We start from the raw sequence: 441,817 nt of genomic DNA, 5'->3' as shown, positions 1-441,817 counted from the left end.
GTTGGGCCATTCCTTTATTCAGGGAACAGGTTGAAAAAAAGCCGGCCAAGTGCGAGTTGGACTCGCGCATGGAGGGTTCCGTACCATTATCCAAAAAACGCCAAAAAAATCACGTTTGTTGTATGGGAACCCCATTTAAATATTAATTAATATATTCTGTTTTTAGTATTTGTTGTTATAGCGGCAACAGAAATAGGTACATCATCTGTGAAAATTTCAACCGTCTAGCTATGTAGCCATCATGGTTTATGAGATACAGCCTGGTGTCAGACAGACGGACAGGGGAGTCTTAGTAATAGAGTCCCGTTTTTACTAGAGATGCAACGGATAGTTGTTTGGCCGGATACCGGATATTCGGCCTGACCATCAGCCGAATATCCGGTATCCGGCCGCCGGATATTCGGCCTGCAGGACTATACCTACATTTCGGTTTTTCAGGTGCGCATTCTACAGGTTTGACCTGTTTCCTAGTGAACGTTCGCGCGGACTCATCTCTAGGTTCGAAAAGAGTGCGCGTGCAACTCAATTGAATTATTAAATTATTTTAAAATAATAAACAAGTACGATTATTACCGTGTCTGTTTCTTAAATCCAATTAGTTTACTCCGAAATCAAGCAATATTACTATCCGGTATCCGGCCGGATAGTAGGCCACTATCCGGTATCCGGCCGGATAGTAAAATACGGGCCGGTTAGGCCGGATACCGGATAGTAACCGGATATCCGGTGCATCTCTGGTTTTTACTATTTGAAAAAAAATAAAACGGCACCTGTAACATTTCAAAGAATCTATACTATACCGTAATTTTCAATCTGTACCATTAATATACATTGTGAAGCAGATCTTGTCAGTAGAAAAAGGCGGCTGAAAAATGTTAGCGCGACGGGATATCGTCCCATAGAAAATTTGAATTTTACGCCTTTTTCTACTGACAAGATTTGCTTGACCATCTATATTTATTTATTTTACTTAAAAAGCACTGGTCTATTCTGTTTATAGGCTTTTTTTTTTGAAACTTGAACAAAATGAGGTTTTATAACAGGCACGCGTAAAGCTATAGGTCAATGACCCAGCTTTAACGTCCCATAGACAATACGCTTGTAGACACGCAAAAAATGGCTATTTATCTTCAATACCGAAAGATTTGGTTTAGTTTTAAAACCGTTTGTAAGCTAGGCTATGTCTTTTTTTACCCATCACGGAACAATCAAATGGTGTTTGGGAGATTTGGGAGGCGTGCCGTGCGCGGAGCCGAAGCGAACACGTAGAAGCCCTTTTGACAATTAATGATGCTCGGTGTGACTCCCCCCAGTTTTCACATAATATTTTTTTTCTAACAGAAAGATTTAAAAAAATGCGTTACATTTACCACCTGTCAGCTTAAAAAACCAAACAAGTGCGAGTCGGACTCGCCCACCGAGGGTTCCGTACATTTTTAGTATTTGTTGTTATAGTGGCATCAGAAATACATCATCTGTGAAAATTTCAACTGTCTAGCTTGATAACTAGATCCACAGGCTAGGTCATATATCTGATAGATAGATAGATAGGCTGTATCCCATGAACAGTGATCGGTTCATTAGATACAGCCTGATGGTGACAGACGACGGACAGACACGGACAGACAGCGGAGTTTTAGTAATAGGGTCCCGTTTTTACCCTTTGCCCTTACGCACTTGCGGTTAACCGCGGGGGCGGCTAGCCGCGCGGCCAGCCGCTTTTGCAATTTAATACGTAACCGCTTGTGATCGTACGCACTTAACCGCCACAAAATTTCAACCGCGGCGGTTGAATGAAGAGCTGCGGCCCGCTTCGCGGCTGGCCGCCAACTTGTCTATACGCACTGGCGGTTCAGGGTGCGGCGAGCCGCCGATGAGTTTGTAGCCGACGTATCCGTCCACTACAATATTATTTAGCATGTAGATATATAATAATTTATTAGTCATTAAAATAAAATACGTAGATTATTTTTTATAGTAAATAAAGCAAGAAAAAATAACAGTTCGGGTTGGATACAATAACGAAATTTAATATCTTGTCCTTTGACGGTGTCATATAAAACTGAGTAATTCTTCAAACGACGAGACACTCATTCTAACATAGTGGAAAAATTTATCTTCGTGCTTCTTCAATTCTTGAAAACAGCTTGCGCACTGGCCAAATTCGTTGCGTGTTTCTAGTAAAAGATGAATCCAGTATCTTTTTTTATTTTTCTTTTGTTGTTTTAGGCAGTACAAATATATAACACAAGCTACCTCAACAGTGTCCATTTTATTAATGGACCAAAGACGTCGAGCGGTCCAGCCGCTTAACGCGGTTGCATCGCGGTTTCATCGCGGCTGGCCTCCATGGCGGCCAGCCGCTAAATCAACCGCGTCAGGCGGCTGGCCGCTCAATCGAACCGCCTAAGCGGCCAGCCGCAAGTGCGTAAGGGCCCTTTGGGTACGGAACCCTAAAAAGCGCTAAACGCTGCGTGCCATATTTGAAACTTTGAATAAATATGTTATGTAGCTCGAAAAAGCGTGAGATTCCGTATAGGATATTAACTAGCAATGTACAAGTTGCAGAACAATCTCAAAAATTCAGTAACATTCTCGGGAATTTCCGGAAACTTACACGAGAATTTAAATTAAATTTCCAATGAGAACATTCTCTATGAGAATTATCAAAAAATGTACTATTAGTATTATTTTAATAAACTCGTAAATAAGACAGTCAGTAAAATAATTGATAACAGCGGTGTCCAGCGACTTCCTGAATAATTTTTATGGTTCGTAAAATTTAAGTTCTGAGAACATTCCGTATGGAAAATTTCGCAACTTTGGAAACTTCTCCTTGGTGCATTGCTAATATTAACTACGTGATTTTGTTATTATGTTAAACTCTAGTAGGTACGTTTAAACTGAACTCAATTAGATAAATATGACAATGACCCACCACTACATAACACTGATTCCTTTTGTTATTGTTCGACGCCCGTTGTTATGCCGAAAGGATGACTAAAACTGACTCACCTGGAATTCGATATACCTAACCTAAGTCAAATACCTTGTACTTTCCTTATATTCTTAGTTAAACACATACCTACCTATTTAAGTAACTACCTAAAGTTTTTTGTATGTTTTTAGGGTTCCGTACCTCAAAATGAAAAAATGGAACCCTTATAGGATCACTCGTGTGTCTGTCCGTCTGTCACAGCCTATTTTCTCGGAAACTACTGGAGCGATTAAGTTGAAATTTGGTACACATAATGTAAATTAGTGACCCAAAGGTGGACATGTAATGTAACGTAAACAAATAATTTTTAAACATGGCGGGCACTTTTGGGGGGTAAATGAGAAAGTTAAAAAATAAAGTTTTTCAAACCATATCGTGTTATAGGTACATATCAAATGAAAGAGCTCATCTTGAGAATTTAAAGTATTTTTTTTATACTATGTATGTATTTCATACCTGGACAAAAGAACATGTATTTAATACGTCTACAGATACATTTTATTACCACCAATAGCAACGCACCCATGTTTTCATAGTTTCATAAACCGGCATTATGTGCGTCCCGCTTTTTATTAATCTGTTGTTTTTCCGCACCATGGCAAGGTGTCAAATCGGCGTACTATTTATAAACGACACTAAACTAGGCAAATGTGAACACTATTGCAAGGGAATAGGGTCTGTCGATGGTCAGTTGTTTACACGATGGTTGCTAAATCTCGTTTCCATGATTTATATGGAACGGAGTTGTTTTAGGATTCATGGCAGGTTAGACAGCGCACTTTTCTTTTTTTCTGCTCCAGCACTTGTTGACAACTAATTAAATGACTGCTAGTGCCAGTGATATCTAAATAAATCAACTTCATTAGAAAAAAAATGCACTTTTCCGCTGATGGTATTTACTTCGACTTGATTCCATACAGCATGCAGCAATAATAAACGAATTTACAGAATATTCCTTATTTCTCAAAATAAACTAATTACAAAAATTTAGGCTCTGGTCTATAGGTCATTAATTGTAACTACTTAGGCCCACGTGCACCATTTTACTAAACCGAGGTTAACCGGTTAAACTTGGAGATATACCATGGTTACCAGTACAATTTGACACTAGATTAACGGTTTAACCGCTTAACCCCGGGTTATTGGGATGCATGTGGGCCTTAATCTAATAAGAAATGATAACGTTTAAGATTTTCTTCCATAATCCATAAGCATTTCTTTGACACAAAATGTGTCACGGGGTAAATCCCGATAGCGACAGCAGGTAGAGAATTCTATTTGGATTGGATTATATTTGGGTGGTTTGTGTAAAAACGTGGCCATTGACAAACCCGAGATAAAAAACGAGGACATTTTGTGAGTTTGTCGAACGAGAGATGACGTCATTGGGAAAGCATTTAGTGCATCACAAGAACTAAGCAATGTGTTACGTACACATTGCTTAGTTAATAAAAGCTTGTTAAAACAAGGTTTAGGAGAAATACGGGGACACCTGGACGTATTGTAACCCTTAGCGCCACTTGCACCATTCCACTAACCTGGGGTTAAGCGGTTAAACCGTTTACCCAGTCTTAAATTGTACTGGTAATTATGGTAACTCCAGGTTTAACCGGTTAACTCCGGGTTAGTGAATGGTGCAAGTGGCCCTTAGAACCTATAGTTACCTACATAAAATTTCCCCTTGGAACTTTTAGTTACACAATAAATGTTCAAAATAGACTGGAATATGTAAAAAATTATTACAATTAGCGCACTTGACATTTATTAATAACCTTTCCTTACTTTAACTTTCCATAAGACCATCGTACAATAAAACCCTTACGTCATGCATTGACGGCTCCGATAGGGCCGTGATGTCCTCAAGCCAACACCCATCTGCACCGAAAATGAACTTTATTCCTTAGACGGTAAGGTTGTAAGTCGTGAAGTGCCGTTGAAAGCTCGACATGGGGAGTATTACTAATTGCGCTGGCGCATGGGAGTCGGGACCTCGAGCTAACCACTGTCACGAGATCTCGAGATCTGCCTACAGTGCAGGTTACGTTTCTAAACCTCTATTCTAAAACTCACCATCGTTGTTTCTAAAGGCTTGTTTACACTTTGCAAAGTAGCAAGTGCAAGTGTGAACTTGCACTTCTCACCTGCACTTGCTACTTCGCAGTGATTAGTAAAATCAATGAGTAAACACTAAACAGTAACGGTGTTAAGTGTGAGTGTAAGTAAGGTGATTAGACGCTTCGTCTATTTTTGTCTGTTAAATAGTTGTCCCCGTACACCAGCCTCACTGCCCTCACTCGCGTATTTGTCCTACTAAATAAACACTGCTTGTTAAGTGCGCAAAAAATTAAAAATTAGGTGTATGATGGATTCAATAATTCTAATCGTTTTTCGCCCTTTGTTTTGTTCCTCACATTGCACCTGCATGCAACTATTTGTATTTATTGTATACATGTACAGTGCATGGATGCATAGTGTTCCATCAATACATGGTGTTAAATGTAATTTCTAAGTAATAGTACATGGTACCCTGTAAGGGCATTATAATGACTTATTTTCTATACTTATGTTATATTTTGAATATCTAATCTTACTAAATCTAATACTTAATAATCTTACTAAACTAACCAACGTGTAAACGATTTCTTAACACTTGTCATCGAAAACACATGTTAACTAATCACTTCTCACCTGCACTTGTCACTTCGCAAAGTGTAAGTTTAACAACTATATCTGACTCTGGTTCGCTTGACCCTTCGCCTCGCCCGTGCGATCGTAACGCCACTGCCATGCACCCGTGTATGCAATAAAAAGGAAAGTGACTTCATCCTTAAAGTGCACATTCCGGTTATATAACGTCAGCGTGTAATTGCTCTGTGTCGCCGGCATGGACGAAAAAGTGTCACGTTGTGGACAGATCTCCATGGTAATGTTACGTAATGTAATGGTAATGTTTTCTTATGACGTTGTCACGCAAAATTATCGTCCGTAACCCGACTTTACAATCATTTTTTTAAAGAGCTCAAATAGAGGCGATTCTCAATTCGACGAGGTTTTTTTTTTTAAATGATTGACGTATTTCCCGATTTCCCAAAGATGCATAGGCTTCCCTTTTTCATAGTTCGTCCAATTACTATCGGATCTTACGATGGGCTCCTAATGAAAATGAGGAAAATACTCAAATATTAAAAGTAACCCTACTAAAAAACTAAAATCATTCATTGTTTGGCACCAAAGGCCCATAGATATTTTTAATTTCGGCTACACAACAGTTTTGTGCTGCGTCACCTGACGTGCTAGCATGAATTGCGAGCGCGACTCCATACATCTAATGCGCCTTCGTATAGACTCACTCGTGAGAACGCAACTTATGCTAGACCCCCTATTCTGGTGTATGATGTACCTACTACCTACAGTAATTTGATGAAGTGAAACTTCTGACGTACATAAAAAGTTGGCATAAGGGACTGTCAGGAGTTTTATTTTGGTAAATATTATTTAGTGGTAAAAAACCGGGCAAGTGCGAGTCGGACTCGCGCACGAAGGGTTCCGTACCATAATGCAAAAAAAAAACAAAAAAAAGCAAAAAAAAAACGGTCACCCATCCAAGTACTGACCACTCCCGACGTTGCTTAACTTTGGTCAAAAATCACGTTGTATGGGAGCCCCATTTAAAACTTTATTTTATTCTGTTTTTAGTATTTGTTGTTATAGCGGCAACAGAAATACATCATCTGTGAAAATTTCAACTGTCTAGCTATCACGGTTCGTGAGATACAGCCTGGTGACAGACGGACGGACGGACAGCGAAGTCTTAGTAATAGGGTCCCGTTTTACCCTTTGGGTCCGGAACCCTAAAAATGGTTGGCCAAACCATAACAGTAAAAGTGAGATGATTCACGTACATCCTTTGTTTTCGCGATGGCCTTAAATGTATCTTCCTTATGTCTGGCAAATAACTCCATGTTCCTTGAAACTGGTTTCCTGTCCGCATTTAAGTGTTCAAAAGTACATGGAGATATTTCAACCGTAATATTAAGGCATTACGGTCGACACCTATCCATGCACTTTTGAACGCCACTGACATACTGAATATAGAACTGGGATAGCTAGTTTACCTCTGTGTTCAGACAAATATTACGAAAACACAATAATAAACATTCACAAAGACGGGACTTAATCGCGTAAAATTTAGTTTTAAATTTACCTCCGACGTTTCGAGGACGGCGTTGTCCCCGTGGTCTCGGAGAAGACTGGCTAAAGTTGACATCAACATCGAGGGATTCTTGCGCAAATTATACTTTCAGAAACGAAAGAGCTCAGAAAAATACGTTTTGACAGAAATTTCGAACTCATACATGCGATATAGAAAATGCAGAGCGAGGCTACATCTCTACGCAATGCCAAAGACCAGGGCTATAACCGCGAAAATCGAAGTTCGCAAATTGCGGGGATTTTTCTCTGTCACTCTAATTACGCCTTCGTTGGAGTAAAAGAGAAAGATCCCCGCAATTCGCGAATTTCGGTTTTCGCGGTAGCCGCTCAGGACAAGGAAGTTATGGACTAGTTAAGGACCGTCTAATCGTCTTTCTCGTCATATGGAATCCTAAAGAGCTCCATCTACAACTAGCTTTCACCGGCCTTTCACACATTATAATATTTTTCAAACTCGAAGGGTAGGATTAGGATGACACCCAGTGGCGGAGCGTCCATAGAACTCGATTCCCACCGGCTTGCCCATTTAAAGACCTCTCAGAACATTATTCTCTGATGATCAGAAATTCCAAGGAAATAATAGCAAGCCAAATAAAGACCGGCTTACCTAGTGAACATTTTTGACACGCCGCTACTGATGACACCTGTCATCTCCGTATAATTTATAACCTAAAAACGCTAAATCTCGCACAATGGGGTTGGCAACTGTCAAAGGTTTGCATCGATGGCGCCATCATAGCTTGCCCCTTTTTCTATGAAATTTGGCTTAAAGGGCTGGCATCCAGGGTATTAAAAGAACATAAATTTGACACAATTCTAGGGACTGACAGGGCAAGCTATGATGGCGCCATCTGCTAAAAACTTCCACCGGCCAATCCCATTGTATTGTTGTTGAAATTACAGGTTTGAGTTTGAAAAACATTATAACCCATCGGGGTTCGCGAACTCTTTGATAAACCACTTCACTCACATAAAAAAAGTCTGCGCGTCCGTCTGTTCTATAAAAAACGTAAACAACCGCAGCTATGCCACGCATTCCTGTTGCGAAATTTCTATTAACACTCCGACCCAGTTTTCGAAAGTGTCAGCTTTTTACGCAAGGTCGTGTCACGAAGACAAGTACTGGGGTAATGAGCGGGAAATTCTAGTTTTTCGCAATGACATTCATCTTTCTGAAGATTAACAAGGTTTGTTATTTTGGGTTCGTCTTGCGCTGTTTGACTGGGTGATGGATGGTTGAAGGATTTTTGACTATTAGGTACCTACTCGAGTCATGATATGTGGCTACTTTGTTACAAGCTTTTATTTAGTTTCACCTGACCGTTGTCTGTCTGTCTGTCTGTGTGTAATCAAATCTTGCAAGTCAAATTTTATCCACTTTCCGGCTTCCGATTGAGCTGAAATTTTGCATGCATGTATAAATCGGATGACAATGCTATATTATGGTACCATTGAGCTGATCTGATGATGGAGACAGGAGGTGGCCATAGGAATTCTGTGATATAACAACGCAACCTAATTGTGTTAGGGGTTTTTAGAATTGTCTCGATGAGTATTAGTTGTCTGTCGTGAGAAAAGTACAGTCAGCGATAAAAGCTCGTACCAAAAATGAAATTTTTGCCAATAACTTATTTTTGTGTTGCACTGAGGTTGCAAACAGGATACTGTTCCTAAGCCTTCGCAGTCGGTTTGTCTGTCTGCCCTTTTTTATGTTTTTCACAGAAAATATCTATGATAATAATCTAAATGTTTATACTAGAGATGCCCCGAATAGTGAATTTGGTCGAATACCGAATATTCGGCCCTTCTCTCGGCCGAATACCGAATATTCGGCATGACATGCGAACATTTTGAGTCACAATTATTATGAAAACTATTCGCCAACAAAGCACAACGTTTGTTAAGATATATTTTTATGTTGAACAGAATGAATGAATGTAGTTAAAGTCAATCAAATCAGACCCATGATAAAAATAAAATATTTTGTAATCAACAAATGCTTAAAAACGTGCCTTCGTATTTAACTATTTTCCAAGAATACATTTATTAAATATTAAATATGCCTAATTTTTGGTTATTTTTTTGTGTAATGTTTCTTTTTAAGTAGGTGCATCAGATATTTGGTATTCGGCCGAATAGTAGGCAACATTCGGCCGAATACCGAATATTCCGCAAAGTGGCCGAATAGGCCGAATACCGAATAGTTGCCGAATATTCGTGGCATCTCTAGTCTATACTAGATAAATTGCCTCTAGAAATATATGTAAATTTACGCAGTATGTTAGAGGTGCACGATTCCTCAAACATAAACTTAAAAGTATATTAATGTTAAGGGTACTCGTATGTTAGCATACCTAATACAGTGGAACCTGGATAATTGCAATCTCAAGGGACCGGCCAGTTTTTGTCAATTAACCAGGTTTTTCATTTAAGCAGGTCGTGTCAATTAACGAGGTTCAAAAAATCGTTGTGTCAATTATAGAGGTTTTCATTAATAGAGGTTGCGTTCTGACAAATTTCTTTTATGGAGGTGCAAATAACCATTTAAAGTCGATTTACACGCTTACGTTCTGGGTTTCTGGTCTATATATTGCTTCTGTCTATACTTGCACTTTTACACTACATTAATTACCACTTTATTTTCTTATCATTTCGGTTTATAAATTCCCTTGAATTGTAGAAGAAAGTTTTATCAAAATGTAAAAAGCATACTTTGTTTTTTATTGATCAAAACTATTTCACCTACTACAGGCTGTGATAGATACCCAATAATTAAATTGAATTCTGGATGGAGATATAAATAAAATGATCATTGCTATTAAAATATTGTTTCTGCTGTCTACAACTACATTATTTCAATTACAGAGGTAATAAGTAAGACTCGTTTCAATAATAGAGGTAAAAACAAGAGCAAAAATAACGGATTTTTTTAGAACAGTGTCAATTATAGAGGTCTTAAGTTGTGATGTGGTCAATTACAGAGGCAAAATTACGAAAAGCACTAAAATCTAGATTGCAATTATAGAGGCTCCAGAATTTCAATTATAGAGGCCTTTTGGTCTCAAGGGACCGGGACCGGACTTTTGGTTGCAATTATTGAGGTTTTCCATTTATCCAGGTGCCAATTAACCTGGTTTCACTGTACCTTAAAATCCCGGAAAACTCTAGAAGTGATTTTATTTTTTAACAAGCAGAAACGTCTGCGAAAGATGCTATTAAACTTAGAATAAATTTAAAAGTGGAAAAATTACTGTCTTGGGTGAGAGTTGAACTCCAGAGGCCGTGATTTCAAGTCTCACCCAAGACAGTATTTTTTCCACTTTTAAATTTATTCTAAACTCTGGAAGTAATTAATGCAACTGCACTGAGCATTATACGACTTTGCGGAAACAATCCCTGACATAATCGTGGGTGGGCATGACTCGCGTATGGTATCAGATTGCGGATTATGTTGTACCATAGTTCACACTGTTAACTGACAAATTGTAATTCTTATTCCAAAGACATAAGGTCCAGCAATGATCACCTTGATCAACTAAGTGTATTGGTGTTAGTACGGTTTCGTGGACAAAGTTGACTGAGCAATAATAGTCTTTATTACAAAGGGTGAAGGTCTAGCGATGGTCAAGTGCTGCTGGTTGTACATACTTGGCTACCTCATCAATGAATAATACACAGGTGTCAAACGCGTAACCTTTCGACATTTTGATTTGTTTGAATTTCTTCGCAGATGTACGAAACTTTTCTCAAATTATTTTCCTTCACAGATAAGTAATCAATCGGTAAATTGGACATACACTTTTTAAAACCAAAATTATCTCTCATGTGGACAAAAGGTATTTAATATAAAACTATAAGTAGGTAATATGTATAAAATAATGAGTAATGTCATATTACTAATATGTATAAAACAATAAGTAATATAAGATTATATCACATATATCAAAAGTTGGGGATCGAATCAGTAGGACAACAATAGTAATCTACTTTGTACAGAAATTATTTGGTTTATTAGAAAACACAATTCCCCCAATGAGGGCGCCACTGGACAGACGATGCCGTCATAACAAAATGAGATCTCTATATCTAGAACAATTAAAAGACTGTAGATACTTTTGAACGCGAATGGTACAGATTTATCTCTATTTGGAAATCTAGGGTGGCAGATATATTTGCCGCGTCGTTCCATCCGCTACTATTGATGCTAACTACCCAACAGTGACGTTTAGTTAGGTGAAGCCCTTATTAACCAGGAAACGGCAAACACACGTATTCGAGTATAGCATTGTGTATGACATAACCGGAGCTAAAATTAGCCAATCAGGGCGCCGGCGCATCGGTGCACGGTTACCGTGCGTAAGCGCAGGCGACTCTAAAGAACCGGTACCATGATGATGCTAAGAGTGGACAGATGTCTGACAGAGTGGGATAAAAAAACCGGGCAAGTGCGAGTCGGACTCGCGCACGAAGGGTTCCGTACCATAATGCAAAAAAAAACGGAAAAAAATGCAAAAAAAAACGGTCACCCATCCAAGTACTGACCACGCCCGACGTTGCTTAACTTTGGTCAAAAATCACGTTTGTTGTATGGGAGCCCCACTTAAATCTTTATTTTATTCTGTTTTTAGTATTTGTTGTTATAGCGGCAACAGAAATACATCATCTGTGAAATTTTCAACTGTCTAGCTATCACGGTTCGTGAGATACAGCCTGGTAACAGACAGACGGACGGACAGCGAAGTCTTAGTAATAGGGCGAGACCCTACCCGTACCCTTTGGGTACGGAACCCTAAAAATCGGCGCAGCGGTAACATCTTACTTTTTAACCGCTCAGAAGGGCTAAGATGGCCGGCTCTTTATCATTTGTCACCATGCCTGTCACGTTCTAACAAGTATGTAAGTGCGAAAGTGACGCATGGCATGACAGGTGATAAAAACGCGACTATGACACCGCTGCAGGTTCGCCATTGTTGTTCCACTAGGTTACTTACGATTAACGGTTACAAAAACAAATTCTGAGCGTAAATACTGAACCCACTTCCTTAGATATATTATTAACTAAATGCCTCTAGAGCATAGACCTAGTATTACATAGATGAGCTATACGCGTGCCTCCGTGAGGGACAAAACATACGCAAAGCGACAATATTAAAAACACGTTTTAACATTCCTGACAACATACCAAAAACAATCTACGTAATTCGGTCGGGTTATTTGTTGCCCACCATAAACCAGAGTACATTTTTGGTGGGGAACAAACAAAAAGTGAGACTGTGACAAGGACAAGCAATAATACCGCTTTCTCTTCTACTCCTACTGAAATTTCCATAAGTGCATCTCATTCGGTCGTTTGGCCCCTCCCCCGTGTCATCTCTATATTATTGTACCTCTATGCTCTAGAGTTGTGCCGTTCTCGAAAATGTTCTCCGTTTACTAATGGGAAATATTCTCCAGCGTGAACCTTCCCCATACAAACTCTCTAATTACCTCTAATATCAAGAGTGCAGAACTGCAAGTAGGACCATGGCCTTACTGCATATCTCAGAGTTCTCACCTAGGGCAAAGGTTATCTAGAAGAGATCGCTCTTTAGCGATAAGACCGCCTGTTCTCTGTCTCTATCTTTAAACAAATGTTTTTCTTTAAGCTGTATCTTTTACTGAGGTGTGCCAATAAATGTTGTGTCTATCTAGGGTAAAAAAACGCAAAATCGAGGACCAAGGTATACGAAATCCAGTTGCGAAAAATTCACACACTAAATGAGAAGGGGCCTTTACTCTTCTTCGTGGTCGTGACCTCATGTCTGAGGGACGTGACTCCTATGGGTTATTCTTCCTACCACTGCTCTCCAGGCCTCTCGATCTTCGGCCATCTACATTGTTGCCTGGAGCGAAGTCTGGGTAATATTTTGTACCACATCTGACCATGTACTGGGTGCACGCCCTCTACTCCTTCGTCCGTCGACACTCCCGGTAATAATGCACCTTTCTAGCGTGTCCGTGCCGTGTCTGACTGTGTGGCCTGTGGGGCCTTTACGCGTCTCTGCATTTGTTAGTCTATGATCCAGGTGTTGCCACTGCAAAATGCACTCCAATATTCGGGTATTGAACCGTTGAATTATGACATGCACTGGTATGCAGCATGTATTTCTGGCCGGGCCTAGTGCCAGCACACTCAGGTGCGAAGTGGACGTCAATTACTGGCTTTCCGGCAGTGTTTTGACTAAATTACTTGGCTGGAATTCTTTGATGTTAAAGTGTTTGCAATAGAATGGGAAGATCGCTTGGATGTCGGTTAGGTAGTACAGTAAAATTAAGAATGGATAGGTCTAGTCTACACATTGTATTGTAAGCAAATTCCATTCAAAAATTTCTCTTACCTATAGCTATACATTATTGACGAAAGTTATTAATAATAAAAGAGGTTTACAGTCTCAGACACAAGGCCTGTTCACTTCCTAAGAAAGTTATGTCCCCAAACAATTGCGCATGTGTGCGCCTGAAGCTTCTATGTGTGCGTTGGCCTCCGAGAAAAAGTTGCGAGTAATAAAAATAAAAACATTTTTCTACAGCAACATTGCTCCCAACTCTGATTTAAATTATCACGAATTTTATACATTATTAATCATAAAACGGGACTTAAAACGCTTAAAACTTAATTATACGCGATTCAGTTTTAAAATTGAATATTTGCTTCCAACTGTCTTTATCAATGTCCATAAAATATATGGAGGGTAGGTACGTCTACCCACCATAATAAAAAAATATATGTGACTCTGTCCAACTGCTGTGGTTAAAGTTCATAACGAAAATTTTATTTATTAAATCTTTAAATAATAAATACAACGTAGCGGTACTACCACTTAAGACTGTAAGTCTGTACCTACATGGATTACAGCAATGCACATAGAAAATGTGCTTAATGCGGAGCAACGGCTGTTGAAGCAGCCAGAGTGAAATTCACAGTTTTAGTGGGTTCAGAAGGAACCAAGTCATAATGCATCTGGAAAGCGTATTAATTAACCGTGAAGAAATGTATGAATACAAGTTGGAAATCTGTGTAAAATGCCGTGTGTAAAGTGTAGTGTATCTGTGTGTAAAGTGTAATAGGTAGGCATCCCTAATGTTATTTGTATTACACTGGAAACTTTGTGAATGCGCTTTATTAATGTCGATTTTTTTATTAAGTTGTCAGTGTTTAATTTTCAGTGTATATTTCTATATGTAAAACATATTTTTAATAAATAAAATTATACAATGTTATAAACATAATTATGCCTTTTATTTAAATCAATTGATAATACCAAAAACAAGGGGTAATATTTGCATTTTTCATATATTTCGTGATATGAAGACAACAAATATGTTTATCAACAGAATTACTACCTACCAATACCCGCCAGGCTAAACCGGTTGTCAACTTTAGTTCTTGGTACACAACGCGGCGCTACTAGTATAAACGTATAAACGTTTGGGGACATTTTTTTGTATGGAGTTATCGTTCTTCTCCTAGTGAGTATTATATTCTTTGCTCAGACACAAGTTGTGTCCCGAATTTGACAGCGAATTAGATGTTCTGGTTCTGTATCTCTGGTCGATAAATGTTTTGACAAGTCATTTACCACAAAAAACTTATCGGGCACATTTTTTTCTTAGAGTTTACACCAATCCCACAATTTTATAACCTCGTTTTAACTGCTTGCTTCAAGAGTAGACCTGATAGATCATCTTTGAATCAATTTGACATAAATCATTTAATTATTTAGTTATCAGCCTTGCTAATCTAGGTTTCAATAAACGCACGTCCCTGGCCTTCTTACTTTAAAAGCTTTATCACCGCTGTACCTGTATAATTGCTACTGCGGACTGACCCGCTGGGAACATACCATGCCACGTATTAAATATATTCCCATTGGTGACATCAGCGCATAGTGTCAACCAGCTTTGAACAACCAGGATAACATGACCTTGGGATCCGAAATAATGCATTATCATATCAGCCGAAAGAAGGCCAACGGACATGGCCTATGCATCAAGTATCTCCACAACGATCGGTCAAGCGCTGTCCCTATCCACCATTTCTCTGCGATCTTGACTCCATCCATAAGACCGTATGTACATCAACCAATACCTCGTGTTCTCTAAGCGTTTGGAATGAATACTTGTGCGATAAAATAATTAAGAGTTGACATAGCGGATTTAGTAATTAAGCTCTAATTGGACCTAGATCCGCCGCTAACCGTCAGAATAATTGGATTCAAAGAAAAATGGCCCCATTCCAGAATGATTTTACTTGAGGCTTCTGCCAAGATCAGATAATTTTTATCGTGGTGGCCGAGCGGTTCAAGTAGGTATATGACACTTTCATATCGAAGGAAGGGGCTTTGAATTTAGAGGGCCTATCGCGGAAAACGAAAAACTAAATTTTATTGTCTGCCTCTCTATCACTGAAAGAGGAAAAGGCAGATAAAGAAATTTCAATTTTCGTTTTTGCCGTCAGGGCTTCTGGGTCGTACCAATAGTTTTCAAAAGATATGTGCCTGGAATATCACCTAGCAGTTTTTGCGTAAAATCTAGTTTCTGCCCGAATTTCTGGAGTTAAGCTCAGCACAGGCTTCATGCTGCTGGAAAAAGAGCACCTCTTTTTGCTTTGCCACTTTAAATGCTGCGGACGCCTAGCCCCGGTCCCGGACTGTTCTAGCGTAAGGTATCCTTAATTCTAATCTAATCTCCATAATTAGGTATTAGTGCGATTTGGAATAAAACGCTAAAAGGTGTATGACTTATTTTGTCACTTGATACTTAAACAAGAAAAAGCTCCAAATAATCCGCCTGTAGCTATCATGTCAGAAAAGAGACATAAGCTTGTCTTCTATATCACTTTAATCACTTATCACCCGATAAAAATGGCTATCCCCTTTTAGAAGCCGAAGTCGTAAATCTATTAATTTACACAGTCCTAATTTGTCTTCATATGCGGGAAGCCTTATATTTAAAGTGTGTTTCAAAATATACTTTTTATTACGAGTAAAGATACAATAAAGAACTCACTATATCTTTGTCAAGATTGTACAATTTAAGTCGTTCTAAAAGCAAAAGCAAGAAAGAAATGTCTGTTGTAAAAATAAAAGTGATAGAAGTATTTAAAAAACACCAATGACGTGTTTTGCGATGAAACATCTATTCTTAATTAGATTATAACATGATATTTACACAAACCAACTTGCTGACATGAGTTGTGTTGGCTGAAATAGGGTCCGTTATAATTTCTATAAATATCCGTAATTTACTTTCTTAAAGTGAAATTAAAATTAAGCCACAAGTACTTCAGAGCTCGATCTACATTGGATTCAACATTGTTGTGATGGGGTACCGTTTTTCTGAGGGCATCCAGATCCATGTTTTAAGGATACAGTGTGACCTGGTGTTGAATAGAAAATTTCATGAGAAAACGATGACAGTCCATTTAAGATAAATAACTTTTTGCCTTAAAGTGCCATATTTACCTATACAAAGTACCACTCTTTTCAAAATTGACGAGTTCTTCTTCTACCTAGCGTTATCCTGACCTTTGCCAGGGTCCGCTTTCCTACTTTCTCTTCTCCGCCTTGCGCGATCCTGGACGTCCGTTCATGTGAACCCGTTTATGCTCGTATCTGCTTTCACGACATTGAGTCATCGCTGTTTTGGTCTGCCCTGGATCTGTAAAATTTTAAGAGCTAAAGAAGAAAAAGCACTTTACGAAAACTAGAAATGAACTATAATTTTTCCTGGACTCTTTAAGTGTAAAAGAAATTCCAGTAACCTTGAGAACACCTCTAATTTTCCAATCGTTCCCGAATTGCGTGGCGAAAACAAGACGACGCGAGTAGGTACGAATCCAGCGTGGATTCTTGGCACGAGACATCGCATCACAAACCTATATTCTCTCCAAAACAATAAGAACTCCTAGACTGATTTGCGTAATGCACTAAAGAGAAAATCTTTTATACAAATAAGTGCATGGATGGTAGGGTGGTTCACGTTTGTATGGGAAAAATTCAAACTCTAGCTGGAAGAAGCGGCACACTTTCATTTTGTCACACTTGTTCTGTTGACTAAATATGCCAAGTTTTATAATCTTATCTCAACTACAAGGGGGTGCTCAAACACTTTGAAATTTTTCAAAGTTGTATGAAATCCAATAAAATCAAGTTATTATTTTTTGAGTTTTATGTAAGTAGTAGTTTTCACATTATTTGAAAGTGTGATTTAAAAGTTATTTGGTGAAAAACCATTTTTATTTCTATTTTTTATGATTTTTTAGGTGAAATTCTAAAAATCTTACAGTTGAAAAATTATAAAAAATAGAAATAAAAATGTTTTTCTACTGAAAAACTTATAAAAAACATGTGTAAATAATGTGAAAACAGATACTTAAATTTTCTGAATAATAAATACTTGTTTTTTTTTGGTTTTCATACAACATACATAATTTTCAAAGTGGTTGAGCACCCCCCTGTAGTTGAGATAAAATTACAAAACTTGGTGTATTTTATCAGCATAATAAGTGTAACAAAATAAGGGGGTGTCCCGTCGGAAAATAAAAATAAAATGTTTTTTGAACCACCCTAATGACTGGTAACCATCAAAGAATTAGACCCTATTTTTTATCAAGCAGATACGTCTGCGAAAGATACCTACATTTTTTTTTACATTAACTCATAAAAGGAGATTTATACCGTTTCGGGCAAGACTCGAACTTACTATTACAACACCGGTCCGATCGCCCTTAACTAAGCTACCGAAGCTTACCAGAAGCGTGCGAATTACCATTCCTTCGACGGCAAATAAGACTTTATGTAATTTAAAATAGCGCTGGTTATCCTTTAGGATCTTTTCCTAATACCAAAAAGAATAGATAGTATAGAGGGGTCCTGTCATAGAAAATGTTGTAGTCACTGTAAATTTACTGCCATCTATCGACACAAGACTATAAACTCAAAATAAACACGTATAAAATTATCAAAAAAATTAATATATATGGATAAATAATTTTATTATTTTTATATCATTTTGACCCATGTTCATTCACTGATATCTATCTGTTAAAATTGTTAAATATGAAACGGTATCGTCATGCCATCTAGCCGAGCATAGACCAAAGTTGTGTGCGCCATCTATCCGAGAATGACTTTTTCTTGGTTTCCGAGGCACGATTTTTTCTTAGACTTTATTCATCTTATACGAAGTAACATATGTCTTTGCTAATACATAATTACATACTATGTCGATCCAACGTATAAATTTGGTATTCTGTGCACCGCAGCGAGTAAACATTGCAAATGTATTTCGAAATGTACACGGACTGCGAATGCGCTAATGTAAATACTTCCCATGTACGGGTTCGGACTGATAAACAACTTCGCAAGTTCTCATAATAATGAAGAACGGCTTTTGTTCAAAGATTCAGTCGAAGTGTTCAAATGTGTAATTTTATATACCACTTGTAGCAAACAGGCATACAGCTTGCCTGGTAATTAACAGTTAATTTAGCCTATGGACGCTTCCAAATCCTGGGCTAACACATGTGCGTTGCCAAGAGTCGGAAAAACGTGCTTATTTGAAAAAGTTCATTCAAACTGATTCACATCTTGAGAAAACCTGAATAGGAAATTCGTTATGGCTTCTCTACACGATGGGCCAGCGCCGGCCAGTCCAAGGGACGCAGCCATGCGATAGAATGAGATAGCAATATCACTTGCTCCCTCTAATTCATAAATGCGTCCCTTGGAGGGGCCGGAGCTGGCCCATCGTGTAGAGGAGCCATTACATAGCCGCGGTGCGAACGTGTGTCGTGGGTACTAAAGTTGTTTTCGGCCTGAAAGCAACGTATTTATAAATATTTTATGTGCATTCATTCGAGAAACGAGGATGAAATTGTCTTATTTTTGGAAAAACGCGGAACAATTGGCAAATGCACGAAGTACAGAAATACGTTGCAAATAATGTACTTCACATAAAAATATATGGTTTTTAACATAAATAACACAATTTTATGAGTTCGGGCGACTCACTTCTACTGTCCATAATAGTAATGCATGATTGCTTCTCCGTACAAATCCCGTTCCCGTACAAATGTCCAAATCTCCGTACAAATGTAGTTCCAATTTTCCTCCTTAAAATTACGTCTCTACCACCAGAGTAATATTTTTTTGTCAATCCTGGTTTGTATTTAAAATAATACTACATTTGATGACAATTACACATATAATCACTTTCTATAATGAGTCTTAGCGTATCGTAGAGAGTACAATAGTATAAGTAGTATAACATAAATCACGCTACAAATGTCGCCTGGCTGACGGGACAATATAACAACAGGAAAAAGTTGATTCCACATAATAAACTGGATATAATTAATGTGTATAAATGTTAAATCAGGGCAGTCTGCGTTCCGCAAAAACAAAGCCATGATCTTTGAATGTAGGTCGTTGACTGCCTCGTGTCCAACCGATCGAGTGACTCATCAAAATAACAATTATTGCGAGTCCACGTTTCTAATAGTACCTATTTGTGCCGTTTCCATCCAAAAGGGTACAGCATTAGAAAGAACTTCGCAGAAGTAAGCTTGTGGTCCCAAATGCGGCACTTTTAGCGGTAATAATTTGAAGTAAATTATATGTATTGACCATGCTACATTAGATAATTCAATAATTATTAACAATTAAACAGCCTGATAAAAACTGTACGCTTGCTTCTGTGGAGTTCTTTCTAATGCTAAAAATAACGAACTATAGTACCTATTGTCGTTTGTCAATAAGATGCTAGTTCCATAATGTTTCATATCATGAAGCGCTTCTCAAGGGTTGGCAACGCTTATGTGGCTCCTGTGATGTTGTTTAGTCCATGGGCGACGATGACCGCTTCCCATCAGGCGGCTCGTCTGCTCGTTTGCAGCCTAACACAAAAAAGTTGAAATGTAACGGTACATTTTATTTCTTGTTCTGTCTTAGCTGACTGTTGAAAGGAGGGTTATGTTTTTTGACATTCGATATCTAAATCATTGGCACTGTATGCCGAAATATGTAGTTACAGTGTTTGATGAGTGTCATTAGATTCATTTCAAGTAAATTTGAATTTTTTAAAATTTCCTTAATTGGACCCGTTGTTCCTTCATTCCAGCATTCACTCTCCTTTCAATGTCTGTATCATGCTTCCCTAATAGTGAACAAGGTTCCCAGATACACAAGACTCTTTCACTTGTTCCAGTCTTTCTTGACCAATCGAAACTTCACAGTTTGTCATATTTCCTTCCTTTTCAAATACCATTACATTCGTATTGCTTACATTTATCAAAGACATATGTACGAGGGACGTCTGAAAACTTATAAGCCTAAGGTATTTCGAGGTTGTATATGTGTTTATGATACTGGCCGCTAGAAAGGCCATTTAAAAATAAATTATTAAGAAAACAATATGTCAGATTTTTATTATTCTGTTTCGAGATATTCAACTAGAATAGAAACTACATAATGTGTGAATTACCAGCGAATATTACGAAAATTGAGCATCGTGCTGTAATTAAGTTCCTTACAAAAAGTGAAAAATCACCGCAGTGTATTTTTGAGGAAATGGCTATTATTTACGGTGCTTCTGGGCCTTCTTATGCCACAGTCAAAAAGTGGAGTCGCTTATTTAAACTCGGGCGGGAATCCATCGAAGACGACCCCCGCTCAGGGCGGCCAATATCGGTAGTGACCGAAGAAAACGTAGCCAAAGTCAAAAAGTTGGTATTGGAAGATAGAAGAATTAAGGTTTGGCAAATAGCTGAGGTCCTAGGTATAAGTAAAGAACGAGTCGGAGAAATTTTACACGAACATTTGCACATGAGTAAAGTTAGTGCTCGTTGGGTGCCGAAAATGCTTACTGCCTTCGATAAAGAACGTCGTGTTGAAACTTCCCAGGCGTTTTTAGACTTGTGCGAAGATAATATAGACGAAGTTTGTTCCCGAATAGTAACTGTCGATGAAACATGGATCAGACAGTATGACCCGGAGTGTAAGTCCGAATCAATGCAGTGGATTGAGAAGGGGGAACGGCCGCCGAAGAAATTTAAAGTGCAAAAGTCGGCCTCTAAGTTAATGGCTACGGTGTTTTGGGACTGTGATGGTATTCTTTTAATCGATTATTTAGAAAAGGGTTCCACAATAAATGCACTTTATTATGCAGATCTTGTAAGACAGGTACGACAAGCAATAGTTGAAAAAAGGAGAGGTAAACTAAGGAAAGGAATTTTGTTTTTGCAAGACAACGCACCCGTCCACACCGCTCATGTTGCGAGGCGTGCTTTGAAGGAAGTTGGCTTTGACGAAATCGACCACCCACCGTACAGCCCCGACCTAGCCCCTAGCGACTATTTTCTATTCAATAATTTGAAGAAAGAGTTGAGGGGAAAGCGATTTACTAGTGACGAAGAGATGAAGGCGGCCGTAGAGGAGCATTTTGAAGGGCAAAATAAAGAATATTTTTTTAATGGGCTAAAAGCACTATATAAAAAATGTAAAAAGTGCATTGATTTGGGAGGAGATTATATCGAAAAATAAACAGTGATTTACCTTTGAAAATTGTGTTTTTGTATCTTAGGCTTAGAAGTTTTCAGACGTCCCTCGTAACTTCGTATAAGATGAATAAAGTCTAAGAAAAAAAAGTGCCTCGGAAATCAAGATAAAGTCATACTCGGATAGATGGCGCACACACCTTTAGCCTATTCTCGGCTAGTTGGCGTGACGACACCGTTTCATATTTAACAATTTTAACACCTACTCGTAGATATCAGTGAAATAACATGGGTCAAATTGATATAAAAATAATAAAATATCATCAAATAATTTTATACGTATTTATTTTGAGTTATAGTCGTGTGTCGATAGATGGCAGTAAATTTACAGTGACTACAATATTTACTATGACAGGACCCCTCTATACTATCTATTATTTTTGCATTTATTTCCATTCCTTTCCTTTAAAAAGACCCATGCATTCCAGTAACCATCTCCTGCAATTCCAATACGCCTTTATTTAATTTCTCTTTGCCCGGAACCTGGACCGATGTAACGAAAGTTGGCCACCGGTTTAATGGAAGGAAAACATAGTGTCGTATTACTGCTTTAATCGGGACGAGTATATATAGAAATACTTTTTCGGTTTGCTCTTAATTGTTACGTCGAAAACAACAAGACGATGTAGGTAAAAAGTAACAAGTATTTTTTTGTAAAGTATAGGATAATGATAAGTCTTTTATTTAGATCTGTGGCGGGTACGGTTGCGCGCGCACTCGCGCATGCCTGTACCTCGCTCTATGACATCGTCTCGGCACGTCAATAAGAAATGTCGATCTATTTTGCTTAGCCGTTGAATTTAATATTGTAAATACTGTTGTGCATCATTTGAACGTATGAGTGCTGTGCTCTGAAATATAACATTTGGTGTTTACATCAAAGACTTTCATTTCGTCTGTTACGAAGATCATAACCGGGCACTGCATCTCCTACAGATCAGGGATTCTAGCTAGACGCCGACGCCGTTTAGCTAAACATGACAATCGTACATCAACAAACGCCCAATGAAAAAAAAAGTATTGGGATGACAGATAATATGCTTCGAAAAGGCATATGACTATTTCCATACGGTCAAAGAATTTAGTACTTTAATCCAGTTTGACACAATGTCACTTAAGTATATAGAGAAACATTTTATGCAGTGATAAATGATAATTGTCAGAACACTAATTAAAGATAGGTATTGCAGCTAATTTTAATTGGAGATCAGTATTTCCTTCGCATCTAAAGCAATTACTATCTTGTTTTATGAGTTCCTTTTTACTTTTAAATGGAGGATTTCGATAGCATTTAGACTTTTACGATCTGAGTTTAAATTTACTTACTATAAAAATCCGGATCGAAGGACCATTTTTACTTTAAAACTAAGATTTGATCTATTTAAAAAAAGTTTTAAGGCAAGGCCTTTAATTATTGTCTCCGCTAGTAGAAAAATGAATACTTATATTCCGAGTTTGATTCCGAGCTTAGGTTAGATAGAAGAATCCGTGAGACGGACGGACACTCCGAGACCACAGGGACAATACCGTCCTCGAACCGTCGGAGGTAATTTTAAAACTTAATCATACGCGGTTAAGTCTTATTTTCATAAATAATGTGTGAAAAATCGTGAAAGTTTGAATCACTCTTGTAGTGTTGTTCTAGGGAGGTCAAACAAGTTGTTTGTTTCAAAAAGTGAACATCGCCGTAAAAACCGAGTGTAAAACCTTAAGAAAATGATAAATCTCGACACAAATGGGAAAGCACCGAGGTATATTCGCGTAGGTGTAACTATATGTGAGTTATATATAACTTTACGAGCTATAACGCTAGGGCAGGCTATGTGGCACGCGTTAAACAAGACTGACTCAATCGCGGGAGATAGCTCAATTATCACAGTTTAATTAATTTGTGGCTCTGTGAGGAAATAGACATTTTCTATTGTTATATATCGGGAATATATTCTATATTTATATATTAGGGAAGGTAGGATATTGGAGGCAACGGCAGGCGTGGCCCACTCCGCGATTTCGTCGCTTTGCTGCAGGTAGCTAAAAGTCCATCCGTTCGACCCCAATTTTGGGGTTTGCCATAAGCCGCGCGTGGCGCTGTCGCCACCTAGCGGCTATATCTGTGCTGATCGTGACAGACGCGTTTTGTTAGAGAGTGAGTCTTCTGTGCTTAGTACTGTTATTTATTCTGTGGCAACGGGCAGACGAATTATTTGATGGTAAGTGACTACTGTTACCTATGGGCATCCGTAAACCAGAGGGGTTCAGTGCGTTACCGGCCTGGATGGGAGTACTTAAACCTAGTCACTCCTAACTAAACTAAACTAAAAGTAACCTAATATTTTAAGAACAAATTAAATTACTTTCCAAAACATAAATATAAAATGACCAAAGCCTCCAGTGTCCATACTGAAGGCTTTGGTCATTTTTCCCTTTGTACAGTCAGCAGCAGAAGTTGGTAAGCGGCCGAGGTGTTCAAAATTACCTTGACACTTTATTCTCTTAACAATAAAGTCGCGTCAAGATCATTTTTAACACCTCGTCAGTTTAGCAACTTCTGCTGCTGAGTGTATATGACGTTTATTTCAGTTTATAACCTTATATGGGGCGTTATCTATGAAAAGGGACCTTATTGTCGATGGCGCTTACGCCGCACAGCGTCGCGCGGCATTGTATATATATCGGAGCATCGTTAATAATGGCGTAAGCGTCATCGGCAATAAGGTCCCTTTTCGTAGATAACGTCACATATTATCACATAATTCTCTACTCTTTTCTATTATGTTGATGTAAAACTCAAAATCACCTTCTGACACACCTCATACCCACGTCAACGGCACACTCACTTCGCAAACCGAAATGAATCAATGTAAATAAATAACGTTTACTCATTTTTGTGTATAAAAGACGGTTCGTCTGTCTCTCCTAAACATTTTAGTTTTGACTCTGAGAGAGCATAGTTTGAGGAAGTGTAGTGTTAAAGATTTACAATGTTGTTGGTGTCACCGATTGCGTACGGTACTTATTGTGAACTTATTTATTTATTGGTATTAAATTTGTTAGTTCTTTTATTTAATAGCGTTGTCGCGATTTACATCAAAAATACATTAATATATTAAAAAATAAATACAAAATTAATACCTTGAAACCTTATGGGACTAAAACTAAAATACTATTAAATATAAAATACCTCCCCCAAATTGCTTCTGGCATAGACCAAAGAATGCTGGCGGCGTTACCTCTCTGCACCGCCAGGCTCAACCTCTGCGCAAAGAAGGAGCCCGCTCTGTGGTCCCCCGAGACACCTATCAGACGTTCGGACACCTTTTTAATAATTTTTTTGATGTCAGACGACCAAGGACCCATATTGTTAGTTAATAAAATCAGGTGTTTGCTGTCTGTGTTGCAGTTGCCATATTTTAATATAAGGAATGCATATGTTATTTTGGTCGAAACTACCTCTAGTCCGTCATCTATCAGAAACCCTAGTGTAAATTTAATTCGATAGCGTGATGAGCGTTCGCGTTTGCGTTGTCTATTTTTCTGTGGGATTCTGACCAGCGCTCCAACCGGGACGATTTGGAAACTCAAAATCCCATACAAAATGACACCTAACGCAAACCCGTACGTCTCGTCACGCAGAATGAAATTTACACTAGGGGTACTGACTCAATATCTGACTAAATCTAGATAATAGAAACTCAATATCTGACAGTTTGAAGCTAAACATAGCTTCAAACTGTCAGATTTTAAATAATATTTGTATCGTCGTCCAACTATAAAAAGGCAACAAAGGCGTATTCAAGTCTTGCTATTTAGTTAAACTTCCATTTGTATTTGGCCTTCGTATCAAAATTTATAGAACAGGAAGAATAACAGTATATTTTTTTATACAACTTTACAAGTTGCTTATGAAGTGTAATTAATTTCCAGAGCACAAGATGGCAATGGCTACAGCAACGCACAACTCCGTCGCTTCGACGATGGAGGCCTCTCAGTCCCTCATCCAGACGGAGTCGAGGGTCCAGAGGAACTACCAGGAGGTCCAGGTGTCGGAACAGCGGCAGGTCAAGAAGAAGAAGTCCATGAGGAGGCATAAGGATGAAGGGACCATTTCTGTGGTGAGTACCTCTTGTCTGTTGACTTGTAAGCCTTCCATACACGGTAGAGTCCTCTCATTCAGACGAAATCTAGGGTCCAAGGCAGCTATAAAGGAGTCTTGGACCTTCATCCAGGAGCTCAGGGTCCAAGCAGCTATAAAGGAGTCCAGGTGTTGGAACAGCGGCAGTTCAAGAAGAAGAAGTCCATGAGGAGGATCCCATGGAGGTCCATCCTTATGGATGAGGGGAATATTTCTGTGGTGAGGTGCTTTGATTTATGACCTGTAGGAGTCCAGTCCAGGAGTTACTAGGAATAGGAGCAGCGACAGGTCATCAACTCATCAGTATAAAGTACATATAAGTACGAGTAAATATTGTAAATTGTATGCTGTTTTCTTTGGTTGACTGGTACTTATTTAAAAAAATGGTATCTTAAGTTAAGATTAAGCCCGATATTTCTACATTTATGAGACAATGACATCTGTCAGCGCACCCATCGAGTTTGAAAAAATACTATAATACGGTGAGCGTTCATTTTGAGTGATGGCACACTCCGCCGCCTTATCTCCATATCAGCAATTTCACATGTCCAATTACAGAGTGAGGAGGTAACGCAGCAGACCGTAGCATTCCTCTCGCGCACGCGAGTATCAACAACACTAATTAGTCGATTGTGACGATTTGATTCATATTTATGGTGTACGGAATACCATCCCAACTTCTACCAGACAACGGCATATTTGACAAGTTTTAATAATGGTATCAGTAGATCAGGTTTGTTTTTAGGTGGATTTTGTGGACAACGTTTTTGAAAAGTAAATTATTTCAGAATAAGAGTCTCATGCAATTTTATTAAATACTATCCCACCAAAAACATAAATGTAAAAAAGGAGAGCCAAGTTCAATACAAAAATTATGCTTGGCTGTGGGGCTCGCCGCAAAAAGAATGGAGATCTAAATGACTGCCACTGCCAAGTTCTATGCAAAATCCAAATATGTATTTATAGGAACAAAATAACATTATAAACAAGTATTAAACTCTATTTCTTTGCTTTATTGGATACCTATAACAATTGCTGTTATTTAAAAAAATGTGAGATCTTAAAGTAGGTTAGATTTGACTTGGCCAGTTTTCATTATATCAATCATTTTATATATATTGTAATTCTGATAAAACCTGGCCAAGCCAAATCTAACCTACTCTAAGATCTCACATTTTTTTAAATAACAGCAATTGTTATAGGTATCCAATAAAGCAAAGAAATAGAGTTTAATACTTGTTTATAATGTTATTTTGTTCCTATAAATACATATTTGGATTTTGCATAGAACTTGGCAGTGGCAGTCATTTAGATCTCCATTCTTTTTGCGGCGAGCCCCACAGCCAAGCATAATTTTTGTATTGAACTTGGCTCTCCTTTTTTACATTTATGTTTTTGGTGGGATATCAATACTTTTTGTAAAGAAAACTAGGCAGGTATTGAGATTTAATGTTTTTTCTTGTGTTTCCGCTGTATGGTTTTTACTTCTGTTCTTTGTATAATTATGTGGTACCGCGCGCCGCCGACGACACACCGTTGGCCGGTTGTTTAGAGCGTATTAAAAGTTTTTTGTATGGGGCACCACTTATTTTTTGACTAAACTTTATTTTAATATAGCAAATATAATAATACATATATTGGGGTAGTTTCAAATATCTGCTTGTAACGGTTCCAACGCTACAATAAAAAAATATTTTTTTGTATGGGGACCCCCCCTATTTTTTAACTTTTTTTTGATTTTTAGGTTTTTTCCTACGCTTACACACAATAACCGAGCTGGATTCCAAATTTCATCCTTCTAGGTCATCTGGAAGTAGGTTAGGTTTAGGTACTTATATCAGTCCCAATAAAAAATGGATTTTTGTATGGGGACCCCCCCTATTTTTAAACTTTATTTTATTTTTAGATTTTTTCCTACGGTTACACACAATAACCGAGCTGGATTCCAAATTTCATCCTTCTAGGTCATCTGGAAGTAGGTTAGGTTTAGGTACTTATATGTCAGTCCCAATAAAAAGTGGTTTTTTTGTATGGGGACCCCCCCTAATTTTTAACTTCATTTTATTTTTAGATTTTTTCCTACGGTTACACACAATAACCAAGCTGGATTCCAAATTTCATCCTTCTAGGTCATCTGGAAGTAGGTTAGGTTTAGGTACTTATATCAGTCCCAATAAAAAATGGATTTTTGTATGGGGACCCCCCCTATTTTTAAACTTTATTTTATTTTTAGATTTTTTCCTACGGTTACACACAATAACCGAGCTGGATTCCAAATTTCATCCTTCTAGGTCATCTGGAAGTAGGTTAGGTTTAGGTACTTATATGTCAGTCCCAATAAAAAGTGGATTTTTTGTATGGGGACCCCCCCTAATTTTTAACTTTATTTTATTTTTAGATTTTTTCCTACGGTTACACACAATAACCAAGCTGGATTCCAAATTTCATCCTTCTAGGTCATCTGGAAGTAGGTTAGGTTTAGGTACTATAAGTCATAAGTCAGTCTTAAAATTTACGACTTTTTGACCTTCATACCTTTATAACCGTTTGAGCTAGCTTCATGAAATTTGGGCTTCTAGATATCCTTATGGATATAATTAAACACACGTAGTTTTATGTGTATACGTCAAAGATGTTTTGAGTTATAGAAGGGTCAAAAGTGGCACCAAGTGGTTCGTGTAATATTACACTCGGCGCTGGCTAGCCAGTTCCTTTGCTTGAACTTGGCTTGACACGCTGCCGCGTGTCTAGATACGATCAGAATAAACTAGATTAAACATTACTATTATGGTTCCCATTACTGGGTCATTTTATCTTCATGTATGTGTAAATTTTATTGCAATAAACAAAATTGTTGTGTGGAACTAGATGAACTAATTTTCATCGTGGCTAGTACTTTTTTCTACACGATTTTATTTTACCTACTTACTCCGTTGGCTCAGCGACCCAAATTGAGACTTGGCCTCCGACACAAGACAGCGCCACTTTTCTCTGTCCTGTGCGACCTCTCGCCAATTGTTAACTCGAAGTTCGCGCAGATCCGCCTCCACATTGTCGCACCAGCGATATCTGGGGCGTCCGGTAGGACGTCTTCCTGCTGGACGGCCCAGGTATACTCTTTTCACGTTCCGATCTTCATCCATTCTCTCAATCGATTCTTTTCTTAATCGATTTTATCTGCGAAATCTAGATCCGAGATGTCATAATAACTGTCATATCTCTTTCCAGTCAAGGAGCTCATCGAAGCTCCACAAGAAGATGCAGGCCGCCGACGAGAACCCCCAATGCGCTGCCTGCTCGCGCCCCGTCTACGCCATGGAACGCATCAAAGCGGAAAAACGTGCGTGGCATAAGGAGTGCTTCCGCTGTACGCAGTGCAACAAGCAGCTCACGTAAGTATTTTACTGTTCCTTTAAGAAATACAAAACCGATAGTCGGCCGTTACCCAACAGTCGGCCACTTTAATTGGCAAGAAATATACTATTTTTATACCCCTAAGGGCCATTCCACTAACCTTGCACCATTCCACTAACCCGGGGTTAACCGGTAAAACCTGGAGTGGTATGGAACCATGGTATGGTTCCCAGTACAATTTGACACGGTTTAACCGCTTAACCCTGGGTAGTGGAATGGTGAGTGGGCCTTATTAGATTAGTCACTACTTTATGATGGCTTATCTTGACTAGAAGAACTGCTTGTTACTGCCAACGAGCAAATAAAAAACATCTTCTCTCAGCTTAGGGGAAATGATTTGATACTGAGGTGAATTGATATAATTATTGTCTCATCTTAGGGGAAATGATTTGATACTGAGGTGAATTGATATAATTATTGTCTCATCTTAGGGGAAATGATTTGATACTGAGGTGAATTGATATAATTATCGTCTCATCTTAGGGGAAATGATTTGATACTGAGGTGAATTGATATAACTATTGTCTCATCTTAGGGGAAATGATTTGATACTGAGGTGAATTGATACAATTATTGTTAACAGTGTGGAGACATACCAGAGCGACCACACTACTCTCTACTGCAAGCCACACTTCAAACAGCTGTTCGAACCCAAACCCGTCGACGGAGACGACCAAACAGACGGTAAGATCATTCATTGTATGTATATGGTTCGAAAATACTATAGGGAGCGCGCATGAACAGACCGACAGCCAAGGAAAATAGATAGTATAGAGGGGTCCTGTCATAGTAAATTTTGTGGTCACTGTAAATTTACTGCCATCTATGTATAAAATTATCAAAAAATTTATATATATGGATAAATGATTTAGTTATTTTTATATTGTTTTGACCCATGCTCATTCACTGATATCTATGTGTTAAAATTGTGAAATATGAAACGGTGTCGTCACACCATCTAGCCGAGAATAGGCCAAAGGTGTGTGCGCCATCTATGCGAGAATGACTATTTCTTGATTTCCGAGGCACGTTTTTTCCTTAGACTTTATTTATCTTATACGAAGTTACGTATGTCTTTGCCGACAGCAAAGAAACCCCCTATTCATTGGCGCGAAGCATTATGTCAAGTTTCCATTTCTAGTAGATTTAAGCCACTAGATGGCAGGCCCTACTATGTGAAATAGAGCTAGCGTGAAGTGTAGAGGGCAGCACCTGCTTAGAGGCGTGAATTGTTTTCGCTTTCCATTCTGGTCACGAGATGGCAGACCCTGGTCTCTATCGTACCTTGAAAACAGGCGCCATAGAGACACAAAAATTGAGTGGTCGACTAATCTGTTTCTGTCACAGAATTCGCCGATGAGACTTTTTGGGTTGCTTTGATTAATATAAAAAATATCCAAAATTTTGTAATTTGTATGGAACTTTTTCTATAATATAAAAAAAACATAAGAAAAAAAATCCATCCTGTATGTATAATTTAGCGAACGCTTTAACGGTGACAGACGGTTTGGTGCAACCAGCCCTTCGTCCATTTACTTACGGCCACTTGCACTACCCACTAACCCGGGGTTAAGCGGTTAAACCGTTAACCCAGTGTCAAATTGTACAGGAAACCATGGTAACCACAGGTTTAGTGGAATGGTGCAAGTGTCGCTGAGGCATGTTAAAATAATACTTATACCTATATATATTATCTCTTTCAATTTCAAACTTCCTCATAATTATTTGTTATTTTTATTTGTTCGATTTTTGCTGTTGGTATACAAACGCATGATAAAAATAATGAATTCCTCAAAGACGATTATTGCAAATGAGTCGTTTGGTTTAATAATAATTTGTAATGATATTTGTTAGTCATTACTGGGACATTTCAGTTTATCCTGTATGTTTCGCTTGAGTGGACGTCATTTTAATTGTTTAGTCCTTTATACTGTATTCGTCATGAATTATGATTGTAAGTGTTGTTATAATATCTAAAGTTCGTTTTTTTTAGCATTAGAAATAAGGTAAACAATCTTGACGTGTGTTAAGGATTGTAGTCTTAAAATAATTTCGCCTGGCAACATTATCGTTCAAACTTTAAAAAAAAATATATTCCCTCCCCTTCTCGTATCGCAAATGTAACATGTCGGGCGCATCTCGCTGCGCTAGTTATTATTTTCGAATATTATCGTCTCGGTTCATCTAAAAGATTCAATTTCGTCTGTAAACTGTGTGTACTCATTGTGGAAGGCTAATCAGTTGAAGAAGCACTGCTCCTGCTCCGTTTCGGTGTCCACGCTGGTCCAGGTAACTCGGATTCGAGGTAAGTCTAGACGAGCCGAAGGTCTGAGAAGCCTGCGCCAGCCTCCACCGAGAGCTGCACCGTCATCTACAGCTCGGCAAGGTAAGTGCTTTTACCAATTGACCTAGCCTGTCCTAAGTTCCACGGTATATCGTTTCGTATCTCGTCTCGTAATTCGCTTGAATACAGTCCACATAATTTTTAAATATCGAAGTAAAATAATCCCATTAACATTTTTTGGTCCCACGATCCGGATAACTTGTAAGGTGACCGTGGTTATTTTCGCTTTAAATATCAATTATTGTCAATAAATTGTTCATTGTAAAATCATAAAAACATTGGAGGGTAAGATTGAAACACTTGGCTTGGGCGTTTTTCCGTTAGTTAAACTATCGAGCGTTTAGTTCATAGACTAAAATTGTGTGTCGAATTTATTACGTTTCTGAACGCAACTTTTAGCTGTCATTTTTGACAAGTGTCAATTGAAAATCATAACATAACCTATCATATGACTTTTTTGACAGAAGCGCCGTGTGAGTCTGTTCATTTTTAGGTTATTTTCCTTTATAAATAACATCCTTTGTAAATTTCATCCTTATTTATAAACTTGGTTGAGGTTTATTTACATAAATTAGGTTATTAATACATTTGTTCTGATATAAAACTAGGGTAAGGCCTTTTTGGCCTTAGGGCCAATGGAGGGGAATGAGAAGGAAAAGCCCCCTGACGAGACCGATGGTAACTCTAATGTTATGGTAGGTATGGACATTGAAAATAATTCTAGAAAAAGAAACTTGCAAACATTAGACTTATCACCGGTCAGTAGTCCACAAGAACCGGCTCTTAAAAAAATTACAACAGACGTCCACAAAGAGGTCTCGGAACAGGTAACAATAGTAAATGAGGATGCCACCAACCCCCATGTAGATAAACAACGCGATGAGAATGCTAACCCACTTTTGTACAAACACCCTGATCTTGACACAGAAGGCCGAGGATACAATGCAGACGACGATGGCCCATTTGTGGTACACATCTCAAAGGAATCTTCTACTGACTCCAGGTCAACATTGAAAGCCATCTACGTAGGTATGCTCTTAACACAGGCAAATGTCACAAATATTAAGAAGGACGGGATAAAATCTGTAGGTCGCAATAGAGTTTCAGTTACATTCAATAAAGCCGTTGATGCTAACTCTATCTTAAAAAACCCTATGCTAGATAAATATAAACTATCAGCAAACATACCAACATACAACATATCTCGTATGGGTCTAGTTCGAGGAGTTCCAACAGATTGGTCCATGACTGATTTTGTTAAGGGTACAAATTTAATAGAAGGTAAAGGTAGGATTTTGAAAGCGCGTCGACTACAAAGGAAAGTGACCAAGGAGGATGGCTCTCCATCCTGGGTTCCAACCCAGACTGTAGTAGTTACCTTTGAAGGTCAAACTCTGCCATCTAGAATATTTGCTTATTATACTTCTCTAGTTGTGGAGGTATACCTACTGCCAACAATTCAATGCCGAAAATGCCTTAGATTTGGACACATCCAGACTCAATGTCGCTCAGATGCCCGCTGCTACAAATGTGCCCAGAAACACCCGGGTGATGGGTGTAATGTAGCTCCCGAACACATATCCTGTATTTTTTGCACTGCCCGACACTATGCCACTGACAGAAACTGCCCAGAACATCACCGACAAAAGACCATCAAACTGATAATGTCTGAAAGAAATATTTCATATGCTGAAGCATCCACACAAGTCCCAGTTGTAACTCGTAGACCCTATGCGGACGTTGCAAATATAATGTTTGGCCCCACAAGAGAATTTTCCCCCCCATCACAATCTCCCGTTGACTTAACAGACTTACCTTCTACCAGTTCTACCCCTCCCAGAACCTCTCACCGCAAGACAGTATTTTTGTCACCTCGGTCAAGACCTTCCTTATCCCCAGGTTATGACCAACAAGCCCATAACAATATAGTCCGACCCCCTCCATCCCAAACCCCTAATGGACAAGCCCTCAATAACTCATACACCAGAGAAACTCCTAATGAGGACCTCATGGAGCTCCTCCTTAAACTGTTAACGAATATCATCGCAAAATGGAGTGATATACTACCGAACGACGTTGCACCTTTAATGTTGACCCTAGTAGAAAAACTCTCCTTCCCTCACCACCATGGACCGCCAGGCCACATTTCTTCAATGGAATAGCCGGAGTATTATTCCTAAAAAACCAGACCTCATCCAGCTGATCAACAACCATTCTGTGTCTGTCGCGGCCATCTCGGAGACGTGGCTTAGACCCGGGTCTCGGTTTAGACTCCCGGGCTTCTCATGCCTCCGGGATGACCGCGTCGATGGACGTGCAGGATGCGCTTTGTTGATCAAGCAATCCTACCCCTTCTCTCAAATTCCCCTACCTCCTCATGGAAATGAAATTAATGCCGTAGCTGCTAAAGTTATGGGCATTAATTTCATTTCAATATATATTCCTCACCCAGAACTTGACCTTATTCCTGAATTATCTTCGATCCTAACCTCTGTCCCTCCTCCTCATATAGTTTTAGGCGATTTTAATTCACACAACATTTCGTGGGGATCATACCATTCGGATGGGTTTTCGTCACTCTTGTTAGAAATCTTCGATGAAATCAACGTTTGCATTATAAACGACGGTTCGCCCACACATCGAGTCTATCCAGGCCAGAACCCACAATCCGTTCCCGACTTGTCAGCTTGCTCCCCTAATTTGGCCTCATTGTTATCTTGGACTGTGCTTCGTCAGTCCTATGGCAGCGATCACTTTCCCATTGTTATTTCCAAGCCCTCATCTGTTCTTCCATCCCCGTCTCCTGAACCGCTTCTAAAATACAGATTACAATCAGCTGACTGGTCGAAATTTTCACTTTATGTCGAAACAAAAATTAAAGAATGGGACTCTAACTTAAATGACAATACGGAAAATTACTCAAAATTCAAAAATTTACTTTTAGAAGCAGCTGATAAGTTTATCCCCCAGAAAAAAAACAAAAAGGATAAAATTCTTTCACCTCCATGGTGGAATGCTGACTGCACAGCTGCCGTGAAAGAGAGAGATGAAGCTGAACAAAGATTTAATGAATCAGGTGACATAGAGGACTTCATCAATTTCAGGAAAACCTCGGCCCGCACTAAACGCTTATTGTCCAAAACAAAGAAGAAGAGTTGGAAAGGGTTCTGTGAGAGCTTGTCCCCTAGAACTCCCCCATCAGTCGTATGGAAAAATATAAGGCGGTTCAGAGGGTCTTTTAAACCGGATGTCATATGTTCTTCTGACAGGTCATCTTGGCTTTTGGACTTTGCTGACAAACTGGCACCCCCAACTGCCCCAGAATTATCCTGCGTAGAGTCACCACCACTCCCTCCTACGTCGACCTCCTTTGACGAACCGTTTTCGGTTGCGGAGCTCAAAATAGCTTTGGATGGACTACGCAACACTTCACCAGGAGAAGATGGTATTCCTTACTGTTTCATAACAGAACTGAGCTCATTCTCACAGGAATACTTCCTTGGCATTCTGAATCACGTGTTTGACTCAGGAGAGATCCCAGAAGATTGGAAAACTCAAATTATCATCCCAATACTGAAACCGACTAAAAATCCACAAGAGGCCAGCTCGTACCGACCGATTGCGCTCTCCACTACGATGGGCAAGATACTTGAGCATCTAGTAAAGAATAGGCTAGAGTGGTACGTCGAGAGCAGGGGTCTGTTAGCAAACACCCAATTCGGGTTTCGAAAAGGTAGGAGCACAATGGACAGCTTAAACATACTAACCACGGATATCAGACTTTCGCTTTCTAACAATGAGGACCTTCTAGGATGTTTTCTTGATATTTCAGCAGCTTATGACAATGTCCTTCTTCCGGTGCTCAGAGCAAAAATGCTACATCTGAGCATTGCCGTGAAGATTGTACAAATTGTCTCCAATCTATTCATAGGAAGAACCATCAAAATCCGTGATGGCAGCTCTTATCTTTCTCCTCGTACACTGTGGCAGGGCCTTCCTCAAGGATCCGTTCTTAGTCCAATACTTTACAGCATATATACATATGATTTGGAACAATCTGTGTTGCCCTTCTGTAACATTCTACAGTATGCAGATGATCTAATCCTCTACACTTCTGCAAAATCTGTTGATACGGCGTCTGCAAGGTTGAACATGGGCCTGAGTTACCTGAAGGATTGGCTTGAAGAGCATGGTCTGTCTTTGTCACCTTCCAAGAGCTGTGCTGTGACCTTCAGTCGCAAAAGGAACATGCCAACTGCAGATGTTCATTATGGTGAAGAAAGCATTCCCAATAAAGAATCAACCAAATTCCTGGGTATCATCTTGGATCGAAAAATGAGTGGAAAACCTCATCTGAAATATATACAGGACAAGTGTGAAAAAGGAATCAATATTTTGCGAGCTCTATCAGGAGTTTGGTGGGGTTCTCATCCATATTGTCAAAAGCTACTTTATAATGCTATTATTCGCAGCCACATGGACTATGGATCCTTTATATTAGAACCATGTAATAAGGAATCCTTACAAAAGTTAGATTTAATACAGGCTAAATGCTTAAGAATCATACTTGGTGCCATGAGATCTTCCCCAAAAAATGCCATGCAAGTAGAATGTGTGGAGCCTCCTCTGGTGCTGCGTAGACAATATCTTGCTGACAGGTTCCTCATAAGAGCTATCTCCAACTCCAATCACTTGCTGATTACACGCTTGCGGGCTCTTGCTTCATTGGTCACTGAAAACCCATATTGGATGCATAAGGAGTTTCCAAAAATTATTATTTCTTATTCTAAATTAAACCGTATAAACCCCATATTATATAAATCAGGAACAAACCCCTTATTTGAAACAAAATTTGAAACTTTAATTTACACCCCTAGTGTTATTTTAGACCTTGGTATATTTAAAAATGACCCGGGAGCTAACAACAAATTTAAAAATCTTTTAGAAAAGTGGGAAGGCTACTTACCAGTGTTTACTGACGCATCCAAAAATGATCCCGCAAATTGTGTTGGAGCAGCAGTGGTGATTCCAAAATATAACATTGTCTTGATGTTCAAGTGCCCTCCTCAATCATCCATTTTTACCGGCGAGGCAGTTGCCATCTTGGAAGCTATTGCATATGCTGACTCTCACAATATAGCAAAAATGATGATTTTTACAGATAGCAGGAGTTGCCTGCAGGCTATTATGGGCAATCAGTTTAAAATGAAGGCAAAATTCCCCTTAATACTTCAGATCAAAACATTATTAAGAAAATGTGACTCAAAGGGGTTAAAAATAGTGCTCGGGTGGATCCCAGGTCATTGTGGCATTCCTGGAAACGAGTCTGCAGATTTGTGGGCAAAGAGAGCTATTGAGATGGGATCACCAGGTCACTACAGGATATACAGCTCTGACCTTCTAAGCCATGCACAGACTGATATGTTTAACACGTGGCAAAATCTCTGGAATTCTTCCAGATTGGAGGTAGGAAAACATTATGGCCACATTCAACCCAATATTCCACGTAAACCATGGTTTTTCAGATTCCGAGTCTATCCTAAATGGGTCACGTCTACAATTTGTCGATTACGCTTGGGGCCAGTTTGTACCCCTGTATTTCTTGCCAAGATACGGGTCCGGGATACGTCACTGTGCGAATGTGGGTTAGACGAAGGCACCGTAGATCACATTTTCTTCTCCTGTCCGAGATTCAGTTACTCTTTGTATGATGTGTTACCTTCAAATATTCCGCGACCCATTAACTTTTACTCACTTCTCACTCTAATGGACCCTCCCCTAACTTCTGTCATTATTAAGTATGTACAAGAACATAATATAAAACTTTAATTATTACAGCTCTTCTATCTATCTATATTTAATTTTTACGTTTTTTTCCTCCATTTCATCCGCTATGTTGCTTGCCTTAACAATCTGTCATCCGCTTTCCGCTCTTTCTCACTAATGTTGCTACTGTGTTAATTGTTTCATGTAATGTATTTGTCTGTGATGTCCACAATAATTTGTTTGTTTTAGGTTCCCGTCTATCCTTCCACAAAAATCAAAATTTTACCGAACATTCTCGTCTCACAAGTCAAAAGTCTATACCTCGACATTGGCAGAATCCACCTTGCTAAATTTAGCAAGGAGTAAAAGCCATTAAAAAAAAAAAAAAAAAACCTATCATATCAGTGTTATCGAATCAAATAGTTTTGTTGTTGTTTTAGTGATTCAATATACATATTTTTACAAAATAAACATGACACTTGGTGGGGATTCGTCCGAAAGTTTCGACAAGAGCCGTGTAGGTCGGGATTATGCGTTCGTGCGGATGGAGTATATAAAGAGTTCCGATCTGCAAGGTTATTGTTCACAAGATGTAATTAAACTTGAAAGTGAATTTCATGCCTTTCAAATTGAATTGCTTTCGGCGATTCCAGCTGGTGATAGGTCAAGTGAATTAGAAATATCATCACAGTTCGAACAAATGGTAAAATCCATAAAAATACGTTTAGCAGAAATAAAACCTGAAGTGTTAAATAAAAGTGACAGTTGCGGTTCAAGTTCGAGTGTTAAATTACCTAAAATTAATATAGTTCCTTTCGATTCGAAAATTGAGAATTGGGTGTCGTTCATCCAGATCTTTGACTCGCTGATTCACAGTAAAAATATCCCGGCAGTAGAAAAACTGCACTATTTGTTGTCGAGTGTTACCGGCCATGCTTTCGACTTAATTAAAAATTACCCATTATGTGATGAAAATTATTTAATGGCCTATAACACACTAAAATTACATTTTGAGAAAAAAAGGGTGATTGCCAGTATATTTTATGAAAAAATATTAAATTGTGAGGCGGCGAAGTCCAAGACTGCATCGGAATTAGTTAGAGTTTGTCGAACCTTTAAGGAAAACTTAGAAATTTTATCAAAGTATCAATTGCCTGACAGGAACTTTATGTTATTCCATGCACTTTGGTCAAAATTAGATGTTAGTAGTAAGGAAGCTTTTGAGTTGCAACTTGAATCAAACACAGAAATCCCCAGTTATGAGGAATTAATTTCGTTTATTGAAAAGCGGAGCCAGGCATTAGAGAACAGCGTTGGTAAGTCGTTAACATTATCTAGTAAACCAGTGTATAGTAAGCCAGTGTCGAATAAGGCTAAGCCTGCTCTCCTTGTGCCGCCAGTGAGCAACTGTGCTATGTGTTCCGCACCGGGACACAAATTGGATAACTGTACTAAATTTTTGGAACTGCAGCCATTGGAAAGGTTTGCTCAGGTTAAGGAGAGGAGACTTTGCATACTTTGTTGTAGGCCATCACACTCGGTTAAAAATTGTAAATCATCGGTGACTTGTGGCATCTGCAAGCGCAGACACCACACATTATTGCATTTCGAAAAAGATAAGGAGTTGGAACCAACAGCTCCGCCGACCCAAGTGGCATTGGCTGTGCATAATGCAAATGCACCAAGTTTATTCTCGACAGCTATCGTGATGATAAAAAATAAATTGAATAATTTTGTACCAATTCGAATGCTGATGGACAATGCCTCGGCTTGTAACTTTGTAACATTGAAGTGCGCTCAAAAACTTGGAATACCAATTAGAAATAATTCACCAACGGTGAACGGTGTTGGTCTGTCATCGACTGACACTTTTGGAATTGTCGATTGTGAGATAGTTCCTTCGAATGGGGACTCCTCATGCAAATTTTCGTTTGAAGCGTTCGTGCTTCCCAAGATCTGCCATGATATGCCACCAGAACCACTGAATGTGTCTTCTTGGAGGCATCTGAAGGATTTAGATCTTGCTGATCCGTCTTTCCACAAATCTGGACCAATAGACATGCTGGTTAACGTCAACCTTTTCGCTGCTGCACTACAATCTGGCGTTGTCAAGGGCAACGCAGATGAGCCCATAGCTGTCCGCACTGTTTTCGGCTGGTTGGTAATGGGTGAGTGCCCTATAAACGTTAACACTTCTCGTTCTCGTTGTCATAAAGGTTCAGAAGGTGATACTCAGAGGTGCTATCTCGTGTCGAGTCTATCATTAGACAATAATATCAAGCGCTTCTGGGAACTGGAAAGTGTAGATCCTCCCAAAAATATCGTTTTGTCGAAATTAGAAATGTCGTGTGAAAACCAAATGGAAACTTCATATTGTCGCACTCCCGAGGGTAGGATGGTAGTACCATTAACTTATGTCGACCCTCAGGATAAACCCAGGTTTTCAAATTCTCGTGAGATAGCTCTCAAGCGTCTCTTAAATTTAGAGAGGAAATTCAAATTGAATCCTCAGTTTCGGACAGCTTATGTCAATTTCATGGACGACTACCTTCGTTGTGGTCACATGGTGGAAGTTGATCCTCCCTTGTCGTTTAAAGGTCAACTTCACAATGTCGAAAACGTCCATGATTTATCGTTATCGTTAAAAATTCTCGGTTTGTCGTGGCTTCCCAAGGAAGATACTTTCACATTCAAGACCTCCTTGAATGATTGTCGTTGTACGAAGCGATCGATCCTCTCGGACATCGCTCGTATTTTTGATCCTCTGGGTCTATTGTCGCCTGTCGTATTTTTCGCAAAATATTTAATACAACTTCTATGGGTTTCTGGTGTCGATTGGGACAGCGAGGTTCCTATCGCTATCGCTCAAGAATGGCGTAAATTCAAATCGCAATTGGCAGAAAAGAGCTCGTTGTCCATTCCCCGTAGAATGGTTGTATCTTTCGTATCGTTACAGCTTCACGGGTACTGTGACGCCTCGGAGAAGGGTTACTGTGCTGTCATTTATTGTCGTGTCGTTCAAAATGACGGATCCGTTGTCGTGCGTCTTTGTTGCGCTAAAACGAAGGTGGCCCCACTTCGTAAATGTTCTATCCCGAGATGTGAGCTGTTAGCTGCTGTCTTGTTGTCGGATTTGATTGTCTCGTTTACAGAAGCTCTAAAAGATTTTCACACTTTTGATGATATCCACGCTTGGTCAGATTCTACTGTCGCGCTGACTTGGATTCGTTCGTGTCCATCAAAGTGGAAAACTTTTGTGGCTAATAGGGTTGCACACATACAAGAAAACGTCCCCCCTGAAAATTGGCACCACGTTTCTGGTTCGGATAATCCAGCGGATTGCGGCTCCCGCGGTTTGTTACCTGCTGATTTAATCCAGAATACGCTATGGTGGGCGGGGCCTACTTGGCTGTCTAATCCTCAAGAATCTTGGCCACAATCTGAGATCCTTTCAGATCAAGCTGCTTCGAACGAGCAAAAAATCTATAGTTTGTTCACAGACTCTAATATATCGTTGACTGACAACATCTTGAGCAGATTCTCGTCTTTACAACGCATATTGCGTATATTCGCTTATTGTTTTCGGTTCATGCATAACTTGCAAAAATCATCGTCGAAAATCACAGATCCAAACCTGTCGTCTGAAGAAATTATGAAAGTTCTTCATTTTCTCGTGAAACATGTCCAGGAGCGAGTTTTCGCTTCAGAATTGCGGTGCTTGTTGACAGATAAGTCACCCCACTCTCTATCGAAGCCCATGCGGAAATTGGCGCCGTTTGTGGATGAGCGTGGAATGCTAAGGGTGGGCGGTCGCCTGTCTAAAGGAGACCTGTCGTTCGATGTGAAACATCCACTATTATTGCCTCGTGATCATAGGTTGACTACGCTGATCATTGAGGATTACCATCACCGGTTTATGCACCCTGGATTGCAAACATTGCAAAATTTATTAGCCCAAGAATTCTGGGTTCTATCGGCAAGAAGGGCTATAAATTCAGTTATTTCATCTTGTATGAAGTGCTTTCGCGCTCGGCCTAAAATGGCATCTCCTCCAATAATGGGCAACTTACCATCGTTTCGAATTAATCAAATTAAACCATTTTCGTCAGCGGCAGTAGATTACGCTGGTCCCTTTGATACTTGTTTGGCCCGGGGCCGTGGTCTACGCACATTTAAATCGTATATTTGCGTTTTCGTATGTACTGCCACCATAGCAGTACATCTTGAGCTGGCCTCAGAGCTCACCACAGAGGCATATCTCGCAGCTCTGCGCCGTTTCATTTCGCGCCGCGGCCGGTGCTCCAGGCTGATCTCGGATCAGGGTAGAAACTTTATTGGCGCATCCAATATGCTCCAAGAATTCATGGCCAAGGCTTCACGTGCAGAACAAATAAATTTCGTTTTTAACCCGCCCGGCAGCCCACATTTCTCGGGGTTAGCCGAGGCTGGTGTAAAGTCAGTAAAGTCACATCTCGCTCGCGTCGTGGGCTCTCAGCGCCTTACATTTGAGGAATTCTATACCATTTTGACCCAAATTGAGGCGATGCTGAACTCACGGCCTTTGTCCCCTGTCAGCTCGGACCCAAACGACCTGTCAGTTTTGACCCCCGGACATTTCCTTACTTTGGAGCCGCTCACCATATTGCCTGAAAGCAACATGGTAGATGCGAAATTAGGTCCACTTCAGAGATGGAAATTATTACAAAAGATCCATCAAGATTTCTGGCGCAAGTGGCACCTCGAATATCTGCACACATTGCAGCAGCGCCATAAATGGTTCGATGGTCAGAAAAACATTGTCGTCGGGACGCTCGTGCTCATTGTCAATGAGCAATGTAGCCCCATGAAGTGGAAAATTGGCCGGGTGGTACAACTCCATCCAGGAAGTGACGGGATTTGTCGTGTTGTCACAGTTCGCACAGAATCGGGCGAACTTAAACGTCCGATAGTTAAACTGTGTCCCTTACCTTTGCAAAACTAGTGTTAATTCACTATCATATAGTCATAAGTATTAATTTTATCGTAGATTTAGATTAAAGTAAAAAATATATAGTAATAGGAAAATAAACCCTGAGCCATATCGATTCTATTTTATCCTCAGTTGACAATAACAGTACAAACTTGTGGAAAATACGTTGTATTTTGGTGGGCGGAAAATGTTAAGGATTGTAGTCTTAAAATAATTTCGCCTGGCAACATTATCGTTCAAACTTTAAAAAAAAATATATTCCCTCCCCTTCTCGTATCGCAAATGTAACATGTCGGGCGCATCTCGCTGCGCTAGTTATTATTTTCGAATATTATCGTCTCGGTTCATCTAAAAGATTCAATTTCGTCTGTAAACTGTGTGTACTCATTGTGGAAGGCTAATCAGTTGAAGAAGCACTGCTCCTGCTCCGTTTCGGTGTCCACGCTGGTCCAGGTAACTCGGATTCGAGGTAAGTCTAGACGAGCCGAAGGTCTGAGAAGCCTGCGCCAGCCTCCACCGAGAGCTGCACCGTCATCTACAGCTCGGCAAGGTAAGTGCTTTTACCAATTGACCTAGCCTGTCCTAAGTTCCACGGTATATCGTTTCGTATCTCGTCTCGTAATTCGCTTGAATACAGTCCACATAATTTTTAAATATCGAAGTAAAATAATCCCATTAACAACGTGTCTTTTAATTGAAAAACACATTTTAAAAATAAGTTACGGCAAATATGTAACAATTATGAATCTAATACGATCATTGCAGAGCGTTTTTCAACTAAAAGACATTTTAAGATCGCTTACAAGGGGCTATCCATTAATTACGTCATCGATTTTTGACGATTTTTGACCCCCCCCCCCCCATAATCATCCAAAAATCATGCTTCTAATGACCCCATTTCCTCCTACTTCATGCTACCGTCATCCGATGCCCAGACCCCCCCCCCCTAATTTGAAATGACGTAATTTATTAATAGCCCCCTTCAAGTTCTTTCTAATGCTAAAAAAACGAACTATAATACCTTTATACGAGCAATTCTAGTATTTTCTTTTTTTTATTGGTACATATTTTATTGTTTATATCGGGGATCTCGGAAACAGCTCTAACGATATCGATAAAATTTGCTACATGGGAGGTTTCGGGGGCAATAAATCGATCTAGCTAGGTCTTCTCTGGGAAAAGGCGCATTTTTGAGTTTTTCTATGTTTTCTGTCTCCCAGTTATTTTAAAAATAATTCGTGAACGTGAAAAAAAGATCATTAAATTGTAAAAAGGGAAAAGTTCTTACTTAAGTTCTATTTTATTTGTGTGTACATTAAATTTCATTATAAATTAAATTAAATTAAAACTAAACTGAATAATGCCACCACTTAGTCAAACAACTCGTCTCGCGCCCTTCCAGACGCAAGGATGCCCATCACGCTCGCCGCATAGCCACGCTGAATCGCGATAGACAGCCTCTGCATCAGGAATGACCCGGAACGAGGGTCATGACCTCTCTCCCTTAAATGCTGCCACAATTCGCGCAAGAAAATTTTTTGCATTTTGTGTGTGTATTTTAAATGTGTGTTGTTGGTTAAATTTTTACCGAAACTGTTGTGAAGGGGTAGTTTTATCCATAAAAAAACTCATTGGTACGACCCGGGGCTTGAACCCGCGACCTCCGGATTGTAAGTCGCACGCTCTTACCGCTAGGCCACCAGCCCTTGTTATATTTTAATACATGATCGTCATAAACTTAGAATAATGTTTTTTTTTCTTTGCAGCGGCGCCTCCTAAGAAACACCAAATGATTATTTGCGAAAGCAACCCTATCGAGCTACCCCCCGATGTTGCCAGAGGTAATGTCATATTGTATATTGCGATCATAAATTAAATGACGTTATTTCGTACATAACTTCCGAAAAACTCATTGGGACGAACCGGGGTTTGAACCCGCGACCTCCAGATTGAAAGTCGCCCGCTCTTTCAGCGCATCTAACGTTCGCATAGTAATTGATAGCATTAAGTACTCTACATACTGTTTTTTTAGGGTTCCGTACCCAAAGGGTAAAACGGGACCCTATTACTAAACTTCGCTGTCCGTCCGTCCGTCTGTCCGTCTGTCTGTCACCAGGCTGTATCTCACGAACCGTGATAGCTAGACAGTTAAAATTTTCACTGATGATGTATTTCTGTTGCCGCTATAACAACAAATACTTAAAACAATAAAATAAAGATTTAAGTGGGGCTCCCATACAGCAAACGTGATTTTTGACCAAAGTTAAGCAACGTCGGGCGTGGTCAGTACTTGGATGGGTGACCGTTTTCTTTTTGCATTTTTTCTGTTTTTTTTTTTGCTTTATGGTACGGAACCCTTCGTGCGCGAGTCCGACTCGCACTTGCCCGGTTTTTTATTAATAGCCTCACATATTTTAATTGCTATCCCCAGCATCAGACAAGCCAGACCTGGGTCTCGAGGAGCTCTCGCAACTCGACGTGAAGTCCCGCTTCGAGGTGTTCGAGAAAAAGAACGTAGCGGAGGAGCCCGCGCCCAGAGAACCGAGGGCTCCGAGGGAGAAGAGCACCGCACTGCTGTCCAAGCTTGCCAAGTGAGTAGACCGGAGTAGACCGTAGTAGACCACAGTAGATCGCGCTCAGAGACCCGAGGGCTTCGAGGGAGAAGAGCACCGTACTGCTGTCCAAGCTTGCCAAGTGAGTAGACCGTAGTAGACCACAGTAGACCGCGCCCAGAGAACCGAGGGCTCCGAGGGAGAAGAGCACCGCACTGCTCTCCAAGCTGGCCAAGTGAGTAGACCGGAGTAGACCGTAGTAGATCTTAATGCTGCTACTCTTCAGTAGCAAGCAAGGTGAATTGTGGTAAATTTTTGATCGTAATTTTTTTAAATCAATATATAATGGCTTTATCCGATTAATTTAATAAAAACAATCGTCTGTCAAATCTAATAAGCAGTTGATAATCGTTTGTCCCTTTCCGTCATTGTTACCTTTGTGTTTGTTAGAAAGAGAACTTTACACCTACATTAACAAGTAAAGTTGTAGGTTATGCAGATGACAGTACGGTTGTTGAGAGATATTTGGCTAGTGCAGGGGACAGCAGGGAGGATATACGTTCACAGAGAGAGGCCATGGTTGAGCGAATGAACTTGACCCTTAGTCTCGTTTCCCAGTGGGGTGATGACAATCTGGTCACGTTCAATGCCTCCAAAACGCAGACGTGTCTATTTTCCGCAAAACGGAGTCCATTCGACCTGACTCCTTCTTTCCGGGGTGCATCTGTACCTATTGCCGACAGCCTGGAACTCCTCGGCATGGAGCTGAGTTCAGTCCTCAGCTTCGGCAGCTTCATTGAGTCTAAAGCACAAACTGCGGCCAGAAAGCTGGGCGTCCTAAATAAGGTGAAGCGATACTTCACACCTGGACAGCTTCTAACACTTTACAAAGCTCAAGTCCGGTCGTGTATGGAGTATTGCAGCCACCTGTGGGATGGCTCAGCTAAATACCTACTCGCCGCTTTAGACTCAGTGGAGCGCAGAGCCAGGAGGATGATTGGTGACAAGAAGCTAACGGCTAAGCTTCAGTCTTTGGCCCATCGGCGGAAAGTCGCCAGCCTGTCGGTATTCTTCAGGCTGCACTTCGGGGAGTGTGCCCAAGAGCTACACGAGCTTATTCCACCGTCCCCATTCTACCATCGGACTTTTAGACGCACGGCCGGTTTCCATCCTTACATGGTAGATATTCCACCAATTCGCACGAAGCGCTTTGCTTCTACTTTCCTTATGCGCACTGCCAAGTAATGGAATTCCTTACCGGCGTCTATATTTCCGTGTTCTTATAACCCGGCAACCTTCAAATCAAGAGTGAACAGGCACCTTCTGGGCGAGCTCGCTCCATCGTAGGCCACGTCTACGCCTCGGCTAGTCTGTGGCCATGAGTAAGCCCATTCATAATAAAAAAAAAAAAGTCATACGTCATATAGCCATAACCGTGCCTTGCCGTAATCGGGTATAAATACTAGCGACGCCCCAGGATCACCCGACCGCGAAACAATAATATTCTTGTCAATAATCTTCAAAGAAAACACCCACAACTTTCATCGGTCTCCTATTACTACATCGCTTAAGTACCCTTTTTTTATACACCTTCACGAGATTCACATATTCGACTTTATTTTTAGATGGGTAAAGTTGAAATTCGATTGTGGGTAGTGAGCATTGGGGCTTACACGTGTGCGTAGTTCGCTCGAATGATCTTGACAGTGAAATTGTGATTAGTTGGATTATGGTAATGGTAAATGGTTCTGTCATTTTTATTATTGATTTAGTACTGATTGATTTCGACATTTTTGCATTTTATGTACTTCCTTAAAAGCAAAATTGCTTCCTGAAAAGTAAGTGGGATATATGTAACCAATATTTGTGGAAAAGAGTACAATGTACATAACGCGAATCTTCTCTCTCAAAATTACAAAAACAAAGTATAATCTGATTTTGAATTTCATCAACCATTTTACTTAATTAATAAATAAAAACTTTAATATTTAACAATGTTTCTATGTTAATGCAAATTATTTGTTTTAGAGATTTTTATTTTCGTCATGGTCATAGAATTTAATAGTTAATAATTTTTGGCTCTTTTATATTGTATTACAATCAACCAACCCTAAAACCAAGTATCAAATCCGTTCGCACCTTACACCCCGCACTTGCGTCAGCGCGTACATTTCGAACGTTCTATTTTTGAACGTGGATCGCTGCGCTAACGCACAACAACCGTTGTGCGGTGTACGCCGTACATTGCGCGCTGACCTTGAGGTAGAGAGGGATGCGGGTATATGCTATTTCTTTTTTTCATAAAAAGTAAATGGCTTCTTGTAGTAAAAATTCGTTTTGTTTCTTTTTAGTGCAAACAAACTGAAATGATGAACGTTTATGGAAAATGACGTATGTCTGTATATAAGATGATATAAGGGTAACAATAGGATCATGAGCCTAGTGAGGGATTCAGACTGTGTGTAACAATTAGGTTGTTTATCATATTTAATATTAAAATTTTCTATTCAGTTGGTACAAAAAATATAAGTTCATGGAAGACCCCTTTATAAAATAACTCAATAGAAAAATTATCTCGTGGTACAGGAAACTTTTTTCAGAAGCTTCACCACAATATTACAGTTGCGGTGTTTAAAAATAAATTACTCAATTTTTAACCTTATTACCTAGCATTAAATTATAATTTTTATTTTATCGACGCTATTTTTTATTTTGTTCAGGATAATAGTCAGATCTCTTGTCATATATCGTTTAGCGTTACGCCGGTCGGACGTTTCGATACGTTTTTTTTAAATATGGTGTTAGACGTGTTGGAAAAAAGGTATTTTAGTTTTTTTTTAACTTTATTTTAAGTGAATTGTGATATATTTTAAAGGCGTCAGTTTGTTTTGAATACTTACAATTTTTGTGTAATTCTTCTATTTTCTGCTATCATAAATATTGTGTGTTCTAAATATCGGAGTCAGGAGTATTATAAGAATTTTCTTGCAATAGTATTTTGTGCCACAGGTACATAATAAGTTATGATTCTATAGTCTATATGTCGGCGGCCGATCGTAAGATCAGGCAGATCGTAATGATCCTGTGTAATGTTTTGACGATAGGCACATTAAACCAATATATAGGTAGGATAGGTTCGCTAGGTTGCTTCAGGTGCCCGAAGGGCAAACTACCCAGAAATAGGAGCCCCGCCTAGCGGATAACAAATTGTTATTTAAGACTACGCTCATGCAATACGTACTTGTACATATGTACAAGTTGTACGTACTCACGTACATATACCGGGTGTGGCCTGTAACACCAGCAAATAATTAAAATATAGATTGTACTCCTCAAACGGTGACACATTTCTTCAACAACTTTTAGAAATTATGAAGTATTTTGACTGCCTATTTTTCATGCAAAATAAGTATTATCTTCAATGGACGCCATCGCCACGCTATATCATTGTGATTGACGTTGCTTGCCACGCCTTAAACATAACAAATTTCGCAATACATTGCGTCTTAGAATAAACTTTAAAGTGTATTAAAAATAAAACCACAAGTTATTTTTAAAAGTCGCTGAACAGATGTTGGCCAGTATGAGGAGTACAGTCTACAGTTATAATTTTTTGCGCATATTACAGGCCACACCCGGTATACGTACCCGTGTGCGTTTTCTCTAAATTTCTACAGATTACTTTTTAGGGTTCCGTACCCAAAAGGTAAAACGGGACCCTATTACTAAGACTTCGCTGTCCGTCCGTCCGTCCGTCCGTCTGTCTGTCACCAGGCTGTATCTCACGAACCGTGATAGCTAGACAGTTGAAATTTTCACAGATGATGTAGTTCTGTTGCCGCTATAACAACAAATACTAAAAACAGAATAAAATAAAGATTTAAATGGGGCTCCCATAAAACAAACGTGATTTTGACCAAAGTTAAGCAACGTCGGGCGTGGTCAGTACTTGGATGGGTGACCGTTTTTTTTCGCATTTTTTTTTTGTTTTTTTTTTTTGCATTATGGTACGGAACCCTTTGTGCGCGAGTCCGACTCGCACTTGCCCGGTTTTTATGCTCTTTAACCCTTTCAAGGTCCAAATAAAATATAAACTGCACGATTCAAGGCTCATCGCCTCAAAAGTCCTAAATATTCTGCATGAGGAAAAAATACAAAAAAATGATGTAATTTTTGCTTTGTACATTTTAATTGTGCGCATTAAGGTTTAAAATGTATGTGTTACATAGTTTGTGATTGACAGATGACTTTATACATACGATTTTACCTTATCTTAATAATCATAAAGTTTATAACCAGAGCTCGGCGGGGGTGAGCTGTTTTCAGAGTTTGCACAACATGGACATGCCTTGTCATTCAATGGTCTATGTGGTGTACATTAATAACTAAAGAAATTATTTTATTTAGGCTGCCTTTCCGCTACGATCTTTACGTCGCCATTAAAACAAATGAATTTTATAGCAAGCTTTTTAGTAAACCTCTTCAAATAATATGTATATCCATCCAGATGCTACTATTAAAGTTTATTTGTACATAAGGCATTGTCATTTTAGTTTAATTATAATTAATAAAGTTTTATTTTAATATTTCTTTCTAAGGTGTATCTATATTAATATCTACACTTGACATAAGTGACGTCAAAATGGCTCACCCCTGCCGAGCTCTGTTTATAACACATCAAATTTCTATTATCGTTAGGAAATCAAATGACTTCAAATCCTCTACCTATCACAAACTAGAAGTAATGTTTCTATTAGGAATTGGTAATAATCATTTTTCTTTCTTTCTTTAGGTTCAAAGCCAAGGGCATGGACGTGGGAGTGTCCGACGAGTACCTGAACGGTATTCCAGTGGAGGCCAGCTCCAGCGAGCCTGAGGATGAGGATGGTAGGTGTAGACCTGTTTAACGCCCTCTCACGCCTCGGCCATCAAATGATGAGGATGGTAGGTGTAGACCTGTTTAACGGCCTCTCACGCCTCTGCCACTAAACGATGAGGATGGTAGGTGTAGACCTGTGTAACGGTCTCTCACGCCTCGGCCACCAAACGATGAGGATGGTAGGTGTAGACCTGTTAACGGCCTCTCACGCCTCGGCCACCAAACGATGAGGATGGTAGGTGTAGAACTGTGTAACGGCCTCTCACGCCTCGGCAACCAAACGATGAGGATGGTAAGTGTAGACCTGATTAACGGCCTCTCACGCCTCGGCCACCAAACGATGAGGATGGTAGGTGTAGACCTGTTTAACGGCCTCTCACGCCTCGGCAACCAAACGATGAGGATGGTAAGTGTAGACCTGATTAACGGCCTCTCACGCCTGGGCCGCGAAACGATGAGGATGGTAGGTGTCGACCTGTTTAACGGCCTCTCACGCCTCGGCCGCGAATCGCACGCTCCATTCTCCTAACCTACTTGGTAGTGGCTGCCTGCGAAGCTGGAAGTTCTGGGTTCGAATCTCGGCAAGCGTATTAATTAGTATGTTTATCAAAAATATTTGTTCCCAAGTTTTCTATGTATTTAAGTAAACATTTGTATAAGTTGGCGTAGTCCCTACCGTAGAGTACAAGTGTCGCTTTGTCTGGGGCTTAAACAGTTCAACCTGTCTTTGTAAGATTGTCCACAAACATTTTCACCACACTAGCTCGGAAAGAATTACTTTGCACTTCAATAACGAATAGCAAAGTTGCATTTTATCCACATGTGAGGCAAAGTAAACAAATGCAAATTTTGAGTTGTTTTCTTATGTTTGCTGGTAGAATTGACTTTTAAATGATGATTTTGGATGATAAATATTTAATAACATTCATTTGGATTTGATTTTGTTTGATATTTTACATTTAATATTGCTTCGGGTTGGTGTGGTGAAAAATTTTGTGTTTCACTCGGGGGCAAATTTAGTTTAACCCTCGTGCTTTGAAACCCTCGCAACGCTCAAGATTCCATTTTACGAACCACTCGCTACGCTCGTGGTTCAATTTTGGAATCTTTCGCTTGCTCGGGTATCAATATTAGCACAAGCGGTTATACAACAACTTTGCCCCCTTGTAAAACAAATAACTATTGTCTTATTTATTAAAACGCCTAACCGTCTTATTAAGTTCGCCTTTTGTACATTAAGTTATTCTTTTGTGCAGTAAAGTTTTAAATAAATAAATTATTTTTCATTTTCTTACAGACGAAGACTCAATCCTCAAGAAGTCCTACAAGGCCGCTAACGGCCGCGAGCAGCCCGTCTCCTTCTGCAACATGAGCGAGATAGTCGGCAAGTTTGAAACGGGACAGCACAACAGCTCAGAGCGCACGCGCGAGAGGAAACAGGAGATACAGAATATTCGCAGCAGGCTTTTTATGGTGAGAAAAGAATAACACTACTTTGACATCTTTCTAAAACAACACTTTGAAATCTCGCGTTTTGTACACATTTAATTACACAAACGGGTCTACCGCGATATAATTTCATTGTTTTTACCTTAAATTCCCACGTTTCAGCTGAGTTGCACCAGCTGTGGTCACGGAAGACGGTGTTGTTTCTAAAACATATTTTTTAACTTATTTCTTGTGACTTAAATTGAATTTAATTGAATTTAAACTGTTGTGATACATACTAACATTGAATAATTTTACGGTTTAGACTCACTTGTTTTTAGTCACTCGCGCGACATGTTTCGGAGAGCCTAGAGAGTCAATTCTTGTGACTTATCTAAAGCTTTTGACTGTGTTTGTCGAAGAACGCTGTGTAGAAATATCAACATTACGGTGTACCTATGCAAATACCTAGTACTGTGTTGGAAATAAAGCAATAAGTCTTATAATTTTTATCTCAGCGATAGATAAATTATTATTGTTGGTATAAATTACATCTAGGAGCTGTAGTTAAAGGTGTGCCTCAGGGCTGTAACATAGGCCCTTTTCTTTTCTTGTGGTTTATGTTACCTATTCATAGTATATTATATACTCACATAAATCCAACTAAATAGAAAGGTTTATTTATGTGTATTTATGAAGATTTCTCTATTCCAGGGCAAGCAGGCTAAAATCAAAGAGATGTACGAACAATCCGTTATGCAGAGCGAACAAGGTAAGTTTCTTTATTGTATATTTTTATGAAATTATTTATTTTAGGCTTTTTTATAAAGCTCTATCATATCTATCTATGCCTATAGGGTCCCTTTGTTTCCCATGAAGTTTTAAGTCATAATGTATTGTTTGCCATATTATAACTAACGTCATAAAACTGGAACCGTTAACTTTTCAGGATTTTCGTAAGGTTAATCTATAGATAGGTTAGGTTAAGTTAGGTTTGTTTTATGGAAATCCTGAAAAGTTACGCGTTTCTGAGAAAAACCAATTATGACTAACGAAAATTCGGGCAAACAATATATTATGACATAAAACTATTTGCGAAACAATAGAGACCCATGCCTCTATTATAGTTTTCCCTTTCTAAGCAACATAAGTCATGGATTAGGGCAGCCATTCTCCAAGAATGCTCCGCGGAGCCCTAGGGCTCCGCAAAGCCTCTGTAGGGGCTCCACGAGAAAAAAATTAAAAACCAGCTCTTCTACGTCTGGTCCACAGTTCAATGGCGACGAACGAACTTTTTAATTTGGGGGCGCCGTTAAATATTTGGCTTTCCAAAAGGGGTCACCAAAAAGTTTGAGAACCGCTGGGTTAGAGCATACGAATTTTACGGTATTTTACATTTGATAAACATTTCAAGTTTATTTATTTCAAGTAAGCATTTTGATTTTTTTAAGGAAAGCACACCCAGATATACATAATACCATAGACTAGGAATTCTCTAGACCTAGCTTAGAGCAATTATTTCATGCAACCGATGATGCCAAAAATGCGGGGGTGCGCGGGACGAGGTGAGCGAAGTCCCGTGCCGTGATTGGTCCGTTCAAAGACACGGACGTCACACAAAGACACTTTTGACTCGAACATGGAGTAAAATTACCGTATGCGTGGCAGAGGGGGTAGCGCGACTATGCTCAGTCTGGAGGATGTTTTGTTTGTGCATAATACAAATTATTGATAGATTGATGTTATTGGTAAGACGTGTCTCAATATCGTTATTACTATTCCCAGCTGTAACGTCGGCGGACAAGATCGCTCGCGAGCTTGAATTGGACGCGGAGAAGTCGCGAGCCATCAAACAGCGCTTCGAGAACGGCGAGGTTTTCAATGACGAGAACCAGCCGCCGAGGAACAAGGACATTGACGACCAGGCGCTCTTTAACGAAGGTAATTTTTAGGGCTCCGTACCCAAAGGGTTGCACATTGCACGCAGAGAATATGGCCGACGGGGTCGAAAAGTGCTCGAGTGGAGACCACGGACTAGCAAGCGCAGCGTAGGACGTCCACCCACAAGATGGACAGACGACCTTGTTAAGGCCGCCGGAAGACGCTGGATGCGGGTCGCTTCCAACCGGTACGTGTGGAGGTCCATGGGGGAGGCCTATGTTCAGCAGTGGACGTCTTATGGCTGAGATGATGATGATGACCCAAAGGGTGAACACGGGACCCTAAGACTCCACTGTCCGTCTCTCTGAGTTGAAATTTTCACAGATGATGTATTACAGTTGGCGCTATAATAATATAAATAAATATTTAAATGGGGCTCCCTTACAACAACCGTGATTTTTTTTGCCGTTTTTTGCGTAATGGTTAATGGTACAGAACCCTTCGTGCGCGAGTGGACTTGCACTAAACTTGGCCGGTTTTTTTTAAGCAGGAAACACCTAGAATGATAAATAAAATCAAAGTAAATATGTTGCTTTGTAGATCTTTTCCTAGAAGTCAGCATTAAAAAAATAGAATAGTTACCTACATAATACTGCTTGAAGCACTGGTGGCTTAGCGGTGAAAGCGTGCGACTTGCAATCCGGAGGTCGCGGGTTCAAAACCCGGCCCAATGAGTTTTTCGGAACTTATGTACGAAATATCACTTGATACCCTTGACTTGATGACCAGTCGCTCTTCGGTGAAGGAAAACATCGTGAGGAAACCGGACTAATCCCAATACGGTCTAGTTTACCCTCTGATGGCAGTCGCTTTCGTAAAAAACTAGTGTCTACGCCAATTCCTGTGATTAGTTGCCAAGCGGACCTCAGGCTCTCATGAGCTGTGGCAAAAATAACGCGAGGAAGATATATAACACTGCTGTTATGATACTTATGATCTTATATCCTCGCCAGTGCCGCGCGCTCTCTCTCTACTTAATGCGCTCTTGACGTCAGCACCGGAATGCGATCTGATTGCATGGCGATGGGCGGCTGTGAGAAACGAATGCTTGAGGTTCTGTGAGGTGATGGATGCTAGGCCTTCGAGTGCGTAACGTTTGTTATCCGAGTGTGACATGTAATGTAAATTGTATCAATTGTTATGTGTAGTATTAGTTTCACGACGTATTGGTTTACTGTAATGTCGTGTAAACGTATTTATAAATAAAATAAAAATATGTCGGACCGTTGCTTATACAATGTATGTTTGTGAACAGGTATCGGCAAGAAGTCCCGTTCCATCTTCTTGGAGCTAGACGCCAACGCCAAGAACATGACTCCCACCTCGCCGCCGCCGCAGGAAGTGCCCAGGAGGAAGGAAATTGTAAGTTTCTCTATTAATTTCAACCAAAATATCCGTACACGGCGAGAAGAAGTTGATAACTCGCGGGAAAAAATAGAAGAAATTTGAACCTTAATAAAATAAAATAAAAAAGGCTTTATTGCCATGTAACTACATAGTCAAAACATATTAAATAAATACAATTAAACAGTTATATAACAATTAAATAATTATAGTTTTTATGCGTGAGTGTCACATGGCCCCAGTTAGGGTAAAGGCCTCCTCCATCAGTTTCCATTGTTTCCTGTCTTGCGCTTTCAAGATCCAGTCTCTACCAGCTTTCTTTTGAATTTCGTCTATCCAGCGTTCTTGTACTGTGCCAGTGGGGCCCATCCACTCGGTTACCCGTTTTGTCCATCTTTGGTCTGTGATTCGCGCTACGTGTAATTTGAACCTTATATAGTTTTATTTTAAGTTCAAATTTCTTCAACAAAATATCTCGAGTTATCAACTTCTTCCCGCCGTATATGGATATTACTTTGCTAAGTAACGCCTGAATCTATTCGCTAAGTTTCTCTATTTCTTTCCTAGTTGTTTACAGTACAAATTAAATTGAATATTCGCAGTATTGTGATTTTTTTTATATTTTTTTGTCAACTTTAAAAAAAGACAAAAGTTGTGTCATGAAAATCAATATGCGACTTTACCGCCGTATCGCCGAAATATTTTTTTAGCTTTTAAGATTTTACTATTGTATGTATGTTAGTTTGTAAGGTATGTATCTATGGGCCTTAGATGCCTGATAATAAATGATATTTGATTTCCAATTTTAAATCATATTAGCGACCAGCCCTGGCTTCGCAGGGATTAACAAAATTTTACACCTAAAACTTGCTCTAGAATCACTCTATTTATAGGTGAAAACCGCATGTAAATCCGTTCAGTAGTTTTTGAGTTTATCGTGAACATACGAGTACAAACACACAAACGGACAGACGCGGCGGGGGACTTTGTTTTATAAGGTGTAGTCATGTAGTGATATGGTGTAAGATTAATGCAATAACGTGATAATCTCTTGAAATACGCGTTCGCTTTAGATATTTATCGAATTTTTGTTGTTAAATAAAAACATGAAGTTTAATAAATAGATTTTAAGCACATTTATTGATTTATGTTAGTATTTATATAGGTATTTAGGTTAATTATGGTATTCATCTGTGAAATAATAATTTGGTTTAATACACATTTGAATGAACAAAGTTTTGTACGGTGCTCTAAAAATATTATTTTAACTGAAATATATTCTCCCCAGCCGTTCATACCCAAGGACGTGGTCCGCGCTGCAGACAAAGTAGAAGAGGTCCACATCCAGACGGCGGACATCACGGACCGCTTCAAGTTCTTCGAGACCTACAAGCCGGAGCAGACCCGCAAGGAGTTCCGCATGACGCCACCCAGGCAGACGCAGGTACACATTACATAGTCTAGGACGTGGTCCGCGCAGCAGACACAGTGGAAGAGGTCCACATCCAGACCGCGGACATCACGGACCGCTTCAAGTTCTTCGAGACCTACAAGCCAGAGCAGACCCGCAAGGAGTTCCGCATGACGCCACCCAGGCAGACGCAGGTATACATTACATAGTCAAGGACGTGGTCCGCGCAGCAGACACAGTGGAAGAGGTCCACATCCAGACCGCGGACATCACGGACCGCTTCAAGTTCTTCGAGACCTACAAGCCGGAGCAGACCCGCAAGGAGTTCCGCATGACGCCACCCAGGCAGACGCAGGTACACATTATATAGTCAAGGACGTGGTCCGCGCTGCAGACAAAGTGGAAGAGGTCCACATCCAGACCGCGGACATCACGGACCGCTTCAAGTTCTTCGAGACCTACAAGCCGGAGCAGACCCGCAAGGAGTTCCGCATGACGCCACCCAGGCAGACGCAGGTACACATTACATAGTCAAGGACGTGGTCCGCGCAGCAGACACAGTGGAAGAGGTCCACATCCAGACCGCGGACATCACGGACCGCTTCAAGTTCTTCGAGACCTACAAGCCGGAGCAGACCCGCAAGGAGTTCCGCTTGACACCACCCAGGCAGACGCAGGTACACATTATATAGTCAAGGACGTGGTCCGCGCAGCAGACACAGTGGAAGAGGTCCACATCCAGACCGCGGACATCACGGACCGCTTCAAGTTCTTCGAGACCTACAAGCCGGAGCAGACCCGCAAGGAGTTCCGCATGACGCCACCCAGGCAGACGCAGGTACACATTATATAGTCAAGGACGTGGTCCGCGCTGCAGACACAGTGGAAGAGGTCCACATCCAGACCGCGGACATCACGGACCGCTTCAAGTTCTTCGAGACCTACAAGCCGGAGCAGACCCGCAAGGAGTTCCGCTTGACACCACCCAGGCAGACGCAGGTACACATTATATAGTCAAGGACGTGGTCCGCGCAGCAGACACAGTGGAAGAGGTCCACATCCAGACCGCGGACATCACGGACCGCTTCAAGTTCTTCGAGACCTACAAGCCGGAGCAGACCCGCAAGGAGTTCCGCATGACGCCACCCAGGCAGACGCAGGTACACATTATATAGTCAAGGACGTGGTCCGCGCTGCAGACACAGTGGAAGAGGTCCACATCCAGACCGCGGACATCACGGACCGCTTCAAGTTCTTCGAGACCTACAAGCCGGAGCAGACCCGCAAGGAGTTCCGCATGACGCCACCCAGGCAGACGCAGGTACATATTATATAGTCAAGGATTTATTTAACCCGGGGTTAACCTGGAGTTACCATGGTTACCAGTAAAATTTGACACTAGGTTAACGGTTTTGATTTTGTTTGATATTTTAAAGAACAGTTAGTATTTTCCTTGTGTTGGTACTGTTGGTGTGGTGAAAAATTTTGTGTTTTACTCGGTGTCAAAATTTGTTTAGCCCTCGTGTCCTGTATTCCTCTCAACGATTCCATTTTTCGAATCTTTTCAATTGAATTTTGGAATCTTTCGCTTGCTTGGGTCATCAATATTAGAACGAGAGGTTAAACAACAACTTTGTCCCCTTGTAAAAAAAACTATAAATGTTTTGTTTTGTATGACTGGGTGGTCTAAATGGCGTTGATCGCAGCCTGAAGACGCTGGTGCGTGTCTAACCGCGGCCACTGGGCTGTGTCACGTTTTTTTCTATTTCAGTTCATAAATTGTTCCCATTTGTCCCCAGCGAGCCAAGTCGCCGTCCCCCGAGGTATACCACGAGCCCAGTGTGGTGCGCAGCGAGGACGCGGCGCCCGACACGGGGCTGGCCGCCACGCGCCACACCGCCTCGCGCATGATCAACGTGTTCCGGCAGCTGGAGGAGCAGCGCCAGCAAGAGCCGCAGGGTATGTCTCTCTAGTGCTTGTTTGCCAACATAGTAAAACAGCCCTGGAGTCGCTGGTGTCCATTGGTTACGGCACAGTATAATAAAGAGTACTAACGTACAGTATGGACACTCCCTGCCTCCCGTTGAAAGTGCCGCCCACCCGCTCTCGGTTACCTCACAGTTACCGGCTGGCAAGGACGCGATGACGCGATGCGCAGAGGAGGCCACGTAAAATATTCAACTATTAAACAAATATTTACAAAACCTATCAGATCACACTGAAAACAAACAATATCCATATGAACAAAAAATCATGTTTTCAACATACATAATATTTTGGTGGCCTGAATTTCCTTACAAAAATTTTGTTACTTCGTTTATACTGATTCAAAATAGGAAACTATTGTATAAATCGAGCTTAGATACCCACCTTACAGCATAATACGATTCTTATTTATTCCTAATTCGCGCAATGAGTTTTGAGTCATTGAGGTCATCGAATTTGACAACAAAATGGCGAGATCCCTAGCACGTCTTATCTCACTCACACAAGCATGGTACGCGTTCACCTACACGAGCTTATACTGTGTGCGTAGGAAAGCGTTTGTTTCATACATTTGATCGCCAGTGTCCGAGGTGTGGTTACGGTGACTATTTACCATCAGGCGTGGTATTAAAATCACTGTTCCCCGAAATATACATGGAGCCCTCCGTCCAGTCTGAGCCACAGGGTATGTCTTCTTTCTAGTGCTTGTTTGCCACTAAACGCGCAGGCAACAGCTCTGGAGTTGCAGACGTCGATAGGCTTACCATCAGGCGGGCCGTATGCTTGTTTGTCACCAAAGTGATATTAAATTATCCCCCGAAATATACCTTGGCTATTTTGACCTTGGCCGCTTACCATGGTTATGTTAGCTCTCGACTATGATACGGACTAATTCTGTGGGGTAACTGTGCAAACTTTGAAAGGGCGTTCATAGCCCAAAAGAAATGTATGAGGGCAATATGTGGGTGTAAATTATTAATTAATTAATTATGTTGTTGATTTAGCTATAATTTGTAAATAACATTGTTATTTAATAAAATTATTTAAAGGACCCCGCAGCAAACATAGGGAAAAAGTGGTTTCAGTTAAATCCCACGAAATTTTAGTATGATGTTAATTTGGCCCTCCTGATTAATTTTTTGTATGGGCACAACTCCCTCAGAAGTATACTTTCAGAAATAATCAATGTAATTGTTTTATATAAAACATGTGTTTGTTAACCATTTTTACGTAATTCCTCCTCCTGACAGTTGTTGGCTGCACCTTATAACGTCAATAACTATCAGTGCGTGTCATAACAATATATCGATTTTAGAAAACATGTTGTGTAAATAGAAAATTATATTCTTGATTATTTCTGAAAGTATACTTCTGAGAGAGTTGTGCCCATACAAAAAAATAATTAGGAGAGCCAAATTAAAATCATACTAAAATTTCGTGAGATTTAACTGAAACCACTTTTTCCCTATGTTTGCTGCGGGGTCCTTTAGGCTAGTTTGTAAGATTTGCATGCTGCGCAAGGACGGCTAAGAGGATGGACTTTATTACATGTATAATGTACCAAATTTTGCAAGTAACTCCTTGTTTTGCAAAAAAATATTGCATTGTTTTCATATTCTTTAATTGATTTTAGTAAATTTTCGAAATGACCACCAACACATACATAAACGAATGAATGAATATTGTATTGATATAAATGGTGGTCATCTCCGATTATATAATTACCCCCTTATTCAGAAACGTTTACTAAAGTTGAGAAGCCGATAATAATCGTTTGTCCCTTTTCTACGTATTGGTATGATGGAAAGGGACAAACGATTATTATCGGCTTGTCAACTTTAGTAGACGTTAATGAATAAGGGGGTAACTCATTATTTCCCTCAGGCCCCAAGCCCCTCAAGCGCTTCACCCCCCCTCCGCCCGGCGAGGAGACCCACCAGGGCCACAGCTCCGAGGAGGAGTACACGGATGAGTATTCCGACGAGGAGGACAGCGAGGACGAGCGCCAGAGGTTCTACAACGAGGCCCGCGAGAGAGACGAGGCTCTCAAACAGGTATATCTGCTTACTATTATAACGAACTAAACTGCAAAACGTAATTTAAGACCAAAAAAACAAGAAATGTTGCCACTTGTTTTACTAGCGCGTCTTGTATTTATGTAAAAATAAGTAACTAAAAGTACTTTTTTTAAATTGCAGGAGTAAAATAACTAATAAAGTGCGTCAAGCAAATCTTGTCAGTAGCAATGTAAAGCAAACTAAAGTAGGGCAACACTCAAAGAGTAGTATTGCGCTAAGAAAAGCAGCAATGTACAATGTACATCGAACCAAAACTTTTTTCCGCTAAGCGCGCCTTGTCACGTACGTCAATGTCGTCAATTCAAATTGTCACTCGCGGATTCTCTATTGAAAATGTTTGAAATTGTTATTAATACGTATGGACGGACAATTTAAAAGCGGTGTGTGATGTTGATAAAAATGATTAACTAATTTGAAGATCTCAAAATAAAATTGTAAGTGGACTATGCCGTTAAACAAGAATGTATGAATAAAATCATTGCTTCAGCAGGTAGATGTCATACTGGATTTTCATATTTTATTAGATTTCTCAGTTGGCACTGTAGGCATTGTAGGCACCTTAGCTTTAATTAAGCACAGTCTTGTTTAATATATTGGTATTTAATGGTGACACAGCAGAAATATCTCTTGAAATAGAATCGATTCAGAATGTAAACATTGTAAACCATTTGTAAACAAACAAGATGATGGCTGTCATTCACGATCCACATTCCACAGATAAAGCACAGATGACACGCGATTTTCGAATTATTCGAACACAGTGTTGCTAACCCGCGATTTTTCAAATTTGCCGCCGTTTGCTACTGACAAGATTTGCTTGACCCAGTATAAATAAATTATCTTAGCGTGATTATTTATCAAAATGAATTTACTATTTTACAAACAAATTATTGCAGTGGCAACATTGTCTTACTTTTTTTGGTCTCGAATTACGTTTTGCAGTATAGAGTGTATTCATACTTACTTAGTCCTATCATGTAAACAAACGCTTCTAGAAATCTAGAATTACACTTTTCTCTGGAATTACACAATAATCATCACCCAAATAGCAACTCGGACAACCCGGGACCCGGGTATGTCCTTAAACTACGTCCAGGACCCGGGTATGTGCTTAAACCACGTCCAAGACCACCGGTGGACGGGCAGCAGCGTCCCTCAAATTCGGTGTACTCGACTGCGATCGCCAACCCGCCTGCCAAGCGTGGCGATTATGGCATTCACCCCCCTTAAGGGGGAGGCCTATGTTCAGCAGTGGACGTCTTATGGCTGAGATGATGATGATGAAATAGCAACTGAAAAATATCATTTCTAATAAGAATTTCATCAATAATCACATTAACGAACGGATCATTTAAAAACATCTGACATTACGACTATTAAAAACATCTGACATTACGACATTACTAGATTGTCAATGAATCGTAGTGTTGGAATGACACGTTGACATCACGTTTGTTGGAGACACGTAAGTAAGGTGGCCATTGACGAGCCTTCCAACAGTCCAAATAGCGTGGCTGCAATCCAAAATCGGTCCGTGAATGTCAAAAACGTACAATGTTTAATATTTGGATGCCGTCCATTTGGATGAATCCATTGTAACGGCATCCATTTGGCAGGCTCGTCAGTGGCCTGCTTTACACGTAAGGAAGAATACACTTTATAATACAGGGTGAAATTTTAATCACTGGCCATACTCTGCGTAGTGACTTTATAGGTCATACCATAGTCTAATAAAACATGGTCTTCTCTTCCCAGAGTGACACAAGCCTACGTCACAATAACATGGCCGCTATATATAGCGCTATCGCATATTATCATATAAGCGCTGTCGCATGATGACGTATAGTTCGTTTTTTTAGCATTACAAAGAACTTGCAAGAAGGTAAGCGATCTTGACATGTCTTTTAATTGAAAAACGCTTTTTAAAAATCAAAAACTATTACTTATGAAAGCAGAAGAATATAAATGATCGTATTAGATTCATAATTGTTACATATTTGCCGTGACTTATTTAAAAAAAATGTTTTTCAATTAAAAGACACATCAAGATTGTTTACCTAATTTCTAATGCTAAAAAAAACGAAGTATAGGCTTGTGTCAGTCACGTGACCACGAAAAGACGGGAAGAGAGTACCAGGCGGAGTATATTATTGTACCATGGGTCATACTGAACAACTTTTATTATGGGGCCAATGCAACAACGCAAAAAAAATTGGCAATGCCGTTAAAGACAATGATATTGATGACAATAACATTGATGTTTGTAACGTCGTTTTAGTTGAGTTGTTATGGTTTGGACCGAAGTTAAGTAAGTTATTTTCCCCAGGCCCAGCAACTAGCTCGCACCAAGAGCTTCCGCGGCCGCTTCGAGAACTGGTCCGAGTCCGAACCCGAGAGACAAGTCGGCCATGTCGTCATAGAGCGCGACGACGACGGCGAGTCGCAGCTCGAGACCGCCAAGAGGTAAGCACGCCCGAGTGAACCCGAGAGACAAGTCGGCCATGTCGTCATAGAGCGCGACGACGACGGCGAGTCGCAGCTCGAGACCGCCAAGAGGTAAGCACGCCCGAGTGAACCCGAGAGACAAGTCGGCCATGTCGTCATAGAGCGCGACGACGACGGCGAGTCGCAGCTCGAGACCGCCAAAAGGTAAGCACGCCCGAGTGAACCCGAGAGACAAGTCGGCCATGTCGTAATAGAGCGCGATGACGACGGCGAGTCGCAGCTCGAGACCGCCAAGAGGTAAGCACGCCCGAGTGAACCCGAGAGACAAGTCGGCCATGTCGTAATAGAGCGCGATGACGACGGCGAGTCGCAGCTCGAGACCGCCAAGAGGTAAGCACGCCCGAGTGAACCCGAGAGACAAGTCGGCCATGTCGTAATAGAGCGCGATGACGACGGCGAGTCGCAGCTCGAGACCGCCAAGAGGTAAGCACGCCCGAGTGAACCCGAGAGACAAGTCGGCCATGTCGTAATAGAGCGCGATGACGACGGCGAGTCGCAGCTCGAGACCGCCAAGAGGTAAGCACGCCCGAGTGAACCCGAGAGACAAGTCGGCCATGTCGTAATAGAGCGCGATGACGACGGCGAGTCGCAGCTCGAGACCGCCAAGAGGTAAGCACGCCCGAGTGAACCCGAGAGACAAGTCGGCCATGTCGTAATAGAGCGCGATGACGACGGCGAGTCGCAGCTCGAGACCGCCAAGAGGTAAGCACGCCCGAGTGAACCCGAGAGACAAGTCGGCCATGTCGTAATAGAGCGCGATGACGACGGCGAGTCGCAGCTCGAGACCGCCAAGAGGTAAGCACGCCCGAGTGAACCCGAGAGACAAGTCGGCCATGTCGTCATAGAGCGCGACGACGACGGCGAGTCGCAGCTCGAGACCGCCAAAGGTAAGCACGCCCGAGTAAGGACGGAGTATGAACCCGAGAGGCAAGTTGTCATAGTTGTCATAGCGCGGTGGCGTCGACTGTTAATATTCGCAAAGAAATGAAAGCCCCATAGGCTATTATCCGTCAAACAAAAATTAAAGGTCTAACATTCTTCAATGATACTGTTAGTGCTTGAAAATTGAGACCTTGGGCCCATTTCTCGAACGGTATTAAACTAATATTATTAGTCCACGAACTGTCAATAAGTTACCATGGCAACACACTAATAATATTAGACTAATACCGTTGGAGAAATGGGCCCCTGGCACTCCGAAACATGTCGCGCGAGTGATAAAAAAATACATGAGTATTACTAGCTTATTAGAACGAATTTAGTTTGTTTTAAAAACCGGGCAAGTACGAGTCGGTTTCGCGCACGAAGGGTTCCGTACCATAAAGCAAAAAATAAAAAAAGGAAAAAAATGCAAAAAGAAAACGGTCACCCATCCAAGTACTGACCACGCCCGACGTTGCTTAACTTTGGTCAAAAATCACGTTTGCTGTATGGGAGCCCCACTTAAATCTTTATTTTATTCTGTTTTTAGTATTTGTTGTATAGCGGCAACAGAAATACATCATCTGTGAAAATTTCAATTGTCTAGCTATCACGGTTCGTGAGATACAGCCTGGTGACAGACGGACAGCGAAGTCTTAGTAATAGGGTCCCGTTTTACCCTTTGGGTACGGAACCCTAAAAGCAATAAAATAAAAGAAATGCTACTTTATTTGGTTCATGGAAGGTTCAAATTAGATTACACGAATATGTACATTGTAATGTACATTTAGCATGTCTGTATATAAACATTTTATTGCACATAACACAGGTTAAATTACAATGAAACAAAATATATATAATGTACAAAGGCGAACTTATCCCTATAAGGGATCTATTCCAGTCAACTTTTGAGCAATTGAGAGTAAATTAAAACAAATAAGATAGACAAACGTACACTATGTAAGTCTATGTACAAAAAAGTAAACGATGGTTCAATTATTACGCAAGTAAATAATTAAAACCTATGGCCTATAATATAATAATACATATTATATGTATAAAGCGGGCCACAGACCATCAGTTTTAACTGCACAGTTTTAACTGTTCAGTCAAACTGTTCAGTTTAAACGTACGTGTGTAGGCAAATTTTTCAACTGCACAGTTCAAAGATTTGCCTACACACGTAAGTTTTAACTGAACAGTTTGACTGAACAGTTAAAACTGTGCAGTTAAAACTGTGCAGTTAAAACTGTGCAGTTAAAACTGATGGTCTGTGGCCCGCTTAATACATATTAATAAAGATCCATACATAGTTAAATCAGGACACATACATAATTTAATAACAGGAGGTTAAAATGAATCCGTTTGATTTGTTGCAGCTTGCGCGAAAAGTTCGAAGCTCTGAAGGAGCAACAGTCGTCGAGCGTGACGAAGACGTTCGCGACTAAAGTCAATAGATTTGTGGTGAGTACTGACATGTCAAAGCAGTAGTGAGTAATAATAGTTATTTTGTACAACAAGAGATCAAAGTTTGATATTTCTTCGAGTGCTTATTTTGAGTCCCGTGCAAGCGAAAGATTCTATAATAGATTCACGTCGCTACGCTCGTGAATCTAATTTAGAATCTTGAGCGTGGTAAGGGATTCAAAAGTGCACGAGATGTAAATAACTTTGATCTCGTGTAGTACACAAAAATTTTCACCCTAAGCAGTGAGAACATACCTAGAGGGACAGAGATAATAGAACCCAAGTATATCGAACTTGTATTAGACCCCGCATGTTGAAATGACATTTGACTATAAAGGTCACTTGAATGTCATTTTTTTTGTGAAAATGCGATTTTGCTCACTGAGTGAGACAAAATGACTCAGTGAGCAAAATCGCATTTTGCTCACTGCTTTTAAGAAGCAAAGTACCCTTGTTCGAGCTGCTCAGGTGAAAATATAATTATCATATTCCTCGTTTAAAGTACCTAGGTAGGCAGGCCGAACTGGTTTGACTTTTTGCTACTTTTCGCTCATGTCATCTCAGATATGGGTAAATATATGGTATTGACTGAATACAGTGTAATGCCCTGAAAACAAATATATAAGATGACAAGCGCGAAAATCGAGTTCTAGACGACTTTTCGAGAAAAGGCCACTATTGTTGCACCCTGGTAAAAAAAACAAGTTCGCACTGACACTGACATTGACACTGTAAAATTCATAACAGCACCCGTTGACCACGAATGCTGTAAATGTACAGCATATGGTGCAGTCGTGGCATTAAGACACCATTATAATAAGCACATTTAATGCGCCATATGGACTGTAAAACGTACGATACACGTGCGAATAGGTAATTCGCAACTCGATTTTAAACTCTCTTCGGTCGTGTTTTGAAATTCGCCACACGTTGCGATAATTTAACTATAAAATACATTCCGTATGCGATAAAAACAGTTTCCATAGTTTTCATGAGTAATTATCGCGGTGACCGAAGACAATATTATATGACATTATATTGTTTTTTTGTTTACAGTAACCATGGAGTGATACCGCGAGAGCCGTCGATTGCCAAAGCCTTACGTTTTAACCCTGTTTTAAAGTTGTAAAGTCTCGTATTGCCAATATCGCAGAAAATATAATGTAAGTCTGATGACCCATTTTCTACACATTCATAAGAAAGAGGTACTTTTTGTTGGTTTTGGAGCATTCCACAAGCTGTTCCGTACAAACACATTTTAATTCGTGTATTAAAAGTATTATAACCTTTTTTTCGGCGTTGATTTTTTTTTGCGCACAGAAAAAGAAACTCCTATACCTGTAAATAAAATTCGCGTTTGTATGGGACAACAGTAGACAATATCATGGAATGCTCCTTTTTACATTGCAATGAAAAATATAGTAAAGTAGGTGTCATCACGGACAACATTATTTAATATAAAACATTAGTAATGCATTTATTTATATATTTTATCAATAAAAGTTTGATTGATTGATTGATTGATTTAGGGCAATTAAGCGTTTAAAGTGCCTTATTGAGTGCATTTTGGGTTAAACTTCAACTGTTAAATAGTACATTTCAACCCAAATGCATTAGTCGCATTTTCGAGTTACTTCATTTTTTAAAGGAGTCAGATTTCTTTTACATTATATTTTCTGTGCCAATTATAATCTTAAGCTATGGTTGTATCCTTAAATAAATCTAATTTAGAATAGAAATATATTTATACAATTTTATATAATAAGGACTGAATAGCATTTGAAGTGCCTTAATAATGTGCAATAAGGAATAGCTCATATGTAAAAAAAAATCGCTTTTTAAACTTGCTGCCTAATCTAAAATTTTATGATTATTAATAATGTAAGCTCACTCAGAAAACCAGAGGAATGTTAATATATCCAAATTGGTTTATTAAAGTTATCGTGTTAAGTGCGTTGGGGTAAATCCGAAAATAGAATAACTAAGAAATTTTACATCGGAAAATTCGGACACAGTTAATTTTTTTTGTGATTTTCATATTTCATTATCATGGGCTTGCTCTGCTTTTTAAAGTTTATCAATGTATCTATACTTTACCAAATTTCGGACACATCCTATCTTTGGGAGTTATCTCAAAGCACTAGAAAAAACCGGGCAAGTGCGAGTCGGACTCGCGCACGAAGGGTTCCGTACCATAATGCAAAAAAAAAACAAAAAAAGCAAAAAAGAAACGGTCACCCATCCAAGTACTGACCACTCCCGACGTTGCTTAACTTTGGTAAAAAATCACGTTTGTTGTATGGGAGCCCCATTCAAATCTTTATTTTATTCTGTTTTTAGTATTTGTTGTTATAGCGGCAACAGAAATACATCATCTGTGAAAATTTCAACTGTCTAGCTATCACGGTTCGTGAGATACAGCCTGGTGACAGACGGACGGACGGACGGACGGACAGCGAAGTCTTAGTAATAGGGTCCCGTTTTACCCTTTGGGTACGGAACCCTAAAAATTAAGTACCTAAATATGTTTGGAGTTGGAGCTTGAATCTCAGTGTTCTTGTATTTTTGACTTTATATTCAGAAAACAAAAGTCTAAATTCGATATGATAAAAACTTAATAATATTGATTTTATCTGTTCTTAAATAGTCCTCTTAGATAGGCACTGAATTATAACTAAAATTATTAAAGTGATTGTGAATTGACAAATTATTTTGTATTTTTAATAAATCACTATTTTGATCAGTATTTAGCGAAGTGGACTTTTTATATAAAGTTTGAAACGATACCCTTGGAGGAAAAATATTATTTATATACTGATAATACTCAAAGACGCGCTTTAGTTGACTGGAAGAAAATATATTAAAGCTGGTCGCTATCTGAAGTTTTCAACTTTTTATTACTTTTGTTATATTACATCCAAGGAAGCGTTATCAATATAACTATATTTGTATATTATATGTGACTTACGAAATTATTTAGTATTTTATTGGCCTCTTGATCTGGCTCTAGTTAAAGTATTATTTTCATTGGTAAAATGTTCTTGCCATATTTATTACTATTAATAATTTTATCATCAATTTGTGTCGAAATTTGTGCCATTTTTCATGACAATTTCAATGGATCATTTTATTTAATTGCACGGTTTTGACAATATTGTATATATTTAACCCTTTAAACAAACACATCTAAAGGACGATAAGCACGAAGAATATCGTACACTGACCCGCTTGTTTCTATCTCTATCGCACGTGTCTAATTATATTGCTGTCCCGTCCTAGCCGGCAGTCAATGCCACTGTGCGAGCGGGACAGCAAAATAATTATGCGGGTGCGATGTAGATAGGAACAGGCGGGTCAATGTACGAAATAATTTGTTCTTAGCGTCCTTTAATGATAAATAAAATGCTCTTTTGCATATATTGATTTTGCTCTTTTGCGTATCTAAATTCGATTTGCACTGTGATCCGTTTCACCTCGGTCTACCCTATTGTCTGGCATTGCAAAGACCTTTTGGTGTCATTCGCGATGAAAGGGTTAATTCGAGATTATTATTTTAATTTTCATCATCATTTAGGTAATTGTACGATCTGACTGATTACCGTCTCTCTATTTATTGTTTGTACTTACGTTTTCAATGTTTTTCAACTTATTTAGACACTTCGTTAGGTAAATAAATGATGTAAAATTATTTATTGTTTTATTAAACTGGCCGAACTACCCCTTATCCTACTCTACCCGTCAACAAAATTAAATGGGAGCACTTACATAAATTATTTCAATTACATAAATCAATTTTAAAATAAATGTAGGTACCTCAGGGGTTGCAAACCCGTTCGGTAACAATTTTCGATTCGTGTATACCTTTATAAAATTTCAATTCATTATAAAATGTGTTGATATGTTACCTATATTATTGGACATTAAAGATTTGATGCTCAAATTACCTTGACAAGCTCTTAGGGGGCTGTCCATAAATTACGTCATCGGTTTTTGACGATTTTTGACCCCCCCCTAAAATCATCCAAAAATCATGCTTCAAATGACCCCATTTCCTCCTACTTCATGCTACCGTCATCCGATGTCCAGACCCCCCCCCCCCCCTAATTTGAAATGACGTAATTTATGAATAGCCCCTAGGGCCCGATTCGGATTTTGAAATAGTTATCTATTGGATATCTTTTAGACATCACCAAGATACGATAACGATTATGTTTAAGATCTAACCTGTCAAATTTGACATTTGCGCGATTCTGGAGATACTCTTGAACGATTTCCACAGGATATGACTTAGAGATCCAATTCACATCTAATAGATATCTTACTATATCTAACGTAAAAGTGACATTGGTGGCCCGAATTGCGCTGCAAAAGAGAACTAGTTGATATCTAAACTATAACGTATCTATGTATAATGGATCTAGTACGTGTCGTCTCTTGTGAATATCTTGAAGTTCGAATACGGCAGTTATTCTCTTAACAATAAAGTCGCATCAAGATCATTTTGAACACCTCGCCCGCTTAGCAACTTCTGCTGCTGACTGTACATATACTGATGTTATGTATTATTGCTATTGTCGAATTAGATCCAATTTAGTTCTAAACTAGTGCGTTACATGAATCATGAATTCATGATAAGGGGTCATCCATTAATTACATCACACGTTTAGGGGGAGGGAGGGGGTCAAGAAAATGTGTTAAATTTTCTTTCCTAAGCAGTTTTGGGTTATAAAATTATTAATATTTGTATCGTCAAAAATATTTTGATAAAATGTTAATAATACTTAGGTACTTACTTAATTCGATTTGGCGATTTCGTAGAAAAAATGTGACCTCACACTAGGGGGGGAGGGGTTTGCCGTGACCAAGTGTGACAAGGAGGGGGGGAGGGGTCAAAAAACCTAGAAATTCGTGTGACGTAATTAATGGATGACCCCTAATATGACTCACAGTTAAGCTACAAGATTGAGGATGCGTCAAGGTAAGCGAGGGTGACTTCGTGAGAACGGAACTGAAATCTTATCTTCTTATACTATAGGGTCATTGCGCTAGTTTTCGTCCGGCTCTAGTCCGTCCAGCTCCACTTGACGAAATTTGAATATAACCTTCATTACTGCACTTTGGACTTATTGCAATGCTTAATATCTAAACTATTTATCTATCTACATAAAAATTATATTTTGGAAGAAGCAAATTAAAAATGAAATGTTATTTGCTAATCCGTCAAGTGGACGGAAACTGACACTGGACGGTAAACTGACGCAATTACCCTACATTATGTTCCTATAGATAGGTTAAGACTTAAGAGTTACGACCAACGATTTTTTAATTTAACGTATGATTGACTTTTATTGTTATACTTAAGACGAAACTGGAGCTGAGTTTTAAATATTTTAGGTGAATATACCCGTCTCGCTAACGGAAGCGGCTCCTAAAACTAGTGCGATAAGGACAAGGCGAAAAATCCTGCGTAAAAATCTCAAAAAACGAGGTTTCGTACTCAATTGTTTCCTCCTCGAAAACTTAACCAATCATAACCAAATTTGGAAATTTAAATGATTATGAAATTATCTGTGTCGGACCGTTTTGCTTTTTTGGCTAATTGATATCAGTTTTGAATACTATGCCTCTCATTGCGGCATAGTCAATTAGGCCATTTTTGAAGGGCTCTAGCGCCTTAAAAAACAAACATATCAAAAAAAGCAAAACGGTCCGACACAGATATTGACAATATTAATCTGTGTTGAAAAAATCATTGCTCTAGCATCAAAACCCACGGAGGAAACAGTCGAATACGTTTGTATGGAGAAATGACCACTCCTGTTGGCTCTTAAAATTCCACGCAGTGCGTGCTAGCAAATGAGCACCCTATAACTTTTTGTATTTGTTTTGCTCAAGCAGAATTCTTAGGTCTTAAGGTGTACCTACGGAAGTAGTGCATAATTTGTTTTCCATCGTATATTCTCGGAAACGTTCGTATTTTTCATGCTACTTCTGTCAACCTCAGTACTTTTTGTACCGAAACTGACTGAAATAGCAAGACACGTTCGTACGTTTCCGTGAAAATACGATGGAAATTAATTGTGCACTACATCTGTAATGACGATTGAATTGAGGATTTCTTGTAAGTTAATGCGTTAAAATCATGCACATTACTTATCTAAATGAATATTTCACAATGAAATAAATAATAAGTTTTTGGCAAATAAATCATTTTTGGTACAAGCTTTTATCGCTGACTGTACTTGTTAGAATCGTGTAGTATACCCTTTACATCTCATTCTATTATTACACAGGCAACACCTCTCTCTATGATCAATGTTGCCACTATACACCTATCCGGGTTCTCTTTCGTTTTCCCCTCCGCTCGAAACGTAATGGCTCCTCATAAGTCAATTTTATTTTATAACTTTTAAACATGTGATATATAATAATCCGATTTAATCGACCCTTTGACATGGACGAAATGTAGTGTAATTTATTGCAAATTAAAACTACGATTTTGTTGAGTAAAAGAAGCATTTTATTTTCGACGACATCCTTCGCCGCAGTCCTACGCAAGGCCCTGCGCCTTCATCCTGCACATCAGTTTATGTACCCAGAAGAGAGTGCTGCGAGGATACTGAAAACAAAACCGCAGAAAGGTACGTCGGAAATAGTGTCATTTTTTTGAGGTTAGAATTGCACTTCCCTCGTTTGCATATAACCTCACTTTTCTTCGATTGCTCAGCTAAAGTCACTACAAATTAGTCCAAAATGTCGTCAAACAGTGAAAATAACGGGCACATTCCAGTTGAGAAACTGGATGGCTTGGCAAACTATTCAAATTGGAAATTTGCCATGAAGATGCTACTAACGCTGGATGGTCTATGGGGCTGTGTGGAAGGTACGGACACCAATGCGACCCACGAAAGCCGCGCTTTAGCTAAGATATGTTTAACGATCAAGCCTGCACTGTACCAGTACGTGCGAGATGCCACGTCGGCAAAGGATGCCTGGAAGAAACTCGCCGATGCCTTCGAGTCCAAGGGCCTATACCGAAAAGTGCTCTTGCTACGTCAACTGCATAAAATAGAATACAACCAGTACAGCAGCATGTCGGAATATGTCGAGGCGGTGATGCGGCTCGTTCAACAGCTCGATGATATAGGCAAGAAGATAGACGATGATGAGGTAGCGGAGATCCTGTTGAGTGGTTTACCGCAGGAATTTGACAACCTGGTGTCGGGTCTGGAAACCGCCTGTCTTACAAGCAAACTCACGGTGGAGCTTGTGCGTGCCAGATTGCTACAAGAAGAACACCGGAGAAGTGCGAGTGACCAGGAGGGTGTGAAGGCCTACCTAGGAAGCAAGAAGAAGAAGTCATCGCCTATGTTTTGCCAGTTCTGCAAGAAGAGCGGACACACTATCAAGCGTTGCTTTAAGCGCAAGAAGGAGCTGAAGAACAATGAGGAGAACCACACTATGCTTGCATCAGCCATGGTATGCAGCGGCAGCAGCTGCCATGATTTTGTCGTGGATTCCGGAGCGTCCCAACATATGGTTGCTAATAAGGAGCTACTAGAAGAACCTAGAGGTAAAAATTCTACAATTTATATAGCTAATGGTAATAAATTACATAGCAATTGTAGTGGTAGGGTCCCTTTGTGCTCCAATATTAGCCTTGTAAATGTTCTCCATGTGCCTGACCTCTCCAGCAATTTACTGTCCGTTAGTCAAATCACTGACAAGGGTTATACTGTCGTTTTTAGTAGGGATCATTGTAAAGTCTTTGATAATGTTAAAGTCACTGGCGATCAACTGTTAGTTGCTTCTAAGGAAAATGGTTTGTATAAATATAAGGCTCAAGTGCGACACATCCTTGAGGAGGAGTCTTCCAAGCTCTTGCAAACCAGGCAAGAGACAGTGAATGCTCACGCTGTTTCGACAGTGCCAATGGATCTAATCCATAGACGTCTAGGTCATTTGTCTGAACCAGGTATGAGGATTCTTGGTGATGGGGAGAAATGCATGAACTTACTTTTTCAGAAAGAAGACACCATCAGTGGTAGTTGCGAGCCGTGCTTGACAGGCAAGATGGTGCGAGCACCGTATCCTGCTGTCAGCACGAAGCGCACTACCCAACCACTTGAACTCGTCCATTCAGATGTGGCCGGACCGATGCAAGTCGAAACTTGGGGTGGAGCTCGTTACCTTTTGACCTTCACAGATGACCATACCCGGAAAACGTGGGGTTACCTTATGAAGCATAAATCAGAGGTGAGTTCACATTTTATTAATTTTAAAACTATGATTGAGAAACAATCCGGATTTTTAATAAAATGTTTGCGCAGTGACAATGGCCTTGAGTTTACAAACAATAAACTGGCCAATTATCTTAAAGAACATGGTATTATACATCAAACCACTGTCCCTTTCAATCCTGCTCAAAATGGAACAGCGGAAAGGGCTTTTAAAACGATTTTTGATAAAACTAGGGCTATGCTGCAGGAATCCGGCCTGTGTAACCGCTACTGGGGAGAGGCAGTTATGACAGCCATTTACCTGAAAAATAGGTCTCCTACCAGAGCGCTTTCAGGTGGAATTCCCGAGAGCTTATGGACTGGGTCTCCTATAGACATCAGTCATTTACGTGTCTTCGGGTGTACTGCTTATGCACATGTTCCTAGTCAAAAGCGTCGAAAACTTGATGCTAGAGCAAAAGCGTTAATTTTTGTTGGTTATGGTGAAACTTTTAAAGGATACCGTTTGATTGATCCCACTAAACCTCATAGAGTTATACAGTCCAGATCTGTTATTTTTAATGAGGATAAATTTATAGGTAAACATGACAGTAGTAAAAAGACTTGTGGAGCCAATTTTTATAATTACTATATCGATAAAGACAATTTTAATAATTCAATGACTAATAATGAAAATAATTCTTTTAATGCATTGAATAATTTTAATGATGACTCTCATTTTAATGTTAATGATGTCATTCAAAATAATGAAAAAGATAAATCAGCTGAGTGCTCATCCTCTTCAAATACAGTTTCAGATGCAGAGACCCTGACGCAACCGGCGTGGTCACCGCTCTCTGAGCACTACTGTACGGGCGATGAAGGTGCAAGTGACAGTACCGGTGATGAAGATTGCGTCCCAAGGGGCGCTTTGTCTTCTCTGCCGGAGTCATCATTTGATGATCATGACGACGGTGATGAAGTGGGTGCTCCAAGGGGTCCCGTGTCTTCTCTGCCGGAGTCTGCACCAAGTGAGCCGAAGCTGCCGGCTGTTTCCGACACGTCTCGTTCACGTCCCGTACGTAAAACACGAGGTAATATGCCACAGCATCTCAGAGACTATGATTTATCTATGATAGCGGAAGGATATTCGCCAGATGAGCCTGCATCATACCGCGAAGCCATGCAATCTTCTGAAAAGGAAGACTGGCAGCAGGCAATGCAGTGTGAGTATGACTCTTTAATTAAAAACAAGGTATGGATCTTAGTAGACAGACCTGCAGATGAAAACATTGTCAAGTGTAAGTGGGTTTACAAAAAGAAACTCGACACCTCAGGTAAGCCTGCCAAATTTAAAGCTAGGTTGGTTGCCCGTGGGTTTAGCCAAGTAGAGGGCATTGACTATACGGACACCTTTGCACCTGTAGTGAGGCATAGCACACTGAGAATATTGTTTTCTATTGCTACTGAATTAAACTTACAAATAGACCATATCGATGTTACAACTGCATTTTTAAATGGGGAATTAAACGAAAAGATTTATATGGAGCAGCCTTTAGGCTTTAAAAACTGTGATAAGGTTTGTTTGCTTAAGAAGAGCTTATACGGCCTTAAGCAAGCAAGCCGAATGTGGAATATCAAAATACATGATTTCTTAGCACTAAATAATTTTACTCAGAGCAAATGTGAGCCATGTATTTATACAAAGAAGACAAAGACTGAATATATTATTATTGCATTGTATGTTGATGATTTTTATGTATTTCACAATAATTGTATTAATAATATTTTACAACTTTTACAAAATAATTTTGAAGTCCGTCATTTGGGCAAATTGAATAATTGTCTAGGAATGAATGTTTATAGAGAAAATGGTATCACAACCTTAGATCAAACTGAGTACATAAAGCGTTTATTATTCAAGTATAATATGTCAGATTGTAAATCTGTTTCTACACCTTTACCGGTTAATTGTAAATTACAGAAATCAAATAAGACATGTTTAGATGATGAAGTCTATCAGTACAGACAGTTATTAGGAAGTCTAATGTATTTATCAGTCTGTACTAGACCGGACATTTCTTATGCATGTAGCCAACTTAGTATGTTTAACACATGTTTTGATGAAAATCATTGGCGCATGGCGAAGCGTGTGCTACGTTATCTAAAAGGTACTATTAATTATGGCCTTTGTTTCACAAAGAGCAATACTTTTAACCTTACTGCATACGCTGACGCAGACTGGGCCAATGACCTTTCAGACCGCAAGTCCTATACTGGCTTTGTGATTAAGTTAGGATCTAATGTAATTAACTGGGAGGCAAGAAAGCAACAATGTACTTCTCTTTCAAGTTGCGAGTCAGAATACGTAGCTATTGGAGATTGTTGTAAAGACATATGTTTTGTACGAAATTTCTTGTCAGAAATTATCGATAAAACTTTTGACACTGTCATTTATAATGATAGCCAAAGTGCTCAAAAATTACTGTTAGTTAAAGAGCACTCCCACAAAAGAACAAAGCATATAGACCTAAGGTATCACTTCATTAAAGATCTGATTCAAAAAGGGAACTTAAATGTAAGGTACTTGCAGACTGACAAAATGGTAGCAGATGTATTAACAAAACCTTTATGTGCTGAAAAACATTGTAAATTTATGCAGGGACTTAATGTTAAGCCTTTAAAATGTTAATTAAGAACCACTTCTCTACTTATGATTTTTTTAAATGTGATATTCATTCCTGTCTTACCTAGTTATAGCTGCATGTCTATATTTTACGTCTATGTGTTTTTTTTACTAGACTTAAGCCTGCAGCATGTAATTTATTCTAAGTATGCTTTATGTAGAGCCATACTTAGAGCTTTTCTAGGCATGTAAAGTGCAAGGAGGAGTGTTAGAATCGTGTAGTATACCCTTTACATCTCATTCTATTATTACACAGGCAACACCTCTCTCTATGATCAATGTTGCCACTATACACCTATCCGGGTTCTCTTTCGTTTTCCCCTCCGCTCGAAACGTAATGGCTCCTCATAAGTCAATTTTATTTTATAACTTTTAAACATGTGATATATAATAATCCGATTTAATCGACCCTTTGACATGGACGAAATGTAGTGTAATTTATTGCAAATTAAAACTACGATTTTGTTGAGTAAAAGAAGCATTTTATTTTCGACGACATCCTTCGCCGCAGTCCTACGCAAGGCCCTGCGCCTTCATCCTGCACATCAGTACTTTTCTTACGACAGACAACTAATACTCATCGAGACAATTCTAAAAACCCCTAACACAATTAGGTTGCGTTGTTTCATCACAGAGTTCCTATGGCCACCTCCTGTCTCCATCATCAGATCAGTTCGACAGTACCATATTATTATTGTATTGTCATCAGAACTACATACAGCTGCCAATTTTCATGACGCTACGATCCTTGGAAGATGGTTAAATTAGTTATCTTAGATTCCATTACATAGTTATTAGTTACATACAGGTCGAAATAATAAAAGCTTGTTAAAAATAAACAAAGATAATAATGTTAAGGGGCTACCCGAGGTTTTCATCGATTTTTGACAAGTTTTGAATCGCATCTCCTTTTTTTGCAGTACAGATAGAATTATAAGACAAACGGTTATCGATTCTTCAATCTTTTATCTCCGGTTTTGTTCACCGGATTTTGAAAAAAAATTATACTTATTTTCTTATGAATTTTTTAAACATTGTCTAAAAAAACACTTTTTTCGTATCTAGTTTGCAGTGAAGGATTTTACATGTACGAAATCTACATATTTAGGTTCGTCTTTGAAGTCTCGAAAATCGTGTCCAAGGTTTTAATTTTAAACTAATTGACACAAAAGTTATGGCCAAAAAACCAGTTTTTTAGCCTAAAATTGTTCAACTTTGATGCCAAATATCTCGAAGACAATGAACTTTAAAGTAAATATGGGATACTATATTGCTTAAAGCCGTTGCTGTTAATATGATAAGCTACAAAAAACATTGGAAAACTAAGGGATTCAGATCGAAGGTCATTGGCGTGGGGGAGCCCCTTAATATTATCGGACAATTTTACACAAATCGACTTAGTCCCAAAGTAAGCTCAATAAGGCTTGTTGTGTAATACATAGGTATATATGAATAATGATATACATAAAAAACCGGGCAAGTGCGAGTCGGACTCGCGCACGAAGGGTTCCGTACCATAATGCAAAAATAAAACAAAAAAAAAGGAAAAAAAAGGTCACCCATCCAAGTACTGACCACTCCCGACGTTGCTTAACTTTGGTCAAAAATCACGTTTGTTGTATGGGAGCCCCATTTAAATCTTTATTTTATTCTGTTTTTAGTATTTGTTGTTATAGCGGCAACAGAAATACATCATCTGTGAAAATTTCAACTGTCTAGCCATCACGGTTCGTGAGATACAGCCTGGTGACAGACGGACGGACGGACGGACGGACGGACGGACGGACAGCGAAGTCTTAGTAATAGGGTCCCGTTTTACCCTTTGGGTACGGAACCCTAAAAACCTCAACTCTGGAATAAATATTTGTGATGAACACACAAATAAATGCCCTTAAAAGAATTCGAACCCGAGACCTCCTGCTTCGTAGGCAGGGCCACTACCGACTAGGCTAAGAGGCCGTTAAAACAATTGTCCAATGTATATTATGTAGTATTTGTTCGGTATTAAAACCTTATTTTATTGTTTTTCTACATTTTAAAAATGACATGCATCAAGAAGAGGTCTTTTCGTGTTCGATTTGTACCATGAACACGTATTTTATATAAAAATAAAGAACCAGTGCGAAATATGTGTTTAATTCAATATATATAATACATAATCCACTTAATTTTTGGTCCTTCGAGCCGGATTATAATAATCCACTTCAGTATTTAGAAAGCTAGCTGGTGTGCGTTAGCTAAGCAGGCCCTTGGCAGCCCCACGCTTCCGCCAGTAATAACTTCCCGCTAGGTGTGAAGCGGCGGCGCTCGCATGGCGCACACTGCGGGGATAGATACGAAGATTTCCCCTTATTCATTAAAACAGCCACCTCTGTTAAATTTTGTCTCTTTCTAACAAACTTATATATCAAAATGACAGATTTTGGATTTATTATTTCATAAACGGTAGTTTTATTATTTTATTACAGTATATTATCGCAAAGAGTAGTTTTATCTTTATCTCTTGCGACACCGACGTTCTTTGAGGGGTGAGTCGTCGTACTAAATGTATGGGAGGGATTGAAGTTAATGTTTGGGATATTTCTGCTTTTATTTAAAAAAGTTATTGATGTAATTTTACTCATTGGGTAACGCACTTTCGATATCAATTTGTAGTTTTCTGATATCTGTTATATTTACGGAATTATCGCCTGGCTACATTTAACGATTACACCCTGTATATTATCTTCGGTATAATATGTTTAATAATATATCTCCGGACGTATCGCTTACCGCGTGTGGGTGCGCGCGAGCAGGAACCTTGCATCCGGGACGCGTTCGCTCCCGTGGGACGAGGCCCCCCCACCGAATATCGTTTGCCGGAAAATCGCGAGGAATCTCACACTGATACCCCTGGCCTAGACAAGACGACAACCGTACATTGCCGAACGCTATACGAAAAGAAAAAAAAGTGTCGGGATGATAGGATATTAAAAGCAGGCGTGTCTTACTCCGCGATTTCGTCGCTTTGCTACAGGTAGCTAAAAGTACATCCGTTCCACCCCAATTTTGGGGAAAGCCATAAGCCGCGCGTGGCGCTGTCGCCACTCAGCGGCCATATCAGTGCTGATCGTAACAGACACGTTTTGTTAGAGAGTGAGTCTTCTGTACCTAGTAGGTACTATTATTTATTCTGTGGTAAAAGTCACGGAACTGTTTCCAATTTTCCATATATTATTATTTAACGATTGTATTTTGGATAGATCCTCTGAGTAGCGACATGTCAAAAGCCTTTGGTAAGTCGGTAATTTGGTAGGCAAGCCCGCCTAAAGAAAATATAGGAGTGCCTCAGGGCTGTACCTTAGGTCCTTTCCTGTTGTTGGTACCTATATATAAATGTGGCATTAATAGCAAATTGATCGACAATTAGTGTCCATTTGCTATGAATAAAACTTTAATATGAAGTGGCAGTTTACGTAAAAACTAGTGCATGCGCTAATTCTTGGGATATAACTTCAGTGGTTCAGTTAAACTACCGAAGCTTATACGATTGCGTTTTTTTGATATATGTACCTGGTAGATATCTATTAATCTACTAATTGTGTCGGATCAAGATAACTCTGCATATGTCATTTGCAAAAGACAAAGTGTGACAATGTCATGACTATCAAATGTCTATGAAAGTTCAAGTCTGTGTAAAGTTAGCTTAGACGTGGCTTAGACGGACTCTAAAATTAATTAAACATTGACTGTAACGTACACTAGCCATCAGATATATCGGAGCGACCCAGGTGCTCACAAATATCTGAACACGTCTCTATTGTTAAGGTATTAAAGCGAGTGTTCAGCTATTTTTGAGCACCTCGGCCGCTCCGATATACTCTACTAGTAGCTACTTCTACTTCTTTAAAACTTTCTTTAAAACTATATTAGGAGGCAAAATCGAAGCTAGGAGAGGAAGAGGAAAACCACGAGCAAGCTATACACAACAACTAAAAGCAAAAAAAAATATTTAATTAATAATTAATTGATTAATTTAATTAATTTTTTAATTTTAATAAATTTAATTTAATTGGCTTTCTGTATCCACTATAATTTCTATGGTATTGTCATAGCTGTTGGTTCTCCAAATAAATAAAATAAAATAATAAATAAATAAAAGCAAATGTCGTGTCTTACAGGGACCTAATGAACCGGCCGAGGACCGCGAAAACTGGCGCATACTCCACCGACAAGAGCCATGCTCTTAAATTATGATGATGATGACTAGTACCTACATAACCTACATTAGATACGAGTATACACCGTGTTTTTTTTGATTTCCGTTAATTTCAAGGGTGCATTCCTGAGCTTAAATTAAGTAACTTTCTCAAAGACACCGATATTCTAATGAACTCCATTTCGGAGATAATCATTAATTTTTTTTTTCCTATAAGGCCTCTACAAGCGTGTACACTTGCCTTAGGGCCGGTTTACATATTGGTTAGTGTTTAGAATGAGTTCATACATTTGCTACTAAACTTAAGTACAATCTCGGTCGACCGATGTTCGAAATGACATTGATATGTCACAGATTTCAATTGTTTGGTTGAGTTAAATGTAATGCCCGTGTTACAACAACGCTATATGCTACATTTAATTACTTTTTAAACTTAATTTTTTCTTTAAAAAAATATTTTTTTTTTAAATTAACTATGCCAATTAGTTCACTTAAACGTTCTTAACCATACCCCGAAGTTAACGGAATTCAATAAAAACACGGTGTATATTATAATCAGCACACGAGTTGGTAGTACTCGGATGCAGGACGATATAGGCCGAGTGTCGGCCATGATGCCAGATCAGATATGTGCATACCTAATTAAGAACCCTCCATCCTCCATCGAGCTTAAGCGATGTGGATGATATTGATATGGTAAACTTAAAGGGTATCCAGACGGGACTGACGAAATCAGTTGATTTGTTCAGGAAAATAATTGGTCAATCTCATCTAGCGTCCACACTTACACAAATTTAATCACCAATTTGCATTCTACTATGATAATTGGCATTTTTGTGTCCGCACCTGCTAATGTGATCGGGGAATCAAATTGGTATTTGCATCCGCACGGCCCTGTTCGATCGGAGCATTTCATCAGATTAGCGAAAAATTGTCTCGTCTGGATACAACTTTAAGTAACATTGCCGACGAAGTTGGGGTAAAACAATCATGCCGTAAATAGGTACACGGCCTGGTTCGAACTTAAAGATACGTCAATTAATAGATCTAGAAACGATATATGATCACGATATGGTCAGAGAAGATATCACGTGTAATTTTTTTTTCAAAGCGGGAAAACCAAAAACCACAATATGTATTACTCGTATTTACCCAAAAACAAACATTTATCGCACCAACTTTAAAACATTAATAATAAACGCTCCCACATCTTAATTATCACGTGATCTTGTGATGATTGATCACGTGATTTTGCGACCATGTGTAATTTCGTCGGGTGACAAGCAAAAGTCACTAAGTACCATCAAAAAGTTAAATTAACAATGCACTTTATTACACTTGTAACACGGTTTATTGTCCAATAATTTCAATGGTGTTACTTAGTGACTTTTGCTTGTCACCCAACAATTTCAAACATGTAGATACCTATTCAATGAGTAACACTGGAAGTGTATGTATTGTAATTTTTAAGCTTTTATTCTACTTAATAATAGGTACCTACTTCAAGAAGCATTTGAGTCATTGTAGCTAATTAAATTATTGCAAAATACTATCCCGGGACATTCAAGGCTTGTATCGATCCCGTGACCCATTTCTATTGCATTCAGCCACCGTACCGGGACACCATAACAAAACGAAATTAAACAAAAGGTCGTAAGTAACAGGGTTCTAGTACTTTATTATGCCCTTTTAGGGGTGCCGCAAGGTAGCGTGCTTGGTCGTGACATTTAGAATCCCCTGTATAATAGCGGTGTTATAGATAAGGAGTTATTAGGTAACTGACATTGGAAGGCCATTCGACTAGTTTTATGTGGGTATCCTCAGGCTTTTACATGTTGGCAAATGGCATATTCTTAAAGGGTGTATGGACTTATTTATTTATTTAATCTTTGTTGCACAAAAGGAAAATTTATCGTACAAAAGGCAGACTTAATGCCAAAAAGCATTATCTACCAGTCAACTTTAAAACAAAGAAGAGAGAATATGGCGTTATTTAGCGGGGGACTTAAGGCGTTTTTAATAAACGTCTGTCAAATTTAACAATCAGTTGATAATCGTTTGTGCCTAATCCGTCGTTTTGACAATTCTGTTTGTTAGAAAGTAACAAAATTTAACAGAGGTTGTCAAACTCTATGAATAATCCCGGGCTAAATTAGTAAACTATCATAACATATTGGACACCTTATCCCGGGCCCGGGATAAGGTGTCCGGGGGCGGGATTTGCTAATTTTCTATTTATGTAACTGAATTTTGTTATAAGAATCAACACTGTGTCTTCATCCCTATTAAAAGACCTATAATACCCTAGGTTGTCGAAAAGTTTTTCTTCGATAATATGTTTTCCTGAAGCGTGCAGTACAGACTAAAAGTTCATCATCATCATTCTAGCCTTGAGTCGCCCACTGCTGAGCATAGGCCTCTCTTCGTGTACGCCACTTATCCCGGTCCTGGGCTAGTCTCATCCAAAAGTGCCCCGCAATTTTCCGAATGTCATCCACCCAACGAGCTAACAGACGCCAGACTAAAGGTAACCCTTGCATAAAGTAAATAAATAAGCCCAGCAGTGGGATAGGGCGGTTCGTTCAAGTTCGGTGTGTATCGATCGTTTGACCTACTTCTGGCTGCATCTCCATCTCAATAACTGAGTCACATTACTGAGTGCTTTCTCGGAAACTTGTTCCATTAGTTTATTATTAATACATACAAACATATGTGACGTTCTATGGCAAAAGGTACCTTATGGCGGCTGGCGCTTACGTCGCATAGCGCCGCAATAATATTGGAGCGGCGTTAATAATAGCGTAAGCGCCAACTGCCATAAGGTACCTTTACCCGTGGGACGTCACATATAGACTCATATAAGCTTTGATAGCCTGGCATTAACAGTGCGACTTTCAAATTGAATGTAGTGGGTCGTGGGTTCGAACCCCAACTCATACCTGGGCAATGTTATTTAAAGTTGTATTCTACTACATTTTAATTTATGGTTTTTGAATTTTTATGTTATTTCTCAAAGCCATGAGACTCATGAGCTCTTCGACCCGTATAGGAGAAAAAAAGTAGGTAATCCCAAAATTTAGCTACATAATTATTTGGAATGAAGTATAGGGCATTCGCTAACTTTTTTACTTATACAGATTCAGAGAGGAAAATATTCCTATGAAATTTCCTAATCGGTTCCAAATCTCTTTTAGTCCGCGGCGCACTTGCAAGTTTAAAATTTAATCTCGGCGCCCTAACCTAACTAGACTATTCGAAATAGAAATGGTACCTACATGGTACATGGTTAGGAGGATTGCTTTATGTTATAGAATCTTAGTTATCTTTACTGTCTACGACGGACCAGAGGGCCTACCGCGAAACACGTTCGACGTGATGCCTCTCTGTCGCACTTGTATATTTGTCCGTAAGTGTGACAGGGAGGCAACACGTCGAACGTGGTTCGCGGTAGGCCCTCTGGCCCCGTAGACAACATGCCAATCGCTAACGCTCCGTATCGAACGAAACGCAACTGTCACAGTCACACTAATAAGGAAGAGTGATAGAGAGACACAAAGCGATTCGATGGCGAAGGGATTGTCACCTTGGCTAGGCCGCCAGGGCGCCGCGGCGCACGGTTTGGGAACTCTTCTAATCACAACAAAAACGACTAAACGTGCTTCTGTATTCAACAAATTGCACTTACCAGAAACATTACCCTGACCCAAGTCGTTTGAACTCCGCAACTTACGAAATACAACTTTAATAATTTCCACTTAAAGTCCAAAATCACAATAAAGCCGATGAAAGTTTACGACAATGAGAAATCGTTATATGTACTTTGTGTACAGAAGTTATTATTTATTGATTTTGAACTGTATTGTTTTTATAATAAGGTTGAAATTCAGTTATATTGTGTGGTGGTTACGTCGTTCTATTGACGTAATGTATTATGTACCTACGTTTGATAGGTAGGTATTCTGTAAATGTGTGCATTTATCTCGATCGTAAAGTTTCACATGTATGTATGTACCGAAAAGATAAAATTTTGGGCTTTTTTTCAAATAACAGCAAAATAAAATTTTAAAATAACTTAAAAAAGGAAAAACCGACGATGCCCCGGCGTATCAAAAAATTCAGGTTGAGAGTATATCGGACTTGCTCAGTCAGAAAAACCGGTCAAGTGCGAGTCGGACTCGCGCATGAAGGGTTGGGTACCATTACGCAAAAAAGGGCAAAAAAAAACACGTTTGTTGTATGTGAGCTGGGAGCTCCACTTAAATATTGTTTTTAGTAGGTAGGTATTTGTTGTTATAGCAGCCACAGAAAATAAATACAATGTCTAATGTGAAAATGTCTAATGTCTATTATACGGTTAATACGGTTCATGCATTACAGCCTAGTGACAGACAGACGGACGGACAGACAGACGGACATCCGAGTCTTAGTAATAGCGTCCCGTTTTTATCCTTTGCATACGGAACCCTAAAAATCAAGGATCAGTATTGAATCAACCAGGCCGAATACATACCTAGTAATCGTGTCCGAATGAAGTAAGCAGTACCGATATGATGGTCGTTCTTGTCTACGTGACAGCGTGACAACACGGTGTCCGTCACTTTCTAGCCCACGGTGTTAATGGCAGTTATTTTATCACGTGGATAAAGATGGATAAACACATCCATAATACGCCGGCAGACTATAGTTCGTTTTTTTTAGCATTAGAAAGAACTCCACAGAAGCAAGCGTGCAGTTTTTATCTTGGTCTTTAATTGTTAATAATTATTTAATTATCTAATGTAGCACGGTCAATACATATAATTTACTTCAAATTATTACCGCTAAAAGTGCCGGATTTGGAACTACAAGCTTACTTCTGCGAAGTTCTTTCTAATGCTAAAAAAAACGGACTATATGTTAATTTATTTATGACTAAGTATGTAGTAAACACGGGTCGTTTTCTTTGCTCCATCTATCGCAAGTAATCTGCGACTTCAGGCTATAGAGTATAGATACACATATACTGTATGCTATATTATGTTTGTATGTTATTGTTATTGTTTTTTGCAAAGCTCAGAAGCCACAATACAAATGGATTAGAAATCTGTGATCTTGACAAGCAGTGTTAAGGGGTGTTTTCGTTTGGCAAGAAGTTATGATACAGCTTCTGTAGGATTAAAATGATTGAAGTGTAGATGCGTCTTTAAGTACTATACTTCGTTTTTTTAGCAAGAGAAAAAAGGTAAACAATTTTGATGTGTCTTTTTATTCAACAGTTGTTATGTTACACATAGGTATTTGCCGTGACTTACATTTCGATAAAAAAAACACGTCAAGATCGCTTACCTTCTGTCTAGTGCTAAAAAAATGAAGTAAGTATTTGAAAACTACCTATCCTAAGTTAGGTTAGGTTAGTAAGTTTTCTTATACTCGACAAAAACTTGAGATTAGAGGCAGGATTTTAATACAAATCTTCCATATGAAATACATTAAACGGGTCACTCACGACCGTAGTAACCGTGAGTGACTCGTGTTCATAATAAGCATTGAATATTACCTACAGGTAACATAATGCGTAGAATTCAACCAAAGGAACCCGTTATAAATTATGTTTTATATTATCCTGCCTTTAAATGAAGAATGACTATGTCAAACCAAGCTAACTCTGCAGCGATGTTTATATCACAGACTGTGAAAATGTTATTTTAAACAAACTATGATGGTAAAATAACACTTGCACAGTCTGTGCTATCAAAATCGCTTCAGTTAGCTTGGTCTGATTCTAACGCTGCAAGACTAAGGCCCAGTTGCACTAATCACATTTAACAGACTGATTAACGTCAAACAGCAGTGAAGTATGAAATTTCCCATACAAATAAGCGAACACCTTAACAGTGACATACGGTTTGGTGCAACCGACCCTAAGGGCTGATTTAGACGGCGCGCGAACTCGCATGCGATTTTAGTTACATTGCGGACAATGGGTTACGTCCAATTCAACCGACCGATCAAAACCCGCAATGTAATGAAACTCGCATGCGAGTTCGCACGCTGTCTAAATCAGCCTTAAGCCCTTTAATCGCGTCGTATAGTCTTCTCGCATCTATCTCTACACTCTCCACAGCATCTACGCTCCTCATGATACAGATGAACCACGCATGCGCCCAGGACCAACCCCTAGTCCTTTGTCCATACCCTCCCCGCCCGTCGGCTGCACCGCTCCGTTTGCCACGTCAGCTACACCGCCGCGAAAAACGTGAGTACGAAATCCAGATTTCTAATAGTTTGTCCTCTTTTAGAGTATTTGCGCCTTATTTCGTACTAAATAAGACTTAAGGTCAGTCAACGAATTAACCAAAATTGTATGGCTGTTTTATTAGAAAGAAAGTGTGATCGAATTTGGACTGTGTGGTGTTGAGGTTAGGTTTAAAATTGTTCGACACGTGTGAGATGAATTCGTTCGTAGTATTCGGTGTATGCTTAAAATAATGCGTAAATGCTTTTTACCTGACTACGAGGAATTTTCGCAGTCTATGTAGGTAGGTATTGTTTTATGAGTATGAGGGTAGGTTTATTTGCGTAGTATGTTCAATCATAAATTTTGATGAAGGTGTTAATCGACTCGTCTTATGGCTTGTGTGAAATAAAGGGCTTCCAAAAATTCTTTTTAAGAAGTAGGTTCTTAACATTTGTCTCGATTTTACACATCTTAAGATATTTTATACATACCCTGCTAAAATCATAAACCCTTAATGTTAACCCTTAGTCCCATAAAATTACAAGTACCTATTCTTCGTTTTTAGTGCTCCGCGCAAAAGTTTTTGCGGAACACTTATGGGATCACTTCGTCTTGCAAATCAGTTAAATGCGTTTTTCTCAGAGACCGTTTAGCGTTTGACGTAGATAGTGTAGACACCTAACATTTGGAACAGTTATAGCAATTATTTAGAACTTCGGAGAAATAAGGTTGTGGTTTCAAATCGGGCACCTTTTGCGGTAAATTATAAGATTTACTAGCTGTTGCCCGCGACTTCGTCCGCGTGGACAACAACACACCAACATCTTATCTTCAACATTTTACATCTTTAGTACCTATAATTTTCATATCCAAGCAATGTTGAAATTAAGTACTTTTCTTTTTTAGCAAGTTGTATGAAGTTTTATTTCAAGTGCATTTTGATGTTGGTTGCTGCCCTTATACAAAGATTAAAGTTCCGCACTCACAAAATATCTGTTCTCCATACAAACTTTCAACCTCTTTCTCACCACCTTGAGGGATGATTTTCAAAAGTGCTTGAATTAGTTTTCATGTTTTTTATTTTAATACCTTTTTTTGCAAAAAGTTCAAGTTCCTAGCTTAAAATTAAATTTACACCCCCAGACGAACTTTCACCCCCTTTTTAACCCCCTTAGGGGTAGAATTTCCTAAAACGTTGCAATTACTTACTTTTTTTTGTAATCGGCTATTATGTCTTTCTAAGAAGTTTCAAAGCATTTTATAATGGATTCAAACTTTGAACCCCATTTTAACCCTGTTAGGGGATGAATTTTACAAATCGCTGAAATCACTTTTATTGTCTTCTAATAATATCCCCAAATACAAAGATTCAAATCCCGCGCTCGAAAAAATGTATGATATCCATACAAACTTTCAACCCCGTTTTCACCACCATAGGGGATGAATTTTCAAAAACGCTGAAATTAGTTTTCTTGTATTTTAATTTAATACCTTTTTACAAAGTTTCAAGTTCCTAGCTTCAAATAAAATTTGCACCTGAAGACGAACTTTCGTCCCCTTTTTAACCCCCTTAGGGGTTGAAATTCGAAGAACGTTTCAATTACTTTTGTTTTGTAATCGGCTATTATGCCTTTCTAAGAATTTTCAAAGCATTAGTAATGGATTAAAATTTGAAAGCTATTTTAACCCTGTTAGGGGATGAATTTTACAAAACGCTGAAATTATTTTTATTGCCTTCCAACAATATCCCCACATAAAAAGATTCAAGTCCCGCGCTCGAAAAAAATTTTGATATCCATACAAACTTTCAACCCCGTTTTCACCACCATAGGGGATGAATTTTCAAAAACGCTGAAATTAGTTTTCTTGTATTTTAATTTAATACCTTTTTACAAAGTTTCAAGTTCCTAGCTTCAAATAAAATTTGCACCTGAAGACGAACTTTCATCCCCTTTTTAACCCCCTTAGGGGTTGAAATTCGAAGAACGTTTCAATTACTTTGTTTTGTAATCGGCTATTTATGCCTTTCTAAGAATTTTCAAAGCATTAGTAATGGATTAAAATTTGAAAGCTATTTTAACCCTGTTAGGGGATGAATTTTACAAAACGCTGAAATTATTTTTATTGCCTTCCAACAATATCCCCACATACAAAGATTCAAGTCCCGCGCTCGAAAAAAATTTTGATATCCATACAAACTTTTAACCCCTTTTTCACCACCTTAGGGGATGAATTTTCAAAAACGCTGAAATTAGTTTTCTTGTATTTTAATAATACATCTTTTAACGAAGTTTGAAATTCCTAGCTCAAAAGAAAACTTCAACCCCATACAAACTTTCATCCCCTTTTTAACCCTGTTAGGAGATGAATTTTACAAAACGCTGAAATTACTTTTATTGTCTTCTAAAAATATCCCCAAATACAAAGATTCAAGTCCCGCGCTCGAAAAAATTTTTGATATCCATACAAACTTTCAACCCCTTTTTCACCACCTTGGGGGATGAATTTTCTAAAACGCTGAAATTTGTTTTCTTGTATTTATATTTGATATATTTTTACAAAGTTTCAAGTTCCTAGCTTAAAATAAAATTTGCACCCGAAGACGAACTTTCATCCCCTTTTTAACCCCCTTAGGGGTTGAATTTCCAAAAACGTTGCAATCACTTTTTTTTGTAATCGGCTATCATGCCTTTCTAAGAAGTTTCAAAGCATTTGTAATGGATTAAAATTTTCAACCCCTTTTTAACCCTGTTAGGGGATGAATTTTACAAAACGCTGAAATTTTTTTTCCTGTCTTCTAATAATATCCCTAAATACAAAGATTCAAGTCCACCACTCGAAAAATTTTTTGATTTCCATACAAACTTTCAACCCCTTTTTCACCACCTTAGGGGATGAATTTTCAAAAACGCTGAAATTAGTTTTCTTGTATTTTAATAACATATCTTTTTACGAAGTTTCAAATTCCTAGCTTAAAAGAAAACTTTAACCCCATACAAACTTTCATCCCCTTTTTAACCCCCTTAGGGGTTGAATTTCTCAAAATCGCTTCTTATCTCTTGTACACTTTATAAATGCAATCTGGTGTGCAAATTTCAACTTTCTGGCTTTTGTAGATTCGGCTCTGCGTTGATGAATCAGTCAGTCAGTCAGTCAGTCAGTCAGGACACTTGCATTTATATATATAGATAAGTAGGTATATCTATCTATATCTACCGTGCAACATTAAAGCCTACTTTTTAATTCCGTAGACTAAAGTGACATTTTCTAGTATGAACATAAAATGTCATTTCATAGTATGAAATGTCATTTTAGTCTACCTTCTTCCTCGCGTTGTCCCGGCATTTTTGCCACGGCTCACACAGGAGCCTGGGGTCCGCTTGACAACTAATCCCATGGTTTGACGTAGGCACTAGTTTTTACGAAAGCGACTGCCATCTGACCTTCCAACCCAGAGGAGAAACTAGGCCTTATTGGGATTAGTCCGGTTTCCTCACGATGTTTTCCTTCACCGAAAAGCGACTAGTAAATATCAAATGATATTTCGTACATAAGTTCCGAAAAACTCATTGGTAAGAGCCGGGGTTTGAACCCGCGACCTCCGGATTGCAAGTCGCACGCTCTTACCGCTAGGCCACAATTAAAGAGCCTGATAAAAACTGTACGCTAACTTCTGGAGAGTTCTTTTCTAATGCTAAAAAACAAAACACCCATAGCTAAGTTTGGCACCTGTCGAATATTAACCCTTGAACATCAATCAAACTTGTTTCGAAATCTGCGTCAGCTGTCGTACTATTCTTCGTCCTTTGATGGATGGGGACGGCGAAGACTGATGAATTTTTGTTCAAGTTTTGAAGGCTTGACGTTTTTCGTTAAAAATATATTATACTTTTACTAAAATTAAATTAAGGTCAGATGCGTGAGTGGCCCGTTATTATACATATCAACTTTTTCTTGTCGTTTGTTGCCATGGTTACGTTCTCCTAGTTCTCCTAGATTTTATGGCATTAACCCTTATCTTGGCAAGGCTCAAAATATCTTAAAAATAAACATTTTTTTAGTTTTTTGTCACCTATTGAACATACTAGACTATTAAAAAATAAGAAAAAAAAATCCAGGATTTTCCAGTTTCGGAAAATCATATGTATCATATTTGATACAATGCCAATAACTCGACAAAATAGTTACCTACTTTTTAGAAGAAAAATGAAGATTTTAATAAAAATAAAACTTGTAATGCAACAGAAATTAGCATTTACTGCTAATTAAACGCAATCTAAAGCATCAGATGACTATTAAACCTATAAAAATGAATTATATCTACGAATACCTGATCACATGGGCGGAAAATTAGATCCCGTAAAGTTTCAAAAAAGTCGTCAGCATAAAGTTGAGTAAAATATGAAAAGTAAACAAATAATTAAAATAAATAAAAAATAATTTTTTTTACTTTGGGGCCATTTTTTGCCATACACATATTTTTCCGTGCTACGGGCTACGGCGTAGCAATAATGCTACAGCGTACGAATATATAGTTAAATAACATCTAGTACTTAAAAAAATCAAAGTTTAATAACTAAATAATACGACAACTAATATTAAATAATTGAAGCATGTTTTGTAACCCCACAAAAATAAAAAAAATTAAAAATCATGTAAAGATATTTTGACGATAACTTGGCAATGTATTAAATGTAATACAATCCTTTCGATATGTACATTTCTGAGTTCTTGGCAGTGTATCAAATATAATACATAACAGTTTCATGTAAGGTTCTGTGTATTAAATGTTTTTAAATTCGAAGGCATTGTAAATATGTATGCACTAAGAGACAGTAAAGATATCAAAATGTAGATTATGGAAAAATATATACTAACATAAGAAATAAATGCAAAACTTCCAGTACGAACCGAAATCTATTGTTTCCGTGGCGCCATGTTGATTATTACTAATTAATTTACAATGACACTCGTGTCAATTATTTTTTTCTATAAGTAAGGAGGGTAGCTCGACATATTGATGGCAGAATTATTGTGTTAGGTAATAAAGTGAACCTGCTAGATTTTTTTAAGTTCCATGTATCACGGGTGTTACGATGCCAAGATAAGGGTTAATAATGTGATTTGTTAGCTGCACGTCCAATACGCAGTTCGTCCAAATCGCATTTCGTCCATTCGCCTACTACGCCGTTCGCCCATAAGTGATGCGTCCATTTCGTGACTCGTCAATACGCAGTTCGTCCATTTTGCGATTTGTCACTGTGCATTTCGTCCATTTCGCGATTCATCATTAAGGAGTTCGTCCATTTCGTGATTCGTAAGCTAATTGTGTAAGCTATACACACGGAAGAAAGAATGAGCGCGCCGCGCTCTGACGGGAAACGGCATGTGCCTGGATTAGTATGAGAACCTATGTCGCCAAAACGCTGTCACAAAAATTGGCCATATTTTCTTATTTCGAAAGGGATTATGAGCCCTTACCCAACACAGTAATTTGAACTTTACAGTCAAGAAAATTATGTCGAAATTGCACTACGATTTTTATTTTTTGTAAAAATACACAAATCATTGACAAATTGTCATTTATGCTCTATCCCTTTTAAACTTGCATGGCTTTTCCAAGCGTGAATGCGATAGGATAAAATATTCGACTATGATGTTGACACATGCGATAGGGATGTGCATGATTCGATGTGATATCGATAAACGCTTATTAATGATCAATGTGCACGTAAACTATTCCGTTTTTTTATACATATGTATTACTATATATTCGACGAATAGGTACCTAGGTAATTTTAATAACAAAACTTCCGTGAGACACAGACATATTAAATATATTAAGAACGGGTCACTCACGTATTTAAGTCGAAAAACTCCTCGGTACGGAGTGAAACATGTCGAGCGTTTTTCGACTTAAAATACGTGAGTGACCCGTTCTTAATATATTTAATAGGTACTTAGGTACTTACTTTTTAATAATAAAATCTCGTATTGAAAGTAATCACGCCACCAACCACGCATATAACTGTAAGCGAGTAGGTATATAATAAAAACTGTTACTCTTTAGCACACCCCACAACAATATTGCTTTGTAATGGCGCGAAATAATAACCTGCTAGCCAATTAGTGCTAACCCGTTGTGTACTTATAGTTTTTTTTATTAAATCAAATTTCTTATCCTCCCACCGCGATGCGTGAGTGCGTGCGTGAAAAATACGCAAGTTGCGTATTTTTAACCTGCAATTAATATTCTCACTAGATGCGTGCGTAAAAATACGCAAGTAAGTGTAAGTGCAGTTAATAAGTGTTCACAATACTTATTAACTAGCACGTTATTATGTTAAGGCATAACAAAGCAATAATCTTGTGTCATCCATCAATATGAATCTCCGATATAAGCTCTTATGCAAAATTATTAAAAAACGCTAATTAAAAACAATGCACTTATTCGGTTATCACAATAATATAATGCGGATAGAAATGCCGCTCTGATGTATGAGCGAGATAGCACTATGCACGTTTTTACCGGAGCTTTGGTGCGTACTCGCATCCAATTTGAAGAACGCTTTAAGATTTGTGCAAGAGTGTGGAGCGGGCTTTAGATTGGCCAGCAAATACCCGGCAGTAAAATTATGCGACAGCTTAAAATAAAACTGACACCTTACCTACTCGTATTTAATAGACAAAATTGACAAATATGTATGGATACAATACTATAAGAAAAACTTTAAATCAAATAATGCATTGAATAGGAATAAATAAGTAAGAACATATTTTGTAACTGGATGGTGTTTAGCAAAAATGAGTCATCCCACATCCATTATGCAATGAAATGTCAACTTTGTGCGTCTATTTTTTGAGTTGACATCTTATTGAAAAATTAATGTGGGTTGACACATTATTGCGTATCAGCAAAAAGAATAGATAGTATAGAGGGGTCCTGTCATTGTCAATTTTGTAGTCACGGTACATTTACTGCCATCTATCGACACACGATTAAAACTTAAAATATAATTGAAAATGTATAAAATAATCAAAATATGTTTACGGATAAATGATTCTTAATTTATATTGTTCCATACTGACCCATGTTCTTTCACTGATATGTGTTAAAATTGTTAAATACCAAACGGTGTTGTTAACGCCATCTAGCCGAGAATAGGCCAAAGGTAATGGCGCCATCTATTCGAGAATGACTTTTTCTTGGCCGTCCGAGGCACATTTTTTTCTTAGACTTTATTCATCTTATATGGAGTTATATATATTATATCTCTGGTATCAGCATCCAACTACATAATATAAAATGTGCATTGGCGACGACTTTTTGGATATAACTAATCATCCACAGGCAAAACAAAAACAAATTATTAAGAACATTATTGTATGAACATAAACAAACCGAACTGTGTATATACGAACATCGACATCGATAACTTTTTTGATATGGTCCTCGCACTTGGCCGAATAGCGCACCCGTACATGACTTTTACGCGAAGTAGATATCAACCTTATCTCATTTACATAAATTTGATTTTTGTACTAAACAATCCAAAAATCCTTGCGGAAACCGAAAATTCAAAAAATATTGAAATATTACTTGAAGTAATACTTACCGATGATATGAAATGCCTCCATATCTAATATTTTTTATTCGGCTATAATATTTACACTCCAAAATGGAGCAGCACGGCATATTCGTAATTATTTATAATTTTTACTGGAATCGTTTTCACATATGACATGTCAAAAGCGCCATACTGAACTGTCAATAGTCTGTGCTGAAAGTGAATGCAGCTAACCTTAATCTTGCCACACGCTATAGACGTAAGTTTCACTTCTATTACTTCTTTGTTTTGTGGCTATACACTTTACTTAATTATTAAAAAAAATGTTAGTTTATAAAAAAAAAAATATGCGTCACCCGAAAGAACATACTTAAATCTGGCTGTTGTGATGTTATCGTATATACCGTCTGCAAAATATAGCGTTTTTCCTTTTTAGGCCCGTCCGCGAAATACATTTTTCTCCGCCGGTCGGAAATCCATTCATTGCCGAGGTGTCACCATTGACGGGAATTGACGTGACAATCACGAGAGTAGGGTCAGAGACGACGGTTGATTACTATAATAATACAAACGTCGTCTAGTACCCACAACACAAGCCTTTATTGAGCTTACCGTGGGACTAAGTCGATTTGTGTCCTATGTTGCCTAATATTTATTTCATTTTTATTTTTATACGTATAAGTAATTTGAATAACAAAACTTGCGTGAGACACAGACATGTTAAATATATTAAACCGGCCGGCCTAGCCAAGGTGACAATCGGTATCGCTACGACAACGAAACGCTTTGTGTCTCTCTATCACTCTTCCATATTAGTGCGACAGTGACAGTTGCGTTTCGATCGCTACGGAGCGTAAGCGATTGGCATGTTGGCTACGCGGCCGGGTCACTCACGTATTTTATGTCGACGATTCCTCGACATGAATTTCACCCAATAATAAGAGAATCGGAATTTATATGATGAAAACGCTCCGACATAAAAAAATATAGCTCATAATCTCAAATAATGGACGGCGGCCCTTACCGGCTAGACGGTAGTTGTAACACATCCGGTACCGGAACGCGGGGCGCGCGAGTTAATCATGTGGGACGCTCAACGATATGCTTTAATAGAAATCATTTCAACACTTTACACTACACTACAATAGTGTCAAAGTAGCGTAGGGCCTAATTCAACTTGCATGAGCCAAATGGAACAAAATGTTAAGGCAAATAAATTCTACTGGGCGAGGTACTTGGAGGTACCTTGGCGAGTAAATAACGGACTTGACGTCAGCACCGCCATCTGTACCATAAAACTGGTAAGTTGTATCAAGGACGCAGCAGCAGAAATGTCTTGTGTGCGATAAGCTCTATTTCCGATTTCGGGCCTCCTATCCTGTTGCTCAGCCTTCGGCCTCGCAAGACAGCAAACTCGGCTACTCAAATGCGAATGCGAAGCCTGGAGACTGATCTCCAGGCTCCGCAGGTCCTCATAACTCCCGGTCTGTACCATAGCCATCAGGATTTTACCATCAGGGTGTGTCCGATTTTGCCTTTCTACAGTTCAGCCTTTGGTTTTACAGTAAAGCGAGCCCTCGGCATTATGCAGAGCTTGACCTTCGGAGTCTCTGAAAGCTCACCGTGTTTATGTCTTTAACGTAGCCTTTTAGCACCTCAGATTGACTACTCTCTGTCTACTTGCACTCAGCCTTTGGCCTCGCTTAAAAGTCAGCCTTGGTAGTAACGAGTATGCCGAACTTCATAGCTTGCAGAATAGCCATCCCATCAGTTTGTTTTTCCGAGTGGCTTTTTGCGAGCGACTGGATGATTTCACGTCACGTCGAGACTGTCAGAAAACACTCAAATACCCAAGAGCGTACCCTGGTCTGGTCAAGAGACCAGTCGTATCGAAATCGGCAACAGAACGCATATTATGCTAACTGCTCAGCTATGTACCGCCAATAACGCATCATCCGGCGTCATACCAGCTTCCGGAGGGGCCCAATCTCGTTACCGATGCCCATAATTCTTTCCATCTCTGACAGTTGACGCGTTCACATGTCATGTAACATATACGAGCCCGGTTGAAACCACATTCGGAGCACGGCATGAGGCCGCGCCGCACGCCTTACCTTTTTTTTTAAACAGTTATGGCCTGGATGCAAGTCCTTTAAGCCGAGCTAAGAAGCGTTTTTCGAGTTTTAAACGCGGCCGTGTTTGACAATGCTTGTGATGTGTGTGTGTAGCTGACGCTGTGTGTGTTTAAAGTAAGTTTTTGTGTTTGTAGTGTTAAGGTGTTGGTAGTTCGGTGGAATTGTGAGGTGAAGAAATTTTAAGTTTGTTTTATTCTCTGGGTTACCGATACGGTTCCTGCCACTTAAAAAGTCAACTTTGTACCGGTCATTTCACTTCGTGACGTCACTTTCTAATACAAAATAGGATAAAATTACAAGTCTTGAAATATCCCCTAATTGGCAAACAACAGAACGAATCTTATAGGTATCGTGCGATTCGACACATAAAATCCTAGATCAGAACCGACCTGTCTTAAAGGAATCTTTAAGAAACTGGCAAGTTCCTTGATATTTCAGTCACGTCATTTGAATTCTGACACCACCTTTTAGGGGCCCACTGATTAACAGTCCGCCGGACGGTATGGGCCTGTCAGTTAGAACAAAATTCTGACAGTTCCGAACAACTGACAGGCCGATACCGTCCGGCGGACTGTTAATCAGTGGGCCCCTTTAGATAATAGGCGTTTTTAAAGTTGGTAACACAAGCGCGTTTTTAGGGTTCTGTACCCAAAGGGTAAAAACGGGACTCTATTACTAAGACTCCGTTGTCCGTCCGTCCGGACGTCTCTCTGTCTGTCACCAGGCTGCAACTCATGAACCGTGATAGCTAGAAAGTTGAAATTTTCACAGATGATGTATTTCTGTTGCTGCTAAAAAAACAAATACTAAAAATAAAAAAAATATAATAATATACAACATATAAATAAATACAATAATTGGTCGTTTAAAGGTATTCGATCTTTCGGGGATCGGAGATTACGGATTTCGATGGAATTTGCTATAGGGGGGTTTTCGGGGCCGATAAATCGATCTTGCTAGGTCTTATCTCTGGGATTTTTTGAGTTTTTATATATTTTCCGAGCAAAGGGAGACTGAGTCCCGGATGTTTATATTTTTATTCACAACATCGTTAAAGTTCGAGTCCCGCCGAGGCTTGAACTATGCATTTATATTTTTGATAATTAAATGGATAAGTAATATGCTATCAAAGGTAAACTTTAAGTTAACATCTTCTATTTCTTTATAAATCATTTATTTACATACAATATATATACAGTGGTACAACTAAACGAAATTAATAACTAGTTTAAATCAAAAATAGGCCCCTGAGGCATTGTACCAAGGATGCTGGCGGCATTTCCCCGCTGTATCGCAATACTGATACGTTGTGCGAGGTAGCCGCCAGCTCTTCTATTTCTATAAATTTATTCAGCCACACATATTGCAAACTATTAACTGTTTAAATCGCTGCACCGAGTTTAGTTACCTAATGGGATAATAGCGGGTCAGGCTCGATTTAGACCAGGTGCACTTGTTATTCAATCAACCTTTTACTTTTATTAATACCACCACCTTAATAAAGTATAGACCGTAAATACATACGATACATACCGTAAATACACAGAATATCAAGACAGAGAAAGAAACACTGGGTCTACAAGTTTCAACACACGTCTGGTTAAACTCTACTCATAGTAAAAGTAAACTAGTGATTTTTTGTACCACTTACAAACATCAGCCAGTGTCAATAGTAGCCGCACTCACTCCTTTCTTTCTCATATCCTCTTTTACACAACGAAGCGCTGGTGGCCTAGCGGTAAGAGCGTGCGACTTTCAATCCGGAGGTCGCGGGTTCAAACCCCGGCTCGTACCAATGAGTTTTTCGGAACTTATGTACGAAATATCATTTGATATTTGCCAGTCGCTTTTCGGTGAAGGAAAACATCGTGAGGAAACCGGACTAATCCCAATAAGGCCTAGTTTCCCCTCTGGGTTGGAAGGTCAGATGGCAGTCGCTTTCGTAAAAACTAGTGCCTACGTCAAATCATGGGATTAGTTGTCAAGCGGACCCCAGGCTCCCATGAGCCGTGGCAAAACGCCGGGATAACGCCAGGAAGAAGAAGAAGATCCTCTTTTACACAATACATCCATCGTTTCTTGGGTCTACCATCCGCTCTCCGTCCATCAACATTCATCTCCATTCTTTTGCTTATATGGCATTCATCTTTTCTCAATGCTACGTACTGGCGATCATGGACGCAAAATTAAAACCCATTCACACTTCTAAAAGTATAAAATTTAAAAAGCAGACAAGTTTTAGAACCGTGCCTTATGTAGCGCAAGTAACTTCTTTTAAATACCAGGCATTTCACCCATTGGCATTAAGTCGAAAGAAAAATTGTTAATTTACTTCCAAAACTCTTAACTTGGTTAAAAATAAAATAAGGCTTCGAAGGCCTTGCCAAAGTTTCAAACTAAGTTACAAATTATCTTCTGAAAACGACTTGTCGGGCACAAAAAAGTTATGCCAACGGCAGAGAAGACAATTTAAGGATCCGCAAAGATAAGGGAAACTGATGAAATTTAGGGCTCATAAGCCCAATTAATTAATTGTTGTAATACACGGTGTAACATGAGTAAACCGAATAATTTTAACAGCGTATTCCTGATCATATTTAGAGACAAAAATGTCCTATAAACTTTTTTGATATTCGCCTAGTTTCAGAGATATTATTAATTTAAAAAAAATAAGTTTTTATTGTTACATGGTGTAAAAGGCATTTTTGATGGTGATGTTGCTGCTTAAGGGACGTAGTCTAAATATCCTTATTGATAGATGTCAAAAAGTGACAAGTAACACTTTGCAAAAAGTAGGTTCTACGAAAAAAAAATGTAAAAATCCATTTTAAGTGACAAGTTTACCAATAACATTTATTATTTATGTACAAATACATTCAAAAAATTGAAAAAAACGAAACAAAAAAATTTTTTTTTTTGGCGAAATTGACTTAAACTCATATTACATTTTTTACTTCTTTTGACCTCAGAAATGCGTGGTTAAAATTATTCGGTTTCCTCATGTTACACCGTGTATAAGGTTATAATTACATCTGTAAGGCTTTTGATGCGATAATTAGATGTATCTCAAGGGATTACCCACTCAGGGACGCGTTTTGTGCTACAACAAGGCTTACCAACATCTTATTCAAAAGGTGATGAGTAACGTTCTAATAGGTATAACGAAAATAAACCATTCAATAAAATTTCAAAATACCTAGTAGGTACCTAGGTATTCACTTGTAGCAGGGTTAATAATTCAAGCTAGTTATTAATTTGTGTTATTAATACCACTGTATATATCTTGTTTGAAAATAAAATAAATTAAAAAATAAACATTATTAAATTTTAAGGGGCCCACTGATTAACAGTCCGCCGGACGGTATCGGCCTGTCAGTTGTTCGAAACTGTCAAAACTTTGTTCTAACTGACAGGCCGATACCGTCCGGCGGACTGATGAAAAATAATAATACAAACTATCTCTAAACTAAATACACTTAAAAATAGATGTGTATAATTTGTTAACCAGTGCGAAGCCGGGACGGGTCGATAGTAGTTATATATTATCATTGCCCTCAAAATGGTGTATACATTCCTCCCCACGAACATTGCATTACGGAGATTTGTATCCCTAAGTAAACTCATAACATAAACACCGTAAAGACGAGATCAGGTGCGCCTGGGTCCATTATTTATGTGCAGCTTTGTGCCGAATGAATACATAGTAATATAAATGGAATAAGTATAGAAAATGACTTTAATGTGCATTGGGGTAACTTCGACAACGGGATAAATTTTTGAAATTGCTATATAATATACTAACAGGTCAATTCGTGTTCAAGTTGTTCGATTCGTTTCCGATATGACACTGAACTGTCAGTGTCAAACGGAGCCCCCCATACAACAAACTTGTTAGTTTTCCGTACAAAACTTAGTTCACGGAACACAACAACAATACAAATCAGTTAAATGCGTTCTTCTCACAGACCGTTTGACGTAGATATTTAAACATGATTTGACTCCCACTTGGCCGGTTTTTTCTTAGCCTATAGAAGTCCCACTGCTATGCAAAGACCTCTCTTTCCCGCCAACATTTTTGTTTGTTTAAAATTTTGTTTAAAACGTTATTTTGCTTTTGTTGCAGACATCCACAAACTTCCCGACTGTCAGGCACTGCCAAAATGGTGATAGTCCCCTAGAGATTGATCGGAACTTGTTTTGTTAGAGTGAACAAGATGGACGCGAAGAACGAGACGCAAGATATCGAGCTCAGTGCGCAAGGGACGAGCAATAAGCCCAGGTGTTTTTTTATTTGCATATTTTTTTACGCGAGAATCATTGGGAAAAATTTCTTTTCAACCAAAATTTTTCATTCAATTTTTTTTTACAAACTTTCGGCAGCTTGATTATTTGTAAGTTTTATTTAAAAAAAATATTGTAAAAAATTAAAGTTACCTAATCTTTCTAAAGTAGAGTCTAAATTATAGACTAAGAAGACTTAGATTCTAAAACTAAGTTGTTACCTAAAAATAAGCTGAATTAAATACTTATGTCTACCTAACACACGTCACACGTTTGAATAAAAATAAAAGTGCAGTTGTGAAAATCTTACTTTTAAGGATATTTCAAATTCTTATCTCGAATTCTGTATAATATCACATCCACATTTTCAGCGATGTCGCCCTCAAATCGGACCTCCCCGAGAGAGGCTCCTGGGCCTCGAAGCTGGACTTCATCCTCTCTGTGGTCGGCCTCGCCATCGGCCTCGGGAACGTGTGGCGGTTCCCATACCTCTGCTACAAGAACGGCGGCGGCGCGTTCCTGATTCCTTACTTCTTGACGCTGTTCCTGGCTGGTATACCCATGTTCTTCATGGAGCTGGCCATGGGTCAGATGCTGACGATTGGAGGGCTGGGCGTGTTCAAGATTGCGCCGATTTTTAAAGGTGATTCTTTCTTTGGTCTGGTTCATCAAAATTTATAAATCTTCAATATTTTGGTTCTCTGTCTTATAACATTCTCAATAGGTACTTTAGTAAGGAGTACCCACCAAAAACATAAATGTAAAAAAGGAGAGCCAAGTTCAATACAAAAATTATGCTTGGCTGTGGGGCTCGCCGCAAAAAGAATGGAGATCTAAATGAGTGCCACTGCCAAGTTCTATGCAAAATCCAAATATGTATTTATAGGAACAAAATAACATTATAAACAAGTATTAAACTCTATTTCTTTGCTTTATTGGATACCTATAACAATTGCTGTTATTTAAAAAAATGTGAGACCTTAAAGTAGGTTAGATTTGACTTGGCCAGTTTTCATTATATCAATCATTTTATATATATTGTAATTCTGATAAAACCTGGCCAAGCCAAATCTAACCTACTTTAAGATCTCACATTTTTTTAAATAACAGCAATTGTTATAGGTATCCAATAAAGCAAAGAAATAGAGTTTAATACTTGTTTATAATGTTATTTTGTTCCTATAAATACATATTTGGATTTTGCATAGAACTTGGCAGTGGCACTCATTTAGATCTCCATTCTTTTTGCGGCGAGCCCCACAGCCAAGCATAATTTTTGTATTGCTCTCCTTTTTTACATTTATGTTTTTGGTGGGATATCAATACTTTTTGTAAAGAAAACTAGGCAGGTATTGAGATTTAATGTTTTTTCTTGTGTTTCCGCTGTATGGTTTTTACTTCTGTTCTTTGTATAATTATGTGGTACCGCGCGCCGCCGACGACACACCGTTGGCCGGTTGTTTAGAGCGTATTAAAAGTTTTTTGTATGGGGCACCACTTATTTTTTGACTAAACTTTATTTTAATATAGCAAATATAATAATACATATATTGGGGTAGTTTCAAATATCTGCTTGTAACGGTTCCAACGCTACAATAAAAAAATATTTTTTTGTATGGGGACCCCCCTATTTTTTAACTTTTTTTTTATTTTTAGATTTTTTCCTACGCTTACACACAATAACCGAGCTGGATTCCAAATTTCATCCTTCTAGGTCATCTGGAAGTAGGTTAGGTTTAGGTACTATAAGTCATAAGTCAGTCTTAAAATTTACGACTTTTTGACCTTCATACTTTTATAACCGTTTGAGCTAGCTTCATGAAATTTGGGCTTCTAGATATCCTTATGGATATAATTAAACACACGTAGTTTTATGTGTTTACGTCAAAGATGTTTTGAGTTATAGAAGGGTCAAAAGTGGCACCAAGTGGTTCGTGTAATATTACACTCGGCGCTGGCTAGCCAGTTCCTTTGCTTGAACTTGGCTTGACACGCTGCCGCGTGTCTAGATCAGGCGATTTAATGAAATGGCATCCTTTTATAAGCTCGCAAAGTGTAAAGGCTCCTCTTCACGTTGGGCCAACGCCAACGCCAACGAGGGACGCAGCCATGCGGTAGAATGAGATAGCAATATCACTTGCTCCCTCTAACGCATAAATGCGTCCCTCGTTGGCGTTGGCGTTGGCCCAACGTGAAGAGGAGCCTGAACATACTGGCATTCAAGGATTGTTTTATTGAAACAAATTTTTGTAATTCTTTCTTCCATTACCAAATTAAGTTTTCCATCTAGCGCCACTTGCAGCTTCCCACTAACCCGGGGTTAACCGGTGAAATCTGGAGTTACCATGGTTAATGGTTTACCTGTTAACCCCGGGTTAGCGGGTTGGTGCAAGTGGTGGTAAGATTCAAAACTTATTTAACAAAAAACCCAATTGTGTAAAACAATTCATCCATTTCTAAAAAGTTATAGAAACGCCAAGTTAAACAAAAACCGCAAAAATGTAAATTTTTCAGAAGATCCCATTTTAAATTCGGATCTCGTCGCTTGTTTTCCTCAAACTTCTTTTGGGATCCAATGGTTTGTGGAATGCTTTCAATTTGCGGCGGCAAAAGGGGCGATATTTTACTGAATATCTGTATAAAGAAGATAAATTGGATGTCGTTACTTCCTTCGCGATCAAGTATAATGGATTTTGTAGGGACCCTATTCTTAACATTCTTCCTTCCAGTCTTTCTATCAGTAAGTGTATCACGTAGGTAAACAGAATTTTATCCAGATGTTTCACTTTGAGACTTTAACAGCAAACAGGCGAAGAAAGAAATTACACAACACTATTGAGTCTGTAATAGTTTATAATTAATAAAATACGAGTAAAGGAGCTTTCCAAAAAACCAAACGACAAAAAAATTATAAAATTTCACAGGAATCGGTTGAGAAATGCGATCTGAAGAGGAGAACATCGGGACAATACGAAAACATTTTTGCTCAAGATAAAACCAGGATCTTCGCTAAAATAAAATATGACTCTTAGAAAAGCGTACAAAGCGATTTTTATTGCCTACGACTCCTTGAAAAATTCAACTTCAGACATAATAAAAGAATTATTCTTCAGGCATCGGCTACGCGGCGGCAGTGATGTCTTGCTGGATGAACGTGTACTACATCGTCATCCTCGCCTGGGCCATCTTCTACTTCTTCATGTCCATGCGATCAGGTAAAGATATAAATAATGGGTCTCTCTTGTTTCCCAAATAGTTTTATGTATGGTTTGCAAGCATTTTCGTTAGTCATAATTTATTTGGTTCAAAACGCGTCATATTTTAGAATTGCCATAAAACAAACCTAACCTAACTTAACCCATTTATTAGGATAGCCTTATGAAAATCCTGAAAAGTCAACGGTTTCAGTTTTATGACCTAAAATTTATGGGAAATTATATTATGACATTTATGACTTAAAACTTTATGGGAAACAAAGGGATCCCATAAATAATATATGTTAGTCATTTGAACCCATCTATTAGGATAGCCTTTTACGAAAATCCTGAAAAGTCAACGGTTTCAGTTTTATGATTGTTTGTCATGTTATCATCAATGATGACATAAAACTTTATGGGAAACAAAGGGACCCCATAAATAATATATGTTAGTCGTTTTGATCTTCAGTTCATTTCTTTAAAGAATATTTTTCGTATATTAAGTTTGAAAACAGAATATCAAGAATTGAAGATGTTTTAGATACACAAGGATGCACAAGAACAGTTACAAGAATTCACTTATGCATTGATATTAGTAGCAATAGAGCAATAGACACAATCAGTAAAATCCATGTTAACCAGTTATATACTTCTTACAAATTTCATGTTATTTCTAATGTCTTTTGTACAATAAAGAGTATATTACTACTACTTATTCATTAATTCAGACCTAAGATTAAAGTACCTATATTCTTGCCTTAATCCTTGTTTTAATAACTGCATTAGTTGAACATTCCAAAGCCGAAATGCGATAGAGAATATGTTATTTTTCCAGAGGTCCCATGGAGAAACTGCGACAACTACTGGAACACGGCTTCCTGTGTCAACCCGTACGACCGCAAGAACCTCAACTGCTGGTCTTCCTTCAACAAGACCACCTACTGCGTGCTCAACGGCCAAAACATTACAAAAGTCGCCCTCTCTGACCCCGTCAAGGAGTTCTGGGAGTAAGTTATCTTCAGCATACCTAATATCATTAATATCATCTGTGGGTTCACCAATTGCAAGAACTTCAACTGCTTCTCGTTTTCTGACAAGACTCCCAATTTCACCCTTTTCAACCCTGTCAAGGAGTTTTGGGAGCAAGTCGCCTTTGTTGCCATCATTCATTTTATCTTGTGTGTCCAATACAATGGCATGAACCTCAACATCTAAAACACCGTCTAAAAACTACTGTCTTCAGATTTTACACTCTATGGTGAACATTAAGTGTAAAATTAAGCGATTCTTAAAGTTTTTCCATATCACTATCATTAACAATCTATAATTTCTTCCTTGCAGACGTCGAGCCCTCCAAATCTCGAGCGGTATCGAGCACATCGGAAATATCCGCTGGGAGCTCGCCGGCACCCTGCTGCTGGTGTGGGTGTTATGCTACTTCTGCATCTGGAAGGGCGTGCGATGGACCGGGAAAGTTGTCTACTTCACTGCTCTGTTCCCGTACTTCCTCCTGACCGTGCTACTGATCAGAGGTTAGTCAACAAACCAATCGTAGAACTTTACTTCTGTGGGTGATGTTCTTCTTTACCATGAATGACGTGCCATGGACCGGCAAAGTAGTCTACTTTACTGCGCTATTTTCGTACTTCCTTCTGACCGTGCTACTGATCAGAGGTTAGTTAATTCTTCTAGATCTGTTGAAGTCTATTTATGCATTCGGAAAAGCGTGCGTTGGATCGGAAAAGTGGTTTAGGTTAGAGTTAGTCTTTACAGTGCTGATCTCGAATTTCCTTCTCACCGTGCTGTTTGTTAGAGGTTAGTCAACAAATCAACCATTGTAGAACTATACTTCTGCGAGTGATGTTCTTCTGCACCTGTAAGGGCATGCGGTGGACCGGCAAAGTGGTCCACTTCACTGTCCTGTTCACATAATTCCTCCTGAACATGGGTCATCCATTAAACCACATCACACAAAATTCCGATTTTTTTTAAACCCCCCCTCCCTTGTCACACTTTTTCATAGGAAAAAGATAGGTATTTAAGGGGTTAAATATCTTAGATAGGTATTTAACCCCGATGGTAGGGGTACCAGCTTTTCTAAGCTATCCGGGTCTCTAAGAGCGACGTGTCCAAAATACATAAGGATTATGTGGAAGCAGATAGTGGACAGCCTTGGGGTTATTCCGAGCTCCTTGATGGACACGTTTAAGTAACTACCTATATTTGCTTAAAACATGCTTAAATTAAGACAATTTTTTTCGTGTCCCAGGTATAACCCTCCCCGGCGCGATGGAAGGCATCAAGTTCTACGTGATGCCGAACATGTCCAAGTTGTTCGAGTCGGAAGTCTGGATCGACGCCGTCACGCAGATCTTCTTCTCGTACGGACTTGGCCTTGGCACTCTCGTGGCCCTCGGCAGCTATAACAAGTTCACTAATAACGTGTACAAGTAAGTTTGGTTTGATATAATTTATTTTCGCATAATTTCATTTGACATAAATGACATAATTCATAATTTATAAATTATGTTTTTCTAGTTCAGTAGATATATACCTAATAAAGAGTATTGTTTTGTATTGTGTATAATATAATAAGTATTCATATTTAGAATATTAGTGGTAACACGTTGTAAAATTTAGTGCTAACCACCAATTGTTTCTTAACCTCTGTTGCTATTGGTGGGAACCTGGGAACCTATAATTGGCTTTCTGTTATTTACATAATATACAACTATTGTACAATTGATAGCTGTTGGTTCTCCGAATAATAAATAAATAATTTAATGTGACGTACCTAATTTGGTTCAGAAAATAAACAAAATAGCCGAAAACCCTAAATATCAGAAAGGGTTCGGTTTTGTAGGAAGTGTCCTTTCTGTACGGCAGTACATACTATTATTTATTCTGTGATTCTACGGATTCTACCTTGAAAATGCGAAGTCTAACACAATCATTGTTTATATTTTTAATTCACTTAGATAACACGAAACTCCAGACATATGTTTGTGTCAATATTTTGCTTTTGATAACAATATTTTTCCGCGTACTATGAGGAAATGAGTGTAACATAAGTATCTACTTAAGTTGTATTTAAACAATGATTATGCGGCGCCTTAGTATTTGACATAGTTTTGGTTTGCCTAATTTTAGCTCAACGATTTTGAAAATGAAACTAACTATACTTAGTAGGGAAGTTAGATTCGGTATCTTCCTAAATTCTGTAGATAGTCAGTTTACATTAGCTATTATATGATGCTCGGAAATACTTCATTGATTAATTAAAAATAATATGAAGATTGAAAATGAAGTAACTACGTGTGCTTTTGAAAATACGTGTAAATCGGCAATTTCCTTTTTTTCTTTTGAATTACTGAGAGTAAAGTTTTGGTCTTTTTTTTTTTTTTTTATTATGAATGGGCTTACTCATGGCCACAGACTAGCCGAGGCGTAGACGTGGCCTACGATGGAGCGAGCTCGCCCAGAAGGTGCCTGTTCACTCTTGATTTGAAGGTTGCCGGGTTATAAGAACACGGAAATATAGACGCCGGCAGGGAATTCCATTCCTTGGCAGTTCGCATAAGGAAAGTAGAAGCAAAGCGCTTCGTGCGAATTGGTGGAATATTTACCATGTAAGGATGGAAACCGGCCGTGCGTCTAAAAGTCCGATGGTAGAATGGGGACGGTGGTATAATCTCGTGTAGCTCTTGGGCACACTCCCCGAAGTGCAGCCTGTAGAATACCGACAGGCTGGCGACTTTCCGCCGATGGGCCAAAGACTGAAGCTTAGCCGTTAGCTTCTTGTCGCCAATCATCCTCCTGGCTCTGCGCTCCACTGAGTCCAAAGCGGCGAGTTGGTATTTAGCTGAGCCATCCCACAGGTGGCTGCAATACTCCATACACGACCGGACTTGAGCTTTGTAAAGTGTTAGAAGCTGTCCAGGTGTGAAGTATCGCTTCACCTTATTTAGGACGCCCAGCTTTCTGGCCGCAGTTTGAGCTTTAGACTCAATGAAGCTGCCGAAGCTGAGGACTGAACTCAGCTCCATGCCGAGGAGTTCCAGACTGTCGGCAATAGGTATGTCTTAGCCTTAGTGACGCACTGACGCAGCTTATGCGCAGTTGAAATTGAATTGAATATTGATTAAAACAAGATCAATTGCTTCAGAATGATTGATCGTGAAGCAGGACTAATCTCACTACTATTTAGCTACTGAAAATACATATGAAGAGGTGCAAATTAGAGCCCTCTGACTGGGAGCGGAAGGCAGCGCAGCAGCCCGAATGGCGGCGCTTCATTCGTGGTCGAGTTTGCGTTTTTGAGGCAGAACGCCGCAATCAGCTCGACACAAAACGAGATGAGCTTAAGGCTCGGCCGCCAGCCTCAATTTCCTACAATTATATAGGTGGTGTGCTGACGTGGCCAAAATGCGCTCGAGTATTTAGCAAGAAGGTAGGGTACGTGAGCCACCTAAGGGCGCACCAGAGAGTGGATCAGCTACACTCTAATCATCATCATCATCATCATCATCTCAGCCATAAAACGTCCACTGCTGAACATAGGCCTCCTCCTTGGACCTCCATTCGTACCGCTATGGTACATTCTAATAACACGAGTTAAAATTTGCCTACCTACTCCAGAAACACGTCACTCTGGCCGAAATCGGTCAGGCGAGCATCATCATCTATCTATCTTCTATACATATAATAAAGCTGTAGAGGGTCGAAAGTCTGTACATGGAAGATATTTGAAAAAAAGTTGGCTGGGGATACTTAGAATCGATAACAGAACACGTTCCAACAGTTTTTAGAATTTTTGTCTGTTTGTCTGTTTATCTGTTTATCTGTTTGTCTGTTTATTTGAACGCGCATCACGTGAAAACGGCTGAACGGATTTTGATGCAAACTTTACTAATCTGTCGAGAAAATCTCCGGCCAGGTTATAGGTTATAGGCTATAAAAATTCAACCCTTAAAAGGGGGGGTAGCCACAACCCTCGCTTGATTTAAGTTTGCCCCTGAATCTTATGGCGCTACTTAGGAAGGAGGGGCAAACTTTATTCAAATATGTGCTACCACTATTGAGTACCCTGGTAAACTAACAGATGGCGCTGAATTTAATACGTAGTGACATGAATAGCCACCGAGGAAGGTTTTTGCCAAATTAACTCTAAGTTTAGGTGAGGGGGTACGGACATCAACCAATTTAATTGAATAATTATGTCGAATTAATAATATACACCAAAATTAAACGACAGTAAATTAATTACCCCTCATTGCACAGTGCCATCTTTTTCACGACTACCCAGAAAAAAAAGAGAGAGTGTGTATTGTGTTTTCAGCGTTCGTGTTTGTATGTAGGTATATATTTATTTATCTGAGTTTCTTTATTACACCTTAACTTCTGAATGCCTGAACCTTAGCCCGACGTACGTGACACGCGGTACTATTACCAAAGCCGGGCGCCGAAGGCGCCCTCATAGCCAAACCTTCGGACCAGTGCCGGATTAACCAATAAGCAAAACAAGCACGTGCAAGCAAGCAAAATGCCAGGTTGAAAAAGTAGAACAAGTTTTAAAATTAGGGACAGACACATCGTTTTTACCACACGATTTTTTTAAAGCTAATTTGCAAAAATAAAGGCGCGTTATTCTTTGGGAAACAATCGGTAGCAGTAGAAGAGTCGTGATTACATGCATAGATTCGATTTCAACCCACTCTTTTGCGGTTCGGCGTTAGGTCTTATGCGAGGCTTTCTGCCTTATGGAAAAGTTGAGTCGGTTGAGTTGCCTTAATTACACTCGGGCGTGGTTCCAAATCCAAGCTTTCCTCTTTCGCAGCTGAGCCTACTGCCTTGCTCACACTTCGCCAATTCAATTCACTTGGTCAATTCCAAGCTCTGCTTTCTTGCATCTTTTATGCATGAAAACAACCTCGCTGAGACCCTTAAATATCGAGCCCTATGCGAAGCTAGGCTGATAGAAAACTGTCCCATCCCTTCTTTGTATAAAATCCTGGATTCGCGCCTGGTTGGGACTAAAAGTAAAATTGCGTTTTTTATATCGAAAAATTTATATCCATACTAAAAGTAAAAATGTACAACTGTCTATCACATTGCGTTTTTATATCGAAAAATTTTCGCGCTCGCTTCGCTCGCGTTTTCAATTAGGATTGTTCATTTTTTTTCAAATGTTCTATTTCGAAAACCATTTCGAGATATAAGGTTTTTAAACAGTTTCCGACTTTTGCTGCGATATAATAATTGAGGATTGAAGATATTTCAACAAATATCCTTATGACCTTAGTTTGACCTTCTCCTGGGCTGAATGTAAAGTCATTGCATAATAAAAGTTATCGAACCATAGTAAATAAATCCGTCACTCACGTATTGTCAAAGTTATCATTGTCATCGACACTGAGCATATAATCACTACGTTTTAAGAGTCGGCACTTTCGAACAAGCCTTAAACCGAATTATGAACGTACATTGTGCCTACACACCAAATACATGTCAATATTGCCAACACAAAAAAAAACAACACTAGGGCTTGCCACTACTGGCGTACCTACTCTTTATCGATATCGATAAATGTGTGATACAGTCGCCATCAGATATATCGGAGCGGCCGAGGTGCTCAAAAATATCTGAACACGCACCTAGCGCCATGACAATAGAGGCGTGTTCAGATATTTGTGAGCACTTTGGCCGCTTCGATATATCTGATGGCGACTGTACATGCTGCTGTACTGTACTATAGTAACAGTAAATTTTGAGTATCACTAGGATTAATAAAATAAAAGCAAAATATAAAAATAATTTTATTTAACATATTAAAGATATGATACAGATAGTTTATTATTACAATACGCTTATGTTATGAACGTAAAGTTTGTATGGGGTTAGTTTTCTTTTGAGCTACGAATTTGAAACTTCGTTAAAAGATATATTATTTAAATACAAGAAAACTAATTTCAGCGTTTTTGAAAATTCAACCTCTAAAGTGATGAAAAAGGGGTTGAAAGTTTGTATGGATATCAAACATTTTTTCGAGTGTTGGACTTGAATCTTTGTATTTAGGGATATTATTAGAAGACAGGAAAAGTAATTTCAGCGTTTTGTAAAATTCATCCCCTAACAGGGTTAAAAAGGGGTTGAAAGTTTGAATCCATTACAAATGGTTTTGAAACTTCTTAGAAAGGCATAATAGCCGTATGCAAAAAAAGTGATTGCAACGTTTTTGGAATTTCAACCCCTAAGGGGGTTAAAAAGGGGATGGAAGTTTGTCTGCGGGTGCAAATTTTATTTTAAGCAAGGAACTTGAAACTTTTTAAAAACGTTTTAAATTAAAATACAAGAAAACTCATTTCAGCATTTATGAAAATTCATCCCCTAAGGTGGTGAAAAAGGGGTTGAAAGTTTGTATGGAGATCAGATATTTTGTGAGTGCGGAATGCGGAACTTGAATCTTTGTATAAGGGCATAGGTACCTATTATGAGAATACAAGAAAAGTAATTTCAGCAACCAACATCAAAATCCACTTGACTTAAAACTTCATACAACTTGCTAAAAAATGTCAACATTGCTTGGATATGAAAATTATAGGTACTAAAGATGTAAAATGTTGAAGTTAAGATTCCACGCGGACGAAGTCGCGGTGTTGCCCGCGACTTCGTCCGCGTGGAATTGATATTGTATACTCGTAATTACATATATTATTTTGCAGCGCTTCTCAGTTGAGCTATCTTTGCAGCGTTCGCAGAAATTTCTTCTGTTTTAATAATATCCGAATTTAATATTTGGCACTGTCTTCTAATTAAGATTTTGGTCACAAGCCAAAATAATTGTTTTTTCATGAAATCCTCATGTTCCTTACATGTCCACCAGGTTATGTTAATGTTTGCCGCAAAAAGTGTGCAAAACATTTGCCCGACATTTTCTTCATATAATAAATGACTATTTTTTTCAAAATAGTTTTTCGCTTCCTCAATTGTACGACACAGCTGGATAGATGGGTACGTTAATGATTTCTTTTCTTGCCACCACTCCCGCAAGCTTATAAATTTATACATTGGGTGATCTGTAACATCTTCCAGTTTCAGCAAATTAGAACACATTTGACAGCTTACGTTCTTCAACAGTCTATAAGCTATGTAACCGCTTAAATATACAATAGGTTGATTTTCTATGTCTGTTAAATCTGTTTCAATTTGCTCCTCTAATTCATTTTCAGGTATCATTAAAACAGGATATTCTTCTTCTTCATTGGTAGTCATTGATGTGAGTTTCTCATCACCATCAACATCATGTTGGCATAATGGATTGACAAGCAATAACTTGTTCAAATCTTCTTCGCAATTAGATCCTCGGTTATGTGGTGCATTCATTCCAGAAATATGAATTGATTTCAATGCACTTACAAAATGTGTGCAGGTAGGATTTCGATTTGTAGGGCTATTCTGTCGTATAAGTCCGAATAGGTTTTCAAGAGCGTCTTGATTCAGTGAGCGTAAATTCAAATAGTTAAATCCTTGATTCTTACAATAACACCAGATATCTTTAAGCGAATTTATGGTTACAATATAACCTTCCACGCATCTGACTCTTTTTAATCTTAACCTGCTATCTGATTTCATGAACTCCATTGACTTCAGCTTTTTCAAAAAACTATTCCAGATTTCTATGTGATTGGTTTTACGAGACACATTTTGTCTTCGTCCCTTTATTACATCTTTTGGGTTTGATGGGCCATTAGTAGAATCAAATAAATTATTAAGGTCCCGTACTACCTCGGATGTTTGTGCCACTTCTTTTCCGTACTCTGTGTCTTCATATTTTTCTGCAATCATCTTTAGAATAGCTGCGAAAGTATTACTTAGAGTTTGAGCGGCATATTTCACTTTCATTTTATGTTTTTGTTTTGGATCTAGCATTACAGAAGATACTTTATGAAAGTACAACATTCCAGTATTTATGGCTTCTGCGTCACGTAAGTGTTGCCACTTAGCCACTTTACATATTTTGGCGGTGTTCCTCGTATACAATCTGTGGTTTTATTCGTTTTTACCCTTGAAGTCGAAGCATCATCTAAAACAAAATGATTTGTTAATAATAATTATGATTAGTAACAAATTGTTCATCACTACATAGTATAAAACAAAGTTGCTTCCCGCTGCCTGTCTGTATGTATGCTTAGATCTCTAAAATTACGTAAGCCCCCATTCGCACGGGAGCTTTTTCAACACGCGTTAAAAAGCGGCCAAGTGCGAGTCGGACTCACCCATGAAGGGTTCCGTAGCAGCAAGTAACATAATAAAATTGCGGTTTACGATTTATGACGTATTAAAAAAAAATACTTACCAGACCTGTCTCTGCGTGCCCATTGGCGTGAACAGCCGCAGCAACCTCGCGTTAGTCGCACACGCGACGACGTCGCTGCCCGCCGTGACGCACAGGATCTCCTCGGTATCGGGCATGGAAACGCTCCACTCCTTGCTGCTGCCGACCAGCGATATGCATACTAGTTTGCTGTAAGATATAGATATTTTTTTAATAGATTAGCTATTGCGTAGTCTATCTATAATAATCACCATTAAAATCTTGTGCATGTCTTATTCAACATAGGAGTTGGCATTACACACAATTCCGATGTTCCGGAAAGGTCATACATAATAAAGGATTTGATTGTATAATCATCTTTTTGAAAGTTGCAAGCCTAACTCTGGTACCACCTTTTTTTTAATACCAGCACTTGTAGTCTGTATCTTTAGGTATTTAAATAAAAGTAAACAAACAATTTTTACATTTTCGGGTAGTTATAAGATTTATTGGTTAACCAACCAAATGCAAAACCGCCTAGATATGTCACCAAACGACCTGACTTTAACCTACGTTATTTGATCGTATAATGTTTTCATCCAACCTCAACTGGCTTACTTAAGAAGCCATTTGAGGGTAGATTTTGTTTCATCATCATCATCATCATCATCTCAGCCATAAGACGTCCACTGCTGAACATAGGCCTCCCCCTTGGACCTCCATTCGTACCGGTTGGAAGCGACCCGCATCCAGCGTCTTTCGGCGGCCTCTTGATCGCGGCAAGCTGTGATTGGTCAGTTTCATTGCGGCTGATGGTACAAGGTGGTGAGTAACTTTGTGAACGCGAATCTAATTTGTATGTGCCGTGCCGCGACACGGGTCTTGACTCGTCTTCCTCTCTCACTGTCCCCAACCCTAGCGTTTCATTCTTGAGCTTCTCTAGTGATATAGCGTTGTCATCATCACCATTGTAGTATCTTAGATATATATTAACAGTTCTCGTACCTATGTTCAAGGTGTCCCGGGGTCGCAGAAAGCTGGAACGGCGCCTGCGGCGGCACCGTGGTCGCCGCCGGCTCGTGCCGCGACACGGGTCTTGACTCGTCTTCGTCTCTCACTGTCCCCAACCCTAGCGTTTCATTCTTGAGCTTCTCTAGCGATATCGCGTTGTCATCGTCGTCACTGTTATAGTTTTCGATCAAATTGTCCAAGTCATTACCTGAAATAAGAAATCATTAGTATTAAAACGTGAAGCCATCAGGTTGGCTGTTAATAAGGACAATTTTGTAACTGGGTCCACTTCTTTATTCCCTGATAGTTTTGCTCAATTTGGTGATTTATAATTATATACATTCGGCGACAGACAGAAAGAGATGGCGGCAAATTGTCAAAGGTCAAAGGGAAGCTGTTCCCTAGAAGTGGCCACGACCCTCGGTGATGAGGAAACCGATGCAAGGAGGCGGAAGGAGGAGTTTATAATTATAAACCTACCATCATCAGCTCTCTCCACCATTTCAACATCGTCAGGCGCATCAGCATCAGCCTTGCTGTCCTTGCCATAGCAATTCATCAGTGCACCCAGCTGCCCGGACACATCGCAATACGCCAACACACCATTTCCTGAAAGATAAATAGTTTAGATACATACCAGTGGCGGCGCGTCCATAAAAGCCGATTCCCATCGGCTTGCCTGTTTTTGGACGTTTGAGCAGAGTTGTAAAGGAATATGTAAGCCAAATTAGCCCCGGCTTGCCTATGAATATGTTTGACGCGCCGCCACTGATACATACAATACAGGATACACAGAGACTTATTGGTCTAAGAAAAAAAACGGACCTACTTCAAATTCGACTGCTGAGTTAGATGGCGCTCCGGCTCAATACATTATGGGGTACAATAAAACAGATGATGATGATGATGATGATGATGAACGTACTAATTGTACGCATTAACCCCCTTATCCATAAACGCTTACTAAAGTTGACAAGCTGATAATAGTTTGTCCCTTTCCATCATACTAATATACGTCAGAAAGGGACAAACGATTATTATCGGCTTGTGAACTTTAGTAAACGTTTATGAATAAGGGGGTAAGTCGTGGACAGACGCAAATGTATATGCAGCATAACTGTTAATTAGCTCAACACCCTTACAAATATGTATGGAATGTATGTCTACTAAAAGCATAGTAAATATAAGTTTTATATACCTTTAGTAGTAGTAGTAGTAAAACACTTTATTGTACAAAAAACAAAACAAAACAGGAAAAATAACATTCGTCATTAGTACAAAGGCGAACTTATCCCTTTAAGGGATCTCTTCCAGTAAACCTTTGAGCAATTGAGGGAGAATTGGAGACGGTAGACATCCGTACTGTACCAACAGCGTAAATAAAAGAACAAGAAAAGAAAATTATAATGATAATAAAAACGAAAAGTTTCTTAGTTAATTATAATATTACCTTTAGGGTTCCATGCTATCGCTGTAACATTATGTGATGTGGGATGCTCGATGATGCCCGTGCAAGTACCGGACTGTACTTCCCACACCGCTATCTGCCCGGCTATGGTGCTTGCCGCCAAATATTGACCACATGGTGAAAAGCGACATTGGGATATTGCACATTTTATCTGAAATATACAATTGCAATACTAACTAACAAATCTAACAATCGCAACTTCAAATCGTAGAAAAAATCTGGCTTAAGTAGCAGGGGCGGCGCGTGAAACATATCCGTAGGCAAGCCGGGGCTAATAAAATTTGGCTTACATATTTCTTTTACAGCTCAAACGTCCAAAAACAGGCAAGCCGGTGGGAATCGGCTTTAATGGACGCGCCGCCACTGTTAAGTAGGCTCCTTTATAATCCAATATATTATTGGAAAGAGTGAACAATTATGTATTCCAGTATAATTTGTGCACAAAGTCCATTGAATTGTATGGAGGTCCCACCTGGCCCTATGCCTCTTCCTCAGGTAGAAAACCATCAGACTTTGTTCAATATTTACCAATTACAATAACAATTTATTGCAAAATGAAAGACTGCATTAACCTCTAAGATCCACCATATAAAGTTTTCAATTATTTAATTTGAACCTTATTTGATAAGTAAATTAGAACGAATTTCGTTTGTCTTAAAAAACAATGAAACAAAAGAAATGCTACTTTATTTGGTTCATGGAAGGTTCAAATTCGTAATAGTACATTACTACAGAGGCCGTGAAGTAAGGGATTGCAGGATTGCGGTAGACGGCTGGGTCGTAGACGAGGCCGGATAAAGCGAGTCTTGCAATCTCTGTTCCGGCCAAGGATTGTATAGTGCTTTTCTCAAACATTGCATAAAAAAAATTTAATAAATTAAAAACGTTATAAGAAAATATTATAATTAAAATAACTACTAAGTAATGAAGGAAATTATTTATTTTAGGTTGTAAAGTAGAAACAATTGCTTCATAAGTCAGAAACGCGCATGTGACACCCTTAATATAGCAACATCCATAGATTACGAAAACCACTTAGCGTTGCTTGTTAGTCTCTATAGGCTACGGTGGCCAAAATCGAGAAAACAACTGTCTAAAAATTTAATTTAGCGCGGAGCAATTACCAGGACCTCATGAGTTACGAGAAGGCGTTAAGAGCGCTATTACATTTCGGGGTTGAGCGAGTTTAGGTATTTTACGAAGTGGTTTAGTTGCATGGTTGATTGGTACCGGTGACCACCTTCCGGCTCCATCATCAGACCCGGAGTACTATCTTGTGTCAAAGATCTCGTTGAGACAAATCAAACGAGCCTAAACATGAAGTGGTTTAATTGCATGGTTGATTGGTACCGGTGACCACATTCCGGCTCCATCATCAGACCTTGAGTACTATCTATCTTGTGTCAAAGATCTTGTTGAGACGAATAAAACGAGCCTAAACACGAAGTGGTTTAGTTGCATGGTTGATTGGTACCGGTGACCACCTTCCGGCTCCATCATCAGACCCTGAGTACTATCTTGTGTCAAAGATCTTGTTGAGACGAGCAAATGAGCAACTTCATGTCTTCATTTCATGATATTAACGCATACAATTCGAAGTATGTTTGAGAAAATAACAATTTTTTCTCAAACATGCAATGAAATGTCGTCGCTCCGGGCGTTATATCAGGCTTCGAAGTATCACGTTTAGGGCGGAGCAACTCCAGAGAACTGTAAAGTAGCTAACACACTATCGCACCGCACCAAGGTCATTGTGGGACACACCCATAAGTAAGAGGGAGAAAGAGATATCGCTTTCTCCCTTTTACTTATGGGTGCGTCCCACAATGACCTTGGTGCGGTGCGGTAGTGTGTTAGCTACTTAAAGGAATTTCATACAAAATTGAACGCCTATACTGCAAAACGTAATTCAAGACCAAAAAAAGTATGACAATGTTGCCACTGCAATAATTTGTTTGTAAAATTGTAAATTCCTTTTGATAAATAATCATGTTAAGATAATTTATTCATTAGTAATTTTACTCCTACTATTTAAAAAAGTACTTTTAGTTACTTATTTGTACATAAATACAAGACGCGCTAGTAAAAAAGTGGCAACATTTCTTACTTTTTTTGGTCTTGAATTACAGCTTGGCAAAAAAGAGTAGAAATTAAAAAGTGGCAACACTGTAGTGTCGTCCCGTTTTTTTATATAAATTGGTTAGAAAGGGACGACACTAGAGTGTTGCCACTTTTTAATTTCTACTCTTTTTTGCCAAGCTGTACGTTATCTGGAGCGGCTACCGCGAAAACCGAAATTCGCAAATTGCGGGGATCTTTCTCTTTTACTCCAACGAAGGCGTAATTAGAGTGACAGAGAAAAATCCCCGCAATTTGCGAACTTCGATTTTCGCGGTTATAGCCCAGTTTAGGCGGCCGGGAAGTAATAATTAAAGTATTATTTTAATCTTTTACCTTCTAGTTTGCGTTTTTGTCCTGAGACTCCTCCAGCAGAAACTACTGTAACATAACATTATTAAATTATGTACTTGCCTTTATTCAGTTTAAGAATAAAAAGCGGCAAAGTGCGAGTCAGACTCGCCCATGAAGGGTTCCGTACCAGCGAGTAACATAATAAAATTGCGGTTTACGATTTATGACGTATTAAAAAAAAATACTTACCAGGCCTCGCTCAAACCAATTTTCGGTGGAAGTTTGCATGGTAATGTACATCATTTTTTTTTAGATTTATCATTCACTTATTTTAAAACTTACAGGGGGGGACGACACACATTTTACCACTTTGTAAGTGTCTCTCGCGCAAACTATTCAGTTTATAAAAAAATGATATTAGAAACCTCAATATCATTTTTGAAGACCTATCCATAGACACCCCACCCGTATGGGTATGATGAAAGAAAAATTTTTGTGTTTCAGTTCTAAGTAGGTATGGGGAACCCCCAAAATTTATTGTTTTTTTCTATTTTTGTGTGAAAATCTTAATGCGGTTCACAGAATACATCTACTTACCAAGTTTCAAGAGTTCTTACAGTTTCGGAAAAAAGTGGCTGTAACATACACGGACAGACAGACGGACAGACAGACGGACAGACATGACGAACCTATAAGGGTTCCGTTTTTTGCCATTTGGCTACGGAACCCTAAAAAAAGGTAGCAAATTATGAATACTAATAAAATTTTAATACCTATTTCTGAATGATGTGGTGCCATTTTATCAGAAATCTCGTAAGTTGAGGTCGATGGCACACTGTTTGGGCCATAACCCTTATTTCGTTTTGAATTTGTGGAATCATCATCTTCACCTTAAACAAGGTTGTAAAATTACGTTATATTCAATTCAAACGAAAGTCAAAAAATAAAAATATAATTAAAGTATTATTTTTATCTTTTACCTCCTAGTTTGCGTTTTTGTCCTGAGACACTTCCAGCAGAAACCACTGTAACATAATCAAACATTTTAATTTACTTGCCTGATTTTAGTTAAAGAAAAGCGGCCAAGTGCGAGTCGGACTCGGCCATGAAGGGTTCCGTACCAGCAAGTAACATAATACAATAGCGGTTTACGATTTGGTAATGGTAATGTACATCATATATATTTTTTAGATTTATCATTCTCTTATTTTGGAAGTGTCTCTCGCGGCTCGCGCAAACTATTCAGTTTAGAAAAAAATGATATCAGAAACCTCAATATCAATAGACACCCCACACCCATATGTTGATGAAAAAAAAATTTTTGAGTTTCAGTTCTAAGTATGGGGAACCCCCAAAATGTATTGTTTTTTTTTCTATTTTTGTGTGAAAATCTTAATGCGGTTCACAGAATATATCAACTTACCAAGTTTCAACAGTATAGTTTCGGAAAAAAGTGGCTGTGACATACGGACGGACGGACAGACAGACAGACATACAGACAGACAGACAGGTATGGCGAATTCACAAGGGTTCCGTTTTTTTTGCCATTTGGCTACGGAACCCTAAAAACCGGGCAAGTGCGAGTCGGACTCGCGCACGAAGGATTCCGTACCATAAAGCAAAAAAAAACGGAAAAAATTCAAAAACAAAACGGTCACCCATCCAAGTACTGACCACGCCCGACGTTGCTTAACTTTGGTCAAAAATCACGTTTGTTGTATGGGAGCCCCATTTAAATCTTTATTTTATTATGTTTTTAGTATTTGTATAGCGGCAACAGAAATACATCATCTGTGAAAATTTCAACTGTCTAGCTATCACGGTTCGTGAGATACAGCCTGGTGACAGACGGACGGACGGACGGACGGACAGCGAAGTCTTAGTAATAGGGTCCCGTTTTACCCTTTGGGTACGGAACCCTAAAAATCAGTAACAAATTATAAATACCAATAAGGGGTTGTGCACAAATCACGCGAGGTATTTTCGGCTACTTTTTGAACGTTTTTGACCAAAGTTAAGCAACGTCGGGAGTGGTCAGCACTTGGATGGGTGACCGTTTTTTTTTTTGCTTTTTTTTGTTTTTTTTTTTTTTTTTGCATTATGGTACGGAACCCTTTGTGCGCGAGTCCGATTCGCACTTGCCCGGTTTTTCAAACTCTGGAACAATAGGGAATGACGACAGAATTTCGTCCGAGAGGGGCGCCTTGAGATTTAGGCTTGGTACCGCATTCCTTTTTAGCCTGCTTCCATTTTTGTTGAAGGCAGTTGGTGGAAAATGATCTCCACAAATAAATTTATTTTCGTTTAATCTTTGTATGGGTAAATATACCAAATCTTCGTTGCCGGTCAACTTTACCCATAATCGACATCTGAAATAAAGGGATTATCGACAAGTTGTTCGCACACTATTCGTGTCCTTAGGTTACCTAGTTTTTTACAAGAAGAACCTATTCACAGAATGTTTTCGTTTTAATCAAGGATTGTAAACGATAAAAACTGCTCCAAACTAATTAAATTAGTATCTGGTAACGACTCAAAATGAAAATATCGCATAAAACATCAGTTTATCGACCTGTTGGGGTCAAGCGGAAATCTCGCCAAAAATATATCAGATGTTAATCTTCTTACACGCCTGACCCCACAAACTTCACATTTTCGCAAAGATTTGCCCCCCATTTAAGTAAAAGAGAAAATAATTTTGTCTTATACTCAAAAATAATCACTTAATATTACCGCTGTCACGAAAATTTAAAATGACGGTTGACGTTTTACCGATCATACCAACCTAAAGAAAAGTAAGTATAATACGACTAAGTTGAAAGCAAGTATGGTATGTGCTACCAAAATGCAACAACAGTCATTTTAATTCGATAAGATTATTTCTATGCCTCAATGTTGGTAACAAGTACGTTCATAGTTTATCATAGTATGGGGTGTCGATGGGCTGGTCATCGATTGTCATAACAAAATTTTTCAGTTAAACCGCTGCGCTTGTTTGTTACAATTTGATTTATAATTAATACCTAAACAGTATATTTCATTGCTTAATAATATATCAAAAACCTTGTTCCTATGTGTGGGAATGATTCACAAAAATAATAGTTCGAATCCACGAAGACCTACGACGTGAAAGATGGTGCCGTGAATTAAACTTGGAATACCTACCTACTTCACGTGTTACACACAGTATTGCTGTGAGAATCACGTCGATGTAAGTATAAAATTAATATTAATTTACTACAATTAAGTATTTAAAAGCTCACTTTATTGGTAGGGTCATGGTATCTATTTATTTTCTGTGGTAATGTAGCCAGAGTATCTAAAGGCAAACCGTTAAACAGAGATGGTGCCTACTAGAAAGAAGGAATATACAAGAATACATAGCCATACTCAAAATTCAGCCTGAAACTGCTTTAAAAAGATATATTTTCTAATTTCCAGGTACATGTTGCAGTTCAAGCTGCTGATATCATGGTGGACAAGACTTAATAAAGAGTTGTGAATAATAAAACATGTTTTTGTTTACCTACTTTTTTATTAATTTGGGAAATATGTTATATATGTTTCCAAAAAAAATAGTAACTTTACATTAAATGTATGTTTATCATGTTCTCCACGAGCATCTGACAATGATGGCTTCTTGTTGACCATCCAGAAGAGAAGTGTATGGTTTGTTATTTACTCTGTTCCCAGGCATTATTTACGGTCGTAAAGTATTACGACGATTAATAATTTATATGACGTTCATTTCAATACAAAATGCTCAACTTTGTTCTGGGCCCAAGTGCAGTTACATATCTCACAGCTGTATCTAAATAGGAATCACGATGACCTGAAATAATAGGATATAATTAGCAAAATTGGCATGTTCCTAATATAGTAGTAAGTATAAGTATGTAGTACAATATCCAAACAATGGTGACAAGCCGGTAGAAAGCACCCACTGGGTGCTAAGCTACCTTTAGCAATGGACGCTTGTAACGATTTTATGAATCCAATCTTCTTACAAATCGAATCAGTTAAAATATATATGATGTAGGTAACTTAAATTTGTATTTTTGCTCCCTTGATTTCAGCCAAGTTATGGTTGGAGTTGGATGCTATATGGATACATACTCCAATAAAACTAAGTTATATTATATAACTTAGGCAGATTTCTGGAATCAGCTTTCTCAAATTTATAGCGTAGGTATTTTGAAATTAATGATTCAAAATAAACGAGTTTTCCATTCCAGACGATTGTTATTTATAGAAACACGTGACACTGACATTGTCGACAGGTGACATTACAATCAATTGACAATGACAACTATTTTTTTAATGCTTGTTGTTGCTTGTGCATTATCCTAATCAGCCGACGACATGTAATTTACGAGAAGTCGTATCTCATATTTTCAATAAATTATAAATATTCAACCGAGCCACGAATTACTAAATCATTCAAATTGGTATCTTAAATTAACCTATATTTTCAGAAAATAAAATAAAAATGGGGGTCTAAAAAAAATGAACAATCCTAATTCCATTCTAACCTAAGATATGATAAAGGTCACATCCGGGTGGCCACTGCAGCAGCATTAGGTACTCTATTGCAACATTACTGCTGCGGCACTGTCAATTTTCGTGATAAAATGATGTGACTGATTTCCATTCTCAGCTGTAATGTGGCAATGAACTTCACTCAATTTACTAAAAAATAATGTAATTTTAATGACCCGAGAGGGGGCACCATGGTCTAAAAATGCTTAGGGCATCAAAATATCTTAATCCGGCACTGCTTCGGACTTAACCCGACGTACGTGTCGGGCTGTACGCGTTCCAAAGCCGGGCGCCTTCGGCGCCCTCATACTAAAATAATCTGGGGTAGCCCGACAACGTGGCGCGCTGCACGCGGTCCAAAGCCAGGCGTCTTCGACTTTCTCATACTAAAAGAGACGTACGTGACACGCTGTATGGCTACCAAAGCCGGGCGCCTTCGGCGCCCTCATACTCAAAGAGTCGGGCGTAGACCGACGTACGTGACACACCGTACGCGTTCCAAAGCTGGGCGCCTTCGGTGCCCTCATACTAAAAGTCAGGCGTAGACCAACGTACGTGATACGCTGTACGCATTCCAAAGGCGGGCGATTCCGGCGCCCTCATACTCAGAACGTCGGGCGTAACGTACGTGTTTCAAAGCTGGGCGTCTTCGACGCCCTCATACTAAAAGGGTCGGGCGCAGACGGGCGTTCCAAAGCCGGGCGCCTTCGGCGCCCTCATACTCGAAGCGTCGGGAGTGGCCCGACGTACGTGGCGCGCTGTACGCGTTCCAAAGCCGGGCGCCTACGGCACCCTCATACTAAAAGTGTCGGACGTAGACCGACGTACGTGACACGCTGTACGCGTTCCAAAGCTGGGCGCCTTCGGTGCCCTCATACTAAAAGTCAGGCGTAGACCGACGTACGTGACACGCTGTACGGATTCCAAAAGCGGGCGGCTCCGGCGCCCTCATACTCAGAACGTCGGGCGTAACGTACGCGCTTCTAAACTGGGCGTCTTCGACGCCCTCATACTAAAAGAGTCGGGCGCAGACCGACGTACGTGACACGCTGTACGCTTGCCAAAGTTGGGCGCCGAAGGCACCCTCATACTCAAAGCGTCGGGCTACGCCTGACGCACGTGGCACGCTGAACGCGTTCCAAAGCCGGGCGCCTTCGGCGCCCTCATACTAAAAGTGTCGGGCGTAGACCGACGTACGTGACACGCTGTACGCGTTCCAAAGCCGGGCGCCTCCCTCATACTCAAAGCGTCGGGCGTAACCCGACGTACGTGACACGCTGTACGCTTGCCAGAGTTGGGAGCGGGTGCCTTCCGCATCATAGCATAGGGCTAAGCCCGACGCACGTGGCGCGCTGAATGCGTTCCAAAGCCGGGATTCTTCGGCGCCCTCACACTAAATGAGTCGGGAATTGCCCGACGTATGTGGCGCACTGCACGCGGTCCAAAGCTAGGCGACTTCGACTTTCTCATACTAAAAGAATCGGGCGTAGTCGGACTACTACAAATCACGCTCTAAAAAGTATGAAACAATAAGATAGATTCTTTTAAGAAATTATCATGCAGGAAATTATAAATATTATAATTTTTTGAATAAAAAAATACAGCGTAATGTAATTTACTATTTTTTATATATTTAGCAGCTTACTGACACAAACCGAATTCCACGCGGACGGAGCCGCGGGCACAGCTAGTTATCTTACTAAACATAATGCCTTGTTCCAGAGACGCGTTGATAGTATGCACCGTCAACTCCAGTACGTCCATGTTCGCTGGATTCGTCATCTTCTCTGTCGTCGGTTTCATGGCTCACGAGCAGCAAAGGCCGGTCGCTGAAGTGGCTGCCTCAGGTAAACTTCCTCGCACTGCTTCTGTGGAATAAACTGCCTGCGGTATTTCCGGACCGATGACTTTAACTTTCATTGCACTCTGCATGGCGTTTGCAATTAGCTTGGTCTGATTCTATATATTGAAGCTATTCACAATAAATATAAATTTTAATCAAAATTCTCCCATTTATATTTCTCTTTTCTCTGCGCTTGTCGCCTGTACATGTTTTGTTACGAATACATGCCTCTTCATATTTTTCTTTTTCTTATCTGATATTATCTTATCTTTCTTCTCTCTTCTTCTTCAATTTAAGAGGTATCCTTTTGTCGGTGGAGTATTCTCCCTCTCATATGCCATATCCTTAACCTCTTAATACGACACGATACCAGCTTTTTGTTTTATTCGGTCTACATAGCTACGTCTTCTGCCTCTGACTCTCTCCTTTTATCTTGCCTTCTATGATGATTTTAAAGAAGTTGTCGTGCCGTAACAAATGTCCAATCATTGTACCCCGTCTGTTGTTGATCTTATCTTTCTTCTTCTTCTTCTTCTTCAGTAGGTCCCTCAATACTGAGGATCGTGACAATATATCCTTCTGTTGAAGACCAGGTTCCTTAGGTTCCGTAGCGTTCTGTTCCCCGCCAAGCGCATGGACTCGTGCAGTTTTAATTCACACACCATCTAGCAGTACAGTGACAGGGTGTCATGAACTGGCCTTTTAAATTGTAACACCTTATAATGTACATGACAATGCAATATTGAATAAATGACTAGTATTTTATCTTTAATCCTCTTATTCCAGGTCCTGGTCTAGCTTTCCTCGCCTACCCGTCAGCGGTCCTCCAGCTCCCGGGCGCTCCGCTCTGGTCCTGTCTCTTCTTCTTCATGCTGCTCCTCATCGGTCTGGACAGCCAGTTCTGCACCATGGAGGGGTTCATCACGGCCGTTATTGATGAGTGGCCGAAGTTGCTGAGGAGGAGGAAGGAGATCTTCATTGCGATTACGTGTGTCATTTCGTATTTGGTTGGACTATCTTGTATATCTGAGGTAAGATGATTTTTATGAGTTATTGGTTAAATATTTGTTATATGACCACCACACTCTCATGAGAGTTTGGGCTATATAGTTAATTATAATTTATTAAGATATAGTCTCCAATAATCATAAATTTTGAGATATGACCGTACGAGTATAGCAGGCAGCATATGTGAAATTGTGAATAATTCCTTCAATATTTTGTTTGCATTGCATTAGGTTAGGTACTTGACATATCATAATAATTTCTCCAGGGCGGCATGTACGTGTTCCAAATCCTGGACTCGTACGCCGTGTCCGGCTTCTGTCTGCTCTTCCTCATCTTCTTCGAGTGCGTCTCCATCTCCTGGGCCTTCGGCGTCAACCGCTTCTACGACGGCATCAAGGAGATGATCGGCTACTACCCCACTATCTGGTGGAAGTTCTGCTGGGTCGGATTCACGCCTGCTATTTGTATTGTAAGTTTTTTATTCATTTATTCATATCATTTTTGGATCGCATCAGTCAGAAGTCAGTGTTTGGAGTGCTTTGTAAATTTGATAGGCATATTATGAACATGTACATATGTACCCTCACGCTCCGCGATTGTTGCGCCCTTACGGGTCGTATACCTGGTTGTTCAATACTATAGAATTTCCAATTTAGCAAGAATCCTAAATGGCATAACATATCTCGTGTGGTGACTGTACACAGTGTATATTTATTATAAGATATGAAATGATCGTATGTGTAATAAATATGTATGTCTTGGAAGTATCGCTTGGTTTTGATTGAAATTTAAATTAATTTCTTTGACGAACAGTATACAGTCATCACATAGATTGAAGCTGTGTTAAATTAACCTTTGTTATCAACAAGCGCTAAGACTTTTGTGATTATATGTATTTTACGACCTGGATACTTTTTAATAGGAGCTCCATTGACCAGCTTTCCAGAACTTGCTTTATTTATAATTGTTGAAAAATTAAATAAGTTTTTGCTTTTAGTTTGTTTTGCCTAGCACCCATAGTACAAGCTTTGCTTAGTTTGGGGCTAGGTTGATCTGTGTAAGATGTCTCCTGATATTTATTTATATTAGTTTAAACGGTACTTCTTTATATCAGAATAGTAAATTCAATATCTCGTTTTCTTCCAACAGAGCGTGTTCATCTTCAACTTGGTGCAATGGACTCCGATCAAATACATGAACTACGAGTACCCGTGGTGGGCGCACGCGTTCGGCTGGTTCACGGCACTATCCTCCATGATGTGCATCCCGGGGTACATGGTGTATCTGTGGCGAGTCACGCCGGGTACTACGAGTGAGGTGCGTTATACCATTATGTCGACTGTAGGTACACAACTACACACTCTTCGAGAGCCTCTCGTCCGGAATCTCGGCACCACTCCAATCCAATCGGAGAAGCGCGAGTTGAGGCAAGAAAGAGTGAGACGCGAAGGCAGGAGCAAGTACACACTCGTCCTCGGCCAGTCTCGTCGGGTCTCGGGGTCTCTCAACGAGTGTGTACAGTAGAGATGCACCGGGTATCCGGTTACTATCCGGTATCCGGCCTATCCGGTCAATATTTTACTATCCGGCCGAATACCGCAAAGTGACCTATTATCCGGCCGGATACCGGATAGTAACATTGCTTGATTTCGAAGTAAACAAATTGGATTTAAGAAACAGACACGGGTCATATTCGTACTTGTTTATTATTATAAAACAATTTAATCATTCCACTGACTTGCACGCGCACTCATTTCGTACCTAGAAATGAGTCCGCGCGAACGTTTACTAGGAAACAGGTGAAACCTGCAAAATGCGCACCTGAAAAACCGAAATGTAGGTATAGTTCCGCTGGCCGGATATCCGGCCGATGTTTAGGCCGAATATCCGGTATCCAGTATCCCAAACAACTATCCGTTGCATCTCTAGTATACAGCCCGTATTAAACATATGTCCTAGTAAAAAATAATTGAGAGCGAACGTAGAGATGTATTGTGGCACTGCCTAAAGTACGTTTCTTTTTACAGAAATTCCATAAGATCGTACGTATCCCGGAGGATGTGCCGACGCTGCGCACCAAGATGCAGGCTGAGGAAATTCAAAAGCACGGCGTAGCTTCAGCTTAAACTAGTCTTATGACCGCGATCTCAAGGACTTTCGGGATAACAACCTTGTGTAGTTTAACATAAGATTCAATTTACAACGACTCGGAGATGACATAATTTAGTTTCATCTAATCTTAAATTTGACTACACAAGCTCGAACAAGAATTGATATTCTAAATCCACGCACAATTTAAAACACCTTTTAAGGTGTGTAATGTGTCATAAATTATAAATAATAATTAATTACCGCTGTAGGAACTCGATTAACTACTCGGTTTGATTGAATACTCTAAAATATTTTAAATATTTTTATGAGTTAGTATAATTTTAATTTGTGACTCTTTTGGGTGCGTTGCGACGCGTTCATGTATGTTAGATTTACGCTATATTTCTATATTTAGGAGTTGTGTTAGTACATTAAAAAGTTAAGCGAACCGTATGAGTGGGACTATGTTACGAAGTATAAACTCTGTTACTATTATTGTCTTCCATGAAGCTTAGTGCTTAGATTGTATTTAAGCTTGTATTCAACTGTATTTTATAATTATAATCAATATTTCTAAGAGTCCAGTAACCTGAGAGCGTATAACATGCAAAGTTGCCAAAATTTAAATTACAATTTTATCTAGAAAAGAGATGTAGTGATGAACTTATTGACTTCATGTGTTCGTAAAAGGATCAGATATAATACAGTATATAAATGCCTGTTTGTGTGTGTGTCCTGCTATTTAATCTTGTTATCCTTAAAGGAATTAGTTATAGTTTTAATTGGTGTTTTGGTAGTTTAAATGTTTAAATTAAAAATATTACAAACGCAACGGGACGCGTGTTTTCGAATCTGTATGGTGTTTTAGGAAATGTATTTTAAGATAATATATATTGTCTATACCTGAAACTATTTAATCACTAAATTATTTACATGAATGCAAGAGTTTAAATGAAATTTATATTATTTACAAATTGTTTTACATAATCTTGAATGAATACAAATATTTAAAGAGATAAGTCGAGATGTAAATTATGATATAATTGTTATTTTAGTTTTATTGATATTTTTTATACCTATTTACTCGTATTTGGTTAATCAGCTTTAATTATTTTACTAGATTATGTTACTAGTCGATTAAATAATCGCTATTTATTATAAATATTCGTTAAAATACATTTTAATATTTATGTTGTAATTCCTAATGATTTCATTCTATATAATATAAATGCATTTTATATAATCATATTTTTCGTAAGGGTATTTTTAGTAAAATTTAGTGTTCCGTCAGAGACCAAAATTCTATAAATTATATTTCAGATGACGTCTACTGTAGATTTTCTACAAAAATAGAACAATTACAATAAACGTACTCATAGTCGAGTGAAGTATACAGGGCGTTTACTAATGGAGCAAAATCGGCCAATAATTATGACAACGAAACCAAACCGTATCAAAAATTAGATGTTCAAAAACCATCGGAGATAGTCACTAGTCCAGTAAAAATACTCTTATAAACTCAAACTAAAAGAACTTAAATCGTGTTCAAATTATAATTAACTTTTCACTTATTATACTATCGTCAATTTATTAAATAATAATATAAAACATAGTGAACATTCGTAGTTGTTTATTAGAAGATATAAAGTATAAATGTATTACGGTAGTAAATTATTATAAAAATATATTCCTACATTTGCTTAATTCAATTCATTTACTTATGTTTAGTGCCAATTTATAGCAATTTATGATATTATGTAACTTCAAATCATGAATGTAATTCATTTAAATACCGGCAATTAAATTTGATTGTAATTTAAATGAAACCCAAAATAAAATGTAATTTTTGAAAAGTAAATTGATGACAATATACTTATTTCAGCCTAGCGAGCAATGTGGTTTAAGATGAATGTGCTTCCATGTATTTTAAATACTAAAATATAGATACTTTAGATTTAAATTTAGTTGCATACTTTTGTGTACTTTATTTTAATCTAAGTAATAAATTACGCTACAATTGTGAAAGAACATGACAAATTAGGTCAATTAAAATTATGTGAAAAATATGAAACTTTTAAAACATGGTCTAAATTTTAGTTGTACATCCAAAAACTGTCACATATCAAATGTTGTGTTTTATCGTTGTACATTCATATTATATTTTTAAGTGTTGCCATAACAGAAATAGTAAACAACGTAATTGATATATTTCATTAAATAGTTAATAAATCATGTTTGTTTTTAATTCTACAAATCTTAAGCTTAAATGGGACTGTGCAGTGTGCGGGACTTAAATAGGTTCCACAAAAAAGTCGTCGAAGATGACTAGATGATAATTGACACATTTGATGGAGACTGGGAGATGCTAGTACACAAAGAAGAAAACTAATTAGGCTTATCCAAGTCCAAGTGGAATAATTAGGAGCATTCCATGAAATTGTCTACCGTTGTCCCGTAGAAACGCGAAGTTTCTGAAGATTTAAAGGTATAGGTAAGAGTTTCCTTTTCTATGACAAATGGTCAAAAATATGCACAGAAATATAATCGCCTGCTTTAAATGCCGAGAAAAAAGTCGCAACACAGGAAATAAAATGCGTTTGTACGGGACAGCCCGTGGAATGCTCCATTAGCAAGACAAATACTATAAATTTTTTTATACACACACAATTATATCCCGAGATTTAGTTGTTCAAATAAATATAGGTACGAAATAAGGTAGGAAATATCACAGAGTCACGTACGCTTTTTTTCAACAGGTATTCACATAATTTCTCGGGAAGTCCATAGGATGGAAGCTTTTCTACAGTTGCTACAATTCTACAGTTGCTACAATACAACTACATACATTTGCTACAATGTTGTATACGCCTCATAAATTAAATGAGGCGTATACAACATTGTAGCAAATGTATGAACTCATTCTAAACACTAATCAATATGTGAACCGGCCCTAAGGCAAGTGTACACGCTTGTAGAGGCCTTATAGGAAATAAATAAAATATTGATTATCTCCGAAATGGAGTTAATTAGAATATCGGTGTCTTTGAGAAAGTTACTTGATTTAAGCTCAGGAATGCACCCTTGAAATTAACGGAAATAAAAAAAACACGGTGTATATCTCTCATTTGTAGAAAAAAACATGTTCTTGCCCCATTTTTGATCATTTCCGTATATTTTTGCCACAAAACCGACCGTTTGGTAAAGAGGGCCGTATCTGTAGTTAGTAACGTGTATTATATCATCTGAGTACAGTTTTATCTGGTGTTATCGCCCACGTGCGATTTGCCACAGCTATCTTAAATACAGCTTGTTTGCTTTATTAATTAATATCTGGGAGACCGAGCCTTGCTCGGAAAACATATAAAAACTCAAAAATGCGCGTTTTCTCAGAGATAAGACCTAGCTAGATTAATTACTCGCCCCCGCAAAACGCAAATAAATTTTAGGATAAAGTTAATAGAAGGAGTCACGCTACCTTATTATGCTAATTCATAAGGCCCACTTGCACCATAACCGTTAACCTAGTGTCCAATTGTACTGGTAACCATGGTAACGCCAGGTTTAACCGGTTAACCTCAGGTTAGTAAAATGGTGCAAGTGGGCCTAACAGGCATAGGAAACATAAGTCTAAATCATTAAATAGAATTTGTTTACTGGGCTAATTAATCATTGCAGACTTGCGATAGTTTTCCCAAAATGGATTCGTTCCACCTCTGAGAGGTAACCAAAATATTTTATCTCATTTTTTTGCACCAAATGGTGTCTATTAACTTTTTCTATTCGAAATATACCTACCAAATTTTTGATATTAGAAAAAATGTGCTTTTGATAACGATGGAAGAATCAGGGAAAAAAAAAGGTAATATGTATATACCTGCGCCAAAGAAGGCCCGGTTAGCTTGCCTATTTTCAAAATTTCTAACTTTTATAAGTGTGAATGGGTTCAAGTTCAAATTTTGCGTCTACGTTCAGTAGTACGGCAAAAAAAGTTCAAACACATACATATTAAACATAAAAAAAACATACTAGTAACGAGTAACGATGGGCCTTCCTTGGTGCAGGTACCTTATGGGGTACGCTGTTTTAATCTGTGAATTTTCGTAATTTTGCAGAGCCCACGAGTCACTGTGCCACAAAAGCTTGGTCAAAAAATTAGTAGCTTTCGAACCTTTTAGCACATCTGCTCCGCTGTGATTCCTACAGCTCACCAGCCACTCGCCTCGTTCTAATAAATATTTGCAGTATGCTCGGGAGAAACGCGAAGTATTTCAAAAGCTTTAGTTACGGATAATCACGGATTGATGACTTGATGAGGCAAAAAAATACGAGTAGGTATGTCTTTAAGTCGATTTGGTAAAATTTTTATTAACCGACTTCAAGATTTCAAATTGGATCCTTTTCAAAAATAATTTACTTTTTATTTAAGAATAGAATTTAAAAATAGAATCCACGAAGAATTGAGTGAACTCCTCAAATCATATATGCATATATAATTATAGCGATTTTTGTATTTTTACCAACAAATTAAGCATTAACATTAAACAAGTGACATTTGATGAAGTGGAACTGCTGATGATGATCATAACGGAACTCTTCAATGACGCATAGTTCACGTTTGGCGATTGGTCCTCTACGGTATGTTTGTTAAGCAAGTTAATTTTTCAAGATACATGTTTACCAAGTAAGATTTACAAGCCACATTTTTGTCAAGTTCGAGTTCTTAGATTGTATTCTGTTCACCGCTGCGTCAAAGCACCTACCTAGGGGATCTTTTTATACTGGTCCTCCTAAAGTTGGGAAGGCATTGTAAATAATAAACAGACACTCCTTATTAAGGGGGTGATGTAACATCGCCTTGAAGATGTCCATTAATTTGTATACATATGGAAGTCGTTAAATTAATACTATTGTATTTAATTCATTCACGAAGACCTTGGGTGTTTAAAATATATGTGATTCAGGTTACATTTAAGGCGAGACGCGCTCAGTCTGATATGCGCTATTTTCATATTAATTTTATATATGTAGAGCGAACTCTTACGTAATCTAGAAGCTGATTTGAGACTCCAATTCTTTACAATACTATAATATGATTTACATAGTTTGGGTATGGTGACAGCTGTCATGTTCATAAAATTTATAGAGATGACACTGTATCCATTTGAAAATAAAATAGACTCGTTGAATAACAAATTACGAACGAAAATTAATGAATACGAGTGATCTGAGGACAAAAGTTATTAGGACATTATAGCTAAACAAATTAGGGTTTTTGATCGTTACTAATGTCAAAAACCGGCCAAGTGCGAGTCGGACTCGCGTTTCTAGGGTTCCGCACAAGTCCGATTCACGCTTGACTGGACATTTCAAATAGGTTTTCCTGTTATTTTTAGGTAAAGAACTATATTGTGTATTTTTTTCAAAATTTTAGACCCAGTAGTTTCGGAGATAAAGGGGGGAATGGTCAGTTTTTGGCTATTTTCTTAAATAACTTCGAACCTATGTATTTTAAAATTTTTAAAAATACGTCCATCTTTGGGTCACTAATTTAACATATGTGTACCAAATTTCAACTTAATTGGTCCAGTAGTTTCCGAGAGAATAGGCTGTGACAGGCGGACAGACAGACAGACGCACGAGTGATCCTATAAGGGTTCCGTTTTTTCCTTTTGAGGTACGGAACCCTAAAAATGTTTAGTGCATAAATGTTTAGTATGTGCTAAGTTTTGATTCTGTTACTTCACGCTAAACAAATATCTGCCGCCTCTATTGTCAGGGCGTTAGAGTGCGTGTTCATATATTGTGAACACCTTGGCCGATCCGATATATCTGGCGACTGTGCCTACCCGCGAAGTGATTCTCGGAACCGGCGTATCTAAACATTCTCGTTTAATTGCTTCCAGTTGGATTGTGTTTATGTCTGACTTGTCTGATTTATTTCTGTTCATATTTTGCATAATGTTTGATGAGTTTCTCGGAATTATCGTACAAAAAGTTACATTACATTTGATATTTACCAGTCGTTTTTCGGTGAAGGAAAACAGCATGATATTTCCTCAAAACAGCAGGAGGCGATTGTACATACCCGGTCCAACAATTTTGTTCTACCGTACAGGGAATTTAATAGGAAAATAAATTAAGTTAACCAGATACCTATCTGGGAGACCAAGCTTTGCTCAGAAAATATATAAAAACTCAAAAATGCGCGTTTTCCCAGAGATAACACCTACATAGTTAGCTAGATCGATTTATCGCCCCCGAAAACCCCCATATAGCAAATTACACCGAAGTCGTTAGAGCCGTTTCCGAGATCCCCGAAATATACCTATATATATAGGTACCTATCTACCTATGTATATAAAAAAAAATTGCTTGTTTAAAGGTATCAGATTAGATTTAGTTGGTCTAGACCGTCCGTCTGTCAGTTAAAATTTGACAGTTCCTAACAACTGACCGGCCGATATCGTCCGGCGGCCTGTTAGTCAGTGGTCGGCTTTAGAAAAAGACTAGGTACGCGATTTTGTCGTGTATCTATTTTAATTGTAAACGCTTTTTAAAAATCAGTAACTATTACTTATGAAAGTAAAATAATGTAAATAATCATATATGATTAACAGACATCGTACATTTTCCCGCATTTTTGGTGCAGCAGAGTGGTGTTAACGGAATTGGCATAGATAATTTCAACCGAAATGGTAAATTAAAGTTATAATATTAACCTAATTAACGCTAATTAATCATTAGGGTTGAACTTATTTATACCAATTCCGTTAACACCACTCCGCTGCACCAATAATGCTGAAAAATGTATGATGTCTGATGATTAATAATAATACAAATACACAAATACAAATACAAATGGTTTATTCGCAGTAATTGTTACATATTTCCCGTTACTTATATTTCAAAAGTGTTTTTTAATAAAAAGACACGTCAAGATTGTTTACCTTTTTTCTAATGATAAAAAAACAAATATCTTATAGTTTAACTATAAGATATGGCTCATCTATCAAAGTCCATACTACTATGCTATGACATTTGACTTCTAATCTCAAACCTGTCAAAAGTTCACCGTTAACCAAAGTATGTTTTTGTTTGTTTTTAACTTCAAGATAAACAAAATACAAAACTATAAGCCCTGAGATAACCGACCGAATCAAAAAAGAACTAACAACGTATGGATATCATAGACTGTTACTACTCTTTTCTTCTGCATAGCAAAATGCATACAACCAAATTGAAAAGGCGTAAGGACGTATGGAGTTTGTAGAGAGTTAGGACCTTCTTCTTCTGAAGATGTGGCGCGTCCTGAGCGTCCCATAACTCAGCCAGGCTGCAACCGAGTGGGAGGTGCAAAGAGTAACATAATACGCAGACGTGGCACATGTATGATACCTATTTTGATAATATCTGCCGGATTCGAATTTTAATATACATCAATTAATAGATCTGGAAACGATATGGATTAGATGTGTCAGTGTCAAAAGTGACGTTTTTGTTTGAAGAAACGTCACATTTGACACTGAGATATCTAATCCATATCGTTTCTAGATCTACTAGTTGACGTATCTTAAAGTTAGAATCGGGCCGTATAGCACTGCGCTATCAGTCCGTGTCTAGTATTAGGTACTTCGAATAAATGTTCACAACTTCACGCCTATTTTGAAGTATTCGATTTCGAAGTAGAGTTCAACTAAGCGAAGCCGCTAAGCCAAATGAAATAGAACTCTAATTCAGATTTAACGATTTGTTATACTTTTGATATGGTTATGACACGACTACTTATTTATTTATTTTAAAACAAGTTAAACAGCATAACAGTAAAAATACCAAACCACTGCTAACTTAAAGATTAAAGAACAAGAATACAATATGTATACAATTTAACACAAGTTACAAAGACATAAATTAACACATTTTAAACAGTAGAAGGACGTGCATCCATCTTCTCACAGGACCTCAAACATTCATCACGCACAACCATCAGTCTGCTTGCAAACAAATCACACTGAGAGGCTGACGCGAGGAGCGCATTCAAAAGGAGCAAAGAACGAACCAGAGGGGAATTCCTACGTGATACAGTTCGGGAAGCCGGGACTGCCAGGAGACAACGGTCACGAGGTCTGAACTCGATTCTGGTCCGTGAAGGAACGTACAGACGTACTAGTTGCCCCACCAGCTCAATACAGTCCGACTCCCCGCGCAGGATACTGCAAGCAGTAGTGAGAAGTGCAAAGTTACGTCTTACCTCCAGAGAGTTGAGACCCAGTATTCCTAACAAAAATTTGGTTGGGTATATACTATGGTTTGACGGCCGCTCACGCTGATTGGTGCATGCTGCGTAAGGCACGTTAAAAACTTGTACATCGATTCAAAACCATGCAGCATGCGTATTGAAATGTGAACCAAGGCGAGCGTTAGGGTCGCATCAAAACCAGTTGAAAACCATAACAAATTGGTAAATTTTAATCGATCTCCAGGTTTTTAACGTGCCTTCCTTACGCATGCGGACCTATATAAGAAGAACTTAAGTAAGTAAAACTTTATTGTACGGAAGAGAGGAATACAGGTACATCAGATAGAACATAAATATAGTACAATGGCGAACTTATCCCTAATTTTGTCTCAATATAGAAAATTATTATAATTTGTTAACATACATACATACATACATATAATCACGCCTATTTCCCGGAGGGGTAGGCAGAGACCACGGATTTCCACTTGCTACGATCCTGACATAGCTCTTTCCTGAAGAAAGGCCAGGTCAAGAGCACCCTAAACCGGCGAGCGTGTATGAGGAATGTTATGATAATAAAACATTTGTCATCTCTTCTCACCTGCTCTGAGATGAAATTGAGGTTAATTATAGATATTCAATAATTCCCTTACTGCATGTAATAAAAAATATTTGTATAAACTTAAACTTTAATAGCTGGCAATAGAGTTGGTTTAATAGCTGGCATTGTATGCGGTAAAGGGTTAATTTTATTTTAATTGTAGTAAATTAACTATGTATATGAAATTAATTGACAATTTGTGTATTTTCTTACTATACCAATCCTACTACAAGAAAACTTATCCAAAAGAAAACGTATCGCACAAGGCATTCAGTACGAAACACCAATAAGGCTGATCAAAAAGATACCGCCGAAAGCACCGATGATAATCCTTTGTCGCAGTAGACTTTCTGTATTTTTCTACTCTTTGCCAAGACAGAGAGGTGCATGCGCGACCGAAATAGATCGACTCAGGCGCACGCCGTTCGCGCAAGGATCCATGGAGCGTTCCTAATTTAAAAATCCAACTTTCAAACTGAAATGGAACTCTTTATAGAATTCTCTCGATCAAAATAACCGTTAAGTGAATAAAATGGAATTTAATATGAAGTTAAGTGTTGTGAATGTGTTAGTGTTATGTAGTTTTGCTTACGGTATGTATATGTATTGTTTACTTTATGATAGTGCTGATAATACTTGCGTAAATAGTGCATTAGGTTACATTGCACTGATTAAGTTGGAATTATTGTTAATGCAATTATTTTGCTTGTTTCATTCAGAAAATACATGCGGTTTATAAATAAAGAACAATAAAAGTCCCAAGATACATATTTTAGTCCACATTTTTATGTTGTAATTATTGATCTAGGTAAAAGTCCACATAATGTACACGGTGTAACATGAGGAAACCGAATAATTTTAACCACGCATTTCTGAGGTCAAAAGAAGTAAAAAATGTAATATGAGTTTAGGTGAATTTCGCCAAAAAAAATTTTTTTTGTTTTGTTTTTTCAATTTTTTGGATGTATTTGTACATAAAAAATGAATGTTATAGGTAAACTTGTCACTTAAAATTGATTTTTAAATTTTTTTTTCGTATAACCTACTTTTTGCAAAGTGTTACTTGTCATTTTTTGACATCTATCAATAAGGATATTTAGACTACGTCCCATGGCAGCAACATCACCATCAAAAAGGCCTTTAACACTAAGTAACAATAAAAACTTGTTTTTTTTTTATTAATAATATCTGTTAGACTAGGCGGTATTCAAAAAAGTTTATAGGACATTTTTGTCTCTAAATATGATCAGAAATACGCTGTTAAAATTATTCGGTTTACTCATGTTACACCGTGTATATGTGAACTTAAGACGAAAAATACAGTACATAATTATGAATTAACACTCGACTCGACTAATTAATCGATATTTTCGAATTTATAATTATTTAATTAAATGTTTTCAATGGTTGGGTGGCGAAGTTATTAAGTACTTCATTTTGTTATTATTATTAACTTTAAAGGAATGAGTAAGTTGGTGTTAGAATTATTATTAAATAATTTACTATTTTAAGGATGATATATGAAATGATCTCTTTATGGCTAAAGTTATAAAGAAGGACCGATTAAGGGAAAAAATATTCGGATTGTAAGACAGAGAAAAACTAAATCGACTTGTAATGTAAGTCTGTCTTACAACATTTTTAAGTCACTAAAACACAAATTACAAAATTACGAATATCGTAATTTTGTTACACTTCCGGTTTTCTTGGGAATTGTTACATTCCTGGGATTGGATATGTAATAATTTATACGTGTAAATGGCGTGAAATAAAACTTTACATTAATCTATTTAAGTCCAGAAATATATACCTATGAGTTCTAAAATCATGTTCTATTTTAAAAATATTTTTGTAATTAACTCGACTCGCGCTTTGTGTTCAAAAGATTTTTACATGTGGCATCACGATTTGTGACCTCTAGTCCCTCCCCCATCTAATCTTATCTTTTTTTTAAATACCATTCAATATTTATTTCAAAGAATCTATCTATGTATATATAACATATTAAATATAAAATAACTTATTAAAATAAACATAAGGTCAGAATACGGCGTTATTCATGGATAATCCAAGATGGAAATAATAATGACATGAACATAAAAGACGTCTAAATACCATCGTGAACTGTACATCGACCTTATGCCTTTTGTAATAAGGTCCACCGATGTACAGTTATGTGTTGCTGTTTGTACAATAGGTAATTAACGGTTCAATAGGTTGTTTTCTAGACACACGGTTAACATTAAAACATGTTACGTTAGCATTGGCCTGGTTTATAAATTTTAATCAATTGAATACAACTTCTCATATTTTTATTATTTATTTTTATTTAAACTTTATTGCACAAAACAACACGAGCAAATAATTAAAACATAGATTGCACTCCTCAAACGGTGACACTTTTGTTCATCAATGGACGCCATCGCCATACCATTATCATTGTGATTGACGTTGCTTGTCACGCCTTAAACATAACAAAATTCGCAATACATTGCGTCTTAGAATAAACTTTAAAGTGTATTAAAAATCAAACCACAAGTTATTTTTAAAAGTCGCTGAACAAATGTTGGTCAGTATGAGGAGTACAGCATACAGTTTAATTTTTTGCTCATATTACAGGCCACACCCGGTATAAGGTCGAAATATAAAAAGACAAAATATATAAGGTGGTGCTCGACGCGGTCCCAGTACATGTTATCTTGAAACTTAAGTCATTGTCAATAGAGGTGACAGCAAGGTGTCATCTATTGGGCATTAGCATGTCGAACACTAGTACGTTTACCTTACAATAATGTACAAATGGCGGACTTAATGCCAAAAGGCATTCGATCTCTACCAGTTAACCATGGGGTCAAATTTAATAGAGACACCTATATATAAAATTGGTGCAGAGAGATTGTATGTGAGGTGAGAGAGAGTATTGATAAATATATCGTATTTAAGTGTACCTACTGTCAAAGAATTCAATTTCAGTACATTTCGTACCTTGTCACTGAAAGTCGCTATAGTTCGTTTTTTTTAGCATTAGAAAGAACTCCACAGAAGCAAGCGTGCAGTTTTTATCAGGCTCCTTAATTGTTAATAATTATTGAATTATCTAATGTAGCATCGTCAATACATATAATTTACTTCAAATTATTACCGCCAAAAGTGCCTGATTTGGAACCACAAGCTTACTTCTGCGAAGTTCTTTCTAATGCTAAAAAAAAACAGACTATGGGGACCTCATGCTATTATCAGATTATCACTGTAGCAAGGTGCGAAATGGTACTGATATTAAATTAAATTCGTTAATACATTAAATTCGTTGCCCGCACAATATTATAGTCCTCATTGTTCGTAAACTTTATTGCAAATGTATATAAGGTCCATCGGTTGTCAATAATTAATCACTGATTTTTTTATTTTTAAGAGCCAACAAGATTGGTCATTTCTCCATACAAACGTACTCGACTGTTTCCTTCTTGGGTTTTGATGCTAGAGCAATGATTTTTTCAACACAGATTAATATTGTCAATATCTGTGTCGGACCGTTTTGCTTTTTTTATATTTTTGTTTTTTAAGGCGCTAGAGCCCTTCAAAAATGGCCAAAATGGCCTCATTGACTATGCCGCAATTAGAGGCGTAGTATTCAAAACTGATATCAATTAGCCAAAAAAGCAAAACGGTCCGACACAGATAATTTCATAATCATTTAGATTTCCAAATTTGGTTACGATTGGTTAAGTTTTGGAGGAGGAAACATACGAAACCTCGATATTTGAGATTTCTACTCAGGATTTTTCGTCTTGTCCTTATCGCACTAGTTTTAGGAGCCGCTTCCGTTAGCAAGCCGGGTATATTTACCTAAAATATTTAAAACTCAGCTCCTGTTTCGTCTTAATTGATGGATCGATATAAACTTATTTGCAACCAATATATTACAGAAAATAACTGGAAAGGAGATTATTTTGTCCGTTTGGATTAGCGAGGTACTGCCTCAAACTTAATGAGAATGTCACTTTCTAACACACACGTGTTAACTGAAGTGACCTTAACTATTTTATTAACATCTCAGTATTCTTAAACACGGCAAGGTCCAGGCACAGTCAGCAGCAGAAGTGCTAAGCGACTTTATTAAGAGAATAAGAGCGTGTCGAGGTGATTTTGAACACCTCGCTCGCTTAGCAACTTTTGCTGCTGACTGTAGGTATGTTAATTGGTATTTAACAAAATCACCGTTTTCACGAGTTAATTCTGTTTCGATATAGAAGTCTTGTGATGTTAAAAATCATGAAAACAAGAAATAAATCCCACCACAATCAGTCATATACAATTATGTCATAACCTAAACTTAAACTATGACCTTGAGACTCCGACCCATTTAACTATCATAAGTAATAAATTAAATTGAAACATAGTTCAGACAGTCCATTACTAGAAACTCAACCGTATGTTAAAGCGGGAAGGTTTAGATTCCAAAATCAACAGTGATTAAGAGGGGGTGTAAAGCCAGCAAATTTGATGAAAACTAAAGTATACTCATGTTTAGCGTGTCTGATCCCCAGGCTATATCAGTAGCTATTGTCAGAATCAGATTTGGATTTAGTATTTTATTTGCTTTTTAAATGGTATTTACAGTAGGTCTTCAATACTAAAACAATAGAGCTACAACCTACAACTACATGTTTGGTAATAGAGACAGACATACAAATATTGTGTAATGCCATGTGTGTCGCATGCATCATATTTAAATAAAATTAATTTTTAACTATTAAAAAATTACTACCTAGGTAATCTATAACTATTTTATATTGCTATGGTATGCAAGGTAACGATATACAACCGAAAATAAATAAAAAGTAGACATTTATGCAAATATAGTTTTCGTGAGAATTTCTTCATGGTATTTGCCCTTGATTAGAATGTGTAAAATAAGTGTACTGTTTGTGTCAGCTTCGACGCACGAGCACGACTGGAGTTTACGAACGGTTATAAAATACAATTTTATATTGTATTCAAAATCAAAACTCCGCAAATTGACAGTTGTTATTTGTTGACATTGAATAAATAAAGTGTTTCCATGCAGCCGTGGCGTGGGATGTGCGAGATAAGTTGCGCACGAAACATAACGTAACGTAACGCAAAAAGTATAATAATGTACCGTTTGATTTTACTCCCCATAAACTTTCAAACCATGTGAAAATTGAAAATTGATTCTTAAGCAGTAAACTCAAGTCAGTCAATGAGTAAACTCCAAACTTCAATTTAGCGTTAGCCCCCTCTTAACAGTAAGGACGATGGTATACAATTAAGACAATCTGTTAGCAATTCGCAACGTTTTTATAAGAACATGTGATGAAACCCACCCAGATGTCAGTCCATCTGGCGACTATAAAAAATGGCTGATTCGGGGCAGTGAGACGATTAACGATTTTATTACGATTAATGATTTTTAGGGTTCCGTACATCAAAAGGAAAAAACGGAACCCTTATAGGATCACTCGTGCGTCTGTCTGTCTGTCCGTCTGTCACAGCCTATTTTCTCGGAAACTACTGGACCAATTAAGTTGAAATTTGGTACACATATGTAAATTAGTGACCGAAAGATGGACGTATTTTTTTTATAATTTAAAAATACATAGGTTCGAAATTATTTAAGAAAATAGCCAAAAAATGACCATTCCCCTCCTTTTTATCTCCGAAACTACTGAGTCTTTCAATTTTGAAAAAAAATACTCAAAATAGTTCTTTACCTATAGATGACAGAAAAACCTATTAGAAATGTGCAGTCAAGCGTGAGTCGGACTTAGGTACGGAACCCTAGAAACGCGAGTCCTAATACTCGCACTTAGCCGGTTTTTTTTTAAGAAAGGGGAAAGGAAAATAAGACTTTCATAAATAAAATGCCGTATTTGTTGGTAATTTCCAAACGATTTTTTAGGGTTCCGTACCCAAAGGGTAAAACGGGACCCTATTACTAAGACTTCGCTGTCCGTCCGTCCGTCCGTCTGTCACCAGGCTGTATCTCACGAACCGTGATAGCTAGACAGTTGAAATTTTCACAGATGATGTATTTCTGTTGCCGCTATAACAACAAATACTAAAAACAGAATAAAATAAAGATTTAAGTGGGGCTCCCATACAATAAACGTGATTTTTTACCGAAGTTAAGCAACGTCGGGCGGGGTCAGTACTTGGATGGGTGACCGTTTTTCTTTTGCCTTTTTTTGCATTGTGTTACGGAACCCTTCGTGCGCGAGTACGACTCGCACTTGCCCGGTTTTTTTGTTTTGCTGAATTAAGTCTAGTGATACGTTACGTATACTCGTAATGCAAGCCCGTTATTATTGAAGTTATTTATTTATTTATTTAAAACTTTATTGCACAAAAGAATAACATAATGTACAAAAGGCGAACTTAATGCCATGAGGCATTCTCTACCAGTCAACCTTAAGGCCAAGTAAGTAAGTAAGTAAGTAAGTAAATACTCTTTATTGCACCACAAAGAAAAATTAAATAACAGATAATAAAAAAATAGAAAATATTGCAGAAAATATTGTAGGCAGGAAGTTGCGTATTATTTGCAATTTTATGAGTACTTGAGAACTATAGGCATTTAATTTTTATTGTTCAGTTTACGATGAATATAGTTAATTACGTAATTAAAACAATTAGGTCACTTGGCGGTAAGTCAATAAAAATTGGTATAATAAACACTATATATTATGTACCTACTAGCCTACTACGTAGGTAGGTATACTAACCGCAGGACTACTAAACTGGGGCCAAATTCGACATGTACAACTGTCAGATTTCGCATCCACGTCAAATCAACAGTTGATTTTATCGCATACTGAGTTATGATTCCATCAACGGTGGATAATATCATTTGGTACAACTAAAACTCCACTCTAAACTAAGGATGGTTCGGTTTAGTTTGCTTGTCACCCTAACATCAACGGGATATCAACACGATACGTCAAACGTCGCTTGTCGAATAGGGGTCCTGACCTTCGATGGCTCTTATAGGGTACATCGCCAATTACTAGCCACCCCCCAATTACTGGCCACTTAATTTGATTTCTATTTATAGGTGAACAAAGTTCATTTTAGTATATAAGGTACGAAAATCCAATTATTAGCCAGTTTTCAATTACTGGCCACCTATTCCAAAAATGAATTCTATTTACAGATAAATAAAACTCATTTTCAGTATAAGGAAAATGGCCAGTAACTGAAATTTATCCACAACCCACTCGTTCAATAACTGGCCGCCTCTTACAAAAATGAGTTCTATTCACCTATACACAGAATTCATTTTAGTATAGGTGGCCAGTAATTGAAAACTGGCTAATAATTGGCGATGTACCCTACATACAGCGACGGAATATATTATACATACACACGTATAATGGATATAATAGATGAAGCTATATTTTTCATTTCGGGAAACGGTACATATGACTTACACATATACCTACTGACAGTTATCCCTATCCCTTCTTATTAAGAAGGCATAGGCGTACCCACGGTGGGGCAAGGTGGGGCAGTTGCCCCACCCTGGTCTCTGACCATAAGGGCCACCCCACATTTAGCGTCTTTCGAGCGTCGGCGTCTGGTCAGCGCTATGGAAAATGACGTGGCTGCGCAGTTGCGTCGACGTTGCGTCGAGCAGCGGCCATAGAGTTGTAGACGCCGACGCTCGAAAGACGCTAAATGTGGGGTGGCCCTAAGCTAAGAATTTTCAATCGTACCCTGTTACAATGTACCCAGCCTCCCCTACTTCTGCCCCCCCCCTGCAAAAAATGCTGCGTACTTACGCCCATGCTTCTTAATATACCCCGCCCGCAAGTTAGAATATTAATTGTTATCATATGACAAGATATACTTTAAAAACTATAAATAAAAAAAAAACAAACCGCTCCCTGCGGCTCCCGGTGCAAAGGTGCCCATGATGCTCGCAGCATTTCCGCTCTGGCTCATCACGGACAGCCTTTAAATAAATATAAACCATTAAATTAAAAATATAGCCTATAAATAAAAAGTTAGTGTATATATTACCTAATATACACAATTTCCCACTATTAAATATGTTTTAATTAGGTAGGCTAAAATAAAATGATAAGTCAAACATCTTGTCAAAGATTATGGATGATAATTTGCTATCTTCCTAAAGCAAATCGGAATCTGAAGATAATACGAATGGGCCCGATCATTATAGCGAACAAGGATAATTTCCCCATAAACATGCTGCAACATCGCGTGGGTGCAAGTTTCCTCCCAAGAATCTGCCCCCATTCCACTGACCCAGAAATGCGACATTGATGCATGTTTGTTTATTCAGTATAATCGCCTTGTGGTTTGCGGTGAAGTTAACTATTGGCAGGGTGCAGGCATATTTAAGATGACAATCGATATCGAAACAACTGATACTCGAACTAAGAGACTCCTTGAAATATTGCTTTATTATTTTATCTACTTGCACTTTTGCATAAAACACTATAGAGTCTATTTGGAAAGAGAAGAGACTCTTTCCGAACAGACTCTAATAAGCTGTCAAATACAACAGTACAACTTTTTGATATAAAGTACCTAGATGTGTATTTAATATAATTGAAATATAACGAGGACTCTATAATAACAAGTTTATAGTTATACAATAAATAACAATAAATAAATTCTAAGGCCGAGAAGGACAAGTCCAGCAAGTACCTAGACTTAGCTCACGAGATAACCGCCATGTGGGATGTTGACTCGACGATCATTGTTCCTATAGTCGTGTCAGCGAACGGTCTCATAGCGAAGAGTCTCGACCAACAACTAGAGAGACTCTCGCTAGGTGGTTGGATCAAGGGTCAGATGCAGAAGGCGGTGATCTTGGACACGGCGCGGATAGTCCGCCGGTTCCTCTCTCTGCGGCCCTGACCACCGGCAGCTTGGGCCCTGCCCCGCTGCCGGCGGCACCCTAGGTTAGGTTTTCTATAATGTGTTTATAATTTTTTTTTATTGTTTTGTAAGTGTTTTTATATTTTACTTTTATATTCATATTATAATTAACCTAACTTAAGAAGAAAAATAAATAAAAATAATAAAATCTTAAGTAAAAATTAAAAACTATAAAATATTAAGAACTAAATTTAAAAATAAACTATAAATGAAGAGAAGAGAGGGATAAGACTTATTACTTATTAAACATAGATAGAGTCGGACCATGAAAAGTCTGCAGCGGATTTGATAGCCCACGCAGTGCAAGTGTCATTTATACGTCATAATTTCATAGAAGTTTGACGTTTAAAATAACACGTGTACTGCGAGGGCTATCAAATCCACTGCAGACTTTTCATGGACTGACTCTAGTATAGTCTAGTATACTAGAATTAGTATGAGAAATTAACTAGTGACGTAACGTCAAAATAAATCCATCTCAATGTTCTTTTTCATATGATGACTGATATGCAACATTTTAGTTTTCCCAAGGAAAAATATCCATAGAAATTACTAATATAAGACGACAAAACATTCGCTTAGGTACTTATCAAATAATCATCTACATCGGTATGTTTATTTCCCAGGATTCGTGGACGATATCCCGAGAATATCGAAACTATGCTGCGACCAGGGCACGTCCTACGCCAGACAGCATACGTCAGAGGACTGCTCATCATCAGCTCCGCCGGCTGTGGCACGGGATTTAGGGCCGCTATGCCTTTATGCCATGGACGCTTGCTGTAAGCAGTATTTCCAGTGAGTGATTATTCATTTTTAACCATTCCCGTTCATTCAATCATTAGAAGAAAGAAAGAAAATACATTTATTTACGTCATCATAGGTACAAAACCAGTTAAATTAAAAACAAGATGTAGGTAAGATGGACGTTAAAAAGACGTCATTACCTACCCGTTTTAGAGGGGAATAATAGCATCGGTTTTGTGGCTCCATGACGGGCCATCATACTGGTAGTGGTGTCGGATGGCTCATGGTGCGGCGGAATGGCGATGGGATAGCCACTGTGTCGATTTTTCGTACGCAAATCAAAATTAGTGGGCTAGCGATGGTGGGTACGTATACACGTGGCCTATTCCATAATGCGTGCTCTCAATCATCGCATGGCCATTGCGCTGCATCGTGTAGAGAAGCCATATCCATCGCATGGCTATCTTGCTGGTTCAGCGCTGGGCCATCGTGTAGAGGAGCCATTACATGGTAAACGCGTGATGGATGTCAATGAATTTTATTTTTAACCATAATTTTGCTACTTTCAGGAAGAAGAAAGAGTGCGACACAGGTGTCGATATTGCAACTAGCACGCAAAATTGCGACGGGACCATAGAAACGGCACAGGTAAAGGATGACTCACGTTAGACCGGGCTGTGTTGGACCCGGAGCTTCCGGCGCACCGTTTTCTATGGAAAGCATCACGTGATCGCCTGTCAATCCTGTCATGTCATAGAAATGTAAGCGCCGGAAGCTCCGGCCCGGACACGGTCCGGTCTAACGTGAGTCATCCTTGAGGCGATGTAAGAATGATTCACACTACAACGGTCCAGGTCCGGGCCGACTGGGTCGAGCCGTCTGATACTTAAGTTTTGTATAGAAAGTCCGTAACTCGTCAACGTCATAGAAAACCAAGTATCAGAAGCCTTGGCCCGGACTTTGACCGTTTTAGCACGACATGCCGCGATGAGCGAAGCAACTGATTTTTCAAACTATGTAATTCAATATGCATGTAAAGCGGTATACGCACTGAGGATGCATATTTAAATATGAACTCTATGAGCCCTATAACGTGACATTGCAAACCCCTATAACTCCGCCATTTTGAGATATTTTTTTAAATAAAGTCGAAGTCGAAAAAAGTCCATGAGTACCTAATGATCGTGCCTGCTTATAAATTTTCCCGAGAATCGATTGAAAAATGCGACCAGTAACAAAATGAGACAGATATATTTGGCGATTGCTTGGTCGATCCATTGTGTTTTCCCATGCCGTCCCGTCATAGACTTATATCTCGGCATGAAATTGAAATTAGAGTTACCTAATTATATTAACCCAATTACCTAACATTCTCGCATTGCAGTATCGGTTAACTAAACACGAAACTAGGTAATTAGTAATGCTTATCACTAGATAACGTTCTAATGTAAGAAAGGGCTTAAGAAAATAATTGTTCTATTAAGATAGGACATTTTATAATGATATAAGAAACGGTTTAAACGACACATCCATACTAATATTATAAAGGCCAAAGTGTGTCTATCAGTACCTCTTCACGCTTAAGCTGCTGAACCGATTTAGTTGAAATTTGGTATAGAATAGTTTGAGTCCCGGGGAAGGACATAGGATAGTATTTATGTCGGAAATCATCCCTGAAGAGAGTGTAAAGGAGGGGTGGAATTGAAAGAGGTAATGAATTGCCTAATAATTGAAGTAAGCAATGCGCGAATTGAATGATTGCTAATAGCATTATCCAGGCGCTATACCTAATTTATAGCTGCTGTCACTAATTCCACGCAGATGAAGTCGCGGGAAAAAGCTAGTTGTTTTATAATGATAAGGCATTTTGCTGTGAGCGGTTTGTGTTGACAATATTATGAGATTGTTTAGATTATAGTGGTAAATTATGTCAGTGTCAACATCCTTATTCTGTAGTATAGCAACGTAAATGTTTCATTATCTCGGTATAAACAAGTATTAATAGAACAACTTAAACGTTGAAGGATTTATTTCGTACCTATACAGAATCCCCTCTTTAATGGCTGATAAAAGTGATAAAATAGTCTCGCCAAGTTTCTTGCTGGTCCCAATATTGGGATACCCTCCTTCAATTGAGGAGGGATTTAAATCATCTCGAGCAGTGGTATACCACTGCTCAATGCATCTGCAACCCTATAGAGTTAGATCCAGCGTAGCTTTATTTGACTTTCATAAGCGCATTGTAATGCATACTTGGAAAATAAACCCCCTATCTTTACATATAAATAAATAAATATCAGGGGACATCTTACACAGATCAACGTAGCCCCAAACTAAGCAAAGCTGGTTCTATGGCTGCTAGGTGATATACATATTTATATAGATACATACATAAATAGAAAACATCCATGACTCTGAAACAAATTTTAATTTCAAATTTTTAACAAGCAGAAACGTCTGCTAACGATGCTACAACAAACTATCTGGAACAAATATTTGTGTTCATCACACAATTAAATGCCCTTACTGGGATTTGAACCCAGGACCATCGGCTTCACAGGCAAGGTCACTACCCACTAGGCCAGACCGGTCGACTTAATTTTATCTTGTATCCCGTATCACCGACAAATAAATCGACAATTCATTTAACAAAATCGGCTCAGTAGTTTCGACGCTACGGTGGAACACATTGCATACCTAGAGTTACACCAAGAAAAGTCTGCAGCCATTTTGATAGCCCACGCAGTGCATGTGTTATTTACACGTCATAATCATTTCATAGAAGTTTGACATTTAAAATGACACTTGCACTGCGTGGGCTATCAAAATCGCTGCAGACTTTTCACGGTCTCTATCACTCCTATAGTTGTTCCTATAGCCAACTTCGGTGTCCATTATCAGATAATCTAAATGATATTCTATCTCTTTCCTAGTCATGCTGTAATGAGTGCAAGAAAGGGGTAGAAGCTGCTGGCAGTGGAAACTCCTGCACAGCACCAGAAGGAGATAGCCAGGACCAACTGCTTTCTGGAGATGCGTTTAAGCAGTGTTGTGTGGTAATATATGTTTAACAATAAGCCTATGTAACTTTCCCATGTTGACTTGACTATGCTCTTATCGAAGGTGCTTACGAAAGCTGTTGGTAGCAATAAGTGATCGATTACCAACGGATGTTGGAATTTTGCAACAAACACATTTAGAATAGGGATCCGGATAGGTGGGCTAGTATAGCCACCAAATGGATGCCGCAAAAGGAGCGCAGAGAGGATGACGTGGCAGGTCCAGACGGAGATGGCGGGATGACTTAGATACCTTCACTAGCAACTGGCCGGAAATAGCGCAACCACCGGGAATTCTGGAGATCAAGGGGAGAAACCTTTGCCCAGCAGTGGGACACTGTAACGGGCTAAGAAAAACATATAGACATACAAACATATAGATATTTTGTATACTTTCAGAAAACCGTCGACCACAACAAGAAGTTGCACATAGAACCTTTGAACCACACCACCGCGGGGAAGCCTGCGCATCATGTGTACCCTGCTATACCTTCGTCGAAAGGTACGTAAATTAGGACTCACCACTCGTAGTCTAATAGGGTGGAGTCCACTGGACCACTTAAGTAAATAAAATATTACACACTTTAACCTAAATTTGGTAAACAAATTTTAATACCTAACTACTGTGAAGGTGACAGTTAAACATCAATCATCAGTGAGCATAGGGTAGAGCAAAAAGTATAATAATAATTATAATACTTTATTTTTTGATTACCTACATTATTTATGGGATTACCTACATTAATACCAGGACTGCCATAGGCTATAGAGATACTCGTGCTGCGGATTGGTCGAAAACAGCGGGCAAAATGTTTCTGAAGTTTTCTGTCATTACATGTCTTTTTATGTTATTTATTTTATTACACATTAAATCATAAATCTTAGCATTGATAGCTGACAATGAGAAGCATTCATGGGAAAAAAAGGATTATAGAATTTCCCATTCTTGAATAATTCCTAAAGTTTGGCGTACAAGCTTTGTGCTGCTGATGATGAGTAATGGTTTCAATTGTGTTGTCCAGAGGTGTCCTCGCTATGTGAAGAATACGCTCCGAACGAACTCTGCGCGCACCACTGCATCCCAGTACCAGGGTCATACAAATGCGAGTGTAACCCAGGGTACAAGCTCATGCCTGATGGAAAGAACTGTAAAGAGGTATGTTGTTTCTCTCTTATCTAGAAGTCATCTAGAAGTACATCGCGCTCGCGCTCTTATTGCGCTCCAAATAAGAACGTGTCACATATTTTTGCGGCCCTAGTTGTGTAAGATACTATTGCTGATGACTGTACTAGGCAAAGAATATAATACTCACTAGTACTAGGCTTATACAAGTGCAGAGTGTAACGCAGGATACAAACTCATGACTCAGTTCGTACTTAGAGCAGTAACTGGAGACGGCCTTGTCTGTCATTTTCTCTACAAAAAAGTTTGCCAATTTTTGCGGGGGAGAGGCACATCAAATGTATCTATGGCTATTTGTACGCAACGGACAAAGAACTGTCTTGTCTCTTGGCTAGAGATATCCTGAAGAAACGCTTCATTCCGGTACCGGGTCTAAAGGCCAGTGTAGCAAGATACAACCTCATCATCATCATATCAGCCAGAGGACGTCCACCGCTGGACATAGGCCTCCCCCAAAGAGTGCCACAATGACCGGTCTTGCACCACCGGCATCCAGCGGACTCCCGCGACCTTTTCCAGGTCATCAGTCCACCTTGTGGAGGGTCTACCCACGCTGCGCCTTCCGGTACGTGGTCGCCACTCACCCCGGTGCCCCGCCCACTGCCACTTCAAGCTCATGTCTGACTAAAATTTTAAAATATTTCCAGGTGACGAAAAACCGCTGCAAGCCCCGTAACCCATGTCAGCATAAGTGCTACGATAACGGCGGAGCCGATGTCCAGTGCTCGTGCAAACGGGGGTACGAGCTGATGGCTGACGGGAAGAGTTGTCAAGGTATAGTTTGTTGTTACTTTTTTTTTTGTTTTATTTTTGTTGTATCCCGGGAGGCGTGTCCCAAAAAGGTTATTGCCAAACTGGTTTGGGTTGAGTGTGTTAGGTATATACTTCTATTATCCCCTCGGGCGGCAAAGCAATATTATTAAATTTGCGCGCCGTGCGGCGCGACGCGCAGTCCCGAGCCGCATTTGTCCATTTATTTATTAATTATAATTGGTTACATGTATGTAGGTATAGGTTTCGAGACATCTTTCTAGAGTCAGACCATGAATAGTCTGCAGCGGATTTGATAGCCCACGCAGTGAAAGTGTTATTTTAAACGTCAAACTTCTATAAAATTATGACGTTTAAATGACACTTGCACTGCGTGGGCTATCAAATCCGCTGCAGACTTTTTTGGACCAACTATATTATGGGTTGTCGTCAGAAGTCTTGTTGGATAATTAATGATAATCAATATAATCATATCAATCGTGGGCTCACGACCGTTTTCTCCCACCGCACCGTCGGCTAGGCGCTCGTCATCATACCCTGAAATCTAAGTGGTCACGCACAGTAGGGTTTCAGAGGAATTTCTTTCCGCGTCGAAACTGTCCCGAGGGATTTAGTATGGAGTTTTAAAAAAATGCGTATAATTTTTTTAAGGAACGCGCATTTGACGCGCATTTTGATTCTGGTATTGTAGGAGTCCATAGGCTGACCGCTTTTCATCAGACATACAGCCCGCCAGCGCGTTTGCCACTAACGTGGTAGCTATTACGAACTGTGCCAATACATCCTTTGAGTTAATAACATATCAATCTTTATTCCAGATATAGACGAGTGCACGCACGACCCGCCCGTGTGCCTGCCCGGCACGAAGTGCTACAACGTCCACGGGTCCTACAAGTGTATTCCGGTGAAGAACCATGCTGCTGAGAAGGGGCAGTGCCCTCCAGGGTTTACCAGGAATCTGGTTAACTTCGCTTGTGATGGTGAGTCCTGATTATATCCGATGGCTATAGATAGTATAGATCATTGGATATAAATGCTATAAAAGAAGCTCTACCAGAAAAATCTTTTGGTCACTGAATGCACATTTACCGGTCCGTGATGGTGAGTAATGTCGTACTTGAATAGAAATAGAATAGAAATGGTTTATTCGGTGTTGAAATACATGCTTAACCTATAATACATCTTATTCTAGTACAAGACACCAAAATGGATGCCACTCAGCATATGCCGATGACTAATGTCCTTAGCCATGGCGCTGGTTTTCAGGGCAACCAATTTAAATACACATAAAAAATATAAAATAAAGCAAAACAAAACTTAATGCAACATATGGGAGAAGAGATGACAGTTGAGTTAATTAAATGATAATCTCTGTAAAAGTTGAACTATTTTCCAATCGCTAGAAATCACTTTTATTTATGATTCGCTTCTAGTTCCATTCGAGTATATTTTACAAATAAAGATTTGTATTTGAGTTTGGGTATGGTAGATATCCTCAGGCGCCTTTTGCCGTGTAAAAATAATCAAGGATATCGTAGAAATATTTGCCGTGCCGTGTAAACTTCATTCAGTAGATAAAGCGGCGGGTCGTCGGTGTCCCATAATCGCAATTTTAAGTGTGAATTTTTCCATTCACCACATCACGCGTCTATTGGTTGATAAAAGATAACCGTCTCTTTTTTCCAGACGTTAACGAATGCCTCCTTCCGAATCCCCCCTGCCCATCGTACCTCTGCGAGAACACGATAGGGGGGTACAAGTGCGACGGCGTGTCGGGAGACCCGGCTAACCTGGCCAACAGACCCAGGGTGGTTGAAGAGAGGTGTCCTACTGGATTCAAGACTGGCATGAATGAGGAGTGTGATGGTAGGAGTCATGATCATCCTTTTAACTAAGAAATATCCTCTACTTAACTAAGATTTAGCATAAGTATTCATTTCAGACGAATGTCTATCATCGCCTTCCTCGCGTTGTCCTGACTTTTGCCACGGCTCATGGGAGCCTGGGGTCTGCTTGGCAACTAATCCCGAGAATGCACTAGTAACGCAGACCAACGCCTATATACTGAACATAAAGGCTGAAATGATTAAAATTGAGTATCACTATATTGGGGATATAATCTTGCTGCGTCCTTAGGGTCGCGGTCGCTGCATCCAAAACCTTTCTTCCTCTCATTTCTGCAATCAATATGCCCCGTCTATAATTTGTATTGGTATTTAAATCTGACAACGTTTATTGCTCACTAAAAGAAAATAATCGATGGCTGATATGATTTTTTTTTCTCTTTCAGACGTGGACGAGTGTGCAGAACACAAGGACGATTGCAACCATCTCTCTCAGTTCTGCATCAACACCCACGGCTCTTTCTATTGCCAGGACCAAGCTTCCAAATACTGCCCGCCAGGGTTCAAGATTAACCCTAGGACGAACATGTGTGAAGGTTATCTTCAAAATTCTTCTTTATCAATCTTTTTCACTCACGCTTCCTATTAGCCAATTGTGATCAGTTTTCTGCCTTCTTCATTATTATTTAGACTAAGGTGTTTTCCTTCTGCATCTTTCTTGCGTTTATTTTTTAAAGCCTGTCAATCTTTGCTATACTTACTCGTAAAAGATCTAACGATCCTTCTTGAACCTCATTTCTTGAAACGAAAGCGAAAGATTTCTTGACCTTGATCAGCTTAAAACATGATTCGATTTAAAAGAATTTACCTATTCTGCTGCAGATATCAACGAATGCGAAGACGAGGAGCTCTGCGGAGATTTGACGTGTACTAATCTATTAGGACAGTACACATGCCAACAGAAACGCGACAGGAAAAAGTGAGTAGTTAAATGTTCCTAGCTCCTTCACTGAATTAGTCTGAGCATTTGGACTCCATGTGAAAATGGTGTTCTTGGAGTTGTTTGCTATTTTAATTTTATGTTTGTCCTTCAGAAATCAATGTCCCGATGGTATGCGACTAAGAAGAGGAACTAGTATTTGCGAAGGTAATGTTTAAATCTTAGTTAACACGGCCGGTTTAACATCATGATAAATAAAAAAAAAGTTCTGCTTTTCCTCTGATGTGATGATAAATTTAGTGGAGACGAAATTATACAAATTGTCTTAAAGATCTGTACAGCAATATGCGAGCGGATCACAAACGTCATGCTAGCGACGCATTCACCAGATCAGGGTATGTAGCCAACGTGCTAATCCATAACGCCCTATAGCATATCGTAGTCATCTCTCTATCACTCTTCCACACTGGTGGCGACAGTGACAGTTGCGTTTCGTTCGCTATGGAGCGTTGCCCGAGCGTTGAACAATAGTTTCCTTGGCATCGAGTGTACAGTCGCCATCAGATATATCGCAGCGGCCGAGGTGTTCACAATATCTGAACAAGCACTCTAACGCCCTGACAATAGAGGCATGCTCAGATATTTGGCCTTGGCCGCTCCGATATATATGATGGCGACTGTACTCAGCAGGATATGTTTCTTTTTCAGATATCGACGAATGTTTGGAAGGCACCCATCTATGCGACCAGTACCAAACCTGTCACAACACCAATGGGAGTCACGAGTGCAGATGCAAGCAGGGCTTCGAAGCTGATTTGCTGACTGGAGCATGCGTTGGTGAGAACAATGTAAACCTTAAGTTAGTGAGATAAGGTTTAGATTCCTGTGCCTCTGTTACATCAGATAACTGTATTTTTTACCTAATTCTAGATTTCGAAGAAGGAGATTTTCATTTCATCAGGATCTTTGTTTTTTTTATGTATGTACGTCTTATCGAAGATGGCGGGACAGATTTGAGAAATTCTTGATTTTTCTGAAAGCGTTGTCCTTTCTTCACAGTTGGTCCTGTCCTGATTAACGTTATTTCTGTTTCAGATGTAAACGAATGTGCGACTGAAAGCCACGACTGCGTGCCTCAGTCGCAGCGCTGCGACAACACAGTGGGATCTTATCTATGCATCCGTATCACATCCTGTGGTACAGGCTACATCCTTCAACATTCCACGGGACAATGCGAAGGTAAACATCCTAAATGTTCAGCAACATTACTTGCCTATTGTTAACTTGCGAACAAAGTTAACAGCGCCGGCTTATCGATAATCGATATGATACGCATCCAATAAGTGTACGTAGTTCCATAGGCAGTTCATAGGTGGCGCTGTAATTAATTTCGGCTAGCGAATTTTGATGTACTCATTTCACTTTTCCAATATACTTCATATATAGCACACGCTTGTTTCTCTCCGACTCCCTTACTATACTCCGACCTCTGCCCACGTGCCAACGCCACCACACTACAAGTGCATCCCTCAGTTGCAGCCTTTTGACGACAAAAGACAATAAGTGTTCTTTTTTTTTCCCAGATATAAACGAGTGCGCGCTCGGCCAGGACGACTGCCAGCGGCTCGGGCCCAACTTCAAGTGTATGAACATCCCTGGGTCATTCCGGTGCTCCCGGGTCTTACCCAGCACTACCACCACTACGCTCAACCCGGATTATGAATATTATTACGATTCGTGAGTACCAAATCGTTTTATATTTAATCCAATATATAATTTGATGTCAACACTACTCGAATAATTCCACGAGTAATTAGTAACTAGTCACAACCTCTTCATACCACTTGCCGTAGAATACATAACACCCACACCCCACAACGGTTGTATTCTGAGTTTGTGACTAAAAAAACTTGTTTACAGCGACGATGAAGAAATCAACGCGACTCTACCAGAAACGAGCAGTGCAAGACCAGAACCATCCACCCCTAAACTAGAAACTATACCAACCACTCCTTCTCCACCCACAACCTCATCAACAACCCCAGAAAATAGATCAGAGCGCCCTGAAGACAACTTCGTCTTCACGGACAAGGACCCAGACACGAGAGACTTCAACTTCGGACCATTACCCACAACATCTACCTATTACGAAACTAGCCAAGAACCAGAGAAATCAGAGACTAAAGAAGAAATACTTCCAGAACCTCCCAAACCTGAAGAAAGGCCAAGTGAACCACGGCAACCTGAGCTAGTTGAACCACCAGTTCCTTTACCTCCAGAAGTTAGGATACCACCAAATAGTCCTAAAATAGTATTTGTTAATAAGAAAGATGAGGAAACGGCGACGGTAGCGGCTGAGAGGAGACAGGATGGTTCAGTGTTTGTCGATACACAGAATTTGCCTGAAGGGGAGTGGACGAAGATCAATGCGAAGCCCATTCAGTGCCAGATTGGGTTTGAGTTGGATTCTTTTGGAGCTTGTTTTGGTAAGTCACAAGTAACGTGTCTGTATCGTCTAAAATTAGACTTTTAGAAAACAAACAAAAAACAAAAAATATAAATTAAAATCGTTGTCGTATTTTGATAGCTTTCTGATTAAATTGGATCATTTGGATTTATTCGATCAGCAATGGGAGAGGTTCAAACTGTCATCGTTCTTTTCCAACAATACAGCAAAGTTTGGAGGATTTAATCTATTATAATTAAATGATAATATTAATGAAAAAGCTCGATGTCTATGAGACAGTAAAGTCATTATTCGAAAATAATTGTTACGAGTTAATATTTCGAAGTCAGCAATTCAAATTATTGCTTTCATTAAGTTTCACATTACACATTTTTCCTCATCTTCTCTTGTCACATAGTCTTTAATCTTTACTTACCTGACCTCCAGATATTGACGAATGCGCCACCAATCGTCATATCTGCACCAGCTTCGAGACCTGCCGTAACACCATGGGGGCCTACGTATGTGATTGCAATGAGGGTTACAGAAGAGACCTGATCACCGGCATGTGTGGCCCCATGCCTACCACCACACCAGTCACTACTCCACCAACGCCAGCTACTACTCAGAGCACGACTGTGGCTCCTACTAAAGCTACCACACCAAAGTGTAAGAACAGTCTTCTATCTTCGTCTTTTGGAATTATCCTTAATCTTATGAATTATCCAACTAAGTAAGTTGAATGAGGTTCATGGCTTTGGTTCATGGTTCAAAGTATTATTCACGAAGCAGAACCGTGACTCAAGGCCGTAGCCTTCAGAGTGACTGACACAAAGAGACTGACATATACATATCACATTGATTGACACTTACTAATTTATTTACTACAGAAAATTTATTAGTACTTGCTACGTAAGGTAGAAGTACTAGTGCTCGACGCTGCACTAGTACTTCTACTTACCAACAGTTGCAAAAGTGCATGGCGGCTTCATCGTTGAATTCATTCATTATTTCTCCATGCAATTTCGCAGTTCACTGTACTAATCATCCTCACAACACTTTGGTAATAAGCTGAATGCTAAAAAAGGCAAATTTAAAATGTTCTTTCTAATTGTAAGTATATTGAACTTATTTCACAGATGATTATTGGGGTTCCCGTCGTAAGTTGCCACGGCCATTCCGACCCCGGATTCGTTGTGACGTGGGCTACCATCTTAATCCTACCACGGACCAGTGCGAAGGTAACTTTGCTTCTTCTTCTTTTTCCTCTCGTTGTCCCGGCATTTTGACGTAGGCACTAGTCTATACGAAAGCGACTGCCATCTGACCTTCCGACCCAGAGGGGAAACTAGACCTTATTCGGATTAGTTTGGTTTCTTCACGATATTTTCCTTCACCGAAAAGCAACTGGTAAATATTTTCGTACATAAGTTCCGAGAAACTCATTGGTACGAGCCGGGGTTTGAACCCGCGATCTCCGGATTGAAAGTCGCACGCTTACCGCTAGGCCACCAGCGCTTCCTGCTATCTTTCAACTCCGTAATCCTAATAATATTTGTTCAAGATGTGAACGAGTGCGTGAACGGCCAGGCTAATTGTGCAGCCGTGGAGATTTGCGTGAACACCGAGGGCGGCTACCGGTGCGACTGTCCCCCGAACTGGGTGCTGGACGCGACGCGCCACCGATGCGTACCTGCCAGGAACGTGCATGGCTTCCCGCACGGGTACGGGAATGAGCCAGGTGAATAAAAAAATACAAACACTTAGTTTCTTCGGTTGCGAGTCTTGAAAGCGTATATAATAGATTGCTAACCAAGGGATGAAACGTACTCATTTCTGCCGAGGCCAATTGTCCGAGACTGAAATGATGTCTGGCACCCGAATTAAACATTCTACTTTTCATTTCGAATACGAGACATGCATTTCGCATGTGTTTTTTTTAAACATGACTAAATATACATTTTTATAGTATTTCTTGAGGGTAGAGGTACTTTCAGTTTAACAATTTAGGCAAAAGTATCGTTATTTATGGAATGAGAAGTTAAATATGGGGCTCAAGAAGCGATTTGAGGCTAGATTTTGTTTACTCTTTTTAAATACCTAAAGATAAAGACCATAAATAGTTTTCCTATTTCAATGTTTTCAGAATATCAACCTCCAATTGAGTTGGATCCTCCAGCAAATAAGGGTACGAAGTACGTGAAGCCCATAGTGACTGACCTGGGTAACCGGCGGAAGGTCGAGTGCCAATGGGGCTACAGGCTCGGAATGGACAATATTTGCGAAGGTGAGTTTTATGGTAACATTCCATTTCTAACCGCGGCTGCACTACCGGTACTGAACGCGTCGCGGTCATTGTCAATTTCCATAGTAAAATTAACAGTAATGCAGCTGTCATTGGAAATGGACTGTCACCTTTAGAACCAATCAGGAACGGTGAGAGATACAGACAACTCAATGGAAGTTGCAGATATTTTTTCGAGCAAGTTTGATCACGGCAAGAGCGCTGATGTAGGTGACTGTAGCAATGCACTTGACATGATAGAGAGTAATATAGAAACAAGTTACAATGAAATGAAGTGGTGGGCTGTAACACCTAAAGAAATTGAAAGCCTTGTTACTTCCATGAAAAATAAAAAATCTTGTGGCCATGATGAAATGCCGATCGGGGGGCACGGCAGTGCCCCCGCCAAGTCGAGCGCGAAGCAAACACTGCCGTACCATCCTTTACTGGAACCATTTCGCCGCATTTTCAGGCCCCTATTTGAGAACCTCTGGATAAGACCAGAACGCAGAAATTTTGGTCATCCAGTAAGCTATAATCACATACTTAAAATCCAAAATTTCAAGTCTATAGGTCATTTAGTTCCGACGTTAAGCGAAAGCAAAGTTTCGCATTTATGAAACTCACTCATGATCATCAGAATAGAACTAGTACTTCCCATAAACTCAGAGAGCTGAAATTTGGTACAGAGTTAGGGTTTAATGGCCATATAAAGGGAAAACCTAAAAATATTGCAATATCAGTCACGTTTTAAAGATCTAAGAACTGCATAAGTAAGTTTGTAATCCCATATAAATATATGATATTACTAAGTTACTGTTGCAGTTCCTACAAATAGTAGGTAAAGTAAAGTAAAGGTACACTACGATGTACGATGTGAGTATGAATGAAGATATGTTTAGTTATGATATGTGTATACATAGTATGGGTATGAGTACCCGAAAAGAAGAACTGCCTACAAAAAGAGATGAGATCCCATCAAAAACATTACATGTAAAAAGGTGCAAGTCTCGCAACGCTTTTACTACAAAAAAGTTTTGAGATGTAATGTGAAACCAAGTCGGTTATTTTAATCAGTGCCAGGGGGTGTTAAAACCGTATCAATAAGATATCTTTAATTTGTAATACGTATAATGACTTGGCCATCGCACGGCTGCATAATGACAAAAGGATCATCGTCACCTATTAAAAATAATTCTAATTGAACATAACGCTAGCGCTAATTGCAGTTTGAGCATTACACATATTTACGAGTACGGTACGAGTAAAGCATTATGTGCGATTGCCAAGTCATTATATGATGATTAGTGACGGATTACTGATTATTATTTAATTATTAGATTTAATGAATGGGCAATACGAAAAACTGTTGCTACTGTACAAGAATCAGAACCGGAAAAAAAGAAAAGAAAGATTTGTAATAATAAAAAAACTACTCCTAAAAAGAAAAAAAATGTGTTAAATAAGAAAATCTAATAAAATAAATCAATATGACCACGTTTCTACAAAAAGAAGTGAAATCCCACCAAAAACATTCTGTAAAAAACTAGCGAAGTCTCGATGGAGCTGCTTGTTTATCTCTAAAAAGTAATGAAATCTAGACAAAGTCGTGCCAAGTCTAAGGTTCCTTACTGCGATTTCTTTATTATTATAGTTAATGTTGTGTGACTTGGCCGTTGAAGGGTACACAAGGGTACAAAACCAGGTGCTCCATGACACCATTGCACCAATCTGCCATTGCACCAAAAAGAAGTGTTTGTTTCAGGCTCGCCCATACATAAGTATTATTGAAATACGCAGCTTTATCAAGCCTACAATTGACTGGTTATTGAATCAACGTTTTCCAAGTGGCAATTTTCCATCGTCAATGGGTAGCGGTTCTGGCGACAGATTGGTGCAATGGTGTCATGGAGCACCTGGTTTAGTACCCTTGTGTACCCTTCAACGGCCAAGTCACACAACATTAACTATAATAATAAAGAAATCGCAGTAAGGAACCTTAGACTTGGCACGACTTTGTCTAGATTTCATTACTTTTTAGAGATAAACAAGCAGCTCCATCGAGACTTGGCTAGTTTTTTACAGAATGTTTTTGGTGGGATTACAATTTACAAGGACAATATTGATTTACTAGCGGGCCCATTAGCACACTTCTTTAATAAATGCTATGAACTAGGCAGCTTTCCTGATCAACTCAAAGTAGCAAAAATTCTCCCAGTACATAAAAAAAATGCTAAGAATGATCCAAAAAACTAGAGTCTGGCTACTGAAATTTTACCTAAAGATTTGGCGGGAAATTCAAAAAATCTTGGACTGGTCACACTTTGTGTAGTAGGAATTATAGTTTTGATACTAGACAATATTTTTGATATTATGTGCTCAAGTAAGGTACCTAATGAAATAAGTTAAATAAACGTTTACGTGCACTCAAAGTCAGCTCACATAATTTCTACCACAATTTAAAGTACAGTCAACGACAAACACATATGTTTACGTTCAAATATTAATATTTTATAGATATTTTTCAGAACTTTTAGTTTATCCGTTTCTTTATACACTTGTCCTATTTATGAGATTCAGGCATTAATAAATTCACTTACTTAATCAAAGTAATAGGCAAATGTTAGAACTAGTACTTAAAGTATCAAAATATTTATAGAGCACCAACCTCCAAATTTGTTTACGTTTGGTTAGGAGTTGTAAACATTGCAGTTTTTCGTTATACAACGCTACACATCGACTTCGCACACTGTCGTAATTATTTACGAGCTTAAATAATAGTTGCCGAACCACGCTCAGTATAGAAATTATTAATTTTATTTAAAATAAACCCCTTATAAACCGCAAACAATTTATAAACAATTTGAATGAATGACATCAATTGACAACTGACTTTTAGCTTTTTTTTTAAATCATAGACAATTGGTGATACAACAACGAAATATCTGTCAACAATTTTTGGCTAGCCAGACTCTACCGACCGATTTCTTTATTGCCGGTTATGTCAAAATTGTTCGAGAAAGTGATCAAAAAAAGGCTCAGTACACACCTAAATATACACAATGTAATAAATCCTAGACAATTCGGATACCAAAGAAATATTGGCACTACAGATGCAATAGATACTTTACTTAGCGACGTAGCACAGTACCTCAACAATGGAATGAAAGTAGCGGGTCTCTTCCTAGATTTGAGCTCCGCCTTCGATACAGTAGACCATACAATTCTTTTAAGAAAGTTAGAATACTACGGAGTGAGGGGGAAAAATCTTCAAATACTTAGAAATTATTTGCAGAACAGGAAACAGTATGTAGAAATTAGAAACGTGGATGAGGGACAAGACAAAGTCTTCAAGTCAAAAATGACCACAATTACTAGAGGGGTCCCTCAAGGATCTATTTTAGGCCCTATTCTCTTTATCATATTTATAAATGACGTCATAAAATACGTACAGAACTCCCAAAATAATTTAAACGTGGTGATATTTGCCGACGACACAAATGCTATTATTAGTGCAAGTAATGAAGTCGAACTAAAAAATAATATTAAAACGGCTCTTTCAGTTTTCCATAAGTGGTTTGGAGATAATAATTTAAAATTAAATACAGAAAAAACAAGTATCGTCCAGTTTAAGAGTGATCGAAAAAATAAGGACATCCTAGAACTAGCCTTTGACGATAACACTCTACGATCCGTTGAGGTTGTCAGGTTTTTAGGGGTAGAAATTGATTCTTTTCTTAACTGGAAACAGGAATTGAATCAAATTGAAAACACAATTAGTTCTGCCTGCTTTGCACTGAGAAATTTAAGAGATATCATCGGAATAGATCGATTGAAAACTGTATATTACGCTTTAGTTGACTCAAAACTCAGATACAGCATTAAATTCTGGGGGGCAACGTATAGTTATAATATAAAAAGAGCTTTCATCATTCAAAAGCGGGCAATAAGAATAATGGTGCGTATACCCCAGTGGGTTTCATGTAAAGACTTCTTCGCCAAATTAGACATTCTAACTGTACCATGCCTTTATATTATGATACTATGCACGGACTTAGTAAAATTTCTGGCAAGTAGTGAAACTGTAGACGCTCGGGCGATAAGACTGGCAACAAGAACAAAAAACCTGAACCGTCCCTTTACACCAAGACTAAAAGTCACTGAGTACTGTGCTAGATACCAGGCTATCAAAGTTTTTAATAGGCTACCCACAGAACTCAAAGCGGTTTGTAACCCAACTACATTTAAAAATAAATTAAGGTCGTTTTTGCTAGCTAAATGTTTTTATTCAGTTGAAGAGTTTTTCCAATACAATAATGAATCTATTTAATTCTGACATGTACACCGTATATTATTTAATTGAATCAAGTTTTCTTTGTTTTTTAGTTAAGTATTTGTTTTTTTTTTGAAAAAAAGTCCCGTCAACTGTAGGTACAAGCAAAATATAATATTTTCAATTCAAATTTATTACGAATTGTATTGATGTAAATACCATCTGCACGGGAAAAACGGCAAGTGAAAGAAGTTTTGCCATGCTTTTGGTGTCTTTCTGCTACGAATAATAACACCAAATCGTTCCGCCCGAAAAATATTCCTGAAAAGTGACATCTCAGTGACTGATATCTATTATAAACAAAGGATATTATTGTGTCAAAATGTCAACATTTACTTATATTTTCTACTTACGTGCCTATAATTTTGTGATGTTTACCGTTTTGTGGTAATGTATTCAGCCTCGACCCAGCTCACGGAATGCCCTATATGTCAAGACCAAAAACCCTACAAGGGTGCCCACGGACTCAAGATCCATCTATCCAAGAAACATGTTCCTCGGATAGACCTACCCCCGACCGACTCCTCCCATGTCGACATTTCTGGGGCCTCTGTTCCCAACACTGCGGCTCCCTCTGCAGATTTATGTTCTCGGCTAGCAGTACTAAAAGCTCACACTAAACTAGCTAAACGTATACCTAAAGGCGCTAGGGTTGCTGTAGCGCGGAGCCTCACGGAATGCGTGGCCAAGGTGGTGTCTAATAATAATGTACCCGCATGGGAAGCCTTACTAACTTTTACTTACAAAAATATTCATATCCCTAAAGACCAATCCAATCGCACTTTATCAGCTATTATCAAAGATAATATACTCCACCCTGACTTTCCCGTAGATTCCGCGGAATCTTCAATCTTAAATATTTGCAATACCCACATAAACTATAAAATTAAGACAATAGAAAATAAGGTTTCCGACGGTAACATAAGAGGAGCCACAAAACTTCTATTTTCTAATGACACATTGGCCACCCGTTCCGACGAAGTGTTCTCCTCTCTCAAAGAAAAGCATCCGATTTCAACCACACCAGTACAACTTCCCGTGCAGCCTCAAATCTCTCCGCAACCACTGCAAGTTACGGATCGTGCAACATTACATGCGATCAGCTCTTTCCCCAATGGTTCGGCCGGTGGCCTTGATGGCATAACCCCGCAGCACCTCAAGGACCTGACCAGCCCGCTAATGGGAGATGCCGGAGAAACCCTCCTCAAAGAGCTGACCGCATTGATAAATCTAATGCTTTCAGGCAAAATCTGCAGCGAAATTACTCCCATCTTATACGGCGCTAACCTGATAGCCTTAAGAAAAAAAGACGGTGGCATTCGTCCGATAGCGGTGGGAAGCACTCTACGGCGACTAGCCTCCAAATTGTGTTGCCGCGAGTTTCACGACCGCCTAACAGACAAATTCAAGCCCAAACAACTTGGTTTCGGTGTCAGAGGCGGTTGTGAGGCCGCAGTGCACGCCACACGAACTTTCCTGGAAAACTCCAATTTCGAAATTATGGTAAAAGTTGATGTTAGAAACGCTTTTAATTCTATCGACCGAAGCACTCTTTTAGACGAAATTCAAAAAGAAATTCCGGAAATTTTTGAATACCTAAACCAATGCTACGGTAATCCGTCTAAATTAATGTTTGGTGAAAAAGAAATTGCCTCATGTATCGGGTGTCAGCAGGGAGATCCGCTCGGGCCCGTCATCTTTAGCCTCGCAATTCACCCGATCATCACTCAGCTAAAATCTGAACTAAATGTATGGTATTTGGATGACGGGACACTTGCAGGGACGGCTTCTTCTGTATTAAACGACCTAAATATAATCTCAAGGCAGTTCGCTGAAATTGGCCTCACACTTAACTTCAATAAGTGTGAGGTTTTTATCTCAGACAAGCTTTCAGCTAGTGCCCGGGCTGCTTTAACCCTAAGTCTCAACTCTGTCGCACCCAATTTCACCTTCGTTACACGAGACTCCCTCGTATTACTTGGTGCCCCTATTTTCGAAGACGCTATCCCTATAGCAATAAATTCAAAATTAGACAACTTTCACAACTGTTCAGATTTATTATACAAAATTAACGCCCATATTGCTATTTACATCTTACGCCTGTGTTTATTTTTTCCAAAATTCTTATACATTTTACGTTGCAGTCCTGTTTGGAAATTCTCGCATCTCACGTCATCCATTGACAACATATTAAAAAATTCGGTTTGTAAAATTCTAAATGTCTCTTTCAGCCCTCAAAGCTGGTCCCAGGCTACTTTGCCTATTAATTATGGTGGCCTGGGTATCCGCTCTACGGGCGATCTGGCTCTCCCCGCTTTTCTCTCATCTGTCCACAGCGTCGCTCATCTCATCTGTGGCATTCTTAATGTCACCAATCCCACGGGTGTGGTAGTGGCGAGCTTGGCAGATGCAGAGTCAACTTGGAGTGCTGAAAATCCCGGCGAGAGCCCACCTACCGAAAAAGCCAGCCAAGCATCCTGGGACCTCATAAAAATAAAAACAACCCATAAATCCCTTTTGGACAATAATTTGAACCCCCGCGACCGTGCTAGACTGCTCGCAGTATCGGAACCCGAGTCAGGGCATTGGCTGCGCGTCTTGCCGTCGCGGAACATTGGTTCCCTTTTAGACCCGGCGTCACTGCGCGTAATAGCCGTATGCCTCAGGCTTGGTTTGAAAGCCTGCGAGCCACATGCTTGCTCCCGCTGTGGAAGCCATGTTGACGCTTATGGGCACCACGGACTCCACTGTCAATCAAGCGCCGGCCGATTTTATAGACACACAGCCCTAAACGACCTAATCCGCAGAGCACTCGGTACCGCTTCCATACCAGCAACCCTGGAGCCAGTAGGTCTATCTGCGGCGGATGGCAAAAGGCCCGACGGCTGCTCGCTCGTACCTTGGTTCCTGGGGCGGCCCTTGGCGTGGGATGTAACATGTGTTGATACATTGGCCCCATCCCACGTCCTGGGCTCTGCCAGGAGGCCGGGGACGGCAGCAGACGACGCCCAAATTACCAAGTGTCGCAAATACGCATTTTTGCAACCGAATTACGTATTTGCGGCACTTGCAATTGAAACTCTCGGTCCTTGGTCGTCAGACACCAAAAAACTAGTCAAAGAAATTTCTACCAAACTGGTCTGGGTGTCTGGCGACCTACGAGCTGCCCCGTTTTTTGCACAAAAACTCAGCCTCGCTGTGCAGAGGGGGAACGCGGCCAGCATCCTGGGAACAATGCCTCAGGCTAATTTAGGGCTAGATTTATAATTAATTTATTTTGTTATTTATTATCTGTTTTAATAAATTTTATTTATAGAGTTTTTTTTGATTGACATGTTATCAAATATTTATTTCACTGTAACTATTGTAAGGTATGATTTTATAACATTTTATATTTGACATTATATTATATTATTTTATTAGTACTTTTCACCTGTTATTTAATTGTTTAATTTAATTATTGAAAACTTATTTACTTATTTGCTGACATGTCCCATCTTTTACTTCGTTTAATTAGATTATAAGTATGTAATTAGTTCATAAGTTTTCTAACACAATGTATTATTGTTATAGAAATGAAATGTAAGCGTAGGATACCATGTGGCCTAGAACAGAATTAATAAATTACACATTGATAAATAAATGAGTGGTCAAAGAATAAATAGATCTCACACCACCGAGACGGCAATTTTCTCTAAAATGAGATCACTCTGCTATGATGATACGACAAGAAGAAGAGAAAAAACGTCGTAGATGTTTTTACACCAATCGATCAATTGACGTGAATGAATGGCCAATAATAATATAATAATTTTAATAAACACTTGATTATTTCCAGATGTTAATGAATGCGCCACTGGAGAGGCGAAGTGTGGACCAATGCAGTACTGCACCAATCTGCCAGGCGGCTACCAGTGCAGTTGCCCCAAAGGGCACAGACTGGCTGGCGACCATGAGTGTGCTGATGTCGACGAGTGTGCTTTAGCTGGTAACCAGGTACGTAACCAATCTGCCAGGAGGTTACCAGTGCAGTTGTCCTAAAGGACACAGACTTGCTGGCGACCATGAGTGTGCTGATGTAGACGAGTGTGCTTTAGCTGGTAACCAGGTACGTAACCAATCTGCCAGGCGGTTACCAGTGCAGTTGTCCTAAAGGGCACAGACTGGTTGGCGACCATGAGTGTGCCGATGTCGACGAGTGTGCGTTAGCTGGTAACCAGGTACGTAACCAATCTGGTGATCTACCTTCTTCTTTTATAGAATTTTTCAAACTGGTTGGGTAGGCTGACAGGTGATCTCCATGTACAAATCTGACAAAATTATATTGAAAATGACACCTACCAGCAGCGTACCCATTGAGTTTGCAAAATACTATATCCTCCTAAGGCCCAGCCATACAAATGAAAAATCCAAAATTTGCCACTGAAATTTGAACTTACAATGCAGGGAATAGAGTCGAGTATGTTTTATTTCAAAGTTGAACGAAACAAAACAATTGCAACTCTATTCTTATTCCATTATGGTTGAAATTTCATCGAAATGATTAAGTACTACAGGTAGGACCTTGGGCCTGAGGAGGATATAGTTCTTATTCTAGCGAAGTTTCAAATACGACGACTGCTAGAACTGAACTAGTCACAAGGTTTTTCAACCACGAATGTATTCTTGGACCAGCAATCCTGGCATTTCAATTTTCCCTTGACTCTTCAGCCGTAGGATCTACCATTTACTTATAGGTGATCTACCAGGTGTCATGTTGTAGGTACTTACTTAATCGTATGTTAGAAATAGAAATTTGAAATTTATTTGCTAGAAATGTGGTAGGTACAGAAATTTGGTGGTAACATGCAATTTTGCGAGTTCAGCACATTTCGCCAATAATCTTGGCATGCAAATTATGTTCTGTTTTAACCTATATTATACTTGATACATTATTTACAAACTATTTACATAATCTGGGGGCACGGTCGTGCCAAGACGAGACATATCATATTACTCGCCATCGCATTAGAGTGGCAAATATAAATCATTAATTTAAATTTATATCTCTTGATAAAAATACATATTTCAAACCAAGCAAAAGTCAACATAATAAAATAAGAAATGAAATGTTTGTTTTTGTTTTAGTCGATATGCTCCCAAAATGCCAACTGCGTGAATACAGTTGGCTCCTACCAGTGTCAGTGCCACACAGGGTTCAGATCAGCTCCCGCCAACGATAAGGTAAGCTTATTCAATACGTTCATCATCATCATCATCATCATCGTCATCATTCTAGCCTTCAGTCGCCCACTGCTGAGCATAGGCCTCTCTTCGTGTACGCCACTTGTCCCGGTCCTGGGCTAGTCTCATCCAAAAGTGCCCCGCAATTTTCCGAATGTCATCCACCCAACGAGCTAACGGACGCCAGGCGCTTCTTTCATCCGAAAGCGGCCACCGATCCGTCAACATTTTGGTCCACTTGCCATCACTCTGCCTAGCAATACGTTATAATACTACATACTACGTACGTTATAATACTATTCAATACGTTACGGTACCGCTATCACCTGAAATAATCACAAATTTTGATCATTTGATGAACAGAGTAGGTCATTTCATGGTACTTGTTCTTTTTAGGGTTCCGTATCTAAAAAAATTGGGACCCCATTACTAAGACTCCATTCTGTATCACCAGGCTGTATAGTATCTCATGTACCGTGAAAGCTAGACAGTTGAAGTTTTCACAGATGATGTATTTCTGTTGCTGCCATAACAACAAATATTAAAACGTACGGAACCCTCGGTGGGCGAGTCCGACTCGACTTTTCCGGTTTTTTTTCACATACTCTTTAGTCCGTGTCTTTGGAGTAAAATTTAAACTGAAGCAAGAACAGGCAGTGCCAACCTGTCTTAAGGTGGTTCGCTTTTCATACAAAATTCAATCAAAGCTCATTAAGTAACTACACACTATTAGTACACAAATATTTCCGCATTTATCTTCTTTCGAATATTCGTTTGCGCGAAATTAACAGGAAAACAATGTTTCATACAGAAATCATGCAAAAATCATAGTTAACTTTTCCTCAATTTTACGTATGTGTGTGTCACAAATGTCGTGTACAGATACATTTGCGACGTTGCCATACCATTTCCGACGTTGCCGGGCTGACCACGGCTCGAATTTGGAGTGCCGTCATGTTTGTGCAATTTTGTTGACAACTTGACACTGATATTTGACAGGTAGTTAATTGACCTAAGCGAGAAGTTCGTCAGCTTAGCTAAGAACTATCATGGCGTGTTATGCAAACAGTCGCTTTTTTGCTTGCAAACGGAAGATTCCCGGTTCGATCCCCAGTCATTGTATGCTGGAACATAACTTTTTGTATTTTTGTTACACCTAAATTTCGTATTGTTTTTTTATTTTTATTTAATTTTTCTTATTATCATAAATCGATTATTAAGTATGGGCTACACGTATTCTTTTATTTTTACAAAGATAATTAGAAATTATACTCTACCTAATCTCTCTGATTTTTACAATCAGGACATCCTCACTGCAATAAAAACCGGGCAAGTGCGAGTCGGACTCGTGCACGAAGGGTTCCGTGCCGTAATGCAAAAAAAAAAAACAAAAAAATGCAAAAAAAAAACGGTCACCCATCCAAGTACCGACCACTCCCGACGTTGCTTAACTTTGGTCAAAAATCACGTTTGTTGTATGGGAGCCCCATTCAAATCTTTATTTTATTCTGTTTTTAGTATTTGTTGTTATAGCGGCAACAGAAATACATCATCTGTGAAAATTTCAACTGTCTAGCTATTACGGTTCGTGAGATACAGCCTGGTGACAGACGGACGGACGGACGGACAGCGAAGTCTTAGTAATAGGGTCCCGTTTTACCCTTTGGGTACGGAACCCTAAAAAGAAGTGTATAAAATTTCCTGTGGTTAAAAATAATGGATTTTGTCTATGAATGAAAAACACAATTATTACTATAGTTTGTTTTTTTTAGCATTAGAAATAAGGTAAACAATCTTGACGTGTCTTTTAATTGAAAAACACATTTTAAAAATAAGTTACGGCAAATATGTAACAATTATAAATCTAATACGATCATTTATATTCTTCTGCTTTCATAAGTAATCGTTGTTGATTTTTAAAAAACCTGATAACACTGAGTATGTGGAGGAAGCGCTGCTGGCCTAGCGAAAAGCAATTCGGAGGTCGCGGGTTCTAACCCCGGCTCGTACCAATGATTTTTCGAACTTTTGTACGAAATAGCATTTGATACCTACCTATATATACACCGATTTTTCGGTGAAAGAAAACACTGTGAGGAAACCGGACTAATCCAAATAAGTTTACTCTCTGGGTTGGAAGGTCAGGGCAGTCGCTTTCGTAAAAACTAGTGCGCATGCCAATTCTGGGATTAGTTGCCAAGCGGAGATTGAATATCTGGGAGACCGACCAAAGCTTACAAAACATAAAAACTCAAAAATGCGCGTTTTATCATAGACCTAGCTAAGAGATCAAACCCCTTATAGCAAATTTCATCGAAATCGTTAGAGCCGTTTCTGATACCATCCAAATATATAAATAAATAATTATATATCTAATAATTGCTCGTTTAAAGGTAAGATAACACAAAGGAGAAATAAAAAGAAATTACCTACTCGCACCAGTCTTGAACCCCAATCCTCTTGCACGTATTTCCACGAACATACCGTTACGCTATTGCAACATACTTACGTTGTGTGAAATTGTCTACTACAAGAATCACGGAAACACTGTTTGCATGTGTGAGTAATAGTAGGAAAAAGCGTGACAGCAACACTCCGTCGAATTAAAAAGGTGGTTTTTGCACAATGAAGTATTCAATGTTTATTTTAATAGTTCAATATTTACTTAAAGAGTGCGCGAAACATACTTTTAAGTATACAAATACCAAGACCATTTCACAAAAAAATAAAATCTGAAATTTTGCAAAAGTGGTGCCATCTAGCGAGAGTTAAGTTTTGAGTAACCTAGGCGAACCACCTTAAAAAGTTTGTTGTTTCTCAGGTGTGTGTGGACGTAGACGAATGTTCGGAGTCTCCAGTAGGCTCTCTGTGCGAGCAGCGCTGCAACAATGTGTGGGGCGACTACAAATGCTCCTGCCATCGCGGGTACAGATTGAATAAAGACAACAGGTTTGTACTTATTTTAATTTTTAACGAGCAGAAACGTCTGCGAACGATGCTACTTAGGGCATACTGAAAATTCCTGGAACTGGCCACTTAGAAAAAATAAGTCGTCTCATATATCAGAAACCAGAAACTTTCAGTACTGCCCACGTATTAGTAACAGCGTAGAAAAAAATTTAATGTGAATAAAATGCTGTCTTGGGTTAGACTTGAACTCACGGCCTCTGGAGTATCGATCCAGAGGCCGTGAGTTCAAGTCTCACCCAAGACAGTAATTTTTCCACTTTTAAATGTATTAGTACTGTTATACTGTAGGTTTGTACTTTTCTATATTCTTTCCTTTTGGCCCACTTTCTCCATCCCACTAATCCGGGATTAACCGGTTAAACCGTTAACACAGTGTCAAATGGTACTGGTAACCATGGTAACTCCAGGTTTAACCAGCTAACCCCGGGTCAGTGGAATGGTGCAAGTGGCGCTTACGTAAATTAGGTAAGTACCTACTAACTACAATACGTTAACGCTGAGTGAATATGTTTGGCTAATACGAATAATTATATAAGATTTTCATGTAAGCAAATATATTACACATAATAACGGACGGTTTAACCAATCAAACTAACTTAATTACAGGACGTGTTCCGACGTAGACGAATGCACAGAGTACAAGTCCAAGATCCTCTGCATCGGACGCTGCGTGAACGAGCCTGGCAGCTATAGGTGCACGTGCCCGACGGGCTACAGGCTCTCTGAAGACAAGAGGAGCTGTGTTGGTAAGTCTGTCATAGTCACCCGTCCTGTCAATGTCATGTCATGTCATGTCATGTCAGGTCATGTCATGTCATGTCATTGCATCGGACGCTGCGTGTACGAGCCTGGCAGCTATAGATGCACCGTGCCCGACGGGCTACAGACTCTCTGAAGACAAGAGGAGCTGTGTTGGTAAGTCTGTCAGTAGTGTGTTTGTACCGGTCCGGGGCCAGAACTTTTCCGCTAGAGGGCGCCAGTATGTATGCGCAAGGTAGTGACAATTTAGTTCACCCTACTCCCCGCTAGATGGCGCCACTGTCTATGCGCAACGTTAGTTCCAAAGGTCTCCGCTAGATGGCGCCACTGGTTAGTTCACTCTACTCCCCGCTAGATGGCGCCACTGTCTATGCGCAACGTTAGTTCCAAAGGTCTCCGCTAGATGGCGCCACTGGTTAGTTCACCCTACTCCCCGCTAGAGGCGCCACTGTGTATGCACAACGTTAGTTCCAAAAATATCCGCCAGCCCCGCCGGAGGGCGACAGTATGTATGCGCCGCTGGTTAGTTCACTCTACTCCCCGCTAGAGGCGCCACTGTGTATGCGCAACGTTAGTTCCTAAAATTTCCGCCAGCCCCGCTGGAGGGCGACAGTATGTATGCGCAAGGTTAGTTCTAAAAATCCCCCGCCAGAGGGCGACAGTATGTATGCGCAACGTTAGTTCCAAAAATCCTCACCAGCCCTGCCTGGGGGCGACAGTATGTATGCGCAACGTTAGTTCCAAAAATCCCCACCAGCCCTGCCTGAGGGCGACAGTATGTATGCGCAACGTTAGTTCTAAAATTCTCCCGCCAGAGGGCGACGGTATGTATGCGCAACGTTAGTTCCAAAAATCCTCACCAGCCCTGCCTGGGGGCGACAGTATGTATGCACAACGTTAGTTCCAAAAATCCCCGCCAGCCCTGCCTGAGGGCGACAGTATGTATGCGTAACGTTAGTTCCAAAATTATCCGCCAGCCCTGCCTGGGGGCGACAGTATGTATGCGCAACGTTAGTTCCTAAAATCCCCACCAGCCCTGCCTGGGGGCGACAGTATGTATGCGCAACGTTAGTTCCTAAAATTTCCGCCAGCCCCGCTGGAGGGCGACAGTATGTATGCGCAAGGTTAGTTCCAAAAATCCTCACCAGCCCTGCCTGGGGGCGACAGTATGTATGCGCAACGTTAGTTCCAAAAATCCCCACCAGCCCTGCCTGAGGGCGACAGTATGTATGCGCAACGTTAGTTCTAAAATTCTCCTGCCAGAGGGCGACAGTATGTATGCGCAACGTTAGTTCCAAAACCATCCGCTATGAAATGTTTAGATGTCTCCACTTTGTATGTGAGTTGTTGAATCGCTTAAATGAATAGATATCGCTAGTGGCGCCTTCGTCGGTGGACACCGCTAGTTAATTCCAAAAATCCCCGCCAGCCCCGCCCGAGGGCGACAGTATGTATGCGCGACGTTAGTTCCAAAAATCCCCGGCTGAGGGCGACAGTATGTATGCGCAACGTTAGTTCCAAAAATTTCCGCCAGCCCGGCCAGAGGGCGATAGTATGTATGTACAACGTTAGTTCCAAAAATCCCCGCTAGCCCCGCCTGAGGGCGACAGTATGTATGCGCAACGTTAGTTCACTCTACTCCCCGCTAGAGGCGCCACTGTGTATGCGCAACGTTAGTTCCAAAAATATCCGCCAGCCCCGCCGGAGGGCGACAGTATGTATGCGCAACGTTAGTTTCAAAACCATCCGCTATGAAATGAATAGATGTCTCCACTTTGTATGTGAGTTGTTGAATCGCTTAAATGAATAGATATCCCTAGTGGCGCCTTCGTCGGTGGACACCGCTAGTTAGTTCCAAAAATCCTCGCCAGGCCCGCCAGAGGGCGACAGTATGTATGCGCAACGTTAGTTCCAAAAATCCCCGCTAGCCCCGCCTGAGGGCGACAGTATGTATGCGCAACGTTAGTTCTAAACTTTCCCCGCCAGAGGGCGACTGTATGTATGCGCAACGTTAGTTCTAAAACCATCCGCTATGATATGTATAGATGAGCAGCCGTCTGAGTATTTCTAAAAAAGTCCGCAGAGTCAGAGGGGGTTCATGGTAAGTTAATTAATCTTGGTCAAGCAAATCTAGTCAGTAGAAAAAGGCGGCAAATTTGAAAAATCGTGGGCTAGCAACACTACGTTTGAATAGTTCGAAAATCGTGTGTCATTTATATCTTATCTGTGGAACTGTTTTGTTTACATTTCATCGCTGTTCGATGTACATTCCTGCCTTTTGTTCGTTTCCTAGGGATACCATACTTTAGTTTGCTTTACATTGCTTCTGACATATCCGGCTTGATAGACTATCGATTCGCTTAACAATATAGATGTCGCTAGTGGCGCCTCGTCAGTGGACACCGCTAGTTAGTTCCAAAAACATCCGCTATGAAATTGCAAAAAGGCCCATCATGTTTGTTTTAAAATATGAGGCATATATCGGCGTTTTTTTTAATACCACGTCAGTGGCAAACAAGCAGACGACCCCGCCTGGCAGTAAGCAGTCACCGTAGCCTATGAACGCCTGCGAATTTTATAGTTTACACGGATGCATACTTTTATTTGCAGTTGGTTTTGTCGCTTGTGCTTATCAAATGTATGGAGTTTATAGTTTACCAACCGTAAAGGGGTTTTTCTTTTATGATACCACATTGGTGGCAAATAAGCATACAGTCCGTCTGATGGTAAGTTGTTACCGTAGCCTTTGGACGCCTGCAACTCCAGGGTGGATACAAGCGCGCTGCCGACTGCCCAAAGATTCAATAACTTTGTTTTAAAATATGAGGCTTATATCGGCGTTTTTTTTAATACCACGTCGGTGGCAAATAAGCAGACGACCTCGCCTGACAGTAAGCAGTCACCGTAGCCCATGGACGCCTGCGAATTCTATTGTTACCACGGATGCATTTTTATTTGCGGTTGGTTTTGTCGCTTGTGCTTATCAAATGTATGGAGTTTGTAGTTTACCGACCGCAAAAAGATCCAGATTTTTTTTTTATATACTACGTCGGTGGCAAACAAGCATCCGGCTCACCTGATGGTAAGCAGCCACCGTAGTGAAACGTGCTATTTTAAAGGGGTTAAATAAATTGCAAAGCTCCGGCTTGTTCAAAGAAAGCTATAGCACGTTAGCACAAAAAAAATGAAATTAAATACTTAGTAAAAATGTGGTGTCTAAAATTGCTTGCTAGAGGAACCTAATTTGGGAGATGAAAAAGCGAACACAAATTATATTATAGAAACTTTATTAATCCTAAGATCTTGCCAGTGGTAAGTTAGTGATTTAATCCTAACCTGCGAATCTGTGTGAACCTTTAACTTGATTTGACGACACCTAATTTTAGAACTTAGCTCAGTGGACAGCTGGGCCGCTTAACAGGTCCAGAATAAAGCTTCACACAGAATTCTACTTATTTAAGAACTAATTTATTTTAATACTAAATAACTATGTACCAGGATTTTCAAATGTCTTTATCTTACTTTAGTGGTTGCTCAAAATTCTAAATTTACTCTAAACTTTGCAGCTGGCGCTGATGCCCTACTAAATTAAATCATGGAAAGGACCGACCTCAGAATTTAAACGTTCCTCAGATGCAGCGGGGTGACAGGCTGCTTTCCCCGGTGAAGCTAGATGCTGAGCAGTGACGTAGAGCTCAGGGGCCGCGCACGTGGTACCAAAGTGACGTGGCAGAGGCAGATGGCGTGCTTAAATTCCTCGCTCCAGGAGGTCTCCAAAACTAAATTGACTTCTAGGATTTTGAAGCTTTTGAGATAAATTACTCAACGCATGAAATAAATGAATGAATCAATGAATGAATAAATAAATGGATAAATCCCGGCTCCTGAAAACCGAGAAAAGGTTATATTAGCCTACGCCCTTTATGGCCGCTAGAAAAGAGATGAAACCATTGGAAATTTGGCTCACCGCACTGGTAGCTGCTAAGCCTTCTGGCGGAGCGCTCCCTTCCCTCGAGCAGGAGTCTCTCTGCAAAGAACCACAATCTGGTTAAGAACAAACCCACAACGTCTCGCGCCATTGTGGAGTTGATCACCACGAAATTTAATTTCTACTCACTCAGTGGAGCTTCCGAAGGACTCAAGCCGTTTCCATCTTTCAGACCACCATGCCGAAAGTGTGGTCTTCCCACAAATTGGGCTCTTGCGAGCGAGTGTCCCCAGAGGGGTTCCCAAATCAAATGTGCCTATCATTCTCGAATGATCTCCAATATGGAGTCCCTGAGAGCCCTATTAACAAAAGGTAGGGTGGCAGTCCCTTGAAGACACAAATCCCACGAAAATTCTGTCTGAATTATTTAGACAATATCACTCCTGAGCCTAAGAAATATATTTTTACCATTTAATCTAATATTGTTTCATTCCAGAGCCACTTTGTAAGTCTGTAATTTCTATGTTTTGTTTTAAATCGGAATTGTTTTTTATCTTATAAATCCTACCTACTTCATACAAAGTTTTCCTGGAGTGACAACATAAATATCTCAAGTTTTAATTATTTTTAGTCATATGACAACCCCGACAACAGATAAGCATCGAGAGGTGCATCTGAATGCAACAGATTATGCATAGAAATGCAATCAATGAGGTTTGTTTTGGACACCGTTAAAAACGTTGAAATAAGAAGAGGTATTTTTCTTTTAATTATCAATCGACCCAAAATATTTATATTAAATTTAGAAAAATGTGCTACGTTACAGTAGCCTTTGGACGCATGCAAGTTCAGACTTTTGAAACCTATACATCATCATCATCATCATCATTATTATCATTAGACCCTCAGGAAAACCTCGACAGGGGACACCTCCGGCCCCCCTGCTCATGTAGTATTTAGGGTTTCTAGCACACTTATTTACGGTTGATTTTGTCTCTTTTGGTTATCAAATGTAGTTTGTAGTTTGCAGACTGCAAAAAGGCCCAGATTTTTTTTTTTTTTAATAATACGTCGGTGGCAAACAAGCATCCGGCTCACATGATGGTAAGCAGTCAACGTAGCCTATGGATGCCTGCAACTTTAGAGTTGTTACATGCGCGTTGCCGACTGCAAAAAGGTTCAATAAGTTTTTTTCTTTTTTTATATACCACGTCGGTGGCAAACAAGCACACGGCCCGTCTGGTAGTGAGCAGTCACCGTAGCCTATGGACGCCTGCAATTCCGAGATGTTACATGCGCGTTGCCGATCGTTGAGATGTAGACCGTGACGTTCGAAAACAAAAAGTCGTATGTGACTGTAAACTTCCATTCACCGTAGAATTTGACAGATAGAGAGAGTTTGATGTATTTGTATGAAATTATAAGCAAATATCAGCCGTCATGAATTAAGTATTGTAACCTTAGTCAGATAATGAAGCTTATTTGAAAGATTATTAACTCTAAGTACTAGAAATAAAGTAGATTTTACTAATGCTGTAATTCTGTAATGCGACATGGTCATGAAACTCGTGCGATGTTGGGGGTATACTCTTCAATCTTTTCGATCGGAATGGTCAGAGGTCAGAGTTCAGAGGTCAGAAAGTCCGTGAGGGACAGAACATACGCAAAGTGACGAAATTGAAAACACGTTTTAATATACCTGACAACATATCAAGCATAACCTACGTAACTTGGTCGGGTTATTTGTTACCTAACATAAACCATACTAAATTCACTGTGGGGAATTTAAAAAAAATGTGAGAATGTGACAAGGACAAACAATAATAACGCTTTCTCTGCTACTCCTACTGAAAGATTACATAAGACTATCTCGTTTGGTCATTTCCCCCTCCCCCTCCCCCTCCCCCCACCAGTTCCAATTATAATATCATAAACAGAGCTCGGATAGGGTGAGCTATTTGCCTTATATATGACATAAGACATGTCAAATTATAAGGCAAATAGCTCACCCTATCCGAGCTCTGATCATAAATGAGATCACAATACCTGCAACCTGTAACTGACGCATACGCTTTCTAAAATTAATTAAAAAATCAGAAAATAACAATGGAGTACGTCATTGAACTCGTTGCGAGGCTGTGGTTTAGTAACAAGGGGTTAGGGTACAATTATAAATGTGGAGATAGCGAAGAAACAAATATTGCATTCATCTCATCAATCGAGGCGCTGGCACCTGACGTGGACATTTACAAGTGGGAGGCGGCCCGGATCGATCTCAAGAAGCTGATCAAAGAACTTCTGGAGGAGAGGAGCATCCTTCAGTTACACTCGGGATACCATGCGGAGGGGCTTTTGCTGGAGGTGCTAAGAAAACACAACATTAGATCATTCCTCTCCGTGCCTCTTAAACAGAAAACTTTAATCTGGAAAGACGCGGGGGTGTGGTTCGTAGAGGTGACCAACCCGAAAATCATCAAGAGAACTTATGTGTTTTTTGACTTCGAATAAGTGTACGTCTGTGTATGTCTGAAATAAAAAAATGTTTAAAAGTGAATGACTATTTATTTATTTACCAATCATTTAGATATTTTATAATGTTCCCAATGCGAGTACAAAAAAGAAATGCAAAAGCTGGTTTTTCAAAATTCGTTGTTAAGGGGCTCCTTGGCGCTAATGACATTCGATCTGAATCCCTTAGTTTTCTAATGTTTTTGAAGTGAGAACTTCTTTAGCGGCGCTGGGAACTTTCTGAGGGGGGAAAAAAAAAATAAACTCGAGACAGCGATCACGTGATCGTAACGTTTAGATGACCACTCAATTAGATGGCAATTAAATCAATAAAGAAAAACTCAATGACATTACATGAAAAAGGTTCTAATCTTGTACGGGTTGAAATACGAGGATCTCACAGCTACATTCAAACTTTATATCACTCAAATATAATTCAATAAAGCTACATCTTGATGAAATCGCTAATAAAAGTGAACTCTAGTAATGGTGAATAAAACTCAAAATATCATGATCAAATATATTTAGATGCGAGATCTGCAAGGTATCAAGGATCTGGTAACTTTACAATTTCTATTCGAATTTTAAACAATTAACTCTACAAATTTGAATTTCTAATTTTAAACAAGCTCACTGATCAGCAATTTCGGACTAAAGTGTTTCAATAGAAAGGAGGATGGGTCAATTATACATAGTGCTGCAGACATTTTGGACTAGTCATTGAGTTTTCACTTCTGTCGGCACTCCCGGAGTGCAATCCGTTGTTTTTTTGTAGCTATAATAGCAACGACTTTTAGCAATATAGTATGCCATATTTACGTCAAAGTTCATTGTCTTCGAGATATTCGACATCAAGTTGAACAATTTTAGGCCAATAACCTGGTTTTCTGGCCATAGCTTTTGTGTTAATTATTTTAAAATTGACATTTCTGACCAGTTTTTAGAGACGTCAAAGACGAACCCAAATATGCAGATTTCGTTCATGTAAGATCCTTCACAGCAATCCAGTTACGATAAAAGTGTTATTTTTAGACAATGTTTAAAAAAATCATAAAAAAATTAGTATTCATTAGTTTCAAAATCCGGTAGACAAGAATGGAGATTAAAGATTGAAGAACAGATAGCCATTTGTCTTATAATTCTATCTGTAGTGTAAATGTAGAAGTAAAGGCTAAAAACCGCGGGGAGCCCCTTAAGGTGAGGTTGTGTACTGGTAAAAGCTGATTACTGTGGATAATAGTATGTAGAGCAATGTCTCAGAGTTACTAAGCGTGTGTCATCATCGTCGTTAAAAATATATCAAGTCTCGATTTCAAACAAAAACAAGACCTAACCTAATCAAAGCAAGTGCTATACCATCTACATATTATGCATAGTAGGTTCTGCCATCTTGTGGGTCCCATTGGAAGCATAAACGTCACATTTACGTCTCACGCCAAAAATCGGCTCCTATGCTGTATAGTTCATGCATGCTCCCTATTGTCAGTTCAGTACGGTGGCGCTTAAGCAATGTCAATGTGAAAACAAATCCGTTTAAAATTACAAGGAGGGATTTCATATCATCGCTAAGTAGGCGAAAGTGTGTCTGTCTGTCTGTCTGTCTGTCTGTCTGTCTGTTACCTCTTCACGCTTAAGCCGCTGAACCGATTTAGTTGAAATTTGGTATAGATATAGTTCGAGTCCTGGAGAAAATCAGGGAAATCATTCCTGAAGAGAGTGCAAAGGCGGGTGGAATTGAAAGAGTTAATGAATTGCCTAATGATTGAAGTAAGCAATGAGCATATTGAATGATTGCTATTAGCATTATCCAGGCGCTATACCTACTTTTGCTGCTGTCACTAATTCCACGCAAACAAAGTCGCGGACAAAAGCTAGTATTTCAATATTTTCGCTAGGATTTTTTTTATTGTTTAGTACAAAAATCAACTTTACTTAAATGTAATAAGGTTGACATCTATGTTGCGGGGTAGCAGAACTTCTGTGATTGTAGCTCAACTATGCGACGCTAGATGGGCTACTCGTATCTTCAAAAATAAAAATCGTAGATGCAATTTCGACATAATTTCCTTTACTGTAAAGTTCAAATTATTGTAATGGGCTAGGGCTCATAGGATAATCTCTTTCGAAATAAGAAAATATGGTCAATCATCCTTTAGATAGCGTTGCGTTTGTAGTAGTGTGCATGTTGACGACATAGGTTTCCAGACCGCAGAGAAGCATTATATATTTGTTAATGCCTGGAAGATTGAGGCCTGTCTGCCCATGCTGATGCTCTGAGCTTATTGAATTGCCTTTCTTGGAACTCTTCAACGTACTTTCGGTCATTGGTTCATTTGTCTTAGAGTTTGGTAAAATGACATTCGGTGTATATGTTCAGTGGGCATGCTAAGGGTTATATTTGCAAAAACCCAGGCGTTGACTTTGGTTAATGCTTGAGAGCTCCATGTGCATTTGGCCTGTTTAGTGTCCATATTATACAGACGCACTGCTTGCCACCATTTGAATATTGTCTTTAGAGCTCTTTGCATTAGGTTGGATATCGTGTGGAAGAAGAAGTTTTGGGTAGAAACGATGTTAGACTAATAATGGACTGACGGATATAGGCTGTCAGTAGTCCTTTTTCCCTGCTTTTGCTATGAAGTTTACCTTGACCCGAGTGCAATTATCTGGTACGATTCACCACGTGAAACTTGCTGTGAATATTATGGCCAGATGCAGATTGCTGTAAAAGCGCCGCTGATTTAAATCAAAAAGTTTGGTCTAAAGATGTTTGTTGCTATATTCCAGTCGATATTGCGTGCCACTGTGGATTCGAGGATTCCTATGGGCGCAAAGCTGTGTTTATTACTCGTTGAGTATGAACCGGGGAAGTGGGTGTCTCTGAGCAAGTTCCTCTTCCGTGTTCATAAATGTGCCATCTAGTGTTTAAGGAGACCGAGATAGTTGGTTGGTGTCTTGGAGAGTATTATGTAAGTTCATGCTCCTTTATGAGTTTGGGCAATATCAGGAGGCACCCCGTACGATTGCCCTGTCTAGACGGAACCTTCTCCATTATCTTATTTTTGCCTCCCATATTTGTTTATTATATTCAGTCAATGCTCTATGATACCCGTAGTACCATACCCATTCTGTTAACAATTAAAACAGATCAATTCCAAAACCTGTTCTGTTGTGATCTGTTCTGTTCTATCTTGTTCTGTTCTTTTATGTTCTGTTCTATCTTGTTCTGTTCTGTTCTATCTTTTTCTGTTCTAACCTGTTCTGTTGAGAGCTGTTCTGTTGTGATCTGTTCTGTTCTAACCTGATCTGTTATGATCTGTTCTGTTGTGACCTGTTCTGTTGTGACTTGTTCTGTTGCCGCGCGCACCCGAGTTGCATACATTCAGTTAGTAGCTCGGTACCACTTACAGGGCTAGTGGGTCTCATTTGAAATGTTCTTTGTCTTATGGGCAGTTGTGTTAAAATCTGTCACAACCCTACTGTGTTCTTATGAGGTGTCTGCATTAACGCAATCATCAAGGGCGTCGGTTAATAATGCTAATAGCAATCATTCAATATGCTCATTGCTTACTTCAATCATTAGGCAATTCATTAACTCTTTCAATTCCACCCGCCTTTGCACTCTCTTCAGGAATGATTTCCCTGATTTTCTCCAGGACTCGAACTATCTCTATACCAAATTTCAACTAAATCGGTTCAGCGGCTTAAGCGTGAAGAGGTAACAGACAGACAGACAGACAGACAGACAGACACACTTTCGCCTACTTAGCGATGATATGAAATCCCTCCTTGTAATTTTAAACGGATTTGTTTTCACATTGACATTGCTTAAGCGCCACCGTACTGAACTGACAATAGGGAGCATGCATGAACTATACAGCATAGGAGCCATCTGATTTTTGGCGTGAGACGTAAATGTGACGTTTATGCTTCCAATGGGACCCACAAGATGGCAGAACCTACTATGCATAATATGTAGATGGTATAGCACTTGCTTTGATTAGGTTAGGTCTTGTTTTTGTTTGAAATCGAGACTTGATATATTTTTAACGACGATGATGACACACGCTTAGTAACTCTGAGACATTGCTCTACATACTATTATCCACAGTAATCAGCTTTTACCAGTACACAACCTCACCTTAAGGGGCTCCCCGCGGTTTTTAGCCTTTACTTCTACATTTACACTACAGATAGAATTATAAGACAAATGGCTATCTGTTCTTCAATCTTTAATCTCCATTCTTGTCTACCGGATTTTGAAACTAATGAATACTAATTTTTTTATGATTTTTTTAAACATTGTCTAAAAATAACACTTTTATCGTAACTGGATTGCTGTGAAGGATCTTACATGAACGAAATCTGCATATTTGGGTTCGTCTTTGACGTCTCTAAAAACTGGTCAGAAATGTCAATTTTAAAATAATTAACACAAAAGCTATGGCCAGAAAACCAGGTTATTGGCCTAAAATTGTTCAACTTGATGTCGAATATCTCGAAGACAATGAACTTTGACGTAAATATGGCATACTATATTGCTAAAAGTCGTTGCTATTATAGCTACAAAAAAACAACGGATTGCACTCCGGGAGTGCCGACAGAAGTGAAAACTCAATGACTAGTCCAAAATGTCTGCAGCACTATGTATAATTGACCCATCCTCCTTTCTATTGAAACACTTTAGTCCGAAATTGCTGATCAGTGAGCTTGTTTAAAATTAGAAATTCAAATTTGTAGAGTTAATTGTTTAAAATTCGAATAGAAATTGTAAAGTTACCAGATCCTTGATACCTTGCAGATCTCGCATCTAAATATATTTGATCATGATATTTTGAGTTTTATTCACCATTACTAGAGTTCACTTTTATTAGCGATTTCATCAAGATGTAGCTTTATTGAATTATATTTGAGTGATATAAAGTTTGAATGTAGCTGTGAGATCCTCGTATTTCAACCCGTACAAGATTAGAACCTTTTTCATGTAATGTCATTGAGTTTTTCTTTATTGATTTAATTGCCATCTAATTGAGTGGTCATCTAAACGTTACGATCACGTGATCGCTGTCTCGAGTTTTTTTTTTTTTTCCCCCCTCAGAAAGTTCCCAGCGCCGCTAAAGAAGTTCTCACTTCAAAAACATTAGAAAACTAAGGGATTCAGATCGAATGTCATTAGCGCCAAGGAGCCCCTTAACAACGAATTTTGAAAAACCAGCTTTTGCATTTCTTTTTTGTACTCGCATTGGGAACATTATAAAATATCTAAATGATTGGTAAATAAATAAATAGTCATTCACTTTTAAACATTTTTTTATTTCAGACATACACAGACGTACACTTATTCGAAGTCAAAAAACACATAAGTTCTCTTGATGATTTTCGGGTTGGTCACCTCTACGAACCACACCCCCGCGTCTTTCCAGATTAAAGTTTTCTGTTTAAGAGGCACGGAGAGGAATGATCTAATGTTGTGTTTTCTTAGCACCTCCAGCAAAAGCCCCTCCGCATGGTATCCCGAGTGTAACTGAAGGATGCTCCTCTCCTCCAGAAGTTCTTTGATCAGCTTCTTGAGATCGATCCGGGCCGCCTCCCACTTGTAAATGTCCACGTCAGGTGCCAGCGCCTCGATTGATGAGATGAATGCAATATTTGTTTCTTCGCTATCTCCACATTTATAATTGTACCCTAACCCCTTGTTACTAAACCACAGCCTCGCAACGAGTTCAATGACGTACTCCATTGTTATTTTCTGATTTTTTAATTAATTTTAGAAAGCGTATGCGTCAGTTACAGGTTGCAGGTATTGTGATCTCATTTATGATATTATAATTGGAACTGGTGGGGGGAGGGGGAGGGGGAGGGGGAAATGACCAAACGAGATAGTCTTATGTAATCTTTCAGTAGGAGTAGCAGAGAAAGCGTTATTATTGTTTGTCCTTGTCACATTCTCACATTTTTTTTAAATTCCCCACAGTGAATTTAGTATGGTTTATGTTAGGTAACAAATAACCCGACCAAGTTACGTAGGTTATGCTTGATATGTTGTCAGGTATATTAAAACGTGTTTTCAATTTCGTCACTTTGCGTATGTTCTGTCCCTCACGGACTTTCTGACCTCTGAACTCTGACCTCTGACCATTCCGATCGAAAAGATTGAAGAGTATACCCCCAACATCGCACGAGTTTCATGACCATGTCGCATTACAGAATTACAGCATTAGTAAAATCTACTTTATTTCTAGTACTTAGAGTTAATAATCTTTCAAATAAGCTTCATTATCTGACTAAGGTTACAATACTTAATTCATGACGGCTGATATTTGCTTATAATTTCATACAAATACATCAAACTCTCTCTATCTGTCAAATTCTACGGTGAATGGAAGTTTACAGTCACATACGACTTTTTGTTTTCGAACGTCACGGTCTACATCTCAACGATCGGCAACGCGCATGTAACATCTCGAAATTGCAGGCGTCCATAGGCTACGGTGACTGCTCACTACCAGACGGGCCGTGTGCTTGTTTGCCACCGACGTGGTATATAAAAAAAGAAAAAAACTTATTGAACCTTTTTGCAGTCGGCAACGCGCATGTAACAACTCTAAAGTTGCAGGCATCCATAGGCTACGTTGACTGCTTACCATCATGTGAGCCGGATGCTTGTTTGCCACCGACGTATTATTAAAAAAAAAAAAATCTGGGCCTTTTTGCAGTCTGCAAACTACAAACTACATTTGATAACCAAAAGAGACAAAATCAACCGTAAATAAGTGTGCTAGAAACCCTAAATACTACATGAGCAGGGGGGCCGGAGGTGTCCCCTGTCGAGGTTTTCCTGAGGGTCTAATGATAATAATGATGATGATGATGATGATGATGTATAGGTTTCAAAAGTCTGAACTTGCAAGCGTCCAAAGGCTACGGTGGCTGCTTACCATCAGGTGAGCCGGATGCTTGTTTGCCACCGACGTAGTATATAAAAAAAAAATCTGGATCTTTTTGCGGTCGGTAAACTAATAACTCCATACATTTGATAAGCACAAGCGACAAAACCAACCGCAAATAAAAATGCATCCGTGGTAACAATAGAATTCGCAGGCGTCCATGGGCTACGGTGACTGCTTACTGTCAGGCGAGGTCGTCTGCTTATTTGCCACCGACGTGGTATTAAAAAAAACGCCGATATAAGCCTCATATTTTAAAACAAAGTTATTGAATCTTTGGGCAGTCGGCAGCGCGCTTGTATCCACCCTGGAGTTGCAGGCGTCCAAAGGCTACGGTAACAACTTACCATCAGACGGACTGTATGCTTATTTGCCTCCAATGTGGTATCATAAAAGAAAAACCCCTTTACGGTTGGTAAACTATAAACTCCATACATTTGATAAGCACAAGCGACAAAACCAACTGCAAATAAAAGTATGCATCCGTGTAAACTATAAAATTCGCAGGCGTTCATAGGCTACGGTGACTGCTTACTGCCAGGCGGGGTCGTCTGCTTGTTTGCCACTGACGTGGTATTAAAAAAAACGCCGAGATATGCCTCATATTTTAAAACAAACATGATGGGCCTTTTTGCAATTTCATAGCGGATGTTTTTGGAACTAACTAGCGGTGTCCACTGACGAGGCGCCACTAGCGACATCTATATTGTTAAGCGAATCGATAGTCTGTCAAGCCGGATATGTCAGAAGCAATGTAAAGCAAACTAAAGTATGGTATCCCTAGGAAACGAACAAAAGGCAGGAATGTACATCGAACAGCGATGAAATGTAAACAAAACAGTTCCACAGATAAGATATAAATGACACACGATTTTCGAACTATTCAAACGTAGTGTTGCTAGCCCACGATTTTTCAAATTTGCCGCCTTTTTCTACTGACTAGATTTGCTTGACCAAGATTAATTAACTTACCATGAACCCCCTCTGACTCTGCGGACTTTTTTAGAAATACTCAGACGGCTGCTCATCTATACATATCATAGCGGATGGTTTTAGAACTAACGTTGCGCATACATACAGTCGCCCTCTGGCGGGGAAAGTTTAGAACTAACGTTGCGCATACATACTGTCGCCCTCTGGCGGGCCTGGCGAGGATTTTTGGAACTAACTAGCGGTGTCCACCGACGAAGGCGCCACTAGGGATATCTATTCATTTAAGCGATTCAACAACTCACATACAAAGTGGAGACATCTATTCATTTCATAGCGGATGGTTTTGAAACTAACGTTGCGCATACATACTGTCGCCCTCCGGCGGGGCTGGCGGATATTTTTGGAACTAACGTTGCGCATACACAGTGGCGCCTCTAGCGGGGAGTAGAGTGAACTAACGTTGCGCATACATACTGTCGCCCTCAGGCGGGGCTAGCGGGGATTTTTGGAACTAACGTTGTACATACATACTATCGCCCTCTGGCCGGGCTGGCGGAAATTTTTGGAACTAACGTTGCGCATACATACTGTCGCCCTCAGCCGGGGATTTTTGGAACTAACGTCGCGCATACATACTGTCGCCCTTGGGCGGGGCTGGCGGGGATTTTTGGAATTAACTAGCGGTGTCCACCGACGAAGGCGCCACTAGCGATATCTATTCATTTAAGCGATTCAACAACTCACATACAAAGTGGAGACATCTAAACATTTCATAGCGGATGGTTTTGGAACTAACGTTGCGCATACATACTGTCGCCCTCTGGCAGGAGAATTTTAGAACTAACGTTGCGCATACATACTGTCGCCCTCAGGCAGGGCTGGTGGGGATTTTTGGAACTAACGTTGCGCATACATACTGTCGCCCCCAGGCAGGGCTGGTGAGGATTTTTGGAACTAACCTTGCGCATACATACTGTCGCCCTCCAGCGGGGCTGGCGGAAATTTTAGGAACTAACGTTGCGCATACATACTGTCGCCCCCAGGCAGGGCTGGTGGGGATTTTAGGAACTAACGTTGCGCATACATACTGTCGCCCCCAGGCAGGGCTGGCGGATAATTTTGGAACTAACGTTACGCATACATACTGTCGCCCTCAGGCAGGGCTGGCGGGGATTTTTGGAACTAACGTTGTGCATACATACTGTCGCCCCCAGGCAGGGCTGGTGAGGATTTTTGGAACTAACGTTGCGCATACATACCGTCGCCCTCTGGCGGGAGAATTTTAGAACTAACGTTGCGCATACATACTGTCGCCCTCAGGCAGGGCTGGTGGGGATTTTTGGAACTAACGTTGCGCATACATACTGTCGCCCCCAGGCAGGGCTGGTGAGGATTTTTGGAACTAACGTTGCGCATACATACTGTCGCCCTCTGGCGGGGGATTTTTAGAACTAACCTTGCGCATACATACTGTCGCCCTCCAGCGGGGCTGGCGGAAATTTTAGGAACTAACGTTGCGCATACACAGTGGCGCCTCTAGCGGGGAGTAGAGTGAACTAACCAGCGGCGCATACATACTGTCGCCCTCCGGCGGGGCTGGCGGATATTTTTGGAACTAACGTTGTGCATACACAGTGGCGCCTCTAGCGGGGAGTAGGGTGAACTAACCAGTGGCGCCATCTAGCGGAGACCTTTGGAACTAACGTTGCGCATAGACAGTGGCGCCATCTAGCGGGGAGTAGAGTGAACTAACCAGTGGCGCCATCTAGCGGAGACCTTTGGAACTAACGTTGCGCATAGACAGTGGCGCCATCTAGCGGGGAGTAGGGTGAACTAAATTGTCACTACCTTGCGCATACATACTGGCGCCCTCTAGCGGAAAAGTTCTGGCCCCGGACCGGTACAAACACACTACTTCTGTCATAGTCACCCGTCATGTCAATGTCATGTCATGTCATGTCAGGTCATGTCATGTCATGTCATTGCATCGGACGCTGCGTGAACGAGCCTGGCAGCTATAGATGCACGTGCCCGACGGGCTACAGACTTTCGGAAGACAAGAGGAGCTGTGTTGGTAAGTCCGTCATAGTCACCCGTCATGTCAATGTCATGTCATGTCATTGCATCGGACGCTGCGTGAATGAGCCTGGCAGCTATAGGTGCACGTGCCCGACGGGCTACAGACTCTGAAGACAAGAGGAGCTGTGTTGGTAAGTCCGTCATAGTCACCCGTCATGTCAATGTCATGTCATGTCATTGCATCGGACGCTGCGTGAACGAGCCTGGCAGCTATAGGTGCACGTGCCCGACGGGCTACAGACTCTCTGAAGACAAGAGGAGCTGTGTTGGTAAGTCCGTCATAGTCACCCGTCATGTCAATGTCATGTCATGTCATTGCATCGGACGCTGCGTGAACGAGCCTGGCAGCTATAGGTGCACATGCCCGACGAGCTATAGACTCTCTGAAGACAAGAGGAGCTGTGTTGGTAAGTTTGTTGGTGTGTGCTAGTAGTGGTATGAATAAGTCAAAGACCAAAGTCATGACTAACGGCATAAAACATAGAAGGAATTGAGGTAAACGGAGAACATATTGCATAAATATGTCCCTGAATTTATTTGGGTCAAACAGTCTCTTTCTAGGCGTAACAAGAAAAAGAGGTCGACAGACGGACCGAGAACGCCTGGAAGAGCTATTGGTCCATGAAACACCTCATGAAGGGAGACCTAGCTCTGTCTCTCAAACGTAGGCTCATGGACATGTGCATACTTCCAGTCAGTTGGACAAATAACACATCCATTTTTGTCATGCGACATCTATTAGCCACACGGCGGAGTCCTAAATGGCAAACAGACAGACAGACAGACAGGCAAAACAGCCTCTCTAAAGAGTGTAAAGACACAAGGAGGTGTACTGGTACAGCTTTTAAGAAGCTAGAAACTTGTATCCTTATCTGTTTATGTTCTTAACATTAAATCGCTTGACAAGTCCGAGGCCGGTAAGATTGATATAATGGTATGTTACATTCAAGTATGTAGTTTTCTTTGGATTGAAAATGACAATATTCCTTACCAGATATCGACGAGTGCGAAACGGGCGAGGCCCCTTGTGCCAGCACAGCGGGAACAGTCTACGGTGGCGTAAGCGACGTCTGCCTCAACACTCGCGGCGGGTATCGTTGTGAGAGGATAACGTGTCCCAGGGGATACCAGCTCGAGAGCAAACAGTAAGACTGAACTTATACCTCACGGCTCTTGTACAAGGTGAAGACAAAGGTGCAGTCTATGGCAGCGTCAGCGAAAATTAGATGCGGTCTTAGAGGGTACCAGCTCGAGAGTAAACAGTAAGACCCTAAACTTATACCATGTGGCTCTTGCACAAGGTGTAGACAAAGGTGCAGTCTACGGTGGCGTCAGTGACGTCTGCCTGAATACTCGCGGCGGGTATCGTTGTGAGAGTATCACGTGTCCAAGGGGGTACCAGCTCGAGAGCAAACAGTAAGACTGAACTTATACCTCATGGCTCCTGCACAAGGTGTAGACAAGGTGCAGTGTACGGCAGCGATAGCTAGAATTAAGTGTCTTAGGGGGTACCATCACCCCGAGAGTAGTTCCGTCGCTGGACGCATTCGAAATACAATGTTGTACAGTCACCTGCAATAATATGTTACACAGCGAAGGCCGCAAAAATATCTGACACGATCTTATTTATAGAGCCGTAAGAGCGTATCACATATTTTTGCGGCCTTTGAAGAGTAGCATATTATTGCAGGTGACTGTACTGTATTCTACTAGCCTCCTGAGTCCCCCTTGCAGTTTTGAATTTGGAACCTTCTGCATTTTAATTCCAAATTCCATTTGGATTAAATTCTTTATAAAGGCCTCAGGGACTCAGGAGGCTAGAGATATTTTATTTTTATTTTATTTAGAAATTTAATTCAGGCAACAAGGCCCATATTACAAATACCTTACCTACAGACTAACATACATATGTATTTTATAAACTTAAAACTAAACACTATTTAGAAGATAAAACGGCGTGGCTCCATTGCATCGGCTGCTCTTGTGTCGGATTCGGCAGTTTGCCCCGGAACCTCCGAAACACGACACCTTTCGGCCAGAAGTCGGCGCACTCGATGGTCTCCTGCAGCGGTCGCGGCACGCACACCACAAAAGAGTTGAAGTGCACGTAGTGGCGCGATCGAAGCTGGAACACCCTCAGCGTGTAGCCGGTCTTCTGGTGTACATACTCCACCACTTCAGCAGCCGTGCCGGTATAATGCAGGCGCGATACGTACAGCGCCTTACTCGGTGTAGCAATCCGCAAGATATGGTATTAATTATGGTATAGATACCCACATCAAAATTGAAGCGTTTGAAATGTGACGATTGTGCAAAGGCTGTTTAGTCGAGACAAACTAGCGAGAGGTGTGTACGTTTTGTCAAGTTCTCGCAAACCATATAAGCTATGCACGAAAATACCGTCCTAATAAAACCTGGTGGATAAGTACTGTTATTGGCTTGTACGTAAATTCAATGATGACGTGTAAAAGTGCCCTTGCGGTAGTAAAGTTATTGCTGAATAAATGTTGATGTTTGATTCAATAATATTGTTGCTATCTGTAAGTAACTGGAGAAGTGCCTGAAATAATCCGAAAGTCAAATGTTGGGGGACAACGCTAATAGTCGTTTTTTTAGTACTTAGCCTATATTGTCTCCCACTGCTGGGCAAAGGCCTCCCCTGTCTTTCACCACTCGTCACGGCTTTGTGCATGCTCCCGCCAGTCACCGCAGAATGAGTCCAGGTCGTTTCGCCATCTCATTGATCTGCCTCTGCCTCGGGTGATCTGTGGTGCCCATTCGGTCGCTATTCTGGCGCACCTGTCCGATAAGACCGCCAGATAAGTCCCACTCAATTCCACTTGAGCTTGGCGGCCTTAACACCCACATCTGCGATTCATGCCAACTGTTTTTGTTTTCAGCCGCTGCACGAAGATCGAGAAGGTCTGTGCCCCTACAGACTGGGAGTGCGCGCACCAGCCCACCACATACTCCTTCAACTTCATCACCTTCGTCTCCAAGTTGTACATTCCTGATAACAAGGCAAGTTACTACATTAAATGATTCTGATTATACGATAGAGAGCTCTTGCATTTGATTTCAACAAAGATTTTGAGAAATTCTTTTCTATGTTACATTGTGTAAATCCGATATCGGCAATAAATTAAATTACATACAAAATTTATCCGTTTAACCATTAATTAAGATTTTTTTAACTTTCACTTAATTATGATCCCGTAATTATTATTTTTAGGGTTCCGTACCTCAAAAAGAAAATAAATAGATTCCTTATAGGATGACTCGTGCGTCTGTCTGTCCGACCCCCCCCCCCCCCCCTCTTTTATCGCCGAAACTACTGGGTCTAAAATCGGAACGCGAGTCCGACTCGCACCTGACCGGTTTTTTAATTTACCGAGTAGCACTGTACTACAAATACGTTATGATATCATTAACCTTGAGGTTTTATTTACTTACTTTTTATCCCCATTTTAATTATTATTTGGAAACAGGTGGATCTATTCACAATGAAAGGTCCGGCGTGGAAAGACGTCAGAGAAAACTTCGAGCTTCGACTCAAGGACGTCAACGCGCCACCTACCGTCAAAGACAAGGCAGACATCAACGCTTTTCTGTAAGCATTTTTTTTGCTAGCCTATAAGGTGTCCTAGTGCTAGGCAAAGGTCCCCTTATCTTCCACGACTCCCGACATACTTAGCGCCTGCTCTGGCCAGTTACTGAGGAAGGTGTCTAGGTCGTCCCGCCCTCTCCGTCTGGGCCTGCCGCGTACCGGTCTTCTGGCATCCACTTGGTAGCTACACTAGCCCAAAAAATATTTAAATTTTTTTGAAGCATGGCCTTGCTTACACCGTCTTTTCACATTGAAATTATTGGTACGAATACATTTACGACCGGTCTGGCCTAGTGGGTAGTGACCCTGCCTATGAAGCCGATGGTCCCGGGTTCGAATCCTGGTAAGGGCATTTATTTGTATGATGATACAGATATTTGTTCCTGAGTCATGGTTGTTTTCTATGTATTTAAGTACTTATATATTACATATATCGTTGTCTAAGTACCCACAACACAAGCCTTCTTGAGCATACCGTGGGACTTAGTCAATTTGTGTAAAAATGTCCTATAATATTTATTTATTTATTTAATACATAAAAATCTAATTTCCTTTCCTTTTTTGATTTCAGTTTGACGAAAACCGGACACCAGGGTATGGTGTCGCTCGTCCGGCCGCTGCAAGGCCCGCAGAGCATCGAACTCGAGCTATCCATGGAACTATACAGTGGCGACATCTTTGGGGGTATCGCTGTCGCAAAACTGTTCATCTTCGTGTCCGAACACGAATTCTAGTCCGGGATGTCACTTTAAATTTACCCCTATAGAAATTCCGACCAAAAACTTTTTTAGAATGAGTTAAAGTTACTTACGCGTCTTTACTGTGGACATCATAAAATAAATGAACTTTGATGCTTAATTTGATTTAAATAACTTTCCTCCTCTTTTTGCATTTTTTCCATAATTTTTGCGACAACCGAGCGGTGAGGGGGTATAAACTCACTTTCTCGACAATTTATTGTGATTTATAAAATTAAAACCTAATTTTCTCATAAATAGGCCTTAAGCCTCCTCCAGACTATGCGCGTGAATCGCGGGCGAAGCCGCGAACGCGAGTGTGGAGTCGATTTCGCTGTCTGCGAAAATCGACTCCACACTCGCGTTCGCGGCTTCGCCTGCGATTCACGCGCATAGTCTGGAGGGGGCTTTACACTTTCAAACCTTTTGGGTACTTCTTAAAATTTGTAAAATAAAAGCATTAAAAGTGGTACCCAAATCACCTTTTGATAATGTCCACAGGAACGGTTTTCCTGAACGTAATTTATTTGCCAGCCAAAAACCGAACATAAAGTTAATATGCGGGACACTCGGAGTAATTAACAATGGAGCCGCCATTAACAGGCGTTCCCCTCTGTCGAAAATAGGCGGCCAATGGTCAACCACATGTCAACCATATGTATGGACTGACGTTTATCTGACATGACGTACCTATACATTTGATGTGCCCCTCCCCCGCAAAAAACGGCAGATTATTTTGTACCGAAAATTTTAGACATGGCGTCTCCAGCGGGACACGATGGGTTAAGAAATAAGTATATGTCAAAAATATTTTTTTGATTTAATAATACGGTTTGATTGCGTAACTGTAGGTACTCGTACGCCCGAAAACGACCAGTGCCCGTACCATGAGTACCATGACTCACTGATAGTGTCAACACTGACATATACGCCAACGTCTACGTAATTTACTTTCTATGCATCTCGCTCGCACTAATAAGTCAGTACGAGCGAGATGCATAGGAAGTAAGTTACATTCATTATGTCAGTGCCAAACTGGGGGTAGCGGTAGACACACTGGGAACTCTTAACATTTTCTAAATATGATGGCCCCTGTTTCACCAACGTGACAGGTGCGACAAATTGTAAAATCACTGTTGCTGACGTCACAGGCATCCATGGGCTACGGTTACCGCTTACCATCGGGCGGGCCATATTCCTGTTTGCCACCATCATTGTATTATTAAAAAAAACTTTATGATATCGGAAAAAAACAGATATTTCTCTTGCTAAGTTTATGACAACTGTCACAAGAAACACTACAATTGTCACGAAATTCGGACATATAACTCATTACCTGTCAAGAATTACCTACAATTCTTCTAAATCTTTGACAATTGTCAGAAACTTCGCAGGAGAAATATCTGTTTTTTTCCCATATAATAAAGTTTTTTTAAATAATACAATGATGGTGGCAAACAGGAATACGGCCCGCCCGATGGTAAGTGGTAATCGTAGCCCATGGATGCCTGTGACGTCAGCGACAGTGATTTTACAATTCGCCGCACCTGTCACCGATGTGAAATTGGGGCCAGGGTGATCTAATGAGCTGCTCTTGGTGATCGTAATCTGTTGATGTTGATTCAGATTATATGTATGAAAAAAAGTCTAAAAGTTATCTATACTAACAGTACTTGTAAAAAATGAAATTCATTTCTTTGTATTTCATTTAGGTACAGTCAGCAGCAGAACCTGCTAAGCGGGCGAGGTGTTCGAAATTACCTTAACACGCTCTTATAATCTTAACAATATAATAAAATCGCGTAAAGATCATTTTGAACACTAGGCCCGCTTAGCAACTTCTGCTGCTGACTGTACCTAATTTACTTACGTAAAAGACATCTTTGTTTTGTCTGAATGAATATTTTTTGCTTGTTTATGGAAAATGTTTCACTTAGTTCTAAGCAATATGTTTTTTTAAGTGAAAGTATACGAATACTTTATTATATTTAGTAAGGAGGTTAATAAATATTTTTCAATTACACATTTGTTTTATTTACTAAAGAGTTAGTATAGTCAGACCAAGAAAAGTCTGCAGCGATTTTGATAGCCCACGCAGTGCAAGTGTCATTTTAAAAGTCAAACTTCTATAAAATTATGACGTATAAATAACACTTGCACTGCGTGGGCTATCAAATCCGCTGCAGACTGCTTGGTGCGACATTATAAGGTGTAATGTAAGAGACACTGACGACTCTGCACAGCGACGCCATTTTCCAAAGCGCTGATTAAACGCTGACGCTCAAAAGACGCTAGTGGGGTCTCTAATAGTTAGCTATAGATAATCTAGTCGCAGCCACAGAGGAGTACCATCGCAGCTACACTCCAGCTACAGCTGAACCCCACTATAAAGATAAAAAAAAGATAAAAGATTTTTTATTCGTGACGATCACATAACATGTACGAACATGTGACAACAACAGCAAGAACAGAAGAGAACAATAAGTGTGCATCACGAAATGGACCCAACTCAGCATAATGCTAGCTATAAAGCCAGCGCTGGTCTTCCGTAGGGGTTATGTTTTCGGTCTTCGTGGGGCCTCGAAGCTCATTTGTCAGGCTTACGGGCTTCACCTTTTTTAAACATAAGTTTGTACCCAATTTAATATTTTATGCTTTACTAATGTGATAAGATTTATTCCACGGACTTCCACTTGCTACGATCCTGACATACCTCTTTCGCTTCCTTCACTTTCATAACATTCCTCATACACGCTCGGCGGGTGCTCTTGACCAGGCCTTTCTTCAGGATTTCCCCGATCTGATCAGAGGAAGTCCGCCGAGCTCTACCCCTTCCAACTCCCACTTCCACTTCTCCTTTATACACTCTCTTTGAAAACGTCCTGTTTTCAAAAAGTCCCTCCGTAAATATTCTACCTCTTTAAAATAAGATCAACATCAAGAAAAATAAGTCGTTCTGACAGACTTTTACTTTGAAAAACGAATATCATTTGAAATTTGTCATCTTGAAATATATTTTGAAAATGATTTTGATCACATTTTGCAAGTTTTATTGACTGTTTATGAATAAAATATGGTATAGTGTCGGCATTTTAGGGAGAAAGTAAATTAAAAATGGTAAGTAATATTGAAATAGTTTAATGTAAACAGAATGGTTAAAAGTAAACTAACTAGTAGGTGAGTGTGAGTGATACTGAAATTAATGTCATATACTAGGACAAAGTGACCTCCAGTGCCCCAGGCTGGAATCGAATCAGTGTCCTCTGCTATCGCGGCAAGTGCCTGTGCCATTCGGCCACCGGGCCACAGCGGCATAGGTCGAATTTTTCCAAGTATATGCACTTACACTTGAGTGATATCAGGTGTGTAGCACCCAACTGGTGAAAGTGAAAGTTTTTATTCTTCAATCTAGGCATTACACTTATGAATGTCAGAAACTACCACCGGTTTTAATTTAACCCTACATCATCGTCCCATGAAGTTGTCGACGCAAGGAACTTAATAATAAGAAGAAGTTCTTTCTTGATTTGGCCATAGCGTAATATAAGTAAAGAAAGTGTGGTAACTATCAGTACCGCTACTTGACAAGATGGCACATATTGGTACAAGTGTCGCTACTGACGGAAAATGTACCTAGGTACTACTAAAACAATTTACAACTAATATTAGAAGCAGAAGGAGTTGTTTATAGAGTTTTGAGTAATCCGGTTATAATATTAGCTTAAAAACACAACTTTACTTTAAGTTAAAACTTTATTTTAAGTTAAATTTAGTTAGTTTGTAGTTAGTTTTTTCGATGTAAGTGTATGGACCAAGGTCTGAAATAAATGATTTTTTTTTTTTTTTTTTAAACTGTTGGGTTGAGTTTTTGTTAGCCGTGACATCTATTGTCGACTAGCAGTACTGATACATTCCGCTACTTGACGCTAGATGTCGTTGTCGACTATGAAATAACGCGCATTTTGGCAAGAAAACTGATGTATGGAGTTATACTCTTTCTTTACTTATATTGCTCTATGATTTGGCTGCTAAGAACATAGAATGATAGCATAAGGACCCTTCTCTGTGGAAAGCCACATGTGTATGTACGCTAATTTTCTTCCCATTATTCTTCAGGTAGGACAAGGAGGTGGATCATGGTTGTTTCGTAAGTATTTATTTTTTATGCTCATAAATCGCCAACCACATCGACTTTTAGAAAATAGAATAGAATAGAAAATATTTATTTGGCGTAAAAAAAAACCGGGCAAGTGCGAGTCGGACTCGCGCACGAAGGCGCACGCGCACGCGCATACCACAATGCAAAAAAAATGAAAAAAAAAAAACGGTCACCCATCCACTACCGACCACTACCACCACCACTACTAACCACTCCCGACGTTGCTTAACTTTGATCAAAAATCACGTTTGTTGTATGGGAGCCCCATTTAAATCTTTATTTTATTCTGTTTTTAGTATTTGTTGTTATAGCGGCAACAGGAATACATCATCTGTGAAAATTTCAACTGTCTAGCTATCACGGTTCGTGAGATACAGCCTGGTGACAGACGGACGGACGGACGGACGGACAGCGAAGTCTTAGTAATAGGGTCCCGTTTTACCCTTTGGGTACGGAACCCTAAAAACATACATTTGGTAGGTACAACATAAAGATTAATAAAGAATCATACACCAAATAGGATGCCGCTCAGCATATGCAGTGTCTGTAAGACACTGCGCTGGTTTTCAGGGCATTCTGCTTTTATTTAACTTGCAATGATTATAGAGGTATGTTTGTTCGGATCCAATTTTGCTAGCTATAGTCTGTATCTTTAGCTATTTAAATAAAAGTATACAAATAATTTGTATATTTTCAGGTAGTTATAACATTTATCCGTTAACCAACCAAGTACAAAACCGCCTGGATCTGTCACTGAACGACCTGACTTTAACCTACATTATTTGATCGTGTAATGGTTTCATCTACCCTCAACTGGCTTAAGGAGCCATTTGGGGGTAGATTTTGTTTACTTTTATTTAAATAAGTACTTAAAAATACAGACAATAAATTAGATCCACTTTTCATTATTCAATCAAGCTGAAACTTCACATAAGTATGTGAAGTGGACGCCGACACTAACAAACCCAAGCACCCAACATACATAAGTTATGTATGTTGGGTGCTTGGGTTTGTTAGTGTCGGCGGCCGATCGTAAGATCAGGCATATCGTGAAATTCCTAGGCATAACTTAAAACTTGAAATTTTTAAGTTTCCCGAGTCGACGGAGGAGCCCCGCTGCGCGGGGCTCCTATTTCTGGGCATTTTGCCCTTCGGGCATCTGAAGCAACCTAACAGACCTATCCTACCTATTTATTGGTTTAATGTAACTATGGTCAAAACATTACACAGGAACATTACGATCGGCCTCCGACATTAGTATTGTCTAGATGAGTATTAGTTGCCTGTTGAAAGTAAAGTACAGTCAGCGATAAAAGCTTGTACCATCGGCCATACTGTTAACTGTACATCGGTGGACCTTTTTTAATAAGGTCCACCGATGTTACAGTTAGGGGAGTTGCGGTTTTTATCAAAAATGATTTTTACAGTACATATGGTCCTATTTTCCCGAACTAGTGCGTAAAACAGCACTTTTCGTGAGCATGTCAACAGTTTAAAGGGCCATATCAGCCTGTACTGTAAAACGTTGTACGATACACGTGCGAATAGGTAATTCGTAAATAACTATTTTGACAAAAACATTTATTATTGTACTATTATTTCAGGGAGCGATGAACGGTACGCGGGGAACAAGAGCCGTTTTAAAATCATGTCTCGGTCATTAGCCGAAGAAGATTCTTTCGATGTGAGCAAATTGAGGAAAGGAGTACGAAGCGGGTATGTATCATCTTAACCCTTTCACCGCCATTGACTTGATATGAAGTCCGTACATTTCGTGCCCCACACGCCACGACTTGATATCCAGTCGCAGTTTTGGTCAGGTTTAGGGTACGAGCAATTTTTGACATGGCGCTGATGACACTTTATTACTTCATTGACGTGGCGGCGAAAAGGTTAAGGACGTCCCATGGGCGTCTATCTCTGTATCTGTAGGTACTTAAATAAAAGTAAACAAATAATTTATACATTTTCGGGTAGTTATAACATTCATTTGTTAACCAACTAAATACAAAACCACCTTGATCTGTCATTAACATTTTTTGATATTGTTATACATTTTCATTTTTTGTTTTAATCGTGTGTCGATAGATGGCAGTCAATTTACTGTGACTACAAGATTTACTATGGCAGTAACCCTCTATACTATCTATTCTCTTTGATAGTAATAATATCTCAATGGATAAAGCAGATAAAACAACGCAATTAACTTAATCAGGCTTGTTTTTGTCGAAATTGACTGTTGAAAGATAAGTACAGTCAGCGATAATAAAAGCTTGAATCAGAAAAGACAATTTTGACAAAAAACGTTACCTATTTTACAGGTTATATTGATTTAAACTAACACGATTTTCAATCATAATTTTATAACTAACACGGAACTATCGCGGAAAACTTACGTTTATTTCTGGCCTGACGTTTCGAACGTGACGTTACGTTCGTGGTCACAGGCAGACTGGCGAAGAATTCAAAACATTTACGCGATTACAGGCGTATCCGGATTAGTCAATTTTTCGCCAGTCAGATTCAATTGCCCGATCGAATCAGGAGGTGCGGACGCAAATACCAATTTGGCTCGTCAAATTCAACCGCCGATAATGACCGATAAAATGAGGTGCGGACGCAAGAATACCATTTTGTGTGGCCAGTATTTTTGTTTTGGGGCATTTTTTCAATCTAGAGGGCTCTAATATCACTATAAATCTAAAATTGACACCGCAGATTGACGCATCATCTCTGATCTTATCATCTAATCTCTGATCAAATGGACCGATTTGATTAGGCCTAAGTCCGTGATAGTTATAAAATTATTTTTACAGGGTTTTATTTTCTATAATGAACCTGGCTAAAGGCGCGCTCGGCGGAGGCGTGCTTGCCGGTCACGTGGCGTACATGACGGCCGGCTACTTACCCGCACTCATCCTCAATATGATCTACGGGGTCTACATGTGCTTCAACTTTTATGTGAGCTATTTGTGACGTTCCACGGCAAAAAGTACCTTATGGTGGCTGGCGCTTACGTCGTATAGCACCGCAATAATATTGGAGCGGCGTTAACCTTTTCGCCGCCATTGACTTGATATAAAGTCAGTACATATCGTGCCCCACACGCCACGACTTCATATCAAGTCGTGGTTTTGATCAGGTTTGTATACGTGCAATTTTTGACGTGGCGTTTATGACACTTTATTACTTCATTGACGTGGCGGCGAAAAGGTTAATAATAGCGTAAGCGCCAACCGCCAGTCTGCCACAAGGCACTTTTACCCGTGGGTATAGTCATACCGTAAAAAGTCTGCAGCGATTTTGATAGCCCACGCAGTGCAAGTGTCATTTTAAACGTCAAACTTCTATCAATTTATGACGTACAGATAACGCGCTGCGTGGGCTATCAAATCCGCTGTAGACTTTTATTGGTGCGACTATAAAGGTAAGAGATCGGTAATAAATAGTACCAGATGTGCTAGACGGGATTAATTGCCAAGCGGACCCCAGGCCCAATGAACCGTGGAAAAAGCCGGGACAACGCGAGGAAGATATACAGATGTAGTGCATAATTGTTTTCCATTGTGTTTTCTCGAAAACTTTCGTATTTGTCATGCTACTTCAGTTAACCTCAGTACTTTTTGTACCAAGACTGACTAGCAAGACACGATCGTACGTTTCCGTGAAAATACGATGTATAATAATTATGTAGCGCATACGAGCCCCGATGCATATGTTTTCGTCTAGTCAGACCATTTATTCACGTTCTCGCGTTTGTACAAAAATAATACATTAGTTTAAAAATCACTGATATTTCATGGTTATACTAATGTACTTTAATTTTATATGGTATATACCATATAAAATTAAAGTACATGAAATATATATTTCAGATTTTAGTGTTGTCCGCACAAAGGCTGTGTCGCCGATGCCACGTGCCTTCTATGACGTATCCAGATGTCGGCGAGGCTGCGTTCGCTCTGTACCCCAATCCCAAGGTTGCAAGATGGTCGACTTGCTACAGGTTAGTGTGAAAGAATTTTAGTTTTTTGCCTCTCTATACTTTGTATCTTTAGGTATTTAAATAAAAGTAAACAAAATCTACCCTCAAATGGCTTCATAAGCCAGTTGAGGGTACATGAAAACATTACACGATCAAATAATATGAGTAAAGTCAGGTCGTTCAGTGACTGACCCAGGCGGTTTTGTATTTGGTCGGTTAACCAATAAATGTTATAACTAGGTACCCGAAAATATAAAATTTGTTTGTTTACTTTTTGTTGAATACCTAAAGATACAGAGTATAGGTACCGCTCTTTTTATTGGACAGGTCAATTCGAACGTGCGCTGATATCAAATCGATTAATTTTTATTATTATGGAACCAATTGAGTAGATGAATCACCTGATGGTATGCTATTACCGTCGCCCATGGAAACCTGCAACACACAAGAGAACAAATGTCAGTGCGTTACCGGGCGGTCGGCGATGGCGCCATACCTTTGGCCTATACTCAAGTAGATGGCGTCATACCTTTGGCCTACACTCCAGTATATGGCGTTATACCTTTGGACTACACTCCAGTAGATGGCGTCATACCTTTGGCATATACTAGAGTAGAAGGCGTCATACCTTTGGCCTATACTCGAGTAGATGGCGTCATACCTTTGGCCTACACTCCAGTAGATGGCGTTATACCTTTGGCCTATACTCGAGTAGATGGCGACAGTTTTCTAAATTTAACAAATATCAGAGAAAGAACAGGAATCAAAGTCAAATGGCGTTCTAAAAGTTTTGGCAGTCAGGCGAAAGATGGCAGTAAATTTACTGTGGCTACTAAAATTACTTAGACAATCCGCCCCTACATCAAATTCACTCTGATCATATATTATCAAGTCGAGCGTGTGGCGCACGAAATGTACTGAAGGTCTACCGCGAACCGCGTTGGACGTGTTGCCTCCCTGTCACACTTACGTACGGCTTTACAAGTGCGACAGAGAGGCAACACATTGAACGTGGTCTACCGGCCCTTTGACTTTATATCAAGTCAATGGCGGCGGGAAGGTTAATAAAAACTTATTGTTGTAGAAAATGGATCGATGTCATAACATGTTTGAACCTGTTCGGGTCCTGTGCCGCGTACCAGCTGATGGTGGCTAAAACTATCAAACAATTGGCAGAAGACACCCAGGAGAGCATTATAGAGGGGCGGAATGGTTCGTTTTTTACAAGCTCTCTTTTAAGTATATTTCTACGGGTCAAATCTTGCAAGTTAAGCTTGACCAACTTTCCGATTTCCGATGAAGCTGAAAATTTGCATATATACCTACGTGTGTACTCGTAAGTCGGGTGACAATGCAATATTATGGCACCATGGAGCTGATCTGATGATAGAGACAGGAGATGGCCATAGAAACTCTGCGATAAAACAACGCAACCTAATTGTGTCTGGGGTTTTTAGAATTGTCTCTATAAGTATTAGTCCGTGGAAAGCAAAGTAAAAGTGGCGATAAAAGCTTGTACAGTCGCCATCAGATATATCGGAGCGGCCAGGGTGTTCACAAATATCGTGTGCGTATCATATAGAGTGCGTGTTCAGATATATTGTGAACACCTTGGCCGCTCCGATATATTTATTTAGTATCTATTTTATTTTAGATTAGGTAGTGTTATTTATTTTTAGATTTAGGTTTTAAGTTTTATAGTTGTTTAGTTTTAAAATTGATTATGCGTTAAACTTATATGGGGGCCATTTTATTTAAAGTTGCCCCCAATTTTTTTTAATTGGATTTTTTATGTTATTTCTACTCAGAATCACGAGCTCTTTCTATTCTAATAGGAGAAAAAAAGTGTCCCAAGGTTTTTTCCCCATTCCGTTACCATTTTTTAGACCTAAAAAAAAGACTGTTTGAAACCACGGGTGACCCTAGGGCTGGCTCATTCCTAGGCCAAAGAATAGGCATAGCTATTCAGCGTGGGAATGTAGCCAGCCTTATGGGCACACTTCCGCAGAGGACAGATCTGGGGGATCTAAGGTAGGTGGGTAAGTTTTAGTTTTAATTTATTTAGTCTATACTTAATTTTAATAATAGTTTGTATAAGTTTTGTTTATGTTCTAGCAATCTAACACCTTTTTTCATAGACTTTGTATGGCGGTTTCGGAATGGAAAGATAGAAAAATGTATGAAAATCTTGGGACACTTTTTTTCTCCTATTAGAATCAAAAGAGCTCATGATTCTGAGTAGAAACAATATAAAAAATCCCAATTTTAAATAAAATGGTCCATGGTTAATGTTTATAATGATATACTTACCTATCCTTATTGTTGTTTCCAGGGTTACCAAATTTGCGAGCTTATATTGCTTTTATGATCGTTCCATTTATCATCATCTGTCTGATTACTGAAATTAAATACTTGGCGCCATTTTCGATTGTTGCAAATGTTGTAATAGGTTAGTAAAAAATAAATTTTACTTTTGTATTTATTGCCTAAATACGACAACGTAAAGTGGGGTAGCTTCTAAGCCGGGGCAGAGCCACCATACACTAGCGTCTTTCGAGCGTCGGTGTCTAATCAGGCCGCGTAGCCGAGATGCCAATCGCTAACGCTCCGTAGCGATCGAAACGCAACTGTCACTGTCACCCTCATGGGGAAGAGTGATAGAGATACATAATGCTTTTCGCTGTCGAAGCGATAGCGATTGTAACCTTGGCTAGGCGGCCAGCGCTATGGAAAATGGCGTCGCTGCGCAGTTGCATCGACGTTGCGTCGAGCAGCAGCCATAGAGTTGACTATGACTAGACGCCGACGCTCGAGAGACGCTAGTGTGGATTGGCCCTTAAGTAATCCAGATACCTTAGTAAGCGTTGCAATATATTTGCCAATTTTCAAAATTGTCTCGCTTTCGAAGTTACATAAGTAATTATTATTCTCGCAAGACCAAACTTTGTACACCGTAACTGGTGAATTTCCAATAGGACTTGAAACAGCCGTTTAAGAAGTGTAACGCTCTTATGGTAGATGTCGCTAGGGTCCCTAGACCTATCGGACCTATGGGGACGATTATGTCGTGGAAAGATTCGCTGGCTATGGATGAGGTCCTGGGGGCCGATTTTTGAAATTGGACCACTCGATTTCGTGTATTTCGTTAAATAATATCTCCACTGCTAGGCGTTTAAATTCACTAATAGAATTGAAATCGAGTGGTCAATACCACTAGATTCCAAATTTCGATCGCTCGTGTTTCAAAAATTAGCATTTCGCCGTTTTCCACCGATTTTCGAGTGACGAAATCGAGTGATCGAAATTCAAAAATCGGTCCCCTGGTCGCGTAGTTGGCAGAGCGCTGGACTATCGATCCAGAGTCCGTAAGTTCAAGTCTGATCCAGGGCAGTATTTTTCCAATTTTAAATTTATTCTAAGCTTAAAATTGAAATTTTCAGCGGTAGCCATTATCATGACCATCAACTACGCAGTAAAAAACAACCCGGGCTTCGAGAATATGGTGGTGGCGAATAGCTTCATGGACATTATCAAATACACCGGCATGGCAGTTTTCAGTATGTCGTGCGCGGGAGTCGTTATACCGGTGGAGAACAACATGAAAGATCCCAAGAAGTTTCCTCTTGTGTTAGGTATCGGTAAGTATTACCGGAATTGTTTAACACAAATATTGAAAGTCATAATGCAATGATTTTTCTTCTTAGACTAGGTCAGTTATAATAAAGTTTTTATGCGTTTTTGTATAGTAAAATACAAAAACGCATAAAAACAATAAAACATACGTATCACATTATAAATTTATAACAACTCCACGTGTTACAGCACGTGTTACAGCACGTGTTTTGTACAACGTTTTAAGAGGCCCACTGATTAACAGTCCGCCGGACGGTATCAGCCTGTCAGTTGTGCGGAACTGTCAAAATTTTGTTCTGACAGGCCGATACCGTCCGGCGGGCTGTCAATCAGTAGGCCCCTTTACAGTACATAATATGGCCCTTAAAAATTTTGACATAAGCACGTACCTATAGTGCTAGTTACCGCACTAGGTCGGTAAAGTAGCACCATATTATGTAGGTTACTGTAAAACGTTTTTTAATACAGTTGCTCAAAAAGTGCTACTTTACGTAGCTGTTTAGCGTGCGGAAAGTTGGTTATCTCGAACTAGTGCTTTTTACTTTTCAAATTTTTTTAAATTTATACTTGTTCCAATTCACGACTACTTATTGATGAGTGTTAATATTAGTTTCCTTTAAACGTCGTAATCAGCATAAAAACCTACCGTTAATGTAAGAATACGAAAAATATTACATATTTCATATTTAATTACTTACCTCTTCATTATTATAACACGTTTGTTTTTTAATATTCAATATTGAAAATTCCGTTCTTAATAAGTTGACTGAATGGAACGGAATAGCTGCCAAACGCCCATAGATATAATATACTTAAAGACGACGTCTAACCGAGCTGTCACTGTTACCACTTTTGTTTAGTGTACGATTAACAATGTTTTTCTTATTTTTTCGCAACTGTATTAAAAAACGTCGTTCGATACACGTGCGGAAATGTCATTCTTCACTCGTCCCGATTCTTGCCATTCGCCTGCGGCTCGTGGCAAGATATCTCGGTACTCGTGAAGTAATGACATACCTTCCGCACTAGCATCGAAATGTACTATTATAGTACATATGGTCCTTTGAATTTTCGATGTAGCTACGTAATGTGCTTATTACAGCGTTTCCTTCTTCCTTCTTCCTGGCGTTATCCCGGCATTTTGCCACGGCTCATGGGAGCCTGGGGTCCGCTTGACAACTAATCCCATGATTTGACGTAGGCCCTAGTTTTTACGAAAGCGACTGCCATCTGACCTTCCAACCCAGAGGGGAAACTAGGCCTTATTGGGATTAGTCCGGTTTCCTCACGATGTTTTCCTTCACCGAAAAGCGACTGGCAAATATCGTACATAAGTTCCGAAAAACTCATTGGTACGAGCCGGGGTTTGAACCCGCGACCTCCGGATTGAAAGTCGCACGCTCTTACCGCTAGGCCACCAGCGCTTGCCTGCTTGTGCTTGCAATGTGCTTATTACAGCGTAGTATGTCATAATGGAGCACCATATATGTACTGTAAATGAAAAATGACACAAAATGATTATTTTGCAGGCTACATTTTTATCATTGGCTCTGTGTTCTCGGCTTCATTTTTCGGATATGTTGCGTTTTTGGACAAGTGTGAGTCGCCGATAACGATGAATTTCCCTTTGAAAGTGTAAGTACCTTATATTAAATGAAATATAAAAGTTAAAAGGCATACTTTATACAGTCGTCTCTCCTATAAATAATTAAATGTCATGCGTTAATCACAAGCTATATTATAAATAATGGGTAAACAGAAAACTGTGTTACGTCTTTCCTGTAGACATACACAAGAGTTAAGGGCTATAAAGGTTAATTTTCTTATTTAACCCTTATCCAAGTGAAAAGGTCCTCCTTTTATTAACAGAACTATGATAAAAACATTACTTACATTTAGAAAACTAGTGTGTTCGCGCGAACTGTAAATTTTTCTCTCCTGTGGGCAATAGTTAACAGCTTGTGGGCATGTAAGTAATGATTTTATCATAGTTCTCTAAATAAAAGGAGGACCTTTTTACGTGAATAAGGGTTACATAAGAAAATTAACATTTATAGCCCTTAACTCTTGTGTATGTCTACAGGAAAGACGTAACAGAGTTTTCTGTTTGACCCTAATTAGAGTTAGTTACTTGAATGCTTAGAGCATATAGTAACTGGAAATGCCTTGACTGTCATTTTCTGTACGAAACAGCCTGTCTTTTCGAGCTTACTGTGGGGCTTAAGGGGCCCACTGATTAACAGTCCGCCGGACGGTATCGGCCTGTCAGTTAGAACAACATTTTGAAAGTTCCGAACAACTGACAGTCCGGCGGACTGTTAATCAGTGGGCCCCTTAAGTCTATCTGTATAAGAATCTTCTTCTTCCTCCCGTTATCTCGACATTTTGCCACGCCTCATAGCCTGGTGTCCGCTTGACAACTAATCCCATGATTTTACGAGGCACTAGTTTTTGCGAAAGCGACTGCCATTTGACTTTCCAACCCAGAGGAGATTATTGGGATTAGTCCGGTTTCCTCACGATGTTTCTACCACAGAAAAGCAACTGGTAAATATTAAATGATATTTCGTACATAAGTTCCAAAACACTCATTGGTTGATACCAGCCGGGGTTTGAACCCGCGACCTCCGGATTGAAAGTCGCGCGCTCTTACCGCTAGCCACAAGCGCCTTTTCACCAATCTGTGTAAGAATCAAAAAACACAAACTGAAATTTAAATCTAGATTTTTTTATTTTTTACAGGGGTCCAAAAGTCCTTAAAGGTTTCATAGCCGTCATGATTTACGTGACCCACGCGGTCAATTTCTTCATGCCGTTCAACTGTGTGTACTACTACCTGAAGCCTAAGTTTAAGCCAGAGAATCAGTTCAAAATGGAGCTTCTGTTCAGGGCGATTATAGTGGTAGTTATCTCGTTGGTCGCCATTGCGTTTCCTAGTGTTGATGCCTTGATGGGATTTGTAAGTACGCAGAGCTTTGCCTAATATTCCCTATTCACTCATTCCGTATTTAGGGTCAAACAGAAAACTGTGTTACGTCTTTCCTGTAGACATACACAAGAGTTAAGGGCTATAAAGGTTAATTTTCTTATTTAACCCTTATCCACGTGAAAAGGTTCTCCTTTTATTTAGAGAACTATGATAAAACTATGAAACTTGTATGGTAGGATACCTGACCTTGAGGACAGTAAAAAAAAAAGTGGTCGGCCTCACCTTAGCCTGGCAGTTTTTGCAGTCCGACCAGATTTATTGGGTCACGTGAGAGCTACAATTTACCTCATCGAAAAATAGAATGAAACAAACGGATTATAATAGCTAAAATAAGCCTGTTGACGTATGTCTTGGTCGGCCTCACCTTAACCTGGCAGTTTTTGCAGTCCGACCAAATTTATAAAAAAAATCATCAAAAATTTTTATCGAAAAATCGTATGAAACTTGTATAGTACGACAGCTGCCTTTGAGGACAGTAAAAAAAAAGTGGTCGGTCAAATGCTGTGTTGGCAGGTTCCTGTGTCCGACCAATTTTGTGGTACCACGTAAGAGCTACAATTTACCTCATCGAAAAATAGAATGAAACAAACGGATTATATTAGCTAAAATAAGCCTGTTGACGTATGTCTTGGTCCGCCTCACCTTAACCGGGCAGTTTTTGCAGTCCGACCAAATTTATAAAAAAAATCATCAAAATATTTTTATCGAAAAATCGTATGAAACTTGTATAGTACGATAGCTGTCTTTGAGGACAGTAAAAAAAAGTTGTCGGCACAATCCTGTGTTGGCAGGTTCCTGTGTCCGACCAATTTTGTGGTACTACGTAAGAGCTACAATTTACCTCATCGAAAAATAGAATGAAACAAACGGATTATAATAGCTAAAATAAGCCTGTTGACGTATGTCTTGGTCGGCCTCACCTTAACCGGGCAGTTTTTGCAGTCCGACCAAATTTATAAAAAAATCATTTTTCGATAAAAAATGTTTGATGATTTTTTTATAAATTTGGTCGGACTGCAAAAACTGCCAGGTTAAGGTGAGGCCGACCAAGACATACGTCAACAGGCTTATTTTAGCTATTATAATCCGTTTGTTTCATTCTATTTTTCGATGAGGTAAATTGTAGCTCTTACGTAGTACCACAAAATTGGTCGGACACAGGAACCTGCCTACACAGGATTTGGCCGACCACTTTTTTTTAACTGTCCTCAAAGGCAGCTATCGTACTATAAAAAAATAAATAAATAAATTGATTTTATTTCAGGCAAGCACCCATATAAAAACACAAAAATTACCTATAAAATTTAAAATGTAAAATGACAAAAGTGTAAAAGAAAAAACAAGTTAAAAGTACAAAATCTGTTAAAACCAAAATTTAAAAATTACAATTTAAAATAAAATAAAATACAACTATTTCCGGTTCGCATCTTGATGCAGAGACAGCCAAAACCTACATATTGGACTGTTCAGATCCTCACTAATTATGGCAAGGATACAGTTCTCAGAGCTGCGCAGCCTACTCCAAAAGGACGCCACTCTGGACCGAATTACGGCAAAGAAATCGGGGACACGAGCCTCCGCAAACATACTCGACGCACTACACCACCTTGGCAACTTCATCAGGATTCTGAAGGCGTCGTTATATTGAACCCTTAAGGTGTTAATTGCTTTCCTGGTGAAGTTGGTCCAAAGTTGCCCCGTGTAAAAGCTTTGACAGTATGCTCTAAAGAGCGTCACTTTGACCTCGTCGGAGCATCCGCCAAACCTGCGCGCGAGCATGTTGCACCTCACTGATAAGGCTCTTCTCTCTCGCTCGATGTCTTTGTCGTCCTTCAGGTTTTCGGTTAGGATATGTCCGAGGTATTTAAACTGCTGCACCCTTCGAACAGGTACTCCGTTTAAAAATACGTCAAGTATCCTCTCCGGACCCTTTCCCGCCTTAAATACAAGGTATTCAGTTTTAGTACTGTTATACTTCATTCCGTGAGAAATCGCATATTTCTCACAGTAATGAAGCAACCTCCTGAGGCCCTCAGCCGAGGGGCTGAGGAGCACCATGTCATCCGCATAGCTTAAACTATTAACGCAGACGCCACCTATGTGACATCCGACTCTGGTGCTCCTCAGCCCCACAATCAGGTCATTCACGTAAAGGTTGAAAAGGTCCGGAGAGGTTATTCCCCCCTGGCGAACACCGCATTCTAACCTATACTCGTTAGAAGTCGCTTCGCCCCATTTTACATAGTTCGTTTGGTTCTCGTACCAGTATCTCAACAGATTGGTGACCTCTGTAGGAACTGTAGTGTTCCTAAGCTTACTCCACAGTAAGTTATAATTGACCAAGTCAAAAGCCTTACTAAGGTCGAGAAAACATGCGTACACTGATGTTTCTCGTGTAGTGTAGTAGTTGTTGTACTATACAAGTTTCATACGATTTTTAGATAAAAAAATTTTGATGATTTTTTTATAAATTTGGTCGGACTGCAAAAACTGCCAGGTTAAGGTGAGGCCGACCAAGACATACGTCAACAGGCTTATTTTAGCTATTATAATCCGTTTGTTACATTCTACTTTTCGATGAGGTAAATTGTAGGTAGCTCTCACGTGACCCAATAAATCTGGTCGGACTGCAAAAACTGCCAGGCTAAGGTGAGGCCGACCACTTTTTTTTTACTGTCCTCAAGGTCAGGTATCCTACCATACAAGTTTCATTCTATTTTTCGATGAGGTTTTTTTTGATGAATTTTTGTCCAACGTTTTTGCCATTTGTACAAAATCTGCCAGGTTAAGCCTAGGCCGACCAAGTGCGTTGGAAGCTACTAAATGTCAGGTACCTCTACAGGGTAGGTATATTCTATTTTTTGATGAGGTTTGTTTCATGCAGCCGGCCACCGGACTATGAAAATTGGCAGCTGTATGTAATAGTTCTGATGACAATACAATATATATATATATATGGTACTGTCGAACTGATCTGATGATGGAGGCAGGAGGCCATAGGAACTCTGTGATGAAACAACGCAACCTAATTGTGTTAGGGGTTTTTAGAATTGTCTCGATGAGTATTAGTTGTCTGTCGTAAGAAAAGTACAGTCAGCGATAAAAGCTTGTACCAAAAATGAAATTTTTGCCAAAAACTTTTTGTTATTTGAGTAAATAAAATCTTTTTTTCAGCTCGGCTGTTTCTGCCTCTCCAACATGGCTTTCATCTGTCCAAACACAATCTACGTATTGGTACACTACGACCGACCAGGTATAATACAGTGCAGTCGCCATCAGATATATCGATGCGACCACTGTGCTCACAAATATCTGAACGGTATCGTCTTGGGTCGTCCTATTCGTTTTTCGTCAAGTTCTTAAATTAGTTCTATTTTGCTTTCGTCACGCATTCTACATTGAAAGCCACCGACGATTGTGACGAATGTAGAATGGGTGACGAAAGCAGAATAGGACTAATTTAAGAACTTGACGGTACTATCTGAACACGCCACTATTGTCAAGGCGCTATATAGTGCGTGTTCAGATATTATCTGATTCAATATTATTTTTGAGCACCTTGGCCGCTCCTATATATCTGATGGCTACTGTGCGATAGCTAGTTGGATGTAAAAAAAAGTACAGTCAGCAATAAAAGCATGTTTTGACATAAAAGTTTTGGCATCCATTATTTTATAAGTCCAACTTCCTATAAGTAATAATCCATTTTAAGTGATAAGTTTAGCAATAACATTTACTTTTGATGTACAAATACATTCAAAAATTTAAAATACAAACCAAAAAACAAATTTTTATTGGCGTTATTGACCTAAACTATTTTTTTTAACTTCTTTTGACCTCAGAAATGCGTGGTTAAAATCTTTCCCATTCCTCGTGAGCACCTTTTATATCATTGGTGGTTATATCAGGCGTGGCTCACTCCGCGATTTCGTCGTTTTGCTACAGGTAGCTAAAAGTACCTAGGTACATCCGTTCCACACCAATTTTGGTGGCCAGCCATAAGCCGCGCGTGGCGCTGTCGTCACCTAGCGGCCATATGCTGCTGTCCTGATCGTAAAAGTGACAGTCCATTTCCAACAACAGCTGCAATACTGTTAATTTTACTACGGAAATTGACAATAACAGCGACGCGTTCAGTACCGGTAGTGCAGCTGCGGTCAGAAATGGAATGTTACCATAACAGACGCGTTTTGTTAGAGAGTGAGTCTTTTGTAGGTACCTGGTATATCTAGGTAGGTCCTATTATTTATTCTCTGGTTATATGTATATCTTTTCTAGGTAAGAACAAGAAGTGGATGATTTGGCGCGCCGTTCTCCTCTCGCTGTTCGGAGTATTCATCCTCTTCTGCGGCTCCTTCGTCAGCGGCAAGGACCTCGTGTTTGCGCTGTTTAAGAAGAAGGCAACCACCACGACAGAAGCTCCTGCATAGTTTAGCTTTTAGTTCATTTGATTTTTTATGTTATTTCTAGTTTTAACTACGAGATCTTTCGATCCTAATGCTATTAATAGTTAGTTTTTTAGCATTAGAAATAACGTAAACAATCTTGATGCGTCTTTTTATTGAATAACGTTTTAACAATAAGTTACGGCAAATATGTAATAATTATGAATCTAATCTTTCAAAAGTAATAGTTACTAATTTTTTGAAAAGCGTTTTTCAATTAAAAGACATGTTAAGATCGCTTACCTTCTTTCTAATGCTATAAAAAACGAACTACTTATAGGGATAGATAATATTAAGGTCAAAATTATTTTGGTTCTCTTGTTTTTGACCACTCTGTCACTCTATTATTGTCTTTTATCAAATAAATAAAAAAAGTTGAGTGGCTTTCTAGCTGTAAATTATAATTCTCTTTAAAAAAATGAATTTCACCCCGTACAAAAAGCCTCACTCCGTCACATTTTTTAGGGGACTAAAAACAAGACAACGTAAACAATTTTGACCCAACAGTGAATGTCCCGCGATACCCGGGTGAAGTGGCGAGTTGCCTTACTTCACTCAATGGAGTATTGTGCGACACCTGGCCGCGTAGCCAACATGCCAATCGCTTATGCTTTGTAGCAATCGAAACGGTATCGTCTTAGGTCGTCCCATTCGTTTTTCGTCAAGTTTAGGTATGTGTATTAGTGACGAAAGTAGAATAGGACTAATTTAAGAACTTGACGAAAAACGAATGGGACGACCCAAGACGATACCATCGAAACGCAACTGTCACTGTCGCACTGATATAAAAGAGCGATAGAGAAACACAAAGCGTTTCGTTGCCGAAGCGATAGCGATTGTCACCTTCGCTAGGCCGGCTGTACGGATATATTATTATCTCTATCGCTCTTTTATATCAGTGCGACAGTGACAATGGTCGTTCTTGTCTACGTGACAGCGTGATAAAAGGGTATCCGTCACTTTTCATCGCGCTAAATTAAAAAGTGACGGATATTTTGTCACGTGGATAAAGCCATCCATAATAGGCCTGCTGGGGCCGATTTCTCGAACGGTATTCGACTAATATTTTTAGTCCACAAACTGTCAACTCGTATAGGTTTCCATGACAATACAGTAATAATATTAGCCTAATATGGTTCGAGAAATGGGTTCCTGTCCTGAGATATGGGTCAATTTCACCAAACGAGCATTTTTGTCTAATTTCCATGGAATTTTGAAATACCAACATTACACAAAAAAAAATATGCTGAGAATTTGATAAATAATATAATAAATATTAATTTTCTTATGGGATAAAAATATTCATAAAACTATAAAAGTTATTTAAATTTAAAATTTTGGTCAGGGCACGGGAATTAGTGTGTCCATGGAAATTAGATTTTACTAGGACGGAAATTAGAACACGGCACGGGAATTGTTTTCTTAACTTATTTTGGTACTTAAAACTATTATTTATGTATATTTTAATCTACAATAATATACTGCAACCATACTGAAGTGGCATCGGACATATTTACCTTCTTTAATTTTAGTTTCGAACGACAAATCTACGAAAGTATGTTACACTAAAAACTACGTATTTGACTAATCCTTTCCTTTATTTTAATGGCAACTAATCTCTCTTTCTTAGTAAAATGTACATATTTCAAAACAATACTTTGAGTAGTTTCGTAAACATGTCCGCCTTTACATACAAAACTATTCATTAAAAAGTGTCATTATGTATTTGCATGTAGATAGGTACAAGGTGTATGATCTGGTATATGGTCTTATAGGAAATGATACTAAGAAATAAATAGGGGCACAGTGAGAAGAAGTTATTGTGTAAGTTAATCTGAAGAAATCGAATATGCTGCCTTCATTAATTAATAACCCAAAAAATTGTTTGAACACATATGAGGTAAGGTGGGCTAAGACTATCACCGGGGTAAGACTATCACTTGTATGGAATCCTCATACTGTTAGTCTTGCCCCGATCAAAATAAACTAAGTTAGTCTTACCCCGCCTTACTTTACACATAGGTATACGGGGTGTCCCTGCCCTGCGGGGAAATCTTCAAAGTGTAGGTTGGTTAAGTAATTTCTCAAAAATATCATAATCTTCCTAAAAAAAACTTGCTTACAAAATACCCCTTGGCACTGCCTAAAATAACTGACTTGGTTTCACATTACATCCCAAAACTTTTTTGTAGTAGAGTAGAAGAACTGCGTTGCGAGATTTGCATCTTTTTACATGAATTGAAATGATCCCATCTCTTTTTGTAGGCTGTCCTTCTTTTCGGGTAAACATACCCATACCATAGTGATACTATGTATATACATATCATAATACATCTTTATTCATACTCACATCGTCCATCGTAGTGTACCTTTACTTTCCCTACTAATTGTAAGAACTAAAAGGTAAAGTTGTTATCGCATATATTTCTATAGGATTACAAACTTAATTATGCAGTTATCTTTAGAACGTGACTAATATTGCAGTATTATTAGATTTTTATTGGCTTAAAAAGCTAAAACCTAATTACGTTTCAAATTTGAAACTTGTGGGTATGCTAGAAGTACCTTAAAATAATATTGATTGAGAGTGATTGTGCCAGTGACAAAACTAAGAGATTTTAAGTGTATTAATTCTTAGACTACATGCTCAAATTAAATGTTATTTAGATAGAATGTTATTGAGATTTGATGGTACGGCCGTGCCACTTTGTTTTGCTCGACTTGGCGGCGGCACTGCCGTGCCCCCAGATCCTTTGTCCTTCTTCAGGCCTCAAACTATCTCCATGCCAAATATGTATTATCAAGATGATATTGTTTCAGCGGCTTAAGCGTGACGAGATAACAGGCAGACAGACAGAGATACTGTCGCATTTATAATATAGTAAGAATAGGATATATTTAATTTTTCTTGTACCTATTAGAAAAGCTAATTTATAACAACTAATCTATTAAACGAGCAATTCTTGTATATATTTCGGGGATCTCGGAAACAGCTCTAACGATTTCGATGAAATTTGATCATATATGGGCGTTTTCTGGGATGAAAAATCGATCTAGCTAGGTGTCTCTGGGAAAACGCGCATTTTTGAGTTTTTAGGCAGGTATATGTTTTCCGAGCAAAGCTCGGTCTCCCAGATATTTAAACTTTATACGGCTTACGCTGTCAGCTGTCAAATTTGCAAAATAAAACCATTGCAAATTTGATTCATTTTGTTTCATGTAACCTTAGGTACAGGTATTATAATATGTAATAATTCCAAAAATAGTTTTATGTTTATATAATATTTTAATATTATAATATGATAAATGAATAAGGTAAGGTGGCGCAAGACTAACAGTACGAGGATTCCATACAAGTGATAGTCTTACCCCAGTGTCGTCTTACCCCACCTTACCTTACGTATTAAAATTGCCCGGGTTATTCGGGTCCACCCTGTAAGTATGTATAGTACTTATACTAAAAAACCGTTCATAGATTTTTGTGCATTTTCTGAGATTTCCTTAAATGTAAAATAGAAAGATATACGTCATATTATTATTACATATAATATATATTCAATGCCAATATATATTGGCATTGGCACATATATATATATATATATATATAATAATAATATGACGTAAACATTGCCAATTAACTTACAGTGCCCCCAATTAAAAATTTGTTGACAATAAATGTAATACTTTCTAATTCCCGTGCCACTTAATCAGCTGTTTTAGGTAAATATTCTATGGGAATTAGGGCACGGAAATTAGAATTCGTAATAAAAAAATTCGCCAAAAATTTAAATCGTGTTTAACCAAACTGTTATGTTATCGCTTACATAAAGATACATAAAGGGCTCCTAAATATGACAACTGTTTTAGAAAAGCTATGTGGGAAATAAAATTTATAAGGGGCATCGAAATTAGAAAAAAATTGTCGCCCACCCGGATTCCGAAATACTTATGCGATTTGCTCGAACACGCCGTGGCTTGACGTACATCCGCTTGCTTTGAGAATCAGCCGAATACTGCCAGTGCAGGTGAGGCGGGACACGAGGCGGTTCAGATACAGACGTCGGCTGTGAGAGCCCTTTGAGTTTTGCCGACGAAATTTTACTCGCGCGCTCGGACAAAATTTAAACTTCGATCACGAGTTATTTACCACAATGAAGTTAATAGTGTATGTGCTCAGTGATAGTAAATATCATCTAGTTTAAGTATTTGACACTAAATTAGTGATACTAATGTAGAATTTTTCGTAGGATTTTTCATTATGCTCAAAAGTAGATTCCGGACAGGGCACGGGAGTAGTAATTTGAGCCTTTAGGTATTTTTAAGTGTACTCTAAAAACCAATTAATCAGTAAATTCATATGGAACCCGGTGTGAAAGTGTGCCTTCTTTATGTAAAAAAAAAATGGTAAGTATTATTTGATGCCAACCCGCGATTTTCATCACGGACAGAAAAAAAATCGTGTTCAGAAATTGACCCATATGTGGTCGCCTAGTCAATCCCTGGCTTAAAGTGCCACCGCTGACTTGCACGAAACGTTGGCATAGGAGAAAAAAAAATGTTTTTTTTTACTACTGCCTAAAAATGGTCTGTATTTATTTTTGTTACAACTTTTAGAGGCTGTATAATGGCAAGAAAAATGAATTTCTGATACTTTATTTTCTTCTATAAAGATCGAAAGAGCTCATTATTATGATTAGAAATAACATAAAACTTCTCATTATAAAGTTGCGTGGACAACTAAACGAAACACCATCATACCATTACCATATGTAACATATGCACTTGTAATATTGTATTGTGTTTTATAAAATGTGGGTCTGCTGAGAAAGTCTTGACTATCGGCAAATTTTTAAAGTCATATTTGACGCAAAACCTTTTATAAATCAATCGGTCTTTAACCGGCTAATGAGTTTAACCGGTTAATTTATGTTCTCAAATACGTGAAGCCGAAATAAACCGGTTACTGAACGGACAACGAATATTGTTACTAATTCTCAACTAAGCGCCATTGTTTTGATATATTTTACTCGTACGATTTCTTTTTTATTGAAATTTTATTTTGTCATCGCTTTCTTGCTTTATTTGTGAATGTGTCCGTAAGTTTTGTAACTGTTTGATATTGAGTTTTGTAACGGTTTTTATGATAATTTTTATCAATAAAAAACTAAAAACAAGATTTAGTCGTGTTTAAATTTCACTCAACTATTTAAAAAAACAAGGTGGCAGCTATATTCTCAATTAGGATTGTTCATTTTTTTTCAAATGTTCTATTTCGAAAACCATTTCGAGATATAAGGTTTTTAAACAGTTTCCGACATTTGCTGCGATATAATAATTGAGGATTGAAGATATTTCAACAAATATCCTTATGACCTTAGTTTGACCTTCTCGTGGGCTGAATGTAAAGTCATTGCATAATAAAAGTTATCGAACCATAGTAAATAAATCCGTCACTCACGTATTGTCAAAGTTATCATTGTCATCGATTGTCATAACAAAATTTTTCAGTTAAACCGCTGCGCTTGTTTGTTACAATTTGATTTATAATTAATACCTAAACAGTAGATTTCATTGCTTAATAATATATCAAAAACCTTGTTCCTATGTGTGGGAATGATTCACAAAAATAATAGTTCGAATCCACGAAGACCTACGACGTGAAAGATGGTGCCGTGAATTAAACTTGGAATACCTACCTACTTCACGTGTTACACACAGTATTGCTGTGAGAATCACGTTGATGTAAGTATAAAATTAATATTAATTTACTACAATTAAGTATTTAAAAGCTCACTTTATTGGTAGGGTCGTGGTATCTATTTATTTTCTGTGGTAATGTAGCCAGAGTATCTAAAGGCAAACCGTTAAACAGAGATGGTGCCTACTAGAAAGAAGGAATATACAAGAATACATAGCCATACTCCAAATTCAGTGTGCTACTCTGCAGCGGCGCCACCATAATGAATACCAATGAATTATATGGTGAAATGATGTACCTAAAAGGTACATCATGTACATATAATGTGTATGACTGTACCTGTGATAGGAAACGAAATAATCGGCATTGAAAGTGGCGCCGCTGGGGAGCATACTCCCCAGCGGCGCCACACAGTACTCATAGATAGAAATGGTATTAGCTATTTTTTTCTTATGTAAATTGATGTACTAATGCTGTTTGTTACGTACCTATTGAAAAAAAGAATTATTTTGCATTGATTAGTGATTTTATTTACATTTTAATTCCGCATTCCGCCTAAACGGTATGAGTTGTAAGAGAGGCGCGCGGGTGAGCGAGATGGAGATAGAAATTCTTCCCGCGGGACCGCGCTCCCGCGGCCCGGCCGCGCGGCCCCGCTCCTGTTTTCAATAATAAATATTTTTCTCAAAAATGGACGGCAAAGTCGACTTTGCCGTCTAAAAAATAGATCGCGAAGCGCGTAGTTTATAGTCAGTCAAAAAAAAAGTGAAAAACATTGCAGTCTCGATTTTGGGACTGCAATTTTGCATACAAATTCCATTATTTGTCGAGTTCCAAACTTTTTAAAAGTTGAAATGACCATATCAAATGAAGGCACAGGCCCATTAAACAGCTAAGCAGATGATTAGTACCGCGACTATTTAGCTGTCTCAAATGGGTTAGCGTATTTTCGGCAGAAAAATACACTTCTATTTTTATTATTAAAAAAATAAAAAGGCGGCAAGGGCTTTTTTCTGTGTAAATATATAGGTAAGAACGTTGGTTTTGTAAAATATTTCTATAATATTTATATTTCTTGCACCATTTTTGAGAAAAGCACTATATATGACTCGGCTGGAAGGCTACTTGCCGGCTTCGGATTCAATTAAACGGACTCCCAAGGTCGTCCGTTTAAAACGAATCCTCAGCCTGCAAGTACATAGCTACTTCCGAGCCACGACAATAATGTACTATTTATTTTTGCTTTCGTTATGTTTCTGTGTCTGTACTTCTGTATCAAAAGGAAAATTAGATATATTAAGTACGTTGTATTTTTTATGTTTAAAAGTATACACCGTGTTTTTATTGAATTCCGTTAACTTCGGGGTATGGTTGAGTACGTTTAAGAGAACTAAATGGCATAGTTAATTAAAAATATATATTGTTTTTTTTTAATAAAAAAAATTAAGTGTAAAAATTAAGTAATTAAATGTAGCATATAGCGTTGTTGTAACAGGAGCATTACATTTAACTCAACCAAAAAATTGAAATCTGTGACATATCAATGTCATTTCGAACATCGATCATCCGAGATTGTACTTAAGTTTAGTAGCAAATGTATGAACTCATTCTAAACACTAATCAATATGTAAACCGGCCCTGAAGCAAATATACATGCTTGTAGAGGCCTTATAGAAAAAAAAATTTATTATCTCCGAAATGGAGTTAATTAGAACATCGGTGTCTGAGAAAGTTTAAGCTCAGGAAATTCAGGAATGCACCCTTGAAATTATCGGAAATAAAAAAACACGGTGTATAATTAATAGTTATTTGTTTTACAAGGGGGCAAAGTTGAGAAAGTTCAGAAAACATACATGACTCAGAAAAAAATATCAGTGCTCAAGTGCTCATCACACAAACCTTCTAAAGTAGAATCCTGAGCGTGATGAAGGATTCAAGTATTAACGCCCAAGACAAAATAATTTTGATACCGTGTGTCACGCACATATAGTGACATGTGACAATACTGCTTTTCACATAAAATGAGGAAAATAAAAATTCTTAGTGTTGACAATCCGATGCTTAATCAGATTATTTAGGCTAATAATGTAAAAATAGTGTGTTAGAACAGAAAACTGTTACTTTGATCCCTCCTTGCAGGGAGGAAAAGTACCAGTTTGATCCTTCCTAACAGGGAAGAAAAAGCTCTTTTCCGAATAGGTGGTGTGAAAAAAATTTTTCACCACACAAACCCAAGAAAATATGAAGTGTAAAATATCAAACAAAATCATTTGTGTTGTTAATGAATGTTATTAAATATTTTCACCACACCATCTTAGAACAGACTTACTTTGCACAAAACCGACTGGCACTTAATAATTTCTATCAGTTATTCACATATGAGGCAAAGTAATCAACTGCATATCTTGACTTGTTTTCTTATGTTTGCTGGTAGAATTGACTTTTAAATGATGATTTTGTATGATAAATATCTAATAACATCCATTTGGATTTGATTTCGTTTAATATTTTACGTTTAATATTTGCTACGGGTACGGGTTGGTGTGGTGAAAAATATCGTGTTTCACTCGGGGGCAAATTTTGTTTAACCCTCGTGCTTTGAAATCCTCGCAACGCTCAAGATTCCATTTTTCGAACTACTCGCTACGCTCGTGGTTCAATTTTGGGATCTTACGCTTGCTCGGGTATCGAAATCAGCACGAGCGGTTAAACAACAACTTTGCCCCCTTGTAAAACCAATAACTATTAATAATATACTTTTAAACATTAAAAATGCAACGTACTTAATATATCTAATTTTCCTGTTGATACATTTAATTAATTAATTTTTACACTAAATTATTTTTATAAAAAAAAGCAAATTTTTTTTTTAATAAACTATGCCATTTAGTTCTCTTAACTTAACCATACCCCGAAGTTAACGGAATACAATGAAAACACGGTGTATACTTTTAAACATAAAAAATGCAACGTACTTAATATAGGTATCTAATTTTCCTTTTGAAACAGAAGTACAGACACAGAAACATAACGAAAGCAAAAACAAAAATATTTATTATTGAAAACAGGAGCGGGCCGCGGGAGCGCGGTCCCGCGGGAAGAATTTCTATCTCCATCTCGCTCACCCGCGCGCCTCTCTTACAACTCATACCGTTTAGGCGGAATGCGGAATTAAAATGTAAATAAAATCACTAATCAATGCAAAATAATTCTTTTTTTCAATAGGTACGTAATAAACAGCATTAGTACATCAATTTACATAAGAAAACAATAGCTAATACCATTTCTATCTATGAGTACTGTGTGGCGCCGCTGGGGAGTATGCTCCCCAGCGGCGCCACTTTCAATGCCGATTATTTCGTTTCCTATCACAGGTACAGCCATAAACATTATATGTACATGATGTACCTTTTAGGTACATCATTTCACCATATAATTCATTGGTATTCATTATGGTGGCGCCGCTGCAGAGTAGCACACCAAATTCAGCCTGAAACTGCTTTAAAAAGATATAATTTCTAATTTCCAGGTACATGTTGCAGTTCAAGCTGCTGATATCATGGTGGACAAGACTTAATAAAGAGTTGTGAATAATAAAACATGTTTTTGTTTACCTACTTTTTTATTAATTTGGGAAATATGTTATATATGTTTCCAAAAAAAATAGTAACTTTACATTAAATGTATGTTTATCATATTCTGCACGAGCATCTGACAATGATGGCTTCTTGTTGACCATCCAGAAGAGAAGTGTATGGTTTGTTATTTACTCTGTTCCCAGGCATTATTTACGGTCGTAAAGTATTACGACGATTAATTAATATGACGTTCGTTTCAATACAAAATGCTCAACTTTGTTCTGGGCCCAAGTGCAGTTACATATCTCACAGCTGTATCTAAATAGGAATCACGATGACCTGAAATAATAGGATATAATTAGCAAAATTGGCATGTTCCTAATATAGTAGTATAAGTATGTAGTACAATATCCAAACAATGGTGACAAGCCGGCAGAAAGCACCCACTGGGTGCAAAGCTACCTTTAGCAATGGACGCTTGTAACGATTTTATGAATCCAATCTTCTTACAAATCGAATCAGTTAAAATATATATGATGTAGGTAACTTACATTTGTATTTTTGCTCCCTTGATTTCAGCCAAGTTATGGTTGGAGTTGGATGCTATATGGATACATACTCCAATAAAACTAAGTTATATTATATAACTTAGGCAGATTTCTGGAATCAGCTTTCTCAAATTTATAGCGTAGGTATTTTGAAATTAATGATTCAAAATAAACGAGGTTTCCATTCCAGACGATTGTTATTTATAGAAACTCGTGACACTGACATTGTCGACAGGTGCCATTACAATCAATTGACAATGACAACTATTTTTTTTAATGCTTGTTGTTGCTTGTGCATTATCCTAATCAGCCGACGACATGTAATTTACGAGAAGTCGTATCTCATATTTTCAATAAATTATAAATATTCAACCGAGCCACGAATTACTAAATCATTCAAATTGGTATCTTAAATTAACCTATATTTTCAGAAAATAAAATAAAAATGGGGGTCTAAAAAAAATGAACAATCCTAATTGCGGGCCAAAATTGGATAAATGCGGCAAAAATAGAGACAAATGGAATTCTTTGGAGGAGGCTTTTACCCGAAGGGGGTCCATATAAGTTACCTACCTAATTATTGTAATTAATATTAGTTAATTAATTCAATTATTGCATGAAATTCTATTGTTAAAATTCAATTTCTGCACGACATTAAAATGTGCTAATATTTATGTTAATGATTTATTTTTTTAATTGTCTCAATTGTAACTTATTATTTTTATGGAATAAATAATGCTTTTTATTATTCATTATTTATTATTTAAAAAACTACAAGGCTTCTAATGGACATCAGTTGCACCTTTCACTACCCGGAATGAACCGGTTAATCTTAGTTACCATGGTTACCCGAACAATTTGACACTGGGTTTAAGCTTTAACCGGTTAATCCCGGGTTAGTGGGATGGTGCGAGTGGCGCTAAACGGTTTGCAATGCACCTGTGTCGCCTAAGTTACAGGTGTCCATGGGCTATGCTTACCATTCTCACTAGGCGGGCTGGGCTGTAGGCTTGTCTGCCACGTCAAATTATTCGATGTTTTGGGTGCAATATTGTATTTTTCTCCCAATGTCTAGCCGATGTTTAACATTTTGGACGTCAATGACCGATATATCCGCACCGCAGGTTCAACGCCAAAGACGGATTAATCGGTCACAGACCACAGAGCAGCGGTATCGTCTTGGGTCGCCCCATTCGTTTTCGTCAAGTTCTTAAATTAGTCCTATTCTGCTTTCGTCACTTATTCTACATTCGTCACAATCGTCGGTGGCTTTCAATGTAGAATGAGTGACGAAAGCAGAATAGGACTAATGGGACGACCCAAGACGATACCAGAGCAACATAGACCTACGTGCATATGCATAAAGTTGAATTTCAGTTTTAACACTTAGGTGACATGGCGTCCGAGTGACAGCTTTTGTGTTTGACACGGCGTCGAAAAGGTCAAGTTATGGAAGGTAGAGTACTTCTACTCGTATACTCCATAGGTCAAGTACTCTCACCATCTTGGCGAAAAAGCCCTTGCTACACGGTCGCCGACAAGCCTTCTAACCGTCTGACCTTGGTCTGTCCTTGGCATGTGGGTCGGTGGGTCCGTCTAGGCGTCCGGATTGCAATATCTAAGTACAGCGGCACGCTATGATGCGAGCGGCCGGAATGTATGCTGCTCCGGTTATTTTCACGCTGCCCGCCCTATATGTGACGTTCCACGGAAAAAGGTACCTTATGGCGGCCGGCGCTTACCATCCGTCCAACCCGGGGTTAACTGGTTAAACCGTTAACCCAGTCGCTGGCCCTATATTTCAGTTTTATTGACCTATGAAATTTGAACATTGTCATAGTGACATTCAGTCGAATTTCAACTATCTTGAAAATGTTACGCAGTGGCAGATTGTACCGGTAACCATGGTAACTCCAGGTTTAACCGGGTAGCCCCAGGCTAGTAAATGGTGCAAGTGGCCCTAACACACAGACTAGGAATCCTCTAGACCAGTTTAGAGCAATCAATACAACCTAATGAACATGGCCTCCCGTAGATCTCTCCATTTTGCGACCTTACTTTTTGGAATTATAAAAAATAGAGAACCCTCATACCTTTATGCCAAAATAAACTTTTCCCAACGTGCTATGAGACATGCAACACGACTACCGCACCGCACAACACACTGCACGGCTGCCTTCCGTGGCAGCTTCCGTTTTGCTGCTACAAAGTGCTGGAACGACTTGCCACCACCAGTACGAAATTGTTTATCAGTCGCCTCTTTTAAAGTAAAACTCCGGAACTTTCTGTTAAATAAACAAAAAATGTAGCACTTACAGTTGCCTCCAGAAACTCGCGAACTAAATTGACAGGTCAATGTGCACAAATGATACCACAGTTTGGCCAGTGTTGTTCATATCGATATTTTCAAAAAAGTTTGAATTAGAGAATGTCGGTATTTCCAAAATTGTGCAATTTTATAGTACCTATAAATATTTTATTATATTTATTTTGTTTTATTTGTTAGGAAAACTTACAGCTAGAGTAACAATTAGGTAAGTTGTAGGTGATAACATAGAAAAAGTGATTTTGGCTCAAAATACAAAAAAGGCCGGCCCAGACGGGGAAATATTTCGTATAATGTGATTAATTTCTCATTTAATTCGAGTGGTGTGGACGCAAAAATTAAATCGCCTCGGTATCCCTATGGCTTCGATTGTGAAGACCAGTCCCTAAACTGGACGTTTAAGTTGACAATTAGGTCAATATCAAGCAAATCTTGTCAGTAGACAAAGGCGCGAAATTTAAATTTACTTTGAGACGATATCCCATCGCGCCTTCATTTTTCAAATTTGCCGCCTTTTTTACTGACAAGATCTGCTTGACCAAGTATAAATAATTATGGATCAATCTCATTTACCGGCCACATGTATAAAATTAAATCACCAATTTTAGATTTATGGCGACAACCGAGCTCTTGAAATAAAGAACGGCAAGTTGTTGCACACTAACATGACACTGAAATTTGTCAGTTTCTCATCCGCACCTCCTGATTTGATTGGTACCGACACAATCTTACAATCGAATTAACCACTTTTCTCGTCACATTCATATTAATCGAAATCGTTTGTGACCCCTTTATGACATGGGTAGTAAGTGCAATATTTTACTTATCGATATCATTTTATCGACATATACCCGTGACTATTTTTTCTTTGCTATTCCTGGTATCATTTTATTTGTCAAACTCATGTCAATTTAGTTCGCGAGTTTATGGAGGCGACCTTAGGCAACCGTGCCAACAAATAAACATCACACTCATTCACACACACACACACACACATACACATACGCGCTCGACAAAAGTAGATACATCGATATATATAAAATCAATTGCCTTTTTTATTATATTCATTGTTGAATTATTATTTTGGTTCTGCCACCATATAGTTTTAGCTTTAGTCTTTAAGTAGGCCTCACTGAAAATCAGCGTCACGTTGTGTTCTAGGATACACAACGTGACAATAAGCTGAGTGAGGACCTTTTGGCACAAATATTTATGTAATTGAATTTTAGTTTTGTGTTATTAGTTATTATTATTTGTGCTAATAAACATCTCTTATTCTCTTATTCTTATTCTTATTATTTCATGCAACCGATGATGCCAAAAATGCGGGGGTGCGCGGGACGAGGTGAGCGAAGTCCAGTGCCGTGATTGGTCCGTTCAAAGACACGGACGTCACACAAAGACACTTTCGACTCGAACATGGAGTAAAATTACCGTATGCGTGGCAAAGGGGGTAGCGCGACTATGCTCAGTCTGGAGGAGGTTTTGTCTGTGCCCTAACAGTACCATCTAGTGGAAATCCCTAGATGACTGCGTAAATAAAAAATATGTTTTTGACAATTTACTTCTTTATTAATACAATATAATTAACTGTTTAACAATGCATTATGTCTACTGAAGAAGCGGTTTTATAGTTCGTTTTTTTAGCATTAGAAATAAGGTAAACAATCTTGATGTGTCTTGATGTGAGAAAGGTTGACGTATCTTTTGTGGATATATCATAGGTCTAGAACATACACAAAAATTTTAATGATGTCACTGGAAGTAATTCAGAAATAAGTTTGGTACATTCAAGATTTCAAGCGGCCGTGACCGGCCTCTAAGGGGTCATCCATTAATTACGTCACACCAATTTCTAGGTTTTTTGACCCCTCCCGGGGCTCCTTGTCACACTTGGCCACATTTGGCAAACCCCTCCCCCCTAGTGTGACGTCACATTTTTTCTACGAAATCGCCAAATCGAATTAAGTAAGTACCTAAGTATTATTTTATTAATATTTTATCAAAATATTTTTGACGATATAAATATTAGTAATTTTATAACCCAAAACTGCATAGGAAAGAAAATTAAACGAATAAAAACGATTATCGTTTTAAAAACTTGTTATTTAAATGTACAGCGAATAAAATAATTTAAATAAATTTTCGGTTACTGATGAACTTAAAGTGACGTCACAAAGTTTGTGTCTCCCCCCTCCCCCATGTCACAATATGTCACATTTTCTTGACCCCCTCCCTCCCCCTAAACGTGTGACGTAATTAATGGATGACCCCTAAGAAGCTAAAAAACTTCATTCTATATCTGTGGGATATACTCAAAGTTGAGAGCTATAAAACCAAATTTTCCTATGGACCCTTAGGTATATCACTATTTATCATTTTAAATGATAAATACTTTTTTTTATTTTTTTTTTTATTCATAAGCCATAAATTGTATGTGTACATGTTGATGTTAGGCAATACAGTGAGAATCAATACAATTTTACCCAGTGGGTGTAGCTATATATTTACTTACATACCTACTTATTAACTAACCGTTTATATTATAATATTCAGTATTCACTTAAGCTGTAGGGGCATAACTCAATGACAAATTTTTTAAGTGCTGTCACAAATTTCAAGTCATTGAGTGACTTAATTTCTACTGGCAACGTATTAAACACTTTAGCAGCAACATAGATAGTGCTACGCTGGAAGATTGCTGTCGTAGCAACAGGAGCCCGGATGTCGTGAGCAAACATTGAGTTTAGTCTGTCGCTATTAAAGTTATTTTTTGCAGGAAATTTATTTACATGCCGGCGAACTAGTTTGCAGAGCTCTATTATATACAGTGCAGAAAGAGTGGGCAAACCTAATTTTTTAAAAGAGGCTCTGCACGACTCTCGATTTGATTTGCTGCCAACTAAAATACGTACACATCTCTTTTGTAGTATAAACAGACGATGGACTTCGGTACAACTACCCCATACGGCTAATCCATAGAGGACGTGTGATTGGAAAAATGCATGATACGCCTGCAAAGCTGCTTTTTCTGTAGAAATATTTTTCAAGCCTTTCAGAGCAAAAGCGAAGCTACTAAGTTTGTTGCAGAGAAAGTCAACATGTTTTTTCCAATTTAGGTTTTCATCCACATATATACCCAGGAATTTAGTTTCATTTGTAGCCAGAACAGACAAGCTATTTGATTTTATGTCTAGCCTAACACTTCCAGTTCTTATGTTTCTAAAGTGCATACATTTAGTTTTTTTAATATTTGTAGTTAGATTGAGCATACTTAACCAATTTACAACAATAGACAAGTTATTTGTAATTAAACTATTAAGGCCTTCAGTTTCATTTTTCTTGAATTTAAATAACATGGAAATGTCGTCAGCAAACATAATTATTTTGTTGGATAATAGCTGCTAGGTTACCCAGTATTTCGTCTACATACTACATATTTCTACATTTAACCCTCTACTCTACTAACTTCTACGGGCCACTTACACCAACCCACTAACTCGGGTTAACCGGTTAAACCTGGAGTTACCATCAATCAATCAATAATTTATTTCGTCATCATAGGTCTAAATACATTAGTACAGGTGATAGGGTACAATGGTTACCAGTACAATTTGAAACTGGGGACGTTTAACCGGTTAACCCCGGGTTAGAGGTATGGTGGAAGTGGCGCTAAGTAAACAATAAAATATTATTTTCACCACACCATCTCGGAAAGGCTTACTTTGCACTTCAAAAACCGATAGCAAAGTTGCATTTTATTCACATGTGTGGCAAAGTAATCAAATGCAAATTTTGAGTTGTTTTCTTATGTTTGACTTTTAAATGATAATTTTGGATGATAAATATTTAATAACATTCATTTGAATTTGATTTGGTTTCATTTTGTTTGATATTTTACATTTAATATTTGCTTCAGGTTGGTGTGGTGAAAAATTTTGTGTTTCACTCGGGGGCAAATTTTGTTTAACCCTCGTGCTTTGAAACCCTCGCAACGCTCAAGATTCCATTTCTCGAACCACTCGCTACGCTCGTGGTTCAATTTTGGAATCTTTCGCTTGCTCGGGTATCAATATTTGCACGAGCAAACAACAACTTTGCCCCCTTGTAAAACAAATAACTATTAATCCACACAATTCCATCACAGCCATTTTTTCAATAACAAAATAACATTCCCGGTATACCTACTAAAGAAAGGGTTAAAGGCCGAGCCACACCGGCTTGCGTGTGCGTGACGTGCGCGTGTGCGTGCTGAAATGTTGGAGCCGCACACGCACACGTCACGCAAGCGGTGTGCCGTCTCTCATAAGGATCTGTATACTACAACGCGGCACGCGCACGTGCACGTCACGCACACGCAGCCGGTGTGCACAGGCCTTTATTCACCTACTTATACTATAACTAAATGGACAAATCCGATCCAAATTAATTGAATCCACTTATAGTCTATGTGATGATAATGATGATGATATTGATGATCGTCTATATCTTTAGGTATTTAAATAAAAGTAAACAAACAATTTGCAAATTCTCGGGTAGTTATAACATTTATTGGTTAACCAACCAAATACAAAACCGCCTGGGGACCAGTCACTGAACGACTCGCCTTTAACCTACATTATTTGATCATGTAATGTAAATCTACCCTCAACTGGCTTAAGGACCCATTTGAGGGTAGATTTTGTTTACTTTTATTTAAATAGGTACCTAAAGATACAGTTTACAGTTGAACTGCTCAATATAACAATGGATGATATATGTATCCTCGATGAGGCAGCCATCTTGAGAAGCTATAGTGACGGACTTGCCCTATAGGCGCTAGCTACACCCGTTTTTTCGGCTAGGGCCCGGTATTCACCGCATTGTGGGTCTCTATTGTTTCCCAAAAAGTTTTAAGTCATAATGTATTGTTTGTCCGCATTTTCATTAGTCATAATTTGTTTTTCTCAGAAACGCGTAACTTTTCAGGATTGCTGTAAAACAAACCTAACCTAACCTAGATATACGATACGTACCTTACGAAAATCTTGAAAAGTTAACTGTTTCAGAATTATGACTAATGATTGCTAATGATAATATGAAAATTTATTATTATTGAGAGCCTATAATGCCCCACTGATGGACAAAGGCTCCCCCCACTTTTTCCTGTCTTCCCGATCCTGTGCAGTCTCTGGCCATTCCTTTAAAAATGAGTCTAACGACTCGTCTCGTCATCGCCGACGTGGTCTGCCAAATCCTCGTTTTGATCTGGGCTGCCACTCTGTAGCGATCTTGGCCCACAGCTCACTCGGCATTCGGCAGACAAACAACAAACAATACATTATAACTTAAAGCTTTATGTCAAACAAAGGGGCCCGCTTTGTATATGGATGATTTATGCATGTGGATCTTCGATGTTAAGTATAGTTAGGCAGCCATCTTGAGAAGCTATGGCGACGGCTTTACCCCCATGGGCGCTGGCTACCCCCGTCACTTCGGCTGGGGCTCTGTATTCAGCCACTGCTTTGCCGTCTATTGTTCTGAAATATAATAAATAAAGAAATAAACGGTAAGTTAAACGATTAGCGAATATAACTTCCTACTTGAAAGCAGTAGCATTTGTCTTTCGGGAAACAAAAACGAAGGGTGGAATCGTATTGGTTCGTTCGCGTAGTACTTAACGGTCGTTGAAATAGTAAAAAAACCGGACAAGTGCGAGTCGGACTAACCGAGGGTTCTGTTTTTTTAGTATTTGTTGTTATAGCGGCAACAGAAATACATCATCTGTGAAAATTTCAACTGTCTAGCTATCACGGTTCGTGAGATACAGCCTGGTGACAGACGGACGGACAGCGGAGTCTTAGTAATAGGGTCACGTTTTGCCCTTTGGGTACGGAACCCTAAAAAGAGGAAACAATAGGGGAAACGGAACCATAAGAGGTGTTGGCGCAACATATATAACATAAGTACTCGTACGAAGACCGGTTGACGACACATGACGTCACCACACATCATGGCTCCCCGTTCCGCGTACCTACATTAGACTGCACCTTACAGCCGAAGCGGCTACACATATTTTTATATAGATTCCCAAAAAACCAAACGTTATATCTATATCATAGCCTGTACTTAGCTAGTTATCAAGTTAATAAATCAAGAAGATAGTAGGTACTATCCTGGAGGGGTCCATATTGGGTCGCATAATAATTGAAGGTCCTAATGTAATGTTACGCATAAAACTCATTTCGCATAATTGTTATTGTGCTGGAAATATTAACATTTCTGAAAAATTATAACACAAACCTAACCTAACCTACCCTATTCTACACAACCTATGCAAAATATTTTCGAAAATACTTTCTGTTTCAGCTGGAGAAAAAATATGCGAAAAGAGATTTATGCGTAACATTACATTATGACAATCAATTATTATGCGATGAGATGAGGATCCTATCCTGGAGTTTCTTCATTACCACAAGAGCTTAAATTGAGGAGTACATCGAACATGAGGAAACAGTAGAAAGGGAAACAGTCAAGGATACTACCCTGCCTACCCGGGGAGGAAACAGTATTACCTGAACACCCTAAGCGTCTTCCTCCCGCTGTGGTAGTAGAACACGTACTGGTCATCAGAACTAAACATGGTGATTATGGAGAACACCCCCTCAGCGGCCCTAGAGATGAGCTGCTGCACGGAGGTGCCTCTCTTCAGCTCGATGAGGTCGAGGCCGCCGCGGGTGGGCGCGCAGAGGCCGAACTTGCCGTCGCGGGTGCAGGCCCCGTTCCAGCGAGGGACGAATCTGCGTTTAAAAATTCACGCTTATTCATTAGCGCCCATAGTATGGTTTTTTGTACCCACACAGGTACACCTGGGTTACATACATACATAAATCAAGCATCAACATTTATTCGGCAAATAGGCCACAAGGGTACTTTTACACGTCAACATTGAATTTACAACATTGAACAACATATATATAATCACGCCTATGTCCCGGAGGGGTAGGCAGAGACGACGGATTTCCACTTGCTACGATCCTGACATAACTCTTTCGCTTCCTTCACTTTCATAACATTCCTCATACACGCTTGCCGGTTTAGGGTGCTCTTGACCTGGGTTACAACTGGGCTACCTAATAGCATTGAAAAAACAGCCCAACCGCGAGTCAGACAAAGACACTTTTAAGAAATCATAACTGCGACCAAATTTAAGAATCAAGATCGGAGCTAGAGTAGGTTGGTAACAGAAATCAAGATGGCGATCCTTTTTTCCGATTTTAACCGGAAACTATTTATTACATTACCTGACAAGTCTCTTAGTCTTTATATCGAGTATGGCGGCTTTGTCGTTGCCGACGACGGCTACCCAGTTAGGCTTGTGTGGAAGTGCCACTATCGATTGCATGTCCTTTATGCCGCTGTTCTTTATCGGGATTCTGAAAAAACAAAGGTAAAAATCATAGATTGGGCATTTCCCAAAAATTTTTGGTTAAAATTTCAATGGCTTGAACTGACTTATGGTGGGCAGGACGAGGCTAGCCATCGCAGGAAAGTTTTGTTTTGAAAGAAAGTCAGAAGCAGCCTTAAAGGAAGCAGTCTAAGAGGAACAGTTGAGAAGGAACACAGGAGGAAACAGTCAAAGTCACCTGTGCAATCTAGCACCAGTCCTAGAATGCAGCACATGGAGACAGTCCCTTGATGACTTGTCAACGCCGGGTGCCACGAGGTGGTGCTCGTCAGCAGATACAACTGCTGAACGGTACCCTATTCCTCGCACTTCGTAGTCTACGGCGTAGATTCTCTCTCCATCTGCCAAAAAGAAAGTACTCTTTAATGATCTTCTTTATATGTAACAGCCATGCTATTGTCGGTGGAGCAATCTCCAACTCGTTCGGTCCTCTGCCAACTCCTTAACTTTCTGGTATGACACGACATGAACCTTTTCTTTTATTTGGTTGAAATATTTTTTTTCTCAGTCTTCCTCTTCTTCTCTCTCCCTCTATTTTCCTTCTATGATGTTCTTAGGGAACAGGTCGTGTACTAGCAGATGTCCTATTATTACTCCTCTCCTAGTGAATCGCGACACTAGAGAATTCTCTACTATCAAGTAAGTAGCAGTACTGATAATTCCGCTACTCGATGCTAAATGTCAACTACGAAAATAATAGTCGTTTTGGTACTTAAACTGATGTATGGAGTGAGTACTTTATGTATTTATTTCTCTATGGCAGAGTTGACTGCCAACGTGCCAACCTTCAGTAATTGGAAAGGCATCTAGAGAAGAACAAGCATTTAGCATGTTTAGCATGTATTTTTGTAGTTTATTACCAGGTATAGTCCTTGCTACAATGTTGGCAACAGCAATATTGTCCATATTGTCGGTGGCTACTTCAACGGAGATGGTGACAAACTTAGCGCCGTCCTCAAGGAATAACACTTGCTTCACTCCTTTTTGCTCCTCTTTGAAGACCACCTGAAAATGCAAAGAAGAAAATAACTTGATTTGCCCCGAATAGTGGTTCTGTGAAAATTTTAATTACCTAGCTATCACGGTTCATGAGATATAGCCTGGTGACAGTCAGACGGATAGCAGAGTCTTAGTAATAGGGTCCCGTTTTTACCCTTTGGGAACCCTAAAAACACCTCAGTTAAATGGTGAATATATAATAGTCTACAATACCTGTTTTTCTTGCGTATCCCAGATAATGACATTGCCGGACTCAGCAGTGACCACATTCTCTCCGTTGGGCGTGATCACAGCATGGGTGACGATGGCACCTAGAGGAGCATCAGCTAGCTGTGCCAGGAGGTGGCCGGTGCTGGTGTCCCAGAGGCCCCAGCAGCTGCGGGTCACGGTGGCTGCCAGACGCTGGTCTCGGGCCAAACTGTAGACAATTGAGGCATTATCTATGAAAAGGGACCTTATTGTCGATGGCGCTTACGCCGCACAGCGTCGCGCGTTATTGTTTTTATATCGGAAAATCGTTAATAATGCCATACGTGCCATCGATAATAAGTTCCCTTTTCATATATAACCTCACAATTATAGTTTGTATTAATTATCATTATCGACCAGCCCTGACTTCGCAAAGGTTACACAAAACCTTAAAAATATATACACCTAAACCTTCCTCAATAATTACTCTTGACTGGTGAAAACCGCATGAAAATACGTTCAGTTTTTGTTTTTTAAATCAGTTCAAGTTTTTGAGTTTACATTTACATACATACATACAGACAGACAGACGGACGCGGCGGGGGACTTAGCGTGATTAGCAGTCCTTAGTTCAATATAGATCTAGGCTATTCCGTTAGGCGCGAAATATGACCTTGAGTGATGTTTCCTTGTCATGATTTATACACGTCTTTCTGTAAAATGACAGTCAGACACCTGCAACTCTTGCCTTATGAGTCTGACCTTTGTGCATCAATAGGCAACTCCTGCCGATCGATCTTGTGGACCTGCTCGAAGATGTTGTCAATATTCCAGATCTTGACAGTCCTGTCAATCGAGGAGGTGATGACGTTGTTCCAGCTGCCGACAGCCAGGGGCTCTAACTGGACAATTCGGCCGAAGTGCGCGTCCAAGACTTTGATTAGTTTCGTAGTTTCTAAGCTCCAGACGTAGAGGCTTTTTCTGTGAAAGTGAAATCGAGATTAAGGGCCACGCCACATTTAGCGTCTTTCGAGCGTCGGCGTCTACAAGTCTATGGCAGCTGCTCGACGCAACGTCGACGCAACTGCGCAGCGACGTCGTTTTCGATAGCGCTGACCAGACGCCGATGCTCGAAATACGCTAAATGTGGGGGGGCCCTAAGATCTAAAATGGAGTTGGGCGGGAAATGTTGGTAGAGTGATGGAAGGTGGACTAAAATGTTAACAGACAGAGTGGTGGCCGCTTTCGGATGAAAGTAACGCCTGGCGTTGGTTGGATCATTGGGTGGACGACATCCGGAAGATTGCGCGCCAATTCTAGATGAGATTAGCTCAGGACCGTTACAAGTGGCGTACTAGAAAAGAGGCCTATGCTCAGCAGCGGGTTATAAAGGACTGATATGATGAAGAAGATTCTGAAAGGATCATACTAAAAACGCGTCTCAATCAGTGTAAAATTATGATTTAAGCGAAATACTGTATTGAAAGTTTTTCTGTATTTGTTCCGTAAGTGACCTTTAGATCTGATTAGACTGACACAAAATAGAGAATGAGAGAGAGAGAGAGAGAGAGAAAGAGAGAGAGAGAGATAGTCAAGTTACCTGACGCCAGCAACGGCATAAGTGTTGTTATTGCTGATCATAAAGGAGTTGGAGAGCGTCATTTTCGTCGAAATATTACGGATGGTGTGAGGAAGTTTGAGCACGATGCCTTCCAGGGACATATCCTTTTCCGGTTCATCATCTATTTTCTCTTCCTGTAGGTAAAACATGAAATTAATTGAATTAATCTTAACCAAAAAAGATTCGGCTTTCACTAATATTTAATAGTATTTATCAGCAGTTCCACTTTAACCAATCTCAATCTACACGCGTTATTTACTATAAGACCAATTTGGAGCATTCTCCCAATTCTTCTTTTATCACATCCAGATATATATGATTACAAATAACGATATTTAAACAAATAACGAATTTTGCGAATGCATCCAGCCAATTATAAAAAGAAAGTTTATTAAAATGTACTTCTTCGTCTTCTTCTTTCTTGTCGTCATCATCTTTCTTCTTTTTCTTGCTGTCGTCGACGTGTTTGGACCTGTCGATCCTGCTATCGAAATCCCACACCACGAAGCTGTATGTTGTTGTAGCTGAAAGGTATTATAAAATTAATATTATTGACAAGTACTTATACGGTCAAGGGGGTTCGTTCTTATTCTTTTATAAAATGTGGTCATTTATTTAACCTTATTGGGGTACTAGGCCTTATTAGGTAACGTATAGAACCGGCACAGAACCAGCGTACTTTGCGCCATGAGTTGATATTGTTTTGACATAAAACCATAGAAGCGGACCGTGAATCTCGCGACCGAAACGCGTAAGCGCCAGGACGTTTACGACGCTTACGACGTTTTGGTCGCATGGCACAGGGTGTGATTGCGACAGTTTCATTGTTTGGTACTTATGGCGCCTCTATCCTATCCCCGTAAGACCTAAATTTTGAATTTGGAATGTTCTTTTATTTATATACGAGTTCAAAAGTCGAGTTTAATTTGTATGTACAAAGATACGGGGACTTACGAGGCTATACTTAGTAATAATAACTCAATGTTTTTGTAGCGTCTTAAGTTAAGACCCCCTCAACGTGCACACTAGCGCCGCTACTAAATTATCGTGATTATTTAAATTTCACGAAAGATATTTAAAAAAGGAGGCCGCTACGGACTGTATTGTGTATTTAAGTACCTTTTGAATACATCAAACTACTTTATATGTTGCTGGATTTGTCAATCTATGTGTCCAAAGTAAAAACGGCCGTTTTTGTTTTGAGTTCCTAGATCGACGAATCCAGCAACATAAAAACTAGTTTGATGTATTCAAAAGGTACTTAAATACACAATACAGTCCGTAGCGGCCCCCATTTTTGAATACCTGTTGCTAAATTTAAATAATCACGATTATTTAGCAGTGGCGCTAGTGTGCACGTTGAAGGGCTCTTAATTAACCCTACAACTCACCTAGAAGCATTCTGTCTTTCTTCCCTCGTTTGAGCTGAAGCATCGCTTCAGCAGTATCAGTCTCTTTATGGTGCAGCTCTTGAATCTTCTCCCAGCAAAGCTGTTCTTCATTTAGCTCAAAGATTGAAATCTGTCAATAAATTGCTAAATGTGAGTATTTATTTAATATAAACAAAATAAAAACAATTATAAACTAAAATTAAAACTACATAAAGCTACAATTAAAATAACTACTAAACTAAAATAACCTATAAATAAAAATAACCTATAAATAAAAAACTGGCTCCAGTTCAGTGCCTTGGGGCAGGGTGCCAAGAAGGCTGGCGGCATTGCCGCGCTGGACGGCAATACCAATGCGTTGCGCAAGGTATGAGCCAGCCCTCTTGTCACCCGTCGCCTCCACGAGGCGCTTCGCCAGCTCGGCGAATATGCCGTGGGCGCCAGAGCCCCAGGGCCCTAGGGTTTCCACCCCAAACGGCTCAAACATGCAGCCAGAATCAATGGCTGCATATTTGCGCCGCTTGAGGTGTTCAGCCGCGTTGGCGGCCGCACCGGCTCTGTTAGATGTTCCTGGAAGATGGGACTGCGCAAGGGTGTCCACGCATGTGGCATCCCAAACCAAAGGCCGTCCCATCTTCCAGGGAACGAGGGTCATGCCGTCCGGTCTTTTCCCGTCATCGCGGGCCAAACCAGACGGTTCCAGAACCGCCGGCACCCCAGCCGTGACAAGAGCTCGGCGGAGGATGTCGTTTAGGCTCGCGTGTCGTGAAAGACGGCCGACACTTCTCGCACAAGATAGACCGTGGACACCAAAACGCGTCACGTTTGCACCGCACTGGCACAGATGAGGAGCCACACAAGCCACCCCCAAGCGCAAACACAAAGAAGTCCTGAAGGTGTTCGTAGAGAGAAGTGTGCCCAGGTTCTTTGATGGCAGGGCCTGCAACCATGAGCCTGATTCCCATTTCGTCGCAGCAAGGAGACGAGCGCGCTCTGTGGTGCTGGTTGACGTTTCGTACAGATTATCCCGTACCAGCAGACAGAGCGGCTCGTCCCATTGGTGTTGCGAATGGCGGGTGATGGGCAAGTCCGCGTTAGGGCAGGCCGTTTTCCAGTTGTCGATAGCCTCCGGCAGGAAAGGGACGTCCAAATTTATAAGGGGGTCAGTTTTTAGGATTTTTCGGAACAGTTTTTCAATGTTATGCGCTGATGAAAGAAAAGCAGGAAGAGCGACAGCAGAAGTTTGTCGTATCCCAATACCACCGTGCCTAATGGGCAGGGAGGCTTGGGACCACTGAGAGTTGTCAAAGGTAATGTTAAAAATGGACGATACTGTAAGTTTTATTTCTTGGTCTAATATTTCCAAAAGGTTGGGATATTTCCAAAAATGACTACAACGCAGGACATAAGTAAATTTGGGGACAAACAAACAAAATTTAATTATGGTGTAGGCCATGTGAGGGTTAATTGTGAGCAAACGGTCCGAATAGTTTTTAAAATTTTGAAGCTGATTATTAATGTAATTCGGGAAGGCTTCGTCCAGGATCGGTGAACCTAGGAGGTAAAGTGAACTTTCATCCAAAACTTTGATGCCAGGAGCTAAGGTGCTGAATTTTGAAAGCGCTTCATCTTTATGCATGCATCTGTCGGAAAAAAGTACTTCGCACTTTGAAAAATTTAAACACAGGCCAATTTTAGAAAACTTTTCTATGAGAATTCGCATATCATCAAATACCTCGTCGACGGTGCCTCCCAGGGTACCATCGTCGAGGTACCAAGCATTAAATTTAGAATTTAGGCTTTCCAGGATAGGGTGTATGGCAAGGCTGAAAAGTGCAGGGCCCAAAGGGTCGCCTTGCTGACAGCCCACTGATGAATATAAAAGGTTATTTTTAAAAAGTAATTTAGAGTTTGTGCCGTAGCATTGCCAAACAAAATTATACAGCTCAGGGGTCTTCTCTTTGACTTGGTTAAGTAAGGCGCCTCGGTCGACAGAGTTGAATGCATTTCGTACGTCAACTTTCAATACAACCTCGCCTTCTTTCTTGGTAACAAAAGAACGTAATGCGTGTACCGCTGCCTCGCACCCGCACCTGGAACCGAAGCCTAATTGAACCGGTTGAAAGTAAGCACTCAGTTTATCTGAAAACGCCTTGCAGCATGATTTGGCTGCTAAACGGCGATAGGTGGTGCCAACTGCAATAGGCCTGATCCCGCCGTCCTTTTTAATCAAAGCGCATAAGTTGGCTCCGTACAAGATGTTGGTAACTTCCGTGTTAACCTTACCCTGTAGCATGAAGTTCACTAAAACGGTTAAATCTTTAAGAAGGGTATCACCAGCTTCACCGCTGGAGTGGCAAAGCAGGTCTTTAAGGTGTTGTGGTGTTAGACCGTCTAGACCCCCAGCTGAACCGTTTGGGAAGGCGCAAATAGACCTAAAAACCTCATCGGATGTTACCTGAAGGCAGGGATCTGTTGGGCCGGGAGGATCTGGTAGCAAGAGATTGTCATCCGGATTAGGGTGCTTACTTAGTAGGGCATTCAAGGTATCAGATGTATCAGGGGCTATAGCGTCGCTAGAGAAAAGAAGGTGAGCAGCTCCTTTAATGTTACCTTCCCCTATTTTATTTTCTACGTTTCGCGCAAGTGAATAATTGTGCTTAAAGGCGGATCTTGACAACTCTGAGACATCATGGGGATTGGAACAGTTTTGCTTGATCCGAGACGTTAGGGAAACACCTCGTTGCGCAGCTTGTTTGGCGTAGAGAACTCTGTAGGGGAAGGTAAGTAGGTTTTCCCAGCTTTCCTTAGAATTCTGATTCACCGTGGCTCTCAAATCATCTGCAAGTTTCTGGGCCACTGAAATTCGGGCGCCTCGTGGGATTCTTTTAATGACTGGAATTGATTGTTTGAGTTTGCTTAAAGTTTCTGATATTGGCGGACGATTATTGAGAGGTGAGCTTGTAGGGTTAGAGACTACACTAGAATCAACAGGCGGCGTGTTGCTGGGGTTACCGTGGACACGACCGATGTGAATATTGAGACCACGTTGCCCTTTGAAAAAGCGGACGTCAGGACAGAGCGGGCATTGTGTTTCAGTGGATTCCAGGGATGACGTGGTGGGGACGGCATTATTTGCGCTTGGTTGAAGCGACATAGAAAACTTATCGTAAAGAAAATAAAAACATATGAATATAATAGAAACTAAAATGAATATAAAAACATGCATAAACAATCACTAAGTCACTAAGTCGAATTCTGCGGACAAGAACTTCAGTCACTTGCACACATGCACTTATTTTTACACTTTTATGTGAAATTATTGTAGTTGTAGTATTCTCATGACCACATATATTGATTTTTGGAGTACATATTCCTTGTAAACATTTTCTGTTATGATTTCATATCTTCTTAGATTGACGAAACGTCTGTCAAGCCGGCCGCCAGAGCTTAGGGCCCATTTACTCGGGCTGCGGTCTCCACAAAGAAAATTCGCAAACGGTATGTCGACTATAAAGTTATAAACCCATGTAGATTGGTTGAGATAAAAAAAACTGATGAAAAGGGGGCTAGGAAACTTATTTAAAATTAAATTCGACAAAGAGCGTGTTGTTCCGTTGCTAGGCGTTTGACTAAATGTTAATCTTTCAAACGTAACTAATCCGTTTGATAAGATGCTGTGTATTGAGTTAATAATAACTGTCTACATCAGACTGTCAGGTCAGGCGGCAGTCGCTTTCGTAAAAACAAGTGCCTACCAACGCCAATTCTTGGGATTAGTTTCCAAGTGGACCCCAGGCTCCCATGACCCTTGGCAAAACTGCCGGGATGACGCGAGGAAAATCAACCCCCCTCCCTCAACCCTCCCCCCCACGTTTTTACTATTCGGAATCGGTAACCACAAACAGAAACTAGAAAATTATACAACACAGAAAAACAAAGATGAGAAAGTGTGGTCCCATCTCAGCATGTAATGCAATATCGTTTTCTATTTTATACGGGCATGGTTCTTCATTACTTCTTAATGTGCTTTCCTGTTTGTATCCTAATAAAACTTTTAACTTCTTGGCCACGTCATTCTTTAAGTCTTCACAAAAGCCTTATAAAACTATAAGAAAAAGTGGACTATACCTGATACCCCCTCTCTGGATCACTGGTATAAATTCTATTCCAACCCTTGTTAAAGGCCAGGGCACCTCTGCACCTCAGCGGCTTCACCCACTCCCCCCCTTTTTTGTAGTGCACCAGCAGCCGGTCTTCGTCCAGGTCTCCGCTCCACATGATCAGCTGGAAGTTGTCCAGGTCACGGAACTCCATGGCTTTGGACAGTGAAATAAACCAAGTTCAAAAGGAAGAAATAAAAGAGGCATACCTCCTCGAGCAGACGTGCAGCAGAAGTTGCTAAGCGGGCGAGGTGTTCAAAATTACCTTGACACGCTCTTATTCTCTTAACAATAAGGTCGCGTCAAGATCATTTTGAACTCCTGGCCCGCTTACCAACTTTCGCTGTTGACTGTACAAATATTGTTTACATTTCTCATGCTCTGAATGTGACTCGTTGTTGTTCTATGAAGTGTGCAGAAAGTGATACGTTTCTGTTTTGGAGTATTATACTTTCCAAGTACGTTTTTTAAACCTTCATTACGATAAGCTGTTGTTGTTTTTTTTTTAAACTCAAATTTCATTAGACATAGTACCGTAATAGTATTAAGATTTTGAGCCCGGAGAGGATATGGTTTACAAATAGTAGGTCATCATCATCATCATCATATCAGCCAGAGGACGTCTACTGCTGGACATAGGCCTCCCCCAAAGAGTGCCACAATGACCGGTCTTGCACCACCTGCATCCAGCAAATGGTAGGTACTTACAAAGTATCTCCCAGGTGACGTCATCATACGGTGCCGGATCTGGGGCTGGCAGGGTCTCTTGGTGCTCTCCTCGCATGGAATACCGGTACCAGGAGTTTGGCCCGTATATGAACATGTGATGATTGAGAACTGATACGCCTCGGACTGTCTCTCCTGAACAAAGAAGAATTCAAATAGTCGCAGATGGCGAGATTAACCCTTTACCTACGGGTGTCAACCAGAGTTGCCAGTAAGGCAACACCGCTGCAGTACGGGTGTCAACTATAGTTGATCGAAGTAATGGTCATGTTTAACATTTTTTTTAAACAAAACGAGACCTTGTGGGTTGGTAATAGCGGTCACATTATGCACTGTGATTAGTATAGATACAAAGAAAAAAATATCATAATATTTCGGTAGATGGCTCTGACATAAACATAATTTTAAAATTACCGCTTTTTTGCTGGCAACTGGAGTTGACACCCGTACTACAGAGGTGCTAATAATTGAATTCAATATGGCGGACAATAGTGTTGTTTTCAAATTTCATCAACTTGTTGTCGATATGAGAGAACGGCGTGGGAGTGTTTTTTACCGTTTTTGGTTCAAATATTGGAATTTAACATATTATGAAATCATCATTAGGTACTATTGTACTTAATAATAATTTAACCACAATCCTAACTTGTTAAATTTCAGTTTTACATTAACTAGATTATCGATATATCGACAAATGTGTCGATAGACGCACATCACTATTTTCCATAAGTGGCAAATTGTTTTCGTGCAACGTTTTTTGTGATTGATTTTTATGCATTAATTTCATAATTATCGTTATTTAAGTGTTTATTTGTGTTAAGTATATTATAAACTAATGTTTTTAAACGTAAACTTGTGAGATCCGCGAGTAGTAACTTAAAAATCTTCATTTTCTTAGTGACTGGTATATTGCTTGATAGCAGAAAAAATAGTGAATATTATTACTCCAAGTTATTATTTATTGATTAAGCACATTATACTTATTGTGTGTGTGAAGTTTCAAGTGTGTAGCTGTAATACATCAAAAGTTACAAGTAAGTGAAATAATGCCTAACCGCTGACTCTCGCCAAAACATGCCCGTATTGGGCGGTGACGGAGCGATTAAATAGCCCGTAGGTAAAGGGTTAAAATAAAACAGTATACAGTGTGGAAAGATAAGTCGGGCCCTGGAGGGAAACTACCTTAAATCCTTAAGCTGGCTCATTTTACTTAAAGGAGACATTCCTTTATTTTTAAGAAGAAACAAAACTGCATTCAAAGTATTTTTCTTCTTTTTTCAAGTTGGCTTGTCTAAAATAATCTTGAGTACCTACTAAATATTAGATTTTATGGATATTTTATACGACAGACGAGCGTAAGACCTAATGTTTCTTGGAGAAATGTTATCATTAACATTAACTGTATCGACTAGTAGAATAAAATTGCGACTTTTTATTTTTCGGTCGGAAATCTTTGAATGCAGATTTGTTTCATTTTAAAAATAAAGGAATGTCTCCTTTAAGTAAAATGAGCCAGCTTAAGGATTTAGGGTAGTTTCCCTCCAGGGCCCGACTTATCTTTCCACACTGTATAGAAGCAGAAAGAGCAGGGGTCTCCAAACCCCGGCCCGCGGGCCAGATCCGGCCCACGACGCGTTCCAATCCGGTCCGTCGACGCCCAAAGTGTCCGGCCCGCGAGAGCCAGGGTCCAAGGGTCCAGCCCTAACAGCAGCGACCAGGTACACACCCCCACCCCCCCGCGCGAAAGTTTCTGAGGCGCAATATGGCCCTCAGGTAAAAAAGTTTGGAGGCCCCTGGGTAAGACCGTGCGACTTGTAATCCGGAGATCGCGGGTTCAAAGCCCGGCTCGTACCAATGAGTTTTTCGGTTATGTACGAAATAATGCTTTGATATTTTCCAGTTGCTTTTCGGTGAAGGAAAACGTCGTGAGGAAACCGGACTAAATCCTAACAAGGTCTAGTTTACCCTCTGGGTTGGAAGGTTAGATGGCAGTCGTTTTCGTAAAAATTTGTGCTACTCCAATTCTCGGGATTAGTTGCCAAGCGAACCCCAGACTGCAGAATACCGGGATAACACGAAGAAGATGACGATACGTCTAAGCTAGCTAACCCTGCAAAGTTGCAAACTTCCACTTTCCAATCTTGGCTTAGGTTGGTTCCATTCTAGATCATTATTCTGTAATTAATTAAAATAAGCAACAACAAGAAACAGGAAAGATTCATCGCGTTTTGGTTGTTATCTCAGCATCGTGCTTTTGGTGAGGTGAGCCCATCAGGTGGTGAAATTTTTTCGAAAAAAAGAATGATTTTCGGATATGTTTGTATCTTTACCTTCGTCCAGTGGATTTTCGATCGTCACGTATTCACTGGTCAGCATATTCAGCAGCATAGACTAAAATAAATACATTACATTTTATTAATCCCACGATATTGGTAACTATATCATTCGTGCGATTTGATTTAGACAAAATACAAGTTGTAACTAAGTTGTAAAATAATGATAATAAAATTTCGTCTTTGTTTGAGATGGACTTATTTTAAAAGAAAAAAGAAGGCCATTATATAAATTACAAAAAATAAAAAATAAATAATAAGCTAAGATGGTACTTTCCCAGTCAAAAAAATTTTGATTAAAGATGTACAGTGTGTCCTAGATGTACGATCAGCCAAGAAAGTGGTCTACCACTTTTCGACTCTATCAATCAGATAGAGTCGAAAAGTGGTAGACCACTTTCATGGCTGACTGTACTTTTATTGTTCGATCTTAAAGAACCGTAGATATAAATAAATTTACATACCACAGAGTTATTAGTGGACGCAGCAGCCCACTTATTATCCGGGGACAGCACCAAGTTCTGCATGATGCCCTCCAGCTGCGGACACAGGTCCCTGGCCAGGTCCGAGGTGGACAGGTCCCAGGAGATCACTCGGCTGGAGATGGACACCACGTAGCGCTTGTCGGAGGAGAGGCGGAACGCGAAGACGGCGAACTGGTGGCCTTCTAGACGTGACGAAACGTGGAAATACCTACCACAGAGTTATTAGTAGACGCAGCAGCCCACTTATTATCCGGGGACAGCTCCAAGTTCTGCATGATGCCCTCCAGCTGCGGGCACAGGTCCCTGGCCAGGTCCGAGGTGGACAGGTCCCAGGAGATCACTCGGCTGGAGATGGAGACCACGTAGCGCTTGTCGGAGGAGAGGCGGAACGCGAAGACGGCGAACTGGTGGCCTTCTAGGGAGTACTGGAAAGGAGAAAATTATATGAGTAGGTAGTCATCTTAATACAATACACAGACTTAATATAAGATACAGGCTCGGCTTAGTTTGGGGGAGCACTGTTAATTTTTAGGGTTCCGTACCCAAAGGGTAAAAACGGGACCCTATTACTAAGACTCCGCTGTCGGTCCGTCCGTCTGTCTGTTTGTGACCAGGCTGTATCTCATGACCCGAGACAGACAGTTGAAATTTCCACAGATGATATATTTCTGTTGCCGCTATAAAAACAAATACTAAAAACAAAATAAAATAAATATCTAAGTGGGGCTCCCATATAACAAACGTGATTTTTTTGCAGTTTTTTGCGTCATGGTACGCAACCCTTCAAGCGCGAGTCCGACTCGCACTTGGCTGGTTTTATTTTTAACTATGGGTAATTATGTTACAATGCAGTCGTGGCAATGGGCAGGCCACATTGCGCGCAGAGAAGATGGCCGATGGGGTCGAAAAGTGCTCGAGTGGAGACCACGGACCACGGACTAGCAAGCGCAGCGTAGGACGTCCACCCACAAGATGGACGGACGACCTTGTTAAGGCCGCCGGAAGACGCTGGATGCGGGTCGCTTCCAACCGGTACGAATGGAGGTCCAAGGGGGAGGCCTATGTTCAGCAGTGGACGTCTTATGGCTGAGATGATGATGATGATGAATTATGTTACTGCGACACCCATGCGGCAATGATAGCAACGCAATTTATCAAAGAGAACAGCAACCTCGCCCATTTCTTGCTGTTGTGGCAATACTTATATAACTACACCCCAAAAGATAAAAAGAAAGATCCTCACCTTCAAAGGACCCCCAGGAGTGTGCAGACAGTGATGCGAGGGCAGCAACGCGCAGTGGTTCTTCCCTTTATCATGGCACTGTTTCAACAGTGACGCGACGGCCGGGTTGTGGGGGGCTTCGGGTAGGAGTCTGCCGACAAGTTGCGGGGCCAACATGTCGGGGTAGGTGCCCAGGATGGCCCCGCCGAGCCGGAGGGCGTCGGCTACTAGCATCAGCTCTCTGAAAGATAAGATGGGGGTGAGACGGTAACCATAATCCCATCATAATGTTGAGCATTCAATCCGTATCTTCGAAGCTGTGTTAGTAACTAAAGAAATCTTATTTAATAACTATCGCAGCTTTGCAAATACGTACCCTATAACCAACCGTTTGAATTAGTCAATCCCTGGCCACGACATTGCGCGACTGCATGGCTTCGGGTAAGGCGACAACCATAGGTTGGAACGAGACAGCGATCGGACCTTTCGTTCCCACCTATGGTTTTCTTTTCGCCTTAGCCGAAGCTAGTTGCGCAATGTCGTGCCCCTGGCCCCAATTTCACATCGGTGACAGGTGCGGCGAATTGTAAAATCACTGTTGCTGACGTCACAGGCATCCATGGGCTACGATTACCACTTACCATCGGGCGGGCCGTATTCCTGTTTGCCACCATCATTGTATTATTTAAAAAAACTTTATTATATCGGAAAAAAACAGATATTTCTCCTGCGAAGTTTCTGACAATTGTCAAAGATTTATCAGAATTGTAGGTAATTCTTGACAGGTAATGAGTTATATGTCCGAATTTCGTGACAATTGTAGTGTTTCTTGTGACAATTGTCATAAACTTAGCAAGAGAAATATCTGTTTTTTTCCGATATCATAAAGTTTTTTTTAATAATACAATGATGGTGGCAAACAGGAATACGGCCCGCCCGATGGTAAGCGGTAACCGTAGCCTATGGATGCCTGTGACGTCAGCAACAGTGATTTTACAATTCGTCGCACCTGTCACGTTGGTGAAAAACGGGCCTGGCCGTAAGATACAATTAAGATGTCAACGTCAAAAGACATAGGTATTTAAAAACATATCTTTCGACGTTGAAGGAATAAATTGTAGCATTATACCTACATTCACAGAACTCGCGTCGTATTCCTCATTGCTGAGGGTCGTGAAATCTCCGTGGAATAAGCTTCTCTCTGACGTTGTCCCGCCATCTGTGTCTGTTTTTGGCATCGTGAAGCGCGACATGCAGTTGGGTGTCCAGGATAGAACGGACTTGATCTGCCCACCTTGTTGGACTACGGCCTCTAGGTTGTCTTCCATCAATCTTGCCAGTAGAGTCTGTGCGGAAAGAGAAGAGTCGTGAAATGTGGAGCCCATACATTCTACGACTCTTCTCTTTCCGCACGGACCCTGACTATGAGTTGTTCAACAACAGTTTCGTGTAGGTAACGTAATTTTCTGAACCTCAGATATGCTAACCTGACAGCATCCTTGTTCACATGCAGCTTTGCGTCTTCGAAGTCCGCTAGAACAGCTTGCAGCGGACAGCAGTTGAGCTTGGCGTGGAGCCACTCGTAGTTGAAAAGTACTTCGGCATATAAGTCAGTGAAGCGTTTGGAGCGGACCAGATGGAAGGGCAGCTCGCCAAACTGCGAACAGTTAAAATTTTTTAACATTTTTTTATTTATTTTATATAGTAATCATGATGGTTAATCTAATATCAAGTACTTATGTACCACTGTGCTCAAATTACGGCACCTATGCAATTAAAACTGCACGAGGCCATACGCTTGGCGAGAAATAGAACCCTATGGAGGAACCAGGACTTCAACAGAAGGACATGATGTCACGATTGAGGGACCGATTGAAGAAGAAGAGGTACCACCGATGCGAAATCGAGTCAGATAATACATACATAGATTGGAATTGAATTCTATAAGTTAAAATACCTCTGTATTTTGAGAGGTTAAGTTAACCCTTTGTAAAACTTCTGATACAACTATGAACTAGGTACTTATAATACTTTCAGTAATGAGGTACTGACTTGAGACGAATGATCAAAACCGTGGTCTTAAAAAAACCTGTTCATGCTTGTGTTCATAATGTTAACCGAAATGAATTAATATTGTTCGTCCATGTAAGTTACAGGTAACTATTCTGATCGAGATTCGAAAGAAACAAGTATTGTAATCAGGGTAAAGGCTATTGTAAAAGGCATCTTTCTATCAGCCACGCTCTCTCGGCCAGCCAGGTTGAACCGGTGACGTTGGTTTAACTTCACTTACCTTTCTCAGATTGTATCTCTTGGTAGACCCATCAGCTGACGTGAAGACCAGAGGCTGTAGAGGTACCTTCCTGTCGGCCACACCCTCGCGATCAGCCAGGTTGAAACGGTGACGTTGGATTTCTGTGTATTTGAATGGTTTGGGGTTGCCTCCGCCCCATATACCTGAGAAAGGATACACAAAATCGATTATGGATATTCCTATCAAAAAAGCCGTACGTAGTAATTCTTATACTTATACCTACTGATGTCTTGTAGCATACCTACTGATGTCTTGTAGCATACCTACTGATGTCTTGTAGCATACCTACTGATGTCTCACCAAATCTTTATTGCCAAGTCACGAAGCCCTTCCTGATTTGGTCTTATCAGCTACTCACGGTGCTTTTATATGTGCCTATGTGCGAGGACTGCGAGGGCATCTTTCAAATCATAAGGATCATAGGTAGCTGAAGTTGGTGCGGTGGAAATTTGTATGGTGAACAAGGCAGGTGCAGCGGCTGAAACTGCTGCTAGGTTGAAGCACAGCAAGTACGTGAACCTTGAACAAGTGTACGACTTTGTCCCGGTTGCCGTCGAGACGGCGGGACCTTGGTGTGCCGAGGCCAAAGCCTTTATTAAGGATATAGGGCGTCGTTTAAGGGATAGGGGCTGCGACCCTCGCTCTGGTTCTTTCCTTGTCCAACAAATATCACTGGCCATTCAGCGGGGTAATGCCGCCAGTATTTATGGCACATTTGGTCCGGGAGACAATCAGAGTGGGGGGCAATATTTTATTTGTTAAGTTAGTTTTACTCATTCTTAGGTTTATTTTAGTTTATAATTTGTCATCATGTTTAACCTGTTTTATTTTAATAGAGTAATTTCCTGATATATGACATATTATGACGTGGTCTTCAGTAGTGTGTTTGTACCGGTTTTGGACCAGAACTTTTCCGCCAGAGGGCGACAGTATGTATGCGTAAGGTAGTGACAATTTAGTTCACCCTACTCCCCGCTAGATGGCGCCACTGTGTATGCGCAACGTTAGTTCCAAAGGTCGCCGCTAGATGGCGCCACTGGTTAGTTCACCCTACTCCCCGCTAGAGGCGCCACTGTCTATGCGCAACGTTAGTTCCGAAAATATCCGCCAGCCCCGCCGGAGGGCGACAGTATGTATGCGCCGCTGGTTAGTTCACTCTACTCCCCGCTAGAGGCGCCACTGTCTATGCGCAACGTTAGTTCCGAAAATATCCGCCAGCCCCGCCGGAGGGCGACAGTATGTATGCGCCGCTGGTTAGTTCACTCTACTCCCCGCTAGAGGCGCCACTGTGTATGCGTAACGTTAGTTCCAAAAATCCCCACCAGCCCTGCCTGGGGGCGACAGTATGTATGCGCAAGGTTAGTTCTAAAAATCCCCACCAGCCCTGCCTGGGGGCGACAGTATGTATGCGCAACGTTAGTTCCAAAAATCCCCGCCAGCCCTGCCTGAGGGCGACAGTATGTATGCGCAACGTTAGTTCTAAAAATCCCCACCAGCCCTGCGTGGGGGCGACAGTATGTATGCGCAACGTTAGTTCCAAAAATATCCGCCAGCCCTGCCTGGGGGCGACAGTATGTATGCGTAACGTTAGTTCCAAAATTATCCGCCAGCCCTGCCAGAGGGCGACAGTATGTACGCGCAACGTTAGTTCCTAAAATTTCCGCCAGCCCCGCTGGAGGGCGACAGTATGTATGCGCAAGGTTAGTTCTAAAAATCCCCCGCCAGAGGGCGACAGTATGTATGCGCAACGTTAGTTCCAAAACCATCCGCTATGAAATGTTTAGATGTCTCCACTTTGTATGTGAGTTGTTGAATCGCTTAAATGAATAGATATCGCTAGTGGCGCCTTCGTCGGTGGACACCGCTAGTTAATTCCAAAAATCCCCGCCAGCCCCGCCAGAGGGCGACAGTATGTATGCGCAATGTTAATTCCAAAAATCCCCGCCAGCCCCGCCCAAGGGCGACAGTATGTATGCGCGACGTTAGTTCCAAAAATCCCCGGCTGAGGGCGACAGTATGTATGCGCAACGTTAGTTCCAAAAATTTCCGCCAGCCCGGCCAGAGGGCGACAGTATGTATGCGCAACGTTAGTTCTAAAAATCCCCACCAGCCTTGCCTGGGGGCGACAGTATGTATGCGCAACGTTAGTTCCTAAAATTTCCGCCAGCCCCGCCGGAGGGCGACAGTATGTATGCGCAACGTTAGTTTCAAAACCATCCGCTATGAAATGAATAGATGTCTCCACTTTGTATGTGAGTTGTTGAATCGCTTAAATGAATAGATATCCCTAGTGGCGCCTTCGTCGGTGGACATCGCTAGTTAGTTCCAAAAATCCCCGCCAGGCCCGCCAGAGGGCGACAGTATGTATGCGCAACGTTAGTTCCAAAAATCCCCGCTAGCCCCGCCTGAGGGCGACGGTATGTATGCGCAACGTTAGTTCTAAACTTTCCCCGCCAGAGGGCGACTGTATGTATGCGCAACGTTAGTTCTAAAACCATCCGCTATGATATGTATAGATGAGCAGCCGTCTGAGTATTTCTAAAAAAGTCCGCAGAGTCAGAGGGGGTTCATGGTAAGTTAATTAATCTTGGTCAAGCAAATCTAGTCAGTAGAAAAAGGCGGCAAATTTGAAAAATCGTGGGCTACCAACACTACGTTTGAATAGTTCGAAAATCGTGTGTCATTTATATCTTATCTGTGGAACTATTTTGTTTACATTTCATCGCTGTTCGATGTACATTCCTGCCTTTTGTTCGTTTCCTAGGGTTACCATACTTTAGTTTGCTTTACATTGCTTCTGACATATCCGGCTTGACAGACTATCGATTCGCTTAACAATATAGATGTCGCTAGTGGCGCCTCGTCAGTGGACACCGCTAGTTAGTTCCAAAAACATCCGCTATGAAATTGCAAAAAGGCCCATCATGTTTGTTTTAAAATATGAGACATATATCGGCGTTTTTTGTTAATACCACGTCAGTGGCAAACAAGCAGACGACCCCACCTGACAGTAAGCAGTCACCGTAGCCCATGGACGCCTGCGAATTCAATAGTTTACACGGATGCACTTTTATTTGCGGTTGGTTTTGTCGCTTGTGCTTATCAAATGTATGGAGTTTGTAGTTTACCAACCGTAAAGGGGTTTTTCTTTTATTATACCACATTGGTGGCAAATAAGCATACAGTCCGTCTGATGGTAAGTTGTTACCGTAGCCTTTGGACGCCTGCAACTCCAGGGTGGATACAAGCGCGCTGCCGACTGCCCAAAGATTCAATAACTTTGTTTTAAAATATGAGGCTTATATCGGCGTTTTTTTTAATACCACGTCAGTGGCAAACAAGCAGACGACCCCACCTGACAGTAAGCAGTCACCGTAGCCCATGGACGCCTGCGAATTCAATAGTTTACACGGATGCACTTTTATTTGCGGTTGGTTTTGTCGCTTGTGCTTATCAAATGTATGGAGTTTGTAGTTTACCAACTGTAAAGGGGTTTTTCTTTTATTATACCACATTGGTGGCAAATAAGCATACAGTCCGTCTGATGGTAAGTTGTTACCGTAGCCTTTGGACGCCTGCAACTCCAGGGTGGATACAAGCGCGCTGCCGACTGCCCAAAGATTCAATAACTTTGTTTTAAAATATGAGGCTTATATCGGCGTTTTTTTTAATACCACGTCAGTGGCAAACAAGCAGACGACCTCGCCTGACAGTAAGCAGTCACCGTAGCCCATGGACGCCTGCGAATTCTATTGTTACCACGGATGCATTTTTATTTGCGGTTGGTTTTGTCGCTTGTGCTTATCAAATGTATGGAGTTTGTAGTTTACCGACCGCAAAAAGATCCAGATTTTTTTTTTTATATACTACGTCGGTGGCAAACAAGCATCCGGCTCACCTGATGGTAAGCAGCCACCGTAGCCTTTGGACGCTTGCAAGTTCAGACTTTTGAAACCTATACATCATCATCATCATCATTATTATCATTAGACCCTCAGGAAAACCTCGACAGGGGACACCTCCGGCCCCCCTGCTCATGTAGTATTTAGGGTTTCTAGCACACTTATTTACGGTTGATTTTGTCTCTTTTGGTTATCAAATATAGTTTGTAGTTTGCAGACTGCAAAAAGGCCCAGACTTTTTTTTTTTTTTTTTTTAATAATACGTCGGTGGCAAACAAGCATCCGGCTCACATGATGGTAAGCAGTCAACGTAGCCTATGGATGCCTGCAACTTTAGAGTTGTTACATGCGCGTTGCCGACTGCAAAAAGGTTCAATAAGTTTTTTTCTTTTTTTATATACCACGTCGGTGGCAAACAAGCACACGGCCCGTCTGGTAGTGAGCAGTCACCGTAGCCTATGGACGCCTGCAATTTCGAGATGTTACATGCGCGTTGCCGATCGTTGAGATGTAGACCGTGACGTTCGAAAACAAAAAGTCGTATGTGACTGTAAACTTCCATTCACCGTAGAATTTGACAGATAGAGAGAGTTTGAATTAAGTATTGTAACCTTAGTCAGATAATGAAGCTTATTTGAAAGATTATTAACTCTAAGTACTAGAAATAAAGTAGATTTTACTAATGCTGTAATTCTGTAATGCGACATGGTCATGAAACTCATGCGATTTTGGGGGTATACTCTTCAATCTTTTCAATCGGAATGGTCAGAGGTCAGAGTTCAGAGGTCAGAAAGTCCGTGAGGGACAGAACATACGCAAAGTGAAGAAATTGAAAACACGTTTTAATATACCTGACAACATATCAAGCATAACCTACGTAACTTGGTCGGGTTATTTGTTACCTAACATAAACCATACTAAATTCACTGTGGGGAATTAAAAAAAATGTGAGTGTGTGACAAGGACAAACAATAATAACGCTTTCTCTGCTACTCCTACTGAAAGATTACATAAGACTATCTCGTTTGGTCATTTCCCCCTCCCAGTCCCTCCCCCCACCAGTTCCAATTATAATATCATAAATGAGATCACAATACCTGCAACCTGTAACTGTGTATACGCTTTCTAAAATTAATTAAAAAATCAGAAAATAACAATGGAGTACGTCATTGAACTCGTTGCGAGGCTGTGGTTTAGTAACAAGGGGTTAGGGTACAATTATAAATGTGGAGATAGCGACGAAACAAATATTGCATTCATCTCATCAATCGAGGCGCTGGCACCTGACGTGGACATTTACAAGTGGGAGGCGGCCCGGATCGATCTCAAGAAGCTGATCAAAGAACTTCTGGAGGAGAGGAGCATCCTTCAGTTACACTCGGGATACCATGCGGAGGGGCTTTTGCTGGAGGTGCTAAGAAAACACAACATTAGATCATTCCTCTCCGTGCCTCTTAAACAGAAAACTTTAATCTGGAAAGACGCGGGGGTGTGGTTCGTAGAGGTGACCAACCCGAAAATCATCAAGAGAACTTATGTGTTTTTTGACTTCGAATAAGTGTACGTCTGTGTATGTCTGAAATAAAAAAATGTTTAAAAGTGAATGACTATTTATTTATTTACCAATCATTTAGGTATTTTATAATGTTCCCAATGTGAGTACAAAAAAAATGCAAATGCTGGTTTTTCAAAATTCGTTGTTAAGGGGCTCCTTGGCGCTAATGACATTCGATCTGAATCCTTTAGTTTTCTAATGTTTTTAAAGTGAGAACTTCTTTAGCGGCGTTGGGCACTTTCTGAGACAGCGATCACGTGATCGTAACGTTTAGATGGCCACTCAAATAGATGGCAATTAAATCAATAAAGAAAAACTCAATGACATTACATGAAAAAGGTTCTAATCTTGTACGGGTTGAAATACGAGGATCTCACAGTTACATTCAAACTTTATATCACTCAAATATAATTCAATAAAGCTACATCTTGATGAAATCGCTAATAAAAGTGAACTCTAGTAATGGTGAATAAAACTCAAAATATCATGATCAAATATATTTAGATGCGAGATCTGCAAGGTAACTTTACAATTTCTATTCGAATTTTAAAGAATTAACTGTACAAATTTGAATTTTAAACAAGCTCACTGACCAGCAATTTCGGACTAAAGTTTTTCAATAGAAAGGAGGATACATAGTGCTGCAGACATTTTGGCCTAGTCATTGAGTTTTCACTTCTGTCGGCACTCCCGGAGTGCAATCCGTTGTTTTTTTGTAGCTATAATAGCAACGACTTTTAGCAATATAGTATGCCATATTTACTTCAAAGTTCATTGTCTTCGAGATATTCGACATCAAGTTGAACAATTTTAGGCCAACAACCTGGTTTTCAGGCCATAGCTTTTGTGTTAATTATTTTAAAATTTACATCTCTGACCAGTTTTTAGAGACGTCAAAGACAAACCCAAATATGCAGATTTCGTACATGTAAGATCCTTCACAGCAATCCAGCTACGAAAAAAGTGTTATTTTTAGACAATGTTTAAAAAAATCATAAAAAAATAAGTATTCATTAGTTTCAAAATCCGGTAGACAAGAATGGAGATTAAAGATTGAAGAATCGGTAGCCATTTGTCTTATAATTCTATCTGAAGTGTAAATGTAGAAGTAACGGCTCAAACCTTGTCAAATATCGATGAAAACCGCGGGGAGCCCCTTAAGGTGAGGTTGTGTAGAGCAATGTTTCAGAGTTACTAAGCGTGTGTCATCATCGTCGTTAAAAATATATCAAGTTCGATTTCAAACAAAAACAAGACCTAACCTAATCAAAGCAAGTGCTATACCATCTACATATTATGCATAATAGGTTCTGCCATCTTGTGGGTCCCATTGGAAGTATAAACGTCACATTTACGTCTCGCGCCAAAAATCAGATGGCTCCTATGCTGTATAGTTAATGCATGCTCCCTATTGTCAGTTCAGTACGGTGGCGCTTAAGCAATGTCAATGTGAAAACAAATCCGTTTAAAATTACAAGGAGGGATTTCATATCATCGCTAAGTAGGCGAAAGTGTGTCTGTCTGTCTGTTTGTCTGTTACCTCTTCACGCTTAAGCCGCTGAACCGATTTAGTTGAAATTTGGTATAGAGATAGTTCGAGTCCTGGGGAAAATCAGGGATATCATTCCTGAAGAGAGTGCAAAGGCGGGTGGAATTGAAAGGGTTAATGACATTGCCTAATAATTGAAGTAAGCAATGAGCATATTGAATGATTGCTATTAGCATTATCCAGGCGCTATACCTACTTTAGCTGCTGTCACTAATTCCACGCAGACGAAGTCGCGGGCAAAAGCTAGTATTTCAATATTTTCGCTAGGATTTTTTGATTGTTTAGTACAAAAATCAACTTTACTTAAATGTAATAAGGTTGACATCTGTTGCGGGGTAGCAGAACTTCTGTGATTGTAGCTCAACTATGCGACGCTAGATGGGCTACTCGTATCTTCAAAAATAAAAATCGTAGATGCAATTTCGACATAATTTCCTTTACTGTAAAGTTCAAATTATTGTAATGGGCTAGGGCTCATAGGATAATCTCTTTCGAAATAAGAAAATATGGTCAATCATCCTTTAGATAGCGTTGCGTTTGTAGTAGTGTGCATGTTGACGACATAGGTTTCCAGACCGCAGGGAAGCATCATATATTTGTTAATGCCTGGAAGATTGAGGCCTGTCTGCCCATGCTGATGCTAGCTCTGAGCTTATTGAATTGCCTTTCTTGGAACTCTTCAACGTACTTTCGGTCATTGGTTCATTTGTCTTAGAGTTTGGTAAAATGACATTCGGTGTATATGTTCAGTGGGCATGCTAAGGGTTATATTTGCAAAAACCCAGGTGTTGAGTTTGGTTAATGCTTGAGAGCTCCATGTGCATTTGGCCTGTTTAGTGTCCATATTATGCAGACGCACTGCTTACCACCATTTGAATATTGTCTTTAGAGCTCTTTGCATTAGGTTGGATATCGTGTGGAAGAAGAAGTTTTGGGTAGAAACGATGTTAGACTAATAATGGACTGACGGATATAGGCTGTCAGTAGTCCTTTTTCCCTGCTTTTGCTATGAAGTTTACCTTGACCCGAGTCCAATTATCTGGTACGATTCACCACGCGAAACTTGCTCTGAATATTATGGCCAGATGCAGATTGCTGTAAAAGCGCCGCTGATTTAAATCAAAAAGTTTGGTCTAAAGATGTTTCTTGCTATATTCCAGTCGATATTGCGTGCCACTGTGGATTCGAGGATTCCTATGGGCGCAAAGCTGTGTTTATTACTGGTTGAGTATGAACCGGGGAAGTGGGTGTCTCTGAGCAAGTTCCTCTTCCGTGTTCATAAATGTGCCATCTAGTGTTTAAGGAGACCGAGATAGTTGGTTGGTGTCTTGGAGAGTATTATGTAAGTTCATGCTCCTTTATGAGTTTGGGCAATATCAGGAGGCACCCCGTACGATTGCCCTGTCTAGACGGAACCACAGTATAAAAAGTAACAGTGAACCGACGCCTTTGATATATGCGTTAATGCAGACACCGCATAAGAACACAGTAGGGTTGTGACAGACTTTAACACAACTGCCCATAAGACAAAGAACATTTCAGATAAGACCCGCTAGCCCTGTAAGTGGTACCGAGCTACTAACAATGGCAATGTATGCAACTCGGGTGCGCGCGGCAACAGAACAAGTCACAACAGAACAGGTCACAACAGAACAGATCATAACAGATCAGGTTAGAACAGAACAGATCACAACAGAACAGCTCTCAACAGAACAGGTTAGAACAGAAAAAGATAGAACAGAACAGAACAAGATAGAACAGAACAGATCACAACAGAACAGGTTTTGGAATTGATCTGTTTTAATTGTTAACAGAATGGGTATGGTACTACGCGTATCATAGAGCATTGACTTAATATAATAAACAAATATGGGAGGCAAAAATAAGATAATGGAGAAGGTTCCGTCTAGACAGGGCAATCGTACGGGGTGCCTCCTGATATTGCCCAAACTCATAAAGGAGCATGAACTTACATAATACTCTCCAAGACACCAACCAACTATCTCGGTCTCCTTAAACACTAGATGGCACATTTATGAACACGGAAGAGGAACTTGCTCAGAGACACCCACTTCCCCGGTTCATACTCAACCAGTAATAAACACAGCTTTGCGCCCATAGGAATCCTCGAATCCACAGTGGCACGCAATATCGACTGGAATATAGCAAGAAACATCTTTAGACCAAACTTTTTGATTTAAATCAGCGGCGCTTTTACAGCAATCTGCATCTGGCCATAATATTCAGAGCAAGTTTCGCGTGGTGAATCGTACCAGATAATTGGACTCGGGTCAAGGTAAACTTCATAGCAAAAGCAGGGAAAAAGGGCTACTGACAGCCTATATCCGTCAGTCCATTATTAGTCTAACATCGTTTCTACCCAAAACTTCTTCTTCCACACGATATCCAACCTAATGCAAAGAGCTCTAAAGACAATATTCAAATGGTGGCAAGCAGTGCGTCTGCATAATATGGACACTAAACAGGCCAAATGCACATGGAGCTCTCAAGCATTAACCAAACTCAACACCTGGGTTTTTGCAAATATAACCCTTAGCATGCCCACTGAACATATACACCGAATGTCATTTTACCAAACTCTAAGACAAATGAACCAATGACCGAAAGTACGTTGAAGAGTTCCAAGAAAGGCAATTCAATAAGCTCAGAGCTAGCATCAGCATGGGCAGACAGGCCTCAATCTTCCAGGCATTAACAAATATATGATGCTTCCCTGCGGTCTGGAAACCTATGTCGTCAACATGCACACTACTACAAACGCAACGCTATCTAAAGGATGATTGACCATATTTTCTTATTTCGAAAGAGATTATCCTATGAGCCCTAGCCCATTACAATAATTTGAACTTTACAGTAAAGGAAATTATGTCGAAATTGCATCTACGATTTTTATTTTTGAAGATACGAGTAGCCCATCTAGCGTCGCATAGTTGAGCTACAATCACAGAAGTTCTGCTACCCCGCAACAGATGTCAACCTTATTACATTTAAGTAAAGTTGATTTTTGTACTAAACAATCAAAAAATCCTAGCGAAAATATTGAAATACTAGCTTTTGCCCGCGACTTCGTCTGCGTGGAATTAGTGACAGCAGCTAAAGTAGGTATAGCGCCTGGATAATGCTAATAGCAATCATTCAATATGCTCATTGCTTACTTCAATTATTAGGCAATGTCATTAACCCTTTCAATTCCACCCGCCTTTGCACTCTCTTCAGGAATGATATCCCTGATTTTCCCCAGGACTCGAACTATCTCTATACCAAATTTCAACTAAATCGGTTCAGCGGCTTAAGCGTGAAGAGGTAACAGACAAACAGACAGACAGACACACTTTCGCCTACTTAGCGATGATATGAAATCCCTCCTTGTAATTTTAAACGGATTTGTTTTCACATTGACATTGCTTAAGCGCCACCGTACTGAACTGACAATAGGGAGCATGCATGAACTATACAGCATAGGAGCCATCTGATTTTTGGCGCGAGACGTAAATGTGACGTTTATACTTCCAATGGGACCCACAAGATGGCAGAACCTACTATGCATAATATGTAGATGGTATAGCACTTGCTTTGATTAGGTTAGGTCTTGTTTTTGTTTGAAATCGAACTTGATATATTTTTAACGACGATGATGACACACGCTTAGTAACTCTGAAACATTGCTCTACACAACCTCACCTTAAGGGGCTCCCCGCGGTTTTCATCGATATTTGACAAGGTTTGAGCCGTTACTTCTACATTTACACTTCAGATAGAATTATAAGACAAATGGCTACCGATTCTTCAATCTTTAATCTCCATTCTTGTCTACCGGATTTTGAAACTAATGAATACTTATTTTTTTATGATTTTTTTAAACATTGTCTAAAAATAACACTTTTTTCGTAGCTGGATTGCTGTGAAGGATCTTACATGTACGAAATCTACATATTTGGGTTTGTCTTTGACGTCTCTAAAAACTGGTCAGAGATGTAAATTTTAAAATAATTAACACAAAAGCTATGGCCTGAAAACCAGGTTGTTGGCCTAAAATTGTTCAACTTGATGTCGAATATCTCGAAGACAATGAACTTTGAAGTAAATATGGCATACTATATTGCTAAAAGTCGTTGCTATTATAGCTACAAAAAAACAACGGATTGCACTCCGGGAGTGCCGACAGAAGTGAAAACTCAATGACTAGGCCAAAATGTCTGCAGCACTATGTATCCTCCTTTCTATTGAAAAACTTTAGTCCGAAATTGCTGGTCAGTGAGCTTGTTTAAAATTCAAATTTGTACAGTTAATTCTTTAAAATTCGAATAGAAATTGTAAAGTTACCTTGCAGATCTCGCATCTAAATATATTTGATCATGATATTTTGAGTTTTATTCACCATTACTAGAGTTCACTTTTATTAGCGATTTCATCAAGATGTAGCTTTATTGAATTATATTTGAGTGATATAAAGTTTGAATGTAACTGTGAGATCCTCGTATTTCAACCCGTACAAGATTAGAACCTTTTTCATGTAATGTCATTGAGTTTTTCTTTATTGATTTAATTGCCATCTATTTGAGTGGCCATCTAAACGTTACGATCACGTGATCGCTGTCTCAGAAAGTGCCCAACGCCGCTAAAGAAGTTCTCACTTTAAAAACATTAGAAAACTAAAGGATTCAGATCGAATGTCATTAGCGCCAAGGAGCCCCTTAACAACGAATTTTGAAAAACCAGCATTTGCATTTTTTTTGTACTCACATTGGGAACATTATAAAATACCTAAATGATTGGTAAATAAATAAATAGTCATTCACTTTTAAACATTTTTTTATTTCAGACATACACAGACGTACACTTATTCGAAGTCAAAAAACACATAAGTTCTCTTGATGATTTTCGGGTTGGTCACCTCTACGAACCACACCCCCGCGTCTTTCCAGATTAAAGTTTTCTGTTTAAGAGGCACGGAGAGGAATGATCTAATGTTGTGTTTTCTTAGCACCTCCAGCAAAAGTCCCTCCGCATGGTATCCCGAGTGTAACTGAAGGATGCTCCTCTCCTCCAGAAGTTCTTTGATCAGCTTCTTGAGATCGATCCGGGCCGCCTCCCACTTGTAAATGTCCACGTCAGGTGCCAGCGTCTCGATTGATGAGATGAATGCAATATTTGTTTCGTCGCTATCTCTACATTTATAATTGTACCCTAACCCCTTGTTACTAAACCACAGCCTCGCAACGAGTTCAATGACGTACTCCATTGTTATTTTCTGATTTTGTAATTAATTTTAGAAAGCGTATGCGTCAGTTACAGGTTGCAGGTATTGTGATCTCATTTATGATATTATAATTGGAACTGGTGGGGGGAGGGACTGGGAGGGGGAAATGACCAAACGAGATAGTCTTATGTAATCTTTCAGTAGGAGTAGCAGAGAAAGCGTTATTATTGTTTGTCCTTGTCACACACTCACATTTTTTTTTTTAATTCCCCACAGTGAATTTAGTATGGTTTATGTTAGGTAACAAATAACCCGACCAAGTTACGTAGGTTATGCTTGATATGTTGTCAGGTATATTAAAACGTGTTTTCAATTTCGTCACTTTGCGTATGTTCTGTCCCTCACGGACTTTCTGACCTCTGAACTCTGACCTCTGACCATTCCGATTGAAAAGATTGAAGAGTATACCCCCAACATCGCACGAGTTTCATGACCATGTCGCATTACAGAATTACAGCATTAGTAAAATCTACTTTATTTCTAGTACTTAGAGTTAATAATCTTTCAAATAAGCTTCATTATCTGACTAAGGTTACAATACTTAATTCAAACTCTCTCTATCTGTCAAATTCTACGGTGAATGGAAGTTTACAGTCACATACGACTTTTTGTTTTCAAACGTCACGGTCTACATCTCAACGATCGGCAACGCGCATGTAACATCTCGAAATTGCAGGCGTCCATAGGCTACGGTGACTGCTCACTACCAGACGGGCCGTGTGCTTGTTTGCCACCGACGTGGTATATAAAAAAAGAAAAAACTTATTGAACCTTTTTGCAGTCGGCAACGCGCATGTAACAACTCTAAAGTTGCAGGCATCCATAGGCTACGTTGACTGCTTACCATCATGTGAGCCGGATGCTTGTTTGCCACCGACGTATTATTAAAAAAAAAAAATCTGGGCCTTTTTGCAGTCTGCAAACTACAAACTACATTTGATAACCAAAAGAGACAAAATCAACCGTAAATAAGTGTGCTAGAAACCCTAAATACTACATGAGCAGGGGGGCCGGAGGTGTCCCCTGTCGACGTTTTCCTGAGGGTCTAATGATAATAATGATGATGATGATGATGATGATGTATAGGTTTCAAAAGTCTGAACTTGCAAGCGTCCAAAGGCTACGGTGGCTGCTTACCATCAGGTGAGCCGGATGCTTGTTTGCCACCGACGTAGTATATAAAAAAAAAAATCTGGATCTTTTTGCGGTCGGTAAACTACAAACTCCATACATTTGATAAGCACAAGCGACAAAACCAACCGCAAATAAAAATGCATCCGTGGTAACAATAGAATTCGCAGGCGTCCATGGGCTACGGTGACTGCTTACTGTCAGGCGAGGTCGTCTGCTTGTTTGCCACTGACGTGGTATTAAAAAAAACGCCGATATAAGCCTCATATTTTAAAACAAAGTTATTGAATCTTTGGGCAGTCGGCAGCGCGCTTGTATCCACCCTGGAGTTGCAGGCGTCCAAAGGCTACGGTAACAACTTACCATCAGACGGACTGTATGCTTATTTGCCACCAATGTGGTATAATAAAAGAAAAACCCCTTTACGGTTGGTAAACTACAAACTCCATACATTTGATAAGCACAAGCGACAAAACCAACCGCAAATAAAAGTGCATCCGTGGTAACAATAGAATTCGCAGGCGTCCATGGGCTACGGTGACTGCTTACTGTCAGGTGGGGTCGTCTGCTTGTTTGCCACTGACGTGGTATTAAAAAAAACGCCGATATAAGCCTCATATTTTAAAACAAAGTTATTGAATCTTTGGGCAGTCGGCAGCGCGCTTGTATCCACCCTGGAGTTGCAGGCGTCCAAAGGCTACGGTAACAACTTACCATCAGACGGACTGTATGCTTATTTGCCACCAATGTGGTATAATAAAAGAAAAACCCCTTTACGGTTGGTAAACTACAAACTCCATACATTTGATAAGCACAAGCGACAAAACCAACCGCAAATAAAAGTGCATCCGTGTAAACTATAGAATTCGCAGGCGTTCATAGGCTACGGTGACTGCTTACTGCCAGGCGGGGTCGTCTGCTTGTTTGCCACTGACGTGGTATTAAAAAAAACGCCGATATATGTCTCATATTTTAAAACAAACATGATGGGCCTTTTTGCAATTTCATAGCGGATGTTTTTGGAACTAACTAGCGGTGTCCACTGACGAGGCGCCACTAGCGACATCTATATTGTTAAGCGAATCGATAGTCTGTCAAGCCGGATATGTCAGAAGCAATGTAAAGCAAACTAAAGTATGGTAACCCTAGGAAACGAACAAAAGGCAGGAATGTACATCGAACAGCGATGAAATGTAAACAAAACAGTTCCACAGATAAGATATAAATGACACACGATTTTCGAACTATTCAAACGTAGTGTTGGTAGCCCACGATTTTTCAAATTTGCCGCCTTTTTCTACTGACTAGATTTGCTTGACCAAGATTAATTAACTTACCATGAACCCCCTCTGACTCTGCGGACTTTTTTAGAAATACTCAGACGGCTGCTCATCTATACATATCATAGCGGATGGTTTTAGAACTAACGTTGCGCATACATACAGTCGCCCTCTGGCGGGGAAAGTTTAGAACTAACGTTGCGCATACATACTGTCGCCCTCAGGCGGGGCTAGCGGGGATTTTTGGAACTAACGTTGCGCATACATACTGTCGCCCTCTGGCGGGCCTGGCGGGGATTTTTGGAACTAACTAGCGGTGTCCACCGACGAAGGCGCCACTAGGGATATCTATTCATTTAAGCGATATAACAACTCACATACAAAGTGGAGACATCTATTCATTTCATAGCGGATGGTTTTGAAACTAACGTTGCGCATACATACTGTCGCCCTCTGGCAGGAGAATTTTAGAACTAACGTTGCGCATACATACTGTCGCCCTCAGGCAGGGCTGGTGGGGATTTTTAGAACTAACCTTGCGCATACATACTGTCGCCCTCCAGCGGGGCTGGTGGGGATTTTTGGAACTAACGTTGCGCATACATACTGTCGCCCCCACGCAGGGCTGGTGGTGATTTTTGGAACTAACGTTGCGCATACATACTGTCGCCCCCACGCAGGGCTGGTGGGGATTTTTGGAACTAATGTTGCGCATACATACTGTCGCCCCCAGGCAGGGCTGGTGGGGATTTTTGGAACTAACGTTGCGCATACATACTGTCGCCCCCAGGCAGGGCTGGCGGATATTTTTGGAACTAACGTTGCGCATACATACTGTCGCCCCCAGGCAGGGCTGGTGGGGATTTTTGGAACTAACGTTGCGCATACATACTGTCGCCCCCAGGCAGGAGAATTTTAGAACTAACGTTGCGCATACATACTGTCGCCCTCAGGCAGGGCTGGTGGGGATTTTTGGAACTAACGTTGCGCATACATACTGTCGCCCTCCAGCGGGGCTGGCGGAAATTTTAGGAACTAACGTTGCGCATACATACTGTCGCCCCCAGGCAGGGCTGGTGGGGATTTTAGGAACTAACGTTGCGCATACATACTGTCGCCCCCAGGCAGGGCTGGTGGGGATTTTTGGAACTCACGTTGTGCATACATACTGTCGCCCCCAGGCGGGGCTGGTGGGGATTTTTAGAACTAACGTTGCGCATACATACTGTCGCCCCCAGGCAGGGCCGGCGGATAATTTTGGAACTAACGTTACGCATACATACTGTCGCCCTCCGGCGGGGCTGGCGGATATTTTCGGAACTAACGTTGCGCATAGACAGTGGCGCCTCTAGCGGGGAGTAGGGTGAACTAACCAGTGGCGCCATCTAGCGGCGACCTTTGGAACTAACGTTGCGCATACACAGTGGCGCCATCTAGCGGGGAGTAGGGTGAACTAAATTGTCACTACCTTACGCATACATACTGTCGCCCTCTGGCGGAAAAGTTCTGGTCCAAAACCGGTACAAACACACTACTGTCTTCTAAGGTAATTTTCAAGATAAAACCAAATAAATAATACGGCAAAATCAAATGGAATTATACCAAACCCCCTAAAATTCATATGGATCTCGAGTAGAATAGACCAGAGGACATAAAATACATACCGAGGTAATAATCAGCAATCATAGAATGGAAGTACATGGCCATATTCATGTTCTTGAAGTAACGCTCGCGAGCTGTGTCGCGGAACTGCCGATGGTACCTGTTAAATAAAACAGTGTTTATAACTATATTGAACTCAAAAATACCCTTAAGTACATACGTACACTTGAAAATAGTTTGACCTTTAACGATTTTGATACCAGCTTATCTTATGGCTACTTTAAGTTTCCATCATCAGATCAGCTGGACATTATCTTTGATATCAATCAAACGTTGGGAAGCGTGTCTAAAAGTAAGCTTCCACCACTCTGTGGCGTCCACATACACAACAATGTACTTATGGCTCACACCAAAATTGCAAAAACTTCAAAATAACAATCAATATACATTTGATATAGCTGTCTGAAATAAAATTACTAGTTACCTACCAGTTCATAACAGAGACGCCGTCGGCCTCTCTCTCGGACAAGTAGTTCGGGAGATCATTGCGGATCCTGGAAACAAAAATCAAAGAAAAATACCTCTTCTAAAGTTCTAAGTCTCAAACACCAAATCGGGAGACGTGGAAATCAAAGGGACCAGCAGTGGGACACTCAGACAGGCTAGAAAAAAGTCTTGCTTTGCATTAAAGTAGTTTTCTTAGTACTCCTGAGCTTACCCAGGTAAGCTAAACCGGTGGGATCCTCCTAATCGGTGGCATATGGTACGATACGACATCCAGCACCCTATCATCCAAAGAGATCAGGTCTTCAAGTCGGTCTCCAAGAAACCACTGCAAGCTTGCTGTTTTCTTATTGAAATTCATCATTCCAAATGTGTCCGACCCAATTTTGTAATTCACTGTACACTAGGGCTTGGAATACTGGGACTACTGGGAGTAATACTTTTGAGGATGATCCCTCATGAGTACCTGGTCCACAGCAGTGGTGGGATCCTCCTAACAGGCGGCAGATGGTACTGGTACACGTCATCTAGCACTCTGTCATCCAAGGAGATCAGGTCTTCAAGCTCAGTCTCCGAAAGGCCGCTACGGGCCGCTGTGATGTATGCCAGAGCGTGGAATACCAGAAGACGGCCATGCTGTAGACAAAATAGATAGATGTTTGATTAGTCGATAGTTAATCTACCAAGAAGATGGTCCTAGGTTTGAATCGGGTTATCCGCAGATGGTCTAGAACACGCAAAATGACTAGTATGTTGTTTTGCCTAAATCGCAATTAGCCTACATCGCAAACGGTCTAGAACGCAAAATGCCCACTTTTTATATCACCACATTTTACATAGGTAGGTTAGGTTCGTTACGTATCTTCAAATGGCCGAAGGCCAAACAGCACAGAATGGAAGCCCCGCGAAAGCGGGGCTCCGTCGACATCGCTATAAAGTTAAGATAAAACGGAAAAAATAATTCGGGCATTTTGCGTTTTAGACCGTTTGGGATGTAGACTAATTGCGATTTAGGCAAAACAACATACTAGTCATTTTGCGTTCTAGACCATCTGCGGATAACCCTTTGAATCCCTGCTAAACTTCCAAAAAAGTTTACAAACATTTTACGTGACAGCTACATATGAAAATGAACTGTCATATGGACCATCATATTAACCTTTTAACCGCAATAGAATTTTTAACCGAGCGTGCTCGTGTCGGCGGTACGCAGTTACACGAAGTTTTGTCATATAGATATATCAGTCTACGGCGGTTAAAAGGTTAACAAAGCTTGATTGAAGGTAGTGTTTCGGTAGAGCTGAAATAAAATAAAACTACATATAAACATATCCTCAACAAAAACATCCTACAATAGTTATTTGTTTTACAAGGGGGCAAAGTTGTTGTTTAACCGCTCGTGCTAATTGATACCCGAGCAAGCAAATGATTCCAAAATTCCAAAAATGGAATCTTGAGCGTTGAGAGGGTTTCAAAGCACGAAGGTTAAACAAAATTTGCCCCCGAGTGAATCACAAAATTTTTCATTACACCAACCCGAAGCAAATATTACCTAAATGTAAAATATCAAAAAAATCAAACCAAATTAAATCCAAATGAATGTTATTAAATATTTATCATCCAAAATTATCATTTAAAAGTCAATTCTACCAGCAAACATAAGAAAACAACTCAAAATTTGCATTTGATTACTTTGCCTCATATGTGAATAAAATGCAACTTTGATATCAGCTTTTGAAGTGCAGACTATGAAGGGCTTACGCCTTTCCGAGCTGGTGTGGTGAAAATAAACTTTTTCTATTCTATTCTATTCTGTCCTTAGGGCAGATATTCAAAAGTTGTCTTAGAGATCCGTGGAAATTTACTGAACCCGATATTAAAACTGGCCACTCACTTCATAAGTTGAAAAACACAAATTAATTAAAAATAATACGATGATATACCCATATTATTATATAAATTAAACGCTAAACAGACAATAATTAAATACCTATAGTACAGTAGCGAATAGATTTTAAAAATCTCAACTTGATTTGTTACGTACGTGTTAGTATTGATATGAGATAATCTTATTTTAGAAAATCAAGTTACGATTTTTAAAATTAGAATATGCATCCAGTTAAAATTGAAATCAGTCATGCACTGCGTTATCTATAGTTATTAAATTTTGGTTGATTGGCAATTATTCAATTTTATTAATTCGTATGATCAAATTGATTTGATTGTCTATTTCACGGTAACATCGCGACTAACATCCGATTAATCGAAAACATAGAGTATTGATTGTTGCAGAGGTTTAAAGTCTCGGTAAAAATCATGTCATTTAACAACCTGACTAGATGGCTCTATTCGGTGTCAGCGTCATACGTTTAGAAGCAACTGAATTGGGTACTTTCCTCTACTTAAAATAAATTATTTCACACCGTGCACGAAATAAAGCACCAGATAATTATTAGAAAAACATAGATAGCAGTTATTTTTATATACTATTTCTATATAACAAATTGGATTGAAATATAAAAAGTAGGCGAGTTGACCGTGACGTCACTACACACGTTTTCATATAAATTCCATATTAAGGTGACAGTCCATTTCCAACGACAGCTGCATTACTGTTCATTTTACTATGGAAATTGACAATAACAGCGACGCGTTCAGTACTAGTAGTGCAGCTGCGGTCAGAAATGGAATGTTACCATTAGAAAAACGTTTTGACAGTTCTAAAACTTTGACTAGTAGAAAAGTAGCCAATTGTCAAAGTAAACGTTTCAACGGCCTCCTAGCCTAGTCGGTAGTGACCCTGCCTACGAAGCAGGAGATCCCAGGTTCGAATCCTGGTAAGGGCAAATAAAAGTCACATAATAAACTCGCGATAGACCCGATTTTTTTTCCTGAAAAAAAACTCAGACCCAATTGTAAATGTGTTCAAAACACGAAAGTTTTAAATGTTTAGCTGCTATCCCGATATTTTTTAGGGTTCCGTAGCCAAAGTGTAAAAACGGGACCCTATTACTAAGACTCTACTGTTCGTCTGTCTGTCTGTCACCAGGCTGTATCTCATGAACCGTGATAGCTACACAATTGGTGTTTGCTACTTGGCTAGGCCCCCTCTTAATTAATGTATGGCGTTAGTATAGCATCAAATACAGCACCAGTCAAAACTCGAGGCAAATTTTTTCTTCGACTTTGCACCTCTTCTACTATTAATTGCTCTTTGATCTACAACTATAATAATTTAGTGCCATAGAATTGACTAATCAATCTAATCATTCACACGATCATCGTTTTTACAACCATGCACTTGCTCCTACTGTGTTTGCTGCCTTTGGGAATTTTTGCGGACTTTTTAGTTGTTGGCCGCAATGCTAAAATAGTAAGAATATTTAATTTTTAATTTAGTCTTCTTTTAATTTCTTAATTCCACAGTACATTTAGAAATTTTAGACCATTAATTTTTATGGCACTAGGGGTTTAGAGTTAGACCAAAAAAGTCTGCAACTATTTTGATAGCATAATTAAGCAGTGCAAGTGTTATTTATACGTCATAATTTCATAAAAGCCATAAATTCCGTGTTCTTATAACCCGGCAACCTTCAAATCAAGAGTGAACCGGCACCTTCTGGGCGAGCTCGCTCCATCGTAGGCCCATTCATAATAAAAAAAACCGGCCAAGTGCGAGTCGGACTCGCGTTCCAAGGGTTCCGTACATTACACAATGTTTAACAATGTATTTTATTATGTGAAACGTGAGTGAAATGTCTTTAAAAAACAGTAGGGGTCGGATCAAAAACAAAGTAATTAAGTCCGACTCACGCTTGACTGTACATTTCTAATAGGTTTTCCTGTTATCTATAGATATAGGCCTATTTTATGTTTTTTTTTTTTCAAAATTTTAGTCCCAGTAGTATCGGAGATAAAGGGGGGAAATGGTAAATTTTTGCCTATTTTCTTGAATTACTTCTAAAATGTTTATTCGAAAATTATAAAAAAATATATTTGAGATCCTTACAATAAGCTCTTTTATTTGATATATAACACGATATAGTTTGAAAATCTTTATTTTTTAATTTTCTCATTTACCCCCCAAAAGCGACTCCCATGTTTAAAATTCATTTGTTTACGTTACATATCCTTTTTTGGGTCACAAACTTACATATGTGTACCAAATTTCAACTTAATTGGTCCAGTAGTTCCGGAGAAAATCGGCTGTGACAGACGGACAGACAGGCGCACGAGTGATCCTATAAGGGTTCGGTTTTTTCCTTTTGAGGTACGGAACCCTAAAAAATTGTCTTGGTCTAGCTCTAGCTCTTCAGCTCTTGAAAAGACTGGCCATCTTCACTGGCGACCGCTGCTGGCAGCTTCCTCGCACATAATAAGCATCGCAATACAGCGGGGAAACGCTGCCAGAATCTTCGAAACCAAGCTGAATGGGCAAATTTTGTTTCCCGAAGTGTGTATTAAATTCTTGAAATATGATTTAATATAACTGTGAAAGAAACCTATTAACCAAATGTTTCCTTCAAATTCAAATTTCAAATTCATATTCAAAATATACTTTATTCATGTAGGCCTAGCAACAAGCTCTTATAAATCGTAATTTAACCTTAATCTAATTATCAGAGCAATTTATTGATGTTAATATTATTGGGTTTTTGGATTTTTGGATTTTTGTACACATCAAATTTAATACTAAGAATTTCACAAAGAGATCGTCAAAAAAATTGTAGGTATATAAAATACTTGTCCTTTTGGACGATTCTTATCTTTCCAGGCACCCAGAAGCGGTAACCAACAACAACAAGTACCCAAAATTCGGAACACATTAAAAAAGGCATGTATGAAATAAAAAATAAAATCTCAATAATATTGATTGCACTTACCGTAATAATCAGAATTATATTTTTCACGTATCATAAAAAGTTTCTATTTTAATTTGTTATTTAAATAGAAACTTTAATTTTATAATAAATATATTTATATTTCAGTTTTATTCAAATAACATAAAAATGTTTTTTATATAGCTAGCTGTAAGTAAATTATATTGACTTTTATTTTTGGTTAAAAGCGATTTAGAAAATTATTATTTTTGGGTTTTTATAACGTTTTATACTCTCAGAATTGTTGAAATTTAGTTATTTACAATCACTATAATAAAAAGAAAAGAAAATATCCCTACGTCAAATTTATGCATAATTATGTAATTGTTCGGTGCGTCACGCATAAAAAACCCTGACTTTCTGGACAGGTTGAAGAAATATTTATAATTACGTATAAATAACATGATAGGAAAACTCATTTATTGTAAAATAAGTGTTATAAAATGAATACAAAACTAAAATTAACTACAACTAAAAACTAAAGCTAAAAATTAAAAACACCTATCAAAATTTTGCGCCCTTGGTAAGGTGCCCATCACGCAGGCAGCGTTTCCGCGCTGGATTGCTATGGCCTATAAATAACATATTTAATTAAGTCATAATATTTTGACGCTCGATTTAAGAAACTTTATGCATATTTTAATTATTGAAATATACTTCTAATTTTTATATTATTTTTTATAGCTGACCAAACCTGGAAAGGGAGATAAAGTGGCTGCGAAGGTAAATGCATTCAAATATTTTGCTCATATCCATATCAAATATTTTGGGAAAACGTTTATCATTGTTTTACTAAACAACCGAATAAAAAGCCAGTAATGTGATAAAGGATCAAATGACATACAATGTTTTTGTAACCATGTTTTTTGTTATTTATTTCCAAGTTAGTAAACATTAACATTAACTTCAACAAACAGCAAAAAATGATGTTGCACGATTTGTATCTTTGATTGCGTGATATTTATTTTAAAAATTAAAAAAAATAATTAAGGTAGCATATTTTTAGTGCGATATACCTATTTATATGTATAGGTAACTTTATACATACAGGAGCTCCAAAATTTCATACACATAATATTAATGGATTTATTGATACGTAAAGTGGCCATGCTATATTGCGGTTTGATGTACATAAGAAGCAATAATACCTACGATAAATATAATAAATTAATATTGTCCTGTTATAGATTGCCTTGGATATTATTGATCATGATCAAAAAACAACAGAGGTAGGTATAAATATATAAAATACATATCTACATTCCCAATTTAAATACAATACAAAAATACTCTTTATTTCGCACCGCAATATAAGGAAACAATATAAAAGAAACCAGAAATACAAACAGAGGTAAATAACAAGCGGTCTTACCGCTAATAAATTAATTAATTTGATAATTAATTATCGTTATTAAATTATATTCAATGAAAGTTATTAAAAAAATAACAAGAGATATATGTATACTGATAGGTACATGAAACATACCAATTAAATGTAAGTAATTATAATTATGTTATAACAGGACATTCAAAAATTGGAAGCTTTTGCGGTAAGTTATATTATAAGATATGAGAATAATACATTTAATATGAATAATAAATAATACCTACATGAGAATAATACAACTCTACGAGCTTTCATTCTCGTGATTTCTCCATTTTCTAAATTTTCCGAAACACGTCCAGTACTACGTACGTACCTATTTAATAACCTTAAAGTTAAAATCATTTAATTAATGTGTGTTGTGATTGAATTTTAGAAAGACAGCGAAGCTGACATTGCAAAATTATCTGAAACAATAAAGGTAAGTAAATTCAAGCTAATAAAACGGTTTAACGCGTGTATTTGCAGTCACTCGCGCGACTGGTTTCGGAGAGCCTAGGTCTCCATTTTTTAGCACTAACAGTGCATGAGTAGCGTTTACGAAGGCCGCGCGTCGCGTACTGTTACACGTCGCGCCGCGCGCCGGGGGCGCAATGAGATAGCCGGTTTAAGCGGAGGTCTGAGATTGCGCGTCATTGTAGACGGGTACGGAAGCGGGTTTTGAATACTTATGTTGCTATATGTATTTATATGTATTTCTTTTTTTTCTTACATCTATTACAATGGAAATCAATGTTCTTAATCTTAAATTTGTTTAACACAGCTGGCAGTAAGTAACTTACTGTTAAAATATTTTAATCAAGTAATTGCAGTAAAATTTGGTATTTTGGATTATTCATTGTATTGAAATAATATTTCACATTGGTAAATAATATTTTTGACAGGCAACAGGTGACATAGAAGGAGCGAATCAAGTAAGTTAATTTTATGTAACTCCCGTAAAACTATAAAGGGTAATTTTTATCCCGGTTTATGTATTCCCGGTTTACCTACAGTTGATTCCATGACTCTTCACTTTCCGAAATCTATTTGATATGGCATTTATTTGGTACTTAGAAAATATAACTAAACGGAGACGCCATGTCTGTAATTTTCGGTAACTGCAAATGTATACGTAACGTAGACATAGCCATGTCAGAAAAACGGCAGTCTATACAATGTGTTTGACCATTGTGCCTATTTTCGACAGAGGGGAACGCCTGTCAATGGCTACTTCGTTTGGTTAGATCCTCTAAGATTTGGTATAACTTGTATTAAGTATGAAGTTTTAATTACAGTTGGCGAGTGAAATAGTCGAGCATCAGCCACCCGAGGTAACTATAATGCTTTTCAAGTAGAATCTTGCTGTAAAAATGACACAAGGAAAACCTTTGCTTTGTCTCTGAGACTGTTGAACTGATATAACTAATTTATTAAACTTAATATATTTTTTATTGAAATATCAAAATATAATAGGAGTTTTTTAATAGTTTAACTACTCATACCTTCATTAACTTATATTTTGTAGTTGGCCGTGAGTATTTTCAACTATCATTACTTACTTACTTGGTTGGCGCGATGACCCAAAATGAGTCTTGGCCTCCAACACAAGAGCACGCCACTTTGATCGGTCCAGAGCGGTATCCCACCAGCTTTCGCCGACGCCGAGCTCACGGAGATCTGCCTCCACTCTATCTGCCCAACGGTATTTAGGATGACCAGCGGGCGCAGCACGGTTCCATTTTTATCGATTATCACTATGCGCGTCCCTTTCGCACTTACATACTTGTTAGAACGTGACAGGCATGGTGACAAGGGATAAAAACGCCACCGTGCTACGCCGCCAGGACGGCGTCCAGTTGGTCGACCCAAGTAGGCTTTTAGCTGCCAACTCTAAAACCATCCTTTCGAAAAATTTCTTTTCTTTTCGACTATCATTGACTTACAAAATTAAAATGCAATCTTTATGGATGGAATGGTAATACTTAGGCATACATAATAAAGCTAAAACTTCCTACCACAAAACGCCATGATAATAAACAGTTCCGATATTTGTAATAAATAAATTTAATAACCAACAATACAAATTAAGTTTGGCGATTCAAAGGGGCAACGCGGCTAGCATTCTAGGGTCGATTCCGGAAGCGGGCAGCTTAGGAGAGATATTTTATATTTAGTTTTAGTTGTTAGTTTTAGGTTTTGTGTCAAGTATTGTTTTAACATTAAAACACTAGAGGCTTGTTATGAAAAGAAATAAATATCTTCACAATACAAATAATTTAAATAAAAACGTGGCTTATTGTATTTATAATATTTTATCGGGTTTCAGGAAGAACTTAAACCGAAACTCTCCGCGTTATTAGGTGGTTTAAAGGTAATTAACAAATAATTTATTTTTTGTTTGACATAATTTACCTATTTATTATAAGATTATAGTCAAAAAAAATAGTTACACAAAAAATACATTTCAACACATCTAAATCTAACCTTATAAAAGATTATAAGATTTAATTAATCATGGAATTTTACAGGACAAAGAAATAACTAAAGAGGAACTACAGGTATAAAAATGTGTATAAGTACTTTTCTTTATTGTCAAATAACTACTCATTATAATATTATATTATGTTGACTTATGAAAAAAAAAACGTTTGCACAATGTAGCGGGGCTTCCTGTCACAGGTATTATACATACTCGCGCCGTCCCACCTTCCAGGCACCAGCAGAGATGCTGGTCATGCCGCGTCCATGGCAGAAGACCTCAAACGCCGCAAATATGCCACCCTTGGCAGTAGTTATATTTTTGAGGCGTTTGGGGTCGAAACGCTGGGGCCGTGGGGGCCAAGCGCGCGCCGTATATACAGGGCCTTAGCGGAGCGCCTTATAGATGCCGCAGGAGACCAGAGGGCTGGCCAGTATTTTGCTCAACGCATAAGTATTGCCATACAACGTGGCAATGCGGCCAGCCTTCTGGGCACACTGCCCGTCGGCAGTGACTTGGGGGACGTTTTTTATTTATAGGCTTTTTATTTTAAGTTTATTTAGTTTAGAGATAGTTTGTATTATTATTTGTAAGCTAATTTAATGTTTTATATTTACTTAATAATGAATAAATCTTTAAAACTTATACATACTTACTAGGAAGTCCCAACTATGAATGTGTTATGCTGTATACTATTTAACGAAATAAATGCTTTTTGATTTTTTTTTTATAATTGTTATAAAATACGTCAATAAATTATTGGTTTTTATTTTCAGATGGTATGTAATATTTTACAATATTTACCATAGCTACGTATTAAGTACATTAAATTTTAATGATTCAAATAGTAGATACAAAAAAGGTGTGCAGGCAGTATTTAACCTTAATTTATAGAAGTTAGACCAATAAAAGTCTGCAGCGATTTTGATAGCCCACGCAGTGCAAGTGTTATTTAAACGTCATAATTTCATATGAATTTGACGATTAAAATAACACTTGCACTGCGTGTGCTATCAAAATAGTTGCAGACTTTTTTTTTTGGTCTAACTCTATTAAGTATTTGTTTTGGTAATGTATTAGAAAATTTTAATAAAATATTGAATAATTTTAGATTAACGTATTTATGGCTGCCGTAAGTAATTGTCATTAATATGGATTTAAAGTTTTTTTACGATAGTGATACAAATACATTTTTTTTTCTTTTCTTAAATACCGTAATAAGTTTTTTTTTACTTAACTTTTTTATGTAGGTAGGTATAACTACTATAAAAAAAATCACTGTCATGAAAATTCAGACTAAGACTGTCTAAATTTGTGTTTTTATTAATAAATTATAGTATTAGTTAAATACTAATAGAACTTGTTTTGATTTGTTTTTAATAGGTAGTTGGATAGTTATATATAGTCATCTAACAAAAAAATATAATACATGAATATATGTAGTAGCTTTGATATTAATTATATTCTGTTAAAATAATAGCCGCGACATCAGTATTCGGTATATATCTCTAAAATTCCCACGATACAGGCTGAGTCTAGAGTGGGAATCAATGTTATACTGCTTTTATTGAAATTTCTACACGGTGTAACATGAGTAAACCGAATAATTTAAACAGCGTATTCCTGATCATATTTAGAGACAAAAATGTCCTATAAACTTTTTTGAATTTCGCCTAGTTTCAGAGATATTATTAATTAAAAAAAAAAACAAGTTTTTATTGTTACTTAGTGTTAAAGGCCTTTTTAATGGTGATGTTGCTGCTATGGGACGTAGTCTAAATATCCTTATTGATAGAATGTCAAAAAATTACAAGTAACACTTTGCAAAAAGTAGGTTCTACGAAAAAAAATTTAAAAATCAATTTTAAGTGACAAGTTTACCAATAACATTTATTTTTTATGTACATATACATTAAAAAAAGTGAAAAAACAAAACAAAAAAAAATTTTTTTTTGGCGAAATTGACCTAAACTCATATTACATTTTTTACTTCTTTTCACCTCAGAAATGCGTGGTTAAAATTATTCGGTTTCCTCATGTTACACCGTGTATATTTCTTGAAATAAATATATTTTGAATTTAGAATTTTTGTTTGTTTAGATTGGGAGTACGAAGTTAGAGTCAATCATCGAAGATGTTGTGCCCACGGTAAGCACTTATCAATCCATATCAATCAAATCAATATTATTTATTCTCTTTATTTATCTTTCTTCTAGGCTAGGTCATTTATAATATGAATATAAAAGTAAAATATAAAAACACTTACAAAACAATAAAAAATACATATAAACACATTATAAAAAACCTAACCTAGGGTGCCGCCGGCAGCGGGGCAAGGCCCAAGCTGCCGGTGGTCAGGGCCGCAGAGTGAGGAACCGACGTACTATACGCGCCGTGTCCAAAATTACCGCCTTCTGCATCTGACCCTTGATCCAGCCACCCAGCGAGAGTCTCTCTAGGTGTTGGTCGAGACTCTAATATTATTTATTATTATTATATAATAGTATAAAAATAGCAAATACACCCTGGCACATCCACATTATCAGTAGATTTTTTTTTAAATCCCGATTTTTTTTAAGAGGAGTCTCTTCGGTCCTATTTTTTTAAATTTGCCGCCTTTTTTACTGACTGACTGGCTTTGCCAGAGTATAGTATCCATTTAAAATTAAGAGTTTTCTTGAGGTCTACTACAGTATAGGGTTTTGTAAAAAGGAGTGTACAGTACGCGTTTTTAAAGTGTCGGCAACACGCCTGGAGTTGCAGGCGTCCATAGGCTACGGTGACCGGCTACCATCAGGCGATCCGTTTGCCTCCCATGAGGCGAACCTCCCAAACGAGCTTTCATTTGTTCCCAATGTATAAGATCAGCACAAAATATAGTCGCACCAATAAAAGTTTGCAGTGGATTTGATAGCCCACGCAGTGTAAGTGTTATTTATACGTCATAATGTCAGAGAAGTTTGACGTTTAAAATGACACTTGCACTGCGTGGGCTATCAAAATCGCTGCAGACCTTTTACGGTCTAACTCTAATTGTTTCGCTATATTTACGGGTTATTTAATTAAACTCAAAGGTACAATAATAATGAACCTACTAACGATCTCTAATATATTTCAGCATGGTACAGAAAAAGAACAGAAAGCACAAGAAGTAGGTTGCGAAATTTTTTTTTTTTAGCCTGGTTGAGTGTCCCACTGCTGGGCAAAGGCCTCCCCTCCTTTCCTCCACTCAACCCTATCATTTGTACGTTCAGTAAAATTACTAAACAAATATTTTATCATAATACACGGTGTAACATGAGTAAACCGAATAATTTTAACAGCGTATTCCTGATCATATTTAGAGACAAAAATGTCATATAAACTTTTTTGATATTCGTCTAGTTTCAGAGATATTATTAATGAAAAAAAAACAAGTTTTTATTGTTACATAGTGTAAAAGGCCTTTTTGATGGTGATGTTGCTGCTATGGGACGTAGTCTAAATATCCTTCTTGATAGATGGGTCATTCCATAAGAAACGCTACCAAAGGGTTGAAAAATGAAAACTGGTTTAAGAAGTCAAAACTAACCTATTTCCATAGAAAACATACCGAACCTTCATGTCACAAAAAAAAACCGAAAAAAAATGTTTTTTTATGGTAGCTCCTGTACAAAAAAATATTTTTAATTTTTTTTTTGCATTTAATCCTGTGATGTGGGGTGTCGTTGGATAGATCTTTCAAAATGAATAGGTGTCACCATCAACAAGTTTTTGATTAAGTGAATATTTTCGGAAATATTCGCATCGAAAGAAAAATAATTATGATATCTTCGAGAAACAGTTATTATTGTTAAGATAATGTATTTTAAAATAATTCAGCATTTATTACTTATATTTTTAATCGAATTTATTAAAAAGACAATAATTTCAATAAAATGAGCCATAATTTCGTATAAATCTGTCTTAATTTCGTACTCGTAACACCCGAAACGAACCATGAGTAACACCCGAAACAGGTAATTTATTTTATTAAAATTAAATAAGAAGTGATACTAAGTGTTACTTCAGTGTTTCAGTAGGCTATACTAACTATTATTACTTGACATAAATAAAACTGGAGCTTACTTGATAAAATTCGCTTAATTATGCATTTTGGTACTGATGGTCAGAAGGTATAGGCCAATTCGCGTAACGCCCGAAACAGCTACTTTTTAGTGATTCTCTCGTTATTTCTCTTATACTTTAATAATGTGCGTACAGGAAAGGAAAATATTATCAAAGTAGTAGATGAATCAATAGTTATAACCTCCTAGTTCCTGTTACAATATCGAATAAAACCTTATTTTATGAGTTCAAGTGTAACACCCGAAACGGTGGAATGACCCAGATGTCAAAAAGTGACGAGTAACACTTTGCAAAAAGTAGGTTCTACGAAAAAAAAATGTAAAAATCAATTTTAAGCGACAAGTTTGCCAATAACATTTATTTTTCATGTACAAATACACTCAAAAAATTTAAAAAACAAAACAAAAAAAAAATCTTTTTTTGGCGAAATTGACCTAAACTCATACTACATTTTTTACTTCTTTTGACCTCAGAAATGCGTGGTTAAAATTATTCGGTTTACTCATGTTACACCGTGTATACCTATACCTACATAACAATGTATTATAATGGGGCCCACTTATTAACAGTCCGCCGGACGGTATCGACCTGTCAGTTGTTTGAAACTGTCAAAATTTTGTTCTAACTGACAGGCCGATACCGTCCGGCGGACTGTTAATCAGTGAGCCCCTTAATGCAACTGTCAATATAAATAAAATATGCAAGTTGTTTCTTTTAAATGCGTTATAATTTTAATTATTTAAACGAAAAAAATAAATTTCTATTGCAGCTGGTTCGTAAAGAAACTAATTCACCTTTATTAATTTATATTATTTATTATTTAAATTGTATTAACAGTAGTCTGAACGAGGATAAATAATTTCAATTAAAAACATTTAAACCATTTCAGATAAAGGATGCACTGGTAGAAGTAAGATTAACTTTGATTCACTATTCAAATAATAAAAAAACCTAACAGTTCTTTTTTGACTGAAATTTATGAATTATATCGTCGGTACGGAGGTCGCGGGTTCAGACCCTGGCTCCTACTAATGAGTATTTCGGAACTTATGTACGAAATATCATTTGATATTTACCGGTCGCTTTTCGGTAAAGGAAAACATCGTGAGGAAACCGATCCCAAATAAGGCGAAAACTAATCCCAATAAGGCCTAGTTTACCCTTTGGTTTGGAAGACCAGATGGCAGTCGCTTTCGTAAAAACTAGTGCCTTCGCCAATTCTTGGGACTAGTTGCCAGGCGGACCCCAGGCTCTCATGAGCCGTGGCAAACGGCATGCCGGTATTCAGGATTTATTCTTATGAAAATGTTACGTTTATAGCAGCACTGCTTCACTTTGTCACAGCCAAGTTAGTCGGCGCGATTCGGGAAATGATTTCGAGACCAACTAGATACGATATAGTAAAGATATTGTTATGTTCACTATTTCATATCTAGCGAATCCCTAATTCATTTCCCAAATCGCGGCGCCAGCCGCCATAAGGTACCTATTGTAGTGGAACGTCACATATCTTTACTATTTCATATCTAGTGAATCTCTAATTCATTTCCCGAATCGCGACGCCAGCCGCCATAAGGTACCTATTGTAGTAGAACGTCACATATCTTTACTATTTCATATCTAGTAAGTCTCTAATTCATTTCCCAAATCGAGCCGAGTTTAAATCAGCTTAGATGTAATTTATTTTAAATTGCATTATTTTATTTCCCTTATCCAGCAAGAAACGAAGAACCTTAAGATGAAACTGAAGCTTGATCAACCTTATCAACCTGCTTTGGTAAGAATAATGCATTATGTCCGAGAATGGCTGATTTGTGCCATCTATCGCCTTCAAGAGGCTTAATCACGCAACCTTTGACAAATAGAGCAAACTAGGGTGTTACGTACACCTGGGTGGCGTTCGACGCAGTTCCACCAAGGCGTTATAGAGTGCGCTGTCAAAACAATTGAAGTCCAGAATAATTGAAGGTAATGCTGTCAATCAATCTTCAGAAAGGGAACGATGAGAACGAACGGGAGAAGATGACGTCTGTGGTGGTTCCTGGGTCTAATCCACTGGTTTGCTTAAGATTAGAAACGTAATGTGTGCTATGCTGTGATTTGTAATGATTCTTGTCCAGTAAAGACTGAGTTTAATATCATATTTCATTGAAGGCCCTCGTCATCCATGATTGAAGGTTCTAATGTGCTGCCGATACATATATTTATTTGTAAGAAGAATAATATAATTATTTAATTTATTTACACTAACATTCCAATTCGACACGTACACATGATATCAGAATCCCTACTTATAGTTCGTTTTTTTTAGCATTAGAAGTAAGGTAAACAATCTTGATGTGTCTTTTAATTGAAAAACACATTTTAAAAATAAGTTACGGCAAATATGTAACAATTATGAATCTAATACGATCATTTATATTTTTCTGCTTTCATAAGTAATAGCTTTTGATTTTTAAAAAGCGTTTTTCTATTAAAAGACATGTCAAGATCGCTTACCTTCTTGCAAGTTATTTCTAATGCTAAAAGAAACGAACTACTTATAGTGTAGATACATTTCATTCGATAGCGTGAAGAGCGTTCGCGTTTGCGTTTATTTTTGTATGGGATTTTGAACAGCGCGCTAGCGGGTTGTTTTGGAAACTAAAATCCCATACAAAATAACACTTCCAAACAATTTCATTCACTATTTTCTTCCAATTATTTCAGGATGTATTATTTCCCGAAAAGGTTGGTACCTTGTAATAATACTGGATGTATGTGAGTGTGTATGGTTATTTTGACAGAATATAGTAAATGTGGTATCTTCGGTGTATCTACAGTGATAATCAAAAAAATCTTTGATTTTTTTGCAGCTCAAGAAACATCAACGTCTGTCTGCAAAATCTTCGGTATGAAATAAAATTTCATCTTGTCTATAATTATATTCGCTCTCAAGGCCTGAGCACACACGTCACGCAAGCGGTGTGCCGTCTCTCATAAGGATCTGCATACTACAACGCAGCACGCGCACATCATGCACACACAGCGGTGTGCACAGGCCTTTAGCCTAGTCGGTAGTGACAGTGCTGGAAGTTGGTTCCGGGTTCAGTACGAGCGAGATGCATAGAAAGTAAGTTATGCACACGCTAGTGAATGTCAGTGTCAAACTCGTGGTAAGGCTAAAGATGTTTCTTGATTTCCCTTCGAAACCTGAGTGCGAAATTCTACCCTAATTTACTGATTATCTTTATTTTCAGCATAACACTCGGTTATCTTCTAAAAATTCTGGGGTATAACACATATTTTGTTTAATTTAATTATGATAAATTTGACCTCACAATTGATGGCCAAATTATATTGATCACGACGGATATGTCGGCGAGCGATCGTAAAGTCAGGCAAATCATGAAATTTTATTTTATTTTTATTTAGTGCAGTGAAGCTACCAAGAATTATTATCCCAGTGTTCTCCGGCAAGTATGCAGAGTGGCCTACCTTTCATGATTTGTTTGAATCTGTGATCCATAACAACCAAACTTTAGCACCTGTGCAAAAGCTCCATTATTTGAAAGGTTATCTGTCAGGTGAGGCAGAGCAATTAATACGACACACACCCATAACTGATGCAAATTATGAACAATGCTGGACATTATTAAAGAAAAGGTATAGCAACACTCGCTACATCTCATCATGCATACTCAATCGATTAATAAGCCAGAAGACCAATTTAATTACTAGGCATATCGTGAAACGTGGAAATCATTGTCTTAATTCCTGAGTCGACGAAGCCCCTCTACGCGGGGCTCCTATTTCTGGATAGTTTGCCCTTCGGGCATCTGAAACCCCCTTCAGGAATCTATTCTACGTATCTTTTGGTTTAATGTGACTATGGCCAAAATATTACACAGGAACTTAACGACCGGCCTGATTTTACGATAGGTCGCCGACAGATACAGTGGTACGGGTATATAAAACATACCTACGGATACGGGTATTAAAATACGTCAACGGAAGACAGGAAACGACGAAACCACGTATGCTGTAAAGTGTTCAAAATGTTAATTCAATTCAATTTAAATTGTTTAATACGATGTAAATAAACATACATTTCAAAAACATACAAAATAATAACACACACACACCTAAAACTCACGTCGGGATGTATTTTAAATTAATTATACGTGGTGTAATCCATTTATAGTTTTATTTCATTAATAACTCTCGTGATAACCATAGACAATATTAGCTGCCTGCGTGATGGGCACCTTGCCGAGAGGCATAGGCTTAGAAGGTAGGTATTAGGGATTTTTATTTTTAGGGTTCCGTACCCAAAGGGTAAAACGGGACCCTATTACTAAGACATCGCTGTCCGTCCGTCCGTCCGCCCGCCCGTCCGTCCGTCCGTCCGTCCGTCCGTCCGTCCGTCTGTCACCAGACTGTATCTCACGAACCGTGATAGCTAGACAGTTGAAATTTTCACAGATGATGTATTTCTGTTGCCGCTATAACAACAAATACTAAAAACAGAATAAAATAAAGATTTAAATGGGGCTCCCATACAACAAACGTGATTTTTGGCCAAAGTTAAGCAACGTCGGGAGTGGTCAGTACTTGGATGGGTGACCGTTTTTTTTTCCTTTTTTTTTGTTTTTTTTTTGCATTATGGTACGGAACCCTTCGTGCGCGAGTCCGACTCGCACTTGCCCGGTTTTTTAGTTAGGTTTCGTTTTAGTTCTTTAGCAATAGCCAATAATTTTACTATGTTCATTTATCATTATACAACCATGTTTTTTACAGGATAACAAGGAAAAAGTGCTTTGCCTCTTTACACCCGAGAAGCAGTATTGCGTGAAACAGATAAAGGCAAGTTTCATTAGAAACATTACCAATCTCATAAACATAAATATTTCTATTTCATAAATCCTAACATGTCACTTACATTTATTAAACAATACTTAATCTAACCTCCATCACTTAATATAAAACTAATACACAACAAAACCATACATCACATAAACAAACTGTACAGATGTCACGCATAATTATTGTTTTCCATCGTATTTCGTCGGAAACGTTCGTATATGTCATACTTCAGTCAACCTCAGTACTTTTTAGATTGAATTTAAGCTGTTGTGAGGCATACTAACATTGAATAATTTTACGGTTTAGACTCACTTGTTTTTAGTCACTCGCGCGACATGTTTCGGAGAGCCTAGGTCTCCTTTCTCAAGCACTAACAGTGCGAGCAGCGTTCACGACGGCCGTGTATCGCGTACTGCGGTTTGCCGCGTCGCACGCTGCGCGCGCGCCGAGAGAACTGGTTGGGGCAGGACGGGCGATACACGGCCGTCGTGAACGCTGCTCGCACTGTTAGTGCTTGAGAAAGGAGACCTAGGCTCTCCGAAACATGTCGCGCGAGTTGCTAAAAACTTTAAATTAAATTAAATAATTATTTATTTCAGAAATTAAATTTCCATAATATATTATTAGCTTATTATTACTCTTAACCTATGTTAGTGAGTATCTATGTATGTTATGTACTATTATTAAGCTTGTAGGCTACTCCAGTACTGCCAGAAAGTGCCATCTATCCTGTCTGCTACTGTGGCTAGGAGACTGTACTGTGGTTTTTGCACCAGCACTGACTGAAATAGCAAGACACGTTCGTACGTTTCCGTGAAAAATACGATGGAAAATAATTACGCACTACGCTGTTTTTTACATCGCCTATTCGGAAAAGAGCTTTTTCTTCTCTGCTAGAAGGAATCATATCAAAGTTACACTTTTCTGTTCTAGGACACAATTTTTTTGTACTTAGATTAGATTTATTTATTTCACAACATATGATTACAGTACAAATAGCAATGTACAAGTTGCAGAACATTCTCAAAAATTCAGTAACATTCTCGGGAATTTCCGGAAACTTACACGAGAATTTAAATTTTTCCAATGAGAACATTCTCTATGAGAATTATCAAAAAATATACTATTATAGTATTATTTTAATAAACTTGTAAATAAGACAGTCAGTTATGTAAAATAATTGATAACGGCGGTGTCCAGCGACTTCCTGAATAATTTTTATGGTTCGTAAAATTTTAGTTCTGAGAACATTCCGTATGGAAAATTCCTCATAGGTGATGTTAAAAGCAGTATTGTATGTGTCACATGGTAGCATAGCTTCAGGAGGAAATTATTTAATGTTATAGGAGCTGTACGATTCAGCCGTAAGTTTTTGAAAATACCTAGTTAGACCACCAAAACCTTTAAACCGTAGAGAGATGGTGGACACAAAAAAATGAACTGATTTCTTTGAGATACCTATATCAGGAAATAACTGAATATATGTAGGTAACAAAGAAATAAATTTAATTAAATTAAATTTTATTTTACAAATCGACTTGTTGTAAGGTATAACAAATATGTTCGGAAGTCTCGCTTTTTATTAAAATCATATCGAAATATTTTGTTACTTTTATGCAAACATTTTTAGCTTAATACATATTATAAATATTAGGTTTAAAATTTCACGATGTTTTTACTCATTATTCGTATTATTCGTTGTGAATAATAATAAATATTAGGTTTCGTATGAGTTTCAATTCGATACGTTAATATGTTTATTTTTTTTTAATTTCTAGCTCGACAGTGGATACAATGCGGACTAAAGTCTTAATTATCTGTTGTAAGAAATAAACAGAATTATCAATATGTCGTGTTTTCTTACATATCTATGTACTACATCATAGTTTGGCGATAGGCCGTATTTCAGTAGTATTTTTCTCTTTAGGCATATTCCATACGAGTAGACCTACAGATATGGTTGTACCTTTCTCGAGAATTTCTCCGTTTACTATGGGAAACATTCTCGAGCGTGAACATTTCCCATAATAAGGTGTAGTGATTATAGTGATGATGATAGCTATAGGTATACTTACTTACTTACTGCTGTGGCGCAACGATCCGAAGTGGATCTTGGCTTCCGACACTAAAGACCGCCATGCTACTCTATCCAAAGCCGTTTCTGTCCAGTCGATGGCGCCGAGTTCGCTAAGGTGTTGGAGAATGGGAAGCCGCTAGACTCCGATGGCTCGGGCACGTAGGGCCGCCCCACATCTAACGTCTTTCGAGCGTCGGCGTCTGGTCAGCGCTATGGAAAATGACGTCGCTGCGCAGTTGCGTCGACGTTGCGTCGAGCAGCGGCCATAGAGTTGTAGACGCCGACGCTCGAAAGACGCTAGATGTGGGGTGGCCCGTAGTCCGGATGGGGGAAGATCCGGGCCGAAGGCCGTCTGGACGCCCTAGGTACAGTCAGCAGCAGATATACCTGAGCGGGCAAGGTGTCCAAGAAAACATATACACTTCAATCGTCACAAAAATAAGGACATCTAAGTTGTCATTTTCACGTAGGCTTTCAGTACGTCACATATACCTTAACTTCTGAGTTTTTCTTTAACACATACACCCTTATTTAATCACAATGACAATAACGGTTAAAAAGTCAGTGGTAACTAGGCACTCAAATCCAAGCTGCTGTCATTAGTACCTACACGCACTGCCAATCACGTACGTCAGCAGCCAGGGTGCCACCAGTTGCTAAGCAGTTGTTATTTCAATGGTAACTAAGCATCAACATTTTATCTGTTTAACTTTAAAATAAATACTGTAGCACTACGAATTGACACCTCCTTTCTTACAGAAGTATTTTATCGTTAAGTGTCAAACATAGACAATAAATATAAGTAGGTTCTACGAGAACGATCGGTTTTTTTATTTTAACTGTCATATGCGGCTGTTCTTCCAAACCGTAGAGCATATTATATACCTATGTTAATATATTTATTTAGCCCGCTTATTGTACTAAAACATACTATACAGGGCCACCATTTAGATCGGCCAGTATGGGAAAATCTGATACTATAAGATATACACCGATCTCTTCTTAGGAATCATGTCATCGATTTTAGTAACACGAAACACTGCATTCATACATTAAAAAAAAATGTGTACTCATCAGCTCGGCAATCGAACCCCGAACGTTTTGAAAAATAAAACTAAGACTATTTCTATTTAGATATCGATTGTGTAGGTCTTAAGCAATAAATGTTACTATGAAACATGATGTCTGAAATTAATAAAATGCATTGTTTTCATGTCCTTTAATTTAATTTAGTAAGTTTTCGAAGAGACCAGCATCTGACTCTGCTGTCAGTCTGTCCGTCCATCCATCCGACCGTCCGTCCGACTGTCACCAGGCTGTATCTCACGAACCGTGAAAGCTAGACAGTTGAAATTTTCACAGATGATGTATTTCTGTTGCCGCTATAATAACAAATACTAAAAACAGAATAAAATTAAGATTTAAGTGGGGCTCCCAAACGTGATTTTTGACCGAAGTTAAGCAACGTCGGGCGGGGTCAGTACTTGGATGGGTGACCGTTTTTTTTGCCTTTTTTTGCATTATACGGAACCCTTCGTGCGCGAGTCCGACTCGCACTTGCAATACATTTTACATACTTACATTTTTTTAAATGTATGAATGCAATTTTTCTTGTTACTAAAATCGATGACACGGTTCCTAAGAAGAGATCTTTGTATGTCTTATAGTTTTAGATTTTCCCATACTGACCTATCTAAATGAGCCAACCTGTGTAGTACTAAAATACGATGCCCCGAATGGATCAAAGAACGAAGGAGAACATAATTGAATTGAAACGTAACACGTTCACTGTCCCAATCTGAGATGTAAACTATATGGCTTTGTAATAGAGGCTAGCCGTGGCCCCACGTGAGGAGCACGGGTAAAGGTGGTAAACATATCCAACCTAGCAGTAAATATCAAATGGCATTCCGCACAGGAGTAATCTAAGTAACGCTTACTGCGGGTTCAAACCTACAAAGTCCTGATAGAAAGTCATACATATTACGCTACATCTGACATATCTTCAAAAATTATATAAACTAATGCGAAATTAACATAAAACCAGAAGACACAAATTAATAATAGAAATGAAACCCAAAAAAAATAAAAAGCTGTAATCTCTAGGTGCGTACGACTGAGATTTGAACCCGCGGTCTCTGCTTTGAAAAGCAAACGCCTATTACTGAGACCACAACGTGCCTTGACAATTGTCTCTAAATTCGGCTTCAGTTAGCTTTTGCTATATGTCATTCGTCTTGACTATTCTGTTGAAAGAAATAGTTTGCAGTAAGTTGCCCGAGAGGCTCCTGTCAAATGGTTGAAGGGCAAAACGTGAGATAGATGTATGTGATGACAAGACTGTACTGCTTTCGATGATTGTCAAAACGCTTTACCTGAAATTAGCATGGCTATCTTTCATTCAATATCCGACCATACTTGTATGCTTTAAAGTTTATTTTTCCATATTGTTCAGATATATTTGACACGTTGACCGCTTAGATACCATTAGTTTTTTGACAGCTAAGGTATCAATGACTTGTTGTAAGTGTAGAAATTAATGAATAGCGACTGTTAACATATTTGTGACACGTTGAGCGCTCACAAGTAAATACTACCATGACAGTCAACAACTTATTGACAGTTTAAACGTTTACCTCTCTTTGAGCACCTGGAGTGTATAGCGACTTCTGCTGCTGACTGTACCGCTGGAGAGAAGTGCAGAAAGACCTATAGGTATAAGCAAACTTAAACAAGTTTACCTGTTTTTCGATCCTCTCGAACAACATCATGATGGAATCCATGACTGTGGAAGCGAGATGAGTGTCCTGAGGTTTCGTGTAGCTTCTCCATCTGCAGACCTGTCAAAAAAGAACATTCTTATACCCCAATTATATATCTATAGCAGAAGTAGTAAAGCGGGTGAGGTGTTCAAAATTTGTTGTTTATACATGAGACACGAACACATCCGTGGCAGCCGAGGAATCCGTGACGTAGCTGCAGGAAAGTCGCCTCCGATGGTCAACTCTATGGCTGCTGCTCGACGAAAGTTGGCGAAACTGCGCAGCGACGCTATTTTCGCTATTGTCCTGACGCTGAGACTCCTGCTGAGAGTCCTGGCTATATAGATCATAGTTACCTCCGCAAACACCAGTTTGACGAAGATCGGCAGGGAACAGCTGCCTATAGCGTTGGAGACCAAACGCCACTGGTAGTTGGACAAGTCCCGAGCTGCCGATGCCATCCATAACCTGGAAAAAATATGAAATATTGTGTTGTAAGTACATATATTGTATTGTATGATATATTGTGACATTCGAATGATGACAATGTATGTGCAGTTTTTTGGTGGTGTTAGTTAGTGTTACGCGAGTGTCAATGTCGAAATTTGACATTAACAATTCACAGTTAGGGTGACAAGCAAACCAAACCGAACCACCCTTAGTTTAGAGTTGAGTTTTGGTTGTACCAAATGATACCACCACTGATTGATGGAATCAACACTCAGTATGCAATAAAATCAACTGTTGATTTGACGTGGATGCGAAATCTGACAGTTGTTCATGTCGAATTTGGCCCAAGGGTACATAAAAAGTAATTATCTACTGACATGTTCGAAATGTCAGGCTAAATGACTAAAAGTGCACGCAATAAAGTCCTGTTTCTGTATCAGTTATGAACAAAAGTGTGTTTTATAAATTTTAATATTACTGACAAATAAAATACTGACAGTGCAAAATAAAAACAAAACCGGTACACGCATCAGCTCAGCGCCAAGAGCTGCTAGTGTATCAAATAAAATAATAAAAAATTGTTTGCCAGACTATATATACATAGGTATATAGGGTATCTACTCTAGATAGACAAGTTACGAGTATACTTACTTCAGGACCTGCATGGCCAGATCCTCGCCCAGCGCCGTGACTTCTAGAAAGTTCTCCTCAGAATCAATCATACGACGAAGCACGTCATACTCCTTCGAGACCTCGGGATTCGTTTCCTCGCAGGCGCAGGTCACTATGATCTGCAAGTTTTTCGTACAATAAGCTCATTGAAGATTGGGCTGATGTGTATTTGGTGTAAGTACTGTCTTACTCCTGTGTTGGCATTTCATTGTCATAATTAATGATTAAAATATGTAATATAAATTTCTGTATATTTTGATAAACAGTGTTAATACTGTTTATCAAAATATATTCATTTAATAAGTAGCGGAAGTGAGTATTTGACATTTCGCACTGGCTCCCGATTGGTCGCGCCATTTTTAATCATAACGCTTCCGGTGACGCAAGATGGCGGCAACTGGCACTACGGTTGGGAGGCAGAACGAGTGTGGCTACGAACGAGTGCAGATCGAGTTGTCATATTGTTGTGATTTGATGTAAATTATTTGGTTGTGTCGGAGAGTACGTGAATATACACCTTGCTGGATTATCGGATTGTTTTATTGAACTGCCGTTCACACCTGTAAGTATGTGTAAATGAATAGGTATTTTGACACATAGTCTGTCTCATAGATATCCAATGTCATCCAATCATAGATATCCAATATCATACGACTTTTCTCGTAAGTATTATGTAAATAGGGATATAGATAGCTTAAAATTTTTATACGTCCTCTCATATTTTCTAATTTGACCTGTGGAGGGAACGGAAAAGACTTTACTTTTAAGGGTGACTCACGTTAGACCGGGCCGGGCCGGAGCTTCCGGCGCTTACTTTTATATGACATGACAGGCGATCACGTGATGCTTTCCATAGAAAACGATGCACCGGAAGCTTCTGAACCGGCCCGGTTTAACGTGAGTCTTCCTTCATGACTGATTTATAGAGTCTGGAGAAACAAGAAACAAAATATTAGATCTTGGATCTTTACCTTACAATGTGGCGGCAATCTCGTTGGCAACCAAGACACCTTATTATTCTCCGTCCCGATCCCTGTTAGCTGGTCCACAGAATCCAGGAACAGAAGCAGAGGCTGCTGAGCGGTAGCCATGGTGAGGAGCTGCTTGAAGTGCGCTGTGAGGGGCACCAGGTCATCAGGGATGCTCTCGAAGGGGAGTGCGAAGTTGTAGGAAATCTGGTGAGGGGATTTGAAAGGTTAATAGACGTTTAGGAGTTCCACTAATGATCTAATGGCGACGTTTCAGTAGACAACACGTTTGGTCGTGCGAAGTGGAGAGAAAGAACCAGAAAGCAGACCCCACAATCAAATGGGAAGAGTGAGAGAGAGAGAGAGACGTTGCGTGTAACGTGACCTTGCATGAGATGAAAGCAGGCACAAGCTATGCTGCAATAACGTCAGTAATCAGTAATCAGTGTATTTTTTGATTTCATAGGTTATACAGGTTGGTACAGTCGACGTCAAAGATATGTTTACACTTTTGCATCTTATTGCAACACAATAAGGTGCAAAAGTGTAAAGATATCTTTGACGTCGGCTGTACATTATATTGGTTCAGCTATAAAACCCTACAATATAACTTAAATCTAACTTAATAACTATGGCTTAAGGCTATCTCTAATACATTTTTTTAAATAACCATACGATCGAATAAGGGGTCATCCATTAATTACGTCACACGAATTTCTAGGTTTTTTGACCCCTCCCCCCTCCTTGTCACACTTTGTCACATTTGGCAAACCCCTCCCCCTAGTGTGACGTCACATTTTTTCTACGAAATCGCCAAATCGAATTAAGTAAGTACCTAAGTGTTATTAATATTTTATCAAAATATTTTTGACGATATAAATATTAGTAATTTTATAACCCATAACTGCTTAGGAAAGAAAATTAAACGAATAAAAACGATTATCGTTTTAAAAACTTGTTATTTAAATGTGCAGGGAATAAAATAATTTAAATAAATTTTCGGTTACTGATGAAGTTAAAGTGACGTCACAAAGTTTGTGTCACCCCCCTCCCCCATGTCACAATATGTCACATTTTCTTGACCCCCTCCCTCCCCCTAAACGTGTGATGTAATTAATGGATGACCCCTAACATGGTTTCATGCAACAGAGAAATTGGTTCAATCGTATAAAAATCTTTTGGGTGATCGAGCGACTCGCGACACGAAGCGATCTGAAAAAAGTCATCAAACTTTTTTTTCTTCCTTTTTTAGGTCATATCTCATTGTTTCTTACTTGCTGACAAATGGATATGAGCGTTGGAGTAAGCGCGCTGGAGTCAGGAGTAGTTCCAAGAAACCTGATGATGTTGGTGGGCCGCACTTCAGCGAACCAGGTCTCGAGACACATCGCTGCACTCTTTGAGAGTAGACTGGTTTTACCACAGCCACCTGTAAGAAAAGATTTTTATACACTTGTAGGTACTCGATGCTTGAGATTTTGGAAATAATAGGTACTCATGGATACCCATCATCAGAACTGGGTTTTGACAAAAACGGGACCAATCTATATGTATAGTTGATATTATATCAACAAAAAAAATCAAAATCGGTTCAGAAGTGACGGAGTTATGGAGTTACAAACCGTATGGAGTAACCGTTGCATGTACTGTAGGTAACCAAAAAAACATAGTGTGTACGTGGTTCTCAAACCTGCGAACCACGTAGGTATATACCACTCCACTATGAAATAGCAAGACGCGTTAGTACGTTCTCGTTACAATACGAAGGAAAATAATTAAGTATGCACTACATCGGTACTACAACAAAATCTGACAAATACCTTCTCCATACAAAACCAGTGGCTTATCAGAGCCATTCTTCATATAATTCTCGACGAAGTTCAGATCATCTTCTCGCCCGTGGAAGACCTTGACGGAGTTGTTGCAAGCGTGGAGATGCTGGAGAATTTCTGTCACTATTTGACCTTGCGCACTGCTGTCTTCTTTGCGCATTGCTCTGAAAAAGAAAGAAACTTTTTTTTATCTAGATAATCTTTATTGTGCAATACAGCATAAGTAGCTTAGGGATGGACGTATGGCCGCGCGTTGGGCGGACAGAAAAACGACAGAGACAAACGCCACACGGCAGGCTAGCATGCACTGGGCCCAAGAGAAGGCGGCCTGGAGAGCACTGGCGAAGAGTGTCCACGTTCGTCACGTCCCTTAGCCATGAAGATACGACAAGGAAGAAGAAGACTTACAAATGGCAGTCTTAAACCGGCAACCCTTTGGTTGAACCAGAAAGAATTAAGTAGTTGCGGAGTCTTTTTAGGTTGACACAACACTAGGTAAGAATTAATCCAGAGTAAGAAAATACCCTAGCCACCACTGCATGAGGTCGTGGAGAATGATTAATTGCCATTAACATATTACATCCTCAGGAGTACCTACTTTATCTTACTACCTACCTTACCTTTTAAGTACCTACTCTAATTGCATCAGAAAAAGAGTGTCTATACCCTTGCAAGGCTTCGAACCCTGGACCTCCTGCTTCGCAGGCAGGGCGCTACCGACTAGGCTAGGAGGTTGTTTTGATGTTTACATACCTTTTCCAGTTTCAGAATCATGCTTAGCCTGATTTTTAATAATTAAGTCCATCATTATCATTCGCTTGCCCTCATTCCCATTCATGTGGGATCGGCGCAGCATGTCTTTTTCTTCCATACAGTCTCTCTCTCGCCCATCCCATCATTCACTCGCATTCGTTTCATATCATACCTCACACCGTCCATCCACCTTTTCCTCAGTTTTCCTCTCCCGTTACTTCCCTCCACATTCATTCGTAATCTCGTCACATGACTTTTACCCCTTCGCATCACATGCCCGTACCTTTTTTTATTTTCTTCTTTTTTTTCTTAGTGGTTACTACTTAACATTACTTACCTATCCACTAGTTTTATGATGTTCTTGTAAAAGTGCGAAATGAAGTGGTTGAGGTATTCCCCGTGAGTTTCGTTGTCAAGGCCCTCTCTGCCGATCCACTCCACTGTATATCTGCAAAATTAAAATGTAAATACAATTTCTTTGAAGTTTGATCTTCCGCTGTGACAGTTAGCGCACACAGTACGCGACCATTTAGGTTTTAGGGTGTGAGGATGAACACCCCGACGGCGAGCGGTGCGGTGATTGAGTTGGCATCATCTCAAAAAAAATTTCAGAGCACAGCCCATAGAACACACACAAGGAGGCATTCGAAAGAAAATGTAAACATGTCTTTAACAATTTCAACTATCTTGAACTATAAGCGATAAGCGTTAATATGTCAGTTCTGTATATTAGTCAAGGAGGCATTCGTCGAAAGAAAATGTATGAAACTTGTCTTTAACAATTTCAAATATCTTGAATCATAAGCGTTAATATCTCACTTCTGTATATTAGTCGTCTCAATCTTATTCGGCAGCCTGACGTCCCTCAGATCAGCTAACAACTTGGAAGCCTCATTATCCAGCGACCGGTTGAGGATGTCCACGAAGTTGCTGGCCTTCTTCAGGTTCTGCAGATTGATGTTGTTGATGTAGCGGACATAGGCGAGGCAGTGGTTCTTCGTGTTCTTAACGTTGAGAACGCCGTTTATTACTTCGCGTTCGGTCACTGGGAATTGAAGTTTATTAATTAATACGATGGATTGGTAGAGCTTAGTAGGTATGCTAGGTATTTGCAGAACTGGTCGAATCAGAAACACGGAACACCATGGTCGGGGTGTAAGCAGAATCCAAACAAAACCTTAAAGGAGCATTCCATGAAATTGTCTACCGTTGTCCCGAACAAACGCGAAGTTTCTGAAGATTTAAAGCTATAAGAGTTTTCTTTCCTATGACAAATGGTCAAAAATATGCACAGAAAAATAATCGCCCGCTTTAAATGCCGAGAAAAAAGTCGCAACACAGAAAATAAAATGCGTTTGTACGGGACAGCCCGTGGAATGCTCCTAAAATATTAACGTTTTAATTTAATTTCAATTGTAGTAGGTATATCGTTGTAATAAATAAGTACCTTAGCAATTTTGTTAGTATTAAATAACTCGACATTATGATTTGTCTGGCAAGCATTTTGAGGTAAATTACGTTAAAACCCACCCGCGCGATCGCCATATCTTCCGTCGCGAGTTTCTCGCGGTGTACCATAACTTTTATTCCTTTCTAATTTCCTGACCTTACGTCTCCCCTGCCCCTTCTTAAACAGTATAATATAACAAGGTATTTTTTATTATTACCAGACATAAAGTAGTTATGCATAGCATCTTTATCCATTTTTCCGGTGTTGTATAGTTGAAGGGAAGCTTTTCGGAACAGCTTCTGCATTTTGCCGAGTGTGTCCCACCATACCGCCTGGTCTTCTGCCTGGAGTTTCGGGACCCTCTGAAATATGAGAATAAGTAATGTTTATGTGTGATGCCGGGATTGCTGGGTGATGGGGCCTAACGGTTGCACATAAGAATAATAACACGTAAACCTTACGACCTTGAGGCTTTCGTTTCTACGAAAGCCTCAAGACTCCGATGGCTCGGGCACGTGGTCCGTATGGGTGAAGATCGAGCGGTTTGGAGAGCGTACTCGGGCCGTCCGGATGGTCGACGACCGGTTGGGCGTCCTAGGTATCGCTGGTGCGATGAGGTCGTGAAAGATCTGAACGAGCTCGGTGCCGTCGATTGTACAGAAACGGCGCTAGACAGAGAAGCATGGCGTTCCTTAGTGTCAGAGGCCAAGATCCACTTCGGGTCGCTGCGCCACGGCAGTAAGTAAGTAAGTAAGTAAACCTTACGACCTTCTCGCGAAAGACCTGTTCAAGGACTCAAAAATACTTACACTGCCGAGAGTTTACATCTTGAATGCATGTAAGTACGTTCGAGCCAACTTACACAACTTCGACACGACTAGGGAATGCAATAACCGGCCAAACTTCATAACCGGTCACGGTTATGCCAGAAAAATAACCGAATATCGGTTATAATCGGTTACGGTTATTTTCGACCAAAAATTGTAAATTTACAATGAAGTCATTAAAAAAATACAAAAATCTTTATTTTAGTACCTACAGAATTAGGGAATGTGAGTAAAAGTTCATAATATACATACATAATATATGTTGAGAGGATTTATAGACGTGACATTTAACTTCATTGTGAGAGATAATTCTCTAGAATGTTTTAATTTAGTTCGCCACTCTCTGATAGATGGCGTAAGTAGTCCTCTGCTTTCCCGCCTTTAACTTTCTCCTCCACGTTAGTACAAGACATGTCAATAGATGGCGCTGCCTGTCTGTCACATCTCGCTAACGTTTGTTCGTCCTGGAACTATTATATGGGTTGCGATTTAATCAAGCACTAATCGTTTTGTTTGAGTAAGGTGTTGAACATCCCCTTAAACCGATGTTGTTATTTAAATAAGATGACGCACATCGAAGATTTTTGAAAGGTGCCGGTGTGGTCCCCTCTACATATCACACACGCCCTTATTTTAACTATACGGACGTGCTTTTTAGGGTTCCGTACCCAAAGGGTAAAAACGGGACCCTATTACTATGACCCCACTGTCCGTCTGTCTGTCAGCAGGCTGTATCTCATGAACCGTGATACCTAGCTAGACAATTTTAGCTTATAGCTAGACAAATTGAAATTTTCACAGATGATGTATTTCTGTTGCCGCTATAACAACAAATACTAAAAAGTACGGAATCCTCGGTGGGCGAATCCGGCTTGCACTTATCCGGGTTTTGGGGTTCTTTCAATCCCGTGTTTTAATTTATCGCCACTCGTTTCTAATCTAAGTATTGTACTTTACATAATTAGTGGTAAACATTACACAGGTGACTTTTCTTGAATAGCTAGAAAGATTTCACCACTTTGTAGGTCTTGTTTCTCTATTTGAGTGTTTCTTTTATTTTTTAGCATTTTTAAATATTATTACATATTTTGCCCCTTTTGTGTTATTAGGTTATTACTATTATAGTCAGGATCGCGAGTCTTTTCAACCCTTATAGGAGAAAAAAAAGTGTCCTAAAATTTCCATACATATTAAAACTTTCCTTTTTGTTACCACCATACAAAGTATATGGGGAAAATGGTAACACAATAGAAAAAAAACTCTGGGACATTTGTTTATCCCAATATGATCAAAAGAGCTCGTGATTCTGAGTAGAAATAACACAAAAGTGGCAAAAATGGTCACAATATATTAAAATGCCAAAAAATAAAAGAAACGCTCATCTGTGCTCACCTTGTTATTAAAATTGATGAGTATAGAAGAAATCGGTTGTAACACAGAAACGGGGGGTACGGCGTTCGAGTCCTTTTTGTACCACGTATCCAGCAAAATAACGTCGACGCCCCCGGCCGCAAGTTCATCTCGTAGCATCTGCAGTTCCGATGACAGGACGTATGTGGGGATTGGTCTGAAAAAAAAAGGTTTTTTTCATTAAATGGTAAAGTTGGTCCAAAAAAGTCTGCAGCGGATTTAATAGCCCACGCAGTGCAAGTGTCATTTATCATAGAAGTTTGACGTTTAAAATAACACTTGCACTGCGTGGGCTATCAAATCCGCTGCAGATTATTTTTAGACTGACTCTAGCGCAAATCAACAGAAACACATTCGAACAGTGTACATTCGACACGGAAATCAAAAATATGAAAATTATGGTTACTGAAATCCTTTAAGCTTTTGTGGAGCAATGGATGTCTTTTTATCAATTTGCATGGTATTTCGTGCGAAGACGGAAGATTTTGATGCAAAACTTTTACTCTGTACTGACCCTCAGACCACTGTTAATTGCACCTCTGGTGATATTTTTGCCCATCAGTGTATATATTTCGGCTGACGTACTGAATAACTATACAAATCTGTAACCATATTTTTGCCCTAAGAACACAACGAAGTTAGGACCCTTGAAGAAGAAGATCCTATTATAGAGAATTATCAGTTCTATATCTATGTTCCTCATACACACCTCGGCGATTTTGTGATTGTCGGTGGCTTCATATCGAAAGCCCCACCGCATGTCAACCACTAAAATTATACATACAGACCTACAGTTTGAAAGTACTGGAATCAGTTATGTAACACTGCCATACATGACCCAAAATTTTTTTATTAAGCTATGAGCTTCATCACATCTGATATTTGAGTAATTCTAAGCATTTCTAGCCTGGGAGGCAAAAAGAAGCGTGCGTCTAAGACGGCCGCCACCCGTCATCTTTAAAAAAATCTATTCTGATCCTGGTGGCTACTAGGGCAAGTTTGGTATCATTTTCGTACAAAACAAAGACGTAGAATTCATTGCTGATATTTGTTTTTTTTCAGTTTCATAGTAATTTTACAAGAAAAACGTAAAAAGGTGAAAATTTTGGTTGAAGATTTTTGCTACGCGGAGCCGAAACTACAAAAGATAGTACGAGTAAGTTGAAATTTGCACACTAGATTACATTTATAAAGTGTACAAGAGGTAAAAAGCGATTTTTGAAAAATTCAACCCCTAAGGGGGTTAAAAAGGGGATAAAAGTTTGTATGGGGTTCAATTTTTATTTTAAGCTAGGAATTTTGAAAATTCATCCCCTAAGGTGGTGAAAAAGGGGTTGAAAGTTTGTATGGATATAAAAAAAATTTTTCGAACGCGGGACTTGAATCTTTGTATTTGGGGATATTATTAAAAGACAGGAAAAGTAATTTCAGCGTTTTGTAAAATTCATCCCCTAACAGGGTTAAAAAGGGGTTGAAAGTTTGAATCCATTACAAATCCGAGTAGACGCACATTTCTTATTGCTTCCCAGGCTTGAAATGCTTAGAATTACTCAAGGAACATATGTGATGAAGCTCATAGCTTAATAAAAAAATTTTGGGTCGACTTTATAACTGCTTCCGCTAAAGTAACCACGGAAGTCAAAAAGACAAACTAAGATCAAACAGAAAACCGTTGATTGAACTTAGCGCACTGTAAATTAAAATTGATGTATTTGGAAATTCTCTAAGGAAAAAATGTTACAGTAAGCAGCCGTAGAATCCAGTGTTGTTCTGGTACTTCTGGTAAGAAGCGCTCAACTAGTCCTTTCCGATTTGGTGATTATTTTCTTCAACCATGGATAATGGAGATATTTCAATTCATAAAGTGAATAATCATTTCTAACCTGTACCACTACGAAGTTAGGTCCCATGGTGCGACTCTGACAAATTTTTGAAGTGAAAACTTCTTTAGCGGCGCTGTGATTTTTTGGCGCGACACCTTTTGTGATGGGGAAAAAATGTTAAAACTCGCGAGAGCGTAAGACGTAAGATGCTTCGTAAGACGGACACGGACACGTGACCTGATCGAAAAACTGTTACAATTTCATTGAGTTTTCACTTCTGCTGGCACTCCCGGAGTGCAACCCGTTGTTTTTTATTTCCCTTTATATTTACACAGCTCGGTGGTCATTGTGATCGTCGGTGGATTAATCATCATAAATCTATACCTGTAACCATACTTCTGCCCCAGGAAAACAACGAAGTTGGGTCCCATGGAGAGCCTCTGACAATTTTTTATCTCTCTCATACACAGCTCGGTGGTCATGTGATCGTCAGTGGCCTCGTCTCGAACGCCCCAGCGCATGTCAACCACCTGTAACCGTACAAAAATATTGCACTTATTAAGGTTCAAAAACTAACACATATTTTGTTGTAACATACTAAATTATGGAAGAGCGGGGCCTTCTGCAACATGTATATTTTATACTTAACCTTATTACTATTGTAATGGAAATTGTAACCCCTAATAAACTATTTTTCATTTTCATTTTTCAAAAACTAAAAAGCTTTTTCCAGAAACAATGTATGGCTCCGTAGCGACGCTATAATTATGCTATGATCTAATAAGACTAAATGACAACACTCTAGCGTGTGCAATAATTAATAATCATTAATTTTTAGACACATGTTTAAATAATCGTGACATACATAGCTGTAAGAGGCATCTGTTGGGTTAAATTTGAACTTTTAACACCGCTTGGAGTTGTTGACGGGAGTGAATGAACCCCTAAACAATTACATGCGCTGTTCGTGAAAATGCCAAGAGATGGCGTTCCAATCCACTTTAATTGAGATACATTACAAGCCATATAAGGTTAAAATTTAAAAAAGCCTCTACGCTTTATGCCAATAAAAAATAGGCATTAATAATATTCTTGATATGTATGTAAACTTGAGTTTAATTAAACTTCTAAATTTTGTAGTGTGTAACTGTGTACAGTCGCCATCAGATATATCGGAGCGGCCGAGGTGCTCAAAAATATGTAACCACGCACTCTAACGCCTCGACAATAGACGCGTGTCCAGATATTTGTGAACACCTTGGCCGCTCCGATATATCTGATGGCGACTGTACATTGTATAGGTACATATTTTTGAACACTTCGTCCGCTCAGCTACTTCTTACCAGTATTACGGTGTTTGTAATCCACAAATAGTGCACTTGTAAACAGAGGGCGGAAACGGACGCACGTGTCACGTATTAATAGAAGCTTTGTTTTTAATAGGAATTTCGTTTGGTTGATATATCCCAGAGGGCCTACCGTGAACCACGTTCGACGTGTTGCCTCTCTGTCACACTTGCGTACGAATTTACAAGCGCGACAGAGAGGCAACACGTCGAACGTGGTTCGCGGTAGGCCATCAGCTATGCGTTACGAGACAGACCACAAATGACTTTAACTACGAGTATCCAAATAAACATTTCATCTATCTATCTATCTATCTATCTATCTATCTATCACAACGTTTTACTAAGCTATACCCGTAAGTGTTATTTTAACATGAGTTTTGACCTCAACCTTTGTTTTTCATGATAAGATGAAAATAAGATAAGATAAGATTTATTTCATTGAAAAATAACCAAAAATTAAAACAATCATAACACGCTTAAAAGGTTACTTAAATATGATATATTATTATACGAGTATGTAATATGTTCGCAATAAATTCAATACAAAGTAATGACAATAGGGTATTTGACTGTATTTAAAATAAATTATTTTACACCATGCATGAAATAAAGCACCAGAAGATTAATAGAGAAACGTAGACAGTAGTTATTTTTAGACACAATTTCTATTTTAAAAACCGTATAAAACTAAAAAGAGTAGGTAATTTGATTGTGACGTCACAGCTAGTGTTTCATATAAATTCCATAGTAGTAAAACCGTTTTGACAGTTCAAAAAAAGAAACTGGGCCAAATTCGACATGCACAACTGTCAGGGGCCAAATTCGACACGTACAACTGTCAGATTTCGCATCCACGTCAAATCAACAGTTGATTTTATCGCATACTGAGTGTTGATTCCATCAACGGTGGATAATATCATTTGGTACAACCAAAACTCCACTCTAAACTAAGGGTGGTTCGGTTTGGTTTGCTTGTCACCTTAACTGTGGATTTTTAATGTCAAATTTTGACATTGTACGTATTCGAGAACTTATGATTTTTCCCACATCAACGGGAGATCAACACGATACGTCAAACGTCGCTCGTCGAATATGGGTCCTGATTTGACTAGTAGTCAAATACCCTATTAAAAGTGCCACGAGAACTTCGGTTTCTGCAAATTGTTCTTATCTATCAAAAATATTGCATAATCAATTATCCGAAAACATTCCTAAATCTCTTCTTGGGACAGTTTTAAAGAGTTTAAAGCCGCCAAACGGCTTATAAATAATCCCTTTTAATAAGAAGCCAACTCTTCCAGAAATTGTATATACCCAAAATCCGAGAAGTTTATATTAATATTCCGAGGGCGGGACATTTCTATGAAAATCTGCGAGCACGTCGATCGGGTATAAAACATGGCTTGATCCGATTCTGATCCTCATTTAAGTTAAGGGATAGTCATTTTTATGTTAGTGAATAAAAAAAAATGATTCTTTCTTTAAACATGAAGTAAATATCTGATGTTTGGCCCTATGGTTGACTGGTGGCGATTTGGCATTAAGTCCGCCATTTTTACATTGTTGTATTTATTATATTTTGTGCAATACAGTTTAAATAAAGAACGATTGGTTAATGACAAAGGTACAAGTAATTATAACAATGAAATATATCTCAGACTTTGCCTAAGATCATAATAAAATCATTTGAAGTGCAACTTAATTTAACTTAACAGATAGGCTTTAAAAACTGTGGTGATATCTTAGTATTATAATAGGTATCTACGGTTTGGCTTACACAAATAATCTAATCCAAGTGTACACTTACGGCAAAATCTAAACAGATTAACCCCAGTCCCACAGTAATATAAGGTACCTATGTGCTGTGGTTACCTACTAGACAACAATATACAACATTCATGTAGTATATTAATATAACCACCTACATAGAAAACGGGTTCCGTCTATTTGACATAACTTCCGTGACCCGAAACGCATCTGGCATAACCTGTTTCGCAGAAATGTATTTCGACGAATGTTAAATTTGCAGAAAGCTTCAGTTTGTATAATATACAATAGGCCGAATGTTTGCAAGTCCGAATCTTAAATAGACTGCTATTATTTTGGCCGACTTTTGACACGAATAATTTTATTTTGCGTTTGTTTAAATGTCCGAAATGTGATTTGCATAATCTGTTTAGCATAATAGGATTTAGGCGAATATTTACACCGCAGAAAACGTATTTCGATTCTTTCTATTTGGTATAACTTGTATGATCTAAAACGCATCTGTAATAAGCTACATTTAGCAGAATGGCACATAGCATTAGCGCCTGCGCTTTGCTACGCAAGGGCGAAGGGGCTGCTTTGCCCGTAGCGCCGGAGCAGATGCGGAGCCCAACAAAAAAACTGTTGCTAGAAAAGTGGGTTAGGTTAGGTTAGAACTGCGACCCCACGGAAACAATCTATTGCCAGAAAAGTGGGTTGGGTTAAGTTAGATCTGCGACCCCACGAAAACAAACTGTTGCCAGAAAAGTGGGTTAGGTTAGGTTAGAACTGCAACCCCACGAAAAGAAACTGTTGCCAGAAAAGTGGGTTAGGTTAGGTTAGAACTGCGACCCCACGAAAACAAACTGTTGCCAGAAAAGTGGGTTAGGTTAGGTTAGAACTGCGACCCCACGAAAACCAACTGTTGCCAGAAAAGTGGGTTAGGTTAGGTTAGAACTGCGATCCCACGAAAACAAACTGTTGCCAGAAAAGTGGGTTAGATTAGGTTAGAACTACGACCCCACGAAAACAAACTGTTGCTAGAAAAGTGGGTTAGGTTAGGTTAGAACTGCGACCCCACGAAAATAAACTGTTGCCAAAAAAGTGGGTTAGGTTAGGTTAGAACTGCGACCCCACGAAAACAAACTGTTGCCAGAAAAGTGGGTCAGGTTAGGTTAGAACTGCGACCCCCAAGAAAACGAACTGTTGCCAGAAAAGTGGGTTAGGTTAAGTTAGAACTGCGACCCCATGAAAACAAACTGTTGTTATTCGGCGAAATGAAATTATGAGAAATAATAGTTGTGAGTTGCGAAACATTCGGCGAATTAATTTCAGCCAAAAAATATTGGGCCTACAACATATATGATTCTCGCAAGTATGCAAAACATTTCTATGCCATAAGATTTTATGCTTGTAGTACATTATGCTTAATGGCGCATTATGCTAAAATAAATTATTACAAATAAAATTATGCGAAATGAAACAGATACCAGGTCTCGATTCGGACATTAAAATTATGCCAAAAGACACTTCGATCAATAAAAATTATGCGAAGAGCACGTATGCGCAACAATCCAGTACCAAGTGAGTTTATGCTAACAGTATATTATGCCTAAAGTTATTATGCACAATAGAATTATTACAAAAAAAATTATGCCAAAGATAGGGGAACCATAGAAAACACCTTGTGATAAACATACAATAAATTGCCCTTACCTGGATTCGAACCCGGGACCTGCTTCGTAGGCAGAGTCACTACTGACTAGACTAAATTATGTTGCGGTATAAACTTAGAATAAATTTAAACGTGGAAAAATTACTCGTACTGTCTTGGCTGGGCTTGAATTCACGGCCTCTGGATCGATACTCCAGCGCTCTGCCATCTGAGCCACCAAGACCTCATCCATAGCCAGCAAATTTCCGTCAATTTAATCATACAATTTTTTTGTCCGTTGCTCATCGATAACTTCCCCTTAAATATCCTATGATCCGTACCTAATACTTTCTCAGACAATGTTCCGAGAAGAATTCGCCCGATTTACTTTCAATTCAGAGTGATACACGTACGAAAATTATTAAATTACTAGCTTATTCCCGCGACTTCGCCTGCGTGGAATGATGATGATGGCCTCAAAATGGGTCTCTATTTTTTCCCAAATTAGTTTTAAGTCAAAAGGTTTTTTCTCAGAAACGCGTAACTTTTCAGGATTGCTATAAAACAAACCTAAACTAACCTATCTATAGAATAACCTTACGAGGATCCTGAAAAGTTAACGGTTTCGGTTTTATGACTAACGATAATATGACAAACAATACATTATGACTTAAAACTTTATGGGAAACAAAGGGACCTCCCTCAAAATATCATCATCATCATCATCTCAGCCATAAGACCTCCACTGCTGAACATAGGCCTCCCCCTTGGACCTCCATACTCAAAATATATCCATAAGAAATATATTCATCTTAATCGGTTCAGCGGTTTAAGCGTGAAGAGGTAACAGATAGACAGAGTTACACTATAATATTAGTTGGGACCTTGGCCTAGTAACGATAGTTGGCTGCATGAAGCTGATTTAAATATTATGTAAGTAAAAACGTAATACATAAATTAGTTTTAGGACTCGGGCCTCAAGGGCCTATTTTAGATTTAAGCTAGTTATTAATTTCTTTTAGTAATACCACTGTATATATCTAGTTTGTAAATAAATAATTTTCGTTTTAGACCCAAAACTCAGCTACTTTCTAGTAGATCAGGATTTCTAGAACTGCTGTCGTAACTCGTAAGAATAATTATCAGACCGCAGTTTGATTTCTGATCCTTCTAGAGTTTTCTAGAGTTCAAATAACTCGATATTGCCAGGCTGAAAAGTGGTGCAGTTACCCCCACCAGCCTCTTGAATTTCCCCCTTACAATTCTCATACATCCATCGTTGAAAATATCCGGACCGACACGAATTTTATTTAAGCTAAAGCTTCGCTTTGCTCGGTCAAAAAAAGATCCTGACGAATTGAAAACGCTTCGAAATGTTGAAATCGGTTACAAGTCGTCATACTTTCTACAATTTTTACAACCATAAAACGTATCTTTAAATAAAAACTCTAAACCATTTTGGCTCCATTTTCAACCTTATTCACTGGGGACAAGGTTTATATTAACCGAAGTAAAGAAATACCTAATCGATATCGGTTAAATTTTCTTTTAGCCACCTGCGATGGCTTATTACCAGAGGGCCTACCGCGAACCACGTTCGAAGTGTTGCCTCTCTTTCAACCTTACGGACAAATTTACAAGTGCGATAAAGAGGCAACACGTCGAACGTGGTTCGCGGTAAGCCCTCTGAGGGCCTACCGCGAACCACGTTCGAAGTGTTGCCTCCCTGTCAACCTTACGGACAAATTTACAAGTGCGATAAAGAGGCAACACGTCGAACGTGGTTCGCGGTAAGCCCTTTGAGGGCCTACCGCGAACCACGTTCGAAGTGTTGGCTCCCTGTCAAACTTACGGGCAAATTTACAAGTGCGATAAAGAGGCAACACGTCGAACGTGGTTCGCGGTAAGCCCTTTGAGGGCCTACCGCGAACCACGTTCGAAGTGTTGGCTCCCTGTCAAACTTACGGGCAAATTTACAAGTGCGATAAAGAGGCAACACGTCGAACGTGGTTCGCGGTAAGCCCTCTGAGGGCCTACCGCGAACCACGTTCGAAGTGTTGGCTCCCTGTCAAACTTACGGGCAAATTTACAAGTGCGATAAAGAGGCAACACGTCGAACGTGGTTCACGGTAAGCCCTCAGGCCGCGTAGCCAAGACGCCAATCGCTTACGCTTCGTAGCGATCGAAACGCAACTGTCACTGTCACCCTAATATGGAAGAGTGATAGAGAGGCATAATGCTTTTCGTTGTCGAAGCGATAGCGATTGTAACCTTGGCTAGGCCGGCTGATTCATTATGGATAAGAAAGATGTGGTTTAAAGTTACGTCGAACAAATAATTTAAGTTTTGGTTGAATTTTAAACAATTTTCTTTTGCTTTTGAAAATTGTTTTATCTGGAGCATTCCATGAAATTGTCTACCGTTGTCCCGTACAAACGCGAAGTTTCTGAAGATTTAAAGGTATAAGAGTTTCCTTTTCTATGACAAATGGTCAAAAATATGCACAGAAAAATAATCGTCTGGTTTAAATGCCGAAAAAAAAGTCGCAACACAGGAAATAAAATGCGTTTGTACGGGACAGCCCGTGGAATGCTCCATCTATGAAATTCGAGCACGGTTGGCAATCCGAATTTATAATATGAATTTAAAATCATCGCCATGACAGATGGACAGACGACCTTGTTAAGGTCGCCGGAGGACGCTGGATGCGGGTCGCTTCCAACCGGTACGAATGGAGGTCCAAGGGGGAGACCTATGTTCAGCAGTGGACGTCTTATGGCTGAGATGATGATGATGATGATGATCATCACCATCTTCCCAGCGTTGTCCTGGCTTTCTTGCCACGGCCCAGGGAGTCCACTGGGGTCCACTTGACAACTAATCCCAAGAGCTGGAGTAGGAACTGAACCCTGAACCTACCAACCTCCCTAAACTAGGATCAATTGGGGTTAATCCTCGCGATGTTATCCTTCAACGAAAAGCGACAAATGTAGTAACAATTTAATACTAGAGTCTGTGCGGAAAGAGAAGAGTCGTGGGATTTGAGGGCGCGCCAGTGCTATTTTATGGTTTTTGCTATGCTGACAACACTGGTCACGTGGTTATAGTACGACACTAAAGGTCATGATACTTGAATCCCTTTTGTTCCGGTTTTTTACCACGGCTTACTAAACGGAGCCTGATTGTGGTGTCGGCTCGTCAACTCAATCCTCTGATTTAGCGCAGGCACTAGTTTTCTTTTCAAACACACACTTGTTTTTATATCTCAGATACTAAAAAGTGACAGTGCAATTCACAAAACTGCTAAAACTAGTTAAGAATCTGCCCAATACAACTGTAATTTTAGTACCAAACAAGAGAGAGTCTCATTTATGTGCTGCCTAATCTGTGCAGTCCAACAATTAAAACCGGGTAGATCGGGTAGAAATTGGGCAATAGAACTGTAATTTTATCTGGGATATATTTCACCTATTGTAAACTTGTAATGTATGTGTACATTATTAATAATAAATATGAATATTGGGATATGTCCGGTTCTCTCATCTCACGATATTTTACTTCGCCGAAAAGTCACTGCTAAATATGTAATATAATTTCGTAACTAACAGAACCTACAAATAAAGAAATATTTTATTAGAAAAAGTTTTATTCTTTGTAATCGAAGTCTGTCACTTATGTTTGAGCTAGTTTCAGAACAAGCAGGGACACTCATAGAACTATCTTCATCTGAACTGGATGTGCTTGAATCCGGCACGTAGATTACGAATGCTTGCATATCACCTACTTAGCGGTCTTTTATACGAGACGCCGTAGGTAGGTACTTTTACACAATACTGAAAAAGAAATTACATATAAATATGCATAAAATGGCAAGTATCACGACTATTTGCCAGTTATTTTAAAGATCATGAATGACCTGCATATTTATGAAAATTTATATATTTTGAATGAATATACTTACCGATTATGTACCGGAGACAAGTTACTTAGGGGGCTTATTAAATAGGTAATTATTTAATATTAAATACAACATCAATACCCGCGAATAGCGGAAACACGTTCCGCGACTTTTTGTAAGTCGATAGTCAGCTTTTAGCCGTTTTCTTCCCGCTGACAAAACCGAACAATGTTAAATATAATTTTCCTTGTATTTTTATGTACGGTTTTATCGTGTTTTGAAAATATTTTATACATAAAACTTGCGGTTTTTGTTAATAAAAATATACAATGACAGAAGCTTGTTTACTTTTTACAAGACAAGTGTCAAAGGTTTGATTGCCATATAAAATTTAAAATGTTAGTTCCCGTTTCTGCCACGACTCTTCTCTTTCCGCACAGACTCTATTTCAGAATCAGAATCAAGTATTTTATTCGAGATAAACTTAAAACTTAAATTAAATACAAGAGTATAACTAAAAACTACAAAATATATTAATAAAATTGGTAAGCGTTAAAGTTTACCACGAAATGGTCTCGCCTCAGCATAATACTGACCCGAAAGTCAGCGCTGATCGTCCGGCGAGACCATTTGTGGGCCATGATCGCAGCCGTACGACACGGCCCTATCATAAGCTGAACGCAGCCTTTGCAGCAGCGACCGGCGCCATATTTAATATTTGATTGGGGTTTTATATCATTTCTGTCATGTTGACTAGTCCGCCTAAAGTCATCTTACCTGAAACTCGAGCCCGTGTTTCTCTCGACAGTAGTCCTTGATGCGAGGGTAGCATTTGGCCATAAGGGTGTTCCTTTCCATGGTTGTGTCTGAAAAGAGAACAAATATTTGGTAAGTCTAAGTAAGACTAGGTAGACTCGGAGCCCTTGATGACTCGCAGACTTTTGATTCAAACGGATTCACCGGATCAAACGTATGTGAGAAAAACAACCGGATAGAAAAACGCACGACATGTTTCACTCCGTACCGAGGAGTTTCGTCAGGAGAAGGAAGAGGAGGAAGAGGAGTGGCGGTATTTAATATATGTCTGAGTCTTAATTTTTAACAAGCAGAAACGTCTGCTAAAGATGCTACTAACATAATATGCCCGTAAAACGGTGGAAAGATTTGCTGGCTATGGATGAGGTCTTGGTGGCTCAGATGGCAGGGCGCTGGAGTATCGATCCAGAGGCCGTGAGTTCAAGTCTCACTCAAGACAGTAATTTTTCCACTTTTAAATTTATGTCTGTGTCTCACGGATGTTTTGTTATTAAAATCCTCTATCCTGTTGCATTCTTTCATTTAATCAGTACTGCAGCCGGTAAAACCCCAGCGGGTTAGAATAAAGATGAACTGCATTACTGGGTGACTGACGCAGTTGGAAATAGGTCGGTGCACGGCCCAGTAATACTGCAGTAAGCTAACAATTCAGGGCACAGAATAAATAATAGTACTAAGTACAGAAGACTCACTCTCTAACAAAACGCGTCTGTTACGATCAGCACAGATATGGCCGCTAGGTGACGACAGCGCCACGCGCGGTTTATGGCAAACCCCAAAATTGGGGCCGAACGGATGTACTTTTAGCTACCTGTAGCAAAGCGACGAAATCGCGGAGTGAAACACGCCTGTTCAGGGTAATATTTACATAAAGATTGAGATTTTACTAGTGGCTCTTTCTTTATCTTTTATATTTCTAGCGACCCGCCCCGGCTTCGCAAGGGCTACACGAACCCTTAACATTTTATACAAGGGTTTCACTCACTTTAATAAAATTCAAGTGGGTGAAACCGTTGTCGTGTAAACAATTTAAAATATGTCTCACGAAAGTTTAATATCGATTATTTTATACAAGGTTGCCTTCCTCAAGAATCACTCTACTGATAGGTGAAAACCGCATGAAAATCCGTTCTGAAGTTTTTTAATTTATCGCGAACATACATACAAACAGACCCGGCGGAGAACTTTGTTTTATAAGGTGTAGTGTTTATCGAACCTGCTAACTAAATTTCACAAGAGTCAGTTGAGGTATGCATCCTGTAGAGGAGAACTCTAGGTATAGGACTTTATCAACACTCCGCTGTATTCCCATTTCTTCCCCCCACGTGACCGCCACCGCCACCATACAAGAGGAGGGACAGAACAGATGAGAATGATTTATATGAATGCATCTTTGCCCTGCGGGGACAAATGGGCATACACCCACTCAACTCATAAACAGTGTATGAAGATGTTAGGTTTAAGATATATTATCGGGTTATGATATGTTTACGTCAGCCGGTTGCACTCGGCTACAGTGTGTCGGAATATAAGTAGATACGAGAAACGGCCGTGTCTCATATCTTGGCATCCTTTTCCCTCCAAAATAACACACACACAACACAGAAAACAGTAGGTATTACTAGACCGTGCAAGTTACATTCAGACTGTAGCCGTTACATATTTGCTGACGGTAGGACCACCCACCGACGGTGTTATACATATAACGTTTGTATGTATGTATGTATGTATGTATGTATGTATGTATGTATGTATGTATGTATGTATGTATGTATGTATGTATGTATGTAAACACTTTGGTTACATATAAAGATAACGATAACGTTTTACAAAACGCCTTCATATTTAATACAATCAATATAATTGAAACACACGAAAGTTTTGTTATCAAAATCCACTATCCTGTTGCATTCCTTCATTTAATCATTACTGCAGCCGGTAAACCCGAAAATGGCGAAAAAATCACGTTTGTTGTACGGGAGCCCCACTTAAATATTTATTTTATTATGTTTTTAGTATTTGTTCTTATAGCGGCAACAGAAATACACCGTCTGTGAAAATTTCAACATACAGCCTGGTGACAGACAGATGGACGTACAGATGAACAGACGGACAGTAGAATCTTAGTAACAGGGTCCCGTTTTTACCCTTTGGGTACGGAACCCTAAATACCACTGAAGTAATAATAAATCAGTAGCGACATTTAAAATGTTGGCCTGAAAATCACACTCATCATCCATCATTATGACGTCACAGTCATTAAAAATTTAGGTGTATTTATTCTGTTTATCTTGGCACCGAATAAAACATTCATTCATTAATTTATGAATGAATAATCATTCATAATAGGCGAGCTCGCGTCCAATACAATGTTTTGCGAACTGAATTGTAAGTGTCGATCGATCACTTTGCCTGGACGAGGTACTTTGTGTTATACGCTGCAGAGTTCTAGACTTTCATTTAGTGGAGTTGTTTATGGATATGGATTAAGATCCGTGTTAATTTTTTTTAATGGTGCGCCCGCACTGGCTGTTATATAACGTTATATACTTATATAACATTATGTGACAGAGACAACATACTATACTATATAGTAATTTATTATGTATGTATACCGGGTGTGGCCTGTAATTGAGCAAAAAATTAAACTGTAGGCTGTACTCCTCATACTGATCAACATTTGTTCGGCGACTTTTAAAAATAACTTGTGGTTTGATTTTTATTACACTTTAAAGTTTATTCTAAGACGCAATGTATTGCGAATTTTGATATGTTTAAGGCGTGACAAGCAATGTCAATCACAATGATAATGGCGTGGCGATGGCGTCCATTGAAGATAATATTTCTTTTGTATGAAAAATAGGGTGTCGTAATACTTCATAATTTTTAAAAGTTGTTGAACAAAAGTGTCACCGTTTGAGGAGTACAATCTATGTTTTAATTATTTGCTCGTGTTACAGGCGACACCCGGTATATGCAATGTAAAGTTACAGGTACTGGCTCTGTGAACTGTAGAAGTGTAGACCTCGCTAACATAACTTAAAAATTGAAAATAAATTATGATTCCGCCATTTTGAAAGATTTCCAAAAACTGAATCGACAACATTTTACGTTTTTAGGGTTCCGTAGCCAAATGGCAAAAAACGGAACCCTTATAGATTCGTCATGTCTGTCTGTTTGTCTGTCCGTCCGTATGTCACAGCCACTTTTTTCCGAAACTATAAGAACTATTCTGTTGAAACTTGGTAAATAGATGTATTCTGTGAACCGCATTAAGATTTTCACACAAAAATAGAAAAAAAAATATTTTTGGGGTCCCCCATACTTAGAACTGAAACTTAAAATTTTTTTTTTCATCAAACCCATACGTGTGGGATATCTATGGATAGGTCTTCAAAAATGATATTGAGGTTTCTAATATCATTTTTTTCTAAACGGAATAGTTTGCGCGAGAGACACTTCCAAAGTGGTAAAATGTCCACCGAAAATTGGTTTGAACGAGATCTAGTAAGTAGTTTTTTTTTAATCGTCATAAATCGTAAACCGCAATTTTATTATGATACTTGCTGCTACGGAACCTTTCATGGGCGAGTCCGACTCGCACTTGGCCGCTTTTTATTTTTTGTCTGAAATCTTTTGGAACTTTTGACCATATTGAAATATAGAAGAAAACGAAGTTTCATATGGCAGATATTTCTTTTTTAAAGTCAATAACGTTAGGATTGAGAACCACTTCAGAAGAAAAATCGATATCAATTTATTCTTCACGTTAAAATTGCCCTCGCTTCCTCTAGCCACGAACATTAAAATTCAGGGCACGCGAATTAAATCTGGCAACCCACTATCTGATAATAGCGTTAATTAAAAGTTGTCCATATTGGCCGGGCTTCCCCTAACCGCATAGAATGGCGGCCACAGACATATTTCTAACAGGGAATATTACGCAAAACCCTGTGTAGAGGGCGTCACTAGGTCAATCACATGGCCTACCGTGAAACACGACAATCGAAAGTTCGGTTTCTGCCTCCCTATAACTCTTGCCTATTCGATCGATAAAGAAATTTCGATTTTCGCGTTTCGCGGCTGGTCACCTGTAAGCAAACCGCCTTAATGCATCAATGTCATAGTGAAAACTTGTCAAAAAACTGTTTAAGGCCTAATATGTATAAGTTACTCTATGGTTTACTAAACATATTAGTACTGCACTCTGACGGCAGAACATTGCAGTAATACTCTTTAGGGGGTCAATTCGAACGACGTTATCATTGTCGTGAAAATATCACAGGAAGGTCACTCAGATATTGTTTATTGCTATTTTACATTTATGGGCCATTTTATTTAAAGTTGTCCCTTACACTTTTTTTTCAAAATTGGGATTTTTTGTTATTTCTACTCAGAATCACGAGCTCTTTCTGTTCTAATAGGAGAAAAAGAGTGTCCGAAGGTTTTTTTTCCATTCCGTTACCATTTTTTCATAGACTTTGTACGGCGGTTTCGGAATGGAAAGATCGAAAAATATATGGAAATCTTGGGACACTTTTTTTCTCCTATTAGGATCAAAAGAGCTCATGTGTCTGAGTAGAAATAACATAAAAATACCCAATTCTGAAAAAAAAGTGTAGGGGACAACTTTAAATACAATGGCCTTTATGTTTTATGTTTACGTTTATCATGCCATTTACTGGTAAAATGAGTGCTACTTATGTTTTATATGTACGAAATATGTCTCTTCTTTTTTAAGCAGAATAAATTACTTGTCAAAAAAAACTAACAATAATCAATTTTAATATGTTTATATGTATTTATTATTGTTTTTTATGTGTGTTTAGTACAACCTAACCTAACTTATGAAGAAAGATAAATAAAGAAAGTTAATTATAATAAAATCATGGCAGATATCATGTCTATATTTATATGGTGGATATATGTCTGTGATGGCAACTTCACTGAAAATGTTTGGAAAAAGTCGAAACGGAAGTAAAGTACAGTGGAACCTGGATAATTGCAATCTCAAGGGACCGGCCAGTTTTTGTCAATTAACCAGGTTTTTCATTTAAGCAGGTCGTGTCAATTAACGAGGTTCAAAAAATCGTTGTGTCAATTATAGAGGTTTTCATTAATAGAGGTTGCGTTCTGACAAATTTCTTTTATGGAGGTGCAAATAACCATTTAAAGTAGATTTACACGCTTACATTCTGGGTTTCTGGTCTATATATTGCTTCTGTCTATACTTGCACTTTTACACTACATTAATTACCACTTTATTTTCTTATCATTTGGGTTTAAAAAATTCCCTTGAATTGTAGAAGAAAGTTTTATTAGAATATAGAAAGCATACTTTGTTTTTTATTGATCAAAACTATTTCACCTACTACAGACTGTGATAGATACCCAATAACTAAATTAAATTCTGGATGGAGATATAAATCAAATGATCATTGCTATTAAAATATTGTTTCTGCTGTCTACAACTACATTATTTCAATTATAGAGGTAATAAGCAAGATTCGTTTCAATAATAGAGGTAAAAACAAGAGTAAAAATAGCGGATTTTTTTGCACAGTGTCAATTATAGAGGTCTTAAGTTGCGATGTGGTCAATTATAGAGGCAAAATTACGAAAAGCACTAAAATCTAAATTGCAATTATAGAGGTTCCAAAATTTCAATTATAGAGGCCTTTTGGTCTCAAGGGACCGGGACCGGACTTTTGGTTGCAATTATTGAGGTTTTCCATTTATGCAGGTTCCAATTAACCAGGTTTCACTGTATTATTTTGTTCTTTTTCAGTTTCATCGGAACGGGTTGCGTTCTGAAACTGAAAGAGAACAAAATTGCTCTTAACCCAATTACATTCACTTACATTGTGATATTTAACCCTTTATCGCGACTGAAAAAAAACCTCAATGTTTATTGACGACCGGTCTGGCCTAGTGGATAGTGACCCTGCCTGCGAAGCCGATGGTCCTGGGTTCGAATCCCAGTAAGGGCATTTATTTGTATGATGATACAGATGTTTGTTCAGTCAGCAGCAGATATACCTGAGCGGGCAAGGTGTCCAAGAAAACATATACACTTCAATCGTCACAAAAATAAGGACATCTAAGATGTCATTTTCACGTAGGCTTTCAGTTCGTCACAAATACCTTAACTTCTGAGTTTTTCTTTAACACATACATCCTTATTTAATCACAATGACAATAACGGTTAAAAAGTCAGTGGTAACTAAGCAATCAAATTCAAGCTGCTGTCATTAATACCTATACGCACTGCCAATCACGTACGTCAGCAGCCAGGATGCCACCAGTTGCTAAGCAGTTGTTATTTTAATGGTAACTAAGCATCAACATTTTATCTGTTTAACTTTAAAATAAATACTGTAGCACTACGAATTGACACCTCCTTTCTTAAAGAAGTATTTTATCGTTAAGTGTCAAACTTATACAATAAATAAGTAGGTTGTACTAGAATGATCGGTTTTTTTATTTTAACTGTCATATGCGGCTGTTCTTCCAAACTGTTGATCATATTATATACCTATGTTAATATATTTATTTAGCCCACTTATTGTAGTAAAATATACTATACAGGGTGACCCATTTAGATCGGCCAGTATGGGAAAATCTGATACTATAAGATATACACCGATCTCTTCTTAGGAATCATGTCATCGATTTTAGTAACACGAAAAACTGCATTCATACATAAAAAAAAATGTGTACTCAGCTCGGGAATCGAACCCCGAACGTTTTGAAAAATAAAACTAAGACTATTTCTATTTAGATATCGATTGTGTAGGTCTCAATTTAGTCAGTTTTCGAAGAGACCAGCATTTTTAGGGTTCCGTACCCAAAGGGTAAAACGGGACCCTATTACTAAGACTCTGCTGTCCGTCCGTCTGTCCATCCATCCGTCCGTCCGTTCGTCTGTCACCAGGCTGTATCTCAGGAACCGTGATAGTTAGACAGTTGAAATTTTCACAAATGATGTATTTCTGTTGCCGCTATTATAAGTAACAAGAAATACTAAAAACAGAATAAAATAAAGATTTAAGTGGGGCTCCCATACAACAAACGTGATTTTTGAGTAGTAAATATCAAATGGCATTCCGCACAGGAGTAATCTAAGTAACGCCCACTGCGGGTTCAAACCTACAACGTCCTGATAGAAAGTCGTACATACGCTACATGTGACATTATCTTCAAAAATTATATAAACTAATGCGAAATTAACATAAAACCAGAAGACACCAATTAATAATAGAAATGAAACCCAAAAAAAAACAAAAAGCTGTACTCTAGGTGCGTACGACTGAGATTTGAACCCGCAGTCTCTGCTTTGAAAAGCAAACGCCTGTTACTGAGACCACGACGTGCCTTGACAATTGGCTCTAAATTCGGTTTCAGTTAGCTTTTGCTATGTGTCATTCGTCTTGACGATTCTGTTAAAAGAAATAGTTTGCAGTAAGTTGACCGAAAGGCTCCTGTCAAATGGTTGAAGGGCAAAACGTGAGATAGATGTATGTGATGACAAGACTGTACTGCTTTCGATGATTGTCAAAACGCTTTACCTGAAATTAGCATGGCTATCTTTTATTCAATATTCGACCATACTTGTATGCTTTAAAGTCTATTTTTCCATATTGTTCAGATATATTTGACACGTTGACCGCTTAGATACCATTGGTTTTTTGACAGCTAAGGTATCAATGACTTGTTGTAAGTGTAGAAATTAATGAATAGCGACTGTTAACATATTTGTGACACGTTGAGCGCTCACAAGTAAATACTACCATGACAGTCAACAACTTTTTGACAGTTTAAACGTTTACCTCTCTTTGAGCACCTGGAGTGCATAGCGACTTCTGCTGCTGACTGTTCCTGCGTCATGGGTGTTTTCTATGTATTTAAGTATGTATTTGTATATTATATATATCGCTGTCTGAGTACCCACAACACAAGCCTTCTTGAGCTTACTGTGGGACTTATAGTCAATCTGTGTAAGAATGTCCTATAATATTTATTTATTTATTTATTATTTATTTATTTATTGGTAGACTGACTAAGAAATGATGGCATTAATTTTATTAAAAATTAGTCTAATATAAACACTACACATTTATTGCTCTAAAGGCATTCTATCGCCTATTATGGAGAGTTCAGATATTTGTGAGCACCTTGGGCGCTCCCGTATATCTGATGGCGACTGTACCTACATATTTGTTTCTGTTTATCATTAATTACTTCTTTTCTACTCATTTCGTTGAAGGTTAAATGGAAGAGATGCCATTCAGGGATAAGTCTACCTTTGTTGTGTTTAATTACTTATGTAACCGTGTTTCCCTTGTTTATTTTTCTATGTACAATAAAGCATATAAGCGCTGGTAGCCTAGCGGTAAGAGCGTGCGACTTGCAATCCGGAGGTCGCGGGTTCAAACCCCGGCTCGTACCAATGAGTTTTTTGGAACTTATGTACGAAATATCATTTGATATGTACTAGTCGCTTTTCGGTGAAGGAAAACATCGTGAGGAAACCGGACTAATCCCAATAAGGCCTAGTTTCCCCTCTGGGTTGGAAGGTCAGATGGCAGTCGCTTTCGTAAAAACTAGTGCCTACGTCAAATCATGAGGTTAGTTGTCAAGCGGACCCCAGGCTCCTATGTGAGCCGTGGCAAAATGCCGGGATAACGCGAGGAAGAAGGAAGAAGAAGAGTACAATAAAGCATATAAGTAAGTATACCTACATGCATAGATTACAATAATTCTTAGAAGAAAGTGATGGCTACGCTATAAAAGCGCGACCATGCTATTCCCGCAGACCAAACTACTCAATATTATGTATACAGTGTCAAAATAAACATTAACGAGACCATAACACATTATTGCTTTTCCAACAGGCACTAAAACTAGTAGTAAAGCGGGCCGTGAGCGGGCCGTAACTTGAAAACACCTGCAACGGCCATGTTTCTGTTAATGACCCGTACTTTGTATTGGTTTATCGATCTTTAGCTGCACATGCCCAGAATTTATTTAAGACGAAACAGGAGCTGAGCTGAGCTTAACCAATCGTAACCAAATTTGGAAATCTAATTGATTATGAAATTATCTGTGTCGGACCGTTTTGCTTTTTTGGCTAATTGATATCAGTTTTGAATACTACGCCTCCCATTGCGGCATAGTCAATGAGGCCATTTTGGCCATTATTGAAAGGCTCTAGAGCGCCTTAAAAAACAAAAATATCAAAAAAAGCAAAACGGTCCGACACAGATATTGACAATATTAATCTGCGTTGAATAAATCATTGCTCTAGCATCAAAACCCACGGTGGAAACAGTCGAGTACGTTTGTATGGAGAAATGACCACTCCTGTTGGCTCTTAAGGCGAGGTATGGCCGGGCTGATTTGAGGCATATTTAGAATCCATTTAAGCTACCCGACTTAAAAATTACTTGAATAATTTATTAATTTCTAAATGCTATTATTCGTTGCCAGTGTTTCTTGGTGGCACTTTAAATTAGCTTGTAAGTAATTGGTGAATAGAAGTATATTGTATATACAGGGTGTCCCAGAATTCGACGTCAAGCCGTAAACGAATGATAGACCAAGTCATAACAGTTATCATAAAAATACAAAAAAATATCCAACTCATGTTCTTTAAAAATTATGGTCATTTTAAAAATTCACTAAAGAATCCACAGCCTGTAATGGTTCTTTAACTCTTGTTACTACAAATTCCATAATTTACTCTAATTTTTTTATTATTGTGTAATCTTGAATAATTACAGGGTGTGGATTTTTTTGTGAATTTTTAAAGTGACCATAATTTTTAAAGAACATGAGTTTTTGTATTTTTATGATAACTGTTATGACTTGGTCTATCATTCGTTTACGGCTTGACGTCGAATTCTGGGACACCCTGTATGCATGACTTATTGACATAAAAATATGAATAGATTTTAATAAATAATTATGAATTTGTAATAATACCCGCAATTATTATTAAGTTATTGTATAATTAATTTATTTCTTTAGTTAAGTATATTTGCTTGTAATAATGTAATGTAATAATGTAATTTAATTGGTATGTGTATACCTAATTTCAAATTTGTATGCCTGTCGGCGAAACATAGCGTTCTCAACTACTTTTTGCACCTACTTATCCAACACTGTTACATATGTTTACAAATAAATAATTTGTCTTGTCTTGTCTTGTCTTGACGTGACAAAGTGTAAAAATATTTATTTTTATTCTGTTTTTAGTATTTGTTTATTTGTTTGTTTGTATTTGTTGTTATAGCGGCAACAGAAATACATCTTCTGTGAAAATTACAACTGTCTGGCTAGCACGGTTCATGAGGTCGAGCTGGTGAAGATCCTCACGATCTTGGAGCTGACTGGAGGCAGGGACTTCAGGGAGCCGGAGATCAGGTCCACCGTGCGGTCGTCCATGGTGGCTGCACTGGGATTGGTTGAGTCCTTACCAGTGAAGGTCGAGCTGGTGAAGATCCTCACGATCTTGGAGCTGACTGGAGGCAGGGACTTCAGGGAGCCGGAGATCAGGTCCCCCGTGCGGTCGTCCATGGTGACTGCACTGGGATTGGTTGAGTCCTTACCAGTGAAGGTCGAGCTGGTGAAGATCCTCACGATCTTGGAGCTGACTGGAGGCAGGGACTTCAGGGAGCCGGAGATCAGGTCCACCGTGCGGTCGTCCATGGTGACTGCACTGGGATTGGTTGAGTCCTTACCAGTGAAGGTCGAGCTGGTGAAGATCCTCACGATCTTGGAGCTGACTGGAGGCAGGGACTTCAGGGAGCCGGAGATCAGGTCCACCGTGCGGTCGTCCATGGTGACTGCACTGGGATTGGTTGAGTCCTTACCAGTGAAGGTCGAGCTGGTGAAGATCCTCACGATCTTGGAGCTGACTGGAGGCAGGGACTTCAGGGAGCCGGAGAAGATCAGGTCCACCGTGCGGTCGTCCATGGTTGATGGTTACTGGAAGAAAGGATCAAATTAATGGATCTGATGATGGGAGTAGGAAATTGGGAGAACTTCTCAAATTAATATACACCACAGACTTGCAAAGTTTGTTTGTAATATGTTTGTTCGGGTCAAATCTTCCAATCTATAAAAAATAAGTTCAAAAACTAAAACCCGACTACTGCAAATCGCGCTCTAAAAATTATGAAACAAGATAGAATTCTTATCTGAAATTATTAAACAGGAAATATTATAAGTGTTATCATTTTTTTAATGAAAAAATACAACGTAATATAATTTACTACATTTTTTATATATTTACAGAGATATTCAAACGATCTCCGTGGTCGTATGCCACGATTATAAACTTTAAAGTAAAGTGGCATACGACCACGGCTATCCTCTGAATCTCTGTAAATATATAAAAAATGTAGTAAATTATATTACGTTGTATTTTTTCATTAAAAAAATGATAACACTTATAATATTTCCTGTTTAATAATTTCAGATAAGAATTCTATCTTGTTTCATAATTTTTAGAGCGCGATTTGCAGTAGTCGGGTTTTAGTTTTTGAACTTATTTTTTATTTAATTAATTTTGGGGTCAAGACTTCGTTACTAACTATTTAAAGTTAGGTACTTTACTTTTGCGAGGGCGTCCTCAGTTCAGAAATGCACGCAGTGCGCCGCATATATCGGGCTGCGCCATTCTTTGGCTTGGAGGCGCTTTCGGCGCCCGGCTTTAGAATGCGTACAGCGTGCCTCGTACGTCGGGCTACGCCCGACTCTTTTAGTATGATAGATAGATGGCGCTAGCTGTCACGCAAACAAGTGCTCCGCGATGTTTTATTGTTAAAAAATAGTAAATTCTAACAATATGAAATAAATATAAGTCTAACATGTAAATAACTATCCATAAAAACTGTGAAAGTGTTATCTAAGTGCAATATGACCAAGAAGTGTTGTAAATTTACAAATGACTACAGACGTATTATTGTTTGTTTTAAGACTAAATTTCAAACAAAACTGTGATTAAGTGACAACCAATCGTGTTAAATTAGTGTAATACAGTGACTTATGCAACAAAAACTGCGAAGTGATTGCAAATAAGAATATTGTAAATATAAAAGTGACCGTTTCAACATTTAAATTGTTTTGAACTTTGACCCCTACCATATCTGCATATCATCGTGTGTATTTGTAAAAGACATTCTTACAGTCCTAAAATTCGTCCAGTGCATATATGCATACATGGCGTTGCAGTAAATCCTAAAATTCGTCCAGTGCATATATGCATACATGGCGTTGCAGTAAATGTTATGGCTGTGAAACGGTGCGACCAAGTTCGATTCCTACGATCGGAATAACTTTTTGTATTTTTATTTTTACTATGTGCATGTAACAAACAGTTTGAGTTCAAGTTCGATCCTCGGGTGAAAGTTTTTTTTTTAATTCTTGTAATTTTTTTTTTTTTTTTTTTTTTTTTTTTTTTTTTTTTTTTTTTTTTTTTTTTTTTTTTTTTTTTTTAACTAAAACTTGACAATTTGTAATACAATCATGGCGCCGAATCCTGCCTGCAGAAAGTGTAAAAAAATACAAGTTAAACACTACCTGAAATGTTCATGTTGCAAACAGACGTACTGTCTCACCTGCACCAATACTGAGAAACGTTATAACTTAATGGATAGGTCTGCTAAATCTAAGTGGACTTGTATGAACTGTAAGAAAAAAGACCACGAATACAAAACTATAGCTCAACAAAAAAGGCTATCTAGTACTTCAACATCTACGCCAAATGTCAACGTAAAGAATGCAAAGGAGATGTGTAAGCTAGAGACTGTACAAATAGCTACACCGGTCGAGACAGAAGTATTAGAGCCGGTAGACAACAGCGAAGTACAAGATGCTTCACAAACGAATACTCAACCTACGTCAGAAAATATCACTACAAGGCGAAAATATAACCTACCAGTACAGAATTCTTTTGATTCTTTATCCCAAGATGAAAGTTGCTCAGATCTTTCAGTTTTGGAAAACACCCTAAACACAAGTTGTCCTGACGTGTCGTTAAGCCGAAATATACACACAGAAGCCGAAAAATGTGAGGATGAATATTCTCAGAGTGAATTGAATTTGACAGGAAACACTAATACCCACAGTTTGCCTAACATACACTCACAAGTACAAAATTTTATAGTAGAGGACTTAAAAAACAGATAGAGAATCTTAAGAAACAATTGCTGGGAGCAGATACAGAAATCCAAAAGCTGCTAGGCGAAAAATACAAACTAGAAGATGACCTAATTGAGACACGTAAGAAGTGTGATTTGTACCGGAGCCTGCTGAAGGGAACAGCACCAGTATCACCAACAGGGACACCCAAAGCACAGGCAAAATGCAGCAAACAAGTGCCTGTAGTAAATAAGCCACTCGTTTCGGGCTGCCCGGACCCAGCCTTACGTTTAAATGACCAATCGGACGAATCAAAACTCTTAGGCGAAAAGGAAAATTCTCAGGATACGAGTAAAGTAGAACATCGGTCAAGGCAAACTAGCATAGATAGAGAAGAAGAACAAGAGGATCACTTCAGCCAGACGCCGGAACAGGGACGGAAAGAGAGTCTAACGCATGCGCAGCAGGGAACCAGTAAGCCCCATCGGGTACACACCACTGCCACTCGACTAGTCGCGGCCTCCAAAAACGATAACCCTAAAAATCAATTGTGTATTGTAAGTAATCAAGCAACCGGTTGCATTTTGAATGCCATAGAATATAACTTAGATAGAGATGCCACATACTGTCACTATGCTGCGCCAAACTGTGGCATTATAGAGCTACTTACGAACTTAGAGAACAAGTTGAAGAGTTTTACCATGAATGACTTCTGTATAATCTTTATTGGTGAAAAAGACATAAATGAGTCTCAAAATAGTATTAATTTAATAAATTGTATTAGAGAGTCGCTTAGGAAAATCACACATACCAATAAAATTATCTGTCTTCCAACATATGTTTGTGGGGCACTTATTTATAACTATAAGGTAGAGATGTTTGGTAGTTTACTTGCGATGGATATGCAAACTAACAACTATGCCTTCCTGTTCGACACGAATCGGGACCTAACTTTAGATATGTTTTCGGACTATTCGGGTAGGTTAACCAAATTTGGAATGAGAGCAGTATTTTCGAGTCTTAAAATATTTATGGGACAAGCCCAGGCGTACTTGACTAATGAAGAAAATATACCTATCGAAAATCAGTTTTTTCGAGGCATCAGTAATGACTCCTTTCGTTAGAACCGAAAGCAGAACTAGCTTAACTAGTGAACACAAAGATAAAGTGTTAATTAATGTGTATTATCAGAATTTGTGTGGTATTAGCAATAAAAAACTCGACTTGGAATTATATTTGAATAGCTTACCTATAGTACAGCATTTTGTTTGTGTCAGTGAACACTTCTTAATAGTATTTTATACAATCGTGATATAATAGAGAGCTTTTCAGTCGAGTACCGTGTTTAGGCAACGAAGCTTGCTGAGTTGCCTAAGTCAGGTACGAGATTGAAAAGCTTGATTATATCACTATTGTATACAATACTTTTTCTACGAGCCAACAAAAATAATACTTTAAACTAGTAGATCATACAAACAAATCAAACCAAAAGTATACACAGCTGATACGCAAGTAGCCGCGATACCTCATACTGGTCCGCGCCCCCGCCGCCGCGCCCGGCGCGTTGGTCAACGACACCTTCTCGTAACTCATGAGACCCTGGTACTTGCTCCGCGCTAAGTAAAATTTTTAGACAGTTGATTTGTCGATTTTGGCCACCGTAGCCTATGGAGACTAACAAGCAACACTAAGTGGTTTTCGTAGTCTATGGATGTTGCTATTTTAAGGGTATCACATGCGCGTTTCAGACTTATGAACCAATTGTTTTTACCTAAAATAAATAATTAATTTGAGCTTTGGTTTTGTTTTGTCCTGTTGATCGCGGAGAGCTGTGATTGGCCAATCTCATTATAGTTGACTAAACTGTATCGTAATGAATATTATAGTTGAGTTAGGAGCCCATACATTAAAAATACCCAATTGAAGTTTGGTATAAGAAATCTTAATTCAAGAATTATAGTCGACGAGTAGGAAAACAAGATTACAGCGCCGCTTCTTAACTTTCCTGATTACTATCTAGCTACTTATAACGTAAGAACCAATAAAAAAAGGGGCGGTAGTTTAATTTTAGCTCGTGAGGATAGAAATATTGAAGAGTTATCAATATGTAAGAAATTATATTCAATGGAGTCATTCGAAGTATGTGGTATTCGAGACTGTGAAACTAATATTTGTGTAATATGTTGCTATCGCAGTCCTCGTGAGTCCAATTTTGAAACATTTATGGAAAAACTAGAAATAATGCTAAACCACTTTTTCCACAAAAAGTGTTTAATCTGTGGTGATTTTAATATAAATTTGCATTTAAATGATAGTCGAAGTACTGCCTTAATAACATTGTTAAAGTGTTATAACTTTAGACCTTTAGTAACAGCTTCCACCTTCTTGCGAAATAACTCTGAATCATGCATTGATAATGTGTTTACGAATTTGCCAGAGTCCTCGGTATCAAGTATAGAAGTAGATCACAACGGTCTAGCTGATGGACATGCTGGACTACTCTGTAGAATTGAAACAAATTCATCGTGTTCTGCTAAAAAGCAGCCACAATTATTAATTCGAAGAGAACGAAGGTGTTACAATGCCATCAACAACAATAAATTTAGATGTAAGCTACTGAATGAAAATTGGAACAATTTAGGCATTAACAATTTTATTAAAAAATTTATGAACTGTTTTAAAAGCAGCTTTAACCCTTAATCAAATATCGGGAAATTATTTCCCACTTCATTCTAATTTACGAAATATTTTTTATCTTTTTAAAGGCAACACTCAGCGATACCAACCATACAGATTTAAAATCTTAGTAACATTTTGAACTTGAAAAATGGCAACACTTTTCTAATGGCCGCCATTTGTGACCATACGTCAAAGTCAATATCAGTTGTTGTGATTTTTTTTGCAATAACGACAATTTTTTTAGTGTTTTGAGGTTAAGTGCGAAAAAAAATCTTGTAAGTGCATACACTGAATACTATCATAAACTAGACTTATTTTCCCTGTGTTTTGTTTGAAAAGAATTGTGATAACGGTATGATTTATCCAAGATTTTAAGGTTTTAGTAAGTGGGTAATTATTTCCCATTGTTTGTTCCTGAACGTACGATTTACAAAAAAATTGGTAGGTTTTATCAAGTGGGAAATTATTTCCCAGTGTTTGTTCTCCACCTACATTTTAATTGGTTTCCATAAATAAATATATATGCCCGTTTGCCTGTTACACAAAAAAATCTGTGCCTGTTTTTGTTTTCTTTTTTATTTTATTTATTTCTTTGATTTTTGAAGATAACGTTAAAGGATCATACTTGAATTCGAAGCGAAGCCGGGGGGAGCTACTAACTAGTAAAAAGTTCGTAACCGTATCGGACAATGGGAAACTAATTCCCACTTTTTCAAAATTTTGCTATTCCGTAACGGATAACGGGAAAATATTTCCCACCGCAAAACCCCCCTTTCCCCCCCACTAAAATTATTTTTATATATTTTTTCGTAATCTACGCACCCAAATTACCTAAAAACCAATCTTAGTTTTCAAAAATCTCATAAAAAGCGTTCCGTTTGATTAAGGGTTAAGAAAACACTAAAAGTCTCAAAAGTGAACACGAAATGTAAGTGGATAACGAAGGGCATAAAAACTTCCAGCAAAATGAAACGGTTTCTAACGTTCATTGATAAGGAACACCTTGACAACTCAATAGCTACATATCGTACAGAATACGGAAAGCTATACAGGCAGGTAATCCGAAATGCCAAAAAAAATGCTGTACAGACGCAAATCGATAATGCAAAAAATTCTAGTAAAGCTATTTGGAAAATAGTGAATCAGCATAGAAATAAAGCTCCACCCATTTCGACTAACAACTTGTTATTAAAAACAGATAAAATTGTAAGCGATCCACAAGAGCAATGTAATATTTTTTGTAAAATATTTGATCATTCTAGTGGAAGTGTAGGGGACCAACAAACAGCGGTCAAGTTACTCCATCAACATGTGGCCCGGGTAACTTATGAGATGACCAATGCCTTAGTTACTCCTCAGGAGATATATCGCCTGGTTAGGATGATGGAGTCTAAATCATCTGTAGGTTATGACGGCATACCGATTAGGATTATTAAGGACAATATTGACTTATTAGCAGGGCCATTAGCTCATTTTTATAATTTATGTTTTGAATTGTGTACATTTCCTGATCAACTAAAAATAGCTAGAGTACTGCCAATTCATAAAAAGGGATCAACTAATATGCCTAAAAACTACAGGCCCATTTCATTGTTACCTACACTGTCTAAAGTGTTCGAAAAATTGCTAAAAGACAGATTGCTAGATCATATCAACAGATATAAAATATTAAACACAAAGCAGTTCGGGTACCGTAAGAGTGTTGGGACGAGTGAAGCTATTGATGAGCTAATTAAAGATACGGTACTACAACTCAACAGTGGGAAAAAGGTAGCAGGTGTATTTTTGGACTTAAGTGCGGCCTTCGATACTGTTGACCATTGTATCTTATTGAGTAAATTAGAGCACTATGGTGTGAGAGGAAACGTTCTTAAATTATATCAATCGTACTTAAGAAACAGGAAACAGTTTGTAGAGTTGAAACACATTGAGAATAATTGCGAGACAGTTCATAAATCACGTATGATTGATATAAGACGAGGTGTGCCGCAAGGCTCCATCTTGGGTCCTATATTTTTTATATTATTTGTTAACGACTTAATTAATTATATGAACGACTCTATTCCGAATTTGAAGCTGGTATTATTTGCTGATGACACCAACGCTGTAGTGTCCGCTGATAGCATAGCTAAACTTAATGAAGTAATTAATAGAGCCCTCAATGCATTTTCTATATGGTTCACAGTTAACAATCTCACCTTAAATAGTAGCAAAACTAAATCGATTTTATTTAATACTAGTCCTACATGCACCGATTCCTTACTTTTAAATATAAATGGAGAAATAGTTGAACAAGTAGAAGTAGTTAAATTCTTGGGCGTTTTGATTGACTCTAATCTTAATTGGAAACCGCAATTACAGGAGTTGAATAATTCAATTAGTTCAGGTTGTTTTGCTTTGAGAAGCTTACGGGAGGTAGCGAAGATTGAACAGCTTAAGGTGGTCTACTATGCCCTCATAGAATCTAAATTACGATATAGTATTAAATTGTGGGGCAACAGTTATCAATATAATACGCAAAGTGCTTTCTTGATGCAGAAAAGAGCTATCCGAATTATAGTCAGAATACCACAATGGGAATCATGCAGGGAGCATTTTAGAAAGCTTAAGATCTTGACTGTGCCTTGCCTTTATATTTTAGTTCTGCTATCAGGTCTAGTCAAAAATTTGGAGGTCACTGAATGCGAATACGACAGAGCTGTAAGACTTGCAACAAGAAGAAAAGACCTTAAAAATAGTTTAGTGCCTAAATTCAAAGTTGTACAACATTCGGCAAGCTACCAGGCAGTTCATCTTTTTAATAAACTGCCGATAGAGTATAAACAGATCTCCGACTGCAAAGTATTTAAGCGCAAGTTAAAGGCTTTTCTTGTTGATAAATGTTATTATTCTATCAATGAATTTGTGAATGAATCTTTTAATTAGTATTGCAATGGTTACCAATTTTATTATTTAATTTAATGGCTTTTTTTTTAAATGTAAATGACATACCTACCTCTATTGATCTATTTTTGACATTATTATTATTGTTGTAGAAGTATTAAATTTTATTATATCATCAATGAAATTGTGTATGACATATCATAATGGGAATTGTATTTTTAAGGTATTTGTATTTGTAAGATATATTTGACCCTAGTTTTTAATGTATGTACTAATTATATGCATGTATTACTATTCGACACAATGTATATTGTTTAGAATTAAATAAAATAAATATGAGGGCGACGAAGGCGCCCGGTTTTGGAACGCGTACTGCGAGCTTCGTACGACGGGCTACGCCCGACTCTTTTAGTATGAAGGCGCCTTCGGCGCCCGGCTTTGGAACACCTACAGCGTACCTCGTACGTCGGGCTACGGCCGACTCTTTTAGTATGGGGGCGCCTTCGGCGCCCGGCTTTGGAACGCGTGCAGCGTACCTCGTACGTCGGGCTACGCCCGACTCCTTTACTATGAGGGCGCCGAAGGCGCCCGGCTTTAGAACGCGTTCAGCGTGTCTCGTACGTCGGGCTACGCCCGACTCTTTTAGTATGAGGGCGCCTTCGGCGCCCGGCTTTGGAACGCGTCCAGCGTGCCTCGTACGCCGGGCTACGCCCGACTCTTTTAGTATCAGGGCACCTTAGGCGCCCGGCTTTGGAACACCTACAGCGTACCTCGTACGTCGGGCTACGCCCAACTCTTTTAGTATGGGGGCGCCTTCGGCACCCGGCTTTGGAACGCGTGCAGCGTACCTTGTACGTCGGGCTACGCCCGACTCCTTTAGTATGAGGGCGCCGAAGGCGCCCGGCTTTAGAACGCGTTCAGCGTGTCTCGTACGTCGGGCTACGCCCGACTCTTTTAGTATAAGGGCGCCTTCAGCGCCCGGCTTTGGAACGCGTCCAGCGTGCCTCGTACGCCGGGCTACGCCCGACTCTTTTAGTATCAGGGCGCCTTAGGCGCCCGGCTTTGGAACGCGTGCAGCGTACCTCGTACGTCGGGCTGCGCCCGACTCTTTTAGTATGAGGACGCGGGAGGGAGGGGAGGGGGCTTTGGAACGCCTACAGCGAGCTTCGTATATACAGCGTGCCTCGTACGTCTCTTGTACGGCTGTTTCCTACATTTTGGCTGATCTAGAATTCTTTACCTATTTACGTTATAAAATATTGCAGATCATTAAAAAACACCATGTATATAGTGGCCAAACCAATTTGTTTTGCAAAAATCTTCTTGTATCGCCTTGATTGGGTAATACGCGGATAGAATCCATAGCGCTTGTAGATTCGTAGTTCGAATTACCTACCCGATAAATTAATGATTTATCGGGTTCATGTAAGCAAAGTCGGGTGCAAAAGCTAATAGTATGTATATATTTGAAATGTGCTAATTGAGCTCTTTCAAATGATATATAACACGTCATCATTACTTATTTTTAATTTTTTGATTCGTGTCTTTATGACCCCTATAGTCCGTTTTTTTTAGCATTAGAAAGAACTTCGCAGAAGTAAGCTTGTGGTTCCAAATCCGGCACTTTTAGCGGTAATAATTTGAAGTAAATTATATGTATTGACCATGCTACATTAGATAATTCAATAATTATTAACAATTAAAGAGCCTGATAAAAACTACACGCTTGCTTCTGTGGAGTTCTTTCTAATGCTAAAAAAAACGAACTATAGAGGGCGCCGTGTTCATTTTTGTGTGACGTTATATAGCCTATAACCAGCGGAAGATTAAGACGATTCGAATGACATATCGTTTGTCAAATTATAATGCATACTTTAGAAGTTCTGAGGGAACAAATGAACATACATACATACATACCCACATACATACCGGTCAAAATCATAACCCTCCTTTTGCGTTGCCGTAGTCGGGTAAAAATGGTGGTACTTCTGTACCATCTTCTGAAGCCATTTGAGGGTTAGATTTTGTTTGCTCTTTTTTAAATAAGTACGTAAAGATAGTTCGCTGACTGTACATACTTTTCTTTCAACAGGCAACTAAGAATACTTGTTGAGATAATTCGAACAAACCAAAACACAATTAGGTTACCATAAAATGGGGTGAGTAGGGTCAAAACTGAAATTCAAACCTCGATAACATTTTATTTTTACGAAAACTGAATGGTGTGTACAGGGTGGAAAGGCACGACGATCCTTCCCGGAAGTATTAGGTCGTTTAAGTGATACTGAGCAGATTGGTAATGGTAAGAATCGTTAATTGAGTAAAAAATAAAAGTACCAAATTTTCTACTTTTTAACTCTGGTGATAACCCTATAGCATGTGCATATGACGGCTAGGTTAAGGATCTCCGTCGGGAAAGCTCGGGACTTTACGCTTTTTTCCGATCGTTGACAGAATCGCAATGATGTATGTATGAATGACGCATAAATGACAAATAAATCAAATGAATGCAACAATATTACAATAGTACATTTCGATGCTAGTGCGGAAGGTATGTCATTACTTCACGAGTACCGAGATATCTTGCCACGAGCCGCAGGCGAGTGGCAAGACTCGGGACGAGTGAAGAATGACATTTCCGCACGTGTATCGAACGACGTTTTTTAATACAGTTGCGAAAAAATAAGAAAAACATTGTTAATCGTACACTAAACAAAAGTGGTAACAGTGACAGCTCGGTTAGACATCGTCTTTAAGTATATTATATCTATGGGCGTTTGGCAGCTATTCCGTTCCATTCAGTCAACTTATTAAGAACGGAATTTTCAATATTGAATATTAAAAAATAAACGTGTTATAATGATGAAGAGGTAAGTAATTAAATATGAAATATGTAATATTTTTCGTATTCTTACATTAACGGTAGGTTTTTATGCTGATTACGACATTTAAAGGAAACTAATATTAACACTCATCAATAAGTAGTCGTGAATTGGAACAAGTATAAATTTAAAAAAATTGGAAAAGTAAAAAGCACTAGTTCGAGATAACCAACTTTCCGCACGCTAAACAGCTACGTAAAGTAGCACTTTTTGAGCAACTGTATTAAAAACAATTTTACTACTTCCTTAGATAATTACTTTTTGGCAATATTTAACACTATCTTCTCTTCACATACGGTTTTCAAATGTACCTCCGTAGTGTCTTATAATGTACGCCGCAGCCCGCACCCGAGCCCGCGCACATTGCCCATGCGATAAGTGTATGCTCTTCGTCATTTTTCCTCACAAGCAGCAATTAGCCTTTAATGTCTCATTTCGTCCGCAGTTTCACATTCCGTTTGGTACACCATATCTTTTACACAGCCCCACAAATTTAAATAACTACAAGCATCTAACAACGGCATTTTTATTGAAAGAATATGAAATAAGTGAAATAAAGTAAATATGAAGTGAAGTTCAATGACAATTTATTTATTTCAAACATCAGACGTCTTGTCTATTTCCTACCACGCAAGAAGGTTTGTTAGTTAGGTATTTAAGAAGTATTTATTCTTGACTAGCTGTTGCCCGCGACTTCGTCCGCGGAATCTTATCTTCAACATTTTACATCTTTAGTACCGTAAAATGGGGTGAGTTGGGTGAAATTTGACTTTCAAACCTCGATAAAATTTTATTTTTACATGTGAAAACTGAATGGTGGTTCGGACGTTTGTATTTTAGTTTGTATTTTATTTTGGGTAGTTCCATTTCATAACTTTGACGATAAAGAGGAAAACCCACCTCACCCCGTAGTGCCTCGTATTTGGGGTGAGACGATTTTTCATACAAAGGTGATTTTGGAAGATTGTCCAATCGATTTTTTTTTATTATGCGTATTACTATAGCCCCATTTTAAATTGGAATACATTATTTTTGTAGCAGGAGCCTTAAAATACCTTCTCACCCCCCTCTCAAACCTTCTCTCCCCATTCATAACCCAACTCTCCCCGCGAAACCTACTCACCCCGTTTTACGGTACCTATAATTTTCATATCCAAGCAATGTTGAAATTAAGTACTTTTCTTTTTTAGCAAGTTGTATGAAGTTTTAAGTCAAGTGGATTTTGATGTTGGTTGCTGAAATTACTTTTCTTGTATTCTCATAATAGGTACCTATGCCCTTATACAAAGACTAGCTGTTGCCCGCCACTTCGTCCGCGTGGAATCTTATCTTCAACATTTTACATCTTTAGTACCTATAATTTTCATATCCCAGCAATGTTGAAATTAAGTACTTTTCTTTTTTAGCAAGTTGTATGAAGTTTTAAGTCAAGTGGATTTTGATGTTGGTTGCTGAAATTACTTTTTTTGTATTCTCATAATAGGTACCTATGCTTATACAAAGATTCAAATTCGGCACTCACAAAATATCTGATCTCCATACAAACTTTCAACCCCTTTCTCACCACCTTGGGGGATGATTTTCAAAAATGCTTGAATTAGTTTTCATGTTTTTTATTTTTATTATACCTTTTTTTTGCAAAAGTTCAAGTTCCTAGCTTAAAATTAAATTTACACCCCAAGACGAACTTTCATCCCCTTTTTAACCCCCTTAGGGCTTGAATTTCCAAAAACGTTGCAATTAATTTTTTTGTAATCGGCTAATATGTCTTTCTAAGAAGTTTAAAAGCATTTGTAATGGATTCAAACTTTGAACCCCATTTTAACCCTGCTAGGGGATGAATTTCACAAATCGCTGAAATCACTTTTATTGTCATCTAATAATATCCCCAAATACAAAGATTCAAATCCCACGTTCGAAAAAATGTATGATATCCATACAAACTTTCAACCCCGTTTTCACCACCATAGGGGTTGAATTTTCAAAAACGCTGATATTAGTTTTCTTGCATTTTAATTTAAAACGTTTTTACAAAGTTTCAAGTTCCTTGCTTAAAATAAAATTTGCACCCGCAGACGAACTTTCATCCCCTTTTTAGCCCCCTCAGGGGTTGAAATTCCAAAAACGTTACAATTACTTTTTTTTGTAATCGGCTATTATGCCTTTCTAAGAAGTTTGAAAACCATTTGTAATGGATTCAAACTTTCAACCCCTTTTTAACCATGTTAGCCATGAAATTTACAAAACGCTGAAATTACTTTTCCTGTCTTCTAATAATATCCTTAAATACAAAGATTCAAGTCCCACACTCGAAAAAATGTTTGATGTCCATACAAACTTTCTACCCCTTTTTCACCACCTTAGGGGATGAATTTTCAAAAACGCTGAAATAAGTTTTCTTGTATTTTAATAATATATCTTTTAACGAAGTTTCAAATTCCTAGCTCAAAAGAAAACTTTAACCCCATACAAACTTTCATCCCCTTTTTAACCCTGTTAGGGGATAAATTTTACAAAACGCTGAAAATACTTTTATTGTCTTCTAATAATATCCCCAAATACAAAGATTCAAGTCCCGCGCTCGAAAAAAAATTTGATATCCATACAAACTTTCAACCCCTTTTTCACCACCTTGAGGGATGAATTTTCTAAAACGCTGAAATTAGTTATCTTGTATTTGAATTTGATACTTTTTTACAAAGTTTCAAGTTCCTAGCTTAAAATAAAATTTGCACCCGAAGACGAACTTTCATCCCCTTTTTAACCCCCTTAGGGGTTGAATTTCCAAAAACGTTGCAATCACTTTTTTTTATAATCAGCTATTATGCATTTTTAAGAAGTTTCAAAGCATTTGTAATGGATTAAAATTTTCAACCCCCTTTTAACCCTGTTAGGGGATGAATTTTACAAAACGCTGAAATTACTTTTCCTGTCTTCTAATAATATCCCTAAATACAAAGATTCAAGTCCACCACTTGAAATTTTTTTTGATATCCATACAAACTTTCAACCCCTTTTTCACCACCTTAGGGGATGAATTTTCAAAAACGCTGAAATTAGTTTTCTTGTATTTTAATAATATATCTTTTTACGAAGTTTCAAATTCCTAGCTTAAAAGAAAACTTTAACCCCATACATACTTTCATCCCCTTTTTAACCCCCTTAGGGGTTGAATTTCTCAAAATCGCTTCTTATCTCTTGTACACTTTATAAATGCAACCTGGTGTGCAAATTTCAACTTTCTGGCTTTTGTAGTTTCGGCTCTGCGTTGATGAATCAGTCAGTCAGTCAGTCAGTCAGTCAGTCAGGACACTTGCATTTATATATATAGATTTAGTATTTCATTTTTGCAAGTTCATTTGCTGCATCAAACACAACCTACTTCTAATTTTTAATTATTTTAGATAGTTTCCAATTATTCGAAAATAATTTTGTGAAACGTGTTAAGAAACTAAAACCTTTTCATCAGTCAAGGAAACCAGAGATATTTATTAGACGATTGCGTACTTTTGAGTGGTTGTCAATGTCACAATTTGAACTGTCGTTGTAAACAATGTTGTGGTTAGTATTATTAATATTAAGGAATAACATAACTACTTCATTCAAGTATTGAACAAGTGGAACCACTAAGAAAGCCAAAATCCTGCTACGATTCTTACCGTGTTGTAAGCAGACCTAAGAATAGTTGGATGGCAACAAATTATTACAATTTCCTGTCGTATATTGATTGTTTACAAGTAAGTTCATTGACCCTGTCACCTGTTAGGGTTAGAACAAAGTAGTTTTTTGCATGGATGTTTAAAAGGTCATAATTTAGAAACGGTTGCCCGTATTAACATAGTTTCTATGGAGAAAATATAGAGCTTAGGCTAAACAATCCCCCTTTTGCGGAAGGATCGTCGTGCCTTTCCACCCTGTATAATAAGTGCTGCGGACGTTTGTATTTTAGTTCTTATTTTATTTTGGGTAGTTCCATTTCATAACTTTGACGATAAAGAGGAAAACCCACCTCAACCCGTAGTGCCTCGTATTTGGGGTGAGAGGGGTTTTCATACAAAGGTGATTTTGGAAGATTGTTGGATCGATTTTTTTTATTATGCGTATTACTATAGCTCCATTTTAAATTTTTTTTTTTTTTATGAAAGAAAACCAATTTTATTAAGAATATACAGGGTACATAAATAATCATACAAAAGTAACTTAAATATATCTAAATATTAAAATATTTTAATCTAAAAGGCCTCCGCGGGCTGTACCGGGTGCAAAGGTGCCCATTATACTTGCCGCGTTACCACGTTGGATAGCGATGGCCAACCTTTGCACCAGGTACGAACCCGCGCGAGCGTCAGAGGTCCTCTCCCTGATTCTACCTCCCACCTCCCTTATAAAAGCTATGGCGTCAGACCCCCAACACCCCGTTACCTCGAAGGCGAGTGGCACAAAATAATAATTCTCCTCAAGGTCGGAGTATTTTATGCGCTTTCTTTTAAATTGGAATTCATTATTATTGTAGCAGTAGCCTTAAAATTCCTTCTCACCCCCCTCTCAAACCTTCTCTCCCCACTCATAACCCACCTCTCCCCGCGAAACCTACTCACCCCGTTTTACGGTACGTTGTTTTATCACAGAGTTCCCATGCCCATCTCTTGTGTCCATCATTCGATTAGCTCTTTGGTACAATGGTATTGCATTGTCACCCAACTGAGGGCTCCTCTACACGATGGGTCAGCGCCGGCCACTCCAAGGGACGCATTTATGCGTTAGAGGGAGCAAGTGATATTGCTATCTCATTCTACCGCATGGCTGCGTCCCTTGGGGTGGCCGGCGCTGGCCCATCGTGTAGAGGAGTCATTACATATGTATTTGTGAAAATTGTGAAGTTTCAGCTCAATCCAATAATGGGAGGGGGGTAGTGATGTGTCGATGAGAATGTTCTCGTTTCTGAGACATCCTTTCCGAAGAAATTTCCGGAAATTTTCCAACTTTCTCGAGAACGTTCTCTAAACATTATATAATCAAATAATGTAGGTTAAAGTCACGTCGTTCAGTGACAGATCCAGGTTTGTACTTGGATGGTTAATCAATATATGTTATACTCGTATTAACTTAAATAAAAGCTAACATTTTAACTACCTGAAAATGTTAGCTTTTATTTAAGTACCTAAAGATACAGAGATAGAAATGAAATTTTTGACCTAAAACTTATTAATCTTATTATAGTACCTGACTTGTGTGTAACACTCAATTTGTGTGCCCCTTATGGGCCATTTTATTTAAAGTTGTCCCTCACACTTTTTTTAAAAATTGGTTTTTTTATTGATTGATTCTTAGTAGAAATAACATAAAATATCCCAATTAAAAAAAAAGGTAGGTTTTTTAGGTAGGTTTATTATGTAATATAAAATGGCTCTTATATTACATAATAATATTGGCCACCGTGGCTATTATATAGATAGGGTTGCATATAACATACCATTGTCCTCTACTAAAAAGTTTAATCTAGTAAATCAAAGAATGATACAGTCACTCGGCCCTTCGGGGAGCCGCACCTTGGTCACAGTACGTTTATTTCACAGTACTTTATTCTGATACTCTTACGCTTTTTGTCTTGTTATGGCGAGAGGATTAGTAGCTTTAATTGGTTAGGGTGATCGGCTACAGAAGCGTACAGAATCAGGTCCGACATGGCACCTAACAGCAAAAAGACAGTAAGGCAAAAAGATGTTCAGACAGACAGACGCACGAGTGACCGTATAAGGATAAGGGTTCCGTTTTTTGAAGTGAAAACTTCTTTAGCGGCACTGTGCACTTTTCGTGATGGGGAAAAAATGTTAAACTCGCGAGAGCGTAAAGGTGACAGTCCATTTCCAACGACAGCTGTATTACTGTTCATTTCAGTTCAGTAGTGCAGCTGCGGATAGAAATGGAATGTTACCATAAGACGCTTCGTAAGACGCACACGTGACCTGATCGAAAAACTGTTACAATGTCATTGAGTTTTCACTTCTGCCGGTACTCCCGGAGTGCAATCCGTTTTTTTTTCCTTTTGAGGTACGGAGCCCTAAAAATTACGTTAACATACTGTCTGAATATTATAACTGCGACAACAGTATCACCTCGCCCAGTAATCTAGTTGGCAAACGACCGCAGTCACGCACGTATGACGTCTTTCAGTCGGACTGCTGAATACCGTAACGTTACACTATAGACTAGGAATCCTCTAGACCGAGTTTAGAGCAATTATTTCATGCAACCGATGATGCGAAAAATGCGGGGGTGCGCGGGACGAGGTGAGCGAAGTCCCGTGCCGTGATTGGTCCGTTCAAAGACACGGATGTCACACAAAGACATTCGACTCGAACATGGAGTAAAATTACCGTATGCGTGGCAGAGGGGGTAGCGTGACTATGCTCAGTCTGGAGGATGTTTTGTCTGTGCATTACACAATAGGGGACTGTTTGACTTTTACATTAAGCAAGGGTAGGGCGTAGCGAAGTCAATTTATTTTGCTTTTTAGCTTGGAGCACAATAAAAGCACAGCTAAACTGTGGATTAAACTGTCGCCTGCGGTATTTTCGGACCGACCGATAGATTCGGACCTTAAAACCTTCAAGAAAAAAGCTTATTTTATGGCTCCTCCAATGCCTCCTGCAATGGTTACGGCTCCTCTACACGATGGCCCAGGGCTAGACCAGCTAGATGGCCATGCGATGGTTGAGAGCATGCACTATGGAATGGGCCCCGTGTAGATGCCTACGCGCCATCGCTGGCCCACTACCTTTGATGTGCGGACGAAAAACTGACCCTGCGGCCATCCCATCGCTATCCCGCCGCGCCATAAGCCATCCGACATTACCCGCTATACATGCTGGCCCAGCTTAGTGGGCCTATGTGATGGCCCATCGTGTAGAGGAGCCATTGAAGGCAACACAGTTGTAACCCCTCTGTGTTACAGGTGTCCATGAGCGACGATAATCGCTTACCATCCGGCGATTTATCTGCTCGTTTGCCTCGTATATATTATAATAACCGGACAAGTGCGAGTCGGACTCGCGTTCCATAATGGTTCCGTACATTACAAAATTTTTAACAATATGTTTTATGTGGAACGTGAATGAACTGTCTTTAAAAAAACCTGTAGAGGTCGGATCCAAAACTAAGTACTTTATGTATTATATAAAGAACTATTTTGTGTATTATATTCAAAATTTTGGACCCAGTAGTTTCGGAGATAAAGCCCCCCCCCCCTTTATGGAGGAAAGGTTGGACAGACAGACAAACGCACGACTGATCCTATAAGGCTTCGGTTTTTTTTCCTTTTGAGGTACGAAACCCTAAAACCAATGCCTATCAACTATAAGCTTTAGCAGGCGTGTCTCTCTACGGCATTTCGTCGCTTTGCTACAGGTAGCTAAAAGTGCATCCGTTCGGCCCCAATTTTGGGGTTTGCCATAAGCCGCGCGTGGCGCTGTCGCCACCTAGCGGCCATATCTGTGCTGATCGTAACAGACGCGTTTTGTTAGAGAGTGAATCTTCTGTACTTAGTACTATTATTTATTTCTTCTGTGGCTTTACTGGCTTTAGCTAAATCCCTAAAATCACAGACTAGTACCCCTAAATGAATTCGGTGAACGTTATCAGTTATCAGTTATCAGAATCGCGAATGCTCAGGGCAAGAGACACGGCCCGTTGGCTTGATAGGGGGTGATAAGCTCACGCCAGGCTTTTATCACATAATGCAATGCAGTTTTAGAATCTAAAACTAGTATCTCGTCGTCGAAAAAATTTAGATACTTTGACGACGACGATGTTTTGACGACCGGTCTGGCCTAGTCGGTAGTGACCCCGATGGAGCCGATGGTCCCGGGTTCGAATCCTGGTAAGGGCATTTATTTGTAAAGGTTAACTGGAAGAAATCCCTTAAAGGGATAAGTTCGCCTTTGTACTGCCTATCCTGTGCCATAAATTTGTGTTTTGTGTTTTGTACAATAAAGAGTTTATACATACATACATACATATTTGTATGATGAATTGATGATACAGATACTTATTTGTTCCTGAGTCATGGTTGTTTTCTATGTATTTAAGTATTTATATATTACATATATTGTTGTCTGAGTACCCACAACACAAGCCTTCTTGGGCTTACCGTGGGGCTTAGTCAATTTGTGTAAAAATGTCCTATAATATTTATTTATTTTATTTGTGCTGTAAAACCACCCAAAATATGTCAAAATCTCCCAACATAGAGAGTTATTGACATATAGTAAATTTTATTGTCACAGTAAATTTACTGCCATCTATCGACACTCGATTAAAACTAAAGTGTACAAAAATTAAAAAAACCGGGCAAGTGCGAGTCGGACTCGCGCACGAAGGGTTCCGTACCATAAAGCAAAAAAAAAACGGAAAAAATACAAAAAGAAAACGGTCACCCATCCAAGTACTGACCACGCCCGACGTTGCTTAACTTTGGTCAAAAATCACGTTTGCTGTATGGGAGCCCCACTTAAATCTTTATTTTATTCTGTTTTTAGTATTTGTTGTTATAGCGGCAACAGAAATACATCATCTGTGAAAATTTCAACTGTCTAGCTATCACGGTTCGTGAGATACAGCCTGGTGACAGACAGACGGACGGACGGACGGACAGCGAAGTCTTAGTAATAGGGTCCCGTTTTACCCTTTGGGCACGGAACCCTAAAAATGAATGAATATTCTCTCTTACTCTCTTTATCATTTGTTACTATGCCTGTCACGTTCTAACCAGTATGTAAGTGCGAAAGTGACGCATGCCACGTCTACGCCTCGGCTAGTCTGTGGCCATGAGTAAGCCCATTCATAATAAAAAAAAAAATGCATGACAGGTGATAACAACGCGATCATGATAGCGCTGCAGAACTCATAACGCCTTAGTACATCATTTTCATCGTTTTATCTTTATGTTAGCAATGTCGACTAAAAGCGATACCTATAGGCAAAATATAATGGCTCTTCTACACGATGGGCCAACGCTGGCCACTCCAAGGGACGCAGCGATGCGGTAGAATGAGATAGCAATATCACTTGCTCCCTCTAACGCATAAATGCGTTCCTTGGAGTGGCCGCCACTGGCCCATCGTGTAGAGGAGCCATTATGTTAGCAATGTCGACTAAAAGCGATACCTATAGGCAAAATATTACACTAGTCATTTTGCGTTTTACTAATAGGTATATCCCTAGATATATCTCTACATCGGCAAACGCAAGTTTAAAACAATTCGTCTATACCGTAAATTGTTAATTGTACAAACAAATGAATTCCTAATTTGATTGTCTTATTTAACGGCTGGTAAGGCTGCGGCCTGGCACTAGCGTAGCGTGCCAGAATAAATACCATAAAATTATCCACATGTCAACACATCATGTCATGTGTCATGTGCACATGGATAAGCTACACAACACAACACAAATAAAACACAAACACAAACAAAACACATAACACAAATAAAAGAAAAGGTAGCTGTAATGTCGTATAAGGAAATCAAGGATGCGGCCCTGGATAGAGTCAAATGGAGAGAGCTACACCGACAAGAGTCTAACTCTTAAATTTATACTTCGTTTTTTTTAGCATTAGAAATTAGGTAAACAATCTTGATGTGTCTTTTAATTGAAAAACACATTTCAAAAATAAGTTACGGCAAATATGTAACAATTATGAATCTAATACGATCATTCATATTCTTCTGCTTTCATAAGTAATAGTTTTATATTTTTATAAAGCGTTTTTCAATTAAAAGACATGTCAAGATCGCTTACCTTCTTGCAAGTTCTTTCTAATGCTAAAAAAAACGAACTATAGGACGATCCACATGTCAAAGGCTTTATGACAAAGTTACTCAGTTCAATTTCGCCTATGCTTTGATACAGAATAGACACGAGTACAATTGAATTAATATTAATTTCAAATTTCAGTTTTTATAACAAAGACACAAGGTTCAATTTCGCCTCGTTTGTTTTGTTTTATACATATAACAGCACTTGTGTTAGTACCGTGAGTAGTAGTAGTAGTAATAGTAGTAAACACTTTATTGCACAAAACAAGTACATAACACAGAGAGAATACAGTAAATGTATACAAAGGCGAACTTATCTTAGTAGTCAGTTCGACACTGAATTAAAAGCGTTATTTTACGATTATTGTTCAAAGGCATGCTTATTCATTATACAAACGGGTCTACCGCGATATAATTTCATTGTTTCATTGTTGTAGACCCGTTTGTGTAGTTAAATATGTGTACAAAACGCGACAGTTTAAAATGTTATAAAATCATGCTTGATTTTATTTTATGAAGCTCAGTAGGCCAAGCACGTGATTGGTGCGACAGTATCTCGCCGCGAGATAGATTACCCGTCTTTTTCTAACTATATTAATTAAAAAGGGACAGGTAGTTTATCTCGCCGCGAGATACTGTCGCGCCAATCATGTGCTAGCCCGGCAGTAAGAAAACGTTTTCAATTTCACTTAAGCGTATGAAGATCCATCTTAAGCTGTAGCCTTATTTGAAAGTTAAATGAGCGAGCGGAAACTTGGAGGATGCGGGCGGAACCATCGAGCTTTGCTTAATTAAAAATAAATAAAAACAATCTGCGAGATTCGATAAGACCACGACCTTATTAGTAGTCTGGCCCTTGATAATCGTTGGTTCTTATCTGTCATTTAGACATTTGTGTTTGCTGGAAAGGGACAAAATATAAGTAGACTTTATGAATAGAGTCCGTTCCAAATACGAGCCCCGATGCAAATTATTTCGTCTAATTCCGCGCATCAATTTTGTTTATTTTAATAAACTTTACACATGAACATAAAATGACCCAGTAATGGGAACCATAATAGCAATGTTTAATGTAGTTTATTTTGATCGTATAATAAAATTTCATGAGACTTTTATTGCTGAAAAAAAAATTTTTCAAAAACTTTGTCCAAATCATATTGTCCTATCTTACAGCACTGCTGCATGCATGGGCTAGAAACAAAATTGTCAGTACATTGGCAGAGCCCTATTGCTTTCCCTAGTTATAGCCCTTTTCACATATGTTGTAATCCTACCCGGCAATAAAAAAATAAAAAATCTATATTTTTTTTCTTTCAGTACAAACGGTATTTCTTGTACCTATTTGGATTTAGTAGTTGCAGAGTATTACCATATAAAATTAAATTACATTAGTATAAGCATTCAATATTAGTAATTTTTAAACAAAAACATTATTTTTGAACAAACGTGAGAACCTCAAAAAATGGTCTCACTAGACGAAAACATATGCATCGGGGCTCGTAGCTGGAATAGCTTAGACTGTTTTATTTTAGGTATAATTAATTAAAAAATTTAAAAAAACTCCTACGCTACTCATAACATTTTATATCATTTAATGCTAAAAATACCTTACATTGTTTTGAAAAGAGCTGATACATATATATTCTTCAAACTGCAGCATCACAAATAGCTAAGAACCACCGCAAGCAAACTCACTTTTACTTTTAAAAAAACCCGCATCGAAATCGGTCTATCCAATTGAGAGCTATACCACAGACAGATCTGACATTGGCGACAAGCGTATATTAAACACGCCTCTTTTTGCGTCAACTACCCCGTGGTTTTAAAAACACGATAAGTCATTCTAAAATACAAACATATTAGAATATTATCTAACCATGCGATTTCATACAACATTGCTGACGACCATTTTTGACGACCGGTCTGGCCTAGTGGGTAGTGACCCTGCCTATGAAGCCGATGGTCCCGGGTTCGAATCCTGGTAAGGGCATTTATTTGTACGATGATACAGATATTTGTTCCTGAGTCATGGTTGTTTTCTATCTATATCGTTGTCTGAGTACCCACAACACAAGCCTTCTTGAGCTTACCGTGGGGCTTAATCAAGTTGTGTAAGAATGTCCTATAATATTTATTTATTTATTATTATTTATTTATACTACACCTCAATCAAAGTAACGATCCAAGAATACGTCTTTATAAAACTACATACTTATCCTCACCTGCCCTACTTTCGACGTATCAAACTTTGATCAATACATTGCACCACTTTAAATGTTAAGGTCACGCTATCGATTTTTCACTTTGAACTCATTAAAAAAGCATTTAACCAATCTCACACCACAGCCTTAAACAGTTTTAAAAGTAATAAACGTCAACACTTCAACCGTTCTTTTGTTTTTGATTTTGAATTTTGAAATCGGAACGCGTGCTGTTCGATTCTATGAGCTTTTTGGACTGAAAGTGATTTTCGAATGTGTAATAATCTGATCTTGTTATTCGGTTGCTAGGTAACGACATAACCTCTGTGACTTTGCCAATTTGTGTTAACTGTTAATTTTGGCGATAAAGTGGTGGAAGTGGGTATTTTAAGGGGTAAGTTTTAGTCGATAACTTGATATAGATAGTAGGTAACTGTATCCTGTAGCTATCTTTAGATATACCTATATGATATTGTCACGTTGGCGAATGTAATGTGGAAGCAATTTTATTACGCACAATTGTACCTACGTTTTTATATGAAATTTTTACTCGTTTCAATACATTTGTATTAGTATTGTACATTTGTTTTGTATTTGTATTAGTATTTACTAAATACTAAAAAGTTTATATGGTTTAACGTGTGTCGGGAGACCCTTAGAGTAACTAGACTTCCCCTCCTCCCCCCAATTTCCGTATTCCCTCTTAACAAAGTATGTATTAATTTTGACTTAGTGGCATTTTAGTAGTAAGTATATGGTAGTAAATATTTTATTGCACAAAACATAACACAGAGAGAATACAGTGAATGTGTACAGAGGTGAACTTATCCCCTTAATCCCCTTAAGGGATCTCTTCCAGCTAACGTTTAAGTAACTGAGAGAGATACATATGAAATGATAGTGCCCCTGAATTAGTCTTATAGGAGTTATCATTTCTAATAATATTCAGTTAGAATGCTTAAAAAGTACATTTTATTTTCGCAGCCCTTTCACTAGCTTTAACGTAGCTAAAGTTTACACACAAACTTAATACCGTCGTCAGTCAGTTTCTCAGTACCATAAACTGCAAGCGTTAAGGTTACATCCCGATTGTGACAGCATTGCTTCAGCACGGTCTGCAAACTTTTTGACCGTGTTTTGACCCCATAGCCACGGCTGGTCCTCTGGCTTCGCTTTCTTTTTGCGGATTTGCTTGGCATTCGGGTCACCCACTCCCATTCCGAGACCCAAGGGCTATAGTTTGGAGAAACCTTGCTTTGGAGCATCGAAGTCCGCCATTTTTATTTTTTATAGCCTTTACTACTTCTTTCGCCTGTGTGGGATGATGATGATGATTAATAAAGACTTACGTCCTTCTTTGGCCCCCTAAAAATATTTCGATACCTAATTTCATCTAAATCGGTTCAGCGGTTTAGACGCGAAGAGGTAACAGTAACAGAATACAGACGAGTTAGTTTGCAGCAAAGATGGCAGTAAATGTACTGACTAGGTACATAATTTATCACATCATCATCATCATCATCACAGCCATAAGACGTCCACTGCTGAACATAGGCCTCCCCCTTGGACCTCCATTCGTAACGGTCGGTATCACATCATAACATCATGTACCTATATATATATATTTTTTATTAATTTAGTGTTTTTTTTATTTAGTCTTTGACCATGATTTAGTTTGTGACCACGTCTGGTGTAACTCAGCTGAAACGTCGGAATTAAAGGTAAAAACAATGAAATTATATCGCGGTAGACCCGTTTGTGTAATTAAATATGTGTACAAAACGCGAGAGTTTAAAGTGTTATACATAATTTGTTTCGACATTACTCCCCTATTTCTAATTCTCTTTGTGTAGCAATACCTAATGCTGGTGTAGTCTTAATTCGAACGGTACCTTTACCTACCACATGCCGTTAACTGCTAAGCGTAAACCGTACCGAAATAAATTTACCGGTAACCGGTAACCATCGGAAGTAAGTTTATGTTCAGTCTAATAGTGGAAAACGGGCAGGTACGAATCGCCCGCGTCACGAAAATAGACGGGTTTCCGTTCCATGGGACATGGCATAAGCGGTGAGCGATTTGACGGTTACCTACTCTGATGGGTAGTACCAGTATGTGCTCAGTCTGATGGTGGAAAACGCGCAGGTACGAATCGCCCGCGTCATGAAAATAGACGGGTTTCCGTTCCATAAGCGGTGAGTGATTAGACGGTTACCTACTCTGACGGGTGGTACCAGTATGTGTACAGTCTGATGATGGAAAACGCGCAGGTACGAATCGCCCGCGTCACGGAAATAGACGGGTTTCCGTTGCATGGGACATGGCATAAGCGGTGAGCGATTAGACGGTTGCTTACTCTGATGGGTGGTACCAGTATGATGTGTTCAGTATTTTTTCGCTCCAAGGGATGGGGTATAAGCGGTGAGCGATTATAGTCTACACGTTGAATTACACAAAAAAACAATAATTAAAAAAAATGTTCTCTAGTTCCTTTCTTATAGTATTTTTCAAACAGCTTGAGTGCGGTGACGGAAAAATGATAAATACTATAATCCCGCTACCGCTGCTGCTTTTAACTTTTACCGCAAGAAGCTGCAAAAGACGTAAAGTTGGAAAGCTGTTTACGACGTCAGTAATAGTTTAGTCACTCTTAATTCTTATACCTACGTTTCTCGAATTAAATAAACAGAAGGATCAGTTATTCACTATAATTTTTATTCTCTGACGATTTTTAGTTTAAAAACACATGAATTCACTTAGTTACAGCTTTCTAGGACTACGTCTGATAACTCTAACAAGTACTCTACCAAGTACTCTACCAAGAAGGCAATCTACCAAGCCAATACCAATGTTTGTCATCCTTGTAGTTATATTTGAACGGTATTGCAACAGTACCAACGCAGTGCATTTTTTGCAAAGCCGTTAGGTATCAAGTTGTTACACTCATTTACACTATTACTAAGGAAAACGCTTCCACCGCCGCTCTCGCTACCTTTCTTTGCTAAGACCACAGACCAAAGACAACGCCCGTCGCAAGGTGCGGCTTGCATACGACGCTGTTACTAATGGATTGCTTTTTGTATTCTTTTATAGCTAAACAGGGGTACCTTACTGCCCTATCGAGCATAACAGCCGTAAGTAGCATGTGAAAACACATACAATTATAAACTTTATTGTCGAGTCTTAAAGGACATGTTTAAACCTATTTCAAATGTAACATGCGCATGTTAAGCGTGTTGGGCAGTTAGTAATGGAAAATAGATTTGTGTTTAAAGCCATTATATAAAGCTGTTCTATTTGACACGCACTAATGTTATATGGCGAGTTTTCTTTCCGTTTTCTAGCTTTTAAACGGGACTATCATGTATTACGAAATGGGTCAATTGAGTAAGGAAATGTTCCCTAATTATAAACTAGTTTTCGGTAACGCCTTGGCGAGAACACGTTTTAACTAGTGTCCCGAAACGCTATGGTGAAAACTAGTTTCGACTAAGATTTTTCAATGTTTACTCGGTTATAAATTCTTTTATAGATAAACTGTTTCTTTTTTTCTATTTGTTGTTCATTTGTTGGCTGTTTGAAGCTGTATGTTATGCATTTGTGGTCAGAAATGCCGTAGTCCCTGATACATACCGAATAGTCTATTTTATTTGTGAACACTAGATCTATACATGTCGATGATATGCTATTTTCCCTTGTCGGCTCGTTGACTGTTTGTCTAAAATTTTGAGTCAACATTTCTGTGAGAAGTGTTTGGGAGTGTAGTGAATTCTGCATAACATTAATATTAAAATCTCCTCCAATTATTATATGCATTTTTTGTTGCTTAAATTTAATTTTACATAGGATTTTTCTTAGTGTTTCCAAAAAGGTATTTATATCTCTATCTGGCCTATATATATTAATAACAAAAAGATTAAGCTCGGGTATTTCAACCGCACAACACTCCACGATAGATTCAGTAGATAATTCAGCAATATCTGTACGCTCGATATATTCTAGGTCTTCTTGTATCAGAATTGCCACACCACCTCCAGGTCGCTCGCAACGATGGTATGACGCTGCAAACTCGTAGCCGCTGATGTTTATGAGATTCTTTTGCGCTTCCGATATCCATGTTTCTGTTAAGCATAGGACTTTATAGTCGCGGTTTGATAAAAATGATTCTAGTAAGTAAGTTTTGTTTTTGAGGCTTTGCATGTTTTGGAAAAATATATTAATTTCTAAAGTAGTTTGTAGGGAGTGTTGGTCCATGTGTTCGGTTATTGGCGAATTATTCACGAAAGGAATCCTGTTGTGATGTTGATGTGTCCATTTGTTTACTGTTGCCTTGTTCGGATTGTGCTGGCATGGTGCAGCTTTTGTTGACATTTGTAGCAGAAAGGTCTATTTGCGGTTGTTTGTCTTCGGCTGGAGTGTACTCTTCGCCATTAATAAACAGTCGGTTGTTTCTAATTATCGCAAATTTCCCATTTCGACGTGCATCCATTAGATGTTTTTTAAGTAGTTTCCTATGTTGAAGTGCCTCTCTTGATAAGTATTCCGACACAGTATAACGACTATTTTGGAAGTTCATACGTCGCTCTGTTACGTACCTTGCCATTCGTTTATTTATGAGTTCCACTACAAGTGGGCGCTGGTAGCCAAATTTTCCAATCCTCCTGACCGATTCTATATATCCATTTATATCAATCATGAGGATATCAGCAAACATATTCGTTATTCTATAGCACAGATCATCTTGTGTTTCTCCGCGGTGCTCATCTAATCCAAAAAGTACAAATTTTCTTTGGTCTTCGTTCCGGTTTGTGTTCATATTATCAATGTAGTTTTGTAGTTCTCGTAAGTTCGATGACAATTTTTTATTTTCTATTTCTAATATTTTTATTTGGTCGTTATTTATAATAGGGGGTGCATTGTCATGAGTAATTTTCGTTAGGTTTTCGCTCTTTAGTAAACAGTATTTTGCTTCTAGGGATTGTATTTGTAATCTTAGAGATTCTATTTTTGCATTCGATTTGCTTTGGTCTGTAGCTAGGTTTGACATGCTTAGGTTTATCTCTACCTTGAAGTTATGTAAGGCATTTTGAATTTCATGTTGTATAAGATTTTTTATTTCTAATTTTAATTGTGCGTTTAATTCGCCTATGATTGACTGTTTTTGTGTATCTAATTTTTTGTCTAGCAGTTCACTTATTTGCTGGAGTGTGACGTTTGGGTAGGGTGGTGACTCCCGTTCTAGATGAGGGAGTAACTGTGGACTTTTCAATATATTGGGGGAGGTTAGCGTATCCCCGCGAATATTGCTAATGTCTAGTTCATCACAGGACATATTTGTTGCGTGAGTTGTGTCCATTATATGATTCATATGTGATGTTACACTCTTGCTCATACCTGCCGGTGTCGCTGGTGTGTTGTCGTTCCGGCGCCGCCGTGTTATGTTTTCGCACGACGGACAAGTCCAGTATTTTTTTAAGTTTTCTTGGTTCTCTCTAAATTGTGCTGAGGTTATGCATAAACATCTAAAATGGTATCTTCCTGTGCAATACGTACAAGTAAGCAATTCGTCACGCTCTATTTTATTGTCACATGCCATGGTATTCTGCCAGAGGCAGAAAATAGGTGCGACGACGAGCGAAGAGAGGAGTGTGTTAGGCCATGACCAAACAGGGCGCGAAGCCGAGCGAGCGAGGCGAGGTCAGAACTTAGTTTATTATTTTTAAATTTTGAACTTTTTAATTTATTCTAAGTTTAATAGCATGGTTTGCAGACGTTTCTGCTTGTTAAAAATTAACTTTATATACTTTAAGTATAATATTAACTTAGAAAAAAAAAGCTTTTTTGTGACTTGTGCTCATGTGTATATCGTCCAGTAGACTAGTTTTCACTGAATCAAACATTTTCTGAACAATTAGTTACCATTACGATACTAGTTTTAACCAAGGCACTTTGTGAAAACTAGTTTTGACTAATAAATCCCCGTTAAAACTAGTTTTGACTAATAAATCCCCGTTAAAACTAGTTTTGACTAATAAATCCCCGTTAAAACTAGTTTTGACTAACAAATCCCCGTTAAAACTAGTTTTCACCGAGGCCTTACGGAAAACTATTTTTAAGCAGTGAAAACGCGTTTTATTAAGAACAGGTTTTACGGTAACATGTGCATATTTAAGAATAGAATAATATACCTACAGTGTGGAAAGATAAGTCGGGCCCTGGAGGGAAACTACCTTAAATCCTTAAGCTGGCTCTTTTTACTTAAAGGATACATTCCTTTATTTTTTAAAAGAAACAAAACTGCATTCAGAGATTTTCTAAAACCCGCTTGCCTAGCCCGGGACTCGAACCGACTAAAATTCCAAAAAATAAAAACTTGCAATTTTATTCTACTAGTCGATACAGTTAATGTTAATGATAAAATTTCTCCAAGCAACATTAGGTCTTAGACTCGTCTGTCGTACAAAATATCCATAAAATCTAATATTTAGTACTCAAGATTTTTTTAGACAAGCCAAATTGAAGAAAAAACGAAAAATACTTTGAATGCAGTTTTGTTTCTTTTTAAAAATATAGGAATGTATCCTTTAAGTAAAATGAGCCAGCTTAAGGATTTAAGATAGTTTCCCTCCAGGGCCCGACTTACCTTTCCAAACTGTATATCGATAGGTATAGGTATACAGAAGGGTAGAATGGCTAAGAGCAGGAGAGACATGGCAAAGGTAGTCGCCGACGTCCGTTAGGGCATTATGGCAAATAAAGAAGATAATGCATATTTATGACGCAGAGTTTACGTAGCAAAGAGTAAAATTTGCTGATCATAAGTCAAGTTAAGGACGTTAGTTAATGACGTAATCAGTTAATGCCTCGCGGAAGTACGGGCGTTAAAGTTAATGGGGGGCACGTGAGATTTCCGCCTCGCTAGGAAATTGTATTCGTAGCCGAATCGTCTGCCTACAATATCAACTCTGTGTATCACTACACCCATGGTATAATAATATACTCCGCCTGGTACTCTCTCCCCGTCTTTTTGTGGTCACGTGACTGACACAAGCCTACGTCATCATGCGACAGCGCTATATGATAATATGCGATAGCGCTATATATAGCGGCCATGTTATTGTAACGTAGGCTTGTGTCACTCTGGGAAGAGAAGACCATGTTTTATTAGACTATGAGTATGACTACACCTTATAAAACAAAGTCCCCCGCGGTGTTCGTTTGTTTATGTATATGTATGTTCGCGATAAACTCAAAAACTACTGAACGGATTTTCATGCGATTTTCACCAATCAATAGAGTGATTCTAGAGGAAGGTTTAGGTGTATACCTACTTAATTTGCTAAAGTTTTGTCTAATCCGTTCGAACCCGGGCCGGGTCGCTAGTCGAAAATAATTGGTAGGTATGAGATTTGATTTGATTATTAGGCTCATCAAATTAGAATTTTTCGGAAAATTAATTTCTAGCAAACTGGAAATCGTTTTAATACCTACTTTTTTTCATTTGTTCTGCGTGTAATTTGGTGTGCATACATTTTTGCTCTTTTAAGGGTTCCGTACCGAAAGGAAAAAAACCGGGCAAGTGCGAGTCGGACTCGCGCACGAAGGGTTCCGTACCATAAAGCAAAAAAAAAAATGCAAAAAGAAAACGGTCACCCATCCAAGTACTGACCACGCCCGACGTTGCTTAACTTTGGTCAAAAATCACGTTTGCTGTATGGGAACCCCACTTAAATCTTTATTTTATTCTGTTTTTAGTATTTGTTGTTATAGCGGCAACAGAAATACATCATCTGTGAAAATTTCAACTGTCTAGCTATCACGGTTCGTGAGACACAGCCTGGTGACAGGCAGACGGACGGACGGACGGACGGACAGCGAAGTCTTAGTAATAAGGTCCCGTTTTACCCTTTGGGTACGGAACCCTAAAAACGGGACCCTATTACTAAGATTCCACTGCCCTTCTGTCTGTCTGTCACCAGCCTGAATCTCATGAACCGTGATAGCTAGATTGACAGTTGAAATTTTCACAGAGATTGTAGGTATTTCTATTGCCGCTATAACAACAAAAATAATAAAAAGTAGGTACGGAACCCTCGGTGGGCGAGTCTGATTCGCACTTGGCCGTTTAAACTTAGTGTACATTCTAACGCATTTTAATTTATACACATCCGGTAGTGAGCTTTACGGAACTAAATACCTAAGTACAGTCAAACCAGCTTATTTAAAATTACTGAGAGTTATTATTAGGTATGTAAGTAATTATGTATATAATTATTTTGTCCACATTTTACGGTTTTACATATAATGAGAAACGAGCCCTTTTTGAGGTTTCCTCGAGGGCCTACAGAATACTGTTCTTAAAAAAAACCGGCCAAGTGTGAGTCGGACTCGCGCACGAAGGGTTTCGTGCCGTTACGCAAAAAACGGCAAAAAAACACGTTTGTTGCAAGGGAGCCCCACTTAAATATTTATTATATTTATCACATTTCACAATATTATATTTGGTGATTTTTAGTTCTCTCAGAATGGTCAGATTCTGTTTATAGATGAATATAATTCATTTTTAGTTTAGGGCGGCCATCTAAAAGTGGCCAGTTACTGGCGAATTACCCCATAGCTGTAAGTGTACAAATTGCACACTTTTACTGTCGTGCGAGAATGTCAACGGTATGTCATTAATGTCATTAAAACGAGAATTATTACGGCTACGCCGCTATTGTCTGAATTAATTAACTTTTTGTTATGCCTAGGACTGAATGGAGGCGGCTTTTGAACTGTACAAAATGAATTTGATCTCATTTTGAATACATTTTCACTTCTATTAAATTTAAAATGTAATACAAATATTGTACGTTACAGCGGCGTGATACGTTGTAAATCTACCTATCTATCTAACAGCTTTAAACATGGTAACGCAGCGAGTGTAATAGGCACCTTTGCGCCGGGGGTAGCGCGGGGAGGCCTCTTTCAGTAGTTTTTTATTCCTTGTTTTATTTTAGATATAGTTAGGGTTGTTTTAAACGAGCAATTCTTGTTTATTTATTTATAATTATAGGTACCTACATATTTCAAGGATCATGGAAACGGCTCTAACGATTTGGATGAAATTTGTTATACCTATGGGGATTTTCGGGGGTGAAAAATCGATCTCGCTAGGTCTTATCTCTGGGAAAACGCTCATTTTTCAATTTTTATACGTTTTCCGAGCTAAGTTCGATATTAAATCTATCTACAACAATGGGCTCGATTCGAATTTTGAAATAGACATCTATTAGATATCTTTTAGACATCACCAAGATACGATAACGATATGTTTAAGATCTAACCTGTCAAATTAGACATTTGCGCGATTCTGGAAATACTCTTGAACGATTTCCACAGGATATGACTTAGAGATCCAATTCCCATCTAATAGATTTCTTACTCTATCCAACGTAAAAGTGACATTGGTGGCCCGAATTGCGCTGCAAAAGAGAACTAGTTGATATCTAAACTATAACGTATCTAGAATGGATCTAGTAAGTGTCGTCTCTTGTGAATATCTTGAAGTTCAAATACGGCAGAATATAACAATTATAATGCAATACTTACCCTCTAAAAGTCCGGTCCCGATAGTCCCTGCGGACCTCTTGTAAGGTCAACTAGTCCTAGTCCCGATACTACTATTCTAGCCTCAAGTTAGGTTACTCCCTAGGCTAGGGCTTAGACTTAAACTTGCAATAGACGGTAGGTACTCGGATTGTGAACGCTTAGTTTAAGTAACCTTGGCAAGGCTTTGAGTCAGAAAATAAAATTTTAAATTTTAAATCAGGCAACAACGCCCATATCCCGAGATCCCGGGAATATACAGGGTGTTTGGTACATCGTTTGCCAAATTAAAACGGCAGATAGGTTGAGTCATTTGCTCCCTTCTCATGCCTAGAAAACAAAATTGGCCGTGGTTTTTTTTATTACTACGCACGTACAAATTTGAAATTTACGAAAAACTGGCATAGAAAAACGCTACTTAATCGCAGTCACCATCCCTTCTTACCTATATATTTACACTAGTATTTATCTACATATCTTCCTTACACTGGGCACGATGCTGGTATTCGGTCTGGTTCTTCTACTCCCGTCAACTCCTATCCTCGACTGCACACGCCCCACACTCCCCACCTGTATTATTGGCTCGCCGGTGTTTCGGGCAGGAGGGTCAGTTGAGCATGCCGGGGCGGCTGATGATGGGAGGAATACGCGAGTAGGCCCGAATACACGCCCTAGCTCGGAAAAGGTTTGTCTGGACGGAGATTGTTAGCGTACCGTAGCATACGTCTCTGACCGACGGCCTGGATCGTGCCAGCGCGTGTATTTGAGCAAGCTCGACGAGCCTCTCCGTCCCTCCCTCTCCGGAGTGACCAACGCTTCTGCGTCCTTGCAGCAGAACTGCTGGCTGGCGCAGTCACTTAACGGTAACGGTAACGGTAACGGTTACGAAAAACTGGCATAGAAATGAAAAAAAAATGTGCGCATAATTTAAAATTTCTAGGCCTGAGAAGATAGCAAATGACTCAACCTATCTGCCGTTTTAATTTGGCAAACGATGTACCAAACACCCTGTATAAATAAAAAAGAGTTACTCGTTTAAAGGTATCAGATAGGTATTTTCTTTAGAGCGATGTAGTTTCCAATTTAGTTTTTTGCACCTCCTAAATAGTTTCATATTATCATTTCTCCACTACCTAAAGGTTGTCTGAAAGAGATCGCTCCAGCGATAAGACCGCCTGTTGTTACCTCTGTCTTGATGTATTATGTGTGTCTCTCATGTTTTATTGAGGTTGAGCAATAAAGAGGATTTGTATTGTATTGTATTGTGTTGTGTTGTGTTGTGTTGTGTTGTATTGTATTATAACTCAGCATGGCATTTGTAAGTGTGTCAATGTCATCATTAATTTCTTTTTTTTTAACCCTTAATCAAATATCGGGAAATTATTTGCCACCTCATTCTAATTTACGAAATATTTTTTATCTTTTTAATGGCAGCACTCAGCGATACCAACCATACAGATTTAAAATCTTAGTAACATTTAGAATTTGAAAAATGGCAACCCTTTTCTAATGGCCGCCATTTGTGACCATACGTCAATGTCAATGTCAGTTGTCGTGATTTTTTTTGAAATAACAGTTTTTTTTGTGTTTTGAGGTTAAGTGCGAAAAAAAAATCTGTTAAGTGCATACACTGAGTACTATCATAAACTAGACTTATTTTTCCTGTGTTTTGCTTGAAAAGAATTGTGATAACGATATGATTTAGCCAAGATTTTAAGGTTTTAGTAAGTGGGAAATTATTTCCCATCGTTTGTTCCTGAACTTACAATTTACAAAAAATTGGTAGGTTTTTTATTAAGTGGGAAATTATTTCCCAGTGTTTGTTCTACACCTAAATATTTAATTGTTTCCATATATAAAAAATTATGCCCATTTGTCTGTTACATAAAAAAACTGTGCTTTCTTTTTGTTTCCTTTTTCTTTTAATTATTTCTTTGATTTTTGAAGATAACGTTAAAAAATCTTGATCTCCAAGCAAAGCCGGGGGCAGTTACTAACTAGTAAAAAGTTATTAACCATATCGGACAATGGGAAACTATTTTGCACTGCACGTGTACTAAAATTTGGTACTCCGTAACGGATAACGGGAAATTGTTTCCCACCGCAAAAACCCCCCTTTCCCCCCACTTAAATTATTTTAATATATATTTTTCCGTCATCTACGCACCCTAAATTACCTAAAAACCATTCTTAGTTTTCAAAAATCTCATAAAAAGTGTTCCGTTTGATTAAGGGTTAAAACAAAACATTTAGAATGACATTCTTACACTTAGTTCGGTTTAACTTGGTGCAAAGTTACCTTAGATGGACTCTAAGAGCGAGCACCGATAAATGGTACAATAATTAGAGATGCAACGGATAGTTGTTTGGCCGGATACCGGATATTCGGCCTGACCATCGGCCGAATATTCGGTATCCGGCCGCTGAATATTCGGCCGGCGGAATTATACCTACAATTCGGTTTTTCAGGTGCGTATTGTGCAGGTTTTGACCTGTTTCGTAGTGATCTTTCGCGCGCACTCATTTCTAAGTTCGAAATGAGTGCGCGTGCAAGTGAGTGGAATTTTTAAATTATTTTTAAATAATAAAGAGAAAGCAAACTTGTTTGCTTCTCTGTTTGCGAGCAATTCACGTCTAGACGCAGGCTCAAAACTTCCACCTACGCTACCTCAATGCAGTTCCTCTATGCAGAGAATTGCTATTCATCAAAAAGAGGTACGCCGAGCTCTGCAGAATCTTGACGTGAATAAGGCCAGTGGACCAGACGGTATACCTGCACGTGTACTAAAGCAGTGTGCGCCTGAGTTGTCTTCTGTACTGACACGCCTGTACCGCCTCTCTCTCCAAACAAGAACGGTGCCGAAATCCTGGAAGCTTGCAAACGTGCAGCCAGTACCCAAGAAGGGTAGTCGTGCTGATCCCTGCAATTACCGACCAATCGCCATTACCTCCATGCTCTGTAAAGTCATGGAAAGGGTACTTAACGGCAAGCTGCTGGCATACCTCGAAGCAAATGATCTGCTCAGTGACCGTCAATATGGCTTTCGCCGAGGTCGGTCTACTGGGGATCTTTTAGCGTATGTCACGCACTGCTGCGGCGAGGCCATCGAGAGGAACGGTGAAGCGCTTGCTGTTTCACTGGACATCTCGAAGGCCTTTGACAGGGTTTGGCACGCAAGTCTCCTTAGCAAGCTTCCTGCATACGGCATCCCTGCTGACTTTTGTAGCTGGCTATCTGATTTCTTGAGTGAACGGTCGATCAGAGTAGTTATTGATGGCTGCTCTTCAGACCTCATGGCCATTGACGCCGGTGTTCCTCAGGGGTCTGTTCTCTCCGCAACCCTTTTCCTGCTCCACATTAACGACATGCTGCAACCCAGCATTGTAGGTTATGCAGATGACAGTACGGTTGTTGAGAGATATTTGGCTAGTGCAGGGGACAGCAGGGAGGATATACGTTCACAGAGAGAGGCCATGGTTGAGCGAATGAACTTGACCCTTAGTCTCGTTTCCCAGTGGGGTGATGACAATCTGGTCACGTTCAATGCCTCCAAAACGCAGACGTGTCTATTTTCCGCAAAACGGAGTCCATTCGACCTGACTCCTTCTTTCCGGGGTGCATCTGTACCTATTGCCGACAGCCTGGAACTCCTCGGCATGGAGCTGAGTTCAGTCCTCAGCTTCGGCAGCTTCATTGAGTCTAAAGCACAAACTGCGGCCAGAAAGCTGGGCGTCCTAAATAAGGTGAAGCGATACTTCACACCTGGACAGCTTCTAACACTTTACAAAGCTCAAGTCCGGTCGTGTATGGAGTATTGCAGCCACCTGTGGGATGGCTCAGCTAAATACCAACTCGCCGCTTTGGACTCAGTGGAGCGCAGAGCCAGGAGGATGATTGGCGACAAGAAGCTAACGGCTAAGCTTCAGTCTTTGGCCCATCGGCGGAAAGTCGCCAGCCTGTCGGTATTCTACAGGTTGCACTTCGGGGAGTGTGCCCAAGAGCTACACGAGCTTATTCCACCGTCTCCATTCTACCATCGGACTTTTAGACGCACGGCCGGTTTCCATCCTTACTTGGTAGATATTCCACCAATTCGCACGAAGCGCTTTGCTTCTACTTTCCTTATGCGCACTGCCAAGGAATGGAATTCCTTGCCGGCGTCTATATTTCCGTGTTCTTATAACCCGGCAACCTTCAAATCAAGAGTGAACAGGCACCTTCTGGGCGAGCTCGCTCCATCGTAGGCCACGTCTACGCCTCGGCTAGTCTGTGGCCATGAGTAAGCCCATTCATAATAAAAAATAAATAAAAAAATAAATAAAGGAGTAGTACGAGTACGATTATGACCGTGACTGTCTCTTAACCCTACAATGCATACAGTTCCATATATGGCACAACCGAAATATATGCGAATTGCGTCAAGATTCAGGTAGGCAGCGACATCTGTTATACCTTGAAGGTTACTTTACACTCAAGGCTACTATAATAGTTCGGCGAGTTGCCGCTAGGTAGCAGTAAATATCCATGGTGACGGACAATCGATCAAATTTCGGGAGTTGGTGCAAAAATCAGTTTTGACAAGTTTCGAAGTGCGACAAAAAAATCATTTTAAAGTTAAAGAATAAGAAAAAATATATATTGTGACTGTTAATCTGTATATTACTCAATGGTAAGTTTAGTTTCATAGTTTTGCAACGTTTAGATAGCGTCAAGCAATATTTTTCAAACGTTCCCGATATGGCACACCATGCATTGAGGTTCATATTGCTTACACAAAACAAGTAAGGAACGCTTGCACCTGTCAGAGTCTTTATTACGTTGGCATAAGTTTTAGTTTGGCGTAATCTGTAGGAACGGTTATTTATGGTTTTACGGCACACTCACGTTAAAATATGTATACATTTGAGAACTTCTGTCCAAGGCATAAGGCTCAAAATCGTTAACCTTTGTTTAGAGCTCACAACAGCTGATTAATTAATAATTATGAACAGTTTTTAGACGATGCTAAAGTAAATCCTTACGGAATGCAGATAATGAGCATTATTGATCATTTTTATCAATCCTTTGCAAGTAAACATGATCGGGATCTGGATGATGGGATATTTGAGTGCCGAAAGTGAATTCGTCTTTGAAATAATGCGGGCAACAATAATTCAGGCTTCTGAAGAATTTAGCGTCTCAGAAAATAGTCGGTCGTCATGTCCCGAGTTAGTTGAGCTGACGCCAGTTACATATATGACTTATTTTTAACTATATCACAACTCCATACATCGGAATCACCTGTCAGAATTTCGGAGTTGGTATCAAGTTCAATAATAGGTCACCAATGTGTTCCATGATCATCTGCACGTCCTACACTTTAATTCTGTAAAGTCAACCTACAATACCAGAAGTTTTTGGAATGCTGATGCTGGTAATACATCACCAGTAGAGCTTCAAGCTGGCCTCATCAGGACTCAGTAAAATTACAAAAATCTCGTCAGAAACATGATTCAAGGCCGCTAAATCCACAAATGTCACTTAAAAGCAATCCACATCCATAAAAAAGGTTGATAGCATTACAAAAAGAAATGGAATATGTAAAAATGAAAATGTGCCATATATTTTTAAATGTATATACTCTATACCTTAATGCATGGTGTTCCACATATGGAACACAGATAAAAAAACCTTCTATTTTCCAAAATATGCGTTGTGTATTTTTTTTATTATTTTTCCCTAATAGTAAACACATATATTTATCACATATAATTTTATTTCCATAAACAAAAAAGTCATGCATTGTAGGGTTAAATCCAATTTGTTTACTGTGTGCCATGCTGTCCGGTCGGATAGCATGGCACTATCCGGTATCCGGCCGGATATTAAAATAAGGACCGAATAGACCGGATACCGGATAGTAACCGAATATCCGGTGCATCTCTAACAATAATACACAGTCAGCAGCAGAGCAGAAGTTGCTAAGCAGGCGAGCAGCCGTATTCGAACAATGAGATAGGTACGTCAAATACTAGACATTGAAACGATATGGATTAGATATGCCAGTGTCAAACAAGTGTCAAAATTGACATTTCTTCAAACAAAAACGTAACTTTTGACACTTGTTTGACACTGACATATCTATTCCATATCGTTTCAATATCTAGTATTTGACGTATCTCATTGTTCGAATATGGCTGGAGGTGTTCTAAATGAGCTTGACGCGACTTAATTGTTAAGAAAATAACGTGTCAAGGTAATTTTAAACACCTCGCCCGTTTAGCAACTTCTGCTGCTGACCTAATGAGAGCAACTAAACTTGTAGTTTGTTATACAATCCTTATAACTAGATCCGGCCACCTGGCAGCTGATCATTAGTGGCGGACAGAGTTTATTAATGAATGCTATTTTCAAAATAAATACGTACTTTAACAAATGACAAACGAATAGAAAACATGATCGTGATAGCAGATGGTAACATTTCGTACCATCTGCCATCGCGATACAACTTTTCTATTCGTGACGTAAATGGTGTGAATGTGAGTATTTCCATAGGCATAGAGAAATATAGTAATACAAGAGTGCTATGTATAGAGTATACATCAGTTTTGGTCCCAGAAATATTAGTATTTCCATAGCAACTTTTACAGTCTTAATCTTAATCTCAACAACATAAGAGTTTCCGGGCGGTGCTACAACTATTGTCACTTGACATTACTACTACTACTACTTAAAGTACTGATAATTCCGCTACTCGATGCTAGATGTCGACTATGAAAGTTGCTGTGGAAATACTAATATTTCTGGGACCAAAACTGATGTATGGAGTGAGCACTCTTGTCTTACTTACTCTATACCATAGGTACATTATTTTAAGCTTAAATTTTTTTTTCCACTAAGGAAATCATTTATTTACATACAATATATATACAGTGGTACAACTAAACGAAATTAATAACTAGCTTAAATCTAAAATAGGCCCCTGAGGCATTGTACCAAGGATGCTGGCGGCATTTCCCCGCTGCTGTATCGCAATACTGGTACGTTGTGCGAGGTAGCCGCCAGCTCTTCGGTCACCAGTTACGTCAACCAGACGCTTCGCGATTTCTGCGAACAACTTATGCGCGCTGGGACCCCGTGGACCTAGAGTTTCAACTCCAAATGGTACAAAATGGTACTCTCTACCGAGGCTCTTATATTTGTTACGTTTTAGAATTTCGGCGCTTTCCGCCGCCCCGCCCGCTCTTACAGTAGTCCGTTGGAGGTGGGACGGTGCCAGCGTATCTACACAGGTAGCATCCCACACCAGCATCCGTCCCAAGCTCCAAGGAACTAAAGACACCCCGTCGGGCCTCTTGCCAGCTTCAATTGACGTTTTCTATCAACAATTTTCATCTTAACTACGCCTTCACATCACACTTTTGCTCTCGCTGCGACAACGCAAGTACAGATGTAGCGCATGGGTAATTGTTTTCCATCGTATTTTCTCGGAAACGTTCGTATTTGTCACGCTACTTCAGTCAACCGCAGTACTGTTTGTACCGAGACTGACTGAAATAGCAAGACACGTTCGTACGTTTCCGTGAAAATACGATGGAAATAATTATCCACTACATCTGTAAGATCGAGATGTTTTACGAACACAGACTATAGTCTGTATCTTTAGGTATTTAAATAAAAGTAAACAAACAATTAATAAATTATCGGGTAGTTATAACATTTATTGGTTAACCAACCAAATACAAAACCGCCTGGATCTGTCACTGAGCAACCTGACTTTAACCTACATTATTTGATCATGTAATGTTTTCATCTACCCTCAACTGGCTTGAGGAGCCATTTGAGGGTAGAATTTGTTTCATCATCATCATGAACATAGGCCTCCCCCTTGGACCTCCATACCGGCGTGCCGGTTGGAAGCGACCCGCATCCAGCGTCTTCCGGCGGCCTTAACAAGGTCGTCAGTCCATCTTGTGGGTGGACGTCCTACGCTGCGCTTGCTAGTCCGTGGTCTCCACTCGAGCACTTCGACCCCATCGGCCAGATTTTGTTTACTTTTATTTAAATGCCAAAGATACAGAGTATAATCTAAGGAACGGAATCACGTATATTTTTGTCGCCGCCAGAGCGTGGTAGTGTCGTATGACAGTTACGCTTGACTGATCAGAAGTTGGCCGACAGTTCAACGCCCTTTTCTGACATCTAATTATTTGTGACGTTTTCAACCAAAAGGATCGTCACTTGTCAATAAGGTTGATTTCAAATTGAAGCTATGTAATAAGTATATGTAAATATCTATTTTATTAGTAAATAAGTCAATATTCATTGATTTGTGTATATTGTAATGTGTACCTAGTTTTTTATTTAGAACATGACGATCATTAAGAGATACTCGTACTAAGTTATTCCCGTATTTTGTTTTGACATGAATGGATAAATTGTTGACATAAGATTAATGATTGTAAGACATTTTTTAATATGTATGTATTAAATAATATTATGTTAATATGAATGACGATCATAATATAAATTCGTGTAGATTTAGCATAATTTATAATGTAATTTAATATTATGAGAATAAATATCTAAATCTAAAAATCTATTAACTCTAGTTATTAGGTATTTAGCTTAATATAGTAGATTAGATTAATATATGTATATTATTATTTATTAGATCACGAGTTTAAAAATTACCCCGCCTTCGAAATTACTCCAATGCACTTAAAACAATTGTACGGTGTTAAGACCCTTTCACGTATATGCGTAAGGTGCAGCGGGGCAATTTAGACTGCGGGGTAATTTAACCTAATCGAAATATCTTCCATGTTTTATATTATAAACTAGAGTGCCATGTATGTCCAGATAGCGAAAAAGGTGTGTTGTGTGTGACTAGTTAATAATGTAAAACATGGAAGATATTTTGATTAGTTTAAATTACCCCGCAGTCTAAATTGCCCCCCTGAACCTTACTAAATTCATGTTTACCCGAGTGCATGATCATCATAAATTCTTTAAAAATATTTGACTCATTGTTTTACACATTTCAAGCACACAATACAAAACCACTGTGCTTATAATTGGTACGCTTTAGTCGGTCACGTCCGTATGTCCGACAAATGACATTTTAACAGTTGTAATTATAATATTACATCTCAATTGGATAAGCAGACGGTGAGCAGACGTTACGTCATAAGCAGATAATGTTTAAAGTCAAGCGACTAACTAATTTATGTAACATATTATTTTGTATTATTATCAGAGCTCGGATAGGGTGAGCTATTTGCCTTATATATGACATAAGACATGTCAAATTATAAGGCAAATAGCTCACCCTATCCGAGCTCTGATTATTATGTAACATGTTATTGTTCTATTTGGTAGGAAAATCGACCAAATGGTCAATTTTATATATAGTTAAAATAATTATTATTCAAAGCCCACTGTGTCCCACTGCTGGGCAAAGGCCTCCCCCCCTCTTCCTCCACTCGTCTCTATTTAGTGCAATATCTGGCCAGCCTCTCAAGAAGGAGTCCAAGTTATCCCGCCATCGCCGACGAGGCCTGCCGGCTCCCCGGTTACACTCGTGGGGCTTCCACTCTGTGGTTAACTTGGCCCACAAGTCGTCCGGCATTCGGCAGACATGACCAGCCCAGTCCCATTTTAACTTGTCCGCTTTCCGAGCTACGTCCATTATTCGAGTCTTGAAAACTTCATGTTATTTTTATTTTATGTTATTAATTCACTACTTACTTCCTATGCTAATAGGAGAGAAGAGTGTCCCAAAAATTCCATAGGTAAATTTTTCGTTCCTTCCATTCTGTTATTGTTATATAAAAACTATGAAATATGGTAACGGAACTTAAATAACAATCTTGGAATAGTTAAACAGCAAGGTGTCATCTATTGGGCATTAGCATGTCGAGCATTAGTACGTTTACTTTACTAGTACAGTTGCCATCAGATATATCGGAGCAGCTAAGGCGCCCACAAATATCTGAACACGCCTCTATTGTCAAGGCGTTAGAGTGCGTGTTCAGATATTGTGAACACCTTGGCCGCTCCGATATATCTGAGGGCGACTGTACCTAATGAATTAAAACGTTCATCCACTCACAATTTTGTTACAGAAAAGGCAACAAAAAACTGCTGTAGACTAACTTCATCAGCTTTTCCTGTAAAAACAGAACCATTTTGATAAAAAGACTGAAACGTTTTAATAACCGGGCCTTTGTTGGACGCAATCAGTGCCCGATCTGAGGGCCTACCGCGAAACACGTTCGACGTAGTTGCGTCCCAGTCACACTTACGTACAAAATCACAAGTGCGACAGAGAAGCAACACGTCGAACGTGGTTCGCGGTTAGGCCCTCAGCTTTTTATTAGGCGGGTAGAGCTACAGCCAAGTCCAGAAACGGTATCGTATTTTTATCACTTGTCATGCCATGCGTCACTTTTGCACTTACATATTTGTTAGAACTTGACAGACATAGTGACAAATGATAAAGAGCCGTCCATCTTAGCCCTACAGGGTAGGCCGATGCTTGACATTAGTATAGTAATGTTATTTAAAATAGTTGTAACTTGTAATGTGTAACTAGCTTTATGAGCTGTTTATGTCTATTTATGAAATGGCATCTGTCTGTGTCTTCCTCTGATATTACACTTTTAACAACATTAATGAGCAAAACCAAACACATTTCATGAGACGCCATCGGCATTTTGAAGCTCAATTGGAAGTTATTTGCTAACAAGTTAAAAAATTTGTACATTATTTTCTGTATGTGGGTATTTTAGCACATGTAATTTTAACAGAGATCTATATATTTTTCCTCAGCTACCCATTGACCACGCATACTATACAGGGTTCGAAACGTTAGCATATATTTTACGCTATATAACGCGTTTAAATAGTTTAATTTCATGGGAGAGTTTATTTTTATGTTCAAGGGACAGTACTAGGGAATGCTCCCGGTTCTGAGTTTTTATAGCAAGAACCGGGAAATCCCGGTTCCGGTACTGTTTGTATAGAAAACCAGTACCGGGAGCACTCTCTAGACAGTACTGCAAAGCACTATAACTTTTAAAAAATCAGTAGATACAATATACAACAGAAATTACCGAACTTGGCCTCTTTTCTGAATAATGTTTTTATTGTGTTCTTTTTGCCAAACTGTTAAACATGCGAACTGGGAAGGTTTTAATTTAGGCATCTATTTGTTTTTAAGGCCTGTCTTAACAGGAAAAAAAAACACAAAATATCATCAGAAAGCGAACTTATCCCTTTCAGTGATCTCTTTTGGTTAACCTTAGGCTGATAAAATAATAATGAACATAGAATGGATTTTACAGTACAGTACATAAGGCCCTTTAAACTTTTGACATAAGCACGGAAAGTCCTGTTTCCCGCACTAGAGCGGGAAAGTAGGACTGTACTGTAAATGTCCTTAAACGGACCCGGGTATGTCCTTAAACTACGTCCAGGACTCGGGTAAGTCCTTAAACCACGTCCAAGACCACCGGTGGACGGGCAGCAGCGTCCCTCAAATTCGGTGTACTCGACTGCGATCGCCAACCCGCCTGCCAAGCGTGGCGATTATGGCATTCACCCCCCAAAAAAGGGGGAGGCCTATGTTCAGCAGTGGACGTTTTATGGCTGAGATGATGACTGTAAATAAATATTATGACACAGAGTAATCAAATAAGTGGACACGCCACCGATGAATCTTACTTCCAAGTATAACTATAGATTGAACTATGTATACATAACTATATACCGTGTGTGGCCTGTAACATGAGCAAATAATTAAAACATTAATTGTACTCCCCAAACGGTGACACTTTTGTCCTACAACTTTTAAAAATTATGAAGTATTTTGACTCTCTATTTTTCATACAAAATAAATATTATCTTCAATGGACGCCATCGCCACACCATATTCATTGTGATTGATGTTGCTTGTCACGCCTTAAACATAACAAAATTCGCAATACATTGCGTCTTAGAATAAACTTTAGAGTGTATTAAAAATCAAACCACAAGTTATTTTTAAAAGTCGCTGAACAAATGTTGGTCAGTGTGAGGAGTACAGCCTACAGTTTAAGTTTTTGCTCATATTACAGGCCACACCCGGTATGTAGACTTAATGGCTCTAATTGCACTGTTGACAGTGTATTTAACGTCACATGTTATATTAGTCATTCATGTTGCTAACATTGAGATAAGTAACTGCATTGGAATAGAGAATAGACTACGTAAGTACCGCAGTAATGCTGTGGTCATAAATATAGTACGTGAGCCCAATGCAACAAGCTATACTTTTCCATTACATGATCCTTTGAGAGGTCCTTGAAAGGGATAAATTCGCTTTGTATCCATATTTCTTAGTATCTACATAGTTGTGGTATCTATATACACGGTGTAACATGAGGAAACTGAATAATTTTAACCACGCATTTATGAGGTCAAAAGAAGGAAAAAATGTAATATGAGTTTAGGTCAATTTCGCCAAAAAAAAATTTTTTTTGTTATGTTTTTTAAATTTTTTAAATGTATTTGTACATAAAAAATAAATGTTATTGGTAAACTTGTCACTTAAAATTGATTTTTACATTTTTTTTCGTAAAACCTACTTTTTGCAAAGTGTTACTTGTTACTATTGACATCTATCAATAAGGATATTTAGACTACGTCCTATAGTAGCAACATCATCATCAAAAAGGTCTTTTACACTATGTAACTATAAAAACTTGTTTTTTTTTTAATTAATATTATCTCTGAAACTAGGCGAATTGCAAAAAAGTTCATAGGACATTTTTGTCTCTAAATAGTGATCAGGAATACGCTGTTAAAGTTATTCGGTTTCCTCATGTTACACCGTGTATGTACTGTCCAATTAATTGCTTACTACTACCACGTGTACTACTAGGGTTGCAAGCACCCATATGCTGCGGTAGCTGCTTAACATCCATCGTCGTGGTATAAAAAACATGAAACAACCAATAAATTTAAACGTTTATTACATTACGTTGTTACTTTCCTACTTGACGATCAAAAACATTCTATTCTATTCTATTCTATTCTATTATATTCTATAATATAAATTCGTATAGATTAGTGTAAAATAATTTATATTGTAATTTCATATTATGAAATAAATAAATCTAAATCTAAATCTAAATCAAGATATATTTGGAGATCCCTGAGAGAAGAAAAGCAGCTGCTAGAGAAGCCCTTTTTTGGTTCATTGTCAACTTTTGATCAATAAACATTCAAACAATGAATAGAATAAGAATAATTTATTGAGCAAACCTTATTGCTGTTACATTTTGCGTGATATTTTACATTTTACGTACTTACATTTTTACGTGCGCCTGAACTAGTAATATAATTCTGTATCTCAGGGAAAGAAATAATATTCTAATTTAAAGAACAATAAACAATACATAAATTAAAATCATGAACTTCACATAGAGACATAAATATGTAGGTATTGAATAATCTTACACTTAGTATTAATATAAAACCGGGCAAGTGCAAGTCGGACTCGCGCACGAAGGGTTCCGTACCATAATGCAATAAAAAACAAAAAAAAAACGGTCACCCATCCAAGTACTGACCACTCCCGACGATGCTTAACTTTGGTCAAAAATCACGTTTGTTGTATCGGAGCCCCATTTAAATCTTTATTTTATTCTGTTTTTAGTATTTGTTGTTATAGCGGCAACAGAAATACATCATCTGTGAAAATTTCAACGGTTCGTGCGATACAGCCTGGTGACAGACAGACGGACGGACGGACGGACGGACGGACGGACGGACAGCGAAGTCTTAGTAATAGGGTCCCGTTTTACCCTTTGGGTACGGAACCCTAAAAAAGGCGCCATACTTCTTTGTGGTCATATCCGACATCCGATATCAGATTGGACAATGTGAACACGCAATGACAGCTAAATATAACCATCAATACAATCCCATTTCATCTTATTCATCAATACTCGATGAGGTTTGATTCCCACAGCGACCTTCTGGCCTATAAACCAGCAAGTACGATAAAACAATGCATCTGACTCACTAGTTTGTGATTCGCGTCAGAACTAGTACCTATATCCAACATTCACATAATAACCAGTTTAAGGTTGAACTCCAAGCGCTTATATTTGTTAAGGATCTTAAGGTCTATCTAAAATGGTTTTTGTGACAAAGGCTAGAAAACGAATAGTACCCCTGACATCATTCCATCCGTGATATGAATGGACACTAGATAATATGCATGCAAATATAATAAGGGATTAACTACGAAATGACGGATTGTTAGAGGAATACTATGGTGCTTACGACATTTTTCGTGAAAGCTGTAGTGTAGAATGATGGGTGCAACGCGTTGGTACTAAAAGTTATTGTTTTTATTATTACGGTACAAATGTACTTCCATTCGGACGTAATTGTAAAGACAGAATGTGTTCTGAAAGATAATTTATTTAAAAACAAGATAAATCATTTATTTACGTACAATATATATACAGTGGTACAACTAAACGAAATTAATTAACTAGCTTAAATCTAAAATAGGCCTCTGAGGCATTGTACCATTTGTACCAAGGATGCTGGCGGCATTTCCCCGCTGTATCGCAATGTTGATACATTGTGCGAGGTAGCCGCCAGCTCTTCGGTCACCGACGCTTCGCGATTTCTGCGATTTGACACAAAAACCATTTTAGATAGACCTTAAGGTCTTTAACAAATATATACAAGATATATACAGTGGTATTACTAAAATACATTAATAACTAGCCTAATTACTAGCGGCATTTCCTCGCTGTTCTAGTTATATAGTAATAAAGTAAATGTTGCGTACGAACGTAAAATAATGTAGGCAAGCCTGAGCTGATCGGCGAGCTGGCTGACGGCTGATCTGCAGAGCTCGGCAGGGGTGAGCCATTTTGACGTCACTTATGTCAAGTGTAGATATTAATATAGATACACCTTAGAAAGAAACATTAAAATACAAGAAAATAACACTTTATTCATTATAATTGAACTAATATGACAATGCATTATGTACAAATAAACTTTAATAGTATGTATATACATATTATTTGAAGAGGTTTACTAAAAAAGTTTGCTATAAAATTCATTAGTTTTAATGGCGATGTAAAGATCGTAGCGGAAAGGCAGCCTTAATGAAATAATTTCTTTAGTTATTAAATTACACCACATATACCATCGAATGAAAAGGCATGTCCATGTTGTGCAAACTCTGAAAACAGCTCACCTCCGCATATAATAGAAAACGAAGCGCCGGAAGCTCCGGTCGGCCCCGGCCCGGTCTAGCGTGAGTCATCCTTTACTATGTAAGAGTTAAACCAATTAAGCTTCTTTTTTTAACTGCCGAAAAAAGGGGGGATGTCTTTAGGTACCTACTTAAACAAGACCCAGTTTTTATTTTATAATATCTAAAACTTTCGCGTTTTGAGCACATATTTACTCACATTTATGTATACTGCTGTATTCGAACTTCAAGATATTCACAAGAGACGACACGTACTAGATCCATTCTAGATACGTTATAGTTTAGATATCAACTAGTTCTCTTTTGCAGCGCAATTCGGGCAACCAATGTCACTTTTACGTTAGATAGAGTAAGATATCTATTAGATGTGAATTGGATCTCTAAGTCATATCCTATGGAAATCGTTCAAGAGTATCTCCAGAATCGCGCAAATGTCAAATTTGACAGGTTAGATCTTAAACATATCGTTATCGTATCTTGGTGATGTCTGAAAGATATCTAATAGATATCTATTTCATTTTCCGAATCGCGCCAATAGACGATGATAGATGGCCGATGGGGTCGAAAAGTGCTCGAGTGGAGACCACGGACTAGCAAGCGCAGCGTAGGACGTCCACCCATTAGATGGACGGACGACCTTGTTAAGGCCGCCGGAAGACGCTGGATGCGGGTCGCTTCCAACCGGTACGAATGGAGGTCCAAGGGGGAGGCCTATGTTCAGCAGTGGACGTCTTATGGCTGAGATGATGATGATGATGATGTATAGACGGGTCTATCGCGAATTTATTTTACCACCCTTATTTACCGACGTTTTGACACAGGTTTCACTGGTGGAGGTTTCGCTGGTGTGATAAATTCGCGATAGACCCGTCTATAAATGTGAGTTTGTATTTTGCCTCGAATTTCTTTTACTTCTCGATGAATCTTTATTTTATTTAAAATAGTGCCTCGATGATAAACTAGTGGATAATGCCTGTTTAGCATTAAAACCGCCTTTTGTACTTTAGTTTAGGTACTCTAAGTATTGACGAATAAAAAGAGACAGTGAAAAGAAAATATGAGAAAGCGATGACACCGTCCGATTGTGTTACGTGCCCTTAGTCACGAAATAATTACAAGATGGGGACTTTCGTGCCACAGAGTACCGTCCATGGACTGCATTATAATAATATGGTAGAATTAGACCAAGAAAAGTCTGCAGCGGTTTTAATAGCCCACGCAGTGCAAGTGTTATTTACACGTCATTATTTATAGTCATAGAAGTTTGACGTTTAAAATGATCATTGCACTGCGGGCTATCAAAATTGCTGCAGACTTTTCTCGGTCTGACTCTAGGACCAAAGAAGGCCGGCCCATCTTTTTAGGGTTCCGTACCCAAAGGGTAAAAGCGGGACCTTATTACTAAGACTCCGCTGTCCGTCTGTCCATCTGTCTGTCTGTCTGTCACCAGGCTGTATCTCATGAACCGAGATAGCTAGGCAGTTGAAATTTTCACAAATGATGTATTTCTGTTGCCGCTATAACAGAAAAGAATTACTAAAAACAGAATAAAATTAATATTTGTGTTCTCCCATACAACAAACGTGATTTTTTGCCGTTTTTGTGTAATGATACGGAACCCTTCGTGCGCGAGTCCGACTCGCCCTTGGCTGATTTTTTTTGTTGACACTTATCACTGAAAGCCGAAGACTCATCTAATTGGTAAGTGGTCTGGGTTTCCTGCCAAAATGCGAGACAAATTCAATTCATGGGACGCAGGTGCGCCTTCCGCAGGCTTCCGAGAATTTATTAAGGAGAATATTATCGTCATAATTTATTACACTTAGGTATTGTGAAAACCGATTTCAAAAACCAGAGGAATTACCGGGAACATACATCGAAATTCCAGCAATTCCACTCTTCCATTTCACCAGGAGGCCAACGGTCTGATTCGAAGTTTAAGATACGTCGAAAATATGACGGCTCTTGTGCTGCCCCCTATAGTGAATGTACGCTCCCTTTTTCTGTCGGATTTAGTTTAATTTTTGATTTTTCTTGTTAAGAGGGAAGTATATTAGCACGTGATCGTCCATGTTTAGAGAAAATGTTTAACCACTTCTAAATATTTTCCATTGTACATGATTGTTTAGTATCTTATTGACACAAAAATGCAATACTTACAAAAAAAATTTAAAGTGAAACGTATAATAAATAAAATAATAATAAATAAATAATAATAAATATTATAGTACATTTTTACACAAATTGACTAAGCCCCACGGTAAGCTCAAGAAGGCTTGTGTTGTGGGTACTCAGACAACGATATATATAGTATATAATTACTTAAATACATAGAAAACAACCATGACTCAGGAACAAATATCTGTATCATAATACAAATAAATGCCCTTACCAGGATTCGAACCCGGGACCATCGGCTTCATAGGCAGGGTCACCCACTAGGCCAGACCGGTCGTCAAATAATAAACCTAGTATAAACCTAGAATATAAGCCCCGGAAGCTCCGGCCCGGACACGGCCCGGTCTAACGTGAGTCACCCTTAAACATCCATCAACACCATCATCATCATCGCAGTCCGTTGCGTCGCTTAAGGGGCAGTTAAAAAAGCTGTGGCTATCGGACCGGAATTAACTTGTTCGTGACTATAGATATTATATATTTATTATATTTAACGTAGGTATTCTATATATTTGTTATATTGTTAACTCTAATAATATGAACATCAATAAATTGCTCTGATAATTAGATTAAGATTAATTACGATTCATAAGAGCTTGTTGCTAGGCCTACATGAATAAAGTATATTTTGATTGATTGATTGAATTCCAAATTTTATCTTACCTATATTATTTATTTTCGCCCTCTTTTATAATTTGATTGACTTTCCTCTAGTCTATTGTACTCAGTGCTATATTTGTCTACCGTTCTTCTTCAATTCTCATCTACTCAAAGGTTAACTGGAAGAAATCCCTTAAAGGGATAAGTTCGCCTTTGTACTGCCTATCCTGTACCATAAATTTGTGTTTTGTGTTTTGTACAATAGAGAGTTTATACATACATACATCCCAATATCACAAAACTCTATATTCAGATTCCCCGTAAACATATGACCGCTGTCCGCCATTACGTCGGCCATCTTATTAAAGAAACCCTTGGCATTTTATTATCACCTCCCCTTAAGAGGGTGGGGGACAACTCGTAAAACGGGCCAAAGAATATGAAAATATATGCGACACGGTATTATGATCCTATTTGTGCAATGGGTCGGGATTGTTTTTACGCTTGACGTCTTTGGTTTAACAGGGTGGGTCCGAAATTCCGAATAACCAGATTATTACGTCTTAAAAAAACATGAAATTTGGCCAAATAAAAACAATTTACTTCAGGTGATACATTAATAAAATAAAATTAAAAAGGAAATTTAGCTGCATCAGGATATACCGCACATTTTTTAATATTTTATCAACCAATCAATCAAAGCATTTATTTTCTGGTAACTAAAACCATATAGATAGGATAATGAAAACCTCAAGACAAGACAAGACAAGACAAGATGCGCCACACCCAGCCGGGAACATGCCCGCTCCGGTCAAACCGGCATACCAAGGGACGAAATTTGTGGGGAGTGACACGCTCTGGGATGGGAGAGGAATAGAATCAGCCGGCTATGCAGCCTCAAGCCGATATTGGAAGTTAGGAGGGGTAGGTTATGTCGTCGAAGGAGAGCGTTGGTGAATACAAAAAAATCATTTTCGTGACACAGTTTTCTTTTGCGTGTTCATACCACCGTGACATCTTAAAGGAAAAGCAACTGTTGTGTATTATAGGGCCCTAAAGAACTTGGCCGAGGACCGCGAAAACTGACGCCTACTCCACCGACAAGAGACAGGCCGCGTAGCCAAGATGCCGATCGCTTACGCTCCGTAGCGATCGAAAAGCAACTGTCACTGTCGCACTAATATGGAAGAGTGATAGAGAGACATAATGCTTGTCGTTGTCGAAGCGATAGCGATTGTAACCTTGGCTAGGCCGGCAGGTTCTTAAATTGATGAAGGATTTTTTTTGTTAGCCTATCTGAGTCCCACTGTTGGGCAAAGGCATCTCCCCTGGTTCTCCATAACTCCCGATGGAAGCCTTCTTCCTTCTTCTGTCCAGTTGTTAAGGAAGGCGTCAAAGTCGTCCCGTCATCTCTGCCTATAAAAAAAAGTTCATTTTTTTTAGCATTAGAAAGAACTCCACAGAAGCATGCGTGCAGTTTTTGTCAGGCTCTTTAATTGTTAATAATTATTGAATTATCTAATGTAGCATGGTCAAAACATACCTATAATTCACTTCAAATTATTACCGCTAAAAGTGCCGGATTTGGAACCACAAGCTTACTTCTGCGAAATTCTTTCTAATGCTAAAAAAACGAACATAGGTCTGCCTCGCCCACGCTTCTTCGACGGCATCCAATTGGTGGCTATAGGGTTGTGCACAAATCACGCGAGGTAATTACTTTTTGACTCTCTCCTCCCCCTTGGTGGATATTTGGTGAGATTTTTGGTTACCCTCCCTCACATAATTTTTTTTTTTAAATTTTTCATAGGACCTAATTCGACCAACCGTCCAAAATTTTGTAAAATAGACTCCCTATTTTGAAGTTAGGAAAGAAGATTTATGTTTAACGAAACCGAGAAAAAGTACTCATGTGGTAGGTACATTTTCTTAGTTTCGTTCACTGTAGAAAGATACACGTGAGGTCTCTTTATACCCCCCCTCCCCCAACGTGATCTGTCGTGATTTTTTTCATGACCCCCCCCCCCCCCCATAGAACCTCGCGTGATTTGTGCACAAGCCCTATGTTAGCCCACCTATCCGGATGCATGGCGGTAGATTTGGCCGGCCTGTCCCATTTAAGCGTGGCATGTGGTTAAATTATTTCGGGCTACTTGCGCCCACCCCGTATGCAGCCATTTGTCGACTTGTTAGTTTTTATGAGGATGAGGGGTTTGACACCGTATATGACTTTCCTTGATTGCATATTTTGTTAAACGGAGTATGAATATGACGTTTGTACATGCACTCCCCTCATTTTTAGGGTTCCGTACCCAAAGGGTAAAACGGGACCCTATTACTAAGACTTCGCTGTCCGTCCGTCCGTCCGTCCGTCCGTCACCAGGCTGTATCTCACGAACCGTGATAGCTAGACAGTTGAAATTTTCACAGATGATGTATTTCTGTTGCCGCTATAACAACAAATACTAAAAACAGAATAAAATAAAGATTTTAATGGGGTTCCCATACAACAAACGTGATTTTTGACCAAAGTTAAGCAACGTCGGGAGTGGTCAGTACTTGGATGGGTGACCGTTTTTTTTCTTTTTTTTTTTTGCATTGTGGTACGGAACCCTTCGTGCGCGAGTCCGACTCGCACTTGCCCGGTTTTTTTGGTTTACTAACGAATGGGCCAAAAACGTTTCCCAAAGTATCATATCCCAAACTATGTTTCCCAAATTATCATTTCCCAAAAAAATGTTTGGCAAAACAACTTATCGCAAATTTTCAGTTAGCAATAGTCTTTAGTGGCAAGTTATTGTTTAGCAAATAATTACTTGGACAAGTTTCATTTTACCAAATATTATTTAGTCAAATGTATCATTAAGCATAACTTACATGTCCCAAAATATTGCATGGCATACCATTTGGTTTACTAACGAATGGGCCAAAATCGTTTCCCAAAGTATCACATCCCAAACTATGTTTCCCAAATTATCATTTCCCAAAAAAATGTATGGCAAAACAACTTATCGCAAATTTTCAGTTAGCAATAGTCTTTTTTGGCAAGTTATTGTTTAGCAAATAATTACTTGGACAAGTTTTATTTTACCAAATATTATTTAGTCAAATGTATCATTAAGCATAACTTACATGTCCCAAAATATTGCATGGCATACAATTTACATACCAATAAAGTGTGGGCTGCAGAATTTTATTTGTCTAGTATTTAACTGATCATTACATATACATAGTAAAATGTAACGTCAAAAAAAAACATTCTTACTGCCAAAAATATGTAGTAAATGATCACTAAAATTAAAACTCCATTTTAATGTAAAATGACAACCAAATAGCAAATAACACCAAAGTAATCATTGTAACCCAAAAATAGTAAATAACCACCAATATTCAAACCACATTTTAGTTTCAAATGTCATGCAATTTTTTTACATCTCGTTATTCTATTAAATTAATTAATCCACTTCGATGACCTTTTTTTAGTACATAGAATTTCGTTTCTGTAAGGACCGCAGTTCTAACCTAACCTAACCCACTTTTCTAATAGCATTTCGATTCTGTGAGGGTGACAGTTCTAACCTAACCTAACCCACTTTTCTGATAGCGGTTCCGTTTTGTGAGGATCGCAGTTCAAACCTAACCCAACCCACCCAAATTACGTAGAATTTAACGTACCTATTATAACATAACAAAAAGTACTTTAAATAGAGATGCCTATTTGTCAAATTTGCGAAGTGACAATTTTGACCAAACATCTTTTTGGAATATAATATTAGACAATAAAAAACGTTTGCTAAATAAGTTTTTGTCCTAATAACATTTGACAAAGTAAAATCATGCCAAATGATAATTTGACCAAATAAATTATATGCGAAGTGTAACTTTGCTAAAGGTTCCTTTGGGAAATGAAACTATTGCGATAAGTTTGTTGGGAAGTGAAATTTGACGAAATGTATTTGGCCGAAACGAAAGTACACCATACCATTTACATATCAGTAGAGAGGAGGCTGCAGAATTATATTTGTCTGGTATTTAACTGATCGTTACATATACACAGTACCGTCAAAAAAAACATTCTTACTGCCAAAAATATGTAGTAAATGATCACTTAAATTAAAACTCAATTTTAATGTAAAATAATAACCATATTTGTTACATCTTGCTATTTTATTAAAGCAAATAACACCAAAGTAATCATTGTAACCCAAAAATAGTAAATAAACACCAATATTTTAAACCACATTTTAGTTTAATTTGTCATGCAAATTTTTTACATCTCGTTATTCTATTAAATTAATTAATCCACTTCGATGACCTTTTTCTAGTACATAGTATTTCGTTTCTGTAAAGATCGCAGTTCTAACCTAACCTAACCCACTTTTCTAATAGCATTTCGATTCTGTGAGGGTCGCAGTTCTAACCTAACCTAACCGACTTTTCTGATAGCGGGTCCGTTTTGTGAGGATCGCAGTTCAAACCTAACCCACCCAAATTACGTATAATTTAACGTACCTATATTAACATAACAAAAAGTACAAATCTAAATAGAGATGCCTGTTTGTCAAATTTGCGAAGTGACAATTTTGACCAAACATCTTTTTGGAATATAATATTAGACAATAAAAAACGTTTGCTAAATAATTTTTTGTCCTAATAACATTTGACAAAGTAAAATTATGCCAAATGATAATTTGACCAAATAAATTATATGCGAAGTGTAACTTTGCTAAAGGTTCCTTTGGGAAATGAAACTATTGCGATAAGTTTGTTGGGAAGTGAAATTTGGCGAAACGTATTTGGCCCAAACGAAAGTACACCGGTTTTTTTTTATATCCTTTCTACATGCATATTGTTGTTAATTATTGGTGCAATAAAGAATATTTACTTACTTACTTGTATTTCTTTTGTTTAGATTTATTTTATTAAATTTCTTTTCCCTCATATATATGGCAACACTCCGTCTTAGTTCTTGTGTTGACTTTTAGCAGTGGAGTGACATTCCTCCTTTCGGGTGTTCTCGGCTCGGCAGCTTAGTACAACTTGACGTCCCGTTGAGTGCACGATAAGATAATGACTTGAATTTTGACAACCCTAAATAGCCGAAAGGGGTGTGATAAATTAGAAAGGGACAACATGATTCGTTCCCTGTATCGCTGTCAAACTTCGGTTTTGTAGGAAGATTCTTTTCTGTACGCTAGTACCTACTATCACCACAGAATAAATAAGACTCACTCTCTAACAAAACGCGTCTGTCACGATCAGCACAGATATGGCCGCTAGGTGGCGACAGCGCCACGCGCGTCTTATGGCAAACCCCAAAATTGGGGTCGAACGGATGTACTTTTAGCTACCTGTAGCAAAGCGACGAAATCACGGAGTGAGCCACGCCTGTTAAACTTATTCTGTGGTTTTAGTCAGATCATTAACTACTCTTTCCCACTTATTCAGACACCTCAAACTACACATTTAGCGTAACAAGGTATCTAACAATGACAAGTTACTTTTGGATGACCATGATTGATGTTATGACGTCACAAATGCGCCTAGAATGGGCGGGCTGTCAGAAACCTGCCTGTCATTGTGAAACAATAAATTTGATATGCCGTTTTATCAGGCCTGCCGAAAAATTGGCTCATTAGGGCCATTTGCCCCATTCCATTAACCCGGGGTTAACCGGTTAAGCCTGGAGTTACCATAGTTACCAGACTTACCAGTACAATTTGACCCTGGGTTGATGGTTTAACCGGTTCACCCTGGGTTAGGGGGATCGTGCAAGTGGCGCAAAATTAGTGGTGGTATATCTAAGTTGTTGCTTACAGTATTCTCGTAATACTGATGTCCAGTGGCAAGCCCAAATATTTAGCATAATATATGTGTAAAGTTTTCGTTTCTGTTGTTGTTTCTAAAGAGAAATTTGAAAGGAACAAAAGATAATTATGATTGCGGCGCGCCGCGTGTAACTATTAGCAACGGAAAATTTGGAGATCGCGCGCTCAATCACTCTGAAAGTATACTTCTGTACCTCTAGTCATCTAGTGCAGCGGTCAACATACCTGCGGCCCGCGGGCCGCATGCGGCTCGTGAACCTGTCACTTGCGGCCCGAGTGCCGCTTTGGCTATTTTGTATGTAATAGTGACAAACGACAATCGGCTCGATTCGGGAAATGAATTAGATCTCTACTAGACATCAACAAGTTACGATATGGATAATTTAAAGATATTTGTAAGATAGATATGTCAAATTTGATGTTTCCGCGATTCTGGAGGTCTTCTTGAACGATTTCGACAAGTTATGACTTGGATATCTAAGCCATAACTACACATCTAGTCAATATCTAATGTAAATCTAGTTGATCTCTATATCGTCTCTAGATCTTGTGATTATCTCGTTTCCCGAATACGCGTGAATGTCTCATAAAGTCATAAATATTAACAAAGTACGGCCCGCGTCACCTCCGTTAACTACTATGTGGCCCTTGGCTGCTAAAAGGTAGCCGACCGCTGATCTAGTGTATATAATTCGATAGCGTGAAGTGATATACTTGTACATTTTGTATGTGATTATGAGTTTCCAAAACGTCCCGCTTGGTGCGCTGTTCATAATCCCTTACAAAATGAGACTTAACGTAAACGCGTACGTCCGTCAAGCTATCGAATGGAATTTACACTAGGGGTTACCTATGTTAAAAATTTTGGTTACCAATTTATTTGGCTCTATCACTAGATATTTTATACTAAAATATAGTGGTATAGTATGCAGCTTAACGTTATAGAATTGGAATTAAATGAGAATTTGATATGTTTTCGTAATGTTTCTATCAAACTTTTTGCTTGGAGTCTGCCTTTGAAAATATAATCTAGTTTCCGTGTAATTTTTTTATGGCATTTGCCTTTGTAAAGAAAAAGAAAATAATATTTAACAACTACAAATCTGTGTCCCTAGTGAAAAAAGGTATAAGTCTCGGGCAGCGCGGTTGTAAATGGGTATAAGTTCCATGTAACACCTGTGCCCTTTTACTCCTAAGCTGCGTGAGACTTGTACCCTTTTTCACTAGGGCCACAGAAATGCAGGAGTTAAAAGCGACAAAATAACTTATAGGCGGTCTTACCCACATACCTAGATTAATTAATTAATTCTTATGACACTGCTACTTTTTTTTACTTCATTTATGACAGAATTTTTAATAAAATATTGACAGGGTCATGATGATGATGATGATGATACTGATGATTTTATCATTATCTGTCCCGAGTAGGTACACTTAAGTAAGGCTATCAATATTAATAAATTTAATATTAATGGTCAAATAATTCTGTTTTTCGCGATATGATTTTATTTCCTCTCCGAGCTTCTAACCTTTTATGTACTACATTATTATTATCTTTGGCTCAATATCTATATTCTTAATCTTTGTCATAGTACGAGCACATACAAAGCCATGTCGTAACGTGTACGTATTATGAATGAAAATATAAAATTATACGTCGTCGCTTTATCGACGCGACCCGGTTGAGGATTGAAATGTTATGGCGTGGTGCATTTAACTATTAAATGTGACGTTATCTATGAAAAGGGGCCGTATTGTCGATGGTGCTAACGCAGCACAGCGTCGCTGAATTACAGCCTGGTGTCAGACAGACGGACGGACAGACGGACAGACGCGCGGACAGATGGACAGCGGAGTCTTAGTACCTAATAGGGTCCCACGACACAACACCAAGATAAAACACCAACAAAACTGGTCTAACCTAGGCACCTGCAGGCAGGCGAAGGAAGGCTCCCGACACTCAACCCCAATCTGTCGCGGAGGCTTCGACAGCTGAAGAGACCACAGCTCCGGCTTATAGCTGGGGCAATAACTGGACACGCCTCATTTAACAAGCACCTATTAACCCTACCTGTTACAGATAACTTTCTCTGCAGAGCAAGCATGGAGGCAGAGGAGACAGCCGCCCACGTCATTATCGAATGCCCAGGGGTGGCAGAATCCCGGGCACAACACCTCGGCTCACCGGGGTCTCTCCCAGAAGTCGTCGGCAACGTCAAGGGTGTGCTAGGCTTCTTGGTAGAGTTGGGTTAGCAAGAATAGTGCCGCCAACCCACCACGCAAAATAGTCGCATTAATATAACGTCGAGTTGCGGAAACCAAGCCCGCGAAAACCTTTAACCTATAACCTAGGGTCCCGTTTTTACCCTTTGGGCACGGAACCCTAATAAGATATTAATTTTATTTTACTACTATAGTGGTTACTCTAGCAACATTAAAACGGTAGAAAACTATAAATTAAGTTTTACGACCTTTTAGAACCGAGCCACGTGTTGTTTACTATTTTAGATTTATAACTTTGCCACCAACGTGATATGTCACGAGGGCAGCACTAAAAGTTTTTAGAATTTCTAAATCAGTGATTTATGATTATCACAGATGTTCCTTAGTTATGAATGTTTTCTAAATATTTAAGTATTTATGTAATATATCTATTATAACATCGTCTATGAGCTGCAAGCGGAAAGCGGCCAAGTTAAAAAGGGACTGGGCTGGTCATGTCTGCCGAATGCCGGACGACTTGTGGGCCAAGTTAACCACAGAGTGGGAGCCCCACGAGTCTAACCGGGGAGCCGGCAGGCCTCGTCGGCGATGGCGGGATAACTTGGACTCCTTCTTGAGAGGCTGGCCAGATATTGCACTAAATAGAGACGAGTGGAGAAAGAGGGGGGAGGCCTTTGCCCAGCAGTGGGACACAGTGGGCTCTGAATAAAAAAAAATAACTATGAGCTTACTGTGGGACTAGGTCGATTTGTGTGAGATTGATCCATAATATTTATTTAAGAAAACGCTCAGAGAAGCCCTTTAAAATATGACGTACGGAGGAATACGAGTAGAGGCACATGTAAACCGCCATTAATTTTTAATTATTTGTTTATATGAATGTATAACTATGTCAAATACGGGCAGCACCTAAGAAGAAAATTGAGACAACTTTTGCTTAGAAAGGCTCATCGCATTTTTACCATAAGCACAAAATAATTCGGCACGCAATGTAAAGCAACACACGAGTTACGAGAGCTTTTTATAGTAACTCAACGCTGTAAAAGGTTGTATCTCGTAATGCCATGTCATGTTATGTCACTTACATATGTGTTATGTGTTTGTGTGTTATGTTTGTAGTGCATTGCTGTTTGCTAAAATTTAATTTTCTTTTTACGGTAAATTTAAATTTACGGTGCTCATAATGAAGTGTAACTGTAAGTGTAAAACCTCTTAAATTATGATTACACGAGGAATTTTAAATTATATGTCTGGTTTGATGTATTGCCCGTATTGGATTTACACACTGTATATTTGGCCAATTTGACTGTCACTATCTACTATTTGTTGCTGTGCAGGAGTGGCTCACTCCGCGATTTCGTTGCTACAGCTAAAAGTACATCCGTTCGACCCCAATTTTGGGGTTTGCCATAAGCCGCGCGTGGCGGTGTCGCCACCTAGCGGCCATATCTGTGCTGATCGTGACAGACGCGTTTTGTTAGAGAGTGAGTCTTCTGTACCTAGTACTATTATTTATTTTGTGGCTGTACCTACAGTACAGTGGGGAGGTGATCAAAATTACCTTGACGCGCTCTTATTTTCTTAACAATAAAGTCGAGTCAAGATCATTTTGAACACCTGGCCCGCTTAGCAACTTCTGCTGACTGTACAATCTTAGATCGGTAATGGTAATGACGTATAATGACAAACATCGCCATCGAAAATCCTTATTTCCGCGTGCGCTTCGCGGAAGGTTTACAAATTGCTAATGTGGACTGTGAATCAATTTGAAATCGCGAATGCTTGCGAAATTGCATCTGTGGGATCGGCATGCGTTTTGAAAGTTGCATCGGTCTGAGTTTTGTGTGGGGTGCCCATTGAGTTATTATTAATATAGAGAAGTCCGTATAAGATAAATAAAGTCTAAGAAAAAAACGTGCCTCGGAAATCAAGAAAAGGTCATTCTCGAATAGATGGCGCACACACCTTTGGCCTATTCTCGGCTAGATGGCGTTGACGACACCGTTTGATATTTAACAATTTTAATACATATCAGTGAAAGAACATGCGTCAATATGGAACAATAAAAATTAAAAATCATTTATCCGTAAACATATTTTGATTAATTTATACATTTTCAATTTTATTTTAAGTTTTAATCGTGTGTCGATAGATGGCAGTAAATGTACCGTGGCTACAAAACTTACTTTGGCAATAGCCCTCTATTCTCTTTGGCCATACCAAACAATGAAATTGTCGCATCACAATCTGTAGTCCTATACCACTCGACCAAAATGTCGTAAGCGCCGCAAAATTCATGGCGCTTACGCGTTTAAGTCACATTTTATTACGTTATTAAACTAAATTTATATTTTATGACGTAATTAAACAACGAGATAGTTGCGTGTGGCTAGGGCCTAATAAGTTTAATTTGACCTAGTTAATAACTGCGTTCCTGTTGCCAGGGAGGTTTTGGGATAACTTTTACTATGGGACCAACCCGAAAAAGCGAAGAAAAAATGTATCCATCCATAGAAAATGGACCAGCAAAAATTGATGAAACAGCCAATTTTTTTTAGCGATTTTGGGGTTGGTCCCATAGTAAAAGTCGCTCAGTATAATCCCAAAACCGCCCTGGCAGCGAGAATGCACTTATTTTTCAACCATCCTGTATATAGGAGTAATCACTCGTCTTAATTTACTAGACTTCTAAATAAAAGATATCCTCCGGAGGGGCTTATAAAGAGTATGTTTCCTTTACACTTATCTACTTAAAGATAAAAATACATTCATTAAAATAAATTTACATATAATAAATGGTACGCAAATAATTTACAAATCTTCTAATCTTCTGCCATCTTCTAGAAGCTTCTGTATCTGTAGCCAAGCCGGCACTAACACACCTGAAAGTTTGCTCACCTAGTTTAAATACAGGTAAGAGCAACAAATTCAGGCCCATCAGTGTACCAGACTTCTTTCTTATGTAAATTCTTCTTCTTTTTTCTATCTTCTTTCTTGTGTATTCTCTTCTTTGCTAAATTGAAAGCTTGTCCACGTATTGTAACCTATTAAACTCTTTACGTCATAAACAAAAACGTCACTCACACGCCAGGTCCTGGGCGCAAGCGAGCTAATGTAAACCTTAGGGCAACCCCACATCTGGCGTCTTTCGAGCGTCGGCGTCTACAATTCTATGGCCGCTGCTCGACGCAACGTCGACGCAACTGCGCAGCGACGTCATTTTCCATAGCGCTGAGTGGCGCTGACCAGACGCCGACGCTCGAGGGACGCTAGATGTGGGGTGGCCCTAACACCTAATTGTTCATGGCGCTGTGGGCATGACTAGTTACGACTACGACGCCTTAAGGTGTTCTTGGCGTTCAAAAGATTAAATACAGGTAAGAGCAAAAAAACAGGCCGATTTTGCATACATACTTATAAGTATATTGGTGAGGGAATGTCATTATATTATAAACGTCATATTTGCATAGAAATTTAACATTAACAATGACATTTCCGCACTCTATCATTGCAAATGCCGTGCAGAGTTATCTTGGTCCGACTCCATTATTTAGTGAAAAAAACCCCGTTTTTTTGTGTCTATTTTTAATTAATTTAGTCGAAATCGTCGTAGCCAGTCGTTTGGGCGGCAAAACGCCCCCCTCCCGGCGGCTTTTATGACTTTTATGAGACTAAATGAATAGAGATGGATCGTAAAAGGGCGCGGACATCGTCAATGGTGTACAGGGTGGCATAAAAATGTGATACAAAATCAAAGTCTCTAGTTATTATAAGAAAGATAAAAAAATATGTGTACTTACCTTAGCTTACAAATTCAATCTAAAATAATAACAACTTGGGAATACTCCACTTGCAAAAAAATCGTCGGGATCGACCATGTCTTATTTTTTCTTACAAGGCAGTGGGAGGGAGTCCTGGCCACCTAGCCAAGGTTACAATCGCTATCGCTTCGACAACGAAAAGCATTATGTATCTCTATCACTCTTCCACATTAGTGTGACAGTGACAGTTGCGTTTCGATCGCTACGGAGCGTTAGCGATTGGCATCTTGGCTACGCGGCCTGATTGTTCTAACGTAAGATCACAAAAATGCGCAAAGTTAAGATTATACTGTATAAAATAGGTAGGTTCGTTCCTCCTTTATCAGTCTATGGATGAGATTTAGATTTTAGTGGTAATGCCACATTCACAAAGATTGCTACACTATGTTATATATTGTGTGGGATATCAAGTATCATGGCATGAATCACCCTGTATAACTGTGATGTACAGCTACTGACTGTTTTATAGTGGGTGCGACAAACAGACATAATTGTTGAGTGGGCGCGCCTATTGTTCAGTTACTTATGATTATTACATTCTATTATTTTAATTAGGCATTAATTTATTTCTTAATGTCAATAAATGTTCTTGTGTATGTATTGATTACTATCGAGTTAGGATTATAATTTATTATGGACTTAGTTTTGAAATAGAATTAACTCATACAAAAAAACAACGGATCTCAACAGTAAGGCGTGTGAACCGAAATAAAATTAATATATTTTCTGAAACGCAAAATTTATTTAATACAAAAGGTTAAATAATAAAAAAAATAACTTAAATATATCTAAATATTAAAATATTATAATCTAAAAAACCACCGCTGACCTTTTCTGAAACTAATTTAATTTGTTCTGATACTTCTAATACTTAATAGGTAGTAAAGGCGTGTGTCCTAACTGGAAGTCCTGGGTTCAAACCCCGGCTCGTACCAATGAGTTTCTTGTTACTTACGTAGGAAATTGAAAATAAATGTATCTTTTTGTTTATCATTATTATTTACAGGCATCCATGGACTACGGTGATCAAGGAGTTTTAGCTTTTTTGCTGTCGACGTCGTACAAAAATATAAGCCTTTAACGGAAATTTAAACTTTGACTTGGCATACAGTAACTTGCAGAGATAACTGACCCCCCTGCAAACAAGTTTCTATGCACGGGGATCAGTTATCTCTGCAGTACGGCTACCACCAGTTTTGACATTGACAGATACGCTCGCGTCTACGCGTCGCGTCTTTATATACATCTCGCTTGCACTAATATGCGAGTACGAGCGAGATGCATAGAAAGTAAGTTACTTAGACGCGAGCGTATCTGTCAATGTCAAAACTGGTGGTAGTGGTTCAGTTCAGCCAAAAAGAATAGATAGTATAGAAGGGTCCTGTCATTGTAAATTTTGTAGTCACAGTAAATTTACTGCCATCTATCGACACACGACTAAAACTCAAAATGAAAACGTATAAAATTATCAAAAAATGTATATATATGGATAAATGGTTTTATTATTTTTATTTCATTTTGATCCATGTTCATTCACTGATATATATGTGTTAAAATTGTTAAATATGAAACGGTGTCGCCACGCTATCTAGCCGAGTATAGGCTAAAGGTGTGTGCGGCATCTATCCGAGAATGACTTTTTCTTGATTTCCGAGCAAGGACCGGAAAACCCCTCTTTACGCTTAATCCTATCAATTCGGTAACCCAATCGATGCGGTTACCGTATCATTCGGTAACCCTATCATACTGTTACCTGATTGTAACGGTAACCTTATTGAAACGGTAACCCTATCATTGTTAAGGGTTTTTAACAGGTTTTCATTCAGTTATGGTAACCTTTATTATCGGTTGCTTATTGGTTTGCTACATTTAATAGTACATTATTGTCGAGGCTCGGAAGTAGCTACTTGCGGGCTGAGGATTAGTTTTAAACGGACGACCTTGGGAGTATTTATTTTATGTTTTTGATTTACTCTATTTTATTTATATTATTTATTTTTATTTATTTTATATATTTTGTTTATTTTATTTATTTTGTTTATTGTATTTCATTTATTTTATTAATTTTTTTTTTTATTTTATTTATTTATTTTATTTTATTTGTTTATTTTGTAGATTTTGTTGATTTTATTCATTTTATTTATTTTATTCAAAAATGTTCATTTATTTTAAATACAGCCAAACACTCTTTCCAAACAAAAAAAAGCCTTAAAATAGAAAATACAAGCTAAAATTAAAAACTAAGCTTAAAAATAAACTATAAATAGTAAATTTGCCCTTTGCCCCAATTTTTATTTATTTTATTTTAATATAATAAGATTTATAATAAGAACACACCACACAGGTACATATAAAGGTAAACAAAGGAACGGCAAAAAAACTTGTTTGTGCTGGCTCCATAGACCGCCCATGCCAACCTCGGTTATTCAATAACAAGTTGACTTTAAGTGTGCATAAAGATTACAATCGTTTGAACTGGTCAAAAACCTTATAATGAGGTAACCGAATAGACTGGGTTTTTAATTCGGTTACCGGTAACAGAGGTTAACCGTATCTGATACGGTTACCGAATCAAAGTGTTACCTTATCAGACGGTTACCGTTATGGTAGGGGTTTTTATAACCGCTTCTAAAATAACCCTATGAAAAACCCCGGTTAAGGTAACCGGTTCCTGTCCCTGTTTCCGAGGTACGTTTTTTCCTTAGACTTTATTCATCTTATACGAAGTTACATATGTCTTTGGTTCAGCTTACTGTACAGTACTTTTTAGCTTACAGTAAAACAACCCTGGCGAAAAAATTAAGTCGCATTTAGAATTCTATAGAATATGATAAAGTCATTAATAAGCTTAAAGAGCGATAATTTATTCCATTAAATGAGAAAATTAATGGAATCTAAGAGTTCGCTGGATCCTCGGAGGATGATTATTAATGTGAAATCATTCGGTTTAATAGGTAAAGATGAGTGGTTAATATTGTGGAAACCACTTTCGAAAAGGAATATTTAAATGCCTTAATTTTTTAAAGTCCGAGGGTATAGCTTTATTTTTTTTACTAAACTAAAAAAAATTACTAAAGAAATTTAGAGGTAGGTACGCAAGAAAAATTACTAATATTGAAATTAATTTAGTTGCTATAATCCTATAACTAAACCCTTTGTTTGCGTTCCTCTAAATTTGTCCATGAGTATATAATATATATGAGTATATAATTAATTAAGAGTCTCTAATTAATTATAGATAATGTATTTTTATTAAGGTCACGTGGCTAATTCCGTCATAGGGACTATTCCGTCCACTAGCGTTTTTCTCTAACAACGAACAAAATTGATAATTTCATCGACGAAGGAGCGATTGCTTTTAGTTTCAGCAATCAAATGCAAATGGTTTTTTTCCTACGATGGAAAATGAAAGAAATATATGCTCGTGGACGGAATAGACCCCTATGACGGAATTAGCCACCCTGACCTTATGCTAATATTAACCCCTAAAAGTGACTATAGTTTATTCATTCTACTATTGGCTACTACTGACAAAACTGAATTACATAACTACATATTTATATATATTTACCAAGCGTGGGGACTATAGCCCAAGCCCTCTCGCGCATGAGAGGAGGCCTGTGCCCAGCAGTGGGACGTATATAGGCTGAATTATTATATATTTACAGTTTATATGGTTAGGTCACAGTTTGAAAACAACCTCTTTTACACGAGTCTATTGTTTGACATCAACCCTATTTACCAAATCATCGACAACCCTATAGCTTATCGAAAAAAAATCTCCGTCTGTGCCCCTCGTTTGTCACGCGTTCGCGCCATTAATTGACAGCTGTCAACTGTCACTTCGCGCGCCATTCCGACGCCATGTTTGCTCGTCATAACGATGTAGATTTTGGAGTCAGATTACGTGTAGTAAAATTGTTATCGATGTTTTGTTTTAGATTTTTATTGGTTGTTTTGCTGGTTCTGCCCGCAACTTCTTCTGCGAAACGATGATGATGATGATTAATGAAAACCGGCCAAGTGCGAGTCGGAGTATTTGTTGCTATAGAAGCAACAGAAATACGTCATCTGTGAAAATTTCAACTGTCTGGCTATCACGGTTCATGAGATAAAGCCTGGTGACAGACAGACGGACAGTGGAGTTTTAGTGATAGGGTCCCGTTTTTAGTACGGAACCCTAAAAAGATTAGCTGGTATCTAATGTACAGTTATTTACGAACATTACTATCGTTCTCTTTAGCGACGGCTTATAGTGTTCTACAGAAAAAGTTAGGAATAAGTCAAGAAAGCTTCTAAAACAAAATGGCGACTTCGGGCTACGGCGTGGGAGTTTCAACATTTGCTATGTATCCGACACATAGCGAGACATATAGGTAGTCCATATATGACGTTATCTATGAAAAGGGACCTTATTGTCGATGACGCTTACGCCATTATTAACGAAGCTCCGATATAAACACAATGCCGCGCGACGCTGTGCGGCGTAAGCGCCATCGACAATAAGGTCCCTTTTCATAGATAATGCCCCAATTATCATATGATAGCTGTATAGAGTCATAGACATAGTTAGACTATGACTCTATACAGCAATTTTGATAACACAGAGTGTTAAAGTATTATTTAAACGTCATAATTTTATAAAAGTTTGACGTTTAAAATAACACTTGCACCGTCTGTGCTATCAAAATCGCTGCAGAGTTATCTTGGTCTTACTCTATGATACTACTAGATTTCAACCCCCGGCGCAAGAGAGGTGTTATACGTTTGACTCTAATATCTGTCTGTGTGTCTGTCTGTGGCATCGTAGCGCTCAAACGGATTTCAATGCAGTTTTTTTAACCCCTTTTTAACGTGAAAACGAGTTTCCTTACGGTGGTTTCTTAACTAAAAGCTTACTTACATATATGCACTTTTTAAAAGTAAACAGAAAATCCATTTAGCCCGGAAGTCGGCCCGGTTCGGGTGTGCACCGACCGCACGATTGAAGAATATTAGAAAAAAGTGAGAAAATCAATCCTCTCAAGAGGGAAATTACCAGTATAGTTTTGTAGATAATAATAGATAATAAATAATAATACATAATAAAAATAAATAAAAAAAGCCTATATACGTCCCACTGCTGGGCACAGGCCTCCTCTCAAACATGAGAGGGTTTGGGCTATAGTCCCCACGCTAGCCCAATGCGGATTGGGCACTTCACAATCTTCACATACACCTTTGAATTTCTTCGCAGATGACTGTATGCAGGTTTCCTCACGATGTTTTTCCTTCATCGAAAAGCTAGTGGTAAATATCAAATGATATTTCGTACATAAGTTTTGAAAAACTCATTGGTACGAGCCAGGATTTGAACCCGCGACCTCCGGATTGAAAGTCGGGCGTCATATCCACTCGGCCACCACCGCTATTTTTGTAGAACTGAAGCATTTTTACAAGCTTATATTTAACTTGCAATGTATGTAACTATGTTTGTACGAGTCAAATCTTGCAAGCTAAATGGCACCATCGAGCTGATCTGATGATGAGGACAGGAAGGGGCCTCTCTGATAAAACAATGTAACCTAACTGTGTTTGGTATTCTTAGAATTATTTCGACGAGTACCAACTACATAGTTGCCTGTTGATAGAACAGTACAGTTCTACAAACAGCGATAAAACCTTGTATCAAAAATACTATAGGTCCCGTGCATGAAATATAGGGGGCAGCATAGGAGCCGTCAAATGTTTGGCCCGAGGCGTGTGTCGTTTATGCTTCCGATGTAGCCCACAAGATGGCAGAACGTACTATGCACGAGGAAACGTACTATACCGACGAGAACGGTAGATGGTAGCACTTGCTTTGGAAATGTACATGTGCACATATGTTTCCGATTCAGGCCACAAGATGGCAGACCCTCCAACGCGCACAGTCTCTATTTTTGACAAATTTCAACCCTAGAATAAATTTAAAAGTGGAAAAATTACTGTCTTGGGTGACACCTGAACTCGTTGACCTTTGGATTCTAAATTTATTCTAACCTTAATAGCATCGTTCGCAAACGTTTCTGCTTGTTAAAAATTAAAATTTCCACCCTGTTCAGTCGGTGTGCACCCGTCAGATTACCCCTAACCGCACTCTATTAATCTTTCTAAAAACAATTTCGACTGTACGCCGACGGAATCGAAATAACGGCGGAGTTTCCTTTTGTTGGTTTATTTGACTTGGCGTGACTCGGAGATTCTTAGATTTCACGAGAATATTGCGTGTGAGAGCCAAATGTATTACATATGTGACGTTATCTATGAAAAGGAACCTTATTGTCGATGGCGCTAACGCCATTACTAACGATGCTCAGATATAGATATGCGCGACACTGTGCGGCGTAAGCGCCATCGACAATAAGGTCCCTCAAATTCAAGTGAGTGAAACCGTTGTCGTATAAACAATTTAATAAGGTCCCTTTTCATAGATAATGCCCCATATAGACTAGCGGCAAAGTCTCAAGCCAAGCTCAAAAGAAGAGAATTGGCGACGCATCGGCCGTGCTAGTTTTTATACCAACAAACAAAATTTTATAAAAGTAACATTAGCAATTAAATATAATATAGCCTATACGGAAAAACTAGGCAAGTCAAATCCTGAACTAACTTTTATCTCGAGTTATAAACTACAAAACTTTTTCAAGTCAGTAAGTACTGTATGTAAAAAAACCGGGCAAGTGCGAGTCTGACTCGCGCACGAAGGGCTCCGTACCATAAAGCAAAAAAACAAAAACAAAAAATAAGCAAAAAAAAAACGATCCCAGACCCCTCCCGACGTTGCTTAACTTTGGTCAAAAATCACGTTTGTTGTATGGGAGCCCCATTTAAATCTTTATTTTATTCTATTTTTAGTATTTGTTGTTATAGCGGCAACAGAAATACATCATCTGTGAAAATTTCAACTGTCTAGCTATCACGGTTCGTGAGATACAACCTGGTGACAGACGGACGGACGGACGGACGGACGGACGGACAGCGAAGTCTTAGTAATAGGGTCCCGTTTTACCCTTTGGGTACGGAACCCTAAAAATTATCAAAGTAGGTACAAAGAAGTTGTTACAACAGATAAGAAATAAACCACAAAGACCGGAAAATAAGAAGGCTTTGAAAGTAGAATAGGTTTTAGTATTAGCTTTCCTTTGAGAGGAAACAGCAAAGAAATGTGTATATTCCTTGGTATTTTTTTATTTAAGTGTCTTAGTTGAAAATATCAGAAGGGATACATTTAATATACCGCACATTTAATATACCTACACAATTTCTCGCTATTAAAAAAATTGTGATTGATCACTAATCGTTTTCTGTTCTTCCTCGCGTTATCCCCGCATTTTGCCATGGCTCATGGAAGCCTGCATGGGGTCCGCTTGACAACTAATCCCATGATTTGACGTAAGCAAGTTAGTTTTTACGAAAGCGACTGCCAATTCCATCTGAGCTTCCAACCTAGAGAAGAAACTATGCCTTATTGGGATTAGTCCGGTTTCCTCACGATGTTCGAAGTTTTTTTGTCGATCCACTTTTTGAATATTTTTCAAAATGGGGGAAGCATTATTTATTTAGTTTCAAGTTATGCTTGTGAGGTCTACAATTCATAGAGGCACTGGTTTACTTCATACTTATAAGCATTAATATATCAGTAAAGTTTGTCGTTTGCCCACAATGTCATCATCATCATCATCATATCAGCCAGAGGCCCTCCACTGCTGTACATAGGCCCCAAAGAGTGCCACAATGACCGGTCTTGCGCCACACGCATCCAGCGGACTCCCGCGACCTTTACCTGGTCGTCAGTCCACCTTGTGGGGGGTCTACCCACGCTGCGCCTTTCCGGTACAGTCAGTGTCAAATAGTAGGTAGCATCCAAAGTATTCAAATAGTTTGGTACTGACACAGACACGGTCATAATGGTCCATGAGATACTATTATTTTGTTACAACTTGTTTTTACCATGGTGAAATAAACGATATTCTATTCTAATCTACTTGTGTATTATTTTTTAAAACAATTTAATAATTCGACTGACTTGCACGCGCACTCATTTCGAACCTAGAAATGAGTCCGCGCGAACGTTTACTAGGAAACGGGTCAAACCTGCAGAATGCGCACCTGAAAAATCGAAATGTAGGTAAAGTTCCGCTTGTCGAATATTCGGCGGCCGGATACCGGATATTCGGCCGATGGTCAGGCCGTATATCCGGTATCCGGTAACCGGCCAAACAACTATCCGTTGCATCTCTAATTTGAATACTTTGGAAGCTACCTATATATGACGCTGACTGTAGGTACGTTGGTCGCCTTTCGCCCCAATGGCCATCAGGCCTACTAGGCCCACGATGTACTAGGTTATATCCTATATAGGTATATATTTTTCCCAGCCTAATTGCCATAAGTGGCCCACGCTATCGCATAATAGCCATTAATCGGCTAAACCGATATAGATAAAACACAACTAACACAAATTGAGCAAAGGGCGAAATGCTCTTTACGGCCTTAATTGAATTAAATGGGAATTGATATTGGCCAATTACTTTAGAGACGATTAGATATTGCTTATGTGGGTAGGATGGGTCAATATGTTTAATCAAAGTATATACCTATATGGATTTATTATACAGGGTGGCTACACTGAGAGAAAAGTACAACAAAAATACACTTAGAATTACAAAAATAAACTTAATCCGGGGACAAGGAGAGTTAACTAATATATTAGTTCTTGCAATTTCTATTATCTTTTTGTTGAAATTATATTTGGGATTACTGGGCTGTTTGTAGAAATAAATAAACTTTGCAGAAATAGTGAAACGTCCATAATTATTACTAAAACTTCATTTTTCCCCCAGTACAGAACTGTTTTTTAATTCCTGGTGATGATTTTTCTCTCAGTGTAAAAAATTATTGCGTTCTCGTTGCCAAGGAGGATTTGGAATGTTACTGAGCAACTTTTACTATAGGACAAACCCCTGACGTTTGAAATTTTCACAGAAGATGTATTAGGTCAAGAAATGAATGCTCAAAAAACGTTGTAGAGGGAAATGCTAGGAACACAATTTTTGACACCGTAACTTTGTTTAGACTAGTTAGGAGGTGAACATATCAAAAGTCCCCGGCTGTAGCCCCGCTGCTGGGGGGTAGAGGGGGGTAAGAAGGTCGAATTTTTCGGTTTTTCATTGATATCTTGGAAACTTTGCGTCTTAGCGACATGACTACTAAGACAAACCGAAAGCTGATAAAATTAGTTACAAGTTTTATCCAGTCAAGTTTTTCGATATCATGAATAGTTTTTGAGATACCCGCTCTTGAAAGTTTATTTAGGGATTTTAATTTTATCTTGATATCTACGTCAGTGAAGCTGTTAGGCCATGTTTGGTATCATTTTCGTATAAATCGGGGGTGCTGAATTCATTTATGGTATCACATTGACACTATTCCGAAATAAAACCAAAATTTAAAAAAATATATTTTTTTTAAATCCCTCTTCACGCTTAAACTGCTGAACCAATTTCGTTGAAATTTGCTATAGAAATAGTTTCAGTCTCGACATAGAACATAGGATAGTTTTAATAACCAAAAGCATCTTTTGAGGGTGTGAAAAGTGGGGGTGGAAGTTTGTATGGGGAGTCAATAACCGCTGAACCGGTTTAGATGAAACTTAGGACGGAATACATCTGTGATTTAGATGAAAATCATACCAAACATGACTTTAAACCTTACCTTGAGCAATATTAACGTCAGGAATTCAGTTTCGTCGACGAAGCTGAATTCCCCCCATACTCCATTTCATAACTTTAAAGGATGATTATTGAGATAAAAAGTATCTTATGTCCTGTCTTGGCACTCGAAATATCTGTATACCAAATTTCAATTAAATCGGTTGAGCGGTTTAAGCGTGAAGAGGAATTTAAAAAAAAAGGTATCTGTTTAAAGTTTATATGTTTTTCTTAGGAATGGTGTCAATGAGATACCAAAACTGAATTCAGCACCCCCGATTTATACGAAAATGATACCAAACACGGTCTAGCAGCGTCACTAATGTAGATATCAAGATAATATTGAAAGCCCTAAATAAACTTTCAAGAGCGGATATCTCAAAAACTATTCAAGATATCGAAAAACTTGACTGAATAAAACTTGTAACAAATTTTATCAGCTTTTGGTTTGTCTTAGTAGTCATGTCGCTAAGACGCAAAGTTTCCAAGATATAAGTGAAAAACCGAAAAATGAGACCTTCTTTCCCCCCTCTACCCCCCAGCACCGGGGCTACGGCCGGGGACTTTTGATATGTTCACCTCCTAACTAGTCCAAACAAAGTTACGTAGTCAAAAATTGTGTTCCTAGCATTTCCCTCTATAACTTCTTATTGCTTGGCCTATATTTCTGTTGCCGCTATAACAACAAATACTAAAAACAGAATATACTATATTATTTAAGTGGGACTCCCATACAACAAACGTGATTTTTTTGGCGTAATGGCACGGAACCCTTAGTGCGCTAGTTTGACTCTCACTTGGTTTTCTTAAATGCCTGCATAATATTATGCTTTCAGCTGTCAAATTCAACTAAATTCCACAACAAAGTTATCCAACGCGGAAACATTGTCCAAACTAACGAAGCTAAATTCACAATTAGACTGTTAAGGCAATAAAAATGACCTAGTTCCTTAATTGCTATGGCCTAAATAGTTATATTCAATTTACCCACTTGTTCACAAGTGTGTTCACTACTTTACCCTCGTGTGGAAAGGGGGTAATTGTGTATGTTGGTATTTTCTTTGTCTTTTTACCCCCTTATTCATAAACGTTTACTAAAGTTGACAAGCCGATAATAATCGTTTGTCCCTTTCCGACGTATTGGTATGATGGAAAGGGACAAACGATTATTATCGGCTTGTCAACTTTAGTAAACGTTTATGAATAAGGGGGTTACTGTTTATCATCGGAAACAACTATAATAGTTTAATAGTTTTCAATGTAGAAAATATTTCTTTTACATTGAATTTTTTTTCTGATTTTCAGCCACCACTTTGTTTTGTATTTCTATTTTATAAAATCAACCTCATACAACCTTTTTTAGCGTGTAATTTCCTGTAATTTGATAGTACACACGAATTTTAATACTTTTTAAATTTTAAATTCGGAGGTTTGGCCCAGCAGTGGGACACAACATACGCTATTAAAAAAATAAAAAATTTGAATAAACGCGTTTTGGACACATATATTTTGATATATTTTTATTATGTCAAAAAGATACACACAAAGAAGTAAGTAAGTAAGTAAGTAATATTTTATTTGTGAAACACAGGTTATACAGATGACAGTGAAATGATATAGTACTCTGTGATCTACCATATAGGTGTACAAATATTTAGTCTTATAGCTAACTTATTATCATAACTTATTATTAGAAATATTAGATAGCTTAGAACCTAAAAACATCAAACTCCGTCTTTGTGGGAATCATTTTGACCACAAAGGCTATACAGTGGCGGATTTGCAGTCTTTGCCGCCCTAGGCCCCAGGCCCTGTAGCCGCCCCTTTCAAGGCATCCATAATATTGACTACATTTTGAGTTATTTCTTGTTACCATTAACGAATTCTAACGATTTTAGCGATAAGACCGTCTGGTTGCTTAGTTTTTAGGGTTCCGTACTCAAAGGGTAAAACGGGACTCTATTATTAAGACTTCGCTGTCCGTCCGTCCGTCCGTCCGTCCGTCTGTCTGTCACCAGGCTGTATCTCACGAACCGTGATAGCTAGACAGTTGAAATTTTCACAGATGATGTATTTCTGTTGCCGCTATAACAACAAATACTAAAAACAGAATAAAATAAAGATTTAAGTGGGGCTCCCATACAGCAAACGTGATTCTTGACCAAAGTTAAGCAACGTCGGGCGTGGTCAGTACTTGAATGGGTGACCGTTTTCTTTTTGCATTTTTTTCCGTTTTTTTTGCTTTATGGTACGGAACCCTTCGTGCGCGAGTCCGACTCGCACTTGCCCGGTTTTTTTTATGTTAATTTGCTGTATTTATTCATGTTTTCATTGTGCACAATAAATAATATATTAGATATTATGATTAATTTTTTGTCACTATTTGCCGCCCCTAAATATCTTGCCGCCCTAGGCCCGGGCCTCCGCCACTGAGGCTATATCTCCTCTACTAATTATAGAGCTTTCTAATACGAAGGTGCAATCTGAACCACTACCACCAGTTTTGAGATTGACAGATGCGCTCGCGTCTAAGTAACTTACTTTCTATGCATCTCGCTCGTACTCGCATGTGTGCAAGCGAGCGTATCTGTCAATGTCGAAACTGGTGGTAGCCGTACTGGAGTTGCAAGCGCCCATATATTAGGCTTACTATCAGAAAGGCCGAATGCTTATTTGCCACCAAGTTGGCATAAATAGTTATTTGTTTTAGGTACAAGGGGTCGAAGTTGTTATTTAACCGCTCGTGCTAATATTGATAGCCGAGCAAGCGAGATTCCAAAATTGAACCACGAGCGTAGCGTCGTCGTAGCGACTCGTGTCGATTTAAAACACTCCCTTTAGTCGTGTTTTATAATTCGCCACTCGTCGCGAATTTCCTATTTTTCGCACTTGTATTGTAAATAACTATTGCTACAATCATGTCATATTCTATTTAGGTTATAGTCAAAAAATAATAAAAGCTCTCACAATGAACTAGGTTAATGATCACTTTACGAGCTGCGAACTCTAATTATTTTTAATGGAAGACTGTAAGTGTTCGTTACTAAGAAAATTTAGTATCTCAATTTTGAAGAAATATTATAGGATAACTTTACACAGATCGACCTACAGCTCGATTCGGAAAATGAATTAGATCTCTACTAGACCTCAACAAGTTACGATATGGATAATTTAAAGATATTTGTAAGATAGTTAGATATGTCAAATTTGACGTTTCCGCGATTCTGGAGGTCCTCTTGAACGATTTCGGCAAGCTATATGACTTAGATATCCAAGTCACATCTAGTCGATATCTAATGTAAATCTAGTTGATCTCTATATCGTCTCTAGATCTTGTGATTATCTCGTTTCCCGAATACGCGTGCTAGTCTCACAGTAAACTTAGACGTTCCTGTACCGACTTGTTCGACATCCGCATCAGCATTAAGCTCCGCATCGATTTTATGCGGATGCGGATTTTAAAAATAGTGCGGAAGTTCCGCAGATGCGGAAATGAATATTCTCAACAATGGCGTAATATGTCAGTTTTGTAAGTGACTATAATTAATATTTTAAACTTTCGCGTTTTGAACACATATTAACTCACATTATAGACGGGTCTAACGCGAATTTTATTTAATTACCTTGATTTACCGACGTTTCGACACAGGTTTCACTGGTCGTGGTCGCGGCTGACTGATGTCCCAGCAAAATGTCAAAACAGAGATTTGTGCAACTACCCGACGAAAAGTTTGGGGTAGACATCACATTTTCAAACCACTCACTACACATAATGTTAATTATTAACATTTTGCTGGGACATCAGTCAGCCGCGACCACGACCAGTGAAACCTGTGTCGAAACGTCGGTCAATCAAGGTAATTGAATAAAATTCGCGTTAGACCCGTCTATAAATGTGAGTTAATATTGTAAGTGACTCATGGTCCGGGTATGTAGCTATCCGAATGTAACGTTTAGGTATTTTATACTGTCATGGGACGTTCTAAAACCATAGTACCCTATAACTCAGTATTGATCGTAGCATCTCCGCATGAAAGCTTCGCTTAAAAGCTTTATTTATTTATTGCCACGTAAGCTTTTACATTTTATCGCGTTGTAAAAATGAGAGCTTTAGAACCGATGTGATGTATGTATACTCTGTGTTGTATTTCCGGTTGTATTATGTACAATCAAAGTCAATAGTAGAGGACGAGACTATATACCGGGCGTGGCCTGTAATACGAGCAAAAAATTTACCTGTAGGCTGTACTCCTCATACTGACCAATATTTGTTAACAAGTTTTAAACATAACTGTCTCGGTCTGTCTTAGTCATAATATCGACATCGACCTATTATTAAGGTAACAAGTTTAACTTGTCCTCACACTTTTTATGGCTCCTCTACACGATGGGCCAACGCCGGCCAGTCCAAAGGACGCAGCCATGTGGTAGAATGAGATAGCAATATCACTTGCTCCCTCTAACGCAAAAATGCGTCCCTTGGAGTGGCCGGCGTTGGCCCATCGTGTAGAGGAGCCATTAAACGTCAAACACCCGTCAGGGGGTATGAAATATAAATATACTCGCATTCCTTCGTAAAAATCATAGCCACATACCCGACGGCAAGAAACTTGAGTTGGTGCCAAAAAATATTAATCTTACTTCCCAAAATACATTTAATGTGAGATCGATCCAATGCGTTTACATACTGAAGCGGTTTAAGACATAAGCTGGAGCGTAAGCGTAATTAGGACATATTGTAGTTCGTTTTTTTTAGCATTAGAAATAAGGTAAACAATCTTGATGTGTCTTTTTATTGAAAAACACGTTTGAAAAATAAGTCACAGCAAATATGTAACAACTAGCTGTTTGCCCGCGACTTCGTCCGCGTGGAATCTTATCTTCAACATTATACATCTTTAGTACTATAATTTTCATATCCAAGCAATGTTGAAATTAAGTACTTTCTTTTTTAGCAAGTTGTATGAAGTTTTAAGTCAAGTGAATTTTGATGTTGGTTGCTGAAATTACTTTTCTTGTATTCTCATAATAGGTGCCTATGCCCTTATACAAAGATTCAAGTTCCGCACTCACAAAATATCTGATCTTCATACAAACTTTCAACCCCTTTCTCACCACCTTGGGGGATGATTTTCAAAAATGCTTGAATTAGTTTTTATGTTTTTTAATTCAATATATTTTTTTGCAAATAGTTCAAGTTCCTAGCTTAAAATTAAATTTACACCCCAAGACGAACTTTCATCCCCTTTTTAACCCCCTAAAGGGGTTGAATTTCCAAAAACGTTGCACTTACTTTTTTTTTGTAATCGGCTATTATGTCTTTCTAAGAAGTTTCAAAGCATTTGTAATGGATTCAAACTTTGAACCCCATTTTAACCCTGTTAGGGGATGAATTTTAAAAAACGCTGAAATTACTTTTCCTGTCTTCTAATAATATCCCTAAATACAAAGATTCAAGTCCACCACTCGAAAAAAATTTTGATATCCATACAAACTTTCAACCCCTTTTTCATCACCTTAGGGGATGAATTTTCAAAAACGCTGAAATGAGTTTTCTTGTATTTTAATAATATATTTATTTACGAAGATTCAAATTCCTAGCTTAAAAGAAAACTTTAACCCCATACAAGCTTTCATCCCCTTTTTAACCCCCTTAGGGGATGAATTTTGAAAAATCCTTTCTTAGTAGACCCCTAGACCTTATAAGGAATCTAGTTGCTAAATTTGGACTTTCTAGTCCCAGCGGTTTGGGCTGTGCATTGATTTAAGTCAGTCAGTCAGTCAGGTCTTTCACGTTTATATATATAGATGAATCTAATACGATCATTTATATTGTTTTGCTTTCATAAATAAAGGTTACTGATTTTTAAAAAGCGTTCTTCAATTAATATACATGACAAGATCGCTTACCTTCTTTCTATTGCTAAAAATACGAACTATAGTTTAAGTTATACAGTCAGCATTATCAGTTAAACGCTGGTGACCTAGCGGTAAGAGCATGCGACTTGCATGCTGTCACGTTCTATCAAGTATGTAAGTGAGACAGTGAGGCATGACATGATATGGTGTTAAAAATGCGACCATGATTCCGATACGAAATACTTTTCCAACTATTAGACATCTATAAATAATATACAGTTGGCGTTCAAATGTATCTACTATAGTGTAATTAAAGTACGTAAGACAAGTATACAGACAAATATCTTCTTGTTAAGATGTTAGAACATACTCGTAGTGTAGTTACTTTTGACGCGTAATCTGGTCCGCTAATTTTGATGCTGACTGAACACTACACTTTTTAGGGTTCCGTACCCAAAGGGTAAAAACGGAACCCTATTACTAAGACTCCATCACTGTACGTCTGTCTGTCTGTCTGTCACCAGGCTGTATATCTCATTAACCGTGATAGTTGAAGTTTTCACAGATTTCTCTCGCTATAACAATAAATACTAAAAAGTACGGAACCCTCGGTGGGCGAATCCGACTCGCACATGGCCGGTTTGTTTTCAGATTTAGTCATGTTCATGTTATTTTTTATATATTCACATTAGGAACACTAAACACTGGAATAACCTGAACAACTAAGCAGCCTAACTCTTAAAAATAAAAGTTATTGTATTCTTTAAACATAAATATCCCTTAGTGAACCCCAATTTATTGTTATTCAAGTGTTTCCGTGCTTAACACATTTCTTTGAATATAAAAATCACCCTAAGGCTGACATCTTAGTGATCTTCATATGTATTTCACCTATAAATTCTGCCTCAGCAATTCAACAAATGGGAGCGGAAATTTGGCCCCCGTTCTATAAGCACCCTAAACGAAGAGTCAGCAAACGTGAGGATTTGAGTGATTTTTGCATTTTGTGACTCGATTTGTTTCTTATATTGTAGCTAAGAAGTTGTAAGAAACAGTAATTGTTTAATAGCAATTTTTGTTCTGTAAAATATTAGTAATTAGGAAAAAGGTCAGAAGTTAGTACGTATTATTATATTAAGCCTATTCATTTTATTTGGATTAGGTTCGTAGTGTAATAAGATAAGTTTGTAAGTATCTTCAAAATCCTTGCTCAAAGTTGTTGGCACAGCCAATTATAAATAAATAAAAATATTGAAGCAATTTATTCTAAGGAAAAACGTATAAATATACAAAAATATTTGGTTTATTTTATAATAGTTAATAGTTTTATAATAGATGCAATGTGATTCCTTTTGGAATAACTGAACACAAAATAATCTATTTTTGGAACAATAACTTATAAAATTCTCTGCGCTTTTCTAGGCTCTGTTTGCTTATAGTTGCCTTATGGTAGGTATAGGTATCACTTTTATAAATTACTTTTTTTGTTTCATCAATAAAGGTTTTAAAAAGACCGCTTGTTACTTGCACCACACATGAATGACGCCGACGGGGAGATGTCTGGCGTATGTCCGTCAAGCCGTCGGCGCACGCGCATCCAACCCTAAACCCGACCTTATCCCCTAACCATAAGGTTCATTTCAGCTTGACTCGGACTCGCGCGTGTTATCTCCGGTGTATTTAAAACGTTCGATTTGATATGTACAGACATTTGGGAAGTTTCAGACTTTTGCGCGAAATGTTAATACTTTTGAGAAATACGGGAGTTATTTTTATTGAAATGTGCCACTTAATTTCTTATCTGAGTAAAATGGAGTCAAGTTTTACGATATTTACTGAGTAACGGGATACCTTGCTTATTTTACTGCTACTGTCACAAAATTGGCGATATTGTATCGCCAATATGACAATGTGCCATTAAAAAACCGGGCAAGTGCGAGTCGGACTCGCGCACGAAGGGTTCCGTACCATAATGCAACAAAAAAAAAAACAAAAAAACGGTCACCCATCCAAATACTGACCACTCCCGACGTTGCTTAACTTTGGTCAAAATTCACGTTTGTTGTATGGGAGCCCCATTTAAATCTTTATTTTATTCTGTTTTTAGTATTTGATGTTATAGCGGCAACAGAAATACATCATCTGTGAAAATTTCAACTGTCTAGCTATCACGGTTCGTGAGATACAGCCTGGTGACAGACGGACGGACAGCGAAGTCTTAGTAATAGGGTCCCGTATTACCCTTCGGGTACGGAACCCTAAAAATTATGAAAAGCGTCGTTAATTGGCATGGTTATTCTATTATGGCTCCTCTACACGATGGCCCAGCGCTGGCTACTCCAAGGGACGCATTTATGCGTGATATTACTATCTCATTCTGCCGCATGGCTGCGTCCCTTGGAGTGGCCGGCGCTGGGCCATCGTGTAGAGGAGCCATTACATACAGATGTAGAGCATAATTATTTTCCATCGTATTTTCGCAGAAACGTATTCCCTATTAAACCTTTTTTCGCGTTCCTCTGAATTTGTCCATGAGTGTATGTGCGCAATATTACACGGTCAAATTCGCAAATTCTTTTCAATAATTCAGCTTGAAAGGACCTATTTTTCTTTCGTTCCGTTTTAAAATAACCCACCAACTGCACGAACCCACAAAGTTCCTAACTATCCTCTTAAGGCCCAAGGTCCTACCTATAGTACTTATTCAGTTCGATGAAATTTAAATCGTATTCAATCGGAACAGAGTCGCTTTTCTTTTGTTACGTTCAAATTTCAAACAAACCCAAAATCAACTCTATTATTTGCACTAAAGGTTCAAACTTCAGTGGCAAATTATGGATTTTTCATTTGTATGGCTGGCTAGGAGGCAATACTAAAATTCAAATGGCAAAGCTATCCCCGTTACATAATGATTTCTTCCCCAGAGAAATCGGATATGGCGTGCAATCCGACTTTCCTTGTCTTTGAGCCGCCTCTGCGGGCTTCTGAATAATGGGGTTTTAAAGTGTCGGTTTATTACCGACGTTACTTAAATTTTAGGGTACTAAGTAGGCTACTTTTAATACCGTTAGTCATCAAAATCGTACAAACCTTTTATACAGTATGTGTCTGACCATGGGGCTTTAATTCCAGGGCTTGATTTTACTCGCTAAATTGAGCTACTTTTACTATGGGACCAACCCTAAAATCGGGGATCAGCCAAAATGTATGAAAAAGTAAAAACAAATTTCGGGGTTTCGGGGTTGGTGCCATAATAAAAGTAGCTCAGTTTAGCGAGTAGAATCGAGCCCTGGATTTAAAGCCCGATGGTCAATAACACCCTCTGTATATTAAGAGCCAACAGGAGTGGTCATTTCTTCATACAAACGTACTCGACTGTTTCCTCCGAGGGTTTTGATGCTAAAGAAATGATTTTTTCAACACAGATTAATATTGTCAATACCTATCTGTGTTGGACCGTTTTTCTTTTTCTGATATTTTTGTTTTTTAAGGCACTAGAGCCCTTCAAAAATGGCCAAAATGGCCTCATTGACTATGTCGCAATGAGAGGCGTACCGTAGAGTTTCGTATCTTCGCCTGGGTTTTGACACTTTTCCCAAAAAATCTCTCAAATTTGAAAGCATTTTAATCCGTTAAGGCGAAAAAACGTTTTTTAGTATTCCTAACTATCAGTATACACCACTAAAACTTTGAATTTCATTGGTTAAGTTGGTAATAAATGGCCCCAAAGGCAATAGGCAATGTTTGGGTATTTTTCCCAATCTTCGCCTATGGCATGCCTTGCCGCTAATACTTACTTTTCTGTGACTTACTTACACATGTTAAGTCGTATCTCCTTAGAATGTGCTATTATGCTATGAAACTTAACTACACCAGACTAGGCATATATTTAAAAAACGGGGTAGTAGGCGAAGTTTGGTAACAGTTTGAAGTTGTTTTCATACATTTTCTACAATGAAGCTAGGGCTGCCAAAAATTAACCAACATGCCAAATAAAGGGGAGTAATGGTTTATAAGTTATAAAAATAATTATTTTTAACAAAATTGTTTAATTGTTGCAAAATTGTTGTTATTATCGTAATCGACATCAAATAAACCTTATTTGCACAAAGTGAGACATAAAAATACCTATTTGGTACCTATTCAAATCGGTAAGAGTAGAAATAAACATTTGCATATAGCGTAAACTAAAATAACCAAACAAGAAAATATTTAAATTTAGGAACAAGCAATGTCATCCACCAATGAAAGTGGTTTAAAAAAACGTGTGGTCGACGTCGCGAAAAAACCTCACTTAAGGACAACTGTGTGAAGTTAACCGCAGAATGTTCGAAGAATCTTGACACCCATAAAAAATACTTTGTATTTAGCAGTTTTATGTAAGGCTTACATTAGAAACATTTTGTTAATGGCAACTTATGTCAAACTAGGCGAAAATAGGTAGCGCAGGCAAAGATACGAAACTCTACGGTAGTATTCAAAACTGATATCAATTAGCCAAAAAAGCAAAACGGTCCGACACAGATAATTTCATAATCATTTAGATTTCCAAATTTGGTTACGATTGGTTAAGTTTTGGAGGAGGAAACAGTCGAGTGCGAAACCTCGATTTTTGAGATATCTACGCAGGATTTTTTGCCTTGTCCTTATCGCACTAGTTTTAGGAGCCGCTTCCGTTAGCGAGACGGGTATATTTACCTAAAATATTTAAAACTCAGCTCCTGTTTCTTCTTAAAATGTTCACTTTACGAAGAACGAAACAGTAGCCATTCAAAAGCTAATAGCTCGCAAATTAATCCTAATACTTTTATCAGAACTATTTAGGGTTGCCCCTTTCATCGCGTTCACGCGCCGGTTGGCAACCCTGATTAATTGGGTGAAACGAATCGTCAAAAAGGGCTTAACTGAGGTATCACTAAAGTTACTTAATACCTTTTTGAATGGAAAATAAGTTAAAGAATTTAAGCCTTTATTCTTTGAAGAAAACTATTTTGACAGCGAATGGTGAAGTCATGTGTAGCGCGGATGTTCTTTACCCTTTTTAGGGTTCCGTACCCAAAGGGTAAAACGGGACCCTATTACTAAGACTCCGCTGTCCATCCGTCCGTCCGTCCGTCTGTCTGTCACCAGGCTGTATCTCACGAACCGTGATAGCTAGACAATTGAATTTTTCACAGACAATGTATTTATGTTGCCGCTATAACAACAAATACTAAAAAGTACGGAACCCTCGGTGGGCGAGTCCGATTCGCACTTGTCCGGTTTTTAGGGTTCCGTACCCAAAAGGTTAAACCGGGAGCCTATTACTAAGAATCCTCTGTCCGTCTGTCTGTCTGTCCGTACGTCTGTTTGTCACCAGGCTGTATCTCACGAACCGTGATAGCTAGACAATTGTAATTTTCACAGATGATGTATTTCTGTTGCCGCTATAACAACAAATACTAAAAAGTAAGGAACCCTGGTGACTCGCACTCGTCCGGTTTTTAGGGTTCCGTACCCAAAAGGTTAAACCGGGACCCTATTACTAAGAATCCTCTGTCCGTCTGTCTGTCTGTCCGTACGTCTGTTTGTCACCAGGCTGTATCTCACGAACTGTGATAGCTACACTTGAAATTTTCACAGATGATGTATTTCTGTTGCCGCTATAACAACAAACAGACAGACACGTCCAGGGATTTTGTTTTATAAGGTGTAGAGATGTACCGTAAAACGGGGTGAGTACGTTTCGTGGGGAGAGGTGGGTTATGAATGGGGAGAGAAGGTTTGAGAGGGGGGTAAGAAGGGATTTTAAGGCTACTGCTACAAAAATAATGTATTCCAATTTAAAATGGAGCTATAGTAATACGCATAATAAAAAAAAATCGATCCAACAATCTTCCAAAATCACCTTTGTATGAAAACCCCTCTCACCCCAAATACGAGGCACTACGGGGTGAGGTAGGTTTTCTCTTTATCGTCAAAGTTACGAAATGGAACTACCCAAAATAAAACAAAAACTAAAATACAAACGTCCGGAACACTTATTATATACACCATTCAGTTTTCATATGTAAGAATAAAATGTTATCGAGGTTTGAATTTCAGTTTTGACCCTACTCACCCCATTTTACGGTAGTTTAAGTATTTTGTATTATATTGTTATGTTCCTTCTAATTTCCTAACTTTTCCGCTCTTAACCGCTTCCCCGCCAAGCAAATATTATTACAAAACGTAAACACCTCTATTTGACCGCCATACAAATTGTGGACAAATGTTTGCCAAGTGTACCGACGTACAAACAGGACTGGTAAAATAGACCTTATATCTTGGTAATAAGATTTACAATTAGTGAGTGAAATGTGTCAATGATGGCGTATAAGGACAGTCATAATGGTATGACACTTTGTTATTTTAGCAGTCTATATAGGTATATGCTACCGTAAAAAAGTATAAGTGTAAACGCATTTTCCCTTATTTTTTAAACTAGGTTCCGAAAAGTCTTGGTGAAACGGGTTTTCACGTTGAAACTAGTTTTCCGAAAGGCCTTTAAGAAAACCAGTTTTGACTAATTGTTCAAAATTATTATTTTTTACTTCATTCAAAGGTCCGACGACAGAAAAGAGGTTAGCGGCGCGATTCGCGAATTCATTTCCCGAATCGCGGCGCCAGCCATAAGGTACCTTTTGCAGTGGAATATCACATATCTTTACTATATCGTATCTAGTTAATCTCTAAATCATTTCCCAAATCGAGCCGTAGGTTAACCGTGAGTCAAACAGCCAAAACCGACTTTTATTTATGTCGGTATTTTATAATGTTCACTTCCAAATAGAATGTTAGTGTTATGTAGGTACCTTCAACACTTGGTGATGGTATTTTCCCTGTAATAGATTTCGAAGCACCACGTTTATACCTTTACTCCACGGTTGAATCTGCCACTCCGTCATTGTAAGTACCTGTAACAAAAGTTTTTTTTATAAAGAAAATTGCAGATAATAAAACATGTGTAAAAAAAGCTTTAAGGGCCCTAAGCCCCCCCCCCCCACATCTAGCGTCTTTCGAGCGTCGGCGTCTACAACTCTTTGGCCGCTGCTCGACGCGACGTCGACGCAACTGCGCAGCGACGACATTTTCCGTAGCGCTGACCAGACGCCGACGCTCGAAAGACGCTAGATGTGGGGGGCCCCGGCCTTAGAGATTTGTATTTATTTGCACGCTGTAAGTAGGTACCTACATTGGAAAACATACAATTTTATTTTGTACCGGATAAAACTATTAGCTAACCCCCGCTCACACTTGACCCGTTCCGTATTAAATTGAATGAACAAAATGAGTGTACCGTAAGTAATGGGATATTAGATATTTGAGTTTCTCGAAAAAAAAGCAGATATAAGTATCTACTTCTGACCATCTGGTCAAGCAAATCTTGTCAGTAGAAAAGGCGCGAAATTCAAATTTTCTATGAGACGATACCCCTTCGGGCCTACACTTTTCAATTTTGCCGCCTTTTTCTACTGACAAGATCTGCTTGACCAAGTATGAGTGATAATTTTCTTATGTTAAGAGTTAAAATTTCTTTTGAATACATTCTTTTATTTATAAGACGTTCTTACACAGATTGACTAATTCCCACAGTAAGCTCAAGAAGGCTTGTGTTGTGGGTACTCAGACAACGATATATGTAATATAATATATAAATATGTACTTAAATACATAGAAAACAGCCATGACTCAGGAACAAATATATGTGTGTGTGTGTGGTGTGTGTGTGTGTGTGTGTGTGTGTGTGTGTGTGTGTGTATATTTGTTTATTTTTGTCAATTATAATGTAAAAATCTGTGATTAATAGAAAACCAGTGGAAAATCTAGCAATAATTTATTTAAACTGAACAAAATTAGTGCCGGCAACGCCCATGTAGCACCCCTGGAGACACCCCACGGGCCCGCCGACATGGTATTTAAACTCAAAACCGTGTATATGGGCATTTTCACTTAACTGTGTACACAGTTTTTAGTACGTCAACAGCCGGTTAGCAATCGTCACAAAACTGACAATCAATGTAAACTCCAGACATTTTGGGCCCGATTCGGATTTTGAAATAGACATCTATTAGATATCTTTTAGACATCACCAAGATACGATACGATAACGATATGTTTAAGATCTAACCTGTCAAATTTGACATTTGCTCGATTCTGAGGATACTCTTGAACGATTTCCCCAACGATTTTAATAATTTCTTGAACGATTTCCACAGGATATGACTTAGAGATCCAATTCACATCTAATAGATATCTTACTCTATTCAACGTAAAAGTGATTTTGGTTGCCCGAATTGCGCTGCAAAAGAGAACTAGTTGATATCTAAACTATACCGTATCTAGAATGGATCTAGTACGTGTCGTCTCATGTGAATATCTTGAACTTCGAATACGGCAGTATGTCAAGAATGTGACGGTTAGACGTTACTGTAACACGACTTAAGTCGCGCTTTAAACTACAAGTTAAAATGAAAATGCCCATATCCCTGATATACCTATTTCCATCCGGTAGTTGCCCCACTCGCACTTGAACCTTTCCGTATTAAATTCAATGAGCAAAATGGAGTCTTCCGTAATGGGATATTATTTGGGTCGCTCCATTTTCGGCACGCGAGCCCGGCTGGAAACACGGTTTACGGCGGCCACAGATCACCACTAGAAGATGCAGCACGTAAGGTGTATTCGAATACTCGTAACGGGCTTCAAAACAACGGATTATTTCGTTATAAGTACGTAAATATCCTTTATTGCACCATAAAGTTAAAAAAATATACAACAAGTGAAAAACAAGCCTAAGACTAGATAACAACAGGCGGTCTTATAGCTAAAAAGCGATCTCTTCCAGACAATCTAAGTTAAAAACTTAACTGCTCTTTACAGTTAGGTATAGTGTTTACGATCTGTACTGTACTCACCTAAAACTTAATAATATCAACAGAAATTAGTTTCCAGGTGTAAACTTAGGCCATGGTATTATATACAAAATACAACTATTTATGTAGGTATTTAAAGAAGGGCTCTCAAGGTGTAGAGCAGCGGTCGGCAACCTTTTAGCAGCCAAGGGCCACATAATAGTTAACGAAGATGACGTGGGCCGCACTTTGGTAATATTTGTGACTTTAGCAAATTGTCGTTCGTCAGTATTATGTACATACAAAATAGCCCGGGAGGCTCGCGGGCCGCAAGCAAGAGGTTAGCGGGCCGCATGCGGCCCGCAGGCCGCTGGTTGCCGACCGCTGGTGTAGAGTATTTCACAAAGAGAACCTCTTTATTTTTGTGTTTTGCGTTTGTATATTATTTTGTATTTTAAATAAATAAATAAACCTTTATGGGTTTGACAACCGGCCTGGCCTAGTTGTTAGTGACCCTGCCTATGAAGCCGATGGTCCTAGGTTCGAATCTTTATTTGTGTGATGACTTGATGAGCATTCATTTTTATTCCTGAGCCTTGGGTGTTTTCTATGTAAGTATTTATATATTATATATATCGTTGTCTGAGTACCCACAACACAAGCATTCCTGAGCTTAATGTGGGGTTAGTTAATTTGTGTAAAGTTCTATAATATTTATTTATTTATATCGTCGTCTAGTCTAAGCTTACTGTGAGACTATATCGATCTGTGTAAAGTTATCCTATATATTTCTTCAATAAGTCAGTGTTCAAATTGAAATACTAATTTGCTTAGTAATTCTATTTATTTGTGGGTAGTGAAATCGTGATCTTGGTAAACGCATTGCTTCTTTAAACGGTGTCTAAAGTTGGTAGTCTATGACGGCGGGCTATTTTTAAGGGTTTGGATTTGATCCTTCTTATATATATCACTCATTATATACGCTATGTAATTGTAGACGTTACACATATTACGAATAATGGGTTCGAAAACGTATTCGTTTAAGGCAGCGGTCGGCAACCAGCGGCCCGCGGGCCGCATGCGGATCTCTCACTTGCGGCCCGCGAGCCTCCCTGGCTATTTTGTATGTAATATTGACAAATGACAATGTCTGATAAAGTCATAAAAATTAACAAAATGCGGCCCGCGTCCACTTCGTTAACTGCTATGTGGCCCTTGGCTGCTAAAAGGTTGCCGACCGCTGGTTTAAGGTATCAGCCGTAATGCATCATTTCCATAAAGATTCTTTAAAATATTACTAGAATTAGACTAAGATGGCTCTGCATCAAATATGATAGCACAAACTGTGAAAGTGTTATATAAACGTCCTAAATTCATAAAAGTTTGACGTTTGAAATAACACTTGCACTGACTGTACTATCAAAATCGCTGCAGAGTAATATTGGTCTAATTCTAGGTACCGTAGAGTTTCGTATCTTCGCCTGGGTTTTGACACTTCTCTCAAAATATCTCTCAAATTTTAAAGCATTTTAATCCGTTAAGGCGAAAAAACGTTTTTTAGTATTCCTAACTATTAGTATACACCACTAAAACTTTGAATTTCATTGGTTAAGTTGGTAATAAATGGCCCCAAAGGCAAAAGGCGATGTTTGGGTATTTTTCCCAATCTTCGCCTATGGCATGCCTTGCCGCTAATACTTACTTTTCTGTGACTTAGACATGTTAAGTCGCATCTCCTTGGAACGTGCTAATATACTATGAACCTTAACTATACCAGACTAGGCATATATTTAAAAAACGGGGTAGTAGGCGAAGTTAGGTAACAGTCTGAAGTCGTTTTCATACATTTTCTATAATGAAGCCAGGGCTGCCAAAAATTAACCAACATGTCAAAATAAAGGGGAGTAATGGTTTGTAAGTAAAAAAAATAATTATTTTTAACAAAATTGTTTAATTGTTGCAAAATTGTTGTTATTATCGCAATTGACATCAAATCAACCTTATTTACACAAAGTGAGACATAAAAATACCTATTTGGTACCTACTCAATATCGGTAAGAGTAGAAATAAACATTTGCATATAGCGTAAACTAAAATAACTAAACATAAGAAAATATTTAAATTTGGAAACAAATAATGTCATCCACCAATAAATGTGGTACAAAAAATTTGTCAACCTTAGGGGTAGGCGAAATTTGGCAACAAGATGGACGCAAAGTACCCTCTCCAACATTTTATCCAATTGTGACTTCTAAACGTGAGCTAGCCACTAAATAATAGTTTCATATGAAAAAGAGATAGTTATAGGATATAATCATGTAAAAAGTTTAACATTACCGGGTCCGTATCACCGTTTAAAACTGAAGTTAAAACACTGGTTTATAAAAACGTGTGGTCGGCGTCGCGGAAAAACCTCACTAAAAGTCAACCGTGTGAAGTTAGTCGCAGAATGTTCGAAGAATATTGACACTCGTAAAAAATACTTTGTATTTAGCAGTTTTATGTAAGGCTTACATTAGAAACATTTTGTTAATGGCAACTTATGTCAAACTAGGCGAAAATAGGTAGCGCAGGCAAAGATACATACGAAACTCTACGGTACCTAGATAAAAATTTACAAACAGCTGAGTGTCTATTTTCTTTGTTAATGTACCTTTTTTTATTTCATAACATAAGACTATTAAAACCATAAATAAAAAAAGTATGTGTGATAATTAAATGACTGACAGCAATTATACATACGTAGTATAAAAGCAATATGATTATGTACCTACATTTAGCTACTACTTTTTTGTACAGTCACCTGCAATAATATGTTACACAACGAAGGCCGCAAAAATATCTGACACGATCATAATTGTAGAGCCATAAGAGCGCGTCACATATTTTTGCGGCCTTCGTTTTGTAACATATTATTGCAGGTGACTGTACACAATAGATCGAGACTATATAGTATTAAACTGTTAGTAGTATACAAGTGTTATTTTAGCACATAAACTTTTAACATTCCGAAGATTAATTAAAAAAGAGACTTGACACTTACAAGGGTGTCAGTCACACGACCGAAAAGGGAGGAAAGTTAGAATTTTAGCCGGATTTGTGGAAAGGAAAAATACGAGCAATATTTAGACGTGAGCAGTTGAAAGGCAGTATTTTCGAAACTAAATAAATAGATGAATAAATAAATTAAATAAATAAATATTATAGGTAAGAGGACATTCTTACACAGATTGACTAAGTCCCACAGTAAGCTCAAGAAGGCTTGTATTGTGGGTACTCAGACAACGACATATAATGTAAAAATACTTAAATACATAGAAAACAACCATGACACAGGAACAAATATCTGTGTCATCACACAAATAAATGCCCTTACTGGGATTCGAACCCTGGACCATAAGCTTCACAGGCAGGGTCACTGCCCACTAGGCCAGACTGGTGGATAGACAAGTGGGTACCTACTTAAATTATTTGGTGTTAATGTGTTAATACACAACCTGAAATGACATTTGAAAACAATTTTTTAACCGTATTCTTACTCAATTAATTCAAAATTCAAACTTGCGAAAAATTACGCAATGAATTTCATTAAAATACCGTGTTTCGAAATAATACCGCAGCCATGAAAATGGAGTTATTATTAAATTCATTTAAAGAGTATTTCGGGTGTACATTTTACATAACGCAAGTATTCGTTTATGAACGTAAGTGCCCTTTTTTATATAAGATGCAGGGGGCGATTTCGACTGCGGGTAAATTTCAACTAATCAAAATATCTTCCATGTTTACATTATTAACTAGAGTCAAACACAACCCATCTTTACGTTCTGAACATATACCGGGTGTGGCCTGTAACACGAGCAAATAATTAAAACATAGATTGCACTCCTCAAACGGTGACACTCTAGTTCAACAACTTTTAAAAATTATGAAGTATTTAGACTCCCTATTTTTTATACTAAATAAATATTATCTTCAATGGACGCCATCGCTACGCCATTTCATTGTGATTGACGTTTCTTGTCATGCCTTAAACATCACAAAATTCGCAATACATTTCGTCTTAGAATAAACTTTAAAGTATATTAAAAATCAAACCACAAGTTACTTTTAAAAATCGCTGAATAAATGTTAGTCAGTATGAGGAGTACAGCCTACAGTTTAAATTTTTGCTCATATTACAGGCCACTCCCGGTATGGCACTCTAGTTAATAATGTAAAACATGGAAGATATTTCGATTGGCTTCCCTTTATCTTGCATAATATCGATTGTCCGAAATACACTTCGCATAGCAGGTTTCGCAGAAACATTTTTAACCGAATGATACTTTTGCATAATTGTATAATTAGCATAACTGTCATGTCGCATAACATTCATTTGGCAGAATTTTGAATAGCAGAATACTACTATCGTCGATTTTACATACGCAGAATTGTATGTAGCATAAATTACATTCCACCGAATTTCTTATGGCATATTGCTCATATTGTAGACTTGAATTTCGCAGAATGTTATGCAGCAGAATAAAAGTTCTGCCGAAATTGTTACCGCATAATACTCATGTCGCTGACTGAACCTACACAAAAGGAATTGCTGCCAGAACTACAGGTTAAGTTAGGTTAGAACTGCGACCCCTACATAAAAGGAATTGCTGCCAGAACTATAGGTTAGGTTAGGTTACAATTGCGACCCCTACACAAAAGAAATTGTTGCCAGAACTGTAGGTTAGGTTAGGTTAGAACTGCGACCCCTACTCAAAAGAGGGTGCGTAACGGTCCATATAACAACTTTTGATATATTTTTAGTCGATATAACGATTGAGGGACATAATGCACTTTTGCTATAACAATACATGGTATATTCTTAAAGAGTCTAACTATCGTCAAGTATAATGAACTTGTAATATAACAACTTCTAATCTAACATTAACAGCGTATATAATTAAGTTCGATATAACGCTCAGTTGGCATAATGTAGTACTGGTATAATTTGTAATATTTACTACTATTATAACAACCTACGTATTCGAACTTAAGGCAGGTCTCAGTTAGGTACGACGACGAGCGAAGCGAGGAGGAGTGTTAGGTAGAACTGCGACCCTACAGCGCGCGAGCCGAGCGAGCGAAGCGAGCGTGCCGCGGTAGCGGCCGGCGAAGCGCCAGAACCGACTTTTTTTATTATAACCTCAACTTATTATTAATATTATACATTTGAATACATTATACCATAAATACTCATAACAAATATTCATTATATCCAGTAAACGTTATATCGAATAGCTTTTATATCGATTAAACATTATATCCCATGAAAATAGTTATTTTGTTGTTATATCAAAAGTTCATTATACCGCTTAAGTGATTATACACCATGAAATTATATCAAAAGTTGTTATATATTTTGAAAATATATCAAAAATTGTTATACGGATTATTACACACCCCTCAAAAGAAACTGCTTCCAGAATTGTAGGTTAGGTTAGGTTAGAACTGCGACCCCTACTCAAAAGAAACTGCTTCCAGAACTGTAGGTTAGGTTAGGTTAGGTTAGAACTGCGACCCCTACTCAAAAGAAACTGCTTCCAGAAGTGTAGGTTAGGTTAGGTTAGAACTGCGACCCCTGCTCAATAGGTACTGTTGGAGTACTAACTATCCATCAAAATATTATTCTCATCAACAGTATGCCAATGAATTATTCTGCCTAAGGAAATTGTGCGAAAAGACAGTATGCCAAGTACATATTATGCGACGCAATTTTCGGCAAAACAATTATTCGATTATAGTATTATTCTTCAAATTGAGATTATGCCATTGCATTATTCTGCTTTACAAAATTGTGCGAAACAACAGTATGCCATGAAACTTATGCAAAAAGTAATTCTGCGAAATGATGATTCTGCCAAGGGTTGCTATGCGAAAGTAAAATATGACAATAAATTTTATGCAACATATTAGTAATCCTTTAAAACAACACGTAACAACAACACAATCTTTATCACGATTTATCAACTTGGCAACGAATTAACTTCTATTCAGGGCTGCCACAAAAGCTAAAACGCGATCGCACTGCCGTAGACACGTGCTGACTGAAAGTCCCCTAAGAATGTCACTTCTTTTAAACCCCGATAGTTGCGCGCGCATGCAAAAATACTCACCCACAAAAGGTCGTATGCACTATATAGTTGCTATTAAGTCGGGTCATTTCATTTTGGGTCAGTGAATAAATGTTAGCACACCCCATAAAGCGACCTCATTAGGGAACACACCTTTATTGCTCTGTTTATTTTAGGTTTAAGCTCTGACTTTATCGGCTGTCCTGACTTATTGGCGCGGGCTAATAAGTTGATAGTGCGATTATTGGGGTTGGCTGGGGTTGGCGCGCCTACGCAAATGCTGGAATGGGGTTGGGTGGGGTTTATCACAGGTGATGGGTTTTAGGGTTGGTATAGTATATGGCTATCAGCTGATAATATGGCTCGTTTCGTCTGATTGTTAAAGAGGCCGATTTAAGTAACAAACCGGTACCTAATGTACATCATTATTTATTTCAGTATCTAAAACATTTTTTAAAAATAGTGACAAATATAGGTATTAACTTTAAATCTAAGCAAAAAAAAAGGTATTAAATAGTCGTTACCAACCCTACAAACTTAGAAAATAATGATTCATAATATTTTTACCCAGTTTTACCCTATATATCAGAACATAACAGTTAGAAGGATAATTTATGAATAATTTCGTAGTTATGACTATCACTCACTTTATTCTACACTTCCTCACTTTATTCTATACAAATCGGTGCAAAGTTAGTTTAGACGGAATGTAGAATAACTTAGTACTCAATGTATTTATTTAACGAAGAGGATATATTTTTTTGTATATGAACTAAGGTTATACATCTTTCCTGTGGACATAAAAAAACAGACTTTAAATCCTAAAACAATCAATCCGTTACACAGGCCAATTCGAGTTTTAGTTATTTGATTTGTTTCCGATATGATACGGATCTGTCAGTGACAAAAGTGACATTTCTTCAACCATTAACGTCACTTTTGACACTGTCTGATCAGCACCACAGAAACAGATTGAATAACAAAAACTCGAATTGACCCGACACTCCCTAGACTTCGCTTTTGATAATTATTTGTATTTGAAATCTGAAATCTGCTGACACCCTGTATGTGTGACATCCCACGGGTAAAGGTACCTTATGGCGGTTGGCGCTTACGCTATTATTAACGCCACTCCAATATTATTGCGGCGCTATGCGACGTAAGCGCCAGCCGCCATAAGGTACCTTTTGACGTCACATATTTTTCGTAACCCATGCAAAGGCATAAAGTTCCCCGATGGTAATTTAAAAGTGTTAGTATATTTCGTTCCAAAATTGTTAAAATGGGTCTCTCGTGGGACTCAACGTCTGCCTGTCACGGACATTTTAACCCAATTGGGGGCACGGGAAAGTTCAAGCCCGTATTACAGTAGCCATGAACATTGATGCGGGAACTTTTTTTTCAGTTTGCGTTTATTTGGATTCAGGTGAGCAATGCGGTTGCGAAAGCTTGGCTTTTAATTCTTACAATTGCTTTCGCTTACATTTATTTATGGCAGGCCAATTATTTCTTGGCTAATCATTTTATGGCTCCTCTACACGATGGGCTAACGCCGGCCACTCCAAGGGACGCATTTATGCGTTAGAGGGAGTAAGTGATAATGCTATCTCATTCTACCGCATGGCTGCGTCCCTTGGAGTGGACGGCGTTGGCCCATCGTGTAGGTAGAGGAACCATTAGACATAGGGTCTTAAAACGTCAAAATTAAAATTAAAATAAAAAATATTGTAAAGATTTTTTTTTATAAATTACGAATACCTACCTAGTAGATAAATGAGGTAGATAAGTACGATTTCGAGTAGGTAGTGCAGCACCTAGTTTCTTTTTGGTCCTATTCTATTCTAAAATAATACAAAAAAGTTAAAAATATATATTTTTATCAGGAAAATCACATATAACTAAGTAATTGTTATATTTGTCTTCTTCGCGCTAAATTATAATCGACATCAATCCCTCTAATATTAATGAATGCGATAGTAATAACAGTATCTGTTAGCTACGCACGCTTAAACCGCTGAACCGATTTGGATAAAATTTGAATGAAGATAGTTTAAGGTTAGCAAGTACATAGGATAGTTATTATCATCATATCACGTAGACGAAGTCGCGGGCATAAGCTAGTATTTAAATAAAGATATCTAACCGTATATCCGTATGTGTACGTCAAAACCGCAGCCGGAACGGAGCCCTAAACAAATTACGCCCCCGGCGCTATTTTTAACGCTTCTGGGTACCTTTTTAATATTTAATCTGGCACCCGTCGAGTACCACCCGTAGATCCCGCATCAAAGCACAGGAGCACATGGTTGACCAAAATACGCCGTCAATTTTTTTTAGATTTTTTATTTATACGTCTTTCACACAATTTCATAAAAAATTAAAACTACAATCATTTAACTTAAGGAAAACTTATTAATTATTATCTTGACATTTGATTTTGATTGCTGAAACTAAAAGCAATCGCTGCTTTGGCGACGTAATTATCAAAGGACGCGTATGGAATACCCCAAGACGGAATTAGCCACATTGACCTTATAACGTTTTGGCTCCAACATGGTTTTATTTATTTACGTATTTTAAGCTTTATTTAGTACATTATAGGCGTAAGTACCAATGTCCTTTTAAAATTAGTTTTTTTACATTAACATGTAAATATTCGTACCTATGTGTAGCTAAGCACCCGTTCTCATATTTTATAACGCAATCATTTATAATAAAATACAGTAAAATTAATGCTCTATCTATGTGTTAGAAATCTATAGTAACAAAATTACGCGATCAGATCAAAAAGGGCTTTTATAAAAGGGTTTTAACAGTAATAAAGTCATTTTATTTCTAGCTTTATAATAAAAGGGGAAGGAAACAGGATGGTTTACCTAAGATTACCAGCATAAGATGAATTGTCATTATGTATAGTTATTTTGGTGCTTGGGTTCATGTTTAAACTGGCAAGCCAATTCGAGTTTTAGTAATTAGATCTGTTTCCAATATCATACTGATCTGTGCCAAAAGTGATATCTTTAGTCAAAAACGTCAGTTTTGACACTGACATATCAGTCACATATCGGAAACATATCGAATAATTGAAACTCGAGTTGGCCTATGGGTTAGGTAGAGTAATAGAGCTAAACGATATTTACATACGATAAATGAAACAACAAAAACAGTTACGTTAGAACGATAAAGGGGTTTAACCCTTAAATGTTTTAATCTAAAGGGTTTATGTGCTTGTCCCGTGTCCCAGTGTTGAGCATACGACCCGTCTCTTTATACGAAAATATTTTTATTTTCGTCAGATTTCGATACAATTTGGCGAAATGATAGAGTTCCTTAATGTGACAGTCCATTTCCAACGACAGCTGCACTACTGTTCATTTTACTATGGAAATTGACAATAACACCGACGCGTTTGTACCAGTAGAGCAGCTGCGGTCAGAAATGGAATGTTACCCTTATCCTCATTGACTAAAACTAAAACTCTAAAACACATTTAAAATTCAAATACCGATCTCAGTTCTCCAAGCTCATAAACTCTTCACATTTGAATAGGCACTTAAAGAAATTACTTTAGATGTTTCGTCGGGAACCGAACGCGGGACCGTGCGCTGAACAATCACAGTAACAATAATAACTGTGTTATGGCTAAAGATATGGCCGATAAGACGGATTGGTGTAATATTTCTTTATTAGGGTTCCGTACCTTAAAAACATAAACGGAACCCTTATAGGATCACTCGTGCGTCTGTCTGTCTGTCCGTCTGTCACAGCCTATTTTCTCGGAAACTACTGGACTAATTAAGTTGAAATTTGGCACACATATGTAAATTAGTGACCCAAAGATGGACATGTTTTTTTTATAATTTTAAAATACATAGGTTCGAAGTTATTTAAGAAAAAAGCCAAACAATGACCATTCCCCCCTCCCCCTTTATATCCGAAACTAATGGATATAAAATTTTGAAAAAGATACTCAAAATAGTTCTTTACCTATATAGATGACAGGAAAACCTATTAGAAATGTATAGTCAAGCGTGAGTCGGACTTATGTACGGAACCCTAGAAACGCGAGTCCTACTCGCACTTGGCCGGTTTTTCTATTAAGTATAATGTAGCACTAGCATTTGAAGAAGTTTGTGTTTTTCAAGGTCTTTTTAACCTTCAACTCTTATTGCAAAAACATAAGGTCCACTGATGGCTTCAATAGGTTAGATAAGAGGGCATAAAACTGTAGTTTTGTATGTTGGATTTTTACAAGTTTTAATCAAGTTCATATGGAAACTAAACTACTTATAAGTATATGTTTGTAAGTGCAAGCCAAAACAATAAAATGTTAACTTTATCTTTATAGAAAAACATCACAAAAACATGTCTTGTTTTCATTCGGGTTCGAAACATCGGGATATATTTTATAGTACATTGTGCAACATGTGTTACGCCCAACGTAAGTTGAATATTGCAAACGAGAGTAAGTTAAATCGCGACGGCTTGCCGGAGCGATTTATAGACTCAATTTTGCAATATTATCACGCCCCGAGTTACACAAAATGTTTTTCATCACACTTGCGATACAATAATTCAGTATAAAGACAAAAAACTGTTAATTATGGCACTAGAAACTTCATAACCCCCCAGGGAGAACGTTTTTTCTATAACTCCCGCTAAACCTGCGTGCAATTCCACATTTACTGAGCGAGTGTGATGAAAAATTCATTATACCTACGCGATATAATCCGTTTAAATAGTTTGATACCTCTTAGTTCTTGTTTTTTAAAGTGTGGGCGAAGTTTCTAGACACGCATTGTAACCACATGACTCACGCCCAGAAAAATTAACAACGAAAAGCTACGCTAACCATCCCACTAATTATATTCACACCTCTCACTTCGTGATATCACTAAAAATGCTACAGTTTTACCAATTAGATCCAATTCTCGCTTGTTATCAGTCAAATTTAAACTTTATTCTTTACAAAATAAGAATGATTTTCAATTAAATTACATTCCTTATAAACCCGCTTATCGCTTGTTACTTGGGACGCTCGGGTTTAATCTTTTTCGCTCAGAAAATAGAGTTAATTTTTGGTTTGTAGTTTAGAAAGTTTAATTTTTGTTGACTAAGAAGCTTCTTTTAAAAGCTTCATGTAGAAGTTCCAGGGTAAAATATGAGATCAGTCATCCATTTCCAAAATTAATTCGTGTAGCATCGAGCCAAAGTAAACAATTACAGCGACTAAAGGGGCCCACTGATAAACAGTCCGCCTGTCAGTTAGAACAGAATTTTGACAGTTCCGAACAACTGACAGGCCTATACCGTCCGGCGGATTGTTAATCAGTAGGCCGTAGGCCCCTTTAGGGGCTCGATTCAGATATAACAACTTGTTACTGTTTTGACTTTATTTTTAATACGACCTTATAGATCGCTCTTAGAGCCTTTAATAACTGGAGACGCTTTGTCTATCATTATTAGTACAAAACAGTCTACCGATTTTTGCGGGGGAGAGGCAGGTCAAATGTATGGCTATTTGTACATGATTTGTATGTAACGTACAAATAGCCATGTCAGATAAACGTCAGTCCATACAAAAGTCTGCACAATTGTGCAAGGTTTTCGACAGAGGGGTAAGCTCTTAAAGGCGACTCCAGTTATTAAATGCTCTAAGCTTACGCTACATGAGAAATAAATAAACGTCGACCAATCACCAAGACAATAGTCGCGGTCGTATCAAAACCAGTTTAAAACCATAACAAGTTGTCAAATCTAAATCAGGCTCTGACTTGGGTAAATATGAGATAATGTTTTTAGAATTGACGTACTCTAATAAAATATCCTTAAAAATAGAAATAGAGAATGAAATTGATTAGCCGCGAAAAATACATGTCGTAGACCGAATTTTGCTCAGAAAACATTAAAACTCAAAAATTCGCGTTTTCCCAGAGATAAGACCAAGCTAGCTCGATTTATCGCCCCCGAAAACCTCGATATAGCAAATTTCATCGAAATCGTTAGAGCCGTTTCCGAGATCCCCGAAATATATTTATAAACAATCAAGAATTGCTCGTTTAAAGGTATTAGATTAGGTATCTTTTACCCCCGTCATCCCATACAGCCATTCTTCAAACTCCTGCACGAATACTTAAAAAATAAATTTTCCACCACGACTTAGTTTTTAGACAAAAAGGTTATTATACAGTGTGGGAAGATAAGTCGGGCCCTGGAGGGAAACTACCTTAAATATACATGAATGCAGTTTTGTTTCTTTTTAAAAATAAAGGAATGTCTCCTTTAAGTAAAATGAGCCAGCTTAATTTATTTAAGGATTTAAGGTATAGTTCCTCCAGGGCCCGACTTATCTTTCCACACTGTATAGACAGCTACTGTATTCCGCTTTCCTCTCGTGGCTTGGACCACACGCGTGATGATTAGTTCGATTATATCGATGACTCACGTGCTACGCTCCGTATTCTAAAAGCGTAGCGCCCGCTGTAGTTAAAGCAGCCATTGTAACACGACCTTAAGGCCCCGTAGCCCCCGTAGGTTCGTATTCTTGTCTTACTGTAACCAGAGATATATACCGGTTGTGGCCTGTAACACGAGCAAATAATTAAAACATAGATTGTACTCCTCAAACGGTGACCCTTTTGTTCTACAGCTTTTAAAAATTATGAATTATTTAGACTCCCTAGTCTCTATTTTTCATACAAAATAAATGTTATCTTCAATGGACGCCATCGCCACGCCATGTCATTGTGATTGAAGTTGCTTGTCACGCCTTAAACAAAACAAAATTCGCAATACATTGCGTCTCAGAATAAACTTTAAAGTGTAAAAATCAAACCACAAGTTATTTTTAAAAGTCGCTGAACAAATGTTAGTACAACCTACAGTTAATTTTTTTGCTCATATTACAGGCCACACCCGGTATAACTCCGTATAAGATAAATAAAATCTAAGAAAAAAACGTGCCTCGGAGTAATATTTGCGGGTTTTTATGAGTACGAGACGAAAGTAAACTCCAAGTCAACGACACAACTGATTTATTTAGGGCTTACCCTCAAAGTGTTAATAATATGTCTACCCCACATTTCATACATATATAACACCTCCCTCTGTTACAAAAAAAAAAACAAAAACACAATTTAACATTTTTTTTTTTTCTTTTTGTGACATGTTCCTTACCTCTACGAAGTAGCAGTAAGTCAAAAGAATTATACTGCGACGTATTACAAACAATAATATAAACCTACAATAACTAAATGCTTAACTACAATTAATTTTTAAAATTTTAAGATACAACTCGAGTCGGCGCTCAGCGTTAATTAATTTTTAAAATTTTTAGATACAACTCGAGTCGGCGCTCAGCATACAGAATATAATAATGACTTATCTCTAGAACGAAAACAAATGTACAATCGGTACCTATTAAACATCCATAGCATTTTACAGATATGTACGTTAATTTTAACTCTTATTACTAAGGCGCTACAGATAATGAACCTAATGATATACTGCGTACGGTCTAGAATTGAGTGGCCGATGTAATGAGTGGGATCTCGGGCTAGTATTACTTAAAACTGTTTGTTATTAATTATTAAAAACTAAAGGAGTACGGTTCCGAAATGCCGAATTACCCATTTAGGTAACTATTCACAAGTAACTAAAAAAAAACTTAACCTTTATTAAATGATAAAAAAAAACATGTGTAAATTTATCGCGCGATCTAAATTATATCTTTTTTTTTTTACACTTTGTATTTGCCTTTTACTATATTCACGCAGCTCCGCAAAGGTCGTTTTTTTACTATGTTACTTTCGGACGTAGGTGGATTGGTGGATACCGCCTCGGAGGTGGGATTAGGCCCCATTTCACCTGACTGTCGCTCCTCTGGCGCGCTCGCCGGAGGCTCCTCTGACGGGTCCTGGTACTCATCTGACTCCTCGCTGACATCATTGTGGGTAGGGCTCGACCTACCGTTCGAAGTCGAAGGCAACACGTCATTATCGTTGTTGACATCTGACTTTGGCTCGAATTGTGATAACGAGTAGCGATTCTTCGCCGATTGAATCGGCAACAGCTGATCGATGTGGCGTTTCCACTCGTGTCCGTTGGAGAGCCGTACTGTATATGTGAGCGGATCTTTACGCTCTGTGACGACTGCTTCCGCCCACTTACCTGACTGTCGGCGGTAGTCACGCGCCAACACCGTGTCCCCGGGCCGCACGTGCCGCTCAGCGCCCGGCCGATGCTGTCCGGCCCGATCCTGCGCCATATTTACTCGCTCGGCTCGTTCGAAAGTGGGCAAGATTATATCTAATCGTCCACGCAGCCGCCTACCTATCAGGGCTTCTGCCGGGGTTACACCCGTTGTACAATGCTGCGTGTTGCGATACTGGAATAGAAACCTGCAAATAGCTACATCCATATCTGCCCCTTCGTGTAACGCTTTTTTCAACGCCCTCTTTGTGGATTTAACCGCGTTTTCCGCTGCACCATTACCTGCCGCTCGATAAGGGCTCGTTATTGTGTGCGTGATGAAGTTTTTTTTTAAATACTCAGCAAACTCCGCCGAGGCGAACGGTGGCCCCCCATCGCTTACTATCTGACTGGGCAGACCAAATCGAGCGAACTGTTTTCTTAATTTGAGTATAGTCGCAGCGGCATTAGTACTAGCCATTTTTTGAACCTCGATCCACTTGCTATGGGCATCGACCGTCACTAAATAATGTTTACCCTGAAACTCACCGAAATCGACATGCAGACGCTGCCATGGCCGCGACGGGAAGCTCCAGGGGTGCAGAGTGGCGCGGGGCGGCGCGTCGCGCTGCTGGCGGCACGCGGAGCACGCGCGGCACAGCGCCTCGATCTCGGCGTCCAACTGTGGCCAATATACATACCCGCGTGCTAAATTCTTCATTTTTACCACGCCCAGGTGACCTTCGTGCAGCTCCATTAACACTTGTCGCCTCAAACCATCCGGTATGACCACCCGGTGGTTGTATAAAATGCAACCCCTATCCAATGTTAATTTGTCCTTCCTATGGTAATAGGGTTTCTCCTGCTCGGCTGATATACTAACCGGCCAACCATCTCTAACATAATCACATATATTTTTCAAAACCGCGTCCGATTGCGTCCCTGACGCCACATCTCTCGCGCTGATAGGAAACGACTCCTCTACATAGTTAATATAGGACATTGCATCTAACCCCTTATCCTTATTACGCTGACACGGCAACGGTAACCGCGAGAGTGCATCTGCGTTACTATTATCATTAGACTTGACAAATTCAATCTCAAAATCGTAAGCTGCCAGCCTAGTCGCGTATCTTTGTAACCTACTAGCGGCCGTTTGCGGTAAACCATTTTTAGAGCCAAATATAAAAGTTAGAGGCTTGTGGTCCGTTTTAATAATAAAATGACGGCCATACAGATATTGATGGTGTTTCATAACACCCGCTATTATTGCGAGCGCCTCTTTATCAAGTTGACTATACGCCCGTTCGGCCGCGGTCAGCGTGCGAGACGCGAAACATATAGGTCGCTCCGAGCCGTCCGGGAAGCGGTGTGACAGCACGCTGCCGAGGCCGTATGAACTGCTGTCAACGGCTAACACTAACGGAAGGTCGGGATCGTAGTGCACCAGTACGCCTCTGCCAGCTACGACATTCTTGACGTCTAAAAATGCTTTATTGCAATCTGTCGACCAAACCCAAGGTACATCCTTACGTAGCAACCGATGTAACGGATAAAGCGTTGAACTAAGGTTAGGTATAAACTTCGCGTAGTAGTTAATCAACCCCAAGAATGATCGTAGCTGTGTGACGTCATTCGGCGCAGGCGCCTCCACAATAGCTTTAATCTTGTCGGGGTCGGGATGCAAACCTTGTTTATCTATAATAAACCCTACGTAAACAATGCTATCTTGCATAAATGAACATTTTTCTAATTTAATCCTGAGACCTACATCGCGCAATCTTTCGAACAACGCCGTCAGGTTAGCCATATGCTCGTCCCTGTCGCGCCCGGTTACCGCGATGTCATCAAGGAAAACCGCGACCCCCCGCAGCCCCCTGAGTGTCTCCTCCATAAACTTCTGAAATTTCTCTGGAATGCAGCTCAAACCAAACGGAGTGCGTCTATATACAAAAGTACCTATATGGGTAGTAATGGCAGTGAACGGTTGAGATTCCTCGTCCAACAGTAATTGTTGGTACGCGTTTGTAAGATCAATCTTACTGTATTGCTCGCCCCCACTCAACGCGGCAAATAACTCCTCGATTCGTGGCAGCGGGTACGGGTCCTGTACCAACTTCGGGTTAACGGTCACTTTGTAGTCGCCGCAAATACGAATTTCGCCCGATTTTTTAATTACAGGTACAATGGGTGTACCAAAATCAGAATAATCGACTTTAAAAATAGTATCCTCCGCCACAAGTCGTTCGAGTTCCCGCTCCACCGGCTTACGTAGTGCTAAGGGCAATGACCTCGCTTTAATAAACACAGGATCAGTGTTAGATAATTTAAGTGATATCTTTTTAGTACAAGTGCCTAAACCTGGTGTGAATACGGTCGGAAACCTTTGCCGCAAATCATCAACTAAATTACTTTCCGATAAATGTAAAATTAAATCGTGAATTTCAACTATACTGATCTGTAAACGTCTCAGCCACGAACGTCCTAGCAAAGGCGGTCCGCCATTCTTAATTACCCACAGCTTCAGGTTTTCCGACACATGTTCACCCAACACACCTTTGACAAGAATGTAACCAACGGGCTTTATTGGGGTCCCGTTGTAAGAACGTAAACACAAATCACTAACCTGCAATGGTTCATTTTTAAAATACCGCTCATAACAGTCAGTATTAATCGCAGATAACTTACTTCCTGTGTCCAATTCCAAGGTCAAACTCACTCCATTCACCAACATCGGAACTAAATACGGTTTGTCATCTTTCCCGCTCACTTTAATATTATAGAAATCGCACTCCGACTCTTCATCGCTATCAAGATAATGTAGTCTACGACCCGGCGCCTTACCGCTCGGGGTTTGAAGACCCGTTTTGCACATCGCCTTGAGATGGCCCTTCTGACCACAGCTGTCGCACGAGTAATTTCTAAAACGACACCCGTCCGCCCGGTGAGGTCGACCGCACCGCCAGCATGCGCGGCCGGGGCCCGCGGCGCGCCCGCCGCCGCCGCCGCCGCCGCCGCTCGGCGCGCGCGCGCCACGCGCCTCCACCCGGTGCAGCGCCTCGCCGGCGCCGTGTCCCGCGGTGGCTGCACTCGCTCCGCTGCCCGAGCTGCTCGCCTGCGCGTGCTTCTCCGCCGCCTCGAGCGCCAAAGCCAACTCCACCGCTCGCTTGTATGTCAACGTCGCCTCCGCAAATAGGCGGGACCTCATATCGTCATCCGATAGGCCGGATACAAATTGATCCCTTAGATTATCCTCTAGACCAGTACCAAAATTACAAGTACTGGCTAGATGTTTTAGAGCCTGCAAGTACTCGCCTACAGGTTCGCCCGCCTTCTGTCTCCGTTGACGAAACACGTGACGCTCCGCAATTTCAGAGCGCTTTGGTTCGAGATGGTCGCCGACTATTTTCACTAAATCCGTAAAAGTTTTCGTCTCAGGGTCGACCGGCGCACACAAATCGCACATCAAACTATAAGTAGCTTCCCCAACTAACGTCACTAAGGTAGCCACTTGTAATTCATCCTTTATTTCATTTAAGGTTATAAATTGCTTGACACGCCTAATGTACGCTAGCCACTCTTTACTCGCTAAGTCAAACGGTTCAATTTTGCCGATCGGCATATTTACTAATCACTGCACGCGTTTTAAACACTATTTTTAATGAAAATTGTCCTTTGTTCTCGTCGCCAGTAATATTTGCGGGTTTTTATGAGTACGAGACGAAAGTAAACTCCAAGTCAACGACACAACTGATTTATTTAGGGCTTACCCTCAAAGTGTTAATAATATGTCTACCCCACATTTCATACATATATAACACTCGGAAATCAAGAAAAAGTGATTCTCGAATAGATGCCGCCATTACCTTTGGCCTATTCTCGGCTAGATGGCGTTGACGACACCGTTCAATATTTAACAATTTTAACACATATCAGTGAAAGAACATGGGTCAGTATGGAACAATAAAAATTAAAAATCATTTATGCGTAAACATATTTTGATTAATTTATACATTTTCAATTTTATTTTAAGTTTTAATCGTGTGTCGATAGATGGCACTAAATGTACCGTGACTACAAAATTTACTTTGGCAATAGCCCTCTATACTATCTATTCTCTTTGCTCTAACTTAGCGTAAGCGTAACCGAGGTAAATGTGCGTGCTCGGGACCGCGGATATAATGTTTTTGAATTTTAATTTGTTGTAAGTTTAAAAAGAGGTTATAGATATCGTTCTGCCTGAATGGCATAGTTTATTCCTTTTTTAGGGTTCCGTACCCAAAGGGTAAAAACGGGACCCTATTACTAAAACTCCACTGTCCGTCTGTCCGTCTGTCTGTCACCAGGTTGTATCTCATGAACCGTGATAGCTATTAGGCAGTTGAAATTTTCACAGATGATTTATTTATTCCTGTTGCCGCTATAACAATAAGTGAGGCGTGAAGCGTTAAAGTGACATTCCATTTCCAACTGCAGCTGCAATACTGTTCATTTTCTATGGAAATTGACAATGACAGCGACGCGTTTCCATAGTAAAATGAACAGTATTGCAGCTGCAGTTGGAAATGGAATGTCACTCTTAGCAATTGCTATGTTGTCTACGGGGCCAGTTTCGTTTGACTTGCTTTTGCCAATGGGCGAATGGAATAGCATGCTCTGTTGTACGTTTCCATTGTTACGACCTGCGCGTGCCCACAATTATAAACATTGCCTATATTTTGTATGGTTTGTATATTTTATACGTCATAGAACGCAAATTATTGTTGGTATACCTTACAACGGTTTCTTTCAATAAATATGTAAAACATTCTGACATTGAAAGACACCACATTAGGTGCATCGCGTTAAAATGTCCAAAGGGACTCTACGTGTTGGCTTTGGCTCTGCGCACGCCTCCCAAATATTTGAAACACCTTTGCTCCGTGAAGGGTACAGACATGTACGTACTCGTATAACTATTAAGTCCTCGTATTAAATATAAGAGCATAATATTTTTAAATTTGAAACATGAAAATTCTGTTTATAAATAATTAACGAATATCATGTCATGTTTATCATAGTTATTTTCCCCCAGCAGCTTCTTTCAAAATAATTAATTATTTTCACCCAAAATAACTCCTCTCCCACCTAATTTCACGGTAATCATAAGAACTATCAATCAATCAATCAAAGCATTTATTTATTGTCAGGCTACTCTACTTCTATTATGTCAGGCGTGTCTCACTCCGCGATTTCGTCGCTTTGCTACAGGTAGCTAAAAGTACATCCGTTCCACCCCAATTTTGGGGAAAGCCATAAGCCGCGCGTGGCGCTGTCGTCACCTAGCGGCCATATCTGTCCTAATCGTAACAGACGCGTTTTGTTAGAGAGTGAGTCTACTGTATCTAATACTATTATTTATTCTCTGATTATGTGTTTAATTTTGTGTCGTCACTCGTCACTCTCTATTTTAGGTTTTTCAAATATAGCAGAGAAACGCTAAAAACTAACACTATCATTAACACTTTATGTTAAGTATATTTACTTTTAATTAGAATAATTAGTATCTGCGGTTCTTTAAACGCTCGCCATTCGAAAATTGATCATATTGCATCGACACAAGTGTATGAGTCATTACATTGTAACTTTAAAAACGTCATAATTATCTTTACCTAGCTATTCCAACATGAGTCTTATATCGTTAAACACAGAGTTCCAATTCAGTCGAACGCCTCAAATTAATTGAGACGTTTTATCTCGATTCTTCGTTTGCAATTGACTAGCAATTGTTATACAATCTAATTTGAATCTTAAAAGGTATGTAATAGGGTTGAAAACTAACGACACATGGTACTTGATTCCCACTTGTCTAATATTCCTATGGCCTTGCATCAGCAATACTGTGACGTGATTGGACGAAATAGGAGCGAAGACTCGTCATTGGTCTTTTCATGGATTTCCGCGATATTAATATGCTACCATTGGCTGCAGACGTCATAATAGTTTCATTTGGTTATGCAATTCAGTTTAAAAATGCGTAGTTTCATTTTTTTAAAAGCTTAACAAATACATAACATAGTACTATAGGTAACATAGAGATAAAAAATACATAAAGTGCTCACTCCATACATCTAGTTTTGATACCAGAACGACAATTATTTTCGCAGTCGACATCTAGCACTGATTCTTACTAGGTAGGTACATTTTTCTATCACTAATACTACTTTTGATTTCTATTATGTTACTTGTGGTGGTACTGGTGCTCGACGCGGTCCCAGTACATGTCATCTTGAAACTTAAGTCATTGTCAATAGAGGTGACAGCAGGGTGTCATCTATTAGGCATTAGCATATCGAGCACTAGTACCACCACCTTACGCAAACTACGTAATTTTCATTAAAAGTCCAGTTCTTGAAAAACATGCAGTAAAGTCTTTTTAAAGTGTAAGGCGCCTCTACACGATGGGCCAACGCCGGCCGCTCCAAGGGACGCATTTATGCGTTAGAGGGAGCAAGTGAGATTGCTATCTCATTCTACCGCATGGCTGCGTCCCTTGGAGTGGCCGGCGTTGGCCCATCGTGTAGAGGAAGCCATACACCCTTTTAAATAACTGATATTCGTTTCGAAATTGTAATCTGAAGGAACATTACATTACTTAACTTTTCGGTAGGGTAGATTGTGTAACAACTTCGCAACTTAATTTGGGAACAAAGGCAATACAACTTTGAAGGCCTTTTCTGGATATAAAGGTAAAAAGCATTATATTTAACTGAAGTTATTTTTAAATCTGAAGTTAAGAAATGAATAAGTAATATGTAATTGATTTGTGTTACCTAAGTAGTACCTATTAAAGAACCAATTTTTGTTTTGGATTTGGAATGGTATGTTAAAAATACTTGATTACTTTGTGTAAAAAAAGTGGACAAATGCGGACTCAATGCTGGCCAAAATTGTGTAAAAAAAACACCCATAAACGTCTTTAAAAATATTTCGTTCGGAATGCAGCATTCTTTTTTCAAAATTCCTTTTTAATCCTCGCCGAGCCTAAGGCTGTAATCACAAAGCCATAAAGTCGGTTCGGTTTGGAAATCCGTGTCCCGTTATTCTGACGCAACGCCAGACAACAAAGCGATTTGCATATGTTTCCGAACGCAACTGGGCCGCGTGTTCCCATCGCCTACAGAAACAAAAGCTCAGAAAAACCAAAGTAATTTGTGAACTCGAGATGTGTACTAACTAATAGAGCGCACTTATACTGGTTTAATGACGCGAGCGATTCGCCAAGCATTTGGAACATCAACCCCTGCGCGTCTTCGCACGTGTTCCTTTTTCAAATTCAAAATGCGTCTCTCCGCTTAAATGAAAACAAACCTTAAGGGTTTAGGTTACGGTGCATAATAGTTTATTGATAGGCCTACCTACGTTTGTGGATTGCAAATTTATGTTTTCAACTCGGAAATTGAGAGCGAACGCTATTTTAAAGCTTTAGCGTATAGGATAAGGGTCTCGAGGTAGTTTCGTAGGTGAATGAATATGTTTGTAAAATGTTTCAAAGAATGGGTTGTTTGTAGTGAATGGAGCCTTTAAACGTACAAATGAGCGTTATCTTTTGAAAATGGCGTCTTTGAATGAAGTTTGTATGTTTGTATGGTGATTAATATAGTATATAAATAGGTCAGATTAATGAGTGGGTGGTCCAGAACTGTCATATTCCATTTAATACGCCACAGGTCAAGGAGTTGATAAGTTTAAATTAAATAGTCTAACGTCCGCATTCGTCATTCGCCGAAATACAGGGTGGCCCAAAAATACCTACGTTAACAAAGATTTTTTTTTATTATTAATGTGGAAAATAAAACATTTTGTTTCAGTTACCATTATGTACAGAAATGGCATTTATTTTATACTGTCCTTTAATTTTTGTTTTTTTCCTCATGAAAGTATCAAAGCTTAAAAAATGTCATAGGCTGTAAGTGTTACCTAGTCGGTAAAATGATTAAACCCTGATGAATGCTAAGTTATGTTAATTTATGTTTCACTGCTAAACATAAGTATGAAAGTTAAGTATCTACTTAATATCAGACAACTTGTACATAGTTAAGGATTTTCACTTCTCTACATTGTAATAATTTATTTTTTTGTGAAACAAAAGTTACTGACATTAGTGACATTACGTAATTTTCGGCACACAGAAGAATAAAAAAAACTTTAAATTAATTTAGCCATAATTTTATTAAAAATATAACCCTATGAACAAAAATAAATAAAATCAAGTATACGTATACCGGGTGCGGCCTGTAATATGACCAAAAAATTTAACTGTAGGCTGTACTCCTCATACTGACCAACATTTGTTCAGCAACTTTTAAAAATAGCTTGTGTTTTGATTTTTAATACACTTTAAAGTTTATTCTAAGACGCAATAATGTATTGCGAAATTTGTTATGTTTAAGGCATGACAAGCAACGTCAATCACAAAAGATATGGCATGGCGATGGCGTCCATTGAAGATAATATTTATTTTGTATGAAAAATAGAAAATCAAAATACTTCATAATTTTTAAAAGTTTTTGAACAAAAGTCTCACCGTTTGAGGAGTACAATCTATGTTTTAATTATTTGCTCGTGTTACAGGCCATACCCGGTATAAGATTGACAGTTACCTGGTCAAAAAAAATGTACCAAAAATGTACAGAAAGAATTTTTTTCCATAATATTTCTTACCTTGTCACAGTGGGAAATCTATATGAAATTCGCTAGAGACCTCATAACTATTATTGTCACTGTGACAAGGTACGAAATGGTACTGAAATTAAATTCCTTGACCGTACTTATTAGTTATACACTTACATATCCCTTTTTATTAGGGATGTACCGACTAGTCGCCGACTAGTCGGGAAAGCCGACTATCCGGCCACATTTGTAGTCGGCGATTAGTCGGCGACTAGTCGGCAAAAATGGCCGATTAGTCGGCACTTTATTAGTGAAAGAAAAACAGAAAAAATGAAACCAACAGTTAATATTTAGCATATTATGTCTATTTTACCAAAATACCTATTCAGGGTGTGAAAACTTTTGTTCATATAATTGACCGTTTGATCGTTACTTATGGTGGTGGTGGCTGGTGTTTTCTTCTACAGGTCGATCTCAACTGATTCTCGTGTAATTTCATGGCCAAGTTCTATACTTAAAGGATTTTATTATAATTCAGTTTTTATTAATGTTATTGCAAATTTTAGAGACTTATAAACAGGGCACGTTGCTCGTAAAAACGCTGACCACAGGGGATAGGTTCTTAACTGGCGACTACGTACGAGAAATAGAGCCTTGGAAATACCTCCTACAAGTTGTACCTACTGACGATCTGCTCAGGATCGCAAAATAAAAGAAAGACAGAAATTGAACGAGGATTCCTGTGATAGGTCTTTGAACCTGTAGAGAACACCTTTTAGCCAAGCTAATATATGAATTGCGCAACCAAAAGAGCAAAACTATTGTTTTTCACCTAAACTTATACGAAACTAATAATCTGGCCGACTAGCCGACTAGTCGGCCGACTAATCGGCCATTCGAGCGCCGATTAGTCGGCTAGTCGGCTAGTCGGCCAAATCAATAGTCGGTACATCACTACTTTTTATCCAATGTAACATAAGCTACCCGTAGTTATAAGGGCCCTTATGAATAATATCATGTTCCTAACAACGTTACAAGAAAATTAGGGATGAGTCTCAACATATAATAGTACATATACTTACGTACATATGTAATAAGCCTTTAGGCAACTCTACTAGACACAAAGCCAAAACTTCTTGTTCAAATTACATTTCTAGACATATTATATGCAGTGTGGCCATTATTTAATAATAGCACTCCTTCCCTTTGTTCTAATCAAAACGGTGAAAATTTAGCTTAGACTAACTTTAGCTAAAAAATGTTGTTAAAATTAAATACGTTAAAAAGAGTTCGCGTACGCAGCAATTTTAAAAATGGAACGCACTCGAATACCGTTCCATCTTACTGTCATCGAGCAAATCACGAAACTAAGGCAATATGTCAGTCTGCCATAGACGCGACAAAATTATCCAATCACCGGCCGAATTTTATAAATGTCAACATTTGTTCCAAGTTTCAAACAAAGAAAGAATAAATCACAACAACACCAACGTATCTTGAGCTCCCGCGTCTCTCCCATCCAACAAGGAATAGTAAAAACCTGGTTCATACAAAGAGCTCTCACGGCTCATCTCCAACTGGTCTTACATAACCTACATCTGCCTGCTACAAATTTCTTTTTTCTAAAAAAAAATTACAATACCATTTGAATATAACTCTTAGTGCTTACGTAAGAAAGGCTTTCAAAGAGTTATTCAGCCGTAAAGTTAAGATTGCTCCATTTAGTCTGGTTGCAACATGAGTGGTAAAGAATCCATTTTGGGTATGCTTTAATTAGACAAATGTTTTCTTTGATTTAATGTTCTTTGTTTTAAGTTTGGGCATTACGTTACATAAACGGCTTTGTGTCTAAAATTAAATTATTACAGCAACAGTAGCAACAATTCCATAAGTAAAACAGATTATGGATTTAAATAAAAATGAGTTACCTGCAGATAATATTTATTTTGTATGAAAAATGGGAACTCTAAATACTTAATAATTTTTAAAAGTTGTTGAACAAAGATGTCATCGTTTGAGGAGTACAATCAATGTTTTAATTATTTGCTCGTGTTACAGGCCACACCCAGTATAATACAAAAAATATCCTTCGTCTGTGTTACAGTAACTTTGGACACACAAATTAATGTTTCAAATTTAAATACACGAAATTGTAATTATGTAATTTGATTGATATTGACGTACAGTAAAATAAATCAATTTCAGTACCTTTTCGTACCTTGTCACAGTCACAGTGGCAATAAATATCCTCCAGAGGCCCAAGGTCCTGTTTATAGTACCTCTTCAGTTCAATGAAATTTAAATTCTATTCAATCGGGATATCGGGATAGAGTCCCTTTTGCTTTGTTTCCTTTAATTTTCCAACAACGCAAAATCAACTCTATTTCCTATACTATAGGTCAAATTTCAGTGGCTAATTTTTGATTTTACATTTGAATGGCTGGGCCTTAGTAGGAACCGCACCCCGGGGTTAACCGGTTAAACCTGGAGTTGCCATGGTTATCAGTACAAATTGACACTAGGTTAACGTTTTAACCGCGTAACCTCGGATAAGTGAGTTGGTGCAAGTAGATCTAATGGTAAGATTCCATTTCTAACCGCAGCTGCACTACCGGTACGGAACGCGTCGCTGTCAATTTCCATAGTAAAATGAACAGTAGTGCAGCTGTCGTTGGAAATGGACTGTCACCTTTAGTCTCACTGTGAGAGTGAGAATGTGCAAAATGGTACTGAAATGAAATTCATCGACCACACGTTTAATTGATTTCACTGAGCCACAATTTAATGCATTCCTCTAAATAGTCTAAATAATCAACGAGGCTCAGCCAAATACCAAAATTCAGCTAACTTCTTGATGGCTCCTCTACACGATGGGCCAACGCCAGCCACTCCAAGGGACGCATTTATGCGTTAGAGGGAGCAAGTGACATTGCTATCTCATTCTACCGCATGGCTGCGTCCCTTGGAGTGCCCGGCGTTGGCCCATCGTGTAGAGGAGCCATCAAGAAAATTACCATACTAAGCGCCACTTGCACCATTACACTTACCCGGGGTTAACCGGTTAAAACTGGACTTACCATGGTTACCAGTTCAATTTGACACTGGGTTAACGTTTTAAGCGCTTAACCCCGGGTTAATGGGATGGTGCAAGTGGCGCTAAGGATGACTCACGTTAGACCGGGCCGTGTCCAACCCGGAGCGTCCGGCGCGTCGTTTTCTATGGAAAGCATCACGTGATCGCCTGTCATGTCCTAGAAAAGTAAGTTCTGGAAGCTCCGGCCCAGACACGGACCGGTCTAATGCGAGTCGTCCTTTATACAGTGCATAAGCTGAAACTATAGTTCGTTATTTTTAGCATTAGAAATAAGGTAAACAATCTTGAAGAGTCTTTTAATTGAAAAACACATTTTAAAAATAAGTTACGGCAAATATATAACAATGATGAATCTAATACGATCATTTATGTTCTTCTGCTTTCATAAGTAATAGTTATTGATTTTTAAAAAGCGTTTTTCAATTAAAAGACATGTTAAGATCGCTTACCTTCTTTCAAGTCCTTTCTAATGCTAAAAAAAGGAACTAAAGACTAACTACATTCAAGACAGAATAGTCTGTTAAGTTCAAAAAGCTTTTAACTGTCTTTAAGGATTTTAATTGAGTTTTCGCGAGACGGGTGCTAGTTAATTATTTATCTAATTTTCTTCTTAATGCAGCAATGCAGCTTTTACACGGGAAAATGCATCTTAAGGGTCCTCGACACTTTCAAGATATGTATCAGGAGCATTCCACGGGCTGTCCCGTACAAACGCATTTTATTTGCTGTGTTGCGACTTTTTTCTCGGCATTTAATGCAGGCGATTATTTTTCTGTGCATATTTTTGACCATTTGTCATAGAAAAGGAAACTCTTATACCTTTAAATCTTCAGAAACTTCGCGTTTGTACGGGACAACGGTGGACAATTTCATGGAATGCTCCATCATGGTATAATAATATACTCCGCCTGGTACTCTCTTCCAGTCTTTTCGTGGTCACGTGACTGACACAAGCCTACGTCATCATGCGACAGCGCTATATGATAATATGCGATAGCGCTATATATAGCGGCCATGTTATTGTGACGTAGGCTTGTGTCACTCTGGGAAGAGAAGACCATGTTTTATTAAATGTCAAATCAATGGACCCGATTCGGATTTTGAAATAGACATCTATTAGATATCTATTAGATATCACCAAGATACGATAACAATATGCTTAAGATATATAATAAGAACCCAACCTGTCAAATTTGACATTAGCGCGATTCTGGAGATACTCTTGAACGATTTCCACAGGATATGACTAAGAGATCCAATTCACATCCAATAGATATCTTACTCTATCTAACGTAAAAGTGACATTGGTTGCCCGAATTGCGCTGCAAAAGAGAACTAGTTGATATCTAAACTATAACGTATCTAGAATGGATCTAGTACGTGTCGTCTCTTGATATTTAAGTTCGAATACGGCAGTATATCTATATCATAGTTTCCAGTTTAGACCGATTTACAACAAAGACGGTAATCCGGTAAGCCGCAGGAATTCGCTAGATACCGCACTGTTTGCGCTGACATCATAGTTAGATCATGCGCGGGATTCGACTTAGCGGCTGCTTAACCTCATTTTACAGAATTCGTATCAACATTTTCAACAGCAACATCCAAACTGGGTACCGTAAAACGGGGTGAGTGGGTTTCGCGGGGAGAGTTGGGTTATGAATAGGGAGAGAAGGTTTGAGAGGGGGTTGAGAAGGGATTTTAAGGCTACTGCTACAAAAATAATTATTCCAATTTAAAATGGGGCTATAGTAATACGCATAAAAAAAAATCGATCCGACAATCTTCCGAAATCACCTTTGTATGAAAAACCCTCTCACCCCAAATACGAGGCACTACGGGGTGAGGTGAGTTTTCCTCTTTATCGTCAAAGTTATGAAATGGAACTACCCAAAATAAAATACAAACTAAAATACAAGCGTCCGAACCACTTATTATATACACCATTCAGTTTTCACATGATGTAAAAATAAAATTTTATCGAGGTTTGAAAGTCAAATTTCACCCAACTCACCCCATTTTACGGTATGGGTTATTCGCGGACGGTCTAGAAATCAACCGCCTCAACATCTTCTTAGATGCAAAACGCCAACAACGTAAAGAGAGACCGAAGCCCTCTACGCGTATACATACAACGCGTCTGACCAACTCTATTGTCACACCTGCAGAGGAGTCTTTAAGACCAAGTTCGGCCTGGCCAGCCACATTCGGGCCCATAACAGGCGTAAACCGTAATTTTTTGAAGTCGCGTCATCGAAATCGATGAGGACTATATGTATATATAGGTATAGAACGCAAAATGACTAGTGTAACATTTTGCCTATATCGCTCTTAGTTTACATCGCGAACGGTCCAGAACGCAAAATGACTACATCATTTTCCGTCGTTTTATCTTTACGTTAACGATGTCGACGGAGCCCCGCTACCGCGGGGCTCCTATTCTGTACTGTTTGGCCTTCGGCCATTTGAAGATAACGAACCTAACCTACCTGTGTGATATAAAAAAGTGGTCATTTTGCGTTCTAGACCGTTCGCGATGTAGACTAAAAGCGATATAAGCAAAATATTAAACTAGTCAATTTGCGTTCTAGACCATCCGCGGCTATACCCGGCGCATCCTGACGGAGTTCTTTAAAAGAGCATCTTCTTCTTCGTTACATTCTTGACCGAGTGGTCGTGGCCATTATGTAGATTTGAGCGACTCGTTTAAAGACACGTCGCCATTCGTCCTGTAGAGCTGGTTTCCGTGAGCATTCGCTTACTGTGACACACTGGCAAATGAGCATGGCTTATTGAAATTTCATCGTGCTGTGTTTTATCTTCTTTTGAATCTTCTTTCATCATCATCATCAGCCTGCTCTCGTCCACTACTGGACATAGGCCTCTCCTATTGCACGCCATTGAGCACGATCTTCGAATCCTCTTTAGTAATACGAATTCAAAATTAGTTACTCTGCCTTTGGCGTTGAAATGAATGTGTAGTGCAATAGTGCTAACCACCAATTGTTTTTGTTAATCTGTACTTACTGGTAATTTTAAGTTGTTATTATTTATTGTTTTCGACATGTTTTTGTACCTGAATAACTGGCAATAATTAAGCTTATGTTTTAAAATACCTTATATCAATGTGACAGTTCGGATCGCTCTAAAAGGTCGTACAACTCGGAGGTAACCAAAATTGGTCAATTTGTTAGTATGACACAGTTCCGCGCCCCTCGAGGGGCACAATCCAAATTGATTCGCTTTTAAATTGCCCCCATTTCTCTATGCTCACATCAATGTACCTGTAGCCGTACCGCGAGTTGACAGTTGACGTGTAAGGCCTGTGCACACCGGCTGCGTGTGCGTGACGTGCACGTGTGCGTGCAGCGTTGTAGCATACAGATCTTTATGAGAGACGACACACCGCTTGCGTGACGAGTGCGTGTGCGATTCCAACATTTTAGCGCACGCACACGCGCACGTCACGCACACGCAAGTCGGTGTGGCTCGGCCTTTAAGCGGGATTTACATTACGGCATTAGTGTCATGTCGCAAATTCTAAGGATTTGAAACTTACTGAAACTTTCCGTCACAGATCTCGGACATTCTGAAACAAAAAAATATAACTTTAATACAAAATGTATCAACTGAACTTATTATAAAACCAAACAGTTATAAAAATAATCACTTTTTTCTTAAATGATGTTTTAATTATTACACTCCAAATCCAACATATAAACAGAATCCCGGAATCCCGGGATATTTGTCACCGTGTGGTCCCTCGGCGCCCGCTAGTTTCCCGGATTTATGTGGGGCCGGACCGTCCGTATATTTTGTGCGGGTTTGTGTCTTTGTGAATTATCTGAAGGTACCTTTATGTTCGTGTAACTAATTATGAAATCAAGTATCATTTTTGTTTGTAGGTATTAAGTTTGTATACACTAATAAATTTATTTCTCAGTAATTATGAAATGGTACACTCGAGTTATGAAACTACCTATGCACTAAAACTGTACTTACATAAAAAACACAAAGCATTGTGATTATGACTTTGCTAACTTTATACGGCCCCGACACTATCATTAGCAATGACATGAAATTTCATGACGCTCCAGCGTTTGGTCCAGTCAGGTTATGACATTCCTAAATCTCCCCACACACTTATCAGTATTTCTATAATCAAAAAGATTTAGGTAATGTTTATTGGTATTTAATAGTCATTTGTCATATACTTAGTTTTTATTTTCTTTTTCAATAAAATAAAATATTGTGTTTATTTAAGCGATTATTTTAAATGTTTAATATTTAATAGCGTGAATTTTAATTTTATTTCTAATGTTTTAGAGTTAGTATTTTTCTTGAATTGGTGGTGTTAAGAATTTTGTGTCTTGCCGTGAAACCCTCGCAAAGTTCTAAATTCCAATTCGAAATTTGAAATCTGTCGCTTGCTCGGGTATCAATCAATTAGCTCAACAAGAGTTTTATAAAATGACTGATGATTTTTGATGTGATATTCACAATTTTTTGTAACTTAAGGGCCCCCCCACATCTGGCGTCTTTCGAGCGTCGGCGTCTGTCGGCGTCGGTCCAGCGCTATGGAAAATGACGTCGCTGCGCAGTTGCGTCGACGCTGCGTCGACGTTGCGTCGACGTCGGCCATAGAATTGTAGACGCCGACGCTCGAAAGACGCCAGATGTGGGGGGCCCTTACAACTTTGTCGCTTAAGGCATTTTGTTTCCAGTACCTATAAGAGGCGTTTTTCACCGCAAAAGTCCGAGCGTGTGAAAGGGATTTTTTAGGATTAGGGCGTGTAAGGCCGGCTTTACGGAGGGTCAGCGATTTTAGAGGAAAATGTCAGCAGTGAAACTTGAGTTCCATAAGTATACAGGGTGATTCATGAGACGTGAGCAGGACTAATCCTGCACACTCAGTAACTGATAATTGATCGATCACCGTCGTATTTAGGTGGAACAACGACACTTTTTCCTATTTTTATTAACTTTTTGGTGAGGGCAAATTTAACTCTCTACAATCATGGTTACCCTACAAGACCTAATTAATAAACATAAAACCTCTTTAACCGTAATGACAGTTTTTTGATTACGAAGAAAATAAACTGTCAAAATTGAGTGAGATACGATTTTTCAAAAGTAACCAGGCCGTGATGACATTTAATTCGACACAGAATATCGGTAGTTTAGTATTCTAATTTTAGGGTGACCATGCATGTCGTAAATAAATTTATATATTTTTTTTTCAACACGAGTAAAAAATTTACGTTAATCTCACTAATACTGATACGAAACAGTTGCTTATAATTTACAAAATGCTCAGTGTTAGTCCTGCTCACGTCTCCTGAATCACCCTGTATAGGTCACGGAAACTTTTAAATAGACTTTTCGTGTTTAAGAAGCCAAGCAATGAAATGGGAAGTATTTTTGTAGAAAAGTTTTTAGTTCTTTAGTTGGCCGCTATATTTCGTTTTTTTTAGCATTAGAAAGAAGTACAAAGAAGGTAAGCGATCTTGACATGCCTTTTAATTGAAAAACGCTTTTAAAAAATCAGAGACTTATTTGTAAAACGTTTTTTTCAATTAAAAGACACAACAAGATTGTTTACCTTTTTTCTAATGCTAAAAAAAACGAACTATAAAGGCACTGTAACGTATTGCTGGGTGCCTAGTAAGATGCTAATCATTCGCGCCGTAGCGTACGATACGCATTGTGTCTCTCTGTCGCACTAATATGTAAGAGTGATAGAGAGAGATTACCGTTTCGTTCGCTACGGTGTGAACGATTGGCATCTCAACTAGGCACCCTGATCTTGTAGTAAGCATACTGAAGGTGTACAACAATTACACAGGCGCCTAACTCAAATGTATGTATTATGTAGATTGCTAGTAATTTCACAGAATAATAGTACTAGGTACAGAAGACTCACTCCCTAACAAAACGCGTCTGTCACGATCAGCACAGAGATCCGCTAGGTGGCGACAGCGCCACGCGCGGCTTATGACAAACCCCAAAATTGGGGTCGAACGGATGTACTTTTAGCTACCTGTAGCAAAGCGACGAAATCGCGGAGTGAGCCACTCCTGGTAATTTTAAGGCGCTTTATTAGTAATTGGACACGTAATACGACACGACCACTTCTTTAAAACTATCCTGGAGGGGCGGGCGGACGCAAGTGGGGAAGAGGAAAACCCAGACGCAGAGAAGAACAAGTGAAAGAAATAGTACCTAGGGGTCGTGTCGTATCAAACAGTCAAAGAGCTGGCGTAAGATAGGGAAAGCTAGAAGATACTCCACCGACAAGAGAATAACTCTTATAGATAATGATGATGATGATGATGTCAGTAATAGGTTAATAGCTAACGACGGGATCTTGTGGGATTGAAAGTGTTAACCGTTTTTTAACCGCCTTCAAAAAAAGGAGGTTCTCAGTTTGACCCGTATGTTTGTATGTATACTTATATGTTAGTCGGCGATTATCTCGCGTTTAGCTGAACCGATTTTTATACGGTTTTTAGAAAAGTGTTTTTGCAGTCATAATTCGTCACAGTTGCATGTGCATCCGAGGCATACGCCACCGCTTTAAGACGAAATAGGAGCTGAGTTTTAAATATTTTAGGTAATAATTGCTCTAGCATCAAAACCCACGGAGGAAACAGTTGAGTACGTTTGTATGGAGAAATGACCACTCCTGTTGGCTCTTAAGTCCACTGCCAGGTGGCTTGGGTTCGACGACGGTGCCGCCCTCACACATCGATTGAAACTTTTCTACCCTAAATTTTTTAATGTATTATTTGCCTAAGTATTATATTAAATTCATGTGATTTAACCAGTAATAAACTAGGTAGTTATCTATATACGACGTCCCCTTGCGCCTAAAGGATGGTATTCTGTGCACGTGGCCACCCACAGGAGAGTCATAAACATGATCCTTGTAAGGCAGTGTCGTAATGTTACGATGAGTCAGACATTGCACAACGGTATATGCTACATGTGTGTTTTGGGCCAGATCGTGATTTTGGTTTGTTGCTCACTCGATGTTTTTTTCACACGATTTCGGCATTTGTGATTTTAGGAGTAGGTATAAATATGCTCTGCACAGAATACCGCAAACTTCAGGCGCAAAGGAGCGTAGATATCGTAGAATGTATAGATAACTGTGAAGAATTGTACCTGCAATAAATAAAAAATACTATATTATTTTTGTTATGTTTAATATGAACTTGCAGTTTTTTCTATGGTAATTAGCGAACAAGGATGCAATATTAGTTTTTTTGACGCTGATTTATTATAAATGGACCACCAACCTGGAATCTTAAGGCTCCTCTTCACGTTGGGCCAACCCCAACGCCAACGAGGGACGCATTTATGCGTTAGAGAAAGCAAGTGATATTGCTATCTCATTCTACTGCATGGGTGCGTCCCTCGTTGGCGTTGACCCAACGTGAAGAGGAGCCTTTAGACTATGCTTGTATTATATAATATGCGGTAAAATTGCGTTTGGTAGGTGTACCCTTATTTTACCGCCAAATTTTTTGCAGAATTTTGTTATACAGAAAATTATTCATAGAATAATCGAATCACACATTTTTGTTACAATTAATTCTGTTTCTTCGATTATTCATTTCAAAGAAACATATTTTGTAACTTGATTAAAATTCAGAATATTTATTCAAAGAATTTTAAATAAAATAATAGACTGACTGTAGAATTATCATTCATTGAATATTATTTGTGCGACACTACAGTTCACAGAATATTTATTTCAATAATTATTATTTTACTAAATTACCTTTCACTATGAGTATATAGTATCCACTGAAATTGCTAAAAAAGGAGTTTAGGTTACTTTAGAGCTGCAACCTCTAAGAAAACGAACCCTTGCTGGAAAAGTGGGTTAGGTTAGGTTAGAACTGCGACCCCCAAGAAACCGAACTGTTGCCAGAAAAGTGGGTTAGGGTAGGTTAGAACTGCGACCCCCAAGAAACCGAACTGTTGCCAGAAAAGTGGGTTAGGTTAGGTTAGAACTGCGACCCCCAAGAAAACGAACTGTTGCCAGAAAAGTGGGTTAGGTTAGAACTGCGGCCCCCAAGAAAACGAACTGTTGCCAGAAAAGTGGGTTAGGTTAGGTTAGAACTGCGACCCCCAAAAAAACGAACTTTTTCCATAAAAGTGGGTTAGGTTAGGTTAGAACTGCGACCCCCAAGAAAACGAACTGTTGCCAGAAAAGTGGGTTAGGTTAGAACGGCAACCCCTAAAAACGAATTCCTTCCAGAGAAGCAGATTGCGTTGAATTAACGACTAAATAAATAAAATTCGGCTAAATGACTATTCTGTATACAACATTTTGGTGAACCGTATTTATAAGAAGTGACTTTTCTACAGATCGATGATTCTGTGAAATGAAATTATATGAACAAATTGTTCTTGAAACAAAACTAATGTTTTACATTTTTGGTGAAACGTAACTAATCCGAACTAAAATTATTTGAAGTAAATATTCTATGTAAAGATTATTTTGCGATTTGAAATTGCTTGAAAAATTTTCTGTGAAACGAAAATCTGCAGAAAAATTTACGGCAAAATAAAGGTAAACCCAATTTTCTGTAATTCTGTAGAATAGGGAACTTTATTTAGTTATTTGCTATATTTGTACGAAATCTGACGAAAAAAGTCAAATAAGTAAAGATCGAGATCGAGCATTTAGTTGTTTTTTTTTTCATTAATAAAACTTCTAAACATTAAATGAATCGCAGAAAATGTTTCTTAACTGCTAAGCCAAAAATGGCTTGTTTACAACCAGAGCTAGAGCGTTTTCACAATGCCCGATCCGATATCGGCTGTCGGTAGGAAGTAAAATGTAAGATTCTCTGTATTTATATATATAAAAATTTAAAAAATCATTATTACTAACGATAAATAACGCAAAAAAGGCGGAATTGATACCATGGCACTCTTCTGCAGCTGGCGCCTTTCGACATCCGATATCGGAATGGCGCTTCAGATAAATTCAGCCATGTCGGAGCCCCCTGTCAGCTATCGGACCGATAATATTTGTTTGTGTGTGTATGTGTAGGCATAATGTTTATTGTAGTGTGCGTGACCGCTACAAACAGCACCCGGGCGCGCCCCCGCGGCCAGAGGGGTTACCGCGAAAACCGAAATTCGCAAATTGCGGGGATCTTTCTCTTTTACTCCAACGAAGGCGTAATTAGAGTGACAGAGAAAAATGCCCGCAGTTATAGCCCTGACTACGGCGATGTAGGATCCTACATCCGATATCGGGTCGGACAATGTGAAAACGCTCTTAGGCAGAGCTGTTATATTGTAAAAGAAGTTACGTCTTTTTTCCTTCAAATCAAGTATTTACCCGAAGTACAGTCAGCCCGAAACTTAAACAGGCCGAGAGCGGAAAAGGAAATTGCGACATTCCTCCGAGAAAATGCTCTGGAAAATGTAATTCTATTTCTAAGATTGGACTCGTAAATAAAATTAGTTACTTGTTGGATTTGCTAGTTTGCGATGAGTTTTCAGGGGTTGTTAGTTAAACAATTATTTTGTTAATATTTTAATTGGTGTCGTTTAAGTAATTATAAATTTAAGTGAAACAAATTGACATAAAGATATATTGATGGAATAGAAGACTTAGATTGGATTCGAAACTGCGTCTAGGGTGAAATTTTAGGATGCCTACTTGCCTAGGGGCCCGATTCGGATTTTGAAATAGATATCTATTAGATATCTTTTAGACATCACCAAGATACGATAACGATATGTTTAAGATATAACCTGTCAATTTTGACATTTGCGCTATTCAGGAGATACTATTGAACGATTTCCGCAGGATATGACTTAGAGATTAGACATGTGTAAGTAATGCTCGTAATATCACAAATGAGATATCTCTCGAACACGTAATATGCCATTACTCGTCACTCCGAGAAATCAACCATTACTTCAAACATTACGCATCACGCGAGCCGAGCGCCGAGCGCGCGACCACGCGAGCGCCAACGACCGGCCGAAGCGCGCGAAATGGATTCAATTCCACTTAGGTTGACGCGCCGATATGAATGGTCAGTTAAAGTCTACTCACAGAGCGCGTAATGTGTAATGCCACTTGTGATAGTGTCATGTTTGTTCGCCATGCCATGATTGCTTTGTTATCTCACTCGCACTCGATCTCAGCGCTCGGTCGCTCTCGCTCTGCGATGCTTTCGGCTATCTTCGGAATAATTCGGATCGGTCCGCTCGGCCGATCGCCGCTGTGCGTTTAAGTAGTCGCAAATTTCACTAATATTCTTACGAATAAGATTTTCTGCATCTGCAATAGATTTAAAACTCTAATGCGTCCGCGTAGAGTTTAAAATGTTTTCTTATAAGAAGAGAAGGACGCGGCTAAATCGAGTAATTTGTTTGAGATTTTGAAGTTGACGAAAACAAAACAGTTTTTTATTATTGTTGTGAAATGTTTGGTTGACTTTCGCGGTTCGCGGCGCTAAGTACGACTTATTACTTGTTTATCCCGTAATTTAATTGTGGATTAGTGCATATGAGTGTAGAAATTTGATTTGTGTATATACTGTATATAGGCTGTTTATTTATTTATTTATTATATCCGAGACGCCATAAAATCACTAGAGTGCCGTGGATGCGCTGCGTAATTGAGGAGATAACTGTAATGTGGCCATCTCGCGCGCGCCCGCGCGCTGTTTCACGTTCGGGTCATGTTTCGAGTGATGAGTGATGTGATATCTCAGTGTACCATTACGTGTTCGGAAAAGTGATGTGATATAGCATCACTTTTCGAAGCACTGTTTCGCGCATGTCTATTAGAGATCCAATTCACATCTAATAGATATCTTACTCTATTTAACGTAAAGGTGACATTGGTTGCCCGAATTGCGCTGCAAAAGAGAACTAGTTGATATCTAAACTATAACGTATCTAGAATGGATATAGTACGTGTCGTCTCTTGTTAATATCTTGAAATTCGAATACGGCAGTTAGATTGGATTCGAAACTGCGTCTAGGGTGAAATTTTAGGGTGCCTACTTGCCTAGTTTAACTCTAAAAAAATAAGTTCAAAAACTAAAACCCGACTACTGCAAATCGCGCTCTAAAAAGTATGAAACAAGATAGAATTATTATCTAAAAATTATCGAACAGGAAATATTATAAATGTTACCATTTTTTTTTAATAAAAAATACAACGTAATATAAATTACTATTTTTTTAAATATATTTACAGAGATTCAGAGGATAGCCGTGGTCGTATGCCACGATTATAAACTTTAAGGTAAAGTGGCATACGACCACGGCTATCCTCTGAATCTCTGTAAATATATTTAAAAAAATAGTAATTTATATTAGGTTGTATTTTTTATTAAAAAAAAACTCCTTTCTCCTCCTCGACTCCTTTGGTATAAAGGCGCCCGTCTTTGGAACGCGTACGTCGGGCTACGCCCGACTCTTTCAGTATGAGGTCGCCTTCGGCGCCCGGCTTTGGAACGCGTACGGCGAGCCTCGTACGTCGGGCTGCGCCTGACTCTTTTAGTGTGAGGGCGCCGAAGGCGCCCGGCTTTGGAACGCGTACGTCGGGCTACGCCCGACTCTTTTAGTATGAGGGCGCCAATGGCGCCCTGCATTGGAACGCGTACGTCGGGCTAGGCCCGACTCATTTAGTATGAGGGCGCCTTCAGCGCCCGGCTTTGGAACGCGTACGTCGGGCTACGCCCGACTCTTAGTATGAGGGCGCCTTCGGCGCCCAGCTTTGGAACGCGTTCGTCGGGCTACGCCCGACTCTTTTAGTATGAGGGCGCCTTCGGCGCACGGCTTTGGAACGAGTTCGTCGGGCTAAGCCCGACCCTATAGTATGAGGGCGCCTTCGGCGCCCGGCTTTGGAACGCATACAGCGAGCCTCGTACGTCGGGCTGCGCCCGACTCTTTTAGTATGAGGGCGCCTTCGGCGCCCGGCTTTGGAACGCGTTCGTCGGGCTACGCCCGACCCTTTAGTATGAGGGCGCCAAAGGCGCCCGGCATTGGAACGCGTGCGTCGGGCTAGGTCCGACTCTTTTACCATGAGGGCTTTTAATGTGAGGGCGCCGAAGGCGCCCAGCTTTGGAACGCGTTCGTCGGGCTACGCCCGACCCTTTAGTATGAGGGCGCCAAAGGAACGCGTACAGCGAGCCTCGTACGTCGGGCTGCGGCCGACTCTTTTAGTGTGAGGGCGCCGAAGGCGCCCGGCTTTGGAACGCGTACGTCGGGCTACGCCCGACTCTTTTAGTATAAGGGCGCCTTCGGCGCCCGGCTTTGGAACGCGTACGTCGGGCTACGCCCGACTCTTTTAGTATGAGGGCGCCTTCGGCGCCCGGCTTTGGAACGCGTACGTTGGGCTACGCCCGACTCGTTTAGTATGAGGGCGCCAAAGGCGCCCTGCACTGGAACGCGTACGTCGGGCAAGGCTCGACACTTTTAGTATGAGGGCGCCTTCGGCGCCCGGCTTTGGAACGCGTACGTCGGGCTACGCCCGACTCTTTTAGTATGAGGGCGCCTTCGGCTTTGGAACGCGTACGTCGGGCTACGCCCGACTCTTTTAGTATGAAAGCGCCTTCGGCGCCCGGCTTTGGAACGCGTTCGTCGGGCTACGCCCGACCCTTTAGTATGAGGGCTCCAAAGGCACCCTGCACTGGAACGCGTACGTCGGGCTAGGCCCGACATTTTTAGTATGAGGGCGCCTTCGGCGCCCGGCTTTGCAACGCGTACGTCGGGCTACGCCCGACT

General features: G+C 38.9%; 6 protein-coding genes and 2 long non-coding RNA genes across 9 annotated transcripts; 6 read left to right on the top strand and 2 right to left on the bottom strand.

Annotated features, from left to right (window-relative positions):
• The first annotated feature begins 24,739 nt into the window (after nucleotides 1-24,739).
• Nucleotides 24,740-68,631, top strand: LOC134675473 (uncharacterized). Its single transcript, XM_063533742.1, has 17 exons — nucleotides 24,740-24,815; nucleotides 25,731-25,918; nucleotides 29,167-29,330; nucleotides 29,936-30,036; nucleotides 44,198-44,272; nucleotides 44,863-45,022; nucleotides 49,776-49,870; nucleotides 51,160-51,335; nucleotides 52,005-52,062; nucleotides 53,076-53,231; nucleotides 54,487-54,593; nucleotides 55,864-56,019; nucleotides 57,786-57,945; nucleotides 59,857-60,026; nucleotides 62,377-62,513; nucleotides 64,856-64,940; nucleotides 66,000-68,631. Exons 1-17 carry the CDS (start codon nucleotides 24,788-24,790, stop codon nucleotides 66,000-66,002), a joined length of 2,019 nt encoding a protein of 672 aa, XP_063389812.1. The 5' UTR covers nucleotides 24,740-24,787; the 3' UTR covers nucleotides 66,003-68,631.
• A 31,465-nt stretch (nucleotides 68,632-100,096) lies between these two features.
• On the top strand, nucleotides 100,097-441,129 carry LOC134675421 (sodium- and chloride-dependent GABA transporter 1). 2 transcript variants are annotated; one of them, XR_010099737.1, is made up of 12 exons: nucleotides 100,097-100,245; nucleotides 100,619-100,890; nucleotides 103,361-103,462; nucleotides 104,280-104,451; nucleotides 104,786-104,976; nucleotides 105,714-105,894; nucleotides 123,910-124,034; nucleotides 124,817-125,061; nucleotides 125,304-125,507; nucleotides 126,188-126,355; nucleotides 127,066-128,528; nucleotides 441,120-441,129. XR_010099737.1 is itself a non-coding variant. In XM_063533673.1 (11 exons), exons 1-11 carry the CDS (start codon nucleotides 100,181-100,183, stop codon nucleotides 127,162-127,164), a joined length of 1,824 nt encoding a protein of 607 aa, XP_063389743.1. In that variant the 5' UTR covers nucleotides 100,097-100,180; the 3' UTR covers nucleotides 127,165-128,980. The 2 variants fall into 2 exon arrangements, 1 of the variants encoding a protein (XP_063389743.1); XM_063533673.1 differs by lacking the exon at nucleotides 441,120-441,129 and having other exon boundaries at nucleotides 127,066-128,980.
• LOC134675588 (uncharacterized) lies at nucleotides 113,747-115,406 on the bottom strand. Its single transcript, XM_063533886.1, has 3 exons — nucleotides 115,219-115,406; nucleotides 114,249-114,377; nucleotides 113,747-113,976 (listed from the first exon to the last, which is right to left on the bottom strand). Exons 2-3 carry the CDS (start codon nucleotides 114,325-114,327, stop codon nucleotides 113,747-113,749), a joined length of 309 nt encoding a protein of 102 aa, XP_063389956.1. The 5' UTR covers nucleotides 114,328-114,377; nucleotides 115,219-115,406.
• LOC134675461 (fibrillin-1-like) lies at nucleotides 136,370-192,297 on the top strand. The gene is made up of 28 exons (XM_063533730.1): nucleotides 136,370-136,562; nucleotides 145,524-145,695; nucleotides 146,214-146,292; nucleotides 148,578-148,700; nucleotides 149,103-149,205; nucleotides 149,726-149,859; nucleotides 150,534-150,660; nucleotides 151,476-151,637; nucleotides 152,344-152,523; nucleotides 152,948-153,097; nucleotides 153,384-153,480; nucleotides 153,596-153,648; nucleotides 154,150-154,278; nucleotides 154,537-154,680; nucleotides 155,025-155,178; nucleotides 155,362-155,927; nucleotides 156,335-156,556; nucleotides 157,027-157,128; nucleotides 157,452-157,628; nucleotides 158,034-158,174; nucleotides 166,343-166,500; nucleotides 167,632-167,727; nucleotides 170,549-170,676; nucleotides 171,304-171,443; nucleotides 188,846-188,996; nucleotides 190,752-190,872; nucleotides 191,340-191,461; nucleotides 192,030-192,297. Exons 1-28 carry the CDS (start codon nucleotides 136,502-136,504, stop codon nucleotides 192,190-192,192), a joined length of 4,155 nt encoding a protein of 1,384 aa, XP_063389800.1. The 5' UTR covers nucleotides 136,370-136,501; the 3' UTR covers nucleotides 192,193-192,297.
• On the top strand, nucleotides 196,876-211,391 carry LOC134675642 (proton-coupled amino acid transporter-like protein pathetic). The gene is made up of 11 exons (XM_063533971.1): nucleotides 196,876-196,900; nucleotides 197,959-198,070; nucleotides 199,171-199,315; nucleotides 200,230-200,360; nucleotides 201,424-201,543; nucleotides 202,661-202,788; nucleotides 203,780-203,977; nucleotides 205,502-205,607; nucleotides 206,715-206,931; nucleotides 210,136-210,214; nucleotides 211,240-211,391. The coding sequence occupies exons 1-11, from the start codon at nucleotides 196,876-196,878 to the stop codon at nucleotides 211,389-211,391; spliced, it is 1,413 nt and encodes a 470-aa protein (XP_063390041.1).
• LOC134675455 (NACHT and WD repeat domain-containing protein 2) lies at nucleotides 228,091-339,368 on the bottom strand. Its single transcript, XM_063533724.1, has 34 exons — nucleotides 339,042-339,368; nucleotides 316,289-316,403; nucleotides 305,376-305,464; nucleotides 296,336-296,481; nucleotides 294,111-294,285; nucleotides 292,109-292,253; nucleotides 291,261-291,486; nucleotides 290,779-290,889; nucleotides 289,677-289,852; nucleotides 289,131-289,285; nucleotides 287,860-288,063; nucleotides 286,868-287,007; nucleotides 286,123-286,234; nucleotides 285,746-285,844; nucleotides 263,717-263,886; nucleotides 263,235-263,300; nucleotides 262,809-262,906; nucleotides 246,426-246,589; nucleotides 245,620-245,789; nucleotides 244,154-244,373; nucleotides 243,123-243,335; nucleotides 242,423-242,483; nucleotides 240,075-240,227; nucleotides 239,335-239,522; nucleotides 235,204-235,333; nucleotides 234,215-234,336; nucleotides 233,792-233,946; nucleotides 232,954-233,172; nucleotides 232,216-232,420; nucleotides 231,864-232,008; nucleotides 231,182-231,344; nucleotides 230,840-230,971; nucleotides 230,111-230,335; nucleotides 228,091-229,075 (listed from the first exon to the last, which is right to left on the bottom strand). Exons 2-34 carry the CDS (start codon nucleotides 316,389-316,391, stop codon nucleotides 228,931-228,933), a joined length of 5,025 nt encoding a protein of 1,674 aa, XP_063389794.1. The 5' UTR covers nucleotides 316,392-316,403; nucleotides 339,042-339,368; the 3' UTR covers nucleotides 228,091-228,930.
• LOC134675540 (uncharacterized) lies at nucleotides 268,816-269,968 on the top strand. The gene is made up of 4 exons (XR_010099763.1): nucleotides 268,816-268,853; nucleotides 269,318-269,359; nucleotides 269,654-269,680; nucleotides 269,891-269,968. It is a non-coding gene; the product is annotated as an uncharacterized LOC134675540 (long non-coding RNA).
• LOC134675683 (uncharacterized) lies at nucleotides 273,088-275,126 on the top strand. The gene is made up of 3 exons (XR_010099781.1): nucleotides 273,088-273,107; nucleotides 274,076-274,123; nucleotides 275,094-275,126. It is a non-coding gene; the product is annotated as an uncharacterized LOC134675683 (long non-coding RNA).
• Nucleotides 441,130-441,817: the final 688 nt, after the last annotated feature.

This window comes from Cydia fagiglandana, chromosome 22 (genome assembly GCF_963556715.1).
Source record: "Cydia fagiglandana chromosome 22, ilCydFagi1.1, whole genome shotgun sequence".
In the NCBI taxonomy this organism is placed as follows: domain Eukaryota; kingdom Metazoa; phylum Arthropoda; class Insecta; order Lepidoptera; family Tortricidae; genus Cydia; species Cydia fagiglandana.
Note: the sequence above shows the minus strand (reverse complement) of the source record. Positions and strands in the feature narration are given on the sequence as shown.

What these genes read in the sequence shown, in the direction of transcription:
- LOC134675473 (XM_063533742.1), top strand. Translation starts at nt 24,788, where the DNA reads ATGTTGTTGGTGTCACCGATTGCGTACG. An exon ending in CGGAGACGACCAAACAGACG is followed by an intron (nt 30,037 to 44,197) that starts GTAAGATCATTC and finishes TTTTCTTTGCAG; the next exon opens with CGGCGCCTCCTAAGAAACAC. An exon ending in CGTTATGCAGAGCGAACAAG is followed by an intron (nt 52,063 to 53,075) that starts GTAAGTTTCTTT and finishes TACTATTCCCAG; the next exon opens with CTGTAACGTCGGCGGACAAG.
- LOC134675588 (XM_063533886.1), bottom strand. Translation starts at nt 114,327, where the DNA reads ATGAATTGCTATGGCAAGGACAGCAAGGCTGATGCTGATGCGCCTGAC. An exon ending in GGTGGAGAGAGCTGATGATG is followed by an intron (nt 113,977 to 114,248) that starts GTAGGTTTATAA and finishes TTCTTATTTCAG; the next exon opens with GTAATGACTTGGACAATTTG.
- LOC134675455 (XM_063533724.1), bottom strand. Translation starts at nt 316,391, where the DNA reads ATGGACGACCGCACGGTGGACCTGATCTTCTCCGGCTCCCTGAAGTCC. An exon ending in GCATAACTACTTTATGTCTG is followed by an intron (nt 291,487 to 292,108) that starts GTAATAATAAAA and finishes TTCAATTCCCAG; the next exon opens with TGACCGAACGCGAAGTAATA. An exon ending in AAGACTAAGAGACTTGTCAG is followed by an intron (nt 230,336 to 230,839) that starts GTAATGTAATAA and finishes TTTTAAACGCAG; the next exon opens with ATTCGTCCCTCGCTGGAACG.
- LOC134675461 (XM_063533730.1), top strand. Translation starts at nt 136,502, where the DNA reads ATGGAATTTAATATGAAGTTAAGTGTTGTGAATGTGTTAGTGTTATGT. An exon ending in TGCTGTAAGCAGTATTTCCA is followed by an intron (nt 145,696 to 146,213) that starts GTGAGTGATTAT and finishes TGCTACTTTCAG; the next exon opens with GAAGAAGAAAGAGTGCGACA. An exon ending in CATGAATGAGGAGTGTGATG is followed by an intron (nt 152,524 to 152,947) that starts GTAGGAGTCATG and finishes TTTCTCTTTCAG; the next exon opens with ACGTGGACGAGTGTGCAGAA.
- LOC134675642 (XM_063533971.1), top strand. Translation starts at nt 196,876, where the DNA reads ATGCCGCTCAGCATATGCAGTGTCT. An exon ending in GCTCAGCATATGCAGTGTCT is followed by an intron (nt 196,901 to 197,958) that starts GTAAGACACTGC and finishes CTATTATTTCAG; the next exon opens with GGAGCGATGAACGGTACGCG. An exon ending in TTGATGCCTTGATGGGATTT is followed by an intron (nt 206,932 to 210,135) that starts GTAAGTACGCAG and finishes TCTTTTTTTCAG; the next exon opens with CTCGGCTGTTTCTGCCTCTC.
- LOC134675421 (XM_063533673.1), top strand. Translation starts at nt 100,181, where the DNA reads ATGGACGCGAAGAACGAGACGCAAGATATCGAGCTCAGTGCGCAAGGG. An exon ending in CCCGTCAAGGAGTTCTGGGA is followed by an intron (nt 104,452 to 104,785) that starts GTAAGTTATCTT and finishes TCTTCCTTGCAG; the next exon opens with ACGTCGAGCCCTCCAAATCT. An exon ending in TTCACTAATAACGTGTACAA is followed by an intron (nt 105,895 to 123,909) that starts GTAAGTTTGGTT and finishes GCCTTGTTCCAG; the next exon opens with AGACGCGTTGATAGTATGCA.